Source organism: Chiloscyllium plagiosum, unplaced genomic scaffold (assembly GCF_037043375.1).
Source record: "Chiloscyllium plagiosum isolate Xiang-an unplaced genomic scaffold, Cpla_swu_hap1 HiC_scaffold_21, whole genome shotgun sequence".
Classification (NCBI taxonomy): domain Eukaryota; kingdom Metazoa; phylum Chordata; class Chondrichthyes; order Orectolobiformes; family Hemiscylliidae; genus Chiloscyllium; species Chiloscyllium plagiosum.
Genome location: NW_028270159.1, coordinates 1243138 through 1819539, shown reverse-complemented (window position 1 = coordinate 1819539; position 576402 = coordinate 1243138). Strand labels below are relative to the sequence as shown.

Below are 576402 nucleotides of genomic sequence, written 5' to 3'. Positions count from 1 at the left end.
AGCAAGGCAGGCAGCATCAGGAGGGAGAGGGATAGAGCAAGGCAGGCAGTATCAGGAGGGAGAGGGATAGAGCAAGGCAGGCAGCATCAGGAGGGAGAGGGATAGAGCAAGGCAGGCAGTATCAGGAGGGAGAGGGACACAGCAAGGCAGGCAGTATCAGGAGGGAGAGGGACACAGCAAGGCAGGCAGCATCAGGAGGGGAGAGGAACACAGCAAGGCAGGCAGTATCAGGAGGGAGAGGGACACAGCAAGGCAGGCAGCATCAGGAGGGAGAGGGACACAGCAAGGCAGGCAGCATCAGGAGGGAGAGGGACACAGCAAGGCAGGCAGCATCAGGAGGGAGAGGGACACAGCAAGGCAGGCAGCATCAGGAGGGAGAGGGATAGAGCAAGGCAGGCAGTATCAGGAGGGAGAGGGACACAGCAAGGCAGGCAGCATCAGGAGGGAGAGGGATAGAGCAAGGCAGGCAGTATCAGGAGGGAGAGGGACACAGCAAGGCAGGCAGTATCAGGAGGCCGGGGGAACACAGCAAGGCAGGCAGCATCAGGAGGGAGAGGGACACAGCAAGGCAGGCAGCATCAGGAGGGGAGAGGAACACAGCAAGGCAGGCAGCATCAGGAGGGAGAGGGACACAGCAAGGCAGGCAGCATCAGGAGGGAGGGGGAACACAGCAAGGCAGGCAGCATCAGGAGGGAGAGGGACACAGCAAGGCAGGCAGCATCAGGAGGGTGAGGGGCACAGCAAGGCAGGCAGTATCAGGAGGGAGAGGGACACAGCAAGGCAGGCAGCATCAGGAGGGAGAGGGACACAGCAAGGCAGGCAGCATCAGGAGGGAGAGGGACACAGCAAGGCAGGCAGCATCAGGAGGGTGAGGGGCACAGCAAGGCAGGCAGTATCAGGAGGGAGAGGGACACAGCAAGGCAGGCAGCATCAGGAGGGAGAGGGATAGAGCAAGGCAGGCAGTATCAGGAGGGAGAGGGACACAGCAAGGCAGGCAGTATCAGGAGGCCGGGGGAACACAGCAAGGCAGGCAGCATCAGGAGGGGAGAGGAACACAGCAAGGCAGGCAGTATCAGGAGGGAGAGGGACACAGCAAGGCAGGCAGCATCAGGAGGGAGAGGGAACACAGCAAGGCAGGCAGCATCAGGAGGGGAGAGGAACACAGCAAGGCAGGCAGTATCAGGAGGGAGAGGGACACAGCAAGGCAGGCAGCATCAGGAGGGAGAGGGACACAGCAAGGCAGGCAGTATCAGGAGGAAAATAAACACAGCAAGGCAGGCAGCATCAGGAGGGTGAGGGGCACAGCAAGGCAGGCAGCATCAGGAGGGAGAGGGACACAGCAAGGCAGGCAGTATCAGGAGGAAGAGGGACACAGCAAGGCAGGCAGCATCAGGAGGGAGAGGGACACAGCAAGGCAGGCAGTATCAGGAGGGAGAGGGACACAGCAAGGCAGGCAGTATCAGGAGGGAGAGGGACACAGCAAGGCAGGCAGCATCAGGAGGGAGAGGGACACAGCAAGGCAGGCAGTATCAGGAGGGAGAGGGACACAGCAAGGCAGGCAGCATCAGGAGGGTGAGGAACACAGCAAGGCAGGCAGCATCAGGAGGGAGAGGGACACAGCAAGGCAGGCAGCATCAGGAGGGAGAGGAACACAGCAAGGCAGGCAGTATCAGGAGGGAGAGGGACACAGCAAGGCAGGCAGCATCAGGAGGGTGAGGAACACAGCAAGGCAGGCAGCATCAGGAGGGAGAGGGACACAGCAAGGCAGGCAGCATCAGGAGGGAGAGGAACACAGCAAGGCAGGCAGTATCAGGAGGGAGAGGGACACAGCAAGGCAGGCAGCATCAGGAGGGAGAGGGACACAGCAAGGCAGGCAGCATCAGGAGGGAGAGGAACACAGCAAGGCAGGCAGTATCAGGAGGGAGAGGGATCACAGCGAGGGAGAGGGATCACAGCAAGGCAGGCAGCATCAGGAGGCTGGGGGAACACAGCAAGGCAGGCAGCATCAGGAGGGGGAGGGACACAGCAAGGCAGGCAGCATCAGGAGGGAGAGGGACACAGCAAGGCAGGCAGCATCAGGTGGGAGAGGAACACAGCAAGGCAGGCAGCATCAGGAGGGAGACGAACACAGCAAGGCAGGCAGCATCAGGAGGGAGAGGGACACAGCAAGGCAGACAGCATCAGGAGGGAGAGGGACACAGCAAGGCAAGCAGCATCAGGAGGGAGAGGGACACAGCAAGGCAGGCAGCATCAGGAGGCTGGGGGAACACAGCAAGGCAGGCAGCATCAGGAGGGAGAGGAACACAGCAAGACAGGCAATATCAGGAGGGAGGGCGGCACAGCAAGGCAGGCAGCATCAGGAGGGAGAGGATTACAGCAAGGCAGGCAGTATCAGGAGGGAGAGGGATCACAGCAAGGCAGGCAGCATCAGGAGGGAGAGGGACACAGCAAGGCAGGCAGCATCAGGAGGGAGAGGAACACAGCAAGGCAGGCAGCATCAGGAGGGAGAGGGATACAGCAAGGCAGGCAGCATCAGGAGGGAGGGGAACACAGCAAGGCAGGCAGCATCAGGAGGGAGAGGGACACAGCAAGGCAGGCAGTATCAGGAGGGAGAGGGATCACAGCGAGGGAGAGGGATCACAGCAAGGCAGGCAGCATCAGGAGGGAGGGGAACACAGCAAGGCAGGCAGCATCAGGAGGGAGAGGGATACAGCAAGGCAGGCAGCATCAGGAGGGAGGGGAACACAGCAAGGCAGGCAGCATCAGGAGGGAGAGGGACACAGCAAGGCAGACAGCATCAGGAGGGAGAGGGACACAGCAAGGCAGACAGCATCAGGAGGGAGAGGGAACACAGCAAGGCAGGCAGCATCAGGAGGGAGAGGGACACAGCAAGGCAGACAGCATCAGGAGGGAGAGGGATCACAGCAAGGCAGGCAGCATCAGGAGGGAGAGGGACACAGCAAGGCAGGCAGCATCAGGAGGCTGGGGGAACACAGCAAGGCAGGCAGCATCAGGAGGGAGAGGGACACAGCAAGGCAGGCAGCATCAGGAGGGAGGGGAACACAGCAAGGCAGGCAGCATCAGGAGGGAGAGGGACACAGCAAGGCAGGCAGTATCAGGAGGGAGAGGGACACAGCAAGGCAGGCAGCATCAGGAGGGAGAGGGACACAGCAAGGCAGGCAGCATCAGGAGGAAGAGGGACACAGCAAGGCAGGCAGCATCAGGAGGGAGAGGGACACAGCAAGGCAGGCAGCATCAGGAGGGAGAGGGACACAGCAAGGCAGGCAGCATCAGGAGGGAGAGGGACACAGCAAGGCAGGCAGCATCAGGAGGGAGAGGGACACAGCAAGGCAGGCAGCATCAGGAGGAAGAGGGACACAGCAAGGCAGGCAGCATCAGGAGGAAGAGGGACACAGCAAGGCAGGCAGCATCAGGAGGAAGAGGGACACAGCAAGGCAGGCAGCATCAGGAGGGAGAGGGACACAGCAAGGCAGGCAGCATCAGGAGGAAGAGGGACACAGCAAGGCAGGCAGCATCAGGAGGGAGAGGGACACAGCAAGGCAGGCAGCATCAGGAGGGAGAGGGACACAGCAAGGCAGGCAGCATCTGGAGGGAGAGGGACACAGCAAGGCAGGCAGCATCAGGAGGGAGAGGGACACAGCAAGGCAGGCAGCATCAGGAGGGAGAGGAACACAGCAAGGCAGGCAGCATCAGGAGGGAGAGGAACACAGCAAGGCAGGCAGCATCAGGAGGGAGAGGGACACAGCAAGGCAGGCAGCATCAGGAGGCAGAGGGACACAGCAAGGCAGGCAGCATCAGGGGGGAGAGGGACACAGCAAGGCAGGCAGTATCAGGGGGGAGAGGGACACAGCAAGGCAGGCAGCATCAGGGGGGAGAGGGACACAGCAAGGCAGGCAGCATCAGGAGGCAGAGGGACACAGCAAGGCAGGCAGCATCAGGGGGGAGAGGGACACAGCAAGGCAGGCAGCATCAGGGGGGAGAGGGACACAGCAAGGCAGGCAGTATCAGGAGGCCGGGGGAATGCAGCAAGGCAGGCAGCATCAGGAGGGAGAGGGACACAGCAAGGCAGGCAGTATCAGGAGGAAGAGGGACACAGCAAGGCAGGCAGCATCAGGAGGAAGAGGGACACAGCAAGGCAGGCAGCATCTGGAGGGAGAGGGACACAGCAAGGCAGGCAGCATCAGGAGGGAGAGGATTACAGCAAGGCAGGCAGTATCAGGAGGGAGAGGGACACAGCAAGGCAGGCAGCATCAGGAGGGACACAGCAAGGCAGGCAGCATCAGGAGGGAGAGGGACACAGCAAGGCAGGCAGCATCAGGAGGGAGAGGGACACAGCAAGGCAGGCAGCATCAGGAGGGACACAGCAAGGCAGGCAGCATCAGGAGGGAGAGGGACACAGCAAGGCAGGCAGCATCAGGAGGGACACAGCAAGGCAGGCAGCATCAGGAGGGAGAGGGACACAGCAAGGCAGGCAGCATCAGGAGGGAGAGGGACACAGCAAGGCAGGCAGCATCAGGAGGGACACAGCAAGGCAGGCAGCATCAGGAGGGAGAGGGACACAGCAAGGCAGGCAGCATCAGGAGGGAGAGGGACACAGCAAGGCAGGCAGCATCAGGAGGGACACAGCAAGGCAGGCAGCATCAGGAGGGAGAGGGACACAGCAAGGCAGGCAGCATCAGGAGGGAGAGGGACACAGCAAGGCAGGCAGCATCAGGAGGGGAGAGGAACACAGCAAGGCAGGCAGTATCAGGAGGGAGAGGGACACAGCAAGGCAGGCAGCATCAGGAGGGAGAGGGACACAGCAAGGCAGGCAGCATCAGGAGGGAGAGGGACACAGCAAGGCAGGCAGCATCAGGAGGGAGAGGGATAGAGCAAGGCAGGCAGTATCAGGAGGGAGAGGGACACAGCAAGGCAGGCAGCATCAGGAGGGAGAGGGATAGAGCAAGGCAGGCAGTATCAGGAGGGAGAGGGACACAGCAAGGCAGGCAGCATCAGGAGGGAGAGGGACACAGCAAGGCAGGCAGTATCAGGAGGCCGGGGGAACACAGCAAGGCAGGCAGCATCAGGAGGGGAGAGGAACACAGCAAGGCAGGCAGTATCAGGAGGGAGAGGGACACAGCAAGGCAGGCAGCATCAGGAGGGAGAGGGAACACAGCAAGGCAGGCAGCATCAGGAGGGGAGAGGAACACAGCAAGGCAGGCAGTATCAGGAGGGAGAGGGACACAGCAAGGCAGGCAGCATCAGGAGGGAGAGGGACACAGCAAGGCAGGCAGTATCAGGAGGAAAATAAACACAGCAAGGCAGGCAGCATCAGGAGGGTGAGGGGCACAGCAAGGCAGGCAGCATCAGGAGGGAGAGGGACACAGCAAGGCAGGCAGTATCAGGAGGAAGAGGGACACAGCAAGGCAGGCAGCATCAGGAGGGAGAGGGACACAGCAAGGCAGGCAGTATCAGGAGGGAGAGGGACACAGCAAGGCAGGCAGTATCAGGAGGGAGAGGGACACAGCAAGGCAGGCAGCATCAGGAGGGAGAGGGACACAGCAAGGCAGGCAGTATCAGGAGGGAGAGGGACACAGCAAGGCAGGCAGCATCAGGAGGGTGAGGAACACAGCAAGGCAGGCAGCATCAGGAGGGAGAGGGACACAGCAAGGCAGGCAGCATCAGGAGGGAGAGGAACACAGCAAGGCAGGCAGTATCAGGAGGGAGAGGGACACAGCAAGGCAGGCAGCATCAGGAGGGTGAGGAACACAGCAAGGCAGGCAGCATCAGGAGGGAGAGGGACACAGCAAGGCAGGCAGCATCAGGAGGGAGAGGAACACAGCAAGGCAGGCAGTATCAGGAGGGAGAGGGACACAGCAAGGCAGGCAGCATCAGGAGGGAGAGGGACACAGCAAGGCAGGCAGCATCAGGAGGGAGAGGAACACAGCAAGGCAGGCAGTATCAGGAGGGAGAGGGATCACAGCGAGGGAGAGGGATCACAGCAAGGCAGGCAGCATCAGGAGGCTGGGGGAACACAGCAAGGCAGGCAGCATCAGGAGGGGGAGGGACACAGCAAGGCAGGCAGCATCAGGAGGGAGAGGGACACAGCAAGGCAGGCAGCATCAGGTGGGAGAGGAACACAGCAAGGCAGGCAGCATCAGGAGGGAGACGAACACAGCAAGGCAGGCAGCATCAGGAGGGAGAGGGACACAGCAAGGCAGACAGCATCAGGAGGGAGAGGGACACAGCAAGGCAAGCAGCATCAGGAGGGAGAGGGACACAGCAAGGCAGGCAGCATCAGGAGGCTGGGGGAACACAGCAAGGCAGGCAGCATCAGGAGGGAGAGGAACACAGCAAGACAGGCAATATCAGGAGGGAGGGCGGCACAGCATGGCAGGCAGCATCAGGAGGGAGAGGATTACAGCAAGGCAGGCAGTATCAGGAGGGAGAGGGATCACAGCAAGGCAGGCAGCATCAGGAGGGAGAGGGACACAGCAAGGCAGGCAGCATCAGGAGGGAGAGGAACACAGCAAGGCAGGCAGCATCAGGAGGGAGAGGGATACAGCAAGGCAGGCAGCATCAGGAGGGAGGGGAACACAGCAAGGCAGGCAGCATCAGGAGGGAGAGGGACACAGCAAGGCAGACAGCATCAGGAGGGAGAGGGACACAGCAAGGCAGACAGCATCAGGAGGGAGAGGGAACACAGCAAGGCAGGCAGCATCAGGAGGGAGAGGGACACAGCAAGGCAGACAGCATCAGGAGGGAGAGGGATCACAGCAAGGCAGGCAGCATCAGGAGGGAGAGGGACACAGCAAGGCAGGCAGCATCAGGAGGCTGGGGGAACACAGCAAGGCAGGCAGCATCAGGAGGGAGAGGGACACAGCAAGGCAGGCAGCATCAGGAGGGAGGGGAACACAGCAAGGCAGGCAGCATCAGGAGGGAGAGGGACACAGCAAGGCAGGCAGTATCAGGAGGGAGAGGGACACAGCAAGGCAGGCAGCATCAGGAGGGAGAGGGACACAGCAAGGCAGGCAGCATCAGGAGGAAGAGGGACACAGCAAGGCAGGCAGCATCAGGAGGGAGAGGGACACAGCAAGGCAGGCAGCATCAGGAGGGAGAGGGACACAGCAAGGCAGGCAGCATCAGGAGGGAGAGGGACACAGCAAGGCAGGCAGTATCAGGAGGGAGAGGGACACAGCAAGGCAGGCAGCATCAGGAGGGAGAGGGACACAGCAAGGCAGGCAGCATCAGGAGGAAGAGGGACACAGCAAGGCAGGCAGCATCAGGAGGGAGAGGGACACAGCAAGGCAGGCAGCATCAGGAGGAAGAGGGACACAGCAAGGCAGGCAGCATCAGGAGGAAGAGGGACACAGCAAGGCAGGCAGCATCAGGAGGGAGAGGGACACAGCAAGGCAGGCAGCATCAGGAGGCAGAGGGACACAGCAAGGCAGGCAGCATCAGGAGGAAGAGGGACACAGCAAGGCAGGCAGCATCAGGAGGGAGAGGAACACAGCAAGGCAGGCAGCATCAGGAGGGAGAGGGACACAGCAAGGCAGGCAGCATCAGGAGGCAGAGGGACACAGCAAGGCAGGCAGCATCAGGGGGGAGAGGGACACAGCAAGGCAGGCAGTATCAGGGGGGAGAGGGACACAGCAAGGCAGGCAGCATCAGGGGGGAGAGGGACACAGCAAGGCAGGCAGCATCAGGAGGCAGAGGGACACAGCAAGGCAGGCAGCATCAGGGGGGAGAGGGACACAGCAAGGCAGGCAGCATCAGGGGGGAGAGGGACACAGCAAGGCAGGCAGTATCAGGAGGCCGGGGGAATGCAGCAAGGCAGGCAGCATCAGGAGGGAGAGGGACACAGCAAGGCAGGCAGTATCAGGAGGAAGAGGGACACAGCAAGGCAGGCAGCATCAGGAGGAAGAGGGACACAGCAAGGCAGGCAGCATCTGGAGGGAGAGGGACACAGCAAGGCAGGCAGCATCAGGAGGGAGAGGATTACAGCAAGGCAGGCAGTATCAGGAGGGAGAGGGACACAGCAAGGCAGGCAGCATCAGGAGGGACACAGCAAGGCAGGCAGCATCAGGAGGGAGAGGGACACAGCAAGGCAGGCAGCATCAGGAGGGAGAGGGACACAGCAAGGCAGGCAGCATCAGGAGGGACACAGCAAGGCAGGCAGCATCAGGAGGGAGAGGGACACAGCAAGGCAGGCAGTATCAGGAGGGAGAGGGACACAGCAAGGCAGGCAGCATCAGGAGGGACACAGCAAGGCAGGCAGCATCAGGAGGGAGAGGGACACAGCAAGGCAGGCAGCATCAGGAGGGAGAGGGACACAGCAAGGCAGGCAGCATCAGGAGGGGAGAGGAACACAGCAAGGCAGGCAGTATCAGGAGGGAGAGGGACACAGCAAGGCAGGCAGCATCAGGAGGGAGAGGGACACAGCAAGGCAGGCAGCATCAGGAGGGAGAGGGACACAGCAAGGCAGGCAGCATCAGGAGGGAGAGGGATAGAGCAAGGCAGGCAGTATCAGGAGGGAGAGGGACACAGCAAGGCAGGCAGCATCAGGAGGGAGAGGGATAGAGCAAGGCAGGCAGTATCAGGAGGGAGAGGGACACAGCAAGGCAGGCAGCATCAGGAGGGAGAGGGACACAGCAAGGCAGGCAGTATCAGGAGGCCGGGGGAACACAGCAAGGCAGGCAGCATCAGGAGGGGAGAGGAACACAGCAAGGCAGGCAGTATCAGGAGGGAGAGGGACACAGCAAGGCAGGCAGCATCAGGAGGGAGAGGGAACACAGCAAGGCAGGCAGCATCAGGAGGGGAGAGGAACACAGCAAGGCAGGCAGTATCAGGAGGGAGAGGGACACAGCAAGGCAGGCAGCATCAGGAGGGAGAGGGACACAGCAAGGCAGGCAGTATCAGGAGGAAAATAAACACAGCAAGGCAGGCAGCATCAGGAGGGTGAGGGGCACAGCAAGGCAGGCAGCATCAGGAGGGAGAGGGACACAGCAAGGCAGGCAGTATCAGGAGGAAGAGGGACACAGCAAGGCAGGCAGCATCAGGAGGGAGAGGGACACAGCAAGGCAGGCAGTATCAGGAGGGAGAGGGACACAGCAAGGCAGGCAGTATCAGGAGGGAGAGGGACACAGCAAGGCAGGCAGCATCAGGAGGGAGAGGGACACAGCAAGGCAGGCAGTATCAGGAGGGAGAGGGACACAGCAAGGCAGGCAGCATCAGGAGGGTGAGGAACACAGCAAGGCAGGCAGCATCAGGAGGGAGAGGGACACAGCAAGGCAGGCAGCATCAGGAGGGAGAGGAACACAGCAAGGCAGGCAGTATCAGGAGGGAGAGGGACACAGCAAGGCAGGCAGCATCAGGAGGGTGAGGAACACAGCAAGGCAGGCAGCATCAGGAGGGAGAGGGACACAGCAAGGCAGGCAGCATCAGGAGGGAGAGGAACACAGCAAGGCAGGCAGTATCAGGAGGGAGAGGGACACAGCAAGGCAGGCAGCATCAGGAGGGAGAGGGACACAGCAAGGCAGGCAGCATCAGGAGGGAGAGGAACACAGCAAGGCAGGCAGTATCAGGAGGGAGAGGGATCACAGCGAGGGAGAGGGATCACAGCAAGGCAGGCAGCATCAGGAGGCTGGGGGAACACAGCAAGGCAGGCAGCATCAGGAGGGGGAGGGACACAGCAAGGCAGGCAGCATCAGGAGGGAGAGGGACACAGCAAGGCAGGCAGCATCAGGTGGGAGAGGAACACAGCAAGGCAGGCAGCATCAGGAGGGAGACGAACACAGCAAGGCAGGCAGCATCAGGAGGGAGAGGGACACAGCAAGGCAGACAGCATCAGGAGGGAGAGGGACACAGCAAGGCAAGCAGCATCAGGAGGGAGAGGGACACAGCAAGGCAGGCAGCATCAGGAGGCTGGGGGAACACAGCAAGGCAGGCAGCATCAGGAGGGAGAGGAACACAGCAAGACAGGCAATATCAGGAGGGAGAGGGACACAGCAAGGCAGGCAGCATCAGGAGGGAGAGGGATACAGCAAGGCAGGCAGCATCAGGAGGGAGAGGGACACAGCAAGGCAGGCAGCATCAGGAGGGAGAGGAACACAGCAAGGCAGGCAGCATCAGGAGGGAGAGGGAACACAGCAAGGCAGGCAGCATCAGGAGGGAGAGGGACACAGCAAGGCAGGCAGTATCAGGAGGGAGAGGGATCACAGCGAGGGAGAGGGATCACAGCAAGGCAGGCAGCATCAGGAGGGAGGGGAACACAGCAAGGCAGGCAGCATCAGGAGGGAGAGGGATACAGCAAGGCAGGCAGCATCAGGAGGGAGGGGAACACAGCAAGGCAGGCAGCATCAGGAGGGAGAGGGACACAGCAAGGCAGACAGCATCAGGAGGGAGAGGGAACACAGCAAGGCAGGCAGCATCAGGAGGGAGAGGGACACAGCAAGGCAGACAGCATCAGGAGGGAGAGGGATCACAGCAAGGCAGGCAGCATCAGGAGGGAGAGGGACACAGCAAGGCAGGCAGCATCAGGAGGCTGGGGGAACACAGCAAGGCAGGCAGCATCAGGAGGGAGAGGAACACAGCAAGGCAGGCAGCATCAGGAGGGAGAGGGAACACAGCAAGGCAGGCAGCATCAGGAGGGAGAGGGACACAGCAAGGCAGGCAGTATCAGGAGGGAGAGGGATCACAGCGAGGGAGAGGGATCACAGCAAGGCAGGCAGCATCAGGAGGGAGGGGAACACAGCAAGGCAGGCAGCATCAGGAGGGAGAGGGATACAGCAAGGCAGGCAGCATCAGGAGGGAGGGGAACACAGCAAGGCAGACAGCATCAGGAGGGAGAGGGACACAGCAAGGCAGACAGCATCAGGAGGGAGAGGGAACACAGCAAGGCAGGCAGCATCAGGAGGGAGAGGGACACAGCAAGGCAGACAGCATCAGGAGGGAGAGGGATCACAGCAAGGCAGGCAGCATCAGGAGGGAGAGGGACACAGCAAGGCAGGCAGCATCAGGAGGCTGGGGGAACACAGCAAGGCAGGCAGCATCAGGAGGGAGAGGGACACAGCAAGGCAGGCAGCATCAGGAGGGAGGGGAACACAGCAAGGCAGGCAGCATCAGGAGGGAGAGGGACACAGCAAGGCAGGCAGCATCAGGAGGGAGGGGAACACAGCAAGGCAGGCAGTATCAGGAGGGAGAGGGACACAGCAAGGCAGGCAGCATCAGGAGGGAGAGGGACACAGCAAGGCAGGCAGCATCAGGAGGAAGAGGGACACAGCAAGGCAGGCAGCATCAGGAGGAAGAGGGACACAGCAAGGCAGGCAGCATCAGGAGGGAGAGGGACACAGCAAGGCAGGCAGCATCAGGAGGAAGAGGGACACAGCAAGGCAGGCAGCATCAGGAGGGAGAGGGACACAGCAAGGCAGGCAGCATCAGGAGGGAGAGGGACACAGCAAGGCAGGCAGCATCTGGAGGGAGAGGGACACAGCAAGGCAGGCAGCATCAGGAGGGAGAGGGACACAGCAAGGCAGGCAGCATCTGGAGGGAGAGGAACACAGCAAGGCAGGCAGCATCAGGAGGGAGAGGAACACAGCAAGGCAGGCAGTATCAGGAGGAAGAGGGACACAGCAAGGCAGGCAGCATCAGGAGGAAGAGGGACACAGCAAGGCAGGCAGCATCTGGAGGGAGAGGGACACAGCAAGGCAGGCAGCATCAGGAGGGAGAGTGACACAGCAAAGCAGGCAGTATCAGGAGGGAGAGGGACACAGCAAGGCAGGCAGCATCAGGAGGGAGAGGAACACAGCAAGGCAGGCAGCATCAGGAGGGAGAGGATTACAGCAAGGCAGGCAGCATCAGGAGGGAGAGGGACACAGCAAGGCAGGCAGCATCAGGAGGGACACAGCAAGGCAGGCAGCATCAGGAGGGAGAGGGACACAGCAAGGCAGGCAGCATCAGGAGGGAGAGGGACACAGCAAGGCAGGCAGCATCAGGAGGGAGAGGGACACAGCAAGGCAGGCAGCATCAGGAGGGACACAGCAAGGCAGGCAGCATCAGGAGGGAGAGGGACACAGCAAGGCAGGCAGCATCAGGAGGGAGAGGGACACAGCAAGGCAGGCAGCATCAGGAGGGAGAGTGACACAGCAAAGCAGGCAGTATCAGGAGGGAGAGGGACACAGCAAGGCAGGCAGCATCAGGAGGGAGAGGGACACAACAAGGCAGGCAGTATCAGGAGGGAGAGGGACACAGCAAGGCAGGCAGTATCAGGAGGGAGAGGGACACAGCAAGGCAGGCAGCATCAGGAGGGAGAGGGGCACAACAAGGCAGGCAGTATCAGGAGGGTGAGGAACACAGCAAGGCAGGCAGTATCAGGAGGGAGAGGAACACAACAAGGCAGGCAGTATCAGGAGGGAGAGGGATCACAGCAAGGCACGCAGTATCAGGAGGGAGAGGGACACAGCAAGGCAGGCAGCATCAGGAGGGAGAGGGATCACAGCAAGGCAGGCAGTATCAGGAGGGAAAGGGACACAGCAAGGCAGGCAGTATCAGGAGGGTGAGGAACACAGCAAGGCAGGCAGTATCAGGAGGGTGAGGAACACAGCAAGGCAGGCAGTATCAGGAGGGAGAGGGACACAGCTCGGCAGGCAGCATCAGGAGGGTGAGGAACACAGCAAGGCAGGCAGTATCTGGAGGGTGAGGAACACAGCAAGGCAGGCAGTATCAGGAGGGTGAGGAACACAGCAAGGCAGGCAGTATCAGGAGGGAGAGGGACACAACAAGGCAGGCAGTATCAGGAGGTGGAGAAGTGGACGTTTGGGTGTAACACTTCTTCAGGACTCCGCCTGCTGATGGTGCCTGGCTTGCTGTGTTCTTTCAGCCTCCTGCTTGTCTACCTTAGATGGAGAACAGCAGCTAACTTCTTGTTCAGTCTTTATTTGTATTTATTGTGGGAGCTTGCTTTGAGCAAATTGTTTGCAGTGTTTACTTTGTTACAAAATAACTAAACTTCGAGAGGTGGGCACCGCAGGGAGTGGAGTGTGTTATTTCTCCCTCCAACTCTATTTTGATTTAATCCCTGCGCTACTCTTCAATGTTTGGTCACACAGATTTACCCGATAAGAAGGACACTACTTGTCACTGGCCACTCAGCTGTTTCCCTTCTTCCTGGTGGTGGAAATTGAATAAAGGTTTGTACACCTGTTATTCTTCACTGCGTTCGACACCTGCACATGGGTGCTGGGAAAAATATAATCACTACCGCAGTTAGGTGTAGTGTGAGAAAAAAAAACTAAACTTCAAAAGCAATTCACTGGCCCAAGGGAGTTTTGGCAAGTTCTGAGATTTTTTTGAAAGTTACATCTTTCTATTTAGTGTAAGGGCCTCAGTTGATGTTATGATATTGATTCTATAAAATCACATACTGCAGATTCTGGAAATCTGAATAAAGCATAAATGTTGGAGAAGTTCAGCAGATCAGGCATTGTTTATAGTGAGAGAAACTTGAGTGCTACCTCATCCAGTCCATCTGCTGAGTGTGTATCATAGAGTGGTGCAGCATTGGAAATAGATGCTGCTGCCCAACTCATCATGCCAACTAGGTTTCCTAAACTGAACTAGCAGAGTCATTAGGGACATTCACACGGATAGCAGTGTGTTGAAGGATGCGTAGGTTAAATTTTTACATTTTACATTAGGGATAAACCTCGGCACAACATCGTGGACCAAAGGGCCTGTTCTGTGCTGTACTTTTCTATGTTCTATGTTCTAGTCCCATTTGCCTGCATTTGGCCCATATCCCTCTAAACCTTTCCTATTCATGTACCTGTCCAAGTGAAGATCTACACCCCCTTGCAGGGCCTTTCAGTCTCAGGATCGGTCAAAAGATTCCCTAGGAGTATGGTCTGTTTAAAGCAAGGTTACCACATTAATAAATTAAGGCAGCCTGGCGCAGATTTGTCCAGCAACACGGAGCTTAAAAGCTTCTGTGTTCCATGGAGAAATGGCACAATTACATTTGAAAAGTACATATTATTTATATGTTTTTTTAAGAGATAGTACAGCCTTAATTACAAGAAAAGACCAATCACATATAATAAGGTGACATGATTGACAACAAGCTAATCCAATGATATTCCCTGGGAAAGGGTTCTTAATTTACGTAGCTCACCATCTCATGCTAGCACTTCAAGGTTAGTTTGAATACCAAATCACTGTCTTTTGATTCATATTATGAAAAAATCTATTGTTCTCTCTTATCTCTAAATACAGCCAATCTAGCAAAGCATCAGTTCAAGTTCACGGAGTCAAATCGTTACTTGCAGCCATTTTGTTGTGTTATTTTAAATTGAAAAGCCATTTAGTGGTTAATAAAAATCCACATATACTTGTTGTTTCTGACAACAGCCTAAATTCAAATTTTAGATCCTCATTCCCCACTTTGGTCATTCTATGACTACACCATAAAGGCATGGATCAAATTAATCCAATTCAATGGCAGCAAAAGACGGCAATACTTTCTCTTCCTCCGAAAGGGAGCCCCCCCCCCCCCCCCCCCCCCACTGCAGGCCATGATGTAGAAGAAGCATTTTCTGGATGGAACCAATGTTGTCGATAGAAACTAATATTTTAGCAATAATGCACTTAACAGTAGCAATACCAACACAAAGATCTGCCTGTATTGCTCACAAGACAAAGCTTTTGTCTATGTACACGTGACAATAAATTCAATTCAATTCAATTCAAAACAGACCCTTTGGTTCAGATTGTCCATGCCAACCAGATATCTCAATCTGACCTAGTCCAATTTGCCAGCATTTGGCCCATATACCTCTAAGTTTTGGAGGTCGCCCTCAAGACGCTGCCTGCCTTTTACCAGGACCTGATCACTGTCTGGAACATGGTCGAATCGCGTTGTGCCTACCCTCCGGCTGGAGTAGCGGCTGTCGTCAGGGAGCCGTTGCTCAGGAATCCGCACCTCCGTACTCGCAGGTTCAAGTGGCTGTCGGAGGGAAGGGCCGTGGCGGCGAGGGTGACCAGGGTCAGGGACGTGCTGGGTGCCGGGGCCTGGGCTGGACGCTGCCGCAGGACATAGCAGGCAGGGCAGCGGTAGACGTCCAGTACGTGGCCACCGCCATCCGACACCTTAAAACGGCGGTGCTCGGACCCGACGTAGTGCACCAGTTGGAGGACGCTCAGGTGTGCGGTGGGATCCCGTCCGCGCTCACCCCAGCCCGGACGGAATTTCACATTGGCCCCAAGGTCCCGTACTTCCCGCGGGAGCCTGTGCCCCACAACCTGAGCCGCCTCCGAAATTTTAATTTTGTTTTGTTTAGGGAGGTGAAGAGAAAGGCCCTGTACCGACTGCTGCTGCACACCATCCACCTCTTCTCCCTCATTCACCGTCCGGACATGCCTTGGCGTGCCCATTTGGCACCGGGCGGTGGGGATCCCCAGTGGAGGTCTCTCTACGTGGGAGTCCTCCCCCTTTCTCTCGGGGATCTGGGGTGGAGGGTGCTGCACGCAGCAGTCCCCTGCAACCGCAGATTGCGGTGGTTCACGGACTCCCAGCCCAACTGCTTGTTCTGTGGTGCTGTGGAGTCCGTGGACCATGTATATATTGGGTGTGGGCGTTTGCACCCCCTTTTTGATTTCCTTAAAAACCTCCTCCTCTGCTTTTGGCTGCACTTCAGTCCCACGCTCCTGATCTTTGGGCACCCGGTACGGAGGAAGGAGGGCAGGTCTGAAGACCTCCTCGTGGGTCTGCTCCTGGGCCTGGCCAAACTGGCCATTAACAGGTCCAGGCAGCGGGCCGTGGAGGGGGTCGTTAGGGCCGACTGCCTGCCCCTCTTCCACGGTTACGTTAGAGCCCAGGTGTCCTTGGAGAAGGAGCACGCGGTGTCGACCAACACCCTGGAGTTGTTCAGGGAGAGGTGGGCGCCGCAGGGAGTGGAGTGCATCATTTCTCCCTCCAATTCTATTTTGATTTAGTCCCTACCCTCCCCTTCACTGTTTTGATCACACAGCACTGCCCCTTGATGTGAAGGGTAGTGTTTGTCACTGGCCACTCGGGTGTTTTCCTATCTTCCTGGTGGTGGAATTTGAATAAAGATTCGTGCACTTTGTGTCTTTCACTGTGTCTCACACCTGCGCACACACACACACTGGGTGCTCGGGATAAAATAAGCACTACCGCACTTAGGTGGTAGTGTGGGGGTTAAAAAAAAAAGAAAAAGAAAAAAAGAAAAAGAAAAAAAAAGAGGAATGTCACCATGGAAAAAAAAAGAAAAAAAAAAATACCTCTAAGTCCTTCCTATTCATATACCCATCCAGACACCTTTTAAATGTGGTAATTGTACCATCTCCACCAGTTGCTCTGGCAGCTCAATCCACATATACACCACCTCTCTGTGAAAAAGTTGCCCTTTGGGTCCTTTTTACATCTTTCTACTCTCACCTTAAACCTATGCCCTCTAGTTCTGGACTCCCCCAGCCGAGGTAAAACACCTCAGTTATTCACCCTACCCATGCTGCTCATGATTTTATAAGAACATAAGAAGTAGGAGCAGGAGTCGGCCATCTGGCCCCTCTGAGCCCACTCTGCCATTCAATAGATCATGGCTTTTTGTGAACTCAGCTCCACTTACCCGCACTCTCACCATAACCCTTAATTCCTTTACTGTTCAAAAATCTTTCTTTACCTTAAAACATTCAACAAGAGATCCAAGATGGTGGCAGTCTGTGTGGTCTGCTGTGCTGGGCTCTGTGCCATATCCTGTGACAAGGTGGACCTTCACAACCCCCCTTACCAATCACCCCGAGGAGAAAAAAAGTGCTAATTTAAACTTGCTGATCATCTGGAGTCGTTGAAATTGTGTGTGACATCTTTAAGTCCAGAATGAAATCAAAAAAAGGAAAGGGGCCTAAAGGAGTACAGCAGACAAGGCCCTCCCCGAAGGCATCATGGGTGCCTGCAGCCAGTGGTCAAACTCTCGGAGTGGCCCCTTTGGACCTAACAGGACAGCAGCAATTACTCTTGGAGTTTGACAAACTCCGAGAGAAGATCGAAGCAGCAGTAGAACCACTATCTGCCACGCTAAAAAAGCATGAGCAGGAAATCCAACTACTGGACCGAAGAATGGAGACAGTGGAGGAGAGGAATGCGGCATCAGCAACCGTGGCGGAGATCTCAGGAGGAAGGATCTGAGAGCTGGAAGACCAGATTTGGGTCCTTCAGGAACAAGACCTGGAGAATAAAAATAGGAGAAAAAACTTATGGCTTGTGGGTCTTCCAGAGTACGAGGAAGGCGAGGACCTTGTTGGTTTCCTGGAGAAGTGGCTCCCGAAGTTACGGGGCTGGAGTTGGAGTCGGGCCCATTAGATTGCAATGTGCAGGTCTGGGTCACACCCGTGCCCCTGCGCGGTCCTAGTGCAGCTCCTGTATTATAAAGAAAAGCAGTTAATAGTTGAAACAGCAAGAAGACTGGGAAGAAATTCACAGGCTTTAATGTACAAAGGCTCAAAGATAATGTTTTTTCAGGGCTTCTCAGGAGCCCTAATTAAGAAGATTTGGAGACGCCGGTATTGGACTGGGGTGGACAAAGTTAAAAATCACACAACACCAGGTTACAGTCCAACAGGTTTACTTGGAAGCACTAGCTTTCGGAGCACCGCTCCTTCATCAGGTGGTTGTGTTGATGAAGGAGCAGCGCTCTGAAAGCTAGTGCTTCCAAATAAACCTGTTGGACTGTAACCTGGTGTTCTGTGATTTTTAATTTTGTAATTAAGAAGAAAAGGGCTTTTGATGACGTCAAGAAAGAATTAAAGGACCTGAACATTCAATATTTCTTGAGATACCCGGCTGTGTTGCGTTTCGTCCATGGGGGGACGGTATATTACTTTGACTCCACAGAAAAGGCGAAGGACTTTGTGAGGGGGCATCATTCCGGACAATGATAAGGGGTTTTTTTATTGCGCCTTTTTTTTATCTTCTCTCTCCCCTTATTTTTGTGGTTATTGGCTTTATACGCACCACCTTGATGTAAAACCGGAATTATTTTATATATCGGTCAGTTGGGTATTATCTAGGGCTCCTTTTATTTTATTGCTGTCCTTTCGATTTTGTATTAGGGGTGGCTATATCTGTGGTTAAGATGAGTTGTGGGGTGGGGGGGGGGGGGATAATGGGCATCCATTGTCAACTTTCAGAATGTAAATAACAGGTTTTCCTCATTTGTGAATTGCCTGGGTCTAGCGCACGGCCTCAACTAGAGGGAGTTAAGATGGTAGCAAGGATTGGGAGGAGTGCCCCCTATGGGCAAAGGTGACAATCTCTAGTGAATTGAGGGTTATTTGGGTGTTTGCTTCAGTTAAATGCAGTGATTAGTTTTTTAGTTGTAGTACTTTTTATAGGAGTAGTTTTCAGACTTCATAGAGTTAATGTCTTTGTTGCTCGCCACAAGTCAGATAAGCTCCCTCCTCTTGGGAAACCACGGGTTGCCCTGGACGACCATGGCTAGTGATTTGTTCAGGTGGTGTATGTGGAGTATAAAAGGGAGCCATTCCTATTAAAAGAATGAAGATGTTGTCAAGCCTTCGGAAGGAAAGGGTAGACATTGCCCTACTCAAGAGACGCATCTAATCGATAAGGAACGTCTGAAACTGCAGCAGGGGGGTTACGGCAGGGTATTCTTCTCCTTCTTTAGCTCTAAGAGTAGAGGAGTGGCTATACTGGTAAGAAGGAACCTCCCCTTCCAAGTAACCGAGCAAATTAAGGACGAACATGGATGGTTTATCATTCTTAAAGCTCTAATACACGGAGAAGAGTATGGCGTCTTGAATGTTTACTGTCCCCCGCCGCACCTTCTTAAATTTCTAATTGATGCAGTTGCTAAATTAATGAATCTTGGGGTGCACCACATGGTCATTGGAGGGGATTTTAATCGCCTAATGGATCCCAGGGTAGACAGGGTGCCAAGGGGCCTGGCAGGTACGCCCACACAATCTAAGCAGTTGGTGGACATGTGTGAAGAGTTGGGACTGGTGGATGTGTGTGAAGAGTTGGGACTGGTGGATGTGTGTGAAGAGTTGGGACTGGTGGACATGTGTGAAGAGTTGGGACTGGTGGATGTGTGTGAAGAGTTGGGACTGGTGGATGTGTGTGAAGAGTTGGGACTGGTGGACATGTGTGAAGAGTTGGGACTGGTGGATGTGTGTGAAGAGTTGGGACTGGTGGACATGTGTGAAGAGTTGGGACTGGTGGACATGTGTGAAGAGTTGGGACTGGTGGATGTGTGTGAAGAGTTGGGACTGGTGGACATGTGTGAAGAGTTGGGACTGGTGGATGTGTGTGAAGAGTTGGGACTGGTGGACATGTGTGAAGAGTTGGGACTGGTGGATGTGTGTGAAGAGTTGGGACTGGTGGATGTGTGTGAAGAGTTGGGACTGGTGGACATGTGTGAAGAGTTGGGATTGGTGGATGTGTGGAGGCATCTCCACCCTAATGGAAGAGACTTTACTTTCTACACCAACTCACACAAGTGCCGTATGTGAATTGACATGTTTTTATGCCAACTGATGGTTTGGACAAAATATTAGCGTGCAAAATTGGAAAAATAGCTGTCTCAGATCATGCGCCAGTGTATTTAGATGTTAAAATCAAGGGTAGTGGAATGGATGCACGTCACTGGGGCATGGACCCATTTCTGTTAAGGGATAGCAAATTTGTTGAGTACATCAGAAAAGAGATCAGGGCCTTCTGGGATATCAACTCAGGTACGGCCAGTATTCCGGCAATACTTTGGGAGGCCACTAAGGCATATTTACGAGGCCTGATCATTTTGTATTCTGCGACCAGAAGGAGGCAGAGGAAACAGCAACAACAGATGCTGGAGGCCCGGCTGCAGATAGCTGAGGAAACATATTATAATAGGCCCTCTTTGGTCAAGTTGCAGCGGGTCACGATCCTCCAGGCGGCTATTGACTCATTGCGCACACAGGTGGCTAAAAAAAAGGTCTCCTTTGCTAAACAAAGACTGTTTGAATTTGGAGATAAGCCTGGTAGCTATCTGGCATATTTGGCTAGGAGGAAAAAAGCTTTTCTATCTATTACATCTGTAAGGGAGAAGGTTGGCATGATTACCCGTGAGCTGAAGAAGATTAATGTTAAACTTAGGGAATACTTCGCAGAGCTATATCGGTCGGAGGGATGTGAACATGGTGCAGCAAGAATTCAGTCCTTTTTTGAGAATTTGATGGAGTCCCAAGTGATTTCTATAAGGAATTCATTAATGTGTTGGTGGAGCCACTTCTGGGGATGTATAGCTATTCATATACACAGGATTGTCTGCCGCCGTCTCATAGGGAAGCTAATATCGCCCTCATTTTAAAGAAGGGGAAAGACCCTGAATAATGTGCTTCATACAGACCAATCTTACTGTCGAATGTAGATTTTAAAATTCTATCCAAGATGCTGGCCCTGAGATTGGAAAATGTCCTGCCCCCTGTTATAAAAGATCAGACGGGTTTTGTTAAGGGCCATAGCTCCTCCAACAATATCAGGAGGGGACTGAACATGGTAAGGGTATGCCAGCAAAGATTGATTCCGGGTTTTGTGGTCTCCCTAGATGCAGAAAAGGTGTTTGATCGGATAGAATGGTCATATCTGTTTGGAGTCCTAGAGCACTTTGGTATGGAGGGATCCTTTGTCAGATGGGTGGCAGTATTGTATAATGATCCTAAGGTGGCAGTCATAACAAACGGTTCTATGTCAGATAACTTTAACATTGGGAGAGGTAATCGACACCTCTCTCACCGCTGCTATTTACCTTGGCAATTGAGCCGTTAGCTGAGGCTATCAGGAGGGATCCTGAAATAGTGGTGCCAGGGATGGGAATGGGGGAACATAAGATCACCCTATATGCTGATGACATCCTCTTGTTCTTGGCCAATTCGGAGGAGTCCGTTCTTCGATTGATTCAAACAATTAATTTATTTGGCAGATTCTCAGGCTACAGGATCAACTTTACAAAATCGGAAGCCATGCCGGTGGGGGGATAAGTGGAGGTGCCTGATCTGAAGGATGGAATACAATTCCCATTTAGATGGTTGTCAAAAGGTTTTTTGTATTTGGGAATTTTTATTACCCCTTCCTTCCACCAGCTGTATAAAGCTAACTATGTATAACTATTGGAGATGATAAAACAGGATTTGCAGCGGTGGGAGGGGTTACTGTTATCATGGCTGGGCCGAATAGCCCTGATTAAAATGAATGTTTTTCTCCAGCTGTTGTACGCCATGAGAATGCTCCCGTTGCTGCTACCCAGATGAGTATTAGGGAGGCTCAATGGTTGGCTAGGGGCCTTTATTTGGTGCCACAGGCGTCCTCTCATTAAATTCACTAAATTGCAGTTTTCGCAGAGTGAGGGAGGGGTGGATCTTCCAGATTTGAAGAAATATCAAATAAGTGCCCCAGTTAGCATATGTTGGTGACTGGGGGGGATTCGGGGTCAATTTAGCTTGACGTTGAAGCCTCGCAATCGAGATGTCCTTGAGATTTATTATTTATGGATAAGATGAAAGCCATGTGTTTCAGCAACGGGAGCATTCTCATGGCATACAACAGCAGTGTAAGAGCCCAATCATTTTAAATACAGTGAAAGGCTGGAGGATAATAAGACAAGACAAGGGCAATTGGTCTAAGACCTTGCCGTTTACCCCATTGGTGGGAGCCCAAGGATTTAAACCTGAGGCTATGGACTCTAGCTTTAAGTTATTGGAGAATAGGGGAATCTCATGCCTGGGAAGTTTGTTCGAGGGGGAGGTCTTGATGTCATTTAGTCAGTTAAGCCAGAAATATGGATTGTCTAACAGGGACCTTTTCCGATACCACGCTCCTGGCTCAGTGTTACAAGTCCGATGTGGGGAAAAGAGTACTCCGGTGTACAGGCGCTCTTTCAGTTAGTACTTTGTATCATTTACAGAAAGGATGTGTCTTGGGAGACGTGAAAGGACTCTGTAGGGCATGGAATCGAGAGCTAGGAGAGGATATTTCATCGGAGGTATGGGAAGATATGGGGGGAAATGTAAGGAAAATCTCAATATGTAACAGAGCGCAGGCCATGCAATTGAAGATCTTACACAGGGCCCATATGGCGCCAGAGAGGCTAGCTAAGTTCAAGAGAGGAGTGTCATCAGGGTGTGTCCCAAATGTAAAATTAATATAGGCATTCTTACACACTGCTACTGGTCATGTTGTAAGATCCAGAGATACTATCCAGCGCTATAGTAAGGGAGCTAAAGGACATCCTGGGGATTGAAATTAACATGGATCCGGTATTTCTTCTGGGGTTGCAAAATTTGTCCTCTCTGGGGGAACACGGGAATAGATTGTGTAACATTCTTACCCACTGTGCGAGGAAGAATATTCTAGTGAATTGAACGTTGGAAAAGCCACCCGGGTCTTATGGGGTGGCGCAGGCTGGTGATGGAGCATCTCCCCCTAGATCTACCTCACAAATGTGGTGCACCACAAAATGGAGCAGTTTTACAAGACATGGTGGCCCTTTTTAAATGATATTAATGCTGACTTATCAGCAATTTTAATTAGGGCCGTGGTATAGCCGTGGGAATCAGTATGGGCGCTCGTGAGGCCCTGGGAGGGGGAGGCTGGGGGAGAAAGAATACGGGTACAATAGCTAGTGCTCCCAGGGATGGGAGCCTCAGTGGAGGTGTGTAAATGAAATAGAATAAAGTAGTGAGATATAATTTAATTGAAGTTATTTGAATTTAGTTTAATTCAATATTTATTTGTAGTTTAGTTTAAGTTAAGTAGATATGTTTGTTCTGTAGAATAGTAGGTCGTTCATTACTAAGAGTATTGCGTTATGACTTTGTTGTGCTGTCTCTACTTTTCTGTCTTTTGGTCTTTTTTATATATAGATGTTTTGTAAAAGATTTAAAAAGGTCTTTAATAAAAAATATTTATTTTAAAAAATTCAACAAGGTAGCCTCAACTGCTTCAAGATTCACAACCCTTTGGAAGAAGAATTTTGTTCTCAACTCAAAACTAAATCTGCTCCCCCTTATTTTGAGGCTATGCCTCCTAGTTCTAGTTTCCCCTACCAGTGGAAACGAATCTCCCTGCTTTTTTCTTATAGACTAAAGAAGATCATAGAATCCCTACAGTGTGGAAACAGGCCCTTTAGCCCAACAAGTCCATACCGATCCTCTGAAGAGTAACCCACTCAGACCCATTCCCCTACATTTAACCCCTGACTAATGCACCTAATGTACATATCCCTGAACACAGTGGACAATTTAGCATGGCCAATCCACCCTGATCTTTGGACTGTGGGAGCAAACCGGAGTACCTGCAGGAAACCCACGCAGACAAGGGGAGGACGTGCAACCTCTACACAGACAGTTGCCCAAGGCTGGCATTGAACCCAGGTTCCGGGCACTGTGAGGCAGCAGTGCTAACCTAACCACTAAACCACCATGCCGCCTTATCTATTCCCTTCATACTATTATATGTTTCTATAAGATCACCCCTCATTCTTTTAAATACCAATGAGTACAATCTCAATCTAGAACAAAGAACAAAGAAAAATACAGCACAGGAACAGGCCCTCCGGTCCTCCAAGCCTGGACCGATCTAGACCCTCAATCTAAACCTGTCACCTATTTTCCAAGGATCTTTACCCCTCTGCTCCCTGCCTATTCTTGTATCTGTCTAGATACATCTTAAATGACAATATCGTGCCCACCTCTATCACCCCCATTGGCAATACATTCCAGGTACCCACCCACCATCTCCCTTAAACTTATCCCCTCTCACCTTGAACTCATGACCCCTGGCTAGGGGTCCTCTTAGCTAGTCTTACAATTTCACTGTCATCCATGGTTCCCTACTCTTGCCATTTCTAACCCTCATTTTCACAGGGACATGTCTGTCCTGCACTCTAATCAACCTCTCTTTAAAAGTCTACTCAATCTCTCCTCATAAGCCAACCCTCTCAACTTCAAAATCAACTTAGTGAACCCCCTCTACACCCCCTCCGGTATCAGTACATCCTTTCTCAAGTAAGGAGACCAAAACTGTACATAGTGCTCCAGGTATGGCCTCACCCACACCTATACAGCTACAACATAACCTCCCTATTTTCAAACTCCATCCTCTTTAGCAATGATAAACAATATACTATTTGCCTTCTTAATCACGTGCTGCACCTACAAACAACTTTTTTAAATTCATGCGCACATACCTTGGAGTGCAGGTTCATAGTTCCTTGAAAGTAGACTCGCAGATAGATAGTGAAAAAGGTGTTTAGTATGATTTCTTTTACTGGTCAGAGAATTGAGTATAGGAGTTGGGAGGTCATGTTGCAGCTATACAGGACATTGATTAGGAAGGATATCATGGAACTTGAAAGAGTTCAGAAAAGATTTTCAAGGATGTTGCCAGCGTTGGAGGGTTTGAGTGATAGGGAGAGGCTGAACAGACTTGGGCTGTTTTCCCTGGAGTGTCAGATGCTGAGGGGTGACTTTATAGAGGTTTATAAAATCTTGAGGGACATGGATAGGGTAAATAGACAAGGTGTTTTCCCTGGGATAGGGGAGTCCAAAGCTAGAGGGCATAGGTTTAAGGTGAGAGGGGAAAGATTTAAAAGGACCTAAGGGGCAATGTTTTCATGCAGAGAGTGGTGTGTGAGTGGAATGAGCTGCCGGAGGAAATGGTGGAGGCTGGTATATTTACAGCATTTAAAAGGCATTGGGATGTGTATATGAATAGGAAGGGTTTAGAGGGATATAGGCCAAGTGCTGGCAAATGGGCTAGGTTTATCTAGGACGTCTGGTCAGCATGGACAAGTTGGACTGAAGGGTCTTTTCTTTCTTGTACATCTCTATGATTCTATGACACTCCACTGCACGACAGCATGCTGCAATTTTTCACTATTAAAATAATACATCATTTTGCTGTTATTCAAAATGGATTTCCTCACATTTAGTAACATAGTACTCCATCAGCCCTCTCACTTAAACTATCTATATCCTGCTGCACAGTTTGCTGTACCAATCACCTTAGTGTCATCTGCAAACCTTGACACACTGTACTTGGTCCACAACTCCAAATTATCTATGTAAATTGAAAGAAGAGATAGGTGAGGTCCTAAACAAATATTTTGTCCTGGTATTCAACAAAGACAAGGAATTGATGGAGAAGGAAGCGTCAAATTTCTAAGCCAAGTTACTATTAAAAAGGAAGAGGCTTTGTGCATCTTAAAAAGTATTAAGGTAGATAGGTCCCTGGGACCTGATGGGATTGATCCCAGAATATTGAGGGAGGGAAGAGAACAAATTGCTGGAGTATTGACCGACATTTTTGTATCCTGTTTGGCCACAGGTGAGGTCCCAGAGAACTGGAGAATAGCCAATGTTGTCCTTTAGTTTAAGAAGGGAAGCATGGATAATCCTGGAAATTACAGGCCTGTGAACTTCACATCGGTGGTAGGGAAATGATTGGAAAGATTCTGAGGAAGCAAATGGACTTATTAATGATAGACAGAGTGGGTTTGTGTTGGGGCATTGTGCCTCACTAACTTGATCGAGTGTTTTGTGGAGGTGACAAAGATGATCGATGAGGGAAAGCAGCTGATGTTGTCTGCATGAACTTGAGTAAAGCCTTTGACCAGGAGCCTCATGGTACAAAAGGTGAAATCACATGGTATTGTGGTATCAGGGGTGAGTTGATAAGATGGATACAGAACTGGCTGAGTCATAGGAGACAGAGGTACTAGAAATAAAGATTAGTATATTTGAATTGCTGCTTACTAATACCTTTCTTATCTCCCTAAAATCCTCCGAGAGTATCTTATTTTTTATAATTTGGAGATGCCGGTGTTAGACTGGGGTCTACAAAGTTAAAAATCACAAAACACCAGGTTATAGTCCAACAGGTTTAATTAGAAACACTAGCTTTCGGAGCGCTGCTCCTTCATCAGGTGGTTATGGAGTATAAGATTGTAAGACTCGGAACTTTTAGCAAAAGTTTACAACGTGATGTAACTGGAATTATATACTGAAAAAGACCTGATTTGTTTGTTAAGTCTCTCATTTGTTAGCATGACCATGTTGGTTTCAGTTTTTTCATAGGCAAATCACAACATTTTTTAAAAAGTTACATTCTCAAGTGATCTTTAACAATTGGTGTCATGTTGGCCCAGATAATGTATTAACCTTCAACCACCACTCGAAGAAGGAGCCGTGCTCTAAAAGCTAGTGTGCTTCTAATTAAACCTGTTGGACTATAACCTGGTGTTGTGTGATTTTTAACTTTATTTTTTATACCTTTTGTAGCTGGTACCAATATGAACTGCAATCACTGACTGTTCATCCTTCCCCAAAATAATTCCCTGCAGCTGCACAATGACATCCTCAATTCTGGCATCAAGGACACAGAATAACATCCTGAATTCTCAAAAGTAAAATACTGTGCATGCTGGAAAAATGAAATAAAAACAAGGTGCTGGAGAATCCCAGCAGATCTGGCAGCATCTGTGGAGAGAGAAACAGAGTTAACATTTTGACTCTGCATGACTGTGCTTTAGAACTCCTGGGTCCATGTCTGCCTGTTCATGTGACTCTGTAATTTCTTTCACTATTGCCCCAATCCTGTTTCCTGCCTCTGGAACTATCCCTCTCCGTTCCACCCCAACAAAGTTGCTGTTCACTCTGATTGAATGGAGCTATGAAATGAGCATTTCCACATGTGCTGAAATGACTGGGTGACACCTGTAGGAGATGCAGAGGAATGAGTGCAGGCCTCAATGCCTCTGTCTCCAGCATTGGTTCCACCAGTTTATCCAGTAACTGTGAGTGGAACCAGACAGACTGATCCTGGATTCATGTTTCCATGAGAATCTGGCATTCACAGACACACCTGGGCCAGGACTCCTTCAGATGAGGAAGGGTAGAGAAGGTATGTTGCAGTTCCTGCATCTTCTCCTCAGGTCCTGCCTCCGGGACCCTCCTGTTGCCTCCAGGGAGGGAGGGTTGCCTCCCATACTCTCTGCCTGGGTGAACCTCCAGTGGCTGAGCAGACAGAGGACAGGTCATGTTCTGAAAACCTGGAAACAGATCACATTGTGGGACTGTCTTGGCAAATGTGAGACATTGAATGACCCTGGAGAGTATTCCCCAACTGCCACCTCCCCGCACTCCTATTCTTCACCTTTCTGCACATGCAAAGCCTCTTCCCCCACCTCTGCATGAATGCCTGAGTGCCCCTTCCTTCCTCACTAGTTGGTCACCCCAATTGGAAGGTTCTTGGGAGGGATTTTTTTTAAACAAAATTGGAAATTGTTGGAAAAGCTCAGCAGGTCTGATAACACCTGTGGAGAGTAAGCAGAGTTTATGTTTCAGGTCCAATAGGTTCAGAAGGGTCACTTGATCTGAACTCATCAGACCTGAAACATTAACTCTGCTTTCTCTGCACTGAGTCAAAAAGTGTGCTGCTGGAAAAGCACAACCTGTCGGGCAACATCCGAGGAGCAGGAAAGTCAACGTTTCAGGAATGGCAAACATTCCTGATGAAGAGCTAATGCTTGAAACATCGACTCTCCTGCTCCTCGGATGCTGCCTGACCGGCTATGTTTTTCCAGCAACACATTTTTTGACTGATCACCAGCATCTGCAGTCTTCACTTTCTCCTAGTTTTTCTTCACAGATGCTGCCAGACCTACTGAGCTTTTCCAGCAATTCCTGTTTTTGCTTCAAATTTCCAGGATCTACAATTCTTTGGGTTTTTTTTGGATGGGACTTTTCTCTGTTTGATCAGCTGGGGGTCAGGTGTGGCCACACTGTTGGAATAAACTGTATTCCTTACTTCCAATGTGCTTAATATTTTTCATAATGTGACTCTCATCATCAAAAATTGGTACACAAACATCTTCATCTCTGCTCTTGTACCTCATTTTAAAGCTGAACCTTTTGGAATGTAAATCTTTCCTCATACTTCCTTCACAATGTATCAGTTCACATATTTCTGTGGTGGATTTAATCTGCCTAGCATGTTTTATCAGCCTAACGACCCTGTTTATCTGTCTAGTACGGTATTTGACCTATCCCTCAGACTACCTTTAGTACAGTATTTGGCCTGTCCCTCAGACGACCTTTATGTTGTATCTGCATTTGACTATATTTTGTTTTAATTGATGTACTTCAATGTATTTGAGAGAAAAGATCATCAATAAATAAATGCAAGCCTTTCTCCTTTAATATTTATCAAAGATGAGACTAGCTTCATGGATGTGTTTCATGAAAAAGGCAGCAGAGGCTTGGTGCAGCAGTTTTGAACATAGTTGTTACTGCTATGAAACACAATCCAGTCAGCAGACTCAGAATGCAGTGTCTCTGGAGTCTGACTTTTCTGCTTCAATAAAACTCATTGCCATCTTAAATTTGATCTTTGTAACTGTCACAACCATTTTCTCACCCACCCTGACTTTGATAAAGTATAACTGGCAACATTCTTGGAATTACAAGCTCAGGATATCATAGAATCCCTACAGTGTGGAAGCAGGTCAATTGGCCCATCAAGTCCACACCAACCCTCCAAACAGCATCCCATCCAGATCTCCCAGTCCTGTAACCCTGCATTTCCCTTGCCAACAACTTAAACTACATATCCTTGACTCCACAGGCAATTTCCTATGGCCAATCCACCTGACCTGCAAATATTTGGACTGTGGGAGGAAACCCACGCAGACACAGGGAGAACGTGCAAACTCCACACAGGCAGTCACCCGAGACGTGAATCGAACCTGGGTCTCTGGCACTGTGAGGCAGCAGTGCTAACCACTGAGCTACTTTGCTGCTCTTTTCAGGTCAGTCAGAAAGTTTCTGGAAGGTTCTGGAAAATGTTTTCGATCTTGACTCACTGACACTACTCAGACTCTGGAAATTCAGTTACTTCGAGTTGGTTTGAAGATTCTTGGAATACAATGCTTTGTTTTTCTAGGATTAGTGTCAAGTTACTATTAATCACAGATGGTGATCTTGTTTCCACGAAAATGAGCATGGTGCTGTATTACAGCCTTATTCTTTGCTCACAACCCAGTCTTGCTCCCAATCAGGCACTTTTATCCTTGTCATTGTAAAACGTCAAAGCCAGTTTTGTACTGTTACCTTGAGCTTTCATTCTGTTGCCATCTTAACAGCTGCACAGATCAACCTTATCTCAGCACGGTGTTTTAATGCAGGCCTATGCCCTTTTGTGGAGCAGTGGTAGTGTCCCTATCCGAGGACCAAGAGACCCAGGTTCAAGTCACATGTGATCCAGAGGTGCACAAAAACATCTCTGAACAACTTGATTAGAAAAATAGGTTCAATATTTATTAATGCAGAGCCTGAGGTACAAAGGTTTCTTGGTAAATGCTTGCTCAGAACTTTGCATTACCTCAAACTCAGTGCACCAATCAATCCCAAACACACATATTGTGGTGAAACCTGAGGTCTATTTGCAAAGTGGCTTTCTGTGCTAAATCTGATTTAGTCTGCACCTTGAGCACTGCTTTCACCATCTATTTCATTTGATAAATGGATCTGAAACAAAACTGAATATGAACAGCCATTTGGTTGCAAAATTAGCTAGAAGGTAGGAAACAGAGGGTGGTGGTGGAGGGTTGCTTTTTGGACTGGACCCCTGTGACCAGTGGTGTGCCACACGTACCACTCTCTGTGTGAAAAAGTTGCCTGGCAGGTCCCTTTTACATTTTTCCATCTCACCTTAAACCTAGTCATGATTTGGAGATGCCGGTGTTGGACTGGGGTGTACAAAGTTAAAAATCACACAACACCAGGTTATAGTCCAACAGGTTTAATTGGAAGCACACTAGCTTTCGGAGCATCGCTCCTTCATCAGGTGATAGTCACTACCACCTGATGAAGGAGCGTCACTAGTTTTGGATTCCCCTACCCTGGGCAAAAGACTTCAGTGTATTTTTCTGTATGTAGTAAAACTTACAACATTTAAAAATCTGCAATTAGAGTCATAGAGATGTACAGCATGGAAACAGGCCCTTTGGTCCAACCCAACCATGCCAACCAGATATCCCAACCCAATCTAGTCCCACCTGCCAGCACCCGCCCCATATCCCTCCAAATCCTTCCTATTCATATACCCATCCAAATGCCTCTGTGTGAAAAAGTTGCCCCTTAGGTCTCTTTTACATCTTTCCCCTCTCGCCCTAGACCTATGCCCTCTAGATCTGGACTCCCTGACCCCAAGGAAAAGACTTTGCCTATTTACCCTATCCATGCCCCTCATAATTTTGTAAACCTCTATAAGGTCACCCCTCAGCCTCTGACGCTCTAAGCCTGTTCAACCTCTCCCTGTAGCTCAAATCCTCCAACCCTATCCTTGTAAATCTTTTCTGAACCCTTTCAAGTTTCACAACATCTTTCCGATAGGAAGGAGACCAGAATTGCACGTAATATTCCAACAGTGGCTTAACCAATGTCCTGTACAGCTGCAACAATACCTCCCAACTCCTGTACTCACTACTCTGACCAATAAAGGAAAGCATACCAAACACCTTCTTCACTATCCTATCTACCTGTGACTCCACTTTCAAGGAGCTATGAACCTGCACTCCAAGGTCTCTTTGTTCAGCAACACTCCCTAGGGCCTTACCATTAAGTGTATAAGTCCTGCTAAGATTTGTTTTCCCAAAATGCAGCACCTCGCATTTATCTGAATTAAATTCCATTTGCCACTTCTCAGCCCATTGGCCCATCTGGTCCAGATCCTGTTGTAATCTGAGGTGTGGGATATAGGTGAATTAATGTTATTTCTGCAATTATAAGTTCTGATACAGAGTAAATGAATTCACATTAGTTTGGGATTGTTTCGGCCGAGAGCTGAATTAGCAAGAATGAGGAAATATATAATCCGTTAAAAATGATATGTCAGCATGAGACGTGATTACAAAACAATGGTAGAAATACCGGCACTAGATAAAATGCTGTGAAGAGAGGCCTGTATAAATAGTAGGTTTCCCACTTGTACAGAGACACAGGAACAAACCCCAATTAAAAGGGCTTAGTGATAAGATGCAGTGAGGGGCAGCGCAGATGGAGGGAGTAGATAATGGTAAGCAAAGAATGGGATGACATCAAACAACCTTATGGGAGCCAGAGATAGGCATTTGTCACGGACAAGGCCGGATAAACAGAAGTTGTGGGATCAGTCTTAAGGAAATGAGTGACGTAAGCAGAGGAGGGGGCAAATAATGAAATAAGAAAAAATATATGGGGACTCAAATTGTATAAATTTTGAGAGTTTGTTGGATTTGATGTGTATTTGTCATTGCCTTACCTGGCATTAGACATTGCACCCACTTGCAAGTGTACAAATAAACGACACTGTTTCAGATTTTTGGTCTCGGACTGAAATTATTGAAGTGAGTGAGTTTTTGTTTCTCACAGAGGTAACCCTCTTCGCTGTCCACTACACCTCCAATTTTGGTGTCATCTGCAAACTTACTAGTTGCTGCGCTTTTCCAGCAACACATTTTCAGCTCCAAATCATTTATGTAAATAACAAAAAGTAGTAGAGGACCCAGCACCGATCCTTGTGGCACTCCACTGGTCACAGGCCTCCAATCTGAAAAACAACCCTCCACCTCCGCCCTCTGTCTTCTACCTTTGAGCCAGTCCTGTACATCCTGTCCCTCAGGATTGTCTCCAACAACTTGCCCACCACCGACTTCAGGCTCAGTGGTCTATAGTTCCCTGGCTTGTCCTATCCACCCTTCTTAAACAGTGGCACCACGTTAGCCAACCTCCAGTCCTCTGGCACCTCACTTGTGACTATTGATGATACAAATATCTCAGCAAGAGGCTCAGCAATCATTTCTCTAGCTTCCCACAGAGTTCTAGGGTACACCTGATCAGATCCTGGGGATTTATCCATCTTTATCCGTTTCACGACATCCAGCACTTCCTCCTCTGTAATCTGGACATTTTGCAAGATGTCACCATCTATTTCACTACTGTCTATATCTTCCATATCCTTTTCCACAGTAAATACTGATGCAAAATACTCATTTATGTCTCCCCCATTTTCTGCGGCTTCTCACAAAGGCCGCCTTGCTGATCTTTGAGGGGCCCTATTCTCTCCCTAGTTACCCTTTTGTCCTTAACATATTGTAAAAACCCTTTGGATTCTCCTTAATTCTATTTGCCAAAGCTATCTCATGTCCCCTTTTTGCCCTCCTGATTTCCCTCTTAAGTATACTCCTACTGCCTTTATATTCTTCTAAGGATTCACTCGATCTATCCTGTCTATACCTTACATATGCTTCCTTCTTTTTCTTAACCAAACTCTCAATTTCTTTAGTCATCCAGCATTCCCTATACCTACCAGCCTTTCCTTTCACCCTGACAGGAAAGGATTGAACTGTGGACTGGTTCTGGAGGACAGTTAATGGAACTGAGGCAAACAATGCATTTGGTGGTATTAAAATATAAACTTCCCTTTGAAAGGCTTACTACAACTTATGCAAAAAAACAGATTACAGTTGCAAGGTGTAACTGGCCATGGTGGAATGTGAACCTGGGGCCCTAGAACATTATTTGGGTCTTTGGATTAACAGTTCAGTGATAATACCATGGGGCTATCACCTCCCCATATAGCAATGAAATGTGATTCCAGCTCCCTATTTGCTCCTCCTGACCATATCTTGGACCCCTGGCACCAATGATCAGGGCACAATCCTGTACAAACCTCATATCTAAAGATGCTGGCATGAAACTAGTGAGCATTCACTACTGAGAGGGACCTTGTCGTTTGTGAGGACAGCATGGTGGTACAGTGGTTAGCACTGCTGCCTCACAGCGCCAGAGACCCAGGTTCAATTCCCGCCTCAGGCAAGTGTCTGTGTGGAGTTTGCACATTCTCCCCGTGTCTGCGTGGGTTTCCTCCGGGTGCTCCGGTTTCCTCCCACAGTCCATAATTGTGCAGGTTAGGTGAATTGGCCACGCTAAATTGTCCATAGTGTTAGGTAAGGGGTAAATGTGGGGGAATGGGTCTGGGTGGGTTACGCTCCAGCGGGTCGGTGTGGACTTGTTGGGCCGAAGGGCCTGTTTCGACACTGTAAGTAATCTAATCTAATCTAATCTAATCTAAAAAAAAGCATGAAACAGGCCGATACATTCAAACATGTTGATGTTAAGAAGGAGGATGTGCTGGGAATTTTGAAAAACATAAGGATGGATAAGGCCCTTGGGCCAGACAAGATATACCCAAGGTTACTATGGGAAGGAAGGGAAGAGATTGCTGCACCTTTGGTGATGACTTTGCGTCGTCACTGCCCACTAGAGTAGTACCAGATGATTGGAGGGTGGCAAATGTTATTCCCTTGTTCAAGAAAGGGAATAGGATAACCCTGGGAATTACAGACCAGTCAGTATGGCATCAGACTGATTGGTCTGTAATTCCCAAGGTTATCCTATCTTGTGGTAATATCACTGATCTGTTAATCCAGAGATTTAAGTAATGTTTTGGGGAGCCAGATTCAAATTCCACCATGGCCAATGGTAGAATTTTAATTCAGTAAAAGTCTGGGAATAAGAGTCTAATGACGACCATGAAACCCTTGTCGATTGTTGGAAAAACCCATCTGGTTCACTAGAGTCCTTTAAGAAGGAAACTACCATTTTTACCTGGGCTGGCCTACATGTGACTCCAGACTCACAGCAATGTGGCTGACTCTTAACTGCCATCTGGGTAATTAAGGATGGGCAATAAATACTGGCCCAGCCAGCGACACCTTTGTCTCATGAACAAATACAAAAAATATCATCCATGTCAAGAATTCTTGCTGTCCAGTGTCCATTTGGCAGGTGGTAGGATAGGAGTCTGCATATTAGTGGCACAAGATCTGCAGTTAGCTCAAGTGAGAAGAAGCAATAATTCCCATTACTAGGCATTTTGCTTCTGCCTAGCAAGAATCTTGTGTTATGGATAGTCCAGACTACTCAAAACATTCTTAAGCAGGCAACCCAGACAATAACTATGCAATTTGTTTCGGTAAGTGTGCAGTGTAAATTACCTGGAGTAGGTTAGCTAGGTTGTCTACCAGGTTTTAAAACAGACAAAAATATATTCACAAAATTACACAATGAAACACAAAGAACAGAATAAAAACTCCTATGGAACTCTGTCTATCCAAACTAGGTTTGTGAAGGTTTGTAGCTCAGGTTGAGGTTTAGGGTGTAGGTTTGCTCGCTGAGCTGTAGGTTTGATATCCAGACGTTTCATTACCTGGCTTGGTAACATCATCAGTGGCAACCTCCAAGTGAAGCGAAGCTGTAGTCTCCTGCTTTCTGTTTATATGTTTGTCCTGGATGGGGTTCCTGGGGTTTGTGGTGATGTCACTTCCTGATATCAGAACACTATTCCAACGAGCCACCACACACTGCAGCACAGACGAACTTTGGAAAACACGTATTCAAGAAGAACGGATACTCAAAAAATACAGCTCGCAGATTCCTCAAGAACAAACCACGACAAGCAGACCAAACACAGCCAGAAACCCTAACCACCTTACCATACATCAGAGAAGTTTCAGAAATGACAGCCAGACTACTAAGACCCCTCGGAATCCTAGTAGCACACAAACCCACCAACACTCTCAAACAAAAACTAACAAACTTAAAAGACCCAGTACAACCCATGGACAAAACCAATGTCATCTACAAAATTCCATGCAAGGACTGCCACAAACACTATGTAGGTCAAACAGGAAGAAAGTTAGCCACCAGGATACACGAACACCAGCTCGCCACAAAAAACACGATCCTCTCTCCCTCGTAGCCCTGCACACGGAAGAAAAAAACGCACCAATTCGACTGGGACAACACATCTATCCTGGGACAGGCTAAGCAAAGACATGCCAGAGAATTCCTAGAGGCCTGGCACTCCAACCACAACGCCATAAACAAACACATAGATCTAGATGCCATCTATCAACTCCTCAGAAAATGAACAGGAAATGACATCACCACAAACCCCAGAAAGATATAAATAGAAAGCAGGAGACAACAGCTTCGCTTCACTTGGAGGTCGCCACTGATGATGTTACCTAGCCAAGTAATGAAATGTCTGGATATCAAACCTACAGCTCAGCGAGCAAACCTACACCCAAACTAGACTTAATTATGCTGTGCTGAATATATATAACAGTCCCAATAAGCAAACCCATTCAAAAAAAAGTGAAAATAGAATAAATGCTTGCAGGTTGAAATTAGAAAGGCAGAAGGAGAGAGAGTTTAGCAACTTGTTTCCATACAGCTCACTGTTGAACTCCTAACTAGTTCTGGACTGAACTGCTCAGCTAAAGAGCTGACCATTCCCCTTTCATTATACGTCACTTCTAAAACATGACCACCTTAGCCTGAAGTCTCATCTGTTTACATATAAACAAAAGGCCTTTCAACAGTCTTTTACCTTGGAGTCAGGAGAGTTTTATGACCCCTTTGAAAAAAGTCAAGGACACAGTATCCTTAAGAAAAGGAACAGCTTTAAGAAAAAAGGGACCAGCTTTGTGACACTTGTCTTGATGTCTATAATTTCCTGAATTAAATCTGTCTTAAACAGAGGAACAACGTTGGCTACTCTCCAGTCTTCTGGGACTTTACCTATTGCTTAAGAGGATGCAATGATCTCAGCAAAAGTCCTGGCAGTCTCCTCCCTTGCCTCCTTTAGTATCCTGGGATAGATCCCATAAGGCCCTGGGGACTTGTCTACCTTAATACCTTCCAAGACACTCAACACCCCCTCCTTGTTAATATTGACATGGTCTAGAATATCAACATCCCCTCCAGCCCTAAATCTTATCATCATCTCAGTCTTCCTCCTTGGTGAATTGTGATGCAAAATCCTTATTCAGGACCTCAACCACTTCCTCTGGCTCCATGTATAAATTCTCTCTTTTGTCCTTGCATGGATCTACCCTTTCCCTACTTACCCCCATGCTCCTAATGTACATATAAAATGGGTTGGGATTCTCCTTAATCCTACTTGCCAAGGACCCCATGTCTCTTCTTGGCCCTCTTCATTCCTTGCTTATGTTATTTCCTCCTCCCTTTATACATACCTCAAGGGCTTTGTCTGATTTCAGTTTCCTAAATCTTGCATGTGCTTCCTTTCTCTTTTTGGATAAACTTTCAATATCTCATCATCCAGTTACTTGAATGTTGCCTTTCTTATTTTTCAGCCTCTCAGGAACATGCTGGTCCTGAACACAGGTCAACTAGTCTTGAAACCGCCAGGGAATTCCTAGAAGCATGGCACTCATCCACAAACTCCATCAACAAACACATCGACCTGGACCCAATATACCGGCCACTACAGTGGACAGCTGAAACTGACAACCGGAAGCGGCAGGGACAGGCCACTATAAATGCCAAAGAAAACACCACAGAAGCGCTTCACAGGAGGCTCCCAAGCACTGAGGATGTCACCTAGACAGGGGACGAAACGTTTGCAACAAAAACTTCCAGCTCGGCGAACAGAACCACAGCATCTAACATGACTTGCAGAGGTTCCCATGGCAGGGTGGTGTGGTGTTGTGATCAATGTTGTCCTGAATGCTGGGTAGTTTGCTGCAAACGAAAGTCTGTTTAAAGGTGTGGCGGTTGTTTGAAGATGACAAGTAGGGATGATCTTGGTGAGATGCTTGTCACCATTGATGACACGTTGAAGGCTGCAATCATGGCATACTTTCTTCGCTCTGGGGAAGTACTGGATGACGAAGGGCACTCAGTTGTATCCTGGGTTTGCCTTCTGAGGAGGTCATTGCAGTTTGTCACTGTGGCACATTGGAACTGGCATTAAATTGAGCACCATATCTCGTTCTTATGAGGACATCCTTCAAAATCTTTAGGTGTCAGTAGTGTTCCTCCTCATCTGAGCAGATCCTGTGTATGTGCAGGACTCATCTGTAGGGAATAGCTTCTAACACCCTTGGTCACCTGCCCAGAGCCTTATTACTTGACGCTCCAATCACACTATTTGCATGATCTTTTGATCTCTCTGCCCATAAAGTCTGTGTTCTGAGGGCTTCCCTCTCACCTCATCTGACAAAGGCCTACACTCTGAAAACTGGTCATTTCAAATAAACCTGTTGGACTATAACCTGCAGTTGTGTGATTTCAGATACTGTCCACTAGAGGGCAGGTTTGACCACATTATGAACCAGGAACAAATTTTAACATCAGGTTTCAATCACTCAGCCTTATTCTGAAGGCCTGATAGCAGTTGGAGCAGCAGAATCCACAGGAATTGCCTGGAAAATTGAAGATTCTGATGAGCAATTTCTCTGCATCTGAAACCATCTGAAAAAAATCCATTAACGTTGGAGAATTCAATGTGTTCCACTTCTTGTAAGCCAATAGTTTCCAGGTAAAGGTAGACAACCAAAGACCTACACTAACTCCTGGATAACTCTTAAGCTGACCCCGAGTTACCTCTCACTCCCCAATGATCCCTTAAAGCCTTGGATCCCTGACACCTGAAGGGTCATATCTTTTTGTTTTTCTGTTTTAATAACTGAGGACTGAAATGAGAAAGAACTGTTTAGAAGAAAAACCTGTGCTGGGAGAACTGGCCACGCCCCTGTCATTGTTCAAAGTGACTATTTCCAGATAAATTGGCACCTCTGCCTTTACAACTCGTCTTGAAAAAACCCAAGGCCAGTATCGAGACAGAGTTTATTGATCTATAGTTTAGTTACCAGTTATCAATGACAGATACCATTTTGTCTGAAGGTTACCTCAGATTTCAACAGGATCTGGACCAGATGGGCCACTGGGCTGAGAAGTGGCAGATGGAGTTTAATTCAGATAAGTGCAAGGTGCTGCATTTTGGGAAAGCAAATCTTAGCAGGACTTATACACTTAATGGTAAGGCCCTAGGGAGTGTTGCCGAACAAAGAGACTTGGAGTGCAGGTTTATAGCTCCTTGAAAGTGGAGTCGCAGGTCGATAGGATAGTGAAGAAGGCATTTTGAAAGCTTTCCTTTTTTGGTCAGAGTATTGAGTACAGAAATTAAGAGGTCATGTTGCAGCTGTACAGGACTTTGGTTAGGCCACTGTTGGAATATTGTATGCAATTCTGGTCTTCCTATCAGAAAGATGTTGTGAAACTTGAAAGGGTTCAGAAAAGATTTACAAGAATGTTGCCAGGGTTGGAGGATTTGAGCTACAGGGAGAGACTGAACAGGCTGGGTCTGTTTTCCCTGGAGCTTCAGAGGCTGAGGGGTGACCTTATAGAGGTCTACAAAATTATGAGGGGCATGGATAGGGTAAATAGACAAAGTCTTTTCCCTGGGGTCGGGGAGTTCAGAACTAGAGGGCATAGGTTTAGGATGAAGGGGGACAGATATAAAAGAGACCTAAGGGGCAACTTTTTCACGCAGAGGGTGGTACGTGTATGGAATGAGCTGCCAGAGGATGTGGTGGAGGCTGGTACAATTATAACATTTAAGAGGCATTTGGATGGGTATATGAATAGGAAGAATTTGGAAGGATATGGGCCGGGTGCTGGCAGGTAGGACTAGGTTGTGTTGGGATGTCTGGTCGGCACGGATAAGTTGGACCGAAGTGTCTGTTTCCATGCTGTACATTTCTATGACTCTGACTTTGAAATTGGTTCTCAAGTAACTGGACAGCTTGGAACTGGGAACAGGTTACAGTGAGGGAAAGTGTTCAGTTCTTCTCCCACTCAGCAGTAGTCTCTCTGTTCTCTGCAGTTAAAACTAATTGCAATTCTGAAGAAAACCAGTTTATCTTTTGGCAGTTGTTGTAAGATGTGACTTTTAACTGATATGTCAGACCCTTTTTACAGGTGAATTGATCACCATGTGTCTCTTACCAAGTGGAACAACTGGAGAAGGACAATTGAAACAATGTGCTGGCCAGCAGAAAAGTCATCTCAACAAAACAACCCTGCCCATCTCACCTTACCCTTCCATTTTCTTACATTCATGTCCTGAATTATCACTTCCACCAGCACTACCAGCCCCACCAGCTCCAACACCCCCAACAGTACAAGATGATTAGGGGTTTAGATAGGGTCGACAGTGAGAATCTTTTTCCACGTATGGAGTCAGCTATTACAAGGGGCATAGCTTTAAATTAAGGGGGGGTAGGTATAGGACAGATGTTAGGGGTAGGTTCTTTACTCAGCGAGTCGTGAGTTCATGGAATACCCTGCCAGTAGCAGTGGTGGACTCTCCCTCATTATGGGCATTTAAGCGGTCATTGGATAGGCATATGGAGGATAGTGGGCTAGTGTAGGTTAGGTGGGCTTGGATCGGCGCAACATCGAGGGCCGAAGGGCCTGTACTGCGCTGTATTCTTCTATGTTCTATGTTCTATAACAGCATTACCACCCCCACCAGCTCCAACACCCCCAACAGCATTACCACCCCCACCAGCTCCAACACCCCCAACAACATTACCACCCCCACCAGCTCCAACACCCCAACAACATTACCACCCCCACCAGCTCCAACACCCCCAACAGCATTACCACCCCCACCAGCTCCAACATCCCCAACAGCATTACCACCCACACCAGCTCCAACACCCCCAACAGCATTACCACCCCCACCAGCTCCAACATCCCCAACAGCATTACCACCCACACCAGCTCCAACACCCCCAACAACATTACCACCCCCACCAGCTCCAACACCCCAACAGCATTACCATCCCCACCAGCTCCAACACCCCCAACAGCATTACCCCCCACACCAACTCCAACACCCCCAACAGCATTACCACCCCCACCAACTCCAACACCCCCAACAGCATTACCACCCCCACCAGCTCCAACACCCCCAACAGCATTACCACCCCCACCAACTCCAACACCCCCAACAGCATTACCACCCCCACCAGCTCCAACACCCCCAACAGCATTACCACCCCCACCAACTCCAACACCCCCAACAGCATTACCACCCACACCAGCTCCAACACCCCCAACAGCATTACCACCCACACCAGCTCCAACACCCCCAACAGCATTACCCCCCACACCAGCATTACCACCCCCACCAGCTCCAACACCCCCAACAGCATTACCCCCCACACCAGCATTACCACCCCCACCAGCTCCAACACCCCAACAGCATTACCATCCCCACCAGCTCCAACACCCCCAACAGCATTACCCCCCACACCAGCATTACCACCCCCACCAGCTCCAACACCCCCAACAGCATTACCACCCCCACCAGCTCCAACACCCCAACAGCATTACCCCCCACACCAGCATTACCACCCCCACCAGCTCCAACACCCCAACAGCATTACCATCCCCACCAGCTCCAACACCCCCAACAGCATTACCCCCCACACCAGCATTACCACCCCCACCAGCTCCAACACCCCAACAGCATTACCATCCCCACCAGCTCCAACACCCCCAACAGCATTACCCCCCACACCAGCTCCAACACCCCCAACAGCATTACCACCCCCACCAGCTCCAACACCCCAACAGCATTACCATCCCCACCAGCTCCAACACCCCCAACAGCATTACCACCCACACCAGCTCCAACACCCCAACAGCATTACCACCCCCACCAGCTCCAACACCCCAACAGCATTACCACCCCCACCAGCTCCAACACCCCCAACAGCATTACCATCCCCACCAGCTCCAACACCCCCAACAGCATTACCACCCCCACCAGCTCCAACACCCCAACAGCATTACCATCCCCACCAGCTCCAACACCCCAACAGTATTACCATCCCCACCAGCTCCAACACCCCCAACAGCATTACCACCCCCACCAGCTCCAACACCCCAACAGTATTACCATCCCCACCAGCTCCAACACCCCCAACAGCATTACCATCCCCACCAGCTCCAACACCCCCAACAGCATTACCCCCCACACCAGCATTACCACCCCCACCAGCTCCAACACCCCCAACAGCATTACCCCCCACACCAGCATTACCACCCACACCAGCTCCAACACCCCCAACAGCATTACCCCCCACACCAGCATTACCACCCACACCAGCTCCAACACCCCCAACAGCATTACCCCCCACACCAGCATTACCACCCCCACCAGCTCCAACACCCCCAACAGCATTACCCCCCACACCAGCATTACCACCCACACCAGCTCCAACACCCCAACAGTATTACCACCCCCACCAGCTCCAACACCCCCAACAGCATTACCCCCCACACCAGCATTACCACCCCCACCAGCTCCAACACCCCCAACAGCATTACCACCCCCACCAGCTCCAACATCCCCAACAGCATTACCACCCCCACCAGCTCCAACATCCCCAACAGCATTACCACCCCCACCAGCTCCAACACCCCAACAGCATTACCATCCCCACCAGCTCCAACACCCCCAACAGCATTACCCCCCACACCAGCATTACCACCCACACCAGCTCCAACATCCCCACCAGCATTACCATCCCCACCAGCTCCAACACCCCCAACAGCATTACCCCCCACACCAGCATTACCACCCACACCAGCTCCAACATCCCCAACAGCGTTACCACCCCCACCATCTCCAGCACCCCCAACAGCATTACCCCCCACACCAGCATTACCACCCACACCAGCTCCAACATCCCCAACAGCGTTACCACCCCCACCATCTCCAGCACCCCCAACAGCATTACCCCCCACACCAGCATTACCACCCCCACCAGCTCCAACACCCCCAACAGCATTACCCCCCACACCAGCATTACCATCCCCACCAGCTCCAACATCCCCAACAGCGTTACCACCCCCACCATCTCCAGCACCCCCAACAGCATTACCCCCCACACCAGCATTACCATCCCCACCATCTCCAACACCCCCAACAGCATTACCCCCCACACCAGCATTACCATCCCCACCAGCTCCAACACCCCCAACAGCATTACCATCCCCACCAGCTCCAACACCCCCAACAGCATTACCACCCCAACCATCACTCATTACCACACTTTCTAGCACCTACCAACATGTCAACTTACCCACCTGACACACTAACCCCTGAACCAGCAAACCACACCAGGTTATAGTCCAACAGGTTTATTTGAAAGTATAAGCTTTCAGAGCGCTGCTCCTTTGTAAGGTAGCTAGTGGGGCAGAATCATAGGACACAAAATTTATAGTAAAAGATCAAAGTATCATAGAACTGATGCGATGTATTGAAAAATACCCAGATTGCTGTTAAGTCTTTAATCACTTAGAATGGGGATGCAGGTTTTGATTGATTAATATGTAAATCTCAGAACTTCTTTCAAGTCACAGGCCCAAGATAACTTCATGTTTTATTTAAAAAAAGTGATATCTCAGCTCAGACAATGCATTAAAGATGTGAGGTTAGAGTACGTATGTATCCCAGTCTTGAGTCAGATTGGTTCTATTTCCAAAGTAGGTATTTCTAAAATGTCACATGGACTGACTGCCTGCAGAGTGTGCATTTTTTGAACAAAATAGAAATGTATCTGCAAATATAAATCTGCAAATGCAAACCCCACGACACTATACACTCACACACACACAAGCACACATCCTCACACACACTTACACATGATCATACTCACACAGACTCTCCTGATACCCGCATTCTCTTTCAGATACACAAACACACCCACACTCACTCACACACCCTCTCAAAGGCATATGCACCGTCACACACATGCACACACTTTATGAAGTCTGTCTCGCGCACACGCACACACACACTCTCTCTCCCTCTCTTTTACACAAAGACACACACACACACGTCTATGGGGTGAATTTTCATTTGCAGATTTGTATTTGCAGATACATTTCTATTTTGTTCAAAAAGCACACACTCTTAGGCAGTCAGTCCATGTGACATTTCATAAATACTTACTTTGGAAATAGAACCAGTCTGACTCAAAGTTCTATAAATTCCATGTCCTATAATCCTACTCCACCAGCTAATGGATGAAGGAGCAGCGCTCCAAAACCTTGTACTTTGAAATAAACCTGCTGGACTACAACCTGGTGTTGTGTGATTTTTAACTTGGCCCTGGAAGTCAGAGTAGCGGTGGAAGGATGCTTTTCGGAATGGAGTAACTGGTAGGGTTCTGCAGGGATCATGCTTGGACCTCTGTTTGGACTATATCTAAATGATCTGAAGGAAAATGTAGGTGATCTGAATCGTAAGTTTGCAAATTGACACCAAAATTGGCAGAGTGTAGTGGCAATGGGGCTCAGGCCTCTGGCACGGAGCCTGTCCCCGTTGCTCAGAAGAGAAGGGTGGAGAAGAGCAGAGCAATAGTAATTGGGGACTCGATAGTTCGGGGCACAGATAGGCGGTTCTGTGGGGGCGAGAGAGACTCACGTTTGGTATGTTGCCTCCTAGGTGCAAGGTACGTGACGTCTCTGATGGTGTTTTCCGGGTCCTTAAGGGGGAGGGGGAGCAGCCCGAAGTCGTGGTCCATATTGGCACCAACGACATAGGTAGGAGGAGTGCCGAGGATGTTAGACAGGCTTTCAGGGAGCTAGGTTGGAAGCTCAGAGTTAGAACAAACAGAGTTGTTGTCTCTGGTTTGTTACCCATGCCACGTGATAGAGAGTCGAGGAATAGGGAAAGAGAACAGTTAAATGCGTGGCTACAGGGATCGTGCAGGAGGGAGGGGTTCCGGTATTTGGATAACTGGGGTTCTTTCTGGGGAAGGTGGGACCTCTATAAACAGGATGGTCTACACCTGAACCTGAGGGGCACCAGTATCCTTGGGGGGAGGTTTGCTAGTGCTCTTGGGGGGGGGGGGGTTTAAACTAACTCTGCAGGGGCAAGGGAACCTAGACTGTAACTTTAGGGTGCAGGACCTGGAGTGTAGGGAGGTTAGGAACATCAATCTCAAAGGAGGGTGCCTGTAAACAGGAAAGTGGTTTGAAGTGTGTATACTTCAATGCAAGAAGTATACGAAATAAGGTAGGTGAACTTGCAGCATGGGTTGGTACCTGGGACTTCGATGTTGTGGCTATTACGGAGACATGGCTAGAACAGGGACAGGATTGGCTGTTGCAGGTTCCAGGGTTTAAATGTTTTAGTAGGGTCAGAGGTGGGGGTAAAAGAGGGGGAGGTGTGGCATTGCTTGTCAAAGATAGTATTACAGCGGTGGAAAGGACGATGGATGAAGACTCGCCATCTGAGGTAGTTTGGGCTGAGGTTAGGAATAGGAAAGGTGAGGTCACCCTGTTAGGAGTTTTCTACAGGCCTCCTAATAGTCCTAGAGACGTAGAAGAAAGGATTGCGAGGATGATTCAGGAGATGAGTGAAAGTAATAGGGTGGTTGTTATGGGGGACTTTAACTTTCCAGATATTGACTGGGAAAGCTATAGCTCGAGTTCGTTAGATGGGTCGGTGTTTGTCCAATATGTGCAGGAGGGTTTCCTGACACAATATGTAGACAGGCCAACAAGAGGTGAGGCCAGAGCTGAAAATGTGTTGCTGGAAAAGCGCAGCAGGTCAGGCAGCATCCAGGGAACAGGAGAATCGACGTTTCGGGCATTTCCTGAAGAAGGGCTTATGCCCGAAACGTCGATTCTCCTGTTCCCTGGATGCTGCCTGACCTGCTGCGCTTTTCCAGCAACACATTTTCAGCTCTGATCTCCAGCATCTGCAGCCCTCACTTTCTCCTCAAAGAGGTGAGGCCATACTGGATTTGGTTCTGGGTAACGAACCAGGCCAGGTGTTAGAATTGGAGGTAGGTGAGCACTTTGGGGATAGTGACCACAATTCGGTGACTTTTACTCTAGTGATGGAGAGGGATAAGTGTGCACTGCAGGGCAAGAGTTATAGCTGGGGGCAGGGAAATTATGATGCGGTGAGGCACGACTTAGGATGCGTGGCTTGGAAAAGTAGGCCTCAAGGGAAGGGCGCAATCGATATGTGGAGCTTGTTCAAGGAGCAACTATTGAGTGTCCTTGATAAGTATGTACCCGTCAGGCAGGGAGGAAAGGGTCGTGTGAGGGAGCTGTGGTTTAATAAGGAATTGGAATCCCTTGTTAAAGGGAAGAGGACGGCCTATGTAAAGATGAGGCATGAAGGTTCAATTGGGGCGATTGAGAGTTATAAGGTAGCCAGGAGCAGCAAGGAGGGGACATGAAAAGTCCTTAGTTGGTAGGATTAGGGAAAACCCTAAGGCTTTCTATAGGTATGTCAGGAATAAAAGAATGACTAGGGTAGGAATAGGTCCAGTCAAGGATAGTAGTGGGAAGTTGCGTGTGGAGGCTGAAGAGATTGGGGAGACACTGAATGAATACTTTTTGTCAGTATTCACTCAGGAACAGGACATTGTTGTCAATGTGAGTACTGAGTCACAATTAAGTAGAATGGACGGCTTTGAGGTATGTAGGGAAGAGGTGTTGGAAATTCTGGAAAGGGTGAAAATAGATAAGTCCCCTGGGCCTGATGGCATTTATCCTAGGATTCTCTGGGAAGCAAGGGAGGAGATTGCAGAGCCATTGGCCTTGATTTTTATGTCCTCGTTGTCTACAGGAATAGTGCCAGAAGACTGGAGGATAGCAAATGTGGTTCCCTTGTTCAAAAAGGGGAGTAGGGATAACCCTAGTAACTATAGGCCGGTGAGTCTCACTTCTGTTGTGGGCAAAGTCTTGTAAGAGAGAATTGTAAGGGATAGGATTTATGAACATCTGGATAGGAATAATGTGATCAAAGATAGTCAGCATGGTTTTGTGAAGGGCAGGTCGTGCCTCATAAACCTTATTGAATTCTTTGAGAAGGTGACTAAGGAGGTGGACGAGGGTAAAGTGGTAGATGTGGTGTATGTGGATTTTAGTAAGGCGTTTGGTAAGGTTCCCCATGGTAGGCTACTGCAAAAACTACGGAGATATGGCATTGAGGGTGAGTTGGAGGTTTGGATTAGGAATTGGCTGGCTGGAAGAAGACAGAGGGTAGTAGTTGATGGTAAAGGTTCATCTTGGAGTGCAGTTACTAGCGGTGTTCCGCAAGGATCTGTTTTGGGACCATTGCTGTTTGTCATTTTTATAAATGACCTGGAAGAGGGGTTAGAAGGTTGGGTGAGTAAGTTTGCGGATGATACAAAAGTCGGTGGAGTTGTTGACAGTGAGGAAGGATGTGGCAGGTTACAGCGGGATATAGATAAGCTGCAGAACTGGGCAGAAAGGTTCTATCGTGAGGAAGATTGTCAAAGAATACAGCAGAATGTAGGTAGATTGCAGATCTGGGCAGTGAAATGGCAGATGGAGTTTAATCTGGACAAATGTGAGGTGGTCCACTTTGAAAGATCAAATCCAGGTACAAATTATACAAAACACAGCAGAACCCTTAGGAGCACTGACATACAGAGGGAGCTGGGGATACAGGTCCACAGATCCCAGAAAGTGGCAACATGGTTGGATAAGGTGGTCAAGAAAGCATACAGCACACTTGCCTTCATCAGCTGGGGTATTGAATATAAAAGTTGGTAAGTTATGTTACAGCTGTACAAATCTTGAATTAGGCTGCATTTGGAATATTGTTTGCAATTGTGGTCACCACATTACCAGAACGTCATGGATGTCTTGGAGAGGGTCCAGAGAAGGCATACCAGGATATTGCCTGGTCTGCAATGTTTTAGTTCTGAGGAGAGGTTGGATAAACTCCAATTGTTTTCACTGGAAAGATAGAGGCAAAGGGGTGTCCTGATAGAGATCTACAAAATTATGAGAGGTTTAGATAGGGTGGATAGTCAGAGGCTTTTTCCCAGGGTTGAAAGTTCAACTACAAGAGGACACAGGTTCAAGGTGAGAGGGGGAAAATTCAGGGGAGAGGTGCAGGGAAACATTTTCACTCAGAGGGTGGTGGGTGCCTGGAATGGGCTGCCAGTAGGTGGTGGAAGCAGGCACATTAGCGATTTTAAGGCGTATCTTGATAGACACGTGAATGGGAGGCGAACAGATGGATGGAAATCGCATATGGGCAATACGTAGTGGGTCTAAATAAGGACTAGGAATTGGCGCAGGCTTGATGGTCCAATGGGCCTGTTCCTGTATTGTATTGTACCTCAGAATATGGCACACTAACTGCTGCAAAACGAGATGTGGTTTGACATCCCCCAATGATCTTCTGTTGATTTCAGCTGCACTTTACATTTCTGAAGGAGCCTAGATTAGAACTTCTGGCTAGAAATTTGGAGGACAGTCCTCTTGAAAAGAATTATGAGCTGCCTAGCAATTAGACTGTGGTTGCCACTCTTACAGTATCCAGACTAGATTTTGTCTCTTGAAGACTGCATGACATTGGTCCTAAAAGTGGAAGATAAGTCCACGAGTACAAGGAGAACACTGACCCTTATGAGGCAGGTGGGCAGGAGGTTCTGCCACCTCAGACCTTCAACACTCCAATCCACAGAACATTTTTAAAAGACACCCAGACAGCTCTCTACTGCCTGCAACCCATGCCATCATAATCTGCATTGGTCAACTCATTGACCCTTGGAGCTGACACAGACCGGACATAAAGTGCCTTCACACTTCAGCCATGCTCCTTGAGAGGTTCACCTGCAGGTCATCTACTAGAGAAGAGATTCTGTGACCTTGGAATGGCAACAGGAGGCTATTTGACTGTGGCAGCCTGCACTGAAGTCACAGCTGTAGGAATCTCAAGGGATCCTAGCTGTAGTACAACAAAAGGATGGCTGATGTACTTCCCTTCATGAGGGTAAATGTCATTGTCTGCTCAATGCTAACACACATCAATAAGGATGTGTCACAGTGGATGATTGGCACACGCGCACACCCAAGACTAGGAGCTGGTGCCTGATTGGCCTGAGGCCGAGAGCCAGAGTATGATTGGCCCAAGACCAGGAGCTGGAGCTTGATTGGCCAAAGGCCAGGAGCTGGAGCTTGATTGGCCCAAGGTTAGGAGCTGGAGCCTGATTGGCCCAAGGCCAGGAGCTGTGGTGGTGAGTCTTTGGTTGGGTTTGGGAATAGGAGGCTTTCAGGGAGCTCCTGATTTGAGGAAGAGCAAATGAGAGTTGCGGCACAGGAAGCAGGCAGTGAGGGTCAGATGGCAGATGGGGCTGGGCATTGGGCCATGACAGTGAAGGGGAAATGATAGTCTGGGCTGGTTACCCTAATCTTTCATTTGTTTCATTTCTAAATCGATATCTCATACAATCTTAGAATCACTACAGTGCAAAAGAGGCCATTCGGCCCATCAAGAATGAGCACAGCACAGAAGAAAACCTTTGGCCTGTTCAGCAGGCATCAACTTGTTGCAATCAAATTCTATTTAGTAACTTGAAAATAATTATCTCTCACAAAACCCATGCCCCACACCCTACGCACCCCACCCCCCCACCCCCAGAGACTGAGTGAATTGCTCCCCCATTACCGATTTTACATACATTTGCCGCTGATTCCAATCAAACACCTCCACGTCTGAGGGACTCTCAGTTTTTCTGCTGGGAAAGGAGGAGTTATGATAATTAGTCATAGAGTCATAGAGATGTACACGGAAACAGACCCTTCGGTCCAACCCGTCCATGCCGACCAGCTATCCCAACCCAATCTAGTCCCACCTGCCAGCACCCGGCCCATATCCCTCCAAACCCTTCCTATTCATATACCCATCCAAATGCCTCTTAAATGTTGCAATTGTACCAGCCTCCACCACATCCTCTGGCAGCTCATTCCATACATGTACCACCCTCTGTGTGAAAAGGTTGCCCCTTTGGTCTCTTTTATATCTTTCTCCTTGTCACCCTAAACCTATGTCCTCTAGTTCTGGACTCCCCGACCCCAGGGAAAAGACTTTGCCTATTTATCCTATTCATGCCCCTCATAATTTTGTAAACCTCTATAAGGTCACCCCTCAGCCTCCGAATCTCCAGGAGAAACAGCCGCAGCCTGTTCAGCCTCTCCCTGTAGCTCAGATCCTCCAACCCTGGCAACATCCTTGTAAATCTTTTCTGAACCCTTTCAAGTTTCACAACATCTTTCCGATAGGAAGGAGACCAGAATTGCACGCAATATTCCAACAGTGGCCTAACCAATGTCCTGTACAGCTGCAACATGACCTCCCAACTCCTGTACTCAATACTCTGACCAATAAAGGAAAGCATACCAAACACCTTCTTCACTATCTTATCTACCTGCGACTCCACTTTCAAGGAGCTATGAACCTGCACTCCAAGGTTTCTTTGTTCAGCAACACTCCCTCGGACCTTACCATTAAGTGTATAAGTCCTGCTAAGATTTGCTTTCCCAAAATGCAGCACCTCACATTTATCTGAATTAAACTCCATCTGCCACTTCTCAGCCCATTGGCCCATCTGGTCCAGATCCTGTTGTAATCTGAGGTAACCCTCTTCGCTTTCCACTGCACCTCCAATTTTGGTGTCATCTGCAAACTTACTAACTATACCTCTTATGCTCCTATCCAAATCATTTATGTCTATAAATGAATCACAGTGCGGTGGTCTGGAGTATGGCATTGTCTCCCTACAAAATAAGGATATACCTGATATGGACACAGGGTGCAGTTGAGGTTCACTAGGCTGTTTTTGGGGATGGGAGGACTACTATGAGGAGAGATTGATTTGACTGGGCCTGTATCCAGTAGATTTTGGAAGACATGCGGGGATCTGATTGAAACGTTGAAAATTCTAACACAACTGATCAAACTAGATGTAGGAGGATGTTTTCCCAGGTTGGTGAATCAAGAACCAGGGGCCACAGTCTCAGGATATGGCGTAAGCCATTTAGGCTGAGATGAAGTATTCCTACACTCAGATCATGGTGAACCTATGAAATTCTCTACCATAGAAGGCTGTGGAGGTCAGGTCATTGAGTATGTTCAAGAAAGATTGATAAATGTTTAGACATTAAAAGCATCCAGTAGTATGGACAGAAAGTGGGAATATGGAAGACCATTCACAATCTTGTACACCCCTCACTCTCTAAATTCCAGTGGAAGCAAGCCCAGTCTGTCCAACCTTTCCTCATAAGACAACCCACTCATTCCAGCATTTATATCATTCCTTAAATCAGGAGACCAAAACTGCACACGGTATTTGAGATGTGGTCTCACCAATGCACTGTATAACTGAAAATTATATGCTTACTTTTATATTCAATTCCTCTTGTAATAAAGGATGGCATCCCTTTACCCTATATGATTATGTGCTGTACCTGCATCCTAATGCTTGTGACTCGTGCATCCTAACATCTACATCCCTGAACACCTCACAATTCTGTAACAATTTAAGTAGTACTCTGCTTTTTTATTCTTCCTGCTTGAGTGACTGCTGCTTGCCACTCATCAGTCAAAGCCTGAATGTTGTCCAGATTTTGCTGCTTATAGACATGAACTGCTTCAGTGTCTGAGAAGCCTCCAACTGTCTTTAAAAATTATTGTGCCCTATCTCCCAATATGCTTTCCTACTTATGCCTGAATTATCAGAAAATCAATCCATAATCCATTCCATCCCTTCATCCATTAAAGCTCAATACTGAAGAAACATTTACAATTTGAGGTTCAGAGAGCACCGCACTGTTGGAGGGTCAGTGCCGAGGGAGTGTTGTATTGTTGGAGAGTCAGTACTGAGGGAATGCTGCACTGTCAGAAGGTCAGCACCGAGGGAGTGCCACACTTTTGGAGAGTCAGTGCTGAGGGAGTGCCACACTGTCAGAGGGTCGGTGCTGAGGGAGTGTTATATTGTGGAGGTAATATCACTTGATGCATTAAATAAACAAAGGCTTTTGAGGGAGAAGTAAGTCAGGAGTGTGGTGCTGGAAAAGCACAGCAGGTCAGGCAGCATCCGAGGTGCAGGGAAATCGACGTTTCGGGCAAAAGCCCTTCATTAGGAATGAGGATGAAGGCTAATTCCTGATGAAGAGCTTTTGCCTGAAACGTCAATCCTCCTGCACAACAGATACTGCCTGACCTGCTGTGCTTTTCCAGCACCACACTCTCTACTCTAATCTCCAGCATCTGCAGTCCTCACTTTCGCCTGGGAGAAGTAAGTCAGCTGATGATATATTTTGAAGACAGGTAGCTTTATCTGCAATCAATCTCATTCCTGGTATTCTAATTGCATGTGTCTCTTAATTAATATTGCTGAAAACGAATTACATAGTGTCTATTGTAGTCTGTGGAATCTTGCTATGCAAAGATTAGTTGCTGTGTTTTGTGTAATACAGAAGTGACTGCACTTCAAAAAGTTGTTTGTGGTTTATAAAGCGCGTTGGGACATGCTGAGGCTGTGAAATGCATTAAGTATGTGTAAATCTTTCTATATCGAACAGTTTTTGGTTTTTCTGAAACTCAGATTCATTTAATAATCAAAGTTTAATACAGCACAGAATGTGGCTATTCAGCCTATAGTCTTTGTCGTTTAGTTGGTGATTGGTAATTTCTTTTATGCATTGAAGATGTTGGTGAGAAATAATTCCAACTTACTGCAAGTGACTACGACTTTAACTTGTCTCAGACAGATTTCCCTTCATTTCCTAACACTGCACTGTGGCATCCAGTTTATGAATTTCCTTTATAAATATGTAAAGCTTTTGTGAAAAATATGAAGCACCTGATCCCAGTCTGAGAATTGGATTATACTCTTTCAGGAAAACTATTGGCTGCTTCAATATTTCATGCTGCCAGCTGTTTTTAATCAGATGTTCACAAATTTAACTCTTACCTCTCCAAGTTAACACTTTTAATTATATTCTGTAATTCTTATTTTAACACAATGGTGTGAATTGCTGGTAAATAAATAGAAGAGTAAGGAATGTGCTTGGGTCTTGAGCTACAGCAGCACTGCACAGGAAAATATTGATGATTGTATGAAAACCAAAGGCCAGGAAGAGGAGTGACTCATTTTATTGTAGTGGGGAAAATTCTGCAGTCCATTATAGAAGATACAATAACTGAATACTTGGAAAACCATGGAGAAAGTGAGGACTGCAGATGCTGGAAATCAGAGTCTAGAGAGTGTTGCTGGAAAAGCACAGCAGGTCAGGCAGCATCTGTGGAGCAGGAGAATTGATATTTTGGGCATAAGCCCTTCATAAGGAATGAGGCTTGTGGGCCAAGGGGGTTGAGAGATAAATGGGAGGGGGTGGGGCTGGAGGGAAAGTAGCTGGGAATGTGATAGGTAGACAAAGGTGGGGGGAGAAAGTGATAGGTAGGAAGGAAGATGGACAGGTAGGACAGTTCAAGAGGGGGGTGCCGAGTTGAAAGGTTGGGACTGGGATAAGGCAGGGGGAAGGGGAAATGAGGAAACTTGTGAAATCCACATTGAGGCTGTGTTGTTGGAGGGTCCCAAGGCTGAAAATGAGGCGTTCTTCCTCCAGGCGTGAGGTCACTGCCTTGGGACCCTCCGACCACATGGGATCAATGTTGATCTCTCAGTTTCCTTATTTGCCCTCCCTCCCTGCCTTATCCCAGTTGCAACCTTCCAACTCAGCACCGCCCTCTTGAATTGTCCTACCTGTCTATCTTCCTTCCCAACTATCCTCTCCACCCTCCACTCCGACCTATCACCTTTTCCCCCACCTTCATCTTTCTATCACATTCTCAGTTACCTTCCCCCAGCCCCACCCCCCCCTCCCCATCTATCTCACAGCCCCCCAGCCCATAAGCCTCATTCCTGATGAAGGGTTTATGCCCAAAATATCGATTCTCCTGCTCCTCAGATGCTGCCTGACCAGCTGTACTTTTCTAGCACTACACTCTTCGATTTGGAAAACCATGACAAGATCAGACAGAGTCAGTGTGGATTAATGATAGGGAAATCAAGCCTGCAAAATCTACCAGTGGATATGGTTTATTTGGACTTTAAGAAAGCTTTCAACAATATCCCACATAAGAGATAAGTGTGTAAAATTAAGCGCATGGGATTAGGCATAATGTGTTAAGATAGATGGAAAATTCGTTAGCAGACAGAAAACAAAGCCTATGGATTTTTTTTCCAAATGACATACAGTGACTAGGGGTGTACTGCAGGGATTGGTGCTTGGTCCCCAGCTATTCACAATATGTATTAATCTTTTAGATGAGGGAACTAAAATGTGATATCCCTCCAAATCTGCAGGCAGTACAAAACTGGGTGGAAGGATGAATTGTTCAGAGAATGTGGAGATGTTTCAGTGTGATTTGGACAAGCTGAGCAGATGCATGACAGAGTCTAGATTAGAGTGAGGCGCGGGAAAAGCACAGCAGGTCAGGCAGCATCCAAGGAGCAGGAAAATCGACGTTTCAGGCAAATTCCTGATAAAGGGCTTTTGCCCGAAACATCAATTTTCCTGCTCCTCGGATGCTGTCTGACCTGCTGTGTTTTTCCAGCACCACTCTAATCTAAACTCTGGTTTCCAGCATCTACAGTCCTCACTTTTGCCCAGATGCTTGACAGATGCAATGTAATATGGATATATGTGATGTTACCACTTTGGGAGCGAAATCAGGAAAGCAGATTATTATCTCTGTGCCTATAAATAGAGAGGGAAATGTGCAATGAGACTTGGGTATCCCTGTACACCAGTCACTGAAGATAAGCATACAGGAGCAGCACCTGATCAAGGAGGCAAATGATATGTTGGCCTTCAGAGCAAGAGTATTCGCATACAGGAGCAGGGATGTCTTGCTACAACCGTACAGGGCCACACCTGGAGTATTGTGTGCAGTTTTGATCTCCTAATCTGAGTATGGATGTTTTTGTTATTGGTGGGGTGATGTGAAGGTTTACCAGACTGATCCCTGGGATGGCAGGACTGACATATGAGGAGAGGTTGAATCAATTAGGATTATATTTCACAGAATTATAAAACCCTGACACTGGGGAAGGAGGCTATTCGGCCTATTGAATCCACACTGACCCTCTGAAGAGCCTCCCACTCAGACCAAAACCCCTAGCATATCCTGTAAACCTGCATTTATCATGGCAAATCCACCTAATCTACATATCCCTGAACACTATGTACAATTTCAACATGGTCAATCCAGCTAACCTGTACATCTTTGGATTGTGGGAGGAAACCTGAGCCCCCAGAGGAAATCTACACAGACACGGGGAGAACGTGCAAGCACGTAGACAGTTGCCTGAGGGTGGGATTGAACCCGGATCCCTGGGGCTGTGAGGCAGCAGTGCTAACCATTGAGCAACTGTGCTAGAGTTCAGAAGAATAAGGGGTGGATTTCATATAGACCTATGAAATTCTAACAGGAATTACCAGGATCGATGTAGGAAGGATGTTCCTGATGATAGAGGAGTCCAGAGACAGGAGTGCCAGTCTAAGAGTACCAGGTGAACTATTTAGGACTGAGATGAGGAGAAATCTCTTCACCAAGAAAGTGGTGGGCCTGTTGAATTCACTATCTCAAAAAGAAGTTGAGGCCAAAACACTATGATTTCAGGAAGGAGTTGAATATAGCTGGATACGGGGTAAAGCTGTAGCAGGCTATAGACTGATCAGCTATGATAATAATGGATGGCGAATCAGGATCAAAGGGTCAAATGACCTACTCCTGCTCCTAGTTTCTATGTTTCTATAATACAATAGACAATAGACAATAGGTGCAGGAGTAGGCCATTCTGCCCTTCGAGCCTGCACACCATTCAATATGATCATGGCTGATCATCCTTAATCAGTATCCTGTTCCTGCCTTATCTCCATAACCCTTGATTCCACTATCCTTGAGAGCTCTATCCAACTCTTTCTTAAATGAATCCAGAGACTGGGCCTCCACTGCCCTCTGGGGCAGAGCATTCCACACAGCCACCACTCTCTGCGTGAAGAAGTTTCTCCTCATCTCTGTCTTAAATGGTCTACCCCGTATTTTTAAGCTGTGTCCTCTGGTTCGGCACTCACCCATCAGCGGAAACATGTTTCCTGCCTCCAGAGTGTCCAATCCTTTAATAATCTTATATGTCTCAATCAGATCCCCTCTCAGTCTTCTAAACTCAAGGGTATACAAGCCCAGTCGCTCCAGTCTTTCAGTGTAAGGTAATCCCGCCATTCCAGGAATTGACCTCGTGAACCTACGCTGCACTTCCTCAATAGCCAGAATGTCTTTCCTCAAATTTGGAGACCAGAACTGCACACAGTACTCCAGGTGTGGTCTCACCAGGGCCCTGTACAGCTGCAGAAGAACCTCTTTGCTTCTATACTCGATCCCTCTTGTTATGAAGGCCAGCATGCTATTAGCCTTCTTCACTACCTGCTGTACCTGCATGCTTACCTTCATTGACTGGTGTACAAGAACACCCAGATCTCTCTGTACTGCCCCTTTACCTAAATTGATTCCATTTAGGTAGTAATCTGCCTTCCTGTTCTTGCCACCAAAGTGGATAACCATACATTTATCCACATTAAACTGCATCTGCCATGCATCTGACCACTCACTTAACTTGTCCAGGTCACCCTGTAATCTCCTAACATCCTCATCACATTTCACCCTGCCACCCAGCTTAGTATCATTAGCAAATTTGCTAATGTTATTACTAATACCATCTTCTATATCATTAACATATATTGTAAAAAGCTGCGGTCCTAGCACTGATCCCTGCGGTACCCCACTGGTCACTGCCTGCCATTCCGAAATGGAGCCGTTTATCACTACTCTTTGCTTCCTAACAGCCAACCCTGTTCCCTGGATGCTGCCTGACCTGCTGCGCTTTTCCAGCAACACATTTTCAGCTCTGATCTCCAGCATCTGCAGACCTCACTTTCTCCTCAACCAACTTTCAATCCAAGTTAGTACTTTGCCCCCAATACCATGCACCCTAATTTTGCTCACTAACCTCCTATGTGGGACTTTATCAAAAGCTTTCTGAAAGTCCAGGTACACTACATCTACTGGATCTCCCTCGTCCATCTTCAGAATTACATCCTCAAAAAATTCAAGATGATTAGTCAAGCATGATTTCCCCTTCATAAATCCATGCTGACTCTGACCTATCCTGTTACTACTATCCAGATGTGTCTTAATTTCATCCTTTATAATAGACTCCAGCATCTTTCCCACCACTGAGGTCAGACTAACTGGTCTATAATTTCCTGTTTTCTCTCTCCCTCCTTTCTTAAAACGTGGTACAACATTAGCCACCCTCCAATCTGCACGAACTAATCCCGAATCTATCGAACTCTGGAAAATAATCACCAACGCATCCACGATTTCTCGAGCCACCTCCTTCAGTACCCTGGGATGCAGACCATCAGGCCCCGGGGACTTATCAACCTTCAGACCTAACAGTCTCTCCAACACCAATTCCTGGCAAATATAAATTCCCTTCAGTTCAGGTCCTTCAGCCACTGTTACCTCAGGGAGATTGCTTGTGTCTTCCCCAGTGAACACAGATCTGAAGTACCAATTCAATTCTTCTGCCATTTCTTTGTTCCCCGTAATATATTCCCCTGTTTCTGTCTTCAAGGGCCCAATTTTAGTCTTAACCATTTTTTTTGCCTTTCACATACCTAAAAAAACTTTTATTATCCTCCTTTATATTATTGGCCAGTTTACCTTCGTACCTCATTTTTTCTCTGCATATTTCCTTCTTAGTAATCCTCTGTTGTTCTTTAAAAGCTTCCCAGTCCTCTGTTTTCCCACTTGTCTTTGCTATGTTATACTTTTTCTCTTTAAACTTTATATGTTTCTTAACTTCCCTTGTCAGCCACGGCCACCCATGCCTCCTCCTAGGATCTTTCTTCCTTTTTGGAATGAACTGATCCTGCATCTTCTGCATTATACACAGAAATATCCGCCATTGTTCCTCCACTGTCATCCCTGCTAAGGTATTGCACCATTGAACTTTGGCCAGCTCCTCCCTCATAGCTCCATAGCTCCCTTTATTCAACAGAAAAATTGTCACTTCCGATTGTACCGTCTCCCTCTCAAATTGCAGATTGAAGCTTATTGTATTATGGTCACTACTTCCCAATGGCTCCTTCACTTCGAGGTCCCTGGCCAATTCTGGTTCGTTGCACAACACCAGATCCAGAATTGCCTTCTCCCTGGTCGGCTCCAGCACCAGCTGTTCTAAGTATCCATCTCGGAGGCACTCCACAAAGTGTCTTTCTTGAGGTCCAATACCATCCTGATTCTCCCAGTCTACTTGCATGTTGAAATCCCCCATAACAACTGTAGTAACATCTTTGCGACAGGCCAATTTCAGCTCCTGATTCAACCTACATCCGACATCCAGACTACTGTTTGGGGGCCTGTAGATAACTCCTAAGAGGGTCTTTTTACCCTTAGAATTTCTCAGCTCTATCCACACTGACTCTAGGTTCCCCCGCGCAAGGGCTGACTATCATCCTTTACCAACAGGGCCACTCCACCCCCTGTGCCCATCAGTCTGTCCTTACGATAGCAAACCTGCCTGCCAGAATGCTGGTCCCCAACCTATTAAGGTGCAAACCGTCTCTCTTGTATAATTTATTCTTACCACGAAACATACCCCAGTGATCCAAGAATTTAAATCCTTGCTTCCTGCACCAGTTCCCCAGCCACACATTCAAGTCCATTATCTCCCTGTTTCTGGCCTCACCAGCCCGAGGAACTGGAAGCAAACCGGAGATAACCACGTTGGACGTTCTGCTTTTCAGCCTTCTTCCTAGTTCTCCGAAGTCCCGCTGCAGTATGTTCCACCTCTTCTTCCCGACATCATTGTGCCGACATGGACCACCACCTCTGGCTCTTCACCTTTGTCCTTGAGGATTTCCTGCACTCTGTCTGTGATGTCTTTAACCCTGGCACCAGGAAGGCAACACACCATCCTTAAGTCCCGCCTGCTGCCACAAAAACCCCGGTCAGTTCCTCTCACTATGGAGTCCCCTATCACCACAGCTCTGTGCGTTGTCCGACTCTTCCGCTCTGCCTCCACGCCAACTTTTGATTGACAGACCTGGCCACCTCGCGGACTGGCAGCGTCATCTGTTTTACTTTTGTATAGAAATAAATACAGGCATCCCATACAATCAGTCTTGAGTCTTATTGTGGAAAGCAAAGCTCAGGATATTGCATTGTGTAAATATTTGTGCTCAGAGGCACACTCTTACCCTCTCTATCAGTGAAGAAATTTCACCAGTTGTAGAGGAGATACTGTTAGGTTGCTTTGTAGAGTTCATTTCCAAAACAAAATTAAGTCAGAACACAATTTTTGGAGATTTGGTCATTTTGCTGAACTTTCAGGATCCAATCAGGAAAGAGTTAGTAATCATTAGTTCTGTTATTTCCACCCAAATTGCTATCAGAGACCAGTGTCACTTTGACCAAAATCACAATATCTCTATCAAAACTAAAAGAACTGCAAATGCTGAAAATTGGAAACAAAAACAAAAATTGCTGGGAAAGCTCAGCAGGTCCGGCAGCATTTGTGGAGAGAAATCAGAGTTAAATTTCATGTTTCATGACCCTTCCTCAGAAACTAAGCAAATAGAATACTTGCATGGAATTAAGCTTTTAGTTCACAGGCCTCTTCCTGGGAAGGATAACTTTCCCTCCCTCCTGACAGGGGAAAATCGATTCTCCAGGTCCCCTTCTCAATTCCCTCTCTCACCATTGCCACTTGAAGTTGGAGGCTGCTGTTTGGTACTTGCTGTCCCAGAAACAACACATACTACACAGTGACCAATTACGAAACAGTTCTATGATTAGCAGCATTTTCTTGCACCTCGATGGTGAGAATGTTTGGGCCCACAATCCTGGCAGCATCACCAAGAGTTGGTATGGATTGGAGTGACATCCAGCATTTGTTCAGGAAAACCTTCTCTGCCAATTATCAGTATTGGAACCTTCCTGAAGATCTAGACTCTGTTGCAAAACACCCATGTTGGGTCTAGGTTGGTCAGATTTCTACAGGCCCCATGATCGGCACATTTGTTGCTTCAGTTTCAATCTTCCGGCAGCTCCTCCCTGTACATTTTCCCAGTGTCTATCGGGAGTAGAATAACACCTCCAGAATTCACAACCCACTGTTTACTCCAGGATTCCCCATTACTATCTCACTCCATGTTACTCAACTCATGACACACTGACGCTTCAGAATCTGCAAAGCCACTGAGAGAACTGCTGCCTCCACATCATCCACCTGACTCCTGGCCTCAAGCAACACGCCTCCCTTTGTGAACCACTTTCAACAACATCAGTATGGCACCCCATATCCAGCTATTTCATGACTCTGTGGGGTTCAGGATACCACATGTCCTGTATTTTGGTCCACCTTCGATATTCTGATTTTGCTGGTATACTCTTGTATTATAGAGTCATAGAGATATACAGCACAGAAACAGACCCTTTGGTCCAACTCTTCCATGCTGAACATGCCTAAATAAATCTAATCCCATTTGCCAGCATTTGGCCCATATCCCTCTAAACCCTTCCTGTTCAGGTACCCAACCAGATAACTTTTAAATGTTGTAATTGTATCAGCCTCCACCACTTCCTCTCACTTTAAACTTATGTCCTGTAATTTTGGACTCCCCAAACCCAGAGAAAAGACCTTGTCTATTTACCCTATCCATGCCCCTCATGATTTTATAAACCTGTATAACGTCACCGCTCAGCCTCTGATGCTCCAGAGAAAATAGCCCCAGTTTATTCAGCCTCTCCCAAAAGCTCAAACTCTCCAACCCTGGCAACATCCTTATAAGTCGTCTCTGAACCCTTTCAAGTTTCAGGGAGACCAGAATTGCGAGCAGTACTCCAATAGTGGCCTAATCAATGTCCTGTACAGCTGCAATATGACCTTCCAATTCCTATACCGAATGCACTGACCAATAATTTGAAGGTCAGTGCTGTCCACCTTGCAATTAGTCAATGTTTTTCTTCTCAGGATTTATGTCTGTCTCTTGGATACCATCTCAAATGACTGGTTTGGCCTTGCATGATGTTTGGCTGTCCATTCAATTACCTGGCCTTCCCCATTCTAAGGTGTGGTGGACTTGAGAAGATGGTCCCCAAGAAGGACTGGGCCCTGTCAAAAGGACAGATCATGTGGACAGAAGAAGAGCCTGTGAGTGAGCGTGTGGTGGTGTTATTAACATGGAAAAGCTCCAGAAAAACGTAGATCACTTTTGCTTACTGTCAAGGTGCACAGATGATCATGCAGAATACAGTTGAATTGTTCACATTGTCTATTACTCTCTGGATTATATAGAGTGGTGTAACTCTTGACCATGCCATAGGTCTTGCGAAACCCCTGTAGGATCTTACTGTCTCCTGTTCACTGTGAATCCAACATGGAAACACTGAAATTGACAAAACAATCACATACTGACACTTTGGCTAAAGTTCAGGTCGACGTGTCACAGGATGGGAATGGCCTAAATGAACTTGCTGAAGATGTCTGTGAGTACAAGGACATGATCATTACTACATGAGCCTGTTACAAGAGGAGTCATGCACAGTGAAATCTATTGCAAGGACCTCTAGAGCTCTCTTGGTGACCCAGGGATTCAATGCTGAGTTGAAGTCACTCCCTGTTTTCCTCTATGACAGGGAAATTACTGGCCTATCAATATCAGCAGCCATCCTGGACCAGGAATCCTGCTGCCTGGTCCTGATGTCCTGTCTGATCATCTACTGCTGCCAACACTTGACATTTGAAGCTGTCAAGTAGGGTAAGATATTCTGTATTCTGTGTGCACTTCTTGAGGAGGGGCAGGGAGTGTTTGAGGAGGTGTGTGAGTGGGATGTTCCAGTTTCTGTGTGCTCTGCCCACTGCCTGTGCTTGGTTGCCACATGCTGCACTCCATGACGTTCACTGTGGGTGGCACCTACACAGATGCATCCTCTCCAGTTTGTGTATTCTGGGACAAGTCATTCCCATGTGTCAGTGGGATGTTGCATTTGTTGACACAGACTATCGGGGTGTCCTTGTAACATTTACTCTGCCCTCTGAGGAGTTTGGAATAGAGTGCTTGACTAGGGAGTCTTGTGTTGGACATGGAGCCAAAGTAGCTCACAAATCACAGCTGGTCATGTGTGACTAGTGTCTTGATACAGTGAAGACCTGAGAGAAGATTTTAACATTAGTATTTTGTGAAGATAGCACTGGTGATAATTCTCTAGTGATTTGAGGTGTCAGCTCTGTATATGGTCCATGTTTCTAAAGCATCCAGGAGGGTGGGGACCACGGCTAGTCTGTAGACCATGAGCTTCTTGCTGGGTTTGAAATCTCAAACTTGGAACACTCCGTTTCTCAGGTTTCTGAAGGCTGTACTGGCACATTGGAGTTGATGCTAGATTTCATCATCAGTGTCTGTTTGCACCGAGAGGAAGCTTCCAAGGTATGGCATGTGATTCATGTTGTCCAGGGGCTTGCCATGGAATTTGATGGTCATATTATGCAGCCAGAGTAGGCTAGTAGAGAATCTTTGTTTTCCAGATGATTAGTCTGAGGCCCATTCTCTCATACAGCTCAGTGAATGCACAGACAATGGTTTGTAGCTCAGCCTCTGAGTGTATGCAAGTGTTGACTGCATACTGAAGCTCAATGATAGAAGTTGAGGTGGTCATGGTTCTGACCTAGAGGCACTGAGGGATGAACAGGTTCCCACTCATCCTGTAGATTAGCTCCACTCTGCCAGGAAGCTTCATGGAGAAAGGGTGGAATGTTGCAGTGAGGAAGATAGAGAAAGTGATAACACAGCCCTACCTGACCCCAGTTTGCACTCGTATTGACTCTATGGTGGATCTGTCAGTAAGGAATACGGTTTGTATGTCATCATGTAGTAGGTGGAGAATGGTGACAGATTTCTGTGGGCAGTGGAATTTGAGGAGAATATTCCACAATCCCTCATTGTTGACAGAGCTGAAGGCCTTCACCGTGAACTAGCCAATAGAGGATTCCATTCTCCTCCATGGTCATTAACAGTTTCCATGCTGGTTTGGACTCCCCTATCAGCTGGCTCTGGTTTGGTGGATGACCATTTTTCCACTTATGCTGCAGTCTGATGATAGCTGAAGCTGAAACTGTCTTTTGAGCTAGATGGCACAGGTGAAACGTGGCGCTACCTGTCTGGATCTGGTTTGAATCTCATTTAGAAGAGCATCAGTGACACTCCACTGCATCTCAATCCCAATCTCACAGGGATTTATGGCCAGAAGCTGTCTTTGACTTCGGGCATGAGGCATTCCCTGCTGTGGTTAGTCTTCCAAATAAGGGCATCAGCATTTGCATTGCTTTTGTTTGACATGGGGGAGCCATGGGTGTAGTAGTAATGTCACTGGATGAGTAATCTAGAACCCCCAGCTATTTCTCCAGGGTCATTGGTTGAATCCAACCACAGTGAAATTTAAACTCCAACAAATCTGGAATTAAAAGTCAGTTTAATGGCAACCATGTAACTATCATCACTTGTCATAAAAACCAAGTTGGTTCGTGAAAGTTCTTTGGGAAAAGAAATCTGCCATACTTGACAGGTCTTCTTCACAAACTGACAATCTGCATGAGTACACTCTCCTTTTCTCGCATTGTGGTGAGGGCAGCTTCCAGAGAATGTGGCATGTGACACCCCAGTGAGGTTTGATGTCAACCAGTTTGAGTCTTCAAGAACAGCAATGGTATGGATAAATAAAACAACAGTCTGATTCCCAACTACTCAAACAGTTTCGGGTCCCCTATGGGTCGCTGCATCTTGAGCATGGAACGAGATCAGAGAATCCTCTGCAGCTCGTGTTGTAATACTCATAATATTCCTCTGTTGTAGGAAAGATTTTGGAAAGGATTACAAGAGATAAGATTTATAATTATCTAGCAAGCAACAATTTGATTTCAGATAGTCAACGTGGTTTCGTCAAGGGCAGATCGTGTCTCACAAACCTCATTGAGGTTTTTGAGAAGGTGACCAAGCATGTAGATGAGGGCAGGGCAGTTGACGCCTGGAGGAAGAACGCCTCATCTTCCGCCTCAGAACACTTCAACCCCAGGGCATCAATGTGGACTTCAACAGTTTCCTCATTTCCCCTTCCCCCACCTCACCCTAGTTCTAAACTTCCAGCTCAGCACTGTCCCCATGACTTGTCCGGGCTTGTCCGACCTACCTATCTCCTTTTCCACCTATCCACTCCACCCTCTCCTCCCTGACCTATCACCTTCATCTCCTCCCCCACTCACCTATTGTACTCTATGCTTCTTTCTCCCCACCCCCACCCTCCTCTAGCTTATCTCTCCACACTTCAGGCTCTCTGCCTTTATTCCTGATGAAGGGCTTTTGCCCGAAACGTCGATTTCGCTGCTACTTGGATGCTGCCTGAACTGCTGTGCTCTTCCAGCACAACTAATCCAGAATCTGGTTTCCAGCATCTGCAGTCATTGTTTTTACCTCCATGGTATACATGGACTTCAGTAAAGCCTTTGATAAGGTTCCACAAGGTAGGCTGTTGGAGAAAATGCAGAGGCATGGGATTGAGGGTGATTTAGCAGTTTGGATTAGAAACTGACTTTCTGAAAGAAGGCAGTGAGTGGTGGTTGATGGAAAATATTCAGCTTATGCCACAAGGATCTGTTTTGGGACCACTGCTGTTTGTCATTTTTATAAATGACTTAGACACGGCATAGGTGGATGGATTAGTAAATTTGCAGACGACACGAAAGTCGATGGAGTAGTGGACAGTTTGGAAGAATGTTACAGGTTGCAGGGGGACTTGGATAAACTGCAGAATTAGGCTGAGAGGTGGCAAATGGAGTTCAATGCAGCTAAGTGTGAGGTGATGCACTTTGGGACGAATAACAGGAAGGCAGAGTACTGGGTCAATGGAAAGATTCTTGGCAGTGTGGATGTGCAGAGGGATCTTGGAGTCCATGTACATAGATCCCTGAAAGTTGCCACCCAGGTTGATAGTGTTGTTAAGGAGGCATACGGTGTGTCAGGTTTCATTGGTAGAGGAATTGAGTTCCGGAGCCACTTTGGGCTAAGCTGGAAGTGGTTGGACACCCCATATAATTTAAATATAACCTGGTGTTACAGTAGCTTAAATAAGTTAAATTGCAGCTATATTTTATCCAGCTACAGGGTCTGGAGAAACTTTATTAAAAGTTAAAAACTAGGTTCTGGCAAAGTATTAAGATCAAGAAATCCAGGAATCTCTTTCTGTCATTCTGAAACAAAAATATTCTCTACTAAATAGAAAGGCAAGTTCAAAGCTGAGAGGAATCTGTAAGGTTGATGAGATTGAGGCTGAGTAAACAAAGGGGTTTTGAAGTGAGTTTTCAGATATATTTGGGAAATTAAAGTCCCAGTATCAAAACATCCTGCGGATTGATGCTGAGCTACTCTGCTTATTCATACTATGGAAAGCCCATCACCCACTCTTATATAAAGCTCATTCCAAAACAGAAACAATGCACCAACAAGGGGTTAACACACTGGTCATCATACCAACATGATTGTATTCTGTTAGAATTTACATGGATTTAATTCTATTAAACAAAGCAGTCAAACATGAGACCCAACCAATGGTTTTGTTGGATGAAAGCAGAGCCAATCGAGCCAAGCAGAACCTATTTACCCAATAGGATGCTAACAGTTGATTTTGGCAATTACCCCTGAATGAAGAATCAAGATTGCTTCCATAACACTATTGTTGCTATTGTTTTTATAGACAGCCTTTTTGGATTGCATCAGTTCAGACATTTTTCAAAGGACCATGGTCAACACATTAGAGAGTCATAGAGGTATACAGCACAGAAACAGACCCTTTGGTCCAACCTGACCATGCTGACCAAACTAAACTAGTCCCATTTGCCTACATTTGGTCCATATCCCTCTAAACCTTTCCTATCCATTACCTTTCCAAATATATTTTAAATGTTGTAATTGTACCCACCTCTACCAGTTCCTCTGGCAACTCATTCCATATACGCACCACTGTCCTTCCCTTTTAAATCTTTCCCCTCTCATCTTAAACTTATGCCCCCTAGTTTTGGACTCCCCTAGCCTGGAGGAAAAAGTTTGTTGTTCTCCTTAACCATGCCCCTCATGATTTTATAAACCTCTATAAGATCAGTCCTCAGCCTCCGACACTCCGGGGAAAAATGTCCCAGCCTATCTAATTGCTCCTTATAACTCAAACCCTTCAGTCTCAGTAATATCCTTGTAAATGTTTTTGTGTCATTTCCAGACATCTTTAATAACGCCAGGTGCCGCGGTGGCTCAGTGGTTAGCACTGCTGCCTCACAGCACCAGGGACCTGGGTTTGATCCCACCCTTGGGTCACTGTCTGTGTGTAGTTTTACATTCTCATAGTTTCGTTTGGCCTGTCGAACCTGCTCCACCATTCATTAAGATCATGGCTGATCTATCCATCGTCTCAGCTCCTCTTACCTACATTATTCCCATAACCCTTCATTCTCCTACCATGTAAAAGCCATGCAAAAACTGTATCTTGGATATGTTTAATGAAGCTGCCTCTTCTGCTTCCTCGGCAGCAATTTCCATAGATTCACTACCCCTTGGGAAAAGCAGTTCCTTCTCATCTCTGTCCTAAATCTACTCCCCCTAATCTTGAGTTTAGATCAGAGTGGTGCTGGAAAAGCACAGCAGGTCAGGCAGCATCCGAGGAGCAGGAAAATCAACATTTCAGGCAAAAGCCCTTCATCAGGAATAGGAACTATTCCCCTTAATCTTGAGGCCTAGTCTTAGTTGCACCCAACAGCAGTAACAACTTGCCTGCTGCTATCTTACCTATCCCTTTCATAATGCAATATGTTTCTGTAAGAACCCCTCTCATTCTTCTAAATTCTAGCGAGTACAGCCCCAGGCAGCTGAACCTCTCCTCATAGGGTAACCCCCTCATAGGGTAACCCCTCGCAAGGTAACCCCCTCATCTCCGGAATCAACTTGGTGAACCAGCTCCAAAGCCAGTACATCCTTCCTCAAGTAAGGAGACCAGAACTGTGCACAATACTCCGAGTGCAGCCTCACCAACACCTTGTACAATTGCAGCAGAACTTCCCTGCTCTTCAATTCAATCCCTTTAGCAATGAAAGCCAATATTCCATTTGCCTTCCTGATTACCTGTTGCACCTGCAAATCAACTTTTAGCGATTCATGTATGAGCGCTCCTAAGTTCCTCTGCCCAACAGCATGCTGCAATCTTTCACTATTTAAATATTACTCTGACCTACTATTGTTACTCCCAAAATGGATAACCACACACTTACCAACATTATACTCCATTTGCCACATCCTTGCCCACTCGCTAACCTGTCTTAAATCTTTCTGTGGACCCTCCCCATCCTCTGCACAGTTTGCCTTTCCTCTCAATGTAGTGTCATCAGCAAACCTGGAAATGTTACATTCAATCTCCTCTTCCAAATCATTTCTCTATATCAGGAACAGTTGTGGGCCCAACACCAACCCTGCGGCACCCTGCTCATCGCTGATCTCCAACCAGAGAAACACCCATTTATCCCAACTCCCTGCTTTCGATTGGTTAACCAGTCCTCCATCCATGCTAGTACATTCCCTGGAACTCTATGCATCCTTATCTTATGGATGAGTCTTTTATGCGGCCCCTGAGTGAACACCTTCTGGAAATCCACGTATACACCATCCACCTGTTCCCCTCCATCCATCACACTTATTGCATCCTCAAAGAACTCCAGTAAATTTGTCAAACACAACCTTCCCTTCGTGAATCCATGCTGCGTCTGCCTGATGGAAACCTTTCCATCCAAATGTCTATTTCTTCTTTAATGCTAGCCTCCAGCATTGTCCTGACTCCAGATGCTACGCTAACTGGCCTAGAGTTACCTGCCTTTTGCCTATACCCCTTTTTAAACAGCAACGTGACATTCGCTTTCTTCCAAGAATCCTGTGAGTTTCAGTAAATTACCACTAATGCATCTACTAAAACTTCTGCCATTTTTTTCAGAATTCTGGGATGCATTCCATCAGGACCAGGAGACTTATCTACCTTTAGACACTCAAGTTTGCTCAACACTACCCCTTTCGTGATATCAATTGAATTGAGATCCTCATCTCCCATTGTATCCTTAACATCATTCTTTAGCATGTTAGACATATCTTCCACTGTGAAGACTGACACAAGATAGTTCTTCAAAGCCTTGGCCCTTTCAACATTACCCCATATTAACTCCCCTTTTTCACCCTGCAAGGACCTACGTCCACTTTAGCCGCGCTTTTCCATTTTATATATTTATAGAAACTTTTCCTACCCCTTTTTATATTCTGTGCTAATTTGCATTCATAATCCATCTTTCTTTTTATTGCTTGCTTTGTGGTTCTTTGTTGCTTTTTAAAGTTTTCCCAATCTTCCTGTTTCCCATTACCCTTGGCTACTTTATCAACCTGATCTTTTAATCGGATGCCTTCCTTTATTTCCCTGGTTATCCAAGGCTAGCTCCTCCTCCCCTTGCTATCCTTGTTTTTGACTGGAATGTACTTTCCTTGAGCACTGTGAAAAATCTCTTTGAAAGTCCTCCGCTGTTTCTCAATTGTTCCACCATATAACTTGTGTCCTGAGTCTAATTTAGCCAACTCCTAACTCATCCCATTATAGTCGCCCTTGTTTAAGCAAAATACCCTAATTTTAGATGATACCATTTCACTCTTCATTGTATCCAAAATTTGATCATACTGTGATGAACCTTTCCAAGAGGATCCTTAGTCACAAGATCATTAATTTTACCTGTCTCATTACACAGGACCAGATCTAAGATTGCACACACTCTTCTAGGTTTGGTAACATGGTCTTCAAGAAAGTTATCATGGATGAGTTCTATGAACTCCTCTTCAAGATTGCCTCTACCAACTTGGTACGGCCAATCAATGTGCTTGTTAAAGTCCCCCCGACTACTGCTGTTCCGTTCTTACATGTGTCAGATATTTCTTGATTGATTACTTATGCCACTGTAGCATATTATTGGGTGGCCTGTAGACTACTCCCACCAGTGACTGCTTTCCCTTACTATTCCTGATCTCCACCCAAGTGAATTCAACATTTTGCTCCTTAAATCTTATATCATCTCTCCTTATCACCCTAATCTCATCCTTAATCAAGAGCGCTACCACACCTCCCTTACCTTCCTGCCTCTCCTTTCTAATTACCTGATACCCTTGGATATTTAATTCCCAGTCATCACCACCCTGCACCCATGTGTCTGTAATGGCAACTAAATCATACCTCTTTGTACTAATTTGCACGACAAGTTCATCAATTTTGTTTTGAATGCTCCAGACATTCAGATAAAGTGCCCTTATACTCATTGTTCCTTTAGAATCTAGAAGTCTCCCTGTCTTTGACATATGATTCTGTCACCCAATTTTACTTATTCCTTTTCTAATTTTTGCTCTGGTCTCTGCATTGCTTCCTTCTGCCTGGGCTCTGATCCTCTTGCCATTTTAGCTTACCCTTCCTCACAGCCTCTCTGCTCGCTGCATCTCACTTTATACCAACTGCTGCATCATCTGACCTAAGGCTCTGGTTCCCACCCCCCTGCCAACCTAATTTAAAGCTTCCCCAACAGCTCTAGCAAACCTTCCATAAGGATATTGGTGCCCATCGAGTTCAGGTGTAACCTGTCCCTTTTGTACAAGTCATACCTTCCCCAGAAGACAACCCAATGATCCACAAATCTGAAACCCTGCCCCCACACCAACTCTTCAGCCATACATTTGTCTGCCATTCCTTCCTATTCTTGGCCTCACTAGCATGTGGCACAGACAGCAACCCAGAGATTACTATCCTTGAGGCCCTTCTTTTTAATGTTTTTCCAACTCCCTAAATTCATTTTTCATGACCTCATCCCTTTTCCTAGCTAGGTTATTAGTACTGATGTGTACTACGACTTCTGGCTGCTCTCCCTCCCCCTTAAGAATCCTGTAGACTCGATCTGAGACATTCCCGACACTGGCACCCGGGAGGCAGCATACCATCCGGAAGCCTCATTCGTGACCACAAAATCTCCTGTCTGTTCCTCTAACCACTGAATCTCCTAACACTATCATTCTCCTATTCTCCCCCCTTCCCTTCTGAGCCATAGAGCCAGTCTCCATGCTAGGTACATGGCTGCTGTGGCTTTCCCCTGGTAGGTTGTTCCCACCAACCGCCCCCCAACAGTGTCCAAAATGGTATACTTGTTATTGAGGGGAAGGGCCACAGGGGATCCCTGTACAGACTGACTATTCTCCTTCCGTCTTCTGACAGTCTGCATGGGTTTCCTCTGGGCGCTCTGATTTCCTCCCACAGTCTAAATATGTGTAGGTTAGGTAGACTGGCCATGGGAACTTGTCCATAGTGTCCAGGGATGGTGCATGTTAGATGAGTTAGCCCCTTTGGAAAATCCATACACTCCTCCCTCAGGTGGAACTCCGAAAGCTAGCAATTTCAAATAAACTTGTTGGACCAAAACCTGGTGTCATTTGATTTTTGACCATGTCCACCCCAGTCCAGCACCAACATCTCCACATCTTGGGAAATATAGAGATGGGATGGGTCTGGGTTCTTCATAGAGTTGGTGTGGACACAATGGGCCAAATGGCTTGCTTCTAAAACTGTAGGGATTCTATAATTCCTATAGCAGGGTGACTAGAATTATATGCAGTACTCCGAATGTGGCCTTACCAATTCCAACTCGGATACTCCACAGTCCTCTGACCGATGAAGGCAAGTGGCCAAACACTTTCTTCACCACCAAGTCTATCTGTGACACTACTTCCAAGGAACTATGTACGTGTAACCCTAGGTGTCTCTGTGCGACAACACTCCTCAGGGTAGGTAATGCAATTAATCAGGTAAGTCCTACCGTGGTTTTCTTAACAAAATGCAACACCTCACATTTATCTAAATTAAACTCCATCTGCCATTCCTCGACCACTGGTCCAGCACATCAAGGTCCCATTGTATACTTAGGTAACCTTCTTCACTGGCCATTATACCACCAGTTTTGGTGTCATCCACAAACTTACTAACCATGGCTTCTGTAATATTATCCAAGACATTTATATAAATGATGAACAACAGTGGACCCAGCACCGATCCCTGTGGAACATTGCTTGCACAGGCCTCCAGTAAGAACAACAACCTCTACCACAACCTTCTGTCTCCTACCGTCAAGCCAATTTTGTATCCAATTGGCTAGCTCTCTCCATATCCCATGTGACCTAACTTTACTAATCAGACTACCATGTAGTATCTTATTGAAGGCCTTGCTAAAGTCCATGACAACAATGTCTACTGCTCTGCCTTCGTCTATCTTCTTGGTCATGTCTCAAAACATTTGATCAAATTTGTGAGACATGATTTCCCATGCAAAATCCCTGATTATCCCTGCTCAGTCCTTGCCTTTCCAAATGCATGTAAATCCTGTCTCTCAGAATCCCCTTCAACAACTTACCCACCACTGACATCAGGCTCACTGGTTTTTAGTTCTCCAGCTTCTTCTTGCAGCCTTTCTTAAATAATTGCACATTAGCCATTTTCTATTCCTCCAACACCTCACCCCTGGCTGTTAGTGATACAAATATCCCTGCTAGGAGCCCTACAGTTTCTTCCCTAGCTTCCCAGAATGCCCTGGGATACACTTGTTCAGGTCCTGGGAATGTACCTACCTTTCTACATTTTAAGACCTCCAGAATCTTCTCTTCGAGCAAGTGAATTTTTTTCAAGACATCCTTATTTATTTCCTCAAGTTCCCTAGCTTCCATGACTTTTTCCACGGTAAATACTGATCTGAAACATTTGTTAGGCACACACCTCATCCATAATAACACTCAACACTGGAGCCACCCAAGGATGTGTCCTCAGCTGCCTAATGTACTTACCATACACCCCTTTTTTTCAGATTAGATTTGTTACAGTGTGCCCTTCGGCCCAACCAGTCCACACCGACCTCCAAAGAGTAACCCACCCAGAACATTTCCCTCTGATTGATGCACCTTACACTACGGGCAATTTAACATGGCAAATTCACCCTAACCTGCACATCTTTGGATTGTGGGAGGAAACCCATGCAGACATGAGGACAATGTGCAAACTCCACACAGACAGTCGCCTGAGGCTGGAACGAATCTGGGACCCTGGTGCTGTGAGCCAGCAGTGCTACTGTGTTGCCAACACCTTCAACTGTGTTGCCAAATTCCAAATGAACCAGCTTCTGGGTTAGTGGTGCTGGAAGAGCACAGCAGTTCAGGGAGCATCCAAGGAGCTTCGAAATCGATGTTTCGGGCAAAAGCCCTTCATCAGGAATAAAGGCAGAGAGCCTGGAGCGTGGAGAGATAAGCTAGAGGAGGGTGGGGGTGGGGAGAAAGTAACATAGAGTACAATGGGTGAGTGGGGGAGGGGATGAAGGTGATGGGTCAGGGAGGAGAGGGTGGAGTAGATAGGTGGAAAAGGAGATAGGCAGGTAGGACAAGTCCGGACAAGTCATGGGGAGAGTGCTGAGCTGGAAGTTTGGAACTAGGGTGAGGTGGGGGGAGGGGAAATGAGGAAACTGCTGGAGTCCACATTGATGCCCTGGGGTTGAAGTGTTCCGAGGCGGAAGATGAGGCGTTCTTCCTCCAGGCGTCTGGTGGTGAGGGAGCGGCGGTGAAGGAGGCCCGGGACCTCCATGTTCTCGGCAGAGTGGGAGGGGGAGTTTAAATGTTGGGCCACGGGGCGGTGTGGTTGATGGGTGCGGATGTCCTGGAGATGTTCCCTAAAGCGCTCTGCTAGGAGGCGCCCAGTCTCCCCAATGTAGCGGAGACCGCATCGGGAGCAACGGATACAATAGATGATATTAATGGATGTGCAAGTAAAACTTTGATGGATGTGGAAAGCTCCTTTAGGGCCTTCAATAGAGGTGAGGGAGGAGATGTGGGCGCAGGTTTTACAGTTCCTGCGGTGGTAGGGGAAGGTGCCAGGATGGGAGGGTGTGGACCAGGTTTACTGACAACATCACTGTAGAGGGACAGATATCTAACAATGACGAGTCAAAATACAAAAGGGAGATAGAGGGCTTGGTGACATGGTGCAATGAGAACAACCTCTCTCTCTCTACATCGGCAAAACTAAAGAACTGATCTTGACTTCAAAAATAAATGAGGAGAACATGTCCCCACCTACATCAACGAAACTGAGGTTGAGAGAGTGGAAAGCATCAAGTTCGTCAGAGTGATAATAACTGACAATCTGTCCTGGCCTTCCCACGTAGATGCAATGGTCAAGAAGACACAACAACACCTCTTCTTCCTCAGGCGGCTCAGGAAATTCAGCATGTCCATAATGACCCTCACCAACTCCTGCACATGCACCATTGAAAGCACACTGTTCAGGTGCATAATGGCCTGGTACGGCAACTGCTCTGCCCAGGACTGTTAAAAATCTACAGAAGGTGGTGTGCACAGCCCAGACCATCACAGAAGCCAACCTTCCATCCATGGGCTCCTTTACACAGTTCACTGCCACGGAAATGCTGCTAACATTATCAACGACCCATCGCACCCTGGTAATGATCTCCTACAACCCCTTCCATCAAGCAGAAGATACAGAAGCCTGAACACATGCACCAGCAGGTTCAGGAACTGTTTCTTCCCGGCCATTATTAGACTGATGAGTGGACTCTTGAGCCTCAAATAATGCTGATCTTACTAATGCTGATCTCCCCTAGCGCACGCCTTGTTCAATGTAACCTGTATGCCTCTGTCTAAGTCTTTTTACATCCTTGCTTACTACAATCTGCTTGTACTGCTCATAACCAAAGCTGTTCACTGTTCCTCAGTACACGTGGCAATAAATCAATCAACTTTCAACTTTTCAATTTTCATCCATCTCCAGTACCTTCACATGTAGATGGCCTCTTTAACCTTTAAGGGGCCCTATTCTCTCCCTAGAATCTTTTTGGATTCTCCTTAACTTTATCTGCCAAAACTATCTCAGGTTTTCTTTTTGCCCTCCTGATTCCCTTTTAAGTATTCTCCTACACTGCCTATACTCCCCAAGGGATTCACGTGATCCCAGCTGTCTATACTTAATATATTCCTCCTCCTTTTCTGGACTCAAGCCTCAATATCACTAGTCATCCAGTTTTCCCCACTCCTGCCAGCCTTGCCTTTCACACTAACAGGAATATGCTGTTCCTGACCTCTTTTTATCCCACTTTTGAAAACCTCCCACTTGCCAAACATCCCTTTATCTGTGAACAGCACCCCCCCTCCCCCAACAATTTTGATAGTTCCTTTCCATTTCCATCAAAACTGGCCTCGCCCCAATTTAGAACTTTAATTTGTGGACCAGGCCTATCCTTTTCCATAACTACTTTAAAACTACTAATTTATGGTCATTGCTCCCAAAATGCTCCCCGTGAACATCTCAATCACTTGCCCTGGCTTATTTCCCAAGAGGAGGTCCAGCTTTGCCCCTTCTCCAGTAGAACCATCTACGTATTGATTGAGAGAGTTTTCTTGAAAGCACTTAACAAATTCCTCCCAATCCAAACCTTTAATTCTATGTCCCAGTCTATGTTTGGGAAGTTAAAATCCCCTACTATTGTAATCCTATTATTCTTACAGCTATCTGCGATCTCCCAGTTTCCAGCTGACTATTGGGGGCTGTATAATACAATGCCATCAAAGTGATCAGCCCCTCCTTATTTCTCAGTTCCATCCAGATTGCTTCACTAGATGTCCCCCAGGAAAATCCTCTCTTTTTTTTTCTTTCTTTTTTTTCTTTTTTTACAAACACTGCCCTTAATCGCCTGGTTTTTTTTTCTTTCTTTTTATTTAACCCCCACACTACCACCTAAGTGCGGTAGTGCTTATTTTTTCCCCAGCACCCATGGTGTGTGTGTATACGTGTGAGACACAGTGAAAGACACAAAGTGCACGAATCTTTATTCAATTTCCACCACCAGGAAGATAGGAAACACCCGAGTGGCCAGTGACAAACACTGCCCTTCACATCAAAGGGCAGTGCTGTGTGATCAAAACAGTGAAGGGGAGGGCAGGGATTAAATCAAAATAGAGTTGGAGGGGGAAATAATACACTCCACTCCCTGCGGCGCCCACCTCTCCCTGAACAACTCCAGGGTGTTGGTGGACACTGCGTGCTCCTTCTCCAAGGACACCCGGGCCCTAACGTAACCGCGGATTAGCGGCAGGCAGTCGGCCCTAACGACCCCCTCCATGGTCCGCTGCCTGGACCTGTTGATGGCCAGTTTGGCCAGGACCAGGAGCAGACCCACGAGGAGGTCGTCAGACCTGCCGTCCCTCCACCGTACTGGGTGCCCGAAGATCAGGAGCGTGAGACTGAAGTGCAACCAAAAGCAGAGGAGGAGGTTTTTCAGAAAATCAAAAAGGGAGTGCAAACGCCCACACCCAATATATACGTGGTCCACGGACTCCACAGCACCACAGAACAAGCAGTTGGGCTGGGAGTCCGTGAACCATCACAATCTGCGGTTGCAGGGGACTGCTGCGTGCAGCAGAAAATCCTCTCTATACTACCATGATGTTTTCCCGAATTAATAGACCCACTACCCCTCCTCTCTTGTCTCCCCTTCTACATTTATATAACATCTATACATAGAACATAGAACAATACAGCACAGAATAGGCCCTTCAGCCCTCAAAGTTGTGCTGACCTGTGAACTATTCTCAGCTCATCCCCCTACACTATCCCACCATCATCCATGTGCTTATCCAAGGATTGTTTAAATCTCCCTAATGTGGCTGAGTTGACTACGCTGGCAGGCAGGGCATTCCACGCCCTTATCACTCTCTGCGTAAAGAACTTGCCTCTGACATCTGTCTGAAATCTATCACCCCTCAATTTGTAGCTACATCCCCTTGTACAAGCTGAAGTCATCATCCTAGGAAAAACACTCTCCCTGTCTACCCTATCTAATCCTCTGATTATCTTGTATGTCTCTATCAAATCCCCCCTTAGCCGCCTTCTTGCCAATGAGAACAGACCCAAGTCTCTCAGCATTTCCTCATAAGACCTTCCCTCCAGACCAGGCAACATCCTGGTAAATCTCCTCTGCACCTTTTCTAATGCTTCCACATCCTTCCCAAAATATAGCAACCAGAACTGTACACAATATTCCAAGTGCGGCTGCACTAGCGGTTTGTATAGTTGCAGCATGATATTGCGGCTCCGGAACTCAATCCCTTTACGAATAAAACCTAACACACCGTATACCTTCTTAACAGGACTATCAACCTGGGTGGCAACTTTCAGGGATCTATGTACATGGACACCAAGATCCCTCTGCACATCCACACTGCCAAGAATCTTTCCATTGACTCAGTACTCTGCCTTTCTGTTATTCTTCCCAAAGTGCATCACCTCACATTTAGCTGCACTGAACTCCCATTTGCCACCTCTCAGCCCAATTATGCAATTTATCCAAGTCCCCCTGCAACCTGTAACATTCTTCCAAACTGTCCACCACTCCACCGGCTTTAGTGTCATCTGCAAACTTACTAATCCATCCACCTATGCCTGCATCTAAGTCATTTATAAAAATGACAAACAGACACACCACTAGTAACCGGACTCCAGGCTGAATATTTTCAACCACCACTCGCTGCCTTTCAGAAAGCCAGGTTCTAATCCAAACTGCTAAATCACCCTCAATCCATGCCCCTGCATTTTCTCCAACAGCCTACCATGTGGAACCTTATCAAAGGCTTTACTGAAGTCCATGTATACCATGTCAACTGCCCTACCCTCATCTACATGCCTGGTCACCTTCTCAAAAAGCTCAATGAGGTTTGTGAGACACAACCTGCCCTTGATGAAACCACATTGACTACCTGAAGTCAAATTGTTGCTTGATAGATGATTATAAATCCTATCTCTTCTAATCCTTTCCAAAACCTTTCCGACAACAGACCTATTGCTCACTGGTCTATAAGTACCAGGGTCATCTCTACTGCCCTTCTTGAAAAAGGGCACATTTGCAATCTTCCAGTCCTCTGGTACTAAACCTGTAGACAATGATGGCTCAAATCTCAAAGCCAAAGGCTCTGCTATCTCCTCCCTACCTTCCCAGGGAATCCTTAGATAAATCCCATCTGGCCCAGGGGACTTGTCTACTTTCACTCCTTCTAGAATTGATAACACCTGTTCGTAATTAACCTCGATTTTTTTCTAGTCTAATATTTTGTACCTCATTCTTCTTCTCTACAGTATTCTCCTTTGCTGAGTGAAAACCGATGAGAAATGTTCGTTTAGCACCTCTCCGATCTCCACAGGGTCCACACTCAACTTCCCACTTCTGTCTTTGACTGGCCCTATTCCTACCCTAATCATCCTTTTATTCCTCACATACCTACAGAAAGCTTTAGGGTTCTCCTTTATTCTATTTGCTAAAGACTGCTCATGTCCTCTCTTTGCTCTTCTTAACTCTCTTTAAATCCTTCCGAGCTGATCTGTAACTCTCCATTATCTCATCTGAACCATCTTGCCTCATCAACACATAAGCCTCCTCCTTCTGCTTAACAAGAGATGAAATTTCTGTAGTAGATCACGGTTCCCTTACCTTATCACTTCCTCTCTGCCTGACAGGGACATACATATCAAGGACACGCAATATCTGTTCCTTAAACCAGCTCCACATTTCCATTGTCTGCATCCCCTGCATTTTGCTACCCAATTCTATGCATCCTAATTCTCGCCTAATCGCACTATAATTGCCTCTGCCCCATCGATAACTCTTGACCTGTGGCATGTACCTATCCCTTTCCATGGCTCAACTAAACGTAACTGAATTATGGTCACTGAATTATACCTGAAAACATTTAGCTGCAATGTTTGTAATAGTTATAAGATCCCAGTGCTCAGATGACCCAACAACACAACTATGTATAACAAAGCATCTCAAGATGTTTCACATAAAGGCATTCTGATCCAACATTTGCAAATCAAGCCCAACATGATTTGATGCGTTATGATTAAACAATAGAAGATGGATGTTGTGGCAGTGAAGGGGATGTTACCTGCCATCGCATACTCAAGAGGAAAACAGAACAACATTTAAAAGTGATTCTCTTTAATAATTTTAAATCAAATCTCTGGGGCCCCAGTGCAGGAAATATTGAGGAGTTTTGCCCCAGTCAGTATTGCATAGGAGTCATTATATGTATATATACACATATACATATCCCATCAGGTGACCTCCCCACCCACAGCAAGCTGCAAAATAGCCCCATTGCAAAACAATTCCTGGACCGATTGTTACCCTGCTTGTTGCAATCATTTTCAATTCCATTTACTTTTTAAATCTGTGTTCACAACAATTCAGCTCTTCTCTGAAAGTGCCTTGTTTAGTTGGACATTCTCCAACTGGTTGGTCGGCCTGATTGTTATAATCGGCTTGAAATATTATGGACAGCTGTACATTTGCATGTTCAGCACCTGACACCCGCCCACGCCATGTCTCACCAGAGCAATCAGGAACAGGATTCCTGGCAGATGTTGCCCTTTTCTCATCCAAGGGCATTGAGGTTATATAGAATGTGTTAGTTTTTGTGTTCAGTGTATTGAACTATCCTGTCAAAGTCCTGTTAATGAACACCAGTACAGTTTTCTCAGTCTCACTATCAGCACTGATCTGAATTCAGCTGGCGAATTGAAGCTGTGGACCCCAATACATCAGAAATTAGGTCTATCATGATTTCTCTCTGGGGGAGGGGGAATGTTGAAATGCCTTCAATATTTTGCATATAGCTGATGAAGTTTGTGGTTACTTCTGTGAATATCAGAACTATGCTTTGTGTTTTTACAATCTACCAAGCTCCCAGTAAAAGTGGGGAGCTGGAAATTTGTTAAGTACTGAGAATTCTCCTGCACAATATTTGCATTTTTTTCCTGTAATATCTTTTGCAATTCTCTTTATAAAATGTTTGTAAGATTGTTTCTCTCTGATTTTAAATATGGAATGAAGGCGAATCTCAAAACTCCACTGGCTCAAATAATAACGTTCTGAACAGTTTAATCGAAAACAGAGTTTTCTGCAAGTAGGTACAGAAATAATTCAGGATATAAACACTAAATTGCTGCTGCTCACGGAAAGCTGAGCAGACAGAATGGAGATAGCGTATGGAGCAGTGCAATTGAATAACAATGCAAATTTACAGAACAGTAATCAGGTCCAATAAATGCTAGCAGCTGAGAACTGAGAGTTGCCTGTGACATGAAGAATGTTCGCAGTTCTCTGAATGAGGGTGTCTGTGGCTAGACTACATTGAAAACAGTCTGAAATCCAGTTTCCAGACAGTTTTAGCTCTCTAGAGTAATTTAGCAGGAATGGTAATTACAAACCCGGTTTTGTTTTGGTCCTGAGTGGCTGTCTATGGACCTCGGCACATGCTGTGTGCCAAAACTGCCTGTCAGCCTGAAACAGCTTTGGAGTGCACAGGGAACAGCCAAGACACTGGCAAAGCTTTTACTTTGCTTTCTCCCATGTCTGTGATATTCAAACACACTCTGAGTTAGAATTGTTTTATATATAATTTCAACAACTAAATTGGAATTGTGATTGCGAGTGTTGAAGATGCAATGAGTTTTTTTGTTGGACTTTGAGGTTGGATTTAGAAATAATTACACAAAGCCTTCCTCAAGATCTGTCTCAATGACATGCCAGCTTTCATCAATTGATTAATAATAGTTACTGACACTGCAAGGCATTGTACTCCACGCAGAAAGATCACTTTAGTTAAACAGATTAAACTTTACAGACATGTATATTAAGCTATTTCATCTTAACAGTTGGAAGTGAATGTTTAATTCCTACATGATAGATTATATAACTGACCAGAGCAGCATTTGTACTTTGAATGTTCAGGCTTTAGGTGTCCCTTCTTCCAAACAAAAATTATGTAGTGGGTCCAGTAGCTCCCTGATTCCTTATTGAACAGGGAATGCAGAAACTGGGACAAATGTTCTAATCTTGAACGTTTGTGAAGTGTCAGGACCTGACCTAGTGGCTGAATATTGGCCAGAAAGAAGGTACTTTGTCCTCAGATCTCTCTTCCACTTTTGAGCTTTTACATTAAGTGTCAGGAACCATTGAATTACTCATGAACGATCGGACACTAAGAAGCTCAGAGGAACTGATGGATCCGGGGTGCTGGTCCACAGATTCCTGAAAGTGGCTTGACGGGTTAAAAGGTAATTAAGGAGATATGTGGGACACTTGTCTTTATCAGTCAGACATAGATTATAAGAGCTGAAAGGTTATATTGGAGCTGTAAAGAAGTTTGGTTTCTGCAGTTGGAATACTATGAGCAGGACTCATCACTACATTACAGGACGGATGTAATTGTGCTGGAGAAGTTGCAGAGGAGATTCACCAGGATGGTTCTGGGATGGAGCGCTTTGGCTCTGAAGAAAGTCACGCTTTTAATGTGAAAGACACAAGACTTTGAGGGGTTTGAGGAAGAAACCTTTCACTCAGAAGATGGTGGGAATCTGCAATGCAGTGCCTGGAAGGGTAGCCACACGCCCTTTAAAATGCACATTGATGAGCACTTATGAAATGTCCTAATGTTCAAGGCCAAGTGCTGGAAAGTGGGACTAGCACAGATATAAGGTAGTTTTATTGGTACAGACTTGATGGCTGAAGCACCTCTTTCGTACTCTATGATTCTATGAGCTCATGGCTATTTGAAAGTATCAAAGTAAAAGAGGAGGATAGGGGTCAGAGAGGAAAGCAAGACTCCCCCAGCCACTCCATTAGCAGGTATTGTTTCATGGCAGATTTCAGGCTGTAGATAAGGTATAATTAGTAACATATCATTGTCCAGCTTGGCCTTGGCAGTGCCAGGTGCCACTGGATATTCTGAGGATGATAGGTTGAGGGGATGGATTCCTGGTGCTGTCTGCCTTGTCCTCCTGTTGTTGTAGACGGCAAACACGAGGGGACACAATTTTAAAGTGAGGGGAGATAGGTATAAGACAAATGTCAGAGGTAGTTTCTTTACTCAGAGAGTAGTAAGGGTATGGAATATTTTGCCTGCATCGGTACTAGATTCGCCAAGTTTAAGTGCATTTAAGTTGTCATTGGACAGGCATATGGACGTACATGGAACAGTGTAGGTGGGATGGGCTTCAGCTTAGTATGACAGGGCGGCGCAACATCAAAGGCCGAAGGGCCTGTACTGCGCTGTAATGTTCTGTGTTCTATGTTCTATGTCCTCCAAAAGCCAATTACAGATGTTCAGTGAATGGGTTTTGGTGTGGTTGGGTGATAGTAATCTAGAGACATAACTGAGTTTGATTTATTGTTCAAATAGATCATGGCTGATAATTTACCTCAACTTGTGGGCGGCACGGTGGCACAGTGGTTAGCACAGCTGCCTCACAGCTCCAGAGACCCGGGTTCAATTCCCGCCTCAGGCGACTGACTGTGTGGAGTTTGCACGTTCTCCCCGTGTCTGCGTGGGTTTCCCCCGGGTGCTCCGGTTTCCTCCCACAGTCCAAAGATGTGCAGGTTAGGTGAATTGGCCATGCTAAATTGCCCATAGTGTTAGGTAAGGGGTAAATGTAGGGGTATGGGTGGATTACGCTTTGGCGGGTCTGTGTGGACTTGTTGGGCCGAAGGGCCTGTTTCCACACTGTAATGTAATCTAATCTAATCTTCACTCTCCTCCACTATCTCCTTATCCATTGAAGATGTTAGTCTTCAGAAACATATTGATTTGTGTCTTGAACATGCTCAGTAATTGAGCTTTCAAAGCCCTCTGGGACCTCCTGAAATTCAACACCATCTGAGTGAAGAAAATCTTCTTTCATTTCAGTCTTCAATGGCTTATGTCCCATGGTTCATGACTCATATCCTACCCTGTCACATACTGTAAGGATTCCACAAGTTTCGATGAGGTCACCTCTCATTCTCCTACATTCTATACATAGAAAACAGATCTAGTCTCCCCCGCCTTCCCTCATAAAACAATCCTTGCACCACAGGGATTAGTCAGATGAAGCTCAATTGCAATCCCTCTATGACAAGTGTATTCCTGCTTAGATAAGGAAACCAAAACTGGACACAATATCCAGGTGTGGCTTCAGGAAGTGTACAACTACAGTGAAACATTTTATTCCTGAACTCAAGTACTCTTGTGCTGAAGGCCAATGGTCCATGTGCCTTCCTAATTGCTTGCTGCACCTACATGCTAACATTTATGACTCATGCACAAGGAGGTAACATTCTCAACTCCATTGGAGTTTTGAAGAATATTGAACGTATAAGATCTTGAGACGATGGGTAACTGGAAGAAAATTCCTCATGTGACAGGGACTACAACTAGGGCACATTATTTAAAAATAAGAGATCTTCCTTGGAAGACAAAGATAAGGAGAATTTATTTCACTCAGAGGGTCATTAGAGAATTCTCTTCCCCAAAAGGTAGTAGAGGCTGAGTCTTTCTAATTTAGGCTTGAAAACCTGTACACATTTTTGATAGACAAGGGAGTTGAGGGTTATGGAGAGTGTCAGGCAGGAAAATGGAGTGGTGACCGTAACTAAATTGGCGGACCACGCTTGAAGGGCCAAATGCTCCCGATCCCTTGTTCTTTAGGATGCCTAGGTTCCTTTAGACACCAACACTTTGCTATCTCTCACCATTTAAGAAATATTCTGTCTTTGTCTTTTTTCTACCAAAGTAGACACCTTCACACATATTCCATTGGCCATGTTTCTTGCCCAAAAACTGAGCTAATCCAAGCCCCCTTAAAACCTCCTTGTATCATCCCCAGATACACAATACAACCTAGTTCTGTGTCAATGGAAACGTTCAAACTGGTCCCAACATCTAAATCAATTCTAGATTGTGAACAATTCAGCGTGTATCTTCATGCTACTGCACGGATAACAAGTTGCCATTCGGAGAATGACCCATTTATTGCTGCTCTCAGTTTTCTGTCTCTTACTCAATTTTCAGGTCTGCTGGTATATCATCTCCAATTCAGTATGCTCAAATCATTTATGTGGCTTACTAAAGCTGCCTGAAAATTCTGATATGCCTGCCACAGATAAATATCTGGACGCATGTGGGGGTAGTAAACAATGGGTGTGAGGGGAACAGGCTGGGAAAGTTATGAGCAAAGGACATTGCCTGAAGGCCTGGATCTTAGAGTTGGGGAGATCGCTCACCACCCCAGCTTTGCCATGCAAGGAAATATGATTAGAAGTCGACTCAGTTCTTGAAAATCCACTCTGCGGCCATACCACACAGTAGGCAGGCTAAAGTGACTAATACTGAGACTTCCATATATCACTTGGAAGAAAATTCTGCCAGCAGCAGCTTGTGGCTAATCCATCATTCCTGGCAGGGCCAGACCTCTGGAATGGGTTTTGAATGATAATCTGGCTCCCTTGCACTGTCACTCAGTAACATGTCTGCCCCAGTGTTGTGTCACTGTGACACCATTAATTTTCATTAAAGAAACAGCAAAAGAGTTGGGATGTGGAACCTAATGATTATATTTGGAAATAACTTTAAAAAGTGGCTTTATGGTATCTTTCTCTGTTGCTGGGTGAAATCTTCTAGTTTTGATGATATTATTATGTTGACCATTTGTCCTGTGAACACAGCTGAAGTATAAAGAAAGTATTATGAGCAGTCATACTCTCAATGAGACATGGCAGTTGTGACTTCAGAATATCTCCTAACCCCAGTAAAGGATTTTGGCTTGAAACAGCAAGCAGCTGATGCGAGTACAGAATTCTCTAATGCTGAGGGGCTGTGTCTACAGTTAATTCTTTAAAACACAGCTTGTGTGTGATGTTGGTAAAGTTGTGCAATTGGAATTTGTTTCCAGATTTAATGGTTAGAAAAAATGTTACACCAACTGGACCCATTTATTTATTTCAGCAGCTGTGTTTGCAAACCTGCGTTCAGAAAGGGGGCCTGTTATTCTAAGTCCTGAAATTGTGTGCATGTAATGATCTGAAGTTAAGTGAAAATACCACAATTGTGTCGGTATAACAACAAATGCTTGTTTTAATGCAGCATTTTTAACATAAGGGAACATCACAAAAAAAATCATGACACTTTGAACAAAATCATTAAGTAGAAACTATGAGTTAAATGAGAATAGCCCTGAATGATAGGGGCTTAATTGAAGACAGTCCTTAGTTGAACAGGGTTGAGTTAGAATGGGGCTTGAGTGATAAGGACTGAGAAGGAAAATACCCCTGGACGGTTAGCCTAACCCCAATTATTAAGAAAGTGGCAACATGGCACATTGAAAATCACAATATGTTTGGACAGAGGAACAAGAAGCAACTGCTCTTCTTAAAGGCAAATAAATAAGGTGAAACGTTACATCCACGAAGTGAAACACATCAGAAAACCAATCCAGTTCTTTCTGACATTGAGGGGTCAAAGACAAATTAAATGTGACATTTCAACCATACTGTGGATCTTTGTGCAGCCTTATTCCCTCTCAAACAGTTTTCAAATATGTTGGGAAATTTTGTCATCTATCTTCATTGTCTAAACAAAAGTTACATTTCTATAACAAAACAGTGATGTATGCAGTGTGCATGTGTACCAGAGAATTAGTGACACAGAACTGTTTGATAATTGACCTACACTATTGAGAACAGTAATACTTCACTATGGAAACATTGTTAACGAGAAGACAACATGTCTGACATCATTTTATGGATAAATTATAACATTCCCTTAACATTGACAAACTGAAGTTGTCCTGTTTGAATCCTGCCTAAACTCTGTAGTCACTGCCTACTTTCCTCCCTTTGTCTGCATGCTAATAATCATGCGTTTGGTTTCCTGTCTATTCCCAAACTGAGCTTCTAACTAGAATATCTTGTTTGTTATCAAAACTGCCTAATTGCAACCATGTAATCTTATCCAATGCTATTCTATCTTTAACCCCACTGCCACTGGAAACTATTATCCAATCTTTGTCATTTCTGGCTAGACTTACTCCATATTCTTCTCACTAATAATCTTTTTTTTAATTCACTCACAGGATGTTGACATCACTGGCAAAGCTGACATTTATTGTGTATTCATCTTTTTTTAAATTCACTTGTGGAACATGGGTGTCACTGGCTGGCCAGCACTTATTGCCCACTCCCTAGTTGCCCTTGAGAAGGTGGTGAGTTGAGTGATTTGCTAGGCCATTTCAGGGGTTGTGGTCAAGTTATTGGTGGTTAATTCCAATCTTGACAACTCAGTGGTTGTGAGGCAATTTCGGTTTGATCATATTGTCTGAAGTCTAGATAATAAAAGGCTTGAATTATAAAAGCAATCATTTTTCCTTCCTTAATGGATATTAATTAAACAGCCTAAATTTAATGATGTTTTGAGTAGTTACAATGTTCCCGTTATTGATTCTAGATTTTTAATTTCAGAATTACCTTATTCACTGAATTTAAATTGGATATAAGAATAGAGACTATTTGACCCCAACCGTGAATTCAGGGGTTAATGTTCCATTCAAACCTCCTTCTTCCTTTCCACATTTAACTCTGTAATGTAGTCCTCTATTCCCTTTTCTGAATGAATCTACATTATTCACTACAAGCACTCCCTGATGTTTGGAAAGTTCCACATTATCTATACTCTTTGATAAAGAGGCCCTTTTTAAATTCCTTACTGGATATTTTTGGTGGTTATTAAAATAATAGTGGCCTTTACTTAGATTAGATTCCCTACAGTGTGGAAACAGGCACTGTCATTGTTAAAGACCTCGAGTAGATCGCCCCTCAGTAATTTTTTTAAGAGTACAATAAGGTCAATCCTTTCATGATATGTTTACCCATACACCTTTGGAGTCTCGTCTTTGAAAATCTCTGCAGCCTGTCCTGTGCGTGTTTAGTTCTAATAATATGGCACCCTGGATTGCATGCAATCTAACCAACTTTCAGAACAAGTTTAGCATACGTTCCCTACCTTTCAATTCTATGTATCAGAAAATATAACCAGATGTTTGTTTTCCTTATGTCTATGCTTTCCTGTGGCACAATTTTTCGTGGTTAATGTAGTTGAGATTCATTTGTTCCTTTATCCTGCCTGGTATTACACTTTCCAACCAATGAATGATCTCCCTATTCGTCCTACCAACAGCATCAGCTCTCATTTTTCTGTGTTGGACTTCATTTGCAAATTGTTTGCCAGTTCTGCATGTTTGTCAATGCCCTCCTGTTACATATTGCAGCCTGTATTTGAGTTATCAATATCTTTAAGGGAGTATGTGTTAAACTGCCATCTTGATGGGATGTGATGCATCAGTCCTATGACATGTATTCAGTTTACAATCACAGCAGTGATGACAAATGTACTTCAAGCTTATTGTTATACATAGTAATATCTTCAAAGAATAAATCCATGTTATTGCTTGGTAATTGGTACCTTGAAGAAAAGAATGTAAAATGAGGATAGTGTGGTTTTGAAGATTTAATTAATGTATATGACCAATAACTGGTGTGAAAGATAAACAAGTATTGAGTCTCACTGTGTGCAAGTAATTCTGCAGCTTTGTAGGAATTCTATGCTCTGTACCTTCATTCTGGGATTGCATCTCACTCCAGTCAGCAGTCACTAGGTCCCGGTAAGATTGCTTGAATCTGGGAGATTTTAATCAGTACAGGGCTGCCTGGTACAAAATTTAAGCATTTACCTCTGAAAAAACAAACTTTAAGCAGAACTCAGGACAGAATCTATAATTGCTGCTTACTGTCTGTCAGGCATCTGAAGGGAGGTAAATACCGCAGACGAGCTGGGAAGTATTGTCCACTAATAACAGCCAGAGGAAGCTCTGGTTTATTTAATTTTTAAAGCCCTGCAATTCATATTCTCACCAAAATTACTGTTTTGCAGCAGACCTTCCGTAAGCCTGGAAGAGAAGAACAGCTCAACAGCATCACCATTGTGAGTCAAAACATAATACCTGTCATAAATTATAAGGGGCATGGACAAGGTAAATAGACAAGGTCTATTCCCTTGGTTGGGGGAGACCAGAACTTGAGGGCATAGGCTTAGGGTGAGAAAGGAAGGATTTAAAAGGGATCTAAGTGGCACATTTTTCATGCAGAGGAAGGTGTGCGTATAAAATGAGCTGACGGAGAAAGTGGTGGAGGCTGTTACAATTACATTTAAAAGGCATTTGGATGGGTATATGAATAGGAAGGGTTTGGAGGGATATGGGTCAAGTGTTGGCAAATGGGACTAGAATAGCTGGTCGGCATGGATGAGTTGGACTGAAAGGTCTGTTTCCATGCTGTACATCTCTATGACTCTATGAATCAATGAAAAGGCAATGGTCATCTATTAGCTGTATTACTGTTAGAAGTGCCGTCAATAATTCAAAGAGAGTGAAAGAAAATCTATTGTCTTTATCTGATCTTGCCTACATATGACTCCAGACCTACAACAATGTGTTTGACTTTTAACTGCCTTCTCAAATGGCCTCATAGCCATTCAGTTGTATTGAAAGTGCTACAAAGTATAAATAAAGGAATTATCATAGACATAGAACGTTACAGAGCAGTACAGGCCTTTCGGCCCTCGATGTTGTGCCGCCCTGTGAAACCAGTCTGAAGCCCATCTATCCTACACTATTCCATTCTCGTCCATATGCCTATCCAATGACCATTTAAATGTCCTTACAGTTGGTGAGTCTACTACTGTTGCAGGCAGTGCGTTCCATGCCCCTATTATTCTCTGAGTAAAGAAACTACCTCTGACATCTGTCCTATATCTATCACCCCTCAATTTAAAGCTATGCCCTCTCGAGCTAGCCATCACAATCCGAGGAAAAAGGCCGTCACTGTCCGACCTATCTAACCCTCTGATAACGTTATATGTCTCAATTAAGTGACCTCTCAATCTTCTTCTCTCTAACGAAAACAGCCTCAAGTCCCTGAGCCTTTTTTCATAAGACCTTCCCTCCATACAAGGCAACATCCGAGTAAATTTCCTCTTCCAAACACTTTGCAAAGCTTCCACATCCTTCCTATAATGCGGTGACCAGAACTGTACACAATACTCCAAGTGCGGCTGCGCCAGAGTTTTGTACAGCTGCAGCATAACCTCATGGTTCTGACACTCAATCCCTCTATTAATAAAAGCTAACATACCGTAGGCCTTCATAACAACCCTATCAAACTGGGTGGCAACTTTCAAGGATCTATGTACATGGACACAGAAATCTTTCTGCTCATCTACACTATCAAGAATCTTACCATTAGCCCTGTACTCTGCATTCCTGTTGCTCCTTCCAAAGTGAATCACCTTGCACTTTTCTGCATTAAACTCCATTTACCACTTCTCAGCCCAGCTCTGCAGCTTATCCATGTCCCTCTGTAACCTACAACATCCTTCTCCACTCTTCACAACTCTACCGACCTTAGTGTCACCCACAAATTTACTAACCCCTCCTTCTCCGCCCTCATCCAGGTCATTTATAACAATGACAAACAGCAGTGGCCCCCAAAACAGATCCTTGTGGTACACCACTAGTAACTGAACTCCAGGGTGAACATTTCCCACCAACCACCACCCTCTGTCTTCTTTCAGCGAGCCAAGTTCTGATCCAAACTGCTAAATCACCCTCAATCTCATGCCTCTGTAATTTCTGCAAATGCCTACCATGGGGAACCTTATCAAATGCCTTAAGGAAATCTATATACACCACATCAACTGCTTTACCCTCATCCACCTGTTTGGTTACCTTCTCAAAGAACTCAATAAGGTTTGTGAGGCATGGCCTACCCTTCACAAAACCGTGTTGACTATCCCTAATCAACTTATTTCTTTTTAGGTGATTATGAATCCTCTCTCTTATAGCCTTTTCCAACACTTTACCCACTATCGAAGTAAGGCTCACTGGTCTATAATTACCAAGGTTGTCTCTACTCCCTTTCTTGAATAAGGGAACAACATTTGCTATCCTCCAGTCTTCTAGCACTATTCCTGTAGACAATTTCGACATAAAGGTCAAAGCCAAAGGCTCTGCAATCTCCTCCTTGGCTTCCCAGAGAATCCTAGGATAAATCCCATTCGGCCCAGGACTTCTATTTTCACAGTTTCCAGAATTGCTAACACCTCCTCCTCGTGAACTTCAATCCCATCGAGTCTAATAGCCTGTATCTCAGTATTCTCCTCGCCAACATTGTCTTTTTCCAGTGTGAATACTGTCAAAAAGTATTCATTTAGTGCTTCCCTATCTTCTCGGACTTCACGCACAATTTCCCACTACTATCCTTGATTGGCCCTAATCTTACTCTCATCATTCTTTTATTCCTGACATACCTGTAGAAAGTTTTAGGGTTTTCCTTGATTCTATCCCCCACCAACAACTTCTCATGTCCCCTCCTAGCTCTTCTTTGTTCTCTCTTTAGGTCTTTCCTGGCCAACTTGTAACTCTCAAGTGCCCTAAATGAGCCATCACATCTCATCCTAACATGTGCCTTCTTCTTCCTCTTGACAAGAATTAAGCTGGACAGAGCACCCACATTCACCCAAAGCACCAGAAATAATGATGGCAATCAATCCTACTGAGCCTGTGAAGTCCTCCTACTAACATCAAAGGGAATATGCCAAAACCAGGAGCAAAACCTGACATAGTTTTACTAATGGAATCTTAATGTAGAAAGAGCAGTGTTGGACTGGGATGGACAAAGTGAGAAGTCACACAGGTTATAGTACAGTCGGTTTATTTGAAACCACAGGCTCTTGGAGCACTGCTCCTTCAACTGGGTGAAGTCCCAGGACCTGCTGACTGGAGTGAGATGCAATCCCAGAATGAAGATACAGAGTGTAGAATTTTACAAAGCTACAGAATTACTTGCACACAGTGGGGCTCAATAGTGTAATGGAATCATATTTGATGGAGAATGTACTTGACACTGTCATCAGCATCCCTGAGAATGTTCTGTCCCATTGGCAGGACAGATCCTCCAGAGGAAGTGTTATGGCAAAATACAGTCAGGAGAGAGTTACCCTGGGGGTTCTTAATATTGACTCCGAACGCCATGAAGTCTCATGACATCAGGTCAAACATGACCAAGGAAAATAACTGCTGAATAACTCTTCCTTGTTGGACATCACTTGGAAGAAGCACTGAGGGGCAAGGCCACAGAATGTAACCTGGCTGTAAGTTTCAGTGTTCACCACTAAAAGTGGCTTGGCAGCAGCACTACTGATTGAGCCGATTGGGTTCCTAAAGGACATAGCTGCGAGACTGGATCTGCAGCAAGTAGTGAGGGAACCAACATGAGAGAAAAACATACTTGACCTCATCCTCATTAACCAGCCGGCTGCAGGTGCATCTGTCCATGACAGTATTAGTAACAGTGATCACCACACAGTCCTTGTGGAGTCGAGGTTATGCCTTCATGTTAAGAATACCCTTCAGTGTGCAGTGTGGCACTATCACCGTGCTAAATGGGATAAACTTTGAACCAATATAGCAACTCAAATCTGCATATTCAGAGGCACTGTGGATTATAACTGCTGCAGAATCATACTCCAGCACAATCTCTAACCTCATGGCCTGGCATAATTCCCACTCAGCCATTACCATTAAGCTAGGGGATCAACCCTGTCTCATTGGAGAGTGCAGGAGGGCATGCTAGAAGCAGCACCAAGCAGCCCTGAAGATGAGGTGTCAACCTGGTGAAGCTGCAAAACCGAACTACTAGCATACTGAAAAGTGGACGATGCATGCAATATACTAGACCAAGTAATATCAGAGCTGACAGATCAGATATATTGGCTGCAGTCCTGCCACATCCAGCCATGAATGGTGATGAATGATTAAATCACGAACAGGAGGAGAACGTAGCTCCACAAATATCCCCAGCCTCAATGATGGGACAGCTCAGCCTGACAGTACACAAGATAAGGCTGAAGCATTTGCAACAACCTTAGCAGAAGAGACGAATGAACGATCTACCTCAGCGTCCTCCAGAAGTACCCAAAGCTGCCAAACATCAATCAATAAGTTCCTGTCTGTGTGATATCAAGAAATCCTTCATGGCACTGGATACTGCAAAGGCTGTGGGCCCGGGCAACATTCTGACAATAGTACTGAAGACTTGCCACTAATCTAGGCAAGCTGTTCCAGTTCAGCTGCAATACAGTCTTTTACCCAATAAATGGAAAGTTTCCCAGCTATGTCCTGTACACAAAAAAGGACAAATCCAACCCAGTCCATTAGTCTACTTTCAAACATCAGTAAAGTGATGGACGGGGTTCTGCATAGTTGATCAAGCAGCACTTTCTCAACTGTAACCTGCTCACTGATGCTCAGTTTAGATTCTGTCAAGGTCACTCAACACTTCACCTAGGATTATAGAATCCCTATAGTGTGGAAGTCGGCCATTTAGCCCATAAAATCTAAACTGATCCTCTGAAGACCATCCCACCCAGCCCCAGCACCCTACCCTATCCCTGTAACCCTGCAAATTCACCTATCTTGCACATCTCTGAATACTTTGGGCAATTTAGCATGGATAATCCATGCTAAAACATAGAAACATAGAAAAGTACAGCATAGAACAGGTCCTTTGGCCCACGATGTTGTGCTGAGGTTTAATCCTAATGTAAAATATAATAACTTAACCTACGCACCCCTCAACTCACTACTATCCATGTGCATGACCAGCAGTCATAGAACATAGAACATAGAAGAATACAGCGCAGTACAGGCCCTTGGGCCCTCGATGTTGCGCCGATCCAAGCCCACCTAAACTACACTAACCCACTATCCTCCATATACCTATCCAATGCCCTCTTAAATGCCCATAAAGAGGGAGAGTCCACCACTGTTACTGGCAGGGCATTCCATGAACTAACGACTCGCTGAGTGAAGAACCGACCCCTAACATCAGTCCTATATCTACCCCCCCTTAATTTAAAGCTATGCCCCCTTGTAATACCCGACTCAATACGCGGGAAAAGGTTCATACTGTCGACCCTATCTAACCCCCTAATCATCTTGTACACCTCAATCAAGTCACCCCTAAACCTTCTTTTCTCTAGTGAAAACAGCCCCAAGTGCCTCAGTCTTTCCTCATACGATTTTCCTTCCATACCAGGCAACATCCTGGTAAACCTCCTCTGCACCCGTTCCAATGCCTCCACATCCTTCCTATAGTATGGCGACCAAAACTGCACACAATATTCCAGATGCGGCCGTACCAGAGTCTTATACAACTGCATCATGACCTCAGGACTCCGGAACTCAATTCCTTTCCCAATAAAAGCCAGTACGCCATATGCCTTCCTCACCGCACTATTTACCTGGGTGGCAACTTTCAGAGATCTGTGTACATGGACACCAAGATCCCTCTGCTCATCCACACTACCAAGTATCCGACCATTAGCCCAGTACCCCATCTTTTTGTTATTCTTCCCAAAGTGAATCACCTCGCACTTAGCTACATTGAATTCCATCTGCCACCTTTCTGCCCAGCTCTGCAGCTTCTCTATATCCTGCTGTAACCTGCCACATGCTTCCTCACTGTCAACAACTCCTCCGACAGTCGCTTAAATGTCCCCAAGGACTCTGCTTCCACCACCACAGCTTGCAACGCATTCCAAGCATTCACAACTCTCTGCATAAAGAACCTACCTCTGATGTCTCCCTTATACCTTCCTCCTAATATCTTCAAACTATGACCCCTCGTACCAGTCAATCCTGCCTTGGGGAAAAGTCTCTGGCTATTGACTCTATCTATTCCTCTCATTATTTTGTACACCTCGATTAGATCTCCTCTCTTCCTCCTTCTCTCCAGAGAAAAAAGTCCGAGCTTATTCAGCCTTTCTTCATAAGGCAAGCCCTCCAGTCCAGGCAGCATCCTGGTAAACCTTCTTTGCACCCTCTCCAAAGCCACTGTATCTTTCCTATAGCAGGGTGACTGTGGAGGAAACCAGAGCACCCGGAGGAAACCCACACAGTCATGGGGAGAATGTGTAAACTCCATATAGATAGTAGCCTGAGGCTGGAATCAAATCCGGGTCCCTGACGCTGTGAAGCAGCAGTGCTAACCACTGTGCTACCCCAATAATATCACAGTTAGCAGCTGAGGACATCCTTCAGATTCCAGATTTTTGGTTAACTGAGTTTAAATTTCACCATTCCCGGTAGATTTGAAGCGACATCCTAGAACATTAGCCTGGGCCTCTGGTATACTAGTCCAGTGACTTTACCATTATACCACCATCAAGCCATGAGTCTCGCTCTATACATCGAGGCAAGAGCTGATCCTCAGAGGCATTGTATGAACATCCGAACAAGGAACAGAGGTAAGCCTTGCAGTCCTTCAACACTACTCTGCCATTCAATAAAATCAAGACCATTCTGATTTTAATCACAACTCTACATTCCTGAATAACTCAATAAGCTTTCATTCCCTTGGTAATCAATAAGCTATGCTGGAAGAGCACAGCAGTTCAGGCAGCATCCAAGGAGCTTCGAAATCGACGTTTCGGGCAAAAGCCCTTTAGTCCTGATGAAGGGCTTTTGCCCGAAACGTCGATTTTGAAGCTCCTTGGATGCTGCCTGAACTGCTGTGCTCTTCCAGCACCACTAACCCAGAATCTGGTTTTCAGCATCTGCAGTCATTGTTTTTACCTAATCAATAAGCTATCTCTACTTTAAAAATATTTAAAGATTTTGCACTATTGCCTTTTGAGCAAGGGAATTCCAAAGACTCTCAAACTTCTCAGGGAATTTTTCTTTTCCTTATTTCTGTCCTAAATGGGTGATCATTTACGTTTAAACTATGACTGCTGGTTGCAGATCCTCCCACAAGAGGAAACATCTTTTCAGCATCCATCCAATCAAGACCCCTCAGGATTTTATGTTCAATTGCATCACCTCTAACTCTTGTAAACTTCAAAGGATACAGGTCTAGCCTGTCTAACCTTTCTTCATAAAACAATCTGCACGCTTCAAATTTAGTCTAATAAACCTTCTCTAAACTGCTTTCAACATATTAACATCTTTCTGTAAGTACGGTAGCCAGTACTGTGCACAATACTCCAGATGAGGTCTGTGTACCTGAAGTTTAACCTCCCTACTCTTACTTTCAGTTACCCTTGCAATAAGTCTTAACATCGAACTGCTTTCTTGATTACTTGCAGTGCCTGCAACTTAACCTTCTGTGATTTATGCACCAGGACACACAGATCCCTCTGCATCTCAGAGCTCGGCAACCTCTCTCCATTTAGGGTAATATGCTTTTTATTTAATTCTCTCTACCAAAATGGACAATTTCACTTTTCCACATTATACTTCATTTGCCAGATCTTTGCCTACTCACTTAACCTATTTATTTATTTTTGTACAATCCTTATGTCTCCTCCACAACACCAGTCTATGTGTCATCAGCAAACTTAGGTCTCTTTGGTCTCTTCATCAAAATTACAAATATAAAATGTAAACGATTACGGCTTCAGCAGTGATCCCAGTGTCACACCATTCATGAAATTTCTTCTAGCTTGAAAAGGACACATTTCTTCCAACTCTCTATTTCCTGTTAGCAAGCCAATCTTCTTTCCATGTCAATATGTTATCCTCAATGCCATGAGCATTTATTTCAACAATAACATTTGATGTGGCACCTTATCAAATGCCTTCTGAAAATGTAAGTTCAGGACATCCACGGGTTTCCCTTCATCTACAGTGTTGGTGGACCAGGTGATGGTGGGGGTGGGGGGGCCTTTTCCTGCTTACTGCCATAGGAAACCACTCTACCAGATATAGATAACCTGGACCTGGGTGAAAAGGACTGCTCAGCAGTATAGAAAGAAGATCAATGATCTTCGGTATGATAAAAAAGAAAGCACTGAACGAACTCAGCAGGTCTTTGGAGTTCCAAAACAAAATCTTATTGGACTCAAATGTTTCTGTCTCCATATCTCTGTTTCTGTCTCTTTGTGTTTCTCACTCTGTTTCTCAGTCTCTGCCAGACTTTCACCAGGGTTTTTCTTTTCATTTCAGATTTCAAGCATTGAACAACCTGCTGGGATGGACAGAGGACCATCTGGCAGGTTTTTCAGTGAGGCTCAGGAAGCTGGAAGAATTTACCAATATTATCATTACTATTCTCGTTCTGGCATGCATGCACTTCTCTGTTTCTATGGACAGTTTGGCAACCTCCGTTGACAGCCAGGATTAGCAGAAAGAGCCCTTAGTGTCTGCTGGATATGTGCATGGATCTGCATTCCATCACTCTAACCATAGATGCTCTACATCAATTACAAAGAGGGATTGAAGTTCCTTGTCCTCATTCCAGGTGCCCATTCCTCTCAAAGTACCTGGATGAGAACTTGAAGGTTCATAACATTCAAAGTTAAGGGCCTAGTGCAGGGAAGTGGGACTAACTGCAGGTGGTAGTGGTGGTACACCTCGATGGGCTGTATGATTCTATGACTTTCTCAAGGACAAAGTGATGCCAGGAAAGCATCCACTTGGAGAGGAAGTAATAGGCAGGCCACCCAGCAGCTTTTCCTAAGGATGCTCCTTTGCTGCCTGGCCCATTCACCTTGCTCTGTCTGTTATCCTAATTTGTGTGGCAGTAGAAGCCAGGGAGGATGAGCTTGCATTCTGGCAGGAGACTGACTTCAGGACTGGGCCCTCTAGGCCAAAAGGCACAAGGAAACACTCATCCAAATCTTCCATGTCAACAAGTCAAAAAAGTGTACTGCTGGAAAAGCACAACAGGTCAGGCAGCATCTGAGGGGCAGGACGGTCAATGTTTTGAGCATAAACCCTTCATTCGGAATGGAGGGGCAAGGGGGCTAAGAGATAAATAGGAGGTTGTTGGGGGTGAGGCTGGGGGTAGGTAGCTGGGAAGGTGATAGGTAGATGCAAATGAAGGGTATTAGTGATATGTCGGAGGGGAGGGTGAAGCAGATGAGGTGGGAAGGAAGATGGACAGGTAGGACAGTTCAAGAGGGCGGTGCAGAGTTGGAAGGTTGGATGTGGGATGAGGTGGGGAGATGACGCAAGTGGTGAAGTCAATGTTGATTATCGTGTAGTTGGAGGGTCCTAAGGAGGAAGATGACGCATTCTTACCCCAGGCCACAGGTGGCTTGGATTTGGCGGTGAAGGAGGCCCAGGACTTGCATGTCCTTGGCAGAGTGGGAGGGGGAGTTGAAGTGCTCAGCCACAGGGAGGTGAGGTTGTTTGCTGAGTGTCCCAGAGATGTTCCCTGAAATGTTCTGCAAGTTGGCGACCTATCTCCCCGATGTAGAAGAGACCACATCAAGAGCAACGGACACAGTAGATGAGGTGTTTGGATGTGCAGAAAAATCTCTTTTGGATGTGGAAGGATCCTTTGGGACCTTGGACGGAGGTGTGAGGGGAGGTGTAGGTACGGGTTTTACACCTCTTGCAGCAGGGGCAAGAGAAGGTGCCGGGAGTGGAGGATGGGTTGGTGGGTGGGGTGGAGTACCTAACAAGGGAGTTGCGGAGGGAGTGGTCTCTGTGGAATGCTGAAATATATGGTGGGGAGTCATTGTAGGTGGCGGAAATGGCAGAGGATGATGTGCTGTATCTGGACGTTGGTGGGGTGGAAGGTAAGGACCCCGGGTTCTGTCATTGTTGTGGTTGGAGGAGTGGTGGTCAAGCGGGGAGATGCATGAAGTGTGGCAAGTCAACAAGGTCAACTACAGAGCATGGTCCCTTCACTCCAGTTGTAGAATTCGAGATTGCACCTAAAACGTCATTTGGAGGGAGAGAAAAGGGAAAACATTTGAGCCCACATAAATGACACAGATGAAATATAATTATAAATAACCTTTCACTTTGTACATTTGTGTACACTTGCATTGTTAAAATGTTTGCTGCAGTATTATTTTCACAGTCAGACCTGACTAAGTCTGAGATGAGCAGCCTCTTAGATAATCCAAGGTTGAAAGAAAATTGTAATGGTGAGGCAGTGTTTATCTCTCCCAAGCAACTGAGTTGTTAATTGTTGAGAGCCTCAAATTTCAGGGATCCTTGAACCATGATGGTGAGTACTTCAGCCACATTGTTACACTTTAGTGTGGACCACACTGAGACTAAACAGTATATGCAGGGAATGTGCTAGAGTCTGGCCTGTACAAATCATTCCACATTTACATAGAACATAGAACAGTACAGCACAGAACAGGCCCTTCAGCCCACGATGTTGTGCCGCCCACTGATCCTCATGTATGCACCCTCAAATCTCTGTGACCATATGCATGTCCAGTAGTCTCTTAAATGTCCCCAATGACCTTGCTTCCACAACTGCTGCTGGCAACTCTCTGTGTAAAGAACCCGCCTCTGACATCCCCTCTATACTTTCCTCCAACCAGCTTAAAACTATGACCCCTCGTGTTAGTCATTTCTGCCCTGGGAAATAGTCTCTGGCTATCGACTCTATCTATGCCTCTCATTATCTTGTACACCTCAATTAGGTCCCCTCTCCTCCTCCTTTTCTCCAATGAAAAAAGTCTGAGCTCAGTCAACCTCTCTTCATAAGATAAGCCCTCCAGTCCAGGCAGCATCCTGGTAAACCTCCTCTGAACCCACTCCAAAGCATCCACATCTTTCCTATAATAGGGCGACCAGAACTGGACGCAGTATTTCAAGTGCGGTCTAACCAAAGTTTTATAGAGCTGCAACAAGATCTCATGGCTCTTAAACTCAATCCCCCTTTTAATGAAAGCCAAAACACCATATGCTTTCTTAACAACCCTGTCCACTTGGGTGGCCATTTTAAGGGATCTATGTACCTGCACACCAAGATCCCTCTGTTCCTCCACACTGTCAAGAATCCTATCCTTAATCCTGTGCTCAGCTTTCAAATTCGACCTTCCAAAATGCATCACCTCGCATTTATCCAGGTTGAACTCCATCTGCCACCTCTCAGCCCATCTCTGCATCCTGTCAATGTCCCGCTGCAGCCTACAACAGCCTTCTGTACTGTCAACGACACCTCCAACCTTTGTGTCGTCTGCAAACTTGCTGACCCATCCTTCAATCTCCTCATCCAAGTCATGAATAAAAATTACAAACAGTAGAGGCCCAAGGACAGAGCCCTGTGGAAGACATTTACCACAGACTTCCAGGCAGAATATTTTCCTTCTACTACTACTCGCTGTCTTCTGTTGGCCAGCCAATTCTGTATCCAGACAGCTATGTTCCCCTGAATCCCATTCCTCCTGATCTTCTGAATGAGCCTACCATGGGGAACCTTATCAAATGCCTTGCTGAAGTCCATATACACCACATCCACAGCTCGACCCTCATCAACGTTTCTAGTCACATCCTCAAAGAACTCGATAAGGTTTGTGAGGCATGACCTGCCCCTCACAAAGCCGTGTTGACTGCATTTAATCAAGCCATGCTCTTCCAGATGGTCATAAATCCTATCCCTCAGAATCCTTTCTAACACCTTGCAGACGACAGACGTGAGACTGACTGGTCTGTAATTGTCGGGGATTTCCCTATTTCCTTTCTTGAAGAGAGGAGTTACATTTGCCTCTCTCCAGTCCTCAGGTACGACTCGAGTGGAGAGCGAGGATGAAAAGATCTTCGCAAGTGGCGAAGCAATTGCATTTCTCGTTTCCCAAAGCAGCCGAGGACAAATCTGGTCCGGGCCTGGCAACTTGTCAATCTTAATGTTTGACAAAATTTTCAGCACATCAGCTTCCTCGATCTCTATCCATTTCAGCATGCACACCTGCTCTTCAAAGGTTTCATTCACTACAAAGTTCGTTTCTTTCGTAAAGACAGAAGCAAAAAATTCATTTAGGGCTTCCCCTACCTCCTCAGACTCCATACACAAATTCCCTATGCTATCCCTGATCGGCCCTACTCTTTCTTTGACCATTTTCTTATTCCTCACATAAGTGTAAAATGCCTTTGTGTTCTCCCTAATCCGTTCTGCCAAGCCTTTTTTGTGCCCCCGCCTGGCTCTCCTCGAACCATTTTTGAGCTCCTTCCTCACCTGCCTGTAATCCTGTAGAGCTGAGCTTGACCCTTGCTACCTTCTTCCCTTTGATGAGAAGCTCCACTGCTCTCATCATCCAAGGTTCCTTTATCTTACCCCTTCTTGCCTGTCTCAGAGGGACATATTTATTCATCACTTGCAACAACTGTTCCTTAAACAGTCTCCACATGTCTATCGTGCCTTTACCATGGAACAATTGCTCCCAATCCATGCTTCTTAACTCATGTCTAATCGCATCATAGTTTCCTCTTCCCCAATTAAATATCCTCCCATTGTGCCTGCTTCTCTCCTTCTCCATAGCTATGTAGAATGTGAGGCAGTTGTGGTCACTATCACCAAAATGCTCTCCCACCACAAGATCTGATACCTGCCCTGGCTCGTTTCCGAGCACCAAGTCTAGAATGGCCTCTCCCCTCGTCGGCCTGTCAATGTACTGAGTTAGGAAACTCTCCTGAACACACCTTACAAAAACAGCTCCATTCAAATCTTCTGCTCGAAGGAGGTTCCAATCAATATTGGGAAAGTTAAAGTCACCCATTACAACCCTATTATGTCCACACTTTTCCAAAATCTGCTGACCTCACCTTCTGAATGAGAATATAGTCAATGAAGATTCCATATACCTCTGCAGGGAAAGAATAATTCTATGTCTCAGCTTTGCAAGGTACAATGGTCAGTACACAGTATACAGTCTACTCTCCTTCCCAAATGCACGCACTGCTGAGAAAAGCAGCACAGAACACATTTTTTCAGAGTCAATGCCATCTTATAGTACGCTCAACCATTTGAGAATAAATTAACAACTATGTGCACTCTGAAATGTCAAAAGACCACTGATGATGGAAGGGTCAGTACTGATCTCGACCTGCTGTCTATTATGAGGGTCTTCACTGATACATTCAGATGTGATATTCTGGTGAATACCTCAAAACCTTCTAACCTTAACCCCATGCAATGTCTTTGTGCATGGCTCACTCACTGCTGCTTTTCCTCCAACCATCAGTGGGACATGTTCTAAGTGCATACTCAGGGTTATCTGAGATCACCCAAATATATCAAATGTTCAATCACATGGTTAATGAGACATTGTTTCAGCAACACTACAGATCAAAGATTGTGAAAAAACGGTCCCTGTATGCTTTGCAGGGAGGCTTGCCAGGTTTCATTATTAATTAATGAAATGTGCCACTCACCCCAAAAAACTCCCGGAACTCCCAGGTACCTTCCCTTGCAACCGGAAAAGATGCAGAGCCTCCAGTACATCACCATCCCACCTCTACTCAGGGCCCCAAACACTCCCTCCAGGTGAGACAGAGGTTCATCTGCCTCTCCTCCAACCTAGTTTACTGTATCAGGTGCTCCCGATGTGGTCTTCTCTACATCTGGGAGACCGAATGTAAACTAAAGGAACGTTTTGCTGAGCATCTCAGCAGGCCAACCAGACCTTCCAGTCATTGTCCATTTTAATTCCCCTTCCCACTGCCTTTCCAACATGACCATCCATGGCCTCCTCCATTGCCATAATGAACCAAACTGCACATTGGAGGAACACCTCATCTTCTGATTGGGCAGCCTACAGCGCAGAGGACTCAACATTTAGCTCTCCAATTTCAAATAAGCTCCTTCCCCATCCCCTGACTCCCTTCCCAGCCCCTCCCCCTCCCTTCCATTCCTCTCAGCCACCAAATGGATTCATTCCTTCCATCGACCAACCAGATGGTATCCTCTACCTGACTTCACCTATTCCCATCTCACCACCCTGCACCCTGTGCCCCCCCAACCCCTTTTATGTGCAGCTTCCCCCACACTCACCCCCAGTCCTAAACAAGAGTTACACCCTAAACATCGACTTCTCCACCTCCTGATGAAGCCTGGTTTGCTGTGTTCTCCCAGTCTCCTGCTTGTCTACCTTCATTATTAATTAAATAAAGTTCAAATGCAGCATATTCATCCTATAAGTGAGATCGTTCTGTGTTCTTAGGTTTGAGGACACATTGCTTCACCATGATTTCTTGAATGTCCAACCTTGTCAATGTCCTGACCTTCAGTCTCATCCAGTCTCAGAAGACCATTGTCATTTCAGCATTTTTTTTGCATTCTCGACATGCCATCTATAGCTCTCTTTCCATAGGCAGATGAGCCAAGTTATGCCCTTCTGTGGAATAATTAGCTTCTGTTTCTATTGGAGAATAAAAATCTACAAGGATTTTATGAGCCTAGCCCTGAACAACTGAGGGACAATAAAGTTCCCAAGTCTTCACATTTAGCTCCACAGTAAACACCGAGGAGAAATATTCATTGAGGACTTCCCATCTCCTGTACTTCTACACAACATGTCCACTTTGGTCCTTGATTTAGCACAAGAGCTTCCAAGGATCTATGTTAGATTTGTTATAGAATCATAACATCATGAGTCCTCCAGTGCAGAGATAGGCCCTTCATCCCAGACTGGTCCATGCCGACCAAAATGTCCATCCACACTAACTCCATTTCCCTGCACTTGGTCTATATCTCAACCTTTCCTATCCATGTATTTGTCCAAATGCTTTTTAAATGTTGTTAATGTACCTGTCTCAACCACTTCCGCTGGCAGCTCATTCCATATGCGTACCATTCTCTGTGTAAAAAAGTTGCCACATAGCTTCCCTTTTATTCTTTCCTCTCTAACCTTAAACTGATGCCCTCCAGTCCACGATTCCCCAACCCTGGGAAAAAGACTGCATTTATTCACCCTGTCTGTGCCTCTTATGATCTTATACACCTCTATAAGGTGCTTTTTCAGTCTCCTACATTGTAAAGAAATAGGTCCTAATTTGTCTAATCTCTCCCTATAACTCAGATCCTTGAGTCCCAGCAACATCCTTGTAAATGTCTTCTGCACTCTTTCCAGTTTAATAACATTCTTCCTATAACAAGGTGACCAAAACTAAACACAATACTCCAAGTGCGGCCTCACCAACGTCCTGTATAACTGCAACTTGACTTCCCAACTTCCATACTCAGTGCCCTGATTGATGAAGCCTTCTTCACTGCCCTGCCTACTTGGGACTCCACTTTCAGAGAACTGTGCGCCTGAACTCCAAGGTCCCTCTATTCCATTACGCACCATGAAATTCCTACCTTGATTTAACTTTCCAAATTGCAAGACCTTACATTTTATTTTATTCATTGTGACACTTGGGCATTGCTGGCTGGCCAGCATTGATAGCCCATCCTTATTTGCCCTTGGCAAGGTGGTGGTGAGCTGCCTTCTTCAATCGCTGCAGTCCACTTGCTGTGGGTTGACTGGTAGGGAGGGAATTTCAGGATTTTGCCCCAATGACTATGAAGGAATGGTGGTATATTTCCAAGTCAGGATGGTGAATGGCTTGGAGGGGAACTTGTAGATGGTGATGTTCCCAAGTACCTGCTGCCATTGTCCTTCTAGATGGAAGTCATTGTGGGTTTGGAAGGTGCTGTCTAAGGACCTTTGGTGAATTTCTGTAGTACATCTTGTAGATGGTACACACTGCTGCTACTGAGCGCTAGTGGTGGAGAGATTGAATGTTTGTAGATGTGATGCCAATCAAGCGGGTTGCTTTGTCCTGGATGGTGTCAGGTTTTTGAGTGTTGTTAGCGCTACACCCACCCAGGCAAGTGGGGAGTATTCTGTCACACTCCTGACTAGTGCCTTGTAGATGGTGGACAGGGTTTGGGTGAGTTACTCACTGCAGTATCCCTATTCTCTGACCTGCTCTTGTAGCTCTTGTGAGTATGTAATGAGTCCAGCTGAGTTTCTGGTCAATGGTAACCCCAAGGATGTTGACAGTGGGGAATTCAGTGATGGTAATACCGTTGAATGTCAAGGAGCAGTGGTTACTGTGTCTCTTATTAGCAATGGTCATTGCCTGGCATGAATGCTACTTGCCACTTGTCAGTCCATGTCTGAATATTGTCCAGATCTTGGTGCATTTGGACATGGACTGGCTTCAGTATCTGAGGGGTTGTGAATGGTGCTGAACATTGTGCAATCATCAGCAAAGATCCCCACTTCTGACCTTATGACAGAGGGAAGGTCATTGATGAAGCAGCTGAAGATGGTTGGGCCTTGAGCACTACCCTGAGGGACTCCTGCAGAAATGTCCTGGAGCTGAGATGACTGAATCTCCACAACCACAACCATCTTCCTTTGTGCCAGTTATGACTCCAACCAGTGGAGTGTTTGCCCCTGGTACCCATTGAATCCAGTTTTGCCAGAGCTCCTTGATGCCATGCTGAAGAAAGTGAGGACTGCAGATGCTGGAGATCAGAGCTGAAAATGTGTTGCTGGAAAAGCGCAGCAGGTCAGGTAGCATCCAAGGAACAGGAGAATCGATGCTTCGTGCATAAGCCCTTCTTCAGGAATGAGGAAAGTGTGCCAAGCAGGCTAAGATAAAAGGTAGGGAGGAGGGACTTGGGGGATGGGCATTGGTAATGCGACAGGTGGAAGGAGGTTGAGGTGAGGGTGATAGGCCGGAGAGGAGGTGGGGGCGGAGAGGTCGGGAAGAAGATTGCAGGTCAAGAAGGTGGTGCTGAGTCTGAGGGTTGGGACTGAGATAAGGTGGGGAGAGGGGAAATGAGAAAGCTGGAGAAATCTGCATTCAGCCCTTGTGGTTGGAGTGTTCCTAGGCGGAAGATGAGGCACTCTTCCTCCAGGCCATGGACTGGCGATAGAGGAGGCCAAGGGCCTGCATGTCCTTGGTGGAGTGGGAGGGGGAGTTGAAGTGTTGAGCCACGGGGTGGTTGGGTTGGTTGGTCCGGGTGTCCCAGAGGTGTTCTCTGAAACAAGGAGGTGGCCTGTCTCATCACCTCAGGGGATCTCCCATCCACCGCCTCCAACCTCATAGTCCCACAACCCCACTCCGCCCGTTTCTACCTCCTGCCCAAAATCCACAAACCTACTGCCCCGGCTGACCCATTGTCTCAGCCTGCTCCTGCCCCATCAAACCCATCTCTGCATACCTCAACACGGTCCTGTCCCCCTTAGTCCAAGAACTCCCCACCTACGTTCGGGACACCACCCAAGCCCTCCACCTCCTCCATGATTTTTGCTTCCCCGGCCCCCAACGCCTTATCTTCAACATGGACATCCAGTCCCTGTACACCTCCATCCCCCATCACGAAGGCCTCAAAGCCCTCCGCTTCTTCCTCTCCCGCTGACCCAAGTACCCTTCCTCTGACACCCTCCTTCGACTGACTGAACTGGTCCTGGACCGTCTCAGATTTCCCCCTCCCCTTCCTAGACCTCTCCATTTCTATCTCGGGCGATCAAATCAACACAGACATTTACTATAAACCGACCGACTCCCACAGTTACCTAGACTACACCTCCTCCCACCCTGCCCCCTGTAAAAATGCCATCCCAGATTCCCAATTCCTTCGCCTCCGCCGCATCTGCTCCCAGGAGGACCAATTCCAATACCGAACAACCCAGATGGCCTCCTTCTTCAAAGACCGCAATTTCTCCTCAGGCGTGGTTGATGATGCTCTCCACTTTATCTCCTCCACTTCCCGCTCCTCCGCCCTTGAACCCCGCCCCTCCAATCGCCACCAGGACAGAACCCCACTGGTCCTCACCTACCACCCCACCAACCTCCAGATACATTGTATCATCCTTCGTCATTTCCGTCACCTCCAAACGGACCCCACCACCAAGGATATATTTCCCTCCCCTCCCCTATCAGCGTTCCACTCCCTCCGCGACTCCCTCGTCAGGTACACACCCCCCACCAACTCAACCTCCACTCCCGGCACCTTCCCTGCAACCGCAAGAAATGCAAAATTTGCGCCCACACCTCCCCCCTTACTTCCCTCCAAGGCCCCAAGGGATCCTTCCATATCCATCACAAATTCACCTGCACCTTCACACACATCATTTACTGCATCCGCTGCACCCGATGTGGCCTCCCCTATATTGGGAAGACAGGCCGCCTACTTGTGGAACATTTCACAGAACACCTCTGGGACACCCAGACCAACCAACCCAACCACCCCGTGGCTGAACACTTTAATCCCCCTCCCACTCCACCAAGGACATGCAGGTCCTTGGCCTCCTCCATCGCCAGACCATAGCAACACGACGCCTGGAGGAAGAGCGCCTCATCTTCCGCTGAGGAACCCTCCAACCACAAGGGATGAATGCAGATTTCTCCAGCTTCCTCATTTCCCCTCCCCCACCTTTTCTAATCCCAACCCTCGGAATCAGCACCGCCTTCTTGACCTGCAATCTTCTTCCCGACCTCTCTGCCCCCACCCCCTCTCCGACCTATCACCCTCACCTCAACCTCCTTCCATCTATCGCATTCCCAACGCCCCTCCCCCAAGTCCCTCCTCCCTACCTTTTATCTTAGCCTGCTTGGCAAATCCTCCTCATTCCTGAAGAAGGGCTTATGCCCGAAACATCGATTCTCCTGTTCCTTGGATGCTGCCTGACCTGCTGCACTTTTTCAGCAACACATTTTTCAGTTCTGTCATATGTGGCCTTGATGTCTATATTATCTACCTGCAAACGTACTAATCATGCCTTTTACATTCTCATCCAAAACATTGATATAGGTAACAAACAGCAATGGTCCCAGCACTCCACTATTCATAGGCATCCAGTCCGAAAATCATTGTTCCACTATTAACCCCTACTTCTTACCATCAAGCCAATTGTGCATCCAATTTATCAGTTCCCTATGGATTCCATGTAATCTAACCTTCCAGAACAGCCTACCATGTGGAACCTTATTAAAGACTTACCGAAATTCATATAGACTACATCTACCACCCTGTCCTCGTCAACCTTCCTGGTCACTTCATCAGAGAACTCTAACAAATTTGAGGCATGATCTCCCACACACAAAGCCATTCTGACTAATCCTAAACAAACCTTTCCAAATGCATGGATATGTTATCCCTTACATAGAAGAATACAGCGCAGTACAGGCCCTTTGGCCCTCGATGTTGCACCGATCCAAGCCCACCTAACCTATACTAACCCACTATCCTCCATATACCTATCCAATGCCGTTTAAATGCCCATAAAGAGGGAGAGTCCACCACTGCTACTGGCAGGGCATTCCATGAACTTACGACTCGCTGAGTGAAGAACCTACCCCTAACTTCAGTCCTATATCTACCCCCCCTTAATTTAAAGCTATGCCCCCTTGTAATACCCGACTCCATACGCGGGAAAAGGTTCACACTGTCAACCCTATCTAACCCCCTAATCATCTTGTACACCTCAATCAAGTCACCCCTAAACCTTCTTTTCTCTAATGAAAACAGCCCCAAGTGTCTCAGTCTTTCCTCATACGATCTTCCTTCCATACCAGGCAACATCCTGGTAAACATCCTCTGCACCCGTTCCAGTGCCTCCACATCCTTCCTATAGTATGGCGACCAAAACTGCACACAATATTCCAGATGCGGCCGCACCAGAGTCTTATACAACTGCATCATGACCTCGGGACTCCGGAACTCAATTCCTCTACCAATAAAAGCCAGTACGCCATATGCCTTCCTCACCGCACTATTTACCTGGGTGGCAACTTTCAGAGATCTGTGTACATGGACACCAAGATCCCTCTGCTCATCCACACTACCAAGTATCCGACCATTAGCCCAGTACCCCATCTTTTTGTTATTCTTCCCAAAGTGAATCACCTCACACTTAGCTACATTGAATTCCATTTGCCACCTTTCTGCCCAGCTCTGCAGCTTCTCTATATCCTGCTGTAACCTGCCACATCCTTCCTCACTGTCAACAACTCCTCCGACTTTCGTATCATCCGCAAACTTGCTCACCCAACCTTCTAACCCCTCTTCCAGGTCATTTATAAAAATGACAAACAGCAATGGTCCCAAAACAGATCCTTGCGGAACACCGCTAGTGACGGCACTCCATGAAGAAACTTTGCCATCAACTACTACCCTCTGTCTTCTTCCATCCAGCCAATTCCTAATCCAAACCTCCAACTCACCCTCAATGCCATACTTCCGTATTTTCTGCAGTAGCCTACCATGGGGAACCTTATCAAACGCCTTACTAAAATCCATATATACCACATCTACCGCTTTCCCCTCATCAACCTCCTTCGTCACCTTTTCAAAGAATTCAATAAGGTTTGTGAGGCACGACCTGCCCTTCATAAAACCATGCTGACTATCCTTGATCACATTATTCCTATCCAGATGTGCATAAATCCTATCCCTTACAATTCCCTCTAAGACTTTGCCCACAACAGAAGTGAGACTCACCGGCCTATAGTTACTAGGGTTATCCCTACTCCCCTTTTTGAACAAGGGAACCACATTTGCTATCCTCCAGTCTTCTGGCACTACTCCTGTAGACAACGAGGACATAAAAATCAAGGCCAATGGCTCTGCAATCTCCTCCCTTGCTTCCCAGAGAATCCTAGGATAAATGCCATCAGGCCCAGGGGACTTATCTATTTTCACCTTTTCCAGGATTTCCAACACCTCTTCTCTACATACCTCAAAGCCATCCATTCTACTTATTTGTGACTCAGTATTCACAGCGACGACAATGCCCTGTTCCTGAGTAAATACTGAAGAAAAGTATTCATTCAGTGTCTCCCCAATCTCTTCCCACTACTATCCTTGACTGGACCTATTCCTACCCTAGTCATTCTTTTATTCCTAACATACCTATAGAAAGCCTTAGGGTTTTCCCTAATCCTACCGACTAAGGACCTTTCATGTCCCCTCCTTGCTGCTCTTAGCTCTCTCTTCATGTCCTTCCTGGCTACCCTATAACTCTCAATCGCCCCAATTGAACCTTCACGTCTCATTTTGAGATAGGCCGCCCTCTTCCATTTAACAAGGGATTCCAATTCCTTATTAAACCACGGCTCCCTCGCACGACCCTTTCCTCCCTGCCTGACAGGTACATAATTATCAAGGACACTCAATAGTTGCTCCTTGAACAAGCTCCACATATCATTTACACTCTTGCCTTGGAGTCTACTTTTCCAAGCCACACATCCTAAGTCATGCCTCACCGCATCATAATTTCCCTGACCCCAGCTATAACTCTTGCCCTGTAGTACACACTTATCCCTCTCCATCACGAGAGTAAAAATCACCAAATTATGGTCACTATCCCCAAAGTGCTCACCTACCTCTAATTCTAACACCTGGCCTGGTTCGTTACCCAGAACCAAATCCAGTATGGCCTCACCTCTTGTTGGCCTGTCTACATATTGTGTCAGGAAACTCTCCTGCACACATTGAACAAACACTGACCCATCTAACGAACTTGAGCTATAGCTTTCCCAATCAATATCAGGAAAGTTAAAGTCCCCCATAACAACCACCCTATTACTGTCACTCATCTCCTGAATCACCTTCCCTATCCTTTCTTCAATGATTCTAGGACTATTAGGAGGCCTGTAAAAGACTCCTAACAGGGTGACCTCACCTTTCCTATTCCTAACCTCAGCCCAAACTACCTCAGATGGCAAGTCCTCATCCATCGTCCTTAAAATCTTCTCAAGTAACTTACCTACCACAGATGTTAGGTTTACTATTCTATAGTTCCCAGGTTTTTCTTTGCAGCCCTTCTTGAATAAGGGCACAACATTTGCTACCCTCCAGTGTCCCAGTACCTCACCTGTGACCAACAATGATGCAAAAATATCAGCCAGGGCTCCCATAATTTCTTCTCCAGCCTCTTGCAGTGTTCTTGGATATATCTGGTCAGGACTAAGAGATTTATCCACCTTCGTGCTTTCTAATACATCCAACATCGCTTCTACTGTGATATGGACTGTACAAAATATATCATCACTAACTTCCCCAAGTTCCCAAGTCTTCATGTCTTTCTCCATGGTAAACACAGAGGAGAAATATCCATTGAGGACCTAGTCCATCTCTTGTGATTCCACACCTACATGTTCACTGTGGTCCTTGATTTGGCAAGAGCTTCCAAAGAGCTATGTTAGATTTGTTACAATTACTTTTCAACACAAATCAACAGAGTCAAATTTAAGACTTTTCTTACTTCTGATGGTGGTTATTTAATGATAAAAATGTGTCAATTCACACATAGTATGTTTCAGTTGTAGCTGTACGTTTATTTATCTACTTTTTTTAACTTAAGACCTCTTATAGGTTCAACAGCAGCATTTCAACCCACTCCAAGAGCAAATCATGAATGTAACGATCTCCACGAGAGATTAGTCACACGAACAAAGAAAGAAGTTCAATTGTAAAGTATTAGGATTGCGAGTCTCTATTTACTGTCCAGCTTTTGTAATAATTTATTGCCTTCAGATGGATTTATTTTATACTTTTGTGCAAGAAAACATTAAGTGTTCAAAATAAATTATTGTCATACTTTTATATTAAAGAGAAACAGCTGTCAGGGTGAGTTTTTGTCGACTCAGAAATGCTTGGCTAAGTCTATGATTTCTATATTTTGGTTGAAAAGGGCCACTATAACTTGTATCTGGGGATGTAACTCTAAACTGACAATAAAGCAAAATATCAGAGGTCATAGTTGGCATGTCTGTGTTTATGTCTGCATACTGAATTCCTCAAAAAGTGGACGAACAAAAACATCGAGATTGTTTTGAACTTTGGAACCTTTATGTGAGACCAGCCTGACACACTCTTCCAGAATTCCATCCATTTTGCTAGTTTTTGTTTGGCAGTTTTCCAGTAAGGTCATTAAGTCCTGGCATATACATGAAATAAAAACAAAAATGGAAATGTGATTTGAAAGTTATAATTTGAAATTTTAATTTTATTGTTTATTCAAATTCCACCATTTACAATTGATCACCAATCACATTAATTACTGTCCATTCAGATATTTCATTCAGATACATGTGTAATTTCTGTAGTAAAGTCAAATTATTGATTGGTTGATAGAACCAGGGCTTGAGCGCATAAAAACCAAGGCAAAAACTCCATTGCAATACTGAGAGAACACCAGAATATCCAAACTGCTGTCTTTGGGTTGGAACATGAAGCAGAGATCAAACTGCCTTTTGGATGGCATTATTTTAACAAGTCAGGAAGCTAGATCTGTGGCCTAGCCAATATTTATCTTTCCATTAGCATCACAAAAATATCCTATTTCCATTGTGACATTATTAACAACATTCATAATGATTAATATACAGTCAGAATAGTGATGTTAGTCTCTGAAGCAGATACAACCAAAAACAGGAGAGAAGCAATTATTAAGTTAAAGGTTCAAGAGTTAGATCATTTTCAAGATTAAAAATCCCGTTAATAATTCCCAATAACCTTTATTGGTAATTCAAACTTTTGAGAGTGATACCAGGATGGAGAAAGAATTAGTCTTGGGCCAAAGTTTATAGGTGCTGGACCATTTTCAGTGCTGGTTCCGTCTATGTCAACATTGTGACGGCCTACCTAGTCTTACATCTTTATTTTCTCACACAGTTGAATGAAATACATGGCCCATACTATAGTACAAAACTGCTCTGTACTTCTGAATCAGTCATTTTGCTCAGAAAGCAGACATAGATGGCTTGTGGCTGTAAGTAATGGTCTGATAAAATAGGACGCATTGTTTTCCTCCCCAGTCTTAAAGGAGGCTGCCAATCAGCATGCTGCCTCTACTTGCCATCCAGTGGTGGGGTGCACATGGATGTGAGCAATCAAATGAGAGAGGCCATATGCTGGTATTTACACTTTCAAAGGTCAACACTATTCAGGAAGAGGGAGACCCAGGGAGTGCCTTCAACCAAAGGCTACAAACACTTTGTGCATGGAATTTTGCATTGGCCACAGGGTCAGAAACTTCCCAGGAAACTACTTCCCCAGAATTCAATCTGACACAGATGTTCCCTCTGTGCCATTGCATTCATATACTGCTGCACAGCTACCAAGTTGTCACACTTGTCAACTGACTGAACTTGAAGTGGTTTTCTGTCATGCTGTCCAGAGGTAGCAGGGCTTCTATGCACTGGAATCCTCCCATTTACCATCAGTTGCCTGCTGCAAGCCTGTGGAGTGGAGTTAAGGGGGATTATTGCTTGTGAATGACCTTATTAATGTTATGTTTCACCTCATTAATAGCTAGGCTCCTAACTTACCAAACATGTTGAACAAGCCAGATGCCAAGAGTTCTCGATAACAAAGTCAGATCAAGTATCTGACAACATCAACTCACATATGATGCAAAAGATCTCCAAGTTGGACACTTGGCAGCAGTACCTCAGGACTCATTCCAGGGGCACTGGCTACAAACATCTTACATCCACAGACATTAGCATTCAACTAATGCTGACTTCTAAGAATCCTCATGGCCTGTCCACTTAATCAGAGAATCATTGAATTTCACAGTATAGAAGGAGACCATTCAACCCATCAAGTTTGCATTGGCTCCCAAAAGATCGACCCAATTAGTCTGACTCTCCCCAGCTCTATCTCTGTAGCCCTTTAAATTGATCCCTTTCAAATATATCTCTAGGTCTCTTTTGAAAGCTCCTATGGGTTCTGCCTCCATCACTCTCCCAGGCAGCACATTCTACATCCCAACAACTCTCTGAGTAAAGAAATTTCTCCTCATCTCACTCCTAGCTCTCTTGCTGACTATCTTGAAATTATGACCCTTAGTTACAGACTTACAAACTAGTGGAAACAGAATTTCCCTCTTTACCCTGTCACAATTGTTCATAATTTTGAGCACCTCAATAAAATCACTTCTTAATCTTACTGCTCCAAGGAGAATAAGCCCAATCTCTCTAATCTTTCCTTCTATCTAAAATCCCTTATTTCTTGTATCATTCTAGTAAATCTCCTTTAAACTCTCCCCACAGTTTTAACATCCTTCCTTAAATAATGTGCCCTGAACTGAACCCAAATGTGGTCTGATCAATGATTTGTAGAGAGGTAGCTTCACTTCCTTGATTTCATATTCTATGTCTCTATTTATAAAATGAAGGAACTTCTTAACAACTGTTTCAAATTGCCTGGCCACCTTCAGAGAATGATGCAGGCGAGCCCTGAGGTCCCTCTGCTTCTGTACTTCCTTCAAGGTTGTGCCATTGAGGCCTGTATTGTATCTCTGTATTTCTTCTACCAAAATGCATTATGTCCCATTTTTCTTCATTGAAATTCAACTACCAGGTGTCTGCCCATTTGGTCAATCTGTCAATGTCCCTCTGAAGTCGTTCAGCATCATCTTCACAATTCACTATTCTCCTTAGCTTAATATCATCTACATAGTTAGAGCTTTTGACTGCAGCATCCTTCTCCAAATTGTTTATATAAATCAGAAAAAGTAGTAATGCCAACACAGATCTCTGGGAAACACCATTTTCAACTTGTCTCCAGTCCAGGAAATGCCTATTATACCATCATCTACAATATCATATTTACAATAGCACATAGGAACAGGGCTTTCGGCATCTAAGTTTCTTCTGTTTCTTATCTTTTAGGCAATTCTAATCCATGCTGCAAGGACCCATTAATTTCTAATTTGCTAACCAACCTGCCATGTGACACCATACCAAGAGTAAACATCCACAGCATTACCCTCATCCACTGTCTATGTCATCTCGTCAAAGAACTCAATTAAATTTGTCAGACTTGACCTGCCCTTGACAAAGCCATGTTGACCATCTATTATTAAATTATTGTGTATTTATTATTTCAATGTTACACCTTGGGGCATAAAGACAACTAGCATTGAAATGCTGCAGTAAGAACGCCACATTCAGGGACACACACCAAATTTACTGACTGGACCAGACTGCGTCACTAGTTTGTTCGGTTTTGTCATCATGTCTACCTGCTCTAAACTAATCTGGATGCGTACAGCATCCCCGGTTTGCATTGCCTTATCTTCCCTTTTTGCGCTTTGCCCCTTCAGTTCCTTCTGCGAGAGGTGCTGGGCACACAGTATTGTACTGCTGTGTCATTTAGGGCAGACAGAAAGTCAGGATGCTTGTGATGGTTGTCCAAAGTCCTTTATCAAGACAAGAGAGATAATCTTCATTCAGGAGAATCCTAGTACTGAAAATCAAGGGCAGTCTCTGATACCAGTTCAGTGACTTGGGCATAATTAGTCTACTGGTTAAAATCAGGATCTTCTCTACATGTCAAACCAGTCATCACCTGTCCTGAATCTTTCAACCTGACTGTGGGCTGTTATCTTCCTGGAATGAGAGAGACAGGCAGATATTAAGGGAGATGGAAGTGGGTGACACAGTTATTACTGTTCCTGATGAAGGGCTTTTGCCCGAAATGTCGATTTTCCTGCTGCTTGGATGTTGCCTGACCTGCTGTGCTTTTCCAGCACCACTCTAATCTAGATTCTGATCTCCACCATCTGCAGTCCTCACTTTTGCCCAGTTATTACTGTTGGCATAGATAGGCAGGTGTCCTGAGGAATGCATAGTCAGTGCAGAGGGCATGCAGAGTCAGTGGTTGACACGGGTTAGGGGTGTGATGCTGAGTGAGGGAAAATGCAATAGTGAGAGTAGTAGAGCATGAACTTTGGTGGGAGAGGGGTACAAGAGCAAAGATAAAGTTAGTATGAGGTATTGGAGAGAATATAATGACATTTACACCTGTGGAGTGAGAAGAACATTGACTTTCATCTTGCAGGCTAGGAATTCCTCCAGATGGCTGAGACTGCTCTGACTTGAGTGGCAACCTCAGACCAGGCTGGCATGGTCCTACAAGAAGAGATAATTCCCACTTGTCCACCACCCATCTAGTCAGAGCTCCAACATCCTGCCTGCAAAGTGAGGTGTCAATGATCCACCATCAAGATGTCAGGAACTGTGCTGGGTAGTTCCAGATTCAGAACACTTGTTTGGGTGCACAACTGTCTTTTAAAAATTGTGCCAGTGCCAGGGATGCTAGTCGATTCTAAGATATTCCAGCAATGGTAAGTTGTTTTGTGTTTGGCGTGTGGTAAGATGGGGCTAGAACTAGGCAAGGGGGGCACCACAGGAATAGAGTAATGGTTAATGAGGTGAGTTTGGTAAGATACAGTGCTAGGCCTGGTCGTAAAAAACCCTACCTGAAACACAACTCAAATGACACAGCAATAAAAAGTAAGATTCAGCCCAATGTGTTCAAATGGCTTGCCTTCAATGAAAGGCATATGGGCATCCAAGCTATCTTTTAAACAGTTTCCAACTTCCTCTAAGCTGGTGCATCATGCAAACATATAAGCTTGGCTTCTCTCTTGATAACTGGGTAGCAATTCTACAGACAACAAAAAGGCTGAAGTTGGATCTTCCTTTTCCCAGAGCTTGGTTTTGGATTGCATGAACCGTTTATGTCCAAAACAGAGAGGTGGTTCTGTTTACCACAGATTGTAAGGTTGTAGGAAAACCAATTTAACGCTTTTAAAATCAGTTTTTCAATGGTAGACAACTGACAAAGTTCTTTGGTAGAGAAATTTGACACTATATGGAATGCACCATTGATATGACATGGACAGAGGGTCAGAGCATCATGAGAATCATAGAACTATTACAGAAAAAAGAGGCCTTTAAAGCCATTGAGTCTTTTCTGGCTCCCCTGCAGAGCAATACAGCCAATCCCATGGCCTCATTTGATCCTAGTAATCCTGTGAGTTGCTTTTTCTCAGGTGCACATCCAATTTCCTTTTCAAACTATTGTTTTTGTTTCCACCCCACTCCTACGGTTAAGTTCCATGTCATCACCAAGCACTTCATTCAACTGATCATCTTCATGTTCCCTTTCATTCCTTTCCAAAAACTTGAATTCTGCCCATAAAACTCTGTAGTATCAGTTTATGGGAGCAGCTTTTCTTTATCAGCCTTCTGTAAACCTGTCATGATCCTGTATTTCCCTCAAGTCTCCCTCCGTCTCCTTTGTTTCAAGGTAGACAATCCCAGATTCTTTAGTCTAACTTTATAATTAAAATCCACGTCCCTGAAACATTCTGGTAAATCACCTCTCCAGCCTTTCAAAGAGCCTCACATCTTTCTCAACATGTGGAGACCATAGCTGGACACAATATTCTCACTGTGACCTCAGTGGAACTTTATGCAAGTTTAGCACAACTTCCCTGTTTTTGCATTCAATGGCTTTATTTATGAAACCCAGGATTTCATTTGCTTTATTAAACTAGTACTAAAAATGACTGTTCATCATTTATATAAATGATTTTGATGAGAATATGGGAGGCATGGTTAATAAGTTTGTAGAGGACACCAGCGTTAGTGGCATAGTGGACAGTAAAGAAGGTTAGGAGACAGTGAGGTCTGCAGATGCTGAGATCAGAGTCGAGAGAGTGTTGCTGGAAAAGCACAGCAGGTCAGGGAGCATCCGAGGGGCAGGAGAATCAACGTTTCGGGCATAAGCCCTTCATCAGGAATGAGGCTGGGAGCCTCTGTGTGGAGAGATAAATGGGAGGGGGTGGGACTGGGGAGAAGGTAGCTGAGAGTGCTATGGTAGCTGAGGTGGGGGTAAAGGTGATAGGTCGAAGAGGAGGGTGGGAAGGAAGATTGACAGGTGGGACAGGTCGTGAGGGCAGTGCTGAGCTGGAAGGTTGGAACTGGGGTAAGGTGGGGGGAGGGAAAATGAGGAAACTGGTGAAGTCCACATTGATGCCCTGGGATTGAACAGTCCTGAGGTGGAAGTTAAGTCATTCTTCCTCCAGGCATTGGATTGTGAGGGAGTGGTGATGGAGGAGGCCCAGGACCTGCATGTCCTCAGCAGAGTGTCCCAGAGATGTTCTCTAAAGCGCTTTACAAGAAGGGGTTCAGTCTCCCCAGTGCACAGGAGACTGCATCGGGAGTACGGATGCTCCCGTTGCTCCCGATGCAGTCTCCTCTGCATTGGGGAGACTGGACGCCTTCTCGTACAGCACTTTAGAGAACATCTCCAGGACACCCGCACCAACCAACCCCACCACCCTGTAGCCAAACATTTCAACTCCCCCTCCCACTCTGCTGAGGACATGCAGGTCCTGGGCCTCCTCCATTACCATTCCCTCACCACCCAATGCCTGGAGGGAAGAATGCCTTATCTTCCACCTCAGGACCCTTCAATCCCAGGGCATCAATGTGGACTTCACCAGTTTCCTCATTTCCCTTGCCCCCCACCTTACCCCAGTTCCAACCTGCCAGTCAGCACCGCCCTCATGACTTGTCCCACCTGTCAATCTTCCTTCCCACCCTCCTCTCCGACCTATCACCTTTACCCCCACCTCCAGCTACCTTCTCCCCAGCCCACCCCCTCCCATTTATCTCTCCACCCCTGAGGCTTCCAGTGAAGAAGATTACCTAAGCGTTCCATGAGATCTTGATCAACTGGGCCAGTGGGCCAAGGAAGGGCAGATAGAGTTTAATTTAGATAAATGTGAGTTATTGCATTTTGGTAAGACTTTGACAGTTAATGGTATTGTCCTGAGGAGTGCTGTCGAACAGAGAGACCTAGGAGTGCAGGTACATAGATCCTTGAAAGTCGCATCATAGGTAGAAAGGGTGGTGAATCAGGTGTTTGGCATGCTTACCTTCACTGGTCAGAGCATTGAATTAAGGAGTTAGGACATCATGTTGCAGTTGCACAAGATATTGGTGAGGCCACATTTGGAGTACTGTGTACAATTCTGGTCACCCTAATATAGGAAAGATGTTATTAAACCAGAAAAGGTGATAAAAAGATTTACAAGCATGTTACCAAGACTGGAAGGTTTGAGTTATAAGGACAGGCTAGATAGGCTGGGACATTTCCCCTGGAGCGTACAAGGCTGAGGGGTGACCTTATAGAGGTTTATAAAATCATGAGAGATATAGGTAAAGTCATTAGACAAGGTCTTTTCCCCAGGGTAGGGTAGTCCAAAGCTAGAAGGCATAGGTTTAAAGTAAGAGGGGAAAGATTTAAAAGGGACCTGAGCAGCAACATTTTGACATAGAGATGGTGCTTGTATGGAATGAGCTGCCTGAGGAAGTGGTAGAGGTGGGTCCGAGGGGACTGTTTCCATGCTGTATGACTCTATGGACGAGTTGGGCTGAAGGGCCTGTTTCCATGCTGTACGACTCTATGGATGAGTTGGGCTGAAGGGCCTGTTTCCGTGCTGTATGACTCTATGGACAAGTTGGGCTGAAGGGCCTGTTTCCGTGCTGTACGACTCTACGGATGAGTTGGGCTGAAGGGCCTGTTTCCATGCTGTACGACTCTACGGATGAGTTGGGCTGAAGGGCCTGTTTCCGTGCTGTATGACTCTATGACTTTATAAACACCATCTCAATATGTTCTGCCATCTTTTAAAATCAAGGCACATTCTTTCAATGCACTTTAAACCCCAGTGTTATAATTTTACCCTGTTTTCCAATCTCCAAGTTATTTATATAAGTTTTAAATAAGCAGAGATCTGAACACCACAGATATGATCATGTAGTCTGGAAAGCAATTTAATTCAAGACTATTATTTTCTGATCTTAGGCCAATTGTTACCCTACAATTCCACGTGGTTCAATTTTAGTAACCAGCATTTTATGGGGTACATTGTCAAACTCTGCCTTGCAGTCCATATTGAAAATGTCTATTCTATTCATTTCAACAACCTTTGCTATTACTTCATGAAAAAATTCAATTAGGTTTTACCTATCGGCACTGTCTCTTCTTAATTAAGTCAAATTTCACAAGCGTCTGTTCAATTTGTTCCCTAAATATTGTTTCTAAATCCTTACCCCACCAATGATGTTAACTGACAATCCTGTAATAACCTAGAATGTCTTGCATCCTTCTGGAATAAGGGTATCACATTTGCAACTCCTTAATCTTCTAACAGCTCCCCCACATATATGGAAGATTATGACAAACCATTCCGTTATCTCTATCTCCACATTCTTTAGGAATCCATGGTGCAAGTTATCTGGATCAAGTGGTTTTGTTATGAAGGTGTATGCGTATATTGTACCTTTAAGAGAGAGTGAAAGCTGGCAAGCCATGTGGATACAGAACTGGCTCAAAGATAGAAGACAGAGGGTGGTGGTGAAGGGTTGGTTTTCAGACTGGAGGGCTGTGACCAGTGGAGTGCCACAAGAATCGGTGCTGGGCCCTCTACTTTTTGTCATTTACATAAATGATTTGGATGCGAGCATAAGAGGTACAGTTAGTAAGTTTGCAGATGACACCAAAATTGGAGGTATAGTGGACAGCGAAGAGAGTTACCTCAGATTACATCAGGATCTGGACCAGATGGGCCAATGGGCTGAGAAGTGGCAGATGGAGTTTAATTTAGATAAATGCGAGGTGATGCATTTTGGGAAAGCAAATCTTAGCAGGACTTATACACTTAATGGTAAGGTCCTAGGGAGTGTTGCTGAACAAAGAGACCTTGGAGTGCAGGTTCATAGCTCCTTGAATGTGGAGTCACAGGTAGATAGGATAGTGAAGAAGGCATTTGGTATGCTTATCTTTATTGGTCAGAGTATTGAGTACAGGAGTTGGGAGGTCATGTTGCGGCTGTACAGGACATTGGTTAGGCCACTGTTGGAATATTGTGTGCAATTCTGGTCTCCTTCCTATTGGAAAGATGTTGTGAAACTTGAAAGGGTTCAGAAAAGATTTACAAGGATGTTGCCAGGGTTGGAGGATCTGAGCTACAGGGAGAGACTGAACAGGCTGGGACTGTTTTCCCTGGAGTGTCGGAGGCTGAGGGGTGACATTATAGAGGTTTACAAAATTATGAGGGGCATGGATAGGGTAAATAGGCAAAGTCTGTTTCCTGGGGTCGGGGAGTCCAGAACTAGAGGGCACAGGTTTAAGGTGAGAGGGGAAAGATATAAAAGAGACCTAAGGGGCAACTTTTTCACGCAGAGGGTGGTACGGGTATGAATGAGCTGCCAGAGGATGTGGTGGAGGCTGGTACAATTGCAACATTTAAGAGGCATTTGGATGGGTATATGAATAGGAAGGGTTTGGAGGGATATGGGTCGGGTGCTGGCAGGTGGGACTAGATTGAGTTGGGATATCTGGTTGGCATGGATGGGTTGGACCGAAGGGTCTGTTTCTGTGCTGTACATCTCTATGACTATGACTCTAGGTCTGAACAAGCACAGAGTGTGCTGAAAATTTTTAAAATGTAACAGTTGGCTGTGAAACAGATAGCTCAAGCTGAGTTGCTGTGGTACACAACAAATTTGAATTTGGCCAATTAGTTTAAATTATGCCCCAAGAAACCAAAATCCAATCGAATTTGAATTTTACTATTTTGACGACATCAAACCTATGAAACTATCCAATGTCTTGTGGCATAAAAATCGGGCATTTTGAACAGTTAGCCAGAGTGGCAAAGAGCACTAACAAACACAGATGGCCTGCAGAATCGTTCTCTGAAAGGTACCTGTTCATATGAAATCTGTGCAGCAGAAGATCGAAGAAACGACCCAGAAAAAAATATACAGGGGAAGATAAGAGAAGAATCAACACAGCTGACTGGTTTTGAAATTTGAATTTTTTTGTAAAATCTAATCAGGGTTTTATTAAATCAGTATATTGTTGTAGAGTGGGAGGTAGTTAAATAATTACGACAAATGAGGCTTACAGTATGGATAGTTGTTGTTTAATGTTCTCTTTTTTCTTGGAGTTAAAGAATAAATTGTTAATTTTTTTCTTTAAATAGTGGGATTTGGTAGTTCTTTGTCACTCATACTCTAACAGATTACAAGACAAGGTGAGCTTTCCTGTGTGTCTGGTTCAAATTAGCAGAAGGGTTTACCCCTTGTTGTAACAGTTTATTTATTATAAGCATAACGATCTTTTCAATACATCTATAATTTTCACCCATTACCTGTACCATCTCCACTTCTACTGATATTTTGTTAGCTTCCTCTTTCTTGGTACACATTAATACAAAGTAGCCATTAAGTATTCCAGTCTTGCCTCACAGCCTATATCACTCTCTTTGTTCCTACTATGACACACCACATGACCATAAGATGTAGGAACAGAAGTAGGCCACTCACCTCTCATGTCTGCTTCGCCATTCAGTGAGGTCATGGCTGATCTGAAATCCTCAAGTCCACTTATTTCCCCACAACCTTTGATTCCATTACTGATCAAAAATCTGTTTATCTGAGCCTTGAATGTATTTAATGACTCAGTCTCAATAACCCTCTGTAATAAAAGCATCCACAGATTCACCACCCTTTCAGAGATGAATTCCCCTTCATCTCTGTCTTATCTCGGTGATCCCTCACTTTGAGATTATACCCTCTGGTCCTGGACATTCCAATAAGGGCAAACAACCTTCCTGCATGTACCTTGTCAAACTGCTAAGAATCTTCTTTGTTTTAATAATCCCATCTCGCAATTTTCTAAACTCCAATGAGGGCAGATTCAACTGACTCAACCACTCCTCAGTAAGAACATTGCTTTACTTTCAGGATCAATACGGTGAACTATCTCTGGACTCCCTCCATGCCAGTACATCTTTTCTTAGATAGGGGACCAAAACCTTTAAGTATTCTGGATGAGGTCTGGCCAGTGCCCAGTGTAGTGATTGCAATGAGGTCAGCCAGATGGACCTCATAGAATATGGGTTCCCTGATTGGGGCTGTTAATCTGGTCCAGTCAGGGACCCCTGGCTGACAGTAACAGGAGTGTCACCGGATGGTGGCTCAGTGGTTAGCACTGCTGCCCTACAGCACCAGGGACCTGAGTTTGATTCCCGCCTCAGGTGACTGTCTATGTGGAGTTTGTACATCCTCCCCATGTCTGCATGGGTTTCCACCAGGTGCTCCGCTTTCCTCCCACAATCCAAAGATGTGCAGGACAGGTGAATTGGCCGTGCTAAATTGCCCATAATGTTAGGTGTATTACTCAGGGGTAAATATAGAGTAAGGGAATGGGTCTGGGTGGGTTACTCTTCGGAGGGTCGGTGTGGACATGTTGGGTCAAATGGCCTATTTCTAGACTGTAGGTATTGGAACAGCACCACCTGTAACCTCCCCTCCAAGCCACTCGCCATCCTGAATTGGAAATAAATGGATGTCCTTTCAGTGTCAGCTGGGTCAAAATACTGGAACTCTTTCCCTAAGGGCATTGTGGGTCTTCCTACAGCAAATATATCATCACCATGTTTTCAAGGGCAACTAGAGACAGGCAATAAATGTTGGCTCATAAAGTGACACTCACACTGAAAGATAAAAATGCATTCTGTATCTCTTTGTTAAGTACATGTATAAATTTATATTTATTTATAAAGAATATTGAACATTGAATAACAATTTGCATTTATGCAATTATTCTATGAAATTGTTGACTAACATAACTGTGTCCATTGGTGCTGGCCTGGAGCCTGGTTGAGAGGTTCACTGCATTGAGCAGACACAAGAATCAGATTGTCCAGAGGCTCATCTAGATGTAGAGTAGGTCTGCAAGGATTAGGGGGTAACCAGAGTTGGCAACAATCTCCTAGCCCCACTAAAATATTTTTCTTATGTACATGCTTCTCAGTTGCCTCCCAAAATCTAATTGAGACTTTGGGAGTCTCAGATTGAGCTCAAATGAACTCAGTTTGCACATTAACAGCATCTACAGCTTGAACCAGAAGTGTACTTGCCCAACAGACAGTGCTTGCAGGAAGGCAGCATTCAAACCATCAGTGCAAATGGTGAAGTCACATTTCACCACAATTTTCAGGTCTATTTCCACTTGGGAAGTCTGCTGAAGATTTCCTCCAACAATATAGGAGGGCTGGGTTAAATCAGTTTGGACACAGATGTAGCAGTTTCACATAGTGCCTATGTGAGACAAAAGCATTTCTGGCAAGATTCGCACATAGAGTCATTGAGATGTACAGCATGGAAACAGCTTAAAAATGTGTTGCTGGAAAAACGCAGCAGGTCAGGCAGCATCCAAGGGGCAGGAGAATCGACGTTTCGGGCATAAGTCCTTCTTCAGGCTTATGCCCGAAACGTCGATTCTCCTGTTCCTTTGATGCTGCCTGACCTGTTGCGCTTTTCCAGCAATACATTTTTAAGCTCTGATCTCCAACATCTGCAGTCCTCACTTTCTCTTAGCATGGAAACAGACCTTTCAGTCCAACTCGTCCATGCCAACTGAATAACATAAATTGATCAAGTCCCATTTGCCAGCATTTGGTCCATATCCCTCTAAACCCTTCTTATTCATGCACCCACCCAGATGCCTTTTAAATGTTGTAATTGTACTAACATCTACCACTTCCTCTGGCAGCTCATTCCATACATGCACCACCCTCTGCGTGAAAAAGTTGCCCCTTAGGTCTCTTTTAAATCTTTCCCTTCTCACCTTAACCCATGTCCTCTAGTTTGGACTCCCTGACCCTGGGGAAACATGGAGCATCAACAAATTGAATTTTATGACGTGGATAAGACCATAAGACATAGGAGTGGAAGTAAGGCCATTTGGCCCATCGAGTCCACTCTGCCATTTAACCATGGCTGATGGACATTTCAACTCCACTTACCTGGACTCTCCCCTTAGCCCTTAATTCCTTGCAAGATCAAGACTTTATCAATCTCAACCTTGAAGACATTTAACGTCCCGGCCTCCACTTTGCTCTGTGGCAATGAATTCCAAAGGCCCACTACTTTTTGGCTGAAGAAATATCTCCTCATTTCCATTCTAAGTTGACCCCCTCTAATTCAAAGGCTGTGTCTTCTAAACTCTAATGAACACAATCTCAGGATCATATGTTCGGCCTACCATTCCAGGGATCATCCGTGTGAATTTCTGTTGGACATGCTCCAGTGCCAGTATGTCCTTCCTGAGGTGGGGGGCCCAAAATTGGACACAGTATTCTAAATGGGGCCTAACTAGAGCTTTATAAAGTCTCAAAAGCACATTGCTGCTTTTATATTCTAACCCTCTTCAGATAAAGGACATCACTTTCTTAATCACAGACTCAACCTGCAAGTTAACCTTTAGAGCACTCCCAGATCCCTTTGTATTTTGGCTTTATGAATCTTCTCACCGATTAGAAAATAGTCCATGTTTATATATTTTTTTCCAAAGTGCAGAATCTTGCATTTGCTCACATTGATTTTCATCAGCCATTTCCTGGACCACTGTCCTAAACTGTCTAAATCTCTCTGCAGCCTCCCCACCTCCTCAGAACTACCTGCCTGTCCACCTAACTTCACATCATTGGTAAACTTTGCCAGAATGCCCCCAGTCCCTTCATCCTGATCATTAATATATAAAGTGAACTGCTGCAGCCCCAACAATGAACCCTGCGGGACACCACTTTTCATTAGCTGCCATTCTATAAAAGAACCTTTTATCCCAACTCTCTGCATTCTGTCAGACAGCCAATCCTCAATCTATGCCAGCAGCTCACCTTCAGCACCATAAGCCCTCACCTTACTCAGCAGCCTCCCGTGTGGCACCTTATCAAAGGCCTTTTGGAAGTCTAGATAGATAACATCCACTGGGTTTCCCTACTTGCCTAACCTACTTTCTCTTCAAAGAATTCTAACAGATTTGTCAGGCACGACTTCCCCTAACTAAATCCATGCTGACTTGTTCTATTCTGACCCTGCACTTCCAAGAATTTAGAAATCTCATCCTTAATGATCCAGCCTCCACTGGGATAAACAAGGGTTTACAAAATGTGGCCGTCTTTGAGACAGTGAGGAGATAAGATGGCATGAAAGAGGAGGAGCAGCAATGTTAAAAAGATTGGGGAAAGCCCAGTGTGACAGGGGAACATGCTTCCTTGTGGAATTGTAAGGGTGACATCAGAAGTGAGCTGGGAGTTGATTGATTGTTATGCTGTGAATGGTTATATTTCAATTTCCAGAGGAGCTGATTTGCCAGACAAAGTGAAAATAAAAATCTACTTCATTGTCACCTTCAGATTGGAGTTAATAGTAAAAGAAACTTGAATAATTTTCCACTTGACATAAATTTTGGTGAAGTGTAGTTAAAGGTATGGCAGGTGAGCTTGGTCTCATGTGTTGCCACACAGTTTGTAGAAAATTTTACATACACTTAACAGAATGGATGATTGTATTTAACTGGCAAACAGGGGGCCCATGCAGTCATTTGGGCTCTGCTGACGCCTCAGCTAATTATATGGGCATATGATTGAAAAATGTACAGACCGGTATAAAAATGATAAATTCTGATCTCTGTATGTACATGTTTACATATGTATGGCATGACCAACTGTACAGACCATCAAATTATTTTATGAATAAAGTATATTTTTGAAATAATAAAAAAAAATTAACTGGCATTAGGAGGGTCTGCTAACTGAATGAAGCCCCATTTACCTTCAGCAGAAAGACCTCAGACAGTAGTCTTTCCTCACTGTGCCTTGCCCCAAGCTTTAAGTCAAGTTTAGAGTGGTGTTGGAAAAGCACAGCAGGTCAGGCAGCATCCGAGGAGCAGGAAAATCAATGTTTCGGGCAAAAGCGCTTCATCAGGAATGAGCATTCCTGATGAAGCGCTTTTGCCCGAAACATTGAAATTCCTGCTCCTCGGATGCTGCCTGACCTGCTGAGCTTTTCCAACACCACTCTAAACTTGACTCTAATCTCCAGCATCTGCAGTACCCACTTCTGCCCCAAGCTTTAGTGTGTCCCTCAGCACTTGGTCCTGGAGCTTGGGACATGCCTGTCTGCAACACTTGGTTGAAGTCAACTCTTTGTTCTGGAAGACCAACAAATTTCGGGCAGACCACAGAGCTTCTTTCATCAAGTTGATGGTCATCCAGGCGCAGTCAATATTTGTATCAGTGTGCGTCCTGGGGAACAGACCATAGAGCACAGAATCCCACATTACAGAGCTGCTTGGAATAAACCTTGACACAAGCCACTGCATCTTCCTCCAGATGTCCTTTGCAAAGGCACATTCAAGAAGGAGATATGTGACAGTTTCTGCCCCCTGCAGCTACTTCAAGGACAGTGCGTGGTGGCGCAGACTGACCAGGCATACATTAGGATCTCTCAGGTAGTGCCCTTCTCACCACCAGCTAAGCAATGTCTAATCAAGTTAGTGAAGGTTTTGATATTTTTCGCACTGAGTCAAAGTTCAACGTATTGCTTGCTTGATATGCAACTGTGCAGAACCACACTGCTTTTGTGTCAACGTACATATACAAAGGTTTTTTTATGAATAAAGTATATTTTTGAAATAAAACAAGCCTATATTTACCTGGCAGGTCTTCCTGCTGAAGGTAAATGGGGTTCCATTCAGTTATCGGATCCTCCCAGAGCCTAAAATACATATCAATATTAGTGCTAGGGGTTCTATGGGGTGCTACATTGTGGCATTTCTATGTACAAGAGACGTCTTTGATTTTTTGGAGAGTCAAAGTATAATGTTTTGTTTACTTGATATTTAACTGTACAGAACCAAACTTCATTTGTGACATTGTATACATAAAAAAGAGATTTTTCATGAACAGAAGTGTATTTTTGAAATAAACAAAATTTATCTGACAGCAGGTGATTTGGAAGGTGGTCAAGTCTAACTGAAACCCATCATCAAGATCAGCATCATCATCATCAGAAGATCTCAAGATCATCGCTGGATTGTGATTGCATGGATGATTGCCAGATGAATTGAGCTGCAATTGGTGGATCTTTATGCTTGTTTTGGCCTAACACCAGTTCGGTGACTAGCCAACCAGAGCTAAAGCCTCTGTGGGCATCCATTTCCCAAGTCAAGAGGTCTGCAATATAGTCAGGGTGACTGTGAAGAAGGTGGAGAAAGGAATGTTGGTCAACTGGGCCTTCTGTGTGAGGAGAGTTCTCCTGGATCGCTGTGGTACCAAGCACCAGGCATTATCACTGGACAAGCTAACCAAGGCCCTCGCATCCTTAGAAAAGAAGAAAACTCCCAGAAGCGATGGCTTACTGGCCGAGTTGTACTCTGCTCTATCGGACTGGATTGGGCAGGACCTGCTGGAGGTTTATGACAGTATGCTTTTGGCAGGTACCATGTGTTAAATCATGAGGAAAGGTATCATCACTCCCATCTACAAGCAGAAGGGGGAAAGAGAAGAAATTACAAATTGGCGAACAATTTCACTGCTGAATGCAGACTACAAAATCCTGTTTAAGGTCATCACCAATTGGGTCAGGTCTGCTCTAGGATCAGTGATCCACCCCAACCAAATCTGTACTTACCAGGCAGGACCATCTCTGAGAGTCTCGTGCTTCTCAGGGATACGATCACCTATGTCCAGGACAGGGGTGTAGATGCCTGCCTTATCGGCCTGGACCAGGAGAAAGCCTTTGACAGGATATCAAACACCTAGATATGGGTGTTTGGGCTTTGGGGAGGGAATTTGCAATGGCATCTGACTGCTCTACACCAACATCATTAGCATAGTCTCAATCAACAGGTGGGAATCAGAAAGCTTCCTGATCAGATCCAGAGTCAGGCAGGGCTGCCCTCTCTCTCCTGCCTTGTTTATGTGTTGTATAGAGCTTTTTCTGAGTCCATCAGGAAGGATGTGAGCCTGAGAGGGGGGACTGTTTCAGCAGTGGAAACCTGCAGGTTAAAGCCTCCCTGTATCTGGATGATGTCGCCATTTTCTGCTCAGATCCTCTGTTAGTGCACAGACTCATGAGCATCTGTGACCAGTTCAAACTAGCCTCGGGAGCCAAGGTAAATCAAGGCAAAAGCGAGGTCATGTTCTTTGGGAACTGGGCTGACCGATCCTTCATTCCCTTCACTATCAAGAAAGATTACCTGAAGGTGCTGGGAATATTGTTCAGAGGGGCCAGGATGTATGCAAAATCTTGGGAGGAGCTTATTGCCAAGGTGAAGCACAAAGTGGCCTTTCGGGAGCACCACTTCCTCTCCATTGCAGGTAAAAACCTGGTCATCAGGTGTGAGGCACTCTCTCTGTTATTGTACATGATGCAGGTCTGGTCCATTCCTCAAAACTGCACCTTACAGTTCCCCGAGCCATCTTCCACTTCATCTGGAGCTCTAAAATGAATCATGTCTGCAGGAACTCCATGTGCAAAACTCTGGCTAAGGGAGAGGGGAAGAACATACTCAATGCAGCCCTCATCCTGATGGCCACTTTTGTGTGTGGCTGCATCAGGCTGCGCATAGATCCTTGATACGCAAAGTTTCAGTACATAATTCTACCTGTTCCCAGTGTTGCAAAGGATGGGGCTGGACTTGTTGCCGTGGAACACTCCAAGTAGTTGGACCATTCCGTGTCAACAATCTTTCAAGGAGAAATTTGAAAAGAAAAATACCTTTGACCACAATCCATCAGGAAGTGGTCAGCATGTAGTGTCCTCGAGACCCAGTGGGAAAAGGAGGGGACGGAATGTGTTGCTTGGTTCCCTGTGCAGACTGTCCAAGTCATTTGGCAGAATGCCTCATCACCAGAACTTTCCAACAAGCACCAAGACATCACTGCCCGTGAGATCCTTCATGTACGCCTAGGCTGTCTGGGCCATGCACGCTGCCCTTGAAGCAGCTGTAGGAGGCAGAGACTGTCACACATCTCCTTCTTGAGTGTGCCTTTGCAAAATAAGTCTGGAGAAAGATACAGCTTTTGTCAAGGATCGTCCCAAGCATCTCCGTGACATGGGACTCTGTTCCCCAGGACACACACTGATACAAATATTGACTGCACCTGGAAGGCCATCAATTCGGTAAAAGAAGCTCTTTGGTCTGCCCAAAACTTGTTGGTCTTCCAGAACAAGGAGTTGACTTCGACCAAATGTTGCAGACTGGCACATCCCAAGCTCCAGGACCAAGTGCTGAGGGACACACTAAAGCTTGGGGCAGTTGCCGCCAGGGTGCAGTAGGGAAAGACCATCATCTGAGGTCTTTCTGCTAAAGGTAAATGGGGTTTGTTCAGTTATCAGACCCTCTCAGTGCCTCAAATGTTTGTAAGTATATGGTCTTGTGTAAGTAAGTAATGTCTTGGGCTTTTATTTGTTCTAAAAGTGCAAAAACTGTTCTAGTGACTATAATGATAATTTATGAATAAAGTATATTTTTGAAATAAAATAACTATAGTAAGTATCACTGGTGTGATCAGCTTGAGCGCTGTGTTTTGGGGCTTGAGCAATCACTTGAGGTACAGCAGTCCATTGGTGAGGTGGGAGTTGGATGGACAGCGTGTTTGTAGTCCCTGCAGCTTGTGGATGTGCAGTCAGAGAGGAAATGGGTGACCACCAGTAAGAGGGAGGCAGACAGGTAGTCATTCCACATTGTATCTCACTCAGAACCTCACTGATTTCCAGCGTTGGAAAAGGGTGAGAGAGTGACGGTTCCTCCAGTGAGGAGTGCAGCCAGACCCTGGCCACACAAGTGGGAAACAACAGTGCTTGCAGATCCAATAGTGAGGGGGACAGACAAGTGACTCAAGGAGTGTGTGTTGCCTCCCTGAGGTCATGGTAAATGATGTCTTTGAACAGCTACAGGGCATTCTGAAGAGGAAGGGCAAATAGAGATGGAGGATTAAATTTGGACCAACAACATCGGTAGAAAGAGGGCTGACATCCTTCAATAATAGTCTAGGGAGCTAAATAACAGATTAAAATGCAAGAGCTGAAAGGTGGTAATTTCTGGATTACTCATGATGCCATGTGCCAGTGAATGTAAGTAAGCAGATAGAACAGATGAATATGTGGCTGATAAATTGGAGCAGGAGGGAGGACTTTAAGTTCCTGGATGACTAAGCCTGCTTCTAGGGAAGGTAGAACCTGTTCCAGTCCAACTGGTTGCATCTGATTCGCAACAGGACCAACATCCATGTGGAATATTTGCTCATGAGGTTGGGTGGGACTTAAAACTAATTTGACAGGGAAATGACATATGTAGTGAAGGTGCAGTAGGGAGTGGTACACAGACAAACATAAAAGAAAAGCTAAGTCAATTTGTCAGGCAGAGAGTGTGAAGTTAAGTCACAGAGGATCACAGCTAGGCTGAAAGGCATTCATTGTAATGCATACTGTCTCATGACTAAGGCAGATATGTTGAGGGTGATGTTTAACACGTAAGGATATGATATAATTGGTGTCACTGAAATATGGTTGTGAGGGGCAGGATAGTCAGGACTGGCATCTCAACATTCCGGGGTATAGAATCTTCAGGTGACGAGGGAGAGCTGTAAGAGTGAGAGGCGATGTCACAATATTGGTTAAGGAGTCAATTACTGCAATAAGAAGGGATGCTGTCTTAGAAGGTTACTCAATTAAGGCCAAATGGGTAAAGCCGAAAACTAAAAACGGGGCAATCACATTGTTGGGATTGTACTATAGACCCCCAAACAGTCAGGGATAGATAGAAAGGAAGCAATGTCGGCAAATGTCAGAGTAATGTTAAAATAAGAGTAATAACATTAACTGGGATGGACAAAGTGTGAAAGGCTTAGTGAGAGTGGATTTCTTAAAATATGCCCAGGAAAGCTTTTTAAGCCTGCACATGAAAAGTCTGACAGAAAGGGATGATGCTGGATCAAATTTTATGGAATGAAGCCAGGCACGTTGTAGAAGTGTCAGTGAGCGAGCATTTAACTAAATAGAGACTGATATAGTCAGTAGTCATGGAAAGGACAAAGATTGACTAGAAATAAAATTTCTGAGATAGGTAGAAAGCCAACTTTAATGAGATACAACAGGATCAGACTTAGAGCAGCTACTTGTCAGAAAATCTCCATCAGCGCAGTGGGAGGTTTTATCTAAAAGGAAATTGTGAGGGTGCAGAGCCAACATGTTCCCATAAACATAAAGAGTGGAACGAAATGTAGGGAATGTTTGATACTGAGAAATTGTACAGATTTGATAAGGAAACAAAAGGCAGATTGTGGCAGATACCAAGGTTCCAAAACACCAGATGTCTTAGAGATTCATAAAAAATGCAGGAGGTTACTTAAAAGGAAATTAAGAAAGCAAAAAGGGAACATGAAAAACCATGCAGGTAAAATAAAAGAAATTCCAATATTGTCAGCAACATTTTCAATTTTCCCAATCCCATTTCCAATTCTCTCAGCAATGTTTCCAATGCTCCCAATATCCCCCGATCATGTGAATCCCTACATGTGAAAGCCAGTCATTTGGCCCATCGAGTCCAGACCAACGCTCCAAAGAACACCCCGCCAAGATCCACCCAACCTATCCCAGTAACCTTGCATTCCCAGTGGCTAATCCACCTAGCCTGTACATCCCTGGACACTATGGGCCACTTATCATGGCTAATCCACTTAATCTATATCTTTGTACTGAGAAAAGAAACCAGAGCACCTGAGGGAAATCCATAGAAAACAGCAAAAATGTGAGGCTAGAATCAAACTCGGGTCACTGGCACTATAAAGCAGCAGTGCTAACCACTGAGCCACCATGCCACCCATGGCAGCATTGGTAATTTATCAATCTCTGTTGTGAATTTACTGACTGAGATTCCACAATCCTCTGGCATACAGAATTCAAATATTCACAATCCTCTAAGTGAAGAAATTCTTTCTTATTTCAGACCTCATTGGCTTGTCTTTTATTCTGAGACAGTGTCCCTTAGTCCTAGACTCCAGAACCCACATCCAGGAGAAACATTCTTTCTGAATCTATTCTGTTTATCTCTGTAAGGATTTTGTAAGTGTCTATGAGATCACCTCTCATTCCTCTAAACTCCAAAGAACACAGGACCAATGTCCTCAATTTCTCCTCATGAGACAGTCCCACCAACACAGGAGACAGTCTCATAAACTTCGCTGCACCCATTCTATGCAAAATATATCTTCGTCAGGCAAAGGGACCAGAACATGACACAATTAACCAGGCGTGACCTCACTAAAAGGCTATTCACTGAAGCAAGGCATCTGTATTCCTCTCCTCAAATCCACTTGTAATAAAGGCCAACTCACCATTTTCTTTTCTCATGGAAGAGGTCACCTACAGTGCTATCAAGTCACACTTGCAAGGAGTAAACCCATCAGTGATATTCAGTTTGTGTACCACCAGGACTACTCAGCTCCTGACCGCATTATTGCTTTGGTCCAGAGATGAGGTGAGAGAGACAGTTTACTCTCTACCTCACCATTTTGAAGTGAATAAAGTAGTTATGTTTGCTACTTTCCATTTTGATCAAACCTTTGCAGAATCCAGATCCTCTCTCACTGATGCACTGATCTCATCTATTATTACTACCCCACCCCCTTCCTTTCCAATATTCTTAGTAACATTTTTAATACATTCTGTAATTTTTCTAATACTCTTATTCATAGCTCTAGTAATCTTGCTAGTATTTCCTGATCAAGCAGCTGCTTAGTTTTAAAATGCTCATTCTTGTTTTCAATACCTCCATATTCTTCCACTCTCTAGCTCTGTCATTTACTCTGAGATCTCTGTGCTCCTCCACTTCCAGCCTCTCAAGCATCTTCAATTTCCATCATTCTGCCATTGCCTTCAGCTGCTTGGTCGCCAAGCTCTGGTATCTCTAAATGTCATCTCCATTCTATTTCTCTTTCCTCCTTAAAGAGATTTCTTGAAATCTAACACTTTGACAATGTTCTGGGTTATCTGATCTCATCTGATGGATGTTGCTTGCCAACATTGTATTTACAACTCTCCTGTGGATGACTTAGATGAGTTCTAGTGATACTAATATGATGATGCATCAGACGTATTTAGAAATATTTTTACTTTTAATTCCAAAATATGTCTTTTTTAAAAAGAGGACTGCTACAGTAAAATAAAATGGAGATGTAAATTCAGTGACTGCCTGTAAAGTCCTATGAGAAGCACATGGAATGCTGCACGTGTAATATGTCAGGGAAAATTTAAACAGGGAGAGATTGAACAAGAAAAGATACTATAGGAGTTGACTAGCCCCCTCACATTTGTCTGTTTTACATTTAAGGAAAATACAAAAACAAGTCAAGTAAACTGCAACAGGGTCTATGTGATATTGGTTGAATGTCCAATGTGTGGACTGGTGTGTTATAAGATCACAGTATTGACAACTGCCATTTTAAACACTTCTACATTGCAAGTAAAGCAAAGGGAAAAACTCACTCCCCGTGAGTGCTGGAATATACAGTCACTGTCAAAAGGTATTGGAGCAACAGAATTTCTGCAAAACCAAGAATCTCAACGCATCATTGTCAATGTCAATGCTATTGACACCACTTAATAATGTCTACAGTACTGTCTTATCTGCTTTTCATGAATTTTTTTTAACTTTTGTTTTGATGGACTCATCTCATTTCCATTCTCTGTGATACTATTTCTTTCTAAGTTTAGAGATTAATAAACTCACTTTTTAAAAAATTCAATAAGTCTTGACTACATTGGCTCCTTTCAAAATGTAAGGTCGGGGAGATAAGTAAGGGGATACTTTTTAACATTGTTACAACTGAGTGGGGGAAAGGGAGGAAAGCCACTTCATCCTTCCTCAACCAGGAGCACAACAACTCACATTATCTGTCTGGAATTGCAACAAACTTAGGGTTTGGCTCAGGGTCATTCATAACAATTTGTAAATAAAAAATGTTGTTGTTTATCCCATTGCATGGTTCATACCTGCATCAAGTGTGCAGCTCTGAACAAACATACGGACTATAGGTGCAACACAGACAATGCTGGGACAAAAACAGGGTCTGCTATCACCTGGAAATTACAAAGCAAATCAATTATTAGCAACTAGCACCTAGTCCATCAACTCCTAAATCGGTGTGTTTATGAGTGTGCTTATTTTTATGTGTATATTTGCCTGTGAATATTCGTATATATGTACAAATGTGTGTGCATGTGTCTTAAGTGAATGCTCGTATACAAATGTAAATTTATGAATATGATTTCTATGCTACCATGACAGTTCAACTCAGAAGGGGATACTTTGTGCTGTGGTGGTCGCCTCAGTGTTAAGCATTGTCTGGTATGGCTCAGGAAGCCCATTCTGACCTGGCCACCTCTGCTATGTTGTCTGCAGAGGACAATGGCACAAGAAGGTGCACTTTTTAGAGCCCAGTTACTTGCACAAATCTCTGAACTACAAATTTTTCTGCACTTTCTCTTTAAAAAGATTCTTCTTCATTGCAATAAAAGACAGTGGGCTTATCACGTCAGGCTGAAATTTTCAGATGACAGATTTTGCATCCTCCACCCAAAATATCAGTGAGGAAAGCATTTCCACCAAGGACCAGTTAATGTTCCAAGGGGATTTAGTTGACTGAAAATGGGAATTGTGGAAGTCCACCCTCAGAGCTTCCAGCCAAACTGTGATGCCAGCAGAGCCAGTGGCAGCAGTGGCCAGGCATGGGTCTGCATCCCCATATTCTGGGAAACATTCAGGGTCTTGTTGTGAGGTCCCAAATATGTTGGACAGCAGATGGAGGAACTTTGATGGAGTGGTGCGACACACTGTCTGTGGGAGGTAGGTCTTGGGGCATGGGATGCCCAATGTGGCAAGAGTGCTTTGGAGGGGGCAAGTCATACATCTTCTATCACTTCACACCTGAGGCCCAAGAAGAGTGATCTTCTAGATTATTCCTTACTCTGGAAATCTCCCACTAGATTGAAATTTGTGGTTGGGTGGGGAGAAGCCCTCAAATAGTTTAAATCATGCACGGGCATGATTTAGGAGAAAGTGAAGACTGCAGACGCTGGAAATCAGAGCTGAAAAATGAGAATCGATGAAGAAGAAGAAGGGCTCATGCCCGAAACGTTGATTCTCCTGCTCCTTGGATGCTGCCTGACTTGCTGCGTTTTTCCAGCAACACATTTTTCAGGGCATGATTTAGGCTAAGGGTGAGTGCACCACATTTGGACATTTCAGGGGAGGAGTGAGAATATTACCAACCCCCAGACCCCATCCCTCTCCAAAGCCTTGCCTGCAAACCCACTGGTGTGCAATCGTACAATTCTGCCCATGATCTCCACGCACATTTCAGCACATCAGACACTTGTCTTGAAGCATTCATGAAAATATTTAAAGAATGATATTTTCCATCTGTTATATGTCACAGTTGTTTAAAAGAAGTTGGATGAACTTGACAGACTTGAGGTGGATGGCAACTCTTCCTGGAATCATAATTTAGCAGCTGCATAAAGCTGTCCTCAGCAATCATGCAGAATTTTTAATGGACCAACAAAGAGCTGCCACTTCTGATAGGAACACTCCAATTCCACATTGAGCATAAACAGAATCTGTGAAAGTTAATATATGTATTCCAGTAAAATCAGTCTCTCACTACGCACAATTAAATTACACATATTGCCTTAGCAACTGTTTCTGACTTCCCTTGTACTTAATCAAATGTCTATGATAACTACAGCCACATATCCTCTCTTGGCAATATCCCCACTTCACAGATGCTACCAGATGTGTTGAGTATTTCCAGCATTTCCTGTTTTTATTTCAGAATGCTAGGATCTGTAGTATTTTACTTTTACATGTACTGTTGTCTGGTACTGGACAGCTGTCTTCAACATCAGCTGCTTTCATACTCTTCATAGTACAATGGAATGAAAAGACTTCCCAGTCCAGTAGTAGAAGCCAAAGGATTGGGAAACCTTTAAACCTAACAGAAGACAACTAAAAAAGCAATAATTTGGGGAGAACATGAAATATGAGTGAAATAACGTTACAGAGGTCAGTATTCCATCAGCAAGTCCCCCTTTATTTACACATGGAGAATTGTTCACAATGATCCAGCTCCCTCAGGGCCAACTCTCAAAGTGAGTAGGATGTCTGACACTCCTGTTACTATCTGTCAGCCAGGTGTTCTCGATTGGACCAGATTAACAGCCCCAATCAGGGAACTCATATTCTATGATGTCCATCTGGCTGCCCTCATTATAATCACTACATCCCTCTCCCTCTGAGTCCGAGGACATAGGCCGGTCCATTTTCTTGTCCTGCTTCCTGGGTGTTTTAGCACTGGGTCAGGTTCCTCCGACTCTGTGTCGAATACAGGCAGTGAGTAACACACAGGAGCTCACTTCTTGCACCTGGAGCATTTTGGGAGAAATTCACTCTTCTTCCGGCAGCAAGGATGAATGTGGCGAGATCTGCTGTGTTCATCTCGGATTCAGAATTCTTTTCAATGCTTGACTGAGTGGGAAAACCCATGGGTTCCAACAGCCTTTCTGACTGTTCTGAGGAGCAAGACACATTTTGCTCTCACACATTTTGTGAGTTTTGTGCTTTCATATGGTCCATGTGCTTTTTTAGGGCCATTGCTTCTATCCAAACTTTGTATGTCACTGGTGTTAACCAAGTCTCTTACTCATGCTGAGCCATTTCCGTAGTTCCTACACCAACCTTCATTCCCTGTGGTAAACTATCTCTCTCGCTTGGCAGAGTCTGGCGAATGGCACTGGTATACCTGTTGCCGCTTCATCCTCTCCCTCAAAGCCCAGGAAAATGAGATTTAATCTGGTGCGAAGTCTTCTCCCCATTCGTCACTCTGCTGGAGCTATCCCTGTAATTGCATTTGGCATGGTCCTATGATCAAATAGGGACTGGGACAGTTTGGTATCTAGTGAAGCTGTAGGCTGTTTCTTTAAGCCTGCCGTCATAATTTGGACTGCTCTTTCTGCCAGGCAATAGGTTGATGGATGGCATGGAGCTGTCCTTATATGTTGAATTCCATTTAATTTCAGGAAATATGCATATGCCCTGCTGGTAAACAATGGTCCGTTATGTGTGACCAACACTTCTGGGAGTGCATGTATTGCAAAAGGTGCATGCAATATTTCTATCATCATCCCTGTGTTGGATGCTTGATGTCCATCCAGTCATTTTGAGTGGGTGTTTACAATGACTATGAACATTAGCCCATGAAATGACCTGCAGAGTTGATGTGTAATTGAGTCCAGGGTTTACCCAGCCATTCCCACGAATGATGGCCCTTTGGTTTTCCCCATCACCGCTAGCTATTTCAATTTTTCCAGGACTGGATATTTCTGCAATTCAAGTCTGATATTGTCAGCTGTGACCGGAAGTGTGTCCAGAAAATTTAAAACCATCATCGACTCTCCCAGTGATGGTACCGCCAGTGGTGTATCTCCGAATGGGAGGCAGTTCGATGCATCCACATTCACTACTGGACCTCCTGGAAAGTATTCCAACTTGTAATTATGAGCACTTAGTATTAGAACCCACTGCTGAACTCAGCCTGAAGCTAGAACGTAGAACATAAAACATAGAATATTACAGCACAGTATAGGCCCTGGGTCCCTCAATGTTATGCCGACCAGTGAAACCAATTTGAAGAGCATCTAACCTACACGATTCCATTTTCATCCATATGTTTATCGAATGACCATGTAAATGCCCTTAAAGTTAGCGAGTCTACTACTGTTGCAGGCAGGACATGCCACGCCCTTACTACTCTGACATCTGTCCTATATCTATCACCCCTCAATTTAAAGCTACATCCCTTCATGTGAGCCATAATCATCTGAGGAAAAAGGCTCTCCCTGTCAACCCTATCTAATCGTCTGATCATCTTGCATGTCTCTATTAAGTCACCTCTCAACCTTCTTCTCTCTAACGAAAACAGCCTTAAGTCCCTCAGCCTTTCCTCATAAGACCTTCCCTCCATACCAGGCAACATTCTGGTAAATCTCCCCTGCACCCTTTCCAATGCGTCCACATCCTTCCTATAATGCAGCGACCATGGCTATGGGTGGCACTGCCTTGTCCTCTTTAAGTAGACCTAGTCGGGGGTTGTTGTCTTATTATTACAAATTTACAGTGTAATGGTATTAGTGGTACTTCCTGACTCCAAATATGACTGCCAAACCTTCTTTCTCTATCTGGGCATATTTACACTCTGCATTACCCAAAGTCCTGGATGCACATGCTATTGGGAATTCCTCTCCATTGGCCCATTTTTGAGCTAAAACTACCCTGATGCTATACTTGGAGATATCATATGTGAGCACCAAATCTCACTTGGGATCATAGTGTGTGTCAAAACTTTAGAGGATGATAACTGTTTCTTCACTTCTATGAAAACTATGATTTGTCTATGTGACCATTTCCAAGACTGACCCTTTTTTAAGAGTTCGTGGAAAGCTGCCAGGATGGAGGCCAGGTTATGTATGAACTTTCCGTAATAATTCACCAGCCAGCACAAGGAAAGACCTACGGTCTGATACAGACACGGGAACTGGAGCACCTTTGATCCCCCTCGCTTTATCTTCCAATAGGTGTAACATAATCTCATTGACTCTGCAGCCCAAGTAGGTTATTTGGAATACACATGTTTCCCATATGCTCACCTGGGAGAAATGTCTAAGGACTATGTCCAAGATCTAGGTGCTCCTATTGATCTTCCCTGCTATTAGCATGTTATTTAGATAAATGGTGACCTGGTGTAGATCTTGTAAAACATTCTCCATCATCCACTGAAAAACTGCACAGACTGACGATACCCCAAATGGCATTATTGTATGTTGGTACGAACCCTTATGGATATTAATTGTAGCATATGTCAGGGAATCCTCATCTAACCTTCCTCTCTATCCCACCTGAAGCATCCATATCCTAGGACATATAGGTGCTAATCATGCCCTTCCCTCAACCAAGTTTCAGTAATAGCAATAACATCATACTCCCAGGTACTAATCCAAGCCCCAAGTTCATCTACCTTACCTACTATACTTCTTGAGTTAAAACAAATGCACCTCAGATCACCAGTCCCTCTACATTCATCCTCTGCTTCCCGCCTACTCTTCCCCTTAGTCACGCTGACTTCATTATCTAGTTCCTTACAGGCTTTAGTTACTACCTCCTTCCTGCTACTAACCTCCTCATTTGGTTCCCATATTCCTGCCACATTTAAACCCTCCCCAACAGCATTACCAAAAGCACCCCAAGGACACTGGTTCCAGTCTGGCCCAGGTGAAGACTGTCCAATTTGTAATAGTCCCACCTCTCCCAGAACTGGTCCCAATGTCCCAAAAATCTGAAACCCCTCCCTCCTGCACCATCTCTCAAGCCACACATTCATCCGAAGTATTCTATCATTTCTGAGGTCCTACTTTTTAACTTGGTTCCTAACTCCCAAAATTCTTTGTATAGGACCTCAGTCCTTTTTTTTAACCTATTTCATTGGTGCTTACATACACCATTACAACTGGCTGTTCATCCTCCCCTTGAGAATTTTCTGCAGTTGATCTGAGACATCCCTGACCCTGACGCGTGCACCTGGGAGACAACCGCTGTCCACATATATCAGCTTTCCAAACGGTTTGCTTACCTTCCTGGCACCCCTCTGGTTCTCGTTCTCTCTGCCCTCGCTGCAATTAAAATGGAGGCAGTAGACTTCCGAGGTAAACGTTTTTAAATGGTTTGCTTACCTTCCTGGCAGCCCCATAGTCAGTATGACTGGTGCTGCCCTTTCCACAAACTGGATTGGTTTGATGATTCCTTCATAGAACATAGAACATAAAGAATACAGCGCAGTACAGGCCCTTCGGCCCTCGATGTTGCGCCGATCCAAGCCCACCTAACCTACACTAGCCCACTATCCTCCATATGCCTATCCAATGCCCACTTAAATGCCCATAATGAGGGAGAGTCCACCACTGCTACTGGCAGGGCATTCCATGAACTCACGACTCGCTGAGTAAAGAACCTACCCCTAACATCTGTCCTATACCTACCCCCCCCTTAATTTAAAGCTATGCCCCCTTGTAATAGCTGACTCCATATGTGGAAAAAGATTCTCACTGTCGACCCTATCTAAACCCCTAATCATCTTATACACCTCTACCAAGTCACCCCTAAACCTTCTTTTCTCCAATGAAAACAAACTTTCTTGCCTTCTCATTTCTGCCTCTACGTTTACCCGTAAGGCAAATGGCAGTTGCTGGGCATTACAGAATCATGGAATTACTTCCTGGTTAACATGCAAGGTGGCCTTGGCTCCTTTGGTAGTCCCTAGACTTTCTGAAAAACTTCTGAATATTTAGTTAGGACTTCAGTCAGGCAGTTATTTTCTAATCAAGAAATGTTGAGCTAATTTAGGGAATCTCTCTCAACCAATTTTGTCCCATCAAGCCTGGGCCTGACTTTCACTACAGTCACTAATAACTGAACCAGCTGCTTCTCACAAGACACCGGAACAGAAGTTGTCCCCTTAAGAAGTTGTTCTCAATTTAGCCAAGCTCTTGTGCAAACTTAAGGGCTAAAAGCCACAGTGAATTTTGTTAAAGACGGGTTCTGCAATCACTGAAATAGTTGTGCCATTATCGACTCCCATTAGAGTCAGATGAACATACCAAACATTTATTTTGATTGGTTCTGATTTGGATTTTGCTAAGCGATTTAACTGTTCCAAAACAGTTGTAAGTGGACTTTCCAAGGTGTGCACTCTCCTGGATACTGGCCTATGAGTTCTCTTCCTTATTTAGATCTAGTAGTACTCCTTTGCTGTCTCGAATCTGCATACCAGCAGCAACTACTATGGCTTGCCGACCTGGATCCTGAAGCAAGTTTTAACCAATTGGCCGAGGCTTGGCTTTGTTTTGGGGTTTTGTTGTCGGCTGACTTTGAGTCTCTCTGTTCAATATATGTCCTGAGTGAAGCAATTGCCTTCACTCAAATGATGTTCTCCAAGCACAATCGGACTGGTGACGGTGTCCTCTTCCATTGGAATACCCTGCAACTCATCTGCTCTACCAGCCATACTTTCCAATGCGTAAACCAGTTACAGTTATTATGGACCAGGCCAGACCCTCTCAAAACATTACAAGAAAGTAACCCAGACCCTAACTTTGCTAGTTGTTTTAAGCAGGTGTAAAGTGGATATTCCAAGAGAGATGCAGCTGGCCCAATCAGTTAGTTTTAAAGAAAACAGAATTTACTTACAAGATTACCAAATGAAACACAAACAAAACAAAATACCGAATAACTTAGCCTATCCAAACACCCAACAGGCTATCCCAACTTAATGATGCTATTCCAAATTCCTGTAACAATCCCCACAAACACCCCTTGACACAAAAGGTAAAATCAAACACATTGTCTTACAGGAATGAGTGAGAGAGATAGCAGAGGGACTCAAGATGGAACACCATCTTCCATGTAGCTGTTTCTTGGACCACCAGCCTCACTGACTGCTTGCTAAAACCAAACCAAACTCGAGATAGCTGAGCTGGGAGAACTGGCCACTTCCCTTTCATTGTACAAGTTTTGTTTAAAACGTGAAAGCATTCTCAAGTAGAACAACCACAGACATTTCAGAGTCTGTGTCTTACAACCTCCTGAAAGAAAAACCAAGGATAACATAACCTTGGTAAAGGAGCAGCATCATCACACCACCCTCCCTTAAAAAAATACAACCATCAATATCCAAACATGGCTTCATTTTAAAACCCCTTAATCTTAAATTGTTATTACTAGTAACATAAACATTAAAATGTTGTAACGCCAACACAAATCTCTAAGTCTCCTTTTATACACTTAATGGTAAGGTCGTGGAGAGTGTTGCTCAACAAAGAGACCTTGGAGTGCAGGTCCATAGCTCCTTGAAAGTGGATTAGATCAGATTAGATTACAGTGTGGAAACAGGCCCTTCGGCCCAACAAGTCCACACCGACCCGCCGAAGCGCAACCCACCCATACCCCTACATTGACCCCTTACCTAACACTACGGGCAATTTAGTCGCAGGTAGATAGGATAGTGAAGAAGGCATTTGGTATGCGTTCCTTTATTGGTCACAAAAGTGAGTACAGGAGTTGGGAGGTCATGTTGCGGCTGTACAGGACATTGGTTAGGCCACTGTTGGAATATTACGTGCAATTCTGGTCTCCTTCCTATCGGAAAGATATTGTGAAACTTGAAAGGGTTCAGAAAAGATTTACAAGGATGTTGCAAGGGTTGGAGGATTTGAGCTATAGGGAGAGGCTGAATAGGCTGGGGCTGTTTTCCCTGGAGCACCGGAGGCTGAGGGGTGACATTATAGAGGTTTACAAAATTATGAGGGGCATAGATAGGATAAATAGACAACGTCTTTTCCCTGGGGTCGGGGAGTCCAGAACTAGAGGGTATAGATTAGATTAGATTAGATTACAGTGTGGAAACAGGCCTTTCAGCCCAACAAGTCCACACCGACCCGCTGAAGCGCAACCCACTCATACCCCTACAGTTACCCCTTACCTAACACTACGGGCAATTTAGCATGGCCAATTCACCTGACCTGCACATTTTTGGACTGTGGGAGGAAACCGGAGCACCCGGAGGAAACCCACGCAGACACGGGGAGAACGTGCAAACTCCACACAGTCAGTCGCCTGAGGCGGGAATTGAACCTCAGATAGGTTTAGAGTGAGAGGAAAAAGATATAAAAGAGACCTAAGGGGCTACTTTTTAATGCAGAGGGTGGTACGTGTATGGAATGAGCTGCCAGAGGATGTGGTGGAGGCTGGTACAATTGCAACATTTAAGAGGCATTTGGATGGGTATATGAATAGGAAGGGTTTGGAGGGATTTGGGCCGGTTGCTGGCAGATGGGACTAGATTGGGTTGGGATATCTGGTCGGCATGGACAGGTTGGACCGAAGGGTCTGTTTCCATGCTGTACATCTCTATGACTCTATAACTGTCAATTATTTCTGCTGAACCATTGATAAATTTCCTGGAGAAATACTCAATAGGTCTTTCTATCTTCTCGTCATCTTCCTGTAAGAGTACAGCACCGACACCCACATCACTCGCATTGTTAGGCGCCTTAAATAGCTTTGCATAATCAAAGTTAAAAATCACACAACACCAGGTTATAGTCCAACAGGTTTAATTGGAAGCACACTAGCTTTCGGAGCGACACTCCTTCATCAGGTGATAGTGGAAGACTCAATCCTAACACAGAATTTATAGCAAAAATTTGCAGTGTGATGTAACTGAAATTGTACATTGAAAAATTGATTGTCTGTTAAGCCTTTCATCTGTTAGAATACAGTGATAGTTTCACTTCTTTCATGTGTAAATCACAAAACCTTTTTTTTAAAAAGTTACATTCTCAGGTTAGCTGTTAATAATGGTGTTAGCTAGGCAATATGTTGAAGGTGTTAGCCCCCTGTGTTCTCTGTCTATGACCTGATGTTTAGGTTGATTCTAATCTAAAAAGTGAGATAACGGAGTTTTACATAAATTCATGCAGTTTTTGAGCTCAGAGTTCTACATGAATGCATGCAGTTTTTGAGCAAAGTACAATGTAACCCTGAAAGTACAAATTCACCACACAAAATATATGTGTGCATGTGGGTCTTTGTCTGTCTGTGTGTATGTGTGGGTTTGGGGTTGTGAGTGTGAGAAAGTGTATGTGTGTGTGTAGTGAGTGCAGAGTGTTTAAGTCTGTGAGGGGGGGCATGTGTGAGTGTGGGAGTGTGTGTGTCTGTAAGGGTGTGTGTGGGTGTCTGTGTGCACGACTGTGTGTATGTGTGTCCGTGTGTATGTGTGTATAGGAGTGGCTGTGTGTGTGTAAGTATGTGTGTGCGTGTAGGAGTATCTGTGTGTGTGTATAGTGGAATAGTGGTCACCTGGAATGTGACATGAACCCAAGGTCCCGGTCGAGGCCCTCCCTATGGGTACCAAACTTAGCTATCAGCCTCTGCTCGGCCACTTTTCTCTGCTGAAGAAGGGCTTATGCCCGAAACGTCGATTCTCCTGTTCCCTGGATGCTGCCTGACCTGCTGCGCTGTTCCAGCAACACATTTTCAGCTCTGATCGCCAGCATCTGCAGACCTCACTTTCTCCACTTTTCTCTGCTGCCTGTCCCGAAGTCCACCTTGGAGGATGGTCACCCGAAGGTCCGAGGCTGAATGTCCTGGACCACTGAAGTGTTCCTCAACTGGGAGGGAACCCTCCTGTCTGTTGATTGTTGTGAGGTGCCCATTCATCCGTTGTCGTAGCCTTTGCTCGGTTTCCCCAATGTACCATGCCTTCGGGCATCCTTGCCTGCAACATATAAGATAAACAACGTTGGCTGAGTCACATGAGTACCTGCCATATACAAGGTGGGAGGTGTCCACATGTGTAATGGTGGTATCTGTGTCCACACTCTGACACGTCTTGCAGCGCCTACCGTCACAGGGTTGTATGCAGTTGTCCTGAGAGCTGGGCAGCTTGCTACGAACAACGATCTGTTTGAGGTTTGGCAGTCGTTTAAAGGCAAGTAGTGGAGGTGTGGGGAAGGTCTTGGTGAGGTGCTCATCCTCATTGATAATGTGTTGCAGGTCACGAAGAACATGGCGCAATTTTTCAGCCCTTGGGAAATACTGAACAACGAAGGGTATCCTATCGGTTGCAACACGTGTCTGTCTCCTGAGGAGGTCATTACGGTTCCTTGCTGTGGCAAGTCGGAACTGGCGGTTGATGAGTTGTGCATTGTACCCCGTTCTTGTGAGGGTATCCCTGAGTACTTCCAGGCAAGGAACTGTAATGACCTCCTCCTAATTAGATTAGATTACTTACAGTGTGGAAACAGGCCCTTCAGCCCAACAAATCTACACTGACCCTCCGAAGAGCAATCCACCCAGACCCATTCCCCTACACTTAACACTATGGGCAATTTAGCATGGCCAATTCACCTAACCTGCACATCTTTGGACTGTGGAAGGAAACCGGAGCACCCGGAGGAAACCCACGCAGACACGGGGAGAATGTGCAAACTCCACACAGAGTTGCCCGAGGCGGGAATTGAACCCAGGTCCCTGGCTCTGTGAGGCAGCAGTGCTAACCACTGAACCACCGTGCCGCCTGTAAACTTAATCTGATTAAGAAGTAGAACTTCAAAAGCTAGTGTTTCCAAATCAACCTGTTGGAGTGTAACTTAGTGTTGTGTGATTTTTAACTTTGCTTAATTGGAACAGCATTCCTATATCTGCATCATGCATAATTAGGTTAGTACTTCTCAGCTTATTTCCACATATCTCCCCATGTGATAGTAATAACTCTTTCAAGTCATTTCGATTTTCCTTTGGAAAGTAACTCCATAATTTATGACAATTTTTGACAACGTCTTCATTGTCCAAATTAATTTGAGGAATGTCCAATTCAGAATCTTCTAAATTTGGTTCTTCACTCTATGTTGTAACCAATAATACAGTCTCTTTTGGCTTTCATTCCCTGTCAAATTACTTTTTGAGTATATTCACAAGACAGACTCTGTGAGGTTTCCATCTATCTGCGTCCTTATCAAATAGTTCACCTCACTTAACTTCCTTTCAACTTGAGAAGGTCCACTGAACCTTCCTTTTAAAGGTTGACCTATTACTGGAAGTAATACTAACATCTTATCTCCGATAGCAAAATGGTAAGTTTTTGATGTCTTGTCTGTTTCCTGTTTTGATGTATGCTGTGATCCTTTTAAATGCTGTCTAGCCAACTCCCCCGCTCTATTTAATCGTTCCCTAAAATTTGACACATTTTCCAAATATGTGGTCTCAGACATTTGACATACCAATTTCTCCTTAATCAATCTTAGCGGTCCTCTCACTTCATGGCCAAAATCCGATTCATATGGACTGAAATTGGTTGATTCATTTGGTGCACCTCTGATCGCAAAGAGTACAAACGGAGTTCTGATATGTAATGATGCTGCTTCTTTAATAAGGTTATGTTGTCCTTAGTTATTTTTTAGGAGGTTGTAAAAACACAGATTCTTAAAAGTCTGGGCCAAATTGATTATAGCTAACAGATACTGCCTCTGGAAACAGGCTTTCAAGTTAAAAGAAAATACTTGTACAATAAAAGGACACAGGGGTCAGTGTTGGGGCCACTGTTGTTTGTAATATACATAAATGATCTGGAAGAGGGCACTGAAGAGGATCAGTAAGTTTGCAAATGACATGAAGATTGGTGGAGTAGCAGAAAACATAAAGGACTGTCAGAGAATACAGGGGGATATAGATAGACTGGAGAGTTGGGCAGAAAAGTGGCAGATGGATTTCAATCGAGAAAAATGTGAGGTGATGCATTTAGGTAAGACTAATTCTAGAGCGAATTGTACAATGAACGGAAGTGCCTTGGGAAAGGTTGATGAGCAGAGACATCTGGGAGTGCAGGTCCATTGTACCTTGAAGGTTGCTGCACAGGTGGATAGAGTGGTCAAGAGGTCATATAGTATGCTTGCCTTCATTGGACGGGGTATTGAGTATAAGAGCTGGCAAGTCATGTTAAAATTGTACAAGACATTGGTTCGGCCACATTTAGAATACTATGTACAGTTCTGATCGCCACATTACCAAAAGGATGCGGACGCTTTGGAGAGGGTGCAGAGAAGGTTTATGAGGATGTTGCCTGGTATGGAAGGTGCTAGCTATGAAGAGAGGTTGAGTAGGTTAGGTTTATTTTCATTAGAAAAAAAGGAGATTGAGGGGGGACCTGATTGAGGTTTACAAAATCATGAAGGGTATAGACAGGGTGGATAGAGACAAGCTTTTTCCCAGGGTGAAGGATTCCATAATGAGAGGTCACGCTTTCAAGGTGAGAGGTGGAAAGTTGAAGGGGGATACACGTGGTAAATACTTCACACAGAGAGTGGTGGGCGTTTGGAACACATTGCCAGCAAAGGTTGTAGAGGCAGGCACGGTAGATTCATTTAAAATGCATCTGGACAAAGGGGAGCAGAGGGATACAAATGCTTAGGAATTGGGCGACAGGTTTAGACAGTACATTTGGATCAGCTCAGGCTTGAAGGGCCGAAGGGCCTGTTCCTGGGCTGTAAATTTTCTTTCTTCTTGTTCTTTGACAGTGACCAGTTCTCCCAGCTCAGCTTTTCTTTGGTTCGCTGTGGTCAGGCAAGACACTGAAAGAGTCAGACAGTTGTAAAAGCTGCTGGAACCAAAGAAGCAGGTCCAGGTTAATCCTCCCCTCTCTTTGACATCTCTCCTGTAAGACCCTGTGTTTGATTTTACCTTTTGTGCCATGGGGTGTTTATGGGGATTGTTGCAAGTATTTGGAACAGCACCATTAAGTTGGAATAATCTGTTGAGGTTTCGGATAGGTTAAGTGATTTGGTATTCTGTTCTCTTTTGTTTGTTTCATTCTGTAATCCTGAAAATAAATTCTGCTTTGTTTAAAACTAAGTGGTTTGACCAACTGTATCCCTCCTGGAATATCTGTGTTACACCTGCTTGAACCAACCAGCAAAGTTAGGGTCTGGGTTACTTTCTTGAAATATCTTGAGGGGGTCTGGCCTAGTCTTATCTCAAACATCTGGATAGTCTTGACTATAAGCCCTCAACATGGTCTTTAATATCTGATACTACCTTTCTAATGCTCCCTACGATTCTGGATGGTACGCAGTAGATTTGAATTGTTTTATTCCTAAGTTGTCCATAACTTCCTTGAATAATTTTGATGTAAAATTTGATTGTATCTCTGTGGGTAGTCTGTATCTAGTGAATAATTTGAGTAATTGCTCTACAATCCTTTTAGCTGTGATATTGCATAATGGAACAGTCTCTGGAAATCTAAAGGACACATCCATTTTTGTGAACAAATACTGATTCCCACTTTTTGTTTTAGGCAGGGGTCCTATGCAATCAATTAAGACTCTTGTAAAAGGTTCCTCAAATACAGGAATAGGTATTAAAGGTGTAGGTTTTATTACTGCCTATGGTCTTCCATTACCTGATAAGTATGGCATGTCTGGCAAAATTTGACTACACCATTGTGCAGTTCAAGCCAGTAAAAATGTTTTGTATTTTCGCTTGAGTTTTTCTCACTACTAAATTACTCCTTAGTGGTAGCTCAAGCACTACTCACAATACCTCCTTTCTACAACCCACTAGCTATACGACTTGATGAACTTCTGCCCATTTCTCATCTGCCTGAATATGTGATGGTCTCCATTTACTCATTAAGACATCATTTTAAAAATAATATCATTCAGGGATACTTTCAGATTATTTTTCTGTACATGCCTTTTGATACAATTGCTTTAAATTTTCATCTTTTTGCAGTAACTCGGTTAATTTATCTGAGCTAAAGGTGTCTGCCTTGTCATCCTTCTGTTCCTGGTCTGAGTCAACCATCTGATCAAACAGTGTATATGCTAATTCCACTTCAACTTTCTTATCCGTACCCTTTGATCTCTCCTGTTTCAACTGGTGACCTTGCAACCTCATTACTACACAGTTCGGAAAAATCCCAGAATGTGTGTCCTGAAACAGTTCAGTTGCCTGATTTTCCACTGGCCTTTCAACCACACGAGGCAGGACTCCTACATGTGAATCAGCTATGTCATGAGCAAGGACAAATTGTATTCTTGGAGTTGAGAGTTTGTCCAGTACTCCTACCATTAATTCTGCACTCTTCACTGGAGACTCTAACCTCACTTTACATAGTTGAGTGCTTCTTGTCTAACTGTGAATTCCCATTACTAGTACCTTTTCTGGCAATAATCCTTCAGAGGTATATATCTCCTCATCTTTCAACATCATAGATTGAGAGGATCCTGTATCTTTTAATATTATACCCTCTTTACCTGCTGCTCTTGGCCAATGTGAGTAAACTTTACCTTCTCAGGTATATGCTTTAAGAAGATCTGGCACTTCCTCCTTAACCACCTTCTGACCAGGTTGTACATTCTGGTGCAGCTTTCTAGCCTCCACTGTACTTTCTGTTACCATTCCAACAAAATTCATTGGCTTATCCTGTTTTCCAACATCTGGTTCCCAATGCTTTTCCTAACCCACCAACACTGATTTCATGTGGCCTACTTTATTGCAGTGAAAACACCAAGAATTTTAACTTCTCTGTCCCCTTCAAGGGTTTCCTTTTCACCCTGTGGTAACTTATCCTTATGGTCTTCACTGAGATCTACCCATGATCTGATTGTATCTCTGTGGGTAATCCTTCCACGCAAGGATTTCTCTTTTCCCCAAATTCTATCCCTCACAGAATGAAATTGATATTGGAAGCCAAACTTTGATTTATGGACCAACTCATAACCATCAGTCATTTCAGCTGCTAATCTTGCTGTTTTAACTCTCTGTTCTTCCACGAAGTTCTCATTACTTCAGGAAGCAAATTTTTGAACTCCAGTAAAGGGATGACTGGAAAATGGGAAGCCTTCAGAATGAGATATTAAGAGTGCAGAGAAAGTATATTCCTGTTAGGGTGAAAGGAAAGGCTGATAGTTATAGAGAATGCTGAAAGAAATTGCTGTTTTGGTTAAGAAAAATAAGGAAGCATATGTCAGGTATAGACAGGATAGAACAAGTGAATCCTTAGAAGAGTATTAAGGCAGTAGGAGTATACTTGAGAGAGAAATCAGGACGGCGAAAAGGAGACATGAGATAGCTTTGGCAAATAGAGTTAAGGAGAATCCAAAGGGTTTTTACACATACATTAAGGACAAAAGGGTAACTAGGGAGATAATAGGGCCCCTCAAAAATCAACAAAGCAACCTTCATGTGGAGCCGCAGGAGATGACGAAGATACTAAACGAGTATTTTGTATCAGTGGATGTAGGTTTGCTCACTGAGCTGGAAGGTTCATTTTCAGATGTTTTGTCACCATACTAGGAAATATCTTCAGTGAGCCTTTAGATGAAGCACTGGTGGTGTAGCCCGCTTTCTACTTATGTGTTTGGGTTTCCTTGGGTTGGTGATGTCATTTCCTGTGGTGACATCATTTCCTATGGTGATGTCATGTCCTGTTCTTTTTCTCAGGGGGTGGTAAATGAAATCCAAGTCAATGTGTTTGTTGATAGAGTTCCGTTTGGAATGCCACGCTTCTAGGAATTCTCGTGCGTGTCTCTGTTTGGCTTGTCTGAAGATGGATGTGTTGTCCCAGTCGAAGTGGTGTTCTTCCTCATCCATATGTAAAGATGCTAGTGAGAGTGGGTCACGTCTTTTTGTGGCTAGTTGACGTTCATGTATCCTGGTGGCTAGTTTTCTGCCTGTTTGTCCAATGTAATATTTGTTACTGTGCTTGCAAAGTATTTTGTAAATGATACAATTTAACAAACACTACATTGGACAAACAGGCAGAAAACTAGCCACCAGGATACATGAACATCAACTAGCCACAAAGAGACATGACCCATTCTCACTAGTATCCTTACATGCGGATGAGGAAGGACACCACTTCAACTGGGACAACACATCTATCTGAGGACAAGCCAAACAGAGACACTCACGAGAATTCCTCGAAGCATGGCATTCAAACTGGGACTCTATCAACAAACACATTGACTTGGAATCCATTTACCACCTGCTGAGAAAAAGAACATGAAATGACATCAGCATAGGAAATGATGTCACCACAAGAAATGACGTCACCATCCCAAGGAAACCCAAACACATAAATAGAAAGCGAGCTTTACCACCAGTGCTTCATTCCAAGGCTCGTTGAAGATGTTACCTAGTATGATGATGAAACATTTGGATACAAAACTGGCTCAAAGGTAGAAGACAGAGGGTAGTGGTGGAGGGTTGCTTTTCAGATTGGAGGCTTGTGACCAGTGGAGCGCCACAAGGATCGGTGCTGGATCCACTACTTTTTGCTATTTATATAAATGATTTGGATGTGAACTTAAGAAGTGTAGTTAGCAAGCTTGCAGATGACACCAAAACTGGAGATGTAGTGGACAGCGAAGATTAGAGCTGAAAAATGTGTTGCTGGAAAAGTGCAGCAGGTCAGGCAGCATCCAAGGAACAGGAGAATCGACGTTTCGGGCATAAGCCCTTCTTCAGCGAAGAAGATTACCTCGGATTACAACAGGATCTTGATCAGATGGGCCAATCGGCTGAGAAGTGGCAGATTGAGGTTAATTTAGATAAATGCAATGTACTGCATTTTGGGAAAGCAAATCTTAGCAGGACTTATACACTTAATGGTAAGGTCCTAGAGAGTGCTGCTGAACAAAGAGACTTTGGAGTGCAGGTTCATATCTCCTTGAAAGTAGAGTCGCAGATAGATAGGATAGTGAAGAAGGCATTTGGTATGCGTTCCTTGATTGTTCAGAGTATCGAGTACAGGAGTTGGGAGGTCACGTTGCAGCTGTACAGGGCATTGGTTGGGCCACTTTTGGAATGTTGCATACAATTCTGGTCTCCTTCCTATTGGAAAGATGTTGTGAAACTTGAAAGGGTTCAGAAAAGATTTACAAGGATGTTGCCAGGGTTGGAGGATTTGAGCTATAGGGAGAGGTTGAATAGGCTGGGGCTATTTCCCCTGGAGCATCAGAGGCTGAGGGGTGACCTTATAGAGGTTTATAAAATCATGAGGGGCACGGATAGGGTAAATAGACAAAGTCTTTTCTCTGGAGTGGGGGAGTCCAGAACTAGAAGGCATAGGTTTAGGGTGAGAAGGGAAAGATATAAAAGGGACTTAAGGGGCAAATTTTTCACGCAGAGGGTGGTGCATTTGTGGAATGGGCTGCCAGAGGAAGGGGTGGAGGCTGGTACAATTACAACATTTAAAAGACATCTGGATGGGTATATGAATAGGAAGGGTTTGGAGGAATATGGGCTGGGTGCTGGCAGATGGGACTAGATTGGGTTGGGATATCTGGTCGGCATGGACGGGTTGGACCAAAGGGTCTGTTTCCATGCTGTACATCTCTATGCCAGTATGACTCTGAGAGCACTTTTAAGGCACTTATGCACCTATCAAAATTACTTTGTTTGATCCTTTCAAACTCAATGTAGGTTTGACCAGGGTCCTTCCTTGGATTCCTGAAACATTGTCTGTAGGCTTCTGGCACAAGCTCATATGAATTTAAAATGGCTTTTGTCACCTCTCCATATGCCCTAGATAGTGATGCAAATACCTCACTAGTTCCACTTACAAGTTACGTTCAAATCAACAAAACCCACGTGGTCACTAGCCACTGCATTTGTTTAGAACATAGAACATAGAAAAGTACAGCACAGAACAGGCCCGTTGGCCCATGATGTTGTGCCGAGACTTAATCCTAATGTAAAATATAGTAACTTAACCTACGCACCCCTCAACTCACTGCTATCCATGTGCATGTCCTACAGTCGCTTAAATGTCCCCAATGACTCTGCTTTCACCAGCACAGCTGGCAATGCATTCTATGCATTCACAACTCTCTGCGTAAAGCTACCTTTTCAAATGAGATTGAAAATGCTGTCACCTCCTTCTCATCAAATTTAAGATATGCTTGAATATATTTAAACAGTTTCTCACCAGGTATTTGGCTACCATGGTTTTGCTCATCCTCACTCTCTTCCTCACTCAGTTTACCTTCAGCCCTCATCTCCATCCTTTTAAGCTGATTTTCCTGTCTAAGTGCCAATTTCTGAAGTTCAAACTCCTCCTTCTTCCTTTCCTCTTTTTTTCTCGTTCTTTTTGCTTTGTTAAAGCGATTTCTTCTTTTTCTCTCTCTTCTGCTTTTAATTGTAATTCAAACTGTTTCATTTCTGTTGCCCTTTCATTTTTTGCCTCTAACTCAAGCTGCTTCATTTTCAATTGAATTTTAGCCATCTTGAAAGCTTCTGATGATGTTTCCAGCAAATTTAAATGCTGAGCTATTGCTGTAATTATACCCCCTTTCCTCATGGAAGGAGGCAGCTCCAACTCCAGCTCCAGCTGGTCAGCTAATTCCAGCAGCTTGGCCTTAACCACCTTTTACAAAACTCCCAAAGTCACTTCAGCCACTCCCAGAGAATTGGTGACTGAAAGAGCCATTGCTATCCCAAGCACTGTTTACAACAACTGAATTCAACACCCAGAAGACAATAACACTTACCACTCGCTGCCTTAGAGTCCAACAACCCTAATCCCAAACCAGAACTATAGAACAAATACCGCAAAGAGCCCCTAAACTGTTATGGATGAGTCCAGAATCCCTGAAAACATTTCAAATAACGGGCCCAGTAGTTTTAAGCAAGCGTAGTCTGGATATTCCAGGAGAGAATATGGACACTAGTCTTGAACAAAAGAGTATTTATTTACAACATTACTGAATGAAATACTAACAAAAGAGAACAGAATACAAAATAACTTAACCTATACAAAAACCCAACAGACTATCCCAAATTAATGACGCTGTTCCAAATTCCTGCAACAATCACCATAAAAACCACTTGGCAAAAAAGTTAATTTCAAACACAGAGTCTTACAGGAGAGAGACAGATAACAGAGAGACTTAACATGGAACGCCTTCTTTCATGTAGCTATTTCTTGGACCAGCAGCCTCAAAGTGAACGGCCTTTTTTTAGTGAACAGCCAGACTGCTAAAACCCAAACCAAACCAAACCAGAGATAAGCTGAGCTGGGAGAACTGGCCGCTCCCTTTTCACAGAACATTAAAGCGCAGTACAGACCTTTCGGCCCGCGATGTTGCGCAATCTTTGAAACCAACCTGAAGCCCATCTAACCTACACTATTCCATTTTCAGCCATATGTTTATCCAATGACCATTTAAATGTCCTTAAAATTGGCGATGCTACTATTTTTGCAGGCACTGAGTTCCATGCCTATATTACTCTCTGAGTAAAGAACTTACCTCTGACATCTGTCCTATATCTATCACCCCTCAATTTAAAGCTATGTTGCCTTGTGCTAGTCATCATCATCTGAGGAAAAAGGCCCTCACTGTCCACCCTATCTAATCCTCTGATCATCTTAAATGTCTCAATTAAGTCGCCTCTCAACTTTCTTCTCTCTAATGAAAACAGCCTCAAATCCCTCAGCCTTTCCTCACAAGACCTTCTCTCCATACCAGGCAACATTCTAGTAAATCACCTCTGAACCCTTTCCAAAGCTTCCACAGCCTTCCTTTAATGCGGTGACCTGAACTGTATGCAATACTCCAATTGCTGCTGCACCAGAGTTTTGTACAGTTGCAACATGACCTCATGGCTCCGAAACTCAATCCCTCTATCAATAAAAGCTGACACAAGATATGCCTTCTTAATACCCTATCAAGTGGTTGGCAATTTTCAGGGATCTATGTACATGGACACCGAGAGCTCTCTGCTCATCTACATAACCAAAACTTAGCCCAGTACTCTGTATTCCTGATGCTCTTTCCAATGTGAATCACTTCATACTTTTCCACATTAAACTCCATTTTCCACTTCTCAGCCCAGCTCTGCTGCTTAGCTATGTCCCTCTGTAACCTGCAACATCCTTCTGCACTATCCACAACTCCACCAAACTTAGTGTCATCTGCAAACTTACTAACCCACCTTTCTACACATTCATCCAGGTCATTTATAAAAATGACAAACAACAGAGGCCTCAAAACAGATCCTTGCGGTACACCACTAATATCTGAACTCCAGGATGAACACTTCCATTCAAACACCACACTCTGTCTTCTTTCAGTGAGCCAATTTCTGATCCAAACCACCAAAGCATCCTCAATCCCATCCTAAGTATTTTGTGCAATAGACTACAGTGGGGAACATTATCAAACACCTTGCTGAAATCCATATATACCAAATTAACCACTTTACCTTCATCCACCTGTTTGGTCACCTTCTCAAAGAACTCAATAAGGTTTGTGAGGCACAACCTACCCTTCACAAAACTGTGCTGACTATCCTAATCAATCTATTTCTTTCAAGATAATTAGAAATCCTATCTCTTAAAATCCTTTCCAACACTTTACCCACAACTGAAGTAAGGCTCACTGGTCTAAAATTACCAGGGTTGTCTCTACTCCCCTTCTTGAACAAGGGGACATACTTGCTATCCTCCAGTCTTCTGGCATTATTCCTGGAGACAATGACAACATAAAAATCAAAGCCAAAGTCTCTGCAATCTCCTCCCTGGCTTCACAGAGAATTCTAGGATAAATCCTATCTTGCCCAGGAGACCTATCTATTTTCACACTTTCCAGAATTACTAACATATCCTCCTTATGAACTTCAATCCCATAAAGTCTAGTAGCCTGTATCTCAGTATTCTACTCGACAACATTGTCTTTTTCCAGTGTAAATACTGATGAAAAATATTCATTTAATGCCTCTCCTATCTCCCCGAACTCCCTGAACTCCACACAAAATTTACCACTACTGTCCTTGACTGGCCCTAATCTTACTCTTGTCATTTTTTTATTCCTGACATGCCAATAGAAAGCTTTCGCGTTTTCCTTGATCCTACCTGCCAACAACTTCTCATGTCTTCTCCTAGCTCTTCTTAGCTCTCTCCTTAGGTTTTTTCTGGCTAATGTCTAACTCTCAAGTGCTCTAACTGAGCTTTCACGTCTCATCCTAACATAAGCCTCCTTCTTCCACTTGACGAGAGATTCAACTTCTTTGGTAAACCACGGCTCCCTCGCTCGACCACTTCCTCCCTGCCTGACAGATACATGTATATTGAGGACCCACAGTGGCTGTCCTTGAATAAGCTCCACATTTCAACTGTGCCCATCCCCTACAGTTTTCTTCCCCATCCTATGCTTCCTAAATCTTGTCCAATCGCATCATAATTGCTTTCCCACAGCTATAACTCTTGCCCTGTTGTAAATACCTATCCCTTTCCATCACTAAAGTAAACATAACCGAATTGTGGTCACTATCACCAAAGTGCTCACCTATCTCCAAATCTAATACCTGGCCTGGTTCATTACCCACTTGTTGGTCTGTCTAATATTGTGTCAAGAAACCGTCCTGCACACATTGGACAAAAAATGACCCATTTAACGTACTCGAACTACAGCATTTCCAGACAATATTTGGAAAGTTAAAGATCCCATAACAACTATCCTGTTACTCTCGTTCCTACCTGGAATCATCTTTGCTATCCTTTCCTCTGCATCTCTGGAACTATTCGGAGGCCTATAGAAAACTCCCAACATGGTGACCTCTCCTTTCCTGTTTCTAACCTCAGTCCATACTACCTCAGTAGACAAGTCCTCAAATGTCCTTTCTGCCACCATAATACTGTCCTTGACTAACAATGCCACACTTACATCTCTTTTACAACCTTCCCTGTTCATTGTAGAAGTGTTCTTTTTTTAAAAGACTTGAATGTATTCTCAAATAGATCAACCCAGGTATTTTGGAATTTGTGTCTTTATGACCTCTTGAAAAAAGAACCAAGCACAACCTAACTTTGTTAAAGGAACACGATCGGCACATCGTGCCTGTTTGAATTCCAAATGGCCTTCAGCTAGTAGCTGCTTTTGCATGGTCACATCATTAATCCCATATACCAAATGCTCTCTCAGCATCTCATTAAGGGTTAAACCAAATTCACATGCCTCTGTCATGTGTCCTAACCTAATCAAAAATCCTGACATGGATTCTCCTGGTTCTCAAATTGCCGAGTAAAAATAATAGCATCTCAGAATTGAGGAGGCATGAGGTATTAATATTCCTTAACTAAATCCATCAACTCTTGAAAGGTTTTCGGATCTGGTGCCTCAGCAAAAGTTAGGCTTGCGATAACCAAAAAAAGCTGCAGGTTCACGAGATGCCAAGAGAATTACTCACTGCTCTTCATCTGCGCAATTTCATTTCCACATTCTTTCCACATACTGGCCCAGTCTTCAAAAGTAAGGTCCAATGAGTCAAGCATCCCAAATAACAGCATGATACCAGAAATACTTACCCCATTAGTCCATTAAACTTCTAGAATGGACATAGTAATCATGTAACTACTGTTATGAAAACCCGTCTGGTTCATTAATGTTCTTTTGGAAGGGAAATTTGCCAACCTTACCTTATAAAGAACAAAGTACAAAGAAAATTACAGAATAGGAACAGGCCATTTGGCCCTCCAAGCCTGTACCAATCCAGATCCTCTATTTAAACCAGTTGCCTATTTTCTAAGGATCTGTATCCCTCTGTCCAGATACATCTTAAATGACACTATCATGCCTGCTTCTACCATCACTGCTGGCAATGTGTTCCAGATACCCACAACCCTTTGCGTAAAGAACTTACCACGTATATCTCCCTTAAACCTATCTCCTCTCACCTTCAACTCGCAATCCCTAGCAATTGAGTCTTCCACTCTAGGAAAAAGCATCTTGCTATTCACCCTGTATACACCTCTCATGATTTTGTCGACCTCAATCAGGTCCCTCCTCAACCTCCATCTTGCTAATGAAAATAATTCTAATCTACTCAACATCTCTTCATAACTAACACCCTCCATACCAGGCAACATCCTGGTGAACCTCCTCTGTATTCTCTCCAAAGCATCCACATCCTTCTGGTAATGTGTGACCAGAACTGTACGCAGTATTCCAAGTGTGGCTGAATCAAAGTCCAATACAACTGCAACATGACCTGTCAACTCTTGTACTCAGTACCCTGTCTGGTGAAGGAAAACATACCGTATGCCTCCTTAACCAATCTATCGACCTGCGTTGCCACCTTCAGGGTACAATGGACCTGAGCTCCCAGATCTCTCTGTATATCAATTTTTTCCAGGGCTTTTCTTTTTATCATACAGTTCACTCTTGAATTAGATTTTCCAAAATGGATCCCCTCACATTTGCCTAGATTGAACTACATTTGCCATTTCTCCACCCAATTCTCCAATCTATCTATATTCTGCTGTATTCTCTGACAGTCCCATTCACTATTTGCTACTCTGCCAATCTTAGTGTCATCTTTGAACTTACTAATCAGACCTCCTATACTTTCCACCAGATCATTTATATATGTCACAAACAATAGTGGTCCCAGCATGGATCCCTGTGGAACACCACTGGTCACAGTTCTCCATTTTGAGGAACTCCCTTCCACTACTACTCTTTACCTCCTATTGCCCAACCAGTTCTCTATCTATCTAGCTAGTACACCGTGGATCCCATGTGACTTCACTTTCTCCATTTGCCTACATTGGGGAACTTTATCAAACACCTTACTGAAGTCCATGCATTTAACATCTACAGCTCTTTCTTCATCAATTAAGTTTTCACTTCCTCAAAGAATTCTACTAAGTAGGTAAGACATGATGTTTCCTGCACAAAACCATGCTGCCTATCATTGATAAGCCCACTTTCTTCCAAATGAGAATAGATCCTATCCCTCAGTATCTTCTCCAGCAGCTTTCCTACCACTGACATCAGGCTCACCTGTCTACAATTACCTGGATCATCCCTGCTACCCTTCTTAAACAAGGGGACAACATTAGCAGTTCTCCAGTCCTCCGGGACTTTACCCGTGTTCAAGGATGCTGAAAAGATATCTGTTAAGGCCCCAGGTATTTTCTCTCTCGCTTCCCTCAGTAACCTGGCATAGATCCCATCAGGACCTGGGGACTTGTCTACCTTAATGCCTTTTAGAATACCCAAAACATCCTCCCTTCTTATGCTGATTTGACCTAGAGTTATCAAACATCTATCTCTAACCACAACATCCGTCCCTGTCCTCGGTGAATTCTGATGCAAAGTACTCATTAAGAATCTCACCTGTTTTCTCTGACTCCATGCATAACTTTCCTCCTTTGTCCTTGAGAGGGCCAATCCTTTCTCTAGTTACCCTTTTACTCCTTATATACAAATAAAAGGCTCTGGGATTTTCCTTAAATCTATTTGCTAAAGGTATTTCATGACCCCTTTTGGCCCTCTTAATTCCTCGTTTCAGATTGGTCCTATGTTCCCAATATTCTTCCAAAGCTTCGTCTGTTTTCAGTCGCCTAGACCTTATGTATGCTTCCGTTTTCTTCTAAGCTAGTCTCACAATTTCATCAGTCATCCATGGTTCCCTACGCTTGTCATTTCTATCCCTTATTTTCTCTGTCCTGCACTCAAATCAACCTCTCTTTAAGAGCCTCCCACATATCAAATATGGATTTATCCTCAAACAGCTACTCCCAATCCACATTCCCCAGCTCCTGACAAATTTTAGTATATTGGCCTTCCCCCAATTTAGCACTCTTCCTTTAGGACCACTCTCACCTTTGTCCATGAGTATTCTAAAACTTAAGGAATTGAGATCCCCTACTGAAACTTCAACCACCTGGTTGGGCTCATTCCCCAACACCCGGCCCCTTCCCAAGTTGGACTATTTACATACTGCTCTATGAAACCTTCCTTGACGCTCCTTACAAATTCTGCTCCATCTAAACCTCTAATACTAAGTGATTCCCAGTCAATGTTGGAAAATTTAAAATCTCCCAATACCACCACCCTGTTGCTCCTACATCTTTCCATAATCTGGTTACATATTTGTACCTCTATCTCATGCTCGTTATTGGGAGGTCTGTAGTACAGCCCAACACTGTTACTGTACCCTTCCTATTTCTGAGTTCTGCCCATATTGCCTCACTGCTCAAGTCCTCCATAGTGCCCTCTTTCAGCACAGCTGTGATATCCTCTCTGACCAGTAATGCAACTGCTCCACCTCTTTTACCTCCCTCTCTATCCCGCCTGAAGACCTATCCTGGGATATTTAGTTGACAATCATGCCCTTCCCTCAAACAAGTCTCATACTCCCAGGTATTAATCCCAGCCCTAAGTTCATTTGCCTTATCTACTACACGTCTAACATTAAAACAAATGCACGTCAGAGCACCTATCTCTTTGCGTTCATCATCTGCTTCCTGCCTACTCTTCCCCTTACTAGTACTACATGTGACTCATGTAAATGTGGTTCACCTTTAAGTCTGGAAAATTAGGAGTCACAATCAATGCTGTCATAGTCAGTGATGCCCACATCCCATAAACAAATAAAGAAAAAAATGTGTATGGATAGCAATAGAATACAATTCTGTTAATGACTAAGTGTCATGGGCATTCAGGTTGCTACCAAACACGTTTACATGTAGCTCTTTCAGAACAAAAGGGGTCTTGTAAACATGGTGTCGAGGAGTCTGCTCTTTGGAAAGCACAATAGCTTTAGTTTTTTTTTCAAATTAGATAAAAGAGGCATGATTGTATGGAGTCAGTCTCATTCAGACTCAGGGCTTTAGTTGTTGAAGTTGAGGTTTTGGAGTTAGAGCTGCTAGAAAGAACTCTCTCTCTGCTGCTAGCTTCATCCTTTCAGTTTCAGATTATGATTTCCCTGGTGAGGGAAATTTGTTTGGCTCAATTTGCCTTTGCCACAGGTATGTTTATAGATGTTGTTATATTGGTTCAGTTGTTGAGTAGTAATTAACATATTATTTTGTTAAGTATTTCAGTAGAGCTAAAGTCATGCTGATTTTTCTTTTTCAATTGTACTTTAGCTATGGTGTGAGAATAAAGTGTGTTTTGCTTAAACCTAGTAGTTTGACCAATTCAATCACATCTGGAATGCAACACCTTACACTTGCCTTTAAATAAAATAAATGTTAGGGTCTAGGCTATCTCCTTGATATATTTTGAGGGAGTTTAGTCTGGTCCATTACAAGATGTTAAGGTGTGGGGATCACCACTACTAATACTATCATGGAGTAATGTATCTGTGACAGGTAGATTGGTGGTAATAGGGTTATGTTGTATTTTTCACTCTTTATAAAAATAAAATATTTGTAGATGCTGGGCATCTGAAAAGAAAAGAGTTGAATTGTAGTCCTGAAGAAGAGTCATAATTGACTCAAAATATTAATTCTGTTTCTCCCATCAAAGATGCACCAGATGAAATATTTCACTCCTTACTACTGAAATCAATAACCTCACATTTTCTCACAATACTCCATTAACGAAATGTTTGTCTGTTCACTTAATTTCTCTATATCTTTGTTGTTAAAATACCAAGCAATTAAGCAGGTGAGTTTGTTAATTGATTAATTAATCAACTGCTCAAATGTGTTATAACACAACTCTGAAAGGTGGGACTTGAACTCAGAACTGCTGGCTCAAAGGTAGGGATGCAACCATTGGGCTGGTACATGAAAGGGGCTGTAAAACTGAATAATTAATTATATTTAGCCACAAAACAGTGTCATGGCTTCTGTTTCACCAACTGGCTTGGATCTGAATTGAAATTTGTTTTCTCCTCAAGTTGCTTTTGGTCCCTTCATGCAAGACATTAATATATATTGCAAATAGTTGACATCCCAGAGCTGATCTCTATGGCCAGGATCTTCACAGCATCACACATTTCAGAACTTTGACACTTCAATAGTACTTCTGTCTGACCTTACAGTTTAGTGCAGAAACAAAGCCAGGCAACTCCTCACATTTGCCACAGGTCAGAGGGGTGAGCATGTTGCCATGAAGCACAGCGCTAACTTAATCCCACAGTTGCATCCTGTCCCAACTGGAGAAAACAAATTCCATGTCCTATAAGCAGACACCCATGTCCCTGTGTCTAAGGGGAGTAATCTTCCTGAGCTACAAATCTTCTCAAAACTCACGGGGAGTAATCTTCAGTCAAGTCAAAGGAGATAGTGTTCAGTCAAGAAGTCTCAACAAAGAAAGTCAAAGGCAACATCCATTATCAGTCCAGGAGCTTGGACACAGTCAGTTGGCAGCGTGGACCAGTCAGGGGAAGGATCCTCCTCTTGTTGGGGGTGAGAAGCTGAATGTCACGGACCAAACTTGCCATCTTGACTCTTTCTTTCTCCTCAAAGATTCCAACCTACTGCAAATCCTCTTACAAGGATGCCTTCCTTGAAGAAGCTCTCTTTCTCCCTCTACAAAGGTTTATCACCCTCACCTTGACCTCTTTCCACCTATCACATTTCCGACGCCCCTCCCCCAAGTCCCTCCTCCCTATCTTTTATCTTAGCCTGCTGGACCAACTTTCCTCATTCCTGAAGAAGGGCTAATGCCCGAAACGTCGATTCTCCTGTTCCCTAGATGCTGCCTGACCTGCTGCGCTTTTCCAGCAACACATTTCCATCTCTGATCTCCAGCATCTGCAGACCTCACTTTCTCCTCAAAGATTTCAACCTACTGCGAATCCTCTTACAAGGATGCCTTCCTTGAAGAAGCTCTCTTTCTCCCTCTACAAAGGTTTATCACCCTCACCTTGACCTCTTTCCACCTATCACATTTCCGACGCCCCTCCCCCAAGTCCCTCCTCCCTATCTTTTATCTTAGCCTGCTGGACCAACTTTCCTCATTCCTGAAGAAGGGCTAATGCCCGAAACGTCGATTCTCCTGTTCCCTAGATGCTGCCTGACCTGCTGCGCTTTTCCAGCAACACATTTCCATCTCTGATCTCCAGCATCTGCAGACCTCACTTTCTCCTCAAAGATTTCAACCTACTGCAAATCCTCTTACAAGGATGCCTTCCTTGAAGAAGCTCTCTTTCTCCCTCTACAAAGGTTTATCACCCTCACCTTGACCTCTTTCCACCTATCACATTTCCGACCCCCCTCCCCCAAGTCCCTCCTCCCTATCTTTTATCTTAGCCTGCTGGACCAACTTTCCTCATTCCTGAAGAAGGGCTAATGCCCAAAACGTCGATTCTCCTGTTCCCTAGATGCTGCCTGACCTGCTGCGCTTTTCCAGCAACACATTTCCATCTCTGATCTCCAGCATCTGCAGACCTCACTTTCTCCTCCATCTTGACTCTTTCTGCCCTATTGTGAATTGTTTTCTCCCGTAATGAAAGAAAATGAAAGAAGCTGTTCGTATTGGTGCAAGTGAGCGAATCATGATGAGCTGTCCTATCTCAATGAGTGGGAGGCACAGAGCCTTTGCAGGTTAGTAAAGAAGGCATTTGGTATGTTTCCTTTATTGGTCAGAGCATTGAGTATGAGAGTTGGGAGATCATGTTGCAACTGTACAGGTCATTGGTTAGGCCATTTTTGGAATATTGCGTGCAATTCTGGTCTCCTTCCTTTTGGAAGAATGTTATGAAACTTGAAAGGGTTCAGAAATGATTTACAAGGATGTTGCTAGGGTTGGAGGATTTGAGCTCCGGGGAGAGGCTGAATAGGCTGGGGCTGTTTTCCCTGGAGCATTGGAGGCTAGGGGTGACATTATAGTGGTTTACAAAATCATGAGGGGCATGGATAGGGTGAATACACAAGGTCTTTTCCCTGAGGTATGGGAGTCCAGAACTAGAGGGCATAGGTTGAAGGTGAGAGGGGGAAGATTTAAAAGGGACATGAAGGGCAACGTTTTCACGCAGTGGATGGTGCGTGTGTGGAATGAGCTGCCAGAGGAAGTGGTGGAGGCTGGTACAATTACAACATTTAAAAGGCATCTGGATGGGTATATGAATAGGAAGGGTTGAGAGGTCTAGAACTGGTAAATAGGACTAGATTATTTTAGGATTTCTTATCGGCCAGGACAAGTTGGACCGAAGGGTCTGTTTCCTTGCTGTATATCTCTGACTCTAATGGTTGTGAGGGTTAAGGCTGAGTGAGAGTGAGTGACGGTAGATGTTGCATATAGTGATGAAAGTGGTAAAGCATGAGCCTTGGTGAGAGATGAGTGTGGTATCAAAGGTAGCGTGAGTGTGAGGTAGCAACAAGAAGATTGTAGGACTTAACCTGTTGGAGTGGGGAAGGTCATTGACATTCCTGTGGCATTATTGCATGTTCCTCTGGATGGTTGTGACCTGAGGTGGCAACCTTGGAACAGCCGCTGACAGGGTCTGATATTTTGACTTTCTCTGGAAGTATGGTGGAAGAGGATAGTCCACTTCTGCATCACCCCATATATCAGGACTCTCAGTCTGTAGAGTGCCTTTTTCCTCTTATCTGCCATGTTCAGGGCAAATGTCACATATCAAGTACAATTGGATTGGCAGCTTTTGCCTGAGTGAACAACACTTTTTAAAGCTGACATCAGCGGTGCCGGAAATTCTGGGATATTCCAGCAAAGGCAAATATTTCCATCTACAGCAGGTGGGAGAATTGGGCTAATATCAGTCAAGAAGAGCGGCACAGGTGCATGGTAAGCAAACTTGAGACGATCAGATGAGAAATCTTGCTAGGCCTGATGGAGAGAACCCTTCATGAAATTCAACAAAAATGACACTGAGCCAAAACATGGGAAGTTACATCCTCTCCCTCTTTTAAAATCACAGTTATGCAATTAAAAATCTGCAGAAAATGGCCTAACTTTCTTTTAACACATAGAACTGATGATATGGCTGACAAAAGTATCTGAGTAATGACTCAACATATTCAACTTCCTTTCCTGTAGTCAAATTTTAAAGCTATTGTTTGATTGCTTTAAGGAAAGAAATCTGTTGTCCTTCCCAGGTCTTGCCTATATGTGACACTAGACCTACAACAATGTGGTTGACTCTAATCTGCCATCTGAAGTGGCCAAGCAAGTTCACTTCAAGGGCAACTGGGGATGGACAACAAATTCCAGCCTTAACAGTGACACCCACAGCACATGAAAGAATAAAGAAAAAAACTATATGTCTTAGTTTTTTTTGTTTCAATGTAGTAGTATATTTAAAGGTTTCAGGGAGATACAGTTAGATCAGAGAAATTCTAAACCAAGGTAGGAAAGTTAATACTGTAGAAGTTATAAATTTGTAATGGGCTATGTTCAATTATCTATGTACTGGTACAGTGGATTTATCAATTTTCACCAACATTCTGTGGTCTCTGTTCTTAAAGATGCTGCTTGATCAGCATATATATCTAATGGGTAAAAATGAGGACCGCAGATGCTGGAAACCAGAGTTTAGATCAGAGTAGTGCTGGAAAAGCACAGCAGGTCAGGCAGTATCCGAGAAGCAGGAAAATTGATGTTTCGGGCAAAAGCCCTTCATCAGGAATATATATCTAGTGCATTACTATTTTTCATTGAGACTTGCAGAATTTTGCAGTTTTTACTCTTGTATGCTGCATTAAATCCACTTGGCAGTTTATAGTCTAAGCAATAGTTTTATATATTTTAGTGCCTGGTAAAGATCATATTAGCCTTGTGATATTCCAGCAAGTCCAAATAAACTTAGAAGGATTTTATGTTCTTCATTTAACTCACTACTGATTACATTGACATCAGGCAATTAAAGACATACTCTGGGTTATGGAGAAGTGAAGCCTTGTCTAGACATGGGTAACACTCATAAATGCACACTCTAAGTCACAGGGAGTGAATAGTAGAATCAGATAATACTTAAGAGAGTGATTAATCCTTGGAACAGGTTGTTTAGGGAGACCAAAAGATCAGTTGTTATTAATGGAGTTAATGAGTGATGTGGTTGTGTGTGAAGTGATTTCAATCCATGATTCTCTATTCTGTCAACATCTGTGGACTAGTTTGATCACTACAAGACTACTCCATTGCCACTCTGTTATATGAATAGCAGGATGGTAGAAGACCACTCTGATGGATCTTGGTTTTTTTCTCATTTTGTAATTGCTCTGTTCCTATAACAACAACTTGTGTAAAACAAATTCTCATTTCCTCTCTGGTTCTTTTGCTGATCTGTGTCCATTGATTATTGCACCTTCTTTCAACCTCCTTTCAACCTTTAGTGCCCTAAAGAGAATAAATTCAACTTCCCATGTCTCTTCACAATACCTCAAGTCTCTCGTTCATGATATCATTCTAACAAATCTCCTCTGCTCCCTTCCAAGGCCTTGACATGCTTTCTAATGTGTCTTGCCCAAAATTGAACACTCGTTGTGGATTTATAAGGTTTGACTGATCTGATTCTCTTAATATATTGTCTGTAATCGTCCCACTAAGGGTGAAATGAGGAAAAACTTTCAGGTTTATCTTTAAAATGACATATTACTGTTGCTCAACAGTGAATACTTCATAATTCACTTGGCCAGACAGCTTAATGCAGAAGTGATGTGATACCTGCAAGTTCTGGCACAGTCTCAATGCTGGATTGGTCAGTTTGTTGAAAAGATCATCCTGTTTGATGAGGAGTCTTGGAATGGTTCTCAGCAAGACCAGGGTTCATTACTGGACAGCATAGTGCAGGTTACATAGTAAACTTGAGCTGGCTACATTTTTGCCTCTAGTTCCAAATCTTTTCTTTGGCCATCAGTGTTTTGCTCATAGTTCACTAAAGGAACACTTGGCCACTGTTACCAATTTGTTTAAAGGTTTATTATTTAGCAAATTCCAAAGTTAGAATGTCTACAACACATTGGAAGAAGCTGAGCTTCAAATGTCTTCCAGATGTTTAGGTGCTACGTGATACTTTAACAATAACCTGGGAAGGCTTCTGTCTGAAGAACGTCTTGTGCTGTTCCGCTGGAGTATTAGTATCTATCACAGTCTGGGTAAAACTGTAATTAAATCATGAAATCAAGCCATGGGATGCAATGTGCTTTCAATTAATTAAGAAAATATTTAAACTAGCTTCTAAAGATCACCACCTGATATAATATGTTTCCTTTGAGTAGTATTTTCTAGAACAGCTTGTCCTGGAATGCTGCCTTTCCTAATCAAAACTGCTTTAAAAATTCCTTAAGGAGCTATTTTTGAGAATATACTTCAACAGAATTAAATACTGTTGACAATTTAGCACTAGTGTGCTGCTGCTAAGGGGAGGAATCAGCCAGACCAGATTCAGTATTGACGAACTTAGTAATTGTAGAAAAAGGAGAGACAGACCCAAGGTTCTGTGGACTGAGTTGCGAGTGAGCAAATTAGCATTACACACTAGCCAGTAGCCTTCAGTACTGACCATCATTTTCACAATCAGTGAAAGAGCACCTGGGACAGTGTTCCAGATTTCTGTTATCCCTTTATGTGTAGAATTCTCTGACATCAGTCCTGAATGGTCAAATTATAATTTCAACTCTCCATGAAACTATTACTTATAGACTGATAAACTGATTGATATCCATACAAAAGAATAAGGGGACTTGATCTGAGTGTCCCCAGCAAAAGTAATACTTCTTTTCATGTACCATATCAACATCCTTGGGATTACCATTGATCCGAAACTGAACTAAACTAGTTATATGAATACAGAGGCTACAATACCAGGTAAGAAGCTATGAACCCTTCAGCACCTCCTGATTCTGAAAAGCCTGTCCCTCATCTAAAAGGAGTGTGATAGAATGTTCCCCACAAGGCTAACAACGCTCATGAAACTTGACGACATCCAGGACAAAGAGCCCACTTGATTAGCACCACATCCACAAACATTCATTTTATCCACAACCAAGTGTGTACCATCTATAAGATGTACTGCAGATTACTTTTATTTATTCATGGGATGTGAGTATTGCTGGCAGGACCAGATTAATTGCCCATTGAGTTGCTCTTGGGAAGGTGTTCGTGAGCTGCCCTCTTGAACTGATGCAGTCCATTTTGAGTAAATATACCTACTATGCTGTTAAGGATGAAGTTCCAGGTTTTTGACTCAGTGAAGCTGAAGGAACAGCCCTGCAAAGTCTTCCTTCCCAATAACTAGAGGTTAGCATGACAATTGGGAGAGCTGTCTCACAGACTAACCAAGCAACAGCCTGAAATTGTCATCTTCATGACGTTATACCTTATACATAATGTCCCAGTCACCATCATCACCATCTCTGGGTATATCCTGTCCCACCAGCAGGATAGACAGGTAGTAGCACAATCATATACAGTTGGGTTGGAGTTGCCGTAGGAATTCTCAACATGGCATCTGGAGCCAACAAAGTCTCGTGGCATCCAGTTAAGCAGGTACCTTCTTTGAAATTTGTGTCACATGTGGACAGGATTGTTAAAAAGGTGTTTACCACATTTGCCTTCATTGCTTGGTCCTTTGAGTATAGGAGTTGGGAAGTCATGTTGAGGTTGTACAGGACACTGGTGAGGCCTCTTCTGGAGTACTATATCCTAGTCACCCTGTTATAGGAAGGATATTATTAAGCTAGAGAGGGTTCAGAAGAGATTTACAAGGATGTTGTTGGGTATGAAGAAGGGCTTATGCCCGAAACATCGATTCTCCTGTTCCTTGGATGCTGCCTGACCTGCTGCTCTTTTCCAGCAACACATTTTCAGTTATGTTCAGCATGGACTGGTTAGTCCAAAGGGCCTGGTTAGTCCAAAGGAAGCCTCCTGCTGATCATCACACACTGCCTGCCCCTTGGTTAAAGAATCTGTCCTCCTGCCAATTGAATACTATTTGGATGATGCACTGGTGGTGACAAGGGCACAGAATATATCTGGGTGGGGGACCACGAGTGACTAGGCAGCACCACTATTCAACTGGTTGACTGGGTCTGAGGTATGTAATGAGGGAATCAAAAACAGAAAACTTGATCTGATCCACCCCAGTCTCCCAGCTACAGATGCATCTGTCCATGACAGTATTGATAAGAGTCACCACTGCAAAGTCCTTGAGGAGACCAAGTCCTGCCTTTATGTTGTGTGGCACTATCATTGTGCTAAATTGGATAAATTTCAAACAAATCTGACAACTCAAGACTGGGCATCTTTGAAGCACTGTGAATCATCAGCAGTGGCACAACTGTATTCAATTACAATCTGTAACCTGATGACCTGACATATCCCCCCACTCAACCATTACCATCAAGTGAGGGGAGGACGTGATGATTGCAGATGCTGGAAATCAGAGTTGAAAAGTGTGGTGCTGGAAAAGCACATCAGGTCTGGCAGCATCCAAGGAGCAGAAGAGTCGACATTTCGAGCATAAGCTCTTTGTCAGAAATGTGGTGTGGGCTGGGGGAAGGGTGTGCCCAAGAGGGCTGAGAGATAAATGGGCAGGGGTGGGGCTGTGGGGGAAGTTAGCTGGGAAGGTGATAGGTAGATACAGGTGGGGGTGATGGTGATAGGTCGGAGGGGAGGTTGGACCAGTTAGGTGGGAAGGAAGATGGACAGGTAGGACCGTTCAAGAGAGAGGGGCCAAGTTGGAGGGTTGGATCTGGTATGAGGTAGGGGAGGGGAGAGGAAACTTGTGAAGTCGATGTTGATGCCGTATGGTTGATCAAGTCAGGGGACTAATGTTCTTCAATAAAGAATACAGGAGGGGATTCCAGAAGCAGCTCATAGGATGCCTAAAAATGGAATTTCAACCCAGAGAAGCCACAAAACATGACCAGTTACATGCTGAACAGAATAAGCAGCAAGTGATAGACAGAACTAAGCAATTCCACAAACAGTGCATCAGATCTAAGCTCTACTGTCCTGCCACATCCAGTATTGAATTAAACAACTCACTGGAAGTGGATGGTCCACAAATATCCCTATCCTCAATGATGTGGGAGCCCAATACAGCAAAACACAAGACTGAAGCATTTGCAGCAATCTTCAGCCAGAAGTGCCATGTGGATGTTCCATCTGGCTTCCTCCACAGGTCTCCAGCATTACAGATAGCTGTCTTCAACCAATCTGATTAACTCCCCATGATATCAAGAAACATCTGGAAGCACTGCATACTGAAACATCTGTATGCCCTGACAGCATTCCAGTAATAGTACTGAAAACGTGTGCTCGAGAACTTACTGCACCCCTCGACAAACCATTCCAGTATAGATAATACACTGGCACCTACCTGATAATGTGGCAAACTGCCCAGATATGTACAGTACACAAAAAATTAGTCAAATTCAACTCAGCCAATTATTGCCCTATTAGTCCTCTCTTGATCATCAGTACAATGATGGAAAGTATTATCAACAGTGCTCGCAAGCAGCACTTGCTTAACAATAATCTGCTGACGGATGCTCAGTTAGGATTCAACAGGGTCACTCAGCTCTTGACCTCATTACAGTCTTAGTTCAAATGTGGACAAAACAGCAGAATTCCAAGGGTATTTAAACAACAGTGACAATCTTTCTAAATTGAAGACCTGTACCATCTGGAAGGACAAGGACAGAAGTTACATAGCAATGTCACCCTTCCAAGATCCCTTCTAAACCACTCACTATCCTGATTTGGAAATATATATTTGTTCCTCCAGTGTCACTGGGTCAAAATCATGGAAATCCTTCCCTAACAGCATTGTGGGATTACCCACAGCAAATGAACTGCAGCAATTCAAGAAGGCAGCTCAACACCACATTCTTAAAAACAACTAGAGATGGACAATAACACTGTGCTAGCAAGAATTTTAAACAAAATTCTTTAACCATCTTAATTAAATCACTCCTTAATCTTCTAAACACAAGGAAATAAAAGCTTAGTCCAGGTAACTTGTATTCATAACTTAACTGTTTAAGACCTGTAATCATTTCAGTGAATCTGTATTGTACCAGTACAAGCAAATATATTGATGTAGTGCCCAAAACTGGCTGCAGTTACACTAGATATATTCTAACAAAAATAATAAAATGGCAGATTTGTTGAATAATTAGTCCTCACAAGAGAGAAACAGGATACCTGGCATTTCAGGAAAATTAATAATGAACTGGAATTCTGTAAAGTTAAAGAAAGCAAGAAAACAGTATGATAAAAAAAATGAAACCAAAGACTTAATCCACAGGATCTGATGGTTTCCACCCCTGGGTTTTAAAAGAATTAGGTCAGGAAATTGAAGGTGCTTCAGCCAAAATCCTCCAACCCTCTTGGTGCAGGAACTGTCTCTTTAGATTGGAAAATTATAAATGTAATTCTCGTATTTTAAAAACGTGACAGAAACCAGGAAATTATAAACCAGATAGCCTACCATCTGTTGTGGAGAAGTTATTGAAATCCATAAGTAAGGAAATTAACGTAATAGTGGAGAGGGATTATAGGTGGTGGATTAAAGTTGTGGATATGTACTTTTAAAGGTGATTGATAAATTACCTCGTTAGAAAAATTGAAGCTCATGGGATTAAAGGGGCAATAGCAGCACACATGATTTAAAAAAAAAAATTATCCATTCATGGAATATGGATGTCACTTGGCTTGGTCAGCATTTATTTCCTAGTTGTCCTTGAGAAGTTGGGAATGAGTATCAGTCCATTTGATCTAAGTACATCAATAATACTATTAGGGAGGGAATTCTAGGATTTTGACCGAGTGACATTGAAGGACCAGTGATATATTTGCAAGTCAAGATGGTGAGTGGTTTGGAGGGGAGCTTGCTGATGGTGGGGATACCATGTATTTGCTGCCATTGTCTTTCTAAATGGTGCTATCTCGGGAGCCTTGATGAATTTCTGCATTGCATCTTGTACTTGGTACACAGTATTCTTCCTGAGCATCTTCTAATGGCAGCACAAACCTGACTGCCCCGGACGACCCATCGTCTCAGCCTGCTCCTGCCCAACCGAACTCATCTCGGCATACCTCGACACGGTCCTGTCCCCATTAGTCCAAGAACTCCCCACCTACGTTCGTGACACCACCCACGCCCTCCACCTCCTCCAGGATTTCCGCTTCCCCGGTCCCCAACGCCTCATCTTCACCATGGACATCCAGTCCCTGTACACCTCCATCCCCCATCACGAAGGACTCAAAGCACTCCGCTTCTTCCTTTCCCGCCGTACCACCCAGTACCCTTCCACCGACACCCTCCTTCGACTGACCGAACTGGTCCTCACCCTGAACAACTTTTCTTTCCAATCCTCCCACTTTCTCCAAACAAAAGGAGTAGCCATGGGCACCCGCATGGGCCCCAGCTATGCCTGCCTCTTCGTAGGGTATGTGGAACAATCCATCTTCCGCAACTACACTGGCCCCACCCCCCATCTTTTTCTTCGCTACATTGATGACTGTATCGGCGCTACCTCGTGCTCCCACGAGGAGGTTGAACAGTTTATCCACTACACCAACACCTTCCACCCCGACCTCAAATTCACCTGGACAGTCTCGGACTCCTCCCTCCCCTTCCTAGACCTTTCTGTTTCTATCTCAGGCGACCGAATCAACACGGACATCTACTACAAACCTACCGACTCCCACAGCTACCTGGACTACACCTCCTCCCATCCTGCCCCCTGTAAAAACGCCATCCCATTCTCCCAATTCCTTCGTCTCCGCCGCATCTGCTCCCAGGAGGACCAGTTCAAAATACGTACAACACAGATGGCCTCCTTCTTCAAGGACCGCAATTTCCCCCCCGACGTGGTCGACGGTGCCCTCCACCGCATCTCCTCCACTTCCCGCTCCTCCGCCCTTGAGCCCCGCCCCTCCAACCGCCACCAGGACAGAACCCCACTGGTCCTCACCTACCACCCCACCAATCTCCATGTACAGCGCATCATCCGCCGTCACTTCCGCCACCTCCAAACAGACCCCAGCACCAAGGATATATTTCCCTCCCCTCCCCTATCAGCTTTCTGTAGAGACCACTCCCTCCGCGACTCCCTTGTCAGATCCACACCCCCCACCGACCCAACCACCACTCCCGGCACCTTCCCTTGCAACCGCAGGAGGTGCAACACTTGCGCCCACACCTCCCCCCTCACTTCTCTCCAAGGCCCCAAGGGAAACTTCCATATCCGCCACAGATTCACCTGCACCTCCACCCACATCATCTACTGCATCCGCTGCAGCCGGTGTGGCCTCCTCTATATTGGGGAGACAGGCCGCCTACTTGCGGAGCGATTCAGGGAGCACCTCTGGGCCACCCGGACGAACCAACCCAACCAACCTGTGGCACAGCATTTCAACTCCCCCTCCCACTCCACCGAGGATATGCAGGTCATTGGACTCATCCACCGCCAAACCACAACAACCCGACGGTCGGAGGAGGAGCGTCTTATCTTCCGACTGGGAACCCTCCAACCGCAGGGGATGAACTTGGACTTCACCAGTTTCTTCATCCCCCCTCCCCCCACCTTGTCTCAGCCGGATCCTTCCAGCCCGGCACCGCCTTCCTGACCTGCAGTCTTCTTCTTGACCTCTCCGCCTCCACCCTACTCCGACCTATCACCCTCACCTTGACCTCTTTCCACCTATCACATTTCCAACTCCCCTCCTCCAAGTCCCTCCTCCCTACCTTTTATCTTCTCCTGCTGAACACTCTCTGCTCATTCCTGAAGAAGGGCCTGTGCCCGAAACGTCGAATCTCCTGTTCCCTGGATGCTGCCTGACCTGCTGTGCTGTTCCAGCAATAAAGTTTCAACTTTGATCTCCAGCATCTGCAGACCTCACTTTCTCCTCTTCCTGAGCATCAGTGGTGAAGGGAGTGGAGGTTTGTAGATATAGTGCCAATCAAGTGGGCTGTTTTGTCCTGGATGGTGTCAAGTTTCTATAGTGTTATTGAAGCTGAACTCACCCAGGCAAATGTGAAGTATTCCATCACTCTTCTGACTAGTAAATGACAGATTTAGTTTAGGGAGTTTCCAGGCACATGTATGGTGCGAATGTTACTTGTTCCTTATCAACTCAAGCCTGGATATTGGCCAAGTTTTGATACATATGGATAAGAACTGCTTCATAATATGAGGAGTTGAAAATGGAGCTGAACATTGTGCAATCATCAGCGAATATTTCTACTTCTATTCTATTCTTATGAAGGAGGGAAGATCATTGATAAAGCAGCTTCAGATGGTTGTGACTAGGATGAGGAACTCCTACAAAAATATCCAGGGGCTGAGAAGATGACCTTCAACACTAACAATCATCTTCCTTTGTGCTAGAAATGACTTTAGTTTTTCTAGAGGTACTTGATGTAATTCTTGGTTAAATGCTGCCTTGATATCAGTCACTTTCACCTCATCTCAGAGTTCTGCTCTTCTGTTCATATTTGCATTGCTGTTATAATGAGGTTAAGAACCAAGTGGTCCTGGTACTGTTAACAGCTCATTGGGCACTGGAAATCAAACTCCATTATTTCCAGAATCATCAAACTATTTCCAGAGTCACCTTCTTACAATATGCACAATTCCCTAATTTACATAATTTTCAGAACCAGATTGGCAGCTAGTTTCTATACTTAACAAAAACTACTCATTAATACAAGCAATTAAACTATTACTACAGGTAAACGATTATGAAGCATCAGCATATAACTCTACTAAATAAAACTCTAATCTCCTGATAATTTCCCCCTTACACACACATACCCATACATGCTACACTTCAAGTACTGCTTGATCAAACAACTGTATAAACAGTGCTTACAATGAGTGTCAGGTTACTTGCTTTTAAAAAATATCAGTAATTCTTCAGCAATCCTTGGTTTTTAAAACAGCACTTTTCCCATATCAGTCCTTGGTTAAAAGTTTGGAAAAGTAAGAGGACATGGTTTTTATAGAAGCCAAACTGAGCAATAGCGAGCAAGTTTGCTGTTACAGGTTTGATAGCGCTACCGATGATGCCACCATCATTTTGCGGATGATAGAGAAAATACTGATAGAGCCGTAATTTGCCCGATTTGATTTGCCCTGCATTTTGTGGACAGGACATTCCTGGGCAATTTTGCACAAAGTCGAGTAGATACCAGTGTTGCAACTGTGTCTTCAGCCATTTCTCGATAGCATGCTGGGTTAAATAAAGCGACTGAATACTAACATCTCTGATGCTTGGATCCTCAAAAAAAGATCAATATTGATCATTTGTCTGGGCTCTCATGTCGTTAAGGATTCTGGAGCGTCCACTTCCTGTTTATTATAGCCATAGAGGTATACACTACAGGAAAAGGCTCTTTAGCTCATTAAGTCTGCATCAGTCAAAAACAAGCACCAAAGTATTCCAAACCCATTTTCCAGCACTTGGTCCACAGACTCGTATGCCTTGGCATCCCGATTGCACAATTATATATTTCTTAAATGTACGAAGGTTTCTGCCTCTACAACTCTTACAGGCATACAGGCAATGAGTTCCACATTTAAAAACCTTAGCTCAGGCGTCGGGGCCTCCATTTGCCAAGAGGTGCGAGGGAGGAGCGAAGGACTTCTGGGGAGATTTTAAGTGGGTGAGATCTAAACCCGAGACCCGACACCGTAGGGCCTCCCTCCCACCCAACTACTCTAACTTTACTAAGAGTCTATAAACTAGTTAAGTTTTCAGGTTTCTCTTTTTTTTGCTTTGTTTAGTTCTGTGCGGGCTTTCAGAGTAGCGGGATATGATGTCAGCACACTTCACATGTCTCTGTTGACTACATCTGCGGGAAGTGCACCCAACTCCAGCTCCACGAAAACCGAGTTAGGGAACTGGAGCTGGAGCTGGATGAACTACAGATCATCATGGATGCTGAGGGGGAAATTGAGAGGATGTACAGGGAGGTGGTTACTCCCCAGACACAGGATAAGGACAACTGGGTTACTGTCAGGGGGAGGAAAGGGAACCAACGGTCAGAGCAGGATCCCCTGTGGCTGTTCCCTTCAGCAATAAGTATACCATTTTGGATACTGCTGGTGGGGATAGCCTATCAGGGGAAAGCCATAGTTTTCAGGTCTCTGGCACTGAGCCTGGCACTGTGGCTCAGAAGGGAAGGGGGGGGGAAAATAGTGGTAGGGGCCTCAAGAGTTAGACGGATTGACAGGAGATTTTGTGGTCAGGAACGGGAGTTACGTTGCCTCCCTGGTGCCAGGGTCCGGGATGTCGCCGATCGGGTTTACAAGATTCTGAAGGGGTAGGGGGAGCAGCCAGAAATCGTGGTACATAATGATAGAGCCAGGAAAGGGATGGAGGATCTGAAAAGTGACTACAGAGAGTTAGGTTGGAAGCTGAAGAGCAGAACGAGTAGAGTAGTGATCACAGGTTTGCTACTGGTACCTTGAGATAGTGAGGTGAGGAACAGTCAGTGAATGCAGCTTAACACGTGGCTGCGAGGCTGGTGCAGGAGGCAGGGCATCAGATACCTAGACCATTGGGTACCTACATGAAGGTCGGGTTGCACCTGAACTGGAGGGATACAAATGTCCTGGGTGGGAGATTTGTTCGTGCGATTCGGGTGGGTTTTAGCTAGTTTGGCAGGGGGGTGGGAATCAGAGCCACATGTCTGAGAGGGGGTCAGTTGCAGACAGGACAGTGACAGGATATATTGAATCTATCAGGAAGGTTTCTCACGCGATGAAACCAAGGGATCGGTTAAAGTGTGTCTGCTTTAATGCAAGGAATGTCCAGAATAAGAGTGACGAACGTACAGCATGGATCAGTACTTGGGGCTACGATGTTGTGGCCATAACGGAGACGTGGGTTTCACAGGGGCAGGGATGATTTCTTGATGTTCCAGGGTTTAGAACGTTTAAAAAGAACAGGGAGGGTGGAAAAAGAGGATGGGGTGTAGCATTGCTAATCAGAGATTGCATCACAGCTACAGAAATGAAGGTTGTTGAGGAAAGTTTGTCTACTGAGTCAGTATGGGTGGAAGTTAGGAACAGCAAGGGAACAGCCACCACAATGGGGGTTTTCTACAGATGTAGACAGATCGACGAGGGGAGAGGCCATTTTGGATTTGGTGCTTGGCAACGAGCCAGGACAGGTGTCAGATCTTGCGGTGGGAGAGCAGTTTGGTGAAAGTGATCACAACTGCCTCACATTTAGCATAGCCTTAGAGAGTGAAAGGTGCAGTTACCAAGGGAAGATATTTAATTGGGGAAAAGAAAATTATGACGCTATCAGACAGGAGTTGGGAAGTACAGACTGGGAGCAATCGTTCCACACATGTGGAGATTATTTAAGGAGCAGTTGTTGCAAGTGATGCACAAATTTGTTCCTCTGAGACAGGTAAGAAGGGGTAAGATTAAGGAACCTTGGATGACGAGAACAGAGGAACTTCATGTCAAAAGGAAGAAGGCAGCTTACATAAGGTGGAGGAAGCAAGGATCTAGCACAGCTTTAGAGGATCACAGGCTTGCTAGAAAGGAGCTCAGAAATGGACTGAGGAGAGCCAGGAGGGGGCACAAAAAAGGCTTGGCAAGAAGGATTAGGGAGAACCCAAAGGCGTTTTACTCATACATGAGGAATAAGAGAATGATCAGGGAGAAGGTAGGGCTGATCAGGGATAGTAGAAGGAACTTGTGTGTGGAGTCTGAGCAGATAGGGGAAGCCCTAAATGAGTTTCTTGCTTTGGTTTTCACTAAGGAAAGGGAAATTGTTGTCAATGAAAACTTAGAGGAGCTAGGTACAGTCTTGACCAGATCAAGATTGATGAAGATGATATGCTAGAAACTTTGGAAAACATTAAGATTGATAAGTCCCCAGGGCCAGACCAGATTTATCCTAGGCTGCTCCGGGAAGTGAGAAAGGAGGTTGTTAAGCCGCTGGCGAGGATATTTGTCTCCACGCTTTCCACGGGAGTCATACTGGAAGATTGGAAGAAGGCGAATGTTATTCCACTTTTAAAGAAGGGTAATAGGGAAATCCCTGGCAATTACAGACCAGCCAGTCTCACGTCTGTGGTCAGCAAGGTTGTGGAAAGAATTATGACGGATAGGAATTATGATGATTTGGCAAAGCATAGTGAGATTAAAGGCAGTCAGCACGGCTTTGTGAGGGGCAGGTCATGCCTCACAAATCTTGTTGAGTTCTTTGAAGAGGTGTCAAAACAGATCGACGACGGTCGAGCAGTGGATGTGGTGTATATGGATTTCAGCAAGGCATTTGATAGGGTTCCCCATGGTAGGCTCATTCATAAAGTCAGGAAGTATGGGATACAGGGAGAATTGTCTATCTGGATTCAGAATTGGCTCGCTGACAGAAGGCAGAGAGTGGTTGTACATGGAAAGTATTCTGCCTGGAGGACAGTGTTAGGTGGGGTCCCGCAGGGCTCTGTTCTTGTGCCTCTGCTCTTTGTAGTTTTTATAAATGACTTGGATGAGGAGGTTGAGGTGTGGGTTAGTAAATTTGCAGATGACACAAAGGTTAGAGGTGTCATCGATAGTACTGAGGGCTACTGCAGGCTGCAGAGCTGGGCTGAGAAATGGCAGATGGAGTTCAACCTGGATAAATGCGAAATGATGCATTTTGGAAGGTCGATCTCGAATGCTGAACATAGGATTAAAGACAGGATTCTTGGCAGTGTGGAGGAACAGAGGGATCTGGGTGTGCAAGTACATAGATCCCTCAAAGTTGCCACCCAAGTGGATAGGGTTGTTAAAAAAGCATATGGTATTTTGGCTTTCATTAACAGGGGTATCGAGTTTAAGAGCTGCGAGGTTTTGCTGCAGCTCTACAAGTCCCTGGTGAGACCACACTTGGAATATTGTGTCCAGTTCTAATCGCCCTACTACAGGAAAGATACAGAGGCTTTGGAGAGGGTGCAAAGAAGGTTTACCAGGATGCTGCCTGGACTGGAGGGCTTGCCTTATGAAGAAAGGCTGAATAAGCTCAGATCTTTCTCTCTGGAGAGAAGGAGAAAGAAGGGAGACCTAATTGAGGTGTACAAAATAATGAGAGGAATACTTAGAGTCAATAGCCAGAGGATTTTCCCCAGGGCAGGATTGACTGGTACGAGAAGTCATAGTTTGAAGATATTAGGAGAAAGGTATAAAGGAGACATCAGAAGTAGGTTCTTTACACAGAGAGTTGTGAATGCATGGAATGCGTTGCCAGCTGGCGTGGTGGAAGCGAAGTCATTGGGGACATTTAAGAGACTGCTGGACATGCACATGGATAGCAGTGAGTTGAGAGGTGCATAGGTTAAGTTACTATATAATTAACATTAGGATTAAGTCTCGGCACAACATTGTAGGCCTAAGGGCCTGTTCTGTGCTATATGTTTCTATGTTCTATCCCCAAGACCCTACCACCTTGTCTAAACCTCCTGCTCCTTATTTTAAATCTACGTCCTCTGATCATTGATCCCTCCAGCAAAGGGAAATGTTCCTTCTTATCTATGTTATCTATGCCCCTCATAATTTTATACACCTTAATTGTCCCCCTCAGTGTTTTCTGTTCCGAGGAAACCAACCCCTGACAACGAGAAGAGTCTGAAAAAGGGTCACTGGAACTGAAACGTTAACTCTACTTTCTCTCCACAGATGCTGCCAGACCTGTTGAGTTTTCCAGCAATCTTCTGTTTTTGTTTCAATCTATTGAATGTCTTTTCATAACTAAAACTCTCTAAAAACTAAAAAGCAGAGGCAACATCCTGTTAAACCGCCTCTGCATCCTCTCCAGTGTAATCACATCCCTCCTATCATGTGGGTTCCAGACTTTACACGGTACTCTAGGTGTGGCCTAATCAACATTTTATACAGTTCCAACATAACCTCCTTGTTCTTAAACTCTATACCTTGACTAATGAAGGCAAGTAAACCATATGCTAAACTCAGGACATCTCTGGAGAAGTTCCTCAGTGTAGTTTCCCAGGCTCAGCCACCTTCCCTCCATCATAAGGTCAGAAGTGGGGATGTTCAGTACCATTCACAACTCCTCAGATACTGAAGCAGTCCATGTTCAAATACACAAATATCTGGACAATATCCAGGTTTGGGCTGATAATTGACAAGTAACATTCATGGCACACAAATGCCAGGCAACAACCATCTCCAATAAAAGATGATCTAACCATTGTCTCTTGGCATTCAATTGTATTACCATCAATGATCACTACATCTCCCACTATCAACATCTTGGGGTCACCATTGACCAGAAGCTCAACACATACATACAGAGGCTCCAAGAGCAGGTCAGAGGCTAGCAATACTGTGGGTAGTAACTCACCTCCTGGTTCCCCAAAGCCTGTCCAGCATATACAAGGCAAAAGTCAGGAGTACTCCCCACTTGGTGAATACCTCCCACTTATTTGGATGTGAGGGAGATGGGTCTGGGTGGGTTACTCTTCAGAGGGTCAGTGTGGACTGGGTTGGGCCGAAGGGCCAGTTTCCGCACTGTTGGGAATCTAATCTAAAATGAATGAGAAAAAAGCCTTCTTAACCATTTTACTTACGTGCCGTGCTACCCAAAAGGACCAATGTTAACAAGGTCCCTCGGTTCCTCACAACTTCCCAGGTTCTACCATTCATCATGTACTTCCTTGCCTTGTTGTATTGCTCAAGTGCATTAAATCACATCTATCCAGACTGAATTCCCTTCACCACTGATCAGTCCATCTGACCAGCCCATCTATATCCCCCTGTAATTGAAGGCTCACTATTTACCACCCCACTGATTTTCATATCATCCACAAATTGATGACCAACCCTCCTACATTCAAGTCTAAATCATTTGTGGGCGGCATGGTGGCACAGTGGTTAGCACTGCTGCCTCACAGCGCCAGAGACCCGGGTTCAATTCCCGCCTCACATTCTCCCCGTGTCTGCGTGGGTTACCTCCGGATGCTCCGGTTTCCTCCCACAGTCCAAAGATGTGCAGGTCAGGTGAATTGGCCATGCTAAATTGCCCGTAGTGTTAGGTAAGGGGTAAATGTAGGGGTATGGGTGGGTTGCGCTTTGGCGGGGCGGTGTGGACTTGTTGGGCCGAAGGGCCTGTTTCCACACTGTAAGTAATCTAATCTAATCTAATCTAAAAAAATTTAAGATACCACAAACAGCAAGTGGCCCAACTTTCATCCCTGCAGAACCTCACTGGACACAGGCTTCTTGTCACCTTCAATCATCACCCGCTCTTTCTTGCCACTCAGCCAATTCTGGAACCAATTTGTCAAAGTTCCTTGGGTCTCATGGGCTCTTACCTTCACTATCAGTCTCCCATGCAGAATCTTATCAAGTCTTGCTGATGTCTAAGTAGACTACATCAAATGGTAGACACCTCATTGTTTGATTGGCCACTATCATTCACAACTAGACGTGGCAGGACTGCAGAGCTTCAATTTGATCTGTTGGCTGTGGATCCACTAAGCCCATTCTGTATGCTGCTTCAACTGTTTGCCATACAAGGAGACCTGTTTTGTAGCTTTACCAGGTTGACTGAAAGAGATGGGTGAGATACCAAATGAGTATTTTGTGTCAGATTTTACTGTGAGAAGGATATGGAAGCTAGAGAACTTGGAGAAATATATAGTGATATCTTGAAAAGTGTCCATAATACAAAGGAGGAGGAGCTGGGTGCCTTAGAATGTATAAAGGTGGATAAATCCCCAGGACCTGATTAGGTATTTCATAGAAGCTAGGGAAGTGATTGCTGGGCCCCTTGCTGAGATATCTGTATCATCAATAGCCATAGGTGAGGTGTTGGAAGACTGGAAGTTGGCTAATGTGGTAAGCAAAAACCAGGGAACTATAAACCAGTGAACCTGACATCAATGGTGGGTAAGTTGTTGCAGGGGGTTCTGAGGGACAGACATTTAATGTATTTGGAAAGGTAAGGACTGATTAGGGATAGTCAAGATGGCTTTGTGTGTGAGAAATCATGTCTCACTAACTCAATTGAATTTTTTTGAAGAAGTGACAAAGAAGTTCAATAAAGGCAGAGTGGTGGACGTTGCCTATATGGACTTCAATGAGGCATTTGACAAAGTTCCACACAATAGACTGGTTAACAAGGTTAGGTCACACGAAATCCAGGGAGTTAGCCATTTGAATACAAAATTGGCTTGAAGGTAGCAGACAGGATGGTGGTGGAGGATTGTTTTTCGGACTGGAGGCTGTGACCAGCAATGTGTAACAACAATTAGTGCTGGGTCCATGCTTTTTGTGATTCATATAAATGATTTGAATATGAATTTAGGAGGCATGATTAGTAAGTTAGCAGATGAGACCAAAATTGGTAGTGTAATGGCAGCAAAGAAACTTGCCTTGAAGCTTACTTTTCCAAGCCACACATCCTAAGTCATGCCTCACCGCATCATAATTTCCCTGCCCCCAGCTATAACTCTTGCCCTGTAGTGCACACTTATCCCTCTCCATCACTAGAATAAAGGTCACCGGACAGTGACCACAATTCGGTGACTTTTACTCTAGTGATGGAGAGGGATAAGTGTGCACTACAGGGCAAGAGTTATAGCTGGGGGCAGGGAAATGATGATGTGGTGAGGCATGACTTAGGATGTGTGGCTTGGAAAAGTAAGCTTCAAGGCAAGGGCGTAATTGATATGTGGAGCTTGTTCAAGGAGCAACTATTGAGTGTCCTTGATAAGTATGTACCCGTCAGGCAGGGAGGAAAGGGTCGTGTGAGGGAGCCGTGGTTTAATAAGGAATTGGAATCCCTTGTTAAATGGAAGAGGGCGGCCTATGTAAAGATGAGGCGTGAAGGTTCAATTGGGGCGATTGAGAGTTATAAGGTAGCCAGGAAGGACCTGAAGAGAGAGCTCAGAGCAGCAAGGAGGGGACATGAAAGGTCCTTAATTGGTAGGATTAGGGAAAACCCTAAGGCTTTCTATAGGTATGTCAGGAATAAAAGAATGACTAGGGTAGGAATAGGTCCAGTCAAGGATAGTAGTGGGAAGTTGCGTGTGGAGGCTGAAGAGATTGGGGAGACACTTTTCATCAGTATTCAATCAGGAACAGGACATTGTTGTCAATGTGAGTACTGAGTCACAATTAAGTAGAATGGATGGCTTTGAGGTATGTAGAGAAGAGGTGTTGGAAATTCTGGAAAGGGTGAAAATAGATAAGTCCCCTGGGCCTGATGGCATTTATCCTAGGATTCTCTGGGAAGCAAGGGAGGAGATTACAGAGCCATTGGCCTTGATTTTTATGTCCTCGTTGTCTACAGGAGTAGTGCCAGAAGATTGGAGGCTAGCAAATGTGGTTCCCTTGTTCAAGCAGGGGAGTAGGGATAACCCTAGTAACTATAGGCCGGTGAGTCTCACTTCTGTTGTGGGCAAAATCTTAGAGAGAATTGTAAGAGATAGGATTTATGAACATCTGGATAGGAATAATGTGATCAAGGATAGTCAGCATGGTTTTGTGAAGGGCAGGTCGTGCCTCACAAACCTTATTGAATTCTTTGAGAAGGTGACTAAGGAGGTGGACGAGGGGAAAGCGGTAGATGTGGTGTATATGGATTTTAGTAAGGCGTTTGATAAGGTTACCCAAGGTAGACTACTGCAAAAAATACGGAAGTATGGCATTGAGGGTGAGTTGGAGGTTTGGATTAGGAGTTGGCTGGCTGGAAGAAGACAGAGGGTAGTAGTTGATGGCAAAGGTTCATCTTGGAGTGCCGTCACTAGCGGTGTTCCGCAAGGATCTGTTTTGGGACCATTGCTGTTTGTCATTTTTATAAATGACCTGGAGGAGGGGTTAGAAGGTTGGGTGAGCAAGTTTGCGGATGATACGTAAGTCGGAGGAGTTGTAGACAGTGAGGAAGGATGTGGCAGGTTGCAGCGGGATATAGATAAGCTGTAGAACTGGGCAGAAAGGTGGCAAATGGAGTTCAATGTAGCTAAGTGTGAGGTGATTCACTTTGGTAAGAGTAATAAAAAGATGGGGTACTGGGCTAATGGTCGGATACTTGGTAGTGTGGATGAGCAGAGGGATCTTGGTGTCCATGTACACAGATCTTTGAAAGTTGCCACCCAGGTAAATAGTGCGGTGAAGAAGGCATATGGCGTACTGGCTTTTATTGGTAGAGGAATTGAGTTCCGGAGTACTGAGGTCATGTTGCAGTTGTATAAGACTCTGGTGTGGCCGCATCTGGAGTATTGTGTGCAGTTTTGGTCGCCATATTATAGGAAGGATGTGGAGGCACTGGAACGGGTGCAGAGGAGGTTTACCAGGATGTTGCCTGGTATGGTAGAAAGATCGTATGAGGAAAGGCTGAGGCACTTGGGGTTGTTTTCATTGGAGAAAAGAAGGTTTTGGGGTGACTTGATAGAGGTGTACAAGATGATTAGGGGTTTAGATAGGGTTGACAGTGAGAATCTTTTTCCACGTATGGAGTCAGCTATTACAAGGGGGCATAGCTTTAAATTAAGTGGGGATAGGACAGATGTTAGGGGTAGGTTCTTTACTCAGCGAGTCGTGAGTTCATGGAATGCCCTGCCAGTAGCAGTGGTGGACTCTCCCTCATTATGGGCATTTAAGCGGGCATTGGATAGGCATATGGAGGATAGTGGGCTAGTGTAGGTTAGGTGGGCTTGGATCGGCGCAACATCGAGGGCCGAAGGGCCTGTACTGCGCTGTATTTTTCTATGTTCTATGTTTTAAGGTTATCGCAGAGTACAATGGGACCTTGATCAGATGGGACAATGTGCCGAGAAGTGGCAGATGAAGTTGAAGGTAAGTAAGTGTGAGGTGTTGCATTTTGGAAATGAAGATCAGACCAGGACTTTTACACTTAATGGTTGGGTTCTGGGAGTGTTGGTGAACAAAAGAACTTGGGGTGCAATTTCATATTTCCTTGAAAATGGAACTGCAGGTAGACAGAGTAGTGAAGAAGGTGTTTTATGCACTTGCCTTTACTGGTCAGTGCATTGATTATTGGAATTGGGAAGTCATATTGCAGCTGTACAGAATATTGTTAGGCATACTTTGTTTAGTGTTTGGAATATTGTGTTTAATTCTGGGCTCCCTACAACCACAAAGATATTGTGAAACTTGAAAGGGTGTAGAAGAGACTTACAAGGATGTTGCTGGGGTTGGACGGTTTGAGATATAGGGAGAGGCTGAATAAGTTGGAGTTGTTTTCCCTGAAGCATTGGAGGCTGAGAGGTGACTTTATTAAGGCTTATAGAATCATGAGGGACAATGGATAGAATGCATAGCCAAGATCTTTTTCCCAAGGTAGGGGAATTCCAAACTAGAGAGCATAGGTTTAAGGTGAGAGGGAAAAGATTTAAAAAGGACCCAAGGGATTCTTTTTTAAGTGGAAGGTGGTGCATGTATGGAATGAGCTGTCAGAGAAGGTGGATACAATTACAACATTTAAACGGCATCCAGATGGGTGTATGAATAGGAAGGGTTTAGAGTCATAGAGTCCATTGAGTCATAGAGTCATACAATATGGAAACAGATCATTTGGTCCAAGCAGTTCGATGCCACCCAAAATCCCAACCTAAACTAGCCCCACCTGCCCGCACTTGGCCCATATCCCTCCAAACATTTTTTATCTAAATGACTTTTAAATATTGTAACTGAACCCAGATCCACCACTTCTTCCGTAAGTTAATTCTGCACACAAACTTCTCTCTGTGTAAAAAATTACCCCTTATGTCTTTTTAAAATCTTTCTCCTCTCACTTTAAAAATATGCCTCCTAGTCATAGAGGTGTACAGTACAGAATCAGACCCTTCGGTCCAACTCATCCATGCCGACCAGATATCCCAATCCAATCGAGTCCCACCTGCCAGCACCCGGCCCATATCCCTCCAAACCCTTCCTATTCATATACCCATCCAGATGCTTTTTAAATGTTGCAATTGTACTAGCCTCCACCACTTCCTCTGGCAGCTCATTCCATACACATACCACCGTCTGCATGAAAAGTTGCCCCTTAGGTCTCTTTTAAACCTATCCCCTCTAGTTCTGGACTCACCTACCCTAGGGAAAAGATCTTGTCTATTTACCCTATCCATGCTCCTCAGGATTTTATAAACCTCCATAAGATCACCCCTCAGCCTCTGACGCTCCAGGGAAAACAGCCCTAGCCTATTCAACCTCTCCCTTATAGTTCAAAGCCTCTAACCCTGGCAACATCCTTGTAAATCTTTTCTGAACCCTTTCAAGTTTCACAACATCTTTCCGATAGGGAGGAGACCAGAATTGCATGCAATATTCCAACAGTGGCCTAACCAATGTCCTGTACAGCCGCAACATGACTTCCCAACTCCTGTACTTAATGCTCTGAACAATCAAGGAAAGCATACCAAACGCCTTCTTCACTATCCTATCTACCTGCGACTCCACTTTCAAGGAGCTATGAACCTGCGCTCCAAGGTCTCTTTGTTCAGCAACACTCCCTAGGGCCTTACCATTAATTGTATAAGTCCTGCTTAGACTTGCTTTCCCAAAATGCAGCACCTCGCATTTATCTAAATTAAACTCCATCTGCCACTTCTCAGCCCATTGGCCCATCTGATCAGGATCCTGAGGTAATCTTCTTCGCTAACCACTACACCTCCAATTTTGGTGTCATCTGCAAACTTACTAACGATACCTCTCATGCTCACATTCAAATCATTTATATAAATGATGAAAAGTAATGGACCCAGCATCGGTCCTTGTGGCACACCACTGGTCACAGGCCTCCAATCTGAAAAACAACCCTCTACCACCACCCTCTGTCTTCTACCTTTGAGCCAGTTCTGCATCCAAATGGCTAGTTCGCCCTGTGTTCTATGAGATCTAACCTTGTTAACCAGTCTCCCACGGGGAACCTTGTTGAACATCTTACTGATGTCCAAAAAGATCACGTCTACCGCTCTGCCCTCATCAATCCACTTTGTTCCTTCTTCAAAAAACTCACAATCAGGTTTGTGAGACATGATTTCCCACGCACAAAGCCTTGTTGACTCTCCCTAATCAGTCCTTGCCTTTTCAAATACATATACATCCTATCCCTCAGGATTTCCTCCAACAACTTGCCCACCACCGATGTCAGGCTCCCCAGCTTGTCCTTACCACCTTTCTTAAATAGTGGCATCATGTTTGCCAACCTTCAGTCTTCCAGCACCTCACCTGTGACTATCGATGATACAAATCTTGAAATCCTCACCCGAGGAAATAGACACCTGCCATTTACCTTATCTATACCCCTCATTATTCTATAAAGCTCTAAAAGGTCACCTCTCAACCTTCTATGCTTCAGTGAAATAAGTCCCAGCCTATCTAGCCTCTCCTTATAACTCAAACCCTCCATTCCTGGCAATGTCCTGGTAAACCTCATCTGCTCCAGCTAAATAATATTCTTTCTATAACAGGGAGACCAGAACTGGACACAGTACTCCAGAAGAGGCCCCATCAACTTTTTGTACAACTTCAACATAATATCCCAAGAGGGATACGGGCCAAATACTCTTGACCCATTCCAATTTGCCTATCGGACCAACAGATCCATGTCAGATGTTATATCACTTGCCCTTCACTCCTCCCTAGAACATCTTGACACCAAGAAAAGCTATGTAAGAATCCTACTCATTGACTTCAGCTCAGCCTTCAACATTATTATCCCCTCGAGACTGATTATTAAACTTTGTGATCTCAGACTAAGCCCCACTCTCTGCAACTGGATCCTCAGTTTCCTGACCCACAGACCACAATCAGTGAAGATTGGGGACAATATTTCATCCTCACTATAACACTCAACAATGGAGCCCCCACAGGGGTGCGTACTCAGCCCTGTATACTCATGACTGCGTCGTCAAATACCATTTACAATGCCATTTACGAGTTCGCTAATGACACTATTATAATCAGTCAAATCTCAGATGGCAACGAAACGGACTACAGATGGGAGGTGGAAGACCTGGAAAAATGGTGCACTGAGAACAATCTAGCTCTCCATGGTGGCAAAACCAAGGAACTCATTATTGACTTTTGGCGGGATGTTACTCATGCCCCCTACACATTAACTGCACAGAGGTGGACCGAGTGGAGCGTGTCAAGCCCCTGGGAATAGTTATCAACACCAAGCTTTCTTGGATTCTTTATGTGGACGTACTGGTTACAAAGGCCCAACAATGTCCCTTCTCCCTCAGGCAGCTGAGGAAATATGACATGATGGTCGAATACCCTTGCCAACTTTTATAGGTGCATCATCGAGAGCATTCTGTCTGGATGTATCACTATCTGGTATGACAACTGTACCTTCAAGATCGGAGATGGTTACAGAGAGTGGTGAACTCGGCCCGGACAATCACAAAGGCCAACCTCCCATCTAAAGAATCCATCTACCTGGTCCGCTGTCAAGGAAAGGCCACCAGCATTCTCAAAGATCCATTCCTCAATTCACTGCTGTCCATGTGCATGCCTAGCAATCGCTTAAATGTCCCTAATGACTATGCTTCCACCACCGCTGCTGGCAACGCATTCCATGCATTCACAACTCTCTGTGTAAAGAACCTGCCTCTGATGTCGCCTCTACACCTCCGTCAGGTCACCCCTCTTCCTCCTTCTCTCCAGAGAGAGAAAAGTCCGAGCTTAGTCAACCTCTCTTCTTAAGACAAGCCTTCCAGTCCAGGTAGCATCCTGATAAACCTTCCTAGCACCCTCTCATAAGCCTCTGTTTCTTTCCTATGATAGGATGACCAGAACTGGATACAATATTCCAAGTGTGGTCTCACCAGGGTTTTGTAGAGCTGCAGCAAAACCTCGCAGCTCTTAAACTCAATCCCCCTGTTAATGAAAGCCAAAAAAGTATATGCTTTCTTAATAACCCTATCCACTTGGGTGGCAAATGTGAGGGATCTTTGCACTTGAATAGCAAGATTCTGCTGTTCTTCCACACTGCCAAGAACCTTGTCTTTAATCCTACATTCAGCATTCAAGTTCAACCTACCAAAATGCATTCATTTCGCATTTAAACAGGTTGAACTCCATTTCTCAGCCCAGCTCTGCATCCTGTCTATGTCGCACTGCAGCCTGCAACAACCCTCGATACTATCAACGGCATCTCCAACCTTTGTGTCATCTGCAAATTTACTAACCCACCTGCCAAACTCCTCATCCAAGCAATTATAAAAATTACAAAGAGCAGAGGACCAAGAACAGAATAGGCAGAGGACCAGGCAGAATACTTTCCATCTACAACCACTCTCTGCCTTCTGTCAGCCAACCAATTTTGAATCCAGATAGCTAAATCTCCCTGTATCCCATACTTCCTGACTTCATGAATGAGCCTACCATGGGGAATCTTATCAAATGCCTTGCTGAAGTCCAAATACACCACATCCACTGCTCGACCATTGTCGACCTGTCTTGTCACCTCCTCAAAGAACTCAATAAGATTTGTGAGGCATGATCTGCATCTAACAAAGCCATGTTGACTGCTTTTAATCACGCTATGCTTTTCCAAATAATCATAAATCCTATCTCTCAAAATTCTTTCCAAAACCTTGCTGACCACAGATGTAAGACTGACTGGTCTGTAATTGCCAGGGATTTCCCTATTACCCTTCTTGAAAACAGGAACAACATTCATCTCCCTCCAATCCTCCAGTACGACTCCCATGGAGAGTGAGGAAGCAAAGATCTTCGCAACCAGCTTAGGAACCTCCTTTCTCACTTCCCTGAGCAATAAATCTGGTCTGGCCCTGGAGACTTATTAATCGCAGTGTTTCCAAATTTTCCAGCACATCAACTTCATCAATCTTGATCTGTTCAAGCCTATTTCCCAGCTCCTCAAAGTTCACATTCACAACAAGGTCCCTTTCCTTAGTGAAAAACAAAGCAAAAATCTCATTTAGGGCTTCCCCTGCTCAGACTCTACGCACAAGTTCCCACCACTATCCCTAACCAGCTCTACCTTCTCCCTGATCATTCTGTTATTCCTCATGTATGAGTAAAGTGCCTTTGGGTTCTCCCTAGTCCTTATTGCCAAGCCTTTTTTGTGCCCCCTCCTGACTCTCCTCAATCAATTTCTGAGATCCTTTTTAGCAAGCCTGTAATCCTATAAAGCTGCGCTAAACCCTTGCTTCCTCCACCTTACGTAAGCTGCCTTCTTCTTTTTGACGAGAAGCTCTTCTGTTCTCGTCATCCAAGGCTCCTTAATCTTACTCGTTCTTGCTTGTCTCAGAGGAACAAATTTGTGCATCACTCGCAACAACTGCTCCTTAAACAGTCTCCACATGTCTGCTGTGCCCTTTCTGTGGAACAATTGCTCCCAGTCTGTACTTCCCAACTCCTGTCTGATAGCGTCATAATTTCCTGTTCCCAATTATATATCTTCCGATGGTAACTGCTCCCTTCCCTTTCCATGGCTATGGTAAATGTGAGGCAGTTGTGATCACTTTCACCAAAGTGTTCTCCCAACGTGAGATCTGACACCTGTCCTGGCTCATTGCCGAGCACTAAATCCAAAATGGCCTCTTCCCTCGTCGGCCTGTCTATATGCTGAGTAAGGAAACCCTCCTGAATACACCTGACAAAACGGCTCCATTCAAACCATCTGCACTAATGATTTGGAGATGCCGGTGTTGGACTGGGGTGTACAAAGTTAAAAATCACACAACAGCAGGTTATAGTCCAACAGGTTTAATTGGAAGCACAATAGCTTTCGGAGCAACGCACTACACACACACACACACACGGATATTCTTACACACACACACTCTCACATACACACGGACACAGGTACACACAGACGCGCACAAGACACCCCCACACATGCACCCCCTCACAGACTTAAGACACTCTGCACTCACTACACACACACACACACACTTTCTCACACTCACAACCCCCACCCCAGACAGACACACACAGACAGACAGACAAAGACCCACATGCACACATATATTTTGGTGAATTTGTACTTGCAGAGTTACATTGCACTTTGCTCAAAAGCTGCATACATTCACGTAGAACTCTGAGCTCAAAAAGTGCATGAATTTATGTAAAACTTGGTTATCTCACTTTTTAGATTAGAATCAATCTAAACATCAGGTCATAGACAGAGAACACAGGGGGCTAACACCTTCAACATATTGTCTAGCTATCACCATTATTAACAGCTAACCCGAGAATGCAACTTTAAAAAAAAGGGTTTTGTGATTTACACATGAAAGAAGTGAAACTATCACTGTATTCTAACAGATGAAAGGCTTAACAGGCAATCAATTTTTCAATGTATAATTTCAGTTACATCACACTGCAAATTTTTGCTATAAATTCTGTGTTACGATCGAGCCCTCTACAATCACCTGATGAAAGAGCGTCGCTCCGAAAGCTAGTGTGCTTCCAATTAAACCTGTCGGACTATAACCTGGTGTTGTGTGATTTTTAACCATCTGCACTAAGGAGGTTTCAGTCAATATTGGGAAAGTTGAAGTTAGCCATAACAACAATCCTACTACATCTACATTTTTCCAAAATCTGTCAGCCTATGAGCACTTCGATTTATCTACTGCTATTAGGAGGTCTGTAGAAAACCCCCCAATGAAGTGGCTGCTCCCTTGCTGTTCCTAACTTCCACCCATACTGACTCAGTAGACAAACCTTCCCTGACAACCTTTGTTTCTGTAGCTGTGATGCACTCTCTAATTAGCAATGCTACACCCCCTCCTCTTTTTCCACCCTCCCTGTTCTTTTTAAAAGATGTTAGCTCTTATTTCTAATTTCTATCCATATAGTTTCTGTGGGAGAAGATCCATCCCCGGCATTGCCAAAAAGAGCATAAGGAACCATATCTGCTTAAGCCACAACAGAAACTACCCAGAGAGCCTCAGCCTTGACCAAACAGGCTAACTAAGACACTAGACAGCAAATAGGAGATGACTCAAGCCACTTCCAAACTGGGGAATATACTTCCTGAGACACCATGACAATAGACTTCCTAGACCTCAGTAACCCTAACTGCTCCCGAAGCCCAAAGGGCAGCTTCACTCCTCACACATACTGGAACAATACAAAGGATGCTCAGACTGAAAGGCAACAAGCTACCTCACTTGCGGATTAACCACAATGGAAACCCATTGATGCCAGGATGAGAAACATTAGCACCTACTCTCACAGAGGATTGGAATCTCCTAAATCAATCATGGACTGATTGCTGCTACAGGATGGCTGATTGTCCTACTATTGATTATGTTTCAATCTTGATTGTACTTTAATTCACACCACATTACTGTACTCCTATAAAACTGCCTGTGCCCACTGCTCGAGGAAGAGAACCCTTGATTTATCTGTACAGACTGTCAGTTCTGTGTCAGCCGGGGCAATTTCTTTTCCAGCGATATCGCTTGTAATAAACAGCTTGCCAGTTTCACCCGTTTCATGCTTGTGTGGTCTCTGTTCATTTGGGTAATTTCTCTGACAGTTTCACTGGACGGTCCTGAGAAATATGCTCTCTAATTACAGTATTCCTTAATCAATCAATTCCTTAATCAATTTCCTTAATCAAAAATGCCATTCCCACTTCCTTTCTGTCCTTCCTATAGCATCTAAAACCCAGAACATTGAACTGCCAGTTGTGTCCTTCCCTCAGCCAATTTTCTGTAATAGCTATGATGTGAGTTCATCAGACATATCTGTAAGACCCCTTGCATTGAAAGAAATGCAGTTTAATTCTTCAGAGATACCTTGTTCCCTGATTTGCTCTTGTCTGCCTTTCTAATTAACTTGCTCTTTTCTGATTTGGAAGCATCCTGAGCTTTCTTTCTATTTTTACTGCTATTTAGGCATGCACCCCACAACCCTGCAAACCACCACCACTGGTTTAAACACTCTCAAAATAGAAGTACTGGTCTTGTAAACCAGAGGTCATGAGTTCAAATCCCACTGGGGCCTCTTTACATTTAGACTTGTTTCCAGCCCCCACTTAGTTTCAATGCTTGGTCATTGTTGAGATTTGGGTGTGACACTGAGGTGTACAACGTTCAAATCGCACAACACCAGGTTATAGTCCAACCAGCTTATTTTTATTCGTGTATCGCTGGACATCGGAGTGCATCTGGGAAAATTAACAAACAGTGAAATTCACAACTAATCTTGGAGGAACTGTTGGGTGAAGTTCACAGCACAGTATCAGATAAGTTAATTGTTTTAAGTTTGTCCAAGAGAAAGGCTGCAGCAGTGAGTATAGTGGATTCTTTCTTGATTATATGTTTTTGGAGATAAGTCTCTTGATTAAACTTAAAATATAAGCCATAGCTATTAATTTAACCTGGGGCAGTGTTTGTAGAGGAATAAGATGGTGTTATTTTCTGGGTCTGCAGATTGTGAAGGAGCAAAAATGGCCTTTGCAGTGATATGTACTTCTTGTCAGATGTGGGAGTTTAAAGAGAGTTTAAGGGTTACTGCGGATTATATCTGCCATAAATGCTGTTGGATGTGAATCTTATCAGATCGAGTGAATCGGTTGGAGAGACAAATAGAAGCGATGAGGAATTTGCAACAGCAACAGTATGTGATGGATGGCAGTTATCGGAAGGGGGGAAAGTCTCAGATACAGTCACATAGATGGGTTAACTCCAGGAAGGGTGAGAGAGGTCGGCACCTAGGGCAGGAGTCTTTTGTGGATATACCCATTTCAAACAGGTACGCTGTTTTGGAAAATGTAGGGGGTGATGGATTCTCAGGGGAACGTGGCACAAACAGCCAAGTTTCTGGTAGTGAGACTGGCTCTAATGCAACGAGGGATATGTTGGCTTCCAAGAGATCAATTGTGTTAGGGGATTCTGTAGTCAGAGGTACAGATAGACATTTCTGTGGCCAGCAGAGAAAAAGCAGAATGGTGTGCTGTTTCTCTGGTGCCAGGATCAAGGATGTCACAGAGAGGGTGCAGAATGTTCTCACGGGGGAGAGGGGCCAGTAGGAGGTCATTGTCCACATTGGAAACAACGACATTGGAAGGGAAAAGCTTGAGACTCTGAAGGTAGATTACAGAGAGTTATAAGGGTAGTAATATCTGGAGTACTCCCAGTGCTATGAGCTAGTGAGGGCAGGAATAGGAGGATAGAACAGATGAAAGCATGGCTGAGGAGCTGCTGTATGAGAGAAGGATTCACATTTTTGGATCATTGGAATCTCTTTTGGGGTAGAAGTGAGCTGTACAAGAAGGACAGATTGCACCTAAATTGGAAGGGGACTAATATACTGGCAGGGAAATTTGCTAGAACTGCTTGGGAGGATTTAAATGAGTAAGGTGGGGGGGTGGGACCCAGGGAGATAATGAGGAAAGAGATCGATCTGAGATGGGTACAGCTGAGAACAGAAGTGAGTCAAACAGTCAGGTACAAGGTAGGACTAATAAATAAAACTGCATTTATTTCAATGAAAGAGCCCTAACAGGGAAGGCAGATAAACTCAGGGCATGGTTAGGAACATGGAACTGGGATATCATAGCAATTACAGAAACATGACTCAGGGATGGGCAGGACTGGCAGCTTAATGTTCCAGGATACAAATGCTACAGGAAAATTAGAAAGGGAGGCAAGAGAGGAGGGGAAATGGCATTTTTGATAAGGGATAGCATTACAGCTGTGCTGAGGGAGGATATTCTCGGAAATACATCCAGGGAAGTTATTTGGGTGGAACTGAGAAATAAGAAAGGGATGATAACTTTATTGGGATTGTATTATAGACCCCCCAATAGTCAGAGGGAAATTGAGAAACAAACTTGTAAGGAGATCTCAGCTATCTGTAAGAATAATAGAGTAGTTATGGTAGGGGATTTTAACTTTCCAAACATCGACTGGGACTGCCATAGTGTTAAGGGCTTAGATGGAGAGGAATTTGTTAAGTGTGTACAAGACAATTTTCTGATTCAGTATGTGGATGTACCTATAGAGAAGGTGCAAAACTTGACCTACTCTTGGGAAATAAGACAGGGCAGGTGACTGAGTGTCAGTGGGGGAGCACTTTGGGGCCAGCGACCATAATTCTATTCGTTTTAAAATAGTGATGGAAAAGGATAGACCAGATCTAAAAGTTGAAGTTCTAAATTGGAGAAAGGCCAATTTTGACGGTATTAGGCAAGAACTTTTGAAAGCTGATTGGAGGCAGATGTTCGCAGGTAAAGGGACGGCTGGAAAATGGGAAGCCTTCAGAAATGAGATACCAAGAATCCAGAGAAAGTATGTTCCTGTCAGGGTGAAAGGGAAGGCTGGAAGGTATAGGGAATGCTGGCTGACTAAAGAAATTGAGAGTTTGGTTAAGCAAAAGAAGGAAGCATATGTCTGGTATAGACAGGATAGATCGAGTGAATCCTGAGAAGAATATAAAGGAAGTAGGAGTATACTTAAGAGGGAAATCAGGAGGGCAAAACGGGGACATGAGATAGCTTTGGCAAATAGAATTAAGGAGAATCCAAAGGGTTTTTACAAATATGTTAAGGACAGAAGGGTAACTAGGGAGAGAATAGGGTCCCTCAGAGATCAGCAAGGTGGCCATTGTGTGGAGCCACAGAAAATGGGGGAGATACTAAATGAATATTTTGCATATTTATTTACTGTGGAAAAGGATATGGAAGATATAGACTGTAGAGAAATAGATGGTGACATCTTACAAAATGTCCAGATTACAGAGGAGGAAGTGCTGGATGTCTTGAAACGGTTAAAAGTGGATAAATCCCCAGGATCTGATCAGGTGTACCCAAGAACTCTGTGGGAAGCTAGAGAAATGATTGCTGGGCCTCTTGCTGAGATATTTGTATCATCAATAGTCACAGGTGAGGTGCCGAAAGACTGGAGGTTGGCAAACGTGGTGCCACTGTTTAAGAAGGGTGGTAAAGACAAGCCAGGGAATTATAGACCAGTGAGACTGACCTCTTGGTGGGCAAGTTGTTGGAGGGAATCCTGAGGGATAGGATGTACATGTATTTGGAAAGGCAAGGACTGATAAGGGATAGTCAACGTGGCTTTGTGCGTGGGAAATGATGTCTCACAAACTTGATTGAGTTTTTGAAGAAGTAACAAAGAAGATTGATGAGGGCAGAGCAGTAGATGTGATCTATATGGACTTCAGTAAGGCATTCGACAAGAGAGACTGATTAGCAAGGTTAGATCTCATGGAATACAGGGAGAACTAGCCATGTGGATACAGAACTGGCTCAAAGGTAGAAGACAGAGGGTGGTGGTGGAGGGTTGTTTTTCAGACTGGAGGCCTGTGACCAGTGGAGTGCCTCAAGAATCAGTGCTGGGCCCTCTACTTTTTGTCATTTACATAAATGATTTGGATGCGATCCTAAGAGGTACAGTTAGTAAGTTTGCACATGACACCAAAATTGGAGGTGTAGTGGACACTGAAGAGGGTTACCTCAGATTACAACAGGATCTGGACCAGATGGGCCAATCGGCTGAGAAGTGGCAGATGGAGTTTAATTCAGATAAATGCGAGGTGCTGCATTTTGGGAAAGCAAATCTTAGCAGGACTTATACAATTAATGATAAGGTCCTAGGGAGTGTTGCTGAACAAAGAGACCTTGGAGTGCAGGTTCATAGCTCCTTGAAAGTGGAGTCGCAGGTAGATAGGATAGTGAAGAAGGCGTTTGATATGCTTTCCTTTATTGGTCAGAGTATTGAGTACAGGAGTTGGGAGGTCATGTTGCTGCTGTACAGGACATTGGTTAGGCCACTGTTGGAATATTGGGTGCAATTCTAGTCTCCTTCCTATCGGAAAGATGTTGCGAAACTTGAAAGGGTTCAGAAAAGATTTACAAGAATGTTGCCAGGGTTGGAGGATCTGAGCTATAGGGAGAGGCTGAACAGGCTGGGGCATCGGAGGCTGAGGGGTGACTTTATAGAGGTTTACAAAATTATGAGGGGCATGGATAGGATAAATAGGCAAAGTCTTTTCCCTGGGGTCGGGGAGTCCAGAACTAGAGGGCAGAGGTTTAGGGTGAGAGGGGAAAGATATAAAAGAGACCTAAGGGGCAACGTTTTCACGCAGAGGGTGGTACATCTATGGAATGAGCTGCCAGAGGATGTGGTGGAGGCTGGTACAATTGCAACATTTAAGACGCATTTGGATGGGTTTATGAATAGGAAGGGTTTGGAGGGATATGGGCCAGGTGCTGGAAGGTGGGACTAGATTGGGTTGGGATATCTGGTCGGCATGGTCAGGTTGGACCGAAGCGTGTATTTCCATGCTGTACATCTCTATGACTCTAATTAGCAAATCATCCCACCACGATAATGGTCCCTTTCCAGTATAGGTGAAACCCATCCCTTTTGTACGTTACACCATCTCTTCAGCCATTGATTTAGTTGCAATTTTATTTAGATTCTCATTAGAATATGACACCAGGAGTAAGCCAGAGATGACTACCTTTGTGGTTCTGCTTTTTCACCTTCTACATAACCTCTCATATTCACTCTGCAAAGCCTTAACTCTTTCCCTAACAATTTGTTCCTATCAATGTGTATAGCAATTTCCAGCTTCTCACTCTACCCTTTGACAATATGCTTCAACTATTTTGAGACATACTTAACCCTAGCACCAGGAAGGCAACATACTATTCTAGATTCATACTCACAGCCACGGAATTTCCTGTCTGTGCTTCTGACAGAAGAGTCCCCTATAACATTTATTTTTAAAAATCTTGACAAATTCCACTTAACATAAGGTTCATTCTTACTGCCCAAGATCTGACCGTCACTTCTATTTTGCTCTGACAGACTATCCCCTTCAGCAGTATCCAAAATGGAATATCTGTTTGAGAGAAACATAGCCAAGGGAGACCTTTTAACTGCGTGCTTACTTTTCCTGACAGTCACCCATCTACCTGCCCGATCCTGCTGTGTAACCACCTCTCTAAATCTACTATCACACTCTGTCTCTTGAATGCTCTCAATGACATTAAGCTGAAAAAGCCCTTATATATTAAAAAAAATTACTCTTCCTTACTGACTGATTTTAAATGAGCCAGCAAAAGATAAAATAAAATTTAACATTAAAATTTTTAAAAATATCAAGCACTCAGCTGAAACTCTCATCCATTTTTAAACATGCCTTAGCTTTTCTTTAATTATCATTTATTTGAATAACACGTTCAACCAGCAGCTGTGTTTTGCTTCATACAATTTATCAGTATTCACACTAGAAAAATACAATGTTCAGTATTCAAAGTTTGGGAGAAGATTTGTAGCTCGGGTGCTGGTTGTTGTGGTTTTGTTCGCCGAGCTGGGAATTTGTGTTGCAGACGTTTCGTCCCCTGTCTAGGTGACATCCTCAGTGCTTGGGAGCCTCCTGTGAAGCGCTTCTGTGATCTTTCCTATCATTTGTAGTGGTTCAACTGGGACAACACTACTATTATAGGACAAGCCAAACAGAGAACAGCCAGGGAATTCCTAGAGGCATGGCACTCATCCACAGATTCAATCAATAAGCACATTGATCTGGATCCAATATACCGACCACTGCAATGGACAGCTGGAACTGACAACCGGAAGTGGCAGATTCAAACCACTACAAATGTCGGAGGAAAGATCACAGAAGCGCTTCACAGGAGGCTCCCAAGCACTGAGGATGTCACCTAGACAGGGGACGAAATGTCTGCAACACAAATTCCCAGCTCGGCGAACAGAACCACAACAATGTTCAGTATTCACACTAGAAGAAGATAATGTTGGCGAGAAGAATACTGAGATACAGGCTACTAGACTAGATGGGATTAAGGTTCACAAGGAGGAGGTGTTAGCAATTCTGGAAAAGGTAAAAATAGATAAGTCCCCTGAGTCTGGCTGGATTTATCCTTCAACACCAGGTTATAGTCCAACAGGTTTACCTGATGAAGAAGCGAAGCTCCGAAAGCTAGTGTGCTTCCAATTAAACCTGTTAGACTATAACCTGGTGTTGTGTGATTTTTGATTTTGTACACCCCAGTCCAACGCCGGCATCTCCAAATCATGGATTTATCCTATGATTCTCTGGGAAGCCAGGAGGAGATTGCAGAGCCTTTGGCTTTGATCTTTATGTCATCATTGTCTACAGGAATAGTGCCAGAAGACTGGAGGATAGCAAATGTTGTTCCCTTGTTCAAGAAGGGGAGTAGTGACAATTCTGGTAATTATAGACCAGTGAACCTTACTTTAGTTGTGGGTAAAGTGTTGGAAAAGGCTATAAGAGATAGGATTTATAATTACCTAAAAAGAAATAAATTGATTAGGGATAGTCAACACAGATTTGTGAAGGGTAGGTTAGATTAGATTACTTACAGTGTGGAAACAGGCCCTTCGGCCCAACAAGTCCACACCGCCCCGCCGAAGCGCAACCCACCCATACCCCTACATTTACCCCTTACCTAACACTACGGGCAATTTAGCATGGCCAATTCACCTGACCTGCACATCTTTTAGACTGTGGGAGGAAACCGGAGCACCCGGAGGAAACCCACGGAGACACGGGGAGAACGTGCAAACTCCACACAGTCAGTCGCCTGAGGCGGGAATTGAACCCGGGTCTCTGGCGCTGTGAGGCAGCAGTGCTAACCACTGTGCCACCGTGCCGCCCACAAACCTGATTGAGTTCTTTGAGATGACCAAACAGATGGATGAGGGTAAAGCAGTTGATGTGGTATATATATATTTCCATAAGGTGTTTGATAAGATTCCCCATGGTAGGCTATTGCACAAAATACAGACGTACGGGATGGAGGGTGATTTAACGGTTTGAATCAGAAATTCTGGATGTAGGTTTGCTCGCTAATCAATGACATCTTGGAAATGACTGTCAGACTACTCAGACCCCTTGTTACCATGGTAGCCCACAAACCCATCAACACACTGAAACAGCAGCTAATGAACTTAAAAGACCCTATACATACAACAAGCAAAACTAATGTCATCTACAAAATACCTTGCAAGAACTGTAACAAAGGCTACATTGGACAAATAGGCAGAAAACTAGCCACTAGGATACATGAACATCAACTAGCCACAAAACGACATGATCCACTCTCAATAGTATCCTTACATACAGATGAGAAGGACACCACTTCGACTGGGACAACACATCCATCCTAGGACAAGCCAAACAGAGACATGCAGAGAATTCCTAGAAGCATAGCATTCTAACCGGAATTCGTTCAACAAACACATTGACTTGGATCCCATCTACCACCCCCAGACAAAAAGAACAGGAAATGACATCGCCAACCCAAGGAAACTCAAACATATAAGTAGAAAGCAGGCTACACCACCAGTGCTTCATTTGGAGGCTCACTGAAGATGTTACCTAGTATGGTGAAGAAACATCTGAAAATGAACCTTCCAGCTCAGCGAGCAAACCTACATCCGGAACCTCAATCTGAGCTACAAGTCTTCTCAAAACTGGATCAGAAATTGGCCAGCTGAAAGAAGACAGAGGGTGGTGGTTTATGGGAAATGTTCATCCTGGAGTTCAGTTGCTAGTGGTATATCTCGAGGATGTTTTGGGTCCACTGCTGTTTGTCATTTTTAAAAATGACCTGGATGAGGACGTAGAAGGATTGGTTAGTAAATTAGTGGATCACACTAAGGTCGGTAGAGTCGTGGATGGTGCAGAAGAGTTGTGGATAGTGCAGAAGGATGCTGTAGGTTACAGTGCTGGGCTGAAAGGCGACAAATAGAATTTAATATTGAAAAGTTTGAGGTGATTCACTTTGGAAGGAGCAACAGGAATGCAGAGTACTGGGCTACTGGTAAGATTCTTGGCAATGTAGATGAGCAGAGGGATCTTGATGTCCATGTACATAGATCCCTGAAAGTTGCCACCCAGTTTGATAGGGTTGTTAAGAAGACATATGGTATGTTAGCTTTTATAAGTAGAGGGATTGAGTTTCGGAACCATGAGGACTGCAGTTGCAGCTGTACAAAACTCTGGCGCATCCACACTTGGAGTGTTGCGTACAGTTCTGATCACCGCATTATAGGAAGGACGTGGAAGCTTTGCAAAGGGTTGAGAGGAGATTTATTAGGATGTTAGGTGGTATGGAGGGAAGATCTTATGAGGAAAGGCTGAGGGACTTGAGACTGTTTTCGTTGGAGAGAAGAAAGTTGAGACGTATCTTAATTGAGACATATAAGATAATCAGAGGGTTAGATAGGGTGGACAGTGCGAACCTTTTTCCTCAGCTGTTGATGGCTTGCATGAGGAGGCATAGCTTTAAATTGAGGGGTGATAGATATAGGACAGCTGTCAGAGGTAGTTTCTTTACTCAGAGAGTAGTAGAGGCGTGGAATGCCTGTATCAGTAGTAGACTCACCAATTTCTGAACCTATCAAATCTGATTGGAGATATGATACTCACCCCTTCTTTTTTCATATTATGCAGTGCACTTACAGTATCATGGCATAAGGAACGATTGTTTCATGGATGCAATGTAGAAATATACGGCTAGGATCAAAGACAGGTTCAGTCTCTTTTTGTTTATTCCTAGCTGCCCTTGAGAAGGTGGTGGTGAGCTGCCTTCTTGAACTGCTGCAGCTTACATGCTGCTGCTGTTGTCTTTTATGGTGGCTAGATCGATGCCAGGTGGTTTGTCCAGTTTAATTTCTTTGTTGAGACTTTGTAGCGATTAATACAACTGAGTGGCTTGCTGGGCTATTTCAGAGGGCAGTTGAGTCAACCACATTGCTGTGGGTCTGAAGTCACACATAAGGAAGACCAGATGAAGATAGTAGATTTCCTTCCCTGAAGGACATCAGTGTGCCAGATGGGTTTTTCTGACAATCAATAATGGTTTCGTGGTCAGCAGATTCTTAATTTTTTTTTATTATTGAATTCAAATTCTGCCATCTGCCAAGGCGGGATTTGAACACAGATCTCCAGAACATTAGCTGAGTTTCTGGATTAACAGTCAAAGCCATCATCTCTTTCAGACACAGCAGAGTGTGCAACAACTTAATTTTACTGGATTTCCTCCATTTCCTGCTTGAGGGTTGATCTTTGGGAGAAGTAAGATAAAGGAGGCTGCCAGACTGCAGTGGTAGAAGCTGTGTACATAACTGTAATCCCAATCCTATAAACAGAAAAAAAAACTTGCATAAATTACCACATGCTTATTTCTCAATTTTACATGTAAATCGTTACTGAATAGTTCATTTTGCTCAATGTATCAACAATAACATGTATTTATTAACATTGTATTTCACAGAATCATGATACAACAGAGAAGGAAATCTTTTGGTCCATCAAATGGGATATACCCAAGGTTACTATGGGATTACAAAATGACGGTCAACAGAGCTTCTTGCTTAGACAGATACCCTGTGCCATGCACAGAATACTTGTGTGCGAAAGTGGCTGGGGACAACATATTTTACAAATTGAATATTAGCCAACCTGACCTCCTGGAGCTTGAGATGATGTCCAGATGTACATCCCTTTAAACTGTCACAACGGATAGTACGATTACACTTGCTTGCCTTTTGGGGTGTCTTCGGCTTGTCCTCGTTGAAAGGGTGATGGAGAACGTCCTCCAAAAGTTGCCCAGAATGGCATTCTATTTGATAATGTTTTAATCTTAGGAGCTACTGCAAAGGCACATTTGCAGAGTGTGGAGGATGTTTTGCAACATTTTTCTGCAAATGTTGTCAGACTAAAAGGGATAAATGTATGTTCCAGATAAACAAGGTAACATACCTTGGATATAAGATTAACAAGATCACACTTTGTTGAAGAGAAGATGAAGGCCATAAAAAGGGCAGCAACTCCAAGGAACATAATGGAGTTGAAGTCTCTTACAGGTCTCATAAATTACCATGGGAAATTCATACTGAACCTGACGACCCTGCTGGCACGCCTACATGAACTGCTAAAAAGATCAGAAATCGTTATGATAAATGCGACAAGGCAAAGCCTTTGCAAACATCAAACAACAATTACTGTCAACAAATGTGTTAGCCTATTACTACTTCCTGAGACCACTCATTGTAACCTGTAAAGCCTTCTCTTATGAGATATTATCATACCATTATGACAACGGGGCAGAATGTCCAATTGCATCAACTTGCAGTTAAAAAAAACTCTGTCCACTAAAAACTTGAGAACCGGTCTTGAGGACTACGAGGTCTCAGAGTTAGAGATGAAGACAGAGTTGGTGGAAGCTCAGCAAGAGGTTGCCACCAAGGATGCACTCCTACAATGGGTCTTCAACAAGCTTCATGTAAAAGACGTTCACCTATTTATTAGATGCTCCCCAACCAAACTTGGAAAGCCAGAAATGGGACGATGAGCAAAGTGACACAAGAGACCCCATCATCACAGGAGTGAAGGGGACCTCTCAGATTTGGAGTTGATGGGATGTGATAATCCTTACAGGCCCCAAGGGGAGTCTCTAATTAATCTCCTCATGGAGCTCATTGAGTTTGAGTTCCCTTAGTAACAGGCAATGGCCTGCCCAGCTGGAAGTCATCACCTGAGCCCTTTATAATTCAGATTCAAAGAAAAATAGGTTAAAAAAAAACAGAAACATAGTTTCCATGGATGATCTGGGGTGGAAAAAAGAAAAATAAAGTACACTATTTTGCCCTAAAAAGTAAGAACATTGAAAGGAACTTCTCCTTCAAAGAAGCTAAAAGAAATGCACTGAACCAGAACTAGAGTTGGTAAAGCAGAAAAATACATAAGTATTCAAAAGAAATGTGTTCCAGGGTGTCAGCATACTAGTAGAAATTCGGGGCCACCCTTGTCCAGACATGTTTCTGTGTCAGCAGCACAAAAACATTAGGGGCCATCTTGCAGTGCAGTGGTACTGTCATCACTCCTGGATCAGGAGGCCCAGGTTCAAGTCCCACGTGCTGCAAAGATATGTATTAACATCTCTGAACATGGGGCTGCAGAACTGGGCTGGGACTAGCCTATCTATGCCATGAGAAATGGCTCTGTTTTGATGTTCAACAATAAATAATGTTCCTTTTCAGTCAGGCTTCAAGAGTTATTATATGCCCCTGTCCTTTTGGTGACAGAAGGTGCTATTGAAAGGATCTTGGTAAATTACTGCAGAGTATCTTTCAAACGGCACACAGAGATGCCATTGTGTGTTGGTGGTGAAGGTAGCGAATGTTGAAGGTGGTGAATGAGTTGCCATTTTGTGCTGCATATTTTTTGTGTTGTTAGAACTGAACCCATTCAGGTAGGTGGAAAGTATTCCATCACTCTCCTGACTTTTCCCTTTGTAGATGGTGGGCAGGTATCAATGAGACAGGAGTTGAGTTACTCACGATAAAATTCCTACCCTCTGACCTGTCCATGGAGGCACAGCATTTATGTGGCTGGTTCAGTTCATGGTCAATTATAGCCCCAACAATTTGATATTGGGCATTTCAATGATGGTAATGCCATGAAACATCAAGTGGTGATGGCTAGATTCTCTCTTGTTGAAGGTGGTCATTTCCTGGCCACAAATGTTACTTGTCACTTTGATGATTGAGTGTCGACTGATGGGGTAGTAATAGGCTGGTTTGGATGTGCCCTGCTTTTTGGTTACAGCACATACTTGGACAATTTTTGACATTGTCAGATGGAACAGCTTGGCTGGAGGTGCAGTTAGTTCTGGAGTACAAGTCTTCAGTGCTAATGTGAGAATGTTGTCAGGGCCCACAGTATTTGCAGTATTCATGGTCCTCAACAGTTTCTTTACAAAATGTAGAGTGAATCTGGTAGCATGAATACTAACATTTGTGCTGCTGGGGATCTCAGGAGGAGGCTGAGCGGGATCATTCATTCATACTGATCATGGAAAATGGTTGCAAATGCTTTAGCCTTGCCTCTTGCACTGCAAGGCTTCTCCATCATTAAGGATGGAGATGTTTGTGGAGCCTCCTCTTCCAGTGAGTTGTCTCAAACACACAGATCATGATTGACAAGTTGCTTACAGAATCTCTGACATTTGATCTCACCGGCTGCTCACATTCCCTCATGGCTTGTAGGTCATACCAGTGCATGATTTCCACTTCCAGAAACTGCATATTCTCCTAAATGTTGATAATTAAATCCAAGTATTGCACCACCTCATAGATAGCTACTTCATGGACTGTATATGACTGGCAGTCTCAAACTACAACCCAGATTTCAAAACACTGGCAACTAATATTGAGGAGATGAAATGCAGACTAGGTGACACTTTCAGAACACCTGTCTGCAAAAATGACCCTGAGCTTTCAGTTGCTTGCCACTTTAACATCATATTTCTCCAACAACATTTCTTGTCTCCGGCTCACTGCAGTACTTCAGCAACTCTTATCACAAGCTTGAAGAACTACATCTCATTTTCCTCTTAAGGTATCTGCAGTTCAATAATTTTAGTGCCTGATTCCATCCTTTCATTTTTTTAACACACCCCACACACTGTTATGACATGGGTTACTTTTAGCATATTCACCCATTCCTAGGCCCATTATCACATTATATCGGTTGCATTCAGCACAACTAATCCATTTTCTCATTCTTATTCAGCTTTTCTTCTGTCCTAACCGGTTATCCAGTAACTCCTTGTTTACCTACCCCTTTCATATCTCTCTTTCTGGGCTCTGCTTCCACCTATCTGCTCTCCCCACCACCCTGCCCCACCCACTTCACAGCCCCAGTTCGGCTTCAGCATAAATACCAGTTTTTCCCAGCGACTGACATTTCTTATGGAAGAGTCACCAGACTCAAAACATTAATTATGTTTTCTCCAACAGATACTGAGTTTCTCCAGCAGTTTCTATTTATATTGATTGTCTATTCTGTGAGAAAAAAATGTGGTGCTGGAAAAACACAGTTGGTCGGGCAGAATCCGAAGAGCAGAAGAGTCGATGTTTCAAGCCTAAGCTTTTCATCAGGAATGTGGGGGGCCATGGGAACTGACAGATAATTGGGAGGGGGGGGAGGGGGGTGGGGCTGGGGGTGGTTAGATTGTTGGGAATACAATACGTAGATGAAGATGGGGGTCTGATGGTGATAGGTCGGAGTGGAGGGTGGAGCGGATAGGTGGGAAGGAAGATAGACAGGTAGGACAGTTCAAGAGGGCAGTGCCAAGTTAGAGGGTTGGATCTGGGATAAGGTGGAGGGAGGGGAGTTGAGGAAACTGATGAGATTGACATTGATCCCCTGTGGTTGGAGGGTCCCAAGGCGGAAGATGAGGTGTTCTTCCTCCAGGCGTCGGGGGGGACTGGAATTTGGCGGTGAAGAGGCCCAGGACTTGCACATTCTTGGCAAAGTGGGAGGGGGAGTTGAAGTGTTCAGCCACAGGGTGGTGGGGTTGTTTACTGCCTGTGTCCCACAGATGTTCTCTGAAACGTTCTGAAAGTCGGCGTCCTGTCTCCCCCGTGTAGAGGAGACCACATCGAGAACAACACATACATTAGATAAGGTGTTTGGAGGTGCAGGAAAATCTCTGCTGGATGCAGAAGGATCATTTGGGGCCTTGGATGGAGGTGAGGGGGGAGATGTAGACACAGGTTTTACATCTCTTACGGTAGCAAAGGAAGGTGCCGAGAGTGGAGGGTACTCCCAATTCCTCCCTCTCCGCCGCATCTGCTCCCAGGAAGACCAATTCCACCCCACAACATCCCAGATGGCCTCCTACTTCAAGGAGCGAAATTCCCCCTCCCACGTAGTCAACAATGTCCTCCAATGCATCTCCTCCACTTCCCGCATTTCCACCTTTAAACCCCACCCCTTCAATTGCAACATGGACAGAACCCTCTTGGTCCTCATCTTCACCCCACCAACCTCCGGATTAAATGCATCATCATCCGCCATTTCCGCCACCTAAAATCAGACCCACCACCAAAGATATATTTCCCTCCCCACACCTGTCTGCGTTCCGCAGAGACCACTCTCTCCACGACACCTTCGTTAGGTCCACGATCCCAACAAGCCACCCTCCACTCCCGGCACTTTCCCTTGCTACCACAAGAGGTGAGTGAGAGTGTATCATGCAGTGGGGTCACCTGCAGTGTGACATGAATCCAAGGTCCCGGTTGAGGTCATTCCCATAGGTACCAAACTTGGCTATCAGCTTCTGCTCAGCCACTCTGCATTTTTGCTTGTCCTGAAGCCCGCCTTGGAGGATGGTCACCTGAAGGTCCGAGGCCGAATGTCTCTGAGAGGGGACATTCCTGCTCGGTGAGTGTTGTGCGGTGTCCAATCATCCGTTATCGTAGCGTCTGATCGGTCTCACCAACGTACCATGCCTCAGGGCATCCTTGCCTGCAGTATATGAGATAGACAACATTGACTGAGTCACATGAGCCCCTGCCGTGTACATGGTGGGTGGTGTCCCCGTGTGTAATGGTGTTACTCATGTCGATACTCTGACACGTCTTGTAGTGGCTGCTGTGGCAGGGTTGTACAGTGTTGTCCTGATGGCTGGGCAGTTTGCTACGAATCATGATCTGATTAAGGTTTGGTGGTTGTTTAAAGGTGAGAAGTGAAGGCGTGGAGAAGGTCTTGGCATGATGCTCATCCTCATCAATAATGTGTTGCAGGCTGTGAAGAACATGGCGTAGTCGTTCGGCTCCCGGGAAGTACTGGACAACGAAGGGTACACTGTCTGTCTGTTGCAGCCTGTGTGTCTGTCTCCTGAGAAAGTCATTACGGTTTCTCGCTGTGGCACATCGAAACTGGCGGTCGATGAGTTGAGCATTGTACCCTGTTCTAATGGGGGCATTTTTGAGCACTTTCAAGTATCCATTACATTCCTCCTCATCCAAACAGATCCTGTGTATGCGGAGGGCTTGTCCATGGGGGATGGCTGTTTTAATGTGTTTCGGGTGGAAGCTAGAAAAGTGTAGCAAGTAAGGTTATCCATAGGTTTGCGGTACAGTGAGGTGCTGAGTTGGCTATCCTTGCATAGTGATGCATATGTCCAAGAGAGAGACAGATACTAAAGAGTAGTCCACGGTAAGTCTGATGGTGGGATGAAACTCGTTGATATCACTGTGTAGTTGTTTCAGTGACTCCTCACCATGGGTCCAGAGGAAGAAAATTTTGTCAATATATCTAGTGTATAGTGATGGTTGGAGGTCCTGTGCAGAAAAGAAGTCTTGTTCAAACTTGTGCATGAAGGTGTTGGCATACTGGGGTGCAAATTTGGTCCCCATGGCCATTCTGTGTGTGGATGAAGAACTGGTTGTCAAAGGTGAAAATATTGTGGTCGAGGAAGAAGCAGATGAGTAGTAGCACAGTGCTCAGAGATTGGCAGTTGTTGGTATTGAGTACTGAGCCTGTTGCCCTGATGCGGTCATCATGGGGGATGATGATATAGAGTGCTGACATAGAGTGCTGACACGTCCATTGTGACGAGGAATGTTCCCAGTTCGACTGGTCCGTGGGTGTTGGGTTTCTGTAAAAAATCTGTAGTGTCGTGGCAGAAGCTGGGGGTCATCTGCACAATGGGCTTCAAATGGCTTCGACATAGCCTGAGAGGTTCTCACATAGGTCTCATTGCCTGATACAATGGGATGTCCTGATGTGTTGGTTTGTGTATCTTTGGAAAGCAATACAAGTCACCTACGTGAAAAGTACGTGGGATGAGAGCGCATAGGGAACTCTGAAGGATTGGATCAAAAGTCCTGATCAATGCTTTAGTTCATGAATGTGCTCTTTGGTCAGATCGGCTGGTAGTTGCCTGCATTGTTCCTGGTTGTTCAGTTGTTGGTACACTTCCTTGCAGTAATCTGTTTTATTCTGAATGACAATGGCTCCTCCTTTTTCTGCTGGTTTCATGGCGATGTTGCGATTGGTTTTGAGAGCATGGATGACACTGCATTGTGATCGGGTGATGTTTTGCTCTACCTTGTGGGTGCGGCTGATGAATCCGGCATTCACATATTTCTTGACGGTTTGAGCATTCATGTCAAGCCCAGGGCAGCGGCCTCCAAGTCGACCCCTTCTTTGGTTGCTCCTCTGTGGATCCCTATGATATGCTGCAGGCAAGGCTGCCCTGAGACATGGTACATTGGCGAAACCGAACAGTTGCTACGACAACAGATGAATGGACACACATAACAATCACCGGACAGGAGTGTTCCTCCCAGTTAGGGAGCACTTCAGCGGTCTGGAACATTAGATCATTAGGCCTCAGACTTCGGGTGACCAAACTCCAAGGTGGACTTCAGGACAAGCAAAAACGCAGAGTGGCTCAGCAGAACGGCCTCAACCGGGACCTTGGGTTCATGTCACACCACAGGTGACCTCACTGCACGAAACACACACACACACTCTCTTAATATAAACTTATGGGGTGAATTTGGTTTTGCAGAATTACATTTCATTTTGCTCAAAAACTGCATGAATCCATTTAAAACTCTATAAAACTACACAGAGGGTTTTGTCAGTCTGACATAGCATTGGGACACAGACAGACTTCACACCTATTGCTTAAAAAGCTAAGCTACCTTGTGAATGTAATTTAAAATAATTTCTGGGATTTACATATCAAAGAACAGAAACCAGCATACCTCATTAAAAAAGATGAAAGTTTTTCATCTAAGACTGTTTACTGTATCACATCTCCATGACACTGGGCTCCTTTGGCTCTAAATTCTGTCAGCATGACCTTAACCTCCAAACCACCTGATGAAGGAAGCTAGTGCTGTTGAACTATAACCTGGTGTTGTGTGATTTTTAACTTTGTCCCTCCCAGTCCAACACCGACATCTCCATGTCATAAGTAACGTAAGTAAAAGATACTTCTGAAACGTTTCAGAATGAAGAGATAAGATGCATTTCCAACTGTTGACTGTCGTAAGATAACAAGTATACAAATAAGAATGACACAACTATACCTCAAAGAAGAATCGCAGCATCAAGGCAAGTGCCCCAAAGCAGAAACCAGGGCCAATCTGTTGTGTGTAGATGCTCTTATCAGGGTAAAGGCCTTTTTGGTCTTTCATCTTCTTCACCTGTCCAATTAAAAGCAGTTGTTATTCAGCAACGTTATTCATACTTAAATATTACCCCTTATGGCAACAACTTTCTATTGAACAATTAATTACAAGGTGTCTCCCTAATTTCACACTTGAACATATAATTTGTCCTATATAGTATGTTATGAAGATGTGGGTGTACTGTACCTTTCAGAGAGTTAAAAGCTAGCAAAAACTACCTGACAGCACCAAGTGTTCTGAAAAAAGATATAATGTGACATTTGGTCAAACAACTTGATTAGCTGGTTGCCTGGAAAAAAAACAAATTCGAATTCAGCTAATCAGCTTAAATCATATCCCAAACTACCCACCTCCAATCAAGTTTGAATTGAGTATATTGACAATCTTAAAAGCCAATGACACAATCCGATGCTTTGGGGATATAAGCCCAGGGAAAGTTAAACAGGTGGGAGAAGAACTGCCAAGCCAATAACATCTGCAACTGCCCAGAGAATAACTCTCTTAAAGGTACCTTTATCGATCAGTAACCTGTGAAGTAGAATCCCCAAGAAGAAGAAGAGAGGAATACAGAGAAGAACAAAAAGCTGCCTGGCTTTTTTTAGATTAGATTACTTACAGTGTGGAAACAGGCCCTTCAGCCCAACAAGTCCACACCCACCCGCCGAAGCATAACCCACCCAGACCCACTCTCCTACATTTACCCCTTCACCTAACACTACGGGCAAGTTAGCATGGTCAATTCACCTAACCTGCACATTTTTGGATTGTGGGAAGAAACCGGAGCACCTGGAGGAAACCCACGCAGACACGGGGAGAATGTGAAAACTCCACATATAGAGTCGCCTGAGATGGGAATTGAACCCAGGTCTCTGGTGCTGTGAGGCAGCAGTGCTAACCACTGTGCCGTCGTGCTGCCCACTAAGAGATAAGAAGTTTTGTTTTGTAAATCTTAATCGAGAGTTTTATTGGACTAGTATTATAGAAGGGAGGATAAAAGATAGGTTAGAGAAAGGAGTTGAAAAGAGTTGTTAGTTAATTAATCTCTTAATTATACTTTAAGAAATAAAGTTGTTACTTTTACTTTAACTAGGTCTTGGCCTATTGAATTTTCACAGATTACTACATGGGATAAATCTTTTCTGTGTTGCTAGGTTAAAATAAGCAGGAGGGTTTACCCCACATCATAACCAGTATATGCATTTCATTGACCATACTTTCTAGGGCAGTGATCACAGCACACTCGGCAATCTAGAATAATTAAGGATCATCTGTGAGGAAAGTAAGATATACCTACAATATAGAGCAAGAGTGACACATTCAGTATAACCCTGCTATATTGCCATTTATTTTCCACTTGAGCTCCCTCCCATTCATCCTCAACTAGCCCTGTCAGCATAATCTCTAATCTCTTTTTCCCCATTCTTATCCAGATTCCCCTTAAGTATATCTGTGCTAATTGTTTCAATTATGTTTACAGGATGTAGACATCATGAACTAAGGAAGCATTTATTACCTAATTACCCTAGAGACAATGGTAGTGGGCTAGCTCCTAAAATACTGCAATCCTTAAGCTGTAGAGGCACGCACAATAATGTTAGGAAGGGAGCTCCAAGCTTTTGACCCAGAAACATGGAAGGAACAGCAATATAGTTTCAAATCAACATGGGTTGTGACTTGAAGGGAAACTTGCAGCTGGTTGCTTTTCCAAGCATCTGGTGACCTTCTCCTTCAAGGTGGGAGAGGATGTGCATTTGGAAGGTGCTGTCAAAAGAACCTGGTTGGGTTAATGCGGTGGTACACACTTCTGCTACTTATGTTGGTGGTGAAGGAGTGAATATCGAAGGTGTTAGATGTGTTTACAATCAGTGGACTGTTTGTTCTGGATGGTATCAAGCTTCTTGAGTGTTGTTGGAGCTGCACTCATCCAAGCAAGGAGGAGCTGTTCCCATCAATTTATGACTTATGCTTTCTAGATAGTGGACAGGCATTCAAGAGATAGGAAATAAGTTCCTCACTACAGAATTCCTATCTTCTGACCTATTCTCGTAATCACCGAATTTATACGGATGTAGGTTTGCTCGCTGAGCTGGGAGGTTCATTTCCAGACGTTTCGTCACCTTACTAGGTAACATCTTCAGTGGGCCTCAGGCGACGCAGTGTACATGATTCCTGCTTTCTATTTATATGTTTGTGTTTCTTTGGGAGCAAACCTACATCCAGAACCTCAACCTGAGCTACAAATCTTCTCAAAACTCACCGAATTTATATACTTAAAAAAAAAGTATCACAGGATGTGGCGTCACAGGCTAGGCCACCATTTATTGCCTATCCCAATTCTCAGAAGGCATTTAAGAGTCAGTAACATTGCGGTGGGTCTGGAGTCACATGTAGGTCAGACCAGATAAGAATGACAGTTTCCTTCCCTAAAGGACATTAGTGAAATAGATGGCTTTTTCCGACAATCGAAAACATGATCATCATTAAACTCTCAATTCCAGATTTGTATTCATCTACCACGGTGGGATATAAGGCTGGTGGAGTTTAATTTCTGGTCAATGATAACCTCCAGGATGTTGATAGTGGGCAATTCAATGACAGTCATGCCTTTGAACATCAAGTGGTGATGGATGATTCTCTGTTGTTGATGGTAGTCATTGCCTGGCATTGACATGATATGAATGTTACTTGCCACTAACATACAAACACATGAATTAGGAACTGCGGACCATTCAGCCCCTCGAGCCTGTTCCACCATTCAATAAGATCATGAATGATGTCATTGCTCCACATTCCTACCTACCTATCTTCCACATCCCACAATCTTTCACAAGCCATTCTTAATCAAGAATCTATTTACCTCTGCTTTAAAATATTCAAAGATTCTGTTTCCACTTGCTTTTGAGGAACAAAGATCCAAAGACTTAAGACCCAGTGTGAAAAAACAAACTCCTTCACCTTTGTCACAAACAGTTGACCGGTTATTTTTAACAATGACCCTCTAACCAACCAAAGGGACCATCCTCTTTACATTTACATTAGTCAAGGTCCCTCAATATCTTATATGTTTCATCCAGTTGGTTCTTTACACATCTACATTTTAGCAGATACAGCCTGCCTAACCTATCCTCCAAACACAACATGCCCATTCCAAGTATTAACCTAGTGAATAATCTCTGAACTGGTTCCCCCAATACATATACATCCTTCATTAAATAAGGAAAGCAATATTCTACACAGTACTCATACAGTCATAGAGATGTACAGCATGGAAACAGACCCTTCGGTCCAACCCGACCATGCCGACCAGATATCCTAAACCAATCTAGTCCACCTGCCAGCACCCAGCCCATATCCCTCCAAACCCTTCCTATTCATATACCCATCCAAATGCCTCCTAAATGTTGCAATTGTACTAGCCTCCACCACTTCCTCTGGCAGCTCATTCCATACACGTACCACTTTCTGTGTGAAAACGTTGCCCCATAGGTCCCTTTTACATCTTTCTCCTCTCACCCTAAACCTATGTCCTCCAGTTCTGGACTCCCCGAACCCAGGGAAAAGATTTTGCCTGTTTACCCTATCCATGCCCTTCATAATGTTTTAAAACTCTATAAGGTCATCCCTCAGCCTCCGACGCACCAGGGAAAACAGCCCCAGCCTGTTCTGCCTCTCCCTATAGCTCAAATTCTCCAACCCTGGCAACATCCTTGTATATCTTTTTTGAACCCTTTCAAGTTTCACAACATCTTTCCGATAGGAAGGAGACCAGAATTGCACACAATATTCCAACAGTGGCCTAACCAAAGTCCTGTACAGCTGCAACATGACCTCCCAACTCCTGTACTCAATACTCTGACCAATAAAGGAAAGCAGACCAAATGCCTTCTTCACTATCCTATCTACCTGCAACTCCACTTTCAAGGAACTATGAACCTGCAGTCCAAGGTCACTTTGTTTAGCAACACTCCCTTGGACCTTACTATTAAGTGTATAAGTCCTGCTAAGATTTGCTTTCCCAAAATGCAGCACCTTGCATTTATCTGAATTAAACTCCATCTGCCACTTCTCAGCCCATTGGCCCATCTGGTCAAGATCCTGTTGTAATCTGAAGTAACCTTCTTCACTGTCCGTGACACCTCCAATTTTGGTGTCATCTGCAAACTTACTAACTGTACCTCTTAGGATCGCATCCAAATCATTTATGTAAATGACAAAAAGTAGAGGGCCCAGCACTGATCCTTGTGGCACTCCACTGGTCACAGGCCTCCAGTCTGAAAAACAACCCTCCACCACCACCCTCTGTCTTCTACCTTTGAGCCAGTTCTGTATCCAAATGGCTAGTTCTCCCTGTATTCCATGAGATCTAACCTTGCTAACCAGTCTCCCATGGGGAACCTTGTCGAACGCCTTACTGAAGTCCATATAGATCACATCCACTGCTCTGTCCTCATCAATCGTCTTTGTTACTTCTTCAAAAAACTCAATCAAGTTTGTGAGACATGATTTCCCACACACAAAGCCATGTTGACTATCCCGAATCAGTCCTTGCCTTTCCAAATACATGTACATCCTATCCCTCAGGATTCCCTCCAACAACTTGCCTACCACCGAGGTCAGGCTCACTGGTCTATAATTCCCTGGCTTGTCTTTACCACCCTTCTTGAACAATGGCACCACGTTTACCAACCTCCAGTCTTTCGGCACCTCACCTGGGACTATCGATGATACAAATATCTCAGCAAGAGGCCCAGCAATCACTTCTCCACCTTCCCACTCAGTTCTAAGGTATACCTGATCAGGTCCTGGGGATTTATCCACCTTTACCTGTTTCAAGACATCCAGCATTTTCTCCTCTGTAATCTGGACATTTTGCAAGATGTCATCATCTATTTCCCTACAGTCTATATCTTCCATATCCTTTCCCACAGTAAATACTGATGCAAAATGCTCATTTAGTATGTCCCCCATTTTCTGCGGCTCCACACAAAGGCTGCCTTGCTGATCTTTGAGGGGCCCTATTCTCTAGGAGAAAGTGAGGACTGCAGATGCTGGAGATAAGAGCTGAAAATGTGTTGCTGGAAAAGCGCAGCAGGTCAGGCAGCATCCAAGGGGCAGGAGAATCGGCGTTTCGGGCATGAGCCCTTCTTCAGGAATGAGGAAAGTGTGCCAAGCAGGCTAAGATAAAAGGTAGGGAGGAGGGACTTGGGGGAGGGGTGTTGGAAATGTAGTAGGTGAAAGGAGGTTAAGGTGAGGGTGATAGGCCGGAGTGGGGGTGGGAGCGGAGAGGTCAGGAAGAAAATTGCAGGTTAGGAAGGTGGTGCTGAGTTCGAGGGTTGGGAATGAGACAAGGTGGGGGGAGGGGAAATGAGGAAACTGGAGAAATCTGAGTTCATCCCTTGTGGTTGGAGGGTTCCTAGGCGGAAGATGAGGCGCTCTTCCTCCAGCCGTTGTGTTGCTATGGTCTGGCGATGGAGGAGTTCAAAGACCTGCATGTCCTTGGTGGAGTGGGAGGGGGAGTTGAAGTGTTGAGCCACGGGGTGGTTGGTCCGGGTGTCCCAGAGGTGTTCTCTGAAACATTCCACAAGTCTATTCTCTCCCTAGTTGCCCTTTTGTCCTTAATGTATTTGTAAAACTCTTTGGATTCTCCTTAATTCTATTTGCCAAAGCTATCTCATGTCCCCATTTTTCCCTCCTGATTTCCCTCTTAAGTATACTCCTACTGCCTTTATACTCTTCTGAGGATTCACTCGATCTATCCTGTCTATACCTTACATATGCTTCCTTCTTTCTCTTAACCAAACCCTCAATTTCTTTAGTCAGCCAGCATTCCCTATATCTACCAGCCTTTCCTTTCACCCTGATAGGAATATACTTCTCTGGATTCTCGTTATCTCATTTCTGAAGGCTTCCCATTTTCCAGCCGTCCCTTAACCTGCGAACATCTGCCTCCAATCAGCTTTCAAAAGTTCTTGCCTAATACCGTCAAAATTGGCCTTTCTCCAATTTAGAACTTCAACTTTTAGATCTAGTCTGTCCTTTCCATAATTATTTTAAATCTAATAGAATAATGATTGCTGGCCCCAAAGTGCTCCCCCACTGACATCTCAGTCACTTGCCCTGCCTTATTTCCCAAGAGTAAGTCAAGTTTTGCACCTTCTCTAGTAGGTACATCCACATACTGAATCAGAAAATTGTCTTGTACACACTTAACAAATTCCTCTCCATCTAAGCCCTTAACACTATGGCAGTCCCAGTCGATGTTTGGAAAGTTAAAATCCCCTACCAAACCCACCCTATTATTCTTACAGATAGCTGAGATCGCCTTACAAGTTTGTTTCTCAATTTCCCTCTGACTATTGGGGGGTCTATAATACAATCCCAATAAGGTTATCATCCCTTTCTTATTTCTCAGTTCCACCCAAATAACTTGCCTGGGTGTATTTCTGGGAATATCCTCCCTCAGCACAGCTGTAATGCTATCCCTTATCAAAAATGCCACTCCCCTTCCTCTCTTGCCTCCCTTTTTATCCTTCCTGTAGCATTTGTATCCTGGAACATTAAGCTGCCAGTCCTGCCCATCTCTGAGCCATGTTTCTGTAATTGCTATGATATCCCAGTCGTTATGTCACCAATGCCCTGTGTAGCTGAAGCATAACCTCCTTACCTTTGTATTTGAGCCCATGCTGAGGCTGAGAGTTCAGGACGTTGGAGAAAAAGAAACACAAAAGAAAATAAAAAGGAAAAAAAGAAAAAGAAACGAACGGAGTGGATGAGTTTCGGCTGAAAAGTCCTACTCCACCACCTTCTTGGAACCCAGATTTTTTTGCATCATTAGCAAATTTAGCAACCATATCTTCAGGCCAAGTCATTTATATAAAATGTAAAAATTGAAACTCTGGCACTGATGCTGTGACACACTGCTTGTTACTTCTTTTCAACCATAACATTTTCCATTTATGCCTGTTCAGTTTCCTATTTACTAGCAAATCATCTATTCATCCCAGTGCAGAGGGTTTATTTTCTGCAATAATTTCTAATGTGACACCTTATCAAATTCTGGAAATTGAAGATTAGTTCATACACCTGTTTCCTTTTATTCACAGCATACATTACTTCCTCAAAGAACTCCAATAAATTGGTTAAATTTCTCTTTCACAAAACCATGTTGACTCCACCTATTAACCTTGAATTTTTAAGTCCCCTGCTTTAGCTTATGTTAGAATAGGTTCTAACATTTTCTCTGTGACAGACATCAAGCTAACACGCCTGAAGACTCTTGTCTTTTTCTCTCCCTTCAATGTTTTTTTTAAAACTTTTTTTTGAGTCATACAGCATAAGTTACATGCACTAACTTTAAATTGAAAGGAATCTTCCCTGAATATTGGGAACGTTGGACAATTAAAACTAATACATTAACTATCTCACCAACCATTCATTCTAAGACCCTTGGATGAAGTTGCAAGTCATGAAGTATATTTAAGACAGATTTTTAATCAGTAAATGAATCAAAGGGTATGGGAATAATGCAGTAAAGTGGCACTAAGGATTATCAGATCAGCCATAATCTCATTGAATGGCACAGCAGACTCGATAAGAATATAAATGGCCATTTGATTTATGTCTTATGGTCAAAATCTACACAGTAAAACAACCTGATATTTAAGTGAACCAAAGACTGGATTAATAGATACTCAATTATTATTCTGGTCCTAAAATTGGTGAAACAAAAAAAAAGAGAGAAACTAGGTCAGATGAATGCCAGAAGAGCTGCAATGATGAACAGTAATAGTGATATAACATTAGGACATGCATAGATGCTTTAGTAACTCTACGTACAAATTTGATGGTTATTATGAAGACAGCTGTTCCAATTGGTCCAGAGAAAACACCATAGCCCCAACGATCTTGATAGATTCGAACACTCAGAGTGAGCACTCCAAATATAACCAATGTAGACCTTTTTGGTTCCTCAAATTCTGCCAGTGCTAAATACCAAATAAGAAAACAAAAGGGCATTTATAGTTACTTATTATTTCATACAAATGAGTAAGCTATCTCGGAAATGCAATGGGTATTGTCTTAATAAGAAAGACAATTGAAACAACAGATGTTATAGAATCCACTGATTATCTTTATAATTCACTATCAGCTTTCTACTGTTTAACTTGTCAGCATTGAAGATGTTAACCTCAAATAACATTAATGGTCATGAAGAATCCATATCAGAATTTCATATATGCACAAGTAGACTTTTAACACACACGCTCTTTGATTTTGTACTCACTTCCACTGAGAAAGAAACTTGCCTCATGACATCCCATGGTAGATTTCATATCAGATTTTTAAACACATAAAAGAATCACAAATCTAAAGCTGCATCTGGGCTCTTGTGGTACGGTGGGAATATCTGTACCACTAAGTTAGGAGGCTCAGATTTAAGACTCACATGCTCCAGACGTATGTCATAATATTTCTGAACAGGTTGAACAGAAAATAGCTAAAGCTGTCACCATCACTGGGGTGCATGGCTACATGCTCAAAGCCACTAGCCACTTGTTTTCTTATGACACATGGGAAAATTATACAAAATGCAGCTTCTTCTTTCACTTGTCTGAAATGTCCATTTTTAAAATATTAACAATCTGATTCATAGGCAAAAGCATTGTCATGAGATTATTCCTGCGAGGTACAAAGGCTTGAACAGCCTCCTGTGTTGCATCATTTTATGATTCCACCTCAAATAATGAGTAACACATGCTATTTGATTTGGGTGGAATTAAATCAGAATCCAAAACCTTTGAAAGACATTACTGCCGAGTCGGTAATGGCATAGTGGTAATATCACTGGACTAGTAATGCAGAACCTCAGACTAATGTGTGCAAAATGGGTGCAAATCCTATGGTAAATTATGAAATTTGAAAATAAAAATCTGGAATAAAAAACTAGCCTACTGGCAACAATGTAATTATTGATACTGATTCTCAATTCAGATTCTACCAGGGTCACTCAGTTCCTGACTTGATTACAGCCATGATTCAAACATGGACAAAACAGCAGAATTTCAGTGAGGTGGGAGTGACTATCCCAAAACTCAAGGCTGTGTTTGACTCTGTAACATTAGAGTCTTGGCAAAACGAGAGTCAATGGGAATCAAGAGGAAGACTCTACACATGTTGCAGTTATACCTAACACAAATGAAGATGATTATGGTTTTGCAGGTCTCTCTCTCACCTTCAGGATGGTTCTGCAGGAGTTCCTCAGGGTAGTATCCAAGGCCCAACCGTCTCGGTAACCTCGTCAATGACTTTACCTCCATCATAAGGTCAGAAGAAGGGTTGTTCACAGATGATTGCATAGTGATCAACAACATTCATTTAGATACTGAGGTAGTCTATGTTCCTTCATACCACACAAGTGCCAGGCATTGAGCATATCCAACAAGGAAGAATATAATTGCCCCATCAGGTTCAATGGCATTGCCATCGCCAAATTCCCCATTATTAAAATCCTGGTAGTTCCATTGACCAGATACTAAACTGGTCTAGCCTTTTACATTTGTTGAGGATCTAAAATCTGAATACAGGCTGAAGTAACTAGTTGTAGTCAGAAACAACCATTTAATACATGCTCTTACTAACATAGGCAGCAATAAAATGGCTTCTTAATGCAACTAACATGACAAAATGGCTTCTAGGCTGCAAATTGACAATTCTGCTTAAAGCTGCATAAAATGGCTTTTAACCCGGCTAAAAGCTGAACTAACCATAGTCTGTCTCAACAAAGATTAGCAGACAATGCTTCCTTTACAACATAGAAATAACTAGACTAGATAAGACATTACTAGCCATCCTAACTGACCTTGCAAGTGCAGGTGCAGAGACTAGGTTTGCAAGATATTAGATCCCCCCACCCCGCCCCGTTAATGCCGTTCTTTCTCCCATTCCTCAGGATCCTGTTAGTTCGGCAACTGCAGCTCATCTTCAAACATATGCTGCTACTGTAGCCAAGCCTGTTCCCCCACCCCCTCCTCAGTTTACTAACTTTTAATACTAAACTAATACTTGCAGTCGACAAAAATCAAAATCTAACCAATCCTCTAAAAAACAACGCGCTCAACCATCAGAAACCCCATTGAGTTCCTCTTCGAGGACTCGAGAGACTAAATACATGCATCAGGCATGTTCCCAATGAGAGAACTGCCGAGCCCACGGGCTGGCACTCCCAGTCAAAACGCCACTATCCGTGTCTACTGTCCCTGGAAACCCCATGAAATTATGTCTATTCTCAGTAATGCACCAGACCGCCACAAGGCCCCTCAACGCCACAATTCAAGTTTATGATGGCACTGCCCAGGACCTTTGGGCCCTTATTCAACAAATCCTTACCTGTACTGAATACGCCCAGTTCACTGAATGCATTGGTTACAATGATTTCACTGCCCTCTCCAAAGCTGTAGCTCAGGATCAGCAGCAACAGGATGATATCCTTGCTGCTGCATCCGCCATACTGGTAAAACCTAATGATCTTACCAGTATTCTCGAACTTTGCCCTAAAAGTAAGGAGTCTGCTGAAGATTTCCTTGAACGCTTCCGAGAATGCTATGAGTCCTATTCTGGGGATCGAACCTTGAGTTTTCATGCTGACAATGCTCAATATAACTCCATGTTATTAAACTGTCTGCCGCCCTCTGTCACCACAGCAGTCAAGACAATCTGGACTTGGTTGACGCTAATGCTAATCAACTCCATCGTCCCTGGATCACCGCTTTGTGATCACTACCACATTGTGATCACTACACAATTCCTGAAGAAGGGCCTGTGCCCGAAACGTCGAATCTCCTGTTCCCTGGATGCTGCCTGACCTGCTGTGCTGTTCCAGCAATAAAGTTTCAACTTTGATCTCCAGCATCTGCAGACCTCACTTTCTCCTCGATCACTACCACATTACCCTGCAATCTAATGGGACAAGATCTGCTGTGTGCTTTTCAAGTTAAACTCGCCTGCTCCCCTGATGGTGTCCAACTTGATTCTAACTCCGTTGAGCGCCAACTGTACGTGTCCACTAAACCCCAATGGTGGTCACTTGACCCCCAAGAGTCTGGAAGTCACGTCACCCTTGCTTATGTTCGGACAGGCCAAGACAAATCCCTTAAAGATTTCTTCAGAGATTTGATTGGTACTGAATGGACTATACAGATCTTGGCTTGGGTCACTGGACCAGAAGGCAAAGCAGATTTCATTCCAATACGCTCTCACCTGTGGAAACAAGCAGAAATCTCAGCCCCTCACATCACCCGGAAGATTAATCTGCCTCATCACGCTAAGGACTGGGCCCCTTGGTCCACCGTATAGTCACCAGGGCTGGCCAACACTGCTATCAGCTGCAAACATTCCAAAGAGGGATGACTATCCTCTACTATCCAACTCCTACTTCAAACAATGCCACACTCCGGCACCATGAAGGTTGGGATATCCTTGAGTTAGTCCATCCAGAAGACTGAGTCGAAACACCCTCCCATGTTGGACTCACGGATTGCAAACCCATTCAGATCGCTCTAAAACCAAAATGTTACTCAACCATCCATCCGCCAATATCCGCTGAAACAACAAGCGATACCGAGCCTTACTGTTTAAATTGATGATTTTCTCCACCAAAGCATTCTGCTCCCTTGCCAATCATCCTGTAACATTCCAATTATAGCTGTCCCAAAACCTGGCAAGACAGACCAGTATAGACTGGTTTAAGACTTAAGAGCTATCAACGCCATCTTGCAGCCTCTTCATGCCCTGGTCCTAAATCCAGCATATATTCTAGCCCTCAGAAGCTAAATGTTTTGCTGTTGTTGACCTGCAACATGCCTTTTTTCTCTGTCTCTTCATGAAGACAGTCAGTACCTTATCGCCTTTACCTTTAATGGACAGCAGCTGACATGGACTTGACTACCTCAAGGGATCATACACTCTCTAACCCTTTTCTCTCAGGTCTTATAGAGAAACAATTGCAGTCTCTAAACCTCACAGGTGGATCTGCACTGATACAATACATAGACGACCTCTTTGTTGCCAGTCTGGATGAAGAATCCAACCACTCTGATGTCGTCCTCCTCCTCCTCAACGATCTGAAATGCCTGGGCTATGTAGTCTCTCTGAAAAAGGTTCCATTGCACAACGTCAGGTAAAGTTTTTAGGTTTCATCCTGTCTGCTGACTCACGTTCTTTTGAACAGACGTGCATCACTCCTATTGTCAACTTCCCAGTCCCAACAATTGGGAAACATGTATGCCAGTGGTTGGGCATGGTCAATATCTGCCAACAATGGATTCCCAACGCTGCCCTCCTCTTTAAGATGTTGACCCCATTTACCTCGTATGAAGGTACCTTTGACCTCTCCTCAGAGGCAAAACAAGCCTTCGATGAGCTTAAGCAAGCCTTATCACAAGCTCCCGCTTTGGAAAGACCACTCTATGACAGATCCTTCCAACTGTACTGCACTATTCTAGATGACTGTGTTTCCTCAGTTCTCACTCAACTACATAGAGATCGACACCGCCCAGTTGTCTATTTCTGTACTAAACTTTATTCTGTTGCTTTAGGACACCCTGTTGCACTCAAATCCTAACCGCTTTTGAGAACATGACTGAAGAGCTTCTGTGCAGAGTTTCCTCATTTCCCCTCCCCCCACCTTGTCTCAGTCAAATCCCTCGAACTCAGCCTTCCTAACCTGCAATCATCTTCCTGACCTCTCCGCCCCCACCCCACTCCGGCCTATCACCCTCACCTTGACCTCCCTCCACCTATCGCATTTCCAAAGCCCCTCCCCCAAGTCCCTCCTCCCTACCTTTTATCTTAGCCTGCTGGACACACTTTCTTCATTCCTGAAGAAGGGCTTATGCCCGAAACGTCGATTCTCCTGTTCCTTGGATGCTGCCTGACCTGCTGCGCTTTTCCAGCAACACATTTTCAGCTCATGTAGTAATTGCCCTGTTGGGACAATTGCAAACTCAACATTTGACTACTGCTCACCAAAACCATTATGAGGTTTACCTCAACAATCCCTGACTGACCTTTAAGTACTGTACCACCATTAATCCTGCCGATTTCTTTGCACATCCCCCTTCACCCTTATCCGTTCCTGATCATGATTGTTTTCTCCTCATCAATGAGGACATTCAAATTTATCCAGATCTTTCGGATGCCCCTATCTCAGACCCTGATATCAATATGTTCACTAATGGTAGTTCCTCTACTGACCATACAGGTTGATGACCATGGCTCTGTCCTAGAGTCTGCTGCCTTTGAGACTCCTTTTCCTGCCCAACAAGCTGAGCTTTTTGCTCTGATCTGTGCCTGCATCCTTGGGATGGGTCTTTGTATTAACTTTAAAATTAACTCCCCATATGAATTTGGGGTTATACATGATTTTGGACAACTCTGAAAAAACAGAGGGTTTTTCACATTATCTGGTACTCCTATTCCCCACTGCCAGCTTGTCTCAGATCTTTTAACAGTGCTCCTGCTCCCAAAACAGGTTTAGATTAGATTAGATTACTTTACACTGTGGAAACAGGCCCTTCGGCCCAACAAGTCCACACTTACCCGCCGAAGCGCAACCCACCCATACCCCTACATTTACCCCTTACCTAACACTACAGACAATTTAGCATGGCCAATTCACCTGACCTGCACATCTTTGGACTGTGGGAGGAAACCGGAGCACCCGGAGGAAACCCACGCAGACACGGGGAGAATGTGCAAACTCCACACAGTCAGTCGCTGAGGCGGGAATTGAACCCGGGTCTCTGGTGCTGTGAGGCAGCAGTGCTAACCACTGTGCCACCGTTTCTGTTATCAAATGTGCTGCCCATACTACTGGCCAATCCCCTGTCGGCATTGGTAACCGTGCTGCTGATGAGACTGCAAAATAAGTCTCTCGTGGCCATTTAATGATTGTGCCTAAAATGATGAGCCAGACTGAAAGCTCCGACGAGAGTGGGTCAACCTCGGTCAAACTATGCCAACCATTAAGATGTTGTTACCTTACAGTGGGACACCTCTGATTCTGAAAAGCAGTTGTGGTCCAAAGCCGGCTGTTATTGTAATCCTATTACTACACTATGGACTACTCCGGCTGGACAGATTTGTATGTCTGATGCTCTTGCTTTATGGGTCATTGATTGTCTCCACAATGCTACATATTGTGGTGCTTGTTCGACATCTGACCTCCTTTTGATCACCTGGTGGCGCCCTTGCCTCCAGCAGATGGCCCAATGCGTTAATGCTCGATGTCTCACCTGCCAAGAACACAACCGGACAAGGGTGGGACAGACAACCCTCCCTGAAGGGCCCTGCCAAACCCTGCAAAGGTGTCAGCACAATAAGTATGTTTTGGTCATGGTTGAAGCTTACCCTACTTCAAATGCTGCTGCCAAAACTGTTGTAAATATCTTACTTAAGGAGATTATTCCCTGCTTTGGTATTCCCTTTTGCCTGTGTCTGACAATGGTTCTCATTTTATTGGTGATATTAATGAAGAATGATGCTCTCACTTTGGAATATGCTGCCAACTTCATTATGGTTATCGTCCACAGGTTGCAGGGCTCGTGGAGTGTTGTTACCAGACTCTGAAAACTAAATTTACCAGATTGACTTCTGAGACAGGGTCCTTCATGGGTCAGGTTATTGCCTCTGGTTTTGTTCCACCTACAATGTGGGTAAAACTAACTAGTCCCCAGCCGAAATAGTCCAAGGTCGAGCTTTCCACACACCTTGGGATGATGCCTCCTCCTCTATTCACTTCCACCACATGACTGTCCTCCTATTTCCTCTCCTTGACTAAAATTTTGCGAGGTCTTCACTCCCAAGTCCGTGCTGCTCACGAGAAACTCTCCTCCCTTGACAGTGTTCCCACTGTTGAACCAGGCTCTTTCTTTCTCATCAAGAATTGGACACGCCGTGGTCTCCAACCTCGATGGGAAGGACTATTCCAGGTCCTCCTCACTACCCCGACTGCTGTTAAGGCGGCCAGACACTCTGCCTGGGTTCATCGCAATCATTGGAAGGTAATTGTACGATTCCAAGGGGGGAGATGATGGAGCTGAAGACGACGGGGAACTGAGAGAGGAACCGGAATCAAACCAGACAACTAAGATACAGCTGCATGTTTCGAATAGTAATTCTTCGTCTGTTTTAGATATCCCAATCCTTGCTCCAGAAATGACCATTATGATGAAGATCGAACTTACCCTGCTATATGGACTCGTCATTGCCAGCATTGGTGCTCAAGAAGGGACTGTTTACCCATGTGATCCTGAGCAACCAGAGACTGTGTACCACTTATGCCGGAAAGATGTCCTTGTGTGCCGAAAAACTGATTCCTTTGATGCATGGAACGTTAACAAGAATGACTATCGCAACGGTCAACTGCATCAAGAGGATCGGACAGTTCAGTTACAGAACAAGTCTAAATGGTTCTTACCCTGTCAAGGTGTTGTGTACCAGTTTGATTTCAGTTGTGCTATGGGCAGCCCTGGTAAGCCTTGTCCCCATTCAAATAGGTCTAAATCTGCACGCCGCAAAAGAGAAACGGGGAAAATATTATCTTTTACTAACAATATGTTTCTTCAAAGTCAAAATAAAATATTTGGTTGGGACAAAGTGGTCTGTTATGCCTTTACATCACAAAAGACTCTTTGACCCCTTTCCCCTTCCCGAAACCCAACGAAGGAGTATGGAATGCTTCTAAGGCATTTACCGGGCATAATTCCTGAAGAAGGGCTTATGCCCGAAACGTCGATTCTCGTGCTCCTTGGATGCTGCCTGACCTGCTGCGTTTTCCAGCAACACATTTTTCAGCTAGTATTTTTTCAGTCAAGGCAAAGCAACCAACTTCCTTGTCCTTGATGAAATAGGTACTCCCCATACTTTTCCCGCCTACTATTCCCTGTCCAATTACCTGGGAATGGAAATGGGATTGGAGTTTCCCTGTCAAACGTTCAGTCTCACCCGAATTCTACGCACATTGGAGAGATGCTAGGGCTTTGGGCACCATTAAAACTCAGTCTGTGGGGTACACATTTCTTAGTGATTTTTCCTTAGGAGGGTCTGCAGGCATTATTAGCCATCAAAACCGAAATGATCTCATTTGCGGCCTCACCCTCTTGGACAACAAGACAGCCGTGGCCTTACCAGGAGTTAAGGACATGCTGTCAGAATTACACCTATTTTCCCAACAAAACTGGTATGCCCTCGACTACCTACTCGAGAAGGAAGGTGGGGTTTGCATCATAGTTAAAGGCAAATGCATGATGGGGGTTACTGGCCTCATCGAGAATATTAGGAGAAAGTGAGGACTGCAGATGCTGGAGATCAGAGCTGAAAATGTGTTGCTGGAAAAGCGCAGCAGGTCAGGCAGCATCCAAGGAGCAGGAGAATCAACGATTCAGGCATGAGCTCTTCTTCAGGACAGAAGGGCTCATGCCCGAAACATCGATTCTCCTGCTCCTTGGATGCTGCCTGACCTGCTGCGCTTTTCCAGCAACACATTTTCAGCTCATTGAGAATATTACCAGTCATATAGAAAACATCCGCACCTTCGTCGGTCAAATGACAGAAGGCGTGGGATGGGGAGATTGGGGCTTTGGCTCATGATACAACTGGTTGATAAATCTGGCTATGTATATTGGTATTGGTTTAGTTTGTCTCTTTGCTGGCATTGCTATTGTTTAATGTGTAATTGCTAAGCTAATAACTTCTGTTGACAGCATCGGTTCACACCAGAAAATGCTTCTTCTCCATCCAACTGAAGATGAGGAGGTGCGATTGCCTACCCCTACTTCCTCCCCAGATGAGAAGGAAGTATGGCGTTGTCTCGCATCCATTTGATTGGACTGATCTAATCTATGCTCTCCCATCCTATGGTGTGGTCATGGAATGACCAAAGAGGGGAGATGAGCATCTGAAATCTGAACACGGGCTGTAATCAAGAATAACCATTTAATACATACTCTTACTAACATAGGCAGCAATAAAATGGCTTTTTAATGCAAATAACATGACAAAATGGCTTCTCAGTTGCAAATTGGCAATTCTGCTTAAAGCTGCATAAAATGGCTTTTAACCTGCTAAAGCTGCATAATTGACATGACCGCAGTCTGACTCTACAGAGATTAGCAGACAATGCTTCCTTTACAGCGTAGAAATAACTAGACTAGATAAGACATTACTAGCCATCCTAACTGACCTTGCAAGTGCAGGTGCAGAGACTTGGTTTGCAAGATAGGAGGAATTGGATGTTGGAAAATAAGGTTGGTTCCCAGGAAATATCATTGTGCCAAGTTGCTGTCAATAATGTCCTTTCTTTAAAATTGATTGGTAATTGTTTGAATGTGCTCTGTGATTATGGCCTGCATACTTCTCAAAAAAAAGTATAAAAATGTCTTTGTCTTAAGCCGCATGCGCAGTTTCTCTGAGCAACATGGAAGTGTTTAACCTCTGTGTAACTGGACAACCTGTGCCCGGCCAAGATTGAATAAAGTGTGAAATCTTACAGAACCAGACCGAATTGCTAGTGTTTATTGACTGATCGTGGAACTGAGAGATTCCTCCCATGGGTCAAGATCTTCGCTGTGACGAAACAAACAAATCAGAGGCTAGGAGTCCTGCAGTGAGCAACATACCTCTCAACTCCCGAAGTCTGTTCACATCTACAAAGCACAAGTCAGGAGAGTGATGAAATACTCTCCACTTGCCTGGATGAGTACAGCTGTGACAACAGAAGTTTGACATCAGAACAAAGCAGCTGGTTGACTGATCCCACATCATAAACTTTCATTCCCCCAACACCAATGTTCGGTAACAGCAGTGTGTACTGTCTACAAGACGCACCACCAAAAATTCTCCAAAGCTTCTGAGAAAGCAACTTCCGAACCCATGAACACTATCATCTAGGAAGGACAAGGGATTGATTAAGAGGGGAAGATTAAGTGTGAGAGTAAGCTTGCAGGGAAAGTACAAACTGATTATAAAAGATTGTGATGAGGAAAAGATCAGTGAAGACAACACAGGTCTTTTACTGTCAGAAACAGAAGTTATACTGGGGAATAAGGAGATGGCAAACCAACTGAATACATAGTTTGGGTTCCGTCTTTGCAACAGAAGACACAAATAACATACCAAAAATATTGGGGTGGGGGAGGGGCTACATAGTGGAGACTGTTTAAGGAACAGTTGTTGCGAGTGATGCATAAATGTGTTCTTCTGAGACAGGCAAGAAGGAGTAAGATAAAGGAACCTTGGATGACGAGAGCGGAGGAGCTTCTCGTCAAAAGAAAGAAGGCAGCTTATGCAAGGTGGAGGAAGCAAGGGTCTTGCTCAGCTCTAGAGGATTATGGGCAGACAAGGAAGGACCTCAAAAATGGTCTGAGAAGAGCCCGGAGGGGGCACGAAAAAGGCTTGGCGGAAGGATTAGGGAGAATCCAAAGGCATTTTACACGTATGTGAGGAATAAGAAAATGATCAAAGAAAGAGTAGGGCCGATCAGGGATAGCATAGGGAACTCGAGTATAGAGTCTGAGGAGGTAGGGGAAGCCCTAAATGAGTTTTTTGCTTCTGTCTTTACTAAAGAAAAGGACCTTGTAGTGAATGAAACCATTGAGGAGCAGGTAAGCATGCTGGAACGGATAGAGATTAAGGAAGCTGATGTGCTGAAAATTTTGACAAACATTAAGATTGACAAGTTGCCAGGGCCAGACCAGATTTGACCTTGGCTGCTTTGAGAAGTGAGAAATGTGATTGCTTCGCCTCTTGCGAAGATCTTTGCATCCTCCCTCTCCACTGGAGTCGTACCTGAAGACTGGAGGGAGGCAAATGTAATTCCTCTGTTCATGAAAGGAAATAGGGAAATCCCCGGCATTTACAGACCAGTCAGTCTCACGCCTGTCGTCTGCAAGGTGTTAGAAAGGATTTTGAGGGATAGGATTTATGACCATCTGGAAAAGCATGGCTTAATTAAATGCAGTCAGCATGGCTTTGTGAGGGGCAAGTCATGCCTCACAAATCTTATTAAGTTCTTTGAGGATGTTACTAGACAAGTTGATGAGGGTCGAGCGGTGGATGTGGTGTATATGGACTTCAGCAAGGCATTTGATAAGGTTCCCCATGGTAGGCTTGTTCAGAAGGTCAGGAGGAATGGGATACAGGGAAATTTAGCTGTCTGCATACAGAATTGGCTGGTTGACAGAAGACAACGAGTGGTAGTGGAAGGAAAGTATTCTGCCTGGAAATCAGTGGTGAGTGGTGTTCCACAGGGCTCTGTTCTTGGGCCTCTACTCTTTGTCATTTTTATTAATGACTTAGATGAGGAGATTGAAGGATGAGTTAGTAAGTTTGCAGACGACACAAAGGTTAGAGGTCTCGTTGACAGTATAGAGGACTGTTGTAGGCTGCAGCGTGACATTGACAGGATGCAGAGATGGGCTGAGAGGTAGCAGATGGAGTTCAACCTGGATATATGTGAAGTGATGCATTTTGGAATATCGAACTTGAAAGTTGAGTACAGGATTAAAGACAGGATTCTTGGCAATGTGGAGGAACAGCGGGATCCTAGTGTGGAGGTACATAGATCCCTTAAAATTGCCATCCAAGTGGACATGGTTGTTAAGAAAGTATATGGTGTTTTGGCTTTCATTAACAGGGGGACTGAGTTTAAGAGCCGTGAGATCTTGTTGCAGCTCTATAAAACTTTGGTTAGACCGCACTTGAAATACTGTGTCCAGTTCTGGTCGCCCTATTATAGGAAAGATGTGGATGCTTTGGAGAGGGTTCAGAGGAGGTTTACCAGGATGCTGCCTGGAATGGAGGGCTTAAGTTATGCAGAGAGGTTGACTGAGCTCGGACTTTTTTCATTGGAAAGAAGGAAGAGAGGGGACCTAATTGAGGTGTACAAGATAATGAGATGCATAGATAGAGTTGATAGCCAGAGACGTTTTCCCAGGGCAGAAATTGTTAACACGAGGGGTCATAGTTTTAAGCTGTTTGGTGGAAAATATAGAGGGGACTTCAGAGGTGGTGGGTTCTTTACGCAGAGAGTTGAGAGAGCATGGAACGTGTTGCCAGCAGCAGTTGTGGAAGCAAGGTCATTGGGGATATTTAAGAGACTGCTGGACATGCATATGGTCACAGAAATTTGAGGGTTCGTACATTACGTTTACCTTACATGAGGATCAATGGTCGGCACAACATCATGGGCTGAAGGGCCTGTTCAGTGCTGTACTGTTCTATTTCGAAGCTCCTTGGAGCTGCCTGAACTGCTGTGCTCTTCCAGCACCACTAATCCAGAATCTGGTTTCCAGCATCTGCAGTCATTATTTTTACCTATGTTCTATAGTGTCTAGTGCAGGAAAATGGACAAATTGATCGGATTAAAGACCAATAAATCCCCAGGGTCTGATAACATACATCCCAAAATACTTAGAAAGTGGGCCAAGAAATAGCAAATGCATTGGTGGTCATCTTTCAAGATGCTACAGCCTCTGGAACAATTCCTATGGATTGGAGGATAGCTAATGTAATCCCACAATTTAAAAAAGAGAAAACAGAATTATAGACTGGTTAGCCTAATGTTGGTAATGGGGAAAATGCTAGATTTATTATAAAAGATTTAATAGCTGAATACTTGGAAAACAGTGGCAGAGTCCAGTAAAGTCAGTGAAATAACTGCACAGAGGCAAATATCCATCCTCAAGTCACCTTTACTTATATGTGCACAATACATTGGCTCTGACCAGCCAGCTCAAAGCCAGTCCTTAGACTGAGTAGACTTTCTGAATCTCCTCTTTATATCTGCCAGGGCTCCATGGCAGACCCAGGTTAATAATCCCAATCAAGGATCTCATAGTCAATGAGATCTGGTTTCAATCACTACAGCGAGTATGGATTTCCAAAACGGAACTTATTCTTGACAAATCTGCTAGAATTTTTCGAGGATCTAATTAGTAGAGTTGATAAGGGAGAGCAAGTGGATGTGGTTTACTTGAGGAATTTTGATAAGGTCCCACATAAGAAGTTAGCACGTTAAATTAGAGTGAATGCTGAGGAAGTTTCACTTGACCTGAAACATTAACTCTGATTTCTCTCCACAGATGCTGCCAGTTCTGCTGATCTTTTCCAACAATTGCTATTGTTGTTTCTGATTTACAGCATCCGCAGTACTTTCAGTTTTTAAAAATAAAATGCATGTGATTGGATGTTGTGTGCTGACATAGAAAGAGAACTGGTTGGCAGACAGGAAACAAAGGGTAGGAATAAACGTGTCCTTTTCAGAATGGCAGGCAGTGATTAGTGGTGTCCACAGAGATCAGTGCTTGGATTCCAGCTATTCACAACTTATATTAATGATCTAGATGAGGGAACTAAATGTAATATCTCCAAGTTTGAAGATGACACAAAGCTGGTTTGGAGGGTGACCTGTCAGGAGGATGCAGAGATGTTTCATGTGATTTGGACAAGTTGAGTGAGTGAGAAAATGCATGGCAGATGTAGAACAATTTGGATAAATGTGAAGTTATCCACTTTGCTAAGAGAAATAAGTAGGCAGGTTATTATCTTAATGGCTAGATTGGGAAAAGGAGAGGAAATCTGGGTGTCCTTGTACACCAATCACTAAAAGTAACCTTGCATCTGTTGCTGGTAGTAAAGAAGGTAATGGTAGGTTGGCCTTCATAATGAAAGGATTTGAGTACAGGTTCTGGGACGTCTTGCTACAATTGTATAGGGCCTTGGGGAGGCCACACCTGGTATATTGTATACAGTTTTAGTCTATTTGTCTGAGAAAGGATATTCTGGTTATGGATGGAGTGTAACAAAGGTTTACCAAACTAATTTGAGGGATTGCAGGACTGACAAATTAAGAGAAACTTGAACAGTTAGGACTGTAATCACTGGAGTTTAGAATGATGTGGAGGTGCAGTGTTGAACATGAGTAGACATGGTCAAAAATCATACAGCACCAGCTTATAGTCCAACAGATTTATTTGAAATCACAAGCTTTTGGAACACTGCCCCTTCATCAGGTGAAGTGAAGAGAGCACTCAGGCACAGACTTCATAATCAGTGAGATCAAAAGATCATATAAATGGTGTAATTGGAGTGTCATCAGGCCAAATGATAGATCTCTGCAGGTGATCAAGAGTGTCAGACTATGTGAGTAAAGTGGAGTTTGGAAGAATGAGGAGACGGTCTTGTAGAAACCTCTAAATATTTAACAGGATTAGACAGGGTAAACATAGGAAAGATGTTTCTGATGATAGGGGAGCCCAGAACCAGGGGTCACAATTTAAAGATATGAGCTAGCCCATTTAGGACTAAGATGAGGAGACATTTCTTCACCCAGATTGTGGCAAGCCTGTGGAATTCTCTGCATCAGAAAGTGTTTGCGGCCAAAATGTTGAATGTTTCAAAAAGGAATTAGAAATAGTCTTAGGTCTAAAGGGTTCAAAAGGTATGAGGAGAATGCGGGAACAGGATATTGAGTTGAATAATCAGTCGTGATCACGTTGAATGGCTGAGCAGGCTTGAATGGCTGAATGATTTGCTCCTATTTTCTATGTTTGTTCTATAAGTGACAACTTTGATAGTTTCTTGCTGACTAAATGTCAATCAGTTTCAATGATAAGACATGAGTATAGTGAAAAGTATATAGAGAAACAGTATAAAGTAAAGGATACAATTTTAAAGATGGTTCAGAAGCCAAGGGACTCCAATGATTATAGAAGGTAGCAGGACAGATTGAGAACTTATTTAAAAAAGCTTATGAGATTCTGTATTCTATAAAGGAGGGCACAGAATACAAAGGAAGGCTGTGAAGGCATTAGAGAGGGTGCAGAAAAGATTCACAAGCATGTTTCTAGGGATGAGCAACTTCATTTACATAGATAGATTGGAGATACTGGGACTGTTATCCTAGGAGAAGTTGAGAGGAGAATTAATAGAGATATTGAAAATCATGAAGAGTAGATAAAATTGTTTCCATTGGTGGTAGGGTTAAGAAGCAGAGACAACAGATTTCAGGTAATGTGTAGTTTGCAGATGACACAAAACCAGTAGTAGACAGAGGACACTAAAAGTCTGCAGAGGGATATAGATAGGTTAAGTGAATGGGCAAGGGTATGACAAATGGAGTACAATGTTGGTAAATGTGAGGTGATCCATTTTGGTAGGAATAACAACAAAATGGACTTTTATTTAAATAGTAAAAAATTGCAGCATGCTACTCTGCAGAGGGACCTGGATGTCCATGTGCATGAATCACAAAAAGTTGCTTTGCAGGTGCAGCAGATAATTAAGAAGGCAAATAGTATATTGTCCTTCATTGCTAGAGTGATGGAATTTAAAAATAGGAAGGTTATGCCGCAGCTGTATAGGATGCTGGTGAGGCCACACTTGGAGTACAATGTACAATTTCGATCTCTTTACTCAAGAAAGGATGTAATAGCACTAGAGGGGGTGCAGAGGAGGTTCAGTAGGTTGATTCCAGGATTGAGAGGGTTGGCTTATAAGGAAAGATTGAGTAGACTGGGACTATGCTCATTGGAACTTAGAAGAATGAGGGGGGATCTTATAGAAACATATAAAATTATGAATGGAATAGATAGAAGAAGGGTGTTTGTTTCCACTGGTGGGTGAAACTAGAACTAGGGGCATAGCCTCAAAATAAGGGGGAGCAGATTTAGGACTGAGTTGAGAAGGAACTTCGTCACCCAAAGGGTTGTGAATCTGTGGAATTCCCTGCCCACTGAATCAGTTGAGGCTGCCTTATTGAAAGTTTTAAGGCAAAGATAGATAGATCTTTGAACAGTAAAGGAATTAAGGGTTATGGCAAGCAGGCAGGTGAGTGGAGCTGAGGCCATGAAAAGATCAGCCATATCTTATTGAATGGGGGAGGAGGTTCAATGGGCTAGATGGCCTACTCTTGCTCCTATTTCTTATATTCTTACATAATTGGCAAAAGAAACGATTGAAACATGAGGAAATTCTCTTTTTTGCAGTGAGTAATTTGGATCTGGAAGGCACTGTCTGACAGTGCAGTGGACTTTTCTTGGGTGAATCAAGACATTCAAGAGGTGACTGGATTATTAACTGAAAAGGAGGAATGTGCATGGCTACAGGTTGAAGGCAGGAAATTGGCCCTGGATGAACTGCTACTTCAGAGTCAGCAAAGATATTAACAGTCATTTACTATACTGTCACCACTCTATGATCCAGTGCCTCTCATAGCTGTCAGATGTCTAAAATGTTAAATATAAGCATAAACTTGAACAACTTGAAATACTCAGTAGTCAACTTCAAAATTAAACATTTGGGGACATGTCTAGTGACACTGTAACAATATTATGGAAATAAACATTGAGAAACATTCACTATATGCCAATGCCTGTCCACCACCTACAAGGCACAAGTCAGGAGTGTGAAGAAATATTTTCCACTTATCTGACTTTGTGCAGTTTCAACAGCACTGAAGATGCTCATGAAAGGAAAACAGGCCACTTGATTGGCACCCTATCCACAACCTTCTGAATTTGCTCCCTCTATCACCAACACATAGTGACAGAAATTATAGAAGCCCTTCAGTGTGGAAACAGGCCATTCAGCCCATCAAGTCCACCAGACACATCCATACCCTGTCCCTTAGCCCAGCATTTCCTGCATATAATCCACCTAGCCTACACATCCCTGGATACTGCGGGCAATTCACCTACTTTTTGGAGTATGAGAGGAAATCAGAGCACCCGGAGGAAACCCACGTAGACACAGGGAGAATGTGCAAACTACACAATCACCTGAGGATGGAAATGAACCTGGGTCCCTGGTGATGCAGCAATGCTAACCACTGATCTACTGTGCCACCTCAATAATCATCAGAGTGACTGAATTCTCCCATTTCTCTGAATCAGTCACATCTGTTCACATGATGCCAAATTTCAGTGGGTTGCCTCTGACATAACCTCCTTTGCCCTCACCCAAGAATTCCACCTCCCTGCAAATTCTGATGCTCAGGGCCTTCAGCTGTAACTGACGCATTTCCTATAGTTCTGCGCTCACCCCTTTCCCTCTTTCCCAGATCAGTTTGTTCATTAATACTGCAGTATGCACAATATTTGCATATTTAAATGAAAACAAAGAACTGCAGAGGCTGCAGATCTGAAACAAAAACTGTTCTGAAGAAGAATCCCCAGATTTGAAATGTTATCGCTGCTTTCTTCCTACAGATGCTACCAGACCCGCTGAGTCTCACCAGCAAAGTCTACTTGCATATCTAATTTATTGTTTATAACATGCACAAAATATTCCTGCAGTTTTGATTTCGATATACAATTCTCATCAGTATGTACTTCTCCCTGCGGTTTCTAAGATCCAGCCAAACTGTTTCTGTGTAATCTGAACAATGTGTGCTGTAGCAAGATTAACAATAGATGTGGCAAGATGTTTCATGAGGCCTAACTTGATATTAAAATAATCTCACTAGCTCTTGTTCATTCTTCTCAATGGGAATGGTGAGATTCTGACTGGGTGTCCCCTTACACTGGCGGAGTGGAGAAGGACAATAATCTCCCTACAATGTTGTATATTCCTCCAGATGGCTGAGACTGCTCTAACCTGGCAAGCGGCAACTTTAGAGCTGGCTGGGATGGTCTGGTGTCATGGCCTCCTCTCCTGGTCCTGGGGCAAGCAGACTTCCTGCTTTTGAACCTTCTCAGCTAGGAGGACCTCCATGCCCATGTCCACAGCCAGGTTTGGGGAGGATAGCAATCTCCCCCCTGCCTGCCACGTGCAAGCTCAATATCAGAGGCTGTGCAAGGTGGCACTGCATGGACTGTGCTTGTCCAGGTGCACTATGGCCTTTCAAAGATGGCACTGGTTCCTGGGATGCTGGTTATTCTTGCTGTGAGGTTGAAATACTAATTAATGTGGTGAGTTTGGTGAAATCCAGTCAGCCCCATGGTGGAAATGCCTCCCCAAACTCGACTCAACAGGCACTTTGCATTCAAAGATGACAAGACTAAATCAATACCTTGATCATTTGATTTCATACATAATGGATAACGTTTCATGAAGCACCATCACCATCCCTGGGTACATCTAACCCACCGGCAGGATAGACCCACCAGTGATGATGGCACTGTGGTATACAGTCCAGTTATCTTGGAAATCCCCGACATTGGTTCCAGAACCTGAGAAATCTCATGGTAACAGGTCAAAAATGGTCAAAGACATAACCTGATGATGGACATCTATTGCCCTCCAGACCATCCCTTGGTGATAATTCAGTTCCCCTCAATGTTGAAAACAAATTGGAGGTAGCACTGAGGGTGACAAGAACATAGAACGTACGCTGGGTGTGGTACTTCAATGTCCATCACCAAGAGTGTCTCCACAGGCCTATCACTGACTGAGAAGGGTGAGACTTCAAATACACAGCAGCCAGGCATTCCTGAAAAAGGGCTTATGCCTGAAATGTCGACTCTCCTACTCCTCAGATACTGCCTCATTCTCTGTGTTTTTCCAACACCACGCGTTTTGAGACTGTGGGAAGTGATGAGCGAACCAACAAGCAGGAAACATTCTCACTAAACTACTTGTCACTTTCGCACAGATGTATCTGTCCCTAACAGTATCTGTAGGAGCACCCAGCACACAATACTGGCAGAGCTAAAGTCTCAGCCTCATATTAAAGATACCACACACTGTGTTATGTGACACCACCTCATGCAAAGCAGGACAAATTTCTAAAGGACTGAGCAAATCGAAACTGGGTATTCATGAGGCAATGTGGGCCATCAGCAGCTGCAGCATCAATGGCCTTCCTTCCATCATAAAATCAGAAGTGGGCTCGTCACTGATAATTCCAATATGTTCAGCATCATTCACAACTACACCTATATTGAAGCAGTCTATTCAGCCCATCAAGAGTTTTAAACAGGAACAGAAGGAGGCCATTCAGTCATATGGGCCTGTTACTCAGCAATTGGAACAGATATTTTAATCTCTCATGCCTGTTACGCAGGAAATGGAAGGGAGTATTCAGTCTTTCAAAGCTGTTGGGGGCGGCTTGGTGGGTCAGTGGTTAGCACTGTAGCCTCACAGCATCAGGGATCCGGTACAATCCAGCCTCGGGCGACTGTCTGTGTGGAGTTTGCACATTCTCTCCGTGTCTGCGTGGGTTTCCTCTGGGTTCCCCGATTTCCTCCCACAATCCAAAGATGTGCAGGCTAGGTGAATTGGCCATGCTGATTTGCTCAGAATGTTCTGGGATGTGTAGGTTAGGTACATTAATCAGGGGTAAATGTAGAGTAATGGCTTTGGGTGGGATACTCTTTGGAGGGTCAGTGTGGACTTGTTGGGCCAAAGTGCCTGTTTCCACACATTAATTCTATGATTTTATGCTACACAGGAATACAGGGAGGCCTGTTACTGAACTGAAAGCAGGGATAAATGAGTCTTTATCAGTTTAAGAGAAAATACTGATTGCACTAACACAATGACCAGTACTGGATCCTTAACTAATTGCAACCTATACCAACAACTTAGATAAAGTACAAATGCATTCTAACCAAATATGTCAATAATGCTAAGATAGGCAGGAAACTAAGTTATCAAGTGGATGTATCAAGGAACTGTAATTGGATAAGCAATGGACAACAATTTGGCAGATGGAATTTAAAGTGCTTAACTGTGGTTCTATGAATATTTAAGGAAGAATAAATGCAGTATATTACTGAAATGGAGAGAGATTACAGGATTTAGTAATACTGGAGAGTTCACTCTGACCCGTTCAGACATCAGAAGAGTTGCTCCATCTCCCTGATGTTCTCAGTGTCCCCATTGCTCTCAGTATACATGGGATATTTTGATGTGGTGAAGGGGAGGATGTTTTGAGCCATTTATCGAGGGTACGGTCTTTATCCAAGAGGCCATCCTTTCTTTCTACATGGAGACGCGAAGACAATGGGAATGGCAGACTGCTTCTGAATGAAGAGGCTGTGGCTTCTGCCAGGACAGTGGGTATTCACCAATGATAACCAAAAGAGAAAATGCTAGAAAATCTCAGCAGTCTGGCAGCGTCTGTAAGGAGAGAAAAGAGCTGACGTTCCGAATCTAGCTGAGCCTTTAGATTCCAGCATCCGCAGTAATTTGCTTTTACACCATCATGATAAACTGTACATGGTCCCACTGCAAAACTAATGGAGTGAGAGATTGGAGAGTCCAAACCCAAGAATGAGAACATAAAATAAAGGCATTGCAAGATCAGCTGAAATTTTCAGTTATATCATGTTGGGAGAAAGTGAGGACTGCAGATGCTGGAGATCAGAGTTCAGATTAGGCAGCATGAGGGCTTATGCCCAAAACATCAATCCTCTTCATCAGGGCTTATGCCCAAAACATCAATTCTCCTGCCAGTCAGATGCTGCCTGAGCTGCTGTGCTTTTCTAGCACCACATTCTTGATGGTGATATCACATTCTCAATCCACCTCACATAACCAGCCTAGACACTATAAATCCACAGAAGATATCTGTTCAGCACGGAGAACTGCATAAACCAGGCTAGTGTATCGCTCAATACAACACGACAATCCATCCAGAGTGGAACATTGTGCAAGCCACTTCACAGCACTGGTCTGTAAACCCAAACTAGATATCTGTCCAGTGTGGGGAGCTGTGCAGACCACACCAGGGCATTGATCTGTAGGACTGAAACGGTAATCCACCCAGCTTGGAGAGATGCACAGACCACAGCAGAACATTGTTCTAGAAACCTGAATTAGATTAAAGGTCCGGCATGGGGAGCTGTGCAGACCAAACTATTGAAATTATTCAGTAACATTGAGTTAGATGGCTGGCCATGACAAGGGGTGCTGTGAGTGTGAAAATCACTGCCAGAGATGGCAGGGGAATCAGTTTAAATACCAACAAATGGGAGGGGTTTGGAATCAGATAACATCTAGAAGATAAAATGTAGCAACTCTCCAAGGATCTTCCAACAACTCCTTCCAAACCTGTGACTTCTACAACCTTGAAGGATAAAGACAGCAGATGCACAGGAACTCAACCAACTGAAAGCTCCCCTCTAAGTGACACACCACCCTGATGTGGAAATATATTGCTGTTGCTTCAGTGTCACTGTGTTGAAATCCTGGAACTCCCTTTTTAATAGCATAATAGGTGCATCAACAACACACTGACTGCAGTGATCCAAAAAGGCAGCTTTTCACCACTTTCTCAAAGGCATTTAGGGGTGGGCAATAAATGCTGGCTCAATTAGTTACACCCACATCCCATTGAATTAAAGTAACTCCCTCTGAAACATTCACCATGGTAGACAGACTTTTGTCACAGAACATTTATCATAGCTACCCACAGATTCCCTCAGGAATATTCCCAATATGTACTCACAGACTTCCATATGTTTATCATGCCCACACACACAGTCCTCAGGAACATTCACCATATCTGAATGTGAACTCAGGCTCACTTTTAGAAACATTCATTAGATATATACTCAGATTCCAGAAGGAACATTTGCCACATTTACACTCAAACCCCCTGTAAAGAAAGATTATTACACCCATGTTCAAATATCTGTTTCTGACTGCTGGGTTAGGATTTTCTTGTTTCAATGTTTGTTCCATTTTGAGCTACAGGAAATAGTGGAATAAGATCACTGTTGGTCATAGCTGTGTGATTAATTCTATGATTCTCCTGAGGCTCTGCTGTAATTAACACATCAAGAAGTTTACTTTCATCATCTGAGCTTCAATAAGAGAAAACTGGATTAAACTGTTTCTCACCTATTAAAGTGACCCACATGGATAGGGCAGTGCCATAAACACTGAAATACTGCAGTATGTCATGACGCATGATACACAAAACTGTCAGGCCAGGCCCTTCACAAGCATGAAAAAACTAGAAGAAAGAAAAATGTTTTAATCAACTACACATGAAAATAAATAGAATGAAGTAGCTAAATCTTCTTAGGGGAGGATAGATCATTTTCATAAAACAAAAGGAGATCTTCAGAAGAATCAGCAGAGATAGAGTAAGTACTTGCCTCGTCTCACCACCGCTGTTTGTTTTCATGCCAGGTAAAAGGAATAGGGTAATCTGTTGGTACTACGCGGCTTATGGTGGTAGATGGTTGCAGTCATTTGTGATAGCCTGACAAGTAAATATAGATTGTCAAAAATATCCTCTTACCGCTATGAAAAACATTGTGAAGAAGTATATCATGGCTTCCATGTGGAATCTCCGCTTGGCTGCAATGGCGATGGCAGGAAGGAAGATCAGGCTGCTGAGGGTTGGAAGAAAAAGTTTGGCAATTGCAGCTCCCATCTAAATGTCCCAAGAAAAACAGGAATTAAGAATAAGTATACTTCACAAAATTGATTCAGACCTTTGAACTAAAACATACCGTATCCTGTTAGTTGCTGAATGTTGTAAGACAGCTGCTGAGTGGACTTTAAAGTTTAAAAGTCCAGTATCCAGCCCTTTCCAACACGTCACTGAAACCCAACAGCTGCGGATTCTCCAGGCCCTTTGGGAAATGGACTAGAGAAGAAGCAAATATCAAAACATTTGCTATTGTTTCTAATCCTTGAACAACTGCTAAATCCATGTGATAATTCAACCTCTAAACTGTCACAGATTTTAAGAATGATCCTAGAATTATGTGAGACAGAAAGTTGTTTGGTCATTGCACCTGTGACAGGTCTTTGTAGAACTATCCAATTAATCCAGCTCACTAGATCCTCATAAACTTTGTGTATGAGAGAGTATATCCTGAGTGAGAAAGCCAATGGGAATGTGTGTTTCTGGGAATTCGGAGAACGGTTGGGAATGAACTGATAAATCTTATTTTTTTCTAAAGTTCAGCAGTCTAGTTAAAAGATTATTAAGGTAGCTGACTCAACTAACTGAGAGGCAGTTAACAGTCAATCGTCAGAAACCTGAATAGGGCCTTAATATATGTTGATTACTATTGAAGCTTAACTTATGTGAGTCATCTCAGCTCATTCTATTTTTATGAAAGGAACTGATAGATGGCCATTATCAGTCAGGAGTGAGCAACTGTCTGGAAATTTGGAACACAGTGGGAATTTAGTACAAAGGAAAGAGGTGCTTTTGGCATTTTTGGGGTTTATAGTTTGTAAAGATTGTATTCTATTGTAATGAGGATCAGGGAGTAAGGGCCCTACATTTGTTGGTATTATTTTATATTAAGCATCTTCCAAAAGATTTAATTTAAAAGGGGTAAATCAAGCTGGGAACATTTCCAGCACCTGGGGCCAGTATGTGTATAGGTAGTAACTGGAGCTGCAGCTCCTGAAAACCTGGGTTTCAGAGCTGGATCAGAGGGGCTAGGGATGGTGGAGCCTCCACAAAGCAGAAAGTGTCATGAATAATTCATATGGAGAGGTGATCATATGACAGGCTAAGACTCCACAGGCAGGAAGGGATCAGGTGACCACCATGCAAAACAAGAGGATTAGGAGGGCTGTGTAGAAGTGTCCTGTGGCTATTCCCCAGCAAAACAGTTATACCACTTGTGAGGGGAATGGGCTCTCGGGGAAAGCAACAGCATCCAAACTTGTTGTACCACCGTTGGCTTAACTGCATAGGGGGTGAGTAAAAACTGTGGAAATACAATCTGTAAAAGCTACAACATCTTAGTTATACTTATAAATACAACCTCTGTTGCAAAGGCTCTTACACTTAAGGCAGATAAACTTTGAGCATATGTGGGAACATGAGACTGGGACATCATAGCTATTACAAAAACATGGTTGATGGATGGACAGGACTGCTACCTCAATGTTCTGGAGTTTAGATGCTTTAGGAAGGATAGAAAGGGAGGCAAGAGAGGAAGGGAAATGGTGTTTTCCTTTGGTGTGGAAAACATTACTGCTGTACTTAGAGCAACAGTTTCTAAGGGATCATCCAGTTAAACTTTATGTGTGGAACTCAAAAATAAGGGGATAGTTACATTGATGGAATTGTACTATAGGTCCCCCAGTTGTCAGCAGGAAACTGAGGAGCAATTTTGTTGTGAGATCTCAGATATATGTAAGAAATATAGGGTTGTAATAGTAGGGGATTTTAAGTTTCCAAACATAGACTGGTACTGCCATCGTGTTAACTGTTTGGATGGTGAGGAATTTGTTAAATGTGTTCATGAAATTTTTCTTTATCAATTGTACCTACTAGAGAAGGAGCAAAACATGATCTTCTATTGGGAAATAAGGCAGGGAAAGTGACTGAAGTGTTAATGGGGGAGCACTTCGGGACCCCAGTGATCATAATTCTATTAGTTTTAAAATAGTAATGGAAAAGGGTATAAAAGTTACAGTTCTTAATTGGAGTAAGGCAAATTTTGATTGTATGAGACAGGAACTTTCAAAATTTGATTTGGAGTAGACAATTTGCAGGTAAAGGGATGACTGACAAGTGGGAGGCTTTCAGAAGTGAGATCATGAGTTCAGAGACATTATGTTCCTGTTAGAGTAAATGGTCAGGCTATAAGAGTAGAGAACAAAGGATAAATATATTGAGCCTCTGCTCAAGAATAAGGAGGCATATGTTAGATATAGACAACTAGGATCAAGTGAATCTCTTTAACAGTGTAAGGGTGTAGAGGCATTCTTAAGATGGAAAACAGAAGGGCAAAGGGGGTTATCAGAACCTTTTTTTTCCAAGGCTAAGGATAATCCAGAGATTCTACAAGTACATTAAGAGCAAATAAGGAGAAAATAGGACTGCTTAAAGATCAACAAGGTTAGCTATGTGGAACAACAGGAGATGGAAGAGATACTAAATGAATATTCCACATCAGTTTTTGCTGTGGAGAAAGATATGGAGGCTAGGGAACTCGGGAAAATAAATATTAACATCTGGGAAAACAGTCCACATTACAGAAGAGGAAGCGCTGGAAATCTTAAAACAAAAAAAGGATAAATCTCTGGGACCTGATCAAATGTATTTCAGAAAGTTGTGGGAAGTTAGGGAAGAAATTTGGGGGCCTCTAGCAAAGATATTAGGGTTGTGGTCTACTGGGGTGACGTGCTGGAAGACCCGGAGGGTGACTAATGTTGCGCCTTAATTTAAGAAAGGCTGTAAAGTGAAGCGAAAGGCTGGGATCTAAAGTCCAGTGAATCTGACATCAGTGGTGGATACGTTGTTGGAAGGAATACTGAGAGATAGGATTTACATGCACTTGGAGAGGCAAGGATTGATTAGTAATAGTCAGCATGACTTTGTGTGTGGTTGAATGTCTTGTAAAGAGGAAGGAGGCTTACATAAGGTTGAGGAAACAAGGTTCAGCCAGAGCGTTGGAGGGATACAGGATAGCCAGAAGGTAGCTGAAGAAAGGGATTAGGAGAGCTAAGAGAGGGCATGAAAAATCTTTGGCGGATAGGATCAAGGATAACCCCAAGGCATTCTATGCGTATGTGAGAAACATGAGAATGACGAGAACGAGGGTAGGTCCAATCAAGGACAGTAGTGGGAGACTGTGTCGGAAGAGATAGGAGAGGTCTTGAATGAGTACTTTTCTTCAGTATTTACAAACGAGAGGGACCGTATTGTTGAAGAGGAGAGTGTGAAACCGGCTGGTAAGCTAGAAGAGATGCTTGTTAGGAAGGAAGATGTGTTGGTCATTTTGAACAACTTGAGGATAGACAAGTCCCCCGGGCCTGATGGGATATATCCTAGGATTATGTGGGAAGCAAGAGAGGAAATTGCAGAGTTGTTGGCAATGATCTTTTCGTCGTCACTGTCAAGGGGGGGGTGGTACCAGGGGACTGGAGAGTGGCGAATGTTGTGCCCCTGTCCAAAAAAGGGAATAGGGATAACCCTGGGAATTACAGGCCAGTTAGTCTTACTTTGGTGGTAGGCAAAGTAATGGAAAGGGTACTGAGGGATAGGATTTATGAGTATCTGGAAAGCCACTGCTTGATTAGGGACAGCCAGCACAGATTTGTGGAGGGTAGGTCTTGCCTTACAAGTCTTATTGAATTCTTTGAGGAGGTGACCAAGCATGTGGATGAGGGTAGAGCAGTGGATGTAGTATACATGGATTTTAGTAAGACATTTGATAAGGTTCCCCATGTAGGCTTATGCGGAAAGTCAAGAGGCATTGGATAGAGGGAAATTTGGCCAGTTGGATAGAAAACTGGCTAACTAGTCGAAGTCAGAGAGTGGTGGTAGATGGTAAATATTCAGCCTGGAGCCCAGTTACAAGTGGAGTTCTGCAGGGATCAGTTCTGGGTCCTCTGCTGTTTGTAATTTTTATTAATGACTTGGAAGAGGGAGTCGAAGGGTGGGTCAGTAAATTTGCAGATGATACGAAGATTGGTGGAGTTGTGGATAGTGATGAGGGCTGCTGTCGGCTGCAAAGGGACTTAGATATGATGCAGAGCTGGGCTGAGGAGTGGCAGATGGAGTTCAACCCTGTCAAGTGTGAGGTTGTCCACTGTGGAAGGACAAATAAGAATGCGGAATACAGGGTTAACGGTAGGGTTCTTAGTAAGGTGGAGGAACAGAGGGATCTTGGGGTCTATGTTCATAGATTTTTGAAAGTTGCCACTCAGGTGGATAGAGCTTGTAAGAAGGCCTATGGTGTATTAGCGTTCATTAGCAGAGGGATTGAATTCAAGAGTCGTGAAGTGATGTTGCAGCTGTACAGGACCTTGGTTAGGCCACATTTGGAGTACTGTGTGCAGTTCTGGTCGCCTCACTTTAGGAAAGGTGTGGAAGCTTTGGAGAGGGTGCAGAGGAGATTTACCAGGATGTTGCCTGGAATGGAGAATAGGTCGTACGAGGGTAGGTTGAGAGTGCTAGGCCCTTTCTCATTGGAACGGCGAAGGATGAGGGGTGACTTGATAGAGGTTTATAAGATGATCAGAGGAATAGATCGAGTAGACAGTCAGAAACTTTTTCCCCAGGTACAACAGAGTGTTACAAGGGGACATAAATTTAAGGTGAAGGGTGGAAGGTATGGGGGGGATGTCAGGGGTAGGTTCTTTACCCAGAGAGTGGTGGGGGCATGGAATGGCTGCCTGTGGGAGTGGCAGAATCAGAATCATTGGCGACCTTTAAGCGGCAGTTGGATAGGTACATGAATGGGTGCTTAAGCTAGGACAAATGTTCGGCACAACATCGTGGGCCGAAAGGCCTGTTCTGTGCTGTATTGTTCTATCTTCTAAATTGTTTTTGATTGATGAAAGCAGAACACTCTATGTTGTCTGCATGGACTTTAGTAAAGTCTTTGACAAGGTTCTGCTTGGTAGATTGATTAGTAAAGTTACATCATGTGGGATTCAGGGATACCTTGCCAATTGGATACAAAATTGGCTTGATTGGCTGTGGCTGTGGAGAGTTGTTTTTTGGACTGGAGGCCTGTGCCCAGAGGTGTTCTGCAGGGATCGGTGCATGTTGCTTGTCATTTTATATAAACAACTTGGTGAGAATTTAGGAGGCATGTAGTGGAAACAGGCCCATCGGCCCAACAAGTCCACACCGACCCGCCGAAGCGCACCCACCCAGACCCATTCCCCTACATTTACCCCTGCACCTAACACTACGGGCAATTAGCGTGGCCAATTCACCTGACCTGCATGTTTTTGGACTGTGGGAGGAAACCGGAGCAACCGGAGGAAACCCCCGCAGACACGGGGAGAATGTGCAAACTCCACACAGTCAGTCGCCTGAGGCGGGAATTGAACCCGGGTCTCTGGCGCTGTGAGGCAGCAGTGCGTGCCACTGTGCATGATTAGTAAGTTTGGGGATGATACCAAAATTGGTGGTAAATTCGACCATGAAGAAGATTATCTAAGATTACAAAGGGATTTGATCAATTAGGCCAACGAGCTGAGGAGTGGCAGATGGAGTTTAATTTGGACAAATGCAAGGTACTGCATTTTGTTAAAAAAACAAACAAAGGCACGATTTATACAGTTAGCGGTTGGGTCCTGTGTGGTATTGTCAAACAGAGACCTAGGGGTTCGGGTACATAGTTCTTTGAAAGTTGCATCACAGGGATACAGGGTGGGTTAAGAAGGCATTTAATACACTTGCCTTCATTGCTCAGACAACTGAGCATAGGAGTTGGGATGTCATGATAAGATTGTACAGGATGTCATTGAGGCCACTTTTGGAGCATTGGACACAGATCTGCTCACCCTGCTATAGGAAGGATATTATTAAATTGGAGCGTGTTCAGAAAAGATTTACTAGGATGTTGCTAGGACTGGAGAGTTTTTTTTATAAGGTGAGGCTGGAGCATAGGAGGCTGAATGGTGACCTTGATTAAGGTTTATAAAATCATGAGCGGCATAGGTTGAATAGCAATGGTCTTTTCCCTAAGGTGTGGGGAAGTTCAAAGCTAGGCAGTGTATTTTTAATATGAGAGGAGAAAGATTTAAAAGGAACCTGAAGGGCAACTTTTTCACACAGAGGGTGGTTCGTATGTGAAATAAACTGCCAGTGGAAGTGGTAGATGCAGGTACAGTTATAACATCTAAAAGAATTTGGATAGGTACATGAATAGGAAATGTTTAGAGGAATATGGGCCAAATGCAGGCAACAAGCAACTAGTTTAGTTTGGGAAATTTGGTCAGCATGGATGAGTTGGACCAAAATGTCGGTTTTGGTGGTATATGACTCTAGGATCCTAAGTTCATCTGTCTTACCTGTCATACTCCTTGCATTAAAACAAATACACCTCAGACCGTCAGTCCTGCCACGTTCAGTAACTTCCCTCTGTCTGTTCTTTCTTTTAGTCTTATTGGCCTTAGTCTCTGAGTCCTCCTTAATTATTTTACATGCTGTCCTATTGCTCTGGTTCCTGACCCTGCTGCACTAGTCTAAATTGCATTCTTTAAGATGTTCAACTGCAGCACTCTATTGTAAGTCACATCCATAATTATGGAAAAGCACAGCAGGTCAGACAGCATCCAAGGAGCAGGAGAATCGACGTTTTGGGCATAAGCTCCAAAAACTCTTATGCTCCTTGGATGCTGTCTGACCTGCTGTGCTTTTCCAGCACCACACTCTCGACTCTGATCTCCCGCATTTGCAGTCCTCACCTTCTCCTAGACAACATCCATAGTCATACAAAGTTGACTTATTATGCTTCAAAGAAAATGGTCTACCTGTGTCACTTTTAATGAGGATCCAAGTTCAGCTGGTTCTTAATTGATCTATTGTTCACTGCATACCTTGGGGAATAGAAATACTGCTTAAGACTAGCAGTTGCCAAACGTAAACCACAGATTTCAGTTTAAAATCAACATTTTGTGGGATATAGGTAAAGTAGTGTTACTTCTGCAAGCATAATTGCTTATGCAAACCTATATCAGTGTATAATGGTTTCAGCAAAGAGCTGAGTTAGCTAAAATGTGCATACAAGAATGAAGACTATGTAAAGGGATACGTTTCTTCTGAGTTAGCTAAAATGTGCATACTAGAATGGAACGTGCCTGGAAACAATGGAAGATGTTACAGACAAATAGATAAGTTGAAAAAGAACATCAAGATATTCCAAGCTCAGCAATCTTCCCTCATGTCAGCACTGAGGCGAGCCAAGTCACTTATAGGGGGAAGGGTCGCCTGCCTTGGAGTAGGGGGAGAAGTAAACAAGGGCAGAGCACAGCTGGGCAGGGGCAGAACATAATAAGGAATATTGATAGGTTTGAAGGCCAATGAAATAAACGGGGAAGTATCGAAAATTAAACTGTATAAATTGTTGAGTAATTTCTGGATCGGTGTGGCTAATTACTAGTCACCCTTCTTGCAAGAACGTTTCAATAAAATTCGCTGCTTCAGAATTTGACTCGGACTGAAATTTATTGTGAGCTCTGTTTCTCACAACTTCTTTTAAGATTCAGTTCTTTGTGAAATTACATTGTTTGTACAAGTCAAAGATTTAGATTCTCTTAGCACGCTCAGTCCTAACTTGAGTAAGTTTGCTGTTGTGGAGAGGCAGAAATTCAAGTATGTGAACTGGAGACACAGGGTCAGTGTTGGAGAGACACAGGGGCAAAGGGTCAAAGACAGAGTTATTAGCAGAGGGTCCGAGACCGACATTGAATGGCATAGGATCTGAGAGTGGGTCAGTGTCAACGAATCAGTGGCAGTCCGAAAGGGGACTGCAAGACAGTCAATCACAGTTGGTCAGTGACAGAGTCACTGTCACGGAGGATTAAAGTATCAGTAACAGAGTTTGTGACAGAGGGTCCGAGCAGTGATTGCATAAATATGCCAAGACGGACATCAAAGATAGAGGCGGGAGATTAAGCACAGTGATAAATGTCTTGGAACCAGGAGATTTCCAGCTCGGTCAATACTAACATTTCGAAGTCCCCGAAAAATATCGCCACAATTTCACGATGGCTCCGTTGACTTGCCAGCAACAGGCCCGCTAACAGACCCATGGCAGTGGCGCCAGGCGGCGGCGACCGTTACTTTTGGCAGTTAATTTTCAAACTTCAGGCACGTGCTCACCAGCAGGTGGCAATGTACGCAGGCGCAGTGTGAGTGACACAAGTTGTGGGGAAGTGGCGCAGCCGCATAGAGGGAGGAATGGCTGGAGGTGGGCCGCGAGTAGAAGGCGGTGGATGCTTCAGGTATAAAAAGCCTGTAAAAGAATCGCTAGAAACTATTCCGAGAACAGTGAGGAAGGAGAAGGAATTATGTTGGGATGTGGCTGAGATAGGTGCTGAGCCGCGAAGAGCTCTTCATTGTCTGGAGATCTGAAGCAGTTGACCACTGACGGTGCAGGCAGGGTCGGGCTCTGGCAGGACACTGGCTTGTATTGGCTTGAGGGGCTCATAGTCGATTCAGCCATCAGCCCGGAAACTGAGTGAAGGTAAATGTTGAAGGAATTGACTGTTGGTTTCTGTGACTTGTCGAAATGATAAACCAGCGTGTTATCTTCAGCAGTGACTCTCCTAGCTTGAGTTTGACAACCCGTTTGTGCAGGCAAAATGCACACTTCTATTTGTGCTCTGTGGGCATTTATGAACCAAATGCACATTTAGGATGTACGACGCAGCATTACAGCATTACAATTTCCTATCATAATCTGATTTAATAATTTAGGGCGCCTCGGGTATCTAGCGTTTTGACTAAGAAATCGAGATTTATAACTGGCTTATCTATGGCTACTCTTGTAAAATAAATGTATATTCCTTGTATATCTTTGAATGGCCGTATTTGACTTGACTAGTATTTGATTCTAGAAATAAAAAGCAATCCGTGCCAAATGGTCCAGTAACATTTAACCACTCGCTGTTAAGCTTCAGTGAGTGCCAACAAGGTGACATCTACATAAAGTGGTCATGTTCCCTAAAATGTATGGATTAATATATTTGTGGGGACAGTGTAATGCAATCTACAGCAAAAAGTATTGGATTGTTACAATGGGATAAGGTAGTGAGTAAAATTCATGGTACTAATGTACAAAAACATTGCAATGCATCAGTATGGGACAATGTAGGTTACTGTTGCAATAAGACAGGGATGGTGCAGCAAGATTAATCTGAATGGGCACTAATGTTTCCTTGGTGCTTTAGATGACAAGAACCCCTATTTGTCATGTGTAAATGTGTATGAACAGAACTGCTGAGAAACTTATACAGAGAAATCTTAATTGAGTAGCCTAAAATGCACATTCTCTGGGTAACACATTAAGTTACTAAATAGCTTTATGCACAAATTGGCATGAGTCGAGGAACACTGCACTAAGAACTGATAAATCAAAGGCACTGCAACATGTGCAAAGTAACTAATTCTTCTGGAATGATATTATTGTATGTTTCTGGTTATGCATTGTGGCCAGAGTTTTATCAGACTGCTACCAAAGACTGGCTGTCATTGTATTATTTCAGGTACAACCTCTGATTTAATAAAGATCTAAGTTATGTTTCTAAATAACAAGCAGTATTCTTGCAGTGACAATATAGTGTATGCTATCATGAGAAGTAAAACTAAGCTGCAACAGCACCAGGGACCCAAGTTCGATTCCAGCCTCTGGCGATTGTCTGCGTGGGGTTTACACATTCTTCCCATGTCTGTGTCGGTTTCCTACGGGTGCGCCGGTTTTGTCCCACAATCCAGATGTGCAGGTTAGGTGAATTGGCTGTGCTGAACTTCCCATAATGTTTAGAGATGTATCAGTTAGGTGTATGAGTCAGGGGTAAATGTAGGGGAATGGGTTTGGGTGGGATACTCTTTGGAGGGCCACTGTGGACTTGTTGGGCCAAAGGGCCTGTTTTCACACAGGATTCTAATTCATTGCAAGCTATATTCTTTGTTCTGGAAATGTTACCAGAAATGGATTGGGACTCCAGGAAGATAAAAGAATTAAGATAAATTAAATAAGTAATTGTTAGGTTTCTTTTGGGAATCTGTCTTGACCCATCTTTGGCATTGGCTGAACGACTTGATCAATCCAGCAAAGCCAGTATTAATTGTCTACTTCTAATTGCCCTTGAGCAGATGATCATGGTTTTCAAAAAGGCATCTCATTTTTATTTGAAGGGTTTAGTTAGCTGAATTGGCTGGTTTGTGATACCAACAAAATGCATTCAATTCCAGTTGAGGTTACCATGAAGGATAACCCTTCTCATTGCCTTGTCTGAGGTATGGTCATTCTCAAGTTGTTGTAGTCCACTGTGGGATGTGGACTTCACTGGCTGGCCAACATTTATTGCCTGTCCCTGGTTGCTACCAGCTTGAACTGATGTGCATCTACGTAGAACTCATGGATTGCAGTGTCGCGGGGGGATGTCCAGGATTTTGACACCGTGACTCTAGCCTTGTGTGATGTAGTGGTAGTCTCCCTACCCACTGATTGGAGGCACAAGTTCAAGTCCCACCTACTCCAGAAATGTGTAATAACATCTCTGAACAGGTTGATTTTAGAAAATTAGGTTACATTTTAAAATATTTTTAAAAATTAAATAACTAGGGGGTGCTTTTAAAATTGGAGTTTGCCATTTTAGGACTAAGTGGAAATTATTTTCCTGAATGGGTTGTGACTTTGGAACTCTTAAGGCTAGTGAGTAATGTTAGGCTGCAGATATTTAAAAAAATCATCTTAGTCTTTATTGTTACATACACAATGAATATTGTGAAAAGTTTATATGTTGCCACTTGCAGCACTACTCAGCTTCAGTTACAAGTTCTTAGATAATAGAGAAGTAGAGTGTCCAGTGTTGCAGAAACAGTTTGGAACAACTGTCTTCCAACCCAGACCACACTGCCACCTCGCCTACAGTCTGTATGGGCACTGGGGCAACACAAGACCAGTAGGTCAGCAAGCCATGTCTGGCAAGGAAATAAAGAATGAGGTTTAAAACCAACCCATCAATTATATTCTCATTAATGGTGAAGCAGCCTTGAGGTATTGAATAGCTTAATTTTTAGATGTAATTTGTATGTTTTGTAATTTTTAAATTATAATTATTCAGCATTTAAATAACACTTTTTTCTGTTGGTACAGGGAATTGATATTTAAATAGAATGTACTTTGTCTGCTAATGCTCTCCACAGTTTCTATTTGTGACAGTGTAGGGTTAGGTAAAGGCCAATAGGGAAAGTAAATACAAAGTATTGTAATGTGGCCTTGAAGTGCTCCTCCAGTTTAATTCTGATCAGTAATTAATCCTATGCAAACTTAATTGATTCTATAATATCTGCCATGTTCTAAGTGATCTTCAATACTTTATTCTTTCCAGTATGAATTTGACAAAATGGAGCTCCAAAGGTACTTTGGGTTGGGATGCAGTTGTCTTCATGCACTATCTGATTGCTGTTGCATTACTTATTGAAAACGTTGCTACTGTGGTGATACATGTGAGTATCAGTGTTTCCCACATTTATGCTTTTGCACTGTATACATTTCTAGTTTAAATCACACCTTTTCTGCTATTTTTTTCATGTAAGTTTTTTTTTGGAGAAAACAGGGAAGATGGATGGTGTAGTGGTATTATGGCTGGTCTATTAATAGTGAGACCCAGGAAACACTTTGGGGACTTGGGTCAAATCCTGGCATGGCAGATGGTGGAATTTGCATTTTAAAAATTAATGGTGAATCATGTAACCATTGTCATTTGACAGGAAACCCCATCTGTTTCACTTTCCTTTTTAGGGAAGGAAATCTGCCATTCTTGCCTGATCTGACCTGCATGTGACTGTAGACCCACAGTGATGTAGTTGACCCATAATAATTGGGAATGGGCAATAAATGCTGGTGTAGACAGTGATACCCACATCCTGTGAATTTTTAAAAAAGCTGCTATATGAAAATGACACATCTGTGATTGCTGCTGACAATTTTGTTGTTCGCCACTAATCTTCTTGGGTGAAATAAGCAGAAAATACTGAAGGAACTCTGCACTTGCAGAGAGAAACAGTTAATGTTTTGAATCCAGATTCCTTATCCTTGACTACACTTCCTCGCACCCTGCTTTCTGTAATAACTCCATTCCATTCTCTCAGTATTTCTCTCCGTTTCAACCACTTTACAATGGAGTGCCTTGGATTTAACCTCCTTTTTTTTTCTTAGCCTCAACCAAGAATTACCCCACTGTGGTTGACAGGGCTCTCCACATTCTTCAAAAGATCATCCAACACCATTTCAACCTCCTCCAGCAAACACATCCCTTTCATTGCATAAAGAAAGGGACATTAGAACTGATGGAGGAATGGACTAATGAGTCCATTCCCCTTGCAGCTCCCCCCACCCCCTAACATCCCCAATGGCAGCTAACCAAGCAATTACTGAGGTGTAACACTTGTTCTTTCACCTCTCCCTCTTCAGTGACCAACGCCTTGAGCCTACCTTCCAAGTAAAGCAAGATTTACATGTCCTTCTTTCAGTCTAATCCACAGTATTTGCTGCTCACAGTACTATCTCCCTTAAATTGACAGGACCAAATACAGACTTCTATTTTGTGGAGTATCTTGGCTCTGACATTCCAGTTGCTTGCCACTTCAATAAACAATCTTGCTCCAGTGCTATTATTTCTGTCCTGGACCTGCTCATGTTCCAACAAAGCTCAACATAAGCTGGAGTAACAATTCTTTTTTTTTTTTGTTTGAGCACTTTACAGCCTTTAGACTTGTATCTTTGACTTGTCTCTTAGCAATAAGAGACATATATAATTTTAATGCCTATTTTGCATCTTTAACCTCCTTTTTATTGTGATCAGTATTACCTTTGTCTTTTGCCCTGGGTACCTTCACAATCTGTTCAACTCACTTTAACAATCCCTCTCCTTCCATCAATAATATTTTTGAAAAAAACAAACTTTCCAGCAGCTTCTAATTCTGAATAGAATATTACAAAATGTGAGCTTAATGTCTCTCAGTAGATGCTTCCAGACCTGTTTCTCCAGCATCTACAGTATTTTGTTTTTGTTAGCTGATCTGTTATTACTGAGAATCTATTGGCTATTTTCTAAAAAATATAGTTGTCTTATTAAATTTCCTATGGGATAGCAATTACTTTTGTAGTGCACAGTAATAATAAATTACCCACAAGTGGGAAGTACCTCCCTGAGACAAAATTGCTAGAATTTGGAATGTGCTGTGAAGTTTAATGTGAAGAACTTGCCAAATTTATTAGTAAGTAAGATGAGAATGGAAATAATACTTATAGGGTATGTCTTAGCTGTATAGCACCATTGTTACTCTCCTCAAAGGTTGAGGCTAAGTGGTGCACTATAAATGTCAGTTATGATTAGATTTTTTTGATTAGATTAGATTGGAAACACGCCCTTCGGCCCAACAAGTCCATACCGCCCGCCGAAGCGCAACCCACCCATACCCCTACATGTACCCTTTCACCTAACATTACGGGCAATGTAGCATGGTCAATTCACCTGACCTGCACATCTTGGAGAAACCAGAGCACCCAGAGGAAACCCGCGCAGACACTGGGAGAACATGCAAACTCCACACAGTCGATCGCCTGAGGCGGGAATTGAACCCAGGTCTCTGGCGCCGTGAGGCAGCAGTGCTAACCACTGTGCCACCATGCTGCCCAAGCTCATATCTTGGGCACAGATCTGCCAAGAGACCTGGAGATGTATAGTATGGTAACAGACCCTTCAGTCCAACTTGTCCATGCTGACCAGATATCCCATTCCAATGTAGTCCCACCTGTCAGCACCTGGCCCATATCCCTCCAAACCCTTCCTATTCATATACCCATCGAAATGCCTCTTAAATGTTGCAATTGTACCAGCCTCCACCACTTCCCTCTGGCAGCTCATTCCATACACGTACCATCCTCTGCATGAAAATGTTGCCCCTTAGGTCTATTAAATCTTTCCCCTCTCACCCTAAAACCAATGCCCTCTAGTTCTGGACTCTTGCTCTTGCTCTCCTGCTGCGCTTTGTCTACCTTATCCATGCCCATCATCACTTTGTAAACCTCTATAAGGTCACCCCTCTGCCTCTGCTCCAGGGAAAACAGCCTCCGCCTTTCCCCATAGCTCAAATCCTCCAACCCTGGCAACATTCTTGTAAATCTTTTCTGAACCTTTTCAAGTTTCACCAACATCCTTCTGATAGGAAGGAGACCAGAATTGCACCCAATATTCCAACAGTGGCCTAACCAATGTCCTGTACAGCTGCAACATGACCTCCCAACTCCTGTACTCAATACTCTGACCAATAAAGGAAAGCATACCAAATGCCTTCACTATCCTATCTACCTGCGACTCTACTTTCAAGGGCTATGAACCTGCACTCCAAGGTCTTTGTTCAGCAACACTGTAGGACCTTAACATTTCAGTGTATAAGTCCTGCTAAGATTTGCTTTCCCAAAATGCAGCACCTCTCTCTTCTGAATTAAATTCCAACTACCACTTCTCGGCCCTTTGACCCATCTGATGAAGATCCTGTTGTAATCTGAGGTAACCTTCGCTGTCCACTACACCTCCAATTTTGGTGTCATCTGCAAACTTACTAACTGTACCTCTTATGCTCTCATCCAAATCATTTATGTAAATGACAAAAAGTAGAGGACATGCACCAATCCTTGTGGCACTCCACTGGTCACAGGCCTCCAGTCTGAAAAACAACCCTCCACCACCACCCTCTGTCTTCTACCTTTGAGCCAATTCTGTATCCAAATGGCTAGTTCTCCCTTTTATTCAGTGAGACCTAACCTTATTAACCAGTCTCTCATAGGGAACCTTGTCGAACACCTTACTGAAGTCCATATAGATCACATTAGTTTAGTTTTGAGATTTGTCTGCAGTTTAAATATTTAGTCATTTTAGATGTCTACCAGAGTTAAATGTTTGCTCCAGCCTGGGCAAAATGCCTGAACCCAAGTGTGCTCTGTAAGTGTTGATATTTCAGCAAGTTGCTTTTAAACAAAACAAACATAATTCCATGGGCAAATAATTTTCCTATATGATCTTCTTTGTTTTCTTATAAAATGTTTTCATGAGGTGGGAATTGCTTTTATTAGTTAGGCATCAAAGGGGAGGGCAAGGAAAGTCCAAGAAATTTCTGTTTAAGCTACCTGCCTTTTCCAGTTTGAAGAACTGATCCATGAAAATGCAGCATATAAATAAAATACATGGGGTGGGGTGGTTCCCAAACACGTTTTCCCATAAAAGTTGATGGAGAGGAGATGATTTAATCCTGAAATCCATTCGTTCATTTGAATACTTTTGGAGGAGGAAATGCTAATGGCACTTTTAAAGTGGAATTAGCCTGAAGTCCGATTCTGAACCTGGAAATAACACTCATTGTTGTGGTTCTGTTCACCGAGCTGGAAGTTTTTGTTGCAAATGTTTCGTCCCCTGTCTAGGTGACATCCTCAGTGCTTGGGAGCCTCCTGTGAAGCGCTTCTGTGGTGTTTCCTCCGGCATTTATAGTGGCCTGTCCCTGCCGCTTCCGGTTGTCAGTTTCAGCTGTCTGCTGTAGTGGCCGGTATATTGGGTCCAGGTCGATGTGTTTGTTGATGGAGTTTGTGGATGAGTCCACTACACCTCCAATTTTGGTGTCATCAGCAAACTTACTAACTATACTTATGCTCACATCCACATAACTTTTCATCATTTATGTAAATCGTGGACCCAGCACTGATTCTTGTGGCATTTCACTGATCACAGGCCTCCAGTCTGAAAAACATCCCTCCACCTTTGACCCAGTTCTGTATCCAAATGGCAACTTCTCCTTGTATTCCATGAGATCTAACCTTGCTAACAAGTCTCTCATGGGGAACCTGGTCGAATGCCTTACTGAAGTCCATATAGATCACGTCCACTGCTCTGCCTTCATCAATCCACTTTGTTACTTATTCAAAAAACTCAGTCAAGTGTGAGAGACTAATTTCCCACACACAAAGCAATGTTGATTATCCCTAATCACATTTCCAAATACATGTACATCCTGTCCCTCAGGATTCATAGAACATAGAACATAGAAGAATACAGCGCAGTACAGGCCCTTGGGCCCTCGATGTTGCGCCGATCCAAGCCCACCTAAACTACACTAACCCACTATCCTCCATATACCTATCCAATGCCCTCTTAAATGCCCATAAAGAGGGAGAGTCCACCACTGTTACTGGCAGGGCATTCCATGAACTAACGACTCGCTGAGTGAAGAACCTACCCCTAACATCAGTCCTATATCTACCCCCCCTTAATTTAAAGCTATGCCCCCTTGTAATACCCGACTCAATACGCGGGAAAAGGTTCATACTGTCGACCCTATCTAACCCCCTAATCATCTTGTACACCTCAATCAAGTCACCCCTAAACCTTCTTTTCTCTAGTGAAAACAGCCCCAAGTGCCTCAGTCTTTCCTCATACGATTTTCCTTCCATACCAGGCAACATCCTGGTAAACCTCCTCTGCACCCGTTCCAATGCCTCCACATCCTTCCTATAGTATGGCGACCAAAACTGCACACAATATTCCAGATGCGGCCGTACCAGAGTCTTATACAACTGCATCATGACCTCAGGACTCCGGAACTCAATTCCTCTCCCAATAAAAGCCAGTACGCCATATGCCTTCCTCACCGCACTATTTACCTGGGTGGCAACTTTCAGAGATCTGTGTACATGGACACCAAGATCCCTCTGCTCATCCACACTACCAAGTATCCGACCATTAGCCCAGTACCCCATCTTTTTGTTATTCTTCCCAAAGTGAATCACCTCGCACTTAGCTACATTGAATTCCATCTGCCACCTTTCTGCCCAGCTCTGCAGCTTCTCTATATCCTGCTGTAACCTGCCACATGCTTCCTCACTGTCAACAACTCCTCCGACTTTCGTATCATCCGCAAACTTGCTCACCCAACCTTCTAACCCCTCTTCCAGGTCATTTATAAAAATGACAAACAGCAATGGTCCCAAAACAGATCCTTGCGGAACACCGCTAGTGACGGCACTCCATGAAGAAACTTTGCCATCAACTACTACCCTCTGTCTTCTTCCATCCAGCCAATTCCTAATCCAAACCTCCAACTCGCCCTCAATGCCATATCTCCGTATTTTCTGCAGTAGCCTACCATGGGGAACCTTATCAAACGCCTTACTAAAATCCATATATACCACATCTACCGCTTTCCCCTCATCAACCTCCTTCGTCACCTTTTCAAAGAATTCAATAAGGTTTGTGAGGCACGACCTGCCCTTCACAAAACCATGCTGACTATCCTTGATCAAATTATTCCTATCCAGATGTGCATAAATCCTATCCCTTACAATTCTCTCTAAGACTTTGCCCACAACAGAAGTGAGACTCACCGGCCTATAGTTACTAGGGCTATCCCTACTCCCCTTTTTGAACAAGGGAACCACATTTGCTATCCTCCAGTCTTCTGGGACTACTCCAGTAGACAAAGAGGACATAAAAATCAAGGCCAATGGCTCTGCAATCTCCTCCCTTGCTTCCCAGAGAATCCTAGGATAAATGCCATCAGGCCCAGGGGACTTATCTATTTTCACCTTTTCCAGGATTTCCAACACCTCTTCTCTACATACCTCAAAGCCATCCATTCTACTTATTTGTGACTCAGTATTCTCATCGACGACAATGCCCTGTTCCTGAGTAAATACTGACGAAAAGTATTCATTCAGTGTCTCCCCAATCTCTTCCGCCTCCACGCGCAACTTCCCCCTACTATCCTTGACTGGACCTATTCCTACCCTAGTCATTCTTTTATTCCTAACATACCTATAGAAAGCCTTAGGGTTTTCCCTAATCCTATCGACTAAGGACTTTTCATGTCCCCTCCTTGCTGCTTTTAGCTCTCTCTTCAGGTCCTTCCTGGCTACCCTATAACTCTCAATCGCCCCAATTGAACCTTCACGTCTCATCTTGAGATAGGCCGCCCTCTTCCATTTAACAAGGGATTCCAATTCCTTATTAAACCACGGCTCCCTCGCACGACCCTTTCCTTCCTGACAGGTACATAATTATCAAGGACACTCAATAGTTGCCCCTTGAACAAGTTCCACATATCATTTACACTCTTGCCTTGGAGTCTACTTTTCCAAGCCACACATCCTAAGTCATGCCTCACCGCATCATAATTTCCCTTACCCCAGCTATAATTCTTGCCCTGTAGTACGCACTTATCCCTCTCCATCACGAGTGTAAAAATCACCGAATTATGGTCACTATCCCCAAAGTGCTCACCTACCTCTAATTCTAACACTTGGCCTGGTTCGTTACCCAGAACCAAATCCAGTATGGCCTCACCTCTTGTTGGCCTGTCTACATATTGTGTCAGGAAACTCTCCTGCACACATTGAACAAACACTGACCCATCTAACTAACTTGAGCTATAGCTTTCCCAATCAATATCAGGAAAGTTAAAGTCCCCCATAACAACCACCCTATTACTGTCACTCATCTCCTGAATCACCTTCCCAATCCTTTCTTCAATGATTCTAGGACTATTAGGAGGCCTGTAAAAGACTCCTAACAGGGTGACCTCACCTTTCCTATTCCTAACCTCAGCCCAAACTACCTCAGATGGCAAGTCCTCATCCATTGTCCTTTCCACCGCTGTAATACTATCTTTGACAAGCAATGCCACACCTCCCCCTCTTTTACCCCCACCTCTGACCCTACTAAAACATTTAAATCCCGGAACCTGCAACAGCCAATCCTGTCCCTGTTCTAGCCATGTCTCCGTAATAGCCACAACATCGAAGTCCCAGGTACCAACCAACGCTGCAAGTTCACCTACCTTATTTCGTATACTTCTTGCATTGAAGTATACACACTTCAAGCCACTTCCCTGTTTACAGGCACCCTCCTTGGAAATTGATGCCATGTTCCTCACCTCCCTACACTCCAGGCCCTGCACCCTGAAGCTACAATCTGGGTTCCCATGCCCCTGCCGAGTTAGTTTAAACCCCCCCCAAGAGCACTAGCAAACCTCCCCCCAAGGATACTGGTTCCCCTCAGGTTCAGGTGTAGACCATCCTGTTTATAGAGGTCCCACCGTCCCCAGAAAGAACCCCAGTTATCCAAAAACTGGAACCCCTCCCTCCTGCACCATCCCTGAAGCCACGCATTTAATTGTTCTCTCTCCCTATTCCTCGAATCTCTATCACGTGGCACGGGTAACAAACCAGAGACAACAACTCTGTTTGTTCTAACTCCGAGCTTCCAACCTAGCTCCCTGAAAGCCTGTCTAACATCCTCAGCACTCCTCCTACCTATGTCGTTGGTGCCAATGTGGACCACGACTTCGGGTTGCTCCCCCTCCCCCTCCAGGACCCGGAAAACACGATCAGAGACATCACATACCCTTGCACCTGGGAGGCAACATACCAAACGTGAGTCTCTCTCGTTCCCACAAAACTGCCTATCTGTGCCACGAACTATCGAGTCCCCAATTACTACTGCTCTGCTCTTCTTCACCCTTCCCTTCTGAGTAACGGGGACAGGCTCCGTGCCAGAGACCTGAGCCCCGTTACTTACCCCTGGTAAGTCATCCCCCCCACAAGTATCCAAAACGGTATACTTGTTCTTGAGGGGAATGGCCGCAGGAGGTCCCTGCACTGGCTGCTTCCTCCCAGTCCCTCTCACTGTAACCCATCTATCTGCCATCTTTGGAGTTACTACTTCCCTATAACTCTGATCTATGACCCCCTCTGCCTCCCGAATGATCCGAAGTTCATCCAACTCCAGCTCCAGTTCCCTAACACGGTCTTGGAGGAGCTGGAGATGGGTGCACTTCCTGCAAGTGTAATCGGCAGGGACGTCGATGGCATCCCTCACCTCATACATGTTGCAGGAGGAACATTGCACTGCCTTCACTGCCATCCCTCTAAAGCTAACTGTTTTAAAAAAAAAACTGTCTAAATAATACAAGCAAAATTCAGCACTTACCTGCTTGCCACAACAGATGTTATTATTAGGTTAGAGGAGGAGGGCGGGTGGGAGGCACTACCCGTGTAGTGCCTCGGGTTCCTCTCCTTCACACTTTTAAAGGGGGAAAAAACTAACCCAGCTAAGCTTACACTAACTGTTTCCGGGTCTCGGCTGCCCCTCTGCTTGCCGTCACTTCCTCTGCTGCTCCCGCTCTTTCTGTGAAGGAGAGAGAAAACAAAACACCGATGCCCGCTACAGGTAAGTAATTTTGAAAAAAACTCTTACCTTAGCTGTAGTCTCCCGGGTTCACCTCAACTCGGCCGCTGCTCCCACTCCAACTTGCCCATCATTGACATCAGGCTCACAGGTCTATAGTTCCCCAGCTTGTCCTTACTGCCCTTCTTAAACAGTGGCATCATGTTAGCCAACCTCTAGTCTTCCAGCACCTCACCTGTGACTATTGATGATGCAAATATCTCAGCAAGAGGCCCAGCAATCACTTCCCACAGTTCTAGGATATACCTGATCAGGTCCTGGGGATTTATCCAGTTGTTTCAAGACATCAGCACTTCCTCTGCTGTAATATGGACATCTTTCAAGATATCACCATCTATTTTTCTACATTCTATATTGTCCATGTCCTTTTCCACAGTAAACACTGATGCAAAATACTCATTTTAGTTTCTTCCCTCATTTTCTGCAGCTCCACAAAGGCTGCCTTGCTGATCTGAGGGTCCCTATTCTCGAGGAGAAAGGTGAGGACTGCAGATGCTGGAGACCAGAGTTGAAAAGTGTGGTGCTGGAAAAACACAGCAGGCCAGGCAGCATTCAAGGGGCAGGAGAATCGACGTTTTGGGCATAAGCCCTTCTTCAGGAATGAGGAAGGGCTTATGCCCGAAACATTGATTCTCCTGCTCCTTGGATGCTGCCTGGCCTGCTGTGTTTTTCCAGCACTGGTCTCCAGCATCTGCAGTCCTCCCCTTTCTCCTAGTTGATCTTAACCTACTGTGAATCCTCTTTAAGGATGCCTACCTTGAAGCTCTCCTCCTCCCTTTACAAGAATGAGTCCCTCTCACTGCACCCCCCAGGTCATCTCCTCTGCCCTGAAGCTCGGTCCCTATTCTCTCCCTAGTTACCCTTTTTTGTCCTTAATGTATTAGTAAAAACCCTTTGGATTCTCCTTAACTCTATTTGCCAAAGCTATTTCATGTCTCCTTTTTGCTGTCCTGATTTCTCTTGTGTATACTCCTACTGCCTTTATACTCTGCTAAGGATTCACTCAATCTATCCTGTCTGTACATAACACATGCTTCCTTCTTTTTCTTAACCAAACCCTCCATTTTAGTCATTGGCATTCTCTATACACAGTAGCCTTTCCTTTCACCCTAACAAGAATATACTTTCTCTGGACTCTCGTTATCTCATTTCTGAAGGCTTTCCATTTTCCAGTTGTCCCTTTACTTGTGAACTTCTGCCTCCAATCAGCTTTTGAACGTTTTTGCCTAATACCATAAAAATTGGCCTTTCTCCAATTGAGAATTTCAACTTTTAGATCTGGCCTATCCTTTTCCATCTCTATTTAAAACTAATAGAATTGTGGTTGCTGGTCCCAAAGTGCTCCCTCACTAACACCAATCACCTGCCCTGCCTTAATTCCCAGTTCTCAGTCATTCTTTGACCTCCCACCAGACCTTCAACCATCCCACAAAAGGTGAGCAGGACAGTAATGATTTAGGAAAGTAAGAACAGGTGTAGGATATTGAATCCAACTATCATCTACCTGAATGCCTCTTCTGTGGGTTGTCCCAATAATCCCTTGTGCTAAGGATCCAGAAATGTATCTATCTTATGACTTGAATATGCTCAATTTTATAGCTTCTACAGTCTTGGCATAGAAAATTCCCAAAATTCACCCACCGTCTGTAACCAGAGATTTTATTGCCCAAACATCAAGCAATTTTCCTTCCTATATCTCTGTCTCTCTGTTTTGCTTTTTTTTATAATACTACTTAGAAAACCAGCTTGCGATCAAGTTTCACTTGTATGGCTTGGTGTTATAATGCTGCTTTGAATCAAAAGATAAAACATTCTATGAATTGTTTTGATGCTTCATTATGCTAAAGATACCATATAAACATGATGTTGACATCAGTCTAGAGCATCACAGCAATCGGACTGCTAAATCTGTAAGTTAGAATTGCATCTTATGAAAATGCTACCTAGGAAGAATAAGGACCATTAGGTGTCTGTTTAACTGTTGAGCTGCAGTTTGGAAATTGAATTATTCTGTGGGATGAGAGAGGCAGAACAGAAGTCTGCTTGCCCAGCTTCCCTACTTATTTTATGAAGTGTTAATGGTTAACAAAGTTAAAAATCACACAACACCAGGTTATAGTCAAACTGGTTTAATTGGAATCACACTCTCTTTTGGAGCGACGCTCCTTCATCAGGTGGAGGGCTTGATCATAACACAGAATTTTATAGCAAAAATTTAGTGTGATGTAACTGAAATTATCCATTGAAAAACTGATTGTCTGTTAAGCCTTTCATCTGTTAGAATACAGTGATAGTTTCACTTCTTTCATGTGTAAATCACAAAACCTCTTCAAAAGTTGCATTCTCGGGTTAGTTGTTAACAATGGTGATAGCTAGACAATATGTTGAGGTGTTGGCCCCCTGTGTTCTCTGTCTATGCCATGATGTTTAGATTGATTGATTGATTCTAATCTTAAAAAGTGAGATAAGAGCTTTACGTTTCTACATGAATGCATGCAGTTTTTGAGCAAAGTACAATTTAACTCTGCAAGTACAAAGTGTGGTGTGTGGGTGTACTTTTATCACTGACTCCTCGCCATGGGTCCAGAGGAAGAAAATGTTGTCAGTCTACCTGCTGTATAATGTTGGTTGGAGATCCTGCATAGACAAGTCTTGTTCAAACTGTCCACAAAAATGTTGGCATATTGGGGTGCAAATTTGATCCTCATGGCTGTTCGTCTCTGGATGAAGAACTGGTTGTCAAAGGTGAAGATGTTGTGATCAAGGATAAAGCGGATGAGTTGTCGGATGGTGTTTGGAGACTGGCAGTTGTTGGTGTTGAGTACTGAGGCTGTTGCCGTGATGCCATCATTGTGGGGGATGCTGGTGTAGAATGTGGAAACGTCCATTGTGACCAGAAGTATTTCTGGTTTGACTGGTCCATGGGTGCTGAGTTTCTGTAAGAAATCCGTAGTGTTGTGACAGAAGCTGGAGATCCCCTGTACAATAGGTTTCACGATGCCTTCCACGTAGCTGGAGAGATTCTCACATAGGGTCCCATTGCCTGACACGATGGGACGTCCTGGTGTGTTGGCTTTGTGTACCTTTGGAAGGCAGTAGAAGTCACCTACACGAAGTACATGGGATGAGGGCGCATAGGGAACTCTGAAGGACTGGATTCAAAGTTCTGATCAGTGTTTAATTCTCAGGTATGTTCTTTGGTCGGATCAGCTGGTAGTTGCCTGTAGTGTTCCTGGTTGTTGGTTGTCGGTATACTTCCTTGCAGTAATCTGTTCTATTCTGAATGACAATGGCTCCTCCTTTGTCTGCTGGTTTGATGACAATATTGTGACTGGTTTTGAGAGCCTGGATGGCATTGTGTTGTGAACAGGTGATGTTTTGCTCTACCTTGTGGGTATGCTGAATCTGGCATTTATATATTTCCTGACAGTTTGAGCATACATGTCAAGCCCAGGGCAGCAGCCCTCTGGTGGGGTCCATGTTGACACCTTCTTTGGTCACTCCTCTACAGATCCCTGTGATGAAAGGCTTAACAGACAATTTTTCAATGTATAATTTCAGTAACATCACACTGTAAATTTTTGCTGTAAATTCTGTGTTACAATCGAGCCCTCCCCTATCACCTGATGAAGGAGCATCGCTCCGAAAGCTAGTGTGATTCCAATTAAACCTGTTGGACTATAACCTGGTGTTGTGATTTTTAACTTTGTACACCCCAGTCCAACACTGGCATCTCCAAATTAATGGTTAACGGCTGTCTGGTGGGAAGAAGAACAATTAGTGAAAAGGGATGTGTGGCACAGTAGTACAGCCCAAAGTTTGTCATGGCTAGAATTAGCCAGCACAATTTAAACTCAGCAGGCAGTTGGCATGATGACATTGCATTGCTGACACATTCATCATATCTCCTTTTTTTTTTTGCCACCATGTTGTGGGTGGTACAGTGGTTAGCACTGCTGTGTCTTAGCGCCAGAGACCAGGGTTCAATTCCCACCTCTGGCGACTGAGTGGAGTTTGCACATTCTCCCCGTGTCTGCGTGGGTTTCATCCGGGTGCTCCGGTTTCCTCCACAGTCCAAAAGATATGCAGGGTAGGTGAATTGGCCATGCTAAATTGCCCATAGTGTTAGGTGAAGGGGTAAATGTATGGATGGATTGTGCTTCAGCGGGTTGGTGTGGACTTGTTGGGCTGAAGGGCCTGTTTCCACACTGTAAGTAATCTCTTTAAAAAAAAATGTGGGCCTGATTTGGGAATGTGAACACCAATGCAGACAGATTCCCATAACATTTGTTAGCTATTTTTGGTAGCTGGGCAAGTCCACTTTTTTGTCAATTTATGCTCCACTTGTTACAAAGAACAATGTGTGAAAGGGATGCTTTGTTGCTTGCAGGGCTGTCATGTGTTGATGGAAGGAAAATTGCTTTTGCATGTTGCTGCCAAATTGGTGGACTAATAGAATCTAAAATGATGCCTCCAATGAATACACCCAGTGCTCAATGAGTGCTAGTGCTTTGGCTACATCACCCCTTTTCTTTTTCCCCCTCTTCCTTCTCCAAATATATGAAGACTTTTGTCTTATTTCTCATCCAGGTCAAAAACCTCTACAATATTGCATACCATTAGCAACACCCAAAATAATCAAATTTCCAAATTGAGAAAGCAGTTGTCAGCACAACTGAACAAAACTTTTCATACAATCAAGCAAGAAACTCCAAATTGTGAAGTTTAAGTAATTTTGGGTCTTCAGCATTTTTTTCTGTAAATGTTTTCATTCTTAATTACTACTGCATCCTCACTATGCTTCTACTGGAAAGTTCTGGGAAACCTCACCCCAGATTAAATTCTAAAATCCCAGTTAACATTGCTGTAATTGAGCATTTTGCATATTGAAGTTAACATGCCTTAAGTGAGGATTTTAGAGTTGAACCCCCATCATGCTTTTAACCCCCATCTGCTCACAAACTACCTGTGCAAGTAAAAATTCAGCCTAATTTCAAAAGAAATATAATTTTGAATAAATATCTTGTATTTTGTTTCTCCTAGCAAGTGACGCAGACCTCTAATAGTTTAGAAGAAGGATTAGACAATACTGCCTTTTGGTGGGGTGAATGGGCCAAGTGGACAGGATGCACCCGGACTTGTGGAGGAGGCATCAAAACACAAGAAAGACACTGCCTGCAACAAAGGTAGAGATAAATGTTAATATGGAGGCAATGTTTATTTTATAATTGACAAAATGTCTTATCGGTAAAGATTTTGATGCAAGAACTGTAATTGCTCAATGAATGGCTGATTAATCAGCATCCGTCAAGGAAACGGTAGCTTAAATTGTTGGTTATAAGTGAATGTCAAGTTATATGCAAATTGTCCACAAACAGTTCATTTATCTCTCTTGCCACTTAGGGTTCCACTAGCTGTTCTCCATGCTTTTTGTTGTGCCAACTTTCACCTGACCCCCTGAAGGGTATAAAGAAGTATCCTGAGTGACTAGTCCACCAGTTTAATCCTACTTTTTATTTGGTGCTTCATTCTATCAGAATAACACTTATCACTTCTTCATGGCCATGGTAATTGTTTTTCTTGCATGATTTGTTGAGTGCCACAATGCAATTTTTAATCACTTTCAAAATTGACAAATCCACTTGTCACCTGAAATTAAGAACTACTGCATAGAAGATTTTTCTGTGCCTTTGCAACCAAAATTGCTGCTTTTTTTAAAAAAACTCCAGTATCCTTTTGTGGGTAACTTTTTTTTTATTTGCTGCTACATCCAAGCTGTCTGCCTCTCTCTAGCTGGCAACTATGGTTTGTTTCCTCTTTTTTTTTCAAAACTGGAACTTTTAACAAAATTTTTTTTTTATATGGGAGAGAAGTGATCATTCAGCCTGTCATTCCTGTTCTGACTCTTTCAAAAGAACAACCAATTTAGACTTATTCCTCTGTGGTTTTCCTATAGCTCCACAAATGTATTCATTTTTTGTTTTTAACTCTCTGCTCTTTAACCCCATCTAAAGAGGGTTCAAAAATTCATTATATTTTTGCGAAGAAAGTGTAGAACGCAAATCTAGCCCTGTTCCCTCAAGATGTCAAAGAGCATATATATATTAGAAGAAGGCAAATAAAACCCCTTAAGTCAGAACTCAAACTCCTATTCAAAGATCCGAGAGGACTAACAATTATAAAAAAATTTAATGCAAAAGAAGCCACAAAAGATTACTAGCAAGGAAATTCGCTGAATATTTTCAAAACACTCAGGAGCATGAGGTTAATTAAGAATAGAGTAAGACCAACTTAAAAACCAAAAGCTAACTTGTCTGTGGAGCCTGAAGATGTTGGCTGGCTTTTGACCACCTTGGGCTAGATTTTAGATATAAGTGGGAAGATAAGAGTCAACAATTGTCTAACATTGGCAGACCCAATCCATGCGCACAATTTCTTGGGGTGATGTGCAGCTGCATGATCAAGTTGTGCCTGTTAATTCCATACATTAGTTCAGAGGCAGTTGTGAGCATGGATGAGTGCCAAGGCAACCTACTTAAAATACTTGCGCCATCTAGCTCTGACCTTCCATTACCTCTGATAACAATAGCCATGCAGTCTCGTATTATTCGTATAGATACTTCCCTAACATCTACCTTGGGTCGATCATAGGAATTGTGTAGATGTTGAAAATAAAATTATACTCCTCACAATTTGAAACCACTTTCGTTCATAAATACCTGATTCAGGTGAAAAGTGTCCTAAAACCAATCAACTTGTTAGCCTGTTACTAAACCAAGTAAATACCAATCTGGTAAATTTTTTAGAACCTTTTAAACCTGTTCATCAAAACTTCAACTCTGCAATTCTTTAAGCTGCTTTTTTTAAAGAGTTTTTAAAGCTGGGTTATAATGGGCTCCTCTGTAACATCCCTTAAGAAATGTCGACAATAATGCCTATTAAAATTGCAGGAGCACCTTTTTCCAAGGCTAAGCCAGATGTCCTGACAGTCTAACAATAACTTTGATTTTTACTTTTGACTGACAGCTGCAGCAGTGCTTTTTTCATCTTTAATAGACAGTATAATGAAACTTTACATCATACATTAACAGATCACAATCACCTGATGAAGGACCAGCGCTCTGAAAGCTAGTGCTTCCAAATAAACCTGTTGAACTATAACCTCGTGTTGTGGTTTTTAACTTTTAACAGATCTTATTCAACACTTTAAGAATATTTATCTCTCTGACGTAAGCATGTGACACAAGCTGCAAGTTAAACTGTTAGGAACAGAAATGTGGTCAGTTTTATTTCAGCAACAATTTTATATGTACTGCTGAGTTTGGGTTCCCACCTATGTGATAACACCATTTTGCACCTGCAGGTAAAAATGGAGACTCCAGCAATGAGGCAAATCTTCTGCATTTGGGTCCTACCCACTGTTTTAAAAGGATTCCAGACTTGCACTGACTCCACCTGTTTGCTTGGGTTGATTTCTTTTTTTTTGTTTCCCACAACAATTTCGGTTGAGATTCATGGCACTAACTATGACTCAGTGACTTTCTCAAAATCCTGTGCCCATCACTTGATTGATTATGCATCTGAGCTCTCCTCCATGCTTTCCATCAAATTGGATGGCAGGAGGGGTGGATGTGCTTTCTGTAATTCATGCTGCTTGTGCCATACTTAAACAGCATTCTACTATTCCCAAGGAAATAGCCCAGAAAGGCAAGTTAACCTTCCCCATCGACAGACTGGGACCTGAGGTGTTGGTAGAATGGCTGATGGTGAGTAGGCAGGTCTTTCTTTCTGCAAACAGAGTCCATGACACTAGACACATCCAACGTGGAGACATCTGTCACGCTCACGCTCTCTGGCTCGTGCTCCATGCATCAAAGTTCATGGACCACATCCTTAGTACGGTGTGCATCATGTCCACTGGACAGCTCTCGCTCACCTCGTCTTCCTAAATGTTGTTCTTTCTGCATTTCATCCTCCCTTGCTGTTCCATCAAATTTAATCCGCCCTGCTCCCTTATCACATTGCAGGAAAACTGTCACACAATTGCACTGAGATGATCATAACATTTTTTAAGCAAAGAAATGTTTTCAAATTAGAAAATAAAATCCCATTCATCACTACACTTTTTGTTTACAGATCCAAAACCCCCAGTGATAGATATAGGACAGAGTACAGTCAGAAGTGACAGTACTTCTGTTGAATAAAGGGAACTATGGAGCTGAGGGAGGAGCTGGCCAAAGTTCAATGGTGCAATACCTTAGCAGGGAGGAACCATGGCGGATATTTGTGTATAATGCAGAAGTTCCTAAAAGGAAGAAAGAACCCAGGAGGAGGCATGGGCGGCCGTGGTTGACGAAGGAAGTTAAGAAACATAAAGTTAAGAGAAAAAGTATAACGTAGCAAAGATAAGTGGGGAAAACTGAGGACTGGGAAGCTTTTAAAGAGCAACAGAGGATTACTAAGAAGGAAATACAAGAGGAAAAATGAGGTACGAAGGTAAACTGGCCAATAATATAAAGGAGGATAGTAAAAGCTTTTTTGGGTATGTGCAGGGCAAAAAATGGTTAGGACTAAAATTGGGCCCTTGACAGAAACGGAACAAAGAAATGGGAAAAGAATTGAATTGGTACTTCAGATCTGTGTTCACTGGGGAAGACACAAGCAATCTCCGAGGTAACAGTGGCTGAAGGACCTGAATTTAAGGGAATTTATATTTGCCAGGATTTGGTGTTGGAGAGACTGTTAGGTCTGAAGGTTGATAAGTCTCTGGGGCCTGATGGTCTACATCCCATGAAGGAGGTGGCTCGGGAAATCCTGGATGCATTGGTGATTATTTTCCAGAGTCCGATAGATTCGGGGTCGGTTCCTGAGGATTGGAGGGTGGCTAATGTTATACCACTTTTTAAGGAAGGTGGGAGAGAGAAAGCAGGAAATTATAGACCAGTTAGTCTGACCTCAGTGGTGGGAAAGATGCTGGAGTCTATTATAAAGATGAAATTACGGCACATCTGGATAGTAGTAACAGGATAGGACAGAGTCAGCATGGATTTATGCAGGGAAAACCATGCTTGACTAATTTTCTTGAATTTTTTGAGGATGTAATTCTGAAGATGGACAAGGGAGATCCAGTAGATGTAGTGTACCTGGACTTTCAGAAAGCTTTTGATAAAGTCCCACATAGGAGATTGGTGAGTAAAATTAGGGCGCATGGTATTGGGGGCAAAGTACTAGATTGGATTGAAACTTGGTTGGCTGATAGGAAACAAAGGGTAGTGATAAACGGCTCCATTTCGGAATGGCAGGCAGTGACCAGTGGGTTACCGCAGGGATCCCTGCTGGGACCGTAGCTTTTTACAATATGTTAATGATATAGATGGTATCAGCAATAACATTAGCAAATTTGCTGATGATACAAAGCTGGGTGGCAGGGTGAAATGTGGTGAGGATGTTAGGAGATTACAGGGTGACCTGGACGAGTTAGGTGAATGGGCAGATGCAGTTTAATGTGGATAAATGTATGGTTATCCACTTTGGTGGCAAGAACAGGAAGGCAGATTACTACCTAAATGGAATCAATTTAGGTAAAGGGGCAGGACCGAGATCTGGGTGTTCTTGTACACCAGTCAATGAAGGCAAGCGTGCAGGTACAGCAGGTAGTGAAGAAGGCTAATAGCATGCTGGCCTTCATAACAAGAGGAATTGAGTATAGAAGCAAAGAGGTTCTTCTGCAGCTGTATAGGGCCCTGGTGAGACCACACCTGGAGTACTGTGTGCAGTTCTGGTCTCTGAATTTGAGGAAAGACATTCTGGCTATTGAGGGAGTGCAGCGTAGGTTCACGAGGTCAATTCCTGGAATGGCGGGACTACCTTACGCTGAACGACTGAAGCGACTGGGCTTGTATACCCTTGAGTTTAGAAGACTGAGAGGGGATCTGATTGAGACATATAACATTATGAAAGGATTGGACACTCTGGCAGCAGGAAACATGTTTCCGCTGATGGGTGAGTGTCGAACCAGAGGACGCAGCTTAAAAATACAGGGTAGACCATTTAGGACAGTTGAGGAGAAACTTCTTCACCCAGAGAGTGGTGGCTGTGTGGAATGCTCTGCCCCAGAGGGCAGTGGAGGCCCAGTCTCTGGATTCATTTAAGAAAGAGTTGGATAGAGCTCTCAAGGATAGTGGAATCAAGGGTTATGGAGATAAGGCAGGAACAGGATACTGATTAAGGATGATCAGCCATGATCATATTGAATGGTGGTGCAGGCTCGAAGGGCAGAATGGCCTACTCCTGCACCTATTGTCTGTTGATGTAATTTCTTTTCTCCGTAGTACGGATATAGAATGTTTTGCATGCAACAGTAGTAGATTTGCCAACTTTAAATACATTTAAGTTGTCATTGGACAAGCATTTGGACATACATGGAATAGTGTAGGTTAGATGGGCTTCAGATTGGTATGACAGGTCGGTACAACATCGAGAGCTGAAGGGCCTGTACTGCGCTGTAATGTTCTATGTTCTAAATGGTACAACACCACCCCACTCCACTCTTTCTCCGAATCCCTTTTCAGTCCTCATCCCATAAAATCCCTCTTGCTGCATCTGTGGATTTGGTTTGATTTGTACTCCCAGCTTAAAGTTTGTGTTTTCCTGGCGTTATCATGCACCCAGAGCTAAAATATTCTCCAATTTGGATAAGTGCAAGGTTTTATCCATGCACTTTGGTTTGTAACTATTACTAACTCCCTACTTTTGAGGTAATCTGTTTTTCTTCAAAAACAATTAATCTTCTCCCTTTCTCAGGAGTAACTTTACACGTGAAAACATCTGCAGAACACTTTTTTAAGAAATAGGGGTTTCCTGAAAAGTTTGCAAAAAATTTCCAGAAATTTCTAACAAAAACCTTTTTATGTACAGTTGTATACTTCACTGGGTCCTACAACCTCTGCTAATTAAAAGCTCCATTCTGAAAGCGAGTTCCTTTTCAAACGTTTTAAAAAATCACCATGGTGAAAGAAACCAGTTAATAATTAACTTGTTCAGACACTCAAAATCCATATGTCACAAATTCAAATATCCAAACTTAACAGAAATAAAAATATGAATTGCAATTTATATCACAATGGTGAAAAGAGAACATACAAAATAAGCAGAAGTAGACCTCTTGAGCCTGCTGTTATCCAGTCAGATAAAGGTTGATTTATTTGTTGTTTTTTGAATACTTCTGATAGCTGGTCCTCCCACGTTTAGACTATTTCTTTGAAGTAGGAATCTACATGATCTGTGTATTCTGAAATATTTCTTTAAATGGCTACATCTTCTCACTCTTTGATCTATCTCCTAGCCTGAGATGCTCACTTATTTCAGCTGGAACATCTACATTGTCCTCATTTAGATTTTAAATAAGAGTCTTCGACTCTGTCTTCTCCTTTTCTATTTGGATGTAAAATTCAATAATATTGTACTCACCACTACCTCATGGAGTGTTGGCTCTGATCAATAGTTTTATTTAAAATGTCACATTGCATAATACCAAGTTTTAATAATATCTTGTCAGTTCCAAAACAGCAGGTTATGTTTCTTTCAAACAATCTTGGAAGCATCCTATGAACTCGACATCCAGGCTACTACTACCAATGTTTTTTTTTGCATTTTTATATGTTTGGTAAAGTCACCCAAGATTATTGCCACCTTTATTTCACAAGAAACCACAATTGATTCTTCTATACTTTTCTCTCGTGATGGTCACTATTGACTGGCCTGTAAACCACTCATTCCCTTTCTGTTCCTCTACTTGACCCAAAATAAATCCATTCCAAACAAGAGCCATAATTGGCTGTCTCCACAGATGCTGCCAGAAATGTTCAGTTTCTTAGCATTCTGTTTGAATCTACATCCTAATCTTCTGACCCAATGTGATCTTTAACTGTTGCACAATCCATCCTTAATAATGCTATCCCTCCACCTGTATCTAGATTTCTGTTTTGTTTCTGTTGAATATTATATGTCTATTCAGGATCTGGATTAGTGGTGCTGGAAGAGCACAGCAGTTCAGGCAGCATCTGAGGAGCAGTAAAATTGACATTTCAGGCAAAAGCCCTTCATCAGGAATAAAAAAGCCTATGTCTATTCAGGACTCCATCCTTGTCATTCTAAAGCTGTCTTCAAAATGGAAGTGTGGTGCTGGAAAAGCACAGCCAGTCAGGCAGCATCCAAGGAGCAGGAGAATCAACATAAGCTCTTCATCAGGAACCTGATGCACTAACGTCTATTCTCCTTCTTGAATGCTGCCTGACTGGCTTTGCATTTCTAGCACCACTCTCTTCGACTCTGATTTCCAGCATCTGAAGTGCTCACTTTCTCCCTGTGACTATTAGATTTTTTTTATTTATTTATTTACATAACTGTGCACAATTTACTGATTAGGGATCTTGAGCCCACTCGAGCTGGCCCTTCCATTCACAGGCTCCCAAAGGAAGGGGGTGACAGACCCTCCAGAAGCTGCTTCACCGGGCTCTCCAGAGATGTCCTACCTCTCCTCCACCCAGCTGTTTGTGATTCCAAAGACTGTCGAAGTCAGCCAAGGTGGGTGATTATCTGCCTCTAAGACAAGTAGGTCGAAATGGTCCTCCTAAATGATGCCCAAGTCTTCCAAGCCAACAGGGCCAACTACAGGATAAGCTCCTTCTACCACAGCCTTAGAGGAAACGGTCTACAGTTAGATCAGGTTGGAAGAAACTCAGAGGGCACACAATTGGTACGAGTGATACAACTGTACACTTTTTATAATTTTATATCCTCACTTTGTACTCTTAATGGCTTCTCTGTTTCTAATCTTGCTGTTGGACCTAGTTACCTCATTTGAGAGATGTGGTTTCTTCACACATTCCAAGGATTAAAGAAGCTGTAATAGCCGCATTGTTCATCTCTCTCCAGCTGATTTGGTGACTGCAGATAATCTCAGATGTCACAGAACCTTGTGACTCCAGTCAAGACTTTGTCTTTAGTCTGTTGTCAATATTAGTGTACAGAGATTGTCCTAGTGCCTTTTCTGCAGATAGCAGCCCACACTTTCACCTACTTCCCATCTGACTGTACAGAATCTATGCTGATTTTTCCATACAAATCTATAGGGAATTAATTGTTCTACATAACAGCATTTCAGTGGAACACAGCTATTCAAGGCTGGGAGACCATCGTGATTGAAATAAGGGACCGTTGGATCACAATGACCTGAGATTTTCGATTTGAAGTTGTTAACCTGGGCCAGTCAGGGAGCTCTGGCTGGCACAAACGGGAGGTTGTCTTTTTGTTCTAGGAATATCTGAGCTGGCTGGTCAGTGCCCTTGTAATGTGCACATGTGAAAGTGACATGGTGATGGGATATTTCAGTGGTGACAGGAGAAAGCAGTAAGCTGAAGAGAAATTGTTCACAGCATTCTTTTGAGTTGGGGTCAGCATTTTTGGCATCATATCTTTATTTGGGAAGCTTGAATAATTTGATCCTGCTGTCGGAAACTGGGCCGAGCATGTGGAAAGAATACATTACATTACTTTTTTTCTGGGCAAATGACATTGATGTAGATGAAAAGCAGCGAGTAATTCATCTGCTTGGGAGGCACAGCATTTTTGGTTATTAGAAACCTAACTTTCCCTAAGACACCAGATACAAGAACCTTTCAGTACAAGTTTAGTTAAGGAATATCATGACTCCAAGTCTCCCCACTTCTGAGATTCTATTGGTTTTACTTGATAGTTCGAGTACCAGGGAATCTGTATCAGGATTTCTGACAAGGTTAAGATGACTGGCAGAAGCATGTGATTCTGGGTTAACCCTGATTTGAGATGCTGAAAGATGTTTGTTTGGTATGTGGGATTATTGATGTAACTACACAAAAGCACCTACTAGCTAAAGCCAAACTGGACTTGACAGGCACCACAATCTGGCTTTGCCAGTAGAAAATGCAGCAAGTGGAGCATGACAGCTGTAGTGCATACTAATGGAAGTGGACACCCTGACTTGTCTGAGCTTGGGGAACACCATTTGAGTGAAGGCACTTGCAGAGCCTCACATGGAGCATATCCTAGCTCTGCCTACAGTAAAACCCCAAAACAAAGCTAAGCCTTGGCCAAATGGCTCAAATGTTCTTCAAATACAAGCTGGCAAGCTATTGCTATCAGTATGCTGGTTCCAGACAGCAAAGGAAGCCTGCAAGACCTGACAAAAACTGATAGGCCACCTATGTGTGGCTTGGAACAGCTCAATTGGTTCTGAATTTGATGTCACTAAGCAATCAAAAATATCTGATTAAATGGTCAAAAGTCACGTGAAACCTGTCTTTCTCCAACAGGTTTATTTGAAATCACCAAGCTTTTGGGGTGCTACTCCTTCTCCTCCAGGTGAAGAGAAGCACGCAGACAGTTTATAGGCAGATCAAAAGATCCTGCAAACAGTGAGATTGGCTCGTCAACAGGCTGAATAATAAGTCTTTGCAGGTGATCAAAAGTGTTGGATTATAGGTCATTCCTTCGCTTACTATGTAATTTATTGAGGCAGTGATAATTTCAAAAAATGTTAATGAGGTGGTGCTGGGGACAAACCTAATGGCTGGAATAAAATTACAGGTATGAATCACATGCTGAGGGTCTGACAAGTACTTTAAAACTCTACAACCTAAGGTAGAGAGATCATAACAATTTATCAAGGTGATGGTGTCAAAACAGGACAATAAGGAAGATTTTACAAATGGAGAATAGTGTGGTAGGGTTACATGTAGCACAACGTGAACCCAAGATCATGGTTGAGGCCATCTTCATGCATATGGAACTTGGCTAGTTGTTGTATCTCGAAGGCCACCTTGGAGGAAGCTTATCCAGAGATCAGAGGCTGAATGTTGTTGACCACTGGAGTGCTCACCGTTTGGGAGGGAACATTCCTGTCTGGCGATTTTTTTGTTATACAACCATTTAGCTGTTGTAGCATCTGCCTGGTCTCACCAATATACCATGACTTGACATCCTTGCTTGCAGTGCCTAAGGTTTGAAACATTGGGGAGAGCTGTCCTTCACAAAACTGAATGTGAGCCATGCTTCCCTGCAATTGCATTTAGATGAGGATTCCCAGAATTATGCCACAATAAATGCCCATAAGGGTTTGTACCATTGAGATTGCCATTTGAGGTATCATCATTCTGCACATTTTTCCAGTGGAAGATGGAGAACATTTTACAAGGTTTACCCCAGATTGCCATTTATCTGGATGCTGTACTAATAACCAGGGAGACGAGTAAACAGCATTTTGGGAACTTGGACATCGTGTTTAAATATTTCTTCCAGGCAGTCGTGTGCCTTTAAAAGAGGAAAAATTGTGTATTCCACTTACTCCAAATGATCCTCTTGGGCTACAGAGTCAACAGAGAAAGTGAGGACTGCAGGTGCTGGAGAGTCAGAGTGGAAAAGTGTGGTGCTGGAAAAGGTCAGGAATGTGACTAAGGGCTTTGCCCAAAATGCCAACTCCTGCTCCTCAAATGCTGCCTGACCTACTGTGCTTTTCCAGCACCACGTCCTTTTCATCGAGAGCCGACAAGACTAGGTTGCACTGGTTGGAAGATAAAGTGAGTGCAATCAAAGTGCCCAGCTCCCACGTATGTACAGGAGTTAGGTCTTTCCTTGGGTTGGTGAATTATTACAGGAAATTCATATATAACCTCCCCTCCATCTTGGCACCCTTATGCCTGCTATTGAAAACGAGTCGGCCTTTGAAATGGTCACACAGAAAAGAAGTAGCCTTTAGGAAAGTGAAAAGGCAGCTATTGTCTTCGAAGGTGTTGGCCCACTGCAATTGCAAGGGAGGTGGTGCTGACATGCAGTGCCTCCCTGTATGTGGTTGGGGTAGTGTTGGCACACTGGTATTCCAACAGAGGAATATCCAATAATGTTTGCTTCCTAGACTTTGGCTGATACCTGGGCATCTTTGCATTCGATAAAGAGGGAAGGTTTTTCATCTTTGGTGTGAAAAAGTACCACTACTATCTTGATTAACATAACTTCATAATAGTAACTGGCTACAAACTCTTGCTAGGGCTACTTGAAGAATGGAATGCTGTGGTAGGCACTTTATTCTCCGTGCATACAATTACAAATTGGAATGCCATCCAATGCGGATGCTTTGAGCTGCCTCTCACTAGTGGATTCACTGCCTGTGCTTCCCCTGGAAGAGAAAGTGAGGTCTGCAGATGCTGGAGATCAGAGATGGAAATGTGTTGCTGGAAAAGCGCAGCAGGTCAGGCAGCATCTAGGGAACAGGAGAATCGACGTTTCGGGCATTAGCCCTTCTTCCCCTGGAAGAGTCAGTTCTGGTTTTTGATTTTCTAGACTCCCTTGTCACCACTGACAATATCAGACTGTGGGCACAAAGATCCCATCATGGCAAAACTAAAAGAGCCAATGGTGTTGGGAGAAACAAACCATCACAACCAGGATTGAACCCTTTTTCTGGACTTGATGAGACCAGATTACTATACAGAATGGCACCAACTGGCAGGAGTACTTGCTGACACCTTTTAACCTCCCCTTACTACGATCTGAAGTCACTGCTTCAAGAAGATCACCATCACCCTGGTACCAAAGAACTTAACATACCTCCATAACTACATCCTCAGTGGCTCTGACCTCCATAATTTGTGAACTGCTTTGATAGGTTAGTCATTGCTCATTAATTTTAGCCTCCCAGCCTTCCTTGATCCCTTGCAATTCGCTTACTATCACAACAGGTCCACGGTAGGTGCCATCTCTCTGGCCCTACACTCTCTTCCCTGGAACATCTGTTAAGCAAGGATACCAATGCCAGGCTCCTATTCATTGACTACAGCACTGCGTTCGACACTAATTCTAACCAAACAAATCTCCACTCTTGAGAACCAAGTCTCTGCTCCACCCTTTTCAACTGGATCCTCAACTTCCTGATCTGTAGACCACAATCAGTGAGAATAGCAACATCTCCTCATTTGCCTTCCTAACCACCAACTGAACCTGTCTATTAACCTTGAGAGAATCCTGATTTTAAATTCCTAAGTATCTTTTTTTTTCTTCAAATTTTCCCACTTACAAAATCATTTATACTTCTATTATTCCTACAAGGTGCATAACTTCATACTTTCCCACATTGTATTCCATCTGCAACTTTGCCAACTCTCCTAGCCTCTGCATTCTACAGCCTTCCTACTTCCTCAACGTTACTTGTCCCTTCACCTCTCTTTTGTGTCATCTGTATGAGGCAACCATGCTCTCAGCTCCTTTTTTTTAAACATTATACGTTAATGATTTCTACATAGTTGTAGACCCAGCATGGATCTCTGCTGAAATCTGCTAGTCACCAGCTACCATCCTGAAAAAGATGGTATATCTACTCTTTGCCTTATACAGTCAGCCAATCCTCTATCTATGCCAATACCTTGCCCCGACCACCATGGTCTCTTAGGTAGCAGCCTCCAGTGCAGCACCTGTAGGATGAATAGAATAAACCTGGTTTCATTAGTAAAACTAATAACCAAGGACAACAAAATTTTGGAGGGGAATAGAATTTGTTTTTATTCAGCAGGTGGTGGATGTCTGGAATTCAGTGCCTGGAATGTGGCAGAGACCAGATGCATTTTTAAAAATGTTTTCATCCTCTTGTTATATAGTCTGACATGGACAAAATGGGTTGATTGGCCTCCTCCATCATAGGTTTTTCTATATCTCCAGTTTTTCATCGTGAAACTTTATGACTGTTTCCTTTTCTTAACTGGCATTGTTTTTACTTTGCTCTCTAAAGTACTTTTTAGAGGTCTTGCAGATGAGATAGAGAAAAATGAGTTGTTATCGCAAATAGAGAATAAAGCTTTAATGCCATTTCAACCATATAGTAAACACATTGGTTTAAACCTAAGGATAACAAACATTGAGCTTGTTTGCTGCTTTTAATTTTATTTGACATAGCTGTTTGCCATAAGACCATAAGACATAGGAGCGGAGTAAGGCCATTCGGCCCATCGAGTCCATTCCGCCATTCAATCATGGCTGAAGGGCATTTCAACTCCACTTAACCGCATTCTCCCCGTAGCCCTTAATTCCTTGTAACATCAAGAATTTATCAATTTCTGCCTTGAAGACATTTAGCGTCCCATTCTCCACTGTACTCTGCGGCAATGAATTCCACAGGCCCACCACTCTCTGGCTGAAGAAATGTCTCCGCATTTCTGTTCTGAATTTACCCCCTCTAATTCTAAGGCTGTGTCCACAGGTCCTAGTCTCCTCGCCTAAAGGAAACCATTTCCTAGCATCCACCCTCTCCAAGCCATGTATTATCTTGTAAGTTTCTATTAGATCTCTCCTTAATCTTCTAAACTCCAATGAATACAATTCCAGGATCCTCAGCTGTTCCTCATATGTTAGACCTACCATTCCAGGGATCATCCATGTGAATATCTGCTGGACACACTCCAGTGCCAGTATGTCCTTCCTGAGGTGTGGGGACCAAAACTGGACACAGTACTCCAAATGGGGCCTAACCGGAGCTTTATAAAGTCTCAGTAGCACAACGGTGCTTTTATATTCCAACCCTCTTGAGATAATTGACAACATTGCATTCGCTTTCTTAATCACGGACTCAACCTGCAAGTTTACCTTTAGGAGAATCCTCAACTAGCACTCCCAGATCCCTCTGTACTTTGGTTTTTACGAATTTTCTCCCCGTTTAGAAAGTAGTCCGTGCTTGTATTCTTTTTTCCAAAGTGCAAGACCTCGCATTTGCTCATATTGAATTCCATCAGCCATTTCCTGGACCACTCTTCAAAACTGTCTAGATCCTTCTACAGCCTCCCCATTTCCTCAGTACTACCTGCCTGTCCACCTAACTTTGTATCATCGGCAAACTTTGCTAGAATGCCCCCAGTCCCTTCATCCAGATCATTAATATATAATGTGAACAGCTGTGGCCCCAACACTGAACCCTGCAGGACACCGCTTGTCACCGGCTGCCATTCAAAAAAGAACCTTTTATCCCAACTCTCTGCCTTCTGTCAGACAGCCAATCCTCAATCCATACCAGTAGCTCACCTTGAACACCATGGGCCCTCACCTTGCTCAGCAGCCTCCCGTGTGGCACCTTATCAAAGGCCTTTTTGAAGTCTAGATAGACCACATCCACTGGGTTTCCCTGGTCTAACCTACTTGTCACCTCTTCAAAGAATTCTAACAGGTTTGTCAGGCACGACCTCCCCTTACTAAATCCATGTTGACATGTTCTAATCCGACCCTGCTCTTCCAAGAATTTAGAAACCTCATCCTTAATGATGGATTCTAGAATTTTACCAACAACCGAGGTTAGGCTAATTGGCCTATAATTTTCCACCTTTTGTCTTGATCCCTTCTTGAACAAGAGGGGTTACAACAGCGATCTTCCAATCATCTGGTACTTTCCCTGACTCCAGTGACTTTTGAAAGATCTCAACCAACGCCTCTGCTATTTCCTGAGCCACCTCCCTCAGAAATCTAGGATGTAGTCCATTGGGGCCAGGAGATTTATCAATTTTAAGACCTCTTAGCTTTTCTAGCACTTTCTCTTTTGTAATGGCAACCATACTAAACTTAGCCCCCTGACTCCCTTTTAATTGTTGGGATATTACTCATATCTTCCACTGTGAAGACTGATGCAAAGTACTTGTTAAGTTCTCCTGCTATTTCCTTATCTCCCATCACTTGGCTTCCTGCATCAGTTTGAAGCGGCCCAATGTCTACTTTTGCCTGTCGTTTGTTTCTTATGTATTGAAAGAAACTTTTACTATCATTTCTAATATTACTGGCTAGCCTACCTTCATATTTGATCCTCTCCTTCCTTATTTCTCTTTGTTATCCTCTGTTTGTTTTTGTAGCCTTCCCAATCTTCTGATTTCCCAGTGCTCTTGGCCACTTTATAGGATCTCTCTTTTTCTTTGATAGATTTCCTGACTTCCTTTGTCAGCCATGGCTGTCTAATCCCTCCCCAGATAATCTTTCTCTTCTTGGGGATGAACCTCTGTACAGTGTCCTCAATTTTACCCCAAACTCCTGCCATTTTTGCTCTGTCTTCCCTGCTAGGCTCTGCTTCCAGTCTATTTTCGTCAGTTCCCCTCATGCCCTCATAATTACCTTTTTATTTAACTGTAACACCATTACATCCGATTTTGCCTTCTCTCTTTCAAACTGCAAACTGAACTCTACCATATTATGATCGCTGCTTCCTAAGTGTTCCCTTATTTTTTTTTTATAAATGTCTGGTTCATTACATAGCACTACGTCCAAAATAGCCTGCTCCCTTGTGGGCTCCATGACAAGCTGTTCCAAAAAGCCATCCTGTAAGCATTCCATGAATTCCCTTTCTTTGGATCCACTGGCAACATTATTTACCCAGTCCACCTGCATATTGAAGTCTCCCATGATCACCATGACCTTGCCTTTCTGACATGCCTTCTCTATTTCCCAGTACATGTTGCGCCCCTGGCCCTGACTGTTAGGAGGTGTTACCTAACTCCCACTATGGTGTTTTTTTCGCCTTTGTGGTTCCTCAATTCCACCCACACAGACTCCACCATCTGACACTGTCATTCAGTGCCATAGATTTAATTTTGTTCTTAACTAACAAGGCAACCCCGCCCCTTCTGCCCACCTCCCTGTCTTTTCGATAAGTTGAAAACCCTTGGATGTTTAACTGCCAGTCCTGACCCCCCTGTAACCACGTCTCTGTGATGCCTACCACATCATAATCATTTATGATGATCTGTGCCATTAGTTCATCTGCTTTGTTACGAATGCTACGAGCATTCAGTTAAAGTGCCTTAATGCTAACTTTCTTATCATTAGAGATATTGGAAGTCATAAGATGTCCTAAGTTATCCATCCTTTTTGCTGCATTCCCAGTCTGTCTCCAGTTTAAATCTGTTGTGGTTCTGTTCGCCGAGCTGGAAGTTTAAATCTGCCTGCACATATGATATCCTGCTGCTTATCTTTCCATTTAACTCCATACTCCCTGTTGCTTTCACTTTCCTTTCCCCCCACCCACCCCCAACAACTCAAAAGTTTAAAATCCATAGCTGCTTGACTGTCATTTATTCAGTAAACTCAAAATTAAATAGAAATGAATACTGGGAAATTAAGTGGCAACCTAATCATTTGTGGCATTCTTCAAGTACAGGTGATGCTAAGAGCTTGTGTTTTCTTTAGGCTGAGTAACAATGAAATAGTTGATGCTAAGGTAGAAGACCTACTTCCCAGTGCTGTCATGTTTCGGAGCTGAGTTCTGTTTCCACAAGCCAGAATCTAAGCAGAAATTTCACCATCCAATAGATCTGTCTCATTTGGTTGGAAAATCTTGTTGTGGTTCTGTTCGCCGAGCTGGGAATTTGTGTTGCAGGCATTTCATCCCATGTCTCGGTGATGACATCCTCAGTGCTTTGGAGCCTCCTGTGACACGCTTCTGTGATCTTTCCTCTGCCATTTGTAGTGGTTTGAATCTGCCGCTTCCGGTTGTCAGTTCCAGCTGTCCGTTGCAGTGGTCGGTATATTGGGTCCAGGTCGATGTGCTTGTTGATTGAATGAGTGCCATGCCTCTAGGAATTCCCTGGCTGTTCTGTTTGGCTTGTCCTATAACAGTAGTGTTGTCCCAGTCGAATTCATGTTGCTTGCCATCTGTGTGTGGCTACTAAGGATAGCTGGATAGTAAGCATACTAAGAAAATGCTGCTGCTGCAGCAGAAGCAGAACTTGAAGGACCATGTGAGTGAGCCATGGTTCTGTGTAGAAATTTGTTCAGAGCTGACAGAAGAGCATGCCTCTGTCAAGTCCTTGCAATCTATTAGGATTTGGGATCTCCATCACCTCCATCCTAGACCTATTGCCAACATTCTCCTGGAAAAGCAGATAGGTGAGAATTTAGTTAGATGTGCAGCGTTAGCCACATTGTCAATGTGACAGCCAAGGAAAGAGCTGATCGGAGGTGGTCCTTTTGTGCTTTGGATGGGAGGTAGGAGGGATCAGAACCACACTGTTGTGCACACATTTTGACTCCATAAACATTAAAGGAAATCCAGCCCACAGTCTTAACTGTCCTTCTTTAGAATGACATCATTTTATTGCAAGGAATGCTGTTGACTTCATTTACACTTTCTATGAAAATTATTTCTAGTGAATGTAAATTAGTTGTATTTATTTAAATTTAATGTATGCTATTCAGTTTTGAATTTTTTTATTTGGAGTGCTTTTATGGGACAAACAAAGATACAAACTTGCACCACAGATTCCTGAATATAATATGTTGTGTGTTTTATTTAGCAGAAGGCTTGCAGTGTTGGGAGCCGATAACCAGACTTGTATAGGTACTCCTAAACGATATCAGCTCTGCAATATACAGGTCAGTGAAATTTTTACTGCATATAAAGCTGGATGTTCTAGGATGGTCAGTATAGAAATAAACGCCTAATGAATGTACGTCACATGCAAAGCAGCCAACAGCTGGAAGTGTACTATGAAGAACTGATAATAGTTAAGAACATTCAGTGAAACAGGCATACACATTCTGCTTGGGCAGTATTGTATCAACCATTAGTGTGCTCTTTTTTTAAAAACGCATGCATTTGCAATGGATGTTGCTGATTGGCCCAGCATTTAATGCCCATCCCTCATTGTCCTTGAAAAGATGGTGTTTAGCAACTCCTGGAGTTGTGATCCATTTTCTATAGGTAGAACCACAATATTATTATTGGAGAGAGCTCTCTAATTTCTGAATGGAAGAAAAAGGAACTGAAGTCAAACAGTGATGAGGTATAGAGCATAACAGGGCATATAACAGGTGTCTGATTAGTGTGATTCTATTCTTTTAGCAATGGAAAACAATGTCATTTTCTTGCCCTTGTTGGCCAATGTTGCTGCTTTTCAATGGGTGTTTCTTTCCTGGATCTTTTTACTGCCATACTCCGTTTAGATTTTTTTATTTAATAAATGGTGTCCAATGGCCTTATTTTGCTTCTGGATTTCCCTGTTCCCATCTTTCATGAAGATTTTTACTTCTAACTCTCTAATCAGTCCATTGTTCTACTTGCTAAATGTTTATACTAGTTGGGCCTTTTTTTTTTGTTATTGACTAATCTATTTTCTTACTCCCTCTTTGATCCTCATTTATCCCTATTTTAGAGCTCGACTGTAGTTTCATGTTCCATCAAATTCAGCACCGCCTTCCTAACCTGAGATCTTCTTCCCGACCTCTCCGCCCCCACCCCAGTCTGACCTATCACCCTCACCTTGACCTCTTTCCACCTATCACATTTCCGACGCCCCTCTCCCAAGTCCCTCCTCCCTACCTTTTATCTTAGCCTGCTGGACAAACTTTCCCCATTCCTGAAGAAGGGCTTATGCCCGAAACGTCGATTCTCCTGTTCCTTGGATGCTGCCTGACCTGCTGCGCTTTTCCAGCAACATATTTCCAGCTCTGATCTCCAGCATCTGCAGACCTCACTTTCTCCTCCTTTTCATGTTCAGCCACTTACAACCGAGTGCTCTGAAATATCCCAGCAAGCCAAAGTTGAGACAGCCCCTTTGCTGTCTGGTGTCCTATATAAGCCAAATAGTGTTTAAAAACAGCAGAGTTCATTTTCTTAAAGGACACTAGTGTACCAGATGTGTTTTTTGACATTGGTCAGTAGTAGTTACATTACTAAGGCTGGGGCAAGACATCTCTGGCCTGATGTTAAGCAAACCCATTTTGGCCCGCTAAAAATGGAGGCAAGGGACTTTAAATTTAAATTCCCCAGCCAATTACCACCAGTTACCATTTTGACCAGCAAGGATGCATGTTGCATGTCATGGTGAATACTTTTCAGTCTTGAATTTCCCTGAAACCCTTATGGTTGTGTTCTGGACTGTAGTCTGCTCTATGGTCACACCCAAAACTGTTCAGTTACAAAAGTCAGTTTGAGAAAACTATTCTCCAGAAAGGTTCCTCCTCTGCCTGCGTCTCTAACCTGCTGGATGGTCTTTCACTTACTGTACTCCTGAAATTTAGTAATTGTGGATTGATCACTTCAGCCTTCTATACAAGCTGCAGTGGTTCCAACATTCCTCAAGCTGAATTCCTGAGCTTAAATTTGAACAACTGGATGGGGACATGCTGCAGATGTGCTTATCAAAGCAACGTGATGCATCCTTGAATTCCTGCATGGGCAAGTTTAACTCAACAAATCTATTTGGTATTCATAGATGTGCAATTTTGTATAACAAAGGACAACAGGACTGATTACTCACTGCTTACTCTGTTGTACAGTATCTTACCAGCTGGAGAGAAAATAGAGGGGCTAACACAGTAACTGTAATTGATTTTGGAATAAATGACTGCTAGGATCAGGGAAAAGGTCCCGCTGTGACCACCAGTAGTAGTTTATAAATTTAAAATGTAGGACCTCCAGATAACAACAATCTCTGCAGTTTTGTTTGAGCTACATGCAAATTGCATGGGATTAATCCTGTGCAGAATGTAATGTACTGCTACAGCCTCCGTACCCCATCAAGAGAATATTGCATTGAGAGACAACCTTATTGAAAAATAAGATTCTTTTGAGGATTGACTGGGTGGATATGGAAATGTTGCTTCTCCTTGTGGGAGAGTTTAGGATGAGCGGGCATATTTTTATTCATTCGTGGAATGTGGGTGTAGCTGGCTGGCCAGCATTTGTTGCCCTTAAGAAGGTGGTAGTGGGCTGCCTTCATGAACTGTTGCAGTCCACCTGCCCTATGTTGACCCACAGTGCCCTTAGGGAGAGAATTCCACGATTTTGACCTTGATCTCAGAATAAGGGGTTGCACATTTTAAGACCGGAATTTCTTCTGAGGCTAGTCAGTTTGTGGGATTCTGTACTGCAGAATGCTATCAAGACTGGGTTTTTATATATTATCCATAGAGCTGTGATTTTTCAAGGGAGTTGAGAGTTATGAACAAAAACCGAAAAATTGTGTTGAAAGCATCATATCAGCCTGATCTCACTGAATAGCAAAGTAGACTCAATGGGCTTGAATGGCCTACCTTTTGCTCCTATGTCTTATGGTCTTGTGTTCAATAACTCACCACCATGGTAACCAAAAGACAAAGAAAATAAAGTTAATAGTTTGTCAAGCCAGATTTCTTTTTTGAATTTGACTTGCCCAATGCTCCTGTCAGCAAGGATCATAATACTACCATAACTGAATAGCGAATAAAAGATTCACACCAATTCTTGATTTCTCACTCTCTGGGAAACAAATTTGTAATTTTTTTTGTCACTGTTTGTCAAATGCTCTACCTTTTTGTCTCAGTTCATTACACATGCTATTGTCTGCTTTCTCTGTCCCTTTTTTAAAATCTCTGACTACTGATCCTATATACACTCTCAAAAAACACCTTTGCCACCTTTATCCCTTGTTAACCCCCTTTCCAAAGCCCTCTATTACTCTTTTTTACATTTTCACCCAAAAGGAGAGAGAGAATCTTGATTTAACATTGCATTTCAAAAGACAAAACTGCCAGCACCACCTCACTACTAAATTTGGATGTTGGAATAGAATTGGTGCTCAAGTATCATTAGCCAGACTTTCTTAATTTTTTTTGTCAACTTTTTAGGCAAATTATTGTAGCCATGTGCAGGTTGTTCTGCTATATCATGTATTTCGTTAAAGCGAATTCACTATAAGGCAATTGACGAATTGGAGACACTTTCTAAAGTGTGAACATTTTAAAACTTGTTTGGAACAACTTAGCATCGACACTTATTTCAAACTCAGTGACTCTCTCAGCCAGCTCGACGATACTCCTCACACCCACCCTCCTGCAAAAATGTGATCTCTGTACTCCCAATTCCTCCAACTCCATTGGATCCTGTCCCCAGGATGAGGGATTCCATTCCAGGACATCCCAGATGTCATCCTACTTCAAGGGCCATAATTTCCCATCTCCCAATGATCAATCCCCTCAACTACATTGCCTTCATCTCCTGCACCTCTGCCCTCAACCCCTCCCCCACCCAACCACAATAGAGTTCCCCCTTTTCCTCGCATACCACCGCACCAACCTCCAAATACAACATACCATTCTCTGCTATTTTCGCAACTTGCAGTCAGACCCCACCACCAAACAGATTTCCTTCCCCACCCCTATCTGCTTTCCTTGGGGACTGTTCACTCACTCCATGACTTCCTTGTCTCCTCCAAACCCTCCTTCACACATGGTACCTTTTGCTGCAACTGCAGGAAGTACAACACTTGCCCCTACACCTCTCTCCCCTCCATCCAAAGCCTTAAACAATCATTCCAAATCCAGCAGAGATTCACTTGCACCTGTTCCAACCTGGTCTACTGTATCAGTTGCTCTCAATGTGGTCTCCTTTATATCAGCGACAAACTGCAGATTTGGGGGCTGTTTAATGAAGTGTCTGCACTCTGTACCTTCTGGTTGCTTGCCTCTTCAATTTCTCCTCCCACTCCCTAGCGACATGTCCATCCTGGGCCTCCTCTGCTGGCAAAATAAGGCCACATCCAAATTGGAGGAACAACACCCCATATTTCACTTTGGGAGCTTACAACCCAATGGTCTTAATGTAGAGTTCATCAACTTCAGAAGCTTCCCACCCCCAACCTTATCCCATGTCCACCCTTCTCCCTCTTCTCCATCTCCTTGACCAGACCTAATCTGTCCATCTTCCTTCTCGCCTCTCCAATCCACCCTTCCCACTGACCAATATCAATAATTCCCCCCCCCCCCCACCCCCATCTATATCCACTTATCATCCCAACTACCTTTCCTCCAGCACCCTCACCTCCAACCACTTGTTTCTCAGCTTCCTTGCCTCTCCCCAATCCTGATGAAGGGTCCTGACCTGAAACATTGACTTTCCTGCTCCTCTGCTGCTGACTGACCTTCTGTGCCTTTCCAGCTCCCTTTTTTTTTTATCGACTTTTAAAACTTGTTGGGTGTAACGCAATTACATCGTTGTGGTTCTGTTTGCCGAGCTGGGAATTGGTGTTGCAGACATTTCGTCCCCTGTCTAGGTGACATCCTCAGTGCTTGGGTGCCTCCTGTGAAGCGCTTCTGTGATGTTTCCTCCGGCATTTATAGTGGTTTGTCTCTGCCGCTTCCGGTTGTCAGTTCCAGCTGTCCGCTGCAGTGGCCGGTATATTGGGTAAAGGTCGATGTGCTTATTGATTTGAATCTGTGGATGAGTGCCATGCCTCTAGGAATTCCCTGGCTGTTCTCTGGTTGGCTTGTCCGATAATAGTAATGTTGTCCCAGTCGAACTCATGTTGCTTGTCATCTGAGTGTGAGGCTACCAAGGATAGCTGGTCGTGTCGTTTCATGGCTAGTTGGTGTTCATGGATGCGGATCGTTAGCTGTCTTCCTGTTTGTCCTATGTAGTGTTTTGTGCAGTCCTTGCATGGGATTTTGTACACTACATTGGTTTTGCTCATGCTGGGTTTCGGGTCCTTCGTCCTGGTGAGTTGTTGTCTGAGTGGCTGTTGGTTTGTGTGTTGTTATAAGTCCTAGTGGTCGCAGTAGTCTGGCTGTCAGTTCGGAAATGCTCTTGATGTATGGTAGTGTGGCTAGACCTTTGGGTTGCGGCATGTCCTCATTCCGTAGCAATTACATTGCTAACATTTAAGTGCTGTTTCTAAAGCACAAATTTTCAATAATTCAGGGTTGCACAAGAACACAATCAAGTCCTAGAGCCATCTGGACAGCAAATATCTGTCCTCTAAAATGCTGAGTCTATGTGCCACCTGTTGAAGGTAGTTTTTCAGCAGCACATGTTTTAACATGTCCTAAAATACATAGGAAGTGCAATCATTGTTGCAGATATGGCAACCAACTCAAAAATGCAGCAAATTACGATTTGGAATACTTTTGTAATCTGTTGCAGGAATGCCCAGCTAATGGGAGAAGCTTTCGAGATGAGCAGTGTTCATCTTTTAACTCCCGGGTTTATAATGGAAGGACTTACAAATGGACACCGTTATATCCAGGTGAGGAAAGGTGCACATGTCACAAAGTAATTATTTTGTTATATGTGATGTTTAAAAAAAATGACAATGTATTCTGTAAAAACTTGTGAAGCAATCTGCTGTAAAGTTGCTAGGTGGCAACATTCAGTTCAGCCCTGCAATCGGGTTGGGGCTTGTTTCAACAAGCTTTTTGATAAGTTTGGAGGCCATTGAAGTGAAGTTCAAAGGAGACAGAGGCTGAGGGAGCTGTTAGCTGGAGAGTAAAGACAGGGGCAGACTCTTGGGAGTGCTGATTTTTAACTGTCTTGTAGGGAAGGAGTCTGGCCTCCGCTTTGTTTAAAAAAAAACTGAGGAAATGTTTAAGAATTAGGAGTTGGATGCAGGTCTCTGAACAAGTCCTGTAAATTACTGACTTTAGGAAATTAGTGTGAAATTTGGAAGAAGTCTGCATGCATTAATTCTTCTTTACAGTTATGAGCATGGAGGTCAAAAAGTAATGAGCAATATTTGTTTGGTGCATCTGAGCAAGTTTAGAGCTCTGGGAAAACTCAATTGCCACTTTTAAATTTATAAAGGAAGCTGTGGGTGAACATTTTGGGCTTATATCTGTGACTAAGTGCTGGAGTGCAGTTTTTTATATCCACAGCAGTGTGGAACCAAGTAAGGAGTGTGAACTGGCAGAACAGGAGCAGATGTTGAGGCTGTTCATGGGAGTGTTTCTGGGCCAGATTGGTACATTAAAGAGTTGTGAAGTTTAATGAGATTTGACAACCTATCGTGTAATTAATATTGGAGGAAAGTTACTGAAAAATCCATAAATTTACTTTGATCATATTTGCTATTTTGTGTGCTGTGTGGTATGTTTGATTGCAGTAATTACCCATTTTCACCTTGTTAATTCTGGGTGATAGAATGTAGTAACATATATACAGTTGTTGTGGTATGTTCGCCAAGCTGGGAAATTGCTTTGGAGTGGTAGGGTGGCTCAGTAGTTAGCACTGCTGCCTCAGTGCCAGGGACCCGGGTTCAATTCCAGCCTCTGGCAGCTGCCTGTGTGGAGTTTGCTGTTTGTATGTCTGTGAGGGTTTGCGCTCTCACTCCAAAGATGTGCAGGCTAGGTGAATTGGCCAAGCTAAATTGCCTCCTAGTGTCAAGGGATGTGTAGGTTAGGTGCATTAGTTAGGGTAAAAGTAGAGTGTTAGGGTAGTGGAAGAAGTCTGTGTGATACTCTTTGGAGGGTTGGTGTGGACTTGTTGGACCAAATGTAGGGATTCTGAGATGTTTCATCCCCTTTCCAGGTGATATCCTTAGTGCTGTGGAGCCTCTGTGAAGCACTGCTGTACTGTTGGTTAGAATTTATTTGATTTTGTTCCTGCTGCTTCTGGTTGCCGGCTCTGGTTGGTTGTTGCAGTGGTCGGTATATTGGGACCAGGTCAATGTGTTTATTAATGGAGTCCATGGATGAGTGCCATGTTTCTAGAAATTCTCTGACTGTCCTCTGTTTGACTTGTCCTATTATTGTTGTTGTCCCAGTTGAATTTGTGGTCCTTTGTCATCTGTGTGTATGGCCAGTAGGGTTGGCTGGTCATGGCATTTAGTGGCTAGTGGATGTTCATGAATGTGGATTGCTAACTGTCTGCCCTGTATACTGTTCTGTGCAGTCCTTGCATGGAAGCTTGCACATGTATCCTATACATGATGGGTATTGGATCTTTTGTTCTGGTGAGTTGTTGTCTGAGCGTAGCTGTTGGTTTATGTGCTGTCATGAGTCCCAGTGGTTGGAGAGGTCTAGCTGTCAGTTCAGATGTTTTTGATTTATGTAAAGTTGGATTGTAGCACGTCTTTGTTGTGTTTTGTCTGCCTGGTGTCTGCAGATGAAGTTGTAAGGATGTCCGTTCTTGCAAAGACTTTGTAGAGGTATTCTTATTCCTGTCTTCATGGATCAGGAATGCTGCAGTGTGTTGTAGCCCCTGAACAGGTTCCTTTACGCAGCTTCCCTTGTTCGTGTTTGGATGGCTACTGTTATAATTCAGGATCTAGTCAGTGTGCATGGCTTGTCTATACACCTTTTGTTTTTTGAGTTTTTTTGTATTCTGTTGTCTATTCTTTCCACAATCATATATCTAGGAATAGGAGTTGGTTGTTAATTTCCTTCTGTCTCAAATTTAATCCCTGTGGGCATGGTGTTTATAATCTGGTGTGTGCTCTTGATCTCTGAACTTTTTTAATTATTACAAACGTGTCATCCACATATCTGATCCAAAGTTTGGGTCTAATTTGTGGAGGGCTTTTTGTTCAAGTCTTAGCAGAAGCAATGATAGAATGAGCCCAGAGATGGGTGAGCCCATAGGTGTCCCTATTTCAAAAGTGACCAGTCAAAAGTGGATTGTAACAATCAAACAGCCCATCACAATAGGACAGAACAGAACCACAAACAAAAAGAATAACATTACAATATAATGGCTAAATTAACCAACAGCAGAGAAGATGAACACAACAGTCACCTGGGTAAGAAACCTCTCGAACAGCTCAGACACAGACACAGAAGAAGCAGCCCTAGTTAAGGGACTCCTCTACAACCACAGGAATGCAGAAAAAAAAACAGACTTTCTAGCTGCACTAGAATGTACGTGCAGAACAAACAAACTAACCGAAGAGACCCAGCAAACAGTCGGACGAACCGTTGTACCCATACTAACAAGGAGAACACAAATGAACAACCTTAACACAAAGGAAAGAGAAGTTCTAAAAACACTAAGAACAAAAACATTATAATTGTACCAGTGGATAAAGACAGAATGACAGTAATCATGAACAAAACGCACTTCTTACAAAAGCAGGCAAACTACTTGTGGATATTGACACTGACACTTAGAGGGAGTGTGACCCCACACCACAGTTAACCAATAGAATAAACAACATTATAGAACCTACACAAATGGACTGATAATCAAGGCAGGCCTACAAAAGATGAAACCAGAAGGCACCAACACCCCACGATTTTGCAGATTTACTTCAGGTACACAAACCAGATGTACCACTTAGACTTATTATGGCATTTCCAGGAACTCCATCTCACAAACTAGCAAAAGGACTTCAACAAAAATTCAAGCATCTAATCAGTGGATCCAAACACTCCATACAATCATCACAGGAATTCCTGGACAATATCAAGAACATAAACATAGACCAGGACGAAGCAATGATCTCATTTAGATGTAACGCCGCTTTTGTACCTTTATTGACAAAAATTTAGCCAAAGAGACGATAGCTAACTGCCTAGACATATGGAATAGATGACATGATGGCGAACCAATCAACAAGGACTGCATGCTTAAACCACTGGATCTGTGCTTGAATATGGACTTCACATTCAGCAGCCAGATATATGAACAAATCATTGGGACAGCCATGGCCTCATCCATCTCTTTGCTCACAGCAGAAAAAGCAATGGTGCAAAGACTAGAATAAACAGCCCTCCCATAAATCTGACTCAAACGTTGGATCAGCTACGTGGACAACATATTTGTAGTAATTAAAAGAACAGATCGAGAGTGCACACAGGATTATCAACACCATGCTCAAAGGGATCAAATTTGAGATGAGGAAATTAATAACAAATACCCATTCCCAGCTGTGATGGTGGAAAGAACAGATAATTGGGAATGCAGAACAAAAGTGTACAGAAAAGCTGTACACAGACCAGATCCTGAATTATAATAGTAACCACGGAAACCCGTACAAGAGAAGCTACATTAGGACCCTGTTCAAAAGTGCTACAACACCATACAGCATTCCTGATCTGCAAAGCGAGGAAGAAGAACACCTCTACAAAGTCTTTGCCAAGAATAGATATCCCCACAATTTCATTTGCAGACATCTGGCAGACTGATAACACAATCTGGACATGCCACAACCTAACACTAACCAATCTATCTAATAAAGAAGTCTCTTGAACTGGCAGCTAGTCTTCTCCAACCACTTGGATTCATGACAGCCCATAAACCAACAGCCACACTCTGACAATAACTTACCAAAACAAAGGACCAATACCTACCATGTGCAGGAAGAATGTGGTGTACAAGATTCCATGCAAGGACTGCGCAAAACACCAAATAGGACCAACTGACAGACAACTAGCATTCATGAATATCAACTAGCCACTAAACGCAATGACCAGCTGACCCTAGTAGCTATATACACAGACAAGGACCACAATCGAATGGGATGACAACAATAATAGGACAAGCCAAACACTGGATAGCCAGAGAATTTCTAGAAACATGACTCTCCTCCATTGACTCCAACAATAAACACATTGACCTAGGCCCAATATACCAACCAATAAACTGGAGCTAGCAACCAGAAGTAGCGGGACCAAAACCAAATAAATTCCAAACTATACAGTACAGCAGTGCTTCACAGGAGGCTCCACAGCCCTGAGGATGTCACCTAGATACAGGATGAAATGTATGCAAACTAACTTATCAATGGGAAGGGATAGTTACATGCCATAAGTCCAGAATTATTGATGGGACAAGGGCAATTAGGCAAGAATTAGGATGCATAGAATGGCATAGCAAAATGCAGGGGATGCAGACAATGGAAATGTGGAGCTGGTTTAAGTCCCTATCAGGTAGGGAGGAAATAAGGTAAGGGAACTGTGATTTACTACAGAAATTGCATCTCTTAAGCGGATGGAGGCTTGTGTGTTGATGAGACAAGATGGTTCAGATAAGGTGATGAGTTACATATCAGCTAGGAAGGATTTAAAGAGTTAAGAGCAAAGAGGACATGAACAGTCTTTAGCAAATAGAATAAAGGAGAACCCTAAAGTTTTCTACAGGTATGTGAGGAATAAAAGGATGACCTAGGGTAGGAATAGGGCCAGTCAAAGACAAGTGGGAAGATGAGTGCGGCCCCTGGGGAGATCAGAGGTGCTAAACTAAAATTTCTCATCATTTTCACTCAGGAAAAGGAGAACATTGTAGAGGAAAAAAATGAGGTACAATATATTAGAGTAGAAAGGTTAGTTACTAAGAGATGTTATCAATTCTAGAAGGAGTGAAAGTAAACCAGTCCCCTGGGCTGGATGGGATTTACCCGAGAATTCTCTGGGAAGCTAAGGAGGAGATAGCAGAGCCTTTGACTTTGATATTTGAATCATCATTATCTACAGGTTTAGTACCAGAGGATTGGAGGATTGCAAATGTTGTGCCCTGGTTCAAGAAGGGCAGTAGAGATGACCCAGGTAATTATAGACCAGTGAGTCTTGCCATCTATTGAAGGAAAGGATTATAAGAGATAGGGTTTATAATCATCTAGCAAGCAACAATTTGATTTCAGATAGTCAACATTGTTTCTTCAAAGGCAGGTAGTGTCTCTCAAACCTCATTGAGTATCTTGAGAAGGTGACCAGGCATGTAGATGAGGGTAGGGCAGTTGACGTGGTATACATGGACTTCAGTAAAGCCTTTGATAAGGTTCCACATGGTAGGCTGTTGGAGAAAATGCAGAGGCATGGGATTGAGGGTGACTTAGTAGTTTGGATTAGAAAGTGGCTTTCTGAAAGAAGGCAGCGAGTGGTGGTTGATGGGAAAATATTCAGCCTGGAGTCCGGTTTCTAGTGGTATGCCACAAGAATCTGTTTTGGGACCACTGCTGTTTGCAGGCATAGGTGGATGGATTTGTAAATTTGCAGATGACACTAAAGTCTGGAGTAGTGGACAGTGGAAGAATGTTACAGGTTGCACGGGGACTTGGATAAACTGCAGAATTGGGCTGCGAGGTGGCAAGCGAAGTTCAATGCAGCTAAATGAGGTGATTCAATAGACAATAGGTGCAGGAGTAGGCCATTCTGCCCTTCGAGCCAGCACCACCATTGAGGATGATCATAATGAATCAGTATCCTGTTCCTGCCTTATCCCCATAACTCTTGATTCCACTATCCTGAAGAGCTCTATCCAACTTTCTGGAAAGTATCCAGAGACTTTGCCTCAACAGCCTTCTGGGGCAGAGCATTCCATATACCCACCACTCCCTGGTAAGATAATGACCTCTTCCAGTATTGTAATGAACCTCGTGGTTTGATCTGGGATCATGACATAATTTGGGACTTCATCTAGGGTATTAACATAATTTGGACTTCTGTGGGATTTCAAATCCATGGACAAATTAGTTTAGATTTGCTGAATTTGAGACTGGTTAAGATTTTTATGGTGAATTTTAACAACTCTATTTTGTGTACAAGTCAGAACAGAATACAGGACAATGGAATGTTGCCATTTGGAAGTACAGGAAATGTTTGTATGTCACCTATTCAAAATTACATCCCTGTATGGGATAGCATTTGTAAATATAAGTATTTTGTCAGTTGGATGTTTGTAAATTGGGGACCCCTGTAGCTATTGAAAAACAAAATGGATTTGTCAGTTGCTCTGACTTCTCTGAAGAGTAAAGTTCTTTGCCTGAGTGGTTTACAAAACTTGACCAAGTCTAGATTAATAGTATTTACATAAAAGTTGCACTTAAAATTAAGCATAAGGAATAGGAAAGTTGATATAGTTGACGTAATAGTGCACTAAGGAAAAAGAGGCCAATCCAATGGAACAATTGGCTCTAATTTATTTGCAGATGATACAGCTTGAAATAGAAAGAGAAGCAAAGTTTGAACTTAAACTTCAAACAGAGAATTCATGAAACATGAGCTTGAAAAAGAAACGTTTGGCTTGTGGTCAATAAGGAAGTCTAGTAGATTGGCTGGCTGAGGAGTCAAGTCCCTTTTCTACAACTATCCACAATTTTGTGGATGATACTAATTTACTAACCCATCCTTCTATACCTCCCTCTAGGTCATTTATAAAAATGACAAACAACAGTAGCCCCAAAACAGATCCTTGCAGTACACCACTAATAACTGAATTCTAGGATGAACCTTTCCCATCAACCACCACCCTCTGTCTTCTTTCAGTTAGCCAATTTCTGATCCAAATTGCTAAATCATCCTGAATCCCATGCCTCCGTATTTTGTGCAATAGCCTACAGTGGATAGCCTTATCAAACTCCTTACTGAAATCCATATACATCACCTCGACTGCTTTACCCTCATCCACCTGTTTTGGTCATCATCGCAAAGCACTCCATATGGTTTCTGAGGCACAACTTGCCCTTCACAAAACCGTGTTGACTATCCCTAATCAACTTATTCCTCTCTCTAGATGATATCTCTTATAACCTTTTCCAACACTTTACGCACAACCAACATAAGGTTCACTGGTCTATAATTACCAGGGTTGTCTCTATTCTCCTTGAACAAGGGGACAACATTTGCTAACCTCCAGTCTTCTAACACTATTCCTGTAGACAATGACAAAGGTCAAAGCCAAAGGCTCTCCAATTTTGTCTGTGGCTTCCCAGAGAATCCTACGATAAATCCCAACCACCCTAGGGACTTACCTATTTTCCCAGTTTCCAGAATTGCTAACATCTCCTTGCGAACCTCAATTTAGTCTAGTAGCCTGTATCTCCGTATTCTCCTGAACAACTTTGTCTCTTTCCAGTGTGACTACTGACTAAATGTATTCATTTAACACTTCCCCCATCTCCTCTGACTCAACACGCAACTTCCCACTACTATCCTTGATTGGCCCTAATCTTTCTCTAGTTCTTCTTTTATTCCTGATATACCTATCGACTTACCAGGGGTAATCCATGGGGTACAGGTCTCTGGGGTCAGAAATGAGGTTTTAAGGTCACGAGTTCACCAGCAACCAGGAAGGTGGTTTGAAGTGTGTCTGCTTCAACGCCAGGAGCATCTGGAATAAAGTGGATGAACTTGCAGCATGGATTGGTACCTGGGACTTCGATGTTGTGGCCATTTCGGAGACATGGATAGAGCAGGGACAAGAATAATTGTTGCAAGTTCTGGGATTTAGATGTTTCAATAAGAACAGAAGATGGTAAAAGAGGGGCAGTGTGGCATTAGTCAAGAACAGTATTATGGTGACAGAAAGGATGTTTGAAGACTTGTCTACTGAGATAGTATGGACTGAGGTTAGAAACAGGAAAGGAGAGATCACTCTGGGAGTTTTCTATAGGCCTCCAACTAGTTCCAGAGATGTAGAGGAAAGGATAGCAAAGATGATCCTGGATAGGAGTGAGAGTAACAGGGTTGTTGTTATGGGGTCTTTAATTTTCCAAATGTTGACTGGAAACTCTATAGCTTAATGTGTTGCTGGAAAAGCTCAGCAGGTCAGGCAGCATCAAAGGAACAGGAGAATCAATGTTTCGGGCATAAGCCATAGGTAGTACTTTAGATGGGTCAGTTTTTGTCCAATGTGTGCAAGAGGGCTTCCTGAAACAGTATGTAGACAGGCCAACAAGGGGTGAGGCCACATTGGAATTGGTACTGGGTAATGAACCTGGCCAGGTGTTAGATTTTGGAGGTAGGTGAACAATTTGGTTGTTTACTTTAGCAATGGAAAGGGATTGGTATATACCGCAGGGCAAGAGTTTTTGTTGGGCAAAAGGCAATTATGATGCGATTAGGCAAGATTTAGGATGCATAGGATGGGGAAGGAAACTGCAGGGGATGGGCACAAATGAAGTGTGGAGCTTATTCAAGGAACACGCTACTGCATGTCCTTGATTTAGTATGTACCTGTGAGTCAGGGAGGAAGTGGATGAGCGAGGAAGCCGTGGTTTACTAAAGAAGTTGAATCTCTTCTCTAGGAGGAAGAAGGCTTATGTTAGGATGAGACATGAAGGCTCCGTTAGGGTGCTTGAGAGTTACAAGTTAGTCAGGAATGAGCTAAAGAGAGAGCTAAGAAGAGTTAGGAGGAGACATGAGCAGTCACTGGCAGATAGGATCTGCCAGCTGCATCACTCCAGGAATATCTGTTACACCTGCTTAAAATAGCTAGTAAAGTTAAAGTCTGGGCTACCTTCTTAATGTTTTGAGGGGGTCTGGCCTGATCCATAACAGTGGGGGGGGCAAAATATAAGAATAGAAGTGATAGAAAGCTAGCATATTTTCATGGCCTTAGGACAGCACATGTAAAAGCAAATTGTTGGAACCCAGGACCAAGAAACATTATCAACAATGCACAGAAGTTACAGACAGTTTCAGAAACCACATTCTTCTTTGTACGAGGGGACATAACTACAAATTAAGGGGCGATAGATTTAAGACAGATATCAGAGGCAGGCTCTTTACTCAGAATGGTAAGGGCGTGGAATGCCCTGCCTGCTAATGTAGTTAACTCAGCCACATTAGGGAGATTTAAACAATCCTTGAATAAGCACATGGATGATGGGATAGTGCAGGGGGGCGAGCTGAGAATAGTTCAGATTGGTGCAACATTGAGGGCCAAAGGGCCTGTCTGTGCTATATTGTTCTATGTTCTATGAAGAACTGATCAGTATAGCGAATGAACTTGTATACATAAAAGAAGTTTGCTGAAAAACAATGGTGACGACACTTAAATTAAACCTGATAAATGTCTGGTCTGTATGTAAAGTATCATGCAAAATGTCTTCAACAGGAGGAATTACTGATGATTTTGTTCATTAACTAATTGGCTAAATGTGGAATTAAAAGTGCAGACTGAACTGTTGGAACTTAATCTTGAAGGGAGAAGTGAAGTTTTGAACTGTTTTGTGACCTAGGGAACAAAGATGAGTTGTGTGTGATTGAAGATCAAATCATGACTTTGAAAGCAGCTAGCAAAATTTCAAGGAACAGAATAAGAAACTGACAAATCATTGGAAAGAATTTATGGAGAAACCAGTAACCATGGAAAACAGATGTCCAAAATAAAAAGAACAATACATGAATAAAAACAAAGCTGTGGATGCCAGAAATCTGAAACAAAGTGCTGGAGAAACTCAGCAGGTCTGACAGCATCTGCAGAGAAAATAGCAGAATTAACATTTTGAGATACATTTTTGTCAGAAAATGTGCCATGTCATCTTTGCATTCTGACAGCTTGCAGGCAAAGAATGAATGTGATGGATGCTAAAAAGCAGTCTTTTAAAGAAGATGAGGAAATTGAGTATGAGCAGCATCCGGCACAACAAGCAAGACAGGATTAATTGATATCCACTCTTAAGTGATGCTCATTAACTATAAACTTGTTGTTCTAAAGGCAAGCACCATCTGTTTAGTTCAAGATACAAATGCAGCCTTTTTATATGTTCTTTATTTGGTTTTCTTGTTTAATAACATTTAACTACTGTTTTGAAGATGAAGCCTTCAATGTGTGATGCTGCCACACTACAGTAACATTATATGTGACAATGGGCATTAGGGAATGAACCATGCATTAGGGCAGGTAACTTCAGGAATTTCATTCTTGCAGCAAGAGCTACAAATACAATTGACCAGAATGTGATATATATTTACAGTTGCGTTTACAATGAAATGTAACCTACGCCATCTATATGCCCTTAGAAACTTTCTGTTTTCATTTCCCTCCTATCGCATCTACTTTAAATGGCTGTTCTTGACTTGCAACTGTGTGCCAGATCAACACTACATTTTAAGTATAGCACCAGTGGTAAACCTAAATGGTCCTGGCAGCATGAGCACTTCTACTGGGGTGGGATGGCCCTGTTGGTGAGGAATGATATTCAATCCCTTGCGAGGGGGTACATTGAATCAGATGTAGAGTCAGAATGGATAGAGCTGAGAAATTCTAAGGGTAGAAAGACCCTAATGGGCGTTATCTACAGGCCCTAAACATTGGTCTGGATGTAGGGTGAAAGTTAAATAAGGAGTTGAAATTGGCCTGTCGCAATGGTATTACTAAAGGCAAGGACTGATTAGGGATAGTCAGCATGGCTTTGTGTGTGAGAAATCATGTCTCGCAAACTTGATTGAGTTTTTTGAGGAAGTAACAAAGAGGATTGAGGGAAGAGTGGTAGATGTGATCTATATGGATAAGGTTCCCCATGGGAGACTGATTAGCAAGGTTAGATCTCCTGGAATACAGGGAGAACTAGCCATTTGGATAGAGAACTGGATCAAAGGTAGAAGACCAGAAGGTGGTGGTGGAGGGTTGTTTTTCAAACTGGAGGCCTGTGACCAGTGGAGTGCCACAAGAATCTGTGCTGGGTCTTCTACTTTTTGTCATTTACATAAATGATTTGAATGCGAGCATAAGAGGTCCAGTTAGTAAGTTTGCAGATGACACCAAAATTGGAGGTGTAGTGGACAGCAAAGAGGGTTACCTCAGATTACAACAGGATCTTGACCATATGTGCCAGTGGGCTGAAGTGGCAGATGGAGTTTAATTCAGATAAATGTGAGGTGCTGCATTTTGGGAGTCCAGAACTAGAGGGTATAGGTTAAGGGTGAGAGGGGAAAGATATAAAAGGGACCTACAGGGCAACTTTTCAGAGGGTGATGTGTATGGAATGAACTACCAGACGAAGTGGTGGAGGCTGGTACATTTGCAACATTTAAGAGGCATTTGGATGGCTATATGAAAATAGAAAGGGTTTGGAGGGATATGGGCCGGATGCTGGCGGTTGGGACATGTGGACTGGTTGGACCGAAGGTTCTGTTGCCATACTTGTATATCTCTATGACTCCCCTACAGTTGTTATAGGGGATTTCAACATGCAGATAGATTGGGAGGCTCAGGATGATACTGGACCCCAAGAAAGGGAGTTTGTGGAGTGCCTCCGAGATGGAATATTAGAGCAGCTCATACTGGAGCCTACCAGAGAAAGCAATTCTGGATCTGGTGTTGTGCAACGAACCAGACTTGATCAGGGACCTCTAAGTAAAGGAGCCATTAGGAGGTAGTGACCATAATATAAGTTTTAATCTACAACTTGAGAGGGAGAAGGGAGAATCCGTGTCAGATATTTGAGTTGAACAAAGGAAACTGAAGGAGGAGCTGGCCAAAGTTCAATACCCTAGCAGGGATGACAGTGGAATAACAATGGCAGGTATTTCTGGATATAATGCAGAAGGTGCAGGATCGGTTCATTCCAGAGAGGAAGAAGGATCCTAAAGGAAGGCAGGGGCAGCTGTGGCTGACGAGGAAAGTTAAGGACTGTATAAAGATAAGAGAAGTATAACATAGCAAAGATGAGCAGAAAGCCAGAGGACTGGGAAACTTTTAAAGAGCAACAGAGGATAACTAAAAAGGCAATACATGGAGGAAAAATGTGGTACGAAGGCAAACTAGCTAAAAATATAAAGGAGGTTAGTAAAGGCTTTTTTAGGATGTGAAAAGCAAAAAAGGTTAAGACTAAAATTGGGCTCTTGAAGACAGAAATGGGTGAATTTATTGTGGGGAACAAGGAACTGGCAGAAGAGTTGAATAGGTACTTTGGATCTATGTTCACTGGGGAAGACACAAGCAATCTCCCAGATGTAATAGTGGCTGAAGGACCTAGAGTAATGGATGAACTGTAGGGAATTTTATATTAGGCAGGAAATGGTGTTGGATAGACTGTTAGGTCTGAAGGCTGATAAGTCCCTGGGACCTGCATCCCAGGGTACTTAAATAGGTGGCTCTAGAAATCATGTTATATCGATTTCAGGATCAGTTCCTGCGGATTGGAGGGTGGCTAATGTTGTTCCACTTTTCAAGGGAGAGTGAAAACAGGGAATTATAGACCAGTTAGCATGACATCAGTGGTTGGAAAGATGCTGGAGTCGATTATAAAAGATGAAATTATGAATCATTTGGATAGCAGTAACAGGATAGGTCAGAGTCAGCATGGATTTATGAAGGGGAAATCATGCTTGACTGACCTTCTCAAATGAGGAGAAAGTGAGGTCTGCAGATGCTGGAGATCAGAGCTGGAAATGTGTTGCTGGAAAAGCGCAGCAGGTCAGGCAGCATCCAGGGAACAGGAGAATCGATGTTTCGGGCATAAGCCCTTCTTCAGGTATGTGTTGCTTTTCCAGCAACACATTTCCAGCTCTGACCTTCTTCTCAAATGTTTTGAGGATGTAACTATGAAGATGGACAAGGGAGAGGCAGTGTATATAGTGTTCCTGAACTTTCAGACAGCCTTAGTTAAGGTCCCACATAGGAGATTAATGAGCAAAATTAGGGCACATTGAGGCAAGGTACTGACTTGGATTGAAAATTGGCTGGCTGACAGAAAGCAAAGAGTAGTAATAAACAGGTCCCTTTCGGAATGGCAGGCATTGACTAGTGGGGAAACACAAGATTCTGTACTGGGACTGCAGCGGTTTACAATATACATCAATGATCTAGATGAAGGCATTAAAAGTAATATTAGCAAATTTGCTGATGACACAAAGCTGGGTGGCAGGGTGAAATGTGAGGAGGATGTTATGAGAATACAGTGTGACTTGGACAGGCTAGGTGAGTGGACGGATGCTTGGCAGATGCAGTTTAATGTGGATAAATGTGTGGCTTGCCATCAAAGCGGATAGAACAGGAAGGCAGATTACTATCTAAATGGAGTCAAGTTAGGTAAAGGGGAAGTACAACAAGATCTAGGTGTTCTTGTCCATCAGTCAATGAAAGCAAGCATGCAGGTACAGCAGGTAGTGAAGAAAGCTAATGACATGCTGGCCTTCATAACAAGAGGAATTGATTATAGGAGCAAAGGTCTTTATGCAGCTGTGCAGGGCCCTGGTGAGACCACACTTGGAGTATTGTGTGCAATTATGGTCTCCAAATTTGAGGAAGGATATTCTGGCTATTGGGGGAGTGCAGCATAGGTTCGAGAGGTCAATTCCCGGAATGGTGGGACTATTATATGTTGAAAGATTGGAGCGACTGGGCTTGTACACACTTGAGTTTAGAAGGATGAGAAGATCTGATTGAGACGTATAAAATTATTAAAGGATTGGACACTCTGGAAGCAGGAAGCACGTTTCCGCTGATGGATGAGTCCAGAACCAGAGGACATAGTTTAAAAATAAGGGGTAGGCCATTTAGAACAGAGTTGACGAGAAACTTCTTCACCCAGAGAGTGGTGGATATATGGAATGCTGTGCCTGAGAAGATAGTGGAGGCCAGGTCTCTGGATACTTTCAAGAAAGAGATGGATATAGCTCTTAAAGATAGTGGAATCAAGGCTTATGGGGATAAGGCAGGATCAGGATACTGATTTTGGATAATCAGCCATGATCGTAATGAATGGTGGTTCTGGCTCAAAGGGCTAAATGGCCTACTCCTGAACCTATTGTCTATTGACTACTGGTAAGTACAAGATGGTGTAAGAGCACTGCAGTAGAGATATGGTGCAAACTTAAGGTGAACAGTGGCAAATTGTGTGAAGAAACTTGGTGGAGCTGGAAATCATCCATGAATCTCCCTGAAAATAGCATTTAGAGCTGAATTTTGTCAAAAACCAGCAATGTGCACAATGTTTGTGTAGGGACAGATAAAATTGAAATGGACTAGAAATAATTTTTTTTTAATATATATACGGTATCTTGGAAATGATTGCACGAGTTTTTACAATTTCATAAAAAGTTGAATAGTACATTTGAAAATTATTTTCGTGTAGATTTCTCTTTAACTTCTAAACATTTTATTTGTGACAAAATACATTGTTTGCTATCAATGTTAAATACCTATACCCTTCACTTGGGGATTAGTTCTACTTCCTGATTCCCACTTCCAGCATAGCAATCTGGTCCCATATCTGTGCTTTCAATTCTCACTGTCTGGAAGATGGTAAGGGAATAAATCTGAGTGGGTTAACAAGCGAGACCGTACTGAACAAAATGGGATAATTTTTTTAGAACACTTCAAGTGAAGTTAGCTAATTCATGGCTGTAATGCAAAATGAAGAGGACACTGCTTCTGTCTTTGTCATTCTTCCTTCAACCATAATAGATACTGATGATTTTTATTATTACTGTTTTGTGGATCTTGTTTAGAAAATTTTACATTTTTAAATATGAAGTGCTTTGGAATTTTTGTATCATAAGAAATCATTATATAAATTCAAGTTGTTTATTTCTTGCAGATGATTATGTGCACATTTCAAGCAAGCCTTGTGATCTTCAGTGTACTACAGCAGATGAACAGAGACAGCTAATGGTCCCAGCACTGGATGGAACATCTTGTAAATACAGGGAATTCCGAGGAGTCTGTGTAGCTGGCAGATGTGAGGTTGTGACAATAATCTGCATAGATGTGTGTTAGATTTCTCAAATCTTATTGATTCTTGTTTCACATTCTCTATGCTCTGCAGCCCATTGGATGTGATGGGGTGCTCTTTTCCACCCAGACTCTCGACAAATGTGGTGTGTGCCAGGGCAATGGAAGCAGCTGCATTAGAGTTACTGGCAACTACAGGAAGGGAGCAATCTACCTGGGTAAGAGATGTAATGTACAGGAGTAGGTCATTTGGTCCTTCAAATTTGCTCTGCCTTTCAACAAAATTTCAACAAAGGCTGATCACCTACTTCATCATCCAGCAGTATCCTTAAATCGCTTATTTCCCACAGTACAAATCTGTCAATCTCTATCTTTTTAATATACAGAATGAATGTGCATTCACGGGTCCCTGAGATGAAGAATGCCAAGAGTTCGCCACATTTTGAGTGAAAAAGTTTTTTCATTGCAGTGCTAAATGACTGAAGCTTTTGTTTTGAAATCGTGATTCCATCTTTTAGATGAGAGGGCTAGAAGAAACATGTTGTGGGATTCAAGGAACTTTGGCAAATTAGATCCACAATTGGCTGAACAGCAGGAAGCAGAGGGGGAACGGTTGAGGTGTCTTTTTTACTGAGTGAAAGTCTGTGTCTACTGAGGTCCCACAGGGATCAATGTTGGGGCCCTTGCTGTTTGTGGCATATATGAATGATTTATACTCTAATATGAGAGGGTTGATCAAAGATAATACAAAAGTTAATTGGATGCTAAATAGAAGATAGCCTTACACTGCAAGAGGATATACATGGGTTGGTCAGATGGACTGATAAATGGAAAAGGGAATTCAATCTGGATAAGTGTAAGATGGTGCACTTGGGCAGGACAAACAAGGCAAAGGAATAAATGAAGAAGAGTGGGACACTGGGAAACACCAAGGATCGGAGAGATCTTTAGTGTGCATGTACACATGTTCCTTAAGGTATCAGTGTAAGTGGACAATGTGGTGAAGAAGGCAGATGAAATACTTAGCTTTTTTTTTGTAGAGGCAGAATTTAAGACTAGGAAGGTTATGCTGTAACTGCATAAATCATCGATTTAGATCACCGCTGTATAGTGTGCAGTTCTGGAACCCCGCATTACACAAGGGATTTGATAGCATTAGAAAGGGTACCGAGAAGATTTACCAAGATGTTACCTGGGTTGGAGAGTTTCAGAGATTGGACAGACTGAGGTTATTTTCATTTAGTGTAGAAGATATTGAGAGGGGACATGATTGAAATGTGTAAAGTTATAAGGAGCATGGATAGGGTAGAGATGGAGAAGCCTTTCCCTTTTGATGGAGGGATCAATGACCAGTGGTCAAAGATTTAAAGATAAATAGCAGAAGGTTCAGAGAAAAAGGTTTAGGGAACTGACTGCCTGTAAGGATGGAAGAGGCAGAAACCCTCGTCATATTGAAGTATTTAGATGTGCATTTGTAATGTCAAGGCATACAAGTGCTGGGACATGGCATTAGAATAATGAGGTAATTGTTTTTGACCAGCAGGGACACGATGAGCCAGAGGTCCTTTTTTGTGTTGTAGATCTCTGACTCTGTCTGAGAAGCAAAACAAGCAATAAATTGGATAGTAAAGTCACAATACAAAATTTGTTCAGCAACAAGAAACACTCTGTACAAATAGTCACTTTGTTACAAAGCTTGAGTATTAATGAAAAAATACTTTTTAAAGCTATTGTCTTGCACTTACATAGAACATTAGAAGAATACAGCGCAGTACAGGCCCTTCGGCCCTCGATGTTGCGCCGATCCAAGCCCACCTAACCTACACTAGCCCACTATCCTCCATATGCCTATCCAATGCCCGCTTAAATGCCCATAATGAGGGAGAGTCCACCACTGCTACTGGCAGGGCATTCCATGAACTCACGACTCGCTGAGTAAAGAACCTACTCCTAACATCTGTCCTATACCTACCCCCCCTTAATTTAAAGCTATGCCCCCTTGTAATAGCTGACTCCACACGTGGAAAAAGATTCTCACTGTCGACCCTATCTAAACCCCTAATCATCTTGTACACCTCTATCAAGTCACCCCTAAACCTTCTTTTCTCCAATGAAAACGACCCCAAGTGCCTCAGCCTTTCCTCATACGATCTTTCTACCATACCAGGCAACATCCTGGTAAACCTCCTCTGCACCCGTTCCAGTGCCTCCACATCCTTCCTATAGTATGGCGACCAAAACTGCACACAATACTCCAGATGCGGCCGCACCAGAGTCTTATACAACTGCAACATGACCTCAGTACTCCGGAACTCAATTCCTCTACCAATAAAAGCCAGTACGCCATATGCCTTCTTCACCGCACTATTTACCTGGGTGGCAACTTTCAAAGATCTGTGTACATGGACACCAAGATCCCTCTGCTCCTCCACACTGCCAAGTATCCGACCATTAGCCCAGTACCCCATCTTTTTGTTACTCTTACCAAAGTGAATCACCTCACACATAGCTACATTGAACTCCATTTGCCACCTTTCTGCCCAGTTCTGCAGCTTATCTATATCCCGCTGTAACCTGCCACATCCTTCCTCACTGTCAACAACTCCTCCAACTTTTGTATCATCCGCAAACTTGCTCACCCAACCTTCTAACCCCTCTTCCAGGTCATTTATAAAAATGACAAACAGCAATGGTCCCAAAACAGATCCTTGCGGAACACCGCTAGTGACGGCACTCCAAGATGAACCTTTGCCATCAACTACTACCCTCTGTCTTCTTCCAGCCAGCCAACTCCTAATCCAAACCTCCAACTCACCCTCAATGCCATACCTCCGTATTTTTTGCAGTAGTCTACCATGGGGAACCTTATCAAATGCCTTACTAAAATCCATATACACCACATCTACCGCTTTACCCTCGTCTACCTCCTTAGTCACCTTCTCAAAGAATTCAATAAGGTTTGTGAGGCACGACCTGCCCTTCACAAAACCATGCTGACTATCCTTGATCACATTATTCCTATCCAGATGTTCATAAATCCTATCCCTTACAATTCTCTCTAAGACTTTGCCCACAACAGAAGTGAGACTCACCGGTCTATAGTTACTAGGGTTATCCCTACTCCCCTTCTTGAACAAGGGAACCACATTTGCTAGCCTCCAATCTTCTGGCACTACTCCTGTAGACAACGAGGACATAAAAATCAAGGCCAATGGCTCTGCAATCTCCTCCCTTGCTTCCCAGAGAATCCTAGGATAAATGCCATCAGGCCCAGGGGACTTATCTATTTTCACCCTTTCCAGAATTTCTAACACCTCTTCTCTACTTATCTGGACAATTTGCAAGAAATATCAATGGAAAGGAATTTCTTTATTTTGTGAAATGTGTTTTCAGCAATACTGTGTGTAGTAAACACTTGCTTATTGGACTGGAGGAATGTATACAGTAGAATTCTCCAAGCATTCTTCCTTTCCTTCATTATTTATTAATGATTTAGACATGCACGTATAGACCACAATTTCAAAATTTGTGAATGGCACAAATCTGTTTTGAACAGTGAAGAGGATAGTAATAATCTTCAAGAAGATTTAAGCAGCTTGATGGAATGGCAAATAACAGCCAAATTTAATTTAATGTAGAAGAGTGTGAATTGATTCATTTTAGAAGAACAAGGAGAGATACCAATATAAAATAAAAGGGGTAATTCTAAAGAACTTGCAAGAGCAGAAGGCCTTGTGGGTATGGGGTGTGAAATGTTGAAGGCAAGTTAAGTGATAAAGTGTTTGAATTTTAGCTTCATAAATATGAGCAAAAGTACAAAAACAAGATCATGATAAGCCTGGCTGAAACATGGGCTTTGCCTCAACTGGAGTGTTCTTTTCTGTATTGGCTAGCAAAGATATAAAGGCATTAGAGAGAGTGCAGAAAAGGTTTGTATGAATGGCTCTGGGAAAATGAAATGCAATTATATGAAAAAGTAAGAAGAGCTAGGGCTGTTTAACTTGGAGAAAAGAAGAGTTGAGGAGATTTGGCAGGTATTCAAAATAATGGGAGGTCTGCATAGAACAAATAGGGAGGAAATTTTTAGGGGTCTTATTGACTTGGGTGGGATTTGTGGCAGAATTGGATGAGAAGTCCAGCAAGGCCTATCTTGATCCTGGGGACCTCCACTATACCTTTCATTTTTTTGCAAATACAAAGGTGAGTTTCTTGTTAGACAATGGCAAGTTGCCAATTAAAGGAGAGTTTTTTTTGGTTAAGTGGCTTACTAACACCATAACTGGCCTTATTTTTAATGAGCTTCCTATCTTGTCAAATGAGCAGATCAAACTGGACATCTAGAATTCTTGATTGGAAGTCAGTATAGGTACCCGGCAACTTCAACTTGCCACTTGCTCCAAATGATCTCCATGTTGGACACTGGGCACCAATGTTTCAGGTGAACTCCATGGACACTGGTCACAAACATTGGCATTTGATATGTGCCATCTTTTAAAAACCCATAAGGTACGTCTCCAATCCCCTTTATAGTTTTTATCTGCATTTTGATGCTGCACCTCGGGTTGTACTAGCAACTGAAATTCTTTTAGTCAGTGGATCTAAAGAAGGGGAATTCATGGAATGCTTACAGGATGGCTTTTTGGAACAGCTTGTCATGGAGCCCACAAGAGAGCAGGCTATTCTGGACCTCGTGCTTTGCAATGAACCAGACTCTATAAAAGATCTTAAAGTAAGGGAACCCTTAGGAAGTAGCGATCATAATATGGTAGAGTTCAGTCTGGAGTTTGAAAGGGAGAAGGCAAAATCGGATGTAATGGTGTTACAGTTGAATAAAGGTAATTATGAGGGCATGAGAGAGGAACTGACTAAAATAGACTGGAAGCAGAGGCTAACTGGGAAGACAGTAGAGCAAAAATGGCAGGAGTTTGTAGGTATAATTGAGGACACTGTACAGAGGTTCATTCCCAAGAAAAGAAAGATTAACCGGGGAGGGACTAGACAACCTTGGCTGACAAAGGAAGTCAGGAAATGTATTAAAGAAAAAGAGAGATCCTATAAAGTGGCTAAGAACAGTGGGAAATCAGAAGATTGGGAAGGATACAAAAGCAAACAGAGGACAACAAAGAGTGTAATAAGAAATGAGAGGATCAAATATGAAGGTAGGCTAGCCAGTAATATTAGAAATAATAGTAAAAGTTTCTTTCAATACATAAGAAACAAACGACAGACAAAAGTAGACATTGGGCCACTTCAAACTGATGCAGGAAGCCTAGTGATGGGAGATAAGGAAATAGCAGGAGAACTTAACAAGTACTTTGGGTCAGTTTTCACAGTGGAAGACATGAGTAATATCCCAAAAATTAAAGGGTGTCACGGGGCTGAGTTGAGTATGGTTGCCATTACGAAAGAGATAGTTCTAGAAAAGTTTAAAAAGTCTTAAAATTGATAAATCTCCTGGCCACGATGGGATACACCCTAGAGTTCTGAGAGAGATGGCTGAGGAAATAGCAGAGGCATTGGTTGAGATCTTTCAAGAGTCACTGGAGTCAGGAAAGGTCCCGGATGATTGGAAGATGGCTGTTGTAACCCCCTTGTTCAAGAAAGGATCAAGGCAAAAGATGGAAAATTATAGGCCAATCAGCTTAACCTTGGTTGTTGGTAAAATTCTAGAATCCATCATTAAGGATGAGGTTTCTAAATTCTTGGAAGAGCAGAGTCTGATTAGAACAAGTCAACATGGGTTTAGTAAAGGGAGGTCATGCCTGACAAACCTGTTGGAATTCTTTGAAGAGGTAACAAGTAGGTTAGACCAGGGAAACCCAGTGGATGTGGTCTATCTATACTTTCAAAAGGCCTTTGATAAGGTGCCACACGGGAGGCTGCTGAGCAAGGTGAGGGCCCATGGTGTTCGAGGTGAGCTGCTGGGATGGATTGAGGATTGGCTGCCTTAACAGAAGGCAGAGAGTTGGGATAAAAGGTTCTTTTTCAGAATGGCAGCCGGTGACGAGCGGTGTCCCGCAGGGTTCGGTGCTGGGGCCACAGCTGTTCGCATTGTATATTAATGAGTTGGATGAGGGAACTGGGGGCATTCTAGCAAAGTTTGCCGATGATACGAAGTTAGGTGGACAGGCAGGTAGTACTGAGGAAGTGGGGAGGCTACAGAAGGATCTAGACAGGCTGGGAGAGTGGTCCAGGAAATGGCTGATGGAATTTAACATGAGCAAGTGCGAGGTCTTGCACTTTGGCAAAAAGAATAAAAGCATAGACTACTTTCTAAATGGTGAGAAAATTAATAAAGCCAAAGCACAAAGGGATCTGGGAGTGCTAGTCGAGGATTCTCTAAAGGTAAACATGCAGGTTGAGTCCGTGATTAAGAAAGCGAATGCAATGTTGTCTCTTGTCTCAAGAGGGTTGGAATATAAAAGCAGAGATGTACTACTAAGACTTTATAAAGCTCTGGTTAGGCCCCATTTGGAGTACTGTGTCCAGTTTTGGTCCCCACACCTCGAAGGACATACTGGCACTGGAACGTGTCCAGCGGAGATTCACACGGATGATCCCTGGAATGACAGGTCTAACATATGAGGAACGGCTGAGGATACTGGGATTGTATTCATTGGAGTTTAGAAGATTAAGGGGAGACTTAATAGAGACGTACAAAATAATACATGGCTTGGAAAAGGTGGATGCTAGGAAATTGTTTCCGTTAGACGAAGAGACTAGGACCCGTGGACACAGCCTTAGAATTAGAGGGGGTCATTTCAGAACAGAAATGCGGAGACATTTCTTCAGCCAGAAAGTGGTGGGCCTGTGGAATTCATTGCCACAGAGTGCAGTGGAAGCCGGGACGCTAAATGTCTTCAAGGCCGAGATTGATAGATTCTTGTTGTCTAGAGGAATTAAGGGCTATGGGGAGTATGCTGGTAAGTGGAGCTGAAATGCACATCAGCCATGATTGAATGGCGGAGTGGACTCGATGGGCCGAATGGCCTTACTTCCACTCCTATGTCTTATGGTCTTATGGACAAACAGCGAGCTTGTGGAATAAATCCGGCTGTATCACCATCTTGTTCGCTTGCTGTCACAGCAGTCACTCACCCTGAAGCTTGCAGGTCTCTGGCTTGCATTGCTTTTTTTTTTGTGCTTTGCCCCCTCAGCCAGAGATGTCAGGCTAATGTTATTCTGTCTTGATTAAAAACTGAAAGAGCTGCAGATACTGTGTATATTGGAAACAAAAACAGAAGTTGCTGGAAAAGCTCTGCTGATCTGGCAGTAATTATGAAGTGAAGTCAAAGTTATAAAATTTCAGGTCAGGGTTCTGAGGAAGGGTCACCGGACCTGAAACGCTAACTTTGATTTTTGTTCATAGATATTGCCAGACCTGCTGAGCTTTTCTAGCAACTCCTGTTTTTGTTAATATTCTGTCTTGCCTTGCCACTTGGCACAAACATAAAGCCAGGAATCTTGTCATGATTGATTTGTCAGTAGTCATTCAATTTTACAGTACAGAGAGAGGCTATTTGACCTATTGTCTGTACTGGTTTCCGAAAGAGCTACCCAACTAGTCCTATTCTCCAGCTCTATTTCTGTAGCTCTCTAAATTCATCACTTTTCAAATATATATCCAGTTGTCTTTTGAAACTTCATAAGGAATCCACCTGTACCACTCTTCTAGGCAGCTCCTTCCAAATCCTAACAAATCTGAGTAAAAATGGTTTTCCTCCTCTTATTCCTAGCTCTCTTGCTGACAGTCTTGGAATTGTGACTCCTAGTTCCAGACTTACCAAGTAGTGGAAATGGAATATCTTTCTTTACCTTGTCAAAATTGTTCATAATTTCCAACACCTCAATCAGATCATCTTTTAATCTTCTCTACTTTGAGGACAATCAACTGAATTTCTCCAATCTTTCCTTCTATCTAAAATCCTTCATTCCTGGTATCATTCTGGTAAATCTCCTTTGCACTCTCTCCTAGACTTTAACATCATCCCTCCAAATGTGCCCAAAAGTGAACACAGTACTCCAAATGTGGTATGACCAATGATATGTAGAGATGTAGCATCACTTCCTCACTTTTTTTACTGTACTCTTCTGTAATCCTGTAAGACTTCTGAACAACTGTTTCACCTTGTCTTGCCAAGTTCAGATAATTAAGCATCTGAACACTGAGGTCTCTCTGCTCTTGTACTTTTCTTAGAAAGTTGTACCATTGAACCTGTGTATTTTCTTTCTATGTCGTACCAAAATGCTCACCTCATGTTTCTCTGCATTGCAGTGCATTTGGCCAATTTGTCAATTTGAAGTCACATCATTCTAACAGTTCATTGTTCTCCCTAGCTTAGTATCTTCTGCAAATTTAGAGATTTCTTTTCCCTGAACACCCATCTCCAAATCGTTTATATAAATCAGAAAAATTGTCCCAAATTGATCCCTGTGGAATGTCACTTTTAAGTTGTCATCCATCTGAGAAATATCTATCTATAACCACCTTGTTTCCTATTTTTTAGTCACCTTCTAATCCATGCTGCCAATGACCCATCAATCTAACCATGTCTAATTTGCTAACCAACCTGCCATGTGGCAATGTATCAAATGCTTTCTGAAAGTCCAAATATACAACCTGCACCTCATCTCCCTCATTCACTGTCTATGTGCCCTCTTCAAAATAACTCCATTAAATCAAATCTGTCAGACATTACCTGCCCTTGACAAAGCCATGATGACTGTCTAGTATTAACTTCTTTTTCTAAGTGTATATTTACCTTATTCTTCACTATAGCCTCCAATGGTTTTCCCATTGACATCAAGCTGACAGGTTTGTAGCTTCTTGGGTTATCCTTTGCACCTTTCTTAAAATGTCATGTTTGCAATCTTCTGGACGCCAGGATTAATCCAGTGTTCAGAGAGTCTGGAAAATTTCTGTTAACTGCTCCTCCAGTTCCTGGCTTACCGATCTCTGTAATCTAGATGCACCCCATCTCTACCTGGAATGTTGCCGGATGTTTCAGGCTTCTTCTTTATCTATTACTATACAGCTCATTACCAGTTTTCACTTTTTTCCTTTGTGGGCTGTTTTTCTCCTGGAATAGGGGAGAGAGAGAGAGAGAGAGAGAGAGAGACACACACACAGGTATTACAGAAAAAGGAAGTGGGTGACACAGCTGTTACTTTTAGCATAGGTGGGAAGGTGTGACAGTGGGCAGTGCAGGTGATCAGTAGGATTAGTGCTGTTGAAAGTTGAGGTGGGTAACAGCACATGGGAAGATGTTGCACACAATGAGTGAGCATGAGTCTTGGGCGTTAGATACAGCAGAGAAAGAATGAGTTATAAGAGAGAAGCTGGTGTTTTATGGAAGAGTGGAGAAGCTCATTGACCTTATTACTAATCACTGTGCATTCCTCCAGATGGTTTGAGGCTGTTTAGAAACTGGCAGCAGTCTAGAAGCAGGCTGGCATGATCTGGTGTCTACTTCTGGTCCTGGGTGAAAAGTAAGTCCCACCTGTAACACCATCCCATCCAGCAGGACCTCCAGGTTCTTGCTCAGAGAGGCCCCAGGCAATGCTTGTCAGAAACCCAGAATGTTCAGGAGAACTGGGTTCAAATCCTGCCTTCTGTGGAATTTTTATTCAATAAATATCTGGAATTAAGAGTCTAATGACCATGAATAAGTTGTTGATTCAGGAAAACCCATCTGGTTCATTCATTCCCTTTAGGGAAGGAAACTGTCATCTGTTTCCAGTCTGGCTTACACATGACTCCAGACCCATAACAATGTAGTTGACTCTTAATTGCCCACTGGGCAGTTAGGGCGGCACGGTGGCTCAGTGGTTAGCACTGCTGCCCCACAATGCCAGGGACCCGGGTTCGATTCCTGCCTTGGGCGACTGTCTGTGTGGAGTTTGCACATTCTCCCCATGTCTACATGGGTTTCCTCTGGGTGCTCTGGTTTCCTCCTACAATCCAAATATGTGCAGGTCAGGTGAATTGGCCATTCTAAATTGCCCATAGTGTTAGGTGCATTACTCAGGAATAAATATAGGGTGGGGGAATGGGTCTGGGTGGGTTACTCTTCAGAGGGTCAGTGTGGACCTGTTGGGCCAAATGCCCTATTTCCATACACTAGGGAATCTAGGGATGGGCAATAAATGCTGCCTGGCCAGCGATGCCCTCATCCTGTGAATGAATAAAGATACCTGCCACACTGGCTAGCAGTTTCAAGTGGAATGACTCGTTGCTGTCCTAGTAAGTCATACCTGTAGTGCCAGATGACCACTTATGTGCCTGATAGGTGCTAGATAGAAAGAACAAATTACAGCAGATGCTGGAATTTGTACTGAAAACAACAAATGCTGGAATTACAATGGGTCAGGCAGTATCTATGGAGATAGAGGAAGCTATGTTTCGAGTAAAGATGACTCTCTTGAAGAGTCTTCTAGACTGGATATGCAGGGCTTTCTCTCTAGTGTTGGTTTGTCCTGTGTATAATGGCATTTGTTCCCATACTAACTCCAAAATGGAAAGACTTTGCTTATGTGTCAGCAAACTTGGCTATGTTGCCCCCAGTCCCAATGTTCACTATCATTCTTATTTAGTGTGTGGGTGATTTGCTTAAATGCATATTTCCTTTTTTTTATTTGCACGATTACTTCCTTGATATTTCATTGGGAACAACTTGAGCATGGCCAGTGCAGAAAAGTTAGAATTGCTGTATATTGTTTGGAGCTTAGAAAGAACATTGCTTAATTCCCTGATCCGAGCCATTAGTATGAATTGTTTAATTCTTTGGTGAACTGATTCTTATTATGCTGGAATTTCTCAAACAGTGGCAAGGAACCTGTGACAAGAATACCTGCTGCCAGATGTGGGGGAGGAAGTCTATGCTGCACCATAGTTCATGTTAAACTCCTGATAGAGTCACCACCGTAACTAATTAAAAGACTCCAATCGACTTACTGTCCTCTTTTTTTTCCCTTTCTTCCTGAATTGTGTTAAGATACAAGTGTCATGGATAAATGACATTTGTTCATGTGTGGATCTAGATAGTGTTATAAATTCTACTACAATGGTCATCATGTCTGAGACTGATCTTACCTATGTATTTTCAAGAAGAGATCCATCCACATTTGGGCATACAGAATGTAGGTGCACTGTAAACCTCTGACACCACTAATGATCATTAACTGACTGACATTGCTTTCTCAACCCATTAAATCTTGATCTGTATTTTTTTTACCCTAAAGTATTAGTGTGAGGTCCATTTTTGCAAGGTAATCCTCTTGGCTCGTGAGTTATACTATGATGTTGGTTACTTGCAGATTGACATGGACTTTGATATGAAAATTTGTTAAATTGTTTCCTAGGTTATTCTCTGATAACCCACATCCCAGTTGGTGCAACAGATATCCAAGTAATTGAAAGAAAGAAATCTGATGATGTTTTGGGTATGTATAAAAGTATCTGAAGTTATCTATGTATTAGTTGCACAGGAGTTAGACTAAGTATTCAATTGTCTTTTCCTGAGTAATTAGTAACTGCAGTGAAATCCTCCAGATTCTAAGTTTTTAATAAATGGATACTTGTGGATGGTACCAGATGCTGGGAATTATCCATTGGAATCTTTGGTTTCCCAGGCAAATTCCTTGGAATTTGCTACATAAGGCTTTAAGAGTCCCAGTCTCCAGTCTATGCTGCTGAAACTATTATCTGGCCAACAAAAGGATGAGGTTTCTAAATTCTTGGAAGAGCGGGGTCGGATTAGAACAAGTCCACATGGATTTAATAAGGGGAGGTCGTGCCTGACAAACCTGTTGGAGTTCTTTGAAGAGGTGACAAGTAGGTTAGACCGGGGAAACCCAGTGGATGTGGTCTACCTAGACTTCCAAAAGGCCTTTGGTAAGGTGCCACACGGGAGGCTGCTGAGTAATGTGAGGGCCCATGGTGTTCGAGGTGAGCCACTGGTATGGATTGAGCATTGGCTGTCTGACAGAAGGCAGAGAGTTGGGATAAAATGGCAGCTGGTGACAAGCGGTGTCCTGCAGGGTTCAGTGTTGGGGCCGCAGCTGTTCACATTATATATTAATGATCTGGATGAAGGGACTGGGGGCATTCTAGCGAAGTTTGCCGATGATACGAAGTTAGATGGACAGGCAGGTAGTACTGAGGAAATGGGGAGGCTGCAGAAGGATCTAGACAGTTTGGGAGAGTGGTCCAGGAAGTGGCTGATGGAATTCCATGTGAGCAAATGCGAGGTCTTGCACTTTGGGGGAAAAAAGAATACAAGCATGGACTACTTTCTAAACGGTGAGAAAATTTGTAAAGCCAAAGTACAGAGGGATCTGGGAGTGCTAGTTGAGGATTCTCCTAAAGGTAAACTTGCAGGTTGAGTCAGTGATTAAGAAAGCGAATGCAATGTTGTCAATTATCTCAAGAGGGTTGGAATATAAAAGCACAGTTGTGCTACTGAGACTTTATAAAGCTCTGGTTAGGCCCCATTTGGAGTACTGTGTCCAGTTTTGGTCCCCACACCTCAGGAAGGACATACTGGCACTGGAGCCTATCCAGCAGAGATTCACACTGATGATCCCTGGAATGGTAGGTCTAACATGAGGAACGGCTGAGGATCCTGGGATTGTATTCATTGGAGTTTAGAAAATTAAGGAGAGATCTAATAGAAACTTACAAGATAATACATGGCTTGGAGAGGGTGGACACTTGGAAATTGTTTCCATTCGGCGAGGAGACTAGGACCCTTAGAATTAGAGGGGGTAAATACAGAACAGAAATGCGGAGACATTTCTTCAGCCAGAGAGTGGTGGGCCTGTAGAATTCATTGCCACAGAGTGCAGTGGAGGCTGGGACGCTAAATGTCTTCAAGGCAGAGATTGATAAATTCTTGATGTCACAAGGAATTAAGGGCTACGGGGAGAATGCGGGTAAGTGGAGTTGAAATGCCCATCAGCCATGATTGAATGGCGGAGTGGACTCGAAGGGCCGAATGGCCTTCCTTCTGCTCCTATGTCTTATGGTCTTACGGTCTTAAAACATTCCTAATCATTGACTCCCATATGATAGTTCTTTAGGAAATTCTGTCATTATTGTTGTTTATCTCCCCTCAAAATAGAATAGAGGATGAGCATTAACACTGAAAGCCTCTGTTCCTATGTCATCACTCGTAACAGTTTGTTCTTTCAAAATATGTGGCTTGCTACCCTTTCTAAAGACAGGATCATTTCACCCATACATAGTCGTTCAGGTTCCAGTGAATCTTGCATTATAATTTCTAGGTTTGGTATTGTGTTTTTCTATTAAATCTGAAGCCATGGCAGTGACCTCCTGGGGAACAAATGAGTTTTATTTGTGCTTTTGTCTACCCTTCAGCTGTTGCAGATGAATCTGGAAACTTCTTTGTGAATGGCAATTTAAAAGTGGAAGGTCCGAGAAACTTTCACCTTGCAGGCACCATTTTTAAATATAGGAGACCCATGGATGTGCATGAAACTGGTATTGAATACATTGTGGCTCAAGGACCGACTGATCTGGGAGTTAATATTCTGGTAAAACCTCCACTTTTTTTTTTTAATGCAAAATTTGTATTCATCAAAGTTTCTGCAGATTTATGAACCTCCAGTAACAATAGCAGTATAACTTTTAAAATGCTAAACTTTCCATTGAAACAACAAAATATGCTGTTTTTGAATGTGCTGAATAAGTGCCGATCATAATGGCAGATGTATCCAAAGTTTCTTTCATGGTTTTGTGCAAACAAAAGCTTGTATTCTAGATACAATAAATTGTTAACGAGGTCACATTGTGAATAACTGTTTGCTCACACTTCTCAACCATCTGAGGAAAAATTAAAATAGAATAGGCCATATGGTTCCTAGAGCTTGTTCTGATCATGTCTGAGCTCTGTTTTCACCCATCTCCCACATCCCATATCCCTCAGCGCTCTGAGGGATCAAAACTCTGTCTATAGATCTGAACACATCTGAATATGTTGAACATATGAGCATCCATAAACTGTCTGGGCTAGACAATTTCAGTGATTCTTAAGAGTGAAAAAACTTCTCACCTCTGTACTGAATTGTTGTCTTATCCTGAGACTGTGCCCCTGTTTTGTTTTCCCCAGCCGAGAAATCTCTCTCATCCTATTAAACCCTTTTGGAATGTTGTATATTCTACTGAGATCACCACCTCTCCCTTTTTTTTTCTAAATTTTTGGAGAATGTAGACCCAATTTGGTCTGCCTCTCAACCCACAACAACCTTCTCCATGCAGAAAACAAAGTACCACAGGTGTGCTCTCAAGTCCTATACATTGTAGAAAGACTTTCTCATTCTTGACCTTCAACCCTTTGTAATAAAGCCAACGTAGTAGTGGCCTTCCAAATTGCTTGCTGTACCTGCACAGTAATTTCCTGTGTTCCTTGTACTAGTACACCCAAATTTCTCTGAACATTTAAGCGGTTTCACTCACCTTGAAATTTTTTTATTCTTACTAACAAAATGAATAACCCGATTAACATCGAAGTAACATTCACGCCACACAAGTATCGGGCAATGAAAATCTCCGACAAGAGAAAATCCAGCTACTGCCCCTTGACATCAATGGCATTATCATCACTGGATTTCCCACTATCAACACTGAGGTTACCGTTGATCAGAAACTGAACTGGACTAACCATATAAATACTGTAGCTATAAGAGCAGGTCAGAGGCGAGGAAACCTGCAGCGAGTAACTCTCCTTACAACTCTCTCAAGCCTGTTCACCATCTACAAAGCACAAGTCAGGAATGTGATGGAATATTCACTGCTTACCTGGATTAATGCATCTCCAACACTGAAGATAGCATCCCCGATAAAAGCAGCCATTCGCCATCTATGACATTCAATCCCTGTAGTACCATAGCACAGTGGCAGCAAATGTGTGTCGTGTACAGTCAGTTCTGCTATAACACATGTTCCTTCACACAAATTGGCTTTAACGTGAGTGAAGAATTTAGACCATTATTTGTAGAACACAAACTTTCCTTACCTGTATTGAATATAACATGATTCCGGCCCCATTAGGTTATATGATGCAGCTATTGCTTGATTTACCTATAACGCGAGATTACACTAGGACGGAACTATCATGTTACATCAGAAGTAACCATACAAGATGTATTGTAGTAACTCACCATGCCACCTTTGACAGAACCTTCCAAAATTTGACTTCTACCACATAGAAAGACATGAGTGATTAAATGTATAGGTAAAAACAATGACTGCAGATGCTGGAAACCAGAGTTTAGATTAGAGTGGTGCTGGAAAAGCACAAGTTCAGGCAGCATCTGAGGAGCAGTAAAATCGTCGTTTCGGGCAAAAGCCCTTCATCAGGAATACAGGCAGAGTGCCTGAAGGGTGGAGAGATCAATGAGAGGAGGGTGGGGGTGGGGGTGGGGAGAAAGTAGCATAGAGTACAATAGGTGAGTGGGGGAGGGGATGAAGGTGAGAGGTTAGGGAGGAGTGTGGAGTGGATAGGTGGAAAGGAAGATAGGCAGGTAAGACAAGTCATGGGGACAGTGCTGAGCTGGAAGTTTTGGAGCTGGTGTGAGGTGGGGGAAAGGGAAATGAGGAAACTGGTGAAGTCCACATTGATGCCCTGGGGTTGAAGTGTTCCGAGGCGGAAGATGAAGATTTCTTCGTCCAGGCGTTGGGTGGTGAGGGAGCGGCAGTGGAGGGAGCGGCAGTGAAGGAAGCCCAGGACCTTCATGTCCTCAGCTGAGTAGGAGGGGGAGTTGAAATGTTGGGCCACAGGTGGTGTGGTTGATGTTCCCTAAAGCGCTCTACTAGGAGGCATCCAGTCTCCCCAATGTAGAGGAGACCGCATCGGGAGCTGTGGATGTGCAGGTAAAACTTTGGATGTGCATTACAACCTGCAAGTTCCGTTACAAACTACAGACTATCTTGACTTGGAACTATATCACTGTTCTTTCACTGTTAGTGTCAAAATCTTGGCAATTCCTTAAATGCGCACTCTCTGGGCCCCAAACATTGCAGTAGCTCAAGAAGGCAGTGCATCACCACCTTCTGTAGGACAATTAGAAAAAACATGAATGCTGGTCCGAGTCAGTGATGTTCACTACTTCTGAACGAATAAATACATGATTTAAAAGGTAACTGTATGTCTTTCATTTAAATACCCAACTAACGATAACACAAAATGAGATTAATATTGTTTAAATAATTGTCTAAATTATTTTGGATCAGGAATTGAATGTCCCATACACCATCATGTTTAAAAGCCATGGACATTTTGGGTGAAGGGTACAGCCCACAAATATGTCCAGGGGTGTCTGGTTTAGAAATAAGGTTGCTTCTGGAACTGAATTTCCTGACTAGACCTGATCTAATGCCACGTACATCTGATATACAACAGAGATTTCTCAAAGTCTGGATTGCCCTGAGGGACAGGATGGTTGTTGGAGGTTCCTGGTTACAGATGTTTCAATAAGATTAGGGAGAGTGGTAAAAAAGGAGGGGGGTGGCGTTGCTAATTAGAAATGGTATAACGGCTGCAGAAAGGCAGTTCGAGGGGGAATCTGCCTTTTGGAGGTAGTATGGGCTGAAGTCCGAAATAATAGGTAAGAAGTAGTCACCTTGTTGGGTGTTTACTATAGGTCCCCCAATAGCAGCAGAGATGTGGAGAAACAGATTGGGAAACAGATTTTGGAAAGGTGCAGAAGCCACAGGGTAGTAGTCATGGGCAATTTCAACTTCCCAAATATTGATTGGAAGCTCTTTAGATCAAGTAGATTGGACGGGGCAGTGTTTGTGCAGTGTCCAGGAAGCTTTTCTAACTTAGTATGTAGATTGTCCGACCAGAGGGGAGGCCATATTGGATTTTGTACTTAGTATCGAACCGGGACAAGTGATGGGCTTGTTAGTGGGTGAACATTTTGGTGATGGTGACCACAATTCTGACTTTCACCCTGGTTATGGAGAGAGATAGGTGCATGCAGCAGGGTAGATTTTACAATTGGGGGAAGGGCAAATACGATGCTGTAAGACAGGATCTGAGGAACATAAGTGGGGAGCATTGGCTGTCGGGTAAGGATGTCGTGGAAATGTGGAACTTTTTCAAGGAACAGATACGACGTGTCCTTGATACGTATGTACCTGTCAGGCAGGAAAGAGATGGTTGTGTGAGGGAACCTTGGTTGACGAGGGAGGTTGAATGTTTTGTAAGGAGGAAGAAGGAGGCTTGCATAAGGTTGAGGAAACAAGGTTCAGACAGAGCATTGGAGGGATACAGGATAGCGAGAAGGGAGCTGAAGAAAGGGATTAGGAGAGCTAAGAGAGGGCATGAAAAATCTTTGGCGGGTAGGATCAAGGATAACCCCAAGGCATTTTATGCATATGTGAGGAACATGAGAATGACGAGAACGAGGGTAGGTCCGATCAAGGACAGTAGAGGGAGACTGTGTATTGAGTCAGAAGAGATAGGAGAGGTCTTGAATGAGTACTTTTCTTTAGTATTTACAAACGAGAGGGACCGTATTGTTGAAGAGGAGAGTGTGAAACGGACTGGTAAGCTAGAAGAGATGCATGTTAGGAAGGAAGATGTGTTGGGCATTTTGAATAACTTGAGGATAGACAAGTCCCCCGGGCCTGACGGAATATATCCTAGGATTATGTGGGAAGCAAGAGGAAATTGCAGAGTCGTTGGCAATGATCTTTTTGTCTTCACTGTCAAGGGGGGTGGTACCAGGGGACTGGAGAGTGGTGAATGTTGTGCCCCTGTTCAAAAAAGGGAATAGAGATAACCCCGGGAATTACAGGCCAGTTAGTCTTACTTCGGTGGTAGGCAAAGTAATGGAAAGGGTACTGAGGGATAGGATTTATGAGTATCTGGAAAGCCACTGCTTGATTAGGAACAGCCAGCACGGATTTGTGAGGGGTAGGTCTTGCCTTACAAGTCTTATTGAATTCTTTGAGGAGGTGACCAAGCATTTGTGGATGAGGGTAGAGCAGTGGATGTAGTGTACGTGGATTTTAGTAAGGCATTTGATAAGGTTCCCCATGTTAGGCTCATGCGGAAAGTCAGGAGGCATGGGATAGAGGAAAATTTGGCCAGTTGGATAGAAAACTGGCTAACTGGTTGAAGTCCAAGAGTGGTGGTAGATGGTAAATATTCAGCTTGGAGCCCAGTTACAAGTGGAGTTCCGCAGGGATCAGTTCTGGGTCCTCTGCTGTTTGTAATTTTTATTAATGACTTGGAAGATGGAGTCGAAGGGTGGGTCAGTAAATTTGCAGATGATACGAAGATTGGTGGAGTTGTGGATAGTGAGGAGGGCTGTTGTCGGCTGCAAAGAGACTTCGATATGATGCAGAGCTGGGCTGAGGAGTGGCAGATGGAGTTCAACCCTGTCAAGTGAGGTTGTCCACTTTGGAAGGACAAATAAGAATGCAGAATACAGGGTTAACGGTAGGGTTCTGAGTAAGGTGGAGGAGCAGAGGGATCTTGGGGACTGTGTTCATAGATCTTTGAAAGTTGCCACTCAGGTGGATAGAGCTTGTAAGAAGACCTATGGTGTATTAGCGTTCATTAGCAGAGGGATTGAATTCAAGAGTCGTGAAGTGATGTTGCAGCTGTACAGGACCTTGGTTAGGCCACATTTGGAGTACTGTGTGCAGTTCTGGTCGCCTCACTTTAGGAAAGATGTGGAAGCTTTGGAGAAGGTGCAGAGGAGATTTACCAGGATGTTGCCTGGAATGGAGAATAGGTCGTACTAGGATAGGTTGAGAGTGCTAGGCCTTTTCTCATTGTAACGGCGAAGGATGAGGGGTGACTTGATAGAGGTTTATAAAATGATCAGAGGAATAGATAGTAGACAGTCAGAAACTTTTTCCCTGTGTACAACAGTGTTACAAGGGGACATAACTTCCACCCTTCATCTTAAATTTATTAGATTACTAGATTACATTACAGTGTGGAAACAGGCCCTTCGGCCCACACTGACACGCTGAAGCGCAACCCACCCCTACCCCTATATTTACCCATTACCTAACTCTATGGGCAATTTAGCATAGCCAATTCACCTAACCTGCACATCTTTAGACTGTGGGAGGAAACCGGAGCACCCGGAGGAAACCCACGCAGACATGGGGAGAATGTGTAAACTCCACACAGTCAGTCGCCTGAGGCAGGAATTGAACCTGGGTCTCAGGCGCTGTGAGGCAGCAGTGCTAACCACTGAGCCACCATGCCGCCCTCTTATAGGCGGGATGTCAGGGGTAGGTTCTTTACTCAGAGAGTGGTGGGGGCATGGAATGCGCTGCTTGTGGAAGCAGCACAGTCAGAATCATTGGCGACCTTTAAGCAGCAATTGGATAGGTATGTGGATGGGTGCTTAAGCTCGGACAAATGTTTGGCACAACATCGTATTGTATTGTTCTATGTTCTAATTCTGCTGTTTGGACTGGACTTTACAGGGCAATTTTACATGTTGTCAGGCGAATGCCAGTTCGTAGATATTATGAAAATGTTTGGCTTGGGCCACAGGTGTTTCTAGAGTAGAAGCCTTCAGGACACAGCCAGGACAGTGTTAAGTCTGTAAACTTTGCAGTATGTAGTCTCTTCAGCCATTTCTTGATATCACATGGAGTAAATTGAATTGACTGAAGACTGTTATCTGTGATGCAGCATCTCAGGAGGAGGCTTAGATAGATCATCCACTTGGTATTTTTGCCTCAAGGTTGTTGCAAACCCTTTAGCTTTGTTTCACACTGATCTACTGGTTTTCCATCATTGAGGATGGAATACTTAAGTTTTTTTTAATTTTAGTTGGTTGTTTAATAATCTACAACGGTTCACAGGATGTGGCAGGATAACAGAGTAAAGATCTATTCTGTTGGTGAAATTATTTAGCTCTTGTCTATCATGTGCTGCTTCTGTTGTTTGGCCTGTAAGTAGTCATGTGTTGTATCTTCATCAGGTTGTCATTTTAGATATACTTAGTGCTATTCTTGGTGTGCATTCTTGCACTCTTCTTTGAACAAGGCTTGATCCCCTGGCTTCTGGCAATAGTAGAGCAGAGATGTGCCAGGCCATGAAGCTCCATTTTGTGCTTGAACACAGTTCTGCCTCTGATAGCCCATGACATAACGTGGATGCACACCTTGGTGACTGTCTGTCTCATATCTTCAAAAGCCTTTTCTGTTCTACAAGGGCCCCAGAAATGGGTGCAGGAGTAGACCATAGACATCAAGCTTGCTCCATCATTCAGTATGATCATGGCTGAGCTAATTCATTAACTCCACTTTCCTTAAGGACCAAGCATCTGTCTTTCCCAGCCTTAAATACCTGCAATAATGGAGACTCCACAGTCCTCTGAGAGAATCCCAAAGATTTGCAGCCCTTTAATTAAGGGAATTTCTCATTGAGTTCTAAATGATTAGCCCTTTATCATGAAACTGTTCCATTGTATCTTAGATTCCCCAACCAGTGGAATCAGCTGTTCAGCATCTACTCTATCAAATCCTTCAGATCCATGTACTTCTCCATGAAATCACCACAATTCTCCTAAACTGCATAGAATGTAGACCCAATTTTCTTAGGCTACCATCTTCATCACAGGAACCAATTTACTGAACCTTCACAGTACTGTCTCCAACCATAGGATCCCTACAGTGTGGAAATAGGCCATTCAGACCACAAAGTCCACACCAACCTTCCAAGGAGCATCCCACCCAATCCCTGTAACCCTGCACTTTCCAGGGCTAATTCACTTAAACTGCATATCCCTGGGGCATATGGGCAATTTACCACTGTCAATCTATCTAACCACATCTTTGGAGTGTGGGAGGAAACCAGAGCAGCCGAAGCAAACCCACACAGACACTGGGAGATTGGGTGTGGAGCTTGCACAATCGGCTGAGGGTGGAATCGAACCTCAGTCAGCAGTGCTAACCACTGGGCCACTATGCTGCCAATGTAAGTAATTTTAAATGTGGAGGCTAAAATCACAGTTATGATACTCCATAACTGATCACCAAAACTCTGAAGAATTGTAACTTGCCTATTCCTGTACTCCAGTCTCTTTTAATAAATGTTAACATTTAATTGGTTTTTCCAATTGTTTGTTGAACCTGCATGCTAATTATCTCCATAAACAGGTATGTGGGAATGTAAGAAAGACAGTACATTAATTATGGATGACTTTAACCTTCATGTAGACTGAAAAAATCATGAGCAAAGATAGCCATAAAAAAGAAATAACTCCACTGTCATGAGAGAAAATGTGCTTTGGAAAGTAATGGGGCTGAAATCTGATAAGACCCTTTGAACCTGTTGGGCTGCTTTCCTAGAATTTTAAATGAAGTATCTACAGAAATAGTGGATGCACTGGTAGTACTATTTCAAGAATCCCTAGCTTCTGCCAAAGTCCCAGAGGTACCAATATAAAACCTTTAAAAACAAGTACTGTAGGGAAAAATGTTAGAATCTGTTACAAAGGATGTAAAAGCAGAACATTTAGAAATACCTAAATGCATAATATAATCCAGCAGAGTCAGTGTGGCTTCACGAAGGCTAAATGATACCTAACAAACTTTTATCAAAACTTTATAAGTTGGCGGCAAGCAGGGTAGATAAAGGGGATCTGCTAAATGTGATATATTTCAATTTCTAAAATGTGTTTGACAAAGTCTTACACATAAAGCTTCATAAGACAAGTGCTCATAGGGTTGAACAGTATATTAATATGGATAGAAGATAGCTAACTATTAGTGTGTTGGGATAAATAGGGCATATGCAGGGCAGAGTGCCACAGGGATCAGTGCTTGGGCTAAAATTTATTTATAAATGATTGACTAGTGTGATGGAAGTGATTGTACTGTTGCCAAGTTTATGGATGTCATGACAGATGGGAAGGCAAATAGTGAGGGTGACAGTTCTACAGATGGATAAACAAGTTAAATGAGTGGACAAGCTTGGCAGATGGAATATAATGTGAGAAAATTCCTCATACGTGAGAAATAAAAGAACGATCAGGGAGAAGATAGGGCCAATCAGGGATAACAGAGGGAACTTGTGCATGGAGTCTGAGCAGATAGGGGAAGTCCGAAATGAGTTTTTTGCTTCATTTTTCACCAAGGAAAGGGACCTTGTTGTGAAAACTTAGGACCTGGGAGACAGGCTTGACCAGGTCAAGATTGATGATGTTGATGTGCTGGAAATTTTGGAAAATATTAAGATTGATAAGTCCCCAGGGCCAGACCAGATTTATCATAGGCTGCTCCAGGAAGCAAGATAGGGGGTTGCTAAGCTGCTGGTGAGGATATTTGCCTCCTCACACTCCACGGGAGTTGTACCGGAGGATTGGAAGGAGGCAAATGTTGTTCCTCTTTTCAAGAAGGGCAATAGGGAAATCCCTGGCAATTACAGACCAGTCAATCTTGTGTCTGTGGTCAGCAAAGTTGTGGAAAGAATTCTGAGGGATAGGATTTGACTATTTGGCAAAACATAGTATGATTAAAAGCAGTCAGCATGGCTTTGAGGGGCAGCTCATGCCTTCAAACCTTTATTGAGTTCTTTGAGAAGGTGACAAGACAGGGCGATGAAGGTCGAGCAGTGGATGTGGTGTATATGGAGTTCAGCAAGGCATTTTGATAGGATTCCCCATGGTAGGCTCATTCATAAAGTCAGGAAGTATGGGATACAGGGAGATTTGGCTATCTGGATTCAGAATTGGCTGGTTGACAGAGGGCAGAGAGTGGTTGTAGATGGAAAGTATTCTGCCTGGAAGTCAGTGTTGAGTGGGATCCCGCAGGGCTCTGTTCTTGGGCCTGTGCTCTTTGTAGTTTTTTTAAATGACTTGGTTGAGGGGTGGGTTAGTAAATTTTTGCAGATGACACAAAGGTTGGTCGATAGTATAGAGGGCTACTGCAGGCTGCAGTGCAACATAGACAGGATGCAGAGCTGGGCTGAGAAATGGCAGATGGAGTTCAACCTGGATAAATGCGAAGTGATGCATTTGGGAAGGTCGAACACGAATGCTGAATATTGGATTAAAGACCGGATTCTAGGTAGTGTGGAGGAGCAGAGGGATCTGGGTGTGAAGGTACATAGATCCCTCAAAGTTGCCACCCAAGTGGATAGGGTTGTTAAGAAAGCATATGGTGTTTTGGCTTTCATTAACAGGGGGATCGAGTTTGAGATGCGAGGTTTTGCTACAGCTCTACAAGCCCCTGGTGAAATCACTCTTGGAATATTGTGTCCAGTTCTGGTCGTCCTACTGTAGGAAAGATATCGAGGCTTTGGAGAGGGTGCAAAGAAGGGTTACCAGGATGCTGCCTGGACTGGAGGGCTTGCCTTATGATGAAAGGCTGAATAAGCTCTGACTCTTCTCTCTGGAGAGATGGAAGAGAGGAGACCTAATCGAGGTATACAAGCTAATGAGTGGAATGGATAGTCAATAGCCAGAGACTTTCCCCAGGGCAGGATTGACTGGTACAAGGGGTCATAGTTTGAAGATATTAGGAGGAAGGTATAAAGGAGACATCAGAGGTAGGTTCTTTACGCAAAGAGTTGTGAATGCTTGGAATGCGTTGCAAGCTGTGGTGTTGGAAGCAGAGTCCTTGGGGACATTTAAGCGACTGCTGGACATGCACATGGATAGCAATGAGTTGAGGGGTACATAGGTTAAGTTATTATATTTTACATTAGGATTAAACCTCAGCACAACATGGGCCAAAGGGCCTGTTCTATGCTGTACTTTTCTATGTTTCTAAAATGTGAGGCTATGCACTTTGATAGCAAGAATGGAAGAGCTAAATGTTTAAATGGGGAAGTCTTAGATTTTAAACTTTTATTTACAAGATTTTTTTATTGGTTAGATTTTTGTTGTCATGTGTACTCCAGTATAGGAATAATGGTGCAGGTGTTGGACTGGGGTGGGCAAGGTCAGAAGTCTAATTACACCAGGTTATAGTCCAATAGGTTTATATGAAATCATAAGCTTTCAGAGCATTGTCCCTTCGTCAGTGAGAGAGAAGCACAGAGACACAGATGTTATAGGCAGGAAGATCAAAAGATAATACAAATGTGGAGTGCTGACAAGCCGACTAAAAGGTCTCTCAGATAATCAAGAGTGTCAGATGGTGTGAGTAAAGTGTCAACAGCTGAATAACAAAACAGGGGAATTCACCAGGCAAATAAGGCTCTGGGAATTTTTCCAGAAACACCAAGATATAAGGAGCGAGCCCAATGAGTCAACCAACAAAACTGGAACTGTCGATAGAGATCCGCAGTGCAGCAACCAAAGAGAATCGAATTGGTCCCCTCTGGAAGGCTGCTGCCCTCGGCTCAAGCTGTGAGGACATGCGTTAACGCCAGATTCATCAGCTGTGCTCAAGGAAGTGCAGGATGCCACCCCAAGCACAATGTAATAGTATCTAAGCTCTCAAGATCAGTTATAACATCGTCATCAAATTAGCAAACAAAGGAGGAGCAATCATCATACAGAATAGAACAGACGACTGCTAAGAGGTGTACTGACAACTGAACAACCAGTAACATTTATAGACAGCTACCTGCCAATCCAAACAAAAAACACACCTGTCAACTCAAAAGACTAATAGATAGCTTTGATCTAGACCTTCAAAGTATCCTATTCCCTCTTATCCCACTTACCTCTCGCATAGAAGACTTCTACTGCCTTCCGAAGATGCACAAAGCCAACACATTTGGACAACCAATCGTATCAGGCAGTGGGACCCCGTGTGAGAACCTCTTTGACTATGTTGAGGGCATCTTGAAACCCATAGCACAAGGAACCCCCAACTACTGTCACTTCACTGCGGACTTAAATTAGATTCTCTACAGTGTGGAAACAGGCTCTTTGGTCCAACAAGTCCATACCAACCCTCCAAAGAGTAACCCACCCAGACCCATTTCCCTCTGACTAATGCACCTAACACACTCTTGTCAGTTTAGCATGGCCAATTCATCTGATCTGCATAGCTTTGGAATGTGGGAGGAAACCAGAGCGGCCGGAGGAAACCCATGTAAACACGGAGAGTGTGCAAACTCCGCCCAAGACAGTCACCCAAGGCTGAAATCAAACATGGGTCCCTGGCGATGTGAGGCAGCAGTGCTAACCACTGAGCCACCGTGTCATTCCTTCTTACAGAAACTCAGAACCCATGGACCATTCGAACCAGAAACCTTACTCGTCAGCAGATGTTTTGGCACGCTACACCAACATTCCCTAGATGCTTCATTGCTGCAACAGCCTCTATACTCCACACCAAAAACTCTCAATTTTCAGCTGCCGTCCTACAACTCATTTGCTTCATGCTTGACCATAGTGTCATCACTTTCAACAACCGGTTATTTATTCAGACACATGATGCACCAGTTGAAGCAAGATTTCTTTGCACAGGACCTCTGACTAACGCAGTATACCAGATATGTCAACAATATTTTCTTCCTTTGGACTCACGACGAGGAATCACTGAAACAATTGCATAGCAATATAAACCAGTTTCATCGCACGATCAGACTTGCCATGGATTACACATCAGAATAAGTCTCATTCTTGGACATGCACATCTCCATCAAGGACAGACATCTCTGTACCTCATTCTACAGCAAGCCTAGGGATAGCCTCACAAAGCTGCACTTCCCCAGCTTCCACCCTAAACATGTTAAAAAAGCTATTCCCTACAGATGAGTCCTGCACATAGGATCTGCTCAGATGAGGAGGAACACTACTGACACCTAAAGATTTTGAAGGATGTCCTCATAAGAACGGGATATGGTGCTCAATTCATTGCCAGCTCCAATGTGCCACAGTGACAAACTGCAATGACTTCCTCAGAAGGCAAACCCAGGATACAACTGAGTGCCCTTCGTCATCCAGTACTTCCCCAGAGCGGAGAAAGTATGCCATGTTTGCAGCCTTCAACCTGAAGGTTGCTGCACAGGTGGATAGAGTGGTCAAGAAGGCATATAGTATGCTTGCCTTCATTGTATGGGGTATTGAGCATAAGAGCTGGCAAGTCATGTTAAAATTGAACAAGACATTGGTTCGGCCGCATTTAGAATACTGTGTGTACAGTTCTGGGCGCCACATTACCAAAAGAGACACTTTGGAGAGGGGGCAGAGAAGGTTTACGAGGATGTTGCCTGGTATGGAAGGTGCTAGTTATGAAGAGAGGTTGAGTAGGTTAGATTTTTTTCACTAGAAAAAAAGAGATTGAGGGGGGGACCTGATTGAGGTTTACAAAATCCTGAAGTGTATAGACAGGGTGGATAGAGACAAGCTTTTTCCCAGGGTGAAGGATTCCATAACGAGAGGTCATGCTTTCAAAGTGAGAGGTGGAAAGTTGAAGGGGGATACACTCGGTAAGTACTTCAGAGAGTGGTGGGCGTTTGGGACATGTTGCCAGCAGAGGTGGTAGAGGCAGGCATGGTAGATTCATTTAAGATGTGTCTGGTCTGATGCATGAGTAGGAGGGAAGCAGAGGGATACAGATGCTTAGGAATTGACCAACAGGTTTAGACAGTACATTTGGATCGGCTCAGGCTTGGAGGGCCAAAGGGCCTGTTCCTGGGCTGTAAATTTTCTTTGTTCTTTATCATATTATTCTATCATTTTAGTTTTTCTCCAGCACCACTTTACTTTTAATATTTGTAATTATTTCTCTGTCTCATTTAATCGGGTTATAGGTGATCCCTTCACTTGTTACTCAGCTGTTGACACTTTACTCACAGTCTGATACTCTTTATCACCTGCAGAGACCGATTATTCAGCCTGTTGATTCTCCTCTCACACTCAATTTGTATGATCTTTTGATATCTTTGCCTATAAATTCTGTGCCTCTCTTCACATTAAGGGACAATGCTCTGAAAGCTTGTGATTTTCACTAAACCCGTTGGACTATAACCTAGTGTTGTCTGACTTCGAACCCAGTATAGAAAAACAGGAGTGCGGTGAAAAGTATAGAAGTTTTTTGGCAGAGATTAGATTCCCTTCAGTGTGGAAACAGGCCCTTCAGCCCAACAAGTCCACACCAAAAGTTACCATTCTAGAGGATCTCAGTGCATAAATCACAAAACTCTAGCGTTCATGTTCAGATAATTGGACTGCTAGCCATTATTTCAAAGGGAATGGAGTAAAAACAGGACACGTTTGTTAAACTATACGAGGGACTGGTGAGACTACACCTGGAATATGATATACAGTTTTGGACCCCTAATATAAAGAAAGATATACTCTCATTGGAGGCAGTCCAGAGAACGTTCATGAGATTGATTTTGAATATGGAGGGATTTTCCATGAGAAGAGGTTGATATAAGTTAAGATTGTATCCATTGGTTGAAAAGAATGATTGAAAGGCAACCTTATTTTAAAGCATATGAATCTTCAGGGGTGTGACAGGGTAGATGGAAGGAGGTGGATCCTCTTGTGGGAGAATATAGAACCAGAGGACTTAATCTAAGTAAGGGATGGGCCATTTGAGATAGACAAGGAGGAATGCCTTCTAAGAGTAATGCATCTGTGGAATTCTTTATCACTGAGCTGTGGAGGCTATTTCATTGAGTGTATTCAAGACTGTGATAAACACATCCTTAATAAGAGGGAATCGAGAGTGGTGGGGGTAAAGCAGGAAAGTCGATTGGAGTTGTGAACAAGATGATTATTTGGCAAATTCATGGCACATGTAATACAGTGTGGATAAATATGATGTATCCACTTTGAAAGTCAAAACAGGAAGGCAGATTATTAGCTGATTATAAATTGAGAGGGAATGTGCAATGAGACCTGGGTATTCTCGTACACCAGTCACAGAAGATAAACATGCAAGAGCAGCATCTGATCAAAGAGGCAAATAAAGTGGTGCTGGAGAAAAACTAAATGATAGAATAACATGAAAAAGAACAAAGAAAATTTACAGCCCAGGAACAGGCCCTTTGGCCTGTTAAAATGTTGCCTTTTATATATCTGGAATAAGGTGGGTGAACTTGCAGCATGAGTTGGTGCCTGGGATTTCAAGGTTGTGGCCATTTGACATGGCTGGATGAGGAATAGGAATTGTTGTTGCAGATTCTGGGATTTAGATGTTTCAGCAAGAACGGAGAAGATGGTAAAAAATGTGGGATGTGGTATTGTTAATCAAGGGTAGTATTACAGCAGCTGAGAATGTTTGGGAACTCATCTACTGAGGTAACTTGGGCTAAGATTAGGAACAGGAAAGAAGTCACCCTGTTGGGAGTTTTCTATAGGCCTCCGAATTGTTCCAGGGATGTAGAGGAAAGAGTAGCAAAGTTGATTCTTGATAGGAGCAAGAGTAACATGGTAGTTGTTATGGGGGACATTAACTTCCCCAATATTGACTGAAAATACTATAGTTCAAGTAGTTTAGGTGGGTCAGTTTTTATTCAATGTGTGCAGGAGGGTTTTCTGACACAGTATGTAGAAATGCCGACAAGGGTTGAGGCCATATTGGATTTGGTACTGGGTGTTAGATTTGGAGATAGATGAGCACTTTGGCAATAGTGACCACAATTCGGTTATGTTTACAATAACAATGGGCAAAGAAAGAGGTATAACTGGAGGAAAGGCAATTATGTGATTAGGCAAGATTTTAGATGCATAGGATGTGGAAGGAAACTGCAGAGAATGGACAGATTTGAAATGTGGAGCTTCTTCAAGGAACAGCTACTGTGGGTCCTTGATAAGTCTATACCTATCAGGCAGGGAGATAATTGTTGAGAGAGGGAGCCATGGTTTACGAAAGAAGTTGAAGCTCTTGTCAAGAGAAAGAAGAAGGCTTATGTGAGGATGAAGCATGAAGGCTTAGTTAGGGGGCTTGAGAGTTATAAGTTAGCCAGATCTAAAGAGAGAGCTAAGAAGAGCCAGGAGGGGACATGAGAAGTTGTAGGATCAAGGAAAACCCCAAGGCCTTCTACCAGAAAATCCGGGATAAAAGAATGACTAGAGTAAGATTAGGGCCAATCAAAGACAGTCGTGGGAAGTTGTGTTGAATCTGAGGACCTCAGAAGCGCTTAAAGAATACTTTTCGTCAGTATGCCCTTTTCCAATGTGAAATGTTAGTGAGAATACAGAGATACAGGTTGGTAGATTAGATGGGATTGATGCTGACAGTTTAGGTTTTAGCAATTTTGGAAGATTTGAAAATACACAAGACCCCTGGAACGGGTGGGATGTATCCTTTGATTCTCTGGGAAGCCAGGGAGGAGATTGCAGAGCCTTTGGCTTTGATCTTTGTCATCATTGTTGACAGGAATAGTGCCAGAAGACTGGAGGATAGCAAATGTTGTTCCCTTGTTTAAGAAGGGGAGTCAGGACAATCCTGGTGATTATACGCCAGTGAACCTTACTTTGGTTGTGGGGAAGGTCTTGGAAAAAGATGAGAGGATTGATAATCATCTGGAAAGAAATAATTTGATTAGGGATAGTCAACATGGTTTTGTGAAGGGTATGTCGTGCCTAACTCACCTTATTGAGTTCTTTTGAGAAGGTGACACAACCGGTGGCTGAAGGTAAAGTGGTTGATGTGTTGTATTCAGTAAGGCGTTTGATAAGGTTCCACGTGGTAGGCTATTGCACAAAATATGAAGTTTAGGGATTGAAGGTGATTTAGCTGTTTGGATCCGAAATTGACGAGCTGAAAGAAGGCAGAGTGGTGGTTGATTGGGAATGTTCACCCTGGAGCTCAGTTACTAGTAGTGTGCCGCAGAGGTCTGTTTTGGGGCCATTGCTGTTCATTTTTATAATTGATCTGGATGCAGGTATAGAAGGATGGGCTTGGCAATTTGCGGATGACACTAATGTAGGCAGAGTTGTGGATAGTGCTGAAGAATGTTGTGGGTTACTGAGGAACATAGCAAAGATGCAGAGCTGGGCTGAGGTGGCAAATGGAGTTTAATGCGGAAAAGCGTGAGGTAGTTCATTTCGGAAGAAGTAACCAGAATGCAGAGTACTGGGCTAACGGTAAAATTCTTGGTAGTGTAGATGAACAGAGGGAGCTCAGTGTCCAGATGGATATATCCCTGAAAGTTGTCACTCAGGTTGATAGGGTTGTTAAGAAGACATATTGTATTGAGTCAGAAGAGATAGGAGAGGTCTTGAATGAGTACATTTCTTCAGTATTTACAAATGAGAGGGACCATATTATTGAGTGTGAAACGGACTGGTAAGCTTGAAGAGATACTTGTTAGGAAGGAAGATGTGTTGGGCATTTTGAACAATTTGAGGATAGACAAGTCCCCCGGGCCTGACGGGATATATCCTAGGATTATGTGGGAAACAAGAGAGGAAATTGCAGAGCCGTTGGCAATGATCTTTTCGTCGTCACTGTCAAGGGGGGTGGTACCAGGGGACTGGAGAGTGGCGAATGTTGTGCCCCTGTTCAAAAAAGGGAATAGGGATAACCCCGGGAATTACAGGCCAGTTAGTCTTACTTCGGTGGTAGGCAAAGTAATGGAAAGGGTACTGAGGGATAGGATTTATGAGTATCTGGAAAGCCACTGCTTGATTAGGAACAGCCAGCATGGATTTGTGAGGGGTAGGTCTTGCCTTACAAGTCTTATTGAATTCTTTGAGGAAGTGACCAAGCATGTGTGGATGAGGGTAGAGCAATGGATGTAGTGTACGTGGATTTTAGTAAGGCATTTGATAAGGTTCCCCATGCTAGGCTCATGCGGAAAGTCAGGAGGCATGGGATAGAGGGAAATTTGGCCAGTTGGATAGAAAACTGGCTAACTGGTCGAAGTCAGAGAGTGGTGGTAGATGGTAAATATTCAGCTTGGAGTCCAGTTACAAGTGGAGTTCCGCAGGGATCAGTTCTGGGTCCTCTGCTGTTTGTAATTTTTATTAATGACTTGGAAGAGGGAGTCGAAGGGTGGATCAGTAAATTTGCAGATGATTCGAAGATTGGTGGAGTTGTGGATAGTGAGGAGGGCTGTTGTCGGCTACAAAGAGACTTCGATATGATGCAGAGCTGGGCTGAGGAGTGGCAGATGGAGTTCAACCCTGTCAAGTGTGAGGTTGTCCACTTTGGAAAGACAAATAAGAATGCGGAATACAGAGTTAACGGTAGGGTTCTTAGTAAGGTGGAGGAGCAGAGGGATCTTGGGGTCTATGTTCATAGATCTTTGTAAGTTGCCATTCAGATGAATAGAGCTTGTACGAAGTCCTATGGTGTATTAGCGTTCATTAGCAGGGGGTTTGAATTCAAGAGTCGTGAAGTGATGTTGCAGCTGTACAGGACCTTGGTTAGGCCACATTTGGAGTACTGTGTGCAGTTCTGGTCGCCTCACTTTAGGAAAGATGTGGAAGCTTTGGAGAAGGTGCAGAGGAGATTTACCAGGATGTTGCCTGGAATGGAGAATAGATCGTATGAGGATAGGTTGAGAGTGCTAGGCCTTTTCTCGTTGGAACGGCGAAGGATGAGGGGTGACTTGATAGAGGTTTATAAAATGATCAGAGGAATAGATAGAGTAGACAGAAACTTTTTCCCTGTGTACCACAGAGTGTTACAAGGGGACATAAATTTAAGGTGAAGGGTGGGAGGTATAGGGGAGATGTCAGGAATAGGTTCTTTACCCAGAGAGTGGTGGGGGCGTGGAATGCTCTGCCTGTGGGAGTGGCAGAGTCAGAATCATTGGCGACCTTTAAGCGGCAATTGGATTGGTACATGAATGGGTGCTTAAGCTAGGACAAATGTTCGGCACAACTTCGTGTGCCGAAGGGCCTGTTCTGTGCTGTATTGTTCTATGTTCTATATATTGTGTTGGCATTTATTGGTAGGATGGTCAAGTTTCGGAGCCATGAGGTCATGCTTCAGCTGTACAAAACACCAGTAAGGTAATACCTTTATATTCACTGGAGTTCAGAAGAATGAGGGGAGTTGGGGGGTGATTCTCATAGAAACCTATAAAATTCTAACAAGATAGATGCAGGAATGATGTTCCCAGTGGCAGGGGAGTCTAGAACCAGGGGTCACAGGCTAAGGATACAGGGTAGACCATTTAGGACTGCGATGAGGTGAAATTTCTTCACCCAGAGAGTGGTGAGACTGTGAAATTTGCTTTCATAGAAAACAGTCAAGGCCAAAACATTGTGAGATTTCTGGAAGTAATTGGATATAGCATTTGGGGCTAAAGGGATCAAAATTTATGCGGTAAAAGCAAAAATAGGCTGTTGAGTTGAATGATCAACCATGATCATGATGCTTGGCAAAGCACACTCAAAGTCTACTCTTACTTTATTATATTTCTATGATTATCTGATTAGGCATGGTCTCCTTGAATAATGGAGTACTCTTGATGGGCTGAATGGCCTAATTCTGCACCTGTATCTAATGGTGTCATGGGAGAGAGTTCCAGGATTTTGACCCAGTAGCACTAAATGGTAATGCATTGCCAAGTCCTGATGGTGAGTGGCTTGGCGAAGAACTTCCATGGTGTTCCTATGCATTTTCTACCTTTTTTGACCTTTTTAGATAGCAGTGACCATGAACTTGGAAGGGGCTGTTTATGGAGCCGTGGTGAATTTGTGCAATGCATCTTTGAGATGGTATGCGCTATGCATCGGTGGTAGTGGGAATCAATGTTTAGGATGTAGTGCCAGTCGAGTAGTTTGCTTTGTCTTGAGTGATGTCAAACTTCTTTAATGTTGTTGGAACTGTATGCATCCAGGAAAGTGGGAGTGCTCAATCACATCCTTACTAGTTCTCTATAATCGGGCAGTCTTTCGGGAGTTATGAGGTGAGTTGCTCACTGTAGGATCCTGCCCTCTGACCTGCTTTTGCAGCCACAAAATTTATATTTTTAGGCTAATTCAATTTCTTGTCAATGCTAACTGTCAGGATGTTGATTGTGGGGGATTTGGTGCTGGTAATTCATTGCCTGAAACCTGTTTGATGTGAATGTTACTTGCCCTTTGTTTCTCTCAACCAAGGCATTCTTTGAATTAATATAATATTCTGTTCATTTTAATGTATGTATTATCTCAACTGTTCAGATGCCATGAACTGCACTTAGTGAAACATGTACAAGCGCACATGCTGTACGAATGGTGACGGTGTTCTAATTGATCCTGTTGCATTCTTAGTTACTTATTCAAAGTGGCAAGAACCCTTATGTTACCTATGAATATACAATACCACGGATTCTACACTTCAAAAGACTTCGACCTTCCTTTGATTCATTTTACTACATGCCTGGGTCAGATTCTCAAGGCATAGAATTTGATGATGGGCGCCTTGACGCGAGTTATGACTTGGATAGTGAAGAGAATCTGGCCAATTTTCATCCTAATGCAAGTTACAGTGAGAGACTTTCAAAGAAAATTTCAGAACAAGGAAACAAGGTGTTAGGAACAGTGAACAATCTGGCTGGTTTTGACGTGAGCAGCACTGTCTATGATGAAACAGCTCGTAAGCTTAAATCAGAAGATGAGAACATACAGCAAAGCAAAGGTATGGTTTACTGAGATTTTGGCAAAACAGTTCATAAGAGCAAAATGAAATACTTTTAGATTATTTTCAATTTTCTTATTCTTTCCCTCTGGGCTTTCTGGAACTCTGTACACCTTCTCCAAATTTTCATTTAATTTATCCATTAACTTTTTGGCAGCCAAGTGAGCAGAATGTACATTTACATTGGAGTGAGGTAGTGGTGAAAAGGACAAGAAATGAAATAGTATATTGATTTGCCCTTGCGTCCATTCTCTTCCCCCCCCCCCCCCCCCCCCCCCCACCCCCACCTCATTTGCATTGTTGCAATAGCCAGTGTACTTTTCTTTTTCTCATTTGCTCAAGATGTGGACATCATTGGCAAGGCCAGCATTTATTGCCCATCTCTAATTGCCCTTGAGAAGCTGGGGATGAGCAGTGTTCTTGAACTCCTCCTGGGTTCCATGTCATGAAGGTGTTCCCCTCGTGCTCTTAAGGAGCAGCTTAAACAAGCAAAAGTTGATTGGATTTGTCCTTTTTCTTGGCCTGACATAACCTACATAGAGGCACTACAACAATTGTTCATTACTGTCTGGCACAAAATTAAAATACAAAAGGTGGCCTGGCCATGGTTGATTGGGGAAATTAGAGGTGGAATTAGATTCAATTGTGAGATTCAGCAAAGGGATTGAGAGGGGGAAGTTGAGAGTAAGTTGTGGGAACATCCAACTGATGATAAAAGGTATGTGAGGAGAAAAAAATTAGTGAAGACTAATGTGGGCCAATTGCAATCTGAAACTGGAGAAGTTAAAATAGGGGACATTGAGGTCCCAGACAAATTAAATGCATACTTTAGTTATGTCTTCACCCTGAGTACACAGAACAACAAGGTGGCTCAGTAGTTAATACTGTTGCCTTGCAGTGCCAGGGACCCAGATACGATTCCAGCCTTGGGCAACTGTCTGTGTGGAGTTTGCACGTTGTCCCCTGTTTGAATGGGTTTCCTCCGGGTGCTGTGGTTTCCTCCACAATCCAAAAGGATGTGCAGATTATGTGGAATGGCCGTGCTAATTTCCTCCGTGTCCAAGATTGTGCAGGCTAGGTGGATTAGCCTTGGGAAATGCAGGGTTACAGGGATAGGTGAGGTGGGTCTGGGTGAGATGCTGTTTGGAGGGATGGTGTGGACTCGATGGGCCGAATGGCCTGCTTCCACATGATGGAGATGATCTGAAGGGCATGATCAGCTATGAGAATTTTAGACTTGGGTAAAGCCAATTTTAATTGTTTTTTTTATTTTGTTTGTGGGATGTGAGTGTCACTGGCTGGCCAGCATTTATTGACTGTCCCATATAATAAGAATAGACATTGCCCAAAGAAAGCAGGGAACTTCTGCCAATGGGTAAAACAAACAATGGAGAATGCTGAGAAATACACTTAGCACAACACCGTTTATATCCTCCAGAGCGAAAAGCTCTACTTCACTGGAAAAACAGCCATGGTCAAATAAAGTTATATCTAAAGACTCCTGAGGAAGGGCTCATGCCCAAAACGTTGATTCTCCTCCTTGGATGCTGCCTGACCTGCTGTGCTTTTCCAGCAACACATTTTCAGCTCTGATCTCCAGCATCTGCCGTCTTCACTTTCTCCTATATCTAAAGACTTGTACAGTTAATGGTAGGGCTCTACATATTGGTGTGGAACAGAGACCTAGGTACAAAGTTCTTTGAAAGTTGCACCACAGGAGACTGGGTGGTGAAGTTGTTTAGCATGCTTGACTTCGTTGCTCATATCATTGAGCATAGGAGTTGGAACATCATGTTAAGGTTGTGAAGGACATTGAGACCACTTTTGGAGTATTGTGTACATTTCTAGTTATCCTGTCATAGGAAGGATACTATCAAATTAAAGTGGGTTCAGAAAAGATTTACCAGGATGTTCTCAGGACTAGTGGGTTTGAAATATAAGGATAGGCTGAGCCTTTTTTCACTGGAGTTGAGGGGTGGCCTTGCAGAGGTTTATAAAATCCAGAGGGTCATAGATAAGGTGAATAGCAAAGGTCTTTTCCCAAGTTCAAAACTATGGAACATATATTTAAGGTGAGAGGGGAAAGATGTCAAGAGGACCTGAGGGGCAACATTTTCACACTGTGGATGGTTTGTATGTGGAATGAATTGCTAGAGGAAGTGGTAAATGCAGATACAATTTCACATTTAACAGGTATTTGGACAGGTATATGAATAGGAAAAGTTTAGAAGGATATGAGCTAAACTCAGGCATGTAGAACTAAATTAGTTTGGAAAACTTGGTTGGTATGGATGAGTTGAACCAAAGGGTCTGTTTCTGCACTGTATAACTCCAAAGAGATAAGGGACAGCATAAAACAATAAGGTAGGCCTTATAAAAATGCAAAAAATAAGCAAAGATCCTGCTGAATGGGAGATACAAAAACCTGCAAATGGCCACAAAGCAGCTTACAAGAGCTAGTGAAAGTGCTTATGAAAGTAAATATGCAATAAACCTCAATCAACAAGAAGGAATGTTTTTGTGACATAAAGGGAAGGCAGGGATCTGAAGCAATGTTGGCCTGCTAATGACTGAAATTAGGGGAATTGCCAATGACTATGGGGAAATGACAAACCTGTTGAATACATGCCACTATATTTATAATAGGAAAGGAGGATGATTTGGTGGAAGAAATGAAATTAATAGTGGCTGGGGGGGAGAGAGGGACTGAATAAAATTAACGTGTAAAACAGTTAATGAGGAAATTAATGGCATTAAAGAGAGATTCCCAGGACCTGACCATTTCTTTCCAAAGGTGTTAAGGCTGTAGGGGAGCATTTTGTAGATGCCCTAACTCCAATCTTTCAGCGTTCCCTCAATCCAGGAGTTATCCGTCTTGATTAGAAAATTGCACACATCAGTTTTTTAAACAGATGGCAGAAGAGAGAAAGCCAGGGAATTATAGACCAGTTAGCCTAACATCTGTGATTGGGAAATGGTTTGAATCTATAACCAAGGATGGGTTGAATACCTGGCAAATTTTCAGTTAATCAGGGAGAGCCAGCATAGATTCATGGTTGGTCATGTGTGACAAGCCTCATTGAAGTTTTTTTATGAAGAGCTAACTAAGACAGTAGACAGGGGAATGTCTATGGATGTTTTTTATCAAATGCCTTCTGTAAGTTTTTAATATAAAGTCCCACAAGAGATTGTTAACAAAGGTAGAAACCCACAGAGTTGAGGGTAAATTACTGACATGGCTACAAAATGGTTGGGAGGAAGGTGACCAAGCAAGGATAATGGATAGGTCTCAAATTAGCAGGATGTGACTACTGGAGTCCCATAAGGAATGGTTTTAGTGCCTCAATTATTCACATTATTTATTGACAACTTTAATAATGGTATAGAAGGTCATATCTAAGTTTGATGCCACCTAACTTTGTGCCAATTTAGACAGTATATATGATAGCATGAACTTAGAGGAATGTGAAGGTGAGACAAGGTGAATGGGCCAAACTGTGGTGGATGGAGTTTAATTAAGCAAGTTTGAGACTATCCATTTTGGAACGAGAGAGAATAGATGAACATACCCTGTATTTAACTTCATTCCACCTAGGAAGTATGTCCAAAGAGGCTTAGGGTTCAGGTGCATAGATGTTTAAAATGTTACAGACTAGTACAGAAAATAATCAAGAAAGCTGATAGCATGTTGGCCTTTGTATCTAGAGGACTGGAATACCAGAATGCAGAAGTTGTTACAGTTATACAAAACCCAAGACCCCACTTGGAATACTGTGAACAGATCTGGACACCATACCTTAGGAAAGATATATTGGTCGAGAGGAAGTGGTAGACGTTTGGAACACTTCCACAAATGACAGTGGATTCTAGATCAGTTGTTAATTTTAAATCTGAGGTCTATACATTTTTGTTAAGCAAATGTACTAAAGAATGTAGGCCAAAGGCAGGTGCATGGAGTTAGAACACTGATCAGCCACAACCATATTGAATGGCAGAACAGACTTGAAGGGCTGAATGGCCTGCTTCTGTTCCTATCTTCACCGAGGGAAGAAACAAGAACTATCCTTGAATGAAAGATTAAAAGAATTTGGGAGCATGAGGAATTGAAAGTAATTAGTTTTTGTAGAAAGGTTGAGTTGGAAAAGTTAATGGGACTGGGGGTTAATAAGTCCCCAGAGCCTGATTGTACATCTCAATGCTAAAAGAAATCACTATGAAGAGAGTAGATGCTTTACTGAAGAACATCCAAACTTATGCGCACTTTTTGAATAGTTCCTGTAGATTGTATGGTAAGAAATGTCATTCTACTACTTTAAGAGATGTCGAAGGAAACTGGGAACTACAGACCTGGTACACTTGCGTCAATGGTAGAGAAGTGCTAGAAACTATTAAAAATAGATGTAATAAATGGATTGTTACATAGTAATGATCTGATTGGACAATGTCTGTCTGAATGGATTGGAACAGGAACCTTCATTTGACAATCTCTTTGAGAATTCCTAGAGAATGTTAGTAACTGAATTGGTAAAGGGCAATTGGTAGATGTAGTATAATAATGGGATTTTCAGAAGGCGTTTTGATAAATCATAAGATAAAACATGTCTATTCTTAAGGGGCTTGATAGGGTAAATGTTGAGAGGATGTTCCCCGTGTGGAAGAGATGCCAACTTAAGACTGAGATGAAGAGGAATTTCTTCTCCCAGAGGCTTGAGTCTTTAGAATTGCTTGGCATCAAGAGATGTGGGGATAAAGTTCTTGTATATATTTAAGGCTGGGATAGATTCTTTATTAATAGGGGAATCAAGGCTAACAGGGAAAAGGCAGGAAAGTGGACATGCACTTCAGATCAACTATGATCTTATTGAATGGTAGAGCAGGCCTGAGGAGCCAAATGGCCTATTCCTGTTCCTACTACTTATTGTCTTTTGAGGTTTGTTTTGCACAATTAAAGTATGGGGTATATTATTTTGGTATAAGTTTAAGGATTGGCTAACAGACAAAAAGCAGAATAGGAATAAACTGGTCATTCTTGCGCTTCAACACTCATCATAATTTGCCAATGCAAGAATCTGTACTATGCAGAATCTTCCCATTTGCCAGTAAAATGTGTAAAGTTCATGTCACTTGGTTCGCCATGCCCTGAAGCAAACTTTCTCATGAAATCCTCTGCTTTTAATTTCATTAATTATACATCTGTGATGTTAGTTATATTTCTTGGAGTCACACGACTGGAGAGCTGGAAATGCTTGCTGATGTTGAGACCTTCTACAGGAGTAGTGCCAGAAGACTGGAGGATAGCAAATGTGGTTCCCTTGTTCAAAAAGGGGAGTAGGGATAACCCTAGTAACTATAGGCCGGTGAGTCTCACTTCTGTTGTGGGCAAAGTCTTAGAGAGAATTGTAAGGGATAGGATTTATGCACATCTGGATAGGAATAATGTGATCAAGGATAGTCAGCATGGTTTTGTGAAGGGCAGGTCGTGCCTCACAAACCTTATTGAATTCTTTGAAAAGGTGACGAAGGAGGTTGATGAGGGGAAAGCGGTAGATGTATATATGGATTTTAGTAAGGTGTTTGATAAGGTTCCCCATGGTAGGCTACTGCAGAAAATACGGAGATATGGCATTGAGGGTGAGTTGGAGGTTTGGATTAGGAATTGGCTGGATGGAAGAAGACAGAGGGTAGTAGTTGATGGCAAAGTTTCTTCATGGAGTGCCGTCACTAGCGGTGTTCCGCAAGGATCTGTTTTGGGACCATTGCTGTTTGTCATTTTTATAAATGACCTGGAAGAGGGGTTAGAAGGTTGGGTGAGCAAGTTTGCGGATGATACGAAAGTCGGAGGAGTTGTTGACAGTGAGGAAGGATGTGGCAGGTTACAGCAGGATATAGAGAAGCTGCAGAGCTGGGCAGAAAGGTGGCAAATGGAATTCAATGTAGCTAAGTGTGAGGTGAATCACTTTGGGAAGAATAACAAAAAGATGGGGTACTGGGCTAATGGTCGGATACTTGGTAGTGTGGATGAGCAGAGGGATCTTGGTGTCCATGTACACAGATCTTTGAAAGTTGCCACCCAGGTAAATAGTGCGGTGAGGAAGGCATATGGCGTACTGGCTTTTAGTGGTAGAGGAATTGAGTTCCGGAGTCCCGAGGTCATGTTGCAGTTGTATAAGACTCTGGTGCGGCCGCATCTGGAATATTGTGTGCAGTTTTGGTCGCCATACTATAGGAAGGATGTGGAGGCACTGGAACGGGTGCAGAGGAGGTTTACCAGGATGTTGCCTGGTATGGAAGGAAGATCGTATGAGGAAAGACTGAGACACTTGGGGCTGTTTTCATTAGAGAAAAGAAGGTTTAGGGGTGACTTGATTGAGGTGTACAAGATGATTAGGGGGTTAGATAGGGTTGACAGTGTGAACCTTTTCCCGCGTATGGAGTCGGGTATTACAAGGGGGCATAGCTTTAAATTAAGGGGGGGTAGATATAGGACTGAAGTTAGGGGTAGGTTCTTCACTCAGCGAGTCGTAAGTTCATGGAATGCCCTGCCAGTAGCAGTGGTGGACTCTCCCTCTTTATGGGCATTTAAGCGGGCATTGGATAGGTATATGGAGGATAGTGGGTTAGTATAGGTTAGGTGGGCTTGGATCAGCTCAACATCGAGGGCCAAAGGGCCTGTACTGCGCTGTATTCTTCTATGTTCTAAGTATGCTGCCATATTTAAACCTGACTGCATATCACTTCAGATGCTGTTAGTCAGGAATGGCCCCTCTCATTCAGGAATGGCCCCTCTCATTAGTGATTTTAACCTCCAACAAGGAGAACTCCTGAAGAAAGACCAGTCAATTCCCTGTTTTGCAGAGAGATTTAGGCATGCTTGTTGATGGGCTGGTAGAGAAAATGCAAAGTCACCACACCTGCCGCAGCCGTCTTGGACACTGGTTAAGGCATGGGTCAGTGTTGTATCCTGAATGAAGCAGCACATCCAGCAGTGCAGAAAGAAGGTCAGTGATTTTCTGCAAACACAAAGGTAAATGCCACCATTCTTTCTGTTAACTGTTACTCACAAGGTGAGTACTCCAGTCTTATTCTGCTACTGCACATACATGTCTCCAAGGCTCAGCATCACATTGGCTCAATGGCTCTTACTCACTTCATACTCCCAAACTAATAACCTTTCCAGCCTCCGTTCTTCCACCTTACTGACTGGGGACACCTCACCACCTCTTTTCATTCTCTACACTCCTGCCTCTTTGTAGCAGTGCAGAGGGCAGTGCTTAGGCTCCTCAATCCCTCACAGTAATCACTGTGTTGCTCTCTTATCGCCACTAATACAAGCTCATTCTTAAACTCCGCAAGCGATTTTGCATCTTCCACAACTATTTCCCTTTGTTTTATATCAGCATTCGTGGCAGCTAATATCATCTAGCTAACTTTCACAAAGAGGCCAGCGCTTGAGACCTTCAGCTCCAACTCTGAGAGAGGAACATTGAACCCTCAGAGGATACACTGGCAAGGTATGCACCTGCGTCCTTTAATAACTCCATATCCTTTCTAAATTGAATTCAAGTCTAAAATACTGAAGATATCACTAGTTACTGCAACCAGACAAGCAACACTCCAAGACTCCAACCTCAGAATTCCTGAAGACCAGAGATCTTCCTATGTCGCATTGAACCCCAGTTCTCAACTATTAATGACTTGGTCAAACTACAGCCACAGGAACATAAAGCCAGAGGCACTGTAAATTGATTTGATAGATGGAGGATCCACCAATGCTAGTAATACTGTGGTGGTGCTGTGCATCTGGCTGCAATTGTCTTGGAGAGCCCAGGTTCTTCATAATCAGAGCCTGCCTGATAGGCACACTGACCTGTAGTCCATTACTCAATCCAAAGTTGCTCAGCGTGAATGGTGAAGCAAGAGGGAGAGAAGGGATCTCAACCTCATTCCAAGTGTCCCTTTCTCAGAAAGATAGCCTGGTGCTTCTTATCAAGGTATTCCAGAAGTGCCCACTCTCCACCTCATCTCACCACTGATCCCAAAGCCTGCAGTAGAAGTTGATTGTAGAGAGTTAGCCTGCACCGCAGCAACACTCGGCAGTCACAGGCCTTCCATGCCCAAAGGCACTAGGAGTTAGTTGCCCAACTGTTCCAAGCTAACAGCCAGATACAACGGGATCCCTCTGCCCTAGCTTTGTAAGTCGAGGCAACACTTCGTTGTAATGAGAAAGAGGAAGATGGAAACTTGAGGGCACGTTGGTGACACTCTTGTAGGTGACTGCCTTGTTGACTGCAGGTAGCTTCAAATGTCAGGGATCCTTCAACTATGATGTTGAGGGCTGCAGCCATGCTGTTGCTCTTTTTAATGTTGATAACAGGCTAAATGCTTTGTACAGCAAATGTGCTGAAGTTGGCATAAATCATTCCCCCTTTGCATGCACCTGTGACTGAGAAAATGGAATATGTGAGGAATCCATACATCTTCAGAAAACTGATTAGTTTATGTATTAGCTTTTCGAGGGAGTGCATGGCTCTTCAAGGTTGGAGAGCTGTGCAATGGGCAGCTCAAATGTCGACTCTCCCTCATCGTACATTGGCCTGTGGAGAGAAACTGCACAAAGCACTGTCCCTTGCAATTTTGCCACTGTCCTGAAGGACACTCAAGCAGTTCATGTTAACTTAGCAATGATGCACACTGTCTGAATCACTGAAGTCACAAGGATGTTCCTCGGGAATCATCTCAATCTGTTGGCTGGTATGACAGAGTTTGTTCACAAATCTTGGATATGAGTCAGATGTTTTAAGAAAATCCGTGAATGGTCAGTAGGACATACTGTGTGCACATAAAATGAGGTTACCCGGACGATCTCAACCCTTGCGAGGGATCTCTTGGTTCGCGATTGGTCAAATAAACACTAGCAGTTCGGTCTCATTCAGCAAGATTTAATGGCCAGGCTAAGGTTATCCAGCAATACTGGTTAAGCACCTCTGCACCCTGGATAAACTGCACGCTTAGTTTAAAACACAGATGTTTTTATAGGTCTCTTAACAAACAGTACAGCTTTAATTTCAAAGTTAATCCAATAAAATGAAATAAAATGACAAATAGACATAAAATTGAGCCAATAATATTTCCTGGGAACTGACTGGTTTTGCACGTTTTTATCTCTTGTCACCTGAATCCCAAGGCCAGTTAGAATACTTTAATAATGTCATATCTTGCTTAGTTAATTCATTCTATGAAGAAGACATTGTTTGCTAATCTCTTTCAATTAGTTCAGGAATGCAGCTTTGAGCAGAGTTAGGTGCCATTTTAAACAGAATTGTTAGTTTGCAGCCCAGAAGCCACTTCAGAACAAAACATTGCATTAAGAAGCCATTTTGTAGTTAGTAAAGGCATGCATTAAATGACTGCTTCTGACAACAGCCTAAATCCAGATTTTTAGATCCTCAACCCGAATATATCACGTGGATAATGTGGCATTTACGCAGCAACACAAAAGAATCACAATTATAAATGATGCAGAAGGAGGCTATTCACAATATATATATTAATATAAGTTAGATGAGGGAATTAAATGTAATATCTCAAGTTTGCAGATGACATAAAGTTTGAGTGGGAGGCTGAGCTGTGAAAAAAGATACAGAGATGCTTCAGTGTGATTTGGACAAGCTAAGTGAGTGGGCAAATGCATCATTGATGAAGTATAATGTGAATAAATCTGAATTTATCCACTTTGTTAGAAAAAGCAGAAAGGCAGATTATTATCTGAACAGTGATGGATAAACAGAGTTTAAACAAGACCTGGGTGTCCTTATACCCCTGTCGTTGAAAGTAATTAGGTAGGTGTAGCAGACTGTGATGAACGCAAAGGTTTATGGGCTTCAGGGCAAGGGGATTTGAGTACAGGTGCAGGGATGTTTTGCTGCATTCTAAGACCAAAGCTGAAATGTGATTAGATTACTTAAAGTGTGGAAGCAGGCCCTTCGGCCCAAGTCCACACCGACCCTCCGAAGAGCAACCCACCCCCTGATGTTTACCCCTTCACTTAACCCTACGGGACATTTAGCACGACCGATTAACCTAACCTGCACGTTTTTGGACTGTGGGAGGAAACCGGAGCACCCGGAGGAAACCCACGCAGACAGTGGGAGAGCGTGCAAACTCCACACAGACAGTTGCCTGAGGTGGGAATTGAACCCGGGTCTCTGGCTCTGTGAGGTAGCAATGCTAACCACCGTGCCACCCAATGTGTGCATTTTTGTTCTCCTTATCTGAAGAAGGATGTTCTGGGTATGGAGGGAGTGCAATGAAGGTTCATCAGGCCGATTCCTGGAATGGAGAACTGACTTATGAAGAGAGACTGGATTGATTAGGATGAGACAGTCTAAATGTAGGAAGGATATTCCTGATGATTAGGGAGTACAGAACTAGGGGTCACAGTCTAACGATACGGAGTAAGGCACTTTGGGCTCAGATGAAGGGAAATTTCTTCGCTGAGAATGGTGAGCCCGTGAAATTTTCTGCCAAACAAAGCAAGTGAGGCTAAAACACTGAATGTTTTCAAGAAGGGATTAGACGTGGTTCTTAGATTTAAAGCAATCAGTATTGGGAGAAAGTGGGAACAGGACACTGAATTGGATGATCAACCATGAACATGTTGAATTGCGGACCAGGCTTGAGGAGCCAAATTGCCTACTCGTGTTCCAATTTTCTGTGTTTATATATTTGACCTATTTGTGTCTATACCAGCTCTAAGCATTTTGACTTAGTGCCAGTCTTCTACCATTTTACCATAATCCTGCACATTATTTCTATTTAAATAATTTCTAATTCTCTCTTAAATGTCTCAGTTAAACCTGCCTCCACTACATTTGCAGATTGTGCATTCCAGATCCCAGCTCCTCCCTGTTTGGAAAAAATTTTCTTACCTTGCATTGGCTTCTTTTGGCTAACACTGACTCCGTGCCCTTGCATCTCAATTCACAAGTGGGAGCAGTTTCTTCCTGGCTACTCTGTCCAAATTCTGTATGATTTTGAAAACTTATACCAAAACTCTTAAACCTTGTCTTCTCTAAGGGAAATATTACCAATTTTGATTTCTGATCTGAAGTTTCTCATCTCTGGAACCATTTTTGTCAACCTCTTCTGCACTCTCTCCAATGCATTTGCATCCTTCCTAAACTCTGGCTCCCAGAGTTGTACACAGTATACCAGGGGAGACAATGGCCCAGTGATTTTATTGTTAGACTATTCATCCATAAACTCAAGTAGTGTTCAGCAGACCAGGATTTGAATCCTGCCATAGCAGATGTTGAATTTGAATTCAGTTAGTATCTGGAAATTCATTCTGGATTAGTGGTGCTGGAAGAGCACAGCAGTTCAGGCAGCATCCAAGGAGCAGCGAAATCGACGTTTTGGGCAAAAGCCCTTCAGGAATAAAGGCAGTGAGCCTGAAGCGTGGAGAGATAAGCTAGAGGAGGGTGGGGGTGGGGAGAAAGTAGCATAGAGTACAATGGGTGAGTGGGGAAGGGGATGAAGGTGATAGGTCAGGGAGGAGAGGGTGGAGTGGATAGGTGGAAAAGGAGATAGGCAGGTAGGACAAGTCCAGACAAGTCATGGGGACAGTGCTGAGCTGGAAGTTTGGAACTAGGGTGAGGTGGGGGAAGGGGAAATGAGGAAAGTGTTGAAGTCCACATTGATGCCTTGGGGTTGAAGTGTTCCGAGGCGGAAGATGAGGTGTTCTTCCTCCAGGCGTCAGGTGGTGAGGGAGCGGCGGGGAAGTAGGCCCAGGACCTCCATGTCCTCGGCAGAGTGGGACGGGGAGTTGAAATGTTGGGGGGGGGAACAAGGCAGGGGGGGAGACAAGGCGGGGGGGGAACAAGGCCGAGGGGGCGAACAAGGCGGTGTGGTTGATGGGTACGGGTGTCCCGGAGATGTTCCCTAAAGCGCTCTGCAAGGAGGCACCCAGTCTCCCCAATGTAGAGGAGACCGCAGCAGGAGCAACGGATACAATAAATGATATTAGTGGACGTGCAAGTAAAAACTTTGATGGATGTGGAAGGCTCCTTTAGGGCCTTGGATAGAGGTGAGGGAGGAGGTGTGGGCGCAGGTTTTACAGTTCCTGTGGTGGCAGCGGAAGGTGCCAGGATGGGAGGGTGGGTTGTAGGGGGGTGTGGACCTGACCAGGTAGTCACAGAGGGAATGGTCTTTGCGGAAGGCGGAAAGGGGTGGGGAGGGAAATATATCCCTGGTGGTGGGGTCTTTTTGGAGGTGGCGGAAATGTCGGCAGATGATTTGGTTTATGCGAAGGTTGGTAGGGTGGAAGGTGAGCACCAGGGGCGTTCTGTCCTTGTTAGGGTTGGAGGGGTGGGGTCTGAGGGCGGAGGTGCGGGATGTGGACGAGATGCGTTGGAGGGCACCTTTAACCACGTGGGAAGGAGAGGGATATATTTCCCTCCCCACCCCTTTCCACCTTCCGCAAAGACTGTTCCCTCCATGACTACCTGGTCAGTTCCACGCCACCCTACAACCCACCCTCCCATCCTGGCACCTTCCCCTGCCACCGCAGGAACTGTAAAACCTGCACCCACACCTCCTCCCTCATCTCTATTCAAGGCCCTAAAGGAGCCTTCCACATCCATCAAAGTTTTACTTGAACATCCACTAATATCATTTATTGTATCCGTTGCTCCCGATGCGGTCTCCTCTACATTGGTTGTCTACAGGAGTAGTGCCAGAAGATTGGAGGCTAGCAAATGTGGTTCCCTTGTTCAAGAAGGGGAGTAGGGATAACCCTAGTAACTATAGGCCGGTGAGTCTCACTTCTGTTGTGGGCAAAGTCTTAGAGAGAATTGTAAAGGATAGGATTTATGTACATCTGGATAGGAATAATGTGATCAAGGATAGTCAGCATGGTTTTGTGAAGGGCAGGTCGTGCCTCACAAACCTTATTGAATTCTTTGAGAAGGTGACTAAGGAGGTGGACGAGGGCAAAGCGGTAGATGTGGTGTATATTGTTTTTAGTAAGGCGTTTGATAAGGTTCCCCATGGTAGACTACTGCAAAAAATACGGAGGTATGGCATTGAGGGTGAGTTGGAGGTTTGGATTAGGAGTTGGCTGGCTGGAAGAAGACCGAGGGTAGTAGTTGATGGCAAAGGTTCATCTTGGAGTGCCGTCACTAGCGGTGTTCCGCAAGGATCTGTTTTGGGACCATTGCTGTTTGTCATTTTTATAAATGACCTGGAGGAGGGGTTAGAAGGTTGGGTGAGCAAGTTTGCGGATGATACGAAAGTCGGAGGAGTTGTAGACAGTGGGGAAGGATATGGCAGGTTACAGCGGGATATAGATAAGCTGCAGAACTGGGCAGAAAGGTGGCAAATGGAGTTCAATGTAGCTAAGTGTGAGGTGATTCACTTTGGTAAGAGTAATAAAAAGATGGGGTACTGGGCTAACGGTCGGATACTTGGTAGTGTGGATGAGCAGAGGGATCTTGGTGTCCATGTACACAGATCTTTGAAAGTTGCCACTCAGGTAAATAATGCGGTGAAGAAGGCATATGGCGTACTGGCTTTTATTGGTAGAGGAATTGAGTTCCGGAGTACTGAGGTCATGTTGCAGTTGTATAAGACTCTGGTGCGGCCGCATCTGGAGTATTGTGTGCAGTTTTGGTCGCCATATTATAGGAAGGATGTGGAGGCACTGGAACGGGTGCAGAGGAGGTTTACCAGGATGTTGCCTGGTATGGTAGAAAGATCGTATGAGGAAAGGCTGAGGCACTTGGGGTTGTTTTCATTGGAGAAAAGAAGGTTTAGGGGTGACTTGATAGAGGTGTACAAGATGATTAGGGATTTAGATAGGGTCGACAGTGAGAATCTTTTTCCACGTATGGAGTCTGCTATTACAAGGGGGCATAGCTTTAAATTAAGGGGGGGTAGGTATAGGACAGATGTTAGGGGTAGGTTCTTTACTCAGCGAGTCGTGAGTTCATGGAATGCCCTGCCAGTAGCAGTGGTGGACTCTCCCTCATTATGGGCATTTAAGCGGGCATTGGATAGGCATATGGAGGATAGTGGGCTAGTGTAGGTTAGGTGGGCTTGGATCGGCGCAACATCGAGGGCCGAAGGGCCTGTACTGCGCTGTATTCTTCTATGTTCTATGAGACTGGGCGCCTCCTAGCAGAGCGCTTTAGGGAACATCTCTGGGACGCCCGCACCCATCAACCACACCGCCCCATTGCCCAACATTTCAACTCTCCCTCCCACTCTGCCGCGGACATGGAGGTCCTAGGCCTCCTTCACTGCCGCTCCCTCACCACCAGACGCCTGGAGGAAGAACGCCTCATCTTCCGCCTCGGAACACTTCAACCCCAGGGCATCAATGTGGATTTCAACACTTTCCTCATTTCCCCTTCCCCCACCTCATCCTAGTTCCAAACTTCCACCCCAGCACTGTCCCCATGACTTGTCCGGAATTGTCCTACCTGCCTATCTCCTTTTCCACCTATCCACTCCACCCTCTCCTCCCTGACCTCTCACCTTCATCCCCTCCCCCACTCACTTATTGTACTCTATGCTACTTTCTCCCCACCCTCACCCTTCTCTAGCTTATCTCTCCATGCTTCAGGCTCACTGCCTTTATTCCTGATGAAGCGATTTTGCCCGAAATGTCAATTTCGCTGCTCCTTGGATGCTGCCTGAACTGCTGTGCTCTTCCAGCACCACTAATCCAGAATCTGGTTTCCAGCATCTGCAGTCATTGTTTTTACCAACTGGAAATTCAGCCTAATGATAACCATGAAACCGCTTTCAATTGTTGGAAAAATGCATTTGCTTCATTAATATGAAGCAGAGAACTATGGATGCTGAGGCAATCTGTGGAGATCTAAAAATAAAGCAGAAATTGCTAGAGACATGCAGCAGGTCTGGCAGCACCCGTGGAGTGAAAGCAGAGTTAATATTTCAAGTCCGGTGACCCTTCATTACAGCTCCAGAACTCTGCTTTCTCCCCATAGATACTGTTAGACCTGCTGTGTTCATCCAGCAATTTCTGTTTTTGTTTCAATTTCATTAATGTCAGCCACCATTATCTGGTCTGGCCTACACGTGACGCCAGAGCCACCGCATTGTGACTGATTCTCACCTGTCCTCTGAAATGGTCTAGCAAACCACTCAACTTTTAACAATTGCTACACAACCTCAGCAAAGAAATGAAACCAGATGGACCGCCTGGCATGGAACTAGAAACAACACTGACAACTTGCTAGCATCTTGGAGCTTGTGCCAAATTGGAAAAAATCTTGCAGACAAGTCAACGTGATATAGTCATTCTCATGGAGCCATACCTTCTATATAGTGTCTCAGATATCATCTTCATTTCTGAATTTGTCCAGTCCAACCAGGACAGGGCCAGCACTGCTGGTGAGACAATAGGAGTTGCCCTAAGAGTCCTCAATATTGACTCATGGCATCAGGTCAAAGATAGGCAAGGAAACCTCCTGCTGGTTACTCTGTACTATCCTCTTTCAGTTGATGACTTTATTCTTCTCTCTGTTGAGCAACACTTGAAGAAAGCACAGAGGGTGACAAGGGCGCAGAATGTATCCTTGTCAGGGGTTGCTTGGCAGCAGCATGACTAGCCAAGTCATACCTAAACGTAGACTAGATCTGCAGCAGGTGGTGAGGGAACCAACAAGAGGGAAAAATGTACTTGACCTCATTCTCTCCAGTCTGCCTGCTGCAAATACATTGTCAATGACTATATAGGTGAGAGTGGCCACCACGCAGTCCTTGTAGAGGCAAAGTCCTGTCTTCATTTTGATAATACCTTCCATCATGTTGTGTGGAGCTCTCATCGTGCTAAATGTGACAGACTTTGAACATATCTAGCAACTCAAGATTGGGAATCCAAGAGGGGCTGGTGCCACTAAGAACAGCAGCCGAATTATACTCCAACACTATCTGCAACATCATGGCCCCCACTCTAACATTATCATCACGCCAGAGTATCAACCCTGGTTCAATAAAGTGTGCAGGAGGGCATGGCGGGAGCAACATTAGGCATACTTAAAAATGAGGCACCAACCTGGCAAGCTCCAAAACAGGACTATTATTGTGCCAAACAACATAAATAGCAAGTGAGATAGTAGCAAGTTATAAGTTATACCACAAACAGTGGATCAGATGTAAACACTGTAGTCCTGTCATGTCCAATTGTGCATGGTGGTGGACAATTGAATAACTCACTAGGGGTTATGATCCCACAAATACCCTCAGTAAATTCTCGGTGATGGGAGAGTCCAGCAGATCAGTGCAAAAGGTAAGGCTGAAGCATTTGCAATGAAGTGCCGAGTGGATGAGGCATCACTGCCGAATCCAGAGGACCTAATATCACAGATGCAGTCTTCAGCTAATGCGATTCACTCCGTGTGATATCAAGAAACAGTTAGAGACGTGGGAGGCTATAGCCCTAACAGCATCCTGGCAATTCTGCTGAAGATTTGTTCTCCAGCACATGTCAAGCTGTTCCAGTACAACTACAACATTGGCAATAGCCTGACAATGTGGAAAATTGCTCAGGTATGTCATGTACATAAAAAGCAGGGCAAATTTAACCCCGGACCCTTACTATCTCATCAGTCCATTCTCAATCAGTAATATGATGGAGGGTGTTCTAAACGATGTTATCAAGCAGCATCTACACAGCAATAACCTGCACAATGACATCCAGTTTGGGTTGCGCTTGCACAACTCAGCTCAGACCTCATTTGTTTCAAACACACAAAAGAGCTAAATTCCAGAGGTGAGGTGAGAGTGACAGCTCTTGATATCAAGACCACATTTGACCGAGCATAGCATCAAAGAGCACTAGCAAAACTAGAATAATTGAGAATCGGGGGATCTCTGTTTGGAGTCATTTCTGGCACATCGGAAAATTGTTGTGATTATTGGAGGTCAGTCATCTCCGCTTCAGAACATCTTTGTAGAGGTTCCTCAGCTGCTTCATCAAAGATCTTCACTTCATTAGAAGGTCAGAAGTAGTGGTGATGGTCGATGATTGATTGTGTGATGTTCAGCATCGTTCATGACTCCTCACATAGTGATGTAATCCATGTCCAAATGCAATAAGACCCTAACAAAATACAGGCTTGGGCTGTAAATTGATGAGTAACATTTGTGCTATGCAAATGTATGGTAAGATTCATCTCCAATAAAGGACAATGTATCCACTGCCCCTTGATACTCAATGGTGTTGCCATCACTGAATCCCCCAGTATCAACATCCTGGGATTAACATTGACCAGAAATTCAACTGGATTAGCCATATAAATGCAGTGACTACAACAGTAGATCAGATGCTAGGAATCCTGTAGCAAGTAACTCACTTCCTGACTCTCCAAAGCCTGTCCATGATGTACAGTCAGACGTTTGTGGAATACTCCCTGTTTGCTTGGATGAGGGCAGCTCCAGTAGCATTCATAAAGCTTGACACCATCCAGGATAAAGCAGACTGCTTGATAAGCACCACATCCTCCATATCTAGTCACTCCCCAACTGACAGTCAGGAGTAACTGTGTCTAATATCTACAAGGTTTACTACTGATCTTTAGCAAGGCTGCTTAAACAGCACCTTCCAAACCCACAATCTTTTTCATCTAGAAGGGCAAGGGCAGCAAGATACCTGGGAATATCACCATCTGCAAGTTTCCCCCTCCAAGCCATTCATTGTCCTGACTTGGAAATATATTACAGTTCCTTAACTGTTGCAGGGCCAAAATCCTGGAATTCCCTCCCTATAGGTCAACCTACAGCATGTGGACTGCGCAGTTCACAAAGGCAGCTCACCATCTTCTGAAGGGCAACTAGGGATAGGCAATAAGTGCTGGCCAAAAGTGAGGACTGCAGATGCTAGAAATCAGAGTCTAGATTAGAGTGGTGCTGGAAAAGTACAGCAGGTCAGGCAGCATCCGAGGAGCAGGAAAATCGGCGTTTTGGGCAAAAGCCCTTCATCAGAAATGAAGCCATCCAGTGACACTGACATCCCAAAAGCTAAGGTCTAAGTAATGTCCTGAATATATTCAGCATAACCTCCCTGTTCTTGCATTCTGTATCACTATTAATGAAGCCTAAAATACTGTATGCTCACCTCGCTTCTCTCTCCACCTCTCCTCTCACAGTTCATGACTTGTATACACATACACCAGGTCTTACTGCTCCTGCATACTTTTCTAAGATAAAGGAGCAGAATCAGGCCATTCTGCCCATTGAATCTACTCTGCCATTTGATCAGGGCTGATACATTTCTCAACCCCATTCTCCTACCTTCTCCCTGTAACCCTTGTTCACCTTGTCAATCATATCTGTCTCTGTTTTAAATACAGTCAATGACTTAGCCTCCACAACCTTCTGCAGCATTGAGTCCTACAGATTCACCACCCTCTAGCTGAATAAATTCCTCCTTATTTCAGTTCTAAAGCATTGTCCCTTCACTCTCTGAGATTGTACCCTTGAGTCCCAGTCTCTCCTACTAGTGGAAACATCTCCACATCCACTATTTCCAGGCATCACTGTACTCTAAGTTTCAATCAGATCTTCCCTCATGCTTCCAAACGTCATCCAGTACAGACCTAGAATCCTCAACTGCTCTTCATCCCAGACATCATTCTTGTAAACCTCCTCTGGACCACCTTTAATGACATCACATCCTGCCTTAGATATGGGGCCCAGAACTGCTCTCAATATTCCAAATGCAGTCTGACCAGAGCCTTACACCACCTCAGCAGAACATCTCTGCTCTTGTTTTCTAGCCCTATTGAAATGAATGCTAACATTCCATTTGCCTTCCTAATGACCAGCTGAACCTACAACTAGGCCTCCCAAGTCCCTTTTTGTATCAGCTTTCTGAAGCCTTTCCCTATTTAGAAAATAATCCATGCTCTGATCTTCCTACCAAACCTCTCTCTTTCTCATATTTTATTCTGGCTGCCACCTTCTCCTAGCATTGTCCAAGTCCTTCTGCATCCTCCCCACTTCAGCACTACCTATCCCTCCACCTAACTTTGTGTCATCTACAAACTTAGCAACATTGAATAGTAGTCTTTGTTTTATACCGTCTCTCCATTTATAGAGTCATAGAGACGTACAACACGGAAACAGACCATTCGATTCAACTCGTCCATGCCGACCAGATATCCCAACCCAATCTAGTCCCACCTGCCAGCACCTGGCCCTTATCCCTCCAAACCCTTCCTATTCATATACCCATCCAGATGCCTTTTAAATGTTGCAATTGTACTAGCTCCACTACTTCCTCTGGCAGCTCATTGCATACACATACCACCCTCTGTGTGAAAAAGTTGCGTCTTAGGTCTCTTTTATATCTTTCCCCTCTCACCCTAAACTATGCCCTCTAGTTCGGGACTCCCCCACCCCTGGGAGAAGACTTTGTCTATTTATCCTATCCGTGCCCCTCATGATTTTGTACAAGGTCACCCTCAGCCTCCGACGCTCCAGGGTAAAAAGCCTCAGCCTATTCAACCTCTCCCTATAGCTCAGATCCACCAACCCTGGCAACATCCTTGTAAATCTTTTCTGAACCCTTTCAAGTTTCGCAACATCTTTCTGATAGGATGGAGACCAGAATTGCATGTAATGTTCCAACAGTGGCCTAACCAATGTCCTGTACAGCTGCAACATGACCTCCCAACTCCTATACTCGATATTCTGACCAATAAAGGAAAGCGTACCAAAAGCCTTCTTCACTATCCTATCTACCTGTGACTCCACTTTCAAGGAGCTATGAACCTGTACTCCAAGGTCTCCTTGTTCAGCAACACTACCGAGAACCTTACCATTAAGTGTATAAGTTCTGCTAAGATTTGCTTTCCCAAAATGCAGCATCTCATATTTATCTAAACTAAACTCCATCTGCTACTTCTCACCGCATCGACCCATCTGATCAAGATCCTGTTGTAATCTGAGATAACCTTCTTCACTGTCTACTATGCTTCCAATTTTGGTGTCATCTGCAAACTTACTAACTATACCTCTTATGCTCCCATCCAAATCATTTATATAAATGATGAAAAGTAGTGGACGCAGCACAGACCCTTGTGGAAACCACTGGTCACAGGCCTATAGTCTGAAAAACAGCCCTCCACCACCATCCTCCATTTTCTACCTTTGAGCCAGTTCTGTATCCAAATGGCTAGTTCGCCCTGTATTCCATGAGAATGCCTTACTGAAGTCCACATCTCTGCCCTCATCAATCCACTTTCTTCAAAAAACTCAATCAGGTTTGTGAGACATGATTTCCCATGCACAAAGCCATGTTGACTATCCCTAACCAGTCCTTACCTTTCCGAATACATGAACATCCTGTCCCTCAGGATTCCCTCCAACAACTCGCCCACCATCAAGGTCAGGCTCACTGGTCAATAGTTCCCTGGCTTGTCCTTCCCACCCTTTTTAAACAGTGGCACCACGTTAGCCAACCTCCAGTCTTCCGGCACCTCACCTGTGACTATCGATGATACAAATATCTCAGTAAGAGGCCCAGTAATCACTTCCCTAGCTTCCCTCAGAATTCTAGGTCCTGTGGATTTATCCACTTTTATGCTTTTCAATACACCCAGCACTTCCTCCTCTGAATTGTGGACATTTTTGAAGATGTCACCATCTATTTCCCTACATTCTATATCTTCCATGTCCTTTTCTACAGTAAATACTGATGCAAAATACTCACTTAGTATCAAGCCCATCTTCTGTGGCGCCACACAAAGGCCGCCTTGCTGATCTTTGAGGGGCCCTATTCTTTCCCTAGTTACCCTTTTGTCCTTAATGTATTTGTAAAAACCCTTTGGATTCTCCTTAACCCTATTTGCCAAAGCTATTTCATGTCCCCTTTTTGCAGTCTTGATTTCTCTGTTAAGTATACTCCTACTGCCTTTATACCCTTCTAAGGATTCCCTCCATCTATCCTGTCTATACCTGACATGTGCTTCCTTCTTTTTCTTAACTAAAACCTCAATTTCTTTAGTCATCCAGCATTCCCTATACCTACCAGCCTTTCCTTTCACCCAAACAGGAATGTACTTTCTCTGGACTCTCGTTATCTCATTTGTGAAGGCTTCCCATTTTCCAGCCGTCCCTTTACCTGTGAACATCTGCCCCCAAACAGCTTTTGAAAGTTCTTGCCTTATACTATCAAAATTGTTCTTCCTCCAAATTAGAACTTCAACTCTTAGATCTGGTCTATCCTTTTCCATCATTATTTTAAAACTAATAGAATTATGATGGCTAGCCCCAAAACGCCCCCCCCCCACTGACACATCAGTCACCTGCCCTGCCTTATTTCCCAAGAGTAGGTCAAGTTTTGCACCTTCTCTAGTAAGTACATCCACATACTGAATCAGAAAATTTTCTTGTACACACTTAACAAATTCCTCTCCATCTGAACCCTTAACACTATGGCAATCCCAATCTATGTTTGGAAAATTAAAATCACCTACCATAACCTCCCTATTATTCTTACAGATAATTGAAATCTCCTTACAAATTTGTTTCTCAATTTCCCTCTGACTATTGGGGGGTCTATAATACAATCCCAATAAGGTGATCATCCGTTTCTTATTTCTCAGTTCCACCCACATAACTTCCATGCATGTACTCCCTCAGTACAGCTGTAATGCTATCCCTTATCAAAAGTGCCTCTCCCCCTCCTCTCTTGCCTCCCTTTCTGTCCTTCCTGTAGCATTTGTATCCTGGAACATTAAGCTGCCAGTCCTATCCATCCCTGAGCCATGTTTCTGTAATTGCTATGATATCCCTGTCCCATGTTCCTAACCATTCCCTGAGTTCATCTGCCTTCCCTGTTAGGCCACTTGCTTTGAAATAAATGTAGTTTAATTTATCAGCCCTACCTTGTTCTCTGCTTTGTCCCTGCCTGCCTGACTGTTTGACTCACCTTTGTTCTCAACTGTACAAGTCTCAGATTGAAATCTTTTCTCTCTATCTCCCTTGATATGACCTTTTCTGTTGCTGGTTGTGTACTGCCAATGTCCTTTCAGTTTCCCTCCTTACCCATTTCTAATGAGTCCCTTTACTTACTTATTGATGTCCCAGTTTTGCTCCCAAAACCCCTGGTGTTGGAAATTGCCATGCCCTTGTTGGTCCTACATCTTCCTCAGGTAGAAGTCAGAGTTTTTGTAATCCATTGGAACCCTAATTTCTAGCCCCCACTTCTCTTCATTTCATTATGATGTGCCGCATGTGAAATCTGCAATTACCTTGTATCACTGTCACCACTAACTCTGCATTCCAGTAGACTTGAAGCATGTCTCCAGAGTTAAGTTGTCTGCTTTCCCCTAGACTCATGTACTTCCCTGTAATAACTTCCTTTATCATTATTGGCTAAGCCCCCAGTGCTGACCAAGATCCATCATGCCGCAGACTAACTTGGCAGGATGGGCCTGACTGACCACCGTTTCGATGTCTCAACAGCACCTGACTAATTTGCCTGGAACTGCCTACCGTAGAGGGCTAATCAGTCATTGATTAAGTTTAAAGTAGACATTGACAGATACCAGTACGTAAATGTCAATGTCAGAAAGTTATATGGAGATAGTGTGGGGAGAAAAGAATTGAAATTCATTCTCAAACTTGATCATATTAAATGGCAATGCATCTCAAAGGGCTGTTTGACCTATTTCTGCTCCTGTGTTCCAGACAGCAAATAGGGAAAAACATGCTGAATAAAAAAAACCAAAAGAACTGCTGCTTTTGGAAATGAAAAACAAAATCAGAACTTGCTTGAAAAACTCAGCAGGTTTGGTAGCATCTGTGGAGTGAAATCAGAGTTAACGTCTTGGGTCCAGTGACCCTTCTTCAGAATATAAAAATATGCTGAATTTTACCTCAAGCAGCCATAGTATGTTACCAATGAACACTTGGGATGCTGCATAGGCAGAAACCTCGTGCAGTTACCACTGTATTAATGGTGAATGGTTTAGCAGAACCAAACAAGAAATAAATAAATAAATTCCCAAAAGGCTGGTTATAGTTTTGGAATCCAAAACTATCATCTCCAATCCTGTCACAAATTCCACATTATCGCTTGATATTTTTATTCCTTTTCCCGGCTGCTGTCTTAGATTGAACCAGAGCATATGCTTTCAGATTTATAGGGTCTAAAAATGGGTAGGGTAAACAAATAAGGTCTTTTCCCTGGGATGGGGGAGTCCAAAACTAAAGGGCATAGATTTAGGGTGAGAAAGGAAAGATATAAAAGGGACCTAAGGGGCAACATTTTCATGCAGAGGGTAGTGCATGGATGGAATGAGCTGCCAGAAGAAGTGGTAGAGGCTGGTACAATTACAACATTTAAAAGGTATCTGGATGGGTATGTGAATAGGAAGGGTTTAGTGGGATATGGGCCAAATGCTGACAAATGGGACTAGATTAATTTAGGATATCTGGTCGGCATGGATGAGTTGGACCGAAAGGTCTGTGTCTGTGTTGTACATCACTATGACTCTATAATATGTTGAAGAGTCTGGTGCCAGAGACTTTAATTCTTTCTAAATGAATGCAAGGACTTGGATTTTTAAAATATATTGTAAAGTATGAAAATACCATGTATCACATTGCTAGCATGAATCAGCCTGCAGGATGGAGCTTTAAAAATCATGAGGTTGATTTCCAGTGTCTAGGTTCAAATTATACATACATCAGTATTGATTATTTTCACCATCGCCTCAGTGGTCAAATTAGCATCAACTTGCTTCCGTTTCAGCCCTTTCCAAGGCTGAATATTGTCCACTCATCTGTTTTTGCTTAATTTTTTACTTCATTTCTCCATAGTTCAAGGCTGTGAAGTCTTTGTTTCGTATGTCAGTACTTTGCTGTCTTTCTCTAACTGTGCTGAGCAAGCACTTTGATTCCTGAACTTTTACTCTTGCTCTAATCCATTAATTTGTCTTTCTGTTCATCAGTTTATATATTTTCTAATCAGCCTGTTCAGAGTTGTTGTTATACACCTCTGGAGTAGATAGGATTTGAACCAAAGCTTTCTGGACCAGAGCTAGGGACACTGCCACAAGAGCCCCACTTGTTTGTCCAGTATACTTTTTTATACCACATAGTGATCTATCAATGTCACTTGACTTTCTTTGTCATCTCTCCTGTTTGTCATGCAAAAACTAGCTGGAATATCTACCTTGTGGTTTTTGAGGACTTCACCTATCCAAGGAATCCCTTACTTCTGCCTTGGGGACTGTTCTGCAATAATGTGTTGGTCTGACTTTCTAGCTGGTTTAATCTCATACCACATGTTTCTCCCTTCATAACATTGTTCAGTCTAACTGCAACCTGAATTCATCTGCTGCTGAAAACCTCATTCAAGCCTCTTCTAGACTTGCTTATTCCATTTCTCACCTGACCAGCCATCAATCTCCTTAAATTTGAGCTCACATGGAAATTTGCCAGTTTCATATTCTCCAACAAATCCTCTCCACCTTTGACCTTGCTGACCTACATAGACATCAACATTCTGTTTTCAATAATGAAGTAGATATAGCTGTTGTGGCTAAAGGGTTTTAGGGGAATGATACAATTAGGAATTGAGCTTCTTGATCAGCAATGATCACACTGAATGGCATGACGATTCAATAGCTTACTCCTATTCCTATCTTCTATGTTTCTCTGCATCTCTAACGTAATGTTCCCATTTTCATGTTTAAATGTTTCCATGGCACCCTTCTTCCTAATTATGCAATCTTCTGCAGCTCATCACCCTCTAGCCAACAGTTCTGGCCATCTCCTGTTGTGCTCAGACCTCTAAACCCCTTGCTCTGCATTTCCGTCCTCCACATTCTTCTTCTGTTTCAACATTCAGCCTAAGTCTCAGCTTTTAGCTTTTTAACTCAGTGTCCATTATTTGAATTTGCTTAATCTGTGAAATCCTTTGTTGTTCTATGAATAATTGTTTAGGAGAAAATGAATACTGCAGATGCTGGAGCTCAGAGTCAAGAGTGTAGTTCTGGAAAAGCACAGCAGGTCAGGCAGCATCCAAGGAGTAGGAGAATCGACGTAAATTCCTTCCACATCCATCAGAAATTTACCTGTACCTCTACCAATGTCATCTCCTGCATCTGTTGCACCCGGTGTGGTCTCCTCTACATCGGGGAGACAGGACGCCTTCTTGCGGATCGTTTCAGAGAACATCTCTGGGACACCCGCACACACTAACCCAACCGCTCTATGGCTGAACACTTCAACTCCCCCTCCCACTACATCAAGCACATGCATGTCCTGGGCCTCCTCTACTGCCACCTGATGCCTGGAGGAGGAAAGTCTCATATTTCACCTTGGGACCCTGCAACCACACAGGATAAGTGTGGATTTCAACAGCTTCCTTATTCCCCCCCTCCACAACATTATCCCAGTCCCAATCCTTCAACTCGGCACCACCCCTCCAGACCCATCCGTCGCTCCCCCCTCTGACTTATTCCCTTCTCCCTCACCTTCATCCACCTATCGCTTTCTCAGCTACCTTCCCCCACACCTCACCCCCTCCCATTTATCTCTAAGCCCGATCCACAAGCCTCATTTCTGCTGAGGGGCTTATGCCCGAAATGTCGATTCTCCTGCTCCTCGGATGCTGCCTACCCTGCTGTGCATTTCCAGCACTACACTCTCGACTATGAATAATTTTTGTCAATATTATCTGCTTTAACATTTTGCTTTAATACAGACATCAATTTAATAGCATGAAATGATTACACAGATATATCCTCAAAGTTGACATCACCAAAATATATATTAATGTCTAAGAATCATTTGACAGACACATTTACAAGTGGACATTCTTCTCGTGTAGAAGGGTTCATCAACTTCAGTACAAATATGACTGAAAACTCAAGAGGAGGTCCAATGTACTCTTCAGGGTCCAATACAGCCGGTTTCCTGGTATATTACGAAGAAAATGAAAATATGGGGAGCTACAAAGTTAATGATACACCCCTGGAACTGACCTTTAATATGTCTACAGAGATTCCATTCTCCAATGAAACACTTCTGCAGATTATTCATCAAGCAAACAGAACGCAGAAATTGCGGTAAGCCATCTTAACAATTAGTATTAGTACATTCAGTGGCAGTCATTCTCTAGGTAATATATCTAATACAGTTAAATGATGGGGAATTGTTTTTAAAAGATGCTTGTGTCTTCTAGAAAGGCAGGTGTACATGAAGCAGCTGACTATTTTATAACAAACTTCCCTAAAAAGAATAACCTTTTTGTATATCTTGGGCTTCGCTTCCACTAGGATGTGCTCCTGACAAATGCTATATGTTGTTTTAGTCACCAGCAGATGAAAACAAGTGTTTGTCTCTTGGTTTAAGAAACTTCAGTGCTGTCCACCCAGGCTTGGAGACTTTGAAATGAAGTCCCATCCCAATATTTGTATCTTTCATCTGATTGTGTCTTGAATCTACTGAAGATATCCGAGATTTTCAGTGCCAATATTATGCAAAATTAACTAACGCTAAATGTACATTAACACAAACAGGGCAATGGTGACTGAATGAAATGTGCTTAAGTAGACTATCAGATGAATTCAAGTTTTATTTAGGTAATGTAAAGCAAGCAGCATGTTAAAGCCAGAGAACAGTGTTATAAGCAAAATTATCATGTCTAGACTCTGTTTGCACTTTCCTCTTGGCTTAACAAATGTGGAAGTGGTTGCAAATATGTCCATGTATGTATGTGAATAACAGTCTTAAATAGCATGGGAAAATTAGGTTGATACACTTTGCAGGAGTCTGTCAGATCTCTGCACCAGGACCTCCCAACTGAGTTGGGGAAGTTAATGGAATGAGAGATCATTGTTACTGTTAGTAGGTCAGGGGATAGTGCAATATTGCACTAAACTCCTCCTTGTAATTCTTGAATCTTAGGTGGCAGCTATTCCCAGAGCAGTTCACACAAGAAGCACTATGTGCAGACAGTGAGCCTTTCCTCAGGACATGCATATTTACATGCTGCATTCCACCAGTGATGTTGTTCCTGGAATTGGTGCTTTTCATTGTTTGCCGTTCATGTCAGAGCTTCTGCTGTCTAGAGATTGAACAGGCTGTAACAGTGAGGCATATGAGCAATAGAACAGCTTTGATATTATGTACAAATTTAAAGTATTTACGGTAATATCAAACTGTTTAAAGCAGAAATCTATCTAGTCAGATTAATAATTAGGTGCAATACTTCATTTTAGCAAAAATGAGAGATTCAACATCAAAAACATCCAGGTTTTTTCAATCATTTAAAAAATAATAGTTACCTGTTGGACTGGTATCTGAAAATTGCTATTGGAATATCAACCGTAACACATGATGACTAAAACAGTACATCTGTTTGCTATTTAAATGGTCTTTTGTTTCTCTAAAGCTGGGTATTTTTATTACATTCTCTCTGTTTCTAGCCAGCTGAAGCTCTGCTTGTAACAAGTCTTGGAATGCTTCTTCAACAGCAGGACAGGTAGGTTTGTAACACACATGTTTGTGCAGTGCTTTATCCTGTTACTTTGCTCAGACATAATTCCTTGCACCAATTATTTCTTTCAGGAATAGACTGAAGATGCTGAGAAAGGGCCTGGGAGTGAGCGCTGCTGACATGTACAGATGGAAGCTGTCATCTCATGAACCTTGTAGTTCCACCTGCGCAACAGGTATCCTGTATACATTTAAGCATTCATATCATGGAACTTGCAGTGTGATGGAAAAAGATCACAGATTAGTATATCTACATAAGTATGCCTTTAAGAAAGTAACCCCATGGTTTCAAGGGCTATCTTACAAAATCCCTCATGATACAGGCAAATTTGTAACTAATCTCACCACCTCCCACATAAGCACTTTGGCAAACATCAAGCATAGTGGTTGATTATTGGTGTGCAGAATGGACTACTCCAGAAAAACAGACATGTCTGTCACAAACACAATACCATCATCTTGTAACATTTTACTACTTGGATTCTGTCTTAATCAGTGGCTAGCTATTTGGTTTCCCATCAGCAGGTGGTTGGTTGAAGTCCTATTTTAGAGACTAGTACACTTAATTGGAGATTTTGTCTGGGGTTTCTCATGATAGACCAAAACAAGATTTCTCCCAAAATTATGTGAATCAATTGGGAGAGTTCCTCAGGAAATTTCCAGCTGTTAAACCTTCAGAACGTTCTAAGGTTGTGCAAAATGTTGCGTAAATGCAAGTGCTTTTTTCTTTACATTGTCGAGACTTTATAAACTTCAGCTATTTAAGAACAAAGAAAAATTACAGCACAGGAACAGGCCCTTCGGCCCTCCAAGCCTGCACTGATCCAGATCCTCTACCTAAACCTGTCGCCTGTTTTCTAAGGATCTGTATCCTTCTACTTCCTGCCTGTCATGTATCTGTCTAGATACATCTTAAATTATGCTATTGTGCCCACCTCTATCACCTCCGCTGGCAACACATTCCAGGTACCCACCACCCTCTGCATAAAGAACTTTCCACGCATATCTCCCTTAAACCTTTCCCCTCTCACTTTGAACTTGTGACCCCAAATAATTGAATCCCCCACCCTGGGGGAGAAAGCTTCTTGCTACCCACTTGTTAATTCTCCTCATGACTTTGTAGACCTCAATCAGGTCCCCCATCAACCTCTCTCTTTCTAATGAAAATAATCCTAATCTACTAAACCTCTCTTCATAGCTAGTGCCTTCCATACCAGGCAACATCCTTGTGAACCTCCTCTGCACCCTCTCCAACACATCAATATTCTTTTAGTGAGGTGTCAACCAGAACTGTACGCAGTATTCCAAATGTGGCCGAACCAAAGTCTTATACAACTGTAACATGACCTGCCAACTCTTTACTCAATACCTGTCCCATGAAGGAAAGCATGCCGTGTGCCTTCTTGACCACTCTATCGACCTGCGTTGCCACCTTCAGGGTACAATGGATCTGAACACCAAGATCTTTCTGTACATCAATTTTCCCCAGGGCTTTTTCATTTACTGTATAGTTCGCTCTAGAATTGGATCTTCCAAAATGTGTCACCTTGCATTTGCCGGGATTGAACTCCATCTGCCATTTCTCTGCCCAAGTCTCCAATCTATCCATATTCTGCTGTATTCTCTGACAGTCCCCTTCACTCTCTGCTATTCCACCAATCTTAGTATCATTGAAAACTTGTTAATAGACCACCCATACCTTCCTTCAGATCATTTATGTATATCACAAACAACAGTGGTCCCAGCACGGATCCCTGTGGAACACCACTAATCACAGTTTTCCATTTTGAGAAACTCCCTTCCCCTACTACTCTCCGTCTCCTGTTGGCCAGCTAGTTCTCTATCCATCTAGTTAGTAGATCCTGAATCCCATGTGATTTCACTTCCTCCATCAGCCTACCATGGGGAACCTTATCAAGCACCTTACTAAAGTTCATGTATATGACATCTACAGCCCTTCCCTCATCAATCAACTTTGTAATTTGCTCAAAGAATTCTATTAAGTTGGTAAGACATGACCTTCCCTGTACAAAACCCTGTTGCCTATCACTGATAAGCCAATTTTCTTCCAAATGAGAATAGATCCTATCCCTAAGTATCTTCTCCAGCAGCTTCCCTACCACTGACGTCAGGCTCACCTGTCTATAATAATTACCTGGATTAACCTTGCTACCCTTCTTAAACAAGGGGGCAACATTAGCAATTTTCCAGTCCTTCAGGACCTCACCCGTGTTCAAGGATTCTGCATAGATATCTGTTAAGGTCCCAGCTATTTCCTCTCTCGCTTCCCTCAGTAACCTGGGATAGAACCTATCAGAACCTGGGGACTTATTCACCTTAATACCTTTTAGAATACCCAACACTTCCTCCTTATGCCAACTTGACATAATCAAACACCTATCCCTAACCGCAACATCTGTCATGTTTCTCTCCTCACTGAATACCAATGCAAATTACTCATTAAGAATCTCGGCCATTCTCTTTGACTCCACACATAACCTTCCTCCTTTGTATTTGAGTGGGCCAAACCTTTCTCTGGTTACGCTCTTGCTCTTTATGTATGCATAAAAGGCTTTGGAATTTTCTTTAACCCTGTTCGCTAAAGATATCTCATAACTCCTTTTAGCCCTCTTAATTTCCTCATTTCAGATTGGCCCTATGTTCTTCTAAAGCCTCGTCTGTCTTCAGTCACCTAGATCTTATGTATGCTTCCTTTTTCCTTTTAGCTAGACTCTCAAATTCATTTGTCATCCATTCTTTCCTAATCTTGCCATTTCTGTCCCCCATTTTCACAGGGGCATGTCTGTCCTTCACTCTAATCAACCTCTCTTTCAAAGCCTCTCACATATCAAATGTGGATTTACCTTCAAACTGCTGTTCACAATCCACATTCCCCAGCTCCTACCAAATTTTGGTATAGTTGGACTTCCCCCAGTTTAGCACTCTTCCTTTAGTACCATTTTCCTCTTTGTCCGTAAGTATTCTAAAACTTTGGGAATAATGATCACAATTCCCTAAGTAATCCCGTACTGAAGCTTCAACCACCTGGCTGGGTTCATTCCCCAACAGCAGCACCAGTATGGCCCCTTCCCAAGTTGAACTATTTACATACTTACCTTAAACCGTCCTGGATGCTCCTTACAAATTCTGCTCCATCTAGACCTCAGCACGAAGTGAATCCCAGTCAGTGTTGGGAAAATTAAAATCTCCTGTCATTACCATCCTGTTGCTCCTACATCTTTCCATAATCTGTTTACATGTTTGTACCTCTATATCACACTCGCTGTTGTACAGCTCCAACATTGTTATCACGCCCTTCCTATTTCTGAGCTCTGTCCATATTAAGTGGAATAGTAAAACGTAAACTCTCAAATTATATCCCTCCCTGCCCTCCCAATCAGTTAATATACTACTTGAGTAGCTGAGACAACCTGCTGACTTTCTACTCAGTTCAGAATTGAAAGAACATTTCCACTTTGGAGTGATAATATTTGTATGATGAGATCTGCCAATTCTTTTGCATAAAAAAATCATTGTAATATTGGATGCTGTGAAATAACAGTATAGTTAGAATGAGGCATGTCATATTTGTGGGCGGCACGGTGGCACAGTGGTTAGCACTGCTGCCTCACAGCGCCAGAGACCCGGGTTCAATTCCCGCCTCAGGCGACTGACTGTGTGGAGTTTGCACGTTCTCCCCGTGTCTGCGTGGGTTTCCTCCGGGTGCTCCAGTTTCCTCCCACAGTCCAAAGATGTGCAGGGTCAGGTGAATTGGCCATGCTAAATTGCCCGTAGTGTTAGGTAAGGGGTAAATGTAGGGGTATGGGGTGGGTTTCGCTTCGGCGGGTCGGTGTGGACTTGTTGGGCCGAAGGGCCTGTTTCCACACTGTAATCTAATCTAATCTAATTTTACTAAATTACACTTAACTGTATTAAGTAGCTACAAATTAATTAGATCATGCTTCTCATGATGTTAGGTATCCAGCATAACTGATTATACCCAAGTATCTGTACCTCCTAACGATATATTACCTCATCCTATCTGTTTCATGTCGAATGTAACTTCTCATTAATATATTTATATCAGGCTCAGATCACTGATGCATGTAAAGAACTTTATGAATTCAACCTGATTGTTGCCAGTGGCCCAACAAAAATATTTCTTGTGATTATGGGTAATAAAAATAGTAGAAAATCTGATGAAACTTTACTTCGTTGAATACCCAAAAAATGAGTTAATTATCTGCTGTGTGAGCATATAAATGCAATCTTCCAATTCTGAATAACAATGAGTTATGCCATTGGGAGCTCCTTTCTCCTGGTAGGTCAACCACATTGGCAAGATCAGGGTAGGTGCCAGACAAAGTGTGATTCAAAGTCCTAGGTGGCAGATCAGGCAAAGGAAGACTCTGCATCTAACTATGAAGAGAGGAGAAGGCTGCAGCAAAAAAGTGGTCCCAATTTTTATTGTTCAATACATCACTGAAATCTGACCACAAGAACATGTGGACAATGACAGCACCCCAAGATCTCCATATTAAATAAAGTCATGTGCAGCCTTCTCTAAGAATCCATTTGACAAGTCCAATGATGTCCATCGCCATTGGACAGTAGGCAACAGGGATGGGGATATGTACCTGAGAGTCACTGGTCAAGAATCTGTTCACAGACAATAGAGACATGAAGAATCAGCATCTGTGACTGAGCAACCTCTTCAGGCTGGTGTTCTGATCCAGCTAATGTTATTATTGGACAGGTCAGATCCCAGACTGAAGCCTGACTTGATGGTTAATTTTTTTTTTGCTTTGGTCAAAATGGTCTTTCACTGAAATAGATTTTGTTTGAACGATAAAGCAGAAGTTTATTAACCAAAAGAAATAAAGGTAAAGTGGAATAAACCAACCTATTTACTGACAACACAAATTCAAGATTTTTAAACACACTGTAAAAGTACAATCACATTACTTCCAACACAAAATCCTTTTTACTGTAGTTGTGGGTATGTTCGCTGAGCTGGGAGGTTGATTTACAGACATTTCATTCCCTATTTAGGTGACATCTTCAGTGCTTTGGAGTCTCCTGTGAAACACTGCTGTACTGTATCTGCTGTAATTTATTTGGTTTCATTCCTGCGCCTTCCAGTTGCCGGTTCTGGTTGTTCATTGTAGTGGCCGGTATATAGAGTCTATGTCTGTGTACTTGATGGAATCCGTGAATGAATACCACGCTTCTAGAGATTCTTCAGCTGTCCTCTAGCTTGTCCTATGATCGTTGTGTTGTGGTCGAATTTCTGGTCCTTGTTAGCTGTGTGTGTCATGACTAGGGACAGCTGGTCGTGGCATTTAGTGGCTAGTTGATGTTTGTGGATATGGATTGCTAGCTGTCTGCTTGTTTGTCCTCTATAGTGTTTTGTGCAGACTTTGTGTAGAATCTTGCAAATTACATTTGTCCTGTACATGATTGATATCAGGTCTTTTGTTCTGGTGAGTCATTGTCTGCAGCTGGCAGTCAGTTTGTGTGTTGTCCAGGATCTTAGTGGTCGGAGAATTCTGTCTGCCAGTTTGGAGACATTTTTTATTTAAGGTAGCGTTGCTAGAGAGTTAGGTCCTAGCATGTATTTATTGCATTGCTTGTCTGTTAGGCATCTGCGGATGAAATTGCAAGATATCCGTTCTTGGCGAATATGTGGACGACACTTTTGTTATGATTAAAAGAACAGAAATCAAGAACACACACCAGATTATCAGCACCATGCTTACAGGGATCAGATTTACGAGAAAGGAGGAAACCAGCAATCAACTCCCATTCCTGGATGTGATGGTAGAAAGAGCACAGAACAGTGAATGCACCACAAAAGTGTATAGGAAAGCCACACACCGACCAAGCCCTGCACTACACCAGTAACCACCTCAACACACACAAGAGAAGCTGCATTAGGACCCTGTTCAAAAGGGCAACATCACACTGCAGCTCTCCCGACCTACGAAGCGAAGAAGAAGAACACGTCAACTGGGTATTTGTTAAGAACTATTATCCCCACAACTTCATCCGCAGATGCTTAACAGACAGACAACACGACAAGGACATACCACGACTTAACTCATTAGCAACGTTACTTATATAAGAAAATGTCTCAGAACTGACAGTCAGACTTCTCCGACCACTGGGATCCATGACAGCCCATAAACCAACAGACACGCTCAGACAACAACTGACCAGGACAAACAACCTGATACCTATCATGTGCAAGACAAATGTAATTTACAAGATTCCATGCAAGACTGCACGAAACACTATATAGGACAATCATGAGCATATCTGAGTATGACCATTCTCATCCAAGTACTTGACAGGACTGCTTATAATAAAGTAACACCTAAAAAAAAGCCATCTCTCCCTCTAATCTGTGGGTAATAACATAGAAATGCGAGTAGGCAATTTGGACCTTTGAGCCTGTTCCACCATTCGATGTGATCAAGGCTGATTATCCAACTCAGTATCCTGTTCCCACTTTCTCCTCATACTCTTTGAACCCTTTAGCTCTAAGAACTAAATCGAACTCCTTCTTGGAAACATTCAATATTCTTTCCTCACTCACTTTCTTTGGCAGAGAATTCCATAGGTTCACCACTTTTTGTGTGAAGAAATTTCTCCTCATCTCAGTCATAAATGATATACCACACATGCTTAGACAGTAACCCCTGGTCCTGGACTACTGTTCATTGGAAATATCCTTCCTACATTTACCCTGTCTAGTCGTGTTAGAATTTTGTAGTTTTTTATGAGACTGCTCCTCATTTTCTGTACTCCAGTGAATATGGTCCTAACCGATCCAGTCTCTCTTTATATGTCAGGCTTATGCCCGAAACGTCGATTCTCCTTCTCCTTTGATGCTGCCTGACCTGCTGCACTTTTCCAGCAACACATTTTTAAGCTCTGATCCCCAGTATCTGCAGTCCTCACTTTCTCTTTATATGTCAGTCAAGCCATTCTAGGGGGCAGTCTGGTAAACCTTTGTTGCGCTTCCTCCATAACCAGAATATTTTTCCCCTGTAAGGAAATCAAAACTGTTTCCTTACACCATGGCCCTGTACAATTGTAGCAAGGCATCCCTGCTCCAGTACTCATCCTCTTGCTATCAATGCCAACATACCGTTTCTCTCCTTCATGCCTGCTGCAACTGCATGCTTACTTTCTGTGACTGTATTCAAGGTCACTCTAACCTCATTGCACTTGCCCTTTTCCCAATGTATCACTATTCAGATAATAATCTGCCTTCCTATTTTTGCTAACAAACTAGATAACCTCAGATTTGTCCACATTATATTTCGTCTGTCATACATTTGCCCACCACTCACTTTGTCCAAATCACACTAAAGCAAGTCTGCATCCTCCTTACAGTTCATCCAACCAGCTTTGTGTCAACTTCAAACTTTGAGATATTACATTTAGTTCCCTCATCACCATCATACCATATATTATGAATAGCTGGAATTCCAGCACCCTCTCCAGTGCCTACTAGTCACTGCCTCTTGGCAAAATACCCATTTATTCCCATTCTGTGCTGCTTGTCTGCAGTCTTACATGCTAATCTCTTATGTGGGGCCTTATCAAAAGCCTTCTGGAAGTCCAAGTAGACTGATCCATTAGCTCCCATTAGTTACATCTTTGACAAATCCACTGGAGTTTTCCATTCATTTCTGTTTTGTAAATCCATGCTGAAACTGTGCAATCCTGTCACTGTTTAAGTGCTCCCCCTAATCAGTTCTGCTAGTTATGTACTCTATGTCCTGAATTTTGTGCAGAAGACTTACCCAGACAATTTTCCACATTGTCAGGTAGATGTTAATATTGCGCCTTTAATAGAACAACTTGGTTAAGGGTGTAGCTTGTTCTGAAGTACAAGTCTCTAGAACTATAGCCTGAATGTAGTCAGGGCTCATAGCCTTTCGAGGATCCAGTGTCTCACAACATTTCTTTGTATCGCATGCAATAAATCAAATTGGTTTAAGACTGGCATCTGTGATATTGGGGATCTTTGGAGGAGACTGAGATGGATAATTCACTTGCCACTTCTGACTGAAGATTATTGCAAATGCTACAGTCTTATCTTTTGCACTGTTGTGCTGGGCTCGCTTGTTATTAAAGATGGGGATATCTGTACAGTCACTAATGAGCAACATCCACATTGACTATGAATGAATTTTAAGAAGTACAAATTTCCAGAAAGACCCATTTATGACGCCTTTGAGCTAGATGGATGCTCATTACCATTTAAGCACGTTGATGATCTGCCCATCAGATCTCAGCAAGGATTGAGTGACACAGACACTATGTAGATGTTTGGCTTTAACAAGGCCATAATTCATGGCATGTCAGTGTTTTGATTTAGAATACCTCCAAGTGCTTTGTATTTGTCCTTTTGGCAGAAGTTAGTATTTGTTCTGATGAAGCCATGCAGAGTACACTTTGTCAGCAGGAGGACACTTTTCCCATGCCATTTTCTGAAGTTCCTCTCCAGACTTTGGAGTTATGGTCAACCCGAGTGCAAAAGTGCCCAGAGGAGGATCTTTTGTTCTTTTGGAATGACAGTGAGGAATCAAAGTCAAAATAGGACTGTTGGTTAATATTTTGATTTGAGCCAAGTGTCAGGATGTAAATACTGATGTCTGTGGTATATTGACTACAGCCAAGCTGGAAGTATAATGTCATGAGTTTTTCATTTATATAATTGGGGAGATCTGTTGTAGTCAGTTGCTACAGTGAAGGAATGGTGATATATTTTCAAACCTGAATGGTATGTGACTTGGAGGTGAATTATTGTTCCCAAGCAACTGCTGTTCTTGTTCTTTTGAATGGTAGTGGTCATGGTTTGAAGATGCTGTCTAAACAGCCTTTGTAAATTTCATCTTGTAGATGGTAAACACAACTGAATGTTTGTGGATGTGGCGCCAGTCAAGCAGGTTGATTTGTTCTGGGTGAAGTCAAGCTTTCTGAGTATATATGAACTGCATTCATCCAGGCAAGTGGGGAGTATTCTATAAGATTTCTGTTTTTACCTTGTAAAGGGTTGACTGGCTTTAGGAATTCAGGAGGTCAGCTTCTCTTTGCAGGATTCCTAGCCTCTGATGTGAAGTTGTGGCCAGATATGGCACATAAGAACCCTTGATATTGAGGATTGAATATTAGCATTAATATAGAATTGGCAAACTGATAGAAGATAGATTTGGGATGAGGGGGTGGCATTTTCAGAATAGCAACCTGTAACTAGTAGAATGCCACAGGGATTAATGTTTTGGCTGCAATAATTTAATATTATACATTAAGGAGTTGGATTACAGGAAACATCCTTTCTACCAGGACCTGTCAAGACCCCTGAGGAACTTGTATGTTTCTGTTTCTAATAAAAAACCTTTTGATCTTCTAAATTAGGCTGACAACTTATTTCAAGTATTAGTCTGGTAAATTCTCTGAACTGCTTTCAATGCATTTATGTCCTGAAAGTGCATAGGGCATAATTTCAAAATTTAGGGATGAATATATGCAAAGACAAAAGAGTTGTGATGATCCTTTATGAAACACTAACGAGGCTTCAATTGCGCAGGATTTGAAGCCTTTAGAAAAGATACAAGACATTTACCAGAATGATTCCAAAGCATGAGATTGTTACAAGGACAAAGGAAGCTGGAGTTACTTTCCTTAGAGAAGTTCACAGTGGTGCTTAAAATCATGAGAGACTAAATAGACTAGGTAGAGAAACGTTCCTGTAGGTGGAAGGGTTGAGAACTAGCCGATGGCAATTCAAGCTGAATTGCAAAAGAACCAATTTTTTACACAATGAGTAGATTGAACTTGCCTTCACCATTCTATTATGGCTTACAGAAAGGAAGTGGATTAGGAACTGAAGGGAAAGTTTGCAGGGATCGGGCAGGAAGGTGAGGATTTAGTTGAATTGCTTTTTCAAGAACCTGGCACCTACACAAGGTGTCAAATGGCCGCATTCTGTGATGTAGCCATTCAGTGATCCTAAATGACAATAAGGAAGCTGAACTGCTCTTCCTCATCTCCAGTCAAAATATCTTCACCCCCATGATCATGCTATTCTTGCTGTTGATTTTGACTGTCTCAGGTCATATATTGCTTAATGATTTGGCTTGCAGGTCCATTTTATAGCCATCACAAACACTACTGTTTTTAATCTCATAGCATTGTTTGCTTCCACCTGTGACTTACTTTCATCCATAGTTAAACCTTAATTTATGGACTCGGCAAGATGGCGGTGATTCTGTAGAACTGCTGTGGACAGCTCTGCCTAACAGCCAAGGCACACTGGTGTTTTTTGCCATCCCTGACCAACTTATGTGGTGTAATTATTAGTTTAAAACCTAACAGAACACATATTTGTTAATACTTGGGAGTGGGAAGGATGCCAAAGGGAAAAGGGCAAGCAAACAGCAGTAGGGAGGACACTGCCCTGCAGCACATACCCCACCAGAGACTGCAGCAGCAGCAGCCTCTCCTGAATCCCCCAGGGACCTGACAGACTCACAGGAATTGGCTGCGGCGATGGAGAGACTTAGCTTGAAAGTTGGGGCTGCAATTGAGGGGAATCCATGCGGAGATTCGTACCCAGGTCCAACCTAAGAGCTAAGAGCAGCAAGGAGGGGACATGAAAGGTCCTTAGTTGGTAGGATTAGGGAAAACCCTAAGGCTTTCTATAGGTATGTCAGGAATAAAAGAATGACTAGGGTAGGAATAGGTCCAGTCAAAGATAGTAGTGGGAAGTTGCATGTGGAGGCTGAAGAGATTGGGGAGACACTGAATGAATAATTTTTGTCAGTATTCACTCAGGAACAGGACATTATTGCCGATGTGAATACTGAGTCACAATTAAGTAGAATGAATGGCTTTGAGGTATGTAGAGAAGAGGTGTTGGAAATTCTGGAAAGGGTGAAAATAGATAAGTCCCCGGGGCCTGATGGCATTTATCCTAGGATTCTCTGGGAAGCAAGGGAGGAGATTGCAGAGCCATTGGCCTTGATTTTTATGTCCTCGTTGTCTACAGGAATAGTGCCAGAAGACTGGAGGCTAGCAAATGTGGTTCCCTTGTTCAAGAAGGGGAGTAGGGATAACCCTAGAAACTATAGGCCGGTGAGTCTCACTTCTGTTATGGGCAAAATCTTAGAGAGAATTGTAAGAGATAGGATTTATGAACATCTGGATAGGAATAATGTGATCAAGGATAGTCAGCATGGTTTTGTGAAGGGCAGGTCGTGCCTCACAAACCTTATTGAATTCTTTGAGAAGGTGACTAAGGAGGTGGACGAGGGGAAAGCAGTAGATGTGGTGTATATGGATTTTAGTAAGGTGTTTGATAAGGTTCCCCATGGTAGACTACTGCAAAAAATACGGAGGTATGGCATTGAGGGTGAGTTGGAGGTTTGGATTAGGAATTGGCTGGCTGGAAGAAGACCGAGGGTAGTAGTTGATGGTAAAGGTTCATCTTGGAGTGCCGTCACTAGCGGTGTTCCGCAAGGATCTGTTTTGGGACCATTGCTGTTTGTCATTTTTATAAATGACCTGGAGGAGGGGCTAGAAGGTTTGGTGAGCAAGTTTGCGGATGATACGAAAGTCGGAGGAGTTGTTGACAGTGAGGAAGGATGTGGCAGGTTACAGCGGGATATAGATACGCTGCAGAACTGGGCAGAAAGATGGCAAATGGAGTTCAATGTAGCTAAGTGTGAGGTGATTCACTTTGGTAAGAGTAACAAAAAGATGGGGTACTGGGCTAATGGTCGGATACTTAGTAGTGTGGATGAGCAGAGGGATCTTAGTGTCCATGTACACAGATCTTTGAAAGTTGCCACCCAGGTAAATAGTGCGGTGAAGAAGGCATATGGCGTACTGGCTTTTATTGGTAGAGGAATTGAGTTCCGGAGTCCTGAGATCATGTTGCAGTTGTATAAGACTCTGGTGCGGCCACATCTGGAGTATTGTGTGCAGTTTTGGTCACCATACTATAGAAAGGATGTGGAGGCACTGGAACGGGTGCAGAGGAGGTTTACCAGGATGTTGCCTGGTATGGTAGAAAGATCGTATGAGGAAAATTGCAGAGCCATTGGCCTTGATTTTTATGTCCTCGTTGTCTACAGGAGTAGTGCCAGAAGACTGGAGGCTAGCAAATGTGGTTCCCTTGTTCAAGAAGGGGAGTAGGGATAACCCTAGTAACTCTAGGCCGGTTGGGGTTGTTTTCATTGGAGAAAAGAAGGTTTAGGGGTGACTTGATAGAGGTGTACAAGATGATTAGGGGTTTAGATAGGGTTGACCGTGAGAACCTTTTTCCATGTATGGAGTCAGCTATTACGAGGGGGCATAGCTTTAAATTAAGGGGTGGTAGGTATAGGACAGATGTTAGGGGTAGGTTCTTTACTCAGCGAGTCGTGAGTTCATGGAATGCCCTGCCAGTAGCAGTGGTGGACTCTCCCTCTTTATGGGCATTTAAACGGGCATTGGATAGGCGTATGGAGGATAGTGGGCTAGTGTAGGTTAGGTGGGCTTGGATCAGCGCAACATCGAGGGCCAAAGGGCGTGTACTGCGCTGTATTCTATGTTCTATGTTCTATTGCATCCATGCTGCAGAAGCATGAGCAGGAGATCCAGGGCTTGGGGAGAGGCTGGAGGAGGTGGAGGGTCGAACTAAGGCCTTGGAAGCTGCGATGGAGTCCTCATCCGGTCGGATCCAGGTGCGGAAGCGATCAGTGCGGGCCTTGCGAAACCATATCAACGACCTCGAAAATCGAGGTTGGAGGATAAATATCTGAATTGTCGGGCTCCCTGAAGGTGAGGAAGGTGGGCAGCCAGTCAGCTTCTTTGAAAACTGGCTGCTGATGGTTTTGGGCCTTCATCGAGTCCAGCAGGCTGCAGATTGAAAGGGCTTATCGGGTTACAGTGCACAGGTCAGGCCCAGTGCAGCGCCCCTGCTCAGTCCTAATGCACCTCCATTCATATAAGGACAAGCAAAAAGTCATAGAAGTTTCCAGATCTCTGGGAAAAGATCCGCAGGCACTGCTGCACAAGAGGTCAAAAATCATGTTTTCCAGGATTTCTCTGCAGCTGTAATTCGAAAGAGGAAGTCCTTTGATGAAGTTAAAAAGAGGCCAAGGAACCTGGGCATCCAGTACTCCATGAGGTGCCCCGCAGTGCTCCATTTCAGCCACGAGGACTGGGTTTATGCATTTGACTCAGCGGATAAAGCTAAAAACTTTGTAGACACTTTAAAATAGACAGATTGGACTGAAGAATACGGTTAATGTTTGTTCTCTTTTCTATCTTTCCCCATGTTTTCCCTTCCTTTTTTAAATTCATTTCTTTCTCCCTAATAATTTCCTTTTTGGGAAAGGGGGGATAAGACCTTGGAATAAGTTGTTGCTATTTTTTTTAATAACTGGGTTTTCTGATGGGAAATTGTGTGGATGTTCTTTGTTGTCTCTCCTTTTTTTTTGTTTGGCCTGTTTCTCTTTTAGTCACAAGTTGGGGTGACATGAAGCCAGGGATGAGTGGAGCGTTCATCCTGACTTTGTCTTTTTTCTGTTGATTTAAGGATCATCTCCTTGTTTTTTTTCTGGCCTAAGGCTGGGGCACAGTCCGGGTTTGAAGGAGCTGTGAAGGAGGGGATGTGTACGGTGAGTGCCCCCTATGGGCAGGGGGAAGAGTCTTCCATTCAAGGTTTTATAGTTGGTTTTTTTTGTAGTTTTTTTGGTAGTAATAGTTGTTTGTAGTTATGATAGAGTAGTTTTTGTATATAAAGTTCTTCGACTCTGTGAGTCTTTATTTAATCATGCTCAGCGCTTTGACAGCAGGGTTCTCCCTCTGAGGGGTTCAAGGGTCTCTGAAAGGGGATATGGCTAAGTGTCTTATTGAATGGTGCACCTGGAACATTAAGGGAAGTCATTCAGCCGATAAAAGGAAAAAAGTGCTTTCTAGCCTTAAGAGGGAAAGGGTTGATATTGCTTTGTTGCAGGAAACCCGTCTTGATGATGGGTAACACCTTAAATTACAACAGGGGGGTTATGACCGTGTGTTCTTTTCATCCTTTACTACTAAAAGTAGGGGAGTGGCGGTACCTATCCAGAAAAATCTTCCGTTCACATTATTAGAGCAGGTGAAAGATGAGCAGGGACGGTTTGTGATACTTAAAGCCCTGATACATGGGGAGGAAAATGGCATTTTAAATGTGTACTGTCCTCCAGCGCATCCCCTCAAATTTTTGATTAGTGCTTTTTCTAAGTTGAGTGCTTTTGGAACACAGCACATTATTATAGCGGGGGGGATTTTAATTGTCTTTTGGATCCGACAGTGGACAGGATGCCTTGTGGGCCACCCAACTATTTCTTCGCAGGTCAAGCAGGTGGTTGACTTATGCAAGGAGTTGGGGCTGGTGGATATTTGGAGATGTCTTCACCCTACTGGCAGGTACTTTACCTTTGTTTCAAACCCACATAAATGTCACATGAAGATTGACCTCTTTCTGGCTCCCTCGACCCATCTGGATTCGATTATGGGTTGTAAAATTGGGAATATAGCTATCTCTGATCACGCGGCAGTATATTTGGAGGTTAAGGCCAAGAGTGAAGGGCTAGGTTTGCAGCACTGATGTTTGGACCCTTTTCTCCTGAAGGATTCCAAATTTGTGGAATACCTTTTGAAGGAGTTTCAGGAATTCTTGACTATCAACTCAGGCATGGCTAGTAGTCTGTCTATGCTATGGGAGACTGCTAAGGCCCTTGCTAGGGGTAAGCTATTTCCTATTCGGCTAGCCGAAAATGATAGAAGGAGGAACAGCGGCATCTACTTGAGGCGTGGTTGAAAGCTGCCGACGCAGCATATTTTGCGCGGCTTTCGGTGACTAAGCCACAGTGGATCACGGCCCTCCGGGCTGCCTTGAATTCAATACTGACACAGAACGCAAAGAAAGAACTTGCTTTTGCTAGACAAAGGCTGTTCGAATGTGGGGATAGGCTAATGAAGTATTTAGCGTACCTGACTAGGAAAAAGCGTGCTCCCCAGTCCATTACTACAATCAGAGACAGCGCCGGGGTCCTTACATACCATGCTAAAAAGATTAATGAGGCTTTTCGGAGCTTTTACTCTGAATTGTATCGGTCTGAAAGTTGTGAAGACAGGAGGGCTAAAATGGAGCCCTTTTTTAAGAATCTGGACCTCCCAGGGGTAACCTTGGTACAGGCCTCTCTCCTTAATGCCCCCTTGACAGTTCAGGAAATACAGGAGGCAGCTAGGCAACTTCAGAGTGGGAAAGTGCCTGGCCCTGATGGTCTTCCGGGAGAGGTTTATGAGGACTTTATAGGGATTCTGCCAGGGCCGATGTCAGGGAGATGTACAATCACTCCTATATGCATGAATGCCTACCACCATCTTTGAGAGAAGCTAATATTTCCTTAATTCTTTAGAAGGGGAAAGTTCCTGAGGATTATGCCTCATACAGGCCGATCTCTCTATTAAATTCAGCTTTCAAGATTCTGTCCAAGATCCTGGCACTGAGATTGGAAAGGGTGTTGCCCCATATTATTAAAGAGGACCAGACAGGCTTTATAAGGGACCGTAGGTCCTCTAATAATATTAAGAGGTTGCTGAATATGGTCTAAGTTTGTCAGCAACGATCGGTTCAGGGGTTGGTGATTTCCTTAGATGCAGAGAAAGCATCTGACTGGGTGGAATGGCCGTATCTTTTTTATGTCCTAGAACAGTTTGAGTTGGGTGGGGTCTTTGCTAGGTGGGTGGAGGTTTTATATCTCCACCCTCTGGCCATGGTCATCACCAACGGGGTGAAATCTGGGAATTTTAGGATTGGTAGGGGTAGTCGGCAAGGCTGCCCCCTCTCACCATTGTTGTTTACATTGGCGATAGAGCCGCTGGCAGAGGCCATTCACTCTGGAAGTGGTATCGAGGGCACACAAGATTATACTGTATGTGGATGATGTCCTTCTGTTTTTATTGAACCTAATGACCTCTGTACCCCATTTGATACAATGTATCAATTCATTTGGGGCTATTTCAGGATATAAGATTAACTTTGCAAAATCGGAGGCTATGCCTTTGGGGAACCTTAAGGATGTTCCAGAAGTTGAAGGTGGCCCTAAGTTCCCTTTTAAGTGGTCACGGGCAGGGTTCTGATACCTAGGCATTTTTATTACCCCAAGTTTGATCTGTTATTTCGGACTAACTTTGCTCACTTGCTCAACAATATTAGGCGAGATCTCCAGAGATGGGAGGCTCTTCCAATTTCATGGCTGGGCCAAATATCTCTCATTAAGATGAATGTTCTTCCTCGTTTGCTTTATCCCATGCATATGCTCCCTATACAGTTTCCCAGGTCAATGCTGCGGAAGCTTATGGGGTGGTTTGGTTCCTTTGTCTGGCATCGTGGCCGGCCCCTCATCAAACTTACTAAATTGCAGTTGCCTCAAGGAGGGGGAGGAGTTGATCCCAGACATCAGGAGGTATCAATTGAGTTCCCTGCTGTCCTTTGTCTGTGATTGGGTAGGTAACGATCCAAACTCAATATGGCTGGATATTGAGGCCTCCCAGGCAAAATGCCCTCTTATTAACCTGTTGTTCATGGATAAGATGAGGACAGTTATGGACCACTGCCGGAACCCCATTGTCATTAGTATAGTCAGGGCATGGAGGGCGAAGCGTCAGAGTGAGGGTTGCTTATCCAAGACTTCGCCACTTACACCTATAGTTGCCATGCCAGGGTTCCGACCAGGAATGATGGACTCAGGGTTCAAACTATGGGCAGCGAGAGGAGTTCCGAGTTTGGGAGACTTGTTTGAGGTGGAGGTTATGATGTCTTTTGAGCAACTGAGCCTCAAATACAGGTTGCCCAGCAGAGACCTTTTCCGTTTTTTACAGGTTAGGGATTTCATCCAGAAGAAGACTACGCTTCTCACTAAGCCCTATAAGTCCGATACAGAGAGGTTGTTGCTACATTCCACAAGCACCCTTTCGGTTAGTGCCCTCTATTGCCTGCTAGGTGGCATGGCCTGGCAGGATATTAACCGGTTACGTGATGTCTGGGAGCAAGAGTTAGGAGTGGAGGTCTCTTCTGAAACGTGGGAGAACATATGGGAGAATAATCGAAAGATCTCAATCTGTAATAGGACATGCGCTACGCAGTTAAAAATTCTGCACAGGGCTCATCTGGCACCAGACCATCTGGCGAAGTTTTAAAAAGGGGCATCTTCAATGTGCCCCAAATGTAAAATAAGTGTAGGTACTCTTACCCATTGCTTCTGGACAGGCCACAGGCTCCGTGTTTACTGGAGTGCCGTGGCAGGAGAGATAGGGAGGGGATTGAGGACTGAAGTCAAAGTAGACCCGATATCTCTCCGCTTAGGTCTATCAAATTTACCATCTTTAGAAGGGCGTGGGAAGAAACTACTTAATATTCTTGCATACTGTGCATGGAAGAATTTTGTGAAGAATTGGGTGTCTAAGAACCCACCAAGCTTGCTGGAATGTCAGAAATTAATTATGGACTATTTTACAAATATGGTGTACCACACAACAGACTATTTTTGTAAGATATGGCAGCCCTACTTGAGTTTTTTGGATATAGATTTGTCAGTTACCTTAACAAGGGCGTTTGTTTAACCATGATGGTTCGATTTGTCAAGCCCTGGGCCCTGGAGGGGGTCTCCTGAGTTAATACAGTTATATATACAATGCTCCTGTTCCTTTGTTTGGGAGCTTTGCATCGAGCATAGCTGTTCTGTATTTTGTGGGGTTTTTAAAATTTTTTTTTGCTTTTCTTTTTTTGGTGTTGCTTTACACAGTGTTAGGGTTTGTTTTGTATTATAGGGTAGGTTAGCAGTTAGTAGACTGTAGTATTGTAACTTGTGTTTTTTTTTCGTTTTATAATACTGATATTTGTTATTGATTGTATTTTTCAATAATTTTATATGTTTGTAAAGTTAAAAAAATTTGCTAATAAATATATTTACAAAAAAAAAACTTATTTTAAGCTTCATTTACCCTGAGGCTCAAGTTTTTCAATGTATTCTTCATTGTTTGTGAAATGCACACAATTATAATACCAATTCATCCAAGGTACTGCCATTCTCATTCTATCAAATCGACTCACCTTCATGTTCTCAGTATGGAAAATTCAAAAGTTGTGTCTACATGAAAAATGCAGACAGGGTCTTAGTTTCTAAGCTGCCTAAGTACCAATCTACCTGGTCAGTTTCAGTAACATTCTTTATGAAGTCATCTTAGCTCAGTTGGGAGAATTCTTCCTGAGTCAGTAAAAATTGCTACAGACTTGATGAGAATAACATCTAACCTTATGTCTCAACTCGAACAAAGGATGGTCTCTCCAACAATGCAACATACTCTCAGTGTTGCACTGAAATATCAGACTATAGGTTCTGGATCATATGGCCTAACAGTATAGTGGAGGCAAGTTCAATCTTGGCTTTCAGCAGTGAAACTGAAGAAGAAATGTTTGCAATGCTCGGGGTGAAATGTGAGGGAATGAAATTAACTGAGTTGCTATTTCAAGAAGCTGGTATCTGTACAGGGTGTCAATAGGCCTCCTTTAGTGCTGCAGCCATTCAATGATCCAGGGTCAAAGGGTCTCTTCTGTGATGTTAGAGTTTACGACTAAGTCCATGCCAAAGAATTTTCAACAATGATGTTGATCATCCCTCCTAATATTGTGTGCTCTGCTTTCTTAAGTGAGATACCTTGGGATTTGTAACTGTATTTAAGGCATTAAAATTTGCATTGTTGTTAGGAAATCAGCAGGTAGTGCAGCAATGTGCATTTGGTATTTCCATTCAGTGGCAAAGCAAAGTAGTGACAAAATCTGTTGAAATCCATTTATAGTCAACTCTCCAGGGTAGGTTTTAGTCATGTCTCCATTGGCATGTAATCAAAGCATGCTGCAACTCAAAATATCTTGTGATCAGACGGCAAAATACTATCTTAATTAATTGCCAGATAACCAGAGGTGATAGTGTGACTATCTGCTGCCACTTGGGCTGAAGGGCCTGTTCTGTGCTGTACTGTTCTATGTTCTATAATTTTATAATCCATGGGATGGGATTAAAAGCAAAATGCAGTTACACGTAATATGTCCCTATTTGAACAATTGTTTACTATGTGCAGGAGTATCGACTTCTTATGCATTGTGTGTTCGTTATGACGGCATTGAAGTTGATGATTCATATTGTGATTCTGTGACTCGACCAGAGCCAGTTCATGAATTTTGTGTTGGAAGAGAATGTCAACCAAGGTGAGTTATCAGTTTTTTTAATATATTATCCTTTCCCATGTTTGTGTTTAAGCAATTGATTTCTCAAACTGTGTTTAAACCTCCCGTGAATTGATTTGTGACAACCATTGGCCGCACATGGTATTAAAAGGAGTGTATCTGATGAGTGGATAAATAACTAGTGAACAGAAACAAAAGATTTTTTAGATTAATAGAATTTGGGTGGTCACTACATATCGGGTCAGCATAAAAACTTATCTTCGTTTCCCTTTTGTATAACTTGTTTTAGATATAAATGTAATGGGAACAATATTGAAATTTATTAATGGAAAATTAGACCGAATGTCTCTCTGAAAATTGTTTTAATATAATGCCTTGTGTGTCTTCCTGCTGTCCCACTCCAATATAGAAGTTGTTGGTGAGCCTGCTCACAAAACCAATGGTTGCCACGCATCACTTTAACTTTTAGGAACAAAATTGATTGCTTTATAAGGCAAGACTTCTGTCCCTATCTCAAGATGGAGTTGTGTATGAGGGAACTGCCATCCAATCTGATTGGCTGTAGCTGTTTAGCTCTGCAGGATCAAGGAGGGGATCAAAACTGACATAACTACCACTAAAGATGTACTAATCCCAATTTCCTGCACTTGCCCCATATTCTTGAATGTTATGATATTTGAAGTGCTCATCTAAAGATTTTTTAATGTTTATAAGGTTTTCAGCCTCCACTACCTCCCCACGCATTACATTCACAGATTCTCACCTGGTCAGGGAAGACTTGTTGGATTTTGCGAGTAATCCTACTTTCAATCCTGCTGACATACATGAATAGAATTCAGTCCATGGAATGCTTTAATACATATGGTTATTGATACAGAGGCAATAATATCGTTTAAAGGGTGCTGAATAAGGATTTCAAAGAAATTCTATAAATTAATGTTAATATTGACATATATGTTGCCAGAAAAAAGATATATCACAGCTTTTGATATTTTCAATGTACAAATGGGGTGTGGACTTTACTGGCTCGGCCAACATTTATTGCCCGTTCTAGTCGCCTTTGAGAAAGTGTTGATGAACTGCCTTCTTGACCCAGTGTTGTCCATGTGCCAAAGATAGCCCCACAGTACCACTAGGAACGGAATTTCAGGATTTTGACTCAACAACACTGGAGGAATGGTGATATATCACAAGTCGAGATGGTGGGTAGTTTGAAGGGCAACTTGCAGGTGTAAGTTTTTCCATGTATCTACTGCCCTTGTCCTTCCACATGGAAGTGTTTTGGGGCTTGGAAGGTGCTGTCTAAGGATCTTTGGTGAATTTCTGAAATACATCTTGCAGTTAGCACACACTGCTGCTAGTGAGCATCAGTGACAAAGGGAGTGGATGCTTGTGGTGATTATGCGAATCAAATAGGCTACCTTGTCCTGGATGGTGGCAGGCTTTTTTCAGTGTTGTTGGAGCTGCACCCATCCAGGCAAGTGGGGAATATTCCATTATATCTGACTTATACGACATAGATCTTGGATAGTGAAGGAAGTGAATTACTCGCTTCCTATTAGGAATTCTTATTCTCTGACCTGCTCTTGTAGCCACTGTGTCAAATCCAGTTGAATTCTAGTCAGAGGTAACTTCTATGATATTGATAGTGGGAATTCAATGATGATAAGCCATTGAATGTTAAGGGGTAGTAGTAACATTGCCTCTTACGGGAGATGTTCATTGTCTGGCAGTTGTGTGGCATGAATGTTACTTGGCACCTTTCAACACCAGTCTGGATATAGTCCGAGTCATGCTGTGTTTCAACATAGACTGCTTCAGTAGCTGAAGAGTTTAGATTAGATTTCCTACATTGTTGAAACAGGCCCTTCGGCCCAACAAGTCCACGCCGACCCTCCGAAGAATAACCACCCAGACCCATTCCCTCCAAATGATGCACCTAATGTAATGCGCAAATTAGCATGGCCAATTCAGTTGACCTGCATATCTTTGGACTGTGGGAGGAAACCCACACAGACACGGGGAGAATGTGCAAACTCCACACAGACAGTTGCCCAAGGCTGGAATCGAACCAGAGTCCCTAGCTCTGTGAGACAGCAGTGCTAACCACTGAGCCACCCTTGCTAACGGTGCTGAACATTGTGCAATCAGCAATGAACGTCCCCACTTCTGACCATTGATGGAACAGCTGAAGTTGGTTATGCCTAAGGCACTACCCATGCAGAGATGTCCTTTACCAGAGATAGCTGACCTCCAACAATCACAACCATCCTCCTCTGTGCAAAGTATGACAAGTGAGCCAGTGGAGAGCTTTCCTCCAACTCTCTTTGACTTCACCTTTTTGTTAGAATTCCTTGATGCCACACTCATTCAAATGCAGCGTTAATATCGAGGGCTCGTCTCATCATTGGAATTCAGCTGTTTTGACCATGTTTGAACCAAGCTATAATGACACCAGGAACTAAATGACTCTGGCAGAACCCAAACTGAACATCAGCAAGGAGGTTATTGCTGACCTTATGCTGCTTGATTGCGTTATTAATGATACCTTCCATACCGAGATCAAGAGTGGACTGAGGGAAAGTTACTTTGATGAGTTGGATTTGTCATACTTTTTATGTGCAGGTTATGCCTGGACAAGTTTCCACATTGTCGGGTGGATGCCGTAATTTAGCTGTACTGGAACAGTTTGGTTAGAGATGCTGCAAGTTCTGGAGCAGAAAATTTCAGTACTATTTTGGAAATTAATAGTGATAGGCAGAGAAATCAAGATCTAGAATTGAGCAGGGCCACAGTGATTGGAACTAAGAATATTAAAAAGACATTCCTTAAGGCCTTTTGCATTATTACACAGAGTTTTGCATTACAATGGATGAGTTAGTCTTGGGTCTAAATGGGTATGATATAGTGGGCATTACTGCAGGGTGACTAAAAATTTTGCATTTTTTTAGAAAGGAAAGACAAAAAGGAAAATGAAGTGAGGTAGCACTGCTGATTAAAAAGGAAATTAATACAATTGTGATGAAGGACAATAGCTCTGGTGAGATACAGTCTGTACAAATTCAGCAATGAGCAGAAAATATTAGTAGTGGTTGTTATATAGAAGTAGTAGTATTGGGGAAGGCATTAAAAAGTTATAAAGGTGATGATGTGCAATTTCAATCTGCATGTAAATTAGGTATGTAACTCAGGACAGCACCATAGAGAAGGAATTCTTGTATCGGATCGTTTTATTGATTAATATGTTGAGGAACCAACTAGAGCAAAGGCCATCCATGACTGGGTATTGTGGAATGAGGAACGAATAATTGGTGATCTAGTTATGTGTGGGCCCTTTAGAGAAGTGTAACCAAGATCAGATAAAATGCTTCATTATGATAGAATAGAATCCTACGGTGTGGAAGCAGGCCATTCGGCCCATCAGGTCCACATCGACCCTCCAAAGAACATCCCACCCAAACTCAACCCCCACCTTATTCCCTGTAATCTTGCATTTTCCATGAATGATCCACCTAATCTACACAACACATCCCTGGCAATTTAGCATGGCCAATTTAGCTAATCTGGATGCCTTTAGACTGTAGGAGAAAACTGGAGCACCTGGAGGAAACCCACACAAAGGAAAATGTGCAAACTCCACACAGGTTGTTGCCCAAGGCTGGAATTGAACCTGGGTGAACCTGGCGCTGTGAGGTAGCAGTGCTTACCACCCGTGTTGCCCGAAGATGAAGAATAACGTTTGTTTCCGAGACTAGGATCCTGAATTTAAATAAAGGAAATTACGATAGTATATAGGGCGATAAATTGGAGATTGTTACTGAAAGGGATGGTAGTTGGTAGGCATCGGCAAACATTTAAAGAGCACATGGGTGAACTGCAAAAGTTATTCATCCCAGTCTGGCAAAAAATATAAAATGGAAAATATGGCCAGACCATGGCTAACAAGAGAAATTAGGAATAGTAGTAAACCCAAGGAAGTGGGGTGGGGAGCTGCTCAGGGAATAAGGATGAGAGTAAGTTTACATGGAACATATAAACCGATTGTTAAAAAACACTTATGTAAAAAAAAGAAATTAGTAACGATAAATATAGTCTTACAGTCTGAAACAGGAGTTTATAATGAAGAACAAATAGGTGATGGATCAATTATATGCATACAGTTTTAATTGGTTCCTTAACACCCAGAAGACTGTCGCAGATCAGACATCTCATCCCATGGACTCCATGGTGTCGGCAATTTAGAATTTCATTGAAATGCACAGGACAGCTGACAGGTTTATTGGAGGCAGTAGGCGAACTAACTCAAATGTTGAAGGAACAAAAACAGAAATTGCAGGAAACAGAGGACATTATAAGTGCACATTGGTGGCATGGGTGAAACTTCATTATAAATATATTCCCACATTTGTAAATATACATTTACTGTTCATCATCAGCAATGTCTTCCTAGCTGCAACTACAAGAATTAAGGTACAGCCTCTAGCCACCACATATTCTCTTATGGCCCAAGGTGTGAAGTGAGCAGATCCAGCACCATGTAGAAGCTATGAGACCTTGGCAGGTGCTTGCTACTTTGGCCACAATACATTGCTTGTATGACACAAGTATTAATGGTACCATTTTCTGAGTACTTGGGGTCAAGGTTTGGACTTGACACAGGTTAATGCCTAAGATTTACATTCAGCATTTAGTGTCGACAGATATCTTTCAAATGTCTTGTAATGTCTCTGTTGAATGAGATTATCCTTTTTGAAGGGTCTGACATCACATGAAAGTGGAGCCCCCTTCCTTTCAGAATGAAACATTTAGCCTGCCCATTCTGAGTGTAGTGGCAACCATTTTCATTCCTATCATATTTTAGATTCCTGCATCAAGATGGAAAGAAAAGCGATCACTGTTCACACAGCAAGCCCCATGGCCATCCTCTGTCTTGTGGTAGCCTTGCTTATCTACCTCTTAAGCTTTGATATTAACCATGTTCCCACTCAACCCTTCACCTCCACTTTTTAGCCCCTGACCCTCGGGCATATTGAGTCATGCCAAACATAGTGTGCCTACACCCCATTGATGCTGACTGTTGATGACCACTTATCACACTTAGCCCCTCTCCCTTTCTTGTCTCTCTCCCAATTATATATTGAGTTGCCCTCTTCATAATTGTGATCCCCTCTTCATCCCAGCATGTTGCCTCACTGCTCATAGTTTAATTCCCTAACTTTGTTTCACAGGATAACCCCCCCCCCCCACCAATGCTTTCACTTTTAGTGGTCGGACTCCCAAGATTGACAGTGGCTAACCCCTCGATCAACTTTGATAATTGAATGATGACTGACTAGATCCCTGACTCTTCAACTCTCCAGCTGACTTAGTACAACTTTCCAAGCATGTTGGTTGTGCTGGATTGATAGGCTGACAATGGCACACTCCCCAGATTGTAGAGGTATGATCCTCTAAACCTGACTGCCCTCAGCAGTCGCGTGATCATGCCGTAGCCCCTGGCTGATATTGGAGACTGCCCTTGATTTACTGTGCCAGGTCCCATGTCTGAAGATTGTCTTCAATGATTTTATATAAGATTACTTCCCTTAGACTTTTGAGACATGACCATTTGGTTGATACAGCCAGTTTTTGTCCATTGAGTGCAGGAGGGTTTCCTAACACAGTATGTAGACAGGCCAACAAGAGGCTAGGCCACATTGGATTTGGTACTGGGTAATGAACCAGGCCAGGTGTTAGATTTGGAGGTAGGTGAGCAATTTAGTGAGAGTGACCACAATTCAGTTACATTTACTTTAGCGGTGGAAAGGGATAGATATATAATGCAGGACAAGAGTTATAGCGGGGGGGGAGGCAATTATGATGTGATTAGGCAAGATTTAAGATGTATAGGATAGGGAAGGAAACTGCAGGGGATGAGCATGATTGAAATGTGGAGCTTGTTTAAGGAACAGCTACTATGTGTCCTTGATAAGTATATATCTGTCAGGCAGGGAGGAAATGGTCAAGCGAGGGAGACTTGGTTTACTAAAGAAGTTGAATCTCTTGTCAAGAGGAAGAAGGGGACTTATGTAAAAATGAGACAGGAAGGCTCAGTTAGGGTGCTTGAGAATTACAAGTTAGCCAGGAAGGACCTAAAGAGAGAGCTAAGAAGAGCCATGAGGGGGCATGAGAAGTCGTTAGCAGATAGGATCAAGGAAAACCCTAAAGACTTCTATGGACAGAACGTCCCAGGTGCTCACCTTCCACCCTACCAACCTTCGCATAAACCAAATCATCCGCCGACATTTCCGCCAACTCCAAACAGACCTCACCACCATGATATATTTCCCTCCCCACCCCTTTCCGCCTTCCGCAAAGACCATTCCCTCCGTGACTACCTGGTCAGGTCCACGCTCCCCTACAACCCACCCTCCCATCCTGGCACTTTCCCCTGCCACCGCAGGAACTGTAAAACCTGCGCCCACACCTCCTCCCTCACCTCTATCCAAGGCCCTAAAGGAGCCTTCCACATCCATCAAAGTTTTACTTGCACATCCACTAATATCATTTATTGTATCCGTTGCTCCCGTTGCGGTCTCCTCTACATTGGGGAGACTGGGCGCCACCGAGCAGAGCGCTTTAGGGAACATCTCCGGGACACCCGCACCAATCAACCACACCGCCCCGTGGCCCAACATTTCAACTGCCCCTCCCACTCTGCCGAGGTCATGGAGATCCTGGGCCTCCTTCACCGCCGCTCCCTCACCACCAGACGCCTGGAGGAAGAGCGCCTCATCTTCCGCCTCGGAACACTTCAACCCCAGGGCATCAATGTGGACTTCAACAGTTTCCTCATTTCCCCTTCCCCCACCTCACCCTAGTTCTAAACTTCCAGCTCAGCACTGTCCCCATGACTTGTCCAGACTTGTCCTACCTCCTTTTCCACCTATCCACTCCACCCTCTCCTCCCTGACCGATCACCTTCATCCCCTCCCCCACTCACCCATTGTACTCTATGCTACTTTCTCCCACCCCACCCTCCTCTAGCTTATCTCTCCACGCTTCAGGCTCACTGCCTTTATTCCTGATGAAGGACTTTTACCCGAAACGTCGATTTCGAAGCTCTTTGGATGCTGCCTGAACTGCTATGCTCTTCCAGCACCACTAATCCAGATTCTGGTTTCCAGCATCTGCAGCCATTGTTTTTACCACTTCTATAGATTTGTCAGGAATAAAAGAATGGCTAGAGTAAGATTAGGGCCAGGCAAAAGTGAGGACTGCAGATGCTGGAACTCAGAATCTAGATTCAAGTGGTGCTGGAAAAGCACAGCCGGTCAGGCAGTATCTGAGGAGCATGAAAATCGACGTCTCTAGCAAAAGCCATTCATCAGGACTGAAGCACTTCAGTCCTGATGAAGGGCTTTTGCCCGAAATGTCGATTTTACTGCTCCTCAGAGTAAGGACATTAGTGAGAAGTTGTGTGTGGAATCTGATGAGACAGAGGAAACGCAAAATGATTTTTTTTTCAGTATTCACACTGGAAAAAGACAATGTGGTCGAGGAGAATACTGACATACAGGCTATTAGATGCCTCTTCGTAGGGTATGTGGAATGCCTCTTCGTAGGGTATGTGGAACAATCCATCTTCCGCAACTACACTGGCCCCACCCCCCATCTTTTCCTCCGCTACATTGATGACTGTATCGGCGCTACCTCGTGCTCCCACGAGGAGGTTGAACAGTTCATCCACTACACTAACACCTTCCACTCCGACCTCAAATTCACCTGGACAGTCTCGGACTCCTCCCTCCCCTTCCTAGACCTTTCTGTTTCCTCTCAGACGACCGAATCAACACGGACATCTACTACAAACCGACCGACTCCCACAGCTACCTGGATTACACCTCCTCCCACCCCGCCCCCTGTAAAAACGCCATCCCATTCTCCCAATTCCTTCGTCTCCGCCGCATCTGCTCCCAGGAGGACCAGTTCAAAATACGCACAACACAGACGGCCTCCTTCTTCAAGGACCGCAATTTCCCCCCCGACGTGATCGACGATGCCCTCCACCGCATCTCCTCCACTTCCCGCTCCTCCGCCCTTGAGCCCCGCCCCTCCAACCGCCACCAGGACAGAACCCCACTGGTCCTCACCTACCACCCCACCAATCTCCATGTACAGCGCATCATCCGCCGTCACTTCCGCCACCTCCAAACGGACCCCACCACCAAGGATATATTTCCCTCCCCTCCTCTATCAGCTTTCCGTAGAGACCACTCCCTCCGCGACTCCCTTGTCAGATCCATACCCCCCACCAACCCAACCTCCACTCCCGGCACCTTCCCTTGCAACCGCAGGAGGTGCAACACTTGCGCCCACACCTCCCCCCTCACTTCTCTCCAAGGCCCCAAAGGAAACTTCCATATCCGCCACAGATTCACCTGCACCTCCACCCACATTATCTACTGCATCCGCTGCAGCCGGTGTGGCCTCCTCTATATTGGGGAGACAGGCCGCCTACTTGCGGAGGGATTCAGAGAGCACCTCTGGGCCACCCGGACGAACCAACCCAATCACCCTGTAGCACAGCATTTCAACTCCCCCTCCCACTCCACCGAGGATATGCAGGTCATTGGACTCATCCACCGCCAAACCACAACAACGCGACGGTCGGAGGAGGAGCGTCTTATCTTCCGACTGGGAACCCTCCAACCACAGGGGATGAACTTGGACTTCACCAGTTTCTTCATCCCCCCTCCCCCCACCTTGTCTCAGCCGAATCCCTCCAGCCCGGCACCGCCTTCCTGACCTGCAGTCTTCTTCTTGACCTCTCCGCCTCCACCCTACTCCGACCTATCACCCTCACCTTGACCTCTTTCCACCTATCACATTTCCAACGCCCCTCCTCCAAGTCCCTCCTCCCTACCTTTTATCTTCTCCTGCTGAACACTCTCTGCTCATTCCTGAAGAAGGGCCTGTGCCCGAAACGTCGAATCTTCTGTTCCCTAGATGCTGCCTGACCTGCTGTGCTGTTCCAGCAATAAAGTTTCAGCTTTGATCTCCAGCATCTGCAGACCTCACTTTCTCCTATTAGATGAGACAGGATTGAAGCTCATAAGGAGAAGGTGTTAGCAATTCTGGAAAGTGTGAAAATAGATAAGTCCCTGGGCTGGATGGGATTTATCCTAGGATTCTCTGGGAAGCCAAGGAGGAGATTGCAGAGGCTTCAGCTTTGATCTTTATATCATCATTGTCTACAGGAATAGTGTTGGAAGACTGGAGGGTAGCAAATGTCCCCTTGCTCAAGAAGGGGATTAGAGACAACTCTTATAATTATAGACCAGTGAGCCTTACTTCAATTGTGGGTAAAGTGTTGGAAAGGATTATAAGAGAAAGGATTTATAATCATCTAGAAAGCATAAGCTGATCAGGGATAGTCAACACGGTTTTGTGAAGGGTAGGTCATACCTCACAAACTTTGTTGAGTTCTTTGAGATGGTGACTGAACAGGTGGATGAGGGTAAAGTGGTTGATGTGGTGTATGTGGATTTCAGTAAAGCATTTGATAAGGTTCCCCACAGTAGGTTATTGCAGAAAATATGGAGATATGGGATTGAGGGTGATTTAGCGGTTTGGGTCAGAAATTGACTAACAATAAGACAGAGGGTGGTGGTTGATGGGAATTGTTCATCCTGGAGTTCAGTTACTAGTGGTGTACTGCAAGGATCTGTTTTGGGGTCACAGCTGTAAGTCATTTTTTTAAATGACCTGGAAGAGGGTGTAGAAGGATGGGTTAGTAAATTTGCTGATGACACTAAAGTCAGTGGAGTTGTGGACAGTGCAGAAGGATATTACAGGTTACAGAAAGACATAGATAAGCTATAGAGCTGGGCTGTGAGGTGGCAAATGGAGTTCAGTGTGGAAAAGTGTGAGGTAAAGGAGTAACAGGAATAAAGAATACAGGCTAATGGTCATATTCTTGGTCGTGTGGATGAACAGAGAGATCTCAGTGTCCATGTGTGTAGATCCCTGAAAGTTGCCACCCAGGTTCATAGAGTTGTTAAGAAGGCATATGGTGTGGTAGCATCTATTGGTCGAGGGATTGAGTTTTTGGAGCCATGAAGTCCTATTGCAGCTGCACAAAACTCTGTGGCGGCCACACTTGGAGTATTGCATACAGTTCTGGTCACTGCATTATAAGAAGGATGTGGAAGCATTGGAAAGGGTGCAGAGGAGATTTACCAGGATGTACAAAGACAACAAAGAACAAAGAAAATTTATAGCCCAGGAACAGGCTCTTCGAACCTCCAAAATCGACATTTCGGGCAAAAGGCCTTTCCTCAGGAATAAAGGCAGTGAGCCTGAAGCATGGAGAGATAAGCTAGAGGAGGGTGGGGTTGTGGAGAAAGTAGCATAGAGTACAATGGGTGAGTGGGGGAGGGGATGAAGGTGATAGGTCAGGGAGGAGAGGGTGGAGTGGATAGGTGGAAAAGGAGATAGGCAGGTAGGACAAGTCCGGACAAGTCATGGGGACAGTGCTGAGCTGGAAGTTTGGAACTAGGATGAGGTGGGGAAGGGGAAATGAGGAAACTGTTGAAGTCCACATTGATGCCCTAAGGTTGAAGTGTTCCGAGGCGGAAGATGAGGCGTTCTTCCTCCAGGCGTCTGGTGGTGAGGGAGCGGCGGTGAAGGAGGCCCAGGACCTCCATGTCCTCGGCAGAGTGGGAGGGGGAGTTGAAATGTTGGGCCACGGGGCGGTGTGGTTGATGGGTGCGGATGTCCTGGAGATGTTCCCTAAAGCGCTCTGCTCGGAGGCGCCCAGTCTCCCCAATGTAGAGGAGACCTCAACGGGAGCAACGGATACAATAAATGATATTAGTGGATGTGCAAGTAAAACTTTGATGGATGTGGAAGGCTCCTTTAAGGCCTTGGATAGAGGTGAGGGAGGAGGTGTGGGCGCAGGTTTTACAGTTCCTGCGGTGGCAGGGGAAAGTGCCAGGATGGGAGGGTGGGTTGTAGGGGGGCGTGGACCTGACCAGGTTGTCACGGAGGGAATGGTCTTTGCGCCCACACCTCCTGTGATATTGCGGAAGAGGAATTGATGAAGCTGAAACAGCACAAGTAGTCTGTCCAGGCAGCCAAGAATTCTCTTCCTCAGGCTGAGGACGAAGCCAGGTTTTATAGAAATCTTGTACATTAAGATTAATTAAAATGGGGAAAAGTACAATGTATTTGGAAATGGAGTAATCCAGTTACAATAATGTCAATTGAAAAACAGTTATCAGATGAATGTCCTGATTCTTGATGCAGTGCAACATCCTGACAGTATCAATGGGTCAGGAGATTCCAGTTCTCTTTGCAGGTAGGTGAGAATGTCTCTTTTGAAACAGTAGAGTCCATTGTCCTGTCCTGGGAGCGATGTCCCTGGTGGTGCCTCTCCGTCTGACCTGTTCTTTGTGTGGCTTTGGTATTGCTGTGTTATGAGACAGCCCTCAGGCTTTGGGACAGCTGTGTTGACCGGGTATTGTTAGTGTGTTTTTGGTAAGTGTATTTCCTTCTCTGCCAGTGCTGTCTGGTTTTGCTTGTCAGCCAGTTTGGTCACTACTGAGGCATTCTGGGTGTTTTTGGTATAGTTTTTCCAAGTTAGCTTTCCTATGTTCTGCGTGGGCCTACTATGGGTAGGCAGGGTGACAAACCTTTTCCCACACACCTATGCATACCTCATCTAACTTGCTGGCAATGCATTCCAGGCACCTACCACCCTCTGTGTAAAGTATTTGCCACGTACATCTCCCTTAAACCTTTCACCTCTCACCTTGAACATGTGACTTCTCATTATTGAATCCCTCACCCTGGAAAAAAGCTTATCTCTATCTACCCTGTTTATACCCTCCATGATTTTATAGACCTCAATCAGGTCCCCCCATAATCTCCTTTTTCCTAATGAAAATAATCCTAACCTACTCAACCTCTCTTCATAGTTAGCATCTTTCTCACAACATCCTCGTAAATCTTCTCTGCACCCTCTCCAAAGCATCCACATCCTTTTGGTAATGTGGCGGCCAGAACTGTACACAGTATTCTAAGTTTAGCTGAACCAAAGTCTTGTGCAATTTTAACATGACCTGCCAGCTCTTATACTCAATACCCCGTCCGATGAAGGCAAGCATACTATATGCCTTCTTGACCACTCTATTCACCTGTGCAGCCACCTTCAGGGTACAATGGACCTGAACTCCCAGATCTCTCTGCTCATCAACTTTTACCAAGACTCTTCCATTTACAATATAGTTGGCTCTGGAATTAGACTTCCCAAAATGCATCACCTCACATTTGCCTGGATTGAACTCCATCTGCCAATTCTCCATCCAATTCTCCAGTCTATCTATATCCTCCTGCATTCTTTGACAGTCCCCTATGCTTTCTGCTACTCCACCAATCTTGGTGTCGTCTGCAAACTTATTGATCAGACCAATAATGCCCTTTACCAGATCATTTATGTATATCACAAACAACAGTGGCCCCAGCACTGACCCCTGTGGAACACCATTGGTCACCTTTCTCCATTTTGAGAAACTCCCTTCAACTTCTACACTCTGTCTCCTGTTGCTCAACCAGTTCTTTATCCACCTAGCTAGAATACCCTGCACACCATGTGACTTCACTGTCTCCATTAGTTTACCATAGGTAACCTTATCAAATGCCTTACTGAAGTCCATGTATATGACATCTACAGTCCTTCCTTCACCTACCAACTTGGTCACTTCCTCAAAGAACTCTATTAAGTTGGTAAGGCACAATCTACCCTGCACAGTACCTTCTCCAGCAACTTTCCCACCACTGACGTCAGGCTCACTGGTCTGTAGTTATCTGGAATATCCCTACTACCCTTCTTGTACAGGGGCACAACATGAGCAACCTTCCAGTCCTCCTGCACCTCACCTGTGTTTAAGGATGTTACAAAGATATATGTCAGGGCCCCACCTACTTCCTTTTTCCCCTTCCTCAGCAACCTGGGATAGGTCCCATCCGGTCCTGAGGATTTGTCCACGTTTAATATCCTTTAGCCTAGCCAACACATCTTCCCTCCTTATGTTAATGTGATCCAAAGTAAACAAACTTCTACCTTTAATCTCAGCATTCATCACCCCCAGTTCCCCAGTGAACACTGATGCAAAGTAATCATTGAGAATCTCACCCATTTTCTCAGAAACGACACAACCTTCTTTATCCTTTAGTGGACCAACCTTTTCTCTGGTTACCCTCTTGCTTCTTATATAAGAATAAAAGGCCTTGGGATTTTCCTTAATTCTGCTCACTAAAGTTATTTCATGACCCCATTTAGCCTGCTTGATTCCTCATTTAAGATTGGTCCTACTCTCCCGATATTCCTCCAAGGCCAGTTCTGTTCTTAGCTACATGGACCTGATGTATGCTTCCCTTTTCCTCTTGGCTAGATAGAACATAGAACAATACAGCACAGAACAGGCCCTTCGGGCCACGATGTTGTGCCGAACTTCTAACCTAGATTAAGTACCCATCCATGTACCTATCCAAATGCCGCTTAAAGGTCGCCAATGATTCCGACTCTACCACTCCCACGGGCAGGGCATTCCATGCCCCCACCACTCTCTGGGTAAAGAACCCACCCCTGACATCTCCCCTATACCTTCCGCCCTTCACCTTAAATTTATGTCCCCTTGTAACACTCTGTTGTACCCGGGGAAAAAGTTTCTGACTGTCTACTCTATCTATTCCTCTGATCATCTTATAAACCTCTATCAAGTCACCCCTCATCCTTCGCCGTTCCAACGAGAAAAGGCCGAGAACTCTCAACCTATCCTCGTACGACTTCCTCTCCATTCCAGGCAACATCCTGGTAAATCTTCTCTGCACCCTCTCCAAAGCTTCCACATCTTTCCTAAAGTGAGGCGACCAGAACTGCACACAGTACTCCAACTGTGGCCTAACCAAAGTCCTGTACAGCTGCAACATCACTTCACGACTCTTGAATTCAATCCCTCTGCTAATGAACGATAATACTCCATAGGCCTTCTTACAAACTCTATCCACCTGAGTGGCAACCTTCAAAGATCTATGTACATAGACCCCAAGATCCCTCTGTTCCTCCACCTGACTAAGAACCCTACCATTAACCCTGTATTCCGCATTCTTATTTGTTCTTCCAAAATGGACAACCTCACACTTGGCAGGGTTGAACTCCATCTGCCACTCCTCAGCCCAGCTCTGCATCATATCTAAGTCCCTCTGCAGCCGACAACAGCCCTCCTCACTGTCCACAACTCCACCTATCTTCGTATCATCTGCAAATTTACTGACCCACCCTTCGACTCCCTCATCTAAGTCATTAATAAAAATTACAAACAGCAGAGGACCCAGAACTGATCCCTGCGGAACTCCACTTGTAACTGGGCTCCAGGCTGAATATTTACCATCTACCACCACTCTCTGCCTTCGACCGGTTAGCCAGTTTTCTATCCAATTGGCCAAATTTCCCTCTATCCCATGCCTCCTGACTTTCCGCATAAGCCTACCATGGGGAACCTTATCAAATGCCTTACTAAAATCCATGTACACTACATCCACTGCTCTTCCCTCATCCACATGCTTGGTCACCTCCTCGAAGAATTCAATAAGACTTGTAAGGCAAGACCTACCCTTCACAAATCCGTGCTGGCTGTTCCTAATCAAGCAGTGTCTTTCCAGATACTCATAAATCCTATCCCTCAGTACCCTTTCCATTACTTTGCCTACCACAGAAGTAAGACTAACAGGCCTGTAATTCCCGGGGTTATCCCTATTCCCTTTTTTGAACAGGGGCACAACATTCGCTACTCTCCAGTCCCCTGGTACCACCCCCGTTGCCAGTGAAGACGAGAAGATCATTGCCAACGGTACTGCAATTTCCTCTCTTGCTTCCCACATAATCCTAGGATATATCCCGTCAGGCCCGGGGGAACTTGTCTATCCTCAAGTTGTTCAAAATGTCCAACACATCTTCCTTCCTAACAGGTATCTCTTCTAGCTTACCAGTCCATTTCACACTCTCCTCTTCTACAATACGGTCCCTCTCGTTCGTAAATACTGAAGAGAAGTACTTGTTCAAGACCTCTCCTATCTCTTCCGACTCAATACACAGTCTCCCACTACTGTCCTTGATCGGACCTACCCTCGTTCTCGTCATTCTCAGGTTTCTCACATACACATAAAATGCCTTGGGGTTATCCTTGATCCTATCCGCCAACGATTTTTCATGCCCTCTCTTAGCTCTCCTAATCCCTTTCTTCAGGTCCCTTCTGGCTATCCTGTATCCCTCCACTGCTCTGTCTGAATCCTGTTTCCTCAACCTTATGTAAGCCTCCTTCTTCCTCTTTACCAGACATTCAACCTCTCTCGTCAACCAAGGCTCCCTCACACGACCATTTCTTTCCTGCCTGATAGGTACATACATATCATGGACACGTCGTATCTGCTCTTTGAAAAAGTTCCACATTTCCACCACATCCTTCCCTGACAGCCTATGCTCCCAACGTATGCTCCTCAAATCCTGCCTTACAGCATCGTAATTTCCCTTCCCCCAATTATAAAATCTACCTTGTTGTGCGCACCTATCTCTCTCCATAACCAAGGTGAAAGTCACAGAATTGTGGTCACCATCACCAAAATGTTCACCCACTAACAAGCCCACCACTTGTCCCGGTTCATTACCGAGTACCAAATCCAATATGGCCTCCCCTCTGGTTGGACACTCTACATACTTGGCTAGTCACACAATTTCTCCTGTCATCCACAGTTCACGAATCTTGCTTTTCCTATCCCTTGATTTCGAAGGGACATGTCTATCCTGCACTATCTTCAACATATTTTTGAAAGCCTCCCACATATCAGATGTGGACTTTCCTCCAAATAGCTGTGTCCAATCCACATTTCCCAGCTCCTGCCTAATTTTGATATAATTGGCCTTGGCCCAGTTTAGTACTCATCCCTTAGGACCACTCTCATCTTTATCTACAAGTATTCTAAAACTTTCAGAACTGTGGTCACTATTCCCAAAGAAATCCCCCACTGCAACTTCTACCACTTGGCCTGGCTCATTCCCTAACACCAGATCTAATATGGCCCCTTCCCTTATCGGACTATTGACGTACTGCTCCAGAAAACCTTCCTGGAAGCTCCTTACAAATGCCCCATCCAGACCTCTGATACTAAGTGTAGCCCAGTCAATGTTGGGAAAATTAAAATCTCCCATCACCATCACCCTGTTGTCTCTACATCTTTCATTATCTGTTTATAGCCCCCACAATATGACTGCAGCCTTTTTATTTTCAGCTCCACCTATAATGCCTCACTGCTCAAGCCCTCCACAGTGTCCTCCTTTAGCACAGCAATGATATCATCCCTGACCAGCAATGCAACTCCTCTCCCCCTACAGATACTTCCCTACCTGTCCTGTCTGAAGCATCTATATCCTGGAACATTTAGTTGCCAATCATGCCTTTCTTTCAACTAAGTGTCTGTGATTGCAATAATGCCATACACCCAGGCACCAATCCAAGCCCTAAGTTCATCTGCCTTACCCACTATACTCCTTGCATTAAAGTATATGCGCTTCATGCCACCAGTTCTTTTGTGAACATCTGCTGTCTGCCTACTCTTCCCTTGGTAATGCTAACTTCATGATCCTTACAGTCTCTAGTTTTTACCTCACTGTCTACTTGTCTTCTCATCTGGTTCCCAGTCCCCTGCCACATGAGTTTAAAACCTCCTCAATAGCAGTAGCAAAAATTTCCCTCAAGGACATTAGTTCCAGTCTGGTTCAGGTGTAGACTGTCCAATTTGTAATAGTCCTATCTTCCCCAGAACCGGGCTCTATGTCCCACAAATCTGAACCCCTCCCTCCTACGCAATTCCTCAAGTCACGTGTTCATCCTGCCTATTCTTTCATTTCTACCCTGGTTAGCATGTGGCACTCGTAGCAATCCTGAGATTGCTACTTTTGAGGTCCTCCTCTTTAACTTCTCTCCCTGAATTCTGCTTTCAGGACCTCATCTCATTTTTTGACTTATATCATTGGTGCCTATATGCACCATGACAACTGGCAGTTGACCCTCCCCTTTCAGAATGCTCTGCAGCCGATCGATGACGTTCCTGACCCGAGCACCTGGGAGGCAACATACCATCCAGGAATCTCGTTTTCAGCCACAGAACTGCCTATCTACTCCCCTTCCATAGAATCCCCTACGACTATGGCCCTACGAGTCTTTTTCCTGCCCTCTGAACAGCAGTGCCCGCCACGGTACCATGATCCTGGCAACTGTTTCCTGGTTTGGAGGGAAGGTCTTACGAGGAAAGGCTGAGGGACTTAATGCTGTTTTTGTTAAAGAGAAGGAGTTTAAAAGGTGACTTAATAAAGATATGTAAGATAATCAGAGGATTAGATAGGGTGGACTGTGAGAGCCTTTTTCCTCGGATGGTGATGGCTAGCACGAGGGGACATAGCTTTAAATTGAGGGGTGATAGATATAGGTCAGATGTCAGAGATAGGTTCTTACTCAGAGAGTGGTAAGGGCATGGAACATCCTTCCTGCAACAATAGTAGACTCGCCAACTTTAAGGGCATTTAAATGTCTTTGGATGGAAATGGAATAGTGTAGGATAGATCGGCTTCAGATTGGTTTCACAGGTCGGCGCAACATCGAGGGCCAAAGAGTCTGTACTGTGCTGTAATGTTCTATGTAATGTTCTATAGGGACAGCATGGTGGCTCAGTGGTTAGCACTGCTGTCTCACAGCACCAGGGACCCAGGTTTGATTCCAGCTTTGGGCGACTGTCTGTGTGGAGTTTACACACTCTCCCCGTGTCTGCGTGGGTTTCCTCCGGGTGCTCCTGTCTCCTCCCACAGTCCAAAGATGTGCAGGTCAGGTGAATTGGCCGTTCTAAATTGCCCATAGTGTTAGGTCCATTATTCAGAGGAAATGGGTCTGAGTGGGTTACTCTTGGGAGGGTCAGTGTGGACTTGTTGGGCCCAAGGGCCTGTTTTCCCACTGTAAGGAATCTAATCTAATGTAATGTACACATACAGTGTGTTTGTTCCATAACCTGCTAGCATATGACATATATGAAATTGACAAAGTTTTGTACAGCAACGTGTTGAGTCCATGAACTGTTTAAACAGCAAGGCAAGACAAATGTACTTTGAGCCTTTTCAGATCTGTCTGAAGGGTCAAAGCAAGACCAAGCAAGGCAGCGATGCTGTGAGTATTAAAATAGTTGCAAAGTGAGAGAGTGTGAAGAGACCAAGCAAGGAGGCTTGAAATGCACCCTGGTCCAGTCCTAGAGTTTGGTGCCTATCCCTGTGTGCAAAGTGTTCTGTTGGCAGCATTGCAATGAGAGGTGCCAGTGCTGGTGCAAAGTGCAACAATGAAATCTGGAACCATGAACCAAGAGACCCAAGGATCAATAGAAATTGAGCCTATGGTATAATCTGCATCTGATCAAATGAAACCATTTAGGCTAATTTGCTTTGCTAAGGAAGAAAAATAAATCTTTAGATGCAAACAGATGATGTGTGTACTTCTACGTGTCTAAGTTTGGTGAAAAGCTTGTAAGTAATTCATGGAAAAAAGGCATTTACATTTTCTGTTTTAAAAGAAATTCACAGATTCTAAAGGCATAAAATGACATTAAGCCTAAATTTAGAAACATTTTAATCGATTTACCAACCCCAATTTCAAAAATAAACCACTGCATGTTTCCCAGTTGATTTCCTCTTAAGGTTGGTCCAACTGCCTCTTAGTATAACTGATGTTAATGGCCATGGTTGTCTTCCTGGGCAATTTGTTCTAAGTTTAAACCATTTTCTTTTCTCTGTTTCATCACATTTTCCAAAGTTTCTCATAAGACCATAAATTATAGGAGCAGAATTCGGCCATTAGGCCCATCAAGTCTGCTCCACTATTCAATCATTGCTGATACATCTCTCAACCACATTCTCCTGCCTTCTTCCTGTAATCCTTGATCTCTTACTAATCAAGAACCTAATCATCTCTGTCTTAAATACACTCAATGACTTGGCCAGTACAGCCTTCTGCAGCAATGAGTTCCACAGATTCACTGCCTTTTTACCTAAGAAATTCTTCCTCATCTAGGTTCTAAACAGTCGATCCTTTACTCTGGGACTGTGCCCTCATGTGCTAGTCTTTCCTACAGGTGGAAACATCTCCACATCAACTCTATCCAGGTCTCTTGGTATTCTGTAAGTTTCAATGAGGCCTCCCCACTCCCCCATCCTTCTAAATCCCATCGAGTACAGATCCAGAGTCCTCAAACACTACTCATTCCCAGGATCATTCTTGTAAACCTCCTCTGAACTCCTTCCAACACCAGTACATCCTTCATTAGATGTCTGGCCACAGCCTCACCTATTTTCTAATCAACCTGTTCAGAAATTTTACTACACACTTCTGAAAAATGGGACTTGACTGAGGCCTTCTGGCTGAAAGGTAGGGATACTATCAGTGCACCACATTGCCTCAGTAATATATATCTGCTCTTGTATTCTAGCCCTCTTGAAATGAATGCTAACATTACATTTGCCTCATAACTGCCAAGTGAACCTCCACGTTAACCTTAAGAAAATCCTGAACTAGGACTCTGTACCTTCAGACCGTAAATACAGTTTCTACTTTTCCTTTGGTTGATTCTTTTTTTAATCAATAATAAAAAACAGAGAGTATGCACTGACTTATCCTTAAAATAAATAACATTTGCAGATGGGAGACTAGCAGTTGGAGTGAATGCTCACGTACCTGTGGAGAAGGACACCAATTCAGAATAGTCCGCTGCTGGAAGATTCTCTCTGCAGGGTTTGACAGTTCAGTGTACAATGAAATGTGTGAATCTTCTGATCTCTCCAAGCCATCTGAACATAAAACCTGCAAAAACCCATCTTGTGGCCCACAGTGGGAGATGTCGGAGTGGTCAGAGGTAGGATTACTATTTTTTTCCATTTAACTAGTCCATCCTCCCAATGTTAATTGTGATAATCTATCTGGTAAAGTGAACTGATACTCAGGCCCCATTTCTCTTGGGATTGTCTCATTAGTTAAAGTTCTAATCAAATTACTCAAAGTCCTCAATTCTCCTGTCTGATCACTCAGGTTAACAGAAAACACTGGCAACGTTTCTGTTCTTAACAAGAGATTAATATTTGTTACAAATAAATCAGTTCTAACAACAAGCAAGCAAAATGTGAATTATCAGCTTGTAGCCCTATCCCTCCTGAAACCCCTAAGCACCCATGGAGAGAAACATAGACAAACAAAAGAAACATAGATGTTATATGTAGAGAAAATATGTTAAAAGAACACACTCAGTAGAACCAATCCACATGGTTCAACAAGGTGTCCTTGTCCATGAATTATAAAAAGGCCAGCATCCAAGTTCAGTGGGTAATAGGGAAGACGAAGGGAATGGCATATGAAGGCAGGGAGGTTTTGCTAAAACTATAAAAGGCATAATCAGGTCACAACTGGAATACTGTGAACAGGTTGGGCGCCTTAGCTAAGGCAAGATATGCTGGCATTGGCGATAGTCCAGAGAAGGTTCAGACTGATTACCAACTTTGGAAGGACTATTTTATGAGGAGAGATTGAATGTGTTGGGCCTCTACTTGTTGGAATTTGGAAGAATGAGAGGTGATCTTCTTGAATCACACAAGATTCATAGGTGACTTGACAGGATAGACGCAGAAAGATTAATTCCCATGTGGGAGACTCAAGGACAAAAGGGCATAGTCTCAATATGGGGCCATGCATTTAAGTCAGATTTGAGCAATTTTTTTAATCTTTGAGGGTAGTGAATCTGTGGAATTCTTCATTACACAAGACTGTGATGGCTGAGTCATTAAATATATTCAAGGCTGAGATGGATAGATTTTTAATCAGTAAGGAAATAAAGGGTTATGGGAAATGGCAGGAAAGAAGAGCTGACGATTATCAGATCAGCCATGATCACTCTGAATGACTGAGCAGACCCGATGAGCTGAATGGCCTATTTCTGCTCCTGTGCCTTAAGGTCTTACTGCCCTTTTGCTTCTTCTGGTCCTGACCTCCAGTCTTCTTCATTTCGAAACCCTTCAGTTCTTTACTTCAGATACAGGCTGGAGAATCACTACTTTTTTAATCTCTTAATCTCTTGTTAGAGGAAGCTTGTGTGGAAATGGTGAGTGAGAATAGCAAGATATTTTCCAATTCTTTCTGAAGAAGGGTCGCTGGACCTGAAATGTTAACTGCACTATCTCCACAGATGCTGTCAGCTCTGTTGAGCTCCTCCAGCAATTTCTGTTTTTGTTTCAATTTCCAAGTTACTTCTGCAGGGAGAGTGCGAACTTTTTAGAGACTAGAGGCTTTCTGTTCCCTATTGTTCACTTTGGCTCCTACTTGAACAAAGCAACAGCGTAAATTCAACTTACAACAAGTTCCAATAACTTGTTTTAAAACAACAACGTCACCTTCCATGGTTTCTTTGTTTTAGAACAGATTTCTCCACAATCCAAGATAAACAAAGATAAGATGTATTGTTTGCAATTCAGTTTACATTAATAAATACAAAAGGGAAATTGCAAAAGATTCCTATTTCTAAGAAATTTTCATTCTGAGGTTTTCAAGTTTTAGAATAAAAGAGGAAAATATTGGATCAGATCTGAAAGCAGGCACAGGGCTTGATGCAGTGACAAGTCTGTGCTCATTTCTTTGAGTGCAAGAAAACAATCACCTACATCAGCTGCAATTCAAATACAATAAGGGGAGAAACTCAATTTTATACAGTAGGGAGTGTGGAAAACACAAAAATAAATCCACATAAGATTATATTTCTCGGGGCAGGTAACTTACGCCGCATTAATCAATTGTTTGATCCCTCTTGGCAGTGGCTATGGGACAGCCACTTATAATGTAGAATGAGTATTGTCCTTTTGCTTGCTTTCATCTGAGGATTAATTTATCAGTTTTTCTAAAGCAAATACTTCTTATTTTTGAAAACAAGACACTGATAATAAGGGATGTTTGGCACTGGATAAATTGTTGACACTTGTTAAATGTGTATCATGACTGCTTTCTTTTTGTAATTCTTATCTTTGTTTTCATATGCTAGAGTTTTAGAAAGTCAATTCCTGCTGTAATAGCTGTTAAATGAAATTCTCACATTATACATAAATTCTAGGCAAATTCATTTTTTAAGGGACTTCCATATCTAATAGAATGGAGCTTTGGCTGACAACAAATACCTGATTGTCCTGAGGATTATTGACCAGTTATCGATGTCAAAAGCCTTTTGCCTGCCAATAACTATGTGATTGGCTTCTAGGTAGCTAAACATCTTCTCTGTGTAATTGTTTTGATAGAAAACAACAGACCTTTGGAGAGAAAGGAGCTGCTTTTGCTCTACATAAAAAAAGCATCTTAAGTCTGAAGGTAGCCAGTTTAACTCCCTTTGCAGTTGCTGTAAGCTGTGACATTTGATTGATAAATCAAAGACCTTTACGCTTGGGAACCAGTCATTCTGTGCCTCCTGCAAACAGATGAAAATATCTAAAGGAAGATCAGGAAGCACTGTTCTGATCAGCACAAGCATCATCTTAGCAAATCCTTTAGACAGGAATCCAGTCTTTTCTTCTGTCCTCAACTTCCATATCTTTTTCCTGTCTGTGTGTGTATATCAGTGTTGAAGGGAAGTTTATAAGAGGGTTAGAATTTTACCTAGTAGAGTTATGCATACCCACAGTTTATAATTGTCTACCTCTATCTAAAATCAATTTATTAATCAACATTCTTGATAAGTAAAAAAATCCTGATCCATGCTTTCTGTTATCCTGGGTCTAAAAGACAGGTAAATTAGGGAATTCTGCATAATTTTTTAAAACTTTAACATTTGCGGCAGCTCTGACAGTAGCATGTTTGATTTTCAATGCACTTCGTCAGTGAGACGTAAGAGTTTGGGGGCTCATCAGGGGTTAATTGAAACAGAGGCAAAAAGAATTTGGATGTGGTATTAGAAAATACTGCAGGTGAAGAAAAAAACCGAGTTCGTACTGCAATTAAAACTGGTCCTGGAAATGGCAAACGTGTTCCTGTAGATTGGCAGCATTGTCCCTAACAATCTGAAAGGAACTTTGAAAGACCATGTTGATTCATTTGGTAGGTAAACTGGAATTAGCATTGCTGAACAGAGCTAAGAATGCAGAGATAATGGAGGTAGTATGGCAGCACTTGGGTTTAGGAGAAAGTGAGGACTGCAGATGCTGGAGATCAGAGCTGAAAAATGTGTTGCTGGAAAAGCGCAGCAAGTCAGGCAGCATCCAAGGAGCAGGAGAATCGACGTTTCGGGCATGAGCCCTTCTTCAGGAATGAGGAAGGTGTGCTGAGCAGCTAAGATAAAAGGTAGGGAAGAGGGACTTGGGGGAGGGGTGTTAGGAATGCGATAGGTGGAAGGAGGTTAAGGTGAGGGTGATAGGCCGGAGAGGGGATGGGGGCGGAGAGGTTGGGAAGAAGATTGCAGGTCAAGAAGGCGGTGCTGAGTCCGAGGGTTGGGACGAAGATAAGGTGGGGAGAGGGGAAATTAGGACGCTGGAGAAATCTGCATTCATCCCTTGTGGTTGGAGGGTTCCTAGGCGGAAGATGAGGCGCTCTTCCTCCAGACATCATGATGCCATGGTCTGGCGATGGAGGAGGCCAAGGACCTGCATGTCCTTGGCGGAGTGGGAGGGGGATTAAAGTGTTCGGCCATGGTGCGGTTGGGTTGGTTGGTCCGGGTGTCCCAGAGGTGTTCTCTGAAACGTTCGCAAGTAGGCGGCCTGTCTCCCAATGTAGAGGAGGCCACATTGGGTGCAGCGGATGCAGTAAATGATGTGTGTGGAACATAGAACATAGAAGAATACAGCGCAGTACAGGCCCTTCGGCCCTCGATGTTGCGCCGATCCAAGCCCACCTAACCTACACTAGCCCACTATCCTCATTATGCCTATCCAATGCCCGCTTAAATGCCCATAATGAGGGAGAGTCCACCACTGCTACTGGCAGGGCATTCCATGAACTCACGACTCGCTGAGTAAAGAACCTACCCCTAACATCTGTCCTATACCTACCCCCCCCTTAATTTAAAGCTATGCCCCCTTGTAATAGCTGACTCCATACGTGGAACAAGATTCTCACTGTCGACCCTATCTAAACCCCTAATCATCTTATACATCTCTATCAAGTCACCCCTAAACCTTCTTTTCTCCAATGAAAACAAGTGCAGGTGAATTTGTGACGGATAGGGAAGGATCCCTTGGGGCCTTGGAGGGAAGTAAGGGGGGTGGTGTGGGCGCAAGTTTTGCATTTCTTGCGGTTGCAGGGGAAGGTGCCGGGAGTGGAGGTTGGGTTGGTGGGGGGTGTGTATCTGACGAGGGAGTCGTGGAGGGAGTAGTCTTTCCGGAACGCTGATAGGGGAGGGGAGGGAAAGATATCCTTGGTTGTGGGGTCTGTTTGGAGGTGGCGGAAATGACGAAGAAAGATACAATGTATCTGGAGGTTGGTGGGGTGGTAGGTGAAGACCAGTGGGGTTCTGTCCTGGTGGCGATTGGAGGGGCGGGGTTCAAGGGCGGAGGAGTGGGAAGTGGAGGAGATGCGGTGGAGAGCATCGTCAACCACATCTGAGGGGAAATTGCGGTCTTTGAAGAAGGAGGCCATCTGGGTTGTTCGGTATTGGAATTGGTCCTCCTGGGAGCAGATGCGGCAGAGGCGAAGGAATTGGGAATGTGGGATGTCATTTTTACAGGGGGCAGGGTGGGAGGAGGTGTAATCTAGGTAACTGTGGGAGTTGGTCGGTTTATAGTAAATGTCCATGTTGAGTCGGTCGCCCGAGAAAGAAATGGAGAGGTCTAGGAAGGGAGGGAGGAGTCTGAGACCGTCCAGGTAAATTTGAGGTCGGGGTGGAAGGTGTTAGTAAAGTGGATGAACTGTTCAACCTCCTTGTGGGAGCACGAGGTAGCGCCGATACAGTTATCGATATAGCGGAGGAAAAGGTGGGTCATGCCAGTGTAGCTGCGGAAGATGGACTGTTCCACATATCCGACGAACAGGCAGACATAGCTGGGGCCCATGCGGGTGCCCATGGCTACTCCTTTGGTTTGGAGGAAGTGGGAGGATTGGAAGGAGAAGTTGTTCAAGGAGTGAGGACCAGTTCAGTCAGTCGAAGGAGAGTGTCAGTGGAAGGGTACTGGTTGGTTCGGCGGGAAAGGAAGAAGCGGAGGGCTTTGAATCTTTCGTGATGGGGGATGGAGGTGTATAGGGACTGGGTGTCCATGGTGAAGATAAGGCGTTGGGGGCCAGGGAAGCGAAAATCATGGAGGAGTGGAGGTCGTGGGTGGTGTCCCGAACGTAGGTGGGGAGTTCTTGGACTAAGGGGACAGGACGGTGTCAAGGTACGCAGAGATGAGTTTGGTGGGGCAGGAGCAGGCTGAGACAATGGGTCGGCCAGGGCAGTAGGTTTGTGGATTTTGGGCAGGAGGTAGAAACGGGCGGAGTGGGGTTGTGGGACTATGAGGTTGGAGGCGGTGGATGGGAGATCCCCTGGGATGATAAAGTTATGGATGGTCTGGAGATGATGGTTTGGTGGTGGGAGGTGGATCATGGTCAAGGGGGCAGTAGGAGGAGGTGTCCGCAAGCTGGCATTAAGCCTCAGCAATGTAAAGATCGGTGCGCCAAACTACCACCGCGCCTCCCTTGTCTGCTGGTTTGATAGTGAGGTTAGGGTTGGAGCAGAGGGAGTGGAGGGCTGCACATTGCGAGGATGAGAGGTTGGAGTGGATGAGAGGGGTGGACAGGTTGAGGCAGTCAATGTCGCGGCGGCAGTTGGCTATGAAGAGATCGAGGGCGGGTAAGAGGCCAGCACGGGATGTCCAGATGGATGGGGTGTGTTGGAGTTGGGAGAAGGGGTCGTCAGAGAGTGGGCGAGAGTCTTGGTTGAAGAAGTAGGTGCAGAGGCGAAGACGACGGAAGAATTGTTCGATGTCTTGCCGTGTGTTGAACTCGTTAATCCGGGAGCGTAGGGGGATGAAGGTGAGGCCTCTGCTGAGAGGGGAAGATCTGAGGGCTGGTGAAAATACGGCAGGGCTGGGAGCTAGGACCTGGTGTGGGGCTGGAGCTGGGAGTGGGGGGGCGGGGTTAGGCGTGTGGGTGGAGTTAGGCATGTGGGCAGAGTTAGGCATGTGGGCAGAGTTAGGCATGTGGGTGGAGTTTGGCTTGGGGCGGGGTTAAGCGTGGGGCGGAGATCTGCATGGGGAGGGGTTAGTTGTGGAGGCGGAGATCGGCGTGGAGGCGGAGACGCATGCGGCGTGGTCGTTGTGCAGGTGAGTGACGTCACTGGGGGCGGAAGTAGATGCGGCGACGGCACCTCCAGGGGCGGAAGTGGCTGCGGCGATGGCAGAAACGGTGTTGTTCCCGGTGGCTGTGGATCCCGCGGAGGCTGCGAATCTGTCGGCGATCGTGGAGGCGATTGTCTGGGCAGCGATCGCGGAGGCTGCATGGTCGGTGGGGGCGGAAGTGACTTCATGGTTCGCAGCGGCGGTTGCTGCAGTGGCCGCGTGGTTAATGGCGCCCGAGCGGTTCCGGAGGCCAATGGAAGATACTGGAACGGTTGAGGAATCCGGAGTGTGGGGGTAAGTACATGAAAGGTTTTGGTACTTACTGTCTTTAATTTCCGATATGGCTAGGAAGAACTATTTGTTTAGTCTTATAAACATGAGACCAGATACTCCGAGCAATGAACCACCTGAATCAAATAATATTCAGTTACAGTTAAAGCAGCTAGAGCATAAAGAAAGAGTGAAGAAACTAGCGATGGCAGGAAGAGGCAATTAGAGCAGAGAAAGATAAAGATTGGGAGATAGGATAAAGAAGCTGAAAATGTGTTGCTGGAAAAGCGCAGCAGGTCAGGCAGCATCCAAGGAGCAGGAGAATCGACGTTTCGGGCATGAGCCCTTCTTCATTCCTGAAGAAGGGCTCATGCCCGAAACGTCGATTCTCCTGCTCCTTGGATGCTGCCTGACCTGCTGCGCTTTTCCAGCAACACATTTTCAGCTCTGATCTCCAGCATCTGCAGTCCTCACTTTCTCCCCGATAGGATAAAGAAGACAGGAAATGGAAATGAAAACACAGGAAATGGAAATGAGAAAGAATTAGAATTGCAAAAAGAAGAGAAAGTGAGGAACATGAACATCAGCTTAAAATAGGACATGCCTGGTGCTGATGCAGGGGAGGATCAAATCATAATTTGTAGTCCAGTAAGGAACTTCTTAAGTTGGTATAGGTCTTAATAAAATTTGAAGGACAAGGTGTGGAGCATTCTTTGTGTCATTCAAGAAAATAACAAGACAGATGAATTGGGCAAAAGACGACTACATATTTCTAATGCAGAGTAAAGATAAAGTCCCCATAGTACCTGTGTACAGCTCTCTCCATATAGAGAACTGGTGGTGAGTGTAACCTCAAAGTCACCACACCTCAAGGTGAAGAGCAAGGTTAAGAAAATGGACCTTTGGGGTGACCGCCAAAGGGAATTGAACCTACACTTATGTCACTCTGCATTTCAAACCAGCTGTCTAACCAACCGAGCTAACTGATCCCCAGATTAATTCTGAGTAAGTTGATAATGTACAATTAATTTATGTTTCACTATCGGAAGCCTTTTCTCTGGATTGTGATACTGAAAAGAAATTATATTTGCTCCATGTGAGTTAGTGCCTGATGCATGTGACCAACAGTTCTGGTATTTAAGGAAGCAGCTGAGGTAAACCTGTATTGAATTCAAAATAGTTAAGCAAAATAATTTTTGATGGATGTGAACATTTGAAGCTGAAACCGTATGAAGCTTTTGGACAGGTTATTCTCTTACACAAATTTAAAATCTCCTTCCACAATAACAAGACAATTTGAGCACCAAAGGGTTACAACTGCTAGACAATAGCAATACTGACTGAATATTATGGGCTAATCCATAAAACAAAACTTTTTTTCCCTCACCACAAATTCAAAAGGATAGAAGATAAGAGAATGAAAGAAAGGCAAGTAGCGAAGGTAAGAAATGGAAAGCTGGGAATGCCCATTGGTCTCTTCAGATCAGAAGAGAAATTACTGAGATTGGAAGTGAAAATCAGAAGTTGATGTGTTTCAGTTGTCACAAGGTGGGACAAATTCATTCAGAATGTTGGAAATTGTAATGGAAATCTGTGGGAATTATTGATGCTTGTAAGAAAATGACCAGGCAGAGAATAGAAGGATATGAACCGTGTGCAGGAAGATGGGATTGATTTAGAACAGCAACATGATCAACACATACATGGTGGGCCGAAGGGCCTATTCCTATGCTGTGCTGTTCTATGTTACAGGTAGTATCCAAAATGGAAAAAAAAACTGTCATTATCCCATTATTATCACCCCCGTTCTTGATATTCACAAAAATTGTGCACAGTCACTTGGCAATACAAAACTTGAACATTGTTGTAAACAGAGACAACAAGCTTTTTAACTTGCACTCATTGGGAAAAATTTGAGAATTGCAAATTTCCAACAATCACATTTCATACTAAGAGTATGGGAGAAGGGAGTGCCGATTGGTGGTGGGTTCACTCTGGGACACCAACGGGTAACTATAGGCTCCCCAGGCTCTCGGACAATTAAAGAAAAAGGTGCAAACCTTGAATATAGTCCTTTTATTTACTCTGTCACTGTAAATGAATCAATGTTGCTTCCGGTAAGCCTAAAATTGTTTCACTTCTTTCATGTCTAAATCACAAAACCTTTTTTAAAAAGTTGCATTCTTAGGTTAGCTGTTAACACATGAAAGAACACATTTACACCTGACTACCACCTGATGAAGGAGCGACGCTACGAAAGCTAGTGTGCTTCCAATTAAACCTGCTGGACTATAACCTGGTGTTGTGTGATATTTAACTTTGTACACCCCAGTCCAACACCGGCATCTCCAAATCAGATCTCCAAAGGAATAGAGTGACCTTGTTCATAAGTCACTGAAAGCCAACATGATGCAGCAAGCAGGTAGAAAAGGAACTGACCTTTATTTAAAAATGGTTTAGAACAGAAGAGTAAAGATGGTTTGCTGCAATGTTTAGAGCCTTGGTCAGACCACACCTGGAGTATTGTGCACTGCTTTAATTTCCTTACTAAGGAATTCCACATATGATATAAAAAGAGTACAAGCATTGTTCACCATGTTGATCCCTGGTGTGACAAGGTTGTAAAATGACCAAAAACCCATAAGATATAGGAGCCAAATTTGACCAATCAGCCCAAGTCTGCTGCACCATTCTCAACCTAATTTTTCTGCCTTTTCTCCATAACCTTTGAACATTAAAAGAGATTGAGTAGACCAATATTCTCTAGACTTCAGAAGATGAGTAGTGATTTCATTGAAAAGTGTGAAATTCTTACAGGGACCGACAGGTTAAGTACTGGAGGGATGCACTCCTTGGCTCATTTTGAAATGAGGAGACACAGTCTCAAAATAAGAACCTGGCCATCTAGAACTGAGTTGAAGAGGAATTTCTTCATTCATTGAGGGTGGTTCTGAATCTTTGGAATTGGCTGTGAAGGTGTACTTATTTCTATATTCAAAACAGAGATCGATAGATCTTTGAATGTTAAAAATATCGAAGAATACAGGAATCGTGCAGGAAATTGCAAGGAAGCAGTAGGTCAGTCATGACCTAATTGAGTGGCAAGCAGGCTCGAGAGGCTAAAAGGCCTCATCCTGCTTCCTATTTCCTACTATTCTTTGTAGCTACAAATAAACTATGTTACAAACTCAAGATTTTAAAAATTGATTGTTAGTGTAGCTGTTAGCGCAATCAGGGTTGTTCTGCTCAATTCTGGAATCACATCGAACAGTATCTGGTTTGCAAGCATGGGCTGGTTGAATGCAGTCAGTATTCTTTGAGCTTGGGGAGCTTATGGTTTCCGGTTGCTTTTTCCATGACAGCACCTTAACCAATCAGGATTGACTTGCTGACTGGTCAGCACCCTTTTCTCCTGTGCTGTAAATTGCAGTGATCGATTGAAATTTGGCATTCTTGCACTGGTTCTGATGATTGCAAGAACACCTTCGACAACATGTCACTCCTCTCAGGAAGTAAAATTAAGAAGTAAGGTTTCTTTGGACTTCACTGTCTCTCAAAATAACTTAACACAGGATAGTGTATGGCCTCCATCTGAAGTGGAGAGAAGAAAGGTTTTATGTTGAATTATAGATTTTGATTGTAGCAGTTCCCTGGCTGCTAAAACACAGATAAATTGTTAACTTCACAAAACAGCAAGAGATGCTGGGTACATTGGCCGAGTAAAACTCTGAAATCACACAACCCACACACCAAACACGGTGCAAATGCAGCAGCCAGGTGCTAATGATGTTAGTGTAATGTAAAAGGTAACAGTGGTTAAAGAAAGCATTTAGCATACTTGTCTTCATTGACTGGAGCTTTGAGTATACAAGTTGGGATGTCATGATTTAGATGAGAATATAGAAGGCATTGGTAGTAAGTTTGCAGATGACATCAAAATTGGTGGCATAGTGGACAGTGAAGAAGGTTTTCTAAGATTACAAAGGAATCTTGATCAAAATGGTCAATGAGCTGAAAAATGGCTGATGGAGTTCAATCTGGATAAATTTGAGATACTGCACTTGGCTACATCAAACAAGGGTATGGCTTATGCAATTAACGGTAGGGCCTTGGGTAGTGTTGTAGTACTGGATGTAGGTTTGCTCGCTGAGCTGAAAGGTTCATTTCCAGATGTTTCGTCACCCTACTAGGTAACATCTTCAGTGGGCCATGTTACTTGGCCAGGTTAATGTTGATTGATGTAAACAGGGCTGTTACATCAAAGGAGGCCATTATTTCATCCTCTTCTATCTTTGATGGTCACTCATGTACTCCATCCACTGCACCCAAGAATTCCTGAAGAGGATGAAATAATGGTCTCATTTGATGTAACAGCCCTGCTCACATCAATCAACATCAACCTGGCTAAGGAAACACTGACTACACTGTTAGAAGACTCAAAGACACATACACTAAACACCACCAACTTCATCAGCAAGGACAGTATCATCAAGCTAGTGGACCTATGCCTTACTACCCACTTCACCTTCAACAACGAAACCTACAGACAATCCAACGGAACACCCATGGGATCTCCAATATCAGGGTTCTTAGCAGAGGCAGTAATGCAGAGACTTGAACAACAGCTCTGCCAACCATCCACCCAATTTTTGGGTTTGCTACGTGGATGACACTTTTGTCATCACTAAACGAAACAAATTAAAAGACCATCAATAATACCCTTACTGGCATAAAATTCACTAAAGAGGAGGAAAGCAACAACAAACTGTCATTCCTAGATGTCACAGTGGAGCGAACAGCCAATGGGGACCTTCAAACGAGCCAACACACATTGCAGCGCAGAGGAACTATGCAGAACAGAGGAAAATCACCTATACCGTGTATTCAAAAAGAATGGGTACCCAGTGAACACAGTCCGCAGATTTCTCAGCAACAAACCCAAACAAGCAGACAAAACACATTCAGAAACACTAGCCTCTCTCCCCTACATCAAAGACATCTGGGAAATGACTGCCAGATTACTCAGACCTTTTGGCATCATGGTAGCCCACAAACCCACCAACACACTGAAACAGCAGCTAATGAACTTGAAAGACCCTATACAGACAACATGCAAAACTAATGTCATTTACAAAATACCGTGCAAGGACTGTAACAAACACTACATTGGACAAACAGGCAGAAAACTAGCTACCAGGATACATGAACATCAACCAGCCTCAAAACAACATGACCCTCTCTCACTAATATCTTTACATACAGATAAAGAAGGACACCACTTCGACTGGGACAACATATCCATCCTAGGACAAGCCAAACAGAGACACACACGGGAATTCCTAGAAGCATGGCAATCTATCGACAAACACAAGGAGTTAGACCCCATCTACCACCCCCTGAGAAAAAGAACAGGAAATGACATCACCATAGGAAATGACATCACCAACCCAAAGAACCCCAAACATATAAATAAAAAGCAGGAATTATCATAGAGTCATAGAGATGTACAGCATGGAAACAGACCCTTCGGTCCAACCCGTCCATGCCGACCAGATATCCCAACCCAATCTAGTCCTACCTGCCAGCACCCGGCCCATATCCCTCCAAACCCTTCCTATTCATATACCCATCCATATGCCTTTTAAATGTTGCAAATGTACCAGCCTCCACTACTTCCTCTGGCAGCTCATTCCATACACGCACCATCCTCTGTGTGAAAACGTTGCCCCTTAGGCCTCTTTTATATATTTCCCCTCTCACCCTAAACCTATGCCCTCTTGTTCTGTACTCCCCGATCCCAGGGAAAAGTCTTTGTCTATTTACCCTATCCATGCCCCTTATAATTTTGTAAACCTCTATAAGGTCACCCCTCAACCTCTGATGCTCCCGGGAAAACAACCCCAGCCTGTTTAGCTTCTTCCTACAGCTGAAATCCTCCAACCCTGGAAACATCCTTGTAAATCTTTTCTAAACCTTTTATGTTTCTCAACATCTTTCCAATTGGACGGAGACCAGAATTGCACGCAATATACCAACAGTGGCCTAACCAATGTCCTGTACAGCCGGAACATGACCTCCAAACTTCTGTACTCAATACTCTGATCAATAAAAGAAAGCATACCAAATGCCTTCTTCACTATCTTATCTACCTGCAATTCCACTTTCAAGGAGCTATGAACCTGCACTCCAAGGTCTCTTTGTTCAGCAACACTCCCTAGGACCTTACCATTAAGTGCATAAGTCCTGCTAAGATTTGCTTTCCCAAAATGCAGCACCTTACATTTATCTGAATTAAACTCCATCTGCCACTTCTCAGCCGATTGGCCCATCTGGTCCAGATCCTGTTGTAATCTGAGGTAACCCTCTTCGCTGTCCACTACACCTCCAATTTTGGTGTCATGTGCAAACTTACTAACTGTACCTCTTATGCTCGCATCCAAATCATTTATATAAATGACAAAAAGTAGAGGACCCAGCACCAATCCTTGTGGCACTCCACTGGTCACAGGCCTCCAGTCTGAAAAACAACCCTCCACCACCACCCTCTGTCTTGTACCTTTGAGCCAGTTCTGTATTCAAATGGCCAGTTCTCCCTGTATTCCATGAAATCTAACCTTGCTAACCAGTCCCCCATGGGGAACCTTGGCGAATGCCTTACTGAAGTCCATATAGGTCACATCTACTGCTCTGCCCTCATCAATCCTCTTTGTTACTTCTTCGAAAAACTCAAATCAAGTTTGTGAGACATGATTTCTCATGCACAAAGCCATGTTGACTATCCCTAATCAGTCCTTGCCTTTCCAAATACATGTACATCCTGTCCCTCAGGATTCCCTCCAACAACTTTCCCACCACCGACATCAGGCTCACTGGTCTACAGTTCCCTGGCTTGTCCTTACCACCCTTCTTAAACAATGGCACCACGTTAGCCAACCTCCAATCTTCTGGCACCTCACCTGTGACTATCGATGATACAAATATCTCAGCAAGAGGCCCAGCAATCACTTCTCTAGCTTCCCACAGAGTTCTTGGTTACACCTGATCAGGTCCTGGGGATTTATCCACCTTCATGCGTATTAAGACATCCAGCACTTCCTCCTCTGTAATATGGATATTTTGCAAGGTGTCACCGTGTATTTCCCTACATTCCATATCTTCCATATCCTTTTCCACAGAAAATACTGATGCAAAATACTCGTTTAGTATCTCTCCCATTTTCTGCGGATCCACACAAAGGCTACCTTACTGATCTTTGAGGGGCCCTATTCTCTCTCTAGTTACCCTTTTGTCCTTAAGGTATTTGTAAAAACCCTTTGGATTCTCCTTAACTCTATTTGCCAAAGCTATCTAATGTCTCCTTTTTGCCCTCCTGATTTCCCTCTTAAGTATACTCCTACTGCTTTTATACTCTTCTAAGGATTCACTCAATCTACCCTGTCTATACCTGCCATATGCTTCCTTCTTGTTCTTAACCAAACCCTCAATTTCTTTCATCATCCAGCATTCCCTATACCTACCAGCCTTGCCTTTCATCCTGACAGGAATATACTTTTTCTGGATTCTTGTTATCTCATTCCTGAAGGCTTCCCATTTTCCAGCCATCCCTTTGCCTGCAAACATCTGCCCCCAATCAGCTTTTGAAAGTTCTTGCCTAATACCATCAAAATTAGCCTTTCTCCAATTTAGAACTTCAACTTTTAGATCTGGTCTATCCTTTTCCACCACTATTTTAAATTTAATGGAATGATAGTCGCTGGCCCCAAGTGCTTCCCCCACTGACATCTCAGTCACCTGCCATGCCTTATTTCCCAAGAGTAGTTCAAGTTTTGCACCTTCTCTAGTAGGTACATCCACATACTGAATCACAAAATTGACTTGTACACACTTAACAAATTCCTTTCCATCTAAACCCTTAACACAAAGCGAGGGGGGGGGAATGGAGGTGCTGTGGCACATGGAAGGCCAGGGGTGCGCCGGGGCGGGGGCTTGGGAGTCTGGGGTGTTGCGCGGTGTGCTGCTGCCTAGTCTCCTGAACAGTGAGCGGACACAGCAAGTGCTCACTCTGTCAATCCCATTGAAGTGAAACAGTGGTGGGGATAGGCTACAGCAATGTTGCAAGTCCCTTCCACACAAGTGTGCATCTGCTCAGAAACAAACCCTCCTGAGACAGAGAGAGGGAGCAAAGCAGGCAGAGTGAGGAAAAAGACAACTTCAGAAAACTCCGAGTCCCAGAGGAGAGGCATTGAATGTTATCCAAATAATCAATTATTCGAACGAAATACTATCCGCCCATCTTGTTCGGATATTCAGGGTTCCTCTGTATAGAGAACATTCCGGAACCAGGAGGCTGCCGGGAAGGTACATTTCCTGTTTAAATGGTTTGATCCTATCCATGGTTTTGGGCTTCTGCAGTAGATCCTGGAACATAAACCCTGTGGGTACGGGTAGACTACTTTACAGTAATTTTTAGTACTAATTCAAAAAATAGAAGAATACATCTAAGCGTCAAACATTACAGCCTTTTGAAAGTGCTTAGCCATGCTGGGACTGCACTTCCTGATGATGATGGTGGTGGTGGTGCTGGGGAAGCGGGGGCTTGATCTCCTCCTCTTTGCCATGCTTCCCCCATACAATCCATTCCAGGAGGCCCCACACTGGGCTGACCACGGCACCACCAATGCTTCGCCCGGAGGCCCACTGAAGATGTTACCTAGTAGGGTGATGAAACATCTGGAAATGAACCTTCCAGCTCAGCGAGCAAACCTACATCCAGAACCTCAACCTGAGCTACAAACCTTCTCAAAACTCACTCACTGTTGTAGAGCAGAGGGGCCAAGGTACATAAGTCTTTGAAGTTTGTGTCACGTATAGATAGGGTTGTTAAAAAGATGTTTGACACGCTTGCCTTATTGCTCAGTCCTTTGAGTATCAGAGTTGGAATGCCATTTGAGGTTATACAGAACGTTGGTGGAGCCTGTTCTGGAATACGGTATCCTAGTTCTGGTCACCTAGTTATACAAAGGATATTATCGAGCTGGACAGGGTTTAGAAGAAAATTACCAGGATGTTGCCAGGTGTGGAAGGTTTGAGTTATAAAGAAAGGTTGAATAGGCTTGGATGTTTTTTACTGGAATGTTGGAGGTTGAAAGGTGACCTGATAGACCTGTATAAAATAATAAGGTCGAGATAGAGTTAATGATAGTTGCCTTTTCCCTAAGATGAGGGATTTCAAAATGAGAGGAGAGAGATTTTAAAAAGACAGCAGAGGCAAATCTTTTACACAGAGGGTGGTTCAAGTGTGGAATGAACTTCCTGATGGTGGATGAGGGTACAATTACGTTTAAAAAACATTTGGATAGATACATGTGTAGGAAAGGTTTATTTGAGGGCCAGGAGCAGATGGTGGGACTTGTTTAGTTTGGGATTATGTTCGGCATAGACCTTTTGGATCGAAGAGTCATACAGCATGGAAATAGACACTGTGTTGACGTTGTACAGGACATTGGTGAAGCCTCTTCTGGAGTACTGTAAGCAGTTCTGGTCACCCTGTTCTAGGAAAGACACTATTAAACTGGAGAGGATTCAGAAAAGATTTACCAGGATGTTGCCTGGATTGGAGGGTTAGAGATAGAAGGAGAGGCTGGATAGGCTGGGATGTTTTTCACTAGAGCATGGGAGGTTGAGGGGTGTCTGTGTAGAGATTTATAAAATCATAAGAGGCATAAGTAAGGTGAATGGCAGGTGTCTTTTTCCTAGGGTTTTAAATTTCAAAACACGAGGCATATTTATAATATAAGAAGAGAAGATTGAAAAAGATATGAGGGGCAACGTTTTTCCACAGTGTGGTTCATGTGTGGAATGAACTGCCAGAAGAAGTGGTGGTTGCAGGTACAGTTACAATATTTAAAAGACATTTGGATAAGTGCATGAATAAGAAGTGTTTGGAAGGATATGGGCAAGTGTTGGCAGGTGGGACTAGTGTAATCTGGTATTATGGTATGCATGGATTAGTTGGTCTAAAGGATCTGTTTCCATGACTCGAAGAGACCATGAATCGGAGTGTATCTTTAACTACAGCTCAGAGACTGGAGGTAAACACTGCTGGGAGTACAGAAGAAGTTCACAGCAAAAACAAGAGAATGAAGAGTTTTTTTGAAAGGGAAGATAATCTCTTTTCCTTGAAAGGATCTCGATGCATAACTTTACAAAGGAATACAAGGGTTACTCAAACTGTTGTGCTGGTGAAGGATTTAGTTTGCCCTCCAGAGAGTTAGTGAAAATCTAAATGTTAGTAAATGGGATGTGTGGAGAGTACATAGAGTCATACAGCACAGAAAAAGACCATTTGGTTCAACTCATCCATGCCATCCGTTTCCCAAGCTAAACTAGTCCCACTTGTCTGCCTTTGGCACTTATCCTTCGAAGCCTTTCCTATTCATGTAGTTGTCCAAATGTCTCTTAAATGTTGTCACTGTACCTGCAATCAATCACTTCCGCTGGCAGTTCATTTCAAATACAAACCAACCTCTATATAAAAAAGGCGCCAATCAGGTCCTTTTTAAAGCTTTTTTCTCTCAGCTTAAAAATATCTGTAAAGTCACCGCTCAACCTCCTTCGCTCCAGTGAATAAAGTCCCAGTCTATCCAGTCTCTCCTTAAAACTCAAACCTTCCATTCCCATTTCATCCTAGTAAATCTTTTCTGAACTCTTTCCAATTTAATAATATCCTTCCTCCAAACGTGGACTCACCAACATCCTGCGCAATATCAACGTGACATCCCAACAACTGTAATCAAATGTCAGAGCAATGAAGGCAACCATGCTAAATACCTTCTTTACCACCCTGTCTACCTGCAGTGCAACTTTCAAAGTACTATATAGTTGAACCCCTAGGTCTCTCTGTTCAATGACACTACTAAGAGTCCTACACTATTCCATTTTCATCCCTATGTTTATCCAGTGACCATTTCAATGCCCTTAAAGTTGGCGAATCTACTACTGTTGCAGGCAGTGCGTTCCATGTCGATACTACTCTGAGTAAAGAAACTAGCTCAGACATCTGTCTTATATTTATCACCTCTCAATTTAAAACTATGTCCCCTCATGCTAGCCATCACCATTCAAGGAAAAAGGCTCTCACTGTTCACCCTATCTAACCCTCTAATTATCTTATGTCTCAATTAAGTCACCGCTCAGCCGTTTTCTCTCGAACAAAAAGAGCATTTTGTCCCTCAGCCTTTCCTCATAAGAGCTTCACTCCATGCCAGGCAACATCCTAGTAAATCTCTGAACGCTTTCCAAAGCTTACACATCCTTCCTATAATGTGGTGACCAGACTGTACGCAGTACTCCAAGTGCAGCACACCAGAGATTTGTACAGCTGCAGCATGACCTCGTGGCTCTGAAACTCAATCCCCTCTACTAATAAAAGCTAACACACCGTATGCCTTCATAACAATCCTATCAATCTGGGTGACAACTTTCAGGCATCTATGTACATGGACATCGAGATCTCTGTGCTCATCCACACGATCAAGGATCTTACAATTATGAGCTTTTTATTCCTGTTGCTCCTTCCAAAGTGAATCACCTCACACTTTTCCGTATTAAATTCCATTTGCCACCTCTCAGCCCAGCTCTGCAGCTTATCAATGTCCCTCTGTAACCTGCAACATCCTTTTGCACTATCCACAACTCTACCGACCTTAGTGTCACCTGCAAATTTACTAACCCCTCCTTCTACGCCCTCATCCAGGTCCTTAAGAACACTGACAAACAACAGTGGCCCGAAAGCAGATCCTTGTGGTATACCACTAGTAACTGAACTCCAGGATGAACATTTCCCGTCAATCACCAATCTCTGTCTTCTTTCAGCGAGCCAAGTTCTGATCTAAACTGCTAAATCACGCTCAATCCCATGCCTCTGTATTTTCTGCATTAGCCTACCATGAGGAACCTTATCAAATGCCTTCCTGAAGTCCATATACATCACATCAACTGCTTTACCCTCATCTACCTGTTTGGTCACCATCGCAAAGAACTCAATAAGGATTTGTGAAGCATGATCTACCCTTCACAAAACTGTGTTGACTATCCCTAATCAATTTATTCCTCTTTAAATGATTATGAATTCTATCTCTTATAATCTTTACCAACACTTTACCCACAGCCGAAGTAAGGCTCACTGGTCTATATTTACCAGGGTTGTCTCTACTCCCCTTCTTGAACAAGTGAACAACATTTGCCACCCTCCAGTCTTCTTGCACTATTCCTATAGATAGAACATACAACATAGAACAATACAGCACAGAACAGACCCTTTGGCCCACGATGTTGTGCCGAACATTTGTCCTAGCTTAAGCACCCATCCATGTACTTATCCAATTGCCGCATAAAGGTCACCAATGATTCTGATTCTGCCACTCCCACAGGCAGCGCATTCCATGCCCCCACCACTCTCTGGGTAAAGAACCTACCCCTGACATCCCCCCTATACCTTCCACCCTTCATCTTAAATTTATGTCCCCTTGTAACACTCTGTTGTACCCGGGGAAAAAGTCTCTGACTGTCTACTCTATCTAATCCCCTGATCATCTTATAAACCTCTGTCAAGTCACCCCTCATCCTTCGCCGTTTCAATGAGAAAAGGCCTAGCACTCTCAACCTATCCTCGTACGACCTATTCTCCAGTCCAGGGAACATCCTGGTAAATCTCCTCTGCACCCTCTCCAAAGCTTCCACATCTTTCCTAAAATGAGGCGACCAGAACTGCACACAGTACTCCAAATGTGGCCTAACCAAGGTCCTATACAGCTGCGACATCACCTCACGACTCTTGAATTCAATCCCTCTGCTAATGAACGCTAATACACCCTAGGCCTTCTTACAAGCTCTATCCACCTGAGTGGCAACTTTCAAAAATCTATGAACATAGACCCCAAGATCCCTCTGTTCCTCCACCTTACTAAGAACCCTACTGTTAACCCTGTATTCTGCATTCTTATTTGTCCTTCCAAAATGGACAACCTCACACTTGACAGGGTTGAACTCCATCTGCCACTCCTCAGCCCAGCTCTGCATCATATCTAAGTCCCTTTGCAGCCGACAACAGCCCTCCTCACTATCCACAACTCCACCAATCTTCGTATCATCTGCAAATTTACTGACCCACCCTTCGACTCCCTCTTCCAAGTCATTAATAAAAATTACAAACAGCAGAGGACCCAGAACTGATCCCTGCGGAACTCCACTTGTAACTGGGCTCCAGGCTGAATATTTACCATCTACTACCACTCTGACTTCGACCAGTTAGCCAGTTTTCTATCCAACTGGCCAAACTTCCCACTACTCCATGCCTCCTGACTTTCCGCATAAGCCTACCATGGGGAACCTTATCAAATGCCTTACTAAAATCCATGTACACTACATCCACTGCTCTACCCTCATCCACATACTTGGTCACCTCCTCGAAGAATTCAATAAAACTTGTAAGGCAAGACCTACCCCTCACAAATCCATGCTGGCTGTCCCTAATCAAGCAGTGTCTTTCCAGATACTCATAAATCCTATCCCTCAGTATCCTTTCCATTACTTTGCCTACCACCGAAGTAAGACTAACTGGCCTGTAATTCCCGGGGTTATCCCTATTCCCTTTTTTGAACAGGGGCACAACAGTCCCCTGGCACCACCCCTATTGACAGTGAAGACAAAAAGATCATTGCCAACGGCTCTGCAATTTTCTCTCTTGCTTCCCACATAATCCTAGGATATATCCCGTCAGGCCCGGGGGACTTGTCTGTCCTCAAGTTTTTCAAAATGCCCAACACATCTTCCTTCCTAACAAGTATCTCTTCAAGCTTACCAGTCCATTTAATACTCTCCTCTTCAACAATACGGTCCCTCTCATTTGTAAATATTGAAGAAAAGTACTCATTCAAGACCTCTCCTATCTCTTCCGACAGTCTCCCACTACTGTCCTTGATCGAACCTACCCTCGTTCTCGTCATTCTCATGTTTCTCACATACACATAAAAGGCCTTGGGATTATCCTTGATCCTAGGAGTAAGTGAGGACTGCAGATGCTGGAGATCAGAGCTGAAAATGTGTTGCTGGAAAAGCGCAGCAGGTCAGGCAGCATCCAAGGAACAGGAGAATCGACGTTTCGGGCATAAGCCCTTCTTCAGGAATGAAGAAAGTGTCATTCCTGAAGAAGGACTTATGCCCGAAACGTCGATTCTCCTGTTCCTTGGATGCTGCCTGACCTGCTGCGCTTTTCCAGCAACACATTTTCAGCGTTATCCTTGATCCTACCCGCCAAAGATTTTTCATGCCCTCTCTTAGCTCTCCTAATCCCTTTCTTCAGCTCCCTCCTGGCTATCCTGTATCCCTCCAATGCTCTGTCTGAACCTTGTTTCCTCAACCTTATGTAAGCCTCCTTCTTCCTCCTTGCAAGACATTCAACCTCCCTCGTCAACCAAGGTTCCCTCACATGACCATCTCTTTCCTGCCTGACAGGTACATACATATCAAGGACACATCATATCTGTTTCTTGAAAAAGTTCCACATTTCAACGACATCCTTCCCTGACAGCCTGTGCTGCCAATTTATGCTCCTCAGATCCTGTCTTGCAGCATTGTATTTACCCTTCCCCCAATTGTAAAACCTCTCTCCATAACCAAGGTGAAAGTCACAGAATTGTGGTCACCATCATCAAAATGCTCACCCACTAACAAGCCCATCACTTGTCCCGGTTCGTTACCAAGAACCAATCCAAAATGGCCTCCCCTCTGGTCGGACAACCTACATACTGAGTTAGAAAAGCTTCCTGGACACACTGCACAAACACTGCCCTGTCCAATCTACTTGATCTAAAGAGCTTCCAATCAATATTTGGGAAGTTGAAATCACCCATAACTACTATCCTGTGGCTTCTGCAACTTTCCAAAATCTGTTTCCCAATCTGTTTCTCCACATCTCTGCTGCTATTGGGGGGCCTATAGTAAACACCCAACAAGGTGACTGCTCCTTTCCTATTTCTGACTTCAGCCCATACTACCTCCAAAGGCAGATCCCCCTCAAACTGCCTTTCTGCAGCCGTTATACCATTTCTAATTAGCAACGCCACCCCCCCTCCTTTTTTACCACACCCCCTAATCTTACTGAAACAGCTGTAACCAGGAACCTCCAACAACCATTCCTGTCCCACTTCTATCCACGTTTCCGTGATGGCCACAACATCGTAGTCCCAAGTACCGATCCACGCCTTAAGTTCACCCACCTTATTTCTGATACTCCTTGCATTGAAGTACTTGAGCCCATCTCTGTGTCCGCAAGTATTCCCTGTCAGTGCTATCTTCTCCAAAACCTCCATACATTCTTGGACATCCTGAAAAACAGCTAACCTACTTGCTGGACTACAAGTCCGGATCCTATCCCCCTGCCAAATTAGTTTGAACCCCCCCCCGAAGAGTGCTAGCAAACCTACCTCCCAGGATATTGGTGCCCTTCTGGTTCAGGTGCAACCCATCCTGCTTGTACAGGTCCCACCTTCCCCAGAATGCAGTCCAATTGTCCAACTACCTGAAGCCCTCCCTCCTACACCATCCTTGCAGCCACGTGTTCAACTGCACGCTCTCCCTATTCCTTGCCTCACTGTCACGTGGCACCGGCAACAACCCAGAGATGATGACTCTGTCCGTCCGAGCTTTTAGCTTCCAGCCTAACTCCCTGAGCTCCTGAATGACCTAAAGATCAAAGCAAAAAGCTCTGCAATCTCCTTCCTGCCTTCCCACAGAATCCTAGGATAAAATCCATCCATCCCAAGGGACTTATCTATTTTCACATTTCCAGAATTGCTAACACCTCCTCCTTGTGAACCTCAATCCCACCTGGTCTAGTAGCCTGTATCTCAGTATTCACCTCGCCAACAATGCCTTTTTCTAGTGTGACTACGGATGAAAAATATTCATTTACTGCTTCCCCTATCTCCTCTGACTCCACACACAACTTCCCACTACTGTCCTTAATTGCCCTAATCATATTTTAGTCATTCTTTTTTTCCTGATATATCAATAGATAGCCTCAGGGTTTTCCTTGATCCTATGCCTAATGACTTTTCATGTCCCCTCCTGGCTCTTCTTAACTCTTTATTTAGGTTTTTCCTGGCTAACTTGTGACACTCGTGCACCCTAACTGGGTCTTCACATTTCCATTCCTGAAGAAGGGCTTATGCCCGAAACGTCGATTCTCCTTCTCCTTTGATGCTGCCTGACCTGCTGCGCTTTTCCAGCAACACATTTTTAAGCTCTGATCCCCAGCATCTGCAGTCCTCACTTTCTCCTCCTTCACATCTCCACCAGACATAAGCCGCCTTCTTCCTCTTGACAACTTCTTCAACTTCTTTAGTAAACCACGGCTCCTGCGCTCAACAACTTCCTCCCTGCCTGACAGGTACATACTTATCAAGGACCAACAGTAGCTGTTCCTTAAATAAGCTCCACTTTTCAATTGCGTCCATCCCCTGCAGTTTCCTTCCCCATCCTATACATCTTAACTCTTTCCTAATTGCATTATAATTGCCTTTCCCCTAGTTATACCTCTTTCCCTGCGGTATATACCTATCCCTTTCCATCAGTAAAGTAAACATAACCAAATTGTGGTCCCTATCACCAAAGTGCTCACCTACCTGCAAATCTAACAGTATTGAATCCAGTACTAAATCCAATGTGGCCTTGCCCCTTGTTGGCTTATGTACTCACTGTGTCAGGAAACCCTCCTGCACATATTGAACAAAAACTGAGCCAATTAAAGTACTTGAACTGTAGTATTTCCAGTCAATATTTGGAAAGTTAAATTCCCCCATACCAACTACCCTGTTACTCTTGCTCCTATCCAGTATTATCTTTGATATTCATTCATCTATATCTCTGGAACTATTTGGAGACCTATAGAAAATGCCCAGCAGGGTGACCTCTCCTTTCCTGTTTCTAACCTCAGCACATATTACCTCAGTAGACGAGTCATCAAATTCCCTTTCTGCCACTGTAATACTGTCCTTGACTAACAGTGCCACACCTGCCCCTCTTTTACATCATCTCCATTCTTACTGAAACACCTAAATCCCAGAACCTGCAACAACCATTCCTGTCTCTGCTCTATCCATGTCTCCAAAATGGCCATAACAATGTATCTGGTACTAACCCATATTGCAAGTTCACCCACCTTACTCTGGATGTTTCTGCCGTTGAAGTAGACACACTTCAAATCACCTTCCTGGTCGCCGGTGAACTCTTGCAACCTTGAAACCTCATTTCTGAATCACTACTCTCAACTTCCCAGACACTGGAACTACAATTTAGGTTCACATCCCCCTGTTGAATTAGTTTACTCTTCCGAATTCTTCCGAATAGCATTAGCAAATGTCCTCCCCAGGATATTGGAACCCCTCTGGTTCAGGTGAAGACCATCCTATTTGTAGAGGTCCCATCTGCCCCAGAATGAGCCCCAATTTTCTAGGTATCCAAAACCCTCCCTCCTGTACCATCCTTGTAGCCATGTGTTCAACTCCTCTCTCTCTCTATTCCTCACCTTGCTTTCCTGTGGCACAGGGAACAAACCAGAGATGGCAACTCTATTTGTTTTAGCACTAAGCTTCACCTCAACATTGACTCCAGATCCCATGAAGCCTCATGACTTCAGGTTAAACATGGGCAAGGAAACCTTGTAGCATTTTCTCTCTACTAATGAATCAGTACTCCTCGGTGTTGAACAACGCTTGGGCGAAACACAGACAGTGGCAAGAGCACAAAATGGGGATTTCAGTATCCACTAACAGGTGTGGCTAAGCAGCAGCAATACCAAGCGAGTGAGCTGTGTGCGAAAGAACTGGAATTGTGCCATCATGAGTAGATGCTGAAATGTAGTCTCAAGAAACTAATGGAATACAGTTTCAGAGAAGGAGATTGAATAACCAAGCAGCCATTGTGGCAGTCTGAGTGGTTTTGAGGGGGTTTCAAGACTGGAATCCCTTCTAAAAGAGACAGGATTTCCCTGAGATTTTGTGACCTGCAGTGTCACACTTTTGGAGAATGGGAGAATGAAGGGCTTCAGAGAATGGTCAGGAAAGATCTTGTTGAACTTGAACAAGGACTGCCTCAGTTTCTGAAGAGCTGAAAATGTGTTGCTGGAAAAGCGCAGCAGGTCAGGCAGCATCCAGGGAACAGGAGAATCGACGTTTCGGGCATAAGCCCTTCTTCAGGAATGAGGAAAGTTTGTCCAGCAGGCTAAGATAAAAGGTAGGGAGGAGGGACTTGGGGGAGGGGCGTCGGAAATGTGATAGGTGGAAAGAGGTCAAGGTGAGGGTGATAGGTCAGACTGGGGTGGGGGCGGAGAGGTCAGGAAGAAGATTGCAGGTTAGGAAGGCGGTGCTGAATTCGATGGATTTGACTGAGACAAGGTGGGGGGAGGGGAAATGAGGAAACTGGTGAAATCCGAGTTCATCCCTTGTGCCGGGAGTGGAGGTTGGGTTGGTGGGGGGTGTGGATCTGACGAGGGAGTCACGGAGGGAGTGGTCTTTACGGAATGCTGATAGGAGAGGGGAGGGAAATATATCCTTGGTGGTGGGGTCCGTTTGGAGGTGGCGGAAATGACGGTGGATGATGCGCTATACATGGAGATTGGTGGGGTGGTAGGTGAGGACCAGTGGGGTTCTGTCCTGGTGGCGGTTGGAGGGGCGGGGCTCAAGGGCGGAGGAGCGGGAAGTGGAAGAGATGCGGTGGAGGGCATCGTCGACCATGTCGGAGGGGAAATTGCGGTCCTTGAAGAAGGAGGCCATCTGAGTTGTACGTTTTTGGAACTGGTCCTCCTGGGAGCAGATGCGGCGGAGTCGAAGGAATTGGGAGAATGGGATGGCGTTTTTACAGGGGGCAGGATGGGAGGAGGTGTAGTCCAGGTAGCTGTGGGAGTCGGTCGGTTTGTAGTAGATGTCCGTGTTGATTCGGTCGCCTGAGATAGAAATAGAAAGGTCGAGGAAGGGGAGGGAGGAATCTGAGACTGTCCAGGTGAATTTGAGGTCGGGGTGGAAGGTGTTGGTGAAGTGGATGAACTGTTCAACCTCTTCGTGGGAGCACGAGGCGGCGCCGATACAGTCATCGATGTAGCGGAGGAAAAGGTGGGGGGTGGGGCCAGTGTAGTTGCGGAAGATGGACTGTTCCACATATCCTACGATCTGAGACTGTCCAGGTGAATTTGAGGTCGGGGTGGAAGGTGTTGGTGAAGTGGATGAACTGTTCAACCTCCTCGTGGGAGCACCTCCAAGGCCCCAAAGGACCCCTCCCCCCTCACCTCCCTCCAAGGCCCCAAAGGACAACCGCAGGAGGTGCAAGACTTGCGCCCACACCTCCCCCCTCACCTCCCTCCAAGGCCCCAAAGGACAACCGCAGGAGGTGCAAGACTTGCGCCCACACCTCCCCCCTCACCTCCCTCCAAGGCCCCAAAGAAAACTTCCATATCCGCCACAAATTCACCTGAACCTCCACACTCATCATCTATTGCATCCTCTGCACCCGATGTAGCCTCCTCTATATTGGGGAGACAGGCCGGCTACTTGCGGAGCGTTTCAGAGAACAGCTCTGGGACACCCGGACCAACCAACCCAACCACCCTGTGGCTCAACACTTCAACTCCCCCTCCCACTCCACCAAGGATATGCAGGTCTTTGGACTCCTCCATCGCCAGACCACAACAACACGACGGTTGGAGGAAGAGCACCTCATCTTCCGCCTAGGAACCCTCCAACCACAAGGGATGAACTCGGATTTCACCAGTTTCCTCATTTCCCCTCCCCCCACCTTGTCTCAGTCAAATCCATCGAATTCAGCACCGCCTTCCTAACCTGCAATCTTCTTCCTGACCTCTCCGCCCCCACCCCAGTCTGACCTATCACCCTCACCTTGACCTCTTTCCACCTATCACATTTCCGACGCCCCTCCCCCCAAGTCCCTCCTCCCTACCTTTTATCTTAGCCTGCTGGACAAACTTTCCTCATTCCTGAAGAAGGGCTTATGCCCGAAACGTCGATTCTCCTGTTCCCTGGATGCTGCCTGACCTGCTGCGCTTTTCCAGCAACACATTTTCAGCTCTGATCTCCAGCATCTGCAGACCTCACTTTCTCCTCAGTCTCCAAAGAGTCATGAATGATGCTGACAATGTGTAATCATCAGCAAACATCTCTACCTCTGACCTAATGATGGAGGGAAAGTCTTTGATGTCTGGCTGAAGATTACTTTGAATTCTTCAGCCTTATTTTTTGCACTGATGTGCTAGGCTCTTCCGTTATTGAGGATGGGGATATTTGCAGAGCCATCTCCTCCAGTGAGTTGTTTGATTGTCCACCACCATTTTTGACTGGATGTGGGAGGACTGCAGATCTTAGATCTGATCTGCTGGTTGTGGAATCACTTAGTTCTGTCTATTGCTTGCTGCTTTTGCTGTTTGGCACGCTAGTAGTTCTGTTTGTTACCCTCACCAGGTTGACGCTTCATTTTCAGATATGCCTGGTGCGGTTCCTGACATACCCTCCTGCACTTTTCATTGAACCAAGGTTGATCCCATGGCTAGATGGTAGTAGTTGAGTGAAGGACATGCCAGGCTATGAGGTTACACATTGTTACTGGAGTACAGTTCTGATGATGATGATGATGGCCCACGGTACCTCATGGATGCCCAGTCTTGAGTGACTAGATCTGTTCGAAGTCTGTCCCATTAAGCACAGTGATAGTGCCACTCAACATGATGGAAGTTATTGTCAATGTGAAGGCAGGATTTCATCTCCACAAAGACTGCGTGGTAGTCACTCTTAGCAATACTGTCATGGACAAATGCATCTGCAGCTGGCAGATTGGTAAGAATGAGGTCAAGTATATTTTTCCCTCTTGGTTCCCTCACCACTTGCTGCAGACACAGTTTAGCAGCAATATCCTTTAGCACCCAACCAACTCAATCAGTAGTGCTGCTGTTCAGCCACTCCTGGTGGGGTCATTGAACCCTCCAACCCAGTGTATGGTTTGTGCCATTGCTATACTCAGTACTGCTGAGGTTTTGTCTATCAATGTCCCTTTGTAATTTTATGCTGACATCTACACTTGTCTATGATGCTGCCCAACTGCGTCATTAGTAAGTTTGGAGAAATGACTTTCTCTGCCATTATCCAAGTTGTCATTAAATAATGTGAATAATTGAGGCACCAACACAGATCCTTGTGTAATTCATATACTGTTAAATTAAGTAACTACCCATAATCCCCACTTCCGGTTGCCTGCCACTCAACAGGTTTCCCAACCAAGTCAGTAGTTTGCCTTCAATTCCACGGGCTTCTACCCTCATTAACAGTTGAATAGGAATCCTGCAGAGTGGAAGAGGTGTAACAAAGAATAAAGTTCTATTCTGTGGTTCATACATCATTGTATTTTCTTTTCCAGTGTACAGCAAAGTGTGCAGAACGGGTTACCGTAACCAGAGAGGTAAGGTGCTCAAAGGAAGAGTGGTTGTGTGATGAGAAAACAAAGCCACCATCTCAGAAAGATTGCGTTGGACCCCCTTGTGATCGACAGTGGACAGTCTCAGACTGGGGCCCGGTAAGTCCAGCTTAGAACAGCTTGCACAACTTCTTTTTTTCTTCTTTCATCTTGTTCATGTAAGTGAAATTAAAATCCCAAAAGGAAGGAAACATCCATGTCACAATTTAATCCCTGTTAATTAGTCAGGTTATAGACAATGCTATCCTTAAAAAAAAAAGCATGCTGAACTTGGATAAGCAATTGACTATCGCTGCCATCCCAGAAGGAAAAGCCAGTGTAGCCAATCTGGATGAAAAGGTTGTAACTGTGTTTTGCGATCTGTTAAAATAGTTGATTCTAATTGCTAGGTAGTTTTTGCTTCCAGTTGGCAACAGGTGGCATTGGTTAGTAGGCGGAGGTGGGTACTGGAGATGCTGGAGTTTAGAGTCAAGATTAGAGTGGTGCTGGAAAAACACAGCAGGTCAGGCATCAACCGAGGAGCAGGAAAATTTATATTTTGGACAAAAACCCTTCATCAAGAATGAGGCGATTCCTGATGAAAGGCTTTTGTCCAGAATGTCGATTTTGCTCCTGTTCTGTTCGCAAGTTTGCAACTTTCATGTAGACCATGTGCTTGTTTAGGGACCAACTCACCGAACTGAACTTTGTACGTCACGGGACCTGACCATACATCATCCATGCTTCTTACCCATGTAGGGCCATTTCCATGATTTTGACACCTAACTTCATCCCCTGAATTAAACTGTCTCTCTCGCTTAGCGAAATAGAACATAGAAGAATACAGCGCAGTACAGGCCCTTGGGCCCTCGATGTTGCGCCGATCCAAGCCCACCTAAACTACACTAACCCACTATCCTCCATATACCTATCCAATGCCCTCTTAAATGCCCATAAAGAGGGAGAGTCCACCACTGTTACTGGCAGGGCATTCCATGAACTAACGACTCGCTGAGTGAAGAACCTACCCCTAACATCAGTCCTATATCTACCCCCCCTTAATTTAAAGCTATGCCCCCTTGTAATACCCGACTCAATACGCGGGAAAAGGTTCATACTGTCGACCCTATCTAACCCCCTAATCATCTTGTACACCTCAATCAAGTCACCCCTAAACCTTCTTTTCTCTAGTGAAAACAGCCCCAAGTGCCTCAGTCTTTCCTCATACGATTTTCCTTTCATACCAGGCAACATCCTGGTAAACCTCCTCTGCACCCGTTCCAATGCCTCCACATCCTTCCTATAGTATGGCGACCAAAACTGCACACAATATTCCAGATGCGGCCGTACCAGAGTCTTATACAACTGCATCATGACCTCAGGACTCCGGAACTCAATTCCTCTACCAATAAAAGCCAGTACGCCATATGCCTTCCTCACCGCACTATTTACCTGGGTGGCAACTTTCAGAGATCTGTGTACATGGACACCAAGATCCCTCTGCTCATCCACACTACCAAGTATCCGACCATTAGCCCAGTACCCCATCTTTTTGTTATTCTTCCCAAAGTGAATCACCTCGCACTTAGCTACATTGAATTCCATCTGCCACCTTTCTGCCCAGCTCTGCAGCTTCTCTATATCCTGCTGTAACCTGCCACATGCTTCCTCACTGTCAACAACTCCTCCGACTTTCGTGTCATCCGCAAACTTGCTCACCCAACCTTCTAACCCCTCTTCCAGGTCATTTATAAAAATGACAAACAGCAATGGTCCCAAAACAGATCCTTGCGGAACACCGCTAGTGACGGCACTCCATGAAGAAACTTTGCCATCAACTACTACCCTCTGTCTTCTTCCATCCAGCCAATTCCTAATCCAAACCTCCAACTCACCCTCAATGCCATATCTCCGTATTTTCTGCAGTAGCCTACCATGGGGAACCTTATCGAACGCCTTACTAAAATCCATATATACCACATCTACCGCTTTCCCCTCATCAACCTCCTTCGTCACCTTTTCAAAGAATTCAATAAGGTTTGTGAGGCACGACTTGCCCTTCACAAAACCATGCTGACTATCCTTGATCACATTATTCCTATCTAGATGTGCATAAATCCTATCCCTTACAATTCTCTCTAAGACTTTGCCCACAACAGAAGTGAGACTCACCGGCCTATAGTTACTAGGGCTATCCCTACTCCCCTTTTTGAACAAGGGAACCACATTTGCTATCCTCCAGTCTTCTGGGACTACTCCTGTAGACAAAGAGGACATAAAAATCAAGGCCAATGGCTCTGCAATCTCCTCCCTTGCTTCCCAGAGAATCCTAGGATAAATGCCATCAGGCCCAGGGGACTTATCTATTTTCACCTTTTCCAGGATTTCCAACACCTCTTCTCTACATACCTCAAAGCCATCCATTCTACTTATTTGTGCCTCAGTATTCTCATCGACAACAATGCCCTGTTCCTGAGTGAATACTGAAGAAAAGTATTCATTCAGTGTCTCCCCAATCTCTTCCGCCTCCACACGCAACTTCCCCCTACTATCCTTGACTGGACCTATTCCTACCCTAGTCATTCTTTTATTCCTAACATACCTATAGAAAGCCTTAGGGTTTTCCCTAATCCTATCTACTAAGGACCTTTCGTGTCCCCTCCTTGCTGCTTTTAGCTCTCTCTTCAGGTCCTTCCTGGCTACCCTATAACTCTCAATCGCCCCAATTGAACCTTCACGTCTCATCTTGAGATAGGCCGCCCTCTTCCATTTAACAAGGGATTCCAATTCCTTATTAAACCACGGCTCCCTCGCACGACCCTTTCCTACCTGCCTGACAGGTACATAATTATCAAGGACACTCAATAGTTGCCCCTTGAACAAGTTCCACATATCATTTACACTCTTGCCTTGGAGTCTACTTTTCCAAGCCACACATCCTAAGTCATGCCTCACCGCATCATAATTTCCCTTACCCCAGCTATAATTCTTGCCCTGTAGTACACACTTATCCCTCTCCATCACGAGTGTAAAAATCACCGAATTATGGTCACTATCCCCAAAGTGCTCACCTACCTCTAATTCTAACACCTGGCCTGGTTCGTTACCCAGAACCAAATCCAGTATGGCCTCACCTCTTGTTGGCCTGTCCACATATTGTGTCAGGAAACTCTCCTGCACACATTGAACAAACACTGACCCATCTAACGAACTTGAGCTATAGCTTTCCCAATCAATATCAGGAAAGTTAAAGTCCCCCATAACAACCACCCTATTACTGTCACTCATCTCCTGAATCACCTTCCCAATCCTTTCTTCAATGATTCTAGGACTATTAGGAGGCCTGTAAAAGACTCCCAACAGGGTGACCTCACCTTTCCTATTCCTAACCTCAGCCCAAACTACCTCAGATGGCAAGTCCTCATCCATCGTCCTTTCCACCGCTGTAATACTGTCTTTGACAAGCAATGCCACACCTCCCCCTCTTTTACCCCCACCTCTAAACCTACTAAAACATTTAAATCTTATGAATGGCATTTGCATTGCTGATGGTGAATTTTGTCCTTGTTGGCACTCTGTGCACTGTCCCACTAATGCAGCTATGTTTGCATTCCATCCTTGTTGCCACTGAAATAACTCCACAGAGGCTGGTATCCCATCATCAACTCATTCTGTATTCAAATGTCCATAGTACAGATTCCTCAGAGCTGGTTGTGAGTGAGCAGAGCTTCTGACACTCCTGTTGTTTTTTTATTTTATTAACCAGTACAAATTACAAACAAACCGTTAACATTAACAACTGTATACAAGAAACAGCAATTTACAGGGGAACGGGGTAGCAATGCCAGACCCCAAACCGCACCTTACAACCAGTTCACAGGGAAACGAGGATGAACCTTGAATCCCACCTTACATCAATCAAGAAGGAAACAGTAGACACAATCACATACAGACAGTCCGGTAAACCGATCAATGAAACAGTGCATATATCATAGACAACCCTGACAACCCAGCAAGCCACTCGTCCCTCCCATCGTCCGGCCACTCTAAGGCAGCCTGCCCCTATGCCCCTTCCGGCTCTCGCTCCACCCTGACACACCTTCCAGGACACTCCTGTTTAGTTTTTTTATTTTATTAAACAATACAGTTTACAAAACAGTTAACATTAACAGCTGTATACAGAGAAACAGCAATTTACAAGGGAGAGGAACAGCAAAGCCAGGCCCTAAACCCTACCGTTCAATCAGTTTTCAGGGAAATGAGGACAAACCTCAAACCCCACTTTCAGTCATCACAAAACAGTAACAGTAGAAATACATATAAGACAGTCCAATTAGCTAAAACAGTGGATAGAATACAGACATGCACCTAGCATTGGATGTCAACACATGGAAGACCCTCGTGCAGAAGAAATCACATTGGAAGAAAGTCCTGTATGAAGGGACAGAATACTTTGAGAATACCAGGCGACAAGAGGAAGCATGGAAAAGGAACCAGAGAAAGGAATGTCAACGAACGAAAGGCCAAGGACCAATTTCACCTCCTGAAAACATGTGCCAGATGTGTTGTTGGAGGTATGACTTCAGAATCATGCTCATCAGCCACGCAAAGACCTACAGAATCCATGACCAGTGACACGGAATTTTCTAGGTGGACAATCATACTCGTTAGCGAGTGATTGCCTCTGCCTATGACAAATGGCAAAAGAGTTGTCCAGCATTGGCTGCGCCAGAGAGGTGCAGCCTTCAGAGAGGATCAGTTGTGCAGTGGCCAGGGAATGTATATCGTACAGGACTTTGCACTAAATCTTTTAGTGGCATATAACCTACATTCTTCCCCTTTTTAAAAACCCTCTGAACACAGCCCCCTCCCTCGCAGGTCGCATCACTTACTTTCCCACTCAGTGTGGTCACAACCATTTTCTTTCCATTGCTCACTTGTGATTTCCAGTACTATGGAAAGTGATACTGAATGTTTTTGTTCGAGTGATCCTCAGCCCTCACCCTGACCACGTCAGTAACCCCACAAATACCTGCATCCCCTTCCTAGTAACCATCCCATCAGCCAATAATTCTCACCCAATCCATCTACATCTGACTATACCGACTTTGTTTTCTTACCCAGATCCATGCATGTGACATTAAAATGCTTGGTGTTCTCATTCAAATTCCACAACCTCTCAACTTTTCATTACAATTTCCCAACCATGCTTTACAGTGCGATTCACTTCAAAATCCTTCTGGCTCCCTTCAGAATTGTATTGCATCATGCCCTTGGTCAGCGTGTGCAGTGCCCCCCCAAATCAAGACTAAAGCACTGAGACATAGTGCTGCCGCCACTATAGCATCCGATTCCACCCCCCAGATTATGACCTCAATTCCATTTTCTATCTGTGCCAATACCCTTTGACTCCTTTCTTCGAGTAGAATCTATCTACCTCTGTCTTAAAAATATTTTGTGATCCTTCATGGATAAGAGTTCCACAATCTCATGTTCCACTGGGAGAAATAATTACTGTTTGTCACAACTCTGTTGGATAGTGTGCTGAAAATCAAGCCTAACTATTTCTGAATTTGTCACAAATTGTCTAATTGAGATTGAAAAAATATGCACACCAGGTTTTATCAAACAAAAAATAACTATTTATTGCAATGAAATTGTGTTTTTAACTAATGACACAAAATAGATAACTTAAACTCTACCTATTTCAAAACAAAATCCCATACAAATACAAACACAAGATACAAATATTATGAGTAGGGAAAGAATGCGAAAAGTCAATTAAGCACAGTTATGGCATGAGTCCAGGTTCCCTCCCTGAGTCCGAGAACATGGGCCAGTTCTTTGTTAATGGGTAGATTACCCTTTGTCATTCAGTACTTCCCCGGAGCAGGAAACTACACCATGTTCTCCACAGCCTTTAAGATGTCATCGATGAGTTGCTACAGTTTAGTTATTCTTGGGTTAAGAATTTGACGATTTCCAGATGTCTCAGGGTTTTTTTCCTTTTAAAGAAGGGAATATTAAGAGAGCTAGAGTAGACTCATAGATTCCTACAGCACGGAGGACAATTCTCCTTCAAATCCTCCCACTTCCTCCAGACAAAAGGGGTAGTCATGTGCACCCGTATGGCCCCAGCTATGCCTGTCTTCATGTCGGCTATGTGGAACAGTCCATCTTCCGGAGTTACACCGGCACCACTCCCTACCTTTTCCTCTGCTACATTGATGACTGCATCGGCGCTACCTCGTGCTCCCATGAGGAGATTGAACAGTTCATCAACTTCATCAACACATTCCACCCCAACCTTAAATTCACCTGGACCATCTCTGACACCTCTCTTCCCTTCCTGGACCTCTCCATCTCCATCAACGGTGACCGACTCAACATTGACATTTTCTACAAACCCACCGACTCCCACAGCTACCTGGATTACACCTTCTTCCACCCTACCTCCTCCAAAGATGCTATCCCTTATTCCCAGTTCCTCCTCCTCTGCCTCATCTGCTCCCAGGAGGACCAGTTCCACCACAAAACACACCAGATGGCCTCCTCCTTTAAAGATCACAATTTCCCCTCCCACATATTTGATAATGCCTTCCAGCACATCTCATCCACGTCCCGCACCTCTGCCCTCGAACCCCACCCCTCCAACCGCAACAAGGACCAAACCCCCGGTCCTCAACTTCCACCCCACCAACCTCTGCATACATTGCATCATCCTCTGCCTTTTCCGCCACCGACAGATAGACCCCACCGCCAGAGATATATTTCCCTGCCCACCCCTACCACTTTCCATAAAGACTGTTCCCTCCACGACTACTTGGTCAGGTTCACGACCCTAACAACCTTTTGTCTCCTCCTGGCACCTCCCCCTGGCACCACAGGAATTGCGAAACCTGTGCTCACACCTCCCCCCCCTCACCTCCATCCAAGGCCCCAAAAGAGCCTTCCCCATCCATCAAAGTTTTACCTGCGTTTCCACACATGTCATTTACTGTATCCGTTGCTCCTGATGCAGTCTCCTCTACATTGGGGAAACAGGACACCTACTCGCAGAGCGCTTCAGAGAACATCTCCAGGACACCTGCACCAATTCAACCCCACCACCCCCGTGGCTGAACATTTCATCTCCCCTTCCCACTTTGCCGAGGACATGCAGGTGCTGGGCCTCCTCCATCGCCACACCCTCATCACCCAAGGCCTGGAGGAAGAATGCCTCATCTTCCGCCTTCGGACACTTCAACCCCATGGCATCAATGTGGACTTCACTAGTTTCCTCATTTCCCTCCCCCCACCTTACCCCAGTTCCAACCTTCCAGATCAGCACCGTCCTCATGGTCTGTCCCATCTGTCAATCTTTCTTCCCACTTATCCGCTCCAACATCCTCTCCGACCTATCACTTTCACCCCCACCTCCATCTATCTTTTGCACTCTCAGCTATCTTCCTCCCAGCCCCACCCCCTTCCATTAATCTCTCCACCCCCAAGGCTTCCTGCCTCATTCCTCATGAAGGGCTTTTGCCCGAAACAACGATTTTCTTGCTCCTTGGATCCTGCCTGACCTCCTGCTGTGTCTTTTCCACACCACTCTAATCATGACTGTGATCTCCATCATCTGCAATATACTTTCCCCAAACTGGTTCATGCCAACCAAACTGTCCATCAACACTAACCCCATTTCCCTGCACTTGGCTCATATCCTTCTAAATCTTTCCTATTCATGTATTTGTTCAAATGCCTTTTAAATGTTGTTAATGTACCCGCCTCAACCACTTCCACTAGTAACTCGGAATTTTCTTTTACTTCTTCACTCTCAGAAGGGAGATTTAAGTGCTCTTTATTTCACAGACTGCATTGTCCAAACATAAAGCTGTAGTCATTTGCCCAGGAACCAGTCAAGAAGTTTTTCTATGCTGAATTCTTCTGAATGCACACACAACTGTCCTGATTGGAAAAACTAATGAAATGTCTGTCACTGGGCAAAACTGCTCCGATCATTCATCCATTTAGCCAAGGTTTCCAGCATTCTCCTCCACTGCTTAACTAAGGCAGTATTATCGATATAACTCTGAATGAATTCCAATATCTTTTTAAACCTGCAATGCCTTCTTCGACCGTCCCTTGGTTCAAAGAAATATCTTTTCCATTTTTTAGTCCATGATCCAAAAATAAAAATGGTCTTTACATGAATTCCGATTTAGGTGGCGATCCTTTATTTTTAAATGATGTTCCATAGTTCTACTTCTGCCATTAGGAAAATATCCTTTCAGCTTCCACCCATAGAATCACAGAACTGTTACAGTGCAAAAAGAGGTAATTTTGATCTCTCTTGCCTGCACCGAACATTTAAATAAGCATTGCTATCTGATTTGATTTATTATTATCACATATACCTAGATACAGTGAAAAGTTGTTGTTTTGCATGCAGTACAGGCAGATCATAACATATAGTTATGATTTATAATAACAATAAAATGCATACAGTAATAGAACAGAGTGAAGGACACAAAGTTATGACTGCAGAAATGGTGCACAGAGAGCGAGATCAACATTAAATTTAAAATTTGAGAGGTCCGTTCAGAAGTCTAATAACAATAGGGAGAAGCTGTACTTGAATCTATTCATGCATAAATACAAACTTTTATAACTTCTGCCAATTTTCTGATTTTTCACCTTAACCTTGCACATAATTTCTATCTAATATTATTACCAAAAGACTTGGGACATGCTTATCAATAATATACGACATTTAGGGTGCCATGCTGGCTCAGTGGTTAGCACTGCTGCCTCACAGCACCAGGGACCTTTGGTGACTGTCTACATGGAGTTTGCACATTCTCCCCGTGTCTTCATGGGTTTCCTCTGGTGCTCCGGTGTCCTCCCACAGTCCAAAAGATGTGCAGGTGAGGTGAATTGGCCATGCTAAATTGCCCATACTGTTCAGGATGTGTAGGCTAGGTGTATTAGTCAGGGGAAATATAGGGTATTAGAGTAAGGGAATGAGTTTGGGTAGGATACTCTTTGGAGGGTCGGTGTGGATCTGTTGGCCCAAATGGTCTGTTTCCACAGTAGGAAGTCTAAAACTTTTATTTGGGAAATAAAGTTAATAATATCTATGAGCATTGTTTAATTTTATGAAGTTTGAATTTATATAAGAATTTCCATGTGCAATAACTACCGACAAATAGTGTATTATTCTGTGTTAATTTAAAAGTAACTCCAATACAGTTGGAAGAAATTGAAGCATTATCAAAATCTGTAATCTGTTACATTAATGATTTTTCTTCTGTGTGTTCAGTGCTCGGGGCCTTGTGGGCAGGGAAGAATGATAAGACATGTGTACTGCAAGAATTCAGAAGGAAGAGTAATGCCTGAATCCCAATGTAATCCTCAATCAAAGCCTCATGGCATACATCCCTGTGGAGCCAAAGATTGTCCACCTCATTGGCTGGCCCAGGATTGGGAACGAGTAAGTAGAGAAATGTTTCATTTCTGTTTTCATATTTAAACTATCTTTATATTTTTTTCCAAGTATAAATGGCATTACATTTTAAATATGTGTAAACCTTCATTGCATACTACAGTGTATTTCCATTACTAAATTTAGTATTGTTAGCAAGTGAAATAACTCCAAAACGTTTGGTGTCCCAAATCACCCTACATATACCTATAGAAAGTCTTTGACACTAATCCAGCAACCTCAAAGCCAGTTCTCAGCAGAACCTCTGACACTTATGTTTATATATATATATCAGCCAAGGCTCTCTGATTAGACCAGATTAACAGCCCCAGTTATGGAACACATTCCAGGAAGCCCACCTGGCTGACCTCATTACAATCACAGAACACCCGCATGGATCCCAGCTATGCCTGTCTCTTTGTCGGCTATGTGGAACAGTCCATCCTCCGGAGTTACACCGGCACCACTCCCTATCTTTTCCTCCGCTACATTAATAACTGCATCGGTGCCACCTCGTGCTCCCACGAGGAGGTTGAACAGTTCATCAACTTCACCAACACATTCCACCTCGACCTTAAATTCACCTGGACCATCTCTGACACTTCCCTCCCCTTCCTGGACCTCTCTGTCTCTATCATTGATGACCGACTTAACAGTGTCATTTTTTACAAACCCACCGACTCCGACAGCTACCTGGATTACACCTCTTCCTATCCTGCCTCCTGCAAAAATGCTATCCCGTATTCCTAATTCCTCCGTCTCTGCTGAATCAACTCCCAGGAGGACCAGTTCCACCACAGAACACACCAGATGGCCTTCTTCTTTAAAGACCCTTCGCACATGGTTGAAGAAGCCCTCCAATGCATCTCATCCATGTCCCGCACCTCTGCCCTCAAACCCCACCTCTCCAGCTGCAACATGGACAGCCCCCCCCCCCCCGGTCCTCACCTTCCACCCCACCAACCTCCACATACATTGCATCATCCGCCGACATTTCCGCCACCTCCAAACCAGACCCCATCACCAGGGATATATTTCCCTCCCCTCCACTTTCCGCAAAGACCTTTCCCCGCGTGACTACCTGGTCAGGTCCATGCCCCCCCAACAACCCACCCTCCCCTCCTGGCTCCTTCCCCTGCCACTGTAGGAATTGCAAAACCTGCACCCACACCTCCTCCCTCACCTCCATCCAAGGCCCCAAAACAGCCTTCCTCATCCATCAGAGTTTCACCTGCACAACCACCAATGTCATTTATTGTATCCGTTGCTCCCGATTCCTTCTCGTTTACATTGGGGAGACTGGATGCCTTCTCGCAGAGCGCACTAGGGAACATCTCCGGGACACCCGCACCAATCAACCCCATAGCCCCGTGGCCGAACATTTCAACTCCCCCTCCCACTCTGCCGAGGACATGCAGGTCCTGGGCCTTCTCCACCGCCACTTCCTCACCACCCAACACCTGGAGGAAGAACGACTCATCTTCCGCCTCGGAACACTTCAACCCCAGGTATCAACGTGGACTTCACTAGTTGCCTCATTTCCCCACTCCCCACCTTACCCCAGTTCCGACCTGCCAGCTCAGCACCATCCTCATGACCTGTCCTACCTATCAATCTTCATTCCCACTTATCCACTCCACCCTCCTCTCCGACCTATTACCTTCATTCCCACCTCCACCCATTTATTGTACTCTTGGCAACCTTCTCCCCAGCCCCACCCCCCTCCCATTTATCTCTCCATCCCGGAGGCTCTCTGCCTGATTCCTGATGAAGGGCCTTTGCCCGAAACGTCGATTTTCCTGCTCGTCGGATGCTGCCTAACCTGCTGTGCTTTTCCAGCACCACTCTAATCTTGACTTATTACAAATCACTACATCCTCTCCCTGAGTCAGAGGACATGGGCCAGTTCTTTCTTTTTAAGAGTAGATGGAGTACCGTTTGTCATCTAGTACTTCCCCAGAGAAACTGTTCTTCACTGCCTTCAACGTGTCATCGATGATGACGAACATCTCTCCAAGATCATCCCTACGCCTCCACTTCTCAGCTTCAAATAACTGCCAAACCTTAAACAGCTCATCTTTCATAGCAAGCTACCCAGCCTTCAGGACAACACTGACCACAACACCACACAGCCCTGCTATGGCACCTCTATAAGGCATTCCAGATCATTGACATGGATACTACCATCTCATGTGGGAACACCAACCACCATTTACATAGCAGATACTCATATGACTCGGCCAATATTGTCTACCTTACATGCTACAGGCAAAGATATCCTGAGGCATAGTATATCGACGAGGCCATGCAGACATTATGATAACCGATGAATGGACACTGCACAACAATCGTCAGACAGGGATGTTCCCTCCCAGTCAGGAAACCCTTCAGCGGTCCAATCTTCAGATAAGCGTCCTCCAAGGCAGCCTTCAAGATACACAACAGTGCAGAATTGCCGAGCTGAAACTGATAGCCAAGGTCCATACCCATGAAGACAGTCTCAACCATGATCTTGGGTTCAGGTCATGCTACATATAAGCCCACCAAACTGTTCTGTATCTATAAAATTTTCCTTACTGTTCTGTTTTGACTCCATCATCTTGCTAATTTGTTATGATCTCCCTACCTTAGTTAGTTTGTACAGTTTTGGATTACTTATTACTTTGGTTAAACCCTCAGCATGCGACTCTTATGCCTATCATGTCATTCCAGCCAAATGATTTATTTCCAGCACCATCTTATTTTAAATATTTTGTAATTATCTGTGTGCCTCAATTAATTGAATTATAAATCATCCCTTCACTTGCTATTCAGCTGTTGACACTTTACTTTCACTGCCTGACACTTTTGATCACCTGCAAATACTTATTATTCAGTGGGTCGACACTCCACTCACACCATTTGTACAATCTTTTGATCTCTCTACCTATAAATTCTGTGCCTGAATGCTTCTCTTCACTTCACCTGACGAAGGAGCGGCATTCGAAAAGCTTGTGATTTCAAATAAATGTGTTGGACTTTAATAGGGTGTCATGTGACTTCTGATCTACTAAGGGCAGTGTGTAATACACAGTAGCTCATCTCCTGCACCTGGAATGTCTCGGAAGAAATTTATTCTCCTCTTCAGATGGCAAAGCCGTCAAGACAGGAACATCTGCCATGTCCATCTCAGATTCCAAGGTATCTTCAACACTTGATGGAGAAGGAAAACCCATGGCCGTCAGAACAGCCAAAAAGGCAGTCGCTGTGCAGGGCGCGTTTTATCCCCACACCATTTGAGATTTTTCACCTCCCATATTATCCATGCACTTGTTCAGCACCATTGCACCTACCTGAACTTTATACACCACTGGATCTGATCTCAGGTGGACCATGCCTCTTACCCATGCAGAGCCATTCATAGAGTACTACAGCATGAAGACAGGCCCTACGGCCCAGACTGGTCCAAACTGACCAAAATGTCCATCCACACTAACCCCATTTCCCTGCACTTGGCCCATATCCTTCTAAGAGACAGTGAGGTCTGCAGATGCTGGAGATCAGAGTTGAGAATGTGTTTTGGAAAAGCACAGCAGGTCAGGCAGCATCAGAGGAGCAGGAAAATCGACGTTTCGGGCCGGAGCCATTCCTGATGAAGGGCTGAAGGGCTCCGGCCCGAAACATCGATTTTCCTGTTCCTCGGATGCTGCCTGAGCTGCTGTGCTTTTCCAGCAACACGCTCGCAACCCATATCCTTTTAAACCTTTCCTATCCATGTATTTGTCCAAATGCTTTTTAAATGTTGTTAATGTCCCTGTCTCAACCACCTCTGCTGGCAGCTCATTCCATATGCGTAACATCTGTGTAAAAAAATGTTGCCTCTCAGGTTCCCTTTTATTCTTTCCCCTCTAACCTTAAACTGATGCCCTCTAGTCCTTGATTCTCCAACATTGGGGAAAAAGACTGAGTTCATTCACCCTATCCATGCCTATCATGGTCTTATGCACCTCTATAAGGTCCCCCCTCAGTCTCCTATGCTCTAAAGAAAAAGTCCTAACGTGTTCAGTCTCTCACAATAACTCAGACCGTTGAGTCCTGGTAGCATCCTTGTAAATTTCTACGGCATTCTTTCCAGTTTAATAACACCCTTCCAATATGGAAATGTGTTGCTGGAAAAGCGCAGCAGGTCAGGCAGCATCTAGGGAACAGTAGAATCGACGTTTCGGGCATTAGCCCTTCTTCAGGAATGAGGAAAGTTGGTCCAGCAGGCTAAGATAAAAGATAGGGAGGAGGGACTTGGGGGAGGGGCGTCGGAAATGTGATAGGTGGAAAGAGGTCAAGGTGAGGGTGATAGGTCAGACTGGGGTGGGGGCGGAGAGGTCGGGAAGAAGATTGCAGGTTAGGAAGGCGGTGCTGAATTTGATGGATTTGACTGAGACAGGCTGGGGGGAGGGGAAATGAGGAAACTGGTGAAATCCGAGTTCATCCCTTGTGGTTGGAGGGTTCCTAGCCGGAAGATGAGGCGTTCTTCCTCCAACCGTCGTTTCGCTGTGGTCTGACGATGGAGGAGTCCAAAGACCTGCATATCCTTGGTGGAGTGGGAGGGGGAATTGAAATGTTGAGCTACAGGGTGATTGGGTTGGTTGGTCCGGGTGTCCCAGAGGTGTTCTCTGAAACGCTCCGCAAGTAGGCAGCCTGTCTCCCCAATATAGAGGAGGCCACATCGGGTGCAAAGGATGCAATAGATGATATGTGTGGAGGTACAGGTGAATCTGTGGCGGATATGGAAGTTTCCTTTGGGGCCTTGGAGGGAGGTGAGGGGGGAGGTGTGGGCGCAAGTCTTGCACCTCCTGCGGTTGCAGGGGAAGGTGCCGGAAGTGGAGGTTAGGTTGGTGGGGGGTGTGGATCTGACGAGGCAGTCACGGAGGGAGTGGTCTTTACGGAATGCTGATAGGGGAGGGGAGGGAAATATATCCTTGGTGGTGGGGTCCGTTTGGAGGTGGCGGAAATGACGGCGGATGATGCGCTGTACATGGAGGTTAGTGGGGTGGTAGGTGAGGACCAGTGGGGTTCTGTCCTGGTGGCGGTTGGAGGGGCGGGGTTCAAGGGCGGAGGATCGGGAAGTGGAAGAGATGCGGTGGAGGGCATCGTCGACCACGTCGGGGGGGAAATTGCGGTCCTTGAAGAAGGAGGCCATCTGGGATGTGCGTTTTTGGAACTGGTCCTCCTGGGAGCAGATGCGGCGGAGTCGAAGGAATTGGGAGAATGGGATGGCGTTTTTACAAGGGGCAGGATGGGAGGAGGTGTAGTCCAGGTAGCTGTGGGAGTCGGTTGGTTTGTAGTAGATATCCGTGTTGATTCGGTCGCCTGAGATAGAAATAGAAAGGTCGAGGAAGGGGAGGGAGGAATCTGAGACTGTCCAGGTGAATTTGAGGTCGGGGTGGAAGGTGTTGGTGAAGTGGATGAACTGTTCAACCTCCTCGTGGGAGCACGAGGCGGCGCCGATACAGTCATAGATGTAGCGGAGGAAAAGGTGGGGGGTGGGGCCAGTGTAGTTGCGGAAGATGGATTGTTCCACATATCCTACGAAGAGGCAGGCATAGCTGGGGCCCATGCGGGTGCCCATGGCTACTCCTTTCGTTTGGAGGAAGTGGAGGAAGTGGCGCCCACACCTCCCCCCTCACCTCCCTCCAAGGCCCCAAAGGAAACTTCCATATCCGCCACAGATTCACCTGTACCTCCACACATATCATCTATTGCATCCTTTGCACCCGATGTGGCCTCCTCTATATTGGGGAGACAGGCCGCCTACTTGCGGAGCGTTTCAGAGAACACCTCTGGGACACCCGGACCAATCACCCTGTAGCTCAACATTTCAATTCCCCCTCCCACTCCACCAAGGATATGCAGGTCTTTGGACTCCTCCATCGTCAGACCACAACGAAACGACGGTTGGAGGAAGAACGCCTCATCTTCCGGCTAGGAACCCTCCAACCACAAGGGATGAACTCGGATTTCACCAGTTTCCTCATTTCCCCTCCCCCCAGCCTGTCTCAGTCAAATCCATCAAATTCAGCACCGCCTTCCTAACCTGCAATCTTCTTCCCGACCTCTCCGCCCCCACCCCAGTCTGACCTATCACCCTCACCTTGACCTCTTTCCACCTATCACATTTCCGACGCCCCTCCCCCAAGTCCCTCCTCCCTATCTTTTATCTTAGCCTGCTGGACAAACTTTCCTCATTCCTGAAGAAGGGCTAATGCCCGAAACGTCGATTCTACTGTTCCCTAGATGCTGCCTGACCTGCTGCACTTTTCCAGCAACACATTTCCATCTCTGATCTCCAGCATCTGCAGACCTCACTTTCTCCTCAACACCCTTCCAATAGCAAAGTGACCAAAACTGAACACAATACTCCAAGTTGAAAAGTATGGCGCTGGAAAAGCGCAGCAGGTTAGGCAGCTGCCGAGGAGCAGGAGAGTCAATGTTTCAAACATAAGCCCTTCATCAAGCCCTTTAGTAACTTTGCTGGAGCTAACCCTGCAGTTGCATGAAGGGTGATCCTATAATCAAATATGAACTGGGACTGTTTGGTATCTAGTGAAGCTGTAGGCTATTTCTTTAAGCCCGCATTCAATGTTTGGACTGCTCTTTCTGCAAGACCATTGGATGATGGATGGTATGGAGCTGTCCTTATATAACAAATACCATTCAACTTTAGAAAATACTTGAATTCCCTGCTGGTAAACGATGGCCAATTATCATGACCAACACTTCTGAAAGTCCATGCATGTGCGCAGTTTTTCTGTTGTTGTCTCCATGTTTGACAAATGAACTCTATGCAAGTCCAACTTCTTTGAGTGGGCATCCACAATGACTAAGAACATTAAGCCCGTGAAAGGACCTGCATAGTCAATGTGTAACTGAATTTAGATTTTACCCAGCCATTCCCATGAATGTGGTTGGGCTGCTGGCAGTAATTTTCATCCTTGTTGGTGCTCTGAGCACTGTCCCACCAATGTGGCTATGTGTGCATCCAGGCCTGGCCACCAGACATACTTCTCACCAACATCTTCAGGTTGAAAATCCCTGGATCATCCTGATGGAGTTCAGCTAGTGTCTGACAGGCACCTTTGCTCAGGACAATCACTCTTGCATCCCATAATAATATGCCATCTTCTGCTGTGATCTGGTCTCTCTGGGTCCAAAATGATTTCAGTTCTGGTTGTGATGGCCCTTTGGTTTCCCCATTACCAGTAGCTGTTCCAGTTTTGCCAGGATTGAATCTTTCAGTCCAAAGTCAGATGTTGTCAGCTTCTGGAAGTATGTTCAGAAAATTTTAAACCATTATGGACTCTTCCAGTGGCAATACCACTGGCAGTGGCAGGTGGCTGAATGCGTCTGCATCGCAGGCGGTTTTCCAACTTGTAACTATATGCACTTAGCATTAGAGACATTGCATGTCGATACCAGATCTGGCTTGAGATCATAGTGTGCCGACGCCGTTGAGGATGATAGCTGTTTCTTTAGTTCCCTGAAGACTAGGGCTTGGCTAAGCGACCATTTCCAAGGCTGACCCTTTTTTTAAAGAGTTGATGCAATGATGCCAGGATGGAGGCCAGGTTATGTTTGAACTTCCCATAATAATTCACCACCCAGCCCTAGGAAAGACCTTAAGCTCCAGTACAGACACTAGAGCTGGAGCACTTTTGATTGCCCTCACTTTATCTCCCAATGGGTAAAACCCAATCTTGTCAACTCTGCAGCCCATGTAGATCATTTGGGGTGCCTGGAACACATTTTATTTTCCTTCTAAGGTGTATGCCCACCTGGGAAAAATATCTATGGACAATGTCCAAGTTCTGTAAGTGCGCATTATTGGTTTTCCCTGTTATTAACCCATCATCTAGATAAATGGCGACCTAGTGTAGATGTTTTAAAATGTTCTCCATCGTCCACTGACAAAATGCACAAGCTGACAATACCCCAGATGGCAGTCTTGTATATTGGTACAAACCCATATGGGTATTAAGTGTAGCATACTTCTGGGAATGCTCATCTTACTGCAATTGCAAGTACACATGGCTCATGTCCAGCTTCATGAAAGATAGTCCTCCCTGCCACTTTGCTTATAAATCTACCGTGTGAGGGATTGGGTATCTATCCAGCTGCGAAAACTGGTTTACCATTTGTTTAATATCCCCAAAACAGCGAATCGACCTGTTGGTCTACAAAATCGGTACAGACTGGTGCTGTCTATTAAGAACAAAGGACAAAGAAAATTTACAGCCCTGGAACAGGCCCTTCGGCCCTCCAAGCCTGAGCCGATCCAAATCCACTGACTAAACCTATTGCCCAATTCCTAAGCATCTGTGTCCCTCTGCTCCACACCACCTCATGCATCTGTCCAGATGCACCTTAAATGAGTCTACCGTGCCTGCCTCTACTGCCTCAGCTGGCAATGTGTTCCAGGCACCTACCACCCTCTGTGTAAAGTACTTGCCGCATATATCCCCCTTAAACTTTTCATCTCTCACCTTGAACACGTGACCTCTAATTATTGAAACCCTCACCCTGGGAAAAAGCTTATTTTTATCTACCTTGTCTATACCCTTCATTATTTTGTAGATCTCACTCATGTCCCCCCTTAATCTCCTTTTTTCTAATGAAAACAATCCTAACCTACTCAACCTCTCTTCATAGCTAGTACCTTCCATACCAGGCAAAATCCTTGTAAACCTTCTCTGCACCGTCTCCAAAGCATTCACATTCTTTTGGTAATGTGGCGACCAGAACTGTACACAGTATTCTAAATGCGGCTGAACCAAAGTCTTGTCCAATTTTAACATGACCTGCCAGCTCTTATTCTCAATACCCAGTCCAATGAAGGCATGCATACCATATGCCTTCTTGACCAATCTATCCACCTGTGCAGTCACCTTCAGGGTACAATGGACCTGAACTCCCAGATCTCTCTGCTCATCAACCTTTCCCAAAGCTCTTCCATTCACTGTATAATTCACTCTAGAATTAGACTTCTCAAAATGCATCACGTCACATTTGCCTGGATTGAACTCCATCTGCCACTTCTCTGCCCAACTCTCCAATCTACCTACATCTCCTGTGTTCTTTAACAGTCCTCTATGCTTTCTACTACTCCACCAATCGTCATGTCGTCTGCAAACTTACTGATGAGACCAACAATGCCCTCTTCCAGATCATTTATGTATATTACAAACAACAGTGGCCCCAGCACTGATCCCTGTGGAACACCAATGGTCACCTTTATCCATTTCACCTTCAACTTCTACACTCTGTCTCCTGTTGCCCAACCAGTTCTTTATCCACCTAGCTAGTACACCCTGCACACATGCGACTTCACTGTCTCCATTAGTTTACCATGGGGAACCTTAACAAACGCCTTACTAAAGTCCATGTATATGACATCTATAGCCCTTCCTTCATCTATCAACTTGGTCACTTCCTCAAAGAACTCTATTAAGTTGGTAAGGCACGATCTCCCCCGTGCAAAACCACAAAATCTTCTGGTCCTGACCAGATATATCCAAGACCACTGCAAGAGGCTAGAGAAGAAATTGTGGGGATCCTGGCTGATATTTTTGCATTGTCGATCACCACGGGTGAGACCCCAGAAGACTGGAGGGTAGAGAATGTTGTGCCATTATTTACTTGAGAAGATTCTGAGAGATAAGATATATACGCATTTGGAAAGACAGGATTTGATTTAAAGCAGTCAGCTTGGCTTTGTGAGTTGGAGATCATGCCTCACAAATTTGTTAGAGTTTTTTGATTAAGTGAGCAGGAAGGTTGATGAGGGCAGGGCGGTAGTCTATGTGAATCTCCGTAAGGCCTTTGATAAGGTTTGACATGGTAGGCTGCTCTGGAAGGTTAGATTGCATGGAATCCAGGGTGAGCTGGCAACTTGGATGCAAAATTGGTTTGATGGTAGGAAGCAATGGGTAATAGTGGAAGGATGCTTGTTGAACTGGAGGCCTGTGACTAGTGGAGTGCCTCAGGGGTCAGTGCCGGGCCCATTGCTGTTTGTTAGCTGTATCAATGATTTGGATGAGAATATACAAGGTATGATTAGTTTGTTGATGACACTAAAATAAGTGGTATCATGAACAGATAAGTGTGAGGTCTTGCATTTTGAAAAGTCAAATCAAGGTAGGACTTTCATGGTGAATGGTAGGGCCTGAAGGAGTGTAGTGGAACAGAGGGATCTTGGAGTTCAGGTTCACATTTCTCTGAAAGTGGAGTCACTGGTAGACAGGGCAGTGAAAAAGGCTTTTAGCACACTAACCTTCATCAGTCAGGGCATTGAGTAAAGAAGTTGGGAAGTTATGTTGCAGTTATACAAGACATTGGTGAGGCCGCACTTCGAATATTGTGTTCGCTTTTTGTCACCTTGCTATAGGAAGCATGTTATTAAACTGGAAAGAGTGCAGAGGAAATTTGCAAGGATGTTACCAAGACTCAATTATAGTTATAGGGAGAGGTTGGACAATTTGGGCCTTCCTGTTTAAAGTGTAGGAGACTGAGGGGGAACCTTGTAGAGGTATATGAGATCATGAGAGGCATAGATAGTGAATGTACTCTCTTTTTCCCAGGGTTAGTGAATCAAGGACTAGAGGGCATCAGTTTAAGGTTAGAGGGGAAGAATAAAAGGGAATCTAAGAGGCAAGTTTTCTTTTACATAGAGGGTGGTATGTATATGGAATGAGCTGCCGATGGAAGTGGTTAAGGCGGGTACATTAACAACATTTAAAAGACATTTGGACAAATGCATGAATAGGAAAGGATAAGAAGGATATGAGCCAAGTGCAGGAAAATGGAGTTAGCATGGACGGCCAGTTTGGGTCAAAGGGCCTGTCACCGTGCTGTAGGATTCAATGACTCTATCAGATTTAAGCTCTGCAGTCCTTCCACATTCAGTTGAGAATGGTGTTGGACAATTAGACAATTCAGTGGAGGAGGAGATTCCACAAATATCCCCATCCTCAATGGCAGAAGAGTCTAACATGTTGGTGCAAAAGATAAGACTGAAGCTTTTGCAGCAATGTTCAGCCAGAAATGCCGAGTGGATGATCCATCTCGGCCTCCTCCAGCGGTCCCCAGCATTAAAGATAGCCGTTTTCAGCCAATTCAATTCATTCCACAAGATATCAAGAAACATTCTGAGACACTGAATGCTACAAAGGCTACAGGCCCTGACAACATTCCAGCAATACTACTGTAGATTTGTGCTCCAGAACTTGCCATTCCCCTAGCAAGGCTGTTTCCAGTACAGTTACAACATTAGCATCTACCCAACAATGTGGAAAATTGGTCAGGTATAAACTATACATTAAAAAGCATGACAAATCCAACCCAACCAATTACCACCCCATCAGTCTACTCTTGATCATCAATAAAGTGATGGAAGATGTCATCAACAGTGCTATCAGATAGCACCTACTCAGTAATAATCTGCTTGTTGACACCCAGTTTGCGTTCTGACACGGCCACTTAGCTCCTAACCTCTTATCGACCTTCACTTCAACATGACCAAAAGTGCTGAATTTCAGAGGTGAGCTGAGAGTTAAAAATCACACAACACCAGGTTATTGTCCAACAGGTTTATTCAGAAGTACTACTTTCAGTATGCTGCTCCTTTAACAGGTAGCTAGTGGAGCAGGATCAGGTAGAGGAGCTGTAACCTGGTGTTGTGTGATTTTTAACTTTGTCCACCTCAGTCCAACACTGGCACCTCTACATTAAGTGACAGCCTTTGACATTGAGGGTGCATTTGAGGGTGGCATCAAGGAGCCCTAGCATAACTGGAATCAATGAGAAACAGAGGAAATCTCTCTGCTGGTTGGAGTCACACCTGGCACATAAGATGGTAAATCATCACAGATCCAGGTTGTCTGTAACGAAGCTTCTCAGCGTAATGTCCTTGGACCAACCATCTTCATCAGTTTCATCAATTACTTTCCCTCCATCATAAAGTCAAATGTGGAGAGGTTTTGCCAATGATTGCATAATGTCAGCACCATTCATGATTCTTTAAAGACTGAAGCAGTCCATGGTCAAGTTCCATAAGATCTTTCCTGCCCTTTCCCTGACACCCTTGATTTCCCCTACTTTACACTTCTCCGAAAGTGTGACACTGTGGCTCACAAAACCTAGGATCCTAGGACTTCTCTGAGCCCTGACTTTCTGGAGCCTGGTCCACCGACAACATTTCTATAGCACCATAAAATAGAGGAACCAAATTAGGCCATTTAGCCCATCAGATCTGCTCTACCATTCGACCATGGTTGATTTGTTTCTCAACTCCACACTCCTGCCTTTTCCCTTTAACCCTTGATCCCTTCACCAGTCAAGAACCTATCTATCTTTGCCTTAAATACACTTGACTTAGTCTCCACAGCCCTCTGTGGCAATGAGTTCCACAAATTAACTCACTTTTGGCTGAAGAAATTCCCCTCCATTTCAGTTCTAAAGGGTCATCCCTTCACTCTGAGGCTGTGCTCTCCTACTAGTGGAAACATCTTCTCCACAGCCACTCTATCCAGGCCTCTCAGTATTCTGCATTTTCAATGAGATCCCGTCTACCCCCCCACCTCCCTAAACCTCATTGTGTACAGACCCAGAGTCCTCAACTGTTCCTCATATGGCAATCACTTCATCCCTGGATTATTATTGTAAACCCCCTCTGGGCCCCCTCCAATGCTAGCACATACTTTGTTTGATACCAAGGTCAAAACCACATACAATATTCCAAATACAGTCTGACCAGAGTCTTATACAGCCTCATTAGTAATTCTCTGCTTTTGTATTCTAGCTGCCTTGAAATGAATTCTAAGATTACATTGGACTTCCTAACTGCCTCTGAACCTGCATGTTAACCTTATGGAAGTCATGAACTGAGACTCCGAAGACCCTTTGTGTTTCAGATTTCCGAAGCCTTTCCCATTTAGAAAATGTTCTACTCACCTCATCTTCCTACCAAAGTACATAACCTCACACTTGCCCACATTTCATCTGCTAGGTCTTTGCCCACACCCCGAGCATGTCCAAATCTTTCTGCAGCCTCACTGTTTCCTCAGTATTACCTGTCCCTCCATCTATCTTGGTGTCATTGGCAAATTTAGCAACAGTGCCCTCAGTTCCTTCGCCCAGATCGTTAATATATAACTTGGATTGTTGTGGTCCCAACACTAGCCCCTGTGAAAATTCACTAATCGCTGGCTGTCATTCTGAAAAAGACCTCTTTGTCCCAAATCTATGCCTTCTGCCGGTCAGCCAATCCTGTACCCATACCAGTGCCTTGCTCCTAAAATCATGAGCTCTTATTTTATTTTGCAGACTCCTGTGCAGCACCTTGTCAAGGTCTTTTGGAAATCCAGTTAGATGGCATCCACTAACTCTCCTTTGTCTAACTTGCTCATTGCCTCCAGAAAGAATTCTAACAGATCAAGCTATAGTTTCTGTCTTCTTCCTTCCTTCTCTCTTAAACACAACTGTTAAATTAGGCATTTTCCAGTCCTCTAGGACTCTCCCTGACTCTAGTGATTCCTGAAAGAACATGACCAGGGCCCCTACAATCAGTCCTCAGCTATCTCCTTCTATGGCATGTAGTCATAGTCATAAAGATATACAGCACAGAAACAGACCCTTCAGTCTAACTCATCAATACCAACCAGGTATCCTAAATTAATCTTGTACAATTTGCCAGCATCTGACGCATATTCCTCTAAACCCTTCCCATTAATATACCTGTCCAGATGCCTTTAAAATGTTGTAATTGTACCAGCCTCCACCACTTCCTCTGGCAGTTCATTCCCATACATGCACCACCCTCTGTGTGAAAAAGTTGGCCCTTAGGTCCCTTTTAAATCTTTCCCCTCTCACCTTAAACCTATGCCTTCCAGTTGTGGACTCACCCACCTATGCCATCTAGTTTTGGGGGAAAGACTTTGATTATTCACTCTATCCATAGCGTCAGCCTATTCAGCCTCTCCCGATAGCTCGAACCCTGGCAACATCCTTGTAAATCTTTTCTGAACTCTTTCAGGTTTAACAGCACCTTCCCAATAGCAGGGAAGTGAACACAGTATTCCAAAAGTGGCCTAAACAATCTCCTGTACAGCTGCAATATGACCTCCTATACTCAGCAAACTGACCAATAAAGGGAAGTGTACCAAACACTTTTTCACTACCCTGTCTACCTGCAACTCCACTTTTGAGGAACTGTGAACCTGCACTCCAAGGTCTCTTTGGTCAGCAGTTCCTTACCATTAAATGCATAAGTCCTGCCCTGATTTGCCATATCAAAATGTGGCACCTCACAGTTATCTAAATTAAACTCCATCTGCCATTCCTCAGCCCATCCGATCGAGGTCTTGTTATACTCTGAGGTAACCTTCTTTGCTGTTCACTGCACCACCAATTTTGACAATCCATCTGGTGTGGGTGATTTATCTGCCTTCAAATCTTTCAGTTTCCCCATCACCACCTTTTCAGTGATGGCTACATTCACCTCTGCCGCGACTTTCTTCAAGTTCTGGTGTGCTGCTGGTTTCTTCCACGAAGAAAACTAGAGTCATAGAGATGTACAGCACGGAAACAGACCCTTAAGTCCAACTGTCTATGCCGACCAGATATCCCAACCCAATCTAGTCCCACCTGCCAGCACCCGGCCCATATCCCTCCAAACCCTTCCTATTCATATACCCATCCAAATGCCTCTTAAATGTTGTAATTATACCAGCCTCCACCACATCCTCTGGCAGCTCATTCCATACACATAACTAGCTCTGCGTGAAAACGTTGTCCCTTAGGTCTCTTTTATATCTTTCCCCTCTCACCCTAAACCTATACCCTCTAGTTCTGGACTCCCCGACCCCAGGGAAAAGACTTTGGCTACTTATCTTATCCATGCCCCTCATAATTTTGTAAACCTCTATAAGGTCACCCCTCAGCCTCCGACGCTCCAGTGAAAACAGTCCCAGCCTGTTCAGCCTCTCCCTGTAGCTCAAATCCTCCAACCCTGGCAACATCCTTGTAAATCTTTTCTGAACCCTTTCAAGTTTCACAACATCTTTCCAATAGGAAGGAGACCAGAATTGCACGCAATATTCCAACAGTGGCCTAACCAATGTCCTGTACAGCCGCAACATGACCTCCCAACTCCTGTACTCAATACTCTGACCAATAAAGGAACGCATACCAAACGCCTTCTTCACTATCCTATCTACCTGCGACTCCACTTTCAAGGAGCTATGAACCTGCACTCTAAGGTCTCTTTGTTCAGCAACACTTCCTAGGATCTTACCATGAAGTGTATAAGTCCTGCTCAGATTTGCTTTCCCAAAATGCAGCACCTTGCATTTATCTGAATTAAACTCCATCTGCCGCTTCTCACCCCATTGTCCCATCTGGTCCAGATCCTGTTGTAATCTGAGGTAACCCTCTTCGCTGTCCACTACACCTCCAATTTTGGTGTCATCTGCAAACTTACTAACTGTACCTCTTATGCTCGCATCCAAATCATTTATGTAAATGACAAAAAGTAGAGGGCCCAGCACCGATCCTTATGGCACTCCACTGGTCACAGGCCTCCAGTCTGAAAAACAACCCTCCACCACCACCCTCTGTCTTGTACCTTTGAGCCAATTCTGTATCCAAATGGCTAGTTCTCCCTGTATTCCATGAGATCTAACCTTGCTAATCAGTATCCCATGGGGAACCTTGTCGAACGCCTTGCTGAAGTCCATATAGATCACATCTACCGCTCTACCCTCATCAATCTTCTTTGTTACTTCTTCAAAAAACTCAATCAAGTTTGTGAGACATGATTTCCCACGCACAAAGCCATGTTGACTATCCCTAATCAGTCCTTGCCTTTCCAAATGCATGTACATCCTGTCCCTCAGGATTCCTTCCAACAACTTGTTCACCACTGAGGTCAGACTCACAGGTCTATAGTTCCCTGGCTTGTCTAACTAATGCGAAGTACCTGTTCAGTTTCTCAGCCATTTCTTTGTTCCCCATTACTACTTCTCCAGCTTCATTTTCCAGTGATCCAATGTCCACTTTTGCCTTTAACATAGAACATTACAGAGCATTATAGACCCTTCGGCCCTCGCTGTTGTGCCGCCCTGTGAAACCAATCTGAAGCCCATCTAACCTGCACTATTCCATTCTCATCCATAGGCCTACCCAATGACCATTTAAATGCCTGTAAAGTTGGTGAATGTACAACTGTTGCAGGCAGTGTGTTCCACGCCCTTACTACTCTCTTGAGTAAAGAAGTTACCTCTGACATCTATCCTATATCTATCATCCCTCAATTTGAAGCTCTGCCCCCTCGTGCTATCCATCACCATCCTTGGAAAAAGGCTGTCATTGTCCACCCAATCTAACCCTCTGATTATCTTATATGTCTCAAATAAGTCACTTCTCAACCTTGTCTCTAACAAAAACAACCTCATGTCCCTCAACCTTCCCTCATAAGACCTTCCCTCATAAGACATCCTAGTAAATCTCCTCTGAACCCTTTCCAAAGCTTCCACATCCTTCCTATAATACAGTGACCAGAACTGCACGCAATATCCCAAGTGTGGCCGCACCAGAGTTTTGTACAGCTGCAGTATGACCTTATAGTTCTGAAACTCAATCCCTCTACTAATAAACGGTAACACATCATATGCTTTCTTAACAGCCCTATCAACCTGGGTGGAGACTTGGAGGGATCTATGTAGATGGACACCAAGATCTTTCTGCTCATCCACACTACCAAAAATCTTACCATTAGCCTAGTACTCTGCATTCCTGTTACTCCATCCAAAGTGAATCACCTCACACTTTTCTGCATTAAACTCCATTTGCCACCTCTCAGCCTAGCTCTGCAGCTTATCCATGTCCCTCTGTAACCTACAACATCCTTCTGCACTCTTCACAACTCTACTGACCTTAGTCTCATTTGCAAATTTACTAACAATCCTTCTATGCCCTCATCCAGGTCATTTATAAAACAACAGTGGACCCAAAACAGATCCTTGCGGTACACCGCTAGTAACCGAACTCCAGAATGAACATTTCATATCAACCACCACCCTCTGTCTTCTTTCAGCTAGCCAGTTTCTGATCCAAACTACTAAATCGCCCTCAATCTCATGCCTCCGTATTTTATGCAGTAGCCTAATATGGGGAACCTTATCAAACGCCTTACTGAAATCTATATATACCACATCAACCGCTTTACTCTCATCCACCTGTTTGGTCACCTTGTCAAAGAACACAATAAACTTTTGTCTTATCTTTTAGATATCTAAACAAACTCTTTCAATCTTCATTTATATTTCTAGCTAGCTCACTCTCCTATTTCATCTTCCCGCCCCTTATTGCTTTTTTAAGGTTTTAAAGATTTCCCACTCCTCTGCCATCTCACTAGTCTTCACCACATTGTCTGCTTTTTCTTTTGCTTTTATGCTGCCCCTGACGTCCTTTGTCAGCCATGGTTGCTTCATCGTCTCCTTAGTATGTTTCTTTTTCCTTGAGATGAACTTCTGTGCCCTCCGAATTATGCCCAGAAAATCCGGTCGTTGCTGCTCCACCCCTTTGCCTGCTGCTCCCTTTCCAAGTAACTGTGGCTAGCTTCTCCCTCATGTTTTTGTGGACTCAATTGTAATACTGTTGCATCTCATTCAATCTTCTCCTCAAACTGAAGGGTGAATTCTATCATATTATGGTCGCTGCACCCCTGGGTTTCTTTCACCTTCAGCTCCCGAATTAAGTCTGCTTCATTACACATTACTCAATCCGGAATTGCCCATTTGCTATTAGGATCTACAACAAGCTGCCTCCAAAAAAACCATTTCATAGACATTCCATGAATCTCATTTTTTGAGATTTCCTACCAATCTGATATTCCCAGGCCACCTACATATTAAAGTCCCCCATGATTATTGTAATTGCACCTTTCTTACATGCCCTTTCTAGCTTCTGATTTATTTTCTCCCCACATCCCGAGACCTGCTAGGGGACATGTACATAACTCCCATCAGGATCTGTAGATTAGCTATCTTTAGAAAATTCATATTATAACTTTCAGATATATGATACGAAACCAAATGTCTACGGACGGATGCAATTTCATAATTACACAGCACTTGCTGAAGAAACCAGAGTATGCTAATGCCTGTACTAACAACAAATTTAAGATAATCAATTGAGTGCATTGTTCGACTCATTTACATACTAGATGCAGAATGCATCCATATCCAGGGACCTATTCTCTGCAAATGAAAGGAATATGTTCAAGTTTTGTCCCTTTCCTGAGTGCTTGCAAAACCTATAGTTGCTTGTTGCTTTTTCCATGATAAAGCTTCAGCCAATCAGAGTTTACTTGCAAACCAACAGCGTCCTTTCTCCCGTAATATAAATTATTGTGATTCTTTGAAACTTGACATTCTTGGCATTTGTCCTGAAGAGTGCTTGACAAGACGCTTTGACAACATGACGTTGCAGCACCGCTCAAGTTTTGTGCTACCAAACAATTATAATTATTGAATCAACTCATCCTAAAATGTATAAGTCATCATTATATTAGATTATATGTAAAACTTAAAGTTTGATTAAATATTAAACCATCTTTTAAGCTAGATTACATCTAGGTTTTGGGGAGTAATTTAATGACTACAACAGGAGTGTCTCCCATTGGTTGACGAATTGATGAACTCCATTGGTTTCTCTCTGGGAGTCCCTCCACAATTATGAGGTAAGCCTATGGAATTCTCTACAACAGAAAGCGGTTGAAGACAAAACTTTGAATATTTTCAAGAAGGAGTTAGGTATTGTTCTTAGGGCTTCAGGGATCTAAGAGTATGAGGAGAAAATGGCAACAGAGTACTGAGTTAATTGATCAACCATTGAATAGGTAGAGCAGGCTTAAAGAGTTCAATGGCCTGTTCCTGCTCCTATTTTCTATGTTTCTGTGAGTGATAGCTATAGCCAATACTGTACGGGGGACTACACAGAGGATCAGAGATGGAGTCAACTAACTGGGGAGGAAGGAGTGCACCAAAGAATGGGAACCTGCCAGGGTGAAGTGGTTGGAGAGAATGTGGAGGTGGTTGGAGTCAATTGCAAGAGCAGGAATGGCTTCCTGTGGGTCCTCTCTTTCCCAATGCCAGATCACAGAGTCATAGAGCACAGAAAGAGACCATTCAGTTCAACTGGTCCATGCCAAAAATAATCACAACTAAATTAGTCCCATCAGCTTGCTTCTGGCCCATTTCTCTCCAAATCTTTCCTATTCATGTACTTATCCAAATGTTGTAACTGCACTGACATCCACCATTCCCTCAGGAAGTTCACTTCACACATGAACCACTATCTGTAAAATATTTGCTCCTCATTGTCATTTTTAAACTTCACTCACCTTAAAAATGTGTCCCCAGTCTTGAAAATCCCCCACCTTAGGGAAAAGTCAACTACCATTAACCCTGTCTATACCCCTCATGATCTTATAAACTTCTATCAGTTCGCCTCTTAACCTCTTCCACTCCAGTGAAAAAAGTCCCAGTTTATCTACCCTTTCTTTATAACTCAACTTTCCATACCTGGCAACATCCTAGTAAATTTCTTCTGAACCCTCTCCAGCTTAATAGTATCCTTCCTACAGCTAGATGACCAAAACTGGATACAGATTTCCAGAAGAGGCCTCACCAGTATCTTGTACAACCTCAACACGATGTCCCAATTCAAATACTCAAGGACTGAGCAATGAAGGCAAGCATACCATACACATTTTTAACTACTCTGTCTATATGTGACGCAAACTTAAAAGAATTATGTACCTGCACCCCTAGGTCCCTTTGTTTTACACTATCCAACGTCCTACCATTAACTGTATAAGTTCAACCCTTGTTTGTTTTACCAAAATGCAATACCCTGCATGTATCCAGATCAAACTCCATGTGCCATTTATCAGTGCACTAACCCATTTGATCAAGTTCCCTTTGTAATCTTAGAAAACCACCTTCACTGTTTACTATGGCACCAATTGTGGTGTCATCCACAAACTTACTAACCGTGCCTTCTATATTGTCATCCAGGTCATTTATACAAATTACAAACAAAAGAGGACCCGGAACTGACCTCTGTGGAACACTGCTGGTAATGAGCCTCCAGTCCAAAAAAATAACCCTCCACCACCATCCTCTTTTTCCTGTCATTCAACCAATTCTGTATCCAGTTGACAAGCTCACCCTGAATCTCATGTGACTTAACTTTCCTAATTAGTCTACAGTGCAGAACCTTGTCAAAGGCTTTACTAAAGTCCAAGTAAAAAATGTCTACCACCTCTCCCTTCATCAGTCTTCTTGGTAACTTCCTGTGATACACAGTTTTCCTCACACAAAACCATGCTGACTATCTCTAATCAATTTTTGCCTCTCTAAATGTCCGCAAACCCTATCTTATATAATCACCTCCAACAATTTACCCACAGCCAAAGTCAGAGTCACAGATCTGTAGTTCCTAGGCTTCTCCTTGCAACCTTTCTTAAACAAAGGTACAACAAAAGCACCCTCCAGTCATCAGGCACTTCACCCGTAGTTATATGTGATGCAAACTTTTCTGCAAGGTGTCCTAGATGATGTAGAGCTTCTTGAATTTTGTTGGAGCTGCACCCATTCAGGCAAGTGGGGAGTATTCCATCACATTCCCGACTTGTGCCTTGTAGATGGACAGACTCTAGGGAGTCAAAAGGTGAGTTACTTGCTGGGGTATTCCCAGCCTCTGACCTGCTCTTGTGGCCAATGAGTTTAAGGATGAGTTCAGTTGAGTTTTTGGTCAATGATAAGCTTCCAGAATATTGATAGTGGGGGATTCAGTGATACTAACACCATTGAATGTCAAGGAGGTGATGGTTAGATTATCTCTTATTGGTGATGGTCATAGCCTGGCATTTGTGTGGCACTAATGTTACTTGCCTAAACTTAGACTATAAGACAGAGGAGCAGAAATTAGGGCATTCAGCCGATCCAGTCTGCTCCAACATTCAATCATGGCTGATAAGTTTCTCAACCTCATTCTCCCACTTTCTTCCCGTAACCCTTGATCCCCTCAATACTCAGAACCTGTCTATCTCAGTTTTAAATATACTCATTGACTTGGCCTTCACAGCCTACTGTGGCAATGAATTCCATAGATTCCCCACTCTCTGGCTGAAGAAGTTTCTCCTTCTCTCCAATCTAAAAGGTCTTTCCTTTATTGTAAGGCTGTGTCCTCGGGTCCTAGATCTTCCTAACATCTACTTTGTCCAGGCCATTCAATATTCTGTCAGCCCAAACCTAGATATTCTCCAGATGTTTTTGCATTTGAGAATGGACTGCTTGAGTACCTATTGCGAATGGTGCTGAACATTGTGCAATCATTGGTAAACATCCCCACTTCTGACCTTATGATGGAGGAAAGGTCATTGATGAAGCAGCTGAAGATGGTTGGACCTAAGACACTACCCTGAGGGATTCCTGCAGAGATGTCCTGGAGCTGAGATAACTGACTTCCAACAACCACAACCATCTTCCTATCTGCCAGGTTTCTATCCGACTCCAACCAGCGGAGAAATTGCCCCCTGATACTCATTGATTCCAGTTTTGCTTGGGTTCCATGATACCACACTTGGTCGAATGTTGCCTTGATGTCAAGGGCTGTCACTTTCACCTTACCTCTAGAATTCAGCTCTTTTGTCCATCTTTTAACTAAGGCTGTAATGAGATCAGAAGCTGAGTGGTCCTGGCAGAACCCAAACTGGGTGTTACTGAGCAGGTTATTGGTGAGCAGGTGCTGCTTGATAGCACTGTTGATGACACCTTCCATCACTTTACTGATGATCGAGAGCAGACTGACGGGGTGGTTTCATTTGTCCTGCTTTTTATGTAGAGGACATACCTGGGCAATTTTTCCACATTGTCGGATAGATGCAAGTGTTGTAACTGTACTGAAACAGCTTGGCTAGGGGAGCAGCAAGTTCTGGAGCATAAGTCTTCAGTACTATTGTTAGAATTGTCAGGGCCCATAGCCTTTGCAGTATCCAGTGTCACCAACCATTTTTGGGTGGCACAGTGGCGGAATGGTTAGCACTGCTGCCTCACAGCACCATGGTCCCAGGTTCGATTCCAGCCTCAAACAACTGTCTGTGTGGAGTTTGCACATTCTCCCTGTGTCTGCGTGGGTTTCCTCCGGGTGCTCCTGTTTCCTCCCACAGTCACAAAAGATGCGCAGACCAGGTGAATTGGCCATGTTAAATTGCCCATACTGTTCGGTCCATTAGTCGGGGGGGGGGGTGGGTGGGTTGCTCTTCGGAGGGTCACTGTGGACTTGTTGGGCCGAAGGGCCTGTTTCCACACTGTAGGGAATCTAATCTAATTTCTTAATGTCATGTAGAATGAAATGAATTGGCTGATCACTGGTGGAGGCCGAGATGGATCATCCACTCGGAACTTCTGGCTGAAGATTGCTGTAAAAGCTTCAGCCTTATCTTTTGCACTGGTGTGCTGGACTCTTCCATCATAGAGGATGGAGATATTTGTGGAGCCTCCTCCTCCACTGAGTTGTTTAATTGTCTGCTACCATTCACGACTGGATGTGGTAGGACTGCTGAGCTTGGATCTGATCCATCGGTTATGGGATCGCTTAGCTCTATCTAACACTTGCTCCTTTGATAGTTGGAAGCAATAGGATATGTTGGGCAAAATCCCCAAATTGCAAGTACCTCATCTGTTGCTGGTTGATTATAAATGGCAGTAGAATGAGACCCTTAAGTGGCCTTAGTTGGCTTCTGGGTAGGAAAGGTGCCACAAGCTCACAACCCCTACCACCCCCACCCAATCACCATCAGATGTAATCAGAGAGAGGTGATGACATCTCCATCTGACATCCTCTTGCCTGACCAAACAACCTGCGTCCACCTCCAAACTCACTTCAGAGTGGGGGTATTAAATTGTGATGTGGAAGTGCATATTGGGAGGTTGGATGTTTGCAAACTGTAAATAATTCTCTAATCCTGATGCTATGAGATAATATTGGATGAAAATTAATGCATTGACCATTTCTCTGTGTACTGTTTTAGTTGTGTTTGTAAACTATTCATTTTGGAAACATTATTGTATCCTCTATAATGGCAGAGGGAGAAAGTTGAAATAAATATGATAAATATTTGTCCTTAAGAATTGTTCTTAATTGTCCTTAAGACAATGTTCCCTCCCTCCATGTGTCTTTGGGGACAATACCTTTTGAAACATAACCATTTGAAATGTAAGCACTTGAGATTAGGTTCCGAACACTTGAATGCCTGCTGTAACTTTCCAAGGTAGCTTGACAGATGTAACCCTATAAAGTTATTAGAATGTTCTGACTCATTTAGAAGTAACTGAAATTAACTTTATGTATTTCTTTGTATTATATGGGTCTGATTTTGCTACAACCTGGAGGTATTGAGCTCATTTGGGCTAGATCAGGTTATTAATATTGCAGTTGAGAAATTTATAGTTGGTTTAACCAATATTAAAGATTACTTGAATAACCTGGAGAAATGATAAATTAAGTATTTGTCCTAACGTTGTGTTTATAAGAGATAGAATAGATTTATTAAATTCAAGATTTCATTCATGGTTCTAATTTAAAGATACCTTTCTGGTTTGCTTCCATTAGTGCAATACAACGTGTGGCAGAGGAATGAAAAGGAGAGTTGTTCTATGTGTGGGAATAGTAAATGGAAAAGTTAAAATTTCCAATCCCGAAGAATGTGATACCACTCAGAAGTTGATTGAAGAAACAACGTGCTTTGAGCGTCCATGTTTCAAATGGTTTACTACTTCATGGTCTGAGGTAATAATAGCAGTATCTGCTACATTTTTCTTTAATTTCCCAAAGATGGAATTTTCCCTTTCCCTGGTGCACTGTGTGTAATGGTGAGTAAATAGGTGAGAATGCAAAAATCAGATTTTCCCCCAAAATGCTTAAATCGCAGCTTCAGAATTTTGCCATGAGCAGCTCCATAGTTACCACCCTCCTGATCCTTGAACCATGTAAGTCAACATCTAATCAGTTGTATTGGGCATTCCATGAGAAGTTTTGGGCCCAATACCTAAGGAAGAATGTGTTGGTCTTTAAGAGGGTCCACAGGAGGTTCATAAGAATGATAAGGATGAAAGACTTGTCAGAAAAGGAGTGGTTGAGGACTCTGGATCTGTACTTGATTGAATTTAGATGGATATGGGGGGGAGATCTCATTGAAACTTACAGAATACTAAGAGACCTGGACAGAGTGGCCATGAAGTCAGCCTCAAAGAGACAATCCTTTAGAACTGACATAAGGAGGAATCTTTTCAGTCAGAGTATGGTGAATCTGTGGAACTCATTGTTGCAGTGGTCTGTGGAGGCCAAGTCATTGAGTGCATTAAAGACTGAGATAGATAGGTTCTTGATTAGTAAGAGGATCAAGGGTTACAGGGAGAAGATTAGAATGGAGTTCAGAAACATGTTAACCATGACCGAATGGTAGAACAGACTGGGTGAGCTTAATGGCCTAATTCTGCTGCTGTATCTTGTGGTCTAAGCTACTACCTTACAGCACATGATTTTGCCAGCTCTCGGACCAAGTCAGATATCATTTCAGCCCTTCAGCACTTTACTTGGAGCTCATGGGCACCTTTTGATTTGCATGCAGGGACACACTCATTGTTGTGGTTCTGTTCGCCGAGCTGGGACTTTGTGTTGCAGACGTTTCGTCCCCTGTCAAGGTGACATCCTCAGTGCTTGGGAGCCTCCTGTGAAGCGCTTCTGTGATGTCTCCTCCGGCATTTATAGTGATTTGTATCTGCCGCTTCCAGCTGTCCGCTGCAGTGGACGGTATATTGGGTCCAGGTCGATGTGCTTGTTGATTGAATCAGTGGATGAGTGCCATGCCTCTAGGAATTCCCTGGCTGTTCTCTGTTTGGCTTGTCCGATAATAGTAATGTTGTCCCAGTCGAACTCATGTTGCTTGTCATCTGAGTGTGTGGCTACTAAGGATAGCTGGTCATGTCGTTTCGTGGCTGATTGGTGTTCATGGGGGGGATGCGGATCGTTAGCTGTCTTCCTGTTTGTCCTATGTAGTGTTTTGTGCAGTCTTTGCATGGGATTTTGTACACTACATTGGTTTTGCTCATGCTGGATATCGGGTCCTTCATCCTGGTGAGTTGTTGTCTGAGAGTGGCTGTTGGTTTGTGTGCTGTTATGAGTCCTATATGTTTCTGTACAGCACTGTGCTACATCAATGGCAGAACTTCAGCGAGTGCTAGAAGTTTACATGGCCATATACAAGTGTCTAGGGGGAGCAGTTCTAAGTGGGTGAAGGGCCATTATAGTCAGTCGAGGTAACACAACATTCAGTAAGGAGCCTCGTTCTGTTCTAGTCCAAGGGTTGACCATAGTCAATCAGGCATTTGATTTTACGAGTCCAGAGATCCATGTCATAGAAGTCCAGGGACAGGCTCATGGTCAGTTCTGCAGGTTAACTGCAAGCAGTCAAGGGATTACCATTGGAATGTTATTGAAATAGTAGTATGTGTGTGTTGGAATTTAGGAAGAATTGCATGTGTGAAGTGAGGGAGAAAGATTGGTTACAATGTGTATCTCTGTGTAAGTGGAAAGGCAGGGGGTGTTTTGCAAGGGAGATGAGGGTCTTCATAAAAAACTCAATCACCAGGGAATATAGAAAGGTTTGCTGAAGTCTAAAATAAGAACGATAAAGCTGGAAAAATATCAACATTTTTCGGACAGAAATAGCTAAAGTTTTAGGCCAATGAGCTGGTGATTCTCAGTTCCAACATCTGCAGTATTTTGCTTTTGTCTAAAACCTGCACAAATGCATAAAATAATAATGCATTTACAGAATGGAAACAGATTTATTTCTATATATATATGTATCTGATAGATGAGCTCAATAATTATATACAGAATGTGATTATGTTTTATTGCTGTTTTGATATTGCTGGAATCCAGCGTTAGTTACAGTTTCAAGAGATTTTTAATGTTTTAAGACCATAAGACATAGGAGCGGAAGTAAGGCCATTCAGCCCATCGAGTCCACTCCGCCATTCAATCATGGCTGATGGGCATTTCAACTCCACTTACCCGCATTCTCCCTATAGCCCTTAATTCCTTGTGACATCAAGAATTTATCAATTTCTGCCTTGAAGACATTTAGCGTCCCAGCCTCCATTGCACTGTGTGGCAATGAATTCCACAGGCCCACCACTCTCTAGCTGAAGAAATGTCTCCGCATTTCTGTTCTGAATTTACCCACTCTAATTCTAAGACTGTGTCCACGGGTCCTAGTCTCCTCGCCTAACGGAAACAATTTCCTAGCGTCCACCCTCTACAAGCCATGTATTATCTTGTAAGTTTCTATTAGATCTCCCCTTAATCTTCTAAACTCCAATGAATACAATCCCAGGATCCTCAGCCGTTCCTCCTATGTTAGACCTACCATTCCAGGGATCATCCATGTGAATCTCTGCTGGACACGTTCCAGTGCCAGTATGACCAAAACTGGACACAGTACTCCAAATGGGGCCTAACCAGAGCTTTATAAATTCATTCATGGGATGTTGCTGGCTTGTTGTCTATCCCTAATTGCCTTTGAGAAGGTGATGGTGAGTTAATATGGGATCACATTACCAAATCGTTTGTGAGGCATTGCCATATTCCTTTGCTTCGCTTTTTGTGTTTTTAATCTAGCAAAGTGATATTGGTTTCGCTTCCATCCTGGATTGCATGCACTAACTGCATTCACTGCTGAAATGCCAAGGTCACTTTGCTGATTTGATAGGAAAGTATTGGTCCACAGTCTGGATAACAATTGAAGAAAAACAAAGGCACAACTAATTTTTCCATTCACTTGAAGTCTAATAATTACACCTATTTGAAGTGACCTATGCATTTATATTTCACTGCAGTGTGTTAAAAATTGCTCTGATTATACAAATCCTTATCATGCAAATATTTTAGACCTTTCTTCCTTTGGCCACTGTCATCCCTTCTCACTTAGTTCAGTCTTTCTTTCTACTGGGTTGTTTTTCTCCTTTATTAACATTGTTATTCCTTGATTTTTCCAAATTCCCCTGTCCTTGATTGTCCATAAGTAAGTATTTTCGCATGCAATGTTATGGCTTCTTTTTCTATTTTTCTACTAAATTAATAAAATATCTTTTTCTCACCAAGTTAGTTAAGTGGAACTGAGAAATAAGGATTGGGATTGTACTATAGACACAATGCCCCCCCCCCTCCCTCAAACAAGAAATTGAGAAACAAATTTGAAAGGAGATCTCAGTTATCTGTAAGAGTAATAGAATGGTAATGGTAGGGGATTTTAACTTTCCAAACATATACTGGGACTGCCATAATGTTAAGGGCTAGGATGGGGAGGAATTTATTAAGTGTGTGCAAGAAAACTTTCTGATTCAGTGTTGGGATGTACCTGCTGGAAAAGGTGCAAAACTTTCAACTCTTGGGAACTAAGGCAGGACAGGTGACTGAGGTGTCAGTGGGGGAGCACTTTGGGGCCAGCGACCATAATTCTGTTAGTTTTAAAAGAGTGATGGAAAAGGTAAGACTGGATCTTTAAGTTAAATTTCTAAATTGAAGGAAGGCCAATTTTGACTATTAGGCAAGAACTTTCAAAAGTTGACTGGGTGGGGGTGGGGTGCAGATGTTTGCAGGTAAAGAGACGGCTGGAAAATGGGAAGCCTTCAGAAATGAGATACCAAGAGTCCAGAAACAGTATGTTCCTATTAGGGTGAAAGGCAAGGATGGTAGGTGAATGGAATGCTTGATGACTAGAGAAATTGAGGGTTTGGGCAAATTACATACAGCAGAGATTAAATGAATCTTTACAAGAGTATAAAGGCAGTAGGGGTATACTTAAGACAGAAATCAAGAGGGCAAAAAGAGGACATTAGATAGCTTTGGCAAATAGGGTTAAAGAGAATCCAAAGGGATTTTATAAATACATTAAGGACGAAAGGGTAACTCGGGAGAGAATAGGACCCCTTAAAGATCAGCCAGGCCACCAATGTGTGGAACCGCAGGAGATGGAGGAGATACTAAATGAGTATTTTGCATGTGTTCACTATGGAGAAAGGTATGGAAGATATAGAACGTGGGGAAATAAACAGCAATGTCTATTGAAAAATGTCTACATTAGAGAGGAGGTGGTGCTGGATGTCTTAACATGCATAAAGGTGGATAAATCCCCAGAACCTGATGTGTCCCAGGTGTACCCTGGAACTCTGTGGGAAGCTAAGGAAGTGATTGCTGGGCCCCTTGCTGAGATACTTGTATCATCCACAGCCACAGGTGAGGGCTGGAAGACCTGAGTTTGGTTAATGTGGTGCCACTACTTAAGAAAGGTAGTAAGGATTGGTGAATCTACATTAGTGGTGGGTAAGTTGTCAGAGAGAATTCTGAGGGACAGGATTTGTGTATTTAGAAAGGCAAGGACCTGATTAGGGATAGGCGAAAGTGAGGACTGCAGATGCTGGAGATCAGAGTCAAGATTAGAGTGATGCTGGAAAAGCACAGCAGGTCAGGCAACATCCGAGGAGGAGGAAGATCAACATTTTGGGAAAAAGCCTTTCATCAGGAATGATTAGGGATTGCCTGATTAGGGATAGTCAACATGGCTTTGAGTGTGGAAAATCATGTCTCACTAATTTATTTATGTTTTTTGAAGAAGTAACGAAGAGAATTGATGAGGGCAGAACGGTAGACATGATCTGTGTGGACTTCAGTAGGTGTTCGACAAGTTTTCTCATGGTAGACTGGTTAGTAAGGTTAGATCACATGGAATACAGGGAGAACTAGCCATTGGATACAGAACTGGTTTGAAGGTGGGAGATACAGGGGGGTGGTGGAGGTTTGCTTTTCAGATTGCAGGTCTGAGACCAGTGGTGTGCTAAATCATGGGTGGGAGAATCCAAAACTAGAGGGCATAGGTTTAAGGTGAGAAGGGAAAGGTTTTAAAGGGACCTAAGGGGCAACTTTTTCACATACAGGATGGTGCATGTATGGAATGATGTGTTTCAGGTTGGCACAATTACAACCTTTAAAAAGCATCTGAATGGGTATATGAATGGGAAGGGCTTAGAAGGATATGGACCAAATGCTGGCAAATGGGACTTGATTAATTTAGGATATCAGGCCAGCGTGGACAAGTTGGACCGAAGGGTCTGTTTCTGTGTTGTACATCTTTATGACTCTATGACTCTATGCCTCTATGACTTTACACAGTGCACTAAGACCTGTGGAGTTGGAGTAAGAATGAGAGATGTGAAATGTTATCAGGGAAAAGAAATTGTCCGAGGATGTGACCCACTCTTGAAACCTGTTGCAAAGCAAAGCTGTGAACTCCAGGCCTGTCCTACCCAGCCGCCAGGTAATAATGCATCGCACTTTTGCTCGTTTTCTTTTTCGCTTTCCAAAGCGATTACACTTACAAATTTAAAGTGCCAGTGGCATGCATAGGAAACATCTGCAGTTCCATTGCAGGAGAAACTTTTCAATGATGAGAAAAGTCCTAACAGTGTTGTAGCTGCAGCCAAGCTATAAAAGATTCCTGGTCAAATGGGGAAACTCTGTATCGTGGACACAATTTTCTTGCTAAACTCCATTGAAGTAAACAAAGGGTTTATTGAGAATGTAAAGATGCACTGGATTTTCTTTTCAAAATAATTTCATTTGTTAACAATTCACTTCACATTCGTTTCACTTTGTTATGTTATTTGTTGAGACTAACTTGATCAGGGATCTCAATGTATTAGCATGCCTCACAGTTGGCACATATTGATGGTTACTGGACATTAGCTTTATCTTGCGTTTTTTTTGTCTACTCTTTATTGGATGTTCATACTATGTCCAGTATTGTAGTCATCACTTTGTGTGTCATAGCTAAACTTGCAGGCTCAGGCTGGGTCTTTCTTTGTGAAGGATCTTTTGAAATCATTCTCAATGTAGATAATATAAATGCTGAACACAAAGCCCTGACAGGACTCTGCTAGCCAAACTCCTGAGATGAACCTGCAGTTGGATAGTACTGACTGCATTCTTTAGGCCAAGCATTTTTTTTAAAAATGTTTATAGGGCAGGGGTGTCACCAGCACTTATGCCTGCACCTAATTGCTTTTGAGAAGTATTAGTGAGCTGCTTTCTTGAACTGCTGCAGTCCATGTGCTATAGGTAGAGCTACAATGCTGATGGGAAGGAACTTCAGGATTTGAACCAGTAATAGTGAAGGAAAAATGATATTATTTCCAAGTCAGGATGGTGAGTGGCTTAGAGGAGAAATTGCAAGCTGTGGTGTTCCCATGTATCTGCTGCCATTGTCCTTCTTGGTGAAAGTGATCATGTATTTGGAAGGTGTTGTCTAAGGATCTTTGGTGAAATTCTGTCATGCACCTTGTAGATAGAACATAGAACATAGAAGAATACAGCGCAGTACAGGCCCTTCGGCCCTCGATGTTGCACCGATCCAAGCCCACCTAACCTACACTAGCCCACTATCCTCCATATGCCTATCCAATGCCCGCTTAAATGCCCATAATGAGGGAGAGTCCACCACTGCTACTGGCAGGGCATTCCATGAACTCACGACTCGCTGAGTAAAGAACCTACCCCTAACATCTGTCCTATACCTACCCCCCCTTAATTTAAAGCTATGCCCCCTTGTAATAGCTGACTCCATATGTGGAAAAAGATTCTCACTGTCGACCCTATCTAAACCCCTAATCATCTTGTACACCTCTATCAAGTCACCCCTAAACCTTCTTTTCTCCAATGAAAACAACCCCAAGTGCCTCAGCCTTTCCTCATACAATCTTTCTACCATACCAGGCAACATCCTGGTAAACCTCCTCTGCACCCGTTCCAGTGCCTCCACATTCTTCTTATAATATGGCGACCAAAACTGCACACAATACTCCAGATGCGGCCGCACCAGAGTCTTATACAACTGCAACATGACCTCAGTACTCCGGAACTCAATTCCTCTACCAATAAAGGCCAGTACGCCATATGCCTTCTTCACCGCACTATTTACCTGGGTGGCAACTTTCAAAGATCTGTGTACATGGACACCAAGATCCCTCTGCTCATCCACACTACCAAGTATCCGACCATTAGCCCAGTACCCCATCTTTTTATTACTCTTACCAAAGTGAATCACCTCACACTTAGCTGCATTGAACTCCATTTGCCACCTTTCTGCCCAGTTCTGCAGCTTATCTATATCCCGCTGTAACCTTCCTCACTGTCTACAACTCCTCCGACTTTTGTATCATCCGCAAACTTGCTCACCCAACCTTCTAACCCCTCCTCCAGGTCATTTATAAAAATGATAAACAGCAATGGTCCCAAAACAGATCCTTGCGGAACACCGCTAGTGACGGCACTCCAAGATGAACCTTTGCCATCAACTACTACCCTCTGTCTTCTTCCAATCCAAACCTCCAACTCACCCTCAATGCCATACCTCCGTATTTTTTGCAGTAGTCTACCATGGGGAACCTTATCAAACGCCTTACTAAAATCCATATACACCACATCTACCGCTTTCCCCTCGTCCACCTCCTTAGTCACCTTCTCAAAGAATTCAATATGGTTTGTGAGGCACGACCTGCCCTTCACAAAACCATGCTGACTATCCTTGATCACATTATTCCTATCCAGATGTTCATAAATCCTATCCCTTACAATTCTCTCTAAGACTTTGCCCACAACAGAAGTGAGACTCACCGGTCTATAGTTACTAGGGTTATCCCTACTCCCCTTCTTGAACAAGGGAACCACATTTGCTAGCCTCCAATCTTCTGGCACTACTCCTGTAGACAACGAGGACATAAAAATCAAGGCCAATGGCTCTGCAATCTCCTCCCTTGCTTCCCAGAGAATCCTAGGATAAATGCCATCAGGCCCAGGGGACTTATCTATTTTCACCCTTTCCAGAATTTCCAACACCTCTTCTCTACATACCTCAAAGCCATCCATTCTACTTAATTGTGACTCAGTACTCGCATTGACAACAATGTCCTGTTCCTGATTGAATACGGACGAAAAGTATTCATTCAGTGTCTCCCCAATCTCTTCAGCCTCCACACGCAACTTCCCACTACTATCCTTGACTGGACCTATTCCTACCCTAATCATTCTTTTATTCCTGACATACCTATAGAAAGCCTTAGGGTTTTCCCTATTCCTACCAACTAAGGACCTTTCATGTCCCCTCCTTGCTGGTCTTAGCTCTCTCTTCAGGTCCTTCCTGGCTATCTTATAACTCTCAATCGCCCCAATTGAACCTTCACGCCTCATCTTTACATAGGCCGCCCTCTTCCATTTAACAAGGGATTCCAATTCCTTATTAAACCACAGCTCCCTCACACGACCCTTTCCTCCCTGCCTGACGGTTTCATACTTATCAAGGACACTCAATAGTTGCTCCTTGAACAAGGTCCACATATCAATTACGCCCTTGCCTTGAAGCTTACTTTTCCAAGCCACACATCCTAAGTCATGCCTCACCGCATCATAATTTCCCTGCCCCCAGCTATAACTCTTGCCCTGTAGTGCATACTTATCCCTCTCCATCACTAGAGTAAAAGTCACCGAATTGTGGTCACTGTCCCCAAAGTGCTCACCTACCTCTAATTCTAACACCTGGCCTGGTTCATTACCCAGAACCAAATCCAGTATGGCCTCACCTCTTGTTGGCCTATCTACATATTGTGTCAGGAAACCCTCTTGCACACATTGGACAAACTAATAGTACACATTGCTCCTATTGTACATTGGAGGGAGTGGATTCTTGCAAATGTGGTGCCAATCAAACAGGCTGCTTTGTCCTGGATGGTGTCCTGGATCGTGTCTTGCTGTACTTGCATACTAAGTTTGTCATTCATATGCCAAGATGCTGAGACCCCTCTGTATCTCAGAGTTCTGCAGTTCTCTCCATTTAAATAATGTGCAATTATTCCTGCCAAAGTTGGAAATTTCACATTTTCCTATATCATACTTCATGTCCCAAATTTGTGCCCACAGACTTAAGCTCTCTGAAAGCCTTAATAAACTCTGTGTGTCCTGTTCACAATTTACCTTCTGACTTAGCTTGGTATCATCAGCAAATTTAATAAAATTCAAAATTAATATAAATTAAGGTCTCAGCGGTGATTCTATTGTACTTTTCATTCCTGGGGGAATTACCTGAAACCAAGCCATTTATTCCCACATTTTGCTTTCTATTAGCCAACCTATCCTCTATTCATACCAATATGTCAATTGTGATAGGGGACTCTCTAATCAGAGACACGGACAGACGTTCCTGTGGCCGACAACGAGATATCAGAATGCTGTGTTGCCTTCCTGGTGCCAGGATCAAGGATATTGCGGAGAAAGTGCAAAAAATTCTCAAAAGGGAGAGGGACCAGCAAGAAGTCATACACATTGGAACTAACGACATAGAAAGAGAAGAGGATGAGACTTTGAGGAGAAAATATAGGAAGTTAGGCAGGAATATAAAAACGAGGTCCTCGAGGGTAATAATATCTGGATTACGCCCGATGCCACAAGCTAGTGAGGGTAGGAATAGGAGGATAGAGCAGATGAATGCATGGCTGAGGAATTGGGGCAGGGGAGAAGGATTCACATTTTTGGATCATTAGAATCTCTTCTGAGGTAAAAGTGACCTGCACAGGAAAGATGGATTGCACCTGAATTGAAAGGGAACTAATATAGTGGCAGGGAGATTTGCTAGAGCTGCTAGGGAGGTTTAGACTAGCAGGAAGGGTGTGGGTTGGACCCAAGAAGATAGTGAGGAAGGAGATCAGTCTGATACTGGTACAGTTGGGAAAAGGAGCAAGTCAAACAGTCAATGTAGGCAGGAGCAAAGCAGAGGACAAGGTAGGACTGATAAGTTAAACTGTATTTATTTCAAAGCAAGAGGCCGAACAGGTAAGGCAGATGAACTCAGGGCATGGTTAAAAACATGGGACTGGGATATCATAGCACTTATAGAGATGTGGCTCAGGAATGGACAGGAGTGGCAGCTTAATGTTCCAGGGTGTAGATGCTATAGGAAGGATGGAAATGAGGGCAAGAGAGGAGGGGTAGTGGCATTTTTGATTAGGGATAACATTATGGCCGTACAGTTAGGGAGGACATTCTTGGGACTAAGTTCATGGAAGTTATTTAAGTGGAACTGGGAAGTAAGAAAGGGATGATCACCTTATTGGGATTGTACTATAGATCCCTCCCCAGTAGTCCACGGCAAATTGAGAAAGAAATTTGTAAGGAGATCTCAGTTGTTTGTAAGAATGATAGGGTGGTTCTGGTAGGGAATTTTAACTTTCCAAACATAGACTGGGACTATCATAATGCTAAAGGCTTGGATGGAGAGGAATTTGTCAATTGTGTACTAGAAAATTTTCTGATTCAATATGTGGATGTATTTACCAGAGAAGGTGCAAAACTTGACTGACTCTTGGGAAATAAAACTAGGTACGTGACTGAGGTGTCAGTGAGGGAACACATTGGGGCCAGTGACCATAATTCTATTAGTTTTAAAGTAGTGATAGAAAGGGATAGATGGAATCTAAAAGTTCCAAATTCAAGGAAGGCCAATTCTGACGGTATTAAACAAGAACTTTCAAAAGTTAATTGGTGTTGGGGTTGGGGGAGGGGGCCAATGTTCCCAGGTAAAGAGTCGGCTGAAATATGGGAAATCTTGGAAAATTAGATAACAAGAGTCCAGAGATACTTTGTTCCTGTTAGAGTGAAGGGCAAGGCTGACAGGTGTAGGGAATGCTGGATGACCAGAGAAATTGAAGTTTTTCAAGAAAAAGAAAGCACATGTCAGGTATAGACAGCAGAGATCGAGTGAGTCCTTAGACGATGGAGTTTTTGGGAGCAGCGAGGAGAGAGGAGTGGGGGCTGGCAGAAGGTAAGTTTCCCATTTAAAAGGGACTGACCTCAAGAGTCAGGCCTCCATTTCTCTTGAGCAGTGAAAAGAGAGGCTGCTGGAACAGTAAGTCACTGCTTCAAAAACTTAGCTCGTGAATAGGTGGAGCGCATGCTGAACAAGAGTGGATATGGGACTGCTGAGTAAGTGAAGTAATATATTTGGGTGTTTGCATTACCCAAAATACTACTTAGGTAGTGTCACCCACCCTCTAACCAAAAAAAAATGTTCTGTGTGCTGGATAGATAAGGTAACTAGTTTATTTTTTATTCTGTATTTTTCTACAGTCTCTGCGAATTTAGATTAGTAGGAATGGTAGTTAAGGCAGTTGAATGTTCCTCCTGCAGAATGTGGGAGGTAATGGTCACCACTAGTGTCCCTGCTGGCTGCATCTGTGGGAAGTGCACCCAACTCTAACTCCTTGAAAACTGCTTTAGTGAACTGGAGCTGGATGAACTTCCGATCATTCGGGAGGTAGAGAGGGTTATTGAGAGGAGTTACAGGGAGGTAGTCACACATCAGGTACAAGAAAAAGGCCGATGGGTTACAGTCAGGGGAAGGAAAGGGAACAGGCAGGCAGTGCAGGGATCCCCTGTGGCCATTCCCTTCCATATCAAGTATGTTGTTTTGGATACTGTTGAGGGGGTGAATGACTTACCGGGGTAAGCCATGGGGTTTAGGTCTCTGGCACAGACTCTGTCCCTATTGCTCAGAAGGGAAGGGAAGTGGAGGAGGAGCAGAGCATTAGTCAATGGGGGCTCCATAGTTTGGGGGACAAATAGGAGATTCTGTGGGAATGAGAGAGACTCACGGTTAGTGTGTTGCCTGCCAGGTGCCACGTGATGTCTGGGATCGTGTTTTTGGGATCCTTGAGAGGGAAGGGGAGCAGCTCCGAGCCATGGTCCACATAAGCAACAATGACATAGGTAGAAAAAGGGATGGGGATTTAAGGCAAAAATGGGGCGGCACAGTGGCTCAGTGGTTAGCACTGCTGCCTCACAGTGCCAGGGACCCGGGTTCGATTCCAGCCTCGGGTGACTGTCTGTGTGGAGGTTGCACATTCTCCCCGTGTTTGCGTGGGTTTCCTCCGGGTTCTCCGGTTTCCTCCCACAGTCCAAAAATGTGCAGGTCAGGTGAATTGGCCATGCTAAATTGTCCATAGTGTCCAGGCATGTGTAGATTAGGTACGTTAGCTAGGAGTAAATGTAGAATAATAGGGTGGGGGAATAGGTCTGGATAGGTTACTCTTCGGAGGGTCAGTGTGGACTTGTTGGGCCGAAAGGTCTGTTTCTCTACTGTAGGGAATCCAAAAATAAAATTCAGGGAGCTAGGGTGGAAGCTTAGTGCGAGAACAAACTGAGTTGTTATCTCTGGTTTGTTGCCCATGCCACATACTAGTGAGGCAAGGAATAGGGAGAGAGAGGAGTTGAACACGTGGCTGCAAGGATGGTGCAGGAGGGAGGGTTTTAGATACCTGGATGACTAGAGGAATTGAAGGGTTGGCTAAGAAAAAGAAGGAAGCATATGTCAAATATAGACAGGATAGATCGAGTGAATCCTTAGAAGAGTATAAAGGCAGTAGGAGTATACTTGAGAGAAATCAGGAACGCAAAAAGGGGACATGAGATAGCTTTAGCAAATAGAGTTAAGGAGAATTCAAAGTGTTTTTACAAATACATTAAGGACAAAAGGTTAACTAGGGAGAGAATAGGGCCCCTCAAAGATCAGCAAGGCGGCCTTTGTGTGGAGCCGCAGAAAATGGGGGAGATATTAAACGAGTATTTTGCATCAGTGTTTACTGTGGATAAGGACATGGAAGATATAGAATGTAGGGAAATAGATGGTGACATCTTGAAAAATGTCCAGATTACAGAGGAGGAAGTGCTGGATGTCTTGAAATGCCTAAAAATGGATAAATCATTAGAACCTGATCAGGTGTACCCTAGAACTCTGTGGGAAGCTAGGGAAGTGATTGCTGGGCCTCTTACCGAGATATTTGTATCATCGGTAGTCACAGATGAGGTGCCAGAAGACTGGAGGTTGACTAACGTGGTGCCACTTTTTAAGAAGGGTGGTAAGGACCTGCCAGGGAACCATAGATCAGTGAGCTTGGTATCGGTGGTGGGCAAGTTATTGGAGAGAATCCTGAGGGATAGGATGTACATGTATTTGGAAAGGCAAGGACTGATTGGGGATAGTCAACATGGTTTTGTGCGTGGAAGATTATGTCTCACACACTTGAAGAAGTAACAAAGTGGATTGATGAAGGCAGAGCGGTAGATGTGATTTATATGGACTTCGACAAGGTTCCCCATGGGAGACTGGTTAGCAAGGTTCGATCTCATGGAATATAGAGAGAACTAGCCATTTGGATACAGACCTGGCTCAAAGGTAGAAGACAGAGGGTGGTGGTGGAGGGCTGTTTCTCAAACTGGAGGCCTGTGACCAGTGGAGTGCCACAAGGATCGGTGCTGGGTCCTCTGCTTTTTGTCACTTATATAAATGATTTGGATGTGAGCTTGGGGGTACAGTTAGTAAATTTGCAGATGACACCAAAATTGGAGGTGTAGTGGACAGCGAAGAAGGTTACCTCAGATCACAACAGGATCTTGATCAGATGAGCCAATGGGCTGAGGAGTGGCATTTGGAGTTTAATTTAGATAAATGCAAGGTGCTGCATTTAGGGTAAACAAATCTTAGCAGGACTTATACACTTAATAGTAAGGTCCTAGGAAGTGTTGCTGAACAAAGAGACCTTGGAGTGCAAGTTTATAGCTCCTTGAAAGTGGAGTCGCAGGTAGATAGGATAGTGAAGAAGGCTTTTGGTATGCTTTCCTTAATTGGTCAGAGTATTGAGTACAGGAGTTGGGAGGTCATGTTGCGGTTGTACAGGACATTGGTTAGGCCACTGTTGGAATATTGCATGCAATTCTGGTCTTCTTCCTATCGGAAGGATGTTGTGAAACTTGAAATTGTTCAGAAAAGATTTACAAGGATGTTGCCAGGGTTGAAAGATTTGAGTTATAGGGAGAGGTTGAATATGCTAGGGCTGTTTTCCTTGGAGCATCAGAGACTGAGGGGTGACCTTATAGAAGTTCATAAAATCATGATACACAAAATCTTTTCCCTGGGGTGGGGGATTCCAGAACTAGAGGGCATAGGTTTAGGGTGAGATGGGAAAGATATAAAAGAGACCTTAGGGGCAACTTTTTTGCGCAGAAGGTGGTATGTGTATGGAATAAGGTGCCAGTGGAAGTGGTGGAGGCTAGTACAATTGCAACATTTAAAAGGCATCTGGATGGATATGTGAATAGGAAGAGTTTAGAGGGATATGGGCCAGGTGCTGGCAGGTGGAACTAGTTTGGGATGGGATATCTGGTTGGCATGGACGAGTTGGACTGAAGGGTCTGTTTCCATGCTGAACATCTCTATGACTCTGTGGATAATTGGGGCTCATTCTGGAGTAGGTGGGACCTCTACAGACTGAACCAGAGGAATACCAATATCCTGGGGAGGACATTTGCTCATACTATTTGGGAGGGTTTAAACTAATTCAGCAGGAACCTAAATTGTAGTTTCAGTGTTGAGGAGATTGAGAGTAGTGAGTCAGAAATGTGGTTTCAAGGTTGCAAGAGTTCACCGGCGACCAGGAAGGTGATTTGAAGTGTGTCTACTTCAACGGCAGGAGCATCCAGAATAAGGTGGGTGAACTTGTAGCATGGGTTATTACCTGAGACTCAGAGGTTGTGGCAATTTCAGAGACATGGATAGAGCAGGGACAGGAATGGTTGTTGAAGTTTCTGGGGTTTAGATATTTCAGTAAGAACGGAGAAGATGGTAAAAGAGGGGGAGGTGTGGCATTGTTAGTCGCATTGATAGCCCAGAGCTTATACTCAACGTTGATTCTCCTGCTCCTCGGATGTTGCCTGACCGGCTATGCTTTTCTAGCACCACACTCTTTGACTCTGATCTCCAGCATCTGCAGTCCTCACTTTCTCCCCTTGAAGGTCAGCAGGTCAGGCAGCATCCAAGGAGCAGGAGAATCGACGTTTCGGGCATGAGCCCTTCTTCAGGAATGAGGAGGGTGTGCCAAGCAGGCTAAGATAAAAGGTAGGGAGGAGGGACTTGGGGGAGGGGCATTGGAAATGCGATAGGTGGAAGGAGGTTAAGGTGAGGGTGATAGGCCGGAGTCGGGGTGGGGGGGGAGAGGTCAGGAAGAAGATTGCAGATTAGGAAGGTGGTGCTGAGTTCGAGGGTTGGGACTGAGACAAGGTGGGGGAGGGGAAATGAGGAAACTGGAGAAATCTGAGTTCATCCCTTGTGGTTGGAGGGTTCCCAGGCGGAAGATGAGGCGCTCTTCCTCCAGCCGTCGTGTTGCTATGGTCTGGCGATGGAGGAGTCCAAGGACCTGCATGTCCTTGGTGGAGTGGGAGGGGGAGTTGAAGTATTGAGCCACGGGATGGTTGGGTTGGTTGGTCCGGGTGTCCCAGAGGTGTTCTCTGAAACATTCCGCAAGTAGGCGGCCTGTCTCCCCAATATAGAGGAGGCCACATCGGGTGCAGCGGATGCAGTAAATGATGTGTGTGGAGGTGCAGGTGAATTTGTAGCGGATATGGAAGGATCCCTTGGGGCCTTGGAGGGAAGTAAGGGGGGAGGTGTGGACGCAAGTTTTGCATTTCTTGCGGTTGCAGGGGAAGGTGCCGGGAGTGGAGGTTGGGTTGGTGGGGGGTGTGGACCTGACGAGGGAGTCACGGAGGGAGTCTGAAAAGACCGCTCCCTCCGTGACTGTTGGAGGGAATCGTGAAGGACAGGATTTACTTGTATTCAGAAAGGCAAAGATTGATTAAGGATAGTCAGCATGGCTTTGTGCGTGGGAGATTGTTTCTCTAACTTGCTTGAGTTTTTTGAAGAAGTAACAAAGATAAATTAACTAGATTTATCTCGGATATCTGGTCAGCATAGATATGTTGGACCGAGAGATCTGTTTCCATGCTGTACATCCCTATGACCTACAACATGAGCTGTTACTTTCCAAGAAACTTTGATGTGGCACCTTGTCAAAATCTGGAAATCCATGTTTTAAACATTCACCAGTTCTCCCTTACCTATGTTACTTGTTAGTCCTTCAAAGAACTTTAATGAATTAGTTAAACTTATTTCCCTTTCAAAAAATCTGACTACTCTCAGTGGCATTAAGATTTTCTAATTACCCCATTATAAACACCTTAATAATAAATTCCAGAATTTCCTTTATGATGGATGTTAGGTGAATGTGATATCAAGCAACGGTTGGAGATGCTGGATAGGCTAATGGCCCTGACAACATTCCAGCTGAAGACTTATGCTCCAGACTTGGCGCTCCCCAACCAAGCTGTTCCAGTACACTTAGAACACTGTCATGTGGAGAAGTTGCCCAGGTATGTCCTCTACATAAAAAGCAAGACTGGCTAATTATCGCCCCATCTGAAACATCAGTAATATGATAGAAGGTACTATCAAACAGCACCTGCTCAGTGACGCCCAGTTTGGGTTCTGCCAGGGCCACTCAGCTCCAGACCTCAATACAGCCTTAGTACAAACATGAACAAAAGAGGTGAATTCCAGAGGTGAGGTGAGAGTGACAGCCCTTGACATCAAGGCTGCATTCAACTGAGTGTGGCATCAATGAGTCCTAGCAAAATTGGAATCAATGGGCATCAGGGGGCAAACTCTCCAGTTGTTGGAGTCATCCCTGGCAGATAGGAAGATGGTTGTGGTTGTTGGAGATCAGTCATCTCAGCTGCAGGATATCTGTGCAGGAATCCCTCAGGGTAGTGTCCTAGGCTTAACTATTTTCAGCTGCTTCATCAATGACCTTCCCTCTGTCCTCGGGTCAGAAGTGGGGATGTTCGCCAATGATTGCACAATGTTCAGCACCATTCGCGACTCCTCAGATACTGTTCAAATGCAAAATGATCTAGACAATATCCAGGTTTGGGCTGACAAGTGGCAAGTAACATTCGTGCTACGCAAGTGCCATTGGGTGAAGGAGTCTGAAAGCCATAGCTAACCAGGACGCGTTTCAGATATGAGCACTGCCTTACCACTATAACTTATATCTTCCTTGAAATGTGTGAACAGGCTGCTGAGCTCTGACTTGGTATTCAGATAACTGCTCCTAGAACTAAAATGCTAGTCGATCAGACATGTGATTTGAAGTTCTTAAATTTACTGATGTAAGCTTCTGTTTACCCTTGTAACCTGTATGTTCTCAGAGGGAGCTTCATTTTCCTTGCCCTCTCACGATATAGAGATGCAGTCTCAGAATCCACAGCTGGAAGGAACCTGTTGAGCTCGATGATTTAGACAGATGATCCCTGGGGCATTTGTGACATGCCAAGATGAAAGCTCACCTCCCCGGCTGCAACTTCCACAAGGTTAGGATCGTAGGCAGGGTTAAGATAAAGTGTCCTGGCACTTCTGGAGTGCCGTCAGCACAAATCTTTGTATGCCTGTGTGTGTGGTTACTTCTTCATCTAGGTGACATCACCCTGTCTCCTTGAGAAAAAAGGGCATCTGAAATGAGGTTGAGTTTTCTCATCCCTGTTTTGCCTTGACGCTAAATCTAAGCACCAACAGCTAAAGCGATGGAGTTCAGGTCTGTGTACATTTCTGGCAGCCACGGAGCATGATGCTGAACATGGCTTTCTATATCAGCTGTCAGCCAGAATGTACCATTTTAAGTGTGTTTTTCAATTGCACTTCAAAAGGAGATGGCTGAGAAAGAGAAGCTTGCACCCCAGGTCACCGACAAGGATGTGAAAGTCTTGGAGGACTGGGTTGAAATAGTCTATCATAATGGGAAAACGTGAAATGCAGGACAATGAATCTTAGTCTCTTGCATTCATATGGAGGTATTGGCATCCCGACTTTAGCATTCTCAATCCTCTCCCATTTGTTTGAGGATCTTCTCTTTGTTGGGGGTGAAGAGATGAATGTCAACTATCTGTCTTTGCCCTTTCTGACCTGTAGTAGGACAAACAGAAGGATTGAGTGAGATGAAAGTGCTTGAAGAGCTGTTGGTGGCACTGCAGGAACAGGTGCTGTGGAGGGGTGTGCCAAGTGAATGAGTAGATGCTCATTTGGCAGGTAGGGTTCATAGTTTAGAAAGAATGAAGTGAGTGAGAGCTATTGAGGCAAGATGTCACATGCAATAGAGAGAATAATAGACTATTAGTCTAGAGTTAGAGTCAGTGTGAGGTAGTAGAGTGAAAACTATGACATTTACCCTTGCAGTGTGCAGAAGTCATTGACATGCTTAGAGCAGTTGCTGTATATGTCATCATATAAAATGGCTAGGTGACCATCTCCATCCACATTGGCAGCAACTGGTGTCATGGTCTCTTGTTGGTGTCCTGAATAAAGAAGAAGACTTCCTGTCAACCTAGTCCTCCAGAACTTTCACATCCTTGTTGGTGACCTGGGGTGCAAGCTTCTCTTTCTCAGCCATCTCCTTTCGAAATGCAATTGAAAAACACACTTGAAATGGTAAATTCTGGCTTGCAACACTTCAGTTGATATGCAGCTGGCATTTAAATGAGGCATTCGTGGTGTCAACACCAGAAGATCCTGGCAGGGCCAAATACCTCTGCCACTGCAAGCGCAAAAGGACGTGTGAGAAAAGTCCCCTGGCCCACAAAGGGAAACCCTCCATGAAACTTCTCAACATTGACACTGAACCAAAATATGAGAAGATTTAACCATTTGTGACTTATTGGTGAGGTGATGCATCTCTGCAAACTTCATAAGTCTACAACATTTCACTATGCTGAAACAGCACATACATCTATTTGTTCCCAGGTATAGGCATTATGGACCAAACCATATTTATTGTCCAATCCTAGTTGCCCTAAAAAGCTGATTTATGGAGGGAATTCCCTTTGAAGCATTACTGTTCCTTATTGTGAAGGCACTTCCAAACTGTAATTATGTCAAAAATTCAACATATTGACCCAATGACAATTAAGGAACAGCAATACATCTTAGTCAGGTTTGTGTATTAGTTGTTGGGGAACTTGGAGACGATAATGTTCCTGTGTTATTGCTGTTCTTTTCCTGCTTGGCATTAAAAGTACCTCAAGAGGGAGCAGCTGCAAAAGTAATCTTGGTGGGTTGCTGCATTGTATACATCATTGAGAAGAATTGCTTGGAACAAATTCAGTGATTTTTTTCATGCTGTTGCTGATCCCCTTGTTTCTTTATTATTCATTATTAGATTGAAAATCTGAGACTGACTTGTTCTCTGTGATAGTTAATGTACCCTATGTTTAGAATTCAACTCTCAATTTGACTGTTCAAGGTGGTGATCAGAAGATCAGATTTCAAGATGGTAGCACATTGATTTTTAAGTTGTGTATTTTTGAATGGAGATAAAGACAAATGACAACTTCTTGAGACACTGACAATTACTGTTATTATTCTGCAGATGACAGTTGTCAAGATCAACTTGGGACTAACTGTGTACTGGCAATTAAAGTCAATCTGTGTTCCCACTGGTATTACAGCAAAGCGTGCTGCAGATCCTGTAGAACTGCTGATTCATAGTACAGACTGGCAGAATTATTGCACCTCCCAACATGTGAATAAAAGGATGATGGGAAACTGATGGAATTAGTTTTACTGCAAGAATTGAGTGGCACCTTCCCTCAGAGACATGTGTCTTATTGGCAGGCCATCGAGCTGGACAAAATAAACATATGCTGTGAAGCTGTCAGGTTCTCTGGAGACCCAAATGTTGCATGCTGTCATGTATAGCATTCTGCCCATAACTGTGTGGCAGAGCCATTGTACTCCATTTCAATTATTCAGTTATAAATTATTTTATTACAATGGCATCACAACTAATGTTACGGAACATGGAGACATGGTTGAATGAATATTAACTCTGCAAACTATCATACAAGGCCATTTGGTGCAATAATAATATCATCAATTTAATGTAATTCTGTATTACATGCAAATGCTCAATTTAGATAATATTACAATCTTGGTATGTTCTTACAATGATTATATTTTTAATATGCTAATTTCAAATACTTTTTCATATATAATAATGGAGATCCAGTGACATGATCATTATATCAAATATCAAAGCTGCCTATAACTCTGAGATGTATTTACTCAGTTCATTGCCTTTTCCTCAAGCAGTGCAATCCTTTCGCTACCTGTTGCATTAGCCTCTCTGTCTTATTTGGTCCATCTTTTTCCTTAAGAGGACATTTAAAAATGTTGGGCAGGGCTGATTCCAAAATTCCAGCACCACCACAACGCATGTGCACACCACACCATTTTAAACAATTATTACTGGTATGGGATAAGGGTACAAATAGCCAGTCGAAATAAAGTGCACCAACCTTCACCAGCTTCAATGTGGGAATGGACAGTTCAAACCCCACCTCTCCAACCTCAGCAATTTTGGTGCAGTCACGCCCCTTCTCTAAGTCAGTGTGGTTCACAGCCTCTCAGAAGAGTCATAAACTATGGTGGATCCTAACTTTAGACATCATATAATAAAATACAACTATTCAACATTCCCATGAATTGCATTGACACTCTTACTTTCTCATACAGCTGTCAGTCAATCACAGCCATTTATAGTAACAAGGCTAGAAGAGTAACTCCATTCAACACTTCAACACAATGAGTGAAAAGATTTCAAAAATGGTAAGTTATTATAAGGTAGTGGAAATGTTGAGCAAACATAGTTTTGCCTCACCTCTGCAGTTGCCTAACCATTCCTTACTGGCATCTAAATGGATTAGCCAGGCATGCGTAATGATGCCACCTATCTGTTTTTGTTGCTACATTTACCAGATGGTCTCATTACGCATGCCTGGCCAAGCTCCAAGAATTACATCTTTAAGAGACTATAAACTAAGTTTTTTTATCCCCCAGGGAATTTTTTCACAGCCTCTGTCCATTATGTGATTTTTCAGGAGCATTTCAAACACTTGTCAAAAGTTCATTTGATCTATATATGGTGGATATTGGGAGAATGGGTATGGATGATCCATTGTGGACATGGAACGGGTAAGGGAGAATGAAGGGGGCATGGGAATTATGAAATGATATAGAGTTGGCAAGGGTTGGATATTCCTCAGCATCTGCAGTTCTTTCAGTTTTTATTTCAACATTCTTCATTTCAACTGGGCAGATGACCTAGTAAATGGAGGTGGATATTCCAGTCTCGTAGCCATACCGTTCAACCACCATCTAAAGCTTGCCCCAGAAAGTGCCAAATTCATCTCCAACTTGCTCTGCCTCGCAGAGCAAAGGTTTGATGGGCGAGAACCTCCTACAAATGATAGATTTAGGATGTTTGGAACTTTGCTAACTCCAATTACAAATCTCCCTCATAAGACTACCAGTTAGCCCAATGATTTTTATTCTTCATAGGCTCCTTTAGTCTAAGCGTTGCCTTGTCAGTGAGTTTGCGGCTCAATCCAGCACAGTACACCAGATATGTGTTGCAGCATCACCTCACATTTCAGCAACACATGAAACAGTACTGCTCCAAGATATTCTTAGCTCTGATTTTTCTGATCTTTCCATCAAGAGAAATGACAGGAAGCAGTTTGGTGGATAATTGATCCAGTCCATATTAGTAATTACATTTCTTTACTCTCCCATGGTTAAATTGTTCCAAACATGATATGTATAACCATTTTTGTATAGAATTGGCACCTGGTTTAACAGCCAGTAACTTTCCCCATGCTGGTAAATAAGGCACTTCTGGGTGTAGTTTTACAACTGGAGGTTGTTGATAGTAGAAATTTGTGTCCAGTGAAAATTGATCTAAAATTTAAAAACTCCTATTTCCAGAATTCTAAACTATTCTTGTTTCAATTTCTGAAGTAACTTTGCTCACACAAAGGAGATCATTTAGAGCCAATTGACACCAACTTCATTCACCAACCAGGGGCTACTACGCTCAGTCATAAAAGTATCCAGAAACCTCCCACCAACAAGATTCGCTGACTAGCTGCCAATGGTAATTGTTAAACATCTGTATCTCCAGCACTAACTATACAACTCTGCAAATTATTCTACTAAAACCCATTGTTCAAAATTGTTTCGTGATATCCCTTCCCATAATATGATCATGGATAAACATATAAAATATTGAAAAGATCTTAAACAAAAACAGAAGTTGATGGAAAAACTCAGCAGGTCTGGCAGCATCTGTGAAGAGAAATCAGAGTTAATGTTTCGGGTCTGGTGACCTTTCCTCAGAACTTTGATTTCTCTTCACAGATGCTGCCAGACCTGCTTAGCTTTTTCAGCAACTTCTGTTATTGTTTCTGATTTACAGCATCGGCAGTTCTTACAGTTTTTATTTAATGAAAAGATCTTGGTGTGTTGTCTGAATGTTTTTGGTTGTGCCAAATAATCCTAGTGATTGTAGTTTTATCTATAAATGGTATTAAAATTCTGAATCTTTTTAAGAGAAAATAATATTCTCAGCTGTACAAGATTTATGACTATGTCAAAAATTGTCTTAATGCTGAAAACATGCTTTAATGTAATATTTAATAACAATATTTAATTCTATCATTAATAATGATTGATTGTTATAAAGATACTTCGTATTTCATGATGCTTGTGGGGAGACCTGGACTTTTTTTAATAAGTGAATGAAAATATTTTTTTTAAAATGTGTCTCGTGAAAGGCAGGTGTCTTGTGATAACTATTTGTTCACTTCAGAGACCTTGCCTGGGTTTAAGACTGTCAGGTTATAGTTTCTGATTTGGAAAGTGTTTGGATTTTTCAGTTAGTGGCCAGCCAACTGTTTCTGAAAAAAACCCTGTTGCGGGTCCAGTGTGCTGCTGGACTTTCCTCTGAAAAAGCACCCAGAAGAATCCACAGTTTGGCTGTAATTCCTAAGATATTTGCTTGTGTTTGGTGAAATGCATGTTTGAGAGCCAGAACTGACCATTGTCTGAACATTCCATACAGTCTCCTTTATTTTAGTCTTCAATGACTGAGACTTATTGGCCAAAAGTGTTTTTTTTTCCACAGAGTGAATCGTTGTAGCGAGATGTGTTTAGTTATGTGTGTATTTTGGATTATTTAAAGGGTTGAATATATTTTCATATTATCAGCTATGTATGGCTATCAGTTTTGCATTGTCATTTAAATATTTTGTTTATAATAAATCACTGATTTTGTGTTTATTAAAGGAACCTGGTTGGTGAATCTTTTTAATTAATTTCTAATGTTGAGAAAGCTTGTGATTGGCATAACAGGAACCAGATAAAACAGTTAAATATATGTTGTGACGAATGAAGTAGTGAGACTGGAAAAAGACAATGCACTCCTCCAATCTTGGTCACAACATAAATGGAAGGACTCATAGAAGGATATCCAATGCTAACATTTAATTGGGAAATAGGGTAATATTAATTATAAAAGGATAAAAAGAAAGACACCAGGTTTCTTGTTCGTTATTCTCAATGGCTTTGGCAGTTTTTCAGGAGATGGAACATGTATCGCTGAGTGCTTGAAAAAAGTAACCAAGGCTAGGTTAATAGAATTGCCAGACATAATGAAGTTGCAGTTAAAAACAGAAGCTGCAACATGACGGTCATAAGCCCAGGCAGGGGAGTCTGCAATAATTAAGCAGTTACCATAAGACATGTGACATTTAAGAAATGTCTCATTTTAAAAAAGGGTTCCACTGTCCAGGCATTGAACTCTTCAAAAAAAAAGCACAGGTATCCATAATCCTAAAGTCAACTGCACAAAAATGATGACACATGGAGCACCTTCAGAACACCTCCACACATGAGAACAAAATGCAAAACTTGGTATAGATTGGCTTCCTTTTCCCCAGCCTCATTTTATGGATTAAAATATGCTCAGTAAAATTATTGCATCTTAATGTAGTCCAATGTATTCATTCTGCCCTCATGGAGTTGGGGAAACTAGGGAAAAATTTGAAGTAATCCATGTAAAACCAGATCTTTATGAAAAATGATAATAAATAACTTTGTCCTTTTGACAGAATTCTTCAATTCATTTTAAACAAAATGCATATTATTTCAAATATATCAGTAATATTTGCTGTTGTTTAATGACATGCAGAATCACAAAGAAATTGTCTGTCATGAGCATGGGCCTAGATTAAGGCCTGGAATTTCAATACCAAGGCAAGTGGCAAGCATCATTAACAAAAGGGGTGTTATCTGCAGTCTGGGCTGTTCAGAAGGCTTGCCCTGGTGTTCTGGCATTTGGTTCCAGTTTTGTGGGAGGCTGTCAAAGATAGGTTAAAGATAGTGCAGGATAAGCATGTCCCATTGAAGGCAAAGGATAGGAAGGGCAAGATTTGTGAACCATGGATGACAGGAGAAATTGTACGACTAGCCAAGAGGAAAAGGGAAGCGTACATAAGGTCTAGGCAGCTAAGAACAGAACAGGCCCTGGAGGAATATTGGAAGAGTAGGACAAGTCTTAAACGAGGAATTAAGCGGGCTGAAAGGGGTCATGAAATAGCTTTAGCAAGCAGAATTAAGGAGAATCCCAAAGCATTTTATTCTTCTGTAAGAAGCAAGCAGGTAACTAGAGAAAGGATTAGTCCACTAACAGATAATGAAGAAAGGCTGTGTGTCGAACCTGAGAGAATGGGCGAGATTCTGAATGATTACTTTGCATCAGTGTTCACTGAGGAGAGGAACATGATGTATCTTGAGATTAGAGATAGAAGTTTGATTAGTCTGGATCGCATTGGCATAAGTAGGGAAGAGATGTTGGGTATGCTAGAGGTTATTAAGGTGGACAAATCTCCAGGAAGGGATGGGATCTATCCCAGATTACTGAGGGAGGCGAGAGAGGAAATAGCTGGGGCCCTGACAGATATCTTTGTGGCATCCTTAAATACAGGTGAGGTGCCGGAGGACTGGAAGGTGGCCCATGTTGTCCCCCTGTACAAGAAGGGTAGTAGAGATATTCCAGGTAACTACAGACCAGTGAGCCTGACATCAGTGGTGGGGAAGTTGCTGGAGACGGTACTGAGGGATAGGATTTATTTATATTTAGAAAAGAATGAGCTTATCAGTGATAGGCAACATGGTTTTGTGCGAGGGAGATCGTGCCTTACCAACTGAATAGAGTTCTTTGAGGAAGTGACCAAGTTGATAAATGAAGGAAGGGCTGTTGATATCACATACATGGACTTTAGTAAGGCGTTTGATAAGGTTCCTCATGGTAGACTAATGGAGAAAGTGAGGTCACATGGTGTGCAAGGTGTTCTAGCTAGGTGGATAAAGAACTGGTTGAGCAACAGGAGACAGAGAGTAGTGGCTGAAGGGAGTTTCTCGAAATGGTGTTCCACAGGGGTTAGTATTGGGGCCACTGTTGTTTGTAATATACATAAATGATCTGGAAGAGGGCACTGTTGGTATGATCAGCAAGTTTGCAGATGACATGAAGATTGGTGGAGTAGCAGAAAGCATAGGGGACTGTCAAAGAATACAGGAGGATATAGATAGACTGAGTTGGGCAGAAAAGTGGCAGATGGCTTTCAATCCAGAGAAATGTGAGGTGATGCATTAGGCAAGACTAATTCAAGAGTGAATTATACAATGAACGGAAGAGCTTTGGGAAAAGTTGATGAGCAGAGAGATCTGGGAGTGCAGGTCCATTGTACCCTGAAAGTTGCTGCACAGGTGGATAGAGTGGTCAAGAAGGCATATAGTATGCTTGCCTTCATTGGACGGGGTATTGAGCATAAGAGCTGACAAGTCATGTTAAAATTGTACAAGACATTGGTTCGGCCACATTTAGAATACTGTGTACAGTTCTGGTCGCCACATTACCAAAAGGATGTGGATGCTTTGGAGAGGGTGCAGAGAAGGTTTACGAGGATGTTGCCTGGTATGGAAGGTGCTAGCTATGAAGAGAGGTTGAGTAGGTTAGGTTTATTTTCATTAGAAAAAAAGAGATTGAGGGGGACCTGATTGAGGTTTACAAAATCATGAAGGGTATAGACAGGGTGGACAGAGACAAGCTTTTTCCCAGGGTGAAGTATTCAATAATGAGAGGTCACGCTTTCAAGTTGATAGGAGGAAAGTTTAATGGGATACATGCGGTAAGTACTTCACACAGAGGGTGGTGGGCGATCGGAACGCGTTGCCAGTAGAGGTGACAGAGGCAGGCAAGGTAGATTCATTTAAGATGCGTCTGGACAGATGCATGAGTAGGTGGGGAGCAGAGGGATACAAATGCTTAGGAATTAACCGACAGGTTTAGACAGTACATTTGGAGGGCCGAAGGGCCTGTTCCTGGGCTGTAAATTTTCTTTGTTCTTATTTGTTCTTTGTTTATTATTAAAAACAGGCCATCTACAGCTCACCTCCTACACACTCCAATGCCTTATCTATAACCCCTGTACCAAGCTCTGCCCTACATTCCCAACGTTCATTAATGCCAGCTATTCCTAGTAACTCACTCCCAATGCCAAACTATGCTTCTCATGGCTTTCATTGTCCTTTATTTCCAAACCCATTAAACCATTATGCAATGTTTAGAACCAGCTAGCTTTATGGTGACAATAGAATGAGTAATAGTTTTTAAAATATAACATAAGAACATGGGGTGGCACAGTGGCTCAGCAGTTAGCACTGCTGCCTCACAGCGCCAGAGACCTGGGTTCAATTTCCACCTTGGGCAACTGTCTGTGTGGAGTTTTCACACTCTCCCCGTGTCTGCGTGGGTTTCCTCCGGGTGCTCTGGTTTCCTCCCACAGTCTAAAGATGTGCAGGTTAGGTGAATTGGCCATGCTAAATTGCCCGTAGTGTTAGGTGTAGGGGAATGGGTATGGGTGGGTTGCGCTTCGGCGGATCGGTGTGGACTTGTTGGGCCTAAGGGCCTGTTTCCACACTGTAAGTAATCTAATCTAAAAAGCAGAAGTAGGTAATTAGGCCACTTATGCCTGCTCCATCATTTGATATGATCATGGTTGATGTTATCTCAGCCTCAACTACACTTTCCTGCCCAATCTCCATAACCCTTAAACCCATTGCTAACTAAAAATCTGTCTACCTCCTTAAATTTACTTAATATCTCAGCATCCACTGCACTCTGGGGTAGTGAATTCCACAGATTCACGACCCTTTGAGAGAAGGATCTCTGTTTTAAACCTGCTACCCCTTACCTCAAACTATGACCTCTCATTCCAGTTTACCCCACATGATGGTACATCTACTTTATCAATCCCCCTTAGTATCTTATATCCCTCAATTCAATCCCCATTCATTCTTCTCAACTCCAGACAGTATCGGCCTAAACTGTTCATGCTGTCTTTATAAGGCAAACGTCTCATCTCTAGAATCACATAAGGGAAGCTTCTCTGAATTGGCTGCAATACAGTAGTTGTCTTTCTATTCCTCCAACCAAAATGAAGAATCTCTCACATATCCATGTTAAACTTTACCTGCTCAATTTTGGTCCATTCACCTAACATATCCATATCAATTTGTAAATTTATTTTTTCATGCAATTTACTTTCCCATCTATTTTAGTGTCATTTGCAAACTTGACTATAGCAATTTCTATCCCAATATCCAGGACGTTAATATATTTAAAAACTAGCCTTTTACTTCAGGGCAATAAAGATGTCTATCATCCAGACCCTTTAAAGGACCACTAAGGGAAACTGCAATTGAAACCAGAAAGCCAGAGATGTCAATCAAGAAAGTTTTTCCTCTGGTGCTCAGTTGTTTCAACAAAGCCGTAGATTTCTGAGCTCTCAACCAAAAATACAGTTTGGCCATAGATGTAATGGCTGAGTTTCTGAAGTTAACCAGAAAATAGAATTAGCCTGTTAATTGGCAGGAGAGATCCAAATGTATACAAACATGTTGTATCTGTCTGCAAACATATCGAAGTCATATTCAGAGCACTATTGAACAATGACTACTTAATTGCATCCAATTGCATCTCATTGTTAGCCCAAGTCACCTCATTTATATGCCCCTTCTAATTCTCCTCTGGTTGAGAAAATAAATGGCATGAATTCCCAACTTGTAAATTACTTTAGGTACCCAGTGGCTGCAGTTCAAAAGGGTCAAAGGAAGGAAAAGAAAGCTGGAAATAAAAAGGCTTGATTTGGAAAGAGATTTTCCTGTATATTGCTTGTATGTGATGTGCGCACCTTTAAGAGTGAGACATGTCCTACCACTTCCCAGACAGAAAACCATCAGACCAAGCTCCAGTTGTGCACTTGGGTGGCCCAACAGGCTTCTTGAACCAAGGGTTCTGGGGATAGTGATGCCCCACCCTTCCTGAAGTTGCTGGCCTCTGTGAGCAGCAGCACTATGTTGAAGGTGCTGAAGAGTTGTAGTCGTGGGAAGGAAGTGTTTTTGAAAGATTTTTGAGTGGGAAAGGAGGTTGGAAATTAAGCATTCAGGAATGGACACGTCAACACCTTTGAGGGCTAGCTGATGCAGGCCCGAGGAGAGTAAACCCTTAACAAGGTCTGTGAACATGGGGATCAGGTGGGGAAGCTAAGTAGCGAGCAGTTTTTTTAGAAGAAGGTTTACAGAGCAGGAGTGGGTTACATGAATTATGTGAGCTCACAAGGGCATGGAGGAGATGTGAAAAAAGCTACAGAAGATGACTTCAAGGGAAGGACGTGGAAATTGTTTAGTGAAACCTCATTTTGGTTAATGGGAGAAGGAGGAATATAGCAGTTGATTAGTCTCAATCTTCGTGACAAAGATATTTACTTGTGAGCTTTTGCACTTGTTCGGAGGAGGTCGGAGAGTCAAACAATTTCAAATTCAGAGAAGTTCTGAATGTCACACAGATTAAACTTTAGAACTAAAGTAAAAATACATTTAGATTTGGATAAGTTAGTAAACAATTTGTGAGCGGCACGGTGGCTAGCACTGTTGCCTCACAGCGCCAGAGACCCGGGTTCAGTTCCCGCCTCAGGTGACTCTCTGTGTGGAGTTTGCACATTCTCCCAGTGTCTGCGTGGGTTTCCTCCGGGTGCTCCGGTTTCCTCCCACAGTCCAAAGATGTGCAGGTTAGGTGAATGGGCCATGTTAAATTGCCCGTAGTGTTAGGTGCAGGGATAAATGTAGGGGAATGGGTCTGGGTGGGTTGCGCTTCGGCGGGTCGGTGTGGACTTGTTGGGCCGAAGGGCCTGTTTCCACACTGTAAGTAATCTAATTTTTATTTTAACCAATTGTTTTGCTACAATGGCAAAGGAATAATTTGAAATCTAACTGTACGAGGCCTCTTGGGGAAGATTAACCATAATATGATGGAATTCTTCACTAAGAACGGAAAGTGACAGAGTTAATTCTCAGTCAAGGGTGCTGAACCTAAATAAAGGAAACAATGATAATAAGAGGTGGCGCTATCTATGATAAATTGGGGAATGTTACTTAAAAGGGATCAAGGTGAATAGGCAATAGCAAATATTCGAAGAGTGCTTGGAGAACTACAACAAATATCCATTACAGTCTGGCAGAAAAATAAAACAAGAATGTTGGTCTGACAATGGCTATTGAGGAAAGTTGTCACCCCACTATTTAAAAAAGATGAGAGAGAAAACAAGGAATTATAGACCAGTCAGCCTGAATTGGTAGTGTGAAAACACTGAAGTCTGTTATAAAATATTTGATAGCAGACCACTTGGACAACAGTGACAGATTAGATAAAGTCAGCATAGATTTATAAAAGGAAAATCATGCTTGACAAATGTAGTAGAATTTTGTAAGGATGCAACTAGTAGAGTTGATAACAGAGATCCGGGTAAGAAGGGTAGAAAGGACAAGCCAGGGAACCATAGACCAGCGAGCCTGATGTCGGTGGTGGGCAAGTTGTTGGAATCCTGAGGGACAGGATGTATATGTATTTGGAAAGGCAAGGACTGATTAGGGATAGTCAACATGGCTTTGTGCGTTGGAAATCATGTCTCACAAACTTGATTGAATTTTTTGAAGAAGTAACAAAGAGGATGATGAGGACAGAGCGGTAGATGTGATCTATATGGACTTCAGTAAGGCGTTCAACAAGGTTCCCTATGGGAGACTGATTAGCAAGGTAAGGTCTCGCGGAATAAAGGGAGAACTAGCCATTTGGATACAGAACTGGCTCAAAGGTAGAAGACAGAGGGTGGTGGTGGAGGGTTGTTTTTCAGACTAGAGGCCTGTGACCAGTGGAGTGCCACAAGGATCAGTGCTGGGTCCTCTACTTTTTGTCATTTACATAAATGATTTGGATGCAAGCATAAGAGGTACAGTTAGTAAGTTTGCACATGACACCAAAATTGGAGGTGTAGTGAACAGCGAAGAGGGTTACCTCAGATTACAACAGGATCTTGACCAGATGGGCCAATGGGCCGAGAAGTGGCAGATGGAGTTTAACTCAGATAAATGCGGGGTGCTGCATTTTGGGAAAGCAAATCTTAGCAGGACTTATACACTTAATGGTAAGGTCCTAGGGAGTGTTGCTGAACAAAGAGACCTTGGAGTGCTCCTTGAAAGTGGAGTCGCAGGTAGATAGGATAGTGAAGAAGGTGTTTGGAATGCTTTCTTTTATTGGTCAGAGTATTGAGTATAGGAGTTGGGAGGTCATGTTGCGGCTGTACAGGACATTGGTTAGGCCACTGTTGGAATATTGTGTACAATTCTGGTCTCCTTCCTATTGGAAAGATGTTGTGAAACTTGAAAGGGTTCAGAAAAGATTTACAAGGTTGTTGTCAGGATTAGAGGATTTGAGCTATAGGGAGAGGCTGAACAGGCTGTGGCTGTTTTCCCTGGAATGTCGGAGCTGAGGGGTAACCTTATAGAGGTTTACAAAATTATGAGGGGCATGGATAGGATAAATAGACAAAGTCTTTTCCCTGGGATAGGTTTAGGGTGAGGGCATAGGTTTAGGGTGAGAGGGGAAAGATATAAAAGAGACCTAAGGGGCAACCTTTTCACACAGAGGGTGGTACATGTATGGAATGAGCTACCAGAGGATGTGGTGGAGGCTGGTACAATTGCAACATTTTAAAGGCATTTGGATGGGTATATGACTCCATATGGTTTACTTGGACTTACAGAAGATTTTCAATGAGATCCCACATAAGAAACCATGTAAAATTAAAGAATATGGGATTGCAGGTAGTGTATTGATAGTATTGGAGTACTGGGGCTTGTAAATGTAGGAAGAATGCTCCTGATAACTAGAATCCAGAATCAGAGGTCACAGTTTAAGGATTCAGAATTGGGACTGAGATGAGGAAACATGTCTTCACCCAGAGAGTGGTGAGGCTGTGGAATTCTTTGCCACACAAGGCAGTTGAGGCCAAAACATTGAATGTTGTTGGGAGAAAGCAGGAATGGGTTCTAAGTTGGATGATCAGCCATGATCATATTGAATAGTAGAGCAGGCTGGAAGGGCCAAATGGCCTACTCCTTCTCCTATAATCTATGCTTCTTTGTTTCTGCTTGTTTCTCAGTTTCGTCTAGGAAATCGCCAAATTGCACAAAATTATCCAAATAAGAAATCAGAATTATTCCTGTGAATCCAAGTCTGATGAAGATAACAGCTACTGACGTGCAATTTACTTCTTGTTCACAAAGTTCTCTAGTTTATTCAAGTGACTTGAGCAATAAGAACCAATCCAAAACAAGTCTCTGAAAACCAAACCCTGAATAATGTCATTAATCAGTTACCCCTGACTCCAGCACCCACCAGCAAGCAGGCAGTAACTTCTGTCACATCATTAGATCATGCACAGAAAACATTCATTCACATTAGCCACTGCCATACTCAATAGAAATAGCATTTTACAATTGATCAGGCCACTTCAAAGCTTCCACTTAATAAGAACATGAGAAATAGGAGTGGAATAAACAAAAAAGATCATATCAAACAGATCTCATCCATTCAAAGATTGAATTAAGACATAACATATTAATAAGATTCTTCTGTCAATATCACTTTGTTCTTCATATCCAGGGTACTGCTTCTCCAGTGACCCAGTACATTCTGTTTGTATTGTTTGGATTTGTGAGCATTTTATAGCTGCTTTGGGAATCGTATTCATTGATTTCGTCCATTTCTCCATGGCATATGGAAAGTAGTGACCTCTTTATATTGAAAATGCTGTTGTATAAAACCTTGAATAACAAACATCTTCACACATCAGTGCTGATACTTCGACTTCTGCTAAAAGCCTCTCTTGTGAGCTTTGCCCTGCTCATGGGCAGCTCCTCGGGACTTGTCAACATTTCTAATTCCTCCTCACTGATTGTGTTATAACTCACACTTTCACCCCCATTCTGAATCTCTTCAATCTGATGGACATGGAACTGGGGCTTGCACTGGAAGCAGAGAGCTCTGGGGTGAGAGTAATCCTGGGGATAGGCTATAGAACTGAAGTTAAGTCCATTTCCGGCATTGTAGTTGTAGTAAGCAGTTGGCAGACGGGAGTGCACGGCAAAATCTGGTTCCTCCTCATCTCCATCCCATTCCTCCCTCTTGCAGCAATAATACTGTAAAAAAAAAGACTTAAGGTTATACAAGATACAATATCTTTCACCACCTAAGGATATCCCAACTCACTTCATAGTAAAGTCCCTGAACTATATAGGAAACACAACAGTCAATTTCAATCAGCAAGTTCCACAAGGCACACTCCACACGAAACTACATTGGTAATGTACTGAAGTTCTGGGCATTACTTTGAAATTCTAATACGGTGCAGCTGAAAATTTGCAGTAGACAAATAGAAAAAGACTGTCTGGCCCTGTGAACACATTCATTCAGTCACAGCACAACTTAGCATAATGGCCCTCAGAAAATTACCGCCTCTTAGTTGGTCTGCCTAACGCCATGCATTTTTCTACAAGGCAAACAATAAAGGAGTGGTACATGCTAGGCTCCACTCAACATGTATAATTTACAAACAGCATTAACAAAATTATGTAAATAAATGCTTGATGCTAAAGCAGACTGTTCACTATGTTTGTATCATTTTTGATTATTCTTACAGCAGATAATTAGGAAAGCCACTAAAATTTTAACAACTACCGTGGTTACAAGTTAAATACAAAAGTGGTGAGCTTATACTTCAGTTATATAGGACACTTGTGAGAACACATCTGGAGTACTGTGTACAGCATGGGTCACCTTATTTAAGGAAAGATATAAATGCATTGGAAACAGTTCAGAGCAGGTTTACCCAGACTAATCCCTGAAATGGGTGGGTTGAATTCTGAGGATAGGTTGGACAGGCTGGCCTTATATCTGCTGGAGTTAAGAAGAATAAAAGATGACTTGATTGAAATATATAAAAAGCTTTAGAGGTCTTGACAGGATACATGTGAAAAGGATGTTTTCTCTTGTGGGGGTACCTCAAGCAAGAGATCACCGTTTAAAACTGTTAGACTAAATTATTCCTCTCCGAGGTTTCAGTGTCTTTGGAACTCTCTTCATCACAAGGTGGTGGAAACAGAGTCCTTGAATATTTTTAAGACAGTGGTAGATATATTCTTATTAAGCAATGGTTGAAGGTTGATCAAGGATAGGCAAGAATATAGATTTGATTTACAATCAGTTCAACTTTAATCTTATTGAATGGTAGAGCATGTTTGAGGACCATCCTTGGCCTCAACCATTGCCACAGCGAATCAGACTGCAAATTGGAGGAACAACACCTCATCTCCGGCCGGGACAGCCTACAGCCCGGAGGGCTCACATTGAGTTCTCCAATTTCAAATAACTTCTCTTCCCATGGACGACTCCCTTCCCTGCCCCTCGCCAGCCCCCCCCCCCCCCCCCCTTCCATTCCTCTGATAGACCCTTCCAGCTACCAACTGAATTAATTTCTCATATTGACCAACCAGGTTGTATCCTCTATCTATCCGTACTTAACCACCACCCCTCCCCCCATTTCCAGTCCTGAAAAAGAGTTACATCTGAAACGTTGACTTCTCCACCTCCTGATGTTGTGTGGCTCATTGTGTTCTTCCAGCTTTCTGCTTGTCTACCTTGGATTCCAGCATCTGCAGTATTTTTCTTTGTCTCTAACTGAACAGTTTACCCTTCGTCCAGATTCGTATGTTTGTAAGATTTGACCCAGAACCTATACAGTAGTGAACATTTGGAATTGTGGTCAAGTGAACGGGGAATGGGTTTGGCTCCATTGGGATTGTAAAGACATCTGGATGGGTATATGAATAGGAAGGGTTTGGAGGGATATGGGCCGAGTGCTGGCAAATGGAACTAGATTGGGTTAGGATATCTGGATATCTGGTCTGCATGGACAAGTTGGACCAAAGGAGCTGTTTCCATGGTGTTCAACTCTATGACTGTATAATATTGCAGTTGTTTTTGAGAATTTTGTTAAGATTTTTAGGAGCTTACATCAATTGTAAAGGAACTAATTGTAATTGGTTAATTTAAAAAAAAACTGGTTTGTGTGACCTGATGACCTGGAAGCAGTTCAAACATAAAGGAATGAAGACAAAAAGTCTTCTGGTCAGCTACAAGGAAGAGCTGTAAGTAGAGGAGTTGGAGGGTGTTAGTATCAGTGTACAACATCATGCAAAGAAGCATCAGAGGACAGAAACAAATTTCCCTCAAGAAATCCAGAGTTTTTTTGTTTGGCAGAAAAGGAGACAAAAGGTATTGTGTGAGCCAGTTAAAAATGTTTCAAATGTATTTTCCAGAAATGTCCAATCTATAAACCAGCATGTATTATTTAGTTGATTGAATTGGAATTTTGAAAAGCTATGCTGTCAGGGTTGTTATCACCTGAGGAAGTAGGTGTATAGAAGTACTTTTTGATGATAATTGTACCCATGAAGCTCCAAAAGTGAAAGCCATTGTCAGATAAGACTCCTGACCTAGTGTGAAATAAAGAACAGCAAAATGAGGATCTGTATATGTGGTGTGACATTTGTATGGAAAGTCAGTTGGGTGTCTATGGTTAAGTGAGGCCTGTTTTGTTGTATCATTTACTTAAAATGAAATTTACCTATGTATTTGAAATATCATCTACTTTTTAATTCCAGTTTAATTTACATTGGTTCTGATTTCATGCTAAACTAAAATCTGCAGAGATGGTGTTTTGTTAATTTCTTCATTTGCAAGTCACTCGTTATACAAAAATGGTGGGATGGTAAATAGTGCAGAGGATAGCCTTGGATTACAGGAGGATACAGATGGGCTGGTCAGTGGCAAATGGAATTCAATGCAGATCAGTGGGTGATGCACTTGGGCAGAACAAACAAGGCATGGGAAAACATGATGAACAGTCGGACTCTAGTGTGCATATATCCTGCCTTAAGGTCCTGGATGTAAGTTTGCTCGCTGAGCTGGAAGGTTCGTTTTCAGATGTTTCGTCACCCATACTAGATAACATCTTCAGTGAGCCTCTGAATGAAGCACTGGTGGTGTAGCCTGCTTTCCATTTATATATTTGAGTTTCCAAGGGTTGGTGATGTCATTTACACATTTCAATTAAATCTTCCCTTCCAAATAAAACATGCCCAGCCTATCCAATCTTTCCTCAAAACTAAATTTCGCTAGTCCAGGCAATATCCTCATCAATCTTTTCTGTATCCTCTCTGATGTAACTAGATCTTTCCAACAGTGTGATGATGTGGCACACACAACTCAAGTTGTGGCCATCATAGCAGCTTTTACAGTTCCAGCATCACCTCCCAGTTCTTGCAAACGATGCTTCCAGAATCATCACTCCCAGACATGCCTGAGGTTCCCACACAGGCTCAATTCTTAAAGACCCTGCTGTCAGAGTGAATCAAAGACTACTCGGTTTTCCATATTCCTGTCTGAGTTAAAATTAAGCCCTAGATATTTCTAAATTTTAAGCATTTAATGCCATAAAATAAATAAAGCAATAAAACAAGAAGACACGTGGTTTTACCCTAAGCTGCTACCCTGTGGCTGTCTTTTAGAGAGCAAGAAAAGACTGCAAAATATTTCTTTTTTTTAAGATGACCATACCTTGGCCCTATCACACACTAACCTGCAGGCGGCAATAACACAACACAATGATTATACAGAGCAGGATAACCGTAGCCAATATTCCACCTGTAATCACCACAGTCCCGGCTGTCATTCGACCAGCTCTCCATTAACAACCTGTAAAAGAGAAGGCAGGAAATTCGAGGAGAGAAATCAGACAGAGATGCCTTTTGAAAAAAGATACTTGGATAATATTAAACTTCAAAGCTGGGAGAGGAAAACTTAAAAATGTATTCGGAGTGAGGAAACAATCGCAGTCATTCCTGGCATTGATCAATCTAGGTATTTCTAGCTACAAGGCCACTTTGAGTAATGCAAATGTTCAGATTTAAATCTGAACATGGGATCCCCTGGAGGATTAATGAATATTTTTAAATCTTATAAAGTATACTTTTGTGGGGTTTTGTTTCAATATGACAGTTTGCATCTTCCCCATATGCCCAAGCTGTCATTACTGGCTTTCTCAGTGGAGGCTGATGATCAGACAGTACAGGAGTCAGTATTAATATTGAAACCAAGGATACAGTACATTCAGGTAACAGAGGCAGTTAATTACTAATAAATCAGCCCACTCTTCTGCAGACTATATCTCAAAGAACAGAGGGAGGTTATTTAAAGCATCATCTCCAGGTCAGTTGGATCTTGACTTAAAATGCATTTATTTGTCTGTCTGTAAACATTTTTCTTCACCTACTTCTTTTCCAATTGTTTAACCAATTCCTCTTTAATCAGTTTCTGTGAAGCTTCCTAGCCCCTAATACTGATTCATGTCGAATTTCGTGTGCCTTTCCCTATCTATATCTGAGATTTCTCTGTCTTTTCTGTTCATACTTGCTGCATTTCTGCAGTTTTTCAGTTTGTGTTCTTCATAATTTCTGCCTGGGTTTGTTTTGTGTGACAGTGCATTCTAAAACCTGGTGAAGTGACAGTGAGTTCTAATCACCAGTCTCCACAACCCAAAACCAGCTCCTTGATTATAAAATTAGATATTTCCTCAGAAACAGACACTAAACATTAAATTTAACAAGGTCAGACCGCAAACAGAAACACACAAGCAAATTACCTGCCACTTGCTGGATAATAACCAGGGCAGGTTTCCTCACACAGGTTCACATCACCAAATGTTCACAAATACTCTTGTATCTCAATAAGAGGCTGAGGAACAGAAGCTGCACATCTGGACCCACTGCTGCCACCTGCTGATGTTACTGACACACTGCACCATATTGTCATAGCAGTTTCACCCAATCACCATTCTCCTCTGTTTCCATGGCAATGAAAGGTTGCTCTGCATCCAGTTACCATAACAACAGTGATGCAACAATTTTTCTCACAAATCAAAGACTCTAAATACATCTGATCCCAAACAATATGATTCATTGCATTTGTGATTCCACCTACTGTTAAACAGCCTACTAACACTTTGAGGCTTATTTTAATCCGGCTTGGCATAATCAAGTTGGCAGATGCTTAACATGGCCACTGTGATTTATGCACATGGACTCTACGGCATCCCTAATTATCATAACCTGTATGAGAGAGCCACAATACTGTGGGACCTCAACCCCAAAGGTCCACTTTCCACCCCTTCTGGGTTCCATTCCCCACCCCACAACGTTATTCCCTACCCCTCTGGGTTCCATTCCCCACCCCAACCCCCACAATGCCATTCCCTACCCCTCTGGGTTCCATTCCCCACCCCCACAATCCCATTGCCCAACCCTCTGGGTTCCATTCCCCACCCAGCAGCAATTCACTGCCCTCAAGTTGCAATTCTCTAACCTCACAGGATCCATTCTCCACCCCCACAGGACCATTTCCAACCCCCATAAGGCTTGCCATAACTGTATGACAGAATAAAACAAGACTTTTAAAGCCACATCATTCCATGGGGAAATGTGTAATAAACAGGTTGTGTTAACACTATTGTTCACACTCCATCTGCCAGTGATGTATAATGTGCTGTGGTGTGTGTGGCAACTACTTCCATGGCAACCAAGTTAAAAACAGGTTACAACTCACTCAGAATCATCATTAAAACTCAAAATATAAAACTTTAAATGCTATGCCTGTGTAACAAACTGTTTTAACATCTCCGTCTCAGAATTCAGGGAAACCTTTGGCTTTATGTGCTGAAGATGCTCAAAACATTTCTTTACTCTTAATCTACAAAAGCCAAATAGCCCACTGAAGTAACAAGCCAATGTCCGTTGTTTTGCACCCCAGTGTCATATGGTGACAGTGGAGAATGTGATGCTGGAAAAGCACAGCAGGTCAGGCAGCATCCGAGGAGCATAAGAATCAATGTTTTGGGCAAAAGCTCTTCATCAGGAATGAGACTTGTGAGCCGAGGGGCTGGAGAGAAAAATGGGAGAGGGATGGAGGAAGGTAGCTGGAAATGTGATAGGTAGATGGAAGTGGGGGAAATGGTGATAGGTCAGAGAGGAGGGTGGAGCAGATAGTTGGGAAGGAAGATTGACAGGTAGGACAGGTCATGAGGGCAGTGCAGAGTTGGAAGGTTGGAACTGGAATAAGGTGGGGGAGGAGAAGTGAGCAAACTGGTGAAATCCACATTGATTCCGTGTGCTTTCAGAGTCCCGAGGCAGAAGATGAGGCGTTTTTCCTCCAGGCGTCAGGTGATGAGGGAGTGTCGATGGAGGAGGCCCAGGACCTGGCAGAGTGGGAGGGGGAGTTGAAATGTTCGGCCACTGGGTTGTGGGATTGGTTGGTTCTACCTTGAATAAGTTCTCCTCCTCTCTCTATAAGGATCTCATTGAGTCTCTGTCTCTCACTGCAACCCCCAGGTTGTCAGCACCAACCCAACTCCACCACCCCATGGCCAAACATTTCAACTCCCCCTCCCACTCCGCCAAACACATGCAGGTCATGGGCCTCCTCCATCGGCACTCCCTCACCACCCGACACCTGGAGGAAAAACACCTCATCTTCTGCCTCAGGACCCTCTAACCCCATGGCATCAATGCGGGTTTCACCAGTTTCCTCATTTCCCTCCCCCTACCTTATCCCAGTTCCAACCTTCCAGCTCAGCACTGCCATCATGACCTGTCCCACCCGTCTATCTTCCTTCCCATCCATCCGCTCCATCCTCCTCTCCAACCTATCACCACTACCCCTACCTCCAGCTACCTTCCCCCCAGTTTCACCCCCACTCATTTATCTCTCCACCCCTCAGCTCACAGCCTCATTTCTGATTAAAGGCTTTTGCCCGAAACATCGACTCTTCTGCTCCTTGGATACTGCCTGACCTGCTGTGCTTTTCCAGCAACACACTCTCGACTCTAATCTCCAGCATCTGCAGATCTCACTTTCGCCTCACTTATGCCATATGATGACAGACCGGAGCATCAGGGAGGAGAGAAATTTATTGGAGCACTGTTGAAGCTTGGTATCAGGAATCCAGCAACACCAAGGATTCACTGAATTCATGTGAATAGTAGCCTAACAACATTCTATAATACAATGTCATTAGCCATCATCCTAGTAAAGAAGCATTTGCATCTCACTTCAGATCAGCATGATCCCAATTTTCCAGAAGCTCACTTCAAACTAAAATAGATATTGGTCCAGACTATGGTAATCCAATTAAAGACTGGCCATTTGCTTATAAGTAATTTTAACAACGAGACTTCTGATTCTGATCACATTGTGATCTGGTAACTATTCCACCATCAGGAAGGGCATGTATTGTTATGTTGTGCTTTGTCCATTATTTGGTGGCCTTATTGCTGGTGGCCTGTTCAGTCTATGTCACTACACATCAGCATGTTCTCACTTTCTCTGTCATGTTTGTCTGAGCTGGGCTTCTGTTCCTTCACATGTAATTCCATGATCAGTAATGACTTTCCATGATCTGGGTTGGTTGCTGGTGTCTGAGCATTTACAATAGTTTTTCTAACTTACACTCCGTGCACAGTGAGTGGCTTTTGGAGTTCTTTACCTGCTTTGTGTATCTCTTTCATTCTCCTTGGTTTTTGAAGAATGTGTCTCAGAATGGTTAAACAGTTGGTTGCTGGTCATACACATGCGTTTTGCAAACAGAGTGTGTGCTACGGATGGCAATCCCTTCTCCATTGGCACGATGTAAAAATGCAGCATTTCAATGTGAAAATCTTGTTGCTCAAAATGTAATGATCACTGATTTGGTAGTATATACTGTACACTGTGCAAGACTGAGCATGATGGGGAGGTAATACTGAAACACATATACATGCATACACACACATTCACAATACAAGTGTGCTCTCTGTTATCAAAAGATATCCATTCTAGGATACGGAATTAAATGAAAACGGTACTCATTGTGTCAGTTATGGTCATGTTTGTTGTGTTGCTAAGTTATCAAACAATGAGAAACTTTGAGAAGTAACCTGTCACAAGGGTGTTACCTTCCCCTGTGCTGGAAGTGGTTCTGTTGCTACTTTTGTCTGAGAAGTGGATGAAATGTGGTGCAGATGTAGGAGCTCCAACTGCGGCTCGGGTTGATCCATTTCGCTGCCTCATATGAATTCACAAGTCATTGACTATTCTGATTCAATCCTGATCATTCCATGTGTTAGCCATTTTTTCGGTTCAATATCCATGTGTCCCTGGTGTTATACACACTTCTTATCATCCTTACACTGCAATATTTCATCATCCTTTGAATCAGTCTAACTACAGGTATTTGAGATTATCAACTGAGTTAATTGAGTCATGTGCGCCCTTTCCTTCAAATGAATGTGGTTTGAATCTACTGAATTGTGACTGTACAGAGGTTGGTGTAGAACTAGGAATCCTGCTACTGCTGGCCTGTTCAGATGGACCAGATGAAAGACTTTGGAAAGCCAAGCTGAGCTTGTTTACTGGCTCTGAGGTGTGGTGCTACCAATCCATGGATCTGGTGATCTGTTACCAAACTGATATAAGATGGTTTCTTGACCACTTTGAATTGTTTCTTTTAATATTTCCCTCTGTTTATTTACAGCAATACCTTTAATGTAAATAGATTAACCTAAATTACAATTAACCTTAGTCTGCTCTCCCCTCAAACCTCTGTACCCAGCTCCACTCAGGTTTATGATTCATGTTTGTGATTGGAATGTCATTCCCAAATTTATTATGGAATTCAATTATTTTATGATCACTATTTCCAAGAATATATTTTACAATGAGATGACTAAAGGATCTTGTTTCATTTCCCAATAATGGATCTCAGACAGCTTTATCTCTAATCAGATCTGCAATGCATTGCTCCAAGCAACTGTCACAAAAATATTTTATGAATACATCTTCTAGAGCTCTCTTGCCAATGTGATAGTCCTAGTCTATATGAAGATTTAAAGTTCCACACAATTATTACATTCCCTTTGTTTCATACTCCAGTACCATCTTGTTTAACACTCAGTCCATTTGAGAATACGTTGTATCAAATAGGCTGTGTATCAGGTTATTCCTGAGTCATCAAGGGGCCATGCATAATGCCAACTAGATGCTTCAGAACAAATAAGTTACTGAACTAATGATTCAGATGCTCAGAAATGTGACCTAAAATCCCATCATAACAACTGGGTATCTAAACTCAAATAATTAAATTAAATGTGGATTTAAAATGCTACTGTTTGTAATATACCCTTGAAGTTATCAAATTGTTGCAGAAACCCTATTTGGTTCACTGTCATCCTTTAGGGAAGGGAATCTGCAATTTTTTGTCTGACCCTTTCTGTGATGAGATGTGAGCATTGTTGGCAATAAAAGATAGTCGGCATAGTCTCACATTCTTAAAACAAAATCAGGAATTGCTTGAAAAACCCAGCAGGTCTGACAGCATCTGTGGAGAGAAATCAGAGTTAACATTTAAGGTCGAGTGACCCTTCCTGAGAACCTTCTGATTTTGTTTCTGATTTTCAACATCCACATTTCTTCTGGTTTTTATTTACCCTGACTAGAGAAAGACAACTGGTGGTAGGTTTAATCTTGTGGACACCATAGCTTGGGAGAGGGGTGAGGATGAGAAGGCAGGACCTTCAGTATGACCCCAGCTAGGACCTGCACTGTTGGCATCACTCTGCAACACAAACCCCTGGACATGGCTTCCTTTGACCTTACAAAGGTGTTTGACATTGTCAATTGGGAAGCATTACGGAACGTCGTTCTCTGCTTTGGCTACACTGTGAAGTTTGTCCCCATCCTTCGCCTGCTCCACAATGACATAGAAGTCGTGGGAATGGCAAATGGTACCCCCACCAACCCATTCCCCGTTCGGACCAGGGTCAAGCAACACTGTTCCTGATCTACCTCACTCCATTGCTTCATCTCAATGGGACAAACTCCCCGCTGGAGTGGGTCTAACCTCCAGAACCAGCAGGAAATTATTCAACCTCCCCCCCGCCTTCACACCAAAACCAAACTCACACCAACTCAGTGCCATTAGCTGCAGTTCGTAGATGATGCTTGTGCATGTGCAATCTCACAGGATGGACTCCAGACCATCGTCAACACCTTACAGAGACATATGAGAGCATGGGTCTCACCCTCAACACGTGCGAGATGAAGGTCCTCCACCAAACTGGCCTGGGATTGTGGAGTGAATCCCTGATCATCAAGGTCCATGGGGAGGCCTGAGAGAATATTGGCCATTTCCAGAACCTCGGAGGGGTCCTGTCGGCCAAAGCAGGTTTTGATGACAAGGTGCAGCAGTGCCCCGCAGTGTGCTAGTGCAGCCTTCGGCCGCCTGAGTAAAACAGTGTTCGAGACCAACAACCTCAGATCTGACACCAAGCTCATGGCCTACAGAGCCCTCCTATATGGCTGTGAGCCATGGATTGTCTACAGCAGACACCTCAAGGCACTGGAGCTGTCCCACCAACACTGCCTGCATAAGATCCTGGGAAACTGCTGAGAAGAAAGATGCACCAACACCAGTCACCTCGACCAGGCCGACATCCCCAACATCGAGGCACTGACCACCCACACCTTCATCAGCTGCAATGGGCTGGGCACATTGTCCCCATGACCGACACGAGATTCCCTACTCCCAACTCCGAAAGGGCAGGTGAGCCCCAGGTGGATACTCTCAAGGCCTCACTGGGGAAGTGCAGCATTCCCACAGACCCCTGGGAATTATTGACCCAGGGCCAAACAAGTGAGGGAGGAGCATCTGGGAAGGTGTTGAGCACTTTCAGACTGGCCGTTGGGAAAGAGCGGAAACCAGGCAAAAACAGCAAAAGGAGCATGCTCCCACACCAATGCCCCACCCACCCCTTTCTGTCCCAAACGTAGCAGAGCCTGTGGAAGTCACAGCGGTCTGTACAGCCACTTACAGACTCACTCTGAGAGTGGATGAGAGTCATCCTCATTTGTGAGAGACTGGTGATGAATGAATGAAATGCAAACCAGCCATCCATCCATCCAACTGAGCAAAGCAACCCCTACTGGCAAAGTTACCATTTACTAGTTTTGAGGGGAGGGGGTTGGGAGGAAGGCAGCAACGTTTCACCAAGAACGGTTTGATATTCTCCGCTGCACTGCCTGGACTTTGTCCATTAATTTTGTATGTTCAAAAACAGTGAAACCATTTCTTGGACCCAATTTATTCAAATCTTTCATTATTTTAAATATTTTGATCATTTTCCTTCCCAGACTTTTTCCCAAGAACAGACAGAATTTTACAAGTCCCCGAAAGATGATTGAATCTGGGGTAAGTGTGTTCAGTCTTGGGTAGATTAGCTGCAATACGAGACTGCTCTGGAATTGGCTACACTGCGTCCCCTCAGTCATCTCAAAAACTCTAACTCTACTCCATTTGTCCTCTGTATTGACATAATTTTCTCTTTAAAATCTCTATTAAACTTGTCAAATATGACATTGCCTGTAATAAACCTGCTCTCAGCCTTGATTAGATAACTCAGTTAATGCATCTCAAAATATGAATCTGAAGACTTTTCCACAACAGACTTTAAATGAATTGGAGACCAGTTCACCAAAATAATTCATCTCCCTCATGCACAACACACAACACACATCAAACACACACAACACACATCACACACACATAAAACACACACAACTCACATCAAACACACACAACTCACATCAAACACACACAACTCACATCAAACACACAACACACATCAAACACACAACACACATCAAACACACAACACACATCACACACACATAAAACACACACAACACACATCAAACACACAACACACATCACACACACAACACATATCACACACACAACACACATCACACACACATAAAACACACACAACACACATCAAACACACACAACACAAATCAAACACACACAACACACATCAAACACACAACACACATCACACACACATAAAACACACACAACACACATCAAACACACACAACACAAATCAAACACACACAACACACATCAAACACACAACTCACATCAAACACACACAACACACATCAAACACACACAACACACATCGAACACATACAACAGACATCTAACACACACACACACCAAACACATACAACACACGTCAAACACACACAACACACGTGAAACACACACAACACACGTCAAACACACACAACACACATCAACCACACACAACACACATCAACCACACACAACACACATCAACCACACACAACTCACACCAGCACATACAACACACATCAAACACATACAACACACATCAAACACATATAACACACATCAACCACACACAACTCACCTCAAACACATACAGACATCACACACACATAAAACACACACAACAAACATCAAACACACACAACAAACATCAAGCACAGACAACACACATCAAACACATACAACACACATCAAACACGCACAACACACATCAAACACATACAACACACATCAAACACACAACTCACATCAAACACACCAACACACGTCAAACACACACAACACACGTGAAACACACACAACACACGTCAAACACACACAACACACATCAACCACACACAACACACATCAACCACACACAACACACATCAACCACACACAACTCACATCAAACACATACAACACACATCAAACACATACAACACACATCAAACACATACAACACACATCAAACACATGCAACACACATCAACCACACACAACTCACATCAAACACATACAGACATCACACACACATAAAACACACACAACAAACATCAAACACACACAACACACATCAAGCACAGACAACACACATCAAACACATACAAAACACATCAAACACACACAACACACGTCAAACACACACAACCCACGTCAAACACACACAACCCACGTCAAACACACACAACACACATCAAACACATTCAACAGGCACCAAACACACACAACTCCCATAAAACACACACAACAGAAATCACACACACATCAAACACACAATTCACATCAAACACACAACTCACATCAAACACACACAACACACATCAAACACAACTAACATCAAACACACACATCAAACACATACAACACACATCAAACACATACAACACACATCAAACACATACAACACACATCAAACACACACAACAGAAATCACACACACATCAAACACATACAACACACATCAAACACATACAACAGACATCAAACACACACAAAACACAAACACACACAACTGACATCAAACACATACAACACACATCAAACACACAATTCACATCAAACACACAACTCACATCAAACACACACAACACACATCAAACACAACTCACATCAAACACATACAACAGAAATCAAACACATACAACACACAACAAACACATACAACACACATCAAACACACACAACTCCCATCAAACACACACAACTCACATCAAACACACAACACACATCACACACACATAAAACACACACAACACACATCAAACACACACAACTCACACAACACAAATCAAACTCACACAACACAAATCAAACACACACAACACACATCAAACACACAACTCACATCAAACACACAACTCACATCAAACACACAACACAAATCAAACACACACAACACACATCAAGCACAAAATTCACATCAAACACACACAACACACATCAAACACAACTCACATCAAACACATACAACAGAAATCAAACACATACAACACACATCAAACCCATACAACAGACATCAAGCACGCACAACACACAACAAACACATACAACACACATCAAACACACACAACTCCCATCAAACACACACAACACACATCAAACACACAACACACATCAAACACACACAACACACATCAGACACACACAACTCACAAACACACACAACACACATCAAACACACACAACACACATCAAACACACACAACACACATCAGACACACACAACTCACAAACACACACAACACACATCAAACACACACAACACACATCAAACACACACAACACACATCAAACACACACAACACACATCAAACACACACACACATCAAATACATACAACACACATCAAACACACAATTCACATCAAACACACACAACACACATCAAACACAACTCACATCAAAAACATACAACACAAATCAAACACATACAACACACAACAAACCCATACAACAGACATCAAACACGCACAACACACATCAAACAAATACAACAGACATCAAACACACACAACTCACATCAAACACAACTCACATCAAAAACATACAACACAAATCAAACACATACAACACACATCAAACCCATACAACAGACATCAAACACGCACAACACACAACAGACACATACAACACACATGAAACACACACAACTCACATCAAACACACACAACTCACATAAAACACACACAACACACATCAAACACATACAGACATCACACACACATAAAACACACATCAAACACTCACATCAAACAGACATAAAACACATACAACACACATCAAACACATACAACACACATCAAACACACACAACACAAATCACACACACATCAAACACATACAACACACATCAAACACATACAACAGACATCAAACACACACAAAACACAAACACCCACAACTGACATCAAACACATACAACACACATCAAACACACAATTCACATCAAACACACACAACTCACATCAAACACACACAACTCACATCAAACACACACAACACACATCAAACACATTCAACAGACATCAAACACACACAACACACATCAAACACACACAACTCACATCAAACACACACAACTCACATCAAACACACAACACACATCAAACACACAACACACATCACACACACATAAAACACACACAACACACATCAAACACACACAACACACACAACACAAATTAAAAACACACAACACACATCAAACACACAACTCACATCAAACACACAACTCACATCAAACACACACAACTCACATCGAACACATACAACAGACATCTAACACACACACACACCAAACACATACAACACACGTCAAACACACACAACACACGTGAAACACACACAACACACGTCAAACACACACAACACACGTCAAACACACACAACACACATCAACCACACACAACACACATCAAACACACACAACACAAATCACACACACATCAAACACATACAACACACATCAAACACATACAACAGACATCAAACACACACAAAACACAAACACACACAACTGACATCAAACATATACAACACACATCAAACACACTATTCACATCAAACGCACACAACACACCTCAAACATATAGAACAGACATCAAACACACACAACACACATCAAACACACACAACTCACTTCAAACAAATAAAACACACATCAACCACACACAACAAACATCAAACACACACAAGTCACATCAAACACATACAACACACATCAAACACATACAACACACATCAAACACACAACTCACATCAAACACACACAACTCACATCAAACACATACAGACATCACACACACATAAAACACATCAAACACACATCAAACACACATCAAACACACACAACACACATCAAACACACACAACTGACATCAAATACATACGACACACATCAAAAACACAATTCACATCAAAAGACACAACACACATCAAACATATACAACACACATCAAACACATACAACAGACATCAAACACACACAAAACACAAACACACACAACTGACATCAAACACATACAACACACATCAAACACATACAACACATATCAAACACATACAACACACATCAAACACACAACTCACATCAAACACACACAACTCACATCAAACACATACAACAGACATCACATACACAAAAAACACACATCAAACACACATCAACCACAAACATCAAACACACACAACTCACATCAAACACATACACACATCAAACATATGCAACAAACATCAAACACATACAACACACATCAAACACACAACACACATCAAACACACACAACACACATCAACCACACACAACACACATCAACCACACACAACACACATCAACCACACACAACACACATCAAACACATACAACACACATCAAACACATATAACACACATCAACCACACACAACTCACCTCAAACACATACAGACATCACACACACATAAAACACACACAACAAACATCAAACACACACAACACACATCAAGCACAGACAACACACATCAAACACATACAACACACATCAAACACACACAACACACATCAAACACATACAACACACATCAAACACACACAACTCACATCAAACACACCAACACACGTCAAACACACACAACACACGTCAAACACACACAACACACATCAACCACACACAACACACATCAATCACACACAACTCACATCAAACACACACAACACACATCAAGCACAGACAACACACATCAAACACATACAACACACATCAAACACACACAACACACATCAAACACATACAACACACATCAAACACACACAACTCACATCAAACACACCAACACACGTCAAACACACACAACACACGTCAAACACACACAACACACATCAACCACACACAACACACATCAACCACACACAACTCACATCAAACACATACAACACACATCAAACACATACAACACACATCAAACACATACAACACACATCAAACACATGCAACACACATCAACCACACACAACTCACATCAAACACATACAGACATCACACACACATAAAACACACACAACAAACATCAAACACACACAACACACATCAAGCACAGACAACACACATCAAACACATACAACACACGTCAAACACACACAACACACGTCAAACACACACAACCCACGTCAAACACACACAACCCACGTCAAACACACACAACACACATCAAACACATTCAACAGGCACCAAACACACACAACTCCCATAAAACACACACAACAGAAATCACACACACATCAAACACATACAACACACATCAAACACATACAACAGACATCAAACACACACAAAACACAAACACACACAACTGACATCAAACACATACAACACACATCAAACACACAATTCACATCAAACACACAACTCACATCAAACACACACAACACACATCAAACACAACTAACATCAAACACTCACATCAAACACATACAACACACATCAAACACACACAACAGAAATCACACACACATCAAACACATACAACACACATCAAACACATACAACAGACATCAAACACACACAAAACACAAACACACACAACTGACATCAAACACATACAACACACATCAAACACACAACACACATCAAACACACACAACACACATCAACCACACACAACACACATCAACCACACACAACACACATCAACCACACACAACACACATCAAACACATACAACACACATCAAACACATATAACACACATCAACCACACACAACTCACCTCAAACACATACAGACATCACACACACATAAAACACACACAACACACATCAAGCACAGACAACACACATCAAACACATACAACACACATCAAACACACACAACACACATCAAACACATACAACACACATCAAACACACACAACTCACATCAAACACACCAACACACGTCAAACACACACAACACACGTCAAACACACACAACACACATCAACCACACACAACACACATCAACCACACACAACACACATCAATCACACACAACTCACATCAAACACACACAACACACATCAAGCACAGACAACACACATCAAACACATACAACACACATCAAACACACACAACACACATCAAACACATACAACACACATCAAACACACACAACTCACATCAAACACACCAACACACGTCAAACACACACAACACACGTCAAACACACACAACACACATCAACCACACACAACACACATCAACCACACACAACTCACATCAAACACATACAACACACATCAAACACATACAACACACATCAAACACATACAACACACATCAAACACATGCAACACACATCAACCACACACAACTCACATCAAACACATACAGACATCACACACACATAAAACACACACAACAAACATCAAACACACACAACACACATCAAGCACAGACAACACACATCAAAAACATACAACACACGTCAAACACACACAACACACGTCAAACACACACAACCCACGTCAAACACACACAACCCACGTCAAACACACACAACACACATCAAACACATTCAACAGGCACCAAACACACACAACTCCCATAAAACACACACAACAGAAATCACACACACATCAAACACATACAACACACATCAAACACATACAACAGACATCAAACACACACAAAACACAAACACACACAACTGACATCAAACACATACAACACACATCAAACACACAATTCACATCAAACACACAACTCACATCAAACACACACAACACACATCAAACACAACTAACATCAAACACTCACATCAAACACATACAACACACATCAAACACACACAACAGAAATCACACACACATCAAACACATACAACACACATCAAACACATACAACAGACATCAAACACACACAAAACACAAACACACACAACTGACATCAAACACATACAACACACATCAAACACACAATTCACATCAAACACACAACTCACATCAAACACACACAACACACATCAAACACAACTCACATCAAACACATACAACAGAAATCAAACACATACAACACACAACAAACACATACAACACACATCAAACACACACAACTCCCATCAAACACACACAACTCACATCAAACACACAACACACATCACACACACATAAAACACACACAACACACATCAAACACACACAACTCACACAACACAAATCAAACTCACACAACACAAATCAAACACACACAACACACATCAAACACACAACTCACATCAAACACACAACTCACATCAAACACACAACACAAATCAAACACACACAACACACATCAAGCACAAAATTCACATCAAACACACACAACACACATCAAACACAACTCACATCAAACACATACAACAGAAATCAAACACATACAACACACATCAAACCCATACAACAGACATCAAGCACGCACAACACACAACAAACACATACAACACACATCAAACACACACAACTCCCATCAAACACACACAACACACATCAAACACACAACACACATCAAACACACACAACACACATCAAACACACACAACTCACAAACACACACAACACACATCAAACACACACAACACACATCAAACACACACAACACACATCAAACACACACAACACACATCAAACACACACAACACACATCAAACACACACACACATCAAATACATACAACACACATCAAACACACACAACACACATCAAACACAACTCACATCAAAAACATACAATACAAATCAAACACATACAACACACAACAAACCCATACAACAGACATCAAACACGCACAACACACAACAAACACATACAACACACATCAAACACACACAACTCACATCAAACACACACAACTCACATAAAACACACACAACACACATCAATAACGCACAACACACATCAAACAAATACAACAGACATCAAACACACACAACTCACATCAAACACAACTCACATCAAAAACATACAACACAAATCAAACACATACAACACACATCAAACACACACAACACACATCAAACACAACTCACATCAAAAACATACAATACAAATCAAACACATACAACACACAACAAACCCATACAACAGACATCAAACACGCACAACACACAACAAACACATACAACACACATCAAACACACACAACACACATCAAACACACACAACTCACATCAAACACAACTCACATCAAAAACATACAACACAAATCAAACACATACAACACACATCAAACCCATACAACAGACATCAAACACGCACAACACACAACAAACACATACAACACACATCAAACACACACAACACACATCAAACACACACAACTCACATCAAACACAACTCACATCAAAAACATACAACACAAATCAAACACATACAACACACATCAAACACACACAACACACATCAAACACACACAACACACATAAAACACACACAACACACATCAAACACATACAGACATCACACACACATAAAACACACATCAAACACTCACATCAAACAGACATAAAATACATACAACACACATCAAACACATACAACACACATCAAACACACACAAAACACAAACACCCACAACTGACATCAAACACATACAACACACATCAAACACACAATTCACATCAAACACACACAACTCACATCAAACACACACAACACACATCAAACACATTCAACAGACATCAAACACACACAACACACATCAAACACACACAACTCACATCAAACACACAACACACATCAAACACACAACACACATCACACACACATAAAACACACACAACACACATCAAACACACACAACACACACAACACAAATTAAACACACACAACACACATCAAACACACAACTCACATCAAACACACAACACACATCAAACACACACAACTCACATCAAACACATACAGACATCACACACACATAAAACACATAAAACACACATCAAACACACATCAAACACTCACATCAAACACACATAAAACACATCCAATGCACATCAAACACATACAACACACATCAAACACACACAACACAAATCACACACACATCAAACACATACAACACACATCAAACACATACAACAGACATCAAACACACACAAAACACAAACACACACAACTGACATCAAACATATACAACACACATCAAACACACTATTCACATCAAACGCACACAACACACCTCAAACATATAGAACAGACATCAAACACACACAACACACGTCAAACACACACAACCCACGTCAAACACACACAACCCACGTCAAACACACACAACACACATCAAACACATTCAACAGGCACCAAACACACACAACTCCCATAAAACACACACAACAGAAATCACACACACATCAAACACATACAACACACATCAAACACATACAACAGACATCAAACACACACAAAACACAAACACACACAACTGACATCAAACACATACAACACACATCAAACACACAATTCACATCAAACACACAACTCACATCAAACACACACAACACACATCAAACACAACTAACATCAAACACTCACATCAAACACATACAACACACATCAAACACACACAACAGAAATCACACACACATCAAACACATACAACACACATCAAACACATACAACAGACATCAAACACACACAAAACACAAACACACACAACTGACATCAAACACATACAACACACATCAAACACACAATTCACATCAAACACACAACTCACATCAAACACACACAACACACATCAAACACAACTCACATCAAACACATACAACAGAAATCAAACACATACAACACACAACAAACACATACAACACACATCAAACACACACAACTCCCATCAAACACACACAACTCACATCAAACACACAACACACATCACACACACATAAAACACACACAACACACATCAAACACACACAACTCACACAACACAAATCAAACTCACACAACACAAATCAAACACACACAACACACATCAAACACACAACTCACATCAAACACACAACTCACATCAAACACACAACACAAATCAAACACACACAACACACATCAAGCACAAAATTCACATCAAACACACACAACACACATCAAACACAACTCACATCAAACACATACAACAGAAATCAAACACATACAACACACATCAAACCCATACAACAGACATCAAGCACGCACAACACACAACAAACACATACAACACACATCAAACACACACAACTCCCATCAAACACACACAACACACATCAAACACACAACACACATCAAACACACACAACACACATCAAACACACACAACTCACAAACACACACAACACACATCAAACACACACAACACACATCAAACACACACAACACACATCAAACACACACAACACACATCAAACACACACAACACACATCAAACACACACACACATCAAATACATACAACACACATCAAACACACACAACACACATCAAACACAACTCACATCAAAAACATACAATACAAATCAAACACATACAACACACAACAAACCCATACAACAGACATCAAACACGCACAACACACAACAAACACATACAACACACATCAAACACACACAACTCACATCAAACACACACAACTCACATAAAACACACACAACACACATCAATAACGCACAACACACATCAAACAAATACAACAGACATCAAACACACACAACTCACATCAAACACAACTCACATCAAAAACATACAACACAAATCAAACACATACAACACACATCAAACACACACAACACACATCAAACACAACTCACATCAAAAACATACAATACAAATCAAACACATACAACACACAACAAACCCATACAACAGACATCAAACACGCACAACACACAACAAACACATACAACACACATCAAACACACACAACACACATCAAACACACACAACTCACATCAAACACAACTCACATCAAAAACATACAACACAAATCAAACACATACAACACACATCAAACCCATACAACAGACATCAAACACGCACAACACACAACAAACACATACAACACACATCAAACACACACAACACACATCAAACACACACAACTCACATCAAACACAACTCACATCAAAAACATACAACACAAATCAAACACATACAACACACATCAAACACACACAACACACATCAAACACACACAACACACATAAAACACACACAACACACATCAAACACATACAGACATCACACACACATAAAACACACATCAAACACTCACATCAAACAGACATAAAATACATACAACACACATCAAACACATACAACACACATCAAACACACACAAAACACAAACACCCACAACTGACATCAAACACATACAACACACATCAAACACACAATTCACATCAAACACACACAACTCACATCAAACACACACAACACACATCAAACACATTCAACAGACATCAAACACACACAACACACATCAAACACACACAACTCACATCAAACACACAACACACATCAAACACACAACACACATCACACACACATAAAACACACACAACACACATCAAACACACACAACACACACAACACAAATTAAACACACACAACACACATCAAACACACAACTCACATCAAACACACAACACACATCAAACACACACAACTCACATCAAACACATACAGACATCACACACACATAAAACACATAAAACACACATCAAACACACATCAAACACTCACATCAAACACACATAAAACACATCCAATGCACATCAAACACATACAACACACATCAAACACACACAACACAAATCACACACACATCAAACACATACAACACACATCAAACACATACAACAGACATCAAACACACACAAAACACAAACACACACAACTGACATCAAACATATACAACACACATCAAACACACTATTCACATCAAACGCACACAACACACCTCAAACATATAGAACAGACATCAAACACACACAACACACATCAAACACACACAACTCACTTCAAACAAATAAAACACACATCAACCACACACAACAAACATCAAACACACACAAGTCACATCAAACACATACAACACACATCAAACACATACAACACACATCAAACACACAACTCACATCAAACACACACAACTCACATCAAACACATACAGACATCACACACATAAAACACATCAAACACACATCAAACACACATCAAACACACACAACACACATCAAACACACACAACTGACATCAAATACATACGACACACATCAAACACACAATTCACATCAAAAGACACAACACACATCAAACATATACAACACACATCAAACACACAAAACACAAACACACACAACTGACATCAAACACATACAACACACATCAAACACATACAACACATATCAAACACATACAACACACATCAAACACACAACTCACATCAAACACACACAACTCACATCAAACACATACAACAGACATCAGATACACAAAAAACACACATCAAACACACATCAAACACAAACATCAAACAGACACAACTCACATCAAACACATACACACATCAAACATATGCAACAAACATCAAACACATACAACACACATCAAACACACAACACACATCAAACACATACAACACACATCAAACACACACAACACAAATCACACACACATCAAACACACACAACACTCATCAAACACACACAACACACATCAAACACACAACGCATATCAAACACACACAACTCACATCAAAAACATACAACTCACATCAAACACACACAAAACACATAAAACAGACACAACACACATCAACACATACAACACACACCAAACACATACAACACACATCAAACACACAACTATCATCAAACACAAACATCAAATACACACAACTCACATCAAACACATACACACATCAAACACATGCAACACACATCAAACACATACAACACACATCAAACACAAACAACTCACATCAAACACACACAACACACATCAAACACACGCAACACACATCAAACACATACAACACACATCAAACACAAACAACTCACATCAAACACACACAACACACATCAAACACACGCAACACACATCAAACACATACAACACACATCAAACACAAACAACTCACATCAAACACACACAACTCACATCAAACACACACAACACACATCAAACATATGCAACACACATGAAACACACACATCACACAGCAAACACACACAACACACATCAAACACACGCAACACACATCAAACACACAACTCACATCAAACACACACAACTCACATCAAACACATACAACAGACATCAAACACACACAACACACATCAAACACATACAACTAACATCAAACACACAACTCACATCAAACACACACAACTCACATCAAAAACACGCAACACAAATCAAACACATACAGACATCAAACACACACAACTCACATCAAACACATACAACACACATCAAACTCATACAACACACATCAAACACATACAACACATCAAACACACAAAACTGACATCAAACACACACAACACACGTCAAACACACACAACAGACATCAAACACACAAATCACATCAAACACACACAACTCACATCAAGCACACACAACACATGTCAAACACAACAACACACGTCTAACACACACAACTCACATCAAACACACACAACACACATCAAACACATACAACTCACATCAAACACATGCAACTCACATCAAACACATACAACACTCATCAAACACATACAACACATATCAAACACACACAACACACATCAAACACACAACTCACATCACACACACACAACTCACATCAAACACATACAACAGACATCACATACACATAAAATACACATCAAACACACACAACACACATCAAACACATACAACACACATCAAACACATACAACACACATCAAACACAACACACATCAAACACACAACTCACATCAAACACACACAACACATATCAAACACACACAACACACATCAAACACACACAACACACATCAAACACACACAACACACATCAAACAAACACAACACAAATCACACACACATCAAACACACACAACACTCATCAAACACACACAACACACATAAAAAACATACAACTCATATCAAACACACACAAAACACATAAAACAGACACAACACACACCAAACACATACAACACACACCAAACACATACAACACACATCAAACACACAACACACATCAAACACATACAACACATATCAAACACACAAAACTGACATCAAACACACACAACACACGTCAAACACACACAACAGACATCAAACACACAAATCACATCAAACACACACAACTCACATCAAACACACACAACTCACATCAAACACATACAACAGACATCAAACACACACAACACACATCAAACACATACAACTAACATCAAACACACAACTCACATCAAACACACACAACTCACATCAAAAACACGCAACACAAATCTAACACATACAGACATCAAACACACACAACTCACATCAAACACATACAACACACATCAAACTCATACAACACACATCAAACACATACAACAGACATCAAACACACAAATCACATCAAACACACACAACTCACATCAAGCACACACAACACATGTCAAACACAACAACACACATCTAACACACACAACTCACATCAAACACACACAACACACATCAAACACAAACAACTCACATCACACAACACACATCAAACACATACAACTCACATCAAACACATGCAACTCACATCAAACACATACAACACTCATCAAACACACACAACACACATCAAACACACACAACACACATCAAACACACAACTCACATCACACACACACAACTCACATCAAACACATACAACAGACATCACATACACATAAAACACACATCAAACACACACAACACACATCAAACACATACAACACACATCAAACACATACAACCCACATCAAACACACACCACACATCAAACACATACAACCCACATCAAACACACACAACACAAATCACACACACATCAAACACACACAACATTCATCAAACACACACAACACACATAAAAAACATACAACTCATATCAAACACACACAAAACACATAAAACAGACACAACACACACCAAACACATACAACACACACCAAACACATACAACACACATCAAACACACAACACACATCAAACACATACAACACACATCAAACACACAAAACTGACATCAAACACACACAACACACGTCAAACACACACAACAGACATCAAACACACAAATCACATCAAACACACACAACTCACATCAAGCACACACAACACACGTCAAACACAACAACACACGTCTAACACACACAACTCACATCAAACACATACAACACACGTCAAAAACACACAATTCACACGAAACACACACAACACACGTCAAACACATACAACACACGTCAAACATACACAACTCACATCAAACACACACCACGCACATCAAACAAACACAACTCACATCAAACACATACAACACTCAAACACAAACAACACACATCAAACACATACAACTCACATCAAACACATTCAACACACATCAGACTCATACAACAGACATCAAACACACGCAACACACAAGCACATACAGACATCAAACACATACAACACATGTCAAACAACAGAAACACACAAACAACACACAACACAGAAACATACAACTCACATCAAACACATACAACACACATCAAACACATACAACACACATCAAACACATACAACAGACATCAAACACACACAACACACATCAAACATAAACAACTCACATCAAACACAAACAACTCACATCAAACACACACAACACACGTCAAACACACACGGCTCATATCAAACACACACAATTCACATCAAACACACACAACACACATCAAACACATACAACAGATATCAAACACACACACACCAAACACATACAACACACATCAAACACTCAACTCACATCAAACACACACAGCACACGTGAAACACACAACTCACATCAAACACACACAACTCACATCAAACACATACAAAACACATCAAACACACTATTCACATCAAACACACACAACACACCTCAAACATATAGAACAGACATCAAACACACACAACACACATCAAACACATACAACACACATCAAACTCATACAGCAGACATCAAACACACGCATCACACAAACACATACAGACATCAAACACACACAACACATATCAAACACACAACACACAAACACATGCAACACACATCAAACACATACAACACACATCAAACACACACAACACACATCAAAAACATACAACTCACATCAAACACACACAACTGACATCAAACACATACAACTCACATCAAACACATACAACTCACATCAAACACACACAACACACATCAAACACAAACAACTCACATCAAACACAAACAACTCACATCAAACACAAACAACTCACATCAAACACACAACTCACATCAAACACACACAACACACATCAAACACACACGACTCCCATCAAACAAACAACACACATCAAACACATGCAACAGACATCAGACACATACAACACACACCAAATGCACACAACACACATCAAACACACATAACTCACAGCAAACACACACAACACACATCAAACACATAAAACACACATCAAACACACACAACACACATCAAACACAAACAACTCACATCAAACACACACAACTCACATCAAACACACAACTCACATCAAACACACACAACACACATCAAACACTTGCAACACACATGAAACACATACAACAGGCATCAAACACAACTCACATCAAACACATACAACACACAAACACACACAACTCACATCAAACACACACAACTCACATCAAACAAACAACACACAAACACATGCAACAGACATCAAACACATACAACGCACACCAAACACACACAATGCACATCAAACACACATAACTCACATCAAACACACACAACTCAAATCAAACACACACAACTCACATCAAACACACACAACTCACATCAAACACACACAACTCACATCAAACACACACAACTCACATCAAACACACACAACTCACATCAAACACAAACAACTCACACCAAACACAAACAACTCACATCAAACACACACAACACACGTCAAACACACACGGCTCATATCAAACACACACAATTCACATCAAACACACACAACACACATCAAACACATACAACAGATATCAAACACACACACACACCAAACACATACAACACACATCAAACACTCAACTCACATCAAACACACACAGCACACGTGAAACACACAACTCACATCAAACACACACAACTCACATCAAACACATACAAAACACATCAAACACACTATTCACATCAAACACACACAACACACCTCAAACATATAGAACAGACATCAAACACACACAACACACATCAAACACATACAACACACATCAAACTCATACAGCAGACATCAAACACACGCATCACACAAACACATACAGACATCAAACACACACAACACACATCAAACACATACAACACACATCAAACACACAATGCACATCAAACACACATAACTCACATCAAACACACACAACACACATCAAAAACATACAACTCACATCAAACACACACAACTGACATCAAACACATACAACTCACATCAAACACACACAACTCACATCAAACACACACAACACACATCAAACACACACAACACACATCAAACAAACAACACACAAACACATGCAACAGACATCAAACACATACAACGCACACCAAACACACACAACGCACATCAAACACACATAACTCACATCAAACACACACAACTCAAATCAAACACACACAACTCACATCAAACACACACAACTCACATCAAACACACACAACGCACACCAAACACACACAACTCACATCAAACACACACAACGCACACCAAACACACACAACTCACATCAAACACACACAACGCACATCAAACACACATAACTCACATCAAACACACACAACTCAAATCAAACACACACAACTCACATCAAACACACACAACTCACACCAAACACATACAACGCACACCAAACACACACAACTCACATAAAACACACACAACTCACATCAAACACACACAACTCACATCAAACACACACAACTCACATCAAACACACACAACTCACATCAAACACACACAACTCACATCAAACAAACAACACACAAACACATGCAACAGACATCAAACACATACAACGCACACCAAACACACACAACACACATCAAACACACACAATGCACATCAAACACACATAACTCACATCAAACACACACAACTCAAATCAAACACACACAACTCACATCAAACACACACAACTCACATCAAACACACACAACGCACACCAAACACACACAACTCACATCAAACACACACAACGCACACCAAACACACACAACTCACATCAAACACACACAACTCACATCAAACACACACAACTCACATCAAACACACACAACTCACATCAAACACACACAACGCACACCAAACACACACAACTCACATCAAACACACACAACTCACATCAAACACACACAACGCACACCAAACACACACAACTCACATCAAACACACACAACGCACACCAAACACACACAACTCACATCAAACACACACAACTCACATCAAACACACACAACGCACACCAAACACACACAACTCACATCAAACACACACAACTCACATCAAACACACACAACTCACATCAAACACACACAACTCACATCAAACACACACAACTCACATCAAACACACACAACTCACATCAAACACACACAACTCACATCAAACACACACAACTCAAATCAAACACACACAACGCTCACCAAACACACACAACTCACATCAAACACACACAACACACATCAAACACATACAACACACAAACACATGCAACAGACATCAAACACATACAACGCACACCAAACACACACAACTCACATCAAACACACACAACTCACATCAAACACACACAACTCACATCAAACACACACAACTCACATCAAACACACACAACTCACATCAAACACACAACTCACATCAAACACACACAACGCACATCAAACACACACAACTCACATCAAACACACACAACTCACATCAAACACACACAACTCACATCAAACACACACAACTCACATCAAACACACACAACACACATCAAACACACACAACTCACATCAAACAAACAACACACATCAAACACTTGCAACACACATGAAACACATACAACAGGCATCAAACACAACTCACATCAAACACATACAACACACAAACACACACAACTCACATCAAACACACACAACTCACATCAAACAAACAACACACAAACACATGCAACAGACATCAAACACATACAACGCACACCAAACACACACAATGCACATCAAACACACATAACTCACATCAAACACACACAACTCAAATCAAACACACACAACTCACATCAAACACACACAACTCACATCAAACACACACAACTCACATCAAACACACACAACTCACATCAAACACACACAACTCACATCAAACACAAACAACTCACACCAAACACAAACAACTCACATCAAACACACACAACACACGTCAAACACACACGGCTCATATCAAACACACACAATTCACATCAAACACACACAACACACATCAAACACATACAACAGATATCAAACACACACACACACCAAACACATACAACACACATCAAACACTCAACTCACATCAAACACACACAGCACACGTGAAACACACAACTCACATCAAACACACACAACTCACATCAAACACATACAAAACACATCAAACACACTATTCACATCAAACACACACAACACACCTCAAACATATAGAACAGACATCAAACACACACAACACACATCAAACACATACAACACACATCAAACTCATACAGCAGACATCAAACACACGCATCACACAAACACATACAGACATCAAACACACACAACACACATCAAACACATACAACACACATCAAACACACAATGCACATCAAACACACATAACTCACATCAAACACACACAACACACATCAAAAACATACAACTCACATCAAACACACACAACTGACATCAAACACATACAACTCACATCAAACACACACAACTCACATCAAACACACACAACACACATCAAACACACACAACACACATCAAACAAACAACACACAAACACATGCAACAGACATCAAACACATACAACGCACACCAAACACACACAACGCACATCAAACACACATAACTCACATCAAACACACACAACTCAAATCAAACACACACAACTCACATCAAACACACACAACTCACATCAAACACACACAACGCACACCAAACACACACAACTCACATCAAACACACACAACGCACACCAAACACACACAACTCACATCAAACACACACAACGCACATCAAACACACATAACTCACATCAAACACACACAACTCAAATCAAACACACACAACTCACATCAAACACACACAACTCACACCAAACACATACAACGCACACCAAACACACACAACTCACATAAAACACACACAACTCACATCAAACACACACAACTCACATCAAACACACACAACTCACATCAAACACACACAACTCACATCAAACACACACAACTCACATCAAACAAACAACACACAAACACATGCAACAGACATCAAACACATACAACGCACACCAAACACACACAACACACATCAAACACACACAATGCACATCAAACACACATAACTCACATCAAACACACACAACTCAAATCAAACACACACAACTCACATCAAACACACACAACTCACATCAAACACACACAACGCACACCAAACACACACAACTCACATCAAACACACACAACGCACACCAAACACACACAACTCACATCAAACACACACAACTCACATCAAACACACACAACTCACATCAAACACACACAACTCACATCAAACACACACAACGCACACCAAACACACACAACTCACATCAAACACACACAACTCACATCAAACACACACAACGCACACCAAACACACACAACTCACATCAAACACACACAACGCACACCAAACACACACAACTCACATCAAACACACACAACTCACATCAAACACACACAACGCACACCAAACACACACAACTCACATCAAACACACACAACTCACATCAAACACACACAACTCACATCAAACACACACAACTCACATCAAACACACACAACTCACATCAAACACACACAACTCACATCAAACACACACAACTCACATCAAACACACACAACTCAAATCAAACACACACAACGCTCACCAAACACACACAACTCACATCAAACACACACAACACACATCAAACACATACAACACACAAACACATGCAACAGACATCAAACACATACAACGCACACCAAACACACACAACTCACATCAAACACACACAACTCACATCAAACACACACAACTCACATCAAACACACACAACTCACATCAAACACACACAACTCACATCAAACACACAACTCACATCAAACACACACAACGCACATCAAACACACACAACTCACATCAAACACACACAACTCACATCAAACACACACAACTCACATCAAACACACACAACTCACATCAAACACACACAACACACATCAAACACACACAACTCACATCAAACAAACAACACACAAACACATGCAACAGACATCAAATACATACAACACACACCAAACACACACATCAAACACCAAACACACACAACACACATCAAACACACACAACACACATCAAACACACACAACTCACATCAAACACACACAACTCACATCAAACACACACAACTCACATCAAACACACACAACTCACATCAAACACACACAACTCACATCAAACACACACAACACACATCAAACACATACAACACACATCAAACACACACAACACACATCAAACACACACAACACACATCAAACACACACCACACATCAAACACATACAACCCACATCAAACACACACAACACAAATCACACACACATCAAACACACACAACATTCATCAAACACACACAACACACATAAAAAACATACAACTCATATCAAACACACACAAAACACATAAAACAGACACAACACACACCAAACACATACAACACACACCAAACACATACAACACACATCAAACACACAACACACATCAAACACATACAACACACATCAAACACACAAAACTGACATCAAACACACACAACACACGTCAAACACACACAACAGACATCAAACACACAAATCACATCAAACACACACAACTCACATCAAGCACACACAACACACGTCAAACACAACAACACACGTCTAACACACACAACTCACATCAAACACATACAACACACGTCAAAAACACACAATTCACACGAAACACACACAACACACGTCAAACACATACAACACACGTCAAACATACACAACTCACATCAAACACACACCACGCACATCAAACAAACACAACTCACATCAAACACATACAACACTCAAACACAAACAACACACATCAAACACATACAACTCACATCAAACACATTCAACACACATCAGACTCATACAACAGACATCAAACACACGCAACACACAAGCACATACAGACATCAAACACATACAACACATGTCAAACAACAGAAACACACAAACAACACACAACACAGAAACATACAACTCACATCAAACACATACAACACACATCAAACACATACAACACACATCAAACACATACAACAGACATCAAACACACACAACACACATCAAACATAAACAACTCACATCAAACACAAACAACTCACATCAAACACACACAACACACGTCAAACACACACGGCTCATATCAAACACACACAATTCACATCAAACACACACAACACACATCAAACACATACAACAGATATCAAACACACACACACCAAACACATACAACACACATCAAACACTCAACTCACATCAAACACACACAGCACACGTGAAACACACAACTCACATCAAACACACACAACTCACATCAAACACATACAAAACACATCAAACACACTATTCACATCAAACACACACAACACACCTCAAACATATAGAACAGACATCAAACACACACAACACACATCAAACACATACAACACACATCAAACTCATACAGCAGACATCAAACACACGCATCACACAAACACATACAGACATCAAACACACACAACACATATCAAACACACAACACACAAACACATGCAACACACATCAAACACATACAACACACATCAAACACACACAACACACATCAAAAACATACAACTCACATCAAACACACACAACTGACATCAAACACATACAACTCACATCAAACACATACAACTCACATCAAACACACACAACACACATCAAACACAAACAACTCACATCAAACACAAACAACTCACATCAAACACAAACAACTCACATCAAACACACAACTCACATCAAACACACACAACACACATCAAACACACACGACTCCCATCAAACAAACAACACACATCAAACACATGCAACAGACATCAGACACATACAACACACACCAAATGCACACAACACACATCAAACACACATAACTCACAGCAAACACACACAACACACATCAAACACATAAAACACACATCAAACACACACAACACACATCAAACACAAACAACTCACATCAAACACACACAACTCACATCAAACACACAACTCACATCAAACACACACAACACACATCAAACACTTGCAACACACATGAAACACATACAACAGGCATCAAACACAACTCACATCAAACACATACAACACACAAACACACACAACTCACATCAAACACACACAACTCACATCAAACAAACAACACACAAACACATGCAACAGACATCAAACACATACAACGCACACCAAACACACACAATGCACATCAAACACACATAACTCACATCAAACACACACAACTCAAATCAAACACACACAACTCACATCAAACACACACAACTCACATCAAACACACACAACTCACATCAAACACACACAACTCACATCAAACACACACAACTCACATCAAACACAAACAACTCACACCAAACACAAACAACTCACATCAAACACACACAACACACGTCAAACACACACGGCTCATATCAAACACACACAATTCACATCAAACACACACAACACACATCAAACACATACAACAGATATCAAACACACACACACACCAAACACATACAACACACATCAAACACTCAACTCACATCAAACACACACAGCACACGTGAAACACACAACTCACATCAAACACACACAACTCACATCAAACACATACAAAACACATCAAACACACTATTCACATCAAACACACACAACACACCTCAAACATATAGAACAGACATCAAACACACACAACACACATCAAACACATACAACACACATCAAACTCATACAGCAGACATCAAACACACGCATCACACAAACACATACAGACATCAAACACACACAACACACATCAAACACATACAACACACATCAAACACACAATGCACATCAAACACACATAACTCACATCAAACACACACAACACACATCAAAAACATACAACTCACATCAAACACACACAACTGACATCAAACACATACAACTCACATCAAACACACACAACTCACATCAAACACACACAACACACATCAAACACACACAACACACATCAAACAAACAACACACAAACACATGCAACAGACATCAAACACATACAACGCACACCAAACACACACAACGCACATCAAACACACATAACTCACATCAAACACACACAACTCAAATCAAACACACACAACTCACATCAAACACACACAACTCACATCAAACACACACAACGCACACCAAACACACACAACTCACATCAAACACACACAACGCACACCAAACACACACAACTCACATCAAACACACACAACGCACATCAAACACACATAACTCACATCAAACACACACAACTCAAATCAAACACACACAACTCACATCAAACACACACAACTCACACCAAACACATACAACGCACACCAAACACACACAACTCACATAAAACACACACAACTCACATCAAACACACACAACTCACATCAAACACACACAACTCACATCAAACACACACAACTCACATCAAACACACACAACTCACATCAAACAAACAACACACAAACACATGCAACAGACATCAAACACATACAACGCACACCAAACACACACAACACACATCAAACACACACAATGCACATCAAACACACATAACTCACATCAAACACACACAACTCAAATCAAACACACACAACTCACATCAAACACACACAACTCACATCAAACACACACAACGCACACCAAACACACACAACTCACATCAAACACACACAACGCACACCAAACACACACAACTCACATCAAACACACACAACTCACATCAAACACACACAACTCACATCAAACACACACAACTCACATCAAACACACACAACGCACACCAAACACACACAACTCACATCAAACACACACAACTCACATCAAACACACACAACGCACACCAAACACACACAACTCACATCAAACACACACAACGCACACCAAACACACACAACTCACATCAAACACACACAACTCACATCAAACACACACAACGCACACCAAACACACACAACTCACATCAAACACACACAACTCACATCAAACACACACAACTCACATCAAACACACACAACTCACATCAAACACACACAACTCACATCAAACACACACAACTCACATCAAACACACACAACTCACATCAAACACACACAACTCAAATCAAACACACACAACGCTCACCAAACACACACAACTCACATCAAACACACACAACACACATCAAACACATACAACACACAAACACATGCAACAGACATCAAACACATACAACGCACACCAAACACACACAACTCACATCAAACACACACAACTCACATCAAACACACACAACTCACATCAAACACACACAACTCACATCAAACACACACAACTCACATCAAACACACAACTCACATCAAACACACACAACGCACATCAAACACACACAACTCACATCAAACACACACAACTCACATCAAACACACACAACTCACATCAAACACACACAACTCACATCAAACACACACAACACACATCAAACACACACAACTCACATCAAACAAACAACACACAAACACATGCAACAGACATCAAATACATACAACACACACCAAACACACACATCAAACACCAAACACACACAACACACATCAAACACACACAACACACATCAAACACACACAACTCACATCAAACACACACAACTCACATCAAACACACACAACTCACATCAAACACACACAACTCACATCAAACACACACAACTCACATCAAACACACACAACACACATCAAACACATACAACACACATCAAACACACACAACACACATCAAACACACACAACACACATCAAACACACACAACACACATCAAACACACACAACACACATCAAACACACACAACACTCATTAAACACACATCTCACATCAGATACACACAACACACATCAAACACACAACACACAAACACATGCAACACACACAAACACATACAACACACATCAAACACACACAACACACATCAAAAACATATAACTCACATCAAACACACACAACTGACATCAAACACACACAACTCACATCAAACACACACAACACACATCAAACACACACAACACACATCAAACACACACAACACACATCAAACACATACAACACTCATTAAACACACATCTCACATCAAACACACACAACACACATCAAACACACAACACACAAACACATGCAACACACACAAACACACACAACTCACGTCAAACACACAACTCACATCAAACACACACAACACACATCAAACACATGCAACACACATGAAACACATACAACTGACATCAAACACAAACAACTCACAACAAACACACACAACTCACATCAAACACACACAACACACATCAAACACATGCAACACACATGAAACACATACAACAGGCATCAAACACAAACAACTCACATCAAACACACACAACACACATCAAACACATGCAACACACATGAAACACATACAACAGGCACCAAACACAACTCACATCAAACACATACAACACACAAACACATACAACAGACATCAAACACACACAACTCACATCAAACACACACAACTCACATCAAACACACACAACTCACATCAAACACACACAACACACATCAACCACACACAACACACATCAAACACACACAACACACATCAAACACAAACAACACACATCAAACACACACAACACACATCAAACACACACAACTCACATCAAACACACACAACACACATCAAACACATAAAACACACATCAAACACACACAACACACATCAAACACAAACAACTCACATCAAACACACACAACTCACATCAAACACACAACTCACATCAAACACACACAACACACATCAAACACATACAACACTCATTAAACACACATCTAACATCAAACACACACAACACACATCAAACACACAACACACAAACACATGCAACACACACAAACACATACAACACACATCAAACACACACAACACACATCAAAAACATATAACTCACATCAAACACACACAACTGACATCAAACACATACAACTCACATCAAACACATACAACTCACATCAAACACACACAACTCACATCAAACACACAACTCACATCAAACACACACAACACACATCAAACACATGCAACACACATGAAACACATACAACAGGCATCAAACACAAACAACTCACATCAAACACACACAACTCACATCAAACACAAACAACTCACATCAAACACACACAACACACACCAAACACACACATCCCACATCAAACACACACAACACACATCAAACACACACAACTCACATCAAACACACACAACGCACATCAAACACACACAACACACATCAAACACATACAACACTCATTAAACACACATCTCACATCAAACACACACAACACACATCAAACACACAACACACAAACACATGCAACACACATCAAACACATACAACACACATCAAACACACACAACAAACATCAAAAACATACAACTCACATCAAACACACACAACTGACATCAAACACATACAACTCACATCAAACACATACAACTCACATCAAACACACACAACACACATCAAACACAAACAACTCACATCAAACACAAACAACTCACATCAAACACAAACAACTCACATCAAACACACAACTCACATCAAACACACACAACACACATCAAACACACAGGACTCCCATCAAACAAACAACACACATCAAACACATGCAACAGACATCAGACACATACAACACACACCAAATGCACACAACACACATCAAACACACATAACTCACAGCAAACACACACAACACACATCAAACACATAAAACACACATCAAACACACACAGCACACATCAAACACAAACAACTCACATCAAACACACACAACTCACATCAAACACACAACTCACATCAAACACACACAACACACATCAAACACTTGCAACACACATGAAACACATACAACAGGCATCAAACACAACTCACATCAAACACATACAACACACAAACACACACAACTCACATCAAACACACACAACTCACATCAAACAAACAACACACAAACACATGCAACAGACATCAAACACATACAACGCACACCAAACACACACAATGCACATCAAACACACATAACTCACATCAAACACACACAACTCAAATCAAACACACACAACTCACATCAAACACACACAACTCACATCAAACACACACAACTCACATCAAACACACACAACTCACATCAAACACACACAACTCACATCAAACACACACAACTCACATCAAACACACACAACTCACATCAAACACACACAACTCACATCAAACACACACAACACACATCAGACACATGCAACACACATGAAACACATACAACAGGCACCAAACTCAACTCACATCAAACACATACAACACACAAACACATACAACAAAAATCAAACACACACAACTCACATCAAACACACACAACTCACATCAAACACATAAAACACACATCAAACACACACAACACACATCAAACACAAACAACTCACATCAAACACACACAACTCACAAACACACAACTCACATCAAACACACACCACACATCAAACACATGCAACACACATGAAACACATACAACAGGCATCAAACACAACTCACATCAAACACATAAAACACACAAACACACACAACTCACATCAAACACATACAACACACAAACACATACAACAGACATCAAACACACACAACTCACATCAAACACACACAACTCACATCAAACAAACAACACACAAACACATGCAACAGACATCAAACACATACAACACACACCAAACACACACAATGCACATCAAACACACATAACTCACATCAAACACATACAACACACAAACACATACAACAGACATCAAACACACACAACTCACATCAAACACATACAACGCACACCAAACACACACAATGCACATCAAACACACATAACTCACATCAAACACACACACAAACACATCAAACACACACAACACACATCAAACACACACAACTCACATCAAACACAAACAACTCACATCAAACACAAACAACTCACATCAAATACACACAACTCACATCAAACACACACAACACACATCAAACACATACAACTCACATCAAACACACACAACTCACATCAAACACACACAACACACATCAAACACAAACAACTCACATCAAACACACACAACTCACATCAAACACACACAACACACATCAAACACACACAACACACATCAAACACAAACAACACACATCAAACACAAACAACTCACATCAAACACAAACAACTCACATCAAACACACACAACTCACATCAAACACATACAACTCACATCAAACACACACAACTCACATCAAACACACACAACACACATCAAACACAAACAACTCACATCAAACACAAACAACTCACATCAAACACATACAACTCACATCAAACACACACAACACACATCAAACACAAACAACTCACATCAAACACAAACAACTCACATCAAACACACACAACACACATCAAACACACACAACTCACATCAAACACACACAACTCACATCAAACACACACAACTCACATCAAACACACACAACACACATCAAACACAAACAACTCACATCAAACACAAACAACTCACATCAAACACACACAACACACATCAAACACAAACAACTCACATCAAACACACACAACTCACATCAAACACACACAACACACATCAAACACAAACAACTCACATCAAACACAAACAACTCACATCAAACACACACAACTCACATCAAACACACACAACACACATCAAACACAAACAACTCACATCAAACACAAACAACTCACATCAAACACATACAACTCACATCAAACACACACAACACACATCAAACACAAACAACTCACATCAAACACAAACAACTCACATCAAACACACACAACTCACATCAAACACAAACAACTCACATCAAACACACACAACACACATCAAACACACACGACTCCCATCAAACAAACAACACACATCAAACACATGCAACAGACATCAAACACATACAACACACACCAAATGCACACAACACACATCAAACACACATAACTCACAGCAAACACACACAACACACATCAAACACATAAAACACACATCAAACACACACAACACACATCAAACACAAACAACTCACATCAAACACACACAACTCACATCAAACACACAACTCACATCAAACACACACAACACACATCAAACACATGCAACACACATGAAACACATACAACAGGCATCAAACACAACTCACATCAAACACATACAACACACAAACACATACAACAGACATCAAACACACACAACTCACATCAAACACATACAACGCACACCAAACACACACAATGCACATCAAACACACATAACTCACATCAAACACACACAACTCAAATCAAACACACACAACTCACATCAAACACACACAACTCACATCAAACACACACAACTCTCATCAAACACACACAACTCACATCAAACACATACAACGCACACCAAACACACACAACTCACATCAAACACACACAACTCACATCAAACACACACAACACACATCAAACACACACAACACACATCAAACACAAACAACTCACATCAAACACACACAACTCACATCAAACACACACAACTCACATCAAACACACACAACTCACATCAAACACAAACAACTCACATCAAACACACACAACACACATCAAACACAAACAACTCACATCAAACACACACAACTCACATCAAACACACACAACACACATCAAACACAAACAACTCACATCAAACACACACAACTCACATCAAACACATACAACTCACATCAAACACACACAACTCATATCAAACACACACAACACACATCAAACACAAACAACTCACATCAAACACAAACAAATCACATCAAACACACACAACACACATCAAACACAAACAACTCACATCAAACACATACAACTCACATCAAACACACACAACACACATCAAACACATACAACTCACATCAAACACATACAACTCACATCAAACACACACAACACACATCAAACACAAACAACTCACATCAAACACAAACAACTCACATCAAACACACACAACTCACATCAAACACAAACAACTCACATCAAACACACACAACACACATCAAACACACACGAATCCCATCAAACAAACAACACACATCAAACACATGCAACAGACATCAAACACAGACAACACACACCAAATGCACACAACACACATCAAACACACATAACTCACAGCAAACACATAAAACACACATCAAACACACACAACACACATCAAACACAAACAACACACATCAAACACAAACAACTCACATCAAACACACACAACTCACATCAAACACACAACTCACATCAAACACACACAACACACATCAAACACATGCAACACACATGAAACACATACAACAGGCATCAAACACAACTCACATCAAACACATACAACACACAAACACATACAACAGACACCAAACACACACAATGCACATCAAACACACATAACTCACATCAAACACACACAACTCAAATCAAACACACACAACTCACATCAAACACACACAACTCACATCAAACACACACAACTCACATCAAACACACACAACACACATCAAACACACACAACTCACATCAAACACACACAACTCACATCAAACACAAACAACTCACATCAAACACACACAACTCACATCAAACACATACAACTCACATCAAACACACACAACTCACATCAAACACACACAACACACATCAAACACAAACAACTCACATCAAACACAAACAACTCACATCAAACACATACAACTCACATCAAACACACACAACACACATCAAACACAAACAACTCACATCAAACACAAACAACTCACATCAAACACACACAACACACATCAAACACACACAACTCACATCAAACACACACAACTCACATCAAACACACACAACTCACATCAAACACACACAACACACATCAAACACAAACAACTCACATCAAACACAAACAACTCACATCAAACACACACAACACACATCAAACACACACAACTCACATCAAACACATACAACGCACACCAAACACACACAATGCACATCAAACACACATAACTCACATCAAACACACACAACTCACATCAAACACACACAACTCACATCAAACACACACAACACACATCAAACACAAACAACTCACATCAAACACACACAACTCACATCAAACACACACAACTCACATCAAACACACACAACACACATCAAACACATACAACTCACATCAAACACACACAACTCACATCAAACACACACAACACACATCAAACACAAACAACTCACATCAAACACAAACAACTCACATCAAACACATACAACTCACATCAAACACACACAACACACATCAAACACAAACAACTCACATCAAACACAAACAACTCACATCAAACACACACAACACACATCAAACACACACAACTCACATCAAACACACACAACTCACATCAAACACACACAACTCACATCAAACACACACAACACACATCAAACACAAACAACTCACATCAAACACAAACAACTCACATCAAACACACACAACACACATCAAACACAAACAACTCACATCAAACACACACAACTCACATCAAACACACACAACACACATCAAACACAAACAACTCACATCAAACACAAACAACTCACATCAAACACACACAACTCACATCAAACACACACAACACACATCAAACACAAACAACTCACATCAAACACAAACAACTCACATCAAACACATACAACTCACATCAAACACACACAACACACATCAAACACAAACAACTCACATCAAACACAAACAACTCACATCAAACACACACAACTCACATCAAACACAAACAACTCACATCAAACACACACAACACACATCAAACACACACGACTCCCATCAAACAAACAACACACATCAAACACATGCAACAGACATCAAACACATACAACACACACCAAATGCACACAACACACATCAAACACACATAACTCACAGCAAACACACACAACACACATCAAACACATAAAACACACATCAAACACACACAACACACATCAAACACAAACAACTCACATCAAACACACACAACTCACATCAAACACACAACTCACATCAAACACACACAACACACATCAAACACATGCAACACACATGAAACACATACAACAGGCATCAAACACAACTCACATCAAACACATACAACACACAAACACATACAACAGACATCAAACACACACAACTCACATCAAACACATACAACGCACACCAAAAACACACAATGCACATCAAACACACATAACTCACATCAAACACACACAACTCAAATCAAACACACACAACTCACATCAAACACACACAACTCACATCAAACACACACAACTCTCATCAAACACACACAACTCACATCAAACACATACAACGCACACCAAACACACACAACTCACATCAAACACACACAACTCACATCAAACACACACAACACACATCAAACACACACAACACACATCAAACACAAACAACTCACATCAAACACACACAACTCACATCAAACACACACAACTCACATCAAACACACACAACTCACATCAAACACAAACAACTCACATCAAACACACACAACACACATCAAACACAAACAACTCACATCAAACACACACAACTCACATCAAACACACACAACACACATCAAACACAAACAACTCACATCAAACACACACAACTCACATCAAACACATACAACTCACATCAAACACACACAACTCACATCAAACACACACAACACACATCAAACACAAACAACTCACATCAAACACAAACAAATCACATCAAACACACACAACACACATCAAACACAAACAACTCACATCAAACACATACAACTCACATCAAACACACACAACACACATCAAACACATACAACTCACATCAAACACATACAACTCACATCAAACACACACAACACACATCAAACACAAACAACTCACATCAAACACAAACAACTCACATCAAACACACACAACTCACATCAAACACAAACAACTCACATCAAACACACACAACACACATCAAACACACACGAATCCCATCAAACAAACAACACACATCAAACACATGCAACAGACATCAAACACAGACAACACACACCAAATGCACACAACACACATCAAACACACATAACTCACAGCAAACACATAAAACACACATCAAACACACACAACACACATCAAACACAAACAACTCACATCAAACACAAACAACTCACATCAAACACACACAACTCACATCAAACACACAACTCACATCAAACACACACAACACACATCAAACACATGCAACACACATGAAACACATACAACAGGCATCAAACACAACTCACATCAAACACATACAACACACAAACACATACAACAGACACCAAACACACACAATGCACATCAAACACACATAACTCACATCAAACACACACAACTCAAATCAAACACACACAACTCACATCAAACACACACAACTCACATCAAACACACACAACTCACATCAAACACACACAACACACATCAAACACACACAACTCACATCAAACACACACAACTCACATCAAACACAAACAACTCACATCAAACACACACAACTCACATCAAACACATACAACTCACATCAAACACACACAACTCACATCAAACACACACAACACACATCAAACACAAACAACTCACATCAAACACAAACAACTCACATCAAACACATACAACTCACATCAAACACACACAACACACATCAAACACAAACAACTCACATCAAACACAAACAACTCACATCAAACACACACAACACACATCAAACACACACAACTCACATCAAACACACACAACTCACATCAAACACACACAACTCAAATCAAACACACACAACTCACATCAAACACACACAACTCACATCAAACACACACAACACACACATCACACATCAAACACACACAACACACATCAAACACACACAACACACACCAAACACATGCAACACACATGAAACACATACAACAGGCATCAAACACAACTCACATCAAACACATACAACACACAAACACATACAACAGACATCAAACACACACAACTCACATCAAAAACATACAACGCACACCAAACACACACAATGCACATCAAACACACATAACTCACATCAAACACACACAACTCACATCAAACACACACAACTCAAATCAAACACACACAACTCAAATCAAACACACACAACTCACATCAAACACACACAACTCACATCAAACACACACAACTCACATCAAACACACACAACTCACATCAAACACACACAATGCACATCAAACACACATAACTCACATCAAACACACACAACTCAAATCAAACACACACAACTCACATCAAACACACAACTCACATCAAACACACACAACACACATCAAACACACACAACACACATCAAACACACACAACACACACATCACACATCAAACACACACAACACACATCAAACACACACAACACACACCAAACACACACAACTCACATCAAACACACACAACACACATCAAACACACACAACACACATCAAACACACACAACACACATGAAACACATACAACAGGCATCAAACACAACTCACATCAAACACATACAACACACAAACACATACAACAGACATCAAACACACACAACTCACATCAAACACACACAACTCACATCAAACACATACAACGCACACCAAACACACACAATGCACATCAAACACACATAACTCACATCAAACACACACAACTCACATCAAACACACACAACTCAAATCAAACACACACAACTCAAATCAAACACACACAACTCACATCAAACACACACAACTCACATCAAACACACACAACTCACATCAAACACACACAACTCACATCAAACACACACAACTCACATCAAACACACACAACACACATCAAACACACACAACACACATCAAACACACACAACACACACATCACACATCAAACACACACAACACACATCAAACACACACAACACACACCAAACACACACAACTCACATCAAACACACACAACTCACATCAAACACACACAACACACATCAAACACACACAACACACATCAAACACACATAACTCACATCAAACACACACAACACACATCAAACACATAAAACACACATCAAACACACACAACACACATCAAACACAAACAACTCACATCAAACACACACAACTCACATCAAACACACAACTCACATCAAACACACACAACACACATCAAACACATGCAACACACATGAAACACATACAACAGGCACCAAACACAACTCACATCAAACACATACAACACACAAACACATACAACAGACATCAAACACACACAACTCACATCAAACACACACAACTCACATCAAACACACACAACACACATCAAACACATGCAACACACATGAAACACATACAACAGGCACCAAACACAACTCACATCAAACACATACAACACACAAACACATGCAACAGACATCAAACACATACAACGCACACCAAACACACACAATGCATATCAAACACACATAACTCACATCAAACACACACAACTCAAATCAAACACACACAACTCACATCAAACAAACACAACTCACATCAAACACACACAACACACATCAAACACACACAACTCACATCAAACACACACAGCACACATCAAACACACACAACACACATCAAACACAAACAACTCACATCAAACACACACAACTCACATCAAACACACAACTCACATCAAACACACACAACACACATCAAACACATGCAACACACATGAAACACATACAACAGGCACCAAACACAACTCACATCAAACACATACAACACACAAACACATACAACAGACATCAAACACACACAACTCACATCAAACACACACAACTCACATCAAACAAACAACACACAAACACATGCAACAGACATCAAACACATACAACGCACACCAAACACACACAACGCACATCAAACACACACAACGCACATCAAACACACACAACTCAAATCAAACACACACAACTCACATCAAACAAACACAACTCACATCAAACACACACAACACACATCAAACACACACAACTCACATCAAACACACACAACACACATCAAACACACACAACACACATCAAACACACACAACACACATCAAACACACACAACACACATCAAACACAAACAACTCACATCAAACACACACAACACACATCAAACACAAACAACTCACATCAAACACACACAACTCACATCAAACACACACAACACACATCAAACACAAACAACTCACATCAAACACACACAACTCACATCAAACACATACAACTCACATCAAACACACACAACTCACATCAAACACACACAACACACATCAAACACAAACAACTCACATCAAACACAAACAAATCACATCAAACACACACAACACACAAACACAAACAACTCACATCAAACACATACAACTCACATCAAACACACACAACACACATCAAACACATACAACTCACATCAAACACACACAACACACATCAAACACAAACAACTCACATCAAACACAAACAACTCACATCAAACACACACAACTCACATCAAACACAAACAACTCACATCAAACACACACAACACACATCAAACACACACAACTCACATCAAACACACACAACTCAAATCAAACACACACAACTCACATCAAACAAACACAACTCACATCAAACACACACAACACACATCAAACACACACAACTCACATCAAACACACACAACACACATCAAACACACACAACTCACATCAAACACACACAACACACATCAAACACAAACAACTCACATCAAACACACACAACTCACATCAAACACACACAACACACATCAAACACAAACAACTCACATCAAACACACACAACTCACATCAAACACATACAACTCACATCAAACACACACAACTCACATCAAACACACACAACACACATCAAACACAAACAACTCACATCAAACACACACAACTCACATCAAACACATACAACTCACATCAAACACACACAACTCACATCAAACACAAACAACTCACATCAAACACACACAACACACATCAAACACAAACAACTCACATCAAACACACACAACTCACATCAAACACACACAACACACATCAAACACAAACAACTCACATCAAACACACACAACTCACATCAAACACATACAACTCACATCAAACACACACAACTCACATCAAACACACACAACACACATCAAACACATACAACGCACACCAAACACACACAATGCACATCAAACACACATAACTCACATCAAACACACACAACACACATCAAACACAAACAACTCACATCAAACACACACAACTCACATCAAACACATACAACTCACATCAAACACACATAACTCACATCAAACACACACAACTCACATCAAACACACACAACTCAAATCAAACACACACAACTCAAATCAAACACACACAACTCACATCAAACACACACAACTCACATCAAACACATACAACGCACACCAAACACACACAATGCACATCAAACACACATAACTCACATCAAACACACACAACTCAAATCAAACACACACAACTCACATCAAACACACAACTCACATCAAACACACACAACACACATCAAACACACACAACACACATCAAACACACACAACACACACATCACACATCAAACACACACAACATACATCAAACACACACAACACACACCAAACACACACAACTCACATCAAACACACACAACACACATCAAACACACACAACACACATCAAACACACACAACACACATGAAACACATACAACAGGCATCAAACACAACTCACATCAAACACATACAACACACAAACACATACAACAGACATCAAACACACACAACTCACATCAAACACATACAACGCACACCAAACACACACAATGCACATCAAACACACATAACTCACATCAAACACACACAACACACATCAAACACACATAACTCACATCAAACACACACAACTCACATCAAACACACACAACTCACATCAAACACATACAACGCACACCAAACACACACAATGCACATCAAACACACATAACTCACATCAAACACACACAACTCACATCAAACACACACAACTCACATCAAACACACACAACTCAAATCAAACACACACAACTCACATCAAACACACACAACTCACATCAAACACACACAACTCACATCAAACACACACAACTCACATCAAACACATACAACGCACACCAAACACACACAATGCACATCAAACACACACAACTCAAATCAAACACACACAACTCACATCAAACACACAACTCACATCAAACACACACAACACACATCAAACACACACAACACACATCAAACACACACAACACACACATCACACATCAAACACACACAACACACATCAAACACACACAACACACACCAAACACACACAACTCACATCAAACACACACAACTCACATCAAACACACACAACACACATCAAACACACACAACACACATCAAACACACATAACTCACATCAAACACACACAACACACATCAAACACATACAACTCACATCAAACACACACAACACACATCAAACACATACAACTCACATCAAACACACACAACACACATCAAACACAAACAACTCACATCAAACACAAACAACTCACATCAAACACACACAACTCACATCAAACACAAACAACTCACATCAAACACACACAACACACATCAAACACACACAACTCACATCAAACACACACAACTCAAATCAAACACACACAACTCACATCAAACAAACACAACTCACATCAAACACACACAACACACATCAAACACACACAACTCACATCAAACACACACAACACACATCAAACACACACAACTCACATCAAACACACACAACACACATCAAACACAAACAACTCACATCAAACACACACAACTCACATCAAACACACACAACACACATCAAACACAAACAACTCACATCAAACACACACAACTCACATCAAACACATACAACTCACATCAAACACACACAACTCACATCAAACACACACAACACACATCAAACACAAACAACTCACATCAAACACACACAACTCACATCAAACACATACAACTCACATCAAACACACACAACTCACATCAAACACAAACAACTCACATCAAACACACACAACACACATCAAACACAAACAACTCACATCAAACACACACAACTCACATCAAACACACACAACACACATCAAACACAAACAACTCACATCAAACACACACAACTCACATCAAACACATACAACTCACATCAAACACACACAACTCACATCAAACACACACAACACACATCAAACACATACAACGCACACCAAACACACACAATGCACATCAAACACACATAACTCACATCAAACACACACAACACACATCAAACACAAACAACTCACATCAAACACACACAACTCACATCAAACACATACAACTCACATCAAACACACACAACTCACATCAAACACAAACAACTCACATCAAACACATACAACGCACACCAAACACACACAATGCACATCAAACACACATAACTCACATCAAACACACACAACTCACATCAAACACACACAACTCAAATCAAACACACACAACTCAAATCAAACACACACAACTCACATCAAACACACACAACTCACATCAAACACATACAACGCACACCAAACACACACAATGCACATCAAACACACATAACTCACATCAAACACACACAACTCAAATCAAACACACACAACTCACATCAAACACACAACTCACATCAAACACACACAACACACATCAAACACACACAACACACATCAAACACACACAACACACACATCACACATCAAACACACACAACATACATCAAACACACACAACACACACCAAACACACACAACTCACATCAAACACACACAACACACATCAAACACACACAACACACATCAAACACACACAACACACATGAAACACATACAACAGGCATCAAACACAACTCACATCAAACACATACAACACACAAACACATACAACAGACATCAAACACACACAACTCACATCAAACACATACAACGCACACCAAACACACACAATGCACATCAAACACACATAACTCACATCAAACACACACAACACACATCAAACACACATAACTCACATCAAACACACACAACTCACATCAAACACACACAACTCACATCAAACACATACAACGCACACCAAACACACACAATGCACATCAAACACACATAACTCACATCAAACACACACAACTCACATCAAACACACACAACTCACATCAAACACACACAACTCAAATCAAACACACACAACTCACATCAAACACACACAACTCACATCAAACACACACAACTCACATCAAACACACACAACTCACATCAAACACATACAACGCACACCAAACACACACAATGCACATCAAACACACACAACTCAAATCAAACACACACAACTCACATCAAACACACAACTCACATCAAACACACACAACACACATCAAACACACACAACACACATCAAACACACACAACACACACATCACACATCAAACACACACAACACACATCAAACACACACAACACACACCAAACACACACAACTCACATCAAACACACACAACTCACATCAAACACACACAACACACATCAAACACACACAACACACATCAAACACACATAACTCACATCAAACACACACAACACACATCAAACACATAAAACACACATCAAACACACACAACACACATCAAACACAAACAACTCACATCAAACACACACAACTCACATCAAACACACAACTCACATCAAACACACACAACACACATCAAACACATGCAACACACATGAAACACATACAACAGGCACCAAACACAACTCACATCAAACACATACAACACACAAACACATACAACAGACATCAAACACACACAACTCACATCAAACACACAAAACTCACATCAAACACACACAACACACATCAAACACATGCAACACACATGAAACACATACAACAGGCACCAAACACAACTCACATCAAACACATACAACACACAAACACATGCAACAGACATCAAACACATACAACGCACACCAAACACACACAATGCACATCAAACACACATAACTCACATCAAACACACACAACTCAAATCAAACACACACAACTCACATCAAACAAACACAACTCACATCAAACACACACAACACACATCAAACACACACAACTCACATCAAACACACACAGCACACATCAAACACACACAACACACATCAAACACAAACAACTCACATCAAACACACACAACTCACATCAAACACACAACTCACATCAAACACACACAACACACATCAAACACATGCAACACACATGAAACACATACAACAGGCACCAAACACAACTCACATCAAACACATACAACACACAAACACATACAACAGACATCAAACACACACAACTCACATCAAACACACACAACTCACATCAAACAAACAACACACAAACACATGCAACAGACATCAAACACATACAACGCACACCAAACACACACAACGCACATCAAACACACACAACTCACATCAAACACACACAACTCAAATCAAACACACACAACTCACATCAAACAAACACAACTCACATCAAACACACACAACACACATCAAACACACACAACTCACATCAAACACACACAACACACATCAAACACACACAACACACATCAAACACACACAACACACATCAAACACACACAACACACATCAAACACAAACAACTCACATCAAACACACACAACACACATCAAACACAAACAACTCACATCAAACACACACAACTCACATCAAACACACACAACACACATCAAACACAAACAACTCACATCAAACACACACAACTCACATCAAACACATACAACTCACATCAAACACACACAACTCACATCAAACACACACAACACACATCAAACACAAACAACTCACATCAAACACAAACAAATCACATCAAACACACACAACACACATCAAACACAAACAACTCACATCAAACACATACAACTCACATCAAACACACACAACACACATCAAACACATACAACTCACATCAAACACACACAACACACATCAAACACAAACAACTCACATCAAACACAAACAACTCACATCAAACACACACAACTCACATCAAACACAAACAACTCACATCAAACACACACAACACACATCAAACACACACAACTCACATCAAACACACACAACTCAAATCAAACACACACAACTCACATCAAACAAACACAACTCACATCAAACACACACAACACACATCAAACACACACAACTCACATCAAACACACACAACACACATCAAACACACACAACACACATCAAACACACACAACACACATCAAACACACACAACACACATCAAACACAAACAACTCACATCAAACACACACAACACACATCAAACACAAACAACTCACATCAAACACACACAACTCACATCAAACACACACAACACACATCAAACACAAACAACTCACATCAAACACACACAACTCACATCAAACACATACAACTCACATCAAACACACACAACTCACATCAAACACACACAACACACATCAAACACAAACAACTCACATCAAACACAAACAAATCACATCAAACACACACAACACACATCAAACACAAACAACTCACATCAAACACATACAACTCACATCAAACACACACAACACACATCAAACACATACAACTCACATCAAACACACACAACACACATCAAACACAAACAACCCACATCAAACACAAACAACTCACATCAAACACACACAACTCACATCAAACACAAACAACTCACATCAAACACACACAACACACATCAAACACACACGAATCCCATCAAACAAACAACACACATCAAACACATGCAACAGACATCAAACACATACAACACACACCAAATGCACACAACACACATCAAACACACATAACTCACAGCAAACACACACAACACACATCAAACACATAAAACACACATCAAACACACACAACACACATCAAACACAAACAACTCACATCAAACACACACAACTCACATCAAACACACAACTCACATCAAACACACACAACACACATCAAACACATGCAACACACATGAAACACATACAACAGGCATCAAACACACACAATGCACATCAAACACACATAACTCACATCAAACACACACAACTCCAATCAAACACACACAACTCACATCAAACACACACAACTCACATCAAACACACACAACTCACATCAAACACATACAACGCACACCAAACACACACAATGCACATCAAACACACATAACTCACATCAAACACACACAACTCAAATCAAACACACACAACTCACATCAAACACACACAACTCACATCAAACACACACAACTCACATCAAACACACACAACACACACATCACACATCAAACACACACAACACACATCAAACACACACAACACACACCAAACACATGAAACACACATGAAACACATACAACAGGCATCAAACACAACTCACATCAAACACATACAACACACAAACACATACAACAGACATCAAACACACACAACTCACATCAAACACATACAACGCACACCAAACACACACAATGCACATCAAACACACATAACTCACATCAAACACACACAACTCACATCAAACACACACAACTCACATCAAACACATACAACGCACACCAAACACACACAACTCACATCAAACACACACAACTCACACCAAACACACACAACTCACATCAAACACACATAACTCACATCAAACACACACAACTCAAATCAAACACACACAACTCACATCAAACACACACAACTCACATCAAACACACACAACACACATCAAACACACACAACACACATCAAACACACACAACACACACATCACACATCAAACACACACAACACACATCAAACACACACAACACACACCAAACACACACAACTCACATCAAACACACACAACTCACATCAAACACACACAACACACATCAAACACACATAACTCACATCAAACACACACAACACACATCAAACACACATAACTCACATCAAACACACACAACACACATCAAACACATAAAACACACATCAAACACACACAACACACATCAAACACAAACAACTCACATCAAACACACACAACTCACATCAAACACACAACTCACATCAAACACACACAACACACATCAAACACATGCAACACACATGAAACACATACAACAGGCACCAAACACAACTCACATCAAACACATACAACACACAAACACATACAACAGACATCAAACACACACAACTCACATCAAACACACACAACTCACATCAAACACACACAACACACATCAAACACATGCAACACACATGAAACACATACAACAGGCACCAAACACAACTCACATCAAACACATACAACACACAAACACATGCAACAGACATCAAACACATACAACGCACACCAAACACACACAATGCACATCAAACACACATAACTCACATCAAACACACACAACTCAAATCAAACACACACAACTCACATCAAACAAACACAACTCACATCAAACACACACAACACACATCAAACACAAACAACTCACATCAAACACACACAAAACACATCAAACACACACAACACACATCAAACACACACAACACACATCAAACACAAACAAATCACATCAAACACACACAACTCACATCAAACACACAACTCACATCAAACACACACAACACACATCAAACACATGCAACACACATGAAACACATACAACAGGCACCAAACACAACTCACATCAAACACATACAACACACAAACACATACAACAGACATCAAACACACACAACTCACATCAAACACACACAACTCACATCAAACAAACAACACACAAACACATGCAACAGACATCAAACACATACAACGCACACCAAACACACACAACGCACATCAAACACACACAACTCACATCAAACACACACAACTCAAATCAAACACACACAACTTACATCAAACAAACACAACTCACATCAAACACACACAACACACATCAAACACACACAACTCACATCAAACACACACAACTCACATCAAACACACACAACTCACATCAAACACACACAACTCACATCAAACACACACAACACACATCAAACACACACAACTCACATCAAACACACACAACTCACATCAAACACACACAACTCACATCAAACAAACACAACTCACATCAAACACACACAACACACATCAAACACACACAACTCACATCAAACACACACAACTCACATCAAACACACACAACTCACATCAAACACACACAACACACATCAAACACACACAACTCACATCAAACACACACAACTCACATCAAACACACACAACTCACATCAAACACACACAACTCACATCAACACACACAACACACATCAAACACACACAACTCACATCAAACACACACAACTCACAAACACACACAACTCACATCAAACACACACAACTCACATCAAACACACACAACTCAAATCAAACACACACAACTCACATCAAACACACACAACTCACATCAAACACACACAACACACATCAAACACACACAACACACATCAAACACACACAACACACACATCACACATCAAACACACACAACACACATCAAACACACACAACACACACCAAACACACACAACTCACATCAAACACACACAACTCACATCAAACACACACAACACACATCAAACACATAAAACACACATCAAACACACACAACACACATCAAACACACACAACACACACATCACACATCAAACACACACAACACACATCAAACACACACAACACACACCAAACACACACAACTCACATCAAACACATCAAACACACATCAAACACACATAACTCACACCAAACACACACAACACACACCAAACACACACCAAACACACACAATGCACATCAAACACACATAACTCACATCAAACACACATAACTCACATCAAACACACACAACACACATCAAAAACATACAACTCACATCAAACACACACAACTGACATCAAACACATACAACTCACATCAAACACACACAAGTCAAATCAAACACACAACTCACATCAAACACACACAACACACATCAAACACATGCAACACACATGAAACACACACATCACACATCAAACACACACAACACACATCAAACACACACAACACACATAAAACACACACAACACACATCAAACACACACAACACACATAAAACACAAACAACTCACACCAAACACACACAACACACATCAAACACACACAACTCACATCAAACACACACAACACACATCAAACACACACAACTCACATCAAACACACACAACACACATCAAACACACACAACACACATCAAACACACAACTCACATCAAACACACACAACACACATCAAACACATAAAACACACATCAAACACACACAACTCACATCAAACACACACAACTCACATCAAACAAACAACACACAAACACATGCAACAGACATCAAACACATAAAACACACACCAAACACACACAACTCACATCAAACACACACAACACACATCAAACAAACACAACACACATCAAACACACACAACACACATCAAACACACACAACTCACATCAAACACACACAACACACATCAAACACATAAAACACACATCAAACACATAAAACACACATCAAACACACACAACACACATCAAGCACAAACAACTCACACCAAACACACACAACACACATCAAACACACACAACTCACATCAAACACACACAACACACATCAAACACACACAACACACATCAAACACACAACTCACATCAAACACACACAACACACATCAAACACATAAAACACACATCAAACACACACAACTCACATCAAACACACACAACTCACATCAAACAAACAACACACAAACACATGCAACAGACATCAAACACATAAAACACACACCAAACACACACAACTCACATCAAACACACACAACACACATCAAACAAACACAACACACATCAAACACACACAACACACATCAAACACACACAACTCACATCAAACACACACAACACACATCAAACACATAAAACACACATCAAACACATACAACACACATAAAACACAAACAACTCACACCAAACACACACAACACACATCAAACACACACAACTCACATCAAACACACACAACACACATCAAACACATACAACACACATCAAACAAACACAACACACATCAAACACACACAACACACATCAAACACATAAAACACACATCAAACACACACAACACACATAAAACACAAACAACTCACACCAAACACACACAACACACATCAAACACACACAACTCACATCAAACACACACAACACACATCAAACACATAAAACACACATCAAACAAACACAACACACATCAAACACACACAACACACATCAAACACACACAACTCACATCAAACACACACAACACACATCAAACACATAAAACACACATCAAACACACACAACACACATAAAACACAAACAACTCACACCAAACACACACAACACACATCAAACACACACAACTCACATCAAACACACACAACACACATCAAACACACACAACTCACATCAAACAAACAACACACAAACACATGCAACAGACATCAAACACATACAACACACACCAAACACACACAACGCACACCAAACACACACAACGCACATCAAACACACACAACGCACATCAAACAAACAACACACAAACACATGCAACACACATCAAACACACACAACTCACATCAAACACACACAACTCACATCAAACACACACAACTCACATCAAACACACACAACTCACATCAAACACACACAACACACATCAAACACACACAACACACATCAAACACACACAACTCACATCAAACACACACAACTCACATCAAACACACACAACTCACATCAAACACACACAACTCACATCAAACACACACAACTCACATAAAACACACACAACTCACATCAAACACACACAACACACATCAAACACACACAACACACATCAAACACACACAACTCACATCAAACACACACAACACACACCAAACACACACATCACACATCAAACACACACAACACACATCAAACACACACAACACACATCAAACACACACAACTCACATCAAACACACACAACTCACATCAAACACACACAACTCACATCACACACACACAACACACATCAAACACACACAACACACATCAAACACACACAACACACATCAAACACATACAACACTCATTAAACATACATCTCACATCAAACACACACACACATCAAACACACAACACACAAACACATACAACACACATCAAACACACACAACACACATCAAAAACATACAACTCACATCAAACACATACAACTCACATCAAACACACACAACACACATCAAACACAAACAACTCACATCAAACACAAACAACTTACATCAAACACAAAACTCACATCAAACACACACAACACACAAACACACACAACTCACATCAAACACACACAACACACAAACACACACAACACACATCAAACACACACAACACACATCAAACACACACAACACACATCAAACACACACAACACACATCAAACACACACAACTCCCATCAAACAAACAACACACATCAAACACATGCAACAGACATCAAACACATACAACACACACCAAATGCACACAACACACATCAAACACAAATAACTCACAGCAAACACACACAACACACATCAAACACATAAAACACACATCAAACACACACAACACACATCAAACACACACAACTCACATCAAACACACACAACTCACATCAAACACACACAACTCACATCAAACACACACAACTCACATCAAACACACACAACTCACATAAAACACACACAACTCACATCAAACACACACAACACACATCAAACACACACAACACACATCAAACACACACAACTCACATCAAACACACACAACACACACCAAACACACACATCACACATCAAACACACACAACACACATCAAACACACACAACACACATCAAACACACACAACTCACATCAAACACACACAACTCACATCACACACACACAACACACATCAAACACACACAACACACATCAAACACATACAACACTCATTAAACACACATCTCACATCAAACACACACAACACACATCAAACACACAACACACAAACACATGCAACACACACAAACACATACAACACACATCAAACACACACAACACACATCAAAAACATACAACTCACATCAAACACATACAACTCACATCAAACACACACAACACACATCAAACACAAACAACTCACATCAAACACAAACAACTTACATCAAACACAAAACTCACATCAAACACACACAACACACATCAAACACACACAACTCACATCAAACACACACAACACACATCAAACACACACAACACACATCAAACACACACAACACACATCAAACACACACAACACACATCAAACACACACAACACACATCAAACACACACAACACACATCAAACACACACAACTCCCATCAAACAAACAACACACATCAAACACATGCAACAGACATCAAACACATACAACACACACCAAATGCACACAACACACATCAAACACAAATAACTCACAGCAAACACACACAACACACATCAAACACATAAAACACACATCAAACACACACAACACACATCAAACACATAAAACACACACCAAACACACACAACACACATCAAACACAAACAACTCACATCAAACACACACAACTCACATCAAACACACAACTCACATCAAACACACACAACACACATCAAACACACACAACACACATCAAACACACACAACTCACAAACACACACAACACACAACAAACACACACATCACACATCAAACACAAACAACTCACATCAAACACACACAACTCACATCAAACACACAACTCACATCAAACACACACAACACACATCAAACACTCACAACACACATCAAACACACACAACTCACAAACACACACAACACACAACAAACACACACATCACACATCAAACACACACAACACACATCAAACACACACAACACACATCAAACACACACAACTCACATCAAACACACACAACACACATCAAACACACATAACACACATCAAACACACACAACACACATCAAACACACACAACTCACATCAAACACACACAACTCACATCAAACACACACAACACACATCAAACACACACAACACACATCAAACACACACAACACACATCAAACACACACAACACACATCAAAAACATACAACTCACATCAAACACACACAACTGACATCAAACACATACAACTCACATCAAACACATACAACTCACATCAAACACACAACTCACATCAAACACACACAACACACATCAAACACATGCAACACACATGAAACACATACGACAGGCATCAAACACAAACAACTCACATCAAACACACACAACTCACATCAAACACACAACTCACATCAAACACATAAAACACACATCAAACACACACAACACACATCAAACACACACAACACACATCAAACACACACAACACACATCAAACACACAACTCACATCAAACACACACAACACACATCAAACACATGCAACACACATGAAACACATACAACAGGCATCAAACACAACTCACATCAAACACATACCACACACAAACACATACAACAGACATCAAACACACACAACTCACATCAAACACACACAACTCACATCAACCAAACAACACACAAACACATGCAGACATCAAACACATACAACGCACACCAAACACACACAATGCACATCAAACACACGCAACTCACATCAAACACACGCAACTCACATCAAACACACACAACTCACATCAAACACACACAACACACATCAAACACATGCAACACACATGAAACACATACAACAGGCATCAAACACAACTCACATCAAACAAACAACACACAAACACATGCAACAGACATCAAATACATACAACGCACACCAAACACACACAATGCACATCAAACACACGCAACTCACATCAAACACACGCAACTCACATCAAACACACACAACTCACATCAAACACACACAACTCACATCAAACACACACAACTCACATCAAACACACACAACTCACATCAAACACACACAACTCACATCAAACAAACACAACACACATCAAACACACACAACTCACATCAAACACACACAACTCACATCAAACACACACAACTCACATCAAACACACACATCACACATCAAACACATACAACGCACACCAAACACACACAATGCACATCAAACACACGCAACTCACATCAAACACACACAACTCACATCAAACAAACACAATGCACATCAAACACACACAACTCACATCAAACACACACAACTCACACCAAACACACACAACTCACATCAAACACACACAACTCACATCAAACACACACAACTCACATCAAACACACACAACTCACATCAAACACACACAACTCACATCAAACACACACAACTCACATCAAACACACACAACTCACATCAAACACACAACTCACATCAAACACACACAACTCACATCAAACACACACAACTCACAACAAACACACACAACTCACAACAAACACACACAACTCACATCAAACGCACACAACTCACATCAAACGCACACAACACACATCAAACGCACACAACTCACATCAAACACACACAACACACATCAACCACACACAACTCACATCAAACACACACAACACACATCAAACACACACAACACACATCAAACACATAAAACACACATCAAACACACACAACACACATCAAACACACACAACACACATCAAACACACACAACACACATCAAACACATAAAACACACATCAAACACACACAACTCACATCAAACACACACAACACACATCAACCACACACAACTCACATCAAACACACACAACTCACATCAAACACACACAACTCACATCAAACACACACAACACACATCAAACACACACAACACACATCAAACACATAAAACACACATCAAACACACACAACTCACATCAAACACACACAACACACATCAAACACACACAACACACACCAAACACACACATCACACATCAAACACACACAACACACATCAAACACACACAACACACATCAAACACATAAAACACACATCAAACACACACAACACACATCAAACACAAACAACTCACATCAAACACAAACAACTCACATCAAACACACACAACTCACATCAAACACACAACTCACATCAAACACACACAACACACATCAAACACATGCAACACACATGAAACACATACAACAGGCATCAAACACAACTCACATCAATCACATACAACACACAAACACATGCAACAGACATCAAACACATACAACGCACACCAAACACACATAACGCACACCAAACACACATAACTCACATCAAACACACACAACTCACATCAAACACACACAACTCACATCAAACAAACACAACACACATCAAACACACACAACTCACATCAAACACACACAACTCACATCAAACACACACAACTCACATCAAACACACACAACTCACATCAAACACACACAACACACATCAAACACACACAACACACATCAAACACACACAACACACATCAAACACACACAACACACATCAAACACACACAACACACATCAAACACACACAACACACATCAAACACATACAACACTCATTAAACACACATCTCACATCAAACACACACAACACACATCAAACACACAACACACAAACACATGCAACACACACAAACACATACAACACACATCAAACACACACAACTGACATCAAACACACACAACACGCATCAAACACATGGAACACACATGAAACACATACGACAGGCATCAAACACAAACAACTCACATCAAACACACACAACTCACATCAAACACACAACTCACATCAAACACACACAACACACATCAAACACATGCAACACACATCAAACACATACAACAGGCATCAAACACAACTCACTTCAAACACATTCAACACACAAACACATACAACAGACATCAAACACACACAACTCACATCAAACACACACAACACACATCAAACACACACAACACACATCAAACACACACAACTCACATCAAACACATACAACACACATCAAACACACACAACACACATCAAACACACACAACACACATCAAACACACACAACACACATCAAACACACACAACTGACATCAAACACACACAACACACACCAAACACACACAACACACATCAAACACACACAACACACATCAAACACACACAACTCACATCAAACACACACAACACACATCAAACACACACAACACACATCAAACACATACAACACTCATTAAACACACATCTCACATCAAACACACACAACACACATCAAACACACAACACACAAACACATGCAACACACATCAAACACATACAACACACATCAAACACACACAACACACATCAAAAACATACAACTCACATCAAACACACACAACTGACATCAAACACATACAACTCACATCAAACACATACAACTCACTTCAAACACACACAACACAAATCAAACACATACAACACACATCAAACACACAACTCACATCAAAAACACACATCACACAAACACATGCAACACACATCAAACACATACAACACACATCAAACACACACAACACACATCAAACACACACAACACACATCAAACACACACAACTAACATCAAACACACACAACTAACATCAAACACACACAACTAACATCAAACACACACAACACACATCAAACACACACAACACACATCAAACACATACAACACACATCAAACACATGCAACACACATCAAAAACACGCAACACACATCAAACACATGCAACACACAAACACATACAACACACATCAAACACACACAACACACATCAAACACACACAACGCACGTCAAACACACACAACGCACGTCAAACACACACAGCACACATCAAACACACACAACAGACATCAAACACATACAACACACATCAAACACATACAACACACATCAAACACACACAACTCACATCAAACACACATGACTTCCATCAAACAAACAACACACATCAAACACATGCAACAGACATCAAACACATACAACACACACCAAATGCACACAACACACATCAAACACACATAACTCACATCAAACACACACAACTAACATCAAACACACACAACACACATCAAACACACACAACACACATCAAACACATACAACACACATCAAACACATGCAACACACATCAAAAACACGCAACACACATCAAACACATGCAACACACAAACACATACAACACACATCAAACACACACAACACACATCAAACACACACAACGCACGTCAAACACACACAACGCACGTCAAACACACACAGCACACATCAAACACACACAACAGACATCAAACACATACAACACACATCAAACACATACAACACACATCAAACACATACAACACACATCAAACACATACAACACACATCAAACACACACAACTCACATCAAACACACATGACTTCCATCAAACAAACAACACACATCAAACACATGCAACAGACATCAAACACATACAACACACACCAAATGCACACAACACACATCAAACACACATAACTCACATCAAACACACACAACAAACATCAAACACATAAAACACAAATCAAACACACACAACACACATCAAACACACACAACTGACATCAAACACATACAACTCACATCAAACACACACAACTCACATCAAACACACACAACAGGCATCAAACACAACTCACATCAAACACATACAACACACAAACACATACAACAGACATCAAACACACACAACTCACATCAAACACACACAACTCACATCAAACAAACAACACACAAACACATGCAACAGACATCAAACACATACAACGCACACCAAACACACACAACGCACATCAAACACACACAACTCACATCAAACACACACAACTCACATCAAACACACACAACTCACATCAAACACACACAACTCACATCAAACACACACAACTCACATCAAACACATACAACGCACACCAAACACACACAACTCACATCAAACACACACAACTCACATCAAACACACACAACTCACATCAAACACACGCAACTCACATCAAACACACGCAACTCACATCAAACACACACAACTCACATCAAACACACACAACACACATCAAACACATGCAACACACATGAAACACATACAACAGGCATCAAACACAACTCACATCAAACAAACAACACACAAACACATGCAACAGACATCAAATACATACAACACACACCAAACACACACATCACACATCAAACACATACAACGCACACCAAACACACACAATGCACATCAAACACACGCAACTCACATCAAACACACACAACTCACATCAAACACAAACAACTCACATCAAACACACACAACTCACATCAAACACACACAACTCACATCAAACACACACATCACACATCAAACACATACAACGCACACCAAACACACACAACGCACATCAAACACACACAACTCACATCAAACACACACAACTCACATCAAACACACACAACTCACATCAAACACACACAACTCACATCAAACACACACAACACACATCCAACACACACAACACATATCAAACACACACAACACACATCAAACACACACAACACACATCAAACACACACAACTCACATCAAACACACACAACTCACATCAAACACACACAACTCACATCAAACACACACAAGTCACATCAAACACACACAACACACATCAAACACACACAACACACATCAAACACACACAACTCACATCAAACACACACAACACACATCAAACACACACAACACACATCAAACACACACAACTCACATCAAACACACACAACACACACCAAACACACACATCACACATCAAACACACACAACACACATCAAACACACACAACACACATCAAACACACACAACTCACATCAAACACACACAACTCACATCACACACACACAACACACATCAAACACACACAACACACATCAAACACACACAACACACATCAAACACATACAACACACATCAAACACATACAACACTCATTAAACACACATCTCACATCAAACACACACAACTCCCATCAAACAAACAACACACATCAAACACATGCAACAGACATCAAACACATACAACACACACCAAATGCACACAACACACATCAAACACAAATAACTCACAGCAAACACACACAACACACATCAAACACATAGAACACACACCAAACACACACAACACACATCAAACACAAACAACTCACATCAAACACACACAACTCACATCAAACACACAACTCACATCAAACACACACAACACACATCAAACACACACAACACACATCAAACACACACAACTCACAAACACACACAACACACAACAAACACACACATCACACATCAAACACACACAACACACATCAAACACACACAACACACATCAAACACACACAACACACATCAAACAAACACAACTCACATCAAACACACACAACTCACATCAAACACACACAACACACATCAAACACACACAACACACATCAAACACACACAACTCACATCAAACACACACAACTCACATCAAACACACACAACACACATCAAACACACACAACACACATCAAACACATACAACACTCATTAAACACACATCTCACATCAAACACACACAACACACATCAAACACACAACACACAAACACATGCAACACACACAAACACATACAACACACACAACACACATCAAAAACATATAACTCACATCAAACACACACAACACACATCAAACACATACAACACACATCAAACACACACAACTCACATCAAACACACATCTCACATCAAACACACACAACACACATCAAACACACACAACACACATCAAACACACACAACTCACATCAAACACACACAACACACACCAAACACACACATCCCACATCAAACACACACAACACACATCAAACACACACAACTCACATCAAACACACACAACTCACATCAAACACACACAACACACATCAAACACACACAACACACATCAAACACATACAACACTCATTAAACACACATCTCACATCAAACACACACAACACACATCAAACACACAACACACAAACACATGCAACACACATCAAACACATACAACACACATCAAACACACACAACACACATCAAAAACATACAACTCACATCAAACACACACAACTGACATCAAACACATACAACTCACATCAAACACATACAACTCACATCAAACACACAACTCACATCAAACACACACAACACACATCAAACACATGCAACACACATGAAACACATACGACAGGCATCAAACACAAACAACTCACATCAAACACACACAACTCACATCAAACACACAACTCACATCAAACACACACAACACACATCAAACACACACAACACACATCAAACACACACAACACACATCAAACACACACAACTCACATCAAACACACAACTCACATCAAACACACACAACACACATCAAACACATGCAACACACATGAAACACATACAACAGGCATCAAACACAACTCACATCAAACACATACCACACACAAACACATACAACAGACATCAAACACACACAACTCACATCAAACACACACAACTCACATCAACCAAACAACACACAAACACATGCAACAGACATCAAACACATACAACGCACACCAAACACACACAATGCACATCAAACACACGCAACTCACATCAAACACACACAACTCACATCAAACACACACAACTCACATCAAACACACACAACACACATCAAACACATGCAACACACATGAAACACATACAACAGGCATCAAACACAACTCACATCAAACAAACAACACACAAACACATGCAACAGACATCAAATACATACAACACACACCAAACACACACATCACACATCAAACACATACAACGCACACCAAACACACACAATGCACATCAAACACACGCAACTCACATCAAACACACACAACTCACATCAAACACACACAACTCACATCAAACACACACAACTCACATCAAACACACACATCACACATCAAACACACACATCACACATCAAACACATACAACGCACACCAAACACACACAATGCACATCAAACACACGCAACTCACATCAAACACACGCAACTCACATCAAACACACACAACTCACATCAAACACAAACATCACACATCAAACACATACAACGCACACCAAACACACACAATGCACATCAAACACACGCAACTCACATCAAACAAACACAATGCACATCAAACACACACAACTCACATCAAACACACACAACTCACACCAAACACACACAACTCACATCAAACACACAACTCACATCAAACACTCACATCAAACACACACATCAAACACACACAACTCACATCAAACAAACACAACTCACATCAAACACACACACCAAACACACACAACACACATCAAACACACTCAACTCACATCAAACAAACACAACACACATCAAACACAAACAACTCACATCAAACACACACAACTCACATCAAACACACACAACTCACATCAAACACACACAACTCACATCAAACACACACATCACACATCAAACACATACAACTCACATCAAACACACACAACTCACATCAAACAAACACAACACACATCAAACACAAACAACTCACATCAAACACACACAACTCACATCAAACACACACAACTCACATCAAACAAACACAACACACATCAAACACACACAACTCACATCAAACACACACAACTCACATCAAACAAACACAACACACATCAAACACAAACAACTCACATCAAACACACACAACACACACCAAACACACACAATGCACATCAAACACACGCAACTCACATCAAACACACACAACTCACATCAAACACACACAACTCACATCAAACACACACAACTCACATCAAACACACACAACTCACACCAAACACACGCAACTCACACCAAACACACGCAACTCACATCAAACACACACAACACACATCAAACAAACACAATGCACATCAAACACACACAACTCACATCAAACAAACACAATGCACATCAAACACAAACAACTCACATCAAACACACACAACTCACATCAAACACACACAACTCACATCAAACAAACACAACACACATCAAACACACACAACTCACATCAAACACACACAACACACACCAAACACACACAACACACACCAAACACACACAATGCACATCAAACACACGCAACTCACATCAAACACACACAACACACATCAAACAAACACAATGCACATCAAACACACACAACTCACATCAAACACAAACAACTCACATCAAACACACACAACTCACACCAAACACACACAACTCACATCAAACACACACAACTCACATCAAACACACACAACTCACATCAAACACACACAACTCACACCAAACACACACAACTCACATCAAACACACACAACTCACATCAAACACACACAACTCACATCAAACACACACAACTCACATCAAACACACACAACTCACATCAAACACAAACAACTCACATCAAACACACACAACTCACATCAAACACACACAACTCACACCAAACACACACAACTCACATCAAACACACACAACTCACACCAAACACACACAACTCACACCAAACACACACAACTCACATCAAACACACACAACTCACATCAAACACACACAACTCACATCAAACACACACAACTCACACCAAACACACACAACTCACATCAAACACACACAACTCACATCAAACACACACAACTCACATCAAACACACACAACTCACATCAAACACACACAACTCACATCAAACACAAACAACTCACATCAAACACACACAACTCACATCAAACACACACAACTCACACCAAACACACACAACTCACATCAAACACACACAACTCACATCAAACACACACAACTCACACCAAACACACACAACTCACATCAAACACACACAACTCACATCAAACACACACAACTCACATCAAACACACACAACTCACACCAAACACACGCAACTCACACCAAACACACGCAACTCACATCAAACACACACAACACACATCAAACAAACACAATGCACATCAAACACACACAACTCACATCAAACACACACAACACACATCAAACACAAACAACTCACATCAAACACACACAACACACATCAAACACACACAACTCACATCAAACACACAACTCACATCAAACACACACAACTCACATCAAACACACACAACTCACATCAAACGCATGCAACACACATGAAACACATACAACAGGCATCAAACACAACTCACATCAAACACATACAACACACAAACACATGCAACAGACATCAAACACATACAACGCACACCAAACACACATAACTCACATCAAACACACACAACTCACATCAAACGCACACAACTCACATCAAACGCACACAACACACATCAAACGCACACAACTCACATCAAACACACACAACACACATCAACCACACACAACTCACATCAAACACACACAACTCACATCAAACACACACAACACACATCAAACACACACAACACACATCAAACACACACAACACACATCAAACACACACAACACACATCAAACACACACAACACACATCAAACACACACAACACACATCAAACACACAAAACACACATCAAACACACAAAACACACATCAAACACACACAACACACATCAAACACACACAACTCACATCAAACACACACAACACACATCAACCACACACAACTCACATCAACCACACACAACTCACATCAAACACACACAACTCACATCAAACACACACAACACACATCAAACACACACAACACACATCAAACACACACAACACACATCAAACACATAAAACACACATCAAACACACACAACTCACATCAAACACACACAACACACATCAAACACACACAACACACACCAAACACACACATCACACATCAAACACACACAACTCACATCAAACACACACAACACACATCAAACACACACAACACACATCAAACACACACAACACACATCAAACACACACAACACACATCAAACACATAAAACACACATCAAACACACACAACACACATCAAACACAAACAACTCACATCAAACACACACAACTCACATCAAACACACAACTCACATCAAACACACGCAACACACATCAGACACATGCAACACACATGAAACACATACAACAGGCACCAAACTCAACTCACATCAAACACATACAACACACAAACACATACAACAAACATCAAACACACACAACTCACATCAAACACACACAACTCACATCAAACACATAAAACACACATCAAACACACACAACACACATCAAACACAAACAACTCACATCAAACACACACAACTCACAAACACACAACTCACATCAAACACACACAACACACATCAAACACATGCAACACACATGAAACACATACAACAGGCATCAAACACAACTCACATCAAACACATACAACACACAAACACATGCAACAGACATCAAACACATACAACGCACACCAAACACACATAACGCACACCAAACACACATAACTCACATCAAACACACACAACTCACATCAAACACACACAACTCACATCAAACAAACACAACTCACATCAAACACACACAACACACATCAAACACACACAACTCACATCAAACACACACAACACACATCAAACACACACAACACACATCAAACACACACAACACACATCAAACACACACAACACACATCAAACACACACAACACACATCAAACACATACAACACTCATTAAACACACATCTCACATCAAACACACACAACACACATCAAACACACAACACACAAACACATGCAACACACACAAACACATACAACACACATCAAACACACACAACTGACATCAAACACAAACAACTCACATCAAACACACACAACTCACATCAAACACACAACTCACATCAAACACACACAACACACATCAAACACATGCAACACACATGAAACACATACGACAGGCATCAAACACAAACAACTCACATCAAACACACACAATTCACATCAAACACACACAACACACATCAAACACATGCAACACACATCAAACACACACAACTCACATCAAACACATACAACACACATCAAACACACACAACTCACATCAAACACATACAACGCACACCAAACACACACAACGCACATCAAACACACATAACTCACATCAAACACACACAATTCACATCAAACACACACAATTCACATCAAACACACACAACTAACATCAAACACACACAACACACATCAAACACACACAACACACATCAAACACATACAACACACATCAAACACATACAACACACATCAAACACATACAACACACATCAAACACACACAACACACATCAAACACACACAACAGACATCAAACACATACAACACACATCAAACACATACAACACACATCAAACACACACAACTCACATCAAACACACATGACTTCCATCAAACAAACAACACACATCAAACACATGCAACAGACATCAAACACATACAACACACACCAAATGCACACAACACACATCAAACACACACAACTAACATCAAACACACACAACTAACATCAAACACACACAACTAACATCAAACACACACAACACACATCAAACACATACAACACACATCAAACACATGCAACACACATCAAAAACACGCAACACACATCAAACACATGCAACACACAAACACATACAACACACATCAAACACACACAACACACATCAAACACACACAACGCACGTCAAACACACACAACGCACGTCAAACACACACAACGCACGTCAAACACACACAGCACACATCAAACACACACAACAGACATCAAACACATACAACACACATCAAACACATACAACACACATCAAACACATACAACACACATCAAACACACACAACTCACATCAAACACACATGACTTCCATCAAACAAACAACACACATCAAACACATGCAACAGACATCAAACACATACAACACACACCAAATGCACACAACACACATCAAACGCACACAACACACATCAAACGCACACAACTCACATCAAACACACACAACACACATCAACCACACACAACTCACATCAAACACACACAACTCACATCAAACACACACAACACACATCAAACACACACAACACACATCAAACACACACAACACACATCAAACACACACAACACACATCAAACACACACAACACACATCAAACACACACAACACACATCAAACACACAAAACACACATCAAACACACAAAACACACATCAAACACACACAACACACATCAAACACACACAACTCACATCAAACACACACAACACACATCAACCACACACAACTCACATCAACCACACACAACTCACATCAAACACACACAACTCACATCAAACACACACAACACACATCAAACACACACAACACACATCAAACACACACAACACACATCAAACACATAAAACACACATCAAACACACACAACTCACATCAAACACACACAACACACATCAAACACACACAACACACACCAAACACACACATCACACATCAAACACACACAACTCACATCAAACACACACAACACACATCAAACACACACAACACACATCAAACACACACAACACACATCAAACACACACAACACACATCAAACACATAAAACACACATCAAACACACACAACACACATCAAACACAAACAACTCACATCAAACACACACAACTCACATCAAACACACAACTCACATCAAACACACGCAACACACATCAGACACATGCAACACACATGAAACACATACAACAGGCACCAAACTCAACTCACATCAAACACATACAACACACAAACACATACAACAAACATCAAACACACACAACTCACATCAAACACACACAACTCACATCAAACACATAAAACACACATCAAACACACACAACACACATCAAACACAAACAACTCACATCAAACACACACAACTCACAAACACACAACTCACATCAAACACACACAACACACATCAAACACATGCAACACACATGAAACACATACAACAGGCATCAAACACAACTCACATCAAACACATACAACACACAAACACATGCAACAGACATCAAACACATACAACGCACACCAAACACACATAACGCACACCAAACACACATAACTCACATCAAACACACACAACTCACATCAAACACACACAACTCACATCAAACAAACACAACACACATCAAACACACACAACACACATCAAACACACACAACTCACATCAAACACACACAACACACATCAAACACACACAACACACATCAAACACACACAACACACATCAAACACACACAACACACATCAAACACACACAACACACATCAAACACATACAACACTCATTAAACACACATCTCACATCAAACACACACAACACACATCAAACACACAACACACAAACACATGCAACACACACAAACACATACAACACACATCAAACACACACAACTGACATCAAACACAAACAACTCACATCAAACACACACAACTCACATCAAACACACAACTCACATCAAACACACACAACACACATCAAACACATGCAACACACATGAAACACATACGACAGGCATCAAACACAAACAACTCACATCAAACACACACAACTCACATCAAACACACACAACACACATCAAACACATGCAACACACATCAAACACACACAACTCACATCAAACACATACAACACACATCAAACACACACAACTCACATCAAACACATACAACGCACACCAAACACACACAACGCACATCAAACACACATAACTCACATCAAACACACACAATTCACATCAAACACACACAATTCACATCAAACACACACAACTAACATCAAACACACACAACACACATCAAACACACACAACACACATCAAACACATACAACACACATCAAACACATACAACACACATCAAACACATACAACACACATCAAACACACACAACACACATCAAACACACACAACAGACATCAAACACATACAACACACATCAAACACATACAACACACATCAAACACACACAACTCACATCAAACACACATGACTTCCATCAAACAAACAACACACATCAAACACATGCAACAGACATCAAACACATACAACACACACCAAATGCACACAACACACATCAAACACACACAACTAACATCAAACACACACAACTAACATCAAACACACACAACTAACATCAAACACACACAACACACATCAAACACATACAACACACATCAAACACATGCAACACACATCAAAAACACGCAACACACATCAAACACATGCAACACACAAACACATACAACACACATCAAACACACACAACACACATCAAACACACACAACGCACGTCAAACACACACAACGCACGTCAAACACACACAACGCACGTCAAACACACACAGCACACATCAAACACACACAACAGACATCAAACACATACAACACACATCAAACACATACAACACACATCAAACACATACAACACACATCAAACACACACAACTCACATCAAACACACATGACTTCCATCAAACAAACAACACACATCAAACACATGCAACAGACATCAAACACATACAACACACACCAAATGCACACAACACACATCAAACACACATAACTCACATCAAACACACACAACAAACATCAAACACATAAAACACAAATCAAACACACACAACACACATCAAACACACACAACTGACATCAAACACACACAACACACACCAAACACACACAACACACATCAAACACACACAACACACATCAAACACACACAACTCACATCAAACACACACAACTCACATCAAACAAACAACACACAAACACATGCAACAGACATCAAACACATACAACGCACACCAAACACACACAACGCACATCAAACACACACAACACTCATCAAACACACACAACTCACATCAAACACACACAACACACATCAAACACACACAACTCACATCAAACACACACAACTCACATCAAACAAACAACACACAAACACATGCAACAGACATCAAACACATACAACGCACACCAAACACACACAACGCACATCAAACACACACAACACTCATCAAACACACACAACTCACATCAAACACATACAACGCACACCAAACACACACAACGCACACCAAACACACACAACGCACATCAAACACACACAACGCACATCAAACACACACAACGCACATCAAACACACACAACGCACATCAAACACACACAACGCACATCAAACACACACAACACACATCAAACACACACAACACACATCAAACACACACAACACACATCAAACACACACAACTCACATCAAACACACACAACTCACATCAAACACACACAACTCACATCAAACACACACAACTCACATCAAACACACACAACACACATCAAACACACACAACTCACATCAAACACACACAACTCACATCAAACACACACAACTCACATCAAACACACACAACACACATCAAACACACACAACACACATCAAACACACACAACACACATCAACCACACACAACTCACATCAAACACACACAACACACATCAAACACACACAACTCACATCAAACACACACAACACACATCAAACACACACAACACACATCAAACACACACAACACACATCAAACACACACAACTCACATCAAACACACACAACTCACATCAAACAAACAACACACAAACACATGCAACAGACATCAAATACATACAACACACACCAAACACACACAACACACATCAAACACACACAACACACATCAAACACACACAACACTCATCAAACACACACAACTCACATCAAACAAACAACACACATCAAACACATACAACGCACACCAAACACACACAACGCACATCAAACACACACAACACACATCAAACACACACAACACACATCAAACACACACAACACACATCAAACACACACAACACACATCAAACACACACAACACACATCAAACACACACAACACACATCAAACACACACAACACACATCAAACACACACAACTCACATCAAACACACACAACTCACATCAAACACACACAACTCACATCAAACACACACAACACACATCAAACACACACAACACACATCAACCACACACAACACACATCAACCACACACAACTCACATCAAACACACACAACACACATCAAACACACACAACTCACATCAAACACACACAACACACATCAAACACACACAACTCACATCAAACACACACAACTCACATCAAACAAACAACACGCAAACACACACAACTC

At 43.4% G+C, this 576402-nt stretch overlaps 3 protein-coding genes across 5 annotated transcripts; 1 reads left to right on the top strand and 2 right to left on the bottom strand.

The window, feature by feature from the left end:
* Positions 1-140678: 140678 nt before the first annotated feature.
* mymk (myomaker, myoblast fusion factor) lies at positions 140679-237341 on the bottom strand. Of its 3 annotated transcripts, none has more exons than XR_015760769.1 (7): positions 237239-237341; positions 237025-237159; positions 236619-236733; positions 214614-214762; positions 206676-206792; positions 198208-198919; positions 140679-141852 (listed from the first exon to the last, which is right to left on the bottom strand). XR_015760769.1 is itself a non-coding variant. In XM_043719750.2 (6 exons), the coding sequence occupies exons 2-6, from the start codon at positions 237157-237159 to the stop codon at positions 198776-198778; spliced, it is 660 nt and encodes a 219-aa protein (XP_043575685.1). In that variant the 5' UTR covers positions 237239-237341; the 3' UTR covers positions 197327-198775. The 3 variants fall into 3 exon arrangements, 1 of the variants encoding a protein (XP_043575685.1); XR_015760770.1 differs by lacking the exon at positions 140679-141852 and adding an exon at positions 178159-178353; XM_043719750.2 differs by lacking the exon at positions 140679-141852 and having other exon boundaries at positions 197327-198919.
* An 8047-nt stretch (positions 237342-245388) lies between these two features.
* On the top strand, positions 245389-486673 carry adamtsl2 (ADAMTS like 2). The gene is made up of 19 exons (XM_087998112.1): positions 245389-245447; positions 248562-248679; positions 262512-262654; positions 279818-279893; positions 285418-285520; positions 300473-300618; positions 300701-300824; positions 311968-312048; positions 313985-314160; positions 333736-334102; positions 359943-360213; positions 361718-361821; positions 380837-380963; positions 400715-400928; positions 429094-429249; positions 438431-438601; positions 462302-462478; positions 467924-468068; positions 482101-486673. The coding sequence occupies exons 1-19, from the start codon at positions 245404-245406 to the stop codon at positions 482217-482219; spliced, it is 2862 nt and encodes a 953-aa protein (XP_087854238.1). The 5' UTR covers positions 245389-245403; the 3' UTR covers positions 482220-486673.
* A 153-nt stretch (positions 486674-486826) lies between these two features.
* On the bottom strand, positions 486827-499836 carry LOC122564676 (protein FAM163B-like). The gene is made up of 3 exons (XM_043719751.2): positions 499733-499836; positions 498671-498786; positions 486827-495170 (listed from the first exon to the last, which is right to left on the bottom strand). Exons 2-3 carry the CDS (start codon positions 498761-498763, stop codon positions 494814-494816), a joined length of 450 nt encoding a protein of 149 aa, XP_043575686.2. The 5' UTR covers positions 498764-498786; positions 499733-499836; the 3' UTR covers positions 486827-494813.
* Between the last annotated feature and the right edge of the window lie 76566 nt (positions 499837-576402).

Excerpts from the sequence above, each read along its gene's own strand:
- mymk (XM_043719750.2), bottom strand. The coding sequence starts at position 237,159 with ATGGGAGCTGCAATTGCCAAACTTTTTCTTCCAACCCTCAGCAGCCTG. Across the intron at positions 206,793-214,613 it reads TCATAATAACCATCAAATTT|GTGAAGAAGATGAAAGACCA; the intron begins GTACGTAGAGTT and ends TTAATTGGACAG. Across the intron at positions 198,920-206,675 it reads TGCTGCGATTCTTCTTTGAG|GATTGGGATTACAGTTATGT; the intron begins GTATAGTTGTGT and ends TTCTGTTTATAG.
- adamtsl2 (XM_087998112.1), top strand. The coding sequence starts at position 245,404 with ATGGCTGGAGGTGGGCCGCGAGTAGAAGGCGGTGGATGCTTCAG. Across the intron at positions 262,655-279,817 it reads AGACACTGCCTGCAACAAAG|AAGGCTTGCAGTGTTGGGAG; the intron begins GTAGAGATAAAT and ends TTTATTTAGCAG. Across the intron at positions 429,250-438,430 it reads CAGTCTCAGACTGGGGCCCG|TGCTCGGGGCCTTGTGGGCA; the intron begins GTAAGTCCAGCT and ends CTGTGTGTTCAG.
- LOC122564676 (XM_043719751.2), bottom strand. The coding sequence starts at position 498,763 with ATGACAGCCGGGACTGTGGTGATTACAGGTGGAATATTGGCTACGGTT. Across the intron at positions 495,171-498,670 it reads TGTGTTATTGCCGCCTGCAG|TATTATTGCTGCAAGAGGGA; the intron begins GTTAGTGTGTGA and ends TTTTTTTTACAG.